This window comes from Pseudopipra pipra, chromosome 1 (assembly GCF_036250125.1).
Source record: "Pseudopipra pipra isolate bDixPip1 chromosome 1, bDixPip1.hap1, whole genome shotgun sequence".
NCBI classification, from domain to species: domain Eukaryota; kingdom Metazoa; phylum Chordata; class Aves; order Passeriformes; family Pipridae; genus Pseudopipra; species Pseudopipra pipra.
This window is the reverse complement of record NC_087549.1, coordinates 101,124,412-101,701,127: the sequence shown is the minus strand read 5'-3', so window position 1 is coordinate 101,701,127 and position 576,716 is coordinate 101,124,412. Positions and strand designations below refer to the sequence as shown.

The 576,716-nt window shown below is 38.3% G+C and overlaps 6 protein-coding genes and 3 long non-coding RNA genes across 33 annotated transcripts; 3 read left to right on the top strand and 6 right to left on the bottom strand.

Moving 5' to 3' along the window:
- Positions 1 to 40,578: 40,578 nt before the first annotated feature.
- Positions 40,579 to 49,106, bottom strand: LOC135420631 (uncharacterized). Of its 2 annotated transcripts, XR_010433634.1 has the most exons (3): positions 43,848 to 49,106; positions 42,491 to 42,849; positions 40,579 to 41,288 (listed from the first exon to the last, which is right to left on the bottom strand). It is a non-coding gene; the product is annotated as an uncharacterized LOC135420631 (long non-coding RNA). The 2 variants fall into 2 exon arrangements; XR_010433633.1 differs by having other exon boundaries at positions 40,579 to 42,849.
- Positions 49,107 to 100,272: 51,166 nt separating this feature from the next.
- Positions 100,273 to 413,671, bottom strand: SUGCT (succinyl-CoA:glutarate-CoA transferase). Of its 3 annotated transcripts, XM_064668271.1 has the most exons (14): positions 413,334 to 413,572; positions 410,768 to 410,819; positions 410,601 to 410,674; positions 408,586 to 408,671; positions 407,727 to 407,777; positions 403,331 to 403,451; positions 375,287 to 375,378; positions 367,943 to 368,086; positions 352,816 to 352,911; positions 297,578 to 297,649; positions 294,048 to 294,145; positions 282,349 to 282,451; positions 154,933 to 154,996; positions 100,273 to 100,610 (listed from the first exon to the last, which is right to left on the bottom strand). In XM_064668271.1, exons 1-14 carry the CDS (start codon positions 413,497 to 413,499, stop codon positions 100,447 to 100,449), a joined length of 1,383 nt encoding a protein of 460 aa, XP_064524341.1. In that variant the 5' UTR covers positions 413,500 to 413,572; the 3' UTR covers positions 100,273 to 100,446. The 3 variants fall into 3 exon arrangements, with proteins under 3 accessions (XP_064524341.1, XP_064524335.1, XP_064524348.1); XM_064668265.1 differs by lacking the exon at positions 410,768 to 410,819 and having other exon boundaries at positions 413,334 to 413,671; XM_064668278.1 differs by lacking the exon at positions 367,943 to 368,086 and having other exon boundaries at positions 413,334 to 413,557.
- A 1,919-nt stretch (positions 413,672 to 415,590) lies between these two features.
- MPLKIP (M-phase specific PLK1 interacting protein) lies at positions 415,591 to 430,088 on the top strand. The gene is made up of 2 exons (XM_064668292.1): positions 415,591 to 416,092; positions 420,845 to 430,088. Exons 1-2 carry the CDS (start codon positions 415,739 to 415,741, stop codon positions 421,046 to 421,048), a joined length of 558 nt encoding a protein of 185 aa, XP_064524362.1. The 5' UTR covers positions 415,591 to 415,738; the 3' UTR covers positions 421,049 to 430,088.
- A 3,277-nt stretch (positions 430,089 to 433,365) lies between these two features.
- CDK13 (cyclin dependent kinase 13) lies at positions 433,366 to 481,085 on the bottom strand. 5 transcript variants are annotated; one of them, XM_064668235.1, is made up of 14 exons: positions 479,336 to 481,085; positions 468,574 to 469,179; positions 464,763 to 464,930; positions 464,358 to 464,497; positions 462,304 to 462,474; positions 453,061 to 453,250; positions 450,532 to 450,588; positions 447,806 to 447,907; positions 447,610 to 447,687; positions 445,472 to 445,588; positions 444,396 to 444,527; positions 441,797 to 442,002; positions 439,592 to 440,152; positions 433,366 to 438,490 (listed from the first exon to the last, which is right to left on the bottom strand). In XM_064668235.1, the coding sequence occupies exons 1-14, from the start codon at positions 480,529 to 480,531 to the stop codon at positions 437,634 to 437,636; spliced, it is 4,581 nt and encodes a 1,526-aa protein (XP_064524305.1). In that variant the 5' UTR covers positions 480,532 to 481,085; the 3' UTR covers positions 433,366 to 437,633. The 5 variants fall into 5 exon arrangements, with proteins under 5 accessions (XP_064524305.1, XP_064524320.1, XP_064524323.1 ...); XM_064668250.1 differs by having other exon boundaries at positions 439,592 to 439,975; XM_064668253.1 differs by having other exon boundaries at positions 439,592 to 439,972.
- A 15,007-nt stretch (positions 481,086 to 496,092) lies between these two features.
- On the bottom strand, positions 496,093 to 527,623 carry RALA (RAS like proto-oncogene A). Of its 5 annotated transcripts, none has more exons than XM_064668175.1 (6): positions 527,496 to 527,608; positions 518,674 to 518,763; positions 507,529 to 507,684; positions 506,696 to 506,904; positions 501,315 to 501,489; positions 496,093 to 498,029 (listed from the first exon to the last, which is right to left on the bottom strand). In XM_064668175.1, the coding sequence occupies exons 3-6, from the start codon at positions 507,640 to 507,642 to the stop codon at positions 497,907 to 497,909; spliced, it is 621 nt and encodes a 206-aa protein (XP_064524245.1). In that variant the 5' UTR covers positions 507,643 to 507,684; positions 518,674 to 518,763; positions 527,496 to 527,608; the 3' UTR covers positions 496,093 to 497,906. The 5 variants fall into 5 exon arrangements, with proteins under 5 accessions (XP_064524245.1, XP_064524255.1, XP_064524263.1 ...); XM_064668185.1 differs by having other exon boundaries at positions 518,677 to 518,763; XM_064668193.1 differs by lacking the exon at positions 518,674 to 518,763 and having other exon boundaries at positions 527,496 to 527,623.
- Positions 508,893 to 516,636, top strand: LOC135420577 (uncharacterized). The gene is made up of 3 exons (XR_010433609.1): positions 508,893 to 509,033; positions 510,029 to 510,154; positions 516,424 to 516,636. It is a non-coding gene; the product is annotated as an uncharacterized LOC135420577 (long non-coding RNA).
- Positions 527,624 to 527,739: 116 nt separating the features above from the next.
- LOC135420491 (mediator of RNA polymerase II transcription subunit 1-like) lies at positions 527,740 to 561,443 on the top strand. 12 transcript variants are annotated; one of them, XM_064668053.1, is made up of 17 exons: positions 527,740 to 528,183; positions 541,297 to 541,400; positions 542,536 to 542,620; positions 542,985 to 543,039; positions 543,493 to 543,625; positions 544,652 to 544,680; positions 546,801 to 546,872; positions 546,967 to 547,041; positions 548,187 to 548,257; positions 549,084 to 549,149; positions 549,611 to 549,719; positions 550,413 to 550,537; positions 550,899 to 551,011; positions 552,890 to 553,085; positions 553,425 to 553,520; positions 553,953 to 554,061; positions 560,455 to 561,443. In XM_064668053.1, the coding sequence occupies exons 1-17, from the start codon at positions 528,117 to 528,119 to the stop codon at positions 560,927 to 560,929; spliced, it is 1,980 nt and encodes a 659-aa protein (XP_064524123.1). In that variant the 5' UTR covers positions 527,740 to 528,116; the 3' UTR covers positions 560,930 to 561,443. The 12 variants fall into 12 exon arrangements, with proteins under 12 accessions (XP_064524123.1, XP_064524191.1, XP_064524200.1 ...); XM_064668121.1 differs by lacking the exon at positions 560,455 to 561,443 and adding an exon at positions 559,087 to 559,743; XM_064668130.1 differs by lacking the exon at positions 560,455 to 561,443 and adding an exon at positions 558,800 to 559,055.
- Positions 530,847 to 533,685, bottom strand: LOC135420574 (uncharacterized). The gene is made up of 2 exons (XR_010433608.1): positions 532,519 to 533,685; positions 530,847 to 532,112 (listed from the first exon to the last, which is right to left on the bottom strand). It is a non-coding gene; the product is annotated as an uncharacterized LOC135420574 (long non-coding RNA).
- YAE1 (YAE1 maturation factor of ABCE1) lies at positions 534,894 to 559,726 on the bottom strand. Of its 3 annotated transcripts, none has more exons than XM_064668152.1 (4): positions 559,603 to 559,726; positions 557,857 to 557,978; positions 557,192 to 557,460; positions 534,894 to 535,051 (listed from the first exon to the last, which is right to left on the bottom strand). In XM_064668152.1, the coding sequence occupies exons 1-4, from the start codon at positions 559,717 to 559,719 to the stop codon at positions 534,894 to 534,896; spliced, it is 666 nt and encodes a 221-aa protein (XP_064524222.1). In that variant the 5' UTR covers positions 559,720 to 559,726. The 3 variants fall into 3 exon arrangements, with proteins under 3 accessions (XP_064524222.1, XP_064524233.1, XP_064524213.1); XM_064668163.1 differs by lacking the exon at positions 534,894 to 535,051 and adding an exon at positions 544,576 to 544,753; XM_064668143.1 differs by lacking the exon at positions 534,894 to 535,051 and having other exon boundaries at positions 556,005 to 557,460.
- Positions 561,444 to 576,716: the final 15,273 nt, after the last annotated feature.

Below are 576,716 nucleotides of genomic sequence, written 5' to 3'. Positions count from 1 at the left end.
TTGAGCTATGTCAATTAGATGTTCCAGCATTACAATAGAGAAAAATGGCACAAAGCCACACAGAACAGAAGTGGTAGAAAAAGGACAAAAAGGGTTTAAGTATAGAAGAGAATTTGACTAAATGGCACCACAGGACTGGGTTTGTTGAAAATAACTTTGCTGGAGAACAGAACAGCAATTGGAGACCTAATGTGACAGAGTATCAGTAGCAGGCTGGGATTTTAGGAAGAGTTACATCAGGAATGAAGGGTGACACACAGTCTGGCTTCCTTCTTATTCCAAGATGATACATTTTCTGGTTGGATACAGCACCTCTAAACTACCACGTTTTTATTATTGTTTGCTAAAACAAGCAGAGTTGTACTTTGCCTTTTGGAGATGTGGGAAGGAAAATGCCTTTTCGGTTTCTGGTGCTTTTGTCCTATTATGTGGGGTGTGAGAAATTCGGTACAATCATGAAGGCCTATACACAGGTAAGTCATCCATGTGAAATGTGTACTACTCCATGTGAAACAGTTGTCTGTTATGATTGGGATAATTTTTCCTATCATTATGACTATTTTTGAGTCATGGTATATATCTGGATAATGCTTCTACTCCTGTCTCCATAGGGTTGATTTGTTGAAGGGAGTAGCAGGAAAACTCTAGTTAGCTAAAAGGATATGTTGAAAATATAGCACTGTCTACAGTCTAACCTGCCTCCACCTGTCCACCCACACAGCTACCTGTATCGGGAAAGAGGTGATTAATATTTGCTCACTTTTGGGAATTTATTTCACATTACCGAATGATTCATAAAAAGAGAGATGAGGAATAATAACAACTTTTAAGGACAAATGCAAAACAAAGACATCCATTCAACAGATACACGTTCTTTGGTTTGGAATATAACTGGGCTGTATGGAATATAACATGGTCTTCTCTCTTCTCGCCTTAAAAGCAATTTTTCACTCCCAGAGTTATTTTTGCAACTAAAGAGATCTGCTTGGTACCTCTGCAGCACCATTTTTAAAAACTGCATCAGGTTAAGAAAAGCATAAAATCTTTTCTCAACAGTAAAACCTTCTCAACAATAAAACCCTGTCACACTGTAATAGTAAATCATGTGCACAATTGGGATAAAGCCATATCAACCCAGAAATCTCTTGGCTTCACCTTTTTCTCCTGAGTGGGGAAAAAGAAAATAGAAATCTTTTATTGATCCTTAAAAATATTTCAATGGAAATATTCAATTTCAAAGAACATCCTTCATGCTCTTCCTGTGGGACAGATTAGGACCACAGGCTGATGACAGTAATATACTCCTAAATGCTACAACAGTCACAAAAGGAAAACTTGATGTTTGATGAGTTATCAAAGCACTAAGATAATTTTAACAAGCAACAAGTGAGCTGGATAACATATATTTGTTTATTTTGTGGAACACTAAACCTAAGGCCCACACCCTTTTGTGGTACCCCTAGTTCCACCTAAGTCCACTTATCACAAAGATTCTGATGTCACACTACTCAAAAACTTAAGCACAATGGATCAGCTTCTTGCATCATGCTGTTCCATGTCAGTAGAAGCAACAGAATACAAAATGGTGATGATTTTTTAAAATCATGTTTTATTTATTTATTTAAGATATTTTTGTAGGCTTGAATTCAGGACAGGATCCCTTCCCTGGAGAGACACTTGTGTTAGTATTTGCCTACAGGTAGGCATGTACTTCAACACTTCCCTGAAATAAAATGAAGTTAAGATTGCGATGCTATTTTGAACACTTTGCTTGCAAGAAGATATTGAACTTGCCAGAACAATCACTGTGCACGTAAATGAAGTTTTTAAAACAGGTCCTACTATTTTGTAGCTCAGTTTTCAAATCTGTCAGACCAAAATCCACTCTGAGGCACTTTAAAAGAGGCCTTGTGTAATGACATGAAAAGAACATACAGACTCCACTAACATCCACGCCCAAGTCTCTAGATGTCTTAGCTTGCCAAAAAAACCCACAAACAAACAAAAACACCAAAACAAACAACCAAACAAAAATCAAAAATCTCAAACCAAAAAGCCCACAACAAACAAACACCAAAACCCAAAACCCATTACCCCTCAAGATCTAAGAACTCTAAACTTAGATTTAGAAGCATAAATTTTGGCATAAATTTGAAGTTTGAAAAGGTGTCTCTCCACTTCCAAAGAACAGAAACCTGACATCATACTCTAAATCATTTCCTCTTAAATAATAACATAAACTAATGCTGACTCTCTGCAGACATTAAATTAGGCGATCAACAGACAGGCTTTTCATCAAGCAGTGCTTTGCACAACTGGAAAATACTACTTTTTTATTAAACGATCTAAAAAATAATCATCCATTTCACTTCTGTTCCTCTCTTTTTCTTTCATAAACATTCAATAACTGAAAAAAAAAGATAATAAAAAGCAATCTACAGAGTTGCTCTTATCTTTTACTGTAAAAATTCTTTCCATGGTTTGTTATACACATGTGCACACAGATGTTTCATCAAATTAGCTTGTGGGTATGCTCAAATGTGTTTAATGTCTGGCAAATTGCAATGTCTGTTTATAACAAACACCAAATAGAGAACACAGCAACTTGTGGAGTCCAGTTCCTTTAGGAATGTAAAACTGTGTATCAGGAAATTGCATTCTTTATCTCTGTCTTCGGAAATACAGAACATCCTCCTGTTTCATTCGACCTCAGAAAGGCCCATGTAGAGATAGTTCATAATTTCTTTTAATTAAACACCATTGTTTGTTCAAACTGGCTTTGGCTCAAGTATCTAGTTGGCTAGAGCACAGTGCTAATAATGCCAAGGTTGTGGGTTTGATCCCCATAGGGCCACTCACTTACGTGTTGAACTTGATGATCTTTGTGGGTCCCTTCCAACTCAGAATATTCTGTGATACTGTGATTCTGTGATTTTGGCTTTAAGAATAATTGTGCTGCTCTTCTCATTTCTTGTGAGGTCTCAAATATAGAATTGAGACAGGTTTTCAGCATCATGCCAGAGGATCAGTCAAGGCAAATTTGTGAGAAAAATGGCTACCATGAGAAAGAGGTAAAGGAACTTTTTAAAGGTAAAGGTCATTTTTACTCTGGAGGAGACAGGGAAGCAAAGACATAATGACAAGAAAGAAGCAGTTATAGAAGTGATAGTGATCAGTGTTTTCCATATGCACTTGGAATAACTTGGGAGAATTGGGCTTAATTTGCAAAAAAGTTTTCCCTAAATATCTATTTATAATGGTTATGAAACACTGGAAAAATTACCTAGAGCATGTAAAATATTCTTTATTGGGAATTTTTATGACCTGATCCATGTTGATTCCAAGCAAGAGAAAGTCTACATTTTTTTTTTAATTTTAGACACATCCTGCTGCAGACCATACTTCATGAGCACTGCAGGGATTACCTCAGGTCTGGTTACTGCATTTCCAATACCAAGGGGAGAAGGGCAAGAACGACTGAAATTTCAAGAAGGAATTCTTTGTTACACAGACCCTACTGCTAAAGCGAGCTTCTTTTTGGAGAGAGAAAAAGCAACCAAAACCAGGCTAGGAAAGGCCTGATCATGCAATCTGCTAGCCAAAGAAAGTAAAAAAAAAGTAAAGGGAGCAGTAGTCAAGGCTACTTTACCAAAAGTAACATCTCCCAAGTTCTTGAGAAGAAAATCACCAGGGCAACAGCAGTTGCATGGAGAGCCCCAAACTCCTAGGATCACAGGCCAATGTGTGGATTATAAGCATTATTTGATCAATCCTGTCTTATGGATTAAAATTACCTGAAGGATTGTAATTCACCCCAAAGGGAAGGAAAGGTTACATATCTCCATCTCTCAGCAGTACCATGCTCAGGCTGCAACCTTGCATTTATATCTAAGGCAATCTTAATTCCACCTACAAGCATCAGTGGTTTAACATTCACAAGCATCACAAGATAATGTAGTCACTCTGGACTTGAAAAACAAAATACAACACTTGTGTAACAAATAATAAGTAGGTACAATTAAATACTCAGGCAGTATTTAGGTGAAGGAACAAGATGGAGTTGTAAGAGATAAGCTGAAGTACCAAAGAACTTCCATGTCCCTGTGAGGTCGGTGCCCTCTCTCAGAAGGTGGCTTGCTTAAGAGAAATGTGCAATTCTCTAGAGGACATAAAACTCCAACAGTATACCAAGTTATGCTGACTTTGCCAGAGAGAGGAAGTTGTTCTTCACTGCAGCTAGTCATCAGCTCATGTACTTGGACATGAAGAGCGATCATACTCTTAATTTTTTTCTCGACAAATTCAGATGTTGTTCTTGTCAGTATTCTATAAATCAAACAGTATGAGTTCCTTTTATGTATTTATCTTAATACTAGCACAACATGGGCTACTTCTTCTCCCATTTACAAGTGCACTTTCCCTTCAGTGACCATTTAATATCTCTGTAGAAAATACCATCATGACCACATATAGAAAGCAGAAGCAACTAGTTTTGTGTTTGTAAAGCTGTCTTTCAAAGAAATTCAAAGAATGGAAATAAGGAAAACAGGGCATGAATAAGGGCATGAACTACTGTTTTTAAGGCTCCATAGACCATCAGACCCCAACAAATCAGGTTTCCCCCTTCTTAAACAAATTTACCATGTAACTTCTGATACAGTGAATAGTATTTATCACCAGAAAAGCCAGTACAAAGTTATTTGGCAAGGAGTCACATGAAATGTGATAAAGTGTGACAGAATTTGGCCCTCAAGTCACTGCCTCACTAATTTGCAGAACTTGCTGCCTAAGCACACTAAATACATGTGCAGTAAATGAAGCATTATTTTTATTTGAATGAGTTCTCCTTGTGACATTATGAGAAGATAAATGAAATATAGGACCACATAGTTATGTTTCCTCTTTATTTGTTATTCTGATGTCAGTTTGTGACTTGGAGAAATAGGCATAAGAACTGAAGTAGATACCACCCACCATTTGATAAAAGTAGATGTTCCAATTCCTGATCACAATTGTAATATGGAAAATAAAAAAAAAAAGCAGAACAGAAATAACTATTACTTTCATAGCACCTTTTTTGAAGCTGTCAAAGCTATTAGCAAGCATTTATTAGTCTTATAACAGCCCTATGAGACACTTCAGATAAAATATTATTTTATGGAAAGAATTTTACACTACCACAACTAGTCCAATATGTGAATTTCCATATAATATATAAAATTATTTTAGTTTTTCCCTCTCCCCACCCTTTTTAGGGTTATTTTTATTTATTTTACATGATCAATTACATGGAGTTTACTTCTGCTCTGACTTCGTACAGCTAATTCCAAACTGAACAAAAGTTTATGAGTATGAATCAAAGAATATGGACTATACTGAAATAAATATAGCATGAAGTAGCAACCCTACTAATCCCAGTGGAATGCAGTAGGTGATAAATGCCACATTCCTGGAGAATTAGAAGCTCTTGCTTCTTTTGTGGGGAAAGGGAGGGGAGAAGAAGGTCATCTGAGGTGACAGGAGAGGAATGCCATCAGAAAGCCCGATGACTGGGGGGGGGGTATAAAGAAAACTTAAGCTGGTCTCAGAAGACCCATCTCATTCGACTCAATCACATCAGTGTAGGCCCTCTCAGAGACAATTAATACCTGCTCTATACAACTAGTTAAAGAATTCCATGTATTCTTAGAATAATCCAAGAAAAAGCATTATCACATATCAGACAAAATTCCTCAATTCCTGACATAAGATGATGTTTAGATGTATACAATTCAACAGCAATGTTAACAGAGGCCAGTTTTACACACTAGATACATTTGTAATGCATCTGGAGACACAAGCATATTAATTGTCAGGAATATAATCACATTTTCCAGCCCAAATAAAAGACACTGAGCTTCTTATTGCAAAAGCAAAGGCTAATAGAGAGCAATATATAATCTTAGGGTTTTCTCTTATTTTTTTCCAATTAATTTTGATGGTATATAAAAATGTTAATTGTTTACACTATGTTTCTTATACTAACATTCAGTAGCACTTTCCCATATGACAGATATCCATTCTACAGATACCATATAGGCAAGCTTTAAGCCACAGCTGATGTGCTGTTCACAACCCCTCAACTACTTAACATGTTGCCAGTTTCTAACTACATCACCTTTATTATGCTGCACTTCTCTGAGAATTCCTATCAGAGATTTAATTTCCAGCCGAAGAACTGGAAGTTATGGACAAGAGGGCAAAAGCATCACCTCCAAGGTTAGGCCAAAGATCAGGTGAGTCCTATCTGACCTCCTGAGGTGTCAGTGTCTGATGATTCCAGAAACACACCACCATTGCTTAGCCACAAGGGTACCATGCTGGATAGAGTCATGTGATTGACTATGGTACCACAAAGTCATCCCTCTTTGTAAATCAGAATTTCTCATGACAACTTTCATGGAATTTACAAGCCTAAAGCCAGCTTTTGTCCTTGGCTTCCCCAGTGAGAGGTCCCACTGGACACTGCAGGGCAGCCACCACCTGCACCAGGCAGAGTTCTATTGTCACTATGGCAGAAAGAACAGAGCATTCCATATCCTCTTATCTCCATTTTAGCTTTCACATTTCCCTCTCACCTCACACATTAGGCAGCAGTCTCAGCTACAGCATTGTCTGTACTTACAGTATTGGGAGCCCTCCATTTCAAATGCTGATTTGGATGGGTGCCACACACCCCCTGGAAGCATCTGCATTTGAATTTAAAGGGGTGGGTGAGTGACAGCAAAGCTAGATTCTTCTTCTGACAAGGCTTTGGCAGATCATTGGTTGTCATCAAACCTATTGCGTTTCTAGTTCACTGCCAAAAATACCACCTACATGCCTGATGGCAATTAGTCCTTTGTAGGTGCTAATGAATAAAAGCAGCAGGCACGCTTTACAGACTTAAAAAGAAGATCCCAATCCATATATTAATTCCATATATAAACTCACATGCACACACAGTCCCCCCCTTCCTCTATCCACATGCCACTGCACCCACACCCAAACTCGTGCTTAGAAAAAAAAGCAAGTAGCAGTAAGATGATCATCCAACTGTGTGGAAGTAGGATTTTTTTCATGAATCATTAGCTATTTTCCCATAAGTCATCTACTGAAAAAAAAGTATTGCTTTATGAATGCAGAAGGCATCCTACATTTGGGATAATGAAGTACATTCATGGCATGCTTGAACCTTTCAAAGGTCTAGACATTTCACACAGTCCCTCTAATTTTTCTGTGGTGTCCAAAATCATCTAGGATATGACAGAATGACATAATCACCCTTCAGGAAAATATACTGACAACTTCCATAGAAGGAAAAATGAATAAAATAGGGGCACTGTGAGGCTTCAGCATTACAGTACTTTCAAATCAACAAACTGAGCATTGCTTTCATGTTTGTGTAATTCTGGTTTCTCTGGTTTATGTCAATTTTAGGAGAGAGGTATCAAAACAGTATGAGGAAATACACTCTATATAAAGCTGGTTAAAGGGTCATTATTAACATTTTCCATCAGCAAAAAATTCATTTTTTTCTCAAAAGCAAACCATTTTACAGAAACTGCATCAATATCAAAACCAAAAATTTAGAGGGAAACATTGCATTTTGACTTACATATTAATGCTACCTACATAGACAGAATTAGTTTTGAGAGTCAAAACAGATTTAATTGAATAGTACAAAAAAAATTTAAAGCATCCTGAAAATGACTGCATACTTTTTTCTCAAATTATTAATTTTGCATGAAGTTTTAGCTCTCAATTGAAGTTTAGAACATTTTTTTAAATAAAGGAATTTCCCAACCACTTTGTAGAGTACTCATGAATTAATCACAAGTAAAATGTTCAGTATCTTACCGTGACATTTCCAGACCAGATTTCACAGCCTTCAAAAGGCTTCAGAAGGTCAGCTTTAAGTCAGCACATCAGTACTTCAGCCACACTAGATTACAGAGGGTTTTACCCTTCTCTGCTGTCTGGAGTACAGGCAGAAGCAGTTGAAGAAGGCAGTCAGCAGCTCAGGAGCTGAAGCAAAGTGGGCAGAAGACAAATGGCACTGCCTGACCTCAGCCATAAAGGGCAGCAGCCATTGCTGCATCGCTTTACCTTCATTTAAATTGTCTTGACCACCAAGTAGTAGGATCTTTCTGCCTAGTAGTCCTTGTGTCATGGGAAGTAGCACTATACTCACACCGGCCACTGATAAGACATCTCGATTGTGGTTTTTTTTCACCTTTTGTGTCAGGTTTATATAGACATAAAAGTCAGGCAAGAAGTCTTAAGTGTTCTCAGAGCACAGTGAGTACAGCATTCACATGCAACTACAAAATAAGAGCAGTCTGTGGTCCTCCCTGCCTCAGGGGCACATGGCCTCTTTTTTCTTGCTGTTGCATCTGAGCAAATCTCTTGCTTTGCAAATGGTTTTCAATGTTGCAGGCCGCAGGAGTGAAGGGAAGGAAGGGACAAATGTCAAAGTATAACCTTGTGAGAGGCCTTAGATGCAGTGTCCTCTTATTTTACTTTCTACATGAGGTCTGAAACTTTTATGCCAAAACAATACTTTCTAGAATTAATCTGAACTGGGCAGGGAGCAATTTTTCCATTTTAATTTCTTTACTTTTAGCCTGTCACTGTCCCAGTCCATTCTGATCTATAGCATATCCACAAGTACAGCTCACACACTCTATTTTTTTTATCCCCTCTTCAAAAATTTCTCCTCCAACTTCCACTTGCAGCTGAGAAACTAAGGTCAGAAAGTCTGGCCATTTCTGTCTCCTGTACCACATCAACATCCATTGTATCAGCAACTTAAGCAAACACAGGTTCCCACACATAACAGCATCAGCATAGCACTGATGCTAAACACCTGTATCCTCTGAAGTACCACTGCACTACCAACTGACATTTCACTGGCAGATAGGATTTTGCTAGCAGGATAGGCAATAGGATAATTTCAGGAGTACACAACTGTAATGGCAAACCCACTCTTCAAAAGCCTATTTTCATCACAGATGTTGAAGTACAGTTTCTTCAAATAAAGTTTCACTAATATCCAATGGGGAAAAGCCCAATTATACAGGAATGGTTGTGCCTCCAGGTGAATCACACCTGTGTGACCTGTATGCTTTTAGGATAGCCCAAGGCTTCAGGTGTTCCTGATGCTGAGGCAGGCTCCTCTGCAGAGCTCTATCAATACCAAAAGCTACAGCATGTTTCTCAGAAGTCCGTGGCCTAGGTGTTGTCTTCTCTCAGCCTAAAAGGGCTAAACCCTCTGACTTTTGTTGCTCCAGACTGCTATGATCCTTGGGCTATACCACTCTGTCCCAGGGAGGACATTTCCCGCACACAAAAGGTGGGGTTTCAGTGTGGGCAAGAAGGCAGGGCTCCACTGGCATCCCATCGTGGTCAGCAGCAGGCAAGACACCAGATCTGTAGCCTGATGGGCAGAACACACCACTGGGAGGAGGAAAACTACTTCTTGAAATTATCCCAGAACAATTTTCTTTTTGCTCAATGACTGTTTAATGTAAAATGCATTAAAAGCTTAGGAGCAAAATGTGAAAACATATGGAGTGAAGATGTTTAGGCAAATTGACAAATACATCCCTACCTCCCTGGAAAGTCTTACAAAAGTCTACAAAACTCCTTGGATTTAAATATCCCTCTGGCTTTCATTGTCCCCTCCTTTGTTCTAGACAGATTTTGGGAATATGACTGCTCAGAATATTCTATTTTATAAAGTTTTGAATATCCCCTGAGTTCCACTTATTTTAAGAATTGTCAAATTATCAAGGTCATAGATACAATCCTAGTGCTTACAGAAAAACTAAACTTTTAACTGGCATGTCTTAACACTCTAAGGGGAGTTTGGTTGCAGCTGATACTTCATCTGTACTCTCCATTCAGAATCCCACAATTACATTACTACATTTGTAATCTCCTGGTCTTTTTGAGTTGTAAAAGTTTGCTATTTTGTCTCTTGCTGAGTAGTTGGTAAAATGGAAAGATAAAAATAAAGCAAAGACATACATTAATATCTCAGGAAGTTGATTTATTTCAAAGTATTTTTAATTTTTACATGATTCAATATAACTTCATGTACAGTAATGTTCAAAACAACTAACTTATCTTGATGTCCACATGCTTTCTTTAAAAACAGAAAACTTCTTTTTAATGTTCAAAACATAAAATTTTGCTGGAACAGATGCCTTATTTGAGCAAAGTGCAACATTTCTGTAATATTTATAACAATGTTGCAGTTTAACTAAGATGCAACTAATAGTCAATGAATAAGAAAAGTTACCATGACCATGTTTTTGTCCAGTACCTGTGATGTGACTGTGAACCATCTTGATAAACACTGCTTGTTAACAACTCATGGCAGCACAGTACCTTTTGTTTTCTTAGTTATTAATTACTAGCTTTGCTCACAGGAGTTGCCAGTACAAAGTAATGAGGAGAGGCTGTATTAATGGGCTAATATTGTCTTTTCAATGATTCACTTGTTCTTCTCTTATTTTTATAACCTTGGCTTTTAAACTTTGTAAAAAAACACCTATTCTAGTAGCTATAAGAATCCAGCCCCCTGTGAAGAACTCAATGCTGTTAAGTCAGTTTTTGCTTTTCTGTTTTTCCAGCAGCAGCACATCTGTCTCTGAAAAGTTTTAAGTATCTTTGTAACTAATATGAGAGGAACCTCAAAAAGATTTATTTGCTTTGGCTCAGTTAATCACTTTGGTTTCTAGTGTTTGTTCAAACCTCCTGGAACTGCAAAAATAGATGGGGAATCTCAGGATGTTTCACTGTGTTTTTGTCACCTCCCTGTAATCCAGTAGGCAATTTCACAAGAGCTTTCTTTATAGTAAACTGACATTTCTGTTAATGGATCTGCATCTTAACTGTAGACTTAGCTGCAGACTTACAGTGGCCAACTTAGCTGTAATCATCACAAGACCTGGAAACGAGATGGAGGCCATAACAAGCCATCCTTATCCCACGTCTGCTCCTTTGTGGGAGAAAATTTGGTTATTGTTTTGAGTCTAATCCAAGCACCCAGGATTTCCACTGTGAAATAGTAACAGTGATTCCCCCCCCCCCAAATATCTTGATTTTTTTATGACCCATGTGGGTGGGAATTGAACCTCTGGTGTTTACTATCCAGATGTTTTCTAGGGATTTAAAAGTACAACTTAGAATATATTTATCTTTTGGTAGCACTTTTCCCCACCCAAATGACAAAATCATCACAGGGAAACAACTCAGGCCCCATGTGCTGGAGAAGACACATGAAGAAGAATCAGCACAATGGTGTCATGAGACTGCATCATGACTCTGTTCATTCAGCTTACAAACAAGGATCATGAACATATGCTGTCTGGTCAGAAGAATGTAATGTTTAAGCATCAAGGCCATCTACATTGATCACAGGCATATCTAGGCATGTAGGGAAGGCATATATATAGCAGGGTCCATAGATTATGAGGATACTAAGCGTTGCTGGTTGGCAATGGTCCATTCCTGTACCCTGGCCTGTGCTGTCTGCTCCCCAGCTGGCTGATGCCAATTTCACAATTGCAGGACTGCCCAGCCTCTGTCACCTCAAAGTCAACAGAAAATTTGTTCACCTTGAAAAGGCATGAAAAATACAGACAGATGTTTAATATCTCAGAGATGAGCACCAAATCCAACAAATCCTTAGTCCAGAACAATGTAACTCTACTAGTCCCTAGGAAATGAAGAAAATAAGAGCTCCTTTTCATGCATCTTCAGTTTCCAAATCCTAATGTCTATGCAAATACTGTCTCTGTAGTTATTTTCTGTACAGTATGTTAAAGGAGTCAATAGGTAGTCAAGAGTATCTAAAGATTTCTAAAGGGGGATAGGCACTGACCAGTGCCAGAGAAACTTGGGCAGCTTTACACCACACAAGGAAGCTGATTTTTTTTTTTCTAAATAATACTCATATTTAGGAGCACTGCACTTACTATGAAAACTCAGAGTTATATTCTCTGGTTTTACCTGTAAAGAAATGTGCTCCCTGAATACCCATATCCAGCAATTGTACTGGCTAGTTTCACACTCAGCTGCCAATGATACATCTCATAGCTGTAATGAGATTGAAGTTACCTGGGAAAAAGAAGGTGACTTAGATCATCTGGATATCTGAGGTGCTATCCTGTGGTGCACATTGGCAAAACAAAATAACAGAAAGTGAAGAAAAAGAAAAGCTCTCACAAGAACACCTACATTTACATTTATTTAAATCTAACAGATTTCACAAGTCCTTCCAGATATCTGGACTGATTTTCACAAGGTCCAAATGCACATGCCTCTACTGTGTCTTCCATCAAACAGAAATGCAAAGTTGTTTTATAATCCCTAATGCCTGTTTTGTCAGAGCTCTAAAATACAGTGCTATTCAGGCTGTGTCTACTCGCATTTACATCAACCTTAGGTATACTGGCATACACACATGCATTAAAACACAAACAAATTGAAACAAATCAGGGATTTGGTCTGTTAGTGACAATATTTCCTGATGATAAGCATTCTCCCTTTACCCATTTCCAAGGTAGATCTTGAATTGGTATGCCAATATGCATCCCCCAGCCTGCTGAGATCTGGAGTTGGATCCAGAACAGAATTCAAATACTTTGGGTCACATCTAGCTCACTGCAAAAAACCTTAACACAAACAAAGGCTACAGGTAAACCGAAATCTTTCAACACAGTGCAAGTACCTCTAATCCTGGAGTATTTTTTCCTAGCACTAAGTAATTGGAGTTCTTAAAAGAGCTTAGCACATAAATCACGTATAGCAAATGAGGTAATCTTCTTAGCAGAGGTTTATTTTTGTCATTAATAGAAATATCAACAGAATGTCTTCTATCACCAGGTGAGTCAGCAGCAAGGAGGTGTGTCATCATAGGAACTTCAGGGTATCTCATTGTTTGGCTGCATTATCTAGTCATTTTTGCTAAGAGGAATTGAAAAAAAAAATCTTCTCAGAGAGCAGGAAAACCCCATAACATCCCAAGATGATGAAGAGAGGAAAGTACGTCTTATGTCATTGAAGCAAGACAGCCAGCAAAGTGTGTACTGTGAAATGACACAGAGGGATTTCTCCATAAGAAAACCCATGCTGCCGGCTACTTACAGTGATTAATTCTGTCTCACACAGGAAGAAAGGATAACACATGTCCTCTTTAAACCAACTTGGTTATTTTAAGTATATCAGATCCTCTTCCTGTTTACCTCCAGGGTAGCAACAGCAGTCTCATAAGACAGTTACAACCCTTATTATGCTGGACTTTTCTCTTCCTCCAAATACTAAGAAACTTTCTGGAATTTACTAAAAGCTTTGTGTTTGTGTTGTGAATGGCAGCTGTCAGTTGATGAAAAGGGAAGTATTTCTCTGGTTACTTTACCATATTTGGACACTCCTTGAAATCTGTGGGGTTTAACTTCTGTTGTGACATTTCAAAAATCTTTTGTCAGGAAGGCTCATATGCCTGCCCTGGCTTCACTGAAGTCAGCATAGCTCATCTGAACATAACTCATTCCAGGACTTAAAAACATAATTCAAGACCTGTGGTTCAATTTCCATTTGGCACTGGCCAAATGTGATGACAAGACTAGTCTATGGTTTCAGATCTTATTTCCTTTGTTGCCCTAAAATCACTCAAAGAAGTGTCTTCACAGTTTACATAAAAGCAGACTTCATTTCAGAAATTTTCAACTCAGGAGAGAGGAGAAGAAGGGAAATAGTATGGTCCAAAAGTTGAAGTTAAACAAATTGGGACTGGAAATATGTACAAACATTTAACGAGAAAAGCTTATCACAACAAATACTTCACCATTTTCTGTGTTTGAATATGGCTTAGATCTCTTTCTAAGAAACATGCAGTCATTCCTGAACTTCCAAACTGTAATACAGATCACACCAGTGTGCAAGCCATGCCAAAGCAAGGAGCTGCCATCACTGACAGTAGTACTCAGTATTTCCATTAGGTATGGGAGGTGTTAAAAGACAAGTGCATGAACACACACATTTAGTCTGCCTTCCCTCTGGAGGCAGTGTTACCCACTGGGCTAAGGTGATTCATGCAGCTCAAAAAGATTTACCAAGTACAGAATCTAAAATGTAAACTCTAAAGCATCTTGGGAAAGTCTGTCAGCAGGATATTCAGTAGGTCTTACTCAGTCACGAGTCAGAAGTAACTCCCATGGAGGGGTATGCTAAATTTGCTCAATACAAATGACTAAGAGAATAAACTCACAGGTCTCTCTTCAGATCCCACTACCATTAAAGGCAAATTACTGCATACCACACAATTAGAATTTATCTTCTTTTTGTGAGTGATGGATGACTCCTGGAGTGGAGGCTTGGACATTAAACCACACTACAGAGACTGGCAATGAGGCATCTGAAATCTATTTACCTATTTGAGCTTTATTTAGATCTTCAAAATTAGACAAGGGATGGGCCATGAGATTCTACCACCAATTCTACTCTATCCAGGTGCCACCAGAAAAAGAAAAAAAATCTCTATTTCTAACTTTTTTTCTTGATTAGAGGCCATAATGACAAGTGGCTTAACATTTCGTTAATCATTCTAACTAAAAAAATACCTGAGCATATATCAAGATCTGGATTTCAATATCAGGCCAAAACCTTTGCTCTAACTGCCATGACCTCAATGCTATCAGGATCAAAAGGATCAACTGTTCTCTCTCAAAACATTCTAAAAGCAGGTAGAATGTCTGTTTCACAAAAGAAAAAAAAAAAGCCCTCAGAATGGAGCTGCTCTTTAAAAAAAAATAACAAAAACTATCTATTTCTCTTTGCTAGCTCTTTAGATATTTAACATAAATACTAACTTGAGGTTACAAGAGTATTCAGAGAAGTCTCTCATATAAGTATTTGCGCAGCATTTAGTTCAGTTTCCTCAGGAGCTGTTACTTTGAAACTGAGAACCCAAAGATAATCCAAAGTTATCATTTCTGTATTTAAGTCCATATATCTATGTGCTGCTTTCTGAAAGTATTAATTAGCATGCTTTTCATATAAGTGTATGTACAAATACATTTTAATACACTTAGTTCTCATAATCTCTTGTATTGTCAATAAAAGAATAAATAAATAAAATTTCCTTATATTTTCCCCAAACAAAAAGGAAAGGAAACTTCGGTCTGCACGAAGCGGAGGAATATTTTGAGCCCCAAAGAATTTATTTTTTTTGTTCAAAGTTCAATGCCTAAAATGAAGTCTTTTAAGGAGACCATTTTGCTTTCACAAGAAAAATATTATAAATTATCCTTCTAAATTATATATTGCTGGAAAAAACATTATACTTCTCTCTCTTACAGGAAGTACTCACTGAAATTCTCCTTTTTTCACCAAAATGCAGTGTATACTTACTTCTTTGACCGTGACATACAAAGTGCTGCACTACTGATCACAGAAGCAGATGAAACATTCCAAATCTCTGAACATGAGGGAAGCAGAGGGGCAGGCACTGATCTCTTCTCACAGGTGACCAGCAATAGCACCCAAGGAAACAGCATGAAGCTGTGTCAGGGGAGATTTAGGTTGAATACTAGGCAAAGGTTCCTCACCCATATCATGCTTGGGCACTGGAACAGACTCCCCAGGGAAGTGGTCTCAGCACCAAGCCTGATGGAGTTCAAGAAGTGGTGTCTTGTACAGGGCCAGGAGCTGGACTTGATGATCCTTATGGGACCCTTCCAAATCAGGATATTATATGATCCTATGACTCTATTAACATGAAGGGATAAATATTGCAATGCTGAAAAGTTTTTGTTCCTTCTTTCATAGTTTTGCTGTTGGAACAAGATTACTGTATATGTGCAGCTTGGCTAGGAAACGGAAGTTGGCTCTTTTCAGATATTAGAAATCCTTTCCATAAAACTTTGGACTAGGCCCCAAAAGAATCCAAAATGGGAATGCTTCCCACTGAGTAAGTACCCCTCATGCATGTCCCAAGTATCAGCACAGGTTGAATGTACAAATAATCTTCACCAACCAAGTACCACTGTCTAACATGGGAGAAGAGCAAATACTCCCATTCAGAGGAATTATACTCCATAAAATATTGGAAAAATGAGATGCCCCAACAAGACAGTATGGTTGTACCAGGGAACTGGGATGTCCTGAGAAACACGTGCAGGTGACAGCATGCAGTCACCACAGGAAGTCATGGCAGCACGAGGAGGACCCATCCTGGAGGATATGCAGAGGCTTCAGCTCTGGCCTTTTGTTGAAGAAACACTCTCACACGTGTTTGAATACTGCATCGTTTCAGCAGAGAGGGAAAGGCTTTCAAGCTGCACAATTATGTTATTGTAATCACATGGTGCAGGCCAAATTAGACAGAGCAGCTCTGTTTTCCTGAATCCAGTTTTATAAGCTACGTTCTACCGGCACTCCATTACGCTGCTATGCAGAAGTGTCTGGCATTGTTTCCATCACAAACAAATCTTTATGTCCTAAATTCACGCTGGACGGAAACTTGGCTTCCAAGGCCTAAACCTAAGAATTACATTTGTTTGTTTAAACAAATTTGAGGGAAAACATACTTGGTCATTTTTGAGTTATATGATGACAAGATGATTTAGATTTCCCATAAAAGATATAACTCTTTTTCCCTCCTCACACCAAACAATGATGCTTTCTTATAGCTGGACAGTTCCTGGCTAGAAGAACAAACCTATTGAGAAAAGCTAACTCTCAGCTGTATTGATTAGGGCAGCAGATGCTGAACACCTCACAGGATGTGGTTCATCCTTTGGAAAAGTGAAGACAAAGGTCTATCTCCTACATTTATAAGACTGCACTTACATTTCTCTGATGCTTCTCTATGTAAAGCTAAATTGGAATTGATGTATTTTCACTGTTGTATTGTGTACTGTTGGAATGATTTTATCTTCCCTAATAGCGCTTATTTACAAACTGCTACTGTAATAAGCCATCCTTGAAAGGAAACATCCTAAGAAAGATAAAATTGAAATATATAAGGAATACAACCAAAACTCAATTTTTCACTTTTTTCTCATCAAATTATTACTTATGCTTACATAAAGAAAGTTATGATGGCATTCCGCACACAACATCAAAAAAATCAGATTTTGTGTTAAGTCCTTGAACTGATACGTACAATATTTTACTTATGTCTTTGTAGAATAAGTGAAAAAAATGCTTTATATGTCACTTAAGTAATCAAATTATCCCTCAGAGCAAACATTGTAGTCTAAATGTATTCATCATTTTCTCTGTATACAGAATTTGTGTCATTTGGGGTTATTTACATGATTTCATACGTTAATTGAATCCCACTAATAAGCGGCAGTGAAGTATCACAGAGGAATAGAGAAGTTTGAGAAAATTATAAACTACTAGTAAAGCCTTCTCTGAAACAAGAGACAAACCCAACCTTAGTAAATGTTTCATTATCATTACAGCTTTGTTACTTATTTTATCTTCAAGCACATTTCATTCAGTTGTGAACTAGATTCCACAAGGCTGTATCAAAGAGGAGAACAAACAAGTCCTTCATAGAATGCACAAATACATATTCTCAGAGAAACACAATGAATGATGCTATGTATAACTGCCTTTGAAGGCATTTTAGACATTCTCCTTTTTAAAGTCTAAATCCCATTGGTATCATTAAAAGCCACTGAGTCAAAAGACAATTGAAGCATATGCAAAAATTTAAAATGTATAAAACATAAAGCTTCACATAAAAAGCTAGAGTTCTTCTGCTTTACTGAAATCAAGTCTGTAGTATACAGGTACAAGCAGGATGGCCATGCAGTTCTTGATATACCTGGACCTTGACTGAGCACCTTCTCGCTTAGGAATGTTCTTACAAACCACTCTATAATTCAGCCAGACCTACCAGCTAATTGCTTTTTCCAAATTATTTCTTAAGATTTAATTTCCAGTACTGAATATTTGTTCTTGGCAGACTCTGAGGAACTCAGAAATACAGATTAAACAAACCATTATATGCATAGTCACCTGCTAAGCTATGGTATACCATTAACAGAGAGTCAAGTCTCAACAAATTATTTTGTTTGCTCATTGTTATGTTTAAGCAAGTGTTTGCCATGTAAAATAAAGCAATTCCAAGCAGTTTCCATTATGGAGCAGTCTGTTCTTAACATCATCACTCACTACAACAGCGGCCAGAAGTGGATTTTCCATCCTGACTAGATTGTAGTTTACTTTGACATAGTAATTATCTATTATTCCCGTGTATACTGTTTGTTTATAGGTTCAGTACCACATGCTTCTTTCTAAGCAGAAGTGGTGGTATTTGCTGAAGACAAACCAAACAATGAGTTAGCATGAACAAATATACTGGTAGTCACCGAAACTCACAGTTTAAAGATCTTCAAGCCAGATATGCAATTGCTTTTGCATAGAGGAGGGAAATTAGGAAGCTGCATGGTGAGCTAAAAAGCTGACACTAGCCAAGAAAGAAAGGACTTTGCAAGATGTTTGCAAAAGTTTACCCAACTTTTCCAAGTCACTAAAGATCCCCCGGACCTCCCACAAGCATCTGTCTAAATTCATTGAGTCCTCCACACTTCTCTGGCTTTGGGATACATACCCACACTCTTCCTTTTAAAAGGGACATGCCTATATATTTCACCAGCTTACCGTGCAAAAGTAACCTATAGTCAACTTGTTCCCAGTGCTACAACTCTTAAAAAGTACCAAGCAGTGTGCTTTACTCATCAGCTCAAAACATTGAGTCTCATTCTTCCTTGGGACTTTTTCATATTCCACTAATTTTTCTGGCTGGCTTCCACTAAGAAATGTCACAGTGCTTCTCTTCAAAAACAGTCGTTAGTTGGTTTCTCTGAACTTCCACCACTAACAACCACCGCTTTCAGAAGCTTTCTTTCTCCCCTAGTCTCCTCTTCCTGTTTGGTTTTTTTTCCCTCAAAAAATTAGACAGGGTAAGTAATTGATTTTTATCTTCTTCGAAAACTTCTCTTATTATCCATTGCAATACCTGACTCATTACTGCATGCACTGCTTGTTGCTTCTTCCTAAAAAGGGAAGCCAAAATTGATACAGCTGACATTCAGCTCTCTCTAAAAAAAAAAAAGCCAATTTCCCTTTGTGGGGTGAAGTAAATATGTACACTAAATCTTTCATCACTAGCTAAAATAATTCATCACAGTTTCCTACTAAAGGGAAATGAGGAAGGTGATCTCTATGTGCAAACATGACAAAGTAACACCTGGAGTTTTGACATGATCAGCCCCTAATATTTGTGAGAAAACAAAGGGCAGAACACAAGGCAGTTTCCAGGCAGATTGAAACTAGCTCAGAGCAGCTCCCATCGATCTCCCCCCATGTTTCTGTTGATGCCACATGTTAAAAAAAGTAGTTCTTAAGCTAAATTTGAAACAGTGAAAGGATATCTTAATAAGAAGCATGTGTGTGCACACTCGCAGACACACATTTTCTTGACACAAACTGGCACCTGGAGATTAGTTTCAATATACAGTATCTCAGTCCTTTGCAAACATTTAGAGGGAAACAGAATGCATGAAGTCCTGGGATTCAGTGAAATCTATAGCAAAACTCCCACTGAACTTCAGCTATTGTCATTCTTCCACTCAACCTCAAGTCAATGTGCCTTTTTGTTTATTTTCTTGTTCCAATACTTTCCTGTAATGATATTAACACAGAAGAAATAACTGCTTGTCAGCAGGGCTCTACAGAAATCGGCTGGTTCTGTTTCAAGGCATTTATGCAAGCTTCTTCTTTAGTTTGATTAGAAGAGATTATCACTTCAGCATTTGGACCCAGATCAAGAAAAAAATTTCAAATTCTGCCCACAGAACGTTCACATACAGCATCTGAATTGGAATGAGGTCATTCCGTCTTCATTTTCGTGCCTTGAGGTTTGTTACTAGTTTTAGAACCAGAAATCTGCAGCAAAACTGAGCTCCTTTCACCTAGCTTCAGGACCAAATTATCTAACATCAGGAACTACTTACAGTGGTGAATACATGCCAACAGCTATCACACAGTGGTATCTGAAATGGAACATTTATTTCCGGTTAAGGAAATATTACGATAACAAAATGTCATCACCCCTGGAAAGCATTGACTTGTACATGACGACCACAGGGTCCATTTTTGAACCAGCTTGTCTGAAATTCATTACACTAACCAAAGATTGGTAGGTTGGGTTTTTTTCTGTTGTGTTCTAAAAAACTGGAGTCATAAAAGCTTCATGCCATGTGAGATTGGACAACAGAAGCTCTGAAAAGCAGCATGCAGCTGTAGCCCAGAATAAGAGTGAGTAGTATTTACAGTAATGTTTATGTGCGGATTTCTGAAAATCAGTGGTCACTTAATTTCCATTACTTTTGTAAAAGAGCCCATGTGTCCTTCTAAAAAACATTTCATGTTAGAACCAGTGAAACTCTGAAGCTCTGAACTCTGTGAGGGCCCAGAACTCAGCTGGCAAGGCCACTTTATCTCTGCTGACTATATATTCTGAAGATGATCCCAGAGATCTCCCAGAAGCACTGAAGTAATCACCAATACAGTTTTTGCTAATTATTTGTTATTCTTATTTCCTTGTCACTCTCAGACTTATTTCTGTCCTCCATGAAGGTGTTTCCCTCTGATCCATCTTCTCCAGCGTTAATCAAATACAGCACTCTTCTCCCAGTGACACGATTTGTCAATTCATGTGCACATGATGTTCAAAGGTTGTTATGTTGCGGCATCATCTTAGACATCTCAAACAAGAGCTCCTGCAGTGTCATCACAGCTAGCAGTTATTCAAAGGTCATCCCCATCCGTTTGAATGGAAAATCCACAGCATTGATACATTTATGCATTCACACATATTTGAAGGGCAGAGAAGTCTGGCAACCTGGAGAAGACTGTTGCTGGCTTGGGCACATGGGATCTAGTTAGTGAGTGTTCCCGTAGACCTGTTACTACACACATAACCCCGTTCTGTTTGACTTTTCCCCCCTTCATTCTATTTTCCAAATCAAATTTTAAAGGGCTGGATCTGACCTTCTCACCCTGAGAAACAGTGAAAGAGCTCAAGCAGGAATATCTGGCCAGTCACACTATTAAAACAAAAACAATTACTGCCTTATTTAACAAAACAAGCCACAATCTCAAAATGGTAGAGGCCGCCTATTTTGTTAAAGTCTTAATAGCATATTTTGTGGTTCCCTGAGGAATAATTCTCCCTATTCAGAGAAACACTTATTAACCTTCATAATTTATTTGTGGCTTCACTAAACACGCACATACTGTACTGCATGGCTATTAATCCTGGGAATGAACTTATTAATGATGGGTTCAATATAGCTTAGATAACCACCCAGATTTCTGGATACCTTTTTGAGTATATATCAACTATTTGAGACTCATTGGTACACTTTTTCCAAAGTCTCTGTTACATGGCACATTGTTTCTAGTCAGCCCCCCCAGAAGGTCTCCAGTTTCCTCCCATCATGTTAGGTGAAGTTGTTACCTCAACCATACCACAACTTGCTTATTTGGTATTCTGGAATAAAACCTCAGCTCTTAGCCAGAAGGTCCTAGAGTAATGCAGCCTGGTGTTGTAGTCCTAGACTTTACCATCAAACACACATGCTGCCTCTTTCCGTAACACTTGTTTCAGTCTTCTTCCTCTGAGTGAGATAAGAATAGTGGAACTACAGAAATTACCATATCTGACTCCTATAAATTTTGCACATAGCTAGTCTATGCTAAAGCTCATATAGCTTTTGTTACTTCTAGTTTGTTTTTTTTTTTTTTTTCCAACAGCCTACTTAACCAATCCTTTTTTGATGTCTTGCGTTTTTATACGGGGTCTTATGTGTGTTTTTCCTGTTCCTATCACAATAGGACTCTGAGCCTGCTTAGGACTCTAAACACAGACATTATTAAAAATGGTGATTTATCCACAAAGTGGTTTTTAGATTTCCCAGAAATATAGTCTTGCTACTAAAGAGAAGCAACATCCAAACACTAGGAAGCCAGTCTCTCTATTAATGCCCACTGTAGTCTGTCTTTCAAATACTTCTTATGTTTTTGACTTCTGCTGCTGCTTTCAGCTAGTTATTACAACTGAATAAGAACTCCTCCTTAACCTATTCCTTCATTTTCAGAAAATGAAGAAACCCAGTACTAGTGATGTTAACACGGAACTTACTAGCACTGGGATATTTCTGTGGTGCCTGCAGAGGGAACAGCCATACCACAGCTATGTGAGCAATTACTGCTTGAACCAGAACTAGCTTTAGAGAAAGCTGTAGCTATTTCTAGCCAAATTGTGACTGCAGTAGCAGAGGCTAAAATAATTGTTCAAGAGGCTATAGACCATGTCCAAGCAGTTCACTCATTAACAGGCATAAACTGGCATAAGTGTGGCAGGCAGAATGGTGGTAAATGGAGCACATTTGATACCTCTAGAAAGCACTATGCCATCTTAACACCCTCTCATACTTCAAAGTCAGGCTTTGATCGTGAATCTCTACTGTGTATTGCCAACTCCACTCTGAAATAAAACCATGGACTGCAGGCAACTCCTGTATCAAATTATGAGTATGATAAGGGTGAGATAAAATATTCACAAACCTGCGTCTACAGTTACCACACTCAGAGACTCTTGAAGACATTAGACATTCAACTTATATTAAAACAAAATCAAAAATTAAGTAAGCTAACAAAAACACACTAAAACACCTAGGCTCCAAGCCTATGCTAATTAAAGAGAAAACTTTGAAAACATGGCCAGCTGTAACCTATGTAACAAGCCCAACTAAATCTGCAGACGGGCTGAAATAGTTGAGCTGAAAGATGTGAACTACCCTGTATATGTCAACAGAGAGTCAACTTGTAGAACAAGAACTTCACAGGACCTCATCAGCACCACTGTAATCTATGTATAAACTACCAGCTTAGCTCTTGGGACGGAATGGGGAAGGAGATAAGGAGGTCTCGCTACTGTCATCTTTGTCTGGTTGGATGTATAAAGGAGAGATGAGCAATAGAAGTTCCTGACTGCCTCTGGGAAGAGAAGAAAGTTGGCTAGTCTGGCCAAATCAGGAGGCTACTTGCTTCTCCTGACAGCTCAAGTACTTGGGCTCGCCTGACTGCATGAGACCAAAGAAACCAATGGGACCAATCAAGAGGGTGCTACTGCTGGAAGTGAAGCATCTGATTTTGTTTAAGGGCCAAAAAAACAGTGAGCTTCTCTGTAGATTGCATCAGCCCATATCAACTCAGTGTGAGTGAGCAAGACAAGATAAACACATGCTGTGTAACATGTTTAAATACATTGCCTAATAATACACACAATTAAATACAAGCCCCGAAGTGAAAACACTTCCATAGCTTATTCATTGGAACTGCCTATCTATGGTGGAGGGCAATACGGTCTTTGCTCACTAACAAATCACCCCAGCTTGCTGAACAGCTCAAAATACATTACTGAGTAGAGGGGGAACATTTGAGGATACCTAATTTGCAGAAAATGCAGTAAGATCCCCTGACATAAGTGTGTTGGGTTATGTCTTCCTGGCAAAGTTGCAAGGGACGCTGCTCTGTGTCCCACTGAACGTCAAAGCCAGGTGCCTTCAACTTGCTCATAAGCTGCTTAGACAGTTGGCTGGAAGAGCAATGGCTCAGAATCAGATTCAAGTCCTAGGAAATCCTATTAACTTGCCAGAGACACGAAAAAGGAGCTGTAACACTGTTGGCCCAATTGTATCCATTGTTTCTGACACGGTGTATTAGGACCTTTTGGAACAGCATCAGAGAGCTTAGACTGTGCTACTGTTTGTAACAGACTAAGCCAGCCAGTGCCTAGAAATAAGCTTGCTTTCTGCCTCACTTCTAAAACCATGCATCTATAAAATACTCCTGTGTTGCCTTAATTTTGCACCTATTTAGAATACAAGCCTTGATAGGTAAAACCTCCAAGAATAAAATAGAGGAGGTGACTAGTTCTTTTTCCTCTATTTTCAGTAGCACAGTCAGTCATAAAAGTGAAAGTAGGAAAATACAAACATTTTCCTAGAAATGTTAACTTTTAACTGCAACTATGTTATTAATTATTTGAAGTTATCTCCAAACATTTTAAAAACTCTTGCCTTTTATGTGCTTAAGATTGGGGGGAGGTGGCATCATTCTCAATAATAGTTATTATTTTCCATTAGAAATGCGGGCAAAATTATTCTGACAAGCTGTACTGAGTAAAAAGTCTGCAAATGATTGTTTATTTATATCATGGTAATCACCACAACATTCCTGGTGCACCTAAATATAAATGGAACCCTATATTATAATTCCACAAGTTCATTTCCTGTTTGTTATTATATATACTAATTGCAATAGTGTTTTCTGACTGAAAAGTCTGTGCAGCACTGTAACGTAAACATTAATTACAATAAAATAGTAACATTGTTTGTCATTTATAGAGATACTCCATAGATTTTTACATATCTGCAAAGAATATGTAACAGGAAAGGGTCAAAGTTTTTTCATGGATTTCCACATAGAGTTGACTGTGACTGTAAGTTTCATTAATAAATATATTAAAATGTAAATCTCATTTAACACAGTTCGCATCCTCTGTCCTCCTACTGGGTGGACAGAAATGGTCTTTCACTGACTTGCCCCTCTGGCTGCTGGTATAACAGGGTCATGAGCAATTCAGTCTAAGTAAATGGGGAAGGCTGAAATTTCTATTTATTTACAAAGGGTATCTTCCTTCCTCTGGTCTGTCTTCCTCCCCTCTTCACCTCCACAGTCTAACCCTGCCCTGTCTGGTACGTGGGTATGGTATTTGTCTTCCAAACATAACAAATAGAAGTTAACATTCACCAACTGTGACTTATCTGACAGCTCAGCACTCTGTTTCAAGTCGTTTGCTGTTGCAACTTGCTTTCCACAAAAGTCTGCGTCATACAGTGGCAGCCTGCCAGGTCATAGGCTGCTCCATGTCTTCAAAATGGAAATTCGTTAAGTTTTCTGAGCTTTTTCCTCTTTTTATTACATTTCATATATTAATGGAAGATAATGTCAAGTGATATTATTATGGGGGAAAATGATTCATGTTCATCAAAACTGTCCCTCCATTTTCAGTGTGAAATTTTACTGCTCTGTTTGGCATTGGAAGTAATTCAGTTCCTCTCCTGTGAAGGTGTTGTTTTCCTAGTATTCTTCTCTGGACTAGAATAAAAATCCTCCTATATGGTTCAGGTGCCAATTACTCCAGTCCAGAGGCAACATCCTCTCCCTCTCTCTAACCAGACTTGTCGCAGACATAGTAGGGCATGGGTCCAGACTCCTGCTATGATCAATTGCTTCCTGACCTCAGCTGCACCACAGGAATTCTTTTTTTATCATTATTTGAAGGGTAAATATGCTTTATAGGATTTTCCTTCCCCCTTTTAGACTTTGCAGTAGATCAAGGACTACTACAGAGTAACAATGTAGCAATCCATAACAACGACAACAACACAAATTAATGAAGAAGCACTTTTATATTCCAATATATGGATTTTCCATTATGGCAAAAGCTGTCTGCAAGTGTTTCTCTAAGACAGCTAGTAACAGTTTATTTTGTCAAATGTCCACTTGTAACTATTTCAGGAAGAATAAAAACTTCTTAATCCCTTGCTATAACAGCTAAATTATCATGAGTTAAAACCCATACTCTGGAGGTCTTTGAGATCTACATGGTGATGGTCAGTTCCTTTCTTTGTTACCTGCTCACACATTCAATCCCTCTACCCAATTACCTCACACCAAAGCAATGCCAGAACCTGCAACTTGAAGGTGCGCCCCCAGACACCTGAACCTGAAAGCAAGAGTACCACATTGAATCCAACTGTGAGACTAGATTACTGGGCTATAGTCTTCTCTTGCTTTTAATGCCTCTGCACCACTTTAGAAATGCAAATCAACCCAAAAAACCTCTTATGTATCCATTTTGCTCCACCACCTGAATGGTTGTGCTATTTCCTATGCTTCAGCTTGCAGCTGGCATATGCAGAGCTAGATCTATACCACATCCCTCTCATAGTTTCCAGAGAATGCAGTGAGTCAGGAGAAGGCACCAATGGATGAACCATCACTAAACCGTTCTCAGGGTCATCTGGTAAAGAACTTCCTGATATCAGTGTTTCTCTTCGGAAATTGAGTCTTAAATGAAGGACTTTCCCATGGATTGTGAGACCACAGAAACCAGAATACAGTCCTAGCTCCCTTGTCTGGTCATTTGCAAATCAAGATAAATAATTTCCTAAGTGTATATATTGCTGTGTTCTGTGTTATTTTCTGTTTATTGTATGGCTATTTTCTGTGATATGGTGCAATATCAATGAAGCCTGGATAGCCTGAATGAGGAGCAGTCCCTATTGGTTACATCTATCTATGTGCCTTACCTAACAGTAGGAAGAGAAGGTTTCCTCTCTTTAAGTAGAATATGTCCCCGAAGCTGCTGCACACACTTCCCACGTGGAGCTATGTCTTACGAGGATGCAGTCACAAAGACTGTCCTCCCTGTGTAACACAAAACCCTTCTTCTGTTGCTGGGGCACCTGTCCTTGATGGCAGAGGCAGAGATAGGAATCTGGTCCTACCTATAATTTTATTTCACCAATACCTTTTTCAAAACACCACCTCCTCTCTAATGGAGTGATCATTCTGTTGTTACTCAGATACATGGAAAAGAGCAAACAGCCCTGACTCTCTTTCTTGCTCCTTGCTTAGATAGAGGAGAACTGAACAAAACCTCAGTAAAGAGCTAAGGATGTAGCCTATGGTGATTAATTCTCTCCCACAAGTACAAGTCACTGAGGGTGGTGCCTCACTGTACTTACCAAACTCTTCAGTCTCTCTCTAAGGCAGGAAATCCTCACCCATCTCCTGAAGAAGAAGGGCACCCCCTGCTGACCCTGCATCTAGGAGACAGATGGCTTTGCACGTCCTCAAACCCAACTGAAAAATATTGAACATATCAATGGACCTCCAATACATAGTCCTTTGTTCTTTTATGGATACATTTATTTTCAATTTTCAAAGAAAGAGATGCTTCTCACAGCGCAAGAGCTTCCTAGAGTAGAAAGAATTAAGACTGCTCTTTTCCATACTCTTGGCCTCTTTGGGGAAATTTTCCAAAGTGACAGTGTTGCAGAAGAGGAAAGTTGGCTTTTATACACTGCTGTTATGCATTTCCACTGCTGTTATAGGCTGAAAAATAGGTTCAGATAAATATCCTTCATAACAATCAGAATAATAATAGTGATTGGTATGAAGACAGAAAAAAAGTATTTATTCCTTCTCTGTAAGGAAGTAATTTAGGACTTTGCTCAACTCAAGGTTCAAAATATGCTTAATTTCTGGACGTCATTATATCATTTGCCCATGTGGAATGCTGTTGGGGCAAAGAATTACTATTGTTCAGGTCTAATCTGGCCATGCCCTCTACTCCAACACTTGCACAGTCTTCTCTCATCAAGTAAAGGAAACTTTGGAAGAAGCATACAGCAAGGCTATAATGCCTTGGTATTTATCCAGGGAACAGGAAAAGAGGAGGGCTTGGTCTCTGTCTTGACCTTGGTATGGAGCAATTTAACTTGAGGACAACCAATGTGCTTCTAAAATCTGAAAGACTTCAGAGATGCCAGATCTCCAATAAACTTTGGAAACCCAGATGTCTATTTTAATATTAACACTTTCAGCTTTCTACCTGATATGCTGGAGATACCAGAAGAATCCTAAATCCTCTCTTCTTGTACTCAGCTTAGTCCAGCTGGCTGAACATGAGCCAGCAGTGTGCCCAGGTGGCCGAGAAGGCCAATGGCATCCTGGCTTGTATCATTAATAGTGTGGTCAGCAGGACTAGGGTAGTGATGGTCTCCTTCTTCTTGGCACTAGTGAGGCCACACCTCAATTATTGTATTCAGTTTTGGGCCCCACACTCCAAGTGTATGAGCAAACCGGGATTGTTTAACCTGGAGAAAAGGTGGCTCAGGGGAGACCTTTTCCCTTTCTACAAATACGTGGAAGGAGATTGTAGCAAGGTGGGGGTCATTCTCTTCTCCCCACTAATAAGTGATAGGACAAGAGGAAAAGGCCTCAAGTTGTGCCAGGGAAAGTTTAGATTCAGCACTGGGAAAAATTTCTTCACTATAAAGGTTATAAAGCACTGGAACAGGTTGTCCAGAGAAGGGGTTGAATCACCACTCTTGGAAGAATTCAAAAGACATGTAGATGTGGTACTTAAGGGCATGGCTTAGTGGTGGACTTGGTATTGTTAGGTTTGCAGTTAGATTCAATAATCTCAGAGGTCTTTTCCAACCTAAATGACTCTATGATTCCATGATTTAGGGGCAGACAATCCCAAGCCTTATGCCTTCTTTTGGTGTATTCAGCACTCCTCACAAAGGTATTTAAAATTGCCATTCTTTTTCACTAGTGATGTTTTCCCCCTTACTACATTGAAAAAATACAAATACACAAAAGTTTTTCTAATATAAAACATGTTTTGATAATTGTTAAGGAATAAAAAGCTGTTTGAACCATGAATACGATAGATGGAAAAAAAGACAGTCTCTTTCCTGAAGATCAGTCAGACTGAGGGTTTGTCTGATCTTCTCTACAAGACAATTCCAGATTCTCCAATTCAGAAAGCCTTGTATTCAGCTCTCACATACTTCTGGGTGATGTGCTCTGCTTCAGTTAGTAGGAGTATTATTCTCAAGGTGGTTCATACATCAAATTTTGGATTTGACTAGCTGGTGTTGATTCACTAACCACTCTCAGTACTGAAAGGGACATTAGAAGCTTACCAAGCATCAGAAGAGGACTTGAATGTCCAGGGTAGCATGCACCAGAGAAAAAGGAAGCAACATCTAAAGACATTTAACATGCCACTAGGTAGTTGCATTAACCTGATCCTCAATGTAAGCACCATTTTTACAGTCAGATAAAACACATCCAGATCAAATGAGTTCCAATAACGCAGAGCTGTGTACTCCTGCTCTTAGGAAGGAAGGAAGGGACATTTCCCAGCTAGCTGTGAAATCTTTAGAAAGCAATGCTACCTGGCCATCGAGGCCAAAGGCAGGACCCAGAGGCTTTCCATAACTTCAATAAATAGAGGCCATATGTCTCCAGTGAATGGAAGGTGGAGACAGTGTCTTGGCTCACTTTTCAATGCATACCTCCTTTCTGACTAGCATTGCTTTGGTCTTGCCTGCATTCAACTTGAGCCAGCTGCTCTTCATCCAGGAGTTTATTTCCTGAAGGCATTCTAAAATCCTAGGGCCAGTGTGAATATTGTTAGATTAGACCATCTAATAGCCCTGTCTGCCCTCAAAACCCTCAGAATTGCTGAAATATTAGCACTTACAAGGTGCAGCTGAGATTAGAGCCCTTTCAGATTACGTACAGGAAGGCAGACCTGGTCTGAAATAGTTTCCAGAGGAAATTAATAAAGTAAAAGCAAAGGCCGTGGGGATATGAGATGGCTACAGGGTTCCCTAGAAACAGAGCAGAAGCATCAGGTGTGGGTCACCTCCCCATTACTCTAGCATTTCTCTGCATTACAAGTTCCCTGGGATTACTCCTCAATGAACTTCGTGACAAGAAGAAAAAAATAGTAACCCGAATTTACAGCTTCTGAATCCTGAAAGTTACTTAGTCATAGCACCCTTTTTGCCCCATAGAAATTCAGGGTTTTCCAAATGAGATCATTTTAATAATTTAAATTATTTGCACCAAGAGTCCACTGACACTCCGTTTTGTGCAAGACCTGCTTTAATGAAAATATTGCAAGTATCTCTAAATATATTCAGCCAGCAATATTCCTTTAATCAGATTATTTTTTTCTTCTTCTCTAGGAAGATACTCATTTGGCCACCTCTTGAAAGTCTGTGGATTTTCAAATCAGAAGCAGACAGTGTGTTCAGACAGTCTGACTTCCTACATAGCAGAACCTAAAACCATCTTCAGAAATTTCTTTGTCAAACCCAATAACCCTCAAGTCAGGGAATTTCTCCCAGATCTTTGGCAAATTGGAAAAGCATTCTCGTGGTCTGTATTAGGTCACTGAATCACTGCAGACAAAAAACCAAACCAACCAAACAAAAAAACCCCCGAAAGTAATAACTAGCTCCAGTATTCTAATTCTCACACACTCATTGTACACAATATCAGACTTTACTTGAATTTTTCACTCTGTAATTTCCTGTCTCATAGAATTAAATGTTAATCAGTCAACTAAAGTTTTAATGAATTTATGTCCACAATGGGCACAGATTAATATTAATAGTTTTCACGTGCAACTCATCGATTTTATGTTATAACTCATCAAAACTGAGAATGAGAGAACTGTTAATGTCAAGCTCATGCATCAAAATCATTAAACATTTCTAATTTATGCGTGCTGCTATTTTATCTTTTTATGGGAAATTCTTACTTTGGCCAGTAGTGATTTTACCTGTGATAGCTGTTATACTCTGGCTAAGAGGAAAAGGTTCTTGACATGAGAAATACAATGGAGAGTGGTAAACAGACACTTTAGGGTCTTCCATGCGTCAAGTCAGGTCCATCCACATTGGCTTCATCTGACTTGATATCTCCCCAGCTAACTTCCAAGTTCATCCTCAAAGCACCACAGATATGTGGACCCTTGCTAGCATCCTTTTCCGTATTTCGAGTGACAGGGGAACATAATGCACATCTATCCCACTGGCTTTAATACTTAACTTGTGGTCTTGGGGAAGGCATACAGACAGCTGAGCTGCAGAAAGCATTGCGCCTCCTCCTGCCATCTCCTTGTTTCAGTCCTGTTTATTAACGCAAGCCTTACAATACAACAGACAAAAAAATCTATTAAAAAAACACTAGACTACTTTAGGATTTTTACTGTCCCTGAAAATAACATGGCTACATGCGTGAAACAGTCAATCTTATAGGACTCTGTACCTGAAAAAAAAACTATCTAATCTCCATCAGTAATTGAGAGTTGACCTTTTTTTTTTTACTATCACAATTTAGCCTTTCAAGCTTTTCTTTCCTTTACAAGTGAGATATTACTCTCTTTTCAGAGGTTTCCTATTATCCCACGAGTCAAAAAATCAGCACTTACAAAATTGGAAGAACTGGAAACCTTGTTGATCAGTCACCAAAATTTTAAGTCAGTCCCACAAAAAACAGAGTAAATGACCATTACACATGTTGATGATTTCTACTAGTATATTTGCCATACTGAGGGAAGTTGGGAGCAGAATCAGTTTACAAATAAACAGCTTTCAACACTTTATAATTAGCCAGTGGACAAGATAACACAGAACTACTGAATACCTTCTATTCCCCTATGTTTGGATTAAAAAAAAATTGGAAATGGCTTTCTAAAGAGATATATATTCCCCATTACCCCAACCAGCTGGAGAGTCATTATGACTTTTGTTATGTCTAGCAATTGCTTTTGGATGGCTTTCTGTCTTTCATTTATTTCCTATATATTTGGCATAGATCATACTCAGTATTTTGAACGAGAAAACAACCGGGAAAGTAATTAACTTTATAGATCAAAATAAATAATCTTATGGTGGTTCAGTGATATTAGCCTTCCCCTAGCTGGCACTGTGCTGAGGTCACTGTTGGGACAATGGATGAGCCTTCTTGACCAAAGCTAAGAACAAGAGAAAAGGATGGAATTCTGCAAAGCAGTAACTGTCATGGCTATAGGATACTGCTCAGGAACTTCATAGGTCTTATTATATAAAAAGAAATTGAGCAATAAACATAATTATTTCAAGAAAGAACACAAATCAGGAACAAGAGCACAATATTGATAAAATCCCTATTATGGCCTTCACACACAATAATAATAATGACCAGGAATAAATATGTTTTTCTTTTTTTTCCTTCTCCTGCTCCATCACTCCCAACCTCTACCAACATTTTATCACATTTTAGGAGAATTCTCAATCCCTTAGGTACATTAAATTCATATTTAGAGAGCAGACTGAATGAAAATCCTACTTCCAAAGCACCTCAAACTTTGCAGGAAATATGCACTTAACTCCTGACTGTCATGGCCCAATCCTAATCTTGTAACATGGAAAAGTTCATAAAGGGACAAAAATGATGTGTTTTGGGTAAAAGAAACATTTGGTTATGAACAGTGAAACGGCAGATGTCTGTTCCAGAAATGCAGTGCAAGACTGGTGTAATCACAGAGACTTCTGTAGGGCCAAACCAAGGCTAGACTGCACAGAAGCAGAGTTTGGAACAGGAGATTGGCAGCATTTACCCACATCTCAACACATTTTTCCACCAGGTTTTTCCCAGCTACAGTTTTACCTGATACTTTTCCCTTGAATAATAAAATTTTCAACATATGATTTTTCAGTTCTCTGTCTCACTCCTTCCCTGCCTCCCCTCAAGTGCTGTGATCACTGGAAATAATATTAAAAGTTCAAGTCCTGAAAACACTTAATGCCATGATTAATTTTAACAGCTTAAGGAAATCCAAGATGACATATAGAAATTTTACTTATTCATGCAAGTGACACTTAGAATTGTTAAGCTGGCACAATATAAAAATAAGAATATTGAGTTCATATTCTCAAGAGCATGGAGCACTTAGGTCCAGTATTTTGCCAAAAGATCAACAGGGACTCTCTGAATCACACTCTGCTTTAATCTATGGTTACCTCTTCTAGGAACATATCAGCATTTTCCTCTTTACTTGCCTATTAATCAACAAATGCAAACCTCTGTCCCGAGTTTCTGATACAAAATATATACTCCCCAACCTAAAGCAACTTAACATCGCCTAAAGAGAAGGACTGCATTCACAGTCAGACCTCCAGTTCACTGGAAAAGACGTTATTCACAGAGATGTAGTTGTGCCAGTTGAAAGCTTTGCAAATACTGTGAAGCAAGTACTCCAAGAAGTTCGGAAGAGTGCAGAAGTAATTCAGCATGCCTGTCTGAAATGCAGGCATAAGCAGGAGGATTTTCAGTTTGAAGGATCAGGTTGCACAGCGTTTGCTCGCGCAGATGGGATGGCACTCACTGGAGCCGCCCCGGTGAATCAATGGAACAACTTTGGTAACTGCTCACTAATGTAAACGAAATGCTTCTCCCTGTGGCTGCACATTTTCAGTTTACTCCTGACCAAAGCTTATTTGGGTAACAACAATTAGCTCCTTTTCTCTCAAATGTCAAACCACACCATTTGGTCTCCTGCTTCTGTTGCCACAAAAAAAAAAAAAAAAAAAAATCCCTCCCAACCATTCAATGTACCTTTAGCAAAATACTTAAGATAAAACAAGATAAGAAAAAGCTTCAAAACCACTGTAAGAGGCAGGAGAATGAACTCAGAGCCCACTTCTGTAAACATACCTACTTTTTACTCACATGGATCACTCCAATAATTTCAACAAGACTATCAGCAGAAACAAGCTGGTTCCCAGGTGCTTAGGAGTCAGCAGGGATGGGCTATTACAAAGCAACTAAAGTTTGTGATTTAAAGCCCTAACAAAAATACCTCATACTTAAAAAAATACTTTCTGCATCCCCCAAGAGCTGTAAGGGCCTCCTCAATACCCGATCCTCTGTGGAGTGTAACTCTTCCACTGCAAAATTCCTGGCAACAGGAGTCTATTCCCTCCTTACTCCTTCTTACCACAAGTATATTTATATTCTAAAAGGGGCTCGTACATGCAGGAGTAAGCACCAGTTTGCAGAGGGAGAGGTAATACTGTCTTCTACTCCCCCTTCCCTAACAGCTAGAGAAAAAGCAGGAACACTGTGGTGCCCTTCAAATTGTAAACCCTGTCCCCTCTCTGTGGTCTGGGGGAAGCAGAAGAAATGTGACTCGGTTTCTGAGTAGGTAAGTCCCATCCTATTTCTCCTCATAGAGAGCTGGGGTGAAAGCAAAGGTTTAGTCCACAAAACATGGACGAATACCTTCTCCAGGCAGCACCTTGGGCATGGTACCCTGTCATCATAACACTGATGCTTACTCCTTATAGAGGACCAAGCAGCAGCCTAGATTATCTTTTGCTGAGGTATACCAAAACAACAGAGTTGAAGGCTGACATACTCTGCTTATAGCTGGTCAGGGAACTCAGAGTATTTGTACCAAGCATTTGCACTTTTTAAAAATTGCACATAACCTCTACCATCATTTGTATATCCACAGGAAAAGTCACACAGGGGTAGTAATTCATCTCCCATTTAGAGATGTTATGTCCAGGCGCTGAACGTGTACAGGTCATTTATGAGCATACAGCTCATTTGCAGACCAGTTATTACACCCATCCATCTCATGGCCTCTCCCTGGCGTTGTCAGTAGACAATAGCTGCTTTTCTAGTTCTACCAAGCTTCTCATTCCCAATGCATTTCAGCATCTCAGTGATATTAATGAACGTATCTTCACAATGTTCCTGTGAGGAGCCTGGATATTATCACCATTTACAGAGGACTTGCCTATGGCTATACAATCTGTGGCAGAACTGGGAAGGAGACCAAGAAATCTGGTGTTTTAGCCCAATGCGTTAACCACAGTGCTCTTCCTCTGTTCCCTTTTATGAGCTGGACACCTGTTTGCTGGTTGAGGACCACCAAACAGCTATCACATGGTAATAAACTTTTACAGTCATGACAGACCTGAGCTGGATTTGAACCAGCATCTTAGAGGTGCAAAAGCTTCATGTACAGCCTGTTACTGGTCCCTTGAGCTAGGTATTTCTCTGGTGAAAGGTTTGTTACCCAACATAAACAAGAGCTTGAGATGCCAGCAGTCTCCAAAAGCAGGTATTATCATGTACTCAGCATTATTTGGGTTAAAGGAAGAATTCATGCGGTAAGGACGTGCATCTGTATGTGTGTGTGCATGTTTTTTTTTTCTTCCCAAGGAAACATTAGAAATCAACCTTAAGGATATGAACTTAGTTTAAATGTCAGCTGAAAAACAGCTGCTGAAAAGAGATATAATCCATGAGCCAAAAAAGCAGGGCTGGGAGGAAGTCAAAATGAGAGATATTTAGTTTGCTAATGCTCCTGTGTGAGGATAAAAGGGTGAGATGTGGGGAATCTTCTCTGGCACTAGGTCCTGCAAAGTGTTCTGGAAGATTCGGGTTAGCAGAATATGATCTCCCCATATGGCAGGTTTGAAAAAGTGGTGAAAAGTCCAAGCATATGCAGCAGTGAGGTAACAGGGCCAGAAGGGTCAGGCACCTGTGACTTTCTAGCCACATTAAGTTCTTCAGAAGCTGCTTTTTGACTTAACAGAGCAGAATTTTCCATCACATGTGTGTAAAACATTTCATCTATTACAGGTTTCTTGGCTCTTCTGGGTTGATTTTGTTCATATGTGGGGAAATTTCAAGGAAACAAAACAACAGCAAAAAAGTGTCTGAAACACATTTCTTCTTCTGTTTCAAAATTTATCACTCATCCCCTTGAAGCGCAAGACTTGTCTTGCATTTGAACGGTCAGTTTTTCAGTGCTGCATTTTGTTATGTGTCTGAATGCTGCTTAGCACAATTAACAACAACCCTCCCAGGGCTGCAGGAGCCTTCACTTATCAGTAGGCATCTTAGGTAGTGCTATAATACAAAGCCACTAATAAATCACTGCCTTCTCTCCACTCTAAAACTTTACAGAGACAACGTGTGAACTCTAGCCACAGGCAAAAAAAACTCAACTGCCTATCCCTCCTCATATAAAAATGACTTAGAGCGGAGTTTTCCCCAGATAGCTATAATCTACAAATAATCCTCACTTGCTACAACAAAAATGACAGAAAAAATATTCACTGTTGCAGTTCAGCTGACTCCTTTATCTTGCACTGTACTTGAGGAGGGAAGAAAGGAGAGGATACAGGGGCTCCAGGCAGCTATGTGAGGCTCAGAGCTCCCCACAGACCTCAAGAGAGAATGGAAATGCAGCCTCTGAAGAGCCCTGGCAGATCTGGGATTACCCTTGTGGCCACCAAAGGATGGTATTGCAGTCTCCAGAGTGGGTTCAAAGCCAGAATTCCTCATCCTCTACAAGCTCAGATCAATGTTCAGGGTGACAAATGGGCAAGCACAAGCAAAAACACTAAAACACCTTAAAAATTAGGATGTCTGACTTTGTAGTGCATATATTACTCCCATGATAGGTGTAGGAAGAGAGGACATGATACCACTGAGCCTGAACCCTAACCTTTTGAAATTCATCCCTGCGTAAAAGTAAAGGTAAAGCTTATCACCATTTTTCTGGTACTAGGGATTAAATTATCTTATTGTGCCTATCCTCTGAGCTTGTACATGATATTCCTGTCATCCAGTATGAGCAAGGATCATCATGGTCTCTTGGCACATCACCACTTGCCCTCACCACAATCACCTCTCCGTATGTAATTAGTCCATTTGCAGCTCCCTTCAAGATAACAAATTTTAAAAATTGAAATAATCAATTAGTTATGCAGCACTTCAGAAAACCAGTTGTGAATCAAGATTTCCATAGCCAAACAGCCAAAGCTATAAGATGAGCCCACACCTAGCCCATCCTAAAGAGCCCCCTCCAGCTAGAAGAGGTGCAGAAAACACAACCCAGACTTTACACATGTTTTTGCCTCACCTTTTGAACTACCCTAAATTCACAAGTCCCTTAGTTTCAGAAACATGTTAGAAAAAAAAGCTGCTAAATGAGGTGAACTCCCCTCTCATCAACTCCTTCCTGCATTTCTAGCTGTATTTTATCCTGAACCATATCACAACATGGGGTGTCTTAACACACCATAACAGATTCTTGAAGCCAGTCTAGGCAATGTCACAGGTATCAGGATGCCTGCATTAATCTACATATTTTCCACTGCCATGACTGTGACGGTGTTGTACCAACACCACCCACAAATCAAGGTCTTGTACAAAATTCTCTCTGATACCAAATCTCATTGCAGTTGATGGAGTTTGGTTTGCTGTCATTGCAGCTTCGAGGGCAATGAACATCAGAGAGGACCTGTGCCACAAACGACCCTTTCCATCAATGGAAGCACCCACTGGACACGCACCAGTGCAGGCTCTCCCCTGCAGCAGATGCAAAGGGAAACCCACAGACTTGTGAGCTGAGATCACCCCCATGCCCAACAGCACCACAGGAGCCACCACACTGCTGAGGGAATGGGGTGAGCCCGCCAATACCCTACCCCACCCAGCATTTAACCTACACAGCCGCCTCAGCCTGGGCAGGTCAGAATTAGGGCTGTTCTCTGGCATTCGCTGTTGTTTGTGACAACACCCGCAAAGCATCACAAGTGGATACTATCAAGGATTACTATTTGTGTATTAGTGAGTCACAATACGCCAGATTCATAAGAGCCAGATGTCACAGCTGACCCAGACAAGGCACTCAGACAGATCCCACGCGTTTCATGTGTCAGCCTTATATCCATTCATAAAACAGTTCCTTCCCAAAATATAAGTCTTGGGAAAATTTAAGATCATTGTGCAATTCTAAGTCAAGTTTCAATCGGTTTCTTGGGTTTATTTTTCCCCTTCTTTTTTTTTTTTTAAACAGTGGTTGAAAGAAAGGAGGGGCAGGAAATGATGTCCATCACAGAGGAGGATATAAAAAATGAAAAATATGGGTAGTCAGGCTTGGAAAAATAACTTTTTTTCCCTGCTTTTCAAACCATTACAGCTATAGAAACAATCTCCTGGACAAAGTCAGACAGATGTTTTTTTCTCCCCCCTTCCCTCCCTTTCTTTGGATGGAGTGACTTTCTCAAGAGCACAGCTGAAAAACCTTTGGAAAAAAAAACACACACACAGTCTCAGGCGTTGGAGGTGTCTGGGGCTGAGGATTACAGAAGTTCAAATTGGCTCCCCTTGTCAAAATTACAGCTGCACAAAAGATGGTACAGCATATCAGCCCAGGGCTCAAAAGGACTTTTTCCGGTTCTCAAGAATGATGCAGGTCTTGAGAAAATGCAGCTGTGCTGCGAACAGCCAGGCTCCACTGGCCCAGCAAGGGCCTGCTCCACCCCCACCCCCTGCCCTCAGACGAATTAATAAGGATGCCAACCTGCTAAAGGACGTGATTAAAGAATATCTCCCTGTGTGCATTTGCCATTTAGGGATGATTTACTGCCAGGGCATACCCTTTGTGACTTCTTATAATATGTTTTCTTACTTTTCTTATTTCCCTCTTAGGACTTGAAATTTAATATCTATTCCAGCAAACACAGTTCTTGCTCCCTTGCCCTCTCTGTCTCACTCTCCCTGTCCTTCCAGTGTATTATCTTTGTCCATTGCCCAGATGAAGTGAGCTGAATAAAATTTATGTGCATTGTCACTGAGGTGCTGTTTTCACTGTACAAACGTGTTACAAGGCTGTTGCACTACTCAAGCCCACACTACCAGGGTGACCCTGCTAATCTCAAACTGCAACCCTTGTCAGGTGATGACTGCTGAGGGATCCCTTTACAAGCTGCACCACACCATGCTTTTGTGGTTATGTGTGTGTGTCTGTTGGTGTAAGGTTCCCCGTGCATTGCACTTGGATGCCTCAGCATCCACCACTCAAATGCAGGTGGAGCAGTTAAGTGGTCTACACACAGCATGGATTTTTTCACTACAATTTGCCAGATATTTTTGCCTATGTGTTTTAAATGCCACATTTCCCCTTCTCTTTTCTTAAAAAACACAGAGGATTGTCTTATTGTGGAGAGCCAGCTACATACCTGTGTTAGCAACTCCTGGACAGATACAGCTGCGTAATATGGTCCAACTGTTGCATATGCTGCTGTCTAATGCACGAGAGCAACACAAATTCCTTCTAGCAAAAGCTCACTACTTCAGCTACAAATCATGCTTAGGTCCTCAGAAACTATTAAGCAAATGTAAGTTATATTCTTCAATAGGAAAGGCAGCTAAACTACTATTTGAAATGACCATTTTCACCTCTGGACAAATGGCAGCAGCCCTGAGAACACAAAGATCCTGCTGATCACTCACTAGCTGCTCAAAACTTTTAGTCTGATTATCTCCTACAACTTCTGGTTTTGTACAGTAAGTTTTAAAGGAAATCTCTGTGATTTACAGATATGAGAGCACCCATAAATTTTGTGTTCTTTCCTTAATGTCTGTTTAGGTCCAAAAAATCTTTCTTCCTCCAAAGATTTTCTTTCCAAACTACTGCCATTCCTTGTATTATATTCTGCCAAGAATCAACTAACTACTATTGCCTTCCTTCCTTCTCTTCAGTAGAACCAATTATGCTGCTAAAAAAAAAAAAAAATCCTTCCCCACTCATCTAATCACATTCTTCTCTTCAAATCCTGCTTTTCTATACTCTGATGAATTTTCTCATCCTTCGTGATAATCTCCACTTCTTCCTGTATCCCTCTTCTCCCTTATTTGTGTTCTCTGCCCACTTGCCTAAAATTGCTCTCCAAGATTCTTCTGATGTCTTTGACACATTGTTCCTACCTTTGAGCTACTCCTGACAACATGGAGCCGTTTCCCATCTAGGCAAGCACCAAATGGTCATCACTTTCTCACTCTTACTTCTTGGAGGTACATCAGTCTAGAAACAGCCTGGGTAAGTCATGCATATCTAGAGAGGTATATTTTATACATAAAATATTAGGCTGCTCTCAGACTAGGTCATCTTCCTGATAACAGGCACATTATCTGAACATCGTTTCTTCCTGAGATTTAATATGCTGGTTTAGATTATTTGTAACTTGTTAAAAATTGGTTATGTACCAAAATTTTTTATTTTGTGGCAGAATACGTCTCATTCCATCCATGGGTAGTAGTAAAGCTTAAACATACCACTAGATACACTGTGCCACCTTTGGCAAGTCACAGAGGGAGTTTGACTCCCTCTGTAAAGCAGATGAGATCATCTTTTCTCCAAGTCAGCACTGATGAGATATCTTATCAATGATCTTTATCAGTTCAGTCCATTTATAAATTCTTTAGACACTTTGTATATCAAAGTAAATTGCCAGGTACAATAAAATCTTAAATCTCAGTCAGTATATCATGGCTAGGCTTCGCGAACGAAGATTTGGGAAGGCTCTATCCACATTTGCTACAGCCACGCTGGTGGCTTATGAGGCCAATACGTGACAGACATATCCGATTGCAAAAGGCACAGCAGAAAGACTCCTTAGATGGTGTATTCTGCAAGACACGGTTCTTTCTGCGTTGCCTTTTTTCCTCGAGGATGATCCTGCGTGTGTTCTCAAAGGAGACAGCTGCGTTATAGATGGTCAGTACTACTGTACCATATCTATAATAATAATGTAATGAAAATTAATTTTTTTTTTTTCAGTGCTCTGAGCATGGAAAACACTGCATTACTGCCAACAAGGTGCTTTGTTTGCTTTTGGTCAGGGCTGCTCTGAAGCAGGAGTAGTAGTAAAATGTGTTGAATAAATCATTCATCAGGAATTGTTTAGTCAGATCTAGTATTATTACTGGAGTCAACTGCATACAATTAAATATATTAAAACATTTACAGTCTTTATTTCAAATTATATATTCTGGATTACTCTCAAAACATTCTCAAATTCATACCATTGTGTTTTACAGTAGATATATTGTGTAAAGCATACATAAATTAGACTTCATAATATAGCAACAGTATTTTCCATCAGTGATACCGAGGACCATATTGCATAAGGCATATATTTTTCTTTTTTTCCCAATAAAGATTATCCTGAATAAAAAACTCTTGGAGACACTTGAAAATGAGGGGGATTTTCTACTGCTGCTAGCTCATTTCAAAATCAGCTTGAAACATAGGCCAACATTCTTCCATACAGTTTTTTCTTGTTTCTTTCTGAGGAGATAGAGGATTAAATCTGATGCTTATTGAATTTATAGATTATTAACACTAGTTATACCCACAGACCATGTTTCCAGATTCCCCTGCTGCTTTTCTTCTAAGCTTTGTGTACAAATTCAGTTCTCGTGAAAGTGGGGAGGAGAAAAATCTGATATCACTGACTCAAGTCAATGTAGTAGAAACAGATGCTGTGCTATCTTCTACTCGAATCTTTGCCAGTACTTCTGATTCAGTTTCTTATATCCTCTCCTGTACCAAGTCTTATCTCTTTCCTGATTACACCAGCAATTGTCTTCCAGTCCAAATTATGTAGGAGAGCTCTGTAGTTTGCCAAATGTCCTTAACTGCCAAACTAAAAGGACCTCTGGAAAAAAAAATAAAATTATGAAGGCCAAACCCTTCACTCTTCTCCAAGACCTGCTAGCAGGGATCTCAAAGCAAAAGCATATCAACAGTGGTATTCTAGAAGGGTTGGTCCCCGTTGTTTTGACCTATGCTGTGTGTATGCATGAAGAAGACCTTTTGTAAGCCTACTGAATGAAGCAGGGCCTAAGGCAGAAGTGCTAGATTTCACATTTATCTCTTACACCAATGCAAACCATGCTACCAGCATGCACTTAGCATATAGAAAAGTGCTACCAGGTCAAAATAATCATATTTTATCTTGCTGTAAAGCTGTAGGTGGGGAGCTGCAGGCTCAGGACCACTCTTTCCTTTATATCCATCACCCACGGTCTCTCTTACATCATAATTGGGAACTTTACACTGGCATTTTACAGGAATATTGAAATATATGCCCTCTTAGCCTTATATGCTGCACACTTCCTTCTATCTTGTTTTCAGTGTCATATAACTTGCCAAGCTGATCACTTGCACTGAACAAGGCAGAGATGTAGGAGGAAACAAGTGGCATGTGATCACACAGTTAGAGCCTATGCTAATGTGTATATTCATGGTGTACATGGGGACAAATGAGGGCAGGAGAGGCTGCTTTAATATTCTACTTTCTTTAGTCACCCAGATCCAAACAGCATCAAGTCTAAGACAGTCATACTAATTCTCAGGATTCATTTAGGGAAAAGACCGTGTAGCATATGCTGACTGTCACATACTAGCACTATACAGGCTTTTGCTAGAATTATCATGATAGAGATTATGGATGCAAAACTAAATTATCCTAAGTCAGCTTCTCTTTAGTAACCACCCCCATGAACACTATCAACACATTATAAATGTATTATAGCTTATTCTTCTTTCACTTAGTAGTAAACACCTCAGCCTTGAATTACATCACCACCATTTACACAAAGGCCCACCATGGATACATGCTAGGCTGTTACTCTGTAGAAGCCTTCTCTGTTTGGAAAAAAAAAACTAACGGATTTTAAATCAGTTCGAGAAAGCAAAAGTTCACCTTTGATTCAAGAAAAAAGAAATTCAATATTAATACTTGTGTGTGCACACTCAGCTAGCCCCTCTTCTTAGCCACTCCACATGGGAGTATTCTCTTCTTGACCCCACTCCAGGTAGGATGAAGAAAACACATTACCTTATTTTATTGGTTACCTGTGACATTTTATGTATGTGGTTTCTTATGTCTTCTTGTAAAGGGCATGGGTCCTGTCAAAGATGACATGGTGCTAATGTGGCTTGATAATGTATAGCAATTACAGTGTTCTGAAAAATGTTAAAATCCAAAAATGGTCAAAGTCACCAAAATACACAGTAATGTTCACAGTAACAGAAGTTTAAATACTCTTTGCCTGTTGGATCTGCACAGAACTGGCAGGTACCATAAGCCTCACCTTAAGCAGAATACCGAACTTACAGCAAAGCTTATTTAAAGACAGATCACAGCAATAAAAGAACCTTTCATGTTGAATGTGTCTCTGCGTTTTATCTTCCAGCACTGCCACAAAGAACCTCTGTTAAAGGATTAAAGATAAGTTGGAAGATAGAATCTTCAGAAATTCACTTATTGGAAGATTTTTAAACAGGAAAGTTTAATTCTCATCAGCTCCTATTCCTGTAGACTGTGCTAATACAGCTCCCACCCTGCTGCTTACCACAGCTAAGACTGCATCAATATGCCTATTATAAATGTCATATTTCCAGTACTTACAGCTCAGCTGTTGGTATTTTCCTTTGGACTAGCCATGGAAATTCAAGCCTATAACCCAAAAGCATGTATAAATGCTCCATTTACTCACAGAAAACCTCTCCTGCCAGCTACCTAAACAGAAAGCTTTAGGAACAACAGCTAAAAATGAGTCCCTACAATATCAGTTTTAACCACCTGTTACTGCAGGCAGTTTCAAAGTATAATCCTGAACATGACAATAGATCAGGCTACAATATAGTCTGATTTGAAGCAATATAATATATTTTTGAACTTTCCAAAATTGCTGTTTAGCAGTAGTGTTTTAAAATACCTACAATCACATCAGCACATGATAGCTCACAACAGTTCCAAAGGAGAGTGGTAGGAAAATAGCCTTTGACTCAAGAGCTTTCAGATTAATTTGTGCTGTGGTCACACATGTAGCCACAGCAAATTCACAGTGGTCACAGTTGCCAGAGTTATAAAACAAGAGAGTTATAAAAAGTGAGCTTTTACACGGTGGTTGCACATAAAGTCCCTGGTGGGCACGTTTGGGAATTGCTGGCTTAACAAATACAACTCCTTAAGAGCCTGGGAGCCTCAGTTCCTCTTTGATTCAAAGACAAATTCACTTGGACAAGTCATCTTTGCTTGCCATACTTGCTTAACTTGCCAGTTCCTCCCTCAACTCAGCACCTCCTCTTGAGCAGTTCTGTGGGGTGAGATTTTTCCATCAGTGACTGGAACTGACGGCAAGCCTAAACACTGCACAAGCACCCGTGAAAAATGAAAAGCGGCCTTTGGAGTTAAATATTTACTTACTCTGTACCAGTTTTTCCCCTCTTCATTTGACTGTTCTTGGCAAAATCAGTGCTTGTATGAAAAGCACAGTTCTTAGTTGAATCCAAAACTGGTTCCACTCAAGAACAGGTAGTACAAGCTTTCTAACAGGACCTCACAGATGTAGTTCAGCACTGACCTTCATACCCCTCCCTACGGATGGGAAAATAAAGAAATAAACCACAGCAGTGTGTCAACCGGTATCATTTTGGCACCCACCTCAAGAACATTGTGAGTCCCAGCACTGATGCCTAAGAGGCTTCTCTAATCCATTAAATGCATGTTCTCAAATGACCTTTCGCTACTAGAGAAAACTCATCAGTTAAAAACAGTGATCCCTGACTACTCAGTCCTGGACCCTGTCACTGTGACTCTCACTGCAATGGCATTTAATGCCATTTAATACCAAATGTTGTGACAGAGTTTATCATTACAGTTGCTTTTCCAGGACTGAGCCATTAATGCATTTCAGCAGTTGCCTTTTCTCATAGAACAAATTATCACCAAAAATGCAAAGTATTTGCCTCTTCCAGTAACAGATGGTCCTGAGACAACAGAGAACTGACTCTTATCAATAACACTTTCAGCTACACAGGAAAAAAAGAAAGCTTCCTGAGCTACATTGTAAAGAACCATTTACTGCCACAAGGGAATGCCTGGTGAGGCCAGAGCCCCTCGAGCATGCTGGCTCAAAATAGGAGATACAAGATCCCGGGGGGCCAATTCATGAAGATTTTTTCCAACCTATGGAATGTTTCCATGGGGAGAGAGGGGGAAAGAAGGAATGTGATTGTGAGTTAAAAAGCATTGTTGTAATCTGAAGGGGAGATATGGTTTTTGGCTGATGGTGGAAAGGTGAAGGACTCGGGTGCCTTGCCCTGGGAGTGGCACGACTGAAGGAGCACTCCTGAGTTGCAGAGAATCCAGCCAGGGTACAGCTTGAGCACATGATAACAGAAAACACTGGAGAAGTAGCAAGGACTCTGATAAATGAAGGAAATGCTTTTCCCAGCTTTCTCCTAATGAAGGTGCTTGCAATAAAAAGGGGGGAAATGGGAAGAAGAGGAGAAGTGGGAGCACTTTCTCATTAAAATCCTTCCTTAGGCTGCCAACTACACACCCACACTCTAACTGCCTATTTATTTGCCGTGGCTGGGTGGTTTAAATACATAGAGAAAAAGAACCAGCACAGGAAACCCAGGGCCTTTACTTGCATGTTGTTTGCATGGACCACCAAAGCTCTAACCCAACACATGCCTGCCTTTGCACTGACCCTTGCCAAGGGTGATAGTCCCAGAGACCACAGTGTAAAAAATATGTGATATTAATGTCAGTACTAAAAATATAGTTATTATTAGTGGGATTTTACCCTCTTTTGTATTTCACACTCCAAAACACTTCCTTTCCCTTTGAAGCAGGAGCAATTCCTCCTATCCTGCTTACACACACGCATCCTTGCTTTAATTCTGTTCACAGAAAAAGGGAAAGAAAAGGCACTGAACACTGTTGAATTAGAAAGAAAATGTGGTTTTTTCTTCTCATGGGAAAGGCCTAGTGTTTTTCAGCTAGCCCAAATATGTTCTATCAAATATCCTATTTATAGTCAAACTTTTTAGAAGAACCTAAAAGTTTTTCTTCCAAAGAGTTATTCTAAATTGAATCTGCTCTCTTTCAAAATCAGATACACAAGTGCTATCAGAATTAAGTTATACTTTTCAATATCCCCACACTTGAGAGAAATCTGAAGTTCTTCTTAGTCTCCTCTCTCCTACCACCCTTAAATTTCTTTTTCTCTGACAGTCAGAAAATCAGCTTAGTAAAAGATCTGCAACTTTTCTTACATTTTGATATTTATATTTCTTTTATGTAACATGGTTTTAAAGCACAGCCATTTCTAGTAACTTTCTCCAGTAAAAATAATGCCTGTGTCTAAGCTGAATTTAAAAGAGAGGGCAGATCATCTGTGGAAAATCTCCTCTCTTAGTTCTATAAAATAACTTTAAAAAGTAATGTTCTGGGTCTGCTGTAGGTCAGTCTGCTAGTTCTAAATGAACATCCCTGGGCTGAGCATGGCTGCAGCTTATTTTTAGGTACCTGACCCTCCTAATCCAAATACCAGCTCTCAGTTAGTTGCCTGAACTTCCTATTTTATGGATGGAGAGACTTGTGTCGTGGTGGAATTCACCATAACCCCCACAATAAGAATAAAAGCTACCAAAATTAGCTGTGACAGCTACTTGTTACATATGCCTTTATAAAGGGCAGTGTAAAGACCTCCTGAACAGCTACTGAGCCTGCAAGCTACTGAGCCTTCTAGCAAGCCAGAAGGCCTCAAATTACATGGGAGTTTTCAGGATGGAATAGATAGGCAGGGATCAAGGTGTGAAGCAGTACCTTCTCGTGACCAGCTAACATTTGCTGCTACTAGGAAAATCACCATGTTGGCTAAAAACAGCATTGTTCATAGAAGAGGTGCATAAACCTTTAAAAAATTCTATTCTGTCTGATATCACTACTTTAAGCTCTTTCTAATTAAAAAAACCCCGACTTTTATTTTAATCAAATTTGGTTTTGATTTTTTGGTTTTGGTTTGTTGGGTTTTTTTAAATGTAATAGTCCTTTGTTCACTTGGGAAGCTCACTGTTGGGAAGTGGTCTAACTGTGGCCAGCAAAAGCAACCAGCATACTAATCAATGGGAAATGCTAAAGATTAGGAACAGTTGCTTAATTTATTCGATTTCACATGATGTAGGTTCTTGGCTCAGAAGCCTGACTCCTGCCTTAGACTATTCCCTTATTTCTTAAAATACTCTTTCTACTAATACTGTCTTCTGCACCTGAAACTAATAAGAAACTAACTAGCATAGGGAAGACGCAAGTTAATTCACTTTTCACCTTGATAAAGGAATGAAGGCTCCATCTGTTCATAAAAGGCTGTATTCTGATCTTTGCCAGTATCCAACACCAAAACATCTTCAGATGTCTTCGAAACCAAAGGGAAGGAGGTACTTTGTTACAGACCAGAATTAAAGCCCCTAAGGCTGAAGAGGGAAACATTCATGTTATCCCCAGTCAGTTAGCTTGCAGCTGCACTTGTGTCAGAGACTGGATTCGTATCTCACTGGATTATTTGACTGATGGGTCAAATAAACCACGTTGTCTGTTTGTGTGGTGGGGGAAGAAGGGCAGTGGTTAGGCCTAGGCCTGGAGCCAACACAGCTGTGCCCATGAAGAGCACATGGCAGGGAAAGCCATGTGGCTGGGCTGTCAATCAATAAGGCCACCTGGTGCCCTGCCCACACCATACCCCTTTGAGCCTCTAAGTGGCTGTGGCACCCCTCACTTTGGCTGGGGGGACAGTGAGTGGCAGTGAACTAAAGGTCCCGCCTAGGGGCAGTGTCCAGAGTCTATAAACAGACATGCATGGGTCTCCATCTACCCTTGGCCTCTGCTCTCCTGACGTGTCAACATGTGACCTCTAGCGTGGTAAATATGTCTCTCTCCTCTCTATCTCACTTTATTCTTTCTTCTCTTAATCTCTCTTCCTTTACTTCTGTGGGCAACTTGTCTGTATTTCACTTAAGTTTGTGGGTATTTCACTTTTGTGTTTGCTGGGTGTAAAAAAGGTTCCTTTACTATAGCAATGCTTGCTAGTTTCAGTCATCTGTTGTAATGCTATTGTGAAGTTGCTTGTTGTTTCTGTTAAACCCTTATTGACTAAATTCCTATTTTCTCACCAAATTAAAAGAAATCTTTTAAAGAAAAATGTGTAGTTTTTCTCCAGATGTGAACTCCAAGGTATCAAAGAATCAAAGACTTTGCAAGGGTTGGTGTGGACTTTAAGTCTAAAATTAACATGTACACCCGGTAAGAGCTTGAAGCTCCTAAACTGGGTTGTAACTACTTGTACCTAGTAATAAGTACGCACCGAGTTTACCAACTCCCCTCATTCAGAGAGTATTCGCTCACTTCCAGTCACAAAATACATAAATTTGTTCCCTTTGTATTTACTGCTATACCACTGAAGATGGTTGTTCTGAATCCCATTTTGAAGCATCGTTCCCACTAACAGCACATACAGCCTTGACTCCTAACTCCAGGTTGAGTCAGCAGTACCAAGATGCCTAAAAATTAGAGGTCACTTGATGGCTTTAGCTCATGGCACTCAGAAGTACAGTTAAAACCATGGCAGCTATGAGGATTTTGGCATCCCTGATGATAAACAGTGAAAAGGGGTTTATAAAAATTTCTTAGCGATTGTTGAGATAAATTTGTTATTGTCTGGAAGGTGCTCAGATAGCCTGGAAGAGAAGCAGGATAAATTTACATATTAAACACATTATCTTTTGTAAAACTAAGCAATAAATCTCTCTAGATCTGAAAATAAGTAGCTTGGCTCAAATGTGGGATGTTGGAGATGCTTAAACTATATAGATCAGTTTCTTCTTCTATATATTTTTTCTATATATTTAATCTAACTAGTTTTTCTGTTATTTTGCTCAGGTTACACTTGGTAATGTACATAGTAATTGAACTCATCAGTAGCATATACTGTGTATAGAACTTTTCTTTTCTATCTGTCATATACCAGCAGTAGACACATTTATCTTAGATCTTAATCCAGTCAGAAAGGCAAGGCAATCTGTAAATACAGGTTTTAATGTCCACAATCCTGTTAGCATTGATACCAATATATAAACTTGTGTCGTTGTACCTCCTTCCAAAAAAACAGCTAGAGCTGATGCAATAAAAGCAATTAAAAAAAAACACATTTTCAGCCACTAAATATTTTCAGCACAATAATGAAAATACTTAAAACAACTTTAGTAGTTCTTCAGTATTTGATGGACTTATCTATCCTTAACTTAAGGATATGGCATCATATTTGCTTTGGAACAATCCTTTTCAGGTTCATGCCCTTGGTGAATGACAGAGAGAGTGCTAAACTGGATTCTGCTGCTGTACACAACCACCTGAAAACAAACAAACAAAAAAGATGATTTAATTGTAATCCTGTGTAGCTACTGTTGTCAGGCTGTCTCCCATACAATACAAAGTACATAGCTTGCTTTGGTCAACCCACTGAAGGTGGTTGCCCTAGTTTCTCTAACTGTGTTGAAGGTCTTGTTTATTTACCTTCACAGAATCATAACAGGTCTCTGCCCTGTACCATAACAGGTCTCCTAAGTCACTGAATATATGAGTTATCAGAAGAACAGTGAGAGGGAGGAGTATGTGTGTAGGAAGATTATATTAAGGCACATGAAAAGAAGTTGCTAAAATTCAGGAGGGGGAAAAAAGGACAGATGGATTTTTTAGCAAATACTGTTGCTTCACATCTTCTTGGCTCCATAAGGGAAAACATTTTCTACTAAAAATAGTAGCTGGACTGAAAAGGTACCATTCTATCTGAGGGTATAAAATGAGGTGTGAATTATTGAAAAAGGCAACTCAAACTGTTTGCCAGAGAAAAGCCATCATATCATACTTAGAAGGCTGGGGGTTAATCTGGTGATAAATACAAGGTACATGCCTTGGGAAAAAGATTTGAACAGCAGAATACCTAAATGATGAAGTGAAAATCTGGTAGCTGCACCTCCAACAACCTACTGAGCACAAAAATATTGGTATAGTATTTCCATTTACAGCTTAGAGCTCTTCTTGGGGTTTTTTTGTAAATGACCTTCTTAAACCCTTCTACTCTCTTTCTGTTCCCAGGCTAGAAAGAGAGTATAAGCATCATCTTCTGGCCATCGGATTTCTGCCTTAAGAGGAACTAAACAGCTACGTATACAAATAAGCAAGCACACACACTAGGTAGATATTGCATCTATATGCACCATGGAACTATGCATTTGTGCATATGTCCTTGTGACAGCTTTGGTGTCTACCTTTTATGCATTAATCTATCTCCTGTGACACTGGGACTGAGTTAAGCATGACTTCCTCTTGATGAGGTGATTCTAACTTTCAATGAACAGTGCTTCAGGCCCAGAGATGAGCCATACAGATATTTTTAAGTATGCTGTGTAGACACAAATGCTTAAGGGTAGGAACATATCTAAATACATCATTTTAATAGGATATGTGGACAGAGAGCATTACTAATTAGGGTGTTCTATTTTTTATATCATATGTGGAAATGCAAGGAGTTACTCTCAGGAATCAGGAGCACCCAGGGTTTTGACTGGGTGGAAAACAGTTTCTTTCAGGTCAAAATTTAGACAATGAAATTAATACACTTCCTTGGAAAGCCAAAACCTCTTCTAGCATCTGTACAGAGAGAACCACACAGTTGCCCCAGAGCTAGCAGTAGCTGCAATGGATAGGCATACAGGGAACTGGCAAGTGAATGTTATACATACTGCTGCCTGTGGTTGTGAGAGAATTAAAAGCATTTGCTGTGATGACATTTTCATTAACAAGTTTCCACTTTGTTCACAAGGGAATATAAACCAGTTGTCTTCACTGGAAGAATCACATCGTGCAATCAGGAAAACATTGGAAAGGAATAGACATAACATGGATGAATTTAATTTTAGAAGAGTTACATAAAGACTGTGGGATATTAATGGGAGAGGCTATTCAGATTCTTTCCTCTTCTTGAAAGGAAAGGTCTCCCTATGATGTAGGTTTAAGGCTCCAGAGTGGACACACATTTATTCCCAATGCCATTGATATAACAGAGTCAGAGAGGGAGGACTGTAATGGGAGACAGGGAGTGGTGGTGTCTCCGAGACAACTGAGGGAGAATGCAGCAACAACCTGGTGACAAATCCATTAGGGCCTGGTTGCACCATAGAGAGAGGCAAGCGGGGCACCAGCTGTCGCAAAGCCAAGAACAGAGCAAGGGAAGGGTGACCTGCAGCAAAAGCTTGTCTGTGTATTGGGAGGAAAGAGGTCAAGAGTTTGATGAGCTACATGGCTTGAAGTGAAGGCATGTTAATGTTATTGAAATAGTTGCTTTAGAAGAACGTTTTCAATGGCAAAAAGAAACAACCAGTTGTTAATCACACTAATTTTCATCTGCCTTCTCTAAGAACATTTTGTAAACAAAAGAAATTTATTTCTAATTCCATAGCAAAAGAATTCAGTTATGCTCATTTTCATTGTCTAGAAGCTGACACTGCAAATAGACACTTTAACCCTCCCCACTTGCTCCAAGGCTAAAGAGAACAGGGAACATGACATAATTTATTAGAGAATTCTGACTAGTGCAAAGCTGCAAGGTGCGTTCATGAAATCTGCTTACTCTGGAGGCTGCATTAGAAGAAAAAGAAAAAAAAAGAAAAGATGAGAAATCTGGGGGAGAGTTTTTCCCTTGGGGGTGGTCTGACTAAGAAATGAGTAAGAGCTCTAAAGGAGAAATTATAGTAAGCAAAAGACCATCCTAGGGTTTCTGCAAGCAACTGGCGTAACTGTAACGTTTAGTTGGGCAGATGACTAACATGCACATCACTAAGCACTTTGGATGGCATGGCTTTTCAGGTCAACTCGTGGTGTGTAGGCTCACACTCTGGAAATCTCCATGAAAACTACAAAGTTAATGAAGGATGTGCAGGCGGAGGAAGCAATAAATGTTCAGGAGTAGAATGATAGGGAGTGATGGTGATATAAATCTAATTGGGTTGTATGATACATTGCTGTCCTAGTGAGGCAAGAAGTTCACATACTCTGAAAAATAGCAAACTTCAATAAAATTCAGAACTCTCACAAGATATGGCAGATCAGGGGGAGATAATACACAGTATGCTCATGTTTCAGGCTGTTATGTGTGATTTATGAATCTGAAGGGATGGCTTGCACTAAGAAAGTTGTCCTCACGGTTTATATGAATTCAGTACCATACTATATATGCTTTTAGTTGTGGATTTTCCATAGCATTTCGTCATTCATGTCACCCAAACTGATAGGATGTATGATACACATGGTTTCTTGTTTATGGTGTCTTTAAACCTAATATAATAGTGAAATGAAAAATATAATTTCAGTTGCTTATAACCAAGATTGACTGTGAAACAAGAAAACATACCCCCAGCTTTTTCTCCTGGCATACTTTTGTGCGGGAAGATGAATTAGAAAGGAGACATCACTTTCCCGACACCTCCATCATTACTGGAACTCTATTTCATGCACCCATCTCTTTTGAAAGGACCGTGCCTAGGTTTTACACAACAGTGCAAAACATTGCCTGAACCTGAGCTTGTAATCCAAATGACATAGCACTTCCAATAGCACCTTAAGAACTCCACTGGCTAATTGAATGAGGAGAGTATGTACTCCCTGCTTCTTGTAGAGATAGCAAAGGTACCACTTGAGACATGAGACTGGGGAGTCCCAAAAAAATCCAGGCTGAACAAAGCGGGTTCCCTCCTGCAACTTATTCCTTATCTACCATATCTCATTACTGTCCCTGTGCAATTATTAGTACACGAATTCATCATCTGTGCCAAGCATAAAATTGGCACAACTGAGTACGATGTCTCACATTTGCATTTCTCCTTCATCTTTAAGCCCACTTAAAGTGTTCCTTTTATTGAGGGATGGAAGTAATGAGTATGTTTTGAAGGATAGCCTCAACTAACCCCTTAAGTAATGAGCATGTTTTGAAGGATAGCCTCAACTAACCCCTGTAGAACAGCAGGAGTCAGGACTGAGAATCTGGTAAACGATGTCCATTGCCACGTTTAAGTGAGAAAAGAAAATTTCATCAGCTAGGCTGAGGCTTCTGTGGTCTAAAACAGCACAGCTCAGGACTCAGGATTAGGAGATGTAACATGTGGAACTATAATTCATGTTTTGACCATGCAGTTGAACAAGGGAGCAGTAGCTGAGGACTCTCAGGGTCACATCATTAGGTAAAAAAACCAGCAGAAAAATGAACCCCCTTCCCTGGACAGAATAAATATTGTTTTCTCATTTATTGATGCAAAAGGTTGGATGTTTTTTGTAAGTATTATTCTGGTTCCAGTGGAACAACTTCTTTAAGTAGTAAAGTGCTGAAGTGCTTCATCCCTACAGTAAAAATTAGCTTTTCACCTGGGATGATAATCCTTCCATAGAATTATAGAATGAATCAGGTTGGAAAAGACCTCTGAGATCATCAAGTCCAACTCTTGATCCAACACTGCTGTGGTTACTAGACCATGGCACTCAGTGCCACATCCAGTCTCATCCTAAAAACCTCCAGGGATGGTGAATCCACCACTTCCCTGGGCAGCCCATTCCAATGTCTGATTACTCTCTCTGTAAAAAATTTCTTCCTAATATCCAACCTAAACCTTCCCTGGTGGAGCTTAAGACCATTCACCCCCCCATTGCCTCTTGTCCATTTATGTTATAAACTTCTAAAGAACAGAGACTACTCCTTTCCCCATATGTATGCAACATCCTTCATACTGTGTCTCCCATTTCAAATGGCACCTCCAATTCTAAATACAACCAAACAACAGGAAATTTAAGAACTGCTCTGCAGATGCGAATGATTACTTAGGCCAGTCAGGGACAGAATGAGAAACAGAAATCAGGATTTTCCACTCTCATTTAATTCATAAATCCATACAATTTTCAAGGAAAGAAGCAAGATCTCTTTTGGCAGTATGGGTTTGAGCATATTCTTTTATCTCCAAATAAATTAAAAAAAAGCATTTTGCCAAGTTCAACCAAGAAAATAAAAACAAAACCTATAAAGCTGTCTCAACTTTGTGGATACTGTGAGCCTACTTAATGGCCGTTGAAATGACTGTAAGACTCTCCACTGACTTCTGTGAACCCTCAGCAAGAGCCTTTATGCACTCAAAGCCAGAGAGAGACCTGGAGGTTGGGGGGAATCTTTTTGGTACACGTATCTCCCTCTGCCCTGAATTCAGTTTCTGCACACAGACAAAAGAGGATTCAAGATAAAATAGAAGGGGAGCTCCTTCCCATCACTTTATTTTAACAGTCAGAGGAATCTGAGAAACATTCTTGTATGAAATAAATCCTATCCTCACTTACACCCATGCAAATGAAAGCAGCACTTGGCTGCAAGACAAGTGTATTTCTTAACTATTTTGAGTGCCATATGCTATATGAGTGCCATATGTTAGCATTTCTTAACTATATATAGCCTTTTCAAATGGTATGCCGAGTTAAAGGAGAGAGCACTGCCCTGATCTCCCCTTCACCTCTCCTCAGATCTCTCCTCTCTCCCTTCCTTTCCTTTTCTACTCCTTCTGCACTCCTCTCTACCTACACTCAGCTTCCCTCATCACACTTCCTACTATTTTTTATTAAAAAAAAAATCAAAAAAACAAACAGTATTTTGTATTTCTAACAAACCTCCTCCTCCCCTCCTCCCATCTGACATCTGGTTCTATTCTCCCCCCTCCATTCCTCCACAAGGCTTACAACGTGGTTCCCATTTTTGGCAATGCCAGGGTGATGCACCACACCTGTGGTTAAGGGCAGGAGCTATGCAGAAGTCAGTGATCCCAAAACCCTCCACCCCATCATCTCAACCTCCACTCTCCTCTTGCTCCCTCCTCCCTATCACTCTCCATCTCTTCAGGACCTCTAGATTTTTTGAGCAGTTGGCTGAAAGCACCTGCTTCCCATCAAGGCTGGTTCAGCAGGTATTTTCCTCCAGGCTACCATATTATAATTTATTTTAAACCTCTTTTATTTCTTTTCCTTTCTTGGGTGGCACCAGGAGCTAGCTTTTCCCTTTCAAAATGCAATGAGTCAGACAGCCTGACTCTGGCATAAAAACACTCTAGGTTTGAAGCCTACATGCTGCAGGTTAAACAGCTTCCACAACACACACCAGCTTGTTTTCTTATGTTTTAAGCACATAGTCTGATGACTGTGGCCTGGTACTCCTCAAAAGAAGAGAGAAACCACCTTTAAGGGTATCTGCCTGGCCCACAGACTGTATGCACCCTTCTGCATAGTCTGGCAATCATAAAACTAGCAGAGAGGCATTTCCTCTGCCAGAAAAGCACGTGGTGTAAAGTAGAAGAGAATGGGCAGTGTCCAAAGACTGACACAACATACCATGTAGAAACATGCATGAGCTTTGCAGGAGGAACCCACTTTTGAGAAGGACCTGGAAAAAAAAAAAAACCCATAACATCTGCCTGACTGCAAAAAAATTGGAGCTTTTTCACAAGTTTGGGATTTAACATGAGTTCACCTATTTTTGCTGTTGCTTTTTTTTTGATTCGGTTGTGGTCATTAATAATGGGAATTATTTTGATTGTTGCAGTGGAACAAACACTTGAAAATGTTTGTTCCTTGTTATTCACGACTCAACAAATCTATCCTTGGGAGCAGTGTGGTGAAAAAGGAAATAAATATTTACAACACAGGGGAAAAGCCATGTCTGCCATGTTACATATGTCCCTTCACAGCCCACACCAAGGAAAGCAGAGAACAACAAGTATCCCAAGGGAGGAATATTAAGGCAGGGTAAAATTCAACTCTGTGCACACAATCAGCACGGAACTATATAAAAATTTATGCTTTTCTTAGCATAGGTCAAGATGAGCGTGATTCAGTGTGTGCATAGGCCTTTGCACTGTATGGGAATAGGTGCCCCTGTTTTTACATGAAATATTTGCAGGCTGCTGGTGTCCTCAGGACCTCTCAACTTCTGACAGCAAATGCGAGTCCACCTAAAGAGGCTGAAGCAGTAGCTCTGCTCCAGTATCCTAACCCAGCTCCATGCTGCCACCAGAGCCCTTCTTCCCTCTCAGGAGCTGGAGCCCTTGATGAAAAAAATGTCCTTTATAAGCAGGAGCTCTGGGAAGAGGGAAACATCCCAAAATTTTGGACCCAAATTGGGTCTCTTTTCAGCTAACCCCAACTGTTGGTATAATATACTACAGAGCAAGAAAACTCATCTGAATATCACATTCTATTGGGGTTTAACTTCAATTCATAGCTTTTGAGAAATCTATAATATAGCTTATGTATTTTTCTAAAAATATTGTAATTTATGATTTGCATGTTTTATTGCCTTATAATTATAATCCAACAGTGCCATCCACTGCTTCTGCAAATAAACTTTGCTTACAGTTTCCTGTTGAAGTTGTCTTTCTTAAGTCATGTCACTATATCTGAACAGTTTGACTGTGTATACACATACAGTATATATGAATGTGTGGTCAGATGTGGGTATAAAAAATTTAAAGATAAAAATCAAAATTGTGATCTGGTGATGTTCTTAAGGGATTGCCAGAACTGTCAAACAAAACCTTTCTGGGTTGTAGGTAACATCACATTTCATAGTCAGAAAAACCACACTCCAAAGTCATACAGAGAAAGCTGTGTGTGTAATTCTATAATACTTCTTGAAGTCAATCCAATAAAATAATGCCTTTCAACTCAAACTTTCCCCAGATATAATCACTGAAGCCTAAGGGAACAGAACACCCCATGCTTTGAAATACCAAGAAATTCTTGCTGACTCTTTGGGATTACTGCTTTGGATGACAACAGCCAGCACCCCAAAAAACTATAATCTCAAAACTGCAATTTTCTGATGTGTCCTGTGACTGTTGGACCTCCAGATCTACTGAATCATGTAATGCTTGATAAAGATCCATTGAAGAAAGTAGCAAGCATGTTCCCAGGCCACCACAAATAGTATTGCCTTCCCAGCAGGAAACTATAAAAACATAGCATGAATTCAATCAAAGCATTGTTATTTTCTCATATATATAAAGCATTGCAATATTCTCAAGTTTTCATGGTATGAAATAAAAGAAGGTACATGTCAAGTACCCACCATGTGTCAGAAAATCCAGCAAGTGACCCACAAGATCATTCTCAGCTACAAAAGGCATGATTATCTTTCATTTTATGTTCAAGTTGGATCTGAATTTGGGGGCCACTAACAAAAGCTGCATTAAACAGTAATCCTGTCCCTGCCATGAAGATGTGATGCTATAGTAACAATGTAGTTAAGCGCAACTGAAAGAAGGAAGTTTTCAAATCAGTGAGCAAATAGACTGAAAACAAACAAACAAAAATATTAAAATTAAGGGGTATGTATTGTACTGCGTAAAATCTCCCAGGCAGAAAACTGCATCTGGAAATGAATCAGCAGCCTTAGTGTCAATAACAGATAGCTATTACATATGGGTTTATCAACTTTGCAAGGGTGCACATGACCTATTGACAAGTGGCCTATTGACCACCTTAACATATGAAACCAAAGCAAACATCCTTGAAATATGTCTCCATTACACTCCTTGACACTGAGAAGCAGGATGCAAATGTAGTGTGTTTAACTTGGTTGCTAAGCCATTTCCTAACGGAATACAACAGATTTATCTACATTTTAAATTATCCTCTGAAAGCAACTTATGACCAGAAGGGACTTACCAAACCTCGTCCTAGGGAATGAGAAAGAACTTCTGGGTGTACAGCTGGGAGCAAAGTGATTTAGTGGTAGTTTTTATTTTATAACTAAAAGGATCGTGTTTATACCAGTATTACTTCTGCCAATACCTCCCATTACAGTAAATTTATCTAACCCTTGAATCATCAATAGCATGTGAAAAAACTACAAACATCTAGCTGGACAATACTGAGCCAAAACGCAAGCATATGGACTATTGTATATTCTGTCATTGGGAGTAAAGTATTGCAATACATTCCTTCTATAGTTCAAAGAAATTAAGAAGAAAATTACGAAACCTTTAGTGTCAGCAAAGGGAGCTACAAAAGCTGCCTGGGCTTACACTGCTCATGACCACAACTTCACCATATGCAGTTAAAAAATAGTAACTCTGATTGACAATATTTATCAGTTTTGTTTATGTGAAACTAAAAGGAAGACTTGTAATAGACTGTAGAATGTCTAATCTGACACTGTATTGTATACTTGGAGGGAAAACTGCAACAAAATGTGGGCAAGTTCAGTAGCTAAATGCATGGTTTACGACTGAGAAAACTCTTTCAGAACAAAAGCTCTTTTTTCCTATCATGTACCAGGGCCATGCTTTTAAAAGATGAAACCCAGTGTGTTTATGAGACTGTAAAATTTTTGAAAATTATTCCTCAAATATACAGACATACATATACACATCTAATAACTAGTGAAAAGCCTTTTCAATCCCAAAGGCCATGCAGAAAGAAGAAACAGCCTTCCCTTCCTGCCTCTTTTAATTTTGCCCGTCAGACGGACTCTTTACACAACTATTTTCAGTGAAGAGAGTAGCAAAATGCTAGCAGAGCCATGGCAGAAAGGACACTAATGCAGACAGGAATCCAAAGGTCACATCCTTAGATGGCCTCAGCCAGAGCAGCTCTGCTGATCTGAATAACAAGAAACTGAAAAATAAGCCCAACAGTTTTCCACAGACCTTCAAAGTTTCATGGAAAACATGGCTGGCAGGGATCTGAAGACATTATTCAGCACATATTACTGACCAAAGGGAGGATCAGATTTCTTTAACCAAAAGTCATTAGCTATTAAACACAATGGTTCGGGAACATTCTTCAGCTCATTCCTAAAATTTGCCAGAAGCAAGAGGGATGTAAGGAAACACTGAATTTCACTTCTCTCCAAAATACTCTCTGCTCACTGTCACCAGACTCCAGGACAGAAGAGGCTCTGGTTCACCTGTTCTTCTGGTCCTCTCTCCTGAAAGACTTTGAAATAACCTCTTACCATACTTTGTCCCTCCCCCTCGCTCTGGAGTTTGTAACTTCTAATGCAAATCTTTCTCTCATCAACAGAGTGTGCAATAAAATCTCAAAGGCCACGAACATAACAAGCTGACAGCAAAGCCAGACTGGTAAAATGATTAATTTATGTACAGAGAGATTACAATCTACCCATAATGAGGCATTCAGTGTGTGCCCACAATCAGATGCAGCAAACAGATGTTGGGTGTAAAGGCATATGAGAAACTAAAGTTCAGAGGAAAAGATAGAAGTGATGTCAAGGAAACAAGTTTTTTTCATTTTCTTAAATATTCAGGGGAATAAAAATTATCCTTTGTATATCTGGGAGAGTACAGGGCAAAAAGCTACAAATAAGTGGGAGAGCTATTCCTGTCATTTGACCTTTATCTTGCACTGGTTCCCCTTCCCCTGCAGTGGGAGAGAGCAGTCTAGTTTGCACTGGGGGCCCAGATTCTAAGGAGGTGGGACTGCTTTGTCAGCAAAGTTGGCACACAGAATACCAAAATCTGGTCTCAGATACACCTACACCAGTCACTCTGCTAAAAATTACACAGTAATGTGACTTAATCTTCCCTAGCACCAAAAATACTGCCTCCTCCATGTGAGGCAGAGGAAGACAACTCACAAAACAATCAAACAGCTGCTTTTAGCTGTGGAAATAACCCCCATGTATAGCCCAAGCAGGGAAGGACTCCATGGCAGCATGAATGTCAGCAACAGTGATCTGACCTTGTAACCTATTATCCAGCCCAAGATTTTTATGAAGGTCTTAGCTTGGCGAAGAAACAGTCACAAGAGAATCTCTGCACCACACTGATACTCAGTTTGCCCAGCTGTGCTTTGGACACATTGCAGCTCAAGACAAATTAAAGACTGGAAGCTTACAGTCTGCCCTAGTGCATGGGAATACAAATTTTCAGGAGTCATCTGTGCTCTCCAGGTTGCACTGAATGTCTGAATGGTAACATCCCCTTAAGTCACAAGGGTGTGCTTTATGTGGGATTTGCACAGGGTTTTTACCACTATCCAGCCCATCTTTGACAAAGCTTCACTCCTTTTGTGACCTAGATTTGCATTTTTTCCACAAAGGCCATATAGTATCTATCACCAACCAATTCCAGGTTAGCACTCATTTCTGACAGCGCCTCATGTGACATCACCATGAACCAAACAGCTTATCTTCAAGGTTAACCTTTTAGTTCAAAATATGTATTTCCTCCTTGCTGCTGCTGTGGGGAGATTTCTTTTTTTCCATTGCTATATCTCCAATATTTGTGTGGATTTACATTCTGCCCCAAAATATTTTTCAGCCTTATAGCTGTCAATGAGGATCAACTTTAATCTTTATAACAAGCTACTGTACATGTGCCTGGAAACTACAGGCAACATGTGCTGAAGTCCACACCTGTGAAATAAAGTGACTCCAAATGTGTTTTCTTTTCCTCGTCACTTTTTGAGTACTGTAGACACTGGTTTGGTAGACACTGCAACTTTTTATTGCTATGGAAGGGAACTGGGTTTTTTATTATGCTATAAATGCTCAGCTATCAGGAGTTTGAGTAGTGGAAAAGGAAGGGCTGCTCCTCTTTGCTATCTCAGGAACTACAGAATCCCAGTATCATGCCAAATGTTATCATTTTGCAGAGTGATGCTATAAACTTCTGACTTCCAGCCATCTTATAAATCAGCATTTGTATGGAGAATGGAAAATTAATAATAAGCTCTCCCTCAGCTCATAAAAGGTTTTACACCTGTCTTTGGTTTTGACAAATTTCATTTTTATAAAAACTTCTACAATAGGAGAATATGATTAATTTGTAAATGAAATATTATGAGCTAAACATCATAGCTAGAAGGAAATTTCTGGAGAAGAACTTAGACTTTTTGGTTAGAGTAATAAAGCGTAAAATAATAGCTTCTAACACCAAATACCAAAGGTGGTTTTAGTTACATGGAGAAAAGTATGGTTGTACTAAATTGAAAAATTTATACATTTTAGGATATTTCTGATGGAGGCTGGGAGTAAATCAATTGTTAAAATGAGATTTCATGTGAAGAGGACTAGTTTCACATCTGTCAGTTAGTGAGAAGAATAAATGGCTTGATATCGTGACCTTTCACTTCTGGTGTTCTACAGATCCTGCATTAGATGTATAATCAGCTTCACTTATGTGTGCAATTCCAGCAAGTTCAGTGGAAATGTAAACAATGTTTGATTACTGTAGGGGAAGGACTCTTGTCACTCCTTTGAATCTGACTAAAAGTTTACATTTACTGAAAGCTAATACCATCCTAGATGGTTTGGCTTATTATATGAATATATTATCATTACCTGTCACAAAAATTAACCAGTGGTATTTTCCAAATCTCAGAGCCATTTTAGAAGCTCAAATTTCATTTATCTGAATCAGATTTATGAGAAGCCATGCACTCCCAAGGCCTTCAGGAGGTTTTCAAAAGTGTAAACAGACTAGTTCCTTCCAGCTCTTAAATAAGTGCATTTTCACTGGCAGAAATGGCATTAAATAATTGATAAGTTTGCCTTTTTCTGTATTTCCTTCTTAAAGTGAAAAAAAATGAGTTAATGAACCTTTCATCAATATTTTTCTATAAAGGATTATTTTCTGAAAAATGTATATTATATAAATGCACATACAATCAGAAATGGGCAGAAAACTTTCGGGTGCAGCATACTGAAAATCTATTGATCTGACCTCTCCTTTCTCCAATAACACTTGAAAAAAATGTGATGACATTAAAAAAATTATGACATTTAAAGAAAAAATTATTTTCTCATTATATGTCACTGTAAGTTCCACCAAAGTTGTGAGAACTTGCTCTTTTTTATCAAAATAATGTCACTGACATCATCAAAGAGGGATGGCAGCTGCTCCAAATTTAAAATTGTAACAGTCCCCACCAGAATCTCAGTCTAGACCCCTCAAAAACATTCCACTAAAAAGGGGATTTCCCTTGCACAACCACAAGAGGAATGGCAGAAGAAGGAAGATTTTGTACAATCAGGACCTACCATCATGTTTCCTGTTTGGGTTACAAAATTTTGGCTTCCTTTTTCCCTGCAAAAAGTTATCAACTTCTGCTTCCACATTCAAATCCTATCTGCATTTTGAAGCAGGGAAAGAAAAAGAAACGAATCCATGGCACACAAAGCAAGTTTAGATGTTCTGGTGCCCTTTCTAGCAGGCTTCTACTGCAAAAATCAATTCCAGGTGGTTTGCAGTTCCCCAGACTTACCCTGGTCAGACAAGTTCCCTTGGTAATAAGGATTTGAGATACCACATTGTCAACCAGTCATTTTATCATATTGGTTTCCTCCCCATAATTTTAAAATTCCTTGTTCATTTTCAGCCAGGTCTGACAGAATGGTAGGTGCGGGGTGAGTGAAAACTGGCACATGGAGCCCATGGGGGAAAGGTTGCAGCACATACCTTTACCACACATTAGAGGATACAAACAGTATACTGACTCATGAAAACAAGCAAGAGGAGAAGTCCTATAAAGAAAAGTCTGTGGGAAACAAGACTCTCTGGGTTGTGCTATTCATGAACTATCAGTTTTATGAAACATGGGATTTGACCTGGGCCTTGTCTCCATATAAGCAATGCACATCATCCTCCCTGTTCCTTAGTGCTAGGCATCAGTGCTTTGTCTTTTCTTTAATTAACTCAATATTTCACATGCTCTTTAAGGCGAGTCTCAAGTGACAATGTGGTGGGCTTACTTATGCTTAACTAGGAATTTGCTTGGAATCAATTCTTCTTCAAATACTCCTTCTCAAGGGCTTGTAACAAATGGTTAACAGCCTTTTCAAACCAAGAAACTGTGCCACCCTAACACTGGGAGCAAACAATACTAATCAGCACAAAAGTTTTATAAGAGAAGCTAAAACTAAAGATAAAATAAAAGAATCCACAGTCGTCTTTAGGTGAAAACCAAGGAGAGCAGGGTTAGGCAGACTCTGCTTCCTCACATCCTCAAAGCCCAGCCCCATCATCACTGTGTGAACCAGTCCCAGCTCTCTCCTTTCTTGCTCCACAGAATGGTTTAAAAAAATATATTTAGTGTCCTTTTGATCTTTTGGCTTTTTGCCTTGGCATGTCTTATGACTTCAGCCGGAACCTGGAAGAAGCATCTTTCTAATTAATAGCCCAGGAATTATTTCAGACTGCCACCCACCAGGACTGTTTAGCTGGATGGACTGTGTGACCTTTCAGCTGCTTTTCTCCAGCCTCTTCCCAGGGTACTGCAAGTGACCAGTTTCTGGCTGTGTCCACAGGAATCCTGCCTACCTCAGGCAACCCCTCTTCTATAGTGACCCTAATAAAGGCCTACTAGGTCTATACCACTCAGCTCTTCCGATGCTTCAGACATCAGTAGTGCCATAGAGCAATGCTGCAATGCCCTATTCCCTCTTAAAATACTTTGTGTGTGGTGAGTAAACAGCTCTGCATTCAGGACCTAACAGATGAGCTCTTCCTAGGTCTCCTTTCCCAACCTTTCAGACCATTACAACTCTGTCTGCTTCTAGTAAAGGGCTTCCACATACAACATAACTTACAAAACATACTGTTAACATTTATTTGTAAAGTCTGTGTACAAACATATGAAGAGAGTTCACAGACAGATACAAACCAGAAAACAATGCCCCCTTGCATAATTTTAGCACTAACACTTTCAGATGAAAGTTGATTTTGATAATCTCTGGGTTTTCTTGTTGTCCACTATGAATCATCTGTAAGGACCCTCAGTTTTCAGATTATGGGAACCTGTATGCTAGAGCACAAGCCCTTTTAAGGTATTTTTAAAGGATCATCTGAAGAATAAGATATCCAAAACAGTTATTCACTCTCAAAAAATGTTGGCCATTTATGTAACCTTATTTTTCTAGCTGTAAATAATTGTCCAAGCTTGTGAACCCACACACTCAAATTTATGGTATTTCTTTGTAGGTTTGTCTGTCTGTCACACAACAGCTTGGGAATGCTGCATTTGCTCAATTAAAAATGTTAGAGACTATTCCAGATGCTCCCAGCCAAGGAAATCCAGCACAACAGTAATAGGGAGAACAAAGAGCCTTCGTCATCTGCTTTGTGCTTCCACCACTCCCTCTTAGGTCAAAGGTTAGGCTGACAACATTCATTAATGCTTTCTGAAATAACAGTATCACTCCCTCATCTCTTTCCGTCCCATCTTCCCAATAAAGCTTATAATACAGTGCCCCAACAAATGCCTTACTTTCCCAAATAATGGGAGGAAGGATGTGGAAGGTAAAGGGGCACAAATGTAGACCTTCACAGGAAGAGGCTGTGGAACAGGAGTGGCAGAATAAGCACCACAGTATGTAACTCTCTATGGAAGCATGATTAGTGATTATGGTGCAATGGAGATGGAACAGGCTGGAGAAGGGAAGTGTGAAGGAGGACTAGGAGAGAAGAGTGAGTCTGTGATGAAAGCCTCCAGATGTAGAAGAGATAATACAAATACATAGTTCCAAAAGTTTCCTTCATATGTCAGGTCAAAACTGACAGCTTAGGGGACTTGATACTCAAATGCTGGAAGCAAGGGCCAATATTAATAGTTTTGGGACATAATTATACATCCATGTTCTTTAGGAAAAGAATCAAACACTTAAGTATCATATAAAGGCCTACCTATTGCTTAAGTTCATTGCCTTTTCTTCTCAGTATCACTCCAGCTAAACCACACTTAGCCTTGGGTCCTGATCCAAAGAGTTTTTGTAAAGTTCTTTCAACAATGGGTTAAACTTCTTCTCAGTCATAAGGTTACCACCTTCAGCAAAGACCAACCACAGATATTTGTGGCCAATACTGTTTTACTTCCTAGCAGGAGATAACATTCAGCTTGTCATTACACATTTAGACTCGGATAGCAAATCAGCCCAGTGTAGAAAACACAGGCACAAACTTGACTTTTAGATGTTTAACAGATGCACTGAAGAAAACTTACCTAAGGTCTACTCTACCCAGAAACCTACAGAAGACAAAACAACCTGATGGAGCTGATGACTATGTGCTTCCGCTGATTATGTTTTCAAACCCTAGAACAGTGTGTACATGTGAAAAGCTGGCGGACATTCTTGACATTTTGATATGGCAAAGGAGAAAACATACAGATGAACTTTCCATAAATACTGTACAAGTCTCTGTTTTGTCCACACAAATCTGATAAGTGTGTGCACAATGAAGAAATTGTATGTGCAAGCTGAATCATGCCATCAGAGTTTCACAAGCGGATGGTTTTACCAACATACTTGGAAGATGAATCGGAGACATGGGCTTTAAACTTTTGTCTCTCTGGGCTAATCCCAAGATGCTTTGTGGTTGTACAGGTAAGCATAATTGTTAGCTTTATAGTATATATATATATTTATATATTTGTGTCCTGTTGCAGTATCCTGAAGAAATGTAAGCTCTGCCTCTTTAGCTTTCCTGGTATTGAAAAGGATATTATTAAACTTACCTGAATAAACAGCAATAATGTCAGGAGCTCAGAAATCTTGATTTCTACCTTCTAACAGATTACTAACTTTTTAAACAAAGTCATCATTTAATAAACCATTATCCTCTTCTAAGATATTATAAACACAAAGATCTCCTTTCTTGAAATGAGTATTCTAAACTGAGCAGGGGATTGACCAGTGACAGGACCTGAGGGAATGGACCTGAAGTTGTTTCAGGGGAGGTTTAGGTTGGACATTAGAAAAGGGTTCTTCACCTAGAGGGTGGCTGGGCACTGGAAATGGTGGTTAGGCTCCCCAGGGAAGTAGTCACAGCACCAAGCCTGACAGAGTTCAAGAAGTGTTTGGATGATACTCTCAGGCACATAGGGTGACTTGGGGATAGTCCTGTGAAGGACCAAAGGTTGGACTTGATGACCTTTTTTGGTCCCTTCCAACTCAGCATATTCTGTGATCTTGTGATTACACTTACCAAGCACAGTCTTGAATTCAGCTCTCTGGAGCCTACACTGTCTCCACGGCACAAACTGATCACTCTAACTGTGCAAGTGCCTTGCAAGGAGGTACATGTCAACCTGGGTAAGCTCTCAATACACCTGCCACAACAGATGTACAACATGGAGAAAGTCTGATGTCTCCTCAGAACTCCTATTTCAGGTTGGCTAGCAGCCCAGAGGAGCCCTAAAATTCACAGAATAGCAAAAGATGGGCTAGAAGAACACTTTCAATATGTTTAGTCTAATACTAGATCCTCCTGCCATGCCTCAGTCCCTCTTGGAATAGGAGGGTTTTCTTGGGAATGGTAGGTGTATCTATCAGAGTGCAAGTGTACACTAAAGCAGCAGGCTGCTTTAACTTACACCCTCCTCATTGTCACTTTTCTTCAGGACTAACACTTCTGCTGAACTGTCTTTGTCAGATTATCCTCCTGACATACTCCTGGCAGTTCTTTTATGATGGGCTTCACCAACCCTCCTCTGCAGACCATCCCACTCTCCATCTCTTTTTTATAAACTCTAAATACATTCAGCTGCTTTCCTGCAGTCAGATTACTTTTTGAGCACTTCAGCCTGTATATTTCACCTTCCATAATTTAAACGAGGATCTCACCAGTAATGAATAGATGCCTCAGATATTATCTGCTGCTTTTAAACTGGGCATTGTACTACTAACACAGATTATTAATGGAGACTCTGATTTTTAAAGACAGTAACTACTGGTACCTGTGTTTGGAGCTCTGTGGTCTTAGTGCTCTTGGAAGCAAGGTCCATCATGTCCCAGGTGAAAAAACCATAAAACTAATGTTTAGAATTCAAAAAGCAGGCTTGAGTCCTCTTCATACACAGACCAGTCATCTCAGCTTTGAAGGAAGGAACCATCAGTCTCATGGGCAGCTGAAAGCATCGACCCTCATTTCTGATGGATTGGAGGCTTGCATGGGGCCAACTTTGGATTCTAGGAAAGGACAGTTCAGATGGCAACATCTTGTATGCTGCCAGCCTCTACATTAATAATGGAGGTAATGCATCTCTCTTCCCTTTTCCATTAACTGACCACCAATTTGCATGTAACTTATGGCACCATGAACAACTTAGAGACTTTCAGCCCTCTTGGTTATATTTGGTTTCTTCCCCAGTGGTCAAAGGGCTCAAAAATCACAGGGAAGATAGACAGACGACGCATCTTGAGGCTAAAAGACCTCAGTTAAAGCTCCAGGCTGGGATTTTGACAGGATATTATTTTTGAATCGCATTGAAATGGGAACAGAGTACCTGACTCTCCTAAAGAACACAACCCTCTTTTTCAAAAGACAATTAAATCAAAGTAGATAATAGTTTTTATAAGTCTAATTTCTTTCCAAAACAGTGTGAGCAATGATACCATGATGTTGACATGGCTGAAGATTCAAGAAAATCAGTGTTAACTTCAGACTGCCATTGTTGTGTCTCCAAGCCCTTAATTTTTCCAGTGACACTGGTTTGACACCTTGGGAAGAGTTGTTCCACTGACAAAGTCACTGCCGACATTTAAGTGGCTGATAATACTTTTGCTGTTATAATAATAGCGATAATACTTTAGCTTCTGAGAGGCTGAGAGAGCTGGGGTTACTGGGGAGAATAGAAGGCTCTGGGGAGACCTTACAGCAGCCTCCCAGTACCCAAAGGAGGCCTACAAGAAGGCTGGACAGGGGCTTTTTCTACAAGGGCATGTAGTGATAGGAAGAGGGTAATGGCTTCAAGATGAAGGAGGAAAAATTTAGATTAGATATTAGGAAGGTATTCTTTATTGTGGGGCACTGGAACAGGTTGCCCAGAAAAGTTGTGGATGCCTCATTTCTGGAAGCATCTCAGGCCAGGTTGGATGGGGTTTTGAGCAACCTGGTCTATTGGGTGGTGTCCCTGCTCATGGTAGGGAGATTGAAACTAGATGGTCTTTAAGGCCACTTCCAATCCAAACCATTCTTTGATTCTCTGATCATCATTGATGCTTTTATCCTACTCCTTTCAGGCTAAGGAGCAGTATAAAGACTACAAATTTTTTAGTGTTAAACCTGGCGAAGGAACCCTTCCACCTTTTGCCCACAGTTGTGTTTGTCTACATGCAAACTTTGCAATTTCCTTTCTGTATCCTTACAATTTCTTCCATCCAACACTTACTCAATCCATCCAACTGGTGAAGGTGAAAACATAGTGCTTGCTTAGCTGAGCCCAACACATAACCTACAATTTCAGATTCAAGCAATAGAAGTAAACAGCCATTGTGGACAGGAATGATTATATAACAGAGCAAATGAGTTCTGAATCAGGAAAGAGTAACTTTCCTTCATAATGGAAAATAAACTCAGAATAGGTGGAAATTTTACAAGGAGACATGAAAATGTGAAATGAATATCCTTTGGTTCTCTGCCTCAGAACTCATTCTCCCCAGGTTTTGTTCTGCAGATAGGAAGTAGGAAACAAAAATGAAAATATTTCTGGCATGAACAGAGAGCTAAGAGAAAAAAGGCGGGGGGGAGTGGGGCAGAATGACTGCTAAAATTCCATATTGCCACATCTGCTTTCAATTATACTTATGTCAAGTCATTTTATTATTTGATGAAACCAATCCAAGGAATTAGGCTTTTGTCGGATGCCTTGAAATGTCATTAAATGCTCATACATAAACACACACACACACAAATAAAGTCACGTTTTCCATCCAACATAAACATGATTACTAGCCTAAAGGGTGACAGGAGGAGCGAGATGTTACCAACTTGCAAACCATCACTTCTACCTCTCCTGCCATCTGTGCCCTCTCACATAAGGCCAAAGCCAGGGTGAGGTCTCCCTTTCTCCAGTGTAACCCAGGGTGCACGAGCTGGGACCAGCAGGAGGAGGAAATGGGGGAGCGAGCACTGCCCAGATTAGACTGGGAAGGAGAAGGGGGAAAGTGTCTGTTTACAAGTTATAATTTTGTCAACAATCCAGATCTGGTTTTAAATTAAATATTAGCAATAAACTCAGAGAGAAAAGATTTCCAAAATGCATGACAAAGGAAGTGCTAGGAGCATATGTCTTTTCAACAACTCAACAGATGTCTCTCTTTCCCTCCCAGTTATCCCAGCCCATCCATTTAAGATTCTATATACTTCTAAAAGCTGGAGCCCTCAGACTGCTGTTTGTATATTAGCTTCAGAGGAAATCCCTATAGGCCTTCTGTTCCTTTTACACAACCCAAGTATGGCTTTGGTGGAAGGAATGGAAGTGTTCAACACATTCTGAAAAAAAAAATCAGACCCAGTGAATGTGCATCTCTCTAGAAACCCCAAAAGGGGGGTTTGACACCAAGGGTCAACTAGTCACTTTAAAAAAATGGAGAAAGAAAAAAACCAGAGAAAAATCTTGCCTCTGATCACTTAATTTGCAGCTCATTTTAGAAAGCAGCACTGCTTTACTGCTCAACAGGACTGTGATCTCATGATAACAGCTGAGGAAATAAAATCTCTGTTTCTTTTGGCACTTTCTCCTTTCAGGATCTGCAGGCTTGGTGATGTTTTTCACTCATCATGCTGATACTACTGAAGAAAATGCTCTGACTTTTCAGTATCTTATCAAAGGGGTAGCCTGGTGAATGCATCACTGACACCTATTTGGGCCATAAAGCATAATCCTGGTCCTGAAGATTTTCCTTCCTCTGCTTTACAGACTCTCTTGTGCAAAGTTCTGCTTCAAGAATTTTTTGACAGAATAAGGTCATAAGCAGTTCTTCCTTGAATGACAGTCAGTGGTTTGCAAAATGAGACTTCTCAACAGTCAAACAGCTTTCTTTTATACATTTGTATTTAATCTATTTTGTTCTCCTTGTAAGTATAGCTGAAAGTTTTCTTATACCTCTAATATAACCCCAGGTCCTACAGTCCAGTCTTTGTTCCCTCCATTCCACATGCCATCTCCAGATATCATGGTGCTCATGCTTTCATTTTTCCTGTCTCTCCATAGTGACCCCTGACCATTTCAGATATTCCAAGCAACACACATGAAGTCCAAACTTTGACACACACATTGTCTATGATAGCAAGATTGACGACTTGACTGCACTGCACATGGAGCAATGGGGTTAATCACAAGCAGCAATGTACAGAGCTCAGCACATGATCCTGAAGCACGCCATAGTGATATTGCCATCACATCTGTGGTGCAAAGCATCAGGATTTGTTTAAAACCAATTCAAATTTTAGCAAAAGAGAAGCCCTAGCAATCCAGTCACCTGAGTGAGTAAACAAACAAATCTCCAATAAACCATCTTATGTTGGAAATCTAAAAAGTCTATCCTTATTAGTTTTCTTGGAGGTCTTTTCTAGACTAAAGTGAGGGGGAAAAGGGCAAATTCAGGGGATATGATGAAAAATGAGAAGGACATTGTGTTAATATACACATAATTTCATTAAGAATAAGAGCATTCAAATCTAGGATTTAAAAAATTAATAGAAGGAGTAGTTGCTTCTGGTTTGGTTGGTTTTTTTAAATTCTAAAGAGAGAGGCGAGACGACCTATCCCAAAATATATGCTTAAATAACATGTTTATCTCAAATTCCAAGTGTCTCAGATTCAGGACCAAAACAAGGATTTTTTTTTTTATATACCTGGGAATTCTTGTAAAACCTGGCTCTGGACCTTAGCCTGTAAAGTGAGCTGACCATCCAGAGATGTTCTGAGGTCTCCCAGACAGACTGGAAACATTCATCCAACATTTTTAAAAAGTCACTCCAATGGCATGATTCATACTTTCTCAATAAAGTTCCAAATGGAAGGAGAGCTTCCCTTCGGAAGATTTTTACTAGTCAGGAGACGCTGAACATCAGAAACCTGTTGCAGTGCAGCAACCCACTCAATTTTGCTGATTGAAAACATATAGAACAAAGACATTTATTTCCCCTTTGGAACTTTTCATATAATCCATCCCTAATTTCATCATGTGGTCTTGAATATTTAAAGCGGCTGCAAAGTTGTCAGGATAGAAAAAATATCTGCAGTTTGCTATAGACTTTTCACACAAAATATCCAGACACTAATAGAATAGGAATAAACGACTGTTTTAATAAAAATTGCAAAAGATATCAGAAGTGGAGGACCAGGAATTACTTAGACACATGGAACAATTGAAAGTCATTTACCATACTTGAGACGCTTGTGTGTTGCATAAGGCTTTCTCTGATTACAAATACTGTTTTTGACTGGAAGAAGAGATGAGAAGGTCGTAGTTTCTAGTGTAGTCTCTCTGATAGTGCTTACACCATTTGTCTCTTTTGACTACTGCAGAAACAATGGCTGAAAACAAAAACACAGATCAGGGGTAGTTTTGAGGCACTTCAATTCCAAGGTGCCTCTGCATGCTTGGGCCACAAGCACCGGAGCAGAGAAAAATACTCAGAGAAGATACTTGTACACACAAGAAGGGAAGATGAATCAAGAGGGAGAAGAAAAAAAAAACAACACCCAAACAAAAGAGCCCATCAGGCACAGAGTTCATCAACAGAAGCCCTAGGTGGAAACATGGTCTGTAATTGTCTGTTGGGCAATATGGCACCAAGGCTTTCTTTGGAATCAAACGAACTGAAGCTGGGGGCGTAAGGGGGACAGAGGGGGAAATCTGTTTGTGGGTTGGATTCCTGCAATAATAAAGTCATGACTCATTGAATGACTGACAAAATTATAAATTAGATGGTGATACAGTGAGTTATCTCACACCTACCTTGGAATGCAGTCAGGAGGAAGAATGTTTTTAAAGGGATGAAAAAATAGTCATTGCATGACTAGAACTAATGGGGAATTAAGTCACAGTAAACATTCATGGTGTAATTCTGAGTTCTAGTATGATCTCATATACGATGTCACATTCACTCAGGAGTATGTGCAGGGTAGGACAGTTCCAAAGTTCCTCTTATCACAGCAAGGATTAGTGTTTTAACTTTACAAAGTGAAATTCATTCAGCAAGGCTAAACCCGGTTAAATTCAAGGACTTGCATGAATTCTGCTGTGTTGGAGAGGACTCAATCTTCAACTGAAATTAAGTGCTCCTACTCCACTAGTTACTGACACAAATGCAGCACCAATACCCTATTCCAAGTCAGAATGTGGCCTATTCCACTGTTGGGTCACACCAGGGTAGCCTGGTGATGAATCCTCTGCAGGAACTCAGGCATGGCAGATGAGCAGCAATGGGGCAAACACAACATAGGTGGATGTAACCTGTGGAGGAGCAGGAATCAGAATGGGAACGGTTCCAGGCACGGAAAAAGATATACAGCAATTGAAAGGACTTTATGATACGGACTTTACAGTTATTGTGTGGTTTTAAATATGCACATTGTATGATTCCCCTACAACTGTAATACCTGGGCTTCCCCAGGCATGCCTCGAGGTGCCTGTTCCCTGCTTCCCTGCTTCTCCCTCTGACTGAATGAAGAAGCTGCAGTGTGGAGAGAGCTACCATTGGACCTTTCCGCTCCCGGTTCCTCCCTCTTCCCCCGAGTCCCTACTCCCATTTGTTCCTTGGTTGTCTGTCTCATGCTCCACCCCATTTTCTGGTGCATTCCACACCAGAGCTTATAAAACCTAGCACACCCTCACTACAGGAGCCATTGCACCTCAAACCTCGCTTGAACTCCTTTGTGCAGTGCTGCAGCCCTACACCCCTCCCCCACGGACCATGGCAGTAACCCTTTTGTTTTCTTTTAAATTCTGGCTCTTGGAGCCAAAATTAAAAGGTGGTGATAATCCAGGAAGAAAGATAAAATTACAGAGAGCACATTTGGAGGGGCCGTCAGAGAACAAATGTTCGCACAGGACAGAGTTGATATTTTAGAGGTGGCTCAACCCAGCCAGACTGCTATGAGACAGGAAAATTTCAAGGATCCTGACCTTTTAGAGCTACTTGTCAACATCTTAAATATGGATGACTTGGTATAGTGAATTCTCTAGCTCCTAGCCCTGTTAACTAAACAGTGATGTGAAAATGGGTCAGGAAGAGGGATTCTGAAGAACTGTGAAGAAAGTTTGAGGGCAAGATGCAAAATAAAATGAAAACTTAAATTTCAGACAGCATCTTATTTTTAGAAAATGAGCATGCTCCCTTGTGCCTGTAACACACAGAGACATCAAATAACACTTGGTAACAATTTTGCAGCCATGACTATTTACATACAAGTGAATTGGCAGAAGTCACTTTCCATGTTGATCTCTTTAAGCCACTCAGTCCCATAGGGATGAATGAGATTTTTTTTCTCAAAGAGAGCAAGTTATTTGACAAGAGGGGCAGCAGAAGCTACCAGTCTATAATAACACCTGAAGCAACCCATCTTATTCATAATGACAACTGCATGCACTGGCAGTCTGCCTGTCATGACTCCAGCCTTAACAGGCGCCATACAGAGAGACACTCCTCTTCTGCATGTTCTTGGTCTTGTTCTCTTTGCTCAGGACAGACCCTGTCTCCAGGGTCATATTCACATGCATTTTTCAACCTGTAGTGCTCCAGCTTATCTGCAATACATATGTGGCTTCACTCACAGGCCTAACACCCCAGATGCATTTGTGTTTCATGCTTTTAACCATATTTCGCAGCAAGGCAGTTGGAGAAATCCAAAGACCATTGTGCAGGGAGTTGGATGGACATCTGGAAGCTGAGCTTCTGTCACCCCTGCCCAAGGTAGGCACCCTGATACTGAACCATCCTTCATTCTCCTCAGGTTCACTGAAACTCAAGCATTTACCTCAGAAGGCAGTCCTGCTAGATTTGCTTACTAGCTCAAAAAGAATCTTTGGGAGTGGAGCTTTATTCTGAGTGCAAAAAGCACTCTGGTATTCAACACATACATTCCTGATTGCATATACAGTCCTGTGATCTGTCTTGTGAGTCAGGGTGGTTGGAGGTTTTGATCCAACCCTAAAAGGCAGAATAAGTTTAGATAAGGTGAGGTAGATATTATTCCTGCTTATCCATTTATTAAATTCACCTGTCTTACAGAGTCCTGTAAGGCTGTCTGCAGTTTTTACCGAAGAGAAATATGCTTTAAATTTTCTGCACTAAAAGAGTAGGCACACAAATGACAATCAAGGATTAACCAGTGTGCTATAGACACTAACTCACCAAACAGCAACCTATGGACATGCTTATCTCCTTGAAGAACTAATTTTCTATGCTCCTAGTTAGAATTTTGTGTCTAAATTCCAGTTGTTTTTTCCTTACAGTGCTCTTTTTCCTTTATTGCATCTTAAAAGAAGTCAGGATAGGCAGATGAAAGCTTCAGTTAGCCACTCTACCAACTGAATAACGAGGCTGGCACCAATGAATGGAGTTATTCTGGAGCTCTATAAGGAGAACTGAAACCAGAATCCAATTCATAATTTTGTTTGCTGCATCCTAAGCTGTTGCTATGGAAATGAAGGTGAAATTCTGTAATTATCATAAAATCAAAGAATCATAGAATGGTTTGGGTTGAAAGGAACTTTAAAGATCATCTGGGTTGCTCTGTGCCTCATCCATCCTGACTTGAACATTTCTGGGGATGGGGCATCCACAGCATCTCTGGGCTGTCTGTTCCAGTGCCTCACCACCCTCACAGTAAAGTATTTTTTCCTAACGTCTCATTTAAATCTCTCATCTTTTAGTTAAAAACCCTTCCCCCTTGTCCTATCAGTATCTGTCTGTCTAATTATAAATTGCGTGATGTCAGCATAGTGTCTACTTTTCACTTGCACATACATTTATTATTAAAATTAGAGGCAGGCAAGCCGAAAGCTGAAAAATCATCCAGTGTATATGCTATAGGTGGTTACAGACTTCAACATTCCCTTTCTGGTTCAGGTCAACTATGTGCCAGAATAAGGATTCACACTCTTCCAGTGCTTAGATCCAGATTTAAAATTATGCGTACTTAGAACCTGAAGCCAACTTCATTTCGATGCCAAACCAGGAAACCTCACACTCAGAGCAAGACCTGATCTGGAAAGGCCGTGCTGGAGGCTTTCACCCTGCCCATTAGGAGCAGAAGAGGACAGGCAGCTCAAGGAGCTGCTTGGTACCCAACAGTTAAGAGTATTGCAGGGAAGAGATCATAGGGAGGGGGATACTGCAGGGTGGCCAGCACCAAGTAATACGCCCCATTGCCCAATGCCAACTCACCTGCTGCCTGTGCTAGGTTATTATGTTTTCACACAGTGCTCTCTCCTTCTCTCGGTCTTGCACTCCAGCATGCAAATTCTGTTAAGCACACACATTACCATGCTCCAGCCTGACTTGGATGCAAACATTTCCAGGTGACTGCATACAAGACAAGCAGTCCCAGTGCTAACAGCAAGCCATTGCTCCTCTAACCCAAAAACCTGCTGTGTGCCAAATCAAACAAAACCACTGGATATCCATCAGGCAAAGTGGGGGAAAGAGACATTAACTGTCATTCCTTCTCTCTCACCTGTACTGCTATTAAACACATACAAAGTAGTTAATGTTCTGGGTCTGTTGAGATATAAGAGGCACCTCCAATTCTAAAAGCTGCTAATGACCAAGTGCACCACTCAGCTGGAAAACTGTTAAATGCAGTTTCAGATACAGATTACCATACTAGCATAAAGATTACACTCTGTAGGTGTTTGTTTAATGTTCTTTTACCTTACCTTCTATTTTGCATAACACAGCAGCTTCCTCTCAGTCCATCCAATTTTGTGACCCCTGAGAGTTAAAATTCCCTTTTTTTTTTTTAACCAGCTTGTCATCCAAAGGAACAGAATATCATGAACACATAGGCAGTCCCATTGTGAGGGCCACTAGGAAAAAAATATACCTAAGAAACTTTTAAATGTTTCTCCTAAAAGAAACATGAACCTGAAGGATCAAGTTTTCTGTAACTACTTTTTATTAAGACACTTGTCAAAAATCTGAGGAAACATTAGAGCTAATTGGGAGAATTTGGATAGAACAGGTTTTCAATAAACTGTACTGATTTGCTGACTCAGCAAGAACACATGGACAAGCTTTGGACTAAGCAGAAATCTTCCTGGTTTTGACCAGAAGCTAACATTACACACTCCCCAAACAGCCCCTCATGACGACACCAGGGACCTGGCCTAAGCCGTGTTTGCCTCCTTCAGGCCTGAGATGCACTGACAGACTTCATATGCCAGACACATATTCTCTCACTCAGGTGAGACCCTCCAGGTTACTCCTGTGGGAACTTTGCTGCTTTGCTAATCAAAAACTCGCTGGGTCTCCTACATCCCAGGTGAATGCCTCTCATCTTTGGTACATCTATAGCAGGAGACTACTGTCTTTCAAAATAAATTAAAATAAAGGTTGTGTTGCTCTCTGAGAAAAAAACCCAAAGGCCTTGGGTTCACTCTAGTGAAAAGAACATATCTATTTAATAAATCACAAAAAATAAAATAAAAACTCTGAACATTTAATTAGAATGGAAAACTGATATCTCTTGTATTGTTCTGCCTGGGCCAGCACTTGGGATAAACGTAGATATCCCAGAGTATGATTTTTACAAACAGCATTCACAAATCCAGAACAGATGAAGACAATGGCAGCATATTCTATTGGGTTCTGTGGTGAAATTAGTATACAATACTATGAAATATACTTGCATGTAACATGTCCTTCCAATGATAGAAAGTGTATGTACTATTTTGTTTGTTTTCAGGGAATGGTGCAAAAGAGAGGGAACAAATTATATTTTTGCTCTAAAGGAAGACACTGTTTATAATAATGTACTTAGCAACACGTGTTGCTATGAACACATTGGACCATCACTATCCTCTGTAGGCTGCCTCTTTGCTGAGGCAGCATCCAGCTTGGTGCCTGCACAGCAGACTCTCACCATCCTGACAGGGCTCTCAGCATCTCACTTGCGATGTGGTCTCTCTGTCCAGGACATTCACTCCCCTGCACTAACAAAACCACTGGCCAGGAAAGGGGGCTTGTAAATCTGAGCAGTAGGATTTCCTCCAGAGCTGGATTCAGATCCCCCTCTGCTCCCACAAAACCTCCCAGAGCAGCCACAGACCTCACCAGCATCAGAGTTGAAGGCAAAACTCATTTCTTCCTTTCCCTTCTTCACATTGGTATACGTGAACATATTCTCAGTCAAATGAAAGTGCCATGGTAATTTCAGCACAAGGAAAGACAGAAGATGTTTTTTTTTTAAAAAAACCCCAAACATATATTCCTAAAAACATGTGCGTACATGCCTGTGCATAAATAAATACATTAGCAGCATGCAGGTATTTCAGCAGTACAGACCACATAATTACCTCTAAGTGTAAATAGGCCACAACCCTGCTCTAAGTGATGAAATTTAAAATCTGCCATTACAGAACAGTGGCCTGAAACATTATATAAGTGACGTGAGTTAAGGATGGAGTAACAGCCTTTACACTCAATTTCCTGGCTTTCCTTGGTTTGCGTCACACCCTTAATGTTATTTCAACATTGCATTTTGTCCTCTAAATTAAATGTACAGTAGGTGTTTTGTATTTAATTTCCTTACTGTTTTTTTCCCCTCCTAACGGAAAAAGAATGGAAGAGATTCATGAAAGGTTATAAAACACACATTGTGTACTGGAGAGGCTGGAGTAGCTCTTTTGGAGCCTTTTCATTCTCCTGGGAAAATATGTAATTAGGTAGTTTTTTAACATGTGTATTATATACTGAATTACATGTATTTATATATTTCTCAAAGGAGTATTGCTTACACAATAGCCTGGAGCAACTCTTTTGGAGCCATTTGGGTCTATCATGTAATTATGTACTTAAGACCCATTTATAGTAAATTTTGTTGTGCCTACATAGTAGCTTTTTATTTTTGTTTAAGATGAATTTTAAGGCTTGTGAGGGGTGCTACATTGACAGCCATAGAGACTGTAAGCTTCTGTCTATTTACAGAAGGGAAAACCATGGGTGACAAAGATATGGACATCCCCAGACTACTCCTCCAAAATTTATCTTATCTCTGACTTTGGGAACAACTCCCCAGAGTAGGTGGTAAATGATTCAGTATTCGGCTTTTTTAGCAATTTGTTAAGGCAGGTTTGGAGATGAGGATATCCATCCGCCTGGAACTGGACTAATACCAAAAAAAATTATTTCGCATAGGCTGCTAAGTATTTGCCATCTGCAATTTATCTCATTTCATTTTTTTTCTTATATAGGAAAAAAAACACTTGGAAGCAGATTACTGTAAGAATTTAGGTGTTAAGAATCAGACATAGGCCCTATGGAAAGTGGTACTAAATATGTTTATACTCTCCCAAGATACATCTTCCTGATTCTTTAAACATTAGAAAGAATTTAAAGGTTCTGTGGCCCTTTTTTTTTTTCCCGGAGAGAAAGAATGTATAAGCCAAAATACTTTTCTCCTGAAATCATAAACAAACAAACTCCCTTTCCCCCTCCAAATATGCTAAATTGCAGTGTGATGCTGACAAGAAAGCACGGCAACAGCTGTAATGTAAAGGCGCAGATATATGTAATTTTACATCACTTAAAGTCCCAAGAAAGAAAACGGCTTGCTCTGAACGATAGAAGCTGAATCACCAAGCAGTAGTGCTGAAAAAATTAGACTTTCTTCACTAATTAAAAAAAAGTTGATACAAACTCTCAAACTAGTTTGATACCTCTCCTCCCAAATGTAATTCCATTTTACTTGAATTTATTTTTCTTTTTAAAGTATTTTAGTTATTTAAGATGTGTCTGTCAGAGTTTTGTTTGTTCTTTCTTTTTTAACAGTCTTGTCTTAAAGTATAAGAAAATATTTTTCAAAAATGTTGAAGGAATTCTGCATTTCCAAAGTAAAACTTTTCATTTAAAACACATTGAAAGAGACTTACTCAATTCTCTTCCTTTAATTAAAACATAAGTGGCATTGAGCCCAATATGTGAAGTCTTGAAACGTTCCAAAACTAATTTTTGGGAAAACCTTATATACCTAGAAAAGCCTTCATTCCAGACTCCTAAGGAGCAGTCAAAAGCACAATATTTGGCTCCAGCTTCCCCTTTTCTTAACAGCATGCTGTGGGGGGGAAGGCCTAAAAAGTGAGGTTAATGATAGAGGTCAGTACCAGAAGTGTTTTTTTTACTCTGTCAGGGCAGTGTTCTCCAGAAATTTCGTACATGCTACCTTTTCCATACTGAGGTCTATTAATGGCACAAAACAGTAGCACACCACGGACAACGTGAAGGTAAGACATTCCCTATCCTACATGGAAGGAATACATGATGTGCAAGGAAAAGCAATCAAAACCCAGGGAAAATTACTGTAATTGACACACCACTGAGTACCACTGCAATCTTTTTAAAGGTTGTCTTTAGCTATACATTTTACCAGATTAACTCTCAGTACAGAAAGTACCTTTGTGCACAGAGTACAAGTTTCAGCAAGTTACATCTGACTCAGAGCAAAGCTACTGAAGTACTACATGTCAGTCTGCTTCCCAGGAGGCTATTTCTGTGCCTGCTTCAGCTTTTTCTCCTCAGCTCTTTATGCAATAGAGAAGTCCACCACCAGGTTTGCAGGCATTTACTTTTTAAGTTTTAGGGAAGAGAGGAGTGCCTAAAATATCACTGAAAAATAAAGGAGCAAGCTTGGAAAATTTCAGCTCAAAAGCCAAAGATTTAGAATTATATCAGTGACAGAAAATAGCAGGTGAAAGCAGAAAGACAGTTAAGTTTCATGGGTGCTGCCATTCAAGAGGATGTGTGGTGCAATAGGCAGATCCTGCAACTGCAAACCAGAAGCCTGGCATCTTGACATCATTGTGCCAACCTCCAAATCCCCAAATCCTCTGTGCTCTGGTTTCTTTACCTGTTAAGTGTGTACCATAGTGCTAGTCTAACTGCAGCATAGCAGATTAAACATAAATGTTTACTCATGACCATCAGATTTAATGGTCATATGATTTTTTAACAGCAATGAAAAAAAATCATTTAAGTTCTGAAAGAAACCCCTTCTTCTCTGTACTGTCATTTTTGAGATACTTCTGCCATTTCCAATCACCAAACCTACTTTTTCTCCTTGGGGTTGCAGGATTAAAAGCCTAATACTGCATCCCTTCCTTACCAGAGGAATCTTACTGATATGAAAGCCCCTGAGATATTGGTAGGCATTTTGGCATCAACAGAGTTACATGCGCAAGTGCAAGAGGTGCAGGAAACTTCCCCAGACCATTAAAGGACACTACTTATACAGCTATAATTTAACACCAGTGCTTCATTTTCAGCAGGAGAAGGTTCTTAATGTCAGGGGATCACCGCCAGTGGCAAGACATGTTTGTCACTGCTGTAGAAATGCAAGTGTTTAGGAACACAGAACCAGAATGAAAAAACTGTGCAGCCATGAAGTTTGAGTCTCTCTCATCATCTACAAAAAGTACTGTGTGCCCCGCTTGCTCCTACTGGGAGGCAGTTTCAGGACCTCATGACACTGAGGGGTAAAAAATCATCTGATTTCCAGTTTAATCCTATTCAGGCCAAGTTTATGCCCACTTGTTCTTATGCAAATATTGCTCTTGGGTTTAAATAGCTTTTTCCCCTCTCTGGCATTTAGCCCTGGATGTATTTATAGAGTGCTGTCAAATGCTCTCTCAACTCTAGTTTGCTAAACTAAACAAGCCAATCTCTTCTAGTTCCTTCCCATAAGATAGAGTTTTCAATCTTTTAATATCCCCACTAGACATTCCATATGTTCCAGTTTTAATTCAACTTTAACACAGTTATTTTAAAATAAGTATGTAATATTCTAAATTAAGTTTTCTAACGTCTTGTACAATGGTATCACTGCCTTGCCTGATATATTTGACTTCTCTGCAGTTTCACCTTCACATCAGCATCATGTGACTACTTAGAATAGGATCGATAGAGTAACCATGAAGTTTTAGTCCAAAACTCAGCCACACATAGTAGTAGCACAGTTAGTTAAGCATTAAGTTAAGGGGGGCTTTCCAATCCTCAGCACTGCAATTTCCTAATAAAACAGAGAGGGAATTTTCACTTGCATGTGTGCAATATCTCACTTTTAAGATGAATGCTGACTACAAAGAAACAAGAGAGATACACCACCAAGGCGATAGTTTCTCCCACTCAGCCTCCCCCAGCCCTAACTGGAAGAGGCTCTGCATCCAGGCATCTACTTTTGTTTTGAAACCAGAGAAATGTGAAGTTGCCTCCAGATATTAGTTCTGATGCATCCACCCACACCCACAGATTTAGACCAGACTAGTTCAGCTCACTGTCCCCTCCTACCATTGCTGCCCATGCATAGGAGAGCACCACTAATGTGCTGTAGGCCAGTGAACCCTTTGTTGTTGTACTGACATTTCAAAAGCTGCTCTAGCAATGCGCAGCCTTCCGGCATGTTTCCCTTCAAACTGTAGTTGAGCTACAAGCACTCTCTTCTACTCTCAGCTGCTCTGTGCCAGAATAAAAATCAGTCAAACAAAATAGAAATCACACAGTGGTGGTAGGCAGCATGCTGTTTGTGTCACTCTAACAAGCTTTGACAGCCATGCAATAGGAGCAGAGCAGCAGGTGACATGTACACATACGTGGCAGTACTTTGGCAGCAGGATAAACTAGAGTGTTATTGATGTGTGCATCTTTCTCTCCTCTCTGCAACCTGTTGCACCTGGTGCATTTTGTCTTGCTCTTAATTTTATCTTTCCCCTCCCCAGAAGTAGTCCTGAAGCCAGTGCCCAAACAGGCAATCTCTTGGTGACAAAGTAAGTGTAGCTGCCCAAACGCTATAGCTCGTAAGCATCTGAGGAGCATTTAGCCTGAATAAATATTTCTTCAAGAACTCTCAGCCACTAACCTTTAATAAACACGTGTTAAGAATACAACCGTATTAATAGCATCCTCAAGATGTTTCTTTTAACTGTTGTTTCCCCTGTGGTGGTGACTGAGGAAGCTTTTAAGGGGCTCACCATGGTATACATTAGATAACAAGATGACATCAGCCTATGGCACTAAGAGAATAGATGAGATAAACAGCTAACAGTCGATGGGATAACATAACAACAAGCAGTAGTGAGGCATTGTAAGTTAACAGTTATCAGCATTACTTGATGTGATCTACCTACTCTGTGATGCACTTTTTCTTTTCTCCATTTCAACTCACATACATTGCCTTGGCACCTATCTTGGGAACAGTTTCAGCTTCTGCTACATATGTGCTCTGAGTTTTCCATAGATGTACAGAGACAAGCACAGCCCAGCCATAATCATCTTTGCCTTTCACTAGGCACAGATTTAAGAGAAGGAGTCTTCCTTTCCATTTCATGAAGACTATCATGAAATCATCACATTATCCTAAAAAAGTGATACCATTACCACCAGCTGGAGTTGGACTAGGCTTATAAGTTAAAAATCCTTCCTTGTCTTCCCACTGAATTTTCTATACAAGCATACCAGCATCCTCACTCACATGTATAGGTCACTTCCTCAAAGTATAACATATCTTTTTGTCCTTAATATTTAGAAAGCATTGTTACATTTTAATAACTTAAAACCAGAGATTCCCACTCACTTGTTCACAGTCCCAAATCTGCAATACCAGAACAGTCAGTGGCCTGCAGAACAGATACCCACAAATTTGGATGCTCAGTTTCTTTGTAAAGAACCTTTGAATAAATACCCATAAAAATTGGGAAACTCAAGCATTTCAACATGAGGCATTTCCATAAAATCCTGACAAAAGATTAAATTTGTGAGATACAAGATTTCAAAATTTATTCAGTGGAATCTTTTTCTTCATTCATCCTTCTTTAACACATAAATAAACTCTGAGAATTTCTCACAGAGTCTTTATTTCTGAAATCAAAACCTTATGAAAAAGAAACTTGCAACATGCCTACCCTTATGGCTTAAAGTCTGAATTTTCATCTGGGAGAAATAGTTATTTGCTTATTTATCTCCTTAGGGTCAATAAAATAAATGATCAGCCATCAATTTTAGGGTCTTTTATTGTCAAGTGTCTGAGAATACATGCCTTGTCCTCCTTGATTAGACTGCGAAAGTAAAAGGCCTCCATGAGATTTACAGCATTCTTCAACTCTTATCTCTCATCTTGGGGGACATCATTCGCCCCTCAAAAACAAACAAACAAACCATAAAAAAAAAAATCTAACCAAAAAAAGCACACAAAAAGAACTCCAACAAAAAGCCAACAAGCCCTGATCCTAAATCAGTCTAAGCAGTTGCTACTGATAGTCAGCCAAGTTTTATAAAATTTTTGTTAAGAGAGAAAAAGGCTACTGAAGAATTTTAATGTGCTTGCTGAAGAAGGTTCAGATTCTGAGCTAATCTGATCTCTGGAACTTGTTCGACTGTATCTTGTTGTGAGTCACCAAACAGCTTTCCAGACTTCTTCCTTCTCTTCCAAAGCACGATCGCAACTCAAAAAGATAGCCATGGGACAGATTGCTTTGTAGGTTTTGAAGCATCTAGTTTATAATTGGTTAAGCAGCATCAACAAGAGCCAAACTTCCCAGAAGGTTAGACATGCTTTCAGCTGCATCATCTAGCACTCAGCTTACAGGCATCTCCATTGAGATGAGCAGAATTTGAATCCAGGACCTAGGTATTATACATTATATTATGGTAACTTTTCATTATGGGCACCTGTTGGGTAAAACTTCTCCTTTGAAATGATGACGCAAAGCTGAATGGTGCAATTGGGGCATGAAATATCAGTAGGACGAGGGACAATGGTTTTAGACTAAACTAGGGTAGATTCCGACTAGACATACTGAAGACATTTTTTATAAAGAGGGTGATGAAACACTGGCACAGGTTGCCCAGAGAGGTGGTAGATACTGCATCCCTGGAAACGTCAAAGGGCAGGTTGGACAGGGCTTTGAGCAACCTCATCAAGTTAAGAATGTCCCTGCTCATTGCAAGAGGGTTGGACTAGATGACCTTTAAAGGTCACTTCCAGTGCAAACCATTCTATGATTCTATAATCAGTTTTTGTATAGAAAGCCTCTAAGTTTTGTTTTGTTATGAGGACATTTTTTGTTTTAAAAGGCATTATGATAAAGAACGTAAATGTGATTAGATGATAAATACTGGCTCAGTAAAAATTGACCATGCCTTTAAAGTAAGTGTACATGTCTGATAACAGTTCATAAAACAACATTTGTGTTCCTTTTCTCAATAGAACAAGCCAAAAGCAGGAAGGGAAGGGAGGTGCCAGGGATTCTTTGGATGTCCAAGTTCCTGTAAGAGGGCTCAATTTCCCAGTGTTCTTTGTCTTGCTAGGGGCAAGAAGGCTGAATAGACTGTCAGCAGGCATGGCTGCTGGTTTAAAAGAGCACTGTAAGGCTTGAACAATATTCTGAATAACCCTTTACTTTTATGTTTTTCCACACTGATAAAAGACTGTGCTTGTGCAGCAGTAGTGACAGATAGTTGCCACACCAATAGTTATCATACCAAATCCAATCTGTTTATCTTCATTTAAACAAGTTAGATTTCTAAAGGTTTTGTTATCCCTTCAGCTGGAAGAAGAACTTCTCTTATTTATATTAGTTGCTTAAAACTCCTCTGTGTTATGTGCTGCACAGTGGTATAGTGAGAGTGTTCCATCCCGAATCACTCACCATATAAACATAAGAGATACAGTAGATATTTTTCTTGCTTCTACTAATACAGACCCAAATCAGGGAATGACTTAAGCTTGCTCAAGGTCACATAGGATACCTGTAGTACAGCTGTAGTATTTTATTTTTTTTTTAGCTCAGACCTGTCAAATCCTGCTGTAGCTGTCTACCAACAGAACTGGTGTCATCCCTTAAGAGAGACTGAAGCTATCACTGCAGGTTCACTGATGCAATGTTCCTTGCATTTGTCTGTCAGCTCTATCCACATGCAGCCCCAGGCTTATTCCAAAGCATTAGGTCCCAGTGAAGCTGGCTCACACTTGTATGCTAGAAGCATTTGTAATGCTTCAAATGATAGCTCCTCCATAGCAATCTCTCACCACAAAACCCAGGGTGCCGGTTTTCCAATGCAATATGGATATTCCTTTAACAGTGAACCCAGCGTAATTTTACAAATAAATTAAAATTTAACACAGTTAAATTCCCAGCACAGACTAGTTACTGCATACAGGAGAAAGGAAAACTGTCCACCAAGGCAACTAAGATAGCTGCAGTGAAATTAAAAAACCCAGTGCTACTGAATCTCAGTAGTGCTCTGTAGGTTTGGAGAATATCACAAACACCACATGGACATTAATTAAGCACAAGGTACAGCTGTAAACATTTTAACAGTAATCATGGCACTCTGGGAGGCCTGATTACCCATTGTGGATATGTGGTCTCACCTGGCAGCTTCGTCAGGACCTTCCTTCCATCACACCCCTGATTGTAGGCCACTACCACTGGCATTTGCAGAATAGGGACATGTCTTGACACTGTATTTCAGGGGGCACTCAGCAACATGCCTGCCACTTCCACGTGCCATTAATTCTTGGACAAAGTCACTGAGTCCAAGTTCTAGTATTTCAGTGCTCTAACAAGTACTCAAGAGCCATTTGGTGAAAGGGAGCACCTGCCCAGCTGCTTAGCAGAATCAGGACCTTCACCATAGACACAGGCAATATCACAGCCATTAAAGTTAGGCATAAAAGTCTATTGCAACAGAATTTGCTTGATAGAAAGTAAACATTGACTGCATATTCTATTACAGCACATAAACAGCAAGGTATTTTTTAAGTCTGTACAGCTATTACATATGTACCTTAAAAAAAAAAGCGTGAGCTAGCAAAATTCACTTTAAAATGTATTAAAGGATCATTACCACACTCAGAGTAAGAGCAGAACTGACATAAGTGCTAGCACAAACCATCAACAAAGCAGAGCATAAATCTTTTGAGCCCGGAAAGACTCTTTTCACAGGTTATTTTTCCTTCTGCAGAGCAACAATGTAATCATCAAGCAAACAGAGCAAATGAAGGAATGATTGACTGACGGCCAGGCTTGTTTTTCACCAACATAAAAGCATTCATGGCCTGGAAGAAACAGCAAGTTATTCCTTTCCATAGTTATCCTGTTATTTTAGCTTCTAGAAAGAGTATCTGTTTGAAAAGATGGTATCTTTGTACGCATACATACATTTTTTATATATACATATGTAGTCATATTCACATATATGCATGTCCATTGGGGGTAGGGGTATTTAGACATATGACCCCAACATCCAACCTCTTCTGTGAACCACAGTGATGCACACGAAGTTTATTGCTTCTTTTTTAAGTATGTAGTTACTGTCTTTAAATAATGATGTTAAGCTGTTCTCTGGGACAGCTTGAGAAATGAGGGACAGATCCAAAAAAGTTTGGAGAACTCTGATAGACTTTACACTGGCAAAAACCACTCCAGTAACATGAAGGTCATTATCAGCATGTACTTGTTTACTGAGGCATGGATTGCTGTTTTAACCAGTCTTTAAATTCCCACTGAGCTGCAGTCTTCAAACCTCCAACACAAGGACTTCTCCTAGTAAGGACCTGGGCAGCTTCCCTCCAACTAGGGGAAAGCGTGAAGCATGGGAAATTTCAAAGCAGCAGACAGAAAAGGCTTTGCAGGGAAAAGGAGACAGCTCTTTATATAGGACCAGAGCAAGCCAGGTATGTAAACATTTGCACAGCTATAAGCTGGAGGAGCACTCCGGTTGTAATCAACAAGATCTCTTAAACATGCTTAACGTGAGGCTTATGCTTACATACCTGGCATAAATGGAGACAGAACAAGCAACTGTGGGGCCTGCTTACAGGGCGGGAGAGTGGCGGTTCCAGTGCACACAGACAGGGAGCAATGGGACCATAAACCCAGCTCTATGTTTTCTTAAAAGCAACTGATAATTCTGGATAGACAGTAAGGGTAAAGCTGATATTTACAGATACTGAAATAAATATCTAAGATCATATATATATATAAATAAAAAGTATATATTTTATATGTGTGGACATCTACATTTTTATATATCTTCTTATTTAAAGATATATATAGAAATCAGGCCATAAGCTACTCATACTTCTGAGATTCCCAAACCTAACAGCAGACACTGCTACAAACTGGAACCTAAATGTCAAGGTCCCAGCCAATGACGCTTAAGTGCTACTTAATTAAATTACCAGAGAAATAGCATTCATGTATTAATTCAGTCATTCATAAGGATTTTATACACTCACAGCAACAATCCAACTTACCCTTTAAGCACTCCAGTCACTTAAGGCACTCCAAGTTTTCACCTAATAGCTTTTTATTGGTAAAAATTGCAGGCACGCAAAAAAGCTATCTTGATTTATCTAGCCTTGTTAGGTCAGGTACCTACTATCTGGGTACATTCCATACCTTCCTCTTATATTTGTAGCCCAGAGCATCACAGTGCATAGGTCACTTGCTCCACAAAAGTGACTTTTTGGTCTCAACAATATCTCACCAAGGACACTACTGGCAGAAGAAGACAGCACAAATTGAGAAGATACTCTGAATGCTTCAGTGAAACAAAGACACATTAATTAAATACAGATTAGCATAAAATATATTCAAGTCCCAAGCAGAATTGTGAGGCCCAGTTATGTGTGAAACATCAGCAAAACTTTGACCAGTGTTTTTTACTGATGGAAATACTAAAGCCTATACTACATGAAAGGAATACCTGCTGTATCATATACCATGAAAAAGAATGAGTTAAAATTAACAGACATGTGGAATCCACATGTATAAGTAAAAATTGAGGGTTAATTATTCATATAGTATTATACAATCAATGAAGAGAGCTTAAATGTCAACTTGTGCTCCAGAATCTTTCAAGTCAGTAAGAATCCATTATTCATCTTGAAGAACTCGATTAATTATATGCACCAAGATGTTTTAATAACATTATACGACAAGAAAAAAAAAAAAGAAAAAGTGCATCAAGTCATATAATCCAAATCTATATCCAATTTCTAAAGAAAAACAAGAGGAAGAAGAAAAATATGTTTAGAAATTAATTTAAAAGATAACTCTCATTTTTTCCACAAGAAATGAAGTTTAGGGATTTCTTTAAGTCACCAGAATCCACAAATACAGATTTAGTTTCTTCAAGCATTAGTTGATTTTCTTAAAAAAATATATTTTTAAAGGGAACTACACCACATGCAATAAGTAGTATTTAAAAATAAACCAACTAACAACAAAAAAATTAAAACCAAAAAACAAATAAAACACCTCAAACCAAAACACCCAACTCTTTCTTCTCCTTTTTACAAAGAAAGGTCAGGAAACACCAATCCCCTCTTTTAGCATGCAGATTTTTTTTTCTGCCTCTGTAATTCTTGCCAAAATCCATTCTTTATCTGAGGCAGATAAAGAATGTGTTTAATGTAGAGCACCTTACTCTTCTAAACACTCACGTAGCTTTCTGAAGGTTAACAGATGTATGAGAGAGTGTAACAAAAAACTGAACTGAATCAGAAAGGTTTTCAAGGTTTGACCACTTTGTTATCTTGCTGTTAGCTGCCATGCAACCAAACAAAACCAGTGCCCCTTTTGAGACAAAACTTCTGACATCTACATCAAACTCAGAAGAGTGGAGTGTCATGATTTAAGTCCACTACATGTTACAGCTTCATCTCTCTAGATATCTTCCAGGGATCTGGTTTCAAAGCAGAAATGTATGTTCTTTAATAAGAGAAATAGGACAACTTCACTGTTACACCAGCCATGGCCTGCTGACAAGGATGGACACTTGTCAAACAGTGACAGGAGAGTGAAAAAAACCTGTGATAGAGACCACGCCCCACTGCATTTGGGACTGTGTGCTCTTAAACAACATGGCTCTGGCTATTGTTCACTGGGAGGTTAAGTTTACATCCTACAACACCTAAGAAGCTGTATTGAAAGATGGAACATTACTGTCTCGTGGTCAGTGCTGCTATGACAGGTACTGAAGTATTAGCTATAGCCCTCTAGTCAACATTTGTCTACATGGTAGTGCCCTGCTGCACACTCCCATCAGTACTGTGTATGGACCCTCTGATGGCCTGGTTCCTCCCACACAGTGCAAGTGCCAATTGAGCATGATCTCTGCAGTTTCGAGTGGAGGAAGTAGAAAGCAGATGTCCAGCTATTGGAGTGATCAGTTTGAAGAACTAGACTTATTTAAGTTCCCCATCATCTCTGCTCTGATTTGGCAAGAGTTAAAGAAGTTAGAGAATTAGACAAAACAAATGTCTTGTTATTTTAGAAAAGTTAATTCCTGGGATGATTTCTGCCAGGGGGCCACAGCAACAGAGCAAACAAAAAGGGAGAGATTCAGGGCAATTCTCTCCTATCAAGTTGGCATACACCCCAGAGATTGTTCAGCAATTCTCTGGGATCAGTGAGAAAAAGTTAGCTGTGGGAAACTAGCCTTGCCTTTGCAAGCATCAGCAACCTTGTAAACACTAAGTGTGAGGGCTCTGAAGTGAGCAGAAACATGAAACCAGGCTGGGTTCCCAACTGGTGTGTACTGGTGTCATTCCACCCACAGAAAGCCAAGTTGCATGGTTTCAGCTCTACTCTTGAGACTGTGCTCCCAGGTACCACCAGCCCTTCCAGGCTGCCATTCAGTGCTAAGCAGGCTTTGCAACACAACTGTGTGCAGAGGCTCTGCAGGAATCTTCCTCTTGTAGGCACTTGTTCCCCAACTGCAGCAGCTGGAGGACACACAATTCTGTGTTGCTATTTTAGACCGTATTAGAGATGAGGAGCTAGACTTAGAGAGGGCACCCTCAGACAGTGATAGGAGCACAGTGCCACCACACTCAAAGCACTGAAAGGGGTATACTTGATCCTTTTCAACAATAAAAAGGTGGCAAAGGAAGATCAGTTTTAAGTTAACGACATAGGACTCCCTCAGGGACCATTAGGCAGAGCTAAAGGACAGAAACTGAACAGTTAAGCTGCATTTCTCTCAGAGTACCCATTAAAAGAAAAGCCCTTGTCTTTAGCCAACTTCAAATCCACTATTCTGCAAAAGTGAATTAAAGTGGCTGGAACAGAGCTTTTCTAAAAGCAGTTTACATTGGACAGATCACAAGAACAATAATCACAAAACATGCTTTCTGTGAACCTTCCAAATTATCGCATTTCTTCTTTTGACAACAACTATAAACTTTCAGAGGGTGGGGGGAAGTCTGAAATCTAAGGGATAAGTGTAAGGCAGTTTTGAGAGTAAAGGATCTGAAATAGGGACAAAAGCAAAAAAAAAAGAAAAAAAGAAAGAGTAAGGCCTTTTGAGTGTAGCCCAAACCCATAGTAATAGAAGAAATCAGATATTTTCTTGGTGACAAATTCCAAAAGCACAAGAAAGACAGCCACTTTTCTCAAAATTTATAGCTATGAACAAAACACTAGTTATTCATATCACTGTCATGTCCAAGCAAAATCAGTACCTCATTATTCTGGTCAAACACACAGCAACAGTTGTTAAAGGCAAAGCAACTGGATAAACCAGAGAGCAGGAAGGAGAAGTACAAAAAAGAGAAATCCTGGATGAAGCAGGTCAGCAGAAAGCTTGGGAGATGTCCTTTTATGTCCTCACAGATCGCCATAAATTTGTGAGCATTACTGTCAGGTAAGATGCATCATTTCATCTTGGTCTTTTTATAGACCTGCATCATGGTTAACGCTCTGGCATTTTTGCTGGCTTTCTTTCCCAAAGGCAGGCACTCACAGGTTTGGCATGACAGTGACCCAAATCATGTGGCTAACAGCCAGCAGGAGCTACCCTGCTCCACAGCCTACAAGCCTTCCCTCTATAGCTTTACAAGGCATCTTGGCTGTATTGGAGACCTCTCCTTTCCAAGAGACAAAAATAAAGACAAAAACAAATTTCAGTTTCCAAATACACTACAAGGCCTCCCTCCATCGGGTCCTCCAAATTGTTGTCCCTTGACCCCTCATCCACATTGAATCTTCCCTGCAGACCTACTTCTTACCACCAGGTGTAAGCTCTGTGAGCTCAGCTGGCTCCTAGCACACCCTGCTGAGGGGCACAGGTGTTCCTCCCCCCTGCAATGCCCACCACCGCCTTCCTTGCAGGAGAGGAGAGGGGAGGACACCACGGATAGGCATCACCTCTATCTTAATGCCTTGTTTTAGGATTGCTCTTAAAGGAGCCAGGCTCTACTTCCATTGCTGGTGCACCCACAGCCAACTGCTCTTGTGGAGCAAATCTTCTTTCCATTGGCAGCATAGTCTGGAGATGTAAAAGCAAAGACATTTTTCGGACTGTGATGTCTAAAATAAGTATCTTTTGAGCCCAAATACATTATCACATACTTTCAGTTTCTTCAGGACTTCAAATGGGAAAAATTAAGATTTCGGCATAGCAGGCTTAAAGATGACATTAACGACATTAAAATTTTGAACAGCCTGAGCTCTTGATTTTTCTTCCTTTGAAAGCTGTTGCATTTCCAACCTGACTTGCATGGAAACTGAACATTTAAACTGTGTGGTTTGACATGACTGTGTAGGTCATTTAATTGCTCTTCATTTTTCACTTTGAGAGCAGACTGAAAAACTGGATATTCGCTGAAATTGTTTGGGTTTTTTTTGTTCTGGGTGGCTGATTTCAGTAACTAATCAGCAAGGCTAAAATGACAGGCTAATAAGTCTTGGGCAGTTTTAAATTTCTTCTGCCATTTGAATGTGCAAGATTTCAATCCACGTTTCTTTGCTATCTGTTCTTCTTGAGTTCAAATATTTCAGTATTTCCTGGAATGCATATAAGCATTATAAATATAATCAGATTGCAACTCACTTTCAAAATGTTTTGGCATTATTGAGATCTACATTTAAGTAGGCCAGATTTAATGTTCATTTGTGTCCAGGAAGTTCAGAGGGCTCCACATGCACACCTTGAAAGCAGAAACAAACCATCCGAAATTAATGAGGTAAGTGTGGGTCCCATCTTTCTATCTGGGAAAGGTGGAGTGAAAAGTTCAAAACCAAAAACTTTATAAAATCAAGACTATTAATTAAATGCTGAGCCAGAATGTATCAAAGGCAAAGGAAGTAATTCCATGTGCTCACTTGGCATGGGATCAGGCCCTTCGTTTGAAATTGTGCAGCGTGAGGAATATGGAAAAGAACACAGTGTTACCTTCTGCCTTTTAAAAGGCAAAGTCGCTTGTCCACCCTTCTAGGCAAATGTTCTAACCAAGAAAATGATCAGCACATATCTTCGGATCAGGCAACTGGTCTGGAATGATTGCCTATGTAATTTGTGTACATTTTCCAAGATTTGGAGAGCTTCGTTCACAGTTTAGTTCTCCCTGGGTTCCTCCCTGCCCTGGTGGTAGAGGTAGCTCTGCCTGATGCTCTGTCCATGTGTCTATTCTCCCGTGTATTTTCACCCTTCTGCTCGATAACCACCAGACACACATCAAGGACTAAACTATGCAGTGCCGAAGGCCTCCCTGCAAGCCTACTAAAATTTCCCCACCAGGCTAGCCCAGCTCACTGCTTAGTCCTCTTTGCCTTTTCATGGCTGTGATCATTCACCACACCTTTAAAGCTACGTATCACTAGCAGATCTACCACAAATGTCAACTGCAGCAACATGTATAGAAAAATTTTTTTCTCAGTATACTAAGGCCCTGCCCTTTCCTCCCCTTCCCACTTTTATTTCCTCTTTTGTAATTTTCCTTCTTTTATGTTTTATTGTCTTTTTTCTCTTTTCCCTTTCCTGTCTCTTCTCTTTTCTCTTTTCCTTATTGTCTTGTTTCTTCTCTTCCTTTCCTTTAATTTTTTCTTTTATTTTTGCTTCCCCCCCCGCTCTTTATTTTCTTTTTCTTTTTGCCTTGTCTTTTTGCTATTTTTTTTCCACTATAAATATAAACCCATCTTTTTTTTCAGCTGCTTCTAATATTGTTAGTAGTTCTTCCTGGGAATATACATTGCTAATCTCCCTAACCTTAAACTCACTATCCCAGTCAGAAAATGAGATTAACTTCCTAAACTTTTTGCAGTTGCTGCCAGAAAGGCCAAATTCTAATAGTTTGTGATCTCATTTTTATACGTAAGCAACCACTAGGTACAAAGATACTATCTGTTTATACCCAAATGATCTGTGGAGGTCTTTCACAAGCCCTTTGGGGAGGCTTCTCTCTGTTTCAGTAATGGGAGATTGGGAAACTGCGGTTGTTCATATTGGTTTTACGGGAAAAATAGAATGTCCTCACTTTGCAAAAGAATTTAACTTCTCTGCTATGCTGCAACACATGCATTTTTAAATCAACACAATGGCTCTGCAAGACAGACAATGGATTCCATCTGTCTAAACAGAGATGGCCTCTGCTATCAGGTCAGCTTACAATCTCTACTTTGTCCTTCTGAGTGGAAAGTACCAAACAGATAGCTTAAACGAAGGGAATGGGACTTGCCCAGCATCAAACAGGAAATCTGGGACATGCAGATTTACTGATAGCCCTCGCTTTGACCACCAACCACTTGACCAGTCTTCTTCACATGAGGATAAATTCTTAAAAGCTATGACAGCCAATGACATGAGCTATTATAAATTCAAGAATTTCAAGAAGTGCTCCTATATCTGCTGCTATCAATCTTCATCCCATCTTAAGAGTCCTGTTTCTCTGCTTTTTCTTTGAAGAATTTGAAGAACTACCTTTGATTTTAATTGTAAAAAGAGGTGGGGAATGCACTTGACCAGTTCAATTGAAAATGCTTTCAGTCAGAGAATGCTTATTTTCATAACACTGCAACTGTTCATATCCATAACCTATTCAAATACATGCTGCATGACATGAAAGAGCACCTACTTCAATTTAGCAAGTAACATGAGCTTGATCCTAGCATTCAGCTGCTGATTGAATGCCTAGGTACTATCAACAACTAGATATTTCAAAATCATCATTAGAATTCAATTCCAATGATTTCCTAAAAATACTTCTAAAAATATCAGCTCCCTGAAGCCAAAAGAACGAAGCTAGACAAGTTCCAGGCCTGCAAGGAAGCCAGAAATTACCTGCATTTTATTCTATGAACAAATATGTACAATAGATGTTGTTCTGATAAATAAAATCAGAAATCTTGCTATAGCTTATTTTCAAATCTCATCTAGATATGTTGTCCTATAATAATATTTTTGAATTCACTTCTGAATTTTTAAACTGCTCTTGATTGTTTTAGGGTCTGATTATGGGGGTTTTGAGTATTTAAGGTTGGCAATAGTCACCATTTCTCACAAAAAGCTACCCAGAAAAGTTTAACATTTCTCTCTTCTTCAAACACAGTTCAGTAAATGAGTACTCTACTGATGTCAGCTACTGACATTGCTAATAGCACAGTCATTAATGCAAGTACAAATAACACACAAAGCCTTGTGGGGCATTTGATTTAAGAAACACCTGAATTTTATATCATAATTTAGAGTGAAAGTGCAATGACCCTGCCAAAGAAATAAAATCCCTAATGATTTAATGTTTCTGGATGAGACCATAGAAAAAGCTGAGAGTTTTTCCATAGGAAGTTAAAGCAATGAGGTTTTGTGTACCTGGAATGCAAAAAGTCATGGTACTGACTGAGGTTCAGACTCCAAGTCCACTGAAATCAATGTGAATTGCCTTTCACTGCCTTCAAAGGCCAGTGGATTAGGTTTTCAGTTGTTCAATGCTTATGGCACAAAATAGTTTTGTAATGTATTCTAATAGTTTTCATGCTTTAGGAGAATCAATTGCATGGTCAGAGGTACAATGCTTTGATAATGTGCTCTAAAACTCCAGAAATGCAGTTATAAATGCAAAGGAGAAAGCACAACCAGGGCATTAGGAGGCAATTTGAAGAAAGCGAGTTCATAAAAACATACAAAATGAGTAGCAAGCAGGACAGAACCTTCAAAACTATTAAAAAATGCAAATTTGTTAAAAAATTAACATTTCTTGACAATTTAACATCATTGACTAAGAGTAACAGGTCCTCACAACTTACCAGGTCTTCGTATGAGCTTCAGGTAGTTCATACTGTTTTGCAAACAGAATCTGCTGCCATTCTGTTTGGTCACATAAGCTTTTGTCAGATCTGCTGCTGCTACAGCCAGAACTTTTCTACAGAGGTACAGGGAGACTTGGGCTGCACACAAGGGCTGCAGATAATGCATCAGCCTTACTTACCATACCACAGAATCTGGAGTTTTCTGTCAATACAGATGTAACTAAGTCTCAAGCAGTGTTTTCTCTCTTTGATCCCAGTTATTCTTAAGGTCCTTTCACTATCTCAAGCTGTTCCTCATCAAACATGCACAAAGGATTTAGTAGAGCTGATATGTTACATCGAGTGGGCAGAACTACCTCAGAGTATACAGGCAGTTGGACAATGGGTTTTGCTCCTGAAGACTTGAATTCAGAGAAATGGTACCCCGGTGACTTCTGTAGAGGTCTGTAGAGTGACTGCTTCATGATCCCATTTTCCTCTGGCTAAATTGTATTTTCCATTTAAGCAGCAGAGTGTACTCTCAGGATAAATGCAAGTCATATATCACTGGTGTCGCATGGCCACTTGGCTTGCAGATGAAAGGAGCATGAGATACTTGAACTGTGACTTGCAAGAAACTCTGCAGTGGCTTTCCTGAACTGGTACTTCCACCTTTCAGCTAAAATTCCTCACCGCTGGCTTTGGGAGAGAGAAAAAGTTTTGAAAAAAATTTATGAGAGAACTGTAATTTTTTTCATGTTTGCTTTAGTCAGAGCCTCAATCCACCAGAAGAAAGTGTCAGTGGGAAATGTACACACTACTCTGCATTTTTATACACAACTTTTTAATGTAAAACTTTACCTTCTCCTAATATGGATCTGCAAAGATGAAAGCTACATATGCATTCCTTTACCAGGTTACACATCTTCAAATTTATTTTTGTACTTTAAAGCGCTTTTGGCTAATTTGGGATAGTTATTAGACAAATATTGAAATAGGTGAAGCAAAGAAGCAATGGCATTGAAGTAAACTCCTTCAGCTTGCTTTCCTGAGTACCTTATAAATAAGCAGTGTGATACTGCTTACTGTAAATTAGACCATGATGAAGGCCTTTTAAGGCAGGCAGTTTAGCATACTCTTCACCCTATGTTTTTTAAGAATTTCTTGTTAACTAAGGGCTAAATGGTACTTATTAATTCACTTTTATCTGTAGCTCTAGGGAATAGGAAAAACTCTGAAAATTAACAACTTGTCCCCCCCACCTTAACCCTCACTTGGTCCCCCTTCAGTGTTTGACACAGCCAATGCCAAAAAAAGAGATCTTGTTGCATAAGTTTCATGGGTCCTTGGCATATGTGATCCCAGGCCTTTTTCTCACAAGTCTGTTTCAAATTCCACTCACAACAGAAACACAGCAATTGAACTGATGGGTTGCCAGCTTTAAAAAAGTGACTATATGACTTTTTATCAGGGTATTTTTATCACACTGGCCAGTGTCATGGAGCCCTCTCTGTAGGGAGGTTACTTGATCCTGCAGGAACTGCTCTAAGGTTGGTTGGGGTTTTTTTTTCAGCTAATAGCATTTAGCATTTCACCAGGCCACATTAAACTCAATGTACAAGCAGTTAAGAAAAGTACTGTATCTGGCACTGTTTAATGTCACTGACATGAAATGTGAGCAGCTGTGCCAGCATTCCTGAACTCTGAAAGTACTTTACCTTTCCTCTGTCTTTTGGAAATTAAATACATTTTAGTACATTTTGGGGAAATAAATACATTTTAATACAGTGCTATAATGTTAGGAAGGTCAAAGGATTAACTATGTCTGGTCATCTAGATACTAAAAGAAATCAAGACCATTTTAATCATAGAGATGGTTAGCTGCCCTTTATCTCCAGGTTCACCAGGGCTGAGTGCTCTTTGAGTGGCAGAGCTGTATGGCAATTTAACGAAAATGCTGTCCCCAGTTTCTGACTATGCATGCACACTCCCTGGAAGAACTATTTCGGACTGCTATTTTAGCCTTAGCACATTGTCATTAGACATCTTTGGACAAGCTTTAATCTCTGAAGAACCAAGACCAAAATTCTGATTAATATCATTAGGTATCAAAAACCTCTATTTCAATTAGCTTAAAAAAGAGGACCTTTATATTTTGTATTTAAGTCAAGAATGGGGATATTTTCCCTTTCACTGCTTTTTTATATAAAAAGAAATAAAAATGACAAAATATCTTTTTCCTATTAATTTTATAGACCTGAGAAGAAAAAGAGCTTTTGCCTTCCAGCACAATTAAGTGTTCTCCTTCAACAGATCATTCGTCACATGATTATGGCTTCACTGGCCTTTGCACATCAGCTGGATCACTGCCGAGGCTGGTGGACTTCTGAGAGTTAGTAACTTGTTCCACCCGGCCACTAACCAAAAAAACCCTACTTTTGAATGTCAGTTCTAGGGTACCCATTGCAGCCAACCATTCTGGCACTTTCTGGGAAGACTCTGGGGAAGTGTTACCAGGAAGGAGATCTGTGCAGGAGCAAGAAAACTCCATTACTGTCCATTTGACTATTGTTTGATTGGAATTTTCTTTTGAGGCATTAAAATATCCCTCAGCGAGATCCTCAGGCTATGCAAAACCCACCTGACTCTCCACTAATTTAGCAGTTTTCTGAGTGATTTATACCTGATGTAGAGCTTTACTAGCTTGCATGGAAAAAAAAGGAAGATAGTTATATGAGGAAGGCTGATGAAACATTTTTAATGGTCAAGATAATGCAAGAACAATGGGATCCCCCAACGCAAAGAATGGAGCCAAAGGGGCCATGGACCATGGAGTCAGAACAGATGTCAAAATGGAAATCTCCTTTTTCAATGGTAGTTATAGCTTCCTGGCGAACAGCTATAGATGAGTTCAGTTTTGAACTAGACAAACAGGTGTGTCCTGTATCCCTCTTTTGTGTTGTTATTTGTTTGGTTTGGTTTGTAGTGTTTTGTTTTTTTAATACAGTGATGTGTAAATCAAGTCAAATTAAAGTCAATACCACACACACACTCACATCATGGCAGCACCAGCGGATTCCTTTCCATTTTAAGCAGTGAAAAACAAATATTCATTGCCAGAGGCAGCTGTGTGTAGTCATCCCAAGCTACATCCCTTCCTTGAAAGTGGAGGGATCTCAGTTTATGAGCTCCAGAATCCCGTGTGATGGTTGATTTCCAGTTTTGCAGTACAAGAGAAAACCATATGAAATTACAAGACTGTCAAAATGCATTTGAGCTCTAGAGACACGTATTTGTGAAGAATCTTAGGAAGAGTGCAGTTAAGCTTTCTAAATATTCTTTTTCTGCATTTATTTGTTCACTTTTAAAGGGAAAAGGATACTATAACAGCTTAAATATTTTCATAACAATTATTTAACTGTCTTCCAAATCATCAAAAATCAAAGGACCAAACCTTGTGAAAGGGTAAAACTTCATGATCAGACCTTGGAAGCTAAAGGACTTTTTAGGCTCCTAGACTCCCAGCTGTTTAAAGGCTTCCACTTATTTCTGACTTAAAGAGTAAGCATCAGTCTGTGTGTGTATGACTAAAACACTGAGAAATGATATCTGGATTTCTCCTGTTGCAATAGGTACTGGAGGTGAGACAAAATAATGTCTCTGATTATCCCTTTAGACATTTAACTGTCAACACAGCAAAGAGGAAAACACTAATAAAAAAAGAAAGAAGAAGAAAGGGAAACACTGTTTGCATGTGAGCCCTGCACAAAACACTTTTTGGAGTTAAAAGCCCAATATTCAGCTTATTTAAACCAGCACTGTTATGTTAAAGTCAAAGCAGCTCTGCCAATTTACTGTAGCTAAGATTAGCTATTTCCATTGCTTGGAAAAACACAGGAAAAATACTGATTTTTTTAGAAATCATTGAACAAAACTTAGCAATATTTTACTATATCTTATGTATGTGATTCTTAGAAATGTGAAGAAAAGAACCCTTAACAACCCAGCAAATTTATTTCTACTGTTATCTGACAGCGTTTTTCATTAATAAACAAAGTTTAGTTCAATATCAGCTTATCCATTTTATGTGAAGCTGAATTCAAATTGCTGTTTTTCTCATCAGAAAAAGGGATGTTCCCCTTAGATTAAAAGGAAGGTGGACTGTATCAAAACTTCTTCCAATCCAGTTTCAATTCTTCCCTTATGGTGTCCCAATTCTCAATTCAGACTTATTTCCATATTTATTTTAGAAGTCACTCTTCCAGGATCTCATGATGTCTTTAGCACATGGACAGAGTATAGTGTTTGGTGCCAGGAATGCAGTGCAAGAGAAAAAAAAAAAAAAACCAGGAGAAGATCTGAGGGAAAAAAAAGGAAGGAACACAAACCCAGAGAAAACAAGCAAACAAATGAACCAAAACACACTGGGCTTCAAAAATGAGCAGCCACAGTGGGGTTCCACTGCAATTTGATTATGTAATAACCTCTTTTTCTTCCCCCAGAAGGTAATGCAGAGTTGTGAAGTTCAAATGTAATACAGAGGATGTTGTTTGTTAGAGTGAAAACAAAGTGACAAGCTAGTTACAATGCCAGGCCTGTTTCCGATACTTTGAGAGAAACATGGACATTATGTGTTGAGTGTCAATTTGAGTTAGTTTTATTTCATTCTAGGAATAGAAAGGCTTTGCCTTGTTCCTAGGGTGCACACAACAAAGATTATACCCTTTCCATACTCTGAGTTTACTTTATCTGTAAATTAGATACTGTAATAGAGGAGAATGGGGTGTCTTCTGTGAGTGAAGAACTGCCAGATTGGTTTGTAGAGAAGAAATGGCTCTTTAATCTTTTCCTTAATATGTTTAATGGATCAAATTCTTCCAGCTTCTTCCACTGCATAGTGCCTTACTCTCAAGAGCAACCTTACTGAAGGATATGATATTACTAACTTTGAGGAAGGTCTGTCAACTCTCACCATGTTTTAATCATGAAGGTGGGACTGAGTCAAAAGTTTTGCATAGATTTCAACCTGTGTTTTCTCCGTAATGAAGGTGCTTTGGAAGGCAACTGGAGTCAGAGATAGGAATCAGTACCTACAGTACCCACAGAACCAGACTGAGATGTCTGGCAAGTTCTGGTATTTGACATTCAGCATGTGGTTTTCTGTGGATCAATATTTAATTAAGAGTACCCTGGGCCTTGCTAAATAAAATTACAAAAGGCTATTCAACCACAGTTTGTCTCTCAACTGGTCTTGGAATAGGCTTGTTTCATAACTGAAGAACTGTGCCAGTTTCAGCTTCTTTCTGCTAACATATTAGGATTGTCATGACTATGCGATGTAATATAAAGACATACTAGTAATTTGGAATACCAGGAAATAAAAGTGAATTTTGCAATGGTTACTCTACCCTTGATTTAAAATAGAAATGAACAAAGAGTTCATGACTGATAATTCTGTTCAAAATCAATGAGACCAATTTGTAAATAGAAGATTCTCTACTAAAATAATTGTATAAGGCAGCCTTCTGCGAGTGCAGAGTCTAGTATACAGATTTTAAAGGTTCTGCTTCTTTTCACTAACATCATGTCTTTCTCAGGACAAATGTTTAGGCAATTACAGTAAGTATGATAAGAACTCCATTTTCCATATGAAGTACAGAAAATGAGTAGTCACACAGGACTGTATAATTACATTTACCCCCAACCCCCCACAAGAAAATCTTTCACTCAGACAGCATGAGATTGTTTATTTGATACATCAGTGTTAAAATCATACAAAAACACGTGGAAGAAAATTAGGAATTAAATTATGTCTTCTCTTCGAGTCCCATTAGGGAAACTGAAGGGAGCAAAGAGAGGACAAAGTAATGTGAACTCAGTGTGAAGGAATGTAGCTAATGTTCCTTATCTGACCTCATGCTGAGCCACAGCACCAGTGCAGAGCAGTTCTTCTATGGCATCATCCTCATACCCCAGCATGCTCTTCAGTATCTCCACTGTATGCTGTCCAACAAGTGGAGGTGGTTTCGGATGTGACACATCAAATTCACTGTATCGGACACCTGGTCCTGTAAAAAAAAGCAAATTATTTTCCAGAGTTACTACCCATATTTATGTTGAAATGTCTATGTTAGTTTAAAGGAAAGTATCTCATTTTTGCATCAGTCTAATCGCAGTCCTTATCACAGAAATGTTATATTCTAGAATTACTAAAAAATTCCAGTTCTTAAGAATGTACCAATAAACCAGCTTTAAATAGTTCACTCAAATGCCGAGCTGATGGATATTCACCCAATGTTAAGAAAATCTTCTCATTTTTCCCAGTGACATGTATATCAGAGTGCTCTGAGTCATATTATGTCACAGGTCTGCCACTCTCTGCTACCTGAACGACAAAGACAATGCCCAGCCCACTCAACAGGATGCGGTACAGAAATCCCCAGACTGTCTTCAACAGGAGGCAGGACAGGCATAAAGACACAATGAAATGTGATGTTAACACACTGTCACTGATGTCAGAGCAGTGCATGGACAATGGAAAGCGCCATCTCCAGTTGGCAACAGCTTAAGCACCTCTGCAGTGCTCCATTATCCTGCAGTGACATAGAACTGACAGCACATAGAGCAATGGTATTACTCAGCTTGGTTTACATTTTCTATCAAAAATACAGGTAGAAGCAGCTGTAAGAAAATCAACAATGGTTTATCTAGTCTGGCAAGAAGAATTTCAAAGGTGGAAATCTGAAAGCTGGCAATGATATGAAGACTTCTATGTCTTCAATTGCAGGTAGTCAGATCTCACTTTTTAGTGACACTGTAGTGAACTGAACAGATTTCAGTGTAGTTCCCTGAGGACAAGTAACTACAGCACTACCACCAAACTCAGAGGAGAGAATGAGCTACAAATTTACTCTGTGATCAAAAGTGAGGTATCAACTCAGCATATGCTGATTTGGTACGTTTCTGGAGTATGCTCCTCAAAGAGGTAATGGTTGGACTCAATGATCTTAAAAGTCTTTTCCAACCCAGAGGATTCTCTGACATGGTTTCTGTGTTTAAAAAGGAAAGGAGGTAGAATTGGGGAATGCAGACCAAATCATTTAACTTCCATTCAATGCTGAAACAAACAATCACAATGAAAATACTCAGGAGATGAGTAACAGCCAGAATGTACCTATTAAGAACAAATAGTGTATGCAATCTCTTGTCTTTCCACCAGGAGAAGGGCTGGAGGTGAGATATATCCCATATAACTTTAGATGCCAATAACCTAGATACAGAAGTTTAGTTCCTTAGACTCTCTTTGGAGACACTGAAGATGAAAGGACACACTTAGAGTGTAGTTCTTCTAAGACACTGGTAAGTGACTAAACCTGGTCAGATGAATTGTGATCACTCATGTTTCTCCACAAAGGAAAGGGTAGACAAGTAACTTACATGCAGAGCTTTAACACCCAGACATCAAGTCAGCTTAGGTGACCCTCTGTCATGGTTTAACTCCAGCCAGAAACTGAGGACCACACAGCTGCTTGCTCACTCCCCCACCAACAGGATTGGAGGGAGAATTAGAAAGGATAAAAACCAGAAAAGTCACGGGTTGAGGTAAAGACAATTTAATAGGGAAAGCAAAGGCCTCGCACACGAATAGAATAAAGCAAAATGAGGAATTAATTCACTGCTTCCCATGGGCAGGCAGGTGTTCAGCCATCTCCAGGAGAGCAGGGCCCCATCATGCATTATGGTTACTTGGGAAGACACATGCCATCACTTCAAATGTCCCCCCCCTTTCCTCGTTCTTTCCCCCACTTTATATACTGAGCATAATGTCATATGGTACGGGTCAGTTGGGGTCACCTGTCCTGGTTGTATCTCCTCCCAAATTCCCATGCACCCCCAGCCTCCTTGCCAGCATGGTAATACAAGAAGCAGAGAAAGCCTTGTGTAAAGCAGCGCTATGTAAGCACTCCTTAGGAATAACAAAAGCATCTCTAAATTATCATCACTGTATTCAGCACAAATCCAAAACATAGCCCCATACTAACCACTGTGAAAAAAATTAACTCTACCCCAGATAAAACCAGCACACAGAATCACAGAATATGATTCAATGCTGTGGTGGGTTGACCTTGGCTGCATGCCAGGTGCCCACCCAGCTGCTCTATCACTCCCCTTCCCAGCCAGACAGGGGAGAGAGTAAGGTCAAAAAACAATTTGTGGGTTGGGATAAGGCAGTTTATTTAAAGTGAAAGCAAAGTGGAAGCTTGTACGCGCAAAAGCAAAGCAAAGCAAAAGATAGCAGGGTTTATTCTCTACTTCCCATGAGCAGCAGTGGTTGGCCGCTCCTGAGAAGCAGGGCTTCAGCACGTGTTAACAGTTCCTCAGCAGGCAGCCACTGGAGACAATGAATGCCTGCCTTCCTGTTCCTTGCCTTAGCTTTTATATCTGAGCTGACATCACATGGTATGGAATATCCCTTTGGACAGTTTGGGTCAGCTGGCCTGCTTGTGTCCCCTCCCAGGATCTTGCCCTCAGTTGAGGAAGGAATGTTACAGTGCTGATGCTGTGCTCAGCAGTAGCCAAAACACTGGTGTGTTATCAACACCCTTCTAGCTACCAATGCAAAGCTCAGCACTGTGAGGAATACTATGGGGAAATGAACTCCAGCTCAGGCAGACCCAATTCAAATGCTGAGTTGCAAGGGACTCATAAGGATCATCGAGTCCAAGTCCTGGCCGTGCACAGGACCACCCCCAAGAGTCACACCATGTGCTGGAGAGTATCATTCAAACACTTCTTGAACTCTGTCAGGCTTGATGCTGTGACCACTGCCCCGGGGAGCCTGTTCCAGTGCCCAACCACCCTCTGGGTGAAGAGCCTTTTTCTAATATCCAACCTAAACCTCCCCGGACACAACTTCAGGCCATTCCCTAGGGTTCCTGTCACAGGTCACCACAGAGAAGAGATCAGTGCTTGCCTTCCTCCCCTCACGAGGAAGTTGTAGACTGCAATGAGGTCTTCCCTCAGTTTCCTCTTCTCCAAGTGAAGAGACCAAGTGACCTCAGCCACTCCTCATACAGCTTCCCCTCAAGGCCCTTCACCATCTTTGTTGCCCTCCTTTGGACCCTCTCTAGTAGCTTAATGTCTTTCTTATATTGTGGCACCCAAAACTGCACACAATATTCAGGGTGAGGTCGCCCCAGCTCAGAGCAGAATGGGACACCAGCCTCCCTTGACTGGCTGGTGATGCTTTGCCTGATGCCCCCCAGGACACAGTTGTCCCTCCTGGCTGCCAGGGCACTGTTGACTCATATTCAACTTGCATTGACCAAGACCACCAGGTCCCTTTCTGCAGAGCTACTTTCCAGCATCTCATTCTGTCTGTCTGTACCAGGGTTGCCCCAACCCAGGTGCAGAATCCAACACTTCCCCTTGTTGAACTTCATATGGTTGGTGATTGCCCAGTCCTCTCATTTGTCGAGGTCTCTCTGCAAGGCCTCCCTGCTTTTGAGGGAGTCAACAGCTGCTATCAGTTTTGTGTCATCTGCAAACTTGCTTAGTGTCCCTTCTAGTCCTGCGTCCAATTCCTTTATGAAGATGTGGAAGAGCACAGGGCCTAAGATGGAGCCCTGTGGAACCCCACTAGGGACAGGTCACCAGCCTGATGTCACCCCATTCCCTATCACCCTCTGTGCTCCACCTGTGAGCCAATTGCTCACCCATCACATGGTGTGTTTATCCAGCTGCGGGCTGGACATTTTGTCCAGAAGGATACTGTGAGAGACAGTATCGAAAGTTTTACTGAAATCCAAAAAGATGACATCAACTGGCTTCCCTTGATCAACTAGGTGGGTTACCTTTTCATAAAAGGTAAGCAGGACTTTCCTCTCATGAAGCCATGCTGGCTGTAACCAATGTCTGCATTGCCTTTCAGGTGTTTTTCAATACCACCGAGAATAATCTTCTCCATAACTTTACCAGGCACTGAAGTGAGACTGACAGGCCTGTAGTTTTCAGGGTCCTCCTTCTTGAAAATCGGGACAACATTCACCAGCTTCCAGTCAGCTGGGACCTCTCTGGATTCCCGAGACCACTCAAAAATCATTGAGAGAGTTTTTGCCATGACATGTATTTTAAGTGGGGTGGCTGATAGAATTCAGGTCTTACCTGCTCAGCTTTCTGAGGACTTCAAGCTAAAATTGGCTGTGAAACAGACTTCACAATGACCTGGCTACACTGGAGAAATGTTCTGATAAAACAGGGTGAAATTCAATAATTTTAAGGGGAAGGAACTACATTTAATTTTACAAATACAGGGCAGGGGACACACAGCAAAGTAGGAATAGCTAGAGGTTATTCTAGATCAGGAAGTGAAGATGAGTCAACAACATCAGGCTGTTGTAAAAAAGGCAAGAATCATCCAGGGATGTACAAACAAGAGAGATGAAATAATCTTTTTGCTCTAGTTAGAGCTGGCAGATCACAGCTGGAGCAGTGTCTGGTATGGGGCCCCCACTGCACAGCCATCTGGAACACCTGAGAGCTTCTACAGGACAGCAAGTGAAATTATCACAGGAAACAAGACAGACTGAAAAATGTGGGATCATGGACCTAAAGAGAAAGGCCAGAGAAAAACATCTTCAAACGTTTTCAGAAAGTGTAAAAAATAACCACCACCCCTGACCAAAAAAAAAACCAAAACAAACAAACAAACAAACAAACAAAAAAAAAAACCACCAAACCAAACCAACCAACAAACAAAAACCCAACAAAACAAACAAACAAAAACAAAACAAAAAACCCAAAACAAAAACAAAAACCAAAACCAACCAACCAACCAAAAACCCAAAACCAACAAACAAACAAACAAAAAAAAACCAAAACCCAAAACACCCCCCAATATCCATGAGAGCTTTCTGGAAGGAGGAAATAAATCCTTTTTCATGTCCATGATGAATGAGAAATAATTGATTAAATTGCAACAAACGAAACTCTAGGAAATGAAAATACACCTCTATGATGGTAGGGGTAGCAAAATGATGAAACAAGACATGTGAGGAGGTTGTGGAGTTTTTATCAATCAGGTCTTTAGGAACAAGATTTATTCAAGCATAGCTGATTCTGGGGGCTTGCTGATGGATTAGATCTCACAATCTCTTCAACCCAATAATATATGTCCCCTTCACCCACTATAATATGAAAGCTAAGAAACAGCTCACATCAGGGATAACTTTTTTATTTCTCTGATTCTACCCACTTTGAACACATTGAGTTTGATTTTCAGAGGAAACCTCATGTGAGAAATCAGTACATTTTAAAGGGAAAGGTGACATCACTAGGCAATATTTGTATTAATTCCACTTCTTAGGAGTGACTGAGGGATGAACTGGCATTAGTGCAAGCCACAGGAATGATCTCTATGCCAACTGAAATGCTTGTGAAGATAATTTCAGAGCAAAAACTCCCTTTAGAAATTTATTAGTCCAAAAATTCAACATAGCCACAAAACTATTATGCAATGTCTATTTAAAAAAATAATGAATATAAAGCAATCTTATTTTAGGTGTGGATCTCAAAACCTGGGAGTTTTTGCAGTGATATCAAAAGACGTTGAATAAAATCTCTAAAAGAGAAAACCAAAATTGACATTAGGTGCACAACAGGCATAGAATGCTTCATGCTTCCCAAAGAAAATTAATCTTACAAACTAGAGCATGCTAGAAAATTGCATGGCAATTATAAAACCAGTGTCTTCCTTGAGCTTTTATTGTTTGATGCATAATTCATCACGCTACTTTTCACTTTAATAGAGTTATAAAGTTATCTACATTCATTCAAAGGAGGTACTTGCTAATGATCCATCATTAACGATTCTCTGTTCTTTCCTTGTGTAACTTCTACTTGGCTTCTGTGTCAATTAGGAGGGTGCAAAGCTTGCCAGTCAGGCTTCAGCAATCCCACGCTCCTACTGAACAACGCTCCAGGAAAGCAACCAGCAGAATGCTATGCAAATGTTAATTAAACACAACTGCCTTATGAGGAAACCATCCCTAGAGGCAGAGAGAGGTGAACTGCTTTAATTAAGGTCAAAAGCATTTGCATGTGGGTGAGTTACAGGGAGCCTTCCAGAGGAAAACAGGCCTTTGCTAGGGTAGAAGCAGGGTGACTGATGGGAGGAGTTAAGGCAGCAGTCACCTGTGCATCCTGGCTGTCAGCAGGACACTATACTCAATTCAGGCATGAAATTAAAGGGACACATATGGTCACCTGAAAAAATGAAAGAATGAGGTGTAGCTGTGATTTACCTTTGTCCTGTTAAATTAAAAGGAGCCTGTTTCTCTTTTTGCTATGATTACTGCCAGTAAAACAAAGAGCTCTTTCACCGCCTTTAAATTCTAGGCTAATCTTTTATTATTATTATTATCATAATAATCATCATCATTTTGACTTTGATACATTGCTAAAATACATGCTGTGCACACCACATAACCTACAGGAGTTAATAGTGCAACAATAAATCAAAATTTGTATCAGTTGCAACCACAATGAAAATTGTACCAAGATATCTTGAATACTTGAACTAAAGGTCTTCTTAATAAATTCTGTTTCTTTGGGGCCTATCTACTGTGGTACTGCTAGGCATCAAACCGAGGTATTAGTTTAAAACATACTGAAGTCATCAAAGCAAAAGACAAAAATGAGATAAAACTACTGAAACAGGTCCAGAGGAAGTGTCCTGCAAGAAATGCCTTCAAACACTCACTCTAAACAGGTGAAACATGTGGCAGTCTTTGGAATGTGTCTCTGGGCATTGCTGAGATTTGGGGCTGCAGAAGCAAAGTCAGTTTGACTCTACAAGTAGCAGAAATTAAAGTTGAATTCGAATCATATTAAAGGTGTAAAGCACAGTATATAAAAGTGGATAAAGGTAATATTCATTGCTTTGTCCTGACAAATAGCAGTCCTGCAGCATTGTGCAGGACTCACTGGATAACACTTTTTCTGCAGCACAGGTTAGAGCATATTGAAGCAACCCAGCTCTCAAACTATGTAGATGGAATCAAGCCTGGAGACAGCCAAGCTCGGGGGAAAAGTCATGATTATTTCTTATTGTTCAAGTGGGACAAGGAAAAGAAAGGGAAAATTTGAGCTAATGGATGTGTACACATTCTGCTTGAAATGTATCACCTACATTCGCAAAAAAAGAGCAATGAAAACCCCAACACCACTTGTTAGTTAGTTCTACCTCAGCTTACAGTGTATTTTATATAGATGTAGGAATCACATGAAAACAAACTATATTGCAACTGCATTGCAAGATTTTGGTAGCAGGGACGCTACAGGGGCAGCTTCTGCAAGAAGCTGCCAGAAACTTTCCCTATGTTTGATGAAACCAATGCCAGCTGGCTCCAAGATGGACCTGCTGCTGAACAAGGCTGAGCCAATCAGGGACAGTGGTAGTGCCTCCGGGATAACATATTTAAGAAGGGGAAAAAAACCTCTGCAGAACATCAGCCAGAAGATAGAAGTGATAATATGTGAGAGAATCAGCTCTGCAGATGCCACAGTCAGTGGCATCCAGTGTTCCAGTTGTCAGAGCAGAGATTCCCCTGATGAAGACCATGGTGAGACAGGCTGTGCCCCTGCAGCCCATTGAGGTCCATGGTGGAATTAATATCTACCTGCAGCTTCTAGAGGACCCCATGCCTGCGCAGGTGGACGGATGCCTAAAGGAGGCTGTGACTCCATTGGAAACCCACGCCGGAGCAGACTCCTAGCAGGACTTGTGGACCCATGAAGGGAGGAGCTCACACTGGAGCAGGTTTGCTGGCAGGACCTGTGACTCTGTGGGGGTCCACGCTATAATAGCCTGTTCGAAGACTGCAAACAGTGAAAGGGCCCCACACTGGAGCAGTTCATGAAAGATTGAAGTCCATGAGAAAGACTTAGATTGGAGAAGTTTGTGGAGGACTGTATCCTGTGGGAGGAACCCCATGTTGGAACAAGGAAGAGTGTGAAGAATCCTCCCCCTAAGGAGGAATAAGCAGCAGAAATTTGTGCTGAACTGTCCACAAATCCCATTCTCCATTCCCCAGTGCCACCATGGGGAAAAAGGTAGAGAATTAGGAGTAAAGTTAAGGCTGGGAAGAAGGGAGGAGTTGGGGAGAAGGTATTTTTAAGATGTAGTTTTATTTCTCATTATCCTACTCTGACTTGATTGGTCATAAATTAGATTAAATATTTCCCAAGCTGAGTTTGTTTTGCCCATGACAGTGATTTTTCCTTGTCCTCATCTCAACCCCTTCCCCTGACCAGCTGAGGAAGTGAGTGCTAGGAGTAGCTTTGGTGGGCACCTGGCATCCAGCCAGGGTCAACCTACCACACAAACCAAACACGTGTGCCTCTTCCAATAACATGGTGTTGCTACATAACGGTTTTGCAATTCCAATGAAATATCATTAACAGCTAACAGCAGTGGCCCAAAGCCAATACATTTGCACACAGATCTCATATACACTACAGGTCAAGTGTTTGGAGCATGCAGTCAGCTGGTTACGAAACTGGACTAAAGGAGGATCAGCAGGAAAGAAGCAGTGACTTTTAAGGCAATGAAAAGGAAAATGATACAAATAAATCAATGAAAGGGGCTTCATGGCTGCTATGAAGGATATTTGTGTGTTGGAACTGATGTGTGCAGGGATATGTTACCAGGACTAGACCAGGGAAACTTCATTTTGAGTGTATGGTTTCTTTCCATTGGTCCCAGCCATGATGTCTGTCAATCTGTTATTCACAGCTGAGAAGATGGTGTGCTCAAGCACATAGTACAGCCCAGCCTGGCCACAGTGCCTTTACACCAGGATTCTTCCCCTTGATGAAACACAAAGTACAAAAGTACGCACAGACAAAAAAGCTCATTACAAAGCCCTGCTAGTATAAGTAGTACACAAAGGCTTCAGGGTAATCCTCAGAATTAATGATCCACTCCATCTTAACTGGAAAATTCCCACATTTTTCTATTTCTTACCATAGATCTGAAAGTTTAAGAGCTTGGGGGACTTTTCAGGAATCTATTTAATTGCTATGAAAAATACTTTCTTTTTGCATTACATTAGAGCTGGTGATTTACCTTTTAAGAACAACTCATAATAGATTGGGAAAAAACAATTAAGAAGATAATATTTGAAGTCTTGTTCCTCCTTCCCTCACTGCTGCTTCCATTTCCTCCCCCACTTAGAGCATAGCCATACAAAGTGTTCACTTGGCATCCAGCACAGCTGAGAGGGTGAAAAACTTTGGCAGGATTACTAGGAATCAGTAACTGAGAGTGGAGAGGATTGACAAACTTCTCAAATGGCAATAAAAAAGTAAACTTTGTTCTAGGTGCCATACAAACACAGATATAAATGAACGGTAAACAGCAAACAGTAAAATCAGTAGGGCAGTAAATAGTATCAACATTAAAAATATCTACACACCATCTGATACCTTTTCTCATTTGGACAATACTGACTTCCATGGGAGAGGTATGAGGACCATCCAACTTTAAAAAAGTCAAGAATGTAAAAACTGAGGCATTGTGAGAAGAATGAATTGACAGGCAGAGCATAAACATAGATTATTTGTGATACCTATAGATTGGTGTTTAAAAATTAGGCCACTTTTAAACCAACACCGAGGCATTCAAAGCATCCACTATATAATTCTGAAAAAATTTATCAAAGTACTTTCTTACCTGAAGCTGCATATAAAGAAGCGCATAGTAACACCATACTAACTGTATCTAATTAATATTGCATGACTGCTGGAGTAAAGGAAATAATTTCAGTCACTCTGGTTGCATATTTTTGAGTAATCCCACATAATTGCAGTATTCAAGTAACACAATTTTGTGAGGGGACTCTTGGCACCAAAAAGCTTTAAAAAAGTTGCAGTATGGTGGTGTCTACAGCTTCCCACATGTATTGCCTCACAATGTTGAAAATTTGGCCTAACTTTTTGTACAGTCTCTCATGGTCCCACTCCTAACCGAAACGCCCATAGACCTGAAGAGAAGATTCAAAGAAATACAGGAAGATGACTAGTAAGACTACCCAGAGGTATCAATTTTAAAGAACTGTGAATTCTCTAGGTAATTATCTATAGCTCCATTTCCTAAGGAAACAAGTTTATGTGTCTGTGCTATCTTTCTTTCACCTGTTTGTCTGCCTTGTCCCTGCCATACACAGTAACTTCTGAACCTGTCAATCTTGACAAAAGTGTAGAAATCCCAAGGAAAATTAAGTTCTTACCAGTGCTGTGAAAAATGGCAACCGGTGAAGGACAGCTGGCCAAATTCCTGCCCAGATGAGATTAAAAAAAATCAAACACAAAGAATGCAGCTGCTATATATTCTGTTTGGCTGCAAATGGCTTACCAGTAAGTACAGACACAGTTCTGTAAGATGTATCTAGCACATATTGTACTCCACTGGGGAGACAAGGCATAAAGGACATGAGGATAGTTCGGGTCATCATACGGATTACATATAGAGCTTATCAAGGATGTAAGTCTGAAGGAAAACAATATTTAGTTCCAGTGTTCATGGAACAACTTCTTCTACACATCTTTTCTACAATACTGTGGAACGTATTCAGGCTGTGCAAGCCCAAGACAAGGAAATTAAAGACTTCTAATTTAACATAAATTGCTCTTGCAGGAAGGAGCTGAAGAACTACATGGCAAAAAAGAGTAACTGAGAGAATACCTGCAAAAATTCAAAAGGGAAATCCTGCAGAAGCAAGTCTAAACTACTGAAAATACAAGCTAAAAACATACTTGTCTAAAGTCATACTGGAATCAATACAAAACTCAATACATAATCGCACCACAGGCTGCGGGTTAACCACAGGTTGTGTACCTAATGCAGAAATTATAGAGTGAGGTTGAAAGGCCTGTGCTACGCAGGAGGTAACACTATACCGGTTATTTCTGAGCATAAAATATATGAATTTCTGAAACGCCCATAAGCAGAACTGTTTCCACACAAGAGGGCTGGGGTTAAGATGGCCTACCTAAACCTCCTCTGATACTTAAAAGGACAAGCCATGTATTGTTTCATGTAGACATCTTTACTGTAAACCCAAAGGCCTTAACTCTTGTACCTCATGGAGAGTAATTAGTGATAAGTGTGCTCCTATTTCCTTCCTTGTAACAGGAAAATTAAAATACTATCTGAAACAAGCCTCTTGTAGGGACAGAGAATTGCCTAGTTGCAACATACTCACATGATCCTGGAAGGTGAATCATGCCCCTAGCTGAACAGGAAGAGAAGCGGCTCCTCGGGGCCCTCCTACCAAGCCTGGTGAAAACTATTTCCAAGTCCCATGCCTTGTGGTTAGTTTGAGCCTGCATGTTGGAATAAGACATGCCAGCCAACCCAGAAAGTGTCTGTATCTCCTCAGTACACCAATTTGTCCTTTCCTGTGTCCTAACTCCAGCTATAAGTTAGATTTTTTGGATCTTCAGAGACCCAAAAACTAAAGCTCTTGGTCAGCTCTGCATCATAAGAGTGGGAGCAGATGAGCTCTTCCTTGCAGATGAGCTCTTCCTTACTCTTTAGGCAACCAGCTGAAGCCCAGATACATGAAACTGATAATTCAGGGATGCAAGCCAATGCACACTGAAGAACATGCACAGCCTGACCCTGAGGCTGGGTATAATTTTCCTTGATTGCTCAAGTAGCACTTTTTCAAGGTAGCAGGCTTTAAGCTTTTTCCAAACAACTGATGAAAATAACTAAAAATTAAAAACATTTGGGCCTTCCATTAACACAAATTTGAAATAACATTCAAAAAGTTCTCCTATGCAACCTTTGAAAATGTGTTTATTGCTTCCCAACATTCTGATAAGGTTCACAAGCCTGATGTTCCAGCTCCTAGAGAATATTTTTTTGTGGCCTGACCTTGAAGCCTTTGTCTAGTTATTTCTATACCCTTTTGTAAGCCTGGACATCAGAACACAGCACAGATTATTAAGCAGAAGATAAAGCATTTTTCTATGTCCCCTGTTTATACCTCCGAAGAACAGACCAAGTTCTTTACAGTACACCTTATAGTGGGAATTTATGTTAAGATGATTATTTGTGATAATCATGCTTCTCTAAGTCTCTTCAAAACCAGAGGTGATCGCTCATCAGGTCTACTTGGTATTCCTGTCTGAAGGTACTAGAACCCACTAAAACCCACCATAACATCTCCTTTGGCAGCAATAGTTAATGGACAGAACAGCAGGTGAACTCAATGGCAAATGGTTTGTGACGGAAGCAGTCTACCAAATTGCTTTGCTTAAGTTCCTTAACCTCACCAGAACCCGTCTGTATCTTAGTACAGATTATTTATTCATTAATATAGGATAAGTAATGTCCTATGACATCTATCTTAGCCTGTTAAGAGAAAGAAACAGAAATGAAGCTGTCTTCAGTCCACCTGTAGCAGAACTACTTTAAATCACTTCTTAAGACTTTTACATTGATTAATTTTTCCTCAGCGATCCCTTGTTTTAGCCAAAGGATTAAGTCTCAGAAGGGGTATATTATTATAAAAAGGCCAGGCATTTAGTTAGACATCAAATCATTTGTCTGTCATGTGCTGTATGGCTATTGCCATGCACATTTTCTATACATCTTCAGACTGTTCCTCTGTGGCCACAATACACAGGCATATAAACCTTCCCATTTGGAAAATTCAACAGTCGGTCGATACTTTCTTGCCTGGTTGGTGACCCACACTGAGTAAATATCTGCAGACTGAGTATTAAAATAATGGAAAAAGCCATCAGCTACAAGCACAGCCAAGTCAATTCTGTTGAATTTCTTCAGCACAGCCAACAGCCAGGTAACTCTATGTTTGAGCACCATGGAGATATTAGAACTCGATTTTCAAGCAAGGCATCTGTGATTAAGTAGGGCTGAGCACTATGCACAGCATCATCATTCTTCCAAAATCTCTCCCGCTCTGCCCTCCATTTACTTCTGCTGCCCCCTGGGCAGCAGAATGAGGCCAGTTTCAGTGTGCAGGGACCTTCCCTGGCAAAGGAAGATGGGAAGGGATTTGATACTTCGTTTTGGATTACTTCAAGAACTGTAAATTACATTTTTAGCTCTTTTTGGGTAAGGTGCCCAGACTTCTTGAGGCATAGGCTACTAAAATGCTGGCTGAGTTTCAAAAAGCAGTTTGCAATCTGGGATGACTCTAAGCGTCATACTCAAGACATCTTTAAAGGGGCCCAGTTTCCAGTAAAAGTTGAGGACATCTGAAAATCTTTCTCTTTCAGGATGCCTCAATTTGACTGGGCAGAGACATTTGGTATTCAAAGTAGACAACAGGAGAGAGTATTCCTTCACTGAGCAAGGGAAAGTAAAATTCTAGACATATAACCACTTTTTAGCCACTTCTTTTTTTTCCTATTTCCTATTTAAAAGAAATCATCAGATTAATCTTAAACTCTTCAAAGGGAAACAGTGTGCTTAAATTGGAGAGTAGAAGTGGGACTGGAGAGAAGGAACACTGCAGGTTAGGCTGGTTTTTTTCCATTGATTTGTAAGTGACAACTTGATCAATTCCGTCTCAGTGGGGAGGACTGGGAGTAGCTTTTTTGTTTTCCATTGTCTGCAGCCAATCCCTGTCATGTGATATTCAACTCATCCTCTTGTAAATATCAAAGCATTATGGGGCAGGAGAAACAGCCATGTCAAAGCAAGCAGAATTCAGTATGGCTTTTGGTTCTGCAGGCATGCCAATGCGGGAGTGTGCATGTCAGTTAAATACAGAATGGTTCTCTATCAAAGTTCTTGTGGTTTCTAACATTTGCCAGCCTTTACTCCATCTGAAGGATTTCAGTTTTGCATTCTACCCTACAATGGGCAAAAGAATCAAGAAGTCATCTCTCCTTCCCCCAAAGACTAGAGTAGGATTAACAACCAGAAATTTAAGTCAGACACACCCATGAAGAGGAATGAGGCACAAGGTTAGGAAGCCATCCAAAGAATGGTTGCCTATTCCCTTACTAAACTAAAGTCTCTTTTTTTTCAAGAAGACAACTGAAAAGCTGGGGAACAAAAATTGAAACCATATTGAAACCAGCCATGCCTAAGCAATACTCCACCTTAAGTGTGCATAGATCAGTTTCATTAAAATATTTCCCCATTCTCTCTTTTTCCACCTCCTAATCCTTTGGCTGTTTCCTTTAGTTGCCCTTTAAACTGCAAAGCAAAATGCTTTTCTGACACAGTCTGCAATTTCGAAGCCCGAATCTTAAGCAGCAGGTGCTTAGTTTTAATGGAATTTTTTCACCCCTGAATGTCTGGGAGAATCAGTAGCACCTCCCTCCTACACAGCCCCTCACCTTTGATCCTTTGCCATTTGTATTTGTGGATTTTCATTTAACATATTTCTTCTGCTTCCCGCAATCTGCTTTTTCACTGCAAACCCTTTGACCGCTCCTTTCCTTTCTTTTACCTCACACGATTGGCAAGTGCTGTCTCCTAAAAATCCTTATAAAATATGAAAGGACTTGCTGCCTCTTGTCTTGCTACCACTGGCCTCATTTTCATCAGCACTGTGTCTACTTCACACTGAACTGGCAATTTAAAAGGACCTTAGACTGGTTGTTAATATTTGCACCACAAGAAGAATTACATTTGAATTGCCAGAGGTCCTAAGGCTTCTCAGCATACACACACACACACACAAAAATGGAACCAAAATAACAGTTGGGTTTAGTTCATACAATTAGTTATTTTGGAGCATGTCTGTGTGTGGGCACTTCTGTTCCATACTAACAGGTTTTGTTTCCATTTAATTTTAGCTTTTTGTTTGGTCTGATTTTAGTCAATTTTCTCTTATAATCTCCTTTTTTGAATCAGATGGTAAGATTGATGGGAAGATAGACAACAGATTAGCAAAGGCATATAGTGCTCTTGGAAAACTCCATAAAAGAGTATGGCATAACAAACACTTGAAGAAAAGCACCAAGATCAGTGTTTACAAAGCCATAGTGTTGTCTACTCTCTTATATAGTTCCAAATCATGGGTCATTTACCGCCACCACCTGCGTCTCCTAGAACGCTTCCATCAACGCTGCCTCCGTACAATCCTAAACATCCACTGGTCAGATTATGTGACCAACACATCTGTTCTAGAACAAGCAGCAGTCACTAGCATTGAGGCCATGTTGCTGAGAATTCAGCTGCGCTGGGCAGGACACGTCTCCAGGATGAAGGACCACCGCCTCCCAAAGATCTTGCTTTATGGTGAACTTGCCTCTGGCTGCCGCAAGAGAGGAGCCCCGAAGAAAAGATATAAGGACTCCCTGAAACAACATCTCAACCTCAGCCACATTGATCTTCATAACTGGTCTACTCTGGCCGCAAACAGGGAGGCCTGGAGACACACCATCTATAACGCTGCCGTTTCCTTTGAGAATGCACGCAGGATCACTCTTGAGGAGAAAAGACAATGCAGAAAGAATCATATCCTGCTGAATACACCATCTAAGGAGTCTTTCTGCTGTGCCTTTTGCAATCGGATATGTCTATCTCATATTGGCCTCATAAGTCACCAACGTGCCTGTAACAAACGTGGATAGTGGCTTCCTAAATCTTCGTTCGCAAAGCCTAGCCATGATGAGTTATTTTGGAGCATGTCTGTGTGTGGGCACTTCTGTTCCATACTAACAGGTTTTGTTTCCATTTAATTTTAGCTTTTTGTTTGGTCTGATTTTAGTCAATTTTCTCTTATAATCTCCTTTTTTGAATTAATGTAAATTATTTTGTACAGGGCTAATTTCAAGCAAAATCCAAGGGAAAAGCATCCACACTCAGATTGTAAGGGCATTTGTAAAGGTGAGGATTAAAAATAGCTGCATCAACTGCTTGTGAAAAACATGGAATTCACATAATAACGTTAGAATTAGAGATGCTGCACTAAGTGAATGCCTGCTCTGCCTTGATGCTAGTAGATTGCTCCTGGACATGGTACAATTTGACAAAGTCTAATCATCAGATTACAGTTATATAGGAATTTATTCCTTATATCCAGGAATGCCTCTCCAAAGTTTGTGCTTTAGTTAGTCTTCCAAGTGTATTTGTATTTGACTATTTAAGAGCAGTTTCTTTTTTTCATTTGCCTTTCTATTGCTTATCAGATACAAAGGCATAGCAGTGTATATGCTGATACTCAAAACAGCTCTTGCTCAAAAAGCAATGGCATGCTGCAGAAATTACCATAGCCTTATTTGCTAATAACCTGACATGAATTTGACTGAAAACATATTTTAAAATATGCACTTGCATTATTCAGCAGTAAATCACAAGGGTTCACACAGCTGTCTCAGAACTAAATTTTAACTGAGCCTTCCATTCTTAAAAAGGTAACCCACTCCAGAAAGCCATATCTGCCACTTCCTTAATCCACCAAGCTCAGAGGCTATGTTCTGCACTGACAGCACGCAAAAATCTTTAATGCTAACACAAATACCTTTCATAGATTTTTTGATTTTCTGGTTGATTTGTAAGCCAGCTGTTTTCTGACTGATTCAATGTGCAGATTTCATTTTAAAACAACAGTATATTCCCTGGTCACCTGCCATATAACTAGATCTTACAGGTGTAGGGCATGTTTGTAATGCTTGTTCATACACTTGCAGGGAAAAAAAATCATAAAATAAAATAATTTGTGTGCCTTTCTTGGATTCTAATGTTTTCTCCCCAAATTTCAGATACAATATCAACAAAAGAATGCCAGGAATTACTTCATGCTTTATATATGTACCTGTTACAGATTATATTCGTTAATTTCAAAGCCAGGTGCTACTTTTGTTTAAAGTAATCCTTGATGGTACCACTTTTTAAATATATATATATGTATGTATTTCATTCCAGTAAGAAGAACTGCTAGGTATTACATACAAACATTTAACTCTACCTTGATTATAGATCTATTACTGCTTCATTCTTTTTCACATAAGAACAAAGCTTGGTTTCTGTCTGCAAACATCATGGCCCTGATCTTGACTGGAATATTTAGGTACTCTACTGAACTATGTCTGTGCAGTATAATGCCATTAAAATTAAATAATAACTAGCTATCAAAAAGTAATAATTATTGAGATTTTAGTGGCTCTAGTACTGCTTAGTCTGGTTTAGTTCCTCTTTGAAGGCAGAGACAATTGTGCTGAATGTAATGAATTCTGCACTTCCTTCAAATAAGTAGCAGACAGACTTAAAGCCGAAAAATTGATTATTAATTTTGCTAAGCTTCTTAGGATCATTTTAACTTTACAAAGACACAAAGATTTGAAACTCTTTAAATCTTAAGTATATCTTTGTATATAATATTTTGCTGTAATATCTCTCATTTCCGTGGATGTACACAAATTATATATTATTCACAAAGGTGAATGACTGACACTGCTGCTATGATACAGACCAGAGTGGCAAGGTGGTAGAAACAGCTAGTCCCCAACATCTTTTCTTCCCATGGGTACATAGAGTGGGCAGATACCACATTGCCAGACACAAATCTGGAGGAAATAGTTCAGAAATTATTCTTCTTACGTCTCATCTTTTTAGAGCTCTCTAGTCCAAAGCCTTCTTGCTAACAAAATACTAAACTTCCCATATTATTAAAATGTACTGAAGAGGCTGGAGGCAACCACATTTTTCAAGAAAAGCTAGATTGTTTGATAAAGCTACTTGTTGTTTGAATCTAATTTTTATGATTGTTGTTGCAGTGCCAACACAAGCAGTACCACCCAATCAGGAGTTCTCCATTGTATTTTGCAATATTGAAGCAAATCCCCATGCCAGAAAGCATTAGTAAACTTAAGAGCAAAGTTAGTTGGGTGAAGGGGGTGAATGGAATAGGATGACCTATGCAGTGGGTTGCAGCAAGAGATGTTTTTTTTTATATGCTCAGGAGTTCACAAGAACAGATTTGAGTTTGGGAAAACACAATTCTTCTAGAGAGTAGGATTAAGGATTCTAGAGCTCCCATCCTTAGCTTTTGCTCCCAGGATCTTCTAACTCCTCATCCTAAAGTGGCCTAACCAGTTGCCTGTTACCACAGAGAGATCTGCCTTTCCAGCTAAGCTATTTCCATACTTCTCTGCTTGGCATTACTCTTTTGCCTCATGTGCCAGCTAACCACATGTGGGCAAACCTTCACCCTTTCACAGAGCCTATAAAAGCTAACATAAAAGCAGAAAAAACACCCATAGTGACTCAGTACACTAGACCACTCTGACAATGGTGAAAAGTACATGCTCTTGAAGGAGTATAAGAATACAGCAGGAACATGCAATATTTCCCCATGATACTTTCTCAACCTCAAACAATTCACCATCTAGCTCCAGTATCCCACCCTCCTCTTATGCATATTCCCCTGTTCTTCCCAAATCCCTCTCCCTAGTCTCCTATTAACCAACGCCTACTCTAACATCCTGAGGGTAATCAACACAAGGAACTTAATAGAACTTAATGAGCTAATCCATCCCATGTAGCTCAATTACTCATCAACTTTCAATGCTCTTTCTTGTTCCCAAAGCCCACAACTCCCCATGGCATTTTACACTGAACCTTATTCTCACTCTCTCCTTCTCCCACTCCTTCTCCAAAACCTTCTACTGACCTTAAATATTGAATACTCTGAATGTTTGATATTCTTCACTATCTAGATTTTTCCAGTTCTTTAATTAAACAGTGTATTCCCCCACCTACTTCTTCCATAAAGCTGACCAGTTGCACATTGTACAGTGAAAGCAATGCTTGAGACAGAAAGATTAGCAAGTGTGTGGTGGTTTGAAAAACCTTTTCTCTGAGGTAGTAATGGTTTGCCCCACTGATAATACTGGACCAATCAATAGTCCATGTGTGCCCTACGGAAATTACATACCCACAGAACAGAAGAGAAGGTGGTGAAGATAGTGTAGAAGGTAGGTAGCCATGATCTGAGCCAGGAGGAAGCAGGGGGCCAGTGAGCCCCTCTGGGGGCCAAGGGCCCCCAGCCCCCAGCTGAGGCTACGGGAGACCCGGTATAGTGTCAAAGCTGGACTGGGTCTCGTAATCAAGAGCTGGAAGAGTTTCCTTACTGTCAGCAGCAGCAGAAGACATTGAAAGTGGCAGTGGAGCAGTCCCGAACAGAGACAACGGTGGCTAAAAGCCAAAAAGATAACCAGTAGCAGCGAGATAATGTGAAGCCGGCTGAAAGACACAGAGATGTTCCTGCAGGAGGGAGACCTGGCAACAAAACAGAGGAAAACTCAACAGGGCTGTTTTGGGGTAAGACTGTATCACTTTCCCAAAACCCAGAGACTTCCTGAAGAGGAGGGGTGGACTTCCAAACCCTTAGGGAGTCCCAAAATGCAGCAGAAGCTAGAGAGAGAGAGAAAGGAGCTGAAAAAACCCGGAGTCGTTCAGAGAGCTGAGCCAGGATGGAATGCGGAGGAGGTGGCTGTGCCCTCTGCTGCTGCTGCTGCTTCTATCATGCTACTGAGCTGAGACAGAGCAAAAGAGCTTTGGTAAGACTGAACTGAAAGCTGCCTTCAATGTCCTAACCCAAGAGGAGTGAAGATCTACAAGGAAATCCACCGAAGGCTCAGGCTCGGAGTTGGAATTTCCACAAAGAACAAAATCCTGACTGCCATACTTAAATCTGCTGCCTCAGGAAAATGAAGGTCACTAACCAGTGCCACAAAAAACTGAAATGAAGGAATTGTGGCCTGAGGAGTGACAGAAAGACTTTCTCTTTTCCTCTTAGACTTTTATTGAAGGAAAAGAGGAATTTAATTCAATGTAAATATATATGTGTGTGTGTAAATAAACCTTTGTAAATATTTTCCCCTTCCCCCAATAACGAATGGTTGTGTTTTGTCTGAAAACTCTCCACATGAGGTGAAAAAGATATCGAGTCCATATCATCACTAAACCCTCTCACAGGGGCAAACTGTGGGAGGGGGGCTTGAACTTAGAAATTAGATTCTTGGGAGTTTTCAAACCACCACACAAGTGCTTCTGACTAAATTAAAAAAATTGTTTTATTCTTCCTCTGGATATGTTAGATCTTTGCAGCTGGGATTTATCCTTCACGATAAGCCAAGTAACCTCACTTTGCAGTATGCACTGCAACCAACATATTTTAAGCAGGTGTGGGAAAATTCAGCAAAGCACTAATGACTCCTAAAAGTGCTAACAGAACCCAAATTCATGCTGAAAGATGTAATGCCAATTTAATACATAGTGAGAATTTTTGTCATTTCTGTCTGGGTCACCCAGTCTTCTTCAGAGGCTGACCACAACCAAAACTAAAACAGAAGTAGATAAAGAAATCAAATAGGGTAGACTTATTTAATTTTACATTATTTAGAACTTTCAGAGGAACTATGTAATTTATGTACATGCAACAACAATCTTAGGGTAGCACAGACTTTTTGTCAGAGAAATCCAAATGCTATTTTCTTGAGTGACTCAAAGGAAAGACACAGCCATGACATCTTTATTCATTCTCCTAGGTCAATTAACAGGAGTGGACTCTTTTATGTAAAAAGTTTAGATACCCAGCCTCATGACCATGGCACTGTAACAGGCTAATCCAGTGAGCAAATGATTCCCTTCCATCTCTATTCCCAACCAGCTTTGACTCATAACATAAAGAGAGAGAAACAAGGCCACAGTTTTCCCGAACAACTGAGTAGGAGTTCAGGATGCTTTTACTTTTAGATCTGAGCTACTTGTGGTAGTCCTAATTGAAAAAAAAAGTGCACTCTCTGAAGCTCAGTCCTTAATGCATTTTCAGCTGGGTAACCAAAATTAAAACCCAAATCATTTATCAACTTTGAAAAATTCATCTTAATTAGTATTTTTGTGCAGTAGCTGTCCTCTTTTGCAAAGTCTTATGAATCCTGTCGAAAATGTTATACAATGTCAGTCCAAATTCTATTAAAATAATTACATTCTTCTTGGTTTATAGACACAGACATGTATGTTCTACATACATGGAAAACACACATCTGCTTTATATGGAACAATTTCCATGACATGTGGAAACTGCTGTTGAAATCTATGGCAAACGACAGCACGCAAATAATCCTTACATCTGTATGCAAGTAAACCCACAAGTTTCCCAGAAGCTGCTCACATTAGATGTTTTTAGATTAAGAAAGACAGAAAGGGAAATATTGCTATTTTTCATTGGTTTTAATTAAAGCAGTGGATGATTTCCTTAATCCCATTCATACTAAGCTATATTTTACAACTTGAACCGTTTTAATGGGATTCAGATCTGACTTTTTAAATTAAGGCTTAACTCTATCTACCACATTTAAAGACTATAAATAATGCTGCTTTCAAATAAAAGATTTAGAACCAGATTCAAGAAATACTTAGTTCTTTAAACACAGTGTAAAATCAATGTAAAGGATTGTCAAAAAGGACTTAGGAATCAACATATTTTGGTGAATCTGAACTATCTTTCAGATTTTCTGACCACTTCAGAAATATGGTTCCTCTCTGAGATGTCACAAACTGAAAACATTGGGAAAGTAAATCACTGATGTCTTAAAATTCTTTATTTTGTTATTTCTGAATAAAAATAATAATGAACACACACAAACAATGTGCTATTTTCATTACAAACTAGTACTGAGTTACAAATAACCTTTCAGGGAGAAACTACAGTTAAAGGAAAATTCTTAAAAACAGGAAGGAAAAAGAAGGGGGAAAAGAGAAAGCAACTGTGAATGTGGGAAAATAATGGAAGAAAATGCTATTATGGTTTTAGGATAACTGCTTATGTTCATCCACATCTGAATCCTGATCCAGATATGTCAAAATCAATAGTAATAATAATACTGTGACCATGTGGAAAAATGCTTTGACTGCCCTATAGCACTATGGCATAGTAATGGGAATACATTGAAATCAGCCTCTTTCCAAGACTCAGAAATTTTAAATTAAGTGATAGAAACAGTGGAGGTCTGAGGTTTATTAGAAGACTGATATACAAGGTGTGGTGTTTCCCTTAAGTGCAAATCAAATACTGGTTGTGACACAGGAACAAGCTCTTCAGAACTGTTAAAAAAAAAAGGGGAAAAAAGGGAAGAAAAACCCTACAGAATTGTAACACATTCTGCATAAGTACTTGTAAAAATGTTTCTGATGTGATAAATTCAATAGCAGTTCTTACTCTTACACTCCAGTATAACTGTGAGTGTAACTTACATTCATTAGTGGTATAAACTCAAGAGTTTGGAGAAAAAAGAAATTCATATCAAAACATCTAGATTTCCATTTCAACTGGTTACATGCAGATAAGCATCCTATTTATACATACAGATACTATATAGATGCATGCACACTTGCATTCATACAACAAGATATACATAGATATCGACAGATATAGATGACATATATATACTTACACAGCACACAAAAAGTCACTTTATGTGTGCTGAGACACTGAGATCCTCAGGTGCTTACTGTCCACATGAAAGATATTTTTAACAACAGGTTAAAACAACAGGTTGCTTCCTTCTCAAAAAAGTCTGATCCTTACAAAGTGACATCTTTGACATTCCCATTACAAAATGAGGAGTACTCATTGGATACAGAGACATAAAATTTTAGCACTTTCAGTTACTTGCTATACAGCTTTACATAAAGTAGTTACTTGGTGTGTTGTGATCCAGCAAAACACTTCAGCATGTGCTTAAATGACCCAGCCTCCTCAGCTGCAATATAGTGATGCTACTATTTGCTGACTTAACTCTTAGATTATTGTGAAAATGTCGGTAACGCTTGCATGGAGAAAAGAAGCTGTAGAGCAGCTACAGTGTTATAACCACTGTGATCTTTAAACTTTCCTTAGAACAAGGATAAACATCTTTTCTATGATCCATGCCAATCTGCCTGGATGCAACAGAGTTGAGAACTTTAGACTTAGTGAGCACCTTCCCTTCATGGTGTGTGTCTCACTCAGTTCTAATCTCCTTACTGTCCACAGTCTGGCTAGGCATGGCATTGTGTCATTCCCATTGATACATCCTCTTTTCTTTCCAAAAGAAACTAGGGCAGGGGAGAGCAAGGGACAATGAGAGTGCAGATCACAGAGAGTGGGGATGTTTAGCCAGCTGGATCTGTGCGAGCTGTGAGGGTCCCTGGGTTGCAAAGGAGATCAGACACAAAGAGGAGGGGAAGAGGCCGTGATAGACCAGAGCCTGGAACATGTCATTCCTCCTCTGCAATGAGGAAGGGATGGTTTGTTGATGTGTAGGTACTCAAAGACTGCAGCACAAGAAACTCATTTATTGTGACCTTACGGAAATTGTTCTTTGTCCCTGTGAAACGAGGATAACAATTCTTAAGTGGTTCCCAAGATGTTAAGGTTTATGATTTTATTCATTGTTTTGATGCAATGGGAATAGACTCATTTAAGTATCTTAGGCAAAAAGGACCTGTATTTTCCAATTAAATTTATGCAAAAAAAGTTAACATCAGTACAAATGAAAAGCCAAACTTATTTTTAAATTTTGTATCAGTTAAAGTAATTACTACTTGCAATAAAAATGAAAGACTGCTATAATTACTAAGGGTCTACTGCAGTACCAGGATGGACACTTAACTTCCTTCCTTATTTCAAACCTTCTCTTGTGGTGAACCAGTTCTAAGACAAAACAGGATTTTATTAGCCATATCCACTGAAAGTACCAAATTATTTACAGACAAGTGAAATTGCTACCTCTGTGATACAAGTACCTAGTCAGGAACCTGCCTACTACCTACCTACTAGATCAGAACAGAGTCCTTGAAGCGATTTTATGCAAGTAGTGTACAATTGCTTTCAGATGGATATGACTTAAGCACTTTGAGAAAAGGCTTTTACATGAAAGTGGTCTAATCATCATGTTTCAATTAATACCTCTTATAGCACAACTTACTGTCCTTGTTTCCCCTCAACATACAGATGGCAGATTCTGAAAAGGATCAAATATTATAAAGTCTTTGAAAGGACACCTTGTACAAAGATGCTGAAAGTAAAGAAAATGAACATTCATTTTAGCAGTGTGCCTTTAAGGCACTAATAACAAATACTGAAATACCAACAGGAAACTTTTCCAAAGTGGTTATGATTAGCTGTTTAATTCTATATACTGCCCCGAGGAATTTGAACACCCATTGAAACCAAGGATCTTCCTTTACGCAAGGAGATATAAAACATAATCCCATTGACTTTAAGGCAAGTGACTTCCAAGGGATTTGATACAGCGATTTATTTGCAACAGGTTTGCTGCAATAATAACTTTTCACTACAAGTACACAATGTTTGTCTTTCGCAAAATAGTTCCACTTGATTTTCTATCAGAGGGCCACCAATCTTTCGTGCCAGGATTTCATAAAATTAATAAATATACTTCCATAATCCTTGCTGCTTTTACTGACAAATGTAATAAACTACAGGATTCAAAACTCTGGAAGCCTACTGGGATTTATTTGCTTTTTTTTTCCTTGACAAGCTTTACAGAGTAGCACTTCTGAGACATGCTCATGTGCTGTAAACCTAATCCTTAGTAATTTCCTCTTTTCTCAAATAACCCAAATATGTTATGAATAGTGAAGGATTTCCTTTATCAGACAACACTTGGGGTTTCCCCCTCCCCCCCATCTGAGTTGTTCTCAAGGAAATACACTTTGAAACAATTGCAGGTTCTCAGGTAGACATTCACAAGATACACTTCTAAAGAAACGTCTTTTTGACTAAGAAGAAGGTGTCCTGCAATTTAAGGGCAGCATAACTGGTGAGAGAACTGAGGCCAAACCTGATGGGACCTGCAATTAGAGGAATCTTGTTTTTTCTAACCCGAACGCATCAGGCATTTCAGTGCTACTTTTATGTCCACCTCTGTAAAAGATTTGCTTTTCTTCTGCAGCAAATCACTCATGGATTGATTTTCCAGAGTTGATGAGCCAGTGAGGTCACATAGGCTCCTAATATTTTCTGTTCTTCATCCTCTTCCCCCCAAAAAGTGGGTGATGCCCACAATTCCTGCAACAGAAGGTGTCTGTCTTCTGCAGCTAGGCCTGCATCTCTGCGTTTCTTCCCTAAATTGATCCCATCCTTTGGCTTCTGTAATTTTAGTTGACAAGTGTGTTAGTGCACACACACGCATCCCTACAGTGATTTCAAATACTCTTGTGGAAACAATGCCAACTCAGTGGAAATCTATGCAAAGTGTACTATAGCACTGATCCATCTGCTGAAAATTTTTGATTTTTGCTGCAGAAAGAACAGTCTGAAATACAGCTCTTAAGGAAAAAGCCTGCACACTGGTTCGTATCACCTTCCTGCTACCCTATACAATGGCTGTAGTCACAATTCTACTTTATCCTTCTGCTGCTGAGACACCCTTGATTTACCTGGGAAGTGGGGAGTAGGGCAATGTAAGTGCAACTACTCCATTATTTCTTGTTTATTCGTAAAGGACCAATAAGGGGATAAAAACAAATCTTGGCTGGAATAACTGCGAAAAAAAATGGTTGAGAATTTTTTTGACAGTTGGTTACCTCCAGGAAGTCTTAAGATAGCTTAAAACTCCCTCTTTGGCAAGAAGAAAAACTGCTCAAAATTTCCTTAAACTGACAAGCAACATTTAAGAAATTAATCAAATTGAAACAATTTTCATTTTTCTACATGTACAGCTCCAAATCAAATATTACAGGAGCACTGAAAATCTGAAGAAAATGCACCATGAGGCATGGAAAACAATTAGTGGCCAAAAAAAAGGAGAAGTATTCAGTGCACCCCTCACCCTAGAAGTCCAAGCCAATTACAGTAGAAATAGTCAGTGATTCAGCACAAAGGCTCCTTGGCAGACTAGTGAGGAAAAGGCACAATTCCAGCTGGGTCACTCAGAGAAAAAAAATGCAATAGTGCATCATGAGGGCAGGATTTGAGTCTTCAGCCCTTAAAAAGGGGGACATTTAATTCAGTTCATGTCATTCCTAAAAGGACCTATTTCATTTATATTTGCTTTCAAAACACAAACTTAAAAGTGGTTCATTATCACAAGGTCAAAAAATTCTTCAACCATCAAGGGTCTTTCCAATAGCTCAACTCAGGGAATAATGCATTTCTGGAGAAGTGGACTCTGATACTTCTGGAAAGAACAGAGCACAACCCAAAATTTCACCATCAGGGATTCTGTCATGATTTTTCCTAAAAGAAAGAGTGGGGTTAAAAATCACAGAATATTACGGAATATGTCGAATTGGAAGGGACCCACAACAATCACTGAGTCCAACTCCTGGCCCTGGAAAGGTCCATCGCCAAGAGTCACACCATGTGCCCAAAAAGAGGAGCTTCAGGTAATTGCTTTGGTAACATGTTAAAGGAGTCTTGAACTTAACTGATGGAAGAAATAATCAAAAAAGGAAGCTCGGGGTTTGTTTGGTTGGTTTTTTTCTTTTTTTTTTTTTTTTTTTTTTTTTTCCTGACAGAGGAGCCAAAATTTTGGTCATTGTCAGAGATAAGACAGGATGAGACACCTTCCTTCTATTTGCCCCAGACTGAGCACTCCAGATCTTGAGTATGAATAAACCATTCATAAAATTAATCTCAGAAGAGCTATAGATTAGAAAAAAAGACAATGGGGAAGATAGAATAGAGGAAGGAGTCACAAAAAGTGGAGAAAATATGGAGTTATGAAAAAAAAAAAAGGAGTTGAATGGTTAGGGAAGAAAATAATAGAGCCAGAGAAGGAGAGGAGAGTTTGATGTTATTAAAAGTGATGAAAAGGTAACTTAGATGCTTATCATTGAGATTCAGAAGAAATGCTACTGGAGCAAGAAGTAGCACATATGAAGCAGAGTCATTACTTGCAGTTGAGGAAGTTCTTATGATCACAAGAATTTTTCATAATGTGCTCAACCAACTCTGGTTGACTTGGAAAATAATGAAGTCAGAAACAGGGGTGAAATAACCGAGCTAAGGGACAGCATGGTAGGAGTCAACAGCTGATTTGACAAAAGACAGAAAAAAGATGAAAGCTAATTTGAATGGATTGTTTTTGAAAAAAATCAACTGCATGGGCTTGAGCTTCATCCATGGACAGCATGATGAAATAAAAGGAAATCAATTTCAAAATACATTTTCAATTTCTACAATCAAATGGTCTTGTCCAAGAAGAAGTGCTTTTAGCAAAGAACTTATCTTAAAGATAAAGCTGCAGACAGTAAAAAATATACCCTTTAGGAATATTTTAAAAACATGTATATATAACCTTATCTGCATAAAAATAAAAATATGAAGTTAAAATCAAAGCTTTTGCTGTTTTAAAAAAAAACAAACCAAACTCCAGGACTTCTTACCATTTTCTTAATAATAAAACCACAACATACCACAATACAAATACTGTTCTTTCAAAACTATTGTCCTTGCAGTGATACCAATGATGCCAGAAGTGTCAGGTTCATAAATTTTACTGTCCAGCTGGAAGTGTATGTGCATGTGTTACTGTTCTACAGCACTCACATAAAACATTTAGAATATAATCATTTAGAATATAATCATTTTAAGGTGATACTGTCAATATTTAAAAAATGCTAGATCTCTTTTTTTTTTTTCCAATACTCTTGTTTTGGATAACACCTGGCAATTCTATAATTAAAAGAGAACAATGGATTTATTTCCTACTGCTCCAATATGGACTGCCTGCAGAAAGCAAGGCTTTCAGATGAGGCTGTGGAATCTCCAGTCTTGGAGGTTTTCAATACTTGACCAGATAAAGCCCCAAGCAACCTGGTCTGAATGCAGCACTGAGCCTGTGCTGGCCAGCAAGATTCTGGGATGCAAAACATCCAGTATAAACAATTTCAGTACTTATCTCCTGGCAGTCAAACTTGGTAATAGACCCCTAGTAAAGTAGTGTGTTCATGACTCACTTAAGAAAATAAGATTATAGAACACGCATAGGTAAACCCAGTATTTGAACAATTTCATTTGATAAGGGAATGAGAGTGGGAAATTCAGTATCTGATGCAGGGAAATGGGGTAAAAACTGACCAAAAAATAGCAGGAGGGATCACAAGTAGACTCCATCAGTGCTGTCTTCTGTATTGCTCAGTATCGCACTTGTCCCTCACAATAAAGATTTTAAACATGGTGCTACGTAACTTTTAATAAGATCCAGTTCTACCTGCATCCTGGTTCTGGCCAGGACAGGGTTAATTTTTTGCAATAGCTGGGAGGGAGCATGACTAGGACTTGGAGGTTATTCTATTTCACCTCTGTCATTGCTGGGGGTGGGGGAAGGGACACTCTTCTGGGGAGAAGAGGTTCCTTGCAGTTGAGAAAATGTGGTAGAGGGAGCCATAGGTATTGTCTATTATCAGGGGTTTTTTCTGTGTGAATAATTTCTTTTCTTATACCCTCCCTCTCTCATTATTATTGTTGCTGTTGCTGTTAATTTTCTTATCTCATTGATGCTTCCAGTAAATTGTTCTTATCTCAACCCCTGCTCTTTGCCTTTTGTACATCCAGTTAGAGGGAGGAGGGGTAGTGGTGCATGGTTTTAGCGGGAATACTAAATTGGAGAACACCATTCCTAAACCACAAGAACTTGCAATGTGTGATTAACTGACTAGGCTTCAAACTGACTTTTTCAATCAAATCCCTCATATGACTCCCCCTGCTTTCACTAGGGGAAAATGTGAAACACAGCTTAAAGTTTTCCAAGGTGGCATGCAAAGATATTAGCCTGACTCTTAAAAGACTTATGACCTGCTATCCTCTCCCATTTGCATGGGGGAAACCACAGTGAAGCATCCTGTTAACAGTAAACTGTGATTCTAGAGACCTCCTGGATGTCCCTGTCTCATCCTCCATTGTGTAGTTTAGGTCTGTTCCAACAGACTTGGTTTAAATCAGGCCATAAGCAGTGTCTAAATCAATACACATTTCAGAAGCACTTCAAACATGGCATGCTGTAGCGGTTTGGTTTTTTAGGCCTTATTGGTAACCAGGTCGGAACTAGGAAGTGGCCATGTTCCCAGTATTCCCTACAATTTTTTTACATAAGCCAGAGTATAAATAAGATGGGAGAGAAGCCTCTTTCTCTCTTCTCTTCTGGCAAGGTTTGGAGACAGCAGATTCCTGCGGCTGGTCTCACTCCTGTAGGGGAGCTGAGGCCTGGCCGGGCCTACAGGGCCTCTTGTTTCTGTCAATCTGTAGTCCAGTAGCATGGCGGTGGCGTTGAGCATGATTGTGCTATCTCAAGGAAAGTATTAAGGTTTTCTTTGGCTAGTTCTTTATTGAGTGGGTATACCTATTTTGGGGGTTTTTTTTGTTTTGTCCCTTTTTCCTTTCCCTTTTCTGTTTTTGGGTGTTGGGTTTTTTCTCCTTTGTGTATATAGCTGTCTACTCTTTTATATGGGTCCGAATCATGGGTCATTTACCACCACCACCTGCGTCTCCTAGAACGCTTCCATCAACACTGTCTCCGTAGAATCCTAAACATCCACTGGTCAGATTATGTGACCAATACATCTGTTCTAGAACAAGCAGCAGTCACTAGCATTGAGGCCATGTTGCTGAGAACACAGCTGCGTTGGGCAGGGCACGTCTCAAGGATGAAGGACCAACCACCCCCTCCCTAAGATCCTGCTTTACGGTGAACTTGCCACCGGCTGCCGCAAGAGAGGAGCCCCAAAGAGAAGATACAAGGACTCCCTGAAACAACATCTCTGCCTTGGCCATAGTGATCAACATAACTGGTCTACTCTGGCCTCCAATCGGGAGGCCTGGAGACACACCATCTATAATGCTGCTGCTTCTTTTGAGAAAGCATGCAGGATCACTCTAGAGGAGAAAAGACAATGCAGAAAGAATCGTGTCTTGCCGATACTATCCAAGGAGTCTTTTGCAACCGGACTTGTCTATCTTGCATTGGCCTCTTTAGCCACCAGCGTACTTGTAGCAAATGTGGGTAGAGTCCTTCTCAAATCTTCATTCGCAAAGCCTAGCCATGATGGTATATAGTTTTTGCAATTGTATATAAATGTAATATAAACATAAATATATTTATATATATAGGTCTCTCTTATTTTGGTTCTCTTGATTTTTTTTTTCTTTTCCCTTGGTCTGGGGGGGAGCTTTCGCGGTGGTGTTGGAGACTTGGCAGGGAGCCAGCTCCAAACCACCACACATGCAAAAACCATTTCTGAAAAATTCACATTTTAAATATACTAAATACTTGCAAACCTGAGAAAACAGAGACATGTAACCCTTAAAAAATTTTAATTTTTCAGATTTTCAATCTGCTTATGGATACACACTGCCCCTGCAATATGTCACAAACATTAAACTTTCAACTGGAAGAAAATGAGAACAATTCTCGGCCACCTTTTTCATAAAAACCCTTCAATCATTTGTAATGTTTTTTGACCAGTAAATAACAGAGCTGCTTCACAGAGCTATTTAGTTGTATTATTTACAGCTGGAAAAAAATGAGGAACAGTCATTTTCTAGGAAGGCCAAAAAATACATTCATGCAAACTAAATTAGATTAGGATTTTTTTGCCATTGGATTGAGAAGATAAAGGATAACCGTTTCAACTTTTACTTTGCCTAGCATTGCATTTATATACTCACATGAAAGATTTCAAACATGGAACTTACGAGTGTTAATAGGTTTCAGTGCTATTGCTGATGTGCTGAGACTAAATACAGATGGAACTACTGAAATATTGCTGTAGTTGGAATGTCCATGCAGAGTCTTTTAAAACAGTGTTCAGTGGCACTTAATTTTTTTTTAATCATGTGGTGTCAAATTATACACCACTGTGCAAAGACTTGTTAAACAGACTCTTGAGAAAGCATCTTCGCAGTTTTGGGGTGGGGGTTGTTTTGTTTTGCTGGTTGTTTCTTTTTTAACAGGGGTTAGTGGGTAGAAGGTAAATCTGCAACTCTTGTCATTTTCCTCTACAGTCTCACTGCTGTGAGACCAAATACCTCCTGTGTGCACCAAACACCTCCGCAGCTTCAGGGGCTGCAGTACTGACAGTACACAGATGTGGAGAGGAGCTGGGAGCTAGGACTAGGCAAAAGTCCATTCCTCATGTCAGAGAGATCTAGGCAGAGAGATATTTCAGCTACCTGCTTGTACAACAATAATTGTTTTTCAAATCCTGCATTTTGACCTGACACATACTGGATGAAATTTGGTCACTGCCCAGCACGTCTAAGTGCAGTTTCCCCACAGGCAATGGAGCCCTGCTAACGAACAAACAGGGCTAGTATCCAGTAATGGTCAATTCCCATGCTGCAATACTTGAAGAATCACCACCAAGGGGTTCGGGAAGAAGAAAAGTTAAATAAGGGAAGCGTAGCAGATCCATTGTATTCTGAACCTCCTGCCATTTTCCATCACTTTCTCATTAAAAAAATGGAACATTTGAAGGCATCTTCAGAGTACATATTTATTTTGAGTTATTGCTATTGTTTTAAACTAGACAGAGGCTCAGCTGAACCAAGAACTGCACAGACAATTGGAAGAAAATGACCCTTAATACAAAGAGTTTACAGACTGAACTTCTACTATTGAACTGCACAGCAGTAGTCCCAAAAATATGGCAAAATATATCAAAATACATGTATTAAAATGAAAAATTGAATAAATAGATGGAAGATGCTCAATTTTGCAGCATAATTCAAGGTCTATGTTAAACTCCTAGCAGACAGAACCTGCTGGTTGCACCTCACACTGTTCCTTAAGAGATAGCTTTATGGGAGAGACTTACAGAATATACTGTCAATACATAAAATATATACCTGTGAGATAACAGAGAGACATCATGTCTTTCTCTCTTGTACCTTTTATATTCACTATCAGAAGCAACTCATGAGTTTCTCAGAAACCTAATCTTCAATGAGTAACACGAATATTCATAATATTCATAACAGCAACTACCTTAGAAACTCATAGCAAATTAAAAGTATAAATTCATTAAACATCTCTATGTTGGAGGACATTAAAGAAGTAATGTTTGCCCCATTATACCTTAAGCTAAAAATGAAGGTATTTTCCCAAAAGCAGGAGAAGCCAAAAGTACCAATTATGGTCCTCTCATTTAAACGAAAGACCATCTTTCTCTGATCAGACAACCCAAATGTATGCAAGAAACTACTCTGTAACATTTACAACAAGCATCAGTAATTGCGATTTCAGTGTATGAAAAATGGATGTAACTTAGTTAACAATGCATACTGCATATGCAACCTCAATTAATTGTTTGCCTAGTAACATTTTGGAATATCAGGAAAAATAATATTTCTCAGTTGTGCTGCTGGCTGGTTTTAGTTTGTTTTGCTTTTCCATTAGGAATCTGGTATTTGTGGTTGACAATTTTATTGCATTAATGGCAGGAAACAACATGAAAAGAATGCAGACAGAAGTGGAAAGGATTAACACAAACATTTAGACCCATTGCAGGGACATTCTAATTATGATGGTGAGTAAAGACATGTAGTGGAAAAGGCCAGCTTCAATAACTGTTCATTGAATGAGCTTCACACTTTAAATTTGAGTTTCAAGTCTAAAAAGCTGAAGACTTGCAAAATGTTAGTGAATCTTTGTTCTTTGTAGCATTGTACTAGATATGGGCCCCTTCAGTTCTGCAAACTAAAAAGTACAACGGCATAAGACGACAAAAAAATTAAAGCTGTAATTTAAGTTGAATCATCATGCAGCTTCACTGAAAAGTCTGGTTATTAAAAACACCTAGGGCTCAATCTTCAATTTAAGGTGCTTTGGCTGTTTTAAGTTGTTTGTCTTTGCAAACACAGCTTGAGTTTTTGGCATTTGCAGTTAAAGGCTGAGGCATGATGAAAATTTGGGTCAATGTGTCATGCTTAATTTGTTGTTATAAGAAGCACAGTATATTCTGTACTAATTGCATTTACTCATTGCCATATTTACCTTCATTAAAAAGCAAGAACAAAAAGAACATTACTGTTTAGTTTTATTTGAAGATGCAATAGAATTTGCCATTTCCCTGGGAAACAGAAAACGTTTAAAACCCCTTATCACATAATTTATGTAGAATTGCAGATGCATCTAGCTTTGTCTTATTAAATGAGGAGCAGATCTAACCACCAATGAAGTTAACAGAAGACTTCCCCTTACACTTCAGCAGGCATTGGATTAAAGCATTGTTTTTGGTGAGTCACAATTTGCTACAGCTGTCATTTTATCAATTTTGTGAGTTTCAATGCATGTTTCTTTTTATTTAGAGCTTTGGAATTTTTCTTGTGGGCTAGGAAGGATGGCTTTTTCAGGAACTGATGTATTTATATTTTGAAGACAACTAAATGTGAAATGTATTGATCAAAATATAACGACTTCCACAGTTCAGCTGCAAAGGATAGCAGCTAAACTCTGTACAGTGACTGCACTTGGGTTCTACAAACATTTGTACAAGTGAGTAACTGTACCTATTAACTGGTCCCATAGGTTCAATGGGACTACTCACTTCATTAGTTTCTGATGTGCACGGCTGTTTGCAGCATCAAAACCCCACTGTGAAGCAGAAAGAAAACATCTCCTTGGAGGGAGCGAGCTACCAAACAGAAAATACATGAGGGGTAAGGAACAAAGAGATATTTCAAGATGAGGTACTGCACTGAGAATAGATGAGTCATGGAAAAGATGCTAAGTGATTCATTACTAACAGAAGCTTGGCCAATAAAGAATGTACAAGTATGAAACTAATGACTGTACTTTTACAATACTATCAAACTATTTGCTTTTATAAACTTAACATAGGAATAATTTTCTCCCATTGTGAAAATTTATTATGCAATTAGTTGTCACTTTAATAAACTATATGCATGGCCATGATAATGGTTGCTCAAAATACCGAGGACTTTACAGTTTTTGTTTTAAAAAAGAAAAACACTAGGAACTTCAAGTCCTGCCAATTTTTTCTCCCTGCCAAGTCCTATTAGCATAAATGAACGGTTTATTTTAAGAAATGCCTGATAAATTACTCTACACAATCGGTAATGAGGGTACTGTCAGCAAAGGAGAATCATTTCCAAAATTTACTTGGCACAAATGAGTGGTTGACTAGCTCACAATCATGTTACGTGGCCTGAGGCCCTGTTTTATTCCATAAATCTGCCTGACCTCTTCAGGGTGAAAATTAGTGATTCCATAGAAAAGGTAGCTGGGCAAACTTGTTCTGTTGGTGCATTTTCTCCTTTTTAAGAAAAAGTAACACATTCAAACTGTTTGTAGGACTATTTCTATAGCTTCCTGGGTTTTGGCATACTGAAGCTGCAGCTTAAAATTATTGTCAAAGGTTGTATATTAAAATCACACATTTTTTATCACAAATTACAAGAAACAAAAACATAAAGACAAGAATTATACAGTTTCTTAGAAAAAAATGAGAGGCACGAGTCTCCATCATTCTTCAGTTAATCTCAACATCAGTGTGTCACCTAAAAAATCAATTCTCTTTCCTTTTCAGAATATAGTTTCAAAACTAAAGAGGAATCCCTTGGCAGATATTATTGTGTCAATTAGCAACTAAAGCCAATAATCATTCATCATCTCTTCTAAAGAATCCCTGGTAAAAGTCCCTAATACTTAATCATCATTGCTATGGAATTTATTACATCAAAGCAAGGAAAAAACCTTTCAAAGAAATAATTTAAGATAACAAGGTCTTTAAAAAAGGCCTAAGAAGTCATGTATGCTCCACTCTCCCATCACTGCAAATTACTTCCAATTGTTATTCCTTCTTTTAAAAATTCTATTGTTAATGTTTTGTCCAGCCAAGTCCCAAATAATAGTTTTCTCACACTCCCTCAAAGACCACTTGACTAGTTAAAAGGTTCTTTTGTTCCAATTTTCAGAATATTTCAAATATAATTTAATCTGCACAAATCTTGTGCATCATCTGCCGAGCTCGTCATGTCTAACAATACGTTAAATATATGGTCAAACATTCATATCCAAATACAATGTCTAACACAATACAGTGCTAGACATTGTACACAGGCAGTTTGTATAAAGTACAGATGAAGATAAAAGGTCCCGTAAGTCTTGTGAAGTTTCATAGGAAAATAATACACAACAACCGCCTCCCAAAAGGTCTGTTGTGAACCCCAATGCTTGTCAATGCACAGCTGTGGTACTGTTAGTGAGATGCTGCACTACCTGCCTTTTGACAATGGAATGAAGGGTCTGGAGAGCTGAGAAGTTCACCCCGAGCACAGGAGAGTGCTGTGCAGACTGACTTCTGGAGCTGAATCAACACACTGACAGACAGATCCAGAGCACATGTTCGCCACGACACATCCAAAGGTATCCATAACTATTATGAAATCCAGAGTTGACTAACAGTCATGGTACTTCAAGGTTTTTGTTCAATAAAGAGACTTGATCCTGAGATGACTACGAGTGACAAAACCACCCTCTAGCAAGGTTTGCAAGGATGATTTCTCTTCTCTGGGAGAAGGATTTTAGTCATGGTAAAGTTCTCATACCAAGAAATATATGTGAGTTAAAATGCAGCCTGATATTTCAGAAAAGCTTATCTCTGCGTAAGTGTAACTGTGTGAAACAGCAAGAAATTACATATTCAGAGACTCTAAAATCTCTCAAGCTTTTCCATATTAAGTTGATTCCAGGCAGCTGCCTAATGAAATGCTTCTTTTTCCAGAGTGGGGTTCTGAACACAAAACTTTACTTAACCTGTATGAAGCACATACCACACATTTTCTCAGAGCACTGAGGACCAACAAAGCAAACCTGCCAGGTCAAACACCTTCCTGGAAGAAGGCTGCGTCTCCTCTCTCAAACCTAGGATTTGACATCAGAAGGGAGAAACATTTTTCCCTTTCCTGGGTTTATTCTGATGTTTCAAAGGGTATAGGGGATAAGCAGAAACAAATTTGAAGATTTTAAGGGATAAATTTTTTTTCTTATTTTTATGAAAGACTCTATTATAAACAGCTTACAGGTACACTGTACAGGAATGGGGGTATAATCTACAGCACACCAGTGCTGCATTCTCCTGCAGCTACAGCTGTATGGTCACCAGTTCTAACCACAGAACACCTTCAGAACAGCCTGCAGAACAGTTCTGCTGAAACCAAATGAATCAAGCGTGTCAGTTAATATCGCCATTGCCATGGCCATATGTATTTTTATTTTACTTTTCCTTCAAGCAAGCTATGACAACTTTTGAAAGAAATGAGACTTTGAGCTTCTGTTGGCATCAAGATTACACTAACTTATTTTTTATTATTTTCCTTTATATTGCTCATTTACTTTGATTTTGATTTGGTGTGGGTACTATCTTCAGATTTCCCTCTGCTACTAACTTCAGCCTTTAGTTTCTGTTATTGCTGCAAGTGGATTTTTGATGGTTGAGGAAGAGCTGTTCATCTATACAATGGTATCAAATCATTGATTTTCACTAATTCATTGCACTGTCTATTGTTTCTCTTCGGCACTGTAGACTTAGTTTAGCTTTGTCAAGGTAAAAAATTATAAAGGGAGACAATAGAGGGAAGGGGAAGAGATGCTGTAATGTGAAAGTTGAAAAATGCAAAGTGAGGACTACTCACCAGTACTGTTCTTATTAACAAGCTCTTCATTGCTAAATTAACTCTCCTGTTGCTCTTTGAGCATCTAGGCTAATGTGACCTATTCTGTGCTAAGTTTTTAGAAATCTGTTCCCAGGCACCCTTAGCTTTCAGACAGTCTGGTTCTCCAGACCTTGCAAAATATGCTTTCAGATATGCCCTAGCTCCTGTTACAGTCTTTGTTCACATGTCTTCCAACAAGCCTTATAACATCTGCAGCACAAAGGTTGTCTAACCATTAGAAAAGGTTGAGTCTTTTTTTGGGGGGGGGGATGTTTGTTTGTTTTGTTTTGTCTTTTCTTGTTTGGATTTCTACCAGGGCTGATATTTCATGAAGCTGTACAGCCTCCTGTGATCAGTCACAAGTCTGAGCACCTCAGATTGCTATTTCTTTGTTCCCACTTGGGCACTGATGCTTGTTTGACAAACTGCTTGTCTCATTTCATGAAGACCTGTGTCAGTAGGTCTGATCTATAGTATATTTCAGGCACACTGTAGCACCCTCTAAGCCTTCTAGGATTGCTGTTAGGTCTCCTTCAAAAAAAAATTATTTCGTATGTACAGTTCATAGGGGTAACTTCCTGTGATAACTGTTCCTTCAGATTGCCATGGTTGGTAAAAAAGCTGATTTACCGTCTGCTCTTCAGGGGACTGCAGGAAGCCTACCATTGGAGATGCAGTTTTTGTTCCATAAAATCATGTCTATTGTATTCTGGAAGACATGTCCTGTTGAGTGCATCTACCATAGGCAGTGATTTTATTGGGAAGTGCCTTATTTTAATATCATACTGCCAAAGTTTTATGAAGAAACAAACCTGAGTACAAACCTAGAGTTTTGCCAGGTACTTTCTAGTGGATTTTGGACTAGTGCTGAAAGGTGAATTGAAAGAATTGCATTTCAGAAAGCATGGCTCAGTGTTTCCTATTTATTTCCTGCTTTTAAGTAAACGTTCTGTTCTGGGCTGTTTGGTGTGCATTAGCACTACTCCTAACCTACTTCAAACCAAGTAATTTTGCTTTAGCCACCCTACAGAGTCTTAGGAGCAGTATCTGCCCTCTGATTTTCCTCACTGTTTTAAAGATCTCTGATAATTCCAGAAAAAGAATCGCTATGGCTAATAACAATTGGACTGCTTTCATTTTGAGTGTTTTCCTAATTGCGCTGACTTTTCCAGGGTCTTGCTGACATCTCCCCAGATGACAACTAACAGAGATAACACAGTTTTTCTCAAGTTCTACATGTCTATATTCAACTTCATGTTTTGTTTATTACATAGTGACATTGACTGTCTCTTTTGTCAGATCATTAATTTTTAATAGCTCTGTCATCAGCTTCAAGCCACATGTCTGGGAATCCTTCCCAGCTTCAATTTACATTGCAACACCTAAGATGTTGGGTGCAGGTCAAAAGCATTTAAAACAGGCAATTATCTTCCAAAAGGTGTAGTCAGTGCTGTCACATGGCTCTTGTCACAACGTGGTAAGACTCAGTCAGCCTCGCAAACAGTGATGTTAAACAGATGATGGATTATACAGTCTATTGTCTATCAGTGCTGATATACATACATACGATGACACACTTAGAGGTTTTGCTAAATGAAGATCCTCAGTTTACTCCAAATTTTCCTCAGCATTAATTAGGCATCTGAGTCACTCTCTCAAATTCAGTTTCAATAGATATAATAATGTTATTTCTTGTAGCGTTATCAACTTTTTGTTATTACTCTGCCATTATGAATTTTAGTCATCTCACTCTATTTGGGCTTATTTCTGACTTCCACTTGATTTTTGTGTGTCTGGTTCTTTGAAATATGATCTTATATTTTCTGAAAAGGAGAAAGCACATAGAGAACACTCTCTCTCCTCTGTCATGCTCAGGAAATTAATGCCTTGCATATGTAACACCTCTTGATTTTCCGGTTTCTTGTCCACAGGCTGCATTTGCTCTTTGACTTCAGATATCTGCATTGTGGATACCTGATTCTAATTCTCCGGATTAAAGTTGCTCCCAATCAGATTGGTAGGATTAGTCTGCTGATGGCTTTATCATCCAGCTGGAGTCAACTGACAGAACAGTTCTGAAAATGAACTGAATAGCCAGCACCCTTCTTCTGCATCCTTCCATGCAATTAATTTATCTGGCCCTATGCAAGACAGCTGGAAGACATTTTTTTGAACTGTAATCTCTATGTCCTCTATTACCACTTTCTATATTTTCTGAGCTGCAACATACTAGGCAGAAAGTCATGCTATGCTCTCGGCTTTTTACATATTTTTGCTGGGAACAAGACAGTTTTTTTACTGTCTGCTGTATTGTTTCACTCAGTATATACCCTGCAACACGATGCTTGCATTCCTGGCCAGTCTGTCTCTGTCCTGCTTCCCAATTTCCTTTAGTTTGACCCTGTGAACTTGTTCTGCACTAGTAAGACTGTTTTGATCTTTTTGCTAGACAGTTCAGCTGCCCTTGCCATTTGAAGAAATTTCTGTTTTTTCCACAGCATCTCCTGTATGCTGGAATCATTTGTCACATATATGTTTCTGTGTCTCATTAAGTAATCTTTTATATCTCTAAAAGTACATGTGGATGCCAGAGTATGTGACTGTGAAGGAGGCATATATTTCCCCTTCTGTTTCTTGGGTTCAGATAAAAACACAGTCACATGCCTTCTAGGCTCACGGTATATCAAATACTTTTATCAGCTGCTACAATGTTTTAGGTATTATTAGTACCAACACTGTCTTTATCAATTCTCTTTTTCACCAGAAGTGACAGTAGAAATGTTTTATTATACTCTTCTCATCTTTACACTCCCCAGTCAATGCTTTATTCACTATATATTAGTTCTGTTATGCTTGAGTAAGGATTTTGTGTATGGGAATTCAGCTTGTTTAGTGAAGTTATCTCGTAGATGTTCGTTGCCTCATGGCTGCTTCTTTTTTCTGTTTAAAGCTCTTGCTTTGCCTTTCAGTAAAGCTTTATTCTTGCTGTCAGTCTCGCCCAACTGACTGCTGTATCACACTGTTCTTTACTGCATAAGGGGTAATAAAACAAGAGGGCCACACATTTTTAAAGTCCAGTGGTACTTTATTGAGAGAATTACCTGCAGAGATCTTTCAATTGTCATTAGCATCCCAGCCACAAGCACACAACCAGCTCTTTGGTGACTTCTCCAAATCTCTTTTTCATCTTAAGATCAATGTTTCTCTCTCCCAGCTCCACATCTTGCTCAATAAGGATAAACTCGAGGCGTCCAGGATGTAAAAATCTAATGAGGTTCTCTATACTGGTAAAGTAACAGATGACTGCACTACACCACATGCTGCCTCACAACAACTGCTATCTTTATTCCATGGTAGCTGCCCATTCTCTCTTAAGTATACAAGTATTCCAACAACTTATTTTAAACTAGTTGCTGGCTGAGGAAAATATTTTAATATTTATGCAAAGAACTGAAAGCTGTCATAAGACAAACTGCAGAAGAATATCGCCCCTGAAACAATAAGACACAGATTGTGGCATTCAGGACCTTGAACGCTGTGGCCAGAAACAAGGGGTGAAGCCAATGCACAATGTCACTGACTGATGACAGCCCCTAGGACAAGCAGAATAAAAGGGTTGGGGGGGAATCCCCAAAAGATCGCTTTCTTTTTCAGCTATTTATGCATGAGCTATTCTGCCTGCCCTCTAATTTCTATGACTTCTAAGCCTCCCCAGGATTATGAATACCTATTGTTGACTTAATTGGCAGAATAACGAGAAACATCTGCCAAACAAACCCAGTTTCTTAACCTCTGATGATCTTGGACACATTATGACTGTAAGGGAAAGAATAATCCATTTTGTCTCTATGCACAACCCTGGACTAATGCTTTCATAGCTCAGGGAGACATTTCCAGTGTACATCAGAGAGCCAATATACAACAGAAACTTCACAAAGGCCGTCTTGTTGTCAGATGCCCATCTAATATGGCCCATGGAATATATCCATAATACTAATGCTAGACTGGAAGGGCAGAATTAAATTGATGAAATAAAAAGGTCTTTCCTGCTAGTAAGTAAGTTTGGAGGGAGCTGGGTTGACAGACAGGTGGACAGAAGATAAAATGAAGACGTAAATTAAGATGTTTTAAAAATAGAATAGAATAGAATAGAATAGAATAGAATAGAATAGAATAGAATAGAATAGAATAGAATAGAATAGAATAGAATAGAATAGAATAGAATAGAATAGAATAGAATAGAATAGAATAGAATAGAATAGAATAGAATAGAATGAGAATAGTTGAGTTGGAAGAGATCTGTAGAGGTCATCTAGTCCAATTGCCTCACCACTTCAGCTGGCTAGTGGAGGGCTGGATCTGGTGGTTGTGACTGTGTGGAGCTGGACTCCAGAAGACTACTGATGGGTGGAAGCCTCATTAACACATCTCTCAAGTTCCATCCTTCATGCTTTGTTGTCATCAAATGTAGGAAACAGGGAAGTTCATGGCCATATCTTCTGAATTTAGATTGCAGAAAAACATCAAGAAATGTAGGTTTCCCTGTCCACATCATATTCTGGATTTCATGGCACCCATGAGGCAGAAGTTCTATTCATGGTATAGTTCTACAGCCTCCATCTTCGCCACCACCTGAGGCTCTGACATAAGAGACATTCCCGACATCAACTCTGTGAAGAACTGCAGGATAGAAATAAGTACCACAATGTCAGGTGGAATGCCATGAGTTTCTGCTCCAGTTTGGAACCATCAGAGTAGGAAAATATTCCAGGAAGCACAAATAGATCACAGGATGCCTATAAGCCATAAATGTAATACAGGCAAATGCATTCTTGTGTGTCAGGCAAGATATTTCCATAGGAAAGGTAAGAATTGTGCAAAATCCTGGTAAGAGCTCACCTGTACAACTGTGTACATTTCTCACTTTTCAGGTTCAAAGACAAATTCCATCTGGAACGAATGCAGCAAAAGACTAAGCAGCTGATTTATGGGCACGGACAGCCTACAGAAGAAAATGGTGACAGGAAGGAGGAAAAGTGCAAGGAAAAATATGGTAAAGAACACTAAACCATTTGGGACTTCTTTCCCAGAAAACAATCTCACCATAAACAGTGTAGTAGCAAATGGCCCTTTGTGAATTGGTGAGGAAATCATGCATGCTCTTTATATCTCTGCAGAGTTCATGCTCAGGGAACCAAAGCCCCGTCTTTCATTTCTGGCATCATCACAACCAAATGAATGTATATGGTATAAATGCCCCTATTTACATGGTCTGAAGTTACATACTAATTTTGGCACCAAGGTACAAAAGAATAGTACCTCCTCAGTCTTTCAGCACTTCAAGTCTTAAATGCTAAAGGCAAAGAAGATTTGACAGGGTTTTAGCTAAGATGTGAACATCTTCCCACAAATCAAGGTAGGCAAAAAACTCTTAGAAAGGTTAAAGGGACAAATTAACTCTGAAAGTTTTACTCTGTGGCTGAGGGGTGTTGTGTATCACGTATAAGCACAGCCAGTGGTTGTATTTAACAGAGGAGCTGTGCAGCTTAGTTTCAGTAGGATAAGGTGATTATGACAGCAATAGCAAGTTTGAGAGTCATTTTCATCAGAGAGCAAGCACCTCAGGAGATAAGATGATCCACCAGCTCTTGGAGGGGCCTGAGGCTGTCGGGCTTTTTCAGCCGGATAGCAGTGACAAGACCAAGGGAACACCTTCTTGAGGAACACTGCGTGGAGTTTGCCATCCTCATCCCCTGTGGAGCCTGAGTCAGCAGCTGTATGAAATGCGATGCAGAGATATTGTCAGGGGCCCCAGCGGTTTGTAGCACCCACTGGTGCTCTGTCAGGCACAGGAAGTATTTTTGCCCCCAACATAGATCACACTGGGGGCATTTGACCACTCTCAAAAGCCCCTGAGATGACTCCAGGAAGAATAAGGCTTAGACATCTCCTGGAAGGTGTGACCAGCCTGGTGGGATGAGGAAGGGGCAGGTCTTGCTCACATGCTCAAGGAATAGCCAATGACCAGCACAGGGGTCAGGAAGGAACCTGTTCCTGAGGCAGATTGGCACTGATCCTGAGGGCTTTTTTGCCTTCCTCTGCAGGCATTGAGGATGACCTCAAGTCCCTTTGGGCTGGGCTGCTGCCTGCTGTGCATGCACCACGAAGATGGCCTCTTGCACCCTGCAGTTGAGGGGAGGAAGGCTTTTTTTATCCCTTGTGGTGGACCAGCAAGTGTCCCCAGGGATTTTTTGCTTTCCTCTGCAACACTGAACATGGCCCCTCACCAGGACTACTTTGTGCTATTTTGGCCAGGTACCGCTGCTCAGGCACCACAAAGGTGACCCCTGTGCCCCTCATCCCGGGAAAGGAAGTTTTCTAGACTCCCAGGGCAGGCCTCAAGCAGGGCTCCCAGGGGTTTGCAACCACTCAGTTGAGGAGCATATCCTGCTTCGGGAAGAAGAGAATGGAATGGAACGGAATAGAATTGAATATAGTTCAGCTGGAAGGGATCTACAGTGATCATTTAGTCCCACTGCCTGACTGCTTCAGAGCTGATAAAAGTTAAAGCATGGCTTTAAGGGCATTATCCAAACATCTCTTAAACAATGACAGACACGGGGCATCAACCACCTCTCCAGGAGATCTGTTCCACTGTTTGACTACCTTTCGGGTAAAGAAAAGTTTCCTCATGTCAAGTCTGAACTTCCCCTGACAGAGGTAGATTTCAGCCATTCCCACACATTCTGGCACTGAGTACCAGAGGGAAGAGCTCAGCACCTCCCTCTCCACTTCCCCTCCTCAGGAAGCTGTAGAGACGAGTGAGCAGGAGCAGCTTCCTCCTCTCCAAACCAGACAAACTCTGTGTCCTCAGCCTCTCCTCGTAGTCCATTTCTTCCAGCCCTTCCCCAGCTCTGGTGCCCTTCTCGGGACACGTTCAAGTACCTTCACACCCTTTTTAAATGATGGGGCCCAGAACTACTCAAGGTGAGACTGCACCAGCACTAAGTACAGGGGGACAACCACCTCTCTTGGTTGGCTGGTGATGCTGTGTTTGATGCACCCCAGGATGTGGTTTGTCCCCTTGGCTGTCAGGGCACACACTGCTGACTCCTGCTGAGCCTCCTGCCAACCAGCACTCCCAGGGACTCCTCTGCAGGGCTGCTCTCCTGCCACTCCTCTCCCAGTTTAGACTCGTGTCTGAAATTACTCCATCCCAGGTGCATAATTTGGCATTTGGTTGGTCTTATTCAGTTTCATGTCACTGCTGATTGCCCAATGCAATAATCAATCCAGATCCCTCTGCACAGCTAGGCCTCCTGTCCCATGGGAGAGTCAGTAGCACCTCCCAGTTTAGTATAATCAGCAAACTTACTAACCATGCATCCAACTGCATCCTCCAGATCACTGATAGAAAGATTGAACAGAACTGCCTCTAGAATTGAGCCCTCCACTGGTAACTGGTCACCTGACAGATACTGCCCTGTTCACTGCAACCCTTTGAGCCCTGCCCTTCAGCCAGTTTTTCACCCCGTGCCCATGTTAGTCTACATAACAGAGGAAGCAACTCTCAAGGGATAATGCACTTTCATGTTAAATTACTTAATTCCTCCTAATCCAAATGGACAATGTAAATGGCATAGCATATGCTGTTGTGCAGGACCTCCTTTAGTATATATATAGTAATATATATATATATTACTATATATATATAGTAATATATATAACATAGTAATATATATAACATAGTAGAGAGTACACTGTATATTTATATAGAGTGTATGTGCCCACATTATAAATGTCTGGGTCAAATTAAATTACTGAAAAAAAATATGCCAAAGAAACTTTGGGTCAAGATGGGGGAAATAGATCGATCTAACACACAAGATTAGAAAAGAAAATATTTAAAAAGTACATAAATTTAAACTTACCTACTTTTTCACACAGACAAAATAAATTTCATCATCATATAGATAACATAACCACAATACACAACATATATGGCTTAAATTCATCATTCTAGCCTATGAAATCAAAGTATAAAGGAAAGAAAAACTAATTGGATATATTTTCTCATTTTTTTGCCAATAGATGCAATAGCATTAAAAAACATAATTTATGTCATATCCTGTATGGTGATTGGTCACATGAGAGTGTTAGGTACTCTGGCGCATGTCTTAGTAATTTGCCTTTTTTCCTATTATATAGCTCTCTTACAGCTACATAGATGTCAATCCATTCAATCAGCTTGGGTTTTATTGTAGGTTACCAGTGGGAGAAGACCACTTGTCAATGAACTTTATATTCATTATATCTTAAAGTTCAGGACAAAGTTGTTTTCTCTACCAGCATGTCTCAGTCTTTCTACTTCGCAGTTGCAGTATTTAGGAAAGACTAGACATAGAAATATGAGACCTGTGGAAGAAGTCAATGTATAATCAAAAGCTGCAAGTCTTTCAAAGGCTGTGTGAGTTGTACACCAATTACATCTGCATGCAGAAAAAACCTCTGAATTAAATATAATCACATTCCTGCCTGGATCAGTGTCTTTGGGCCATAGGTATTGCTAGTTAAGTAGCTAAAAGCAGCGAGGAAGTTGAAATCAGCTACTATCCCAGTATGATGAACAAACCAATACACAGTCCTTCCTTCCCAAAGTGGTGATTCAAATGCCCTGGTCACCAGGAGTGGGATTTCTTTCATTTTACAAGATACAGGGTTGGTAATGGTTACACTACTCAAATATAAAACTAAATTTTGAGCTACTAATTACTCTTCTGGTAAAGACATTAAACAGTAAAAGACAGAAATTTCCTAAATTATGATTGAGCTTTCAGTCTTACCTCTTGTCTTTTTAAAGAGCCTCTACAAATGGATCCTCTTAATATCTCTGTGTAATTATCATTCAATACATTACAAAGTGTACCAAGAATTGGAATGCTTAAATTTTGTCTTGCACATATGAGGTTTGATATTTTACAGTACATTTAAGTTAACAGAAAAGAAAACAACAAACATTTTAAGAAAAAGTAAAACATAAATGCAAATTCATGGAAATGGTAAGAAATTGCCACGCAGACGTTGTTGGTAGATGATGCTGCTTTGAGTGGTGAACCATCCAGCAGTGAGAATCTAATAGTCATATTAAAGTAGTAAACATGATATTGCTTGCTTTCTGAAGGTCAACTGGAAGGAAGATTCCAAGGTATTGCCACACTAGATAACATTTTGAAAGGCTTAAAATAGGTCAGAATAATAACTCTTACAAGGTGAATGGTATCACAGGAAGACACTAAGGGTTTTCTTTTAAATTCTGAGCTAATCCTCCAATTTCTCTCATTTTCCCCCAGTAGTTTTCTCTACAGTGTCAGTACTACAGAAGCACTTGAAGGATAGGTTAAAGTGGTATCTTCCGATCTAACATTGCCATGCATCTATGTCAAAGTTACACTTTACCCATGTATTCTCACAACACTTTTAGAGACAATGAAAGCTAGAGCATGGTACCTAAACCTACAAGAAGCAAAAGGACACATCAGCATTTTCCGATATTTTTTCCTCAGGAAATCCAAGCAAATACAAGGAGTACAAAAGTAAGCTATTAAACTGTGCATTCAGTTCTGAGATAAAACAACTACTAAATCATACAGTGGGGACATTGATTTGTGAGTAGTCAGGAAGTCAGGAAGTAAAAATTCCCTTTCAGGAATTACAATGCAAGTCCTTATTCTAGCCTTTTAGGAAGGTACCAAAGGTAAATAATACCAACACAAAGATCTATGCCTCTTCTTTATCTTCTCTATACCCCTATGTATGAACAAATGTGAAAACTAGAATGTTTCAAATTACAGGACAGTTTTTATCATAGATTTACTCATGTAGGATTCTAAATCTCACAGTCAAAGCAATGCAGCTTAATTCTTTAGCACAAGAATCTTGTGATTTCTTTAGAACACTATCAAATTGCTATGAATTTATATGAGCTTGTATAAGTATGTCTGTGTTCCTGGGCTCGAATATAGTAGAGGTGTGCATGCAGTTGTGCTTTCAGTATGTGCAAATTGGACAACTGGAATTGGGTATTTGTGCATCATCAGCTTTAAAATTTTTTTTGCCCCACATGTTTATAAATTGTACTTCCTCTCTTCACAAATGGGCCTGATTTTCTGTTCCTTGTGATGTACCTTAAAACAGCTTGCAAAGAATATTAAAAAGCTTGTTCTAATCTGCAAGCTTCTGCCTCACTTCATCTCTGCATCCCATTCAAAATCCATGAGGAACACTCCACTTACACATAAATCAAAATAAATTGTCTATTGTCCTGACACAGGCATAATCTCTAAACAACTTTAATTTAAAGCAATGAACTCACATCAAATTTTGAAATTCATTAAGTGATCAATTCCCTTTAACAGAACAATTATCTGGTTTTTATATTGGTGAACTGCTTCTACTTTCTGTTATGTTCAGTTTAGTATAAGACGGCCAAAGAAACAGGGATTTTATGTCTTCTTAGTGAACTCTCTTCTGTATGTTAACAGACTCTGTGTCAGGAAGATTTTTGTAATCAGGTTTTGACCTAATGCCTACTGTTTCCACAGACCTTGGATTACACTTGTTTACATCTGTTCTGTCGTAATTTAAACCTTCTGCATACAGTGTTAGGATGGACAAGCTAGTTTTATTTGATGAAATTGTATGGTCAATGCCATGAAAAGGCAGACCACATCATCTAATGGCCACTGCTGACCACAAAATTGTTCAGTCTAGGTTCAGAGAAAACAGGTTAAGTTCAATCATTCTTTCCATTCATGGGAAGGCAGGGCTTGGGCCAAGACGATATGGCGGAAACACAAATGAGGATTAGTCTACTCAGTATCCTAGGGATTAAGTAAAATTGTCTAAATGTTTAAAACATATTTTTACATTTAATGAAAACAAACTCTTTTTAGCTGACAGTAGATTCCTTTTCTTATCCAATAATTATTAAAGATCATAAAGATACATGAACAATTTATGGGTGTTGAAGTAATTTGGCTGTTTTACAACACACCCGAGGCATGCAGACATATCTTTACAATCACACACCCTGAACTATGTGAGCACCTGGCTGTGCTTGTTACGGAGTGAGAGTTAAGAAACTACTTTCTAAGTTATTGTTACTTACAAAGAAAGAAGTGGCAAATACATTCAAAAAAGAAAAAAACATTGTTTTTTAGCTGAATTCTTGGACTGTCACTCTTGGTGGGAAACTAATTAGTTTATTTGGCTATTCAGTTAATACTTCAGCTTTTATTTCACCCTCCCCTATGTAACAGCAAGGTGATACTGTTAAGTTTCCATAAGAATTATGTCTAGTTTAAAGAAAATCTAAATATAGCTTAGGACACATGGAAGAAAATATAAAGAAAATATTCTCCAGTAAGCAGAAGTATAATTACTGATCAACATTCAGCAATACTTCAACCAGCATTTTACTTATTATGTACAGAGCAGGAAAATGTCCCCACTTGTCCCCTGAAAAATTTTTATCTCTTCTCCTGATATGGCAGTGTCAGGTCCTGGAGAGAAAAACAACTTTGACTGCCATAGCTTAAAGACAGACAGAGAAACCTAGGGTCTGACAAGAGAAGAGTCCAGCACAGAGGCCCTGAACACCAGTCCCAGAGAGCCATTGCCTGAGTGACACACAACACTGTGGGTCCCTGTCAGTACTGCTACTCAGTCACTGTGAGACTGATGGAAAAGACTTCTGCTATTCTTAATTCCTCCAACAACTGAAGTCCTAGATCTAGGTAAGAGACAGCTGGCTTTTCTTCCTAAAAATATTAACTTTAAAAGTATCAACTGTGGCATTAAGACCATTTCAGGAGATACAGCAAGTTCTAAAATATAAAGAAATACTTTGGAAACATATGACAGAGGAGCAAAAATATTAAAAGGTTTGTTGTTTATGTTTTATTTTAAAACAAATCTTAAGAAATTCCAAATTAAAATATTATTCATTAAAAAGATATACTAGCCTTTTCTACATAATCCTGAAGCTTATAACATATTGTCTGCCATTCCCACCATCTCTTTTCTGCTTTTGCAATCAGTAGGAATATACTGTTTATATATTTATTACGGGTTTTTTTAAGTGTTTTGAGGACAGCTAGGTGAGCTGTCATACATCATTTCTGGTGAGTTCCTGTAATGGTCCTGAATTCCTCAAAATTGAAATCAGCTCTGTGAATGTAAAAGACATAAATAGTCAGCCCTGATGACTAAAAAAGGTGAATGAGGTAACAGTAATGCCGGTGAAGCTGTTTGTCTCCAATGTACCATAAATAGTGAAGTGAAATTAAAATTTTTCAGTCAACATCAGTTAAGCACATGCATGCACACAGGCGAGCACACACGCATATGAGAAAAACGCCTGATGAGAAGCAGACAGGATCAGAAGTTCAAGCAGAGGTTCTGCAAAAAAGTTGGGATTTTTTATGTTGTTTCTATATTGTAGGATCTCCTAGCTGCAGGAAACAATGGATTGGAGTGCAGACTTCCTTAATTTCCTGCAAACCTCCCCCATGCAGAAGTCACTCTTCTCTGCCATACATCTAGTCCTACTGAAGCTGCCCCCACTACGCTTACATTAAATGGTCAAAAAAAGATAGCATGTGTCACTAACAGCCATATCTGCTCCCTGTATTGAAATGTACTGATCAAACACATAGATATCCCAGTGTTATTTCTATAACTGATCTTTCTCATATATGAAGAAAGTACAAATGCATACATAATAAATAGAAATACATATTTAAAATAACACATGGAGTTTTCCCAGCAAATTCCTTCCCTTAGCAATCAAAGTATTTTTCAACTACAAACCCAGATCTGAAAAACTGCAAACAATTAGTAAGGTGAGACACAGAGAGTGATTTGTCTGAGGTTAAGGAAGAAATCTGTGGCACAGTAAGGAAGTCCTATTAGATTACTTGCCTCTTCATCTTATTTCTTAAAACCATTCTTATAAGAGATTGATGAAAATTAATCTCCATGGATCCACGACACCATTTAATGAATCATACAACAGGAAAAGCCTACCTCTGGAAAAAAATGTCTTTCCTGTTTCAGTAGTATATTTGTAATGCACAGTGACAGGAGAAGACTGGAAAAAGGGACATTTCTCCTGAGTAGGTTGATTAATTAATATAAGTTACCTGAATTCAGTCCAAGAAATCTGTCAAGTAGGAATCCTGTACTGCTTTTCTTAACTGAGCTTGGAGCAGTCCCCCAAACACGTTATCTCAAGAACACAGAAGGAAATCATAAGCCAGGTAAGAAATTGGCCTTTCTGAGCAATAAAGTCATCCTTGATGCAGATCATGGGCCAAAGGACAGACATAGATGGTGTTTATCAACTCAGGAAATGGGGATGAGGAGAACATACAATATAAACATTATCACAACTAAGAATAGTTGTTTTGTCTGGAAGAGGTGTTTCACACTATTTCTACAGTTATATTGTTTCCTGTTTGATCAGAGATGATTCCGAAGTGTAGGCTTATATCCAAATCCCCAGTTCTCTATGGCTTAGAAGGGGTCAGAAATGAGGTCTAGTTCACAGAGGTTCCTGCTAGTTAATAAATTCTACAAAGGTTAGTTTGTTAGGGACAGCTGAAATCATTGTGTTTTTTTCATTTAAAAAAAATCATATTGCAAACTGTTTTGGCTTTAAACAAAAATTGGCAGCCTTTAAAAGCCAGCATTAGAGACTAGATAATGCAGAAGTTGGGAATATTATTATCTGAGTTTCCTAAACCATATAAATAGATGGTAAATGAAAAGGTTTGGAAAAGACTGCATTGTATCCATTAGTTTTTTTCTACATAATCAGTATGGGTTGGTACCCATCATGCTCCATATTGCCACTCAGAATATTCAGTGGCTTCCAGAAATTCACATGCTACCACACTTTGTAAAAGTCCATTACTCTTTGACAAAGTAGTTCCAGACTAACCCAGATGCTAAACCTTCTTGAAATGTTGTCCCTTCAGTTAACTGTGCTGTCTCTGTGCCATCCAGCATCATCTGCAATCTGGCACTGCATAAAACATCTTTCCCCTATAATTTTTTTACCCTCAAAAGTACTTTCTGTGCTCTACATTCCCCATTTGACTAAACTATATAATTTTTCCTTCAGACCTCTATGAAAAGGGCTAAGCACAAGAGAGCTGAGGAAGACATACTACATTTAATAAGAACATAATCCAAATTGGAAAGGACTTGGGGAGGTCTCCAGTCCAAGCTCTTGCTTGGGTCAGGTCAGAGTCATGTCTGAGGTCAGAGAGGTTGTCCCTGGCTTTATATAGCAGGAGCTTAGAAATGTCTAAGAACAGAGCATGCACAATCTCTTCAGGCAACCTCCTCCACTGCCTGGCTGTTGTCATGATGAAAAAGATTTTCCTGATATACAGGCTGAATCTCTCATCTCTCATCTGCCCACCACACACTGCTGTGAAGAAGTTATTGTGTTGATAACCTTCCTGTAGGTACTGGAGGGCTGCTGAGGCTGCCTTTACCACAGTCTGTACCAGCTCCTGACCCTCCACCAGCCTTTTCAGCTGAGGTGCTCCAGCTCTTGATCATATTTGGCAGATGATTAAGCTGACTTCAGATATAGAGACAGAGGAGATTCATTAGTTCAGCCCTGCAATCAGATGAACCAGTCCTGGGAAGAATGACTCAAGCAAGGCCCTCTCACAGTGTTGCACATTCCATATGATATGTCAAGTATATGTATATAAGTCAGTTCTAGAATAACTTCATGGAATGAATATACTGAATTATATATGTGAAACATTATCCTAATCACTGAACTGCAACAGAACTACATTTTTCTTCAAACTGTTCTCACAATCTTTTATACAGTCACTCTTAGTCAGATACAATGAACTTCCTTTTTCACATCCATTCTTGAATCTAAGATATCTTGATACTAGTAGCAGCAGTGTATACGTGCATAGACATTTTTCATGAATACTTGAAACAAGAGATATCAAAATGCAAGGTCTCTTTCTCTCCTACCATAAATATACATTTTGAAAAGAAAAATTAGTAGAAATATGGTTTTTGTAATTTAACTTCTCCCACTCCTGTTTCACCACTATCTGATGATGCACTTATCAGCACACAGTATAACCCCAGGCTGGGAATCTTAAAAACTGCAAGGGGGAAAACATACACTAGGTGAGGAAAGAACCAAATTCAATAACCATATCAAAAGATATTTAAGCAAAGGAGAAGTATGAATTACCAAGTCCAACCTTAAAAATGTAGCCTACATTAAAGTTAATGGCAAAATCCCTCATAATTTCAAGCTGCAAGATCTACAATGGAGAATTCACACACAGATTTGAATGAACTCTTCAACTGGAGCCATGCCTGGAGAAGGACTACTGCAAATCAACATGCTAGATGCATGCTAGAGCTGAAACCTGCCAGCATGCTATCACTTAATAAGTGCATGTCACTGCACTCAAAACTTTACTTGGCAGCACAAGTCTGACCTCTGTTAAGAGCCTCAAGTGTGATGTTCAATTCAATTACTAAAAGACACATTAAAATCTGACTTATATGGTTAAGAAATAACAGTAACCTATTTTTATTTTGGGATCAGTCTCCCCAGTCTCTTTAAGGACAGACATTTTTAGCCTATTCAGTTTCAACATTCAAATTAATATATTAATTTTCCTTAATAAGCAAACCTGAGGCAGAAACTGAGAGCTTAGTAAAGCTGTTCTCTACCAATTACAAGATATTAAAATATAATCACATTGTAAAAAACCACTATTTTAAATAGTCATTGAGAAGAAGCTTATCTACTGGAGGCCGCCTCTGCACACTCTTCCCTGTGCTGTTCAGGTACATCATTGAGCAGAATAAATCCAGGATACTTCCATTACCTACCATCAACAGCAGCCAAACCCACCTATGCACTTTAATTCTGGGACAGAGCAATGCACTGTCTTTCCAGTGATATCAATAGGTCCATTCTACTCACACAGAGTGTTCTTCACCCTTCCTTCCCCTGTCTCTCCCCTCCTTATCCTCCCATGCTAGGAAGGAAAGGAATTTTACTCTTCCTGCTCAAATATCCAATAATCATTTCAGCCATCTGCTTCAATACAAGAAACTCTTCATAGAAGTCCATCTAAATGGCAAACCATTAGAGATTAAGATGATTTATTTTAGTTTAGTGCAGTGTCACTAGTTTAATAAAAGAAAAAATAACTAAGGATTTGGGAAGTACTATGGCTTACCTATGTAAAAACTCACTTTCTTGCCAATACTTTCTATCGCTGCTGACAGACATTAGAACATTCCTTTCATCTCTTTCCTCTTCTTGCAGTTTAACCTATCCCCTTAAGGAGTATTTGCTTTCTCTAAGATAGATTATACACTGTATGCAACATGAAAACCTTACACACTTCCTCCACCATCTGCAAGGCTTTTCTGTCTATTTCTTTAAAAATAATTAAATCAAAATCTCTTATTTGTCTTTTAATTTTGGATAAATAAACCAGGATTGCCTTTCTGTAAGAAAATTAAAAAAGGGATTACTATTTCCAGATATGTGCATCTAAATTAGAAGAATTTTTAATACAATCAACCGAACATCCAAGTCTAGTGAGACTTGGAATGTAGAATGCAAACTGTGTTAAAGAGCAAATATGGAGCATACACATAGATGCAGAAAAACACCCCCTCTATTCATGCAGAAAACATGATCTAATATGGGATTGGTTTCTTTCAAATCATTCTTTCTGCATCTCAGTGTGATTCCAGGATGTGCAAATTAAGATAAATTTTATGAGTCAAATTCTGCATAACACTACATGTGCTCAAGTCAACTGAAATTGATGACAACTGGATGCTGTGTCAGAGGGTAGAATTGGAACAGAAAATCAAAATGTAAGTTCTTATAAAAACAGACATGACATGGTGCTTTGAACGAACAGAGAAACAATTCTCAGTGTGGCCTGGGAGAGAGAAAAGCATAGAGCAGCAGGAAGAGTTGACCCAGTAGCTAACAGATTATCAGATAAGGATCAATAGTCAAAACAGAGCCAACTGCAAGGATCATAATGGCTCTGGATGAATCTAACATCATTCCATAACTAACTCTAATGGAAGGAAAGCTACACCAGCTCCTGATCCATTTAGAGCTTAAAAAAAGAGGGACTAATTTATTACTTTTGTATTCTTTGGAAATACAAAATAGCTATTTAAGACTTCATCTTGATCTTCATTAAGTCTTCAGTATAAATTTCCTTCCTCTTTTGTCTTCTTTTTTTTTCTACAACAGAAATCTCCCTAAAAGAAGCTTGTATAAACTTCAAAATATACCTAAATCAAAAAGAAATTCACATATTCATGTAAATGACTTAGCAGTAATATTTCTAGCAGTGGGATTTTGCAAATACTATCAAATCTATGTTCATGTTTTATGACAACTGACCGATGGAAACCAGAAGCTATTCTAACACACATTTTAACCCATTTTTCTGCTACCGGAATGACTATGAGCACAAATGTCAGCCTGGATAAACTTTTGTCCATTTGACTGAAATGTGAAGATGCATCATGTCCTCAACTGAGTTCCAGAAACACTCAGGATGTCATGTAGCATTTAATTTAGAAAAAAAAGGATTAAACATCTAACCTGGAACAGCGATCCTCCCAGCTGTTGGATGATTCATTTCCATCACAAGTCCATTGTGCAGTACCTAGGAAAACAAAACAAAACAAAACATGTATGTAATAAAAAATATAACCAGTTCCTAAACTCAAGAGGAAAAAAAGAGAAAAACATCATCATGTTCTTTCATAGACTAACTGAAAATACAGGGAGCTACAACTCAAGTAGTTTGCTTAATTTGTAAAATGAAAGCCCCGATGTTTGACACTACTTTTTATTTATGCATCTAAATAAATGCTTCAGTAAGACTGTACATCTCTAACATATCTTTAAGTTCTTATACCCAATATCAAACATAAGAAACTGATCTGCAAGCATGTTACACTTTCAACCACCAACAGGCAACTGGTACCAACACAGATTGAGTATTAAAACCTTCACACAATTTCATTTCAATCTATAATATGTAATAAAGGCCTACACATAACCTATATTCTCTAGTTTATTTTTTCACTGTTACTCAGTTGCTTTTGAGCTCGTGATGGATCATACTGTGAAATGTAATAGCTTTTACAAGGATTTAGAAAAGATAAAATAATGTTGATGGTTCTTCTGTTCTTTTGAGTGGGTGTGCCATGCTTCAGCCCTGTGTATATCTGTATGGGATGATCATTCATTGCAATTTTCAGCTCCTTGTTATTAACATCAACCAAAAAATAATATGTGATACTCAAGTAACAGGGAAAAAGAAATGCATACTAGCAAACTCACTGCTCTTGTTAAGAGACTTCTGCATCCAAAGCCAATAATCAAGCTGTATAATTTCCTTATCTATTATTCTGCTATCCTTGTAATGGTGTTACATATCATTACACATAATCAGAATTCTTAAAAAATATATATTTATTTCATTATTGAAGTATCTTCTACAAATAGAAAGCCTCAGAATATGCAATTATTTTTATATCCAATATAACAAATCTAGATTGTCTTGCCAAATGCATCAGCTGCAGCAAGTGAAAGATGGGCAAAGACTATTAAGAGATCATGTAATACATCTACCTATTCACCTTGCACCATGAATAACACTATCAATCTTACCTATTAATGACAAATGTTGGTCTAATTATTCTTGAAAATTTCCAGTTAATGAGATGAGCATTTTCTTATGTAGTGTGCATCACATTCTCTATTTTTATTATTAGAATTTTTTCTCCTAATACATAATCTAAATACCTTTGCATGAGACATCTTTATTCTTGTTTTTTCCCCAAGTGGACACAGAAAGCCAATCACTAGCATCTTTATAACATTCTTTTATGTACTGAAAGATTGTAATCACATCCTCCCTCGGTCTGCTCTTTTCTAGACTAAACAAAACTAATTCCCTTAACCATTCTTTCCAGGTCAAATTTTGTGAACCTTTTATCTGTGTAGAATAGCCTGCTTAAGAAATTCCCATTCCTGAACAGGTGGTGTCAAAAGGTCAGGTCAGCTTTCTCTTTGCTTGTGAGGTAAGCCTATTTAGCTGACATTTAGAAATCCAGATATTTCCGATAATAGATGCTGGTGGAACAATGTCTGTTCAGTGGTCTAATTGTTTGGCGGTATCCCAAATCATTAGTTCTATTTCTCTTTCAGAAGGTTAACGGCAATTTTGGTAGACATTCAAGTGAGACATTCAGAATTTTTTCCCAAATGACAGCTTTAGGAAATATAATTGCTTGTTTTAACTCATATTTAGAATCTTTCCAGTTATGACCTTGATCAACAGTATTGAAAGTTTGGCCTCCTTTCTCTGTAACTTGCTTACATGGGCTTTCTTTATGCATTTAATTGATTATTTAGGACTTGAATGCAAGAGAACACACTTATTTGAACTTGAAATCCACTGCACGCTCAGGTGCACAAGCAGTTCTTTAGATGGCAAATTAAAGGATGTACCTAAAAGTGGCTCCATTTGGTTAAAGAAACACATACAAATTCTCTAGCAGGTACTCAGGGCTCCAAAAAACTCATGTTTTTCTCTGGTTTGGGTCTCTAAATTTTTATTCTCATAAAGCAGACTTAAAATACATTTAAAAGACATTTTTTTAAAAAATCTTTTATTGTTAGGCTCAAGTTCCATGTCCCTTTTCTTTACAGAATGAACTACAAAACCCCTGAAGTATCTTTGATGATCACCAGTCTAACTTCTACTCCTTTCAAAAGAGTTGTTTAAGATGCAGTCAAGCTTCCTTTCTATTTTCATGATAAGTACGGTGTTGATTTTCCCTGTCAGATAAATTCTTTACTCAAAAACACTTGCTATTACATTTATTTTCTACAGTTACTAAGCCTATATTGGTATACTTAGTTCCAACTTTTCTTTTGAAGAAAATGGTCCCCAAGCAATGACTCTGGTCAAAAACTGTGTTTTTTTTCCAACATCAGCAACACTGTTTAAAAGAACTGTGTAATTTCCCATTCCATGAATTCCACTATTAGGATTCCCAAAAAGAAATTGAAAGAAAAAAACAACTGCATCAACTCTTCCTATGAAGGAAATATATAAGATTACTGCATCCTAGCCTTTGGGAGAATGCAGTGTTCACATCCTTTATCAGCAAAGACAAAGAAGGTCTGAGGAAAAAGTAAGATACATAACTCAAAGGCTTTTTCCTCCTTTGTCTTGTACCTTTCAGATGGTCATGATCTGTCTGATTGGTAGAGTCTTCTACTGTGTTTGTATTCACCTAGCTCAGCATAAGGAACTGACAAACCAAGACGATCATGTAAAAGATGACAGCAATTAGTAGATGAAAATTTTAATTTTTTTCCATATGGCTTATTTTCCAGGCTAGAAATACTATACGATCTGTTAGTCTTCAAGATTTTCCGAATCAAATAACCTTGGGTGGCATTTTACATTGAGAACACTCTAAGGGAATCAGAAGCACAGTCCTCAGTCTTTCAGTAATAACTGTTTAATATGGATCAGGAATAGTGTGGCCAGCAGGACCAGGGAAGAGATTCTCCCCCTGTACTCAGCACTGGTGAGGCCACACCTTGAGTACTGTGTCCAGTAGTTAGAATTTTTATAACAAGGAGAATTAAAATCCCTTATCCACCTGCTTTCACGAGGAGGATCAAATATTAACTCCAGTTATTCCTTGTATTGTCACCTTGTTCAAAAAAATTATCCATCTGACACTACTTTTCTGTGTCAATTTATATATTACCAGTGGGTATGTTCAGTTCAATATTATCAATACTATTCTTTGAGACCTAGGTATGAATATCTGTTTATGTATCTAAAAAACAGGAAAACTACATGCAGGATATGGCTTTGGAAAGTTTTTTTATCTTGGACACTTCACAACTTGTAAGAATATCTGATGCTTGATGATGGGTCGTTCCCTTGATAAATATGATAACAATACATATAAAAAAGGGCTCTTTTGATAAAAAGATTATAAGTAACAAAAGTTGTGAAACAAAATTCATCATGAATATTATTACCAAAAAGATTAATCTTCCTTTTATCCCTCAAAATGAATGGCCTTCTTATACGTTATGAAAAATAATTGACTGTATTATTGATGCAACAGCACAAATGGCAGGTAGGAGAATCAGAAACATGGTGTCTGTTCTTTTTCATGCGGATGTTAGAGTTGTTGGCCACATAATAAACATCTGGCAAATTCTGGGATCATCATAAAGTACATTTCATATCACATTAGTTCACTTCAACTGTGATGTAACTGATGATGCTTGTAACTAACCACCAGTAACAACACGGTTTCTCCTAGAACTGCCAGCAAGGTTTCAAATCTGTTCTACCTAAGATAGAATCAGTTTACAAATCCAAATCAAAGGAGATGCTGGAATCAGAAACATATCAAACCTTGTCAGCCCCCACCTACATCCTTCCCTGATCCAAACGTTACAAGTTCTATTTAATGTAGAGCCATACATTAAAAATATGCATTTCTACAGGTTTCACAGTTTCATCTAGAGTTTAGTGAAAAGGATTTTCAGGGTCACAAAGGAAATGATGTAACCATTTTCTCCATATTTTTGTAGCCACAAGATAGCTGGCTGTTGGTAAATGTAATTACTCTTTGTGCCTCCAAACCACAAAAAAATAATAATAGTTTTCCCTGTACGTGCTGAACATAGAGCTATGGCCATAATCATCCCCTGAAGAAGTAATAGCACGTGTTGTGAACACAAAGCCATATTGGAATTGCATTCCACATCCTAAAAGTACCTCTTTCCAAATAAAAATATGTTAACTCATTTGAAATTTGAAAAGGATATTAAACATATCCCCATCTGATGCCTGGTTCTAGTTGGTCTTTTATTTCTAGAATGCTGTTACACAGCAGAATGGTTTGCATATTACCATGTTTCCCCTTCCCCTTTTTTCTATGCAACAATCCCAAGTATTTTCAAGTTCTGTTGTCAAAGAGTTCTTTTATCACTAATAACTTTATTGTTCTTCTTTCCAAACACAGATTCTAGCACAGAGAGCTCATCTGGAGAAGGTAATATGATCTCTCTACCGTATCTAAGTATTGTATTGATGAATCACATATATCTCCACTTTACCTGCATCTACCTCTCATATTTGAAATTTATCACCATTTCATGTTGCAACAGGACACAATAACAACTAGCTGTTGGCTCTTCAGTATTGAATTGAATTGTACAGTAGCCATGATTTTAACCAAAGAAGGTTTGTTATGATACAGGAGTTAAGAGTTTCTTACCTGCATTCCTCTATGTTGCTTAAGAATTTCCATGTCCATATTTTTGAACTAAATGTTTCAGAAAGGCAATCACTCAGAGTGATGAGAGACTGCTTCCCTTATGCTCTGTCCCAGTGTGACATTTGATCAGCTGAAGGTAGTTGAATTCACCCATTATTACTACCTCATTAGGCTTACATGATTCTTTGATCTCCTTCAACGTTTTGGACTCAATATCCGTTTCCTGATCAGAAAGTTCAACAGTATAGCCCTAATACAGCTCCCCCAGCTCTATGACCTAATCTGTCCTTCCTGTTCAGTTTATAGCAAGGTATTACACTCTCCTCTTGATTTTTGTCATGCCAACATTCTTCTGTAATGGCTACTATGTCAAGATTCTCCTTCTTTGCCAAGAATTTCAAGTTACTTTTTTTTAATCTTACATATCTCATGTTGGTGTAGAGTGTGTTGTATGCATTTGGGGAAGCAGAGAGTTGGCCACTTCATTTTTTATTTAACTTTCAAGTTTGACATTGTATTACCTTTCCAGCATTTCTCTTCTTTCAGCTCTCTTGCACATTTGATTCTTGTCCCCTACACCTTTTTGTATGACTAACATCACTAGCAGATGTCTTAAAGTGGTGTGAGCCCTCATTTGTCAGCTTTTCCTCAACTTCTGTATGAACAGCCACCCTCATTAATTTCCTGCACCAGCAGTCTATTCTTACTACGGTTCGAGACAAGACCTTCCACAGAGATTCTTCATTCTCAAAGCTCTATGTAAGTATCCCAATGGAAATCCTACTTCTTGTCATCCATTAACTGAAACACCAAAAATCTGAAATTATGCAACCTGCACATTAGACTAAAATTAGACTTCTGTTCAGAAAGGAGCGTAAAGATGGTGAAACTTTACCACCTTTCCTGGATAAGTTTCCAGGATTCTTTTATAGGTTCGTAATACTGGCACAGAATACATCCACCACAGTGAGCTCTTCCTAGGCACCCTATAAAAATCTGTTCTTCACAGACTCACCTTCTCCCTCCCTGAGAATCTACTCAGCAAACTGTTTCTGTGGCCAATATGAACAAGGCAATTAATATTTTTAGTAACTCAATTTCCTAAATCATCTTTCAAATTCAATAATCAAAGTAAGACATGACCCTGATGCTCAGATTAGTTCTCATAACAATGTTTTACTTCCCTTAGCACCTTCTGCTACAAAATAAAAATTAAAAAGTCCATAGTGCTAAATTAGCCACAGTACAATGCAGAGACATTAACCAATCAAAAAATATTAAACAATGAAATCCATTTGTGACAGAGCAGAAACACCTTTGCTACTGCCTAATCATCAAACACATACTTATTCTTGAGAAAAAATACTAAATTCAATTTATACCTCACTGTCTAAGTAAATATGAGACAGCTGCTAAATAAGTCTATATAAATCTCATATGTTTTCATCAGATATATTGAAAAGTAATGAGAGTAAAAGAATGTACTTTTTTTTTTTTCTAATAGTATACCGTATTCCAGTAAAGAATCTGTTTTTTAACTCTTGTGGAGAAGCAAGTATTTCAGAGGGGTTTATTAGCATATGGTATATTCAATATTTGTAACTAATAGCAAGGAGATTAAGAGAATAAAGATTTATAACTCAGCACAAAATATACAAAAATGCATGAATACAAGTCTGTCATTAACTCTGATTTTCAAGGTTGCGGATCTGACCCTGACTTTAAGGGGCTTTCTGTGTGCTCCAAAATCAGGCCCCTTCCTCAGATGTCCAAGTATAGCTCCCTGACAACTTCTTGCACCATCAGTCTGGAAACGTGGCAGAGGAAAGAATCTGTGTTTATTGGTAAAAAATACATATACTCTTCAGATGTGTTTCTTCCCTGAGAATTGATCTGATTGTAAACCCATATTTTTGGTGGGTTTGAATGTGTAAATCCTAAATTCACAGAAATATTTTAGCAAAGATGGTTGGCTGTGCTGCTATTTGGATGTGAGACCTGGCTCATGCTGGTAGCAAGATGAGGTGTGGCTGTATTCAAAGCACTGGCTCTGAGTTCAAAGAGTCTATCTCCAGCTGCAGCATAGCTTTCCTGTCTAACACTGATAATTCCACACTGATCACCTGGTGCTACAGAAACAGATTGATTTTATTATTGCAACAGTCCGAAATACTGACTGGTTTTACTTCTTTCAGTCAGAATTGCCAGTAATTTGCTGCTAGCAATGGTGTTACAAATCACTGGGTTTTGATAATATTTTTTCTACTTTGGATTATTACAGATACTACATTCAGCATTTAAATATTATGTTAGCAGTTTCTCTGAACAAAAAGCATGGAAAAACCTAATTACAAGTAATTTTTAGAAATGCAAGTGAACATAAAAATTAAGAAGAGTATTCTGGGCTGAATATGGGCTATATTATTTTGGCGACATCCAGAATGCCAAGTGAAAGGCTTTATAATTCTATTTTATTTCATTGGCATTTATCTCTTATATTAAACAACAACAAAATAAGTTTACAGATGTTTTCCTCTGTGGAAACTGACTTGTTAATGAAAGGTAAACATATTTTCTAGATTATACTAATAATAAGGTAGGACTGCCACACCTTTAAGCGCTGTGTGCCATAAGTGCCCCGGTGGGGTAAAAATACCAGGAACTTTTCCACTCCCATTGTTTTAATAACAACTCTGTAGATGTTTAATTTGTTCATCAGGCATCATATCCAGACCTGCCTATGAAGCTGGAGATGATGAAGAGAAAATTCTGATGAGGCTTTGTACAACTAAGTTTTTTCAGAAATAACTTTTTGCCATGTAATATTGGAGTAAGTCATATGCAGATGCAAGTCTGGATTGAAAAATGACTGAGGTGTTTTTCCACCATGTAGGGGTACTGTGTTTTCAAAATGTGCCATCTTCAACAAAACTGAACATTTCTAAGAGTTGTTACAGAAATCCTTTGTTTTCTCAGATAGGTATGCATGTTATGGCAAGAATATATTTATAGGTGGAAAAGAAATATCAACAGTCAGAAAGCCTCAAATATTCACAAACTTATTACTGGGCACAGGAACCATTAAATAACAGCATTGTTCCACTATGCTAATATATCACTTGATTTCTGATAGTCCTTGGGAACCTCACTTCTTTCACCCAACACGAAGTACATAATCAGTATAGGTTTTCTAATCTTGCACACCGCATTGAGTTCCCAAGAGCCTTCTTTTAAGTGCTCCATCCATCTTTCACCTGCCATGTAAGTGTTACGCTTTATTTATACATCATTCACTGTTTCATTAGAGCTAGTATTCCCAGGACTGCAAAACTTGTGCATCCACAGAGGAATGCCACTTAATACTGGCATCTGCTTAGTATTGTAAAGTACACTCAGATGAGAGCATATCTCTACAGACCCTCAGTTTGCTTCAGGCAGAGATTCACTACACCTCTTATAAGTGGTTTATTCCTGCATACTCTTGCACTGACCTTTGTAGCACTTTAGAAAATGAACTGTGACTGTGGTTTGAAGCACAGAACTTTGAATAAAGTCAAAGGAGTGCTGTGTAGAAACACGTGCGAATTACCCTAGTAAACTGCATAGATGCTGTTGAGTGTTGCTAGATGATCTGTCCAAAGAAATTTTCACCAACAGAAACTCTGGCACATGGAGATTTTTCCTGATTTATACTCTGCTCCATTAACATTAGCCTTTGTAACAAAAGCATTTAAGATAGAGAACTCCTAACCATGCCCACGCCAAGGAATTGGGATTCAAGAGTGCTAGTTGCAAGACGTGTATGGAGAAGGTGAAAAATAAGTTCCCACTTCATATTAGTATCTTCAACTCCTTTACAGCAGTTCAGTACTTAGCTACTGTTATCCACTTTTCCATCATTAGCATTTAGTTATGAATTTTATTACCCAACCATAAAATTTCTCTACAAGCTGCAGTAAAGCAAAAAGAAACTAAAGCCAGGAAGGTATTTCACAGCTACGAGTGTGCACACAAAAGAGGTGGTTTCTTTCAGAAACTATCCTCTTAAAAAAACAACTAAAACACACTTTTGAAAATACTATATTTCACAGTTACTTAGTCATCAATGTGCATTAGATGCTCCGTAAGAATTTAATGTAAAAAGCAATTGGTATTGGTATTTAATATGTAACTGTAAGCAAAAATGCAATACTGTTTTTTAGATATAATGCATCCACTGAACTTTGCAATGCTTCCAGACTTCTCTTGCTTTTGAAGTTAACGATCCTATGCCATTAACCTTAGCAATAAAAATACAGGACCTAAATTAATAAAACACAACAGAAATATAGCAGTCCTCATGTACAGACTTACCAATTGCCTGCAGTAATGTCACCAACTAGTACACTAGACATTTTATTGATGCTCCCATAACAAAATTTCATTCATCTGGAAAATATACATCAACCACAAATGAAAATAAATTTAAGAAAGCACTGTTCATTTCCTTAAGCCACAAAAATGTTAGAAAGCTAGAAAGTTCTTGATATACTCCTAAAAACACAGAGAACCTGATAAAGCATTACATTTGTATTTCTGTACTGATCTTCCACATTATCTTCCCATCTGTGGTCAGACCTGGCATAGAAGGAGCCTGAACTTTGTTTTGCCCTGTCAGTTTCCCAGCAAGGACACCTCAAAAAGCAGGTACCAGGGCTAAGCCTCAACAAATGGAAGGATCGGTCATTCCATGTGGAATTACCATGAAAAATATACCTGAAAACTTATATTCAGGCAACTATATGCTGAATATAAGCCCTATCAGTCCTTTATCTGATGCTTACTCCGTCTCTGTTTCCACCACAATTGTTACCAGAAATCTGGAGAGTTCACAGTATCTATATATAGAGACAGAAATTCTCACATGCTGTCCAGATAAACAGCTTCATACCTTTTACAGATCAGTTGATTAGAGCATATAGTTGCTGAAACAAGTTGCTAAAGAAGCTGTGAGGGACCAAGGAGGGAAAGAGAAAAAGGAAAACACCAAGAACTGCTTTTTCCACTTAAAATCTTACATAGTTTTGCATGAACAAAGGCACTAAATAGTTCATCTGGGTAAATTCATATCTTCAAACATTCTAATGTATTTTAGAAGTTATATTCAACTTTGTTATATTCAACTTCCTCAGCTTTGTCTTGAGGTTTCTTCTGCTTCAGCAGTGACACCTATTACATAAGGCAGTACTAGGATATGACAGCGCTAAAAGCACCAGTGACACTGATTTCTCAGGACCAAAGAGTATTTTTTCCAAACATGCAAATCTAAGCAGATATGCAATGTAATTGGAAAAGCATTTTTTACATGTCTACATTCTGAACCATGTCAGGGACTTCATAATACAATAATTTGCAACAGTTCACTGTATCTGAGTTAAGTTGGAGCAAGTTGCACAGCAGTTAATATTTGACAGAAGAACTGTCTTGCATCAAGCCATAAGCACTACTCTGACAATTCGTTTTGTGTAAGACCTTATATTCTAACTGATGCTATTCAAGCAGATAATTAGAATGAAGGGCAATCAAACAACACAAATGTACAGAGGTGACACTTAATAAAATGAAATAAAAATATGCTAATAAAAGGAATTATCTTAGGCTTGCAGCTGTTTTGTGAGACTAGATCCAACCTGAGTTTAATCTAAGTGCAACACAAATGCATCAAAGTTTCATGTTTTGAGTCTTCTGGTTAAAATACTACTAGCTTATTATACACTATGTATTTCCTACAAGCAGCAAACCTATCTAATAAACTCCAGCCTGCAAAAGACTCTTCTTCCAGAACTACCTTTGGACACTAGACCTCTTCAACTCCTTACTATTCCATGCAGGTCTCAAGAAGTTTGTGTACGTCATCCTAATTGAGGATCAGAGTAAGTATCTTCTATACTATCTAGATAAAAAAGTTCATTAAATAATTCTGTTGCAATAAAATTGAATACAATTTTGCTGGTGAATGAAACCAATCCATTACTATAATTGTGTTACAATATTCTGAGTTATTGTAATTTTTCCAGTTGATCACCTGCTGTTTAAGAAAGCAGTTGGGAGAGATTAACATTAACAACATTAAAAAATGGTTGGTGTTTCAGACCAAAGTGGCAAGTACTGTAATGTTGGATATATTAAGCTATTTCGAAAACAGTATTGTACGACAATACAAGTGGCACATAAGCCTAAGTCATATTTTAAGTGCACATCACAGGATACTTTTAAAAAAGAAAGCATTATTTCTTTGTATCTCATTGATACGTATCTAAATGTTACATACAGTGGAGTGCATAAAACTAGAGTTTCTTTTTGTTGTAATTAATTACTCCAAACACCTGTTTGTTCAGGTTTTTAATTAGTCTGAACTTTTTGCCCCACTAGTCTGCTTATCTGAAGTCAACTAAATCCAGAGCTTGAAAGAGATATTCAAAACACAAGTGGCAAGAATCCTTTTATTCCTTAAAAGAGGCACATGAATGTTGAGAAAAAAATACTAACTGATGTAGGCTGTAAGTCCCAAGTCTAGAAGAGTCTAAGTAACTGTTAGAAGTGTTTCTTTATTATTGCGACCTCCAATTTTGCACTATTTGGGTTTTGTCCCAAACAGAAAACAAAGTCGCAAACAAAGAATATGAATCAGAAGTCACAAAAAATTACTTACAATAATGGGAAGATGAAAAGAGGTGACTACTTTTACCTATGTTAACTAAGAGCCATACAACTGAATAAAGACAGAATACAACAGTATAGTTCATTTGGAAGGGAACTAAAACAACCACCTAGACCCACTGCCTGACCACTTCAGGGCTGCCCAAAAGTTAAAGCATGGCTTTAAGGGTACTGTCCAAATGCCTCTTCAGCACTGACAGGCACAGGGCGGGAGTGGGGTATTGACTACCTCTCTAGGAAGTCTGTTCCAGGGTTTCACCACCTTCTGGGTAAAGAAAGTTTTCCTAACGTCAAGTCCAAACCTCCCTGACAGATGCAGCTTTGAACCACTCCCATGTGTCCTGGCACTGTGTAACAGGGAGAAGAGCTCAGCACCTCCCTCTCCACTCCCCCTCCTCAGGAAGCTGTTGAGAGCAATGAGGTTGCCCCTCAGCCTCCTCCTCTCCAAATCAGATAAATCCAGTGTCCTCAGTCCCTCCTCAGAGGACATGCCCGCCAGCCCCTTCCCCAGCTTTGGTGTTCTTTTCTGGATGTATTCGAGTTACGGAAGAAATTACCATCTAAAATATTTAAACAGCAGTATCAGTAATCGAGACAAGGAACAAGTGAGGAAGATGCACTGGTATGTAAAAACATGAAAATTAAATAGGAAAAACATTAACTTAGCACCATTTTAATTTTCTGCTGCTAGGATCTACCTATGCTTTTGGATGGACAGAAATTTTAAGACTAAAATTAAGTAAAAACATTAGAAAACACACTGCAGAGAACAACCCTGGCTTTTCATAATACAGAAGGATTTTTCAGTGATGTGATCCACCTCCAGTATCTAGAGTCTGTGTTTATGTAAAAGCCCAATATCATAGTATTTCCCTTGAGGATCCAGTCATGTCAGAGAACTATTAGAAATCCATTCCCATAAAACTTCTCGCCTAATTTCTTCATAAATATATATATAAAATGGCTTCACTTAGACAGACTTTTCTTCAGAACTGAACCTGTATACTTGCAAACATTTTCTCACTCATCCAATACCACCATTTAGTTAAGATAAATAGAATAAAATTATTTCAACATTTCCATATCCTTTACTTCAATCTTATATCTGAAGAAATATTCTTCTGGAAGAGCTAAAAGTTCTGGGTTTGTCTTCATGTATTGTTAGTCTACTGAATACAGCTGTTGGTATTCAACTGAAAGCTGGTTTTTGAAAGATGACTACTGTTGACTGGACTCAGTCCATCCTCCAATCACAGAAAACTAGAAATGATCAAAACACAGTTGCCACATAAAATTAATTGACAATTACTACTGATATGGACTGCAAATAGAATGTGTGACCTGGAAAATTACCAAAAACAGTCAAAGAAAGGATTTCTCATTAAAAAATGAATTCACATTATGGGATTTCTTCTCTGCCATGCATGTATAGGGTGATTTTGGAAATTAATGATATGATCCATATTCACCTCACCTACCATCAGACATTTGACTGAGGATTGCAAGATGGTAACCAAATTTCTCTCATATAAGCACATAGACAACAGAGAAAGACACATCCAGAGCATGAATATGACTTTGATACTTGACTACAACTATCATTACTATGGTTATTATATTACTCCATTATGATGGAGTGATCTTACAATAAGAATGTAACTACCTCTCAAATCTAACTCAAATGCTTAGTTTTAACTGAGTTGTATTCAGGAGTGTGTTTATCAGTTCCTCATCTGTAAAATGTGGGAAGCAGTATTTCCACAATTTTTCAGAAGAATAAAAGGCACATGGATACTTAAAGACACAGAAAGGACGTGGTATTCAGCTAGTTTCAGATCAGTGGACTTAAGCCATCTGCCTTCTGATTTACAGCAGCAGAGGTAAGACAGGCTGCCAAAATTAATTTGCACTATATAATAAAATCCTCAGTATTGCTGAAATTCACTGTCACTGATACCATGTATCCATTGACACAGATGTTCCTTATCAATTCTTTCCTTTTTATGTATAACAGAATATTCACAGGTTTAGAGTCAATACTCTGTGGGTTGAAGGAAAAAGCAGTAATGCACTCAGAAAATGTGACCTGAATTAGTGGTGAGTGTCTAAGGTGTTAAAGGACAGCTCAGATGTGTGTACAATCCAGTTTTCCCTTTCAGCACTGACAAATGCTCCATCTTCAGTCAAGCTTCTGCTTACAGGCAGTTGACAGGGCCTGCCTGAATTCTTCCTTAATCCATCAACATACACTTGAAGAGAAAAGAGATACTCCATCTCTAGAACAAATCTGGAGTTTTTTCAAGTAAGGCTCATGGGCATAGCTTACTTATTTGTCTTGCATAAATGTATCACTCAAGAAGACATCAAAGAAAGTAGAGCTGTCATAAATCTGATGCTTGCTTTTTTGTTATTATTGCTCAGCTATTCAAGGCAATGAAATCTTGGCTGAACCTCGTGAAGGTAAACTATGCTAAGTTGGGACCATTTTGGAATTTAAGGAACACAGTACCACCCAAAAATTATTTTTAAAAGTTCCATATATGCAAGTGACACTCAAATGTAGCTACAAGATATTTAGCTTATATTTACCTTGTGTTTGATTACTAAATTGTAGGTGTCTAATTTTGATTGCAGTCCATCAAGGGAAAAAAAGCAAATGAGCTAGGAATCCAACCTTCTGTCTCTGAGGTAGCTTCATGATGTAAACCAAAGCATGGTAAATGGATATTTGCTTTTAAAGCCCTAAAATGTTAAGGTAAATGTACTCACAGTCACTTAAAGGTTCACTATAATTAAGTAGGAATAATTTTACAAGGAGAAGTATGTAACTGGTGATCTGGACTAGGAGCTGTGTAATGTTACCTGGGGTTGTACTTGATTAGCTACTAAGAAAACAGATTCTGCTTCTCCTGAACCAAACAGGAGTCAGAGGAAACCCCAAAACATGCTGCAATACTGCTATTCAGTCAGGTTTTGCATTTTAGCCTGTTAATGATGAGGCCCAGATGGACATTCATAGTTGTCTCTTGGAAAACTGAAAAATTTTGTTCATTATCATTCATCTAGTTAGGTGTAAGTTTTAAGTGACAAGCTAAAGACATCCTTCTGGCATGCAGAATGTTTTCTTTGTACTGTTATGCTAGCGATATTTAACTAAGGTGATTTTGCCATTGAAGCTAGCTGCCTGAATCTTTCTCCTGAAGTATTAATACTTTCCTGCAAAAGCTGTCAAGAGTTTGAAACTGGTATTAAGTTCAGAAACAACTGATATCTCAAATCTGAATCAAATCAATATGCTTGAAAACATCTAGTGCTTTAAAACCATCTATTTTATCTTAGAACATATGTGTAACCGCAGAATCATTTGAGACTGCAAAGAGAACACAGGAACCCCTCAAGAACCTCACCATAGTCCAGTTCTTGTTCTCATAGTAAATTTCTAAGAGGAACCTATCTAATGGCAAAAAACCTCTTCATACCAGTAGAAATGCTACAGCTTTATTTTTCAGATTTACAAAACAATATTTTTTTTGATGGATTATGGACCAAAAAAATTTTATTACTATATTTTTAAATTGGATGTTTATACAGTAAAACACACAACACACAACAGGTCATCAGTCTCATGCTACTGTGCAGTACTGAGATGTCTTTAGAAGTGTATTTTCATTCTTTTGCTAATTAATGCCAAGATTTGAAAATGAATTTGAGAACATGAAAAACATATGTTAAAATTCGATGGTTGTGATCAAATGACAATGGAGATCTGTTAGTTCTCTCTTTAACTTTGTAATATGTGTTAAAAATGCTTCCTAAAATCATCACAAGGATTAACAAAAGTTGCTATCACATGCAAAGACAGAAGTCTACAGATTAAAATTAAAATCAGCAATTAAAATTACTATCAATAGTGTTGTCACGTAAGAAAAATAATACAAAAAAAGGACTTAAGCTTCAACTAAAAAATGCAACAGCAAAATTCACACCTATAAATTAAGAAAATTAATTACAATCAAAAAATTATCCCCATTAGTTTTAATTTCCCTTTAATGTGACATTGAATGCAAGCTTCAGAATATGATCTATTTTTAACATTTTTCTTGATCTTTGAATATCACTAGAGAAATCCTAAACAATTCACAATCCTATATTCTGTTTCTTTGCACTGATATCTCAAAGTAAGAATTCTTTTTAGTTTTACTTGATGATGATGGACAAATCTTCCTACAGTCCCTAGACATCTGACAGCAGACACAGCATTAGGCGTATGGTTCTCACAGCATGAAGTGCTTTTTGGTGGAGCCACAGTCTTGTTTTAAACTCTGGTCATAATGAAAGACAAACATGAATGTTTTTCTCTCATCAAGATATGTTGGCAATCTGAGCAGAAGAGTTCAACTCCATCATGTTTAAATATATTGGCTGATTAATAGGTTCTAGCAGTCATAAAATTGCTTCTGGAACACTTAAAAATTTCTTAGTCTTTTTCTCTTATAGACTTGAGACTTTTATATACAGTTAATTGTTTTTAATTATATTCAGAGTTTCAGATATGTAGTTTTATGCACAATGTACTTTAAAGTTGCATTTCAGCCTTGGAAAAGGATTCATTCTTGGAAAAATAATAGTTGTTCCCTCAGCAATCTGAGGAGTCAATAAAAGATCTGTGTTGTTATGCAGCACTGAAATGATGAGGTTGACTGACAGTGGTCAGCCATGTCATGCAGGGAGTGAGCAACTGGCTCACGTCTCAGACTCAAAGGGTAATAGTGAATGGAGTAAAATCAGGCTTGTGACTGGTCACTAGTAGGGTTCCACATGACTCCATCTTAGACTTCAACATCTTCATAACTGACTTGGATGTAGGACTTGAAGGTACACTAATAAGTTTGACAATGATAGTAAGTTGGGAGGAGCTGTCAACTCCCTTGAAGGCAGGGAGGCCCTTCAGAGAGAGCTCAACAAATTAGAGGGCGAGGCAATCAGCAACTGTACGAATGAAGACAAGTGCTGGATTCTGTACCTGGGATGAGGCAACCCTGGATATATGGACAGACTGGGGAATGAGATGCTGGTGAGCAGCTCTGTGGAAATATACCTGGGGGTCCTGGTCGACGGCAAGTTGAGTATGAGTCAGCAGTGCCCTGGCAGCCAGGAGGGCCAACCATGTCCTGGGGGGCATCAGGCAACGCATCACCAGTCAGTTCAGGGAGGGGATTGTCCCTCTCTGCTCTGCACTGGTGCAGCCTCACCTTGAATATTGTGTGCAGTTTTGAGCCCCAAAATACAAGAATGATATAAAGCTATTAGAGTGTCCAAATGAGGGCCACAAAAATGGGGAAGGGTCTAGAGGGAAAACCATACAAGGAGCCACTGAAGTAACTTGTATTGTTCAACCTGAAGAAAAGGAGACTGAAGGGAGACCTCATTGCAGTCTACAACTTCCTCACGAGGGAAAGCAGAGGGGCTGGCACTGGTCTCGTTTCTGTGGTTACCAGTGACAGGATCTGAGAGAATGTCATGAAGCTGTGTCAGGGAAGGTTTAGATTAGATATTAGGAAAAGGTTCTTCACCCAGAGGGTGGTTGGGCACTGGAACAGGCTTCCCAGAGAACTAGTCACAGCACCAAGCCTGAAGGAGTTCAAGAACCATCTGGACAACACTCACAGGCACAGGGTGTGAGTCTTGGAGATGGTCCTGCGCAGGGCCAGGAGTTGGAGTTCAATAATCCTTGAGGGTCCCTTCCAACTCAAGATATTCTGTGATTTTATGATTCTAATGTGGCACTCTCTGAGGGATAGAATGAGAATCTAGAAGAAGAGCAGACAATCCATGTGACTCCCAATTGCTAATGCCTCCTGGTAGCTCGTTTTATGTGCTAACATGATAAGTTAATAAAGAAAGTCTATGGTTATTCAGAAAATGTTTTCCTCTTAGAGAAGAAATCTCAAATGACATAAATCAGGGGGAGAAAAATCTGAAATTACTTGGCTAATATGCAATGAATACATTATTTCTAAAAGTTTTGACATTCAAGTATTTTATAAGAAAAAGCCCAAAATCAAGACTTCTTTTCTTGCCCTATATCAATTTAACTAAAGTAAGTATATATCAAATTACAGTGCTTTGCCTATTTGTCTCACTACTTAAATTAATTTCACCATGGAGAATGAAAATCCTAATTCTAGAAGCTCCCTGAATAGAGAATGTACATACATGCTTTTTAACACTTCATTACCATACACCCATGACAATTTGACTGTAATCAGCTTCTTTGGGATGGACAATACTTGTGGCCTAATTAATAACAGAAAGAGTTAACTCTGCTATTTTAATTGTATCAGTACTTGCAAGGTTCTTTAAAGCACTGAGGAGAGGTTTGAATTGGGGGACTAGGAAAGGAGTGAAAAATGAAGCAAGCACATGGTTTTCATTTGGGGGGAAGGGAGACAGTTATGAAATTTACTTGACTGCTGCAGGCAATACTGGAGGATTAAATGGAAACTGGCTGAACCTTAGCTTCCAGTTTATAAAGAGCATTCACTCTATAAAGTTTCCTTATAGCACCTTTTTACATAATGAGCTTTAACTAAATTCTGTCAGCACGGAAAGTGGCTCATATGGTTTAAGATGTGTCTTACTTCAGGAATTCAGAAGATTTTCCTTTCAAAGGCAGAGAAGAGCTTTAAAGGATGGCTTGAGTCTTGAAGCAGTGGAACATGTTGTACCTTTCCCATGTCTCATGCTTTCAGCTACAGACTTGAACAAATCTATGGCAGGATGTTGATTTTGTCAGCTTCAATTACCTTTTACCTGATTATTCATATGCTATTGTACATAACTATCAGCCCCTTCAGAAAGTGTGAATTTTCCCAATAGTTCTATAATTGCTAAGAAAAACAGGAAGGACAAATATATAAATTAATGTAATTAATATCTAATCTTCCTAGTTTTCAAGTTCCCTTTATTTCTGTTCTGGGCTCAGGATAATTTTATCAATATTGGTCCTATCTGAAATCTACTTGACTCATCAAGGTGGCTGCCTCTCCTTTTTTTTCTGCTTTTTTGACTTTCAAGAATATCCAGCAGCCTTGATCCAGCAAAAGTACTAGTTATGAGGAAAAGGACACAACATCCAGCATCAAGATTTATCTGCCCATTTTACTTGTCCATGTTGTTTTGACCTAATTCAGCTCCCAATCATTTTAAATAATAATGCTAAAAGATATTTTGTACAGTTGTGCTTAGAGAAATACTGGAGTATGTTGCTTCAGGCATCATGCAGCTACAAAATCTCTGTTGCCATTCTTACTAGACACAACAGCTTAAGAGACTTAACCATTCATACACTTCTAAAAATGTAGTAGCTTTATCCATGCAAATGTTCCTGCAAAATCAAAGCAGTTATGCTAATCACATGTGTAATTGCAACTGAGTTTGTATTTTCATAACATAAATTTTAAAATCAATAGAGTTAAATTCTGTTTTTTCCAGTGAGGTATTGAGATGTTGAAGTCTTCTAGAAGTAAAGAAGTATTTTTAACAACATTATCCTTCTGCAAATAGTTCCTTTTTCAAAGACCATAGTTCAAGTCAAAAGGATAAAAGGAAGGAATTCTGGGGTCAAATGAAGTATTTGTTTCAATTGAAAACTGTACTGATATTCATGTTCTGATAAAGTATGTCAGAACATAACTTGGTCTCAAAACATTACTTTGAGATGAAAGACCAAAAAAGTTTTAAACTGTCCCATTCTAAATGTCTGCAAAGAAATACCGTGCTTAATTCTTCTTTTTCAGATTAATGTATTTCAAGATTTGCCAAACAGGTCAGGTTGAAAAATACATCCAGCAAAACAACTATTCATTTGAACTTTTCAAAGAACTTTCCTTGTAAGCACTATTCAAATGAAATACTTTATAAAGATTAGGGACTCTATGTCATTTGATTAAGAAATCTATGAATGTCTTTACAAAAGCAGGGAAAGGCTATTAAAACGTTAAATACATACACAAAGGTATAATGCTAAATTTGAATCATATTTAATCGATAAATAAGCCAAAATGAAGCAGAAATTGAAACTCTATTTGGTCAAAGGAGTTGCACAATGCAAACAGGTGATAAGTGAAAATGGCATCAGCCAAAGAACATTATAATGACACATGTATTAATTTGTTTATCTGTAATTTTGCAGCCAGATTTATCTCCTTGAACTCCATACACAATTAACAAATTTTCTGGCATACTAAGTCAAAGGGGAAAAGAATCAATTTTTACAAGTGTAATATAAAATGTGATATTTATACTATTTTCCGGTAGTAATCAGCACTGTCTGATGTGCAAGTAATTTGTTGAATGCCAAAGACATTCATGTCTGGCTAACAGTTGTTGGATGATTTTGCTGAAAGTTGTGTGTCAGAACAGGAATCTGTTTGTGGTAAAATGGTTCGTGCAGGAAGGTCGGCAGCCTGCTTCCACATACTGCGCTAATGATGCCTCTTCACAGCAACCACATTTTCCATTTTGGAGCCTTCCTCTAAGTCATCTTGAAGTCTCCACTGAGGGAACAGAGGGAAGAGGGTATATCCTCTCCTCAAAGTCTCAGTTCTCAAATTTATTAATTTACCAAAATGAAAACAAGATGAAAATCACTCTCTCAGCTAAATTAGTAATTGTTTATTTTAAGCAAACTAATAACTGTTCTTCATGTTTCTTTTGCATAGGTCTCAATATTCTTTGCATTAGATAAACAAGCCTCAGATGATGTTAAGTATTACCTTTTCCAAATATTCTATTGTTATAAAGAGACATTGAAAGGAAGAGATATAAAACAGAATAATGAGCTGCCATGTGTGCTGCTTTACAGAAACCCTGGAAAAGAGCTATGGCACCAGCTGAATCACAGCTGCCTCGTGGCAGTCCTTTACCTGGCGTGGTGTGTCAGCATGGAGGATGGAAAAACTTAGCGAAGATGTGCCTGTCCGCTTCCCAGCTCAACTCCACCTACTGAAACTGAAAGAGAAGTACCAATCACAAACCCACTAATCCTCTTCTCTTCCCCTTTCCCGTGATGCTCAACCTGGAACAGCGATGAAGGGAACACTAATATAATCATCCTAGTAGGGGAGCTGCTTTGTACCCTGTGAGAACACCCCTGGAGTATAGTGTAACCCAGCCCTCAAGTCCATGAAAGACGCCACAGAGGAACTGTATGGCACAAGTGAGGAACAATCCCAGGTTTTCTGGTAGAGAGACCTAACTCTTGATCATAAGACTATACTTTCTTCCTCCTTAATCCTTTATTTTATTTTCAGTGCTGTGATAGATTCTAATCTACCTCATAACCCCATTAAAGCACTGCATGCCAGTCTCTTGCCCATCATCACCAGACCGCCCTGCAGGCCTGCAACCACTTCAGATGGCAATTTTTCAAGCCACTCTAATCAAAATTAAATATCTCTCAATTAATTATCCCTCTACAACCTGCATTCCAATCTCACTCCATAATTGACAATTACTTGCTCATTCTTCCTCACAAAGCCTGGAGTAAATTGGATAATTTTAGCATTTGTTTTATTTTGACTGTTCCTAAATTTAACGTGGGAAACTCTTTGCACCCACTCCCCCTTCCTGTTTTGGTAAAACAAGTGAGTTAGAACCGATGTCTTCACAATTAAATTTTCAACAACACATTAGGAACGGCATTGCCTCAGCTCTTTATTGATCTCATTATTACAAAAAGCATGTGGTCATAGCCATGTCTGGCCCTTCATGCTTTTTCTCATGACTTTAAAAGGTACTAAACAACATATTCAAAATATCATATTTAATATGAAAAGTACATATTAAGGCTTCTGCTCCAATTTCTTCCAGACCAACATGTTGCAAAGTATTTCCCGGTTCATATTAAACACACATGAGAACATTTGCACTTATGGTTAGGAATCAGTTCTTGACCTTCTAAACTTGTATTGTTCCCTGATGAACACTCTGGTTCTAATTCTCCAAAAGGCCATGACCTGTATCCAGTGTCAATTAAAATGAAGTCTTTAAAGCTTTTTCATATGAATTCTAACACAGTTTCTGAGAATTATAGTCTCAGATTTAACCCTCTCTGTATAAGATTTTTCCACTATGAATTTCTGATTACTTTGAACAGCTGAGTGTGCTGCATTTTCCATCATTCATTCCCTGCACAAAACAGCCCTTCTGGCTTATCACCATCACTCTCTCTTGCAATCAGAAGAATGAGAAGCATTAAAACTCTGGTCAGCCATAAGGCCATTCACTTACTTAGGCCTGCCTATTTCTTACAGAGATGTTCATGCTGAAGTTTTCAGCTCAATCTCCTATGGTTTCATTCACAGGGTAATAAGTAATATTCAACATCTCTTCTCTTACTGTTCAATCTACATTTTCCCTTTAAAAACCTACTGTTGTCACCCATTCACACAACCCAAGATGACAAATAACGCAGGAGAAAGTAAGACAAAAAAAACCATGAAAGGCAAGGTATGAAAAAGAAAAGACAAATAAGGCACTAGAGAGTCTCTAGCTCAGGACTTCAGATGATATCAAAGGAGGGGAAAAAACCACTCCACAATCAGAATTCAGATTTTAGACCAGAATTAGAAAACACAGACCAGAGAGGACTGCCAGAACTGACATAAATGACTCAGCTGGCAAATTCACAGGTGATTAGAAAGGAAAATAGTCAGAGGACTGTGGGAATGGGTCTTAAAGAAAGGCAGCTGGAGTCAAGAGTTGCAGAAAGAGGGTATGTAAGGTAGAGATAGCAGAGAGAACTGAAGAGGCAATAGCTTGGATGATCCTTATAAAATACCATGACTGTGGCATGACAGAAAATTTTCACTGAGCACACACGTGAAACAGTCAGCCAGGTGAAGCTCAATTGGAAATACTATCAACCCCATTTGACAAACTATAGGACTGGAACAAAAGAAATTTCTGTTATCATAGTGAGATTCAAAGGCAGAAACACTGCCTTAGATTATAACATGCTCTTAGAATAACAGTGCAGAACATGGAATGGTAATTATTACATACAGAAGGATTTGGAAAGAGAGGCAATATCTTTTATTAGCTCAACTGATATAGCTAGAAAAAAAAACTAGAAAAGCTTGCAAGCACACAAGGCCTTTTTTAGTTTTTTTTTTTAATTACTAGCTCTTTTTTAATTGGTTGATGAGCATTTTTGTGCAACGTTCTATCTAGTGTTCCAGCTATTATTTTAAAAACCTGATAAAAGCGTTATTTGAGTTGTCCTCTTTGTAGATTTTAGTTCGCATCACAAAAGCTGACCAGATAGTGCCAAAGATTTCAATGAGATTAAATCTTAGTTTTTAAACTAAGTTTTCTATTTGTATATGGATTTTTCAGCTCACTTAAGATTTTCAAAAAACAGCTCCCGAGTTAAGATTATCCTGGGCTAACTAATCATCCAGAAAAGCAGCCAGAATAGCTTTTCGCAAAGTGAAATTAAGATAATAAAGAAGATAAGCAGCAACATGCTATATTTATCAGTTTATTCAATACTGTATTTTGCCTGCAGTGCACTTAAGTATCAGGGATTTAATAAACTAGGGATTTAATAAGCTAGTACCTTAAGTACTAGGATTTATGAGATTTTCTTTTAATCTGTAAATTAATAGCATGGGAGCAAGGATAATCTTACTATGCTATCACACTGCAAGTTTGTTACAAGTCAGACGGGCAGTAACACTCTTGATATTCAGGAATGTCTGTACATACTCAACTGGCATGCAGGTGTTCAGCTAATAAAACAGAAATAGAAATTTGACAGTTAGGCAGAAAGTTACCAGATGTTTCTAAGAAATAATTAGGAGAAGAAAGGAGAGAGATGCATCGATACAGGTAAAAAGAAACACCTATCATCTTTGCTTGCCTGGTATTATGAAAGTTTACATGGTAAGAAGAATTCCTCTTTACATTTAAAAAACTAGAAAGACAATGCATTTGCAGCATATTGTATAAAATTTTAGGGAAAAGAACACAGGAGACCTACATAAAACATATAAAAGTAACCGTAGAAGTGCAGCACTATAAGGCAAGTAATTTTACAAATGGGCAATTAAGATGGAGGAAAGTTAATGGCTTGTTTTGAAATGTGCTGAGTAATGAAGACCAGTTGCTTTAAATATTCAGCCATGGTAACCATAAGAACAGTAGTGATTAATGCAAGTTTTCTAGGTAAATTGGAAATAAAAACATAATAAAACCCAGGGTTGAAATCTGATCTCATTTCTACTCATGCAGCACTAGAATAACTCATTTGACATCTCTGAACTTAGCCTAGACTAGCAAATACGTACAGCTCCAGGTTCCTAAGTGCCAAAATTCTGCTCCAAGTACAATTTGCAAGAGCATAAACTTTTTATGAAGTAGGCTTTAGCAAGAAGCTCTTTATAGTTTATAACTGTGGTCCCCCAAGCACGTCTGTTGTTTCAATAACCCTGCCTTTATCAGTCCCATCAAAGCTGCTGTCCAGCATGAGGTTGCTAGCAACTATAATGAAGTGATGCTGCTGTAGATTTCCTTATAGCTAAAGATTTTCCACTACTAGGCAGGTGACTGCAATTTCCATCACATCAAGGACAATTACCTTTAGGAACGGAAGGAACCTTCGCCCTCCCTCCTTTTCCTCTACCACTCCCAGTTTAGATTGCATATCACAATCCACAAACTTTCAGAGAATGCTTCACTTGTGATTCTCAACATAACCAGTACTACAGGAAATTGAACTGCAAGACAGAAAAGTATTTTTTAACGGAAATTCTCTTTGTAAACCTAAGGCTGGGAAACAGATCATGGAAAATACTGGGAATAAGCTTTTTGATTTTATCTTTTGAACAAGCAGATGATACTATGGGTCCTTGTAAAACAGGTTTTCAGAAACAATCCTTAAAGCATGTAAAACAATTATGGCTTTATTTAGTACAAGAAAAAGTTGAGAAATGGATTTTAATTTGTGCCCAACTGTGAATCTCCAGAATGTCACAAAGTTTTCATTTTTATGGCAAACCTTAAACATTCAGAAGGATTCTCTTTTATATTGTGAACTCCCTGAGTAAGAAGTTGAAAGAGCAAATCCATAACCGAAATAATTTCCCTCCTGAAACAGAAAATGAAGTCAAACTTCGAAGGCATAGGAATTCAAACTTGTGCCAGGCACAAAAGTGCTCAGCCTATCAGCTGTAATTATTGTCGTAATTCCACCCTTTTTAGTTGACTTTTCGAACCACATCAAGACTTCAAGAATTATAGTGTGGGCTATCCAACAATGACAAGAACAAATATGGCGTGTCATTCATCTGCTCTGTTTTCATATCCTGTTCCAAAGAAAAGGAATTACAACAGTTTACATTATTGCAAGTGATATGCAAACAGCAATGCAGCATTGCAAAATATAAACATTACTGCACTGTAATATTGCAAAAGAATTTACAGCCTCAATGAACTGTTGTCATTACCTGACTCTACATCACTTATTTAAATTACATTTTCTTTATAGGCTAAATAGCCTAAATTGCAGAGCACAGTAAGCTGGCAAAAGAATGTAATAATATCTTCAGAATCTGTCTACACCAATGATTTTTTTCAGGAATTCAAGCTACAGCACAGTTATCTGACATTAGGTTATCACTGAAGCAGTGATTGAATCACTACCTCAGCTGATGAGAGCACATATCACCACATATCCTGTTGACTTACTGCAGAATAATTTACCCTTACATTGTGAACTTACACAGAATAATAAGAGGAGTTCTTCCACTTAATTGAACAGCAAATAGGAACTGCTAATTTAAAACTGAAATGTAGTTGTAATGCAAGGTTGAAGTGAATGAGCAGAAAGTGTCTACCCCATATCTGGCAAAAGCAGTGGTCTCCAATTAATTACCAATGGATGTCAATGAACTTCAGGAAAACAGGCCATACTAAGAAACTGATACAGTAAACAGAGATGTTAGGTTCCTGAGAAGAACGCTGTCCTTGAGATAGACTTCATTCCTACTGGAGGCAACTGGAAAGGTTTGTCTCGTTTATTTGGCTGCTACATCATGTTGTATGTAAACAGGGCTCTTTTACCAAGCACTGTATCTTAGACTCTAAATTATTTACTTTTAAGAATGGTTAAATACATGGGGCTTAGAAGAAACTATTAACTCTCTTGCCCTTTAATGTACAATGGGAATAATGCTAGACATTAGCAGAAAATATTATTTTCTGTAAGTTAACTGCAATGTTTGAGTGATTGTTTGCAAACTGATTTGGTTCAATTTTTTTACTAAAAGTAATTGGAGAACATTTTCAAAACTGACTTACAGAGCTTAGCTATCCAAAATAGGGTGCCATAAAAGGGATTAATTTCCAGAAGCAGTTCCTTAGCATTTCCTTGGTCCTTTTAATTAGGATAGCCTACCTTATCACACTTTCACTTCTTTCTTTTTTTTAAAACATTCTTTTTTGTTTATTGAGAGTGTTAATTCCTTTACATTTGTGTCACAACTTAGCAGGATGAAATTATAGAGAAAAACATATACATACATGTGAAACACAGCATATGGTTCTGAAGTAACCAAGTTCAGCCATTTTAGAAGGGGAAAACTTTAAAAATATACCAAGATCATCTAAAATTAAAATCTCTAACACTATTATTAGAACAGACAAGATTTTTTTCAAGATATTATTCCAAAATCCTCAACAGAAACTCATTGCATCTTCCTCCCAACTACTGAGTCAATCCTGCCTCAGTTTAAAAGTATAACTTCATAAAATTACACTTCTAAAACTGTCCAAAATTCTGGATCCTGAAAATCAACAGCAAAATCTCCACTGACTTAGTGAAGTCAGGTTTTCACCTTCATGTTTACTTAATAGTATTACGCTCTGTGTTTCCAGAGGGTTGTACTTCTGAGACATCTACTGAGACCTAGTTTTTGAACATATTTTGCTCGTATTAATCCGGCAATTTTAGGAACAAAATATTACTACATCCTGGACTGAAATTCTTCTTTGTGTTTAACATCTACTATTTGTGACTGTGTAGTCAGGGAATGCTTGAGGTATTTAGGAGGTTTTGCTGCTAAACAGAGCGTATCAGCTCCTCTGACATTAGAAAGGAATAAAACATTTCTTCTTTATGTGGCAACTCTGGTTAATCCATTATGAACCTACTTTAAAAATTACTTGAATCCTGTTTTCCTGGAAAGTGATCAATCAGACTATGACAGATTTTAAAGTCGGCATTTGCCTACAGGCTGAAATAAAAGTAAAAGGCAGAACAGCTGTGTTTGCACCAAAAGAACATTTAAAGGTTGTCTTGTTTTGTTTTTCATTATGGTGGTAATGTTTGAAAAACGTTTGGGGATAATTAATAGAGTCTTTTTTACAATGAAACTACCACAACTGTGAAGATTAAAATAATGCAAATTGTGTCAAACAGGGACTGATAAAATAACGAACATTAAATTTGGAGGAAATAAAAATATAAATCCTCAAAACTAGGATACTTTTTGAAGGATAGAGGATATATGAAGCGCTATTTTGGTAAATCAGAAATTTACACTCCAACAGTAAATCACTTCTTAAAGCATGGGTGTGAGAAAGCAAACCAGAAAGACACTACCAGCATGTGCTAGAAGAAACATTTTAGAAGATTCAACCTCAGAAAGCCATGTGAAATTTTCTATTGTGTTGTGGTGGAAAATGTTTACTAAGGTCTGTTTCCAGCTTTTATTTCTTGGTCAAGCAAACGTCCACTGAAAGCAATTAGAAAGCACATGTGGGAACATAACTCAGGTACTGACCTCAGACCTAACCTTTTGGAAAAATGATTCAGGATCCCAGACTCAGTGTAATGACAAAACATTACTTGAATGGAATCCCAGCTTATTCTTTCTCCTTGGACCTTTCTTGGTCCTTTTTCAAATAAATAAATAAATAAATAAATAAATAAATATTATAATAATAATGCGTTATAATTTATTATTATTAATAGTAAAACTTTAATATGTTATGAATTTTTTAGAGTGATATGATAATCTTTTATAATGATGAGAAAAATTCATATGGCTTTTATATTTGTCCTTAAGTGGGTTATTCAATAGCACAATAAGAGTAGCACATAAATATCATAATTTTGTCATCATGACTAATGGTGCTATCAATTAAAACAACTGTGGCCAAAAAAACACAGATAATGCTAGATGTAAATTCTCCACCTTGAGTTGTCAACTCTTCACCTTGCCAATTCTCTTCTCCCTTATACAGGATTGGTATAGCACAGTAGCACTAGTGAAGTGATAACTTCATACTAGACAAACATCAGCTGTCATGATGGGGATTACCAGATGTAAAGCACCACTAGTACAAGAAGCTATAAGAAACCAACTTTTATCAGATCAATTTGCTTTGATATATATAAGATGTGAGAGCAAGGTTACTATACCAGTACAGTGGCCCCTTCAGTACAGCTTTCTGTGATTACAACAAAAATCTCAGTTGTCAACTGTTCCATTGATAAGAAAAAGCTACTACTAAAAACTTAGATTAAGTTAAAGACTCACTGTTCATCACAGTTAAGTGAAACTCATTTTTAGACCCAAAATTCCATAATTCTTGGTATTAGTATGTATATGAATCGAACATTAAACTAAACAGCATCCTAAACACTAAGGTAAATTTGCAAGTACGGTTGTCAGGAACACAGGCTGAAGAAGAGATCAGGCGTTCTCATCCCTAACAGTTATAAAAACCAATCAGAACCTGCATTTCAGATACAAATACTATCAAATGTACTTGTTAAACAAGATAAAAGATTCTGCCTGATGAAGAGAATGAGTGAAGTCAAAAAAGATTTCACTGACACTGGAAGAGGTTAAACTGCAGTAGAAGTACCAGCATTCATGAACTTAATTCATCATACACAGATATTGCAGGACCAAAGCAGGGTGCAGAAAAAGGTTGCATAGTACTTTAGCCCATGTTTCCTGACACTAAAGGGAACAGTACAAACTCATATAGTCAACTAGATAAGTTAGCTGAAATGCTGCAGCTGAAGACGTGCATTAGTCACTGATAGACTGTAAAATACAAAAATATTGCTTGTGTAGAGTACTGGACCTCTGTAATGAAAAGAATCACCTTTGATCATCACAAGCTAATGAAGTGCTGGAAGATGCCAAACTCCTATTCCTGGAGATACATATGCTCTGTTTATCCACAGAAAGGAAACCCACCCTGGATAAATTGATTCTAGCCAACTACCGCCCAGTGTCAAATTTCCCATGAGCAAGTCCACAGAAAAGCTAGTCAAAGGCCAAGGACATTCTCATCTGGTAGAAATTAACCTTTTAGACACAGCAGAGTCTGGAGTCAAGCCAGGACACACAACTGACACCACTTAGTAGACTGATGAATATTCTCCACCTATCACTGGGCAAAGGAGTGATATCCGTTCCCATCATCTTGGACCTCTGCAGTGAGAGTAGAGCTCTAAAATTATATAAGTCCTTCCTGGAGAGGTACGCCCAGTAAGTAGGGACAGGATACTGTACCTCAACTAATGGACTCCTCAAACTGTGTGGGCAGTCACAGAAGCCAAGAACTGTGGAAATGACATCCCAAATATCACAATGTTCACACAGCTTTTGTCTCATACCGTTACCCCACCCTAACCCTGCTTTATTTGGACTGTGAGCTCCTTGGCTACTGATGATCGACACCTCTTTGTTTATCCAGCATCTAGCACAATCAAGAACTTTGTCTGCAGTCCTTTGCATAAACCTAACAAATATTCTTAATAGCAATGGTATTTGTGGGGTTTCAAAACTATTAATTTCCCCTCAGTTTATTTTCAGTATCTACATAGAACAACAAGTTGAAAAAGTACTAAATCAAGTCCACCAATGTGTAGAGAGTACAGAACTTTATCAGTAACCAACTCCCCACATCAGTCATACAACCAGTGCCATAACAGATCAGCATGAGCAACAGCCAACCACACTGGAAGAAAGAGAGAGAAAAAACATTCAGGAGCTTGTCATTTCTATGCATGTCAATGGTTAGTCAGTGAGTACTGGAACAGTACACATTGTTAAGCTGATCTTTGTTTCAACCAGAATCACCACAAACCTTCTGTCAGTCTGGACAAGGTAGAAGACTTCTCCATAATAACTAACAATGTCAAGGCCCTTTGACTCCAGCTCAACCAGCAGCAAGACAGTCTATTTGGACATGGATATTTCAGAGACTCAGAAATCCTGACTGATGTAGAACATAGTGTATCTCCTTAGAATCTCAGATGTTCCACTAGATTCCTACCATGTTCAGATCTCATTGTTTTTATTCAAGGTATGTCATGGCTTGGGTCGTTTCAGCACTTTCTTTACAAGAATGTACGTCTATTATATATATATGTGTGTAGATATGTATAAAAACACAGTTATACATATTTTGTTCTGAATAGGTATCACTATATTATTCTTTTTAAATACCATGGGTACTAATCTGTTGGTGCAAGCAGTCCATGAAAGGGAAGAAAAAAAGCACAAAAAGAGAACACAGGCAGTGGCACCGTATCCATCAGTGTCTACGCCTAACTTCTGTCTTAGGCTCCATACAGCTTGTAAGCAGCAGAGTAGTAAGTGGAAAAAAGTAATATTTTCTTTATTCGGGTGCTGTGTAGTGACAGAGAAGAAGAAAAAAAAGAAGAGGAGCTTTTGATGTGACTATGACTAGAAGGAGAAACAGAAACAGAAGCCAAAGAAAAAAACATGACAGAGAACTAACGTGTCCACTTCTCAAATATAGAAGAAATGAAGATTTAAGTGATTCCAGCTCAGTGAGGGCACAGTCCTGTTCCTGTGCCAAACACAAAAAGCCAGCAAACACTTGTGCCCATGGAACAAATGTGATGACAGTTAAAACTGTACTGCATTCCTCCCACAGGGATACCCTATCATGACCACTTCTAAAAGTGTACCTGAATGTATTCTGTGCAGATGTGAACGTAAGTGAATGTAAATCTAATAGGAAAATACTGACAAGCATGAATAATGACTGGTCATCACAGCAGATTCCATAAACAGTTTTGGTCAATAAAGTTAAGGCTCACGTGAAATGCAAGAGCAAACACCTAACCAATCTGTCTAGACAGGTAAGACCAAAAAAGCTTAGTAATGGGAAAGAATACATGTACCAAAAAGCAATAGGGAAATGTGGTTGAGTTACCTGTCCAAAATTTGGAATTATCTTGGGAACTTGATCCCAATACAAGGAACCCAAAAGGCCTAGTGAATGACTGTCCCTTGAGAACTCTTCCCCAGGTAGACATTCTCAGGATGAAACACATTTGTTTATTTTGTTTCTTGGTAAGAGAAAATTCAATCCATCATTGGCCTCTGACTATCCATTCTGTTTCCAGTCCTCACAGTATTTAGTAAGCTACCAGGAGACTTTTTTTTCCTCTGCTCAAGAAAATCATCCTTTAAAATGTCAGAGTGATTAATAAGAGATTAATGGACTTAGCTCAGCACCTTGTCTGTTTGAATGTCACCTTTTGTGGTGTTTGATGGTTCTCTTTTCCTGAAGGACACAGAAGGCGACAGTCTTGATCAGACAAGAGGCTCCCAAATGCACTTGTTGGCATATAAACACAGACATTAACAATTTTCAGTTGTACAAGTTAGCAAAAAAAAAAATGGTTTCACCCTTTCCAAAAGAATGTGTGTAACTCAAGCCTTTCAGTGTTTGTGATGTTACATTTGGCTGAACACCATTAATTTGAATGATTATACTTGTTGTGTGTTGGGTGATTAAACACATTTGTGTCAAAAGAAAATCTTGTTAGTGTTATATGGAAAGGCTTTCTTCTTCCTGCTGAAACCTGATCTTCATTAACCCTTCATATAAGTAAGGATTTTATATATGAATGTCTGGGCAAAGTGAAAATATCTTATTTCTTACAACTTGAATAGATTAAGCCATCAGTCTGCCTAGGCCTCAGCTCTGACTTCATATCTGTAATTAGGAAAAAGCAGACAGCTACCAGCTTTTCTTAGATCATAACTGTCTTGCAAGACATGCCTCAATAAATAACATGGCTGAGCTTACCTAAAAATGGAAGGTTTCCATTCAAAATTCAGGTTATTTATACTGCATACAATCAAAGTTTGCACGATTTAAAGGCATCATTATTTTAATACACATATTTTTGAAGGCAGAGCAAGTGTACCACCACCAATGATAAAGGTCAAGAATAGTCAAAATATTGTTCATACTGTAATATGGTATGTAAGTCAAGAGGATGACATCAAACTATTGATCTTCAAGCTTTACCATATTATTCTGAAGTCAGTGGGAAAAACAGATTAGAAGGATAAGAAGTAACAACAGTGAAGATGACAACTCCATTTCATGGCAAATTTTGAGGTTTCATTAAATTCTTTTATTCTGTACTAGAATGAATGCAAAATCTTTTGTATATTTTTGTCAAAACTATATTGTGTTCCTAGTCTGACTGAAACTTGAGCTTTATTATGAAAAAAAGAAAACATGCTTCTCTCCATGTCGCCTCAGAGAGGGGGCTTTTCGAAAGCATATTTTTTCACATAGATAATGAACTTTTAATGCCAAAAGCTCTATATTCAAACTCCCCTTCTGCCTTATTTAAAACAAAATTTTTAATCTCCAAACATTAATTAAGGTAAAATAGTTTGATTGACTGACAAAACTGAGAATTAAAGGGCCCAGCTTTAGTGTTCCAATTAAAATGGGACCTATAATAGACAGACATAAAAGATTGTGTCTGTTTATGGCTGGAACATTTCTAAAAGATTTTAAATTATTATTCTGAAAATAATTTACATTTACATAATTTACATGTTTATTTACATCTATAATGGCGTTACTGGGGAAACTGTAATAAGAAAAAAACCATCATGATAGCTAGCTTGAGATTCACAAAGTTGTCTAGTTTATAACTTCACCTGGTTGGATCTATGTCTTCTGCTAAGGATGGCTTTTAGAACACAATTCTGACATGGTAATTATCAACTCCTGAATAAATGAAAAGAAAAATAAAGCTTAAATTTGGACATAAAATCCTATATGCAAGAGACATTTTTGGCAAAGCAATGGGGGTCTCCTCCCAACAACAAGGGCAGATGCTCCATCAAAATTATCTATAATACATATAAAAAGTGTGCTGCATTAATAAAAATAGTTTGGTTACATAAGGGAAAGACTAATGAAAAATGTGATCAAGGAAGATAGACAATGAAGAATAAGGGGAGACACATTATCAAGTAAACTTTTATATATCTGTTTGAAAAATCCATATTAAACTGTAGGACTAAAGCTACTGCTAGAAATAGGTCAAGTTCTTCCTAAGTGGAATCTTTCAATTTCTCAATTGCATCTTTGTGCATGTGCAAGAGGTCAGACTGGAAAAAGAAACAGAATATCTTTTACTACAATAATCAGAATGATGGCCAAAAGGGAGTTATTTCATGGAATTAACCAGATGAGTTTCCATGCCAAGCTATAGTGCTTTTGCCTTTCCATTCCTCAACACAAAGGGATCCAATATAATGTTTCTTTTTTTTCCCCACAGCTATCCCAAATGAGAAGAAGTAACAAGTTATTCATGAAACAATTTAAACAAAAAATTAAACACTGGAACTGCTATTTAGTATGGTGACCACATACATGTATTCTTGAAAACACAAAGCAAAATATTAATTTCCTTCTCTTTTTGGAAAAATTTTGATTGCCGACACAAGCAACTATTACTGTGAAGTGCTAAATTATAGTGACAATTTTTTTAAATATGGAAAACTATGGCTGAAATAAATGACAGTTGGAAGAAAACTGACAGAATCTTCAGATTGTAAAGGCTTGTTTCTTTGGGGAAGGGCTAGATTTGGTTTTTTCTCCCATTTCCACAGGCATGCCATGTGAGATTTTAGTGAAGGAGACTAAATCCTTGTCACAGAATTTACAGAAGAGAAAGAAACAATTTCTTGTCTCATTCCAGAGTGCTGGTAATTACTGCTTTCGGCAACTGAAAGTCTTTGCTAGACAGTGTCCTTTTTCTGACACGAGGGAATGGAGTGTTCTGTCATGTGAGGATTTAATCTTTATTATAGGCCAAGAGGCTGTGCCAGTAAGAATGCTATTTTTTAAAACCAGTTTTTCTGCTGAGATTTCTATACAATATCCTTTTTCTTATTTCCTACTTTTCCTTCATTGCCGACACTTTTCGGAGAAGTCAATCTTTTCTTTTGCAAGAGAGTAGAGTTCTTGGAAAGACTATATAACTCTTTCACTAGGAAATTTGTGTTTCCAGGCTGACTAGAGACATAAAACAGATATAAGGAATTAAGTATTCATCCAACTACCCTGGCCCTTCTCTTCCTTTAGACAGCATTAAGTTTTTTGGGTTCACCACTTGCCATTCAGTGCACATCTAAGGTTTCAGTTCCAACAATGAAGCCTATGCTAGCTGTAGCTGGATTTTCAATCATTCAGCATGCTAAAGTGAATAAAAACAAGAAAAAATATAGCACAGAATGATGGAATATGGACTAAAATAGTCCATGGCCTCCACCAAATACCCCCTTTACAATGAGTTTTAAAAAAAAATTGAATTTTGGTCTCAGCACCATGGAATAAAAATAGCTTATTTTTTTCCCCTTTTGGTTGCCAAATGTGAATAAAACAAATCCTATACAAAAATCACATTTCAACATTACTGTGGTTTATGTGGTTCTTTCATGGAAGCTTTTTTCAAAGAATTTTTGTCACATTTATCATGTCAGAAATAGACTGACTGTTCAAGAACATTGCTCTAAAATTTTGACCTTGGGATTTGAGGATCTTTTCCTTGTTTATCCATGCTAAATATCTTTTAGATATCTGTTCCTACCCAAATCTCATAAATTTAGGGTTTAATTCAGTTAAAGAAGTCAATACTTCTATCATATGAAAAACATACATACACTCATTTGGTGAAATGAGCAACTCACAAAGCTAAAAAATTCCACTGGAGGACTGGATGCACCTATTTTAAAGAGCCCATGTGCTTCAATATTAAAAATCATCTTTGTATTGCCAAGCAAAGACGGAAAATATTCTGTTTACATGACAATCTTGAAATGAGCACTTTTTTCATAATAAAGTGAAAATTTAAGAATCATAGCGAGCAAAGGAAGATTCTTAATTATTTTGATAAATTCTACACCAAGACAATAAACATTATTTACTTGATTTATCTGTCAAGAGGAGAAAGGAGAAAGCTGATGTCAAAAATCCAAAGCCTGCCCATATGTGTATTGGGCTACTTTAAGGACAGGCTATCTTTCTAAGGGCTTTTCCTTTTTATTTCTGAGTAAATGAAAAGAGTTTTCCACTGGGTGGGGAAGTAAACAGACCTGTCACATAGTTGTCTGAAAAAAATAGATTAAAAAAATCTTCAGATTCAGAGAAAACTTTTGGTTTTCCTGCTAGGCTAAACCCTTATGCTCTGTTCTATTGTTGCATAGCACTGGCAAGTATTTTGTGTTCTGATGCAACAGTCTAATTCAGATGTAGACTCTTTTCTCTCTCATATTTATATACATATATACAGATACATACATATGCACAGACACAAACATGTATAAGATGCTCAGAATATTTGGCCTCTTACCAAAACCCTTCTCTCTAGAATTGCTATGGTTTTATAACTCTGACATTCTAGGAAGTACTTGCTAATGTAATGACTTAAAAAATTAGATTTGTGTAAGTTAATTATAGGAAAAGGGGTGGGGTCTTTTTGAGGTAATGTATGATTTACAATCCACATATTACTTCAAGTAGAATAGGCTGTTCCCTGATGTGTTGACAAGATTGCTTAGAATGAGATACCATCTGACACTGTAAATCTGCATTTTAAATACAAATTCGTTTGTGCACGCTAGCCATTTTTCTAACTACTGAAAAAATGCCAACAGCCCCTTGAAGGCAAGAACTACATTTCTGGTTTTTTCCATTTTATTGGAATTGAAAGATAGATATTGTTATGTGGGGGGTTTTTTTGTTTAATACACAGAAGACTTGAAATTATTGGTACTGTGAGACCTTTAACTATAAAAAAACCATTGGAATGTGATCAAAATCTTTGCTAGCAGTCAGGAATAGCCAATGGCATGGAAAACTAGTGTTCTCAATATAGCTTATGACAAACTATGTCAATGCCAATGCTGTTCATTGTGCCCACTTCCATCCATAAAAACTTCCTATGGTGATCTGTCATTACTCTGCCTGCTAGTTATAATCTTTTAGCGATCCAAGATCTTCTTTTCCTAAACATCTTGGTTTATGTATTTTATAAAAGATCATCATGACATAACTCCTGATATTAATGAATATCCCATGAACATCCACCAACGTTGCCTCTCTCCACTGAAAAAATATATGAAATGAGTTTAAAATATAACTTCTTTGTGCCATCTGCAGATGTAAGTAATAAATCACTGAGTATATAACACCTCACTTTCCCTTGAGTGTGAAGATGGTGCTGATAAATCTTCCCTTTTCAAGTCTCTTCCCAAAATAGGTCAGTTTGCCCCCAGTTATCCCTTAGCACTTACTACAATCTATACCAAGGCCATGCATTCATTCTGTGTACATAGAGAGCCCTGACCATTTAAGAGCTATAATAAAATCATAAGAGGGTTGTAAGAGATAGCTGCTTTGCCACAGCTTTCCAACAAAACTAAAACTTTGTCTTGAAATACATTTCTCTTCCTTTTCCCTACCACATTTAATGCTGCTGATGACCAGAGAAGTCTTGGGTCATGGTCACTATAGCATACTGTGACAAGAACCAAACCCATTCTTTATACACAGATGAGAACCAATAAAAGTTAAAAGGCAAAAGTCATCTTGCTCAAATTTAAGAAGCCATTAGAAATTTTATAGTATATAATTTTATAATGGCTGTGTTCATTTCAGCAACAGTGGACTTCTTTCCTTCATTATGAGTATATACACTAACCCCCCCTCTAAATTCAGATCTATTTCTGATTAATAATTTTTAAAAAAACAAACCCAAACCTGGATGACTAACAGGTGGTTTAAATCTTTAGGTCAGTCATAACAAAGTATTATTCCCCACTATCTGCACATTGAATGAGTGTTACAGAGGCAACATAAGAGCAAGATGTACCAAAGAGCTGAACAACTATCACAGAAACTGACAAAAGTATTCTTTTTTATTTCAGTTGGTGGAAAATCTACTGTAAATATAGTGAGGATTTTATTTTTCCTCACGTGAGTAGTGCTGGACAACAAAATTGCAAAATATTAACACAGCCCTTCTTCACAGTCAGGTTTTCTAGACAGAAATTGTTTGAAGTCAAAGATAAGATTAAGTTTAGGAGAAACTTATCCATAACACAGTTCTTGTCCTAATCATTGAAGACATGTTTGTTTACATACTTGAGGTAAATTCAATTTAATTTTTTTCTGCTGCTAACTAATGAAGGAGTGAGTGTGTGAACCAAAGTTTATTATTGTCTACAAGAACTTGTTATTTTTACCTGAGGGCTGTTTCAGAAGAAATACAAAGTTTATGTTCAGGTAAAGGCCTATATTTTTAATAAATTATTTCACCAGCACAGAAGAGGCAGAACAGGTTCTATAATATTCATCCTCAAATTTGAACTGGAAGCAAAGCTTTAAATGTGGTAAAAGTGTATACATGAGTATGCATGTGAGTACACTGTGTATATGTGTACATCAATGACACAACTGCCACCCAATTTTACTCTGTTTTATAACATGGTAATCCACAGGAGTGAAGTGGAACAGCAAAGGTGTTCAGTGGGGAACCCAGGAAATACAAGAACTAGATGTGTTCAGTAGCACTGACAGATATTCACTCATACAATATTCTTCTTTCTCAGATTACAAGAATTAGGTCCAAGGTAACCATAAAATTTCAGTGCAAGTACAATGCTATGTCACCAACAACTCCTCCTATTTCAACACCTATCATAAATATTCTCCCATACTTGCTACAGGAAGATGGTCTTAGCGACAAACACCATTTTCCGGTTGGCTCCATTTTGCCTGTGAGTGCACATGGTCTTGGTGCAGAAACATAGCATAGAGAAATCAGAATTCTCTGCTAACTTTGTACAATCTTTCCATGACCACGCCAAAGCCCCTCTAGCCAATTCATGCTTCAGCTTCTTGAAAAGAAATTGTCTTTCTTTCATTTATGAGATCTCAAATGTACACTAAGGGGAGTAAGCGAAGCAAAAAGATGATATTATATTAGAAAGTACTACTGCAGCATAAAACACTAAAAGCCCAAAATAGCATCCTGTAACTAGGAAGGGCATTCAAGTAAGAACCAAAATGTCCCACAATATTGCAATCATTATTAGATTAAGACACGCAACTTGAGCCAAACTCTCTAGTTTCTGAGTATGTGAAACCAGCACATAGATCAAAATTTTGCACTCTTAAAAGCATTTTATGAATATCTGACAACTTGGTTTTGCTCTGAAACTCCTTCCTGCACCACAACCTATTAACTTTTTCTCTTGGCGTCTGCCCTTTAAAGATACCTGTGGATGTTTTAAAGCCTCTGAGAGTGTGTGTGCGCACACATGAACTTTCAGTATCTTCTGTAACATGTGGCCTGCATATGGAGAAATCTGTGATTGAAAACTAGCTAAAGATTACCAGACAGGCCTCTAAGCAACACACAGTGATGAATGTGCCAAGGGACAATTATTTGAAAAGAGAAGGATGCTACTGGCACTCAGTAAGCAGCATGCAGTTTATCCCTAAAATAATATATACTTTTTGTTTAAAAGACTCATTTTCTTCTGTGATTTTAAGACCCCTCAAAAAAGTTTATTTCTATTTTCTCACTGTGATCAAGGCAAATAAACTAAGACAACATTTTTCATAAATAACCAGATACTTTGAATGCTTCCATTTTAAAGAGCCGCATTTTACAAAGGATATATGACCAGCACCTACAATAAATAAAATTAATGGAAGAAGGAAACAGTAAAAAATTTTCACTTGACACAGCGTGAGCTGGCATTCCTTTCTTGAATATGAACAAACAATCGGAACTCTGGAATTGCACAGGTATTTGGCATGCAACCTATGGGATTTGAAAACAATTATGCATTGCACACACTTTCTTCTGAAAAAGACCCCAAGACATTTTGTGATTTTTACAGCTGGGTAGTGCTTTCAGTGAATAATGTACTAGTTTTCAGCCCACCTGAAAATGATTTCAGGTTGAAATCAGCAATATTCAGCTGAAACAATCCTCCAAAACCTAAGACACATTACTTAGACAAATTCCAGAGTGATTACTTCCAAATTATGTTTCCATTTTGAAATTTACCTCTAAAGAGAAAGAAGGAAAAAACAATGTATTTGAAAACTCAACAAAATATTTTGATTTGGGGTGACAGTATTAAACATATCTGACTGCAGAAAACCATTTCATATCACCAGGAAAGGATTCTGCTTTCACTGAAAAAAAAAAAAAAAATCAGGCCCAGAAATCAGTCCTCCCACTCTGGGAAGCAATCCTCATTCACCTTCAATAGGATCTTGTTCATCCCAAATCCAACTGCTTCTCTCCTTTTTCAAATGCATAAAGAACCAAGTCTGCCCTACACTTCTTACCACGTTTATTCCTCTGTTCACACTTTTCCTTCATCATAGGTCTCTTCTCCATCTGTCTGCTTGCAGCAGCTGGATGACATTCTCTTTCTGGGGCTGCTCTATCGATCTGGTAGGATCCTGAATCCTTGAGTCACATCCTCTCCCTAAATCTTCCCTTCCTTTTTTCCTTTATCTGTTTCATGACTCTTTTGTGCAATGAGGATGGAACATGAAAATCACATTGTTTTGTAATTGCACATTTTGAGATAAAGCATTATATTCAAACTCAGGAATGAATTCACAAAACATCATTTACAATCCTGTTGGGTTTTTTTTAAAGCAATGTTCTAAGAGGGTGGTAATAGCTTTCCAGTTAAAACCAGGAACTGCAGTTGGCAAAAAAAAGCATGCATTTCAAAAAGTCTTTAGCTTATATAGACAAACTCACTGCTAGCATTGTTTTTTCTCATAGTACTAGAGCTGCAAAAAGTTTAAGAGAAATAAATACAGAAGGGTGCTTCAAATTTGAAAAATGAGCTCTCAAAACACACATGAATTCACATAAACAAAGATTAAATCAGATTAAGCAGGACCTATAGTTAAAAGCTTTCCTGTAGGTGTATGCCTTTCTTTTTTCTTTTCTTACTTTCCTTTTTTTTTCCCCTTCTGAGGAGCAAGTTTGTAATTACATGACAAAGAACAAAATAGCAACACTGTCTGAAAAGAATGCATTATTTAGAGAGAGTGACTACTTAAGAAAGAAGCTTTCATCACAGGATATATTCCATGGAAACACATAGTTTACCTTGTACCATAAGCTATTTTACTGCAACTTGACTCCAGTCTTGACACTCAGTTTTCAACAAAAACAGACCATGACTACCTGCCAAACAAGTCTCCCCCAAAAGACAGCCTCCTTCCCTTCCCCAAAAAATCCAGAATCTCTAAACAAAATGGTAAAACTACTAAAAAGAAATATTGAAAGTACTTTTTAAATTTTCCTTGAATTAAACTATAAAGCAAAGCTTATAACTGATCATTTTCCAGTCTGGGACCCTTTACTCCCAGACATCATGATAAAAAAGCACTTAATAAGTTATAATCACTATGGTATGAAAGTGTGAAATATCAGTTTCCAATAAAAGCTCCTTGAATGCAGAAGATCAATTAGAGAAAATTCCCGTCAGCATAAATATTAACATTTTCCATTACAGAGGCATTGTTAGCATAACTCAAACTGTTTGTCTTTCCACTTAACATGGATACATGAGACTGAACTCCTAATTTCAGTGCAGTTGCTGAAGTATTAGCTCATTCTCATTCTAAAGCCATTTGAGTTCCTGCAATGAGCAGCAAGTGTTTCAAGGCCAAACCTGTTGTTTTTGTGAGTGCTATCAGACCAGACACTCTCCTGTGCAGAGATTTACTCAGAGAAGGCAAGCTGAGGAATGCTATCAGGAAGCCATTTATAGCTCCCTAATTCTGTGAGCACCTGGTTGAGACCCAGCAGAGCACAGCTGCAGCACACCCTGACATGCTCCCCTTCCTTGCCTCCAGTATGTGATAGAGGGGGGATGAGACAACTGGGCATAGTGGTAAACAGCTTCATGCACCAGAGGCATTCTGTGGTGGTCAAGTACAAGCAGATTACAGGTCCTTTCATGTGCATGTGCACAGCAAGGGTGGATGGGGTGGTCTTAATGAACTCAGTGTATCTGAATAGGTGCATCTGAGGAAAGAGGATCCAAAGTAATAAGAATATAAAGCAACTTTAGAACAGGTTTTTTTTGATGTTGCTGTTACAAATAGTACACAGGAAGTGATTAATACTTGCACATTGCCATGGTACTACTACAAACATGAAGCTTCCAGCCTGAGGGCTATATACAGAACACCTTTTTCCTCTTCCAATTAAAAATAGGGTATTTAGACCATGTTGATAGCCATCTGCCTTACAGATTTTCCTTTATTCTCTGCTCATAGCATTGTAACCCACAATGTACCTTTTCCCTAACGCCTTCAGATTGTTTTTGGGAAAAAAAAAACAAGGAAAAAACCCAACAAACCACACCTCAATGCCCTTCCTCCAAAAATACATCAGTTCCATAGCAGGTGGAGCCAAAAAATCACTAAATTATTACAGGTTTTTTATTCACTCTCCAATATTCCCCAAACACAAACGCCAAATTGCAGGTGCATACAAAATACTTCTGTTATGACAAGAGCTGCGTATCTTCATAACCAGTGCTTCTCATAATGATGTGTGAAATAAATGCTAACTGAAATAAAATGGACGAAAGCCAAAAAAGTCCCAAGTGGCAGTCACGTACAGAAGAGGGACTAAACCATGTGAGAAACAAAAGGTCATGTGGCTAATGGTCCAAAGGGAAACACCATTTCCCTTTATTTCTTAAATTTCTAGGGCTACAGGAATAGTGTTCGTATAGTAACAGGATTTGAGTTCACAATGTTGAAGTTATACTGCTGGTATCGCAATCATCCTAGTGACTCATCACAGTAAAGAAGGGGACGCAAAAGACAGGAACAAAGGTTAAAGAGTAGAAATTGACACACTCTTAAAGACTGTAGCTAGCAAAGTTTATCTCCACAAACTATCAGAAAAGCATGATTTGACCAAGACTTCTCAGAACAAACACTCACTGTGTTCACTTCTACCCCAGTGTCTATATCCAGGCCTTTGTATTTCAGTACCATAACCTTCCCCATAAACCCATTCTTAAAGCTATCCAGCTAGAATGCTTGTGTCCACTACCTCTATGGAAATGTTCTAAGCTACTTTAACTCTCAGCCTAAATATACTCATGAACATTTTTACTATGCCTTTACTTGCAGCATCTTCCACTCTGAAACTTACCTCTTTCATTTATTTACAGGGAGTAAAAATAATCCCTATAACTTCTGTTTTGTTAATTTAAACAAGACACGTTCTTTATAAAGTATATCTTGCTAAGAAAACGAAAGTCTGAATGCAGCACAAACTGGAAAATCTTAAGGAAATAACTATAACAGAGAGGAGAACAGATGACAGCACATAGGTACAAGCTTATTTGTGAGCTTAAAACAGATGCTCTGGTTTCTAATCCATGCTGAAAACAGTGCTACTGTACTTTCATTGCCTGTTACTTGCTTTAGTGAGAGTAAAGTAGGTAAGGCTTGGATACTAACAGTGTTCTAGCTAAGGCAATACAGAACTTGGAATAAGATTTCTTAACCACTGCACTTTTATTCAGCCTCTAAGAAATTTTTGTCTAGGGCACTAGTAGTACTTGGTAACCTTAAGTCTACAGTAGCCCATGGAGAAGTGCTGTGCCAGTGCAACCATGAGGACAAGAACACCGAATATCCTAATCACCAAGCCCATGATCAGAAATCACCAGTATGTGTGGTAGTCTCCTTTTAAAAATATACTTTAACATGACATTTTGTCATGATCAATAAAATTTTGCTAGTTTTCACCAGTTTTGTAAAAAGAAACTATACAAATCATTTAACATAGCTTTCTGACTGTAACTAGATGGTTTTTATTTTAGGATTTGACACAAATTTACAGTGCACTTATGAAAATGACAACTTTACTGAGTAAACATTTTACTGTACTTTCTTCAATCCTCATGATTTATACACAGAAGAAATCTTCTACTCCATGGACTTCAAGAGCTAAGGAAATCAGTCTTACTTTAAATTCATGGGACTGTGATGGATCTTCCTCTGTGCTGAGTAATACTGGTGAGATCCATCCCATCTAAATTTAGTCAGATGAAAAGTGAGTACCTAATCTCATCCAGACAGGTGGGATGAACTGCCATCTTGAGGTGTCCCAGCTCTGTTTCTCTTCACTGAAAATGGGGGTTAGTACAACCTGCTGAGACCACATGCCTAACTGATGACTAAAATTAGGGAAGATGACCTCCCACAACTCATGACACTTAAAGAAATGCCTTGTGTTGGGATTTTTCTGCAGTTACTTCTATATTACTAGTTTTGTATCTTTACCCATTTCAATATTATTAAATTTGTACCTTTACTCACCTCCTACTTCCCAATGTGCCCTATTCACTGTATGCTGCAATGGACTGACAAGAACTGTCTATGAAAAATGTTGAAACACCCTGATTATGGAAAAATGTTACCCAGTAATGGCCTTATCATTCATCCACTTTGAATCTGTAACCTGTAAGCTCATCCTCAGGCACGAACTACAAAGTTCACTCATTTACTAACTGTGAAGCAACTACACTCAATTTACAATTCAAACGTTGGACACATACCAGGACTTCTGAGGGAGGTTACAGTCTTTCATTCTTAAGAAATTGCCTTTTGATCTTTTTAAGAAAACTTAATGCCAAGACTATCAAGTTAACACTAGCAAGCAAAACATTCTAAGTAATTTTTTCTGCAAGAGTAATTTAATAACACCTTTCCACTGAATCAGCCCAGAATCCTGTTCCTCTTCCTCATGGAAATCCTTCCATACAGTAATATTGCTGACTCGGCCTTCTCATTAATTTAAGGAATAGCTCAAATCTATAAAGACACTACTCCTTAACTCTGTTTTGAACAATTTTCCACAGATTTCCTTAGAAATTAAAGTTTCTTGTTATGCTGGGGTTAAGGTGCAGTGGGAAGGGTGTGGGCAAATGGGGAAGGGAGATGACATTTTAAAATGCTTTATAAAATACCAGATGTTGCAGAACCAACAGAGTGGAACAATGTATTTGCAATTATCAAAAGAAGAGAGTTGTTTGTCTGCATTTTTAAAAACTCATGGGATACTTTTAAGTCACTTAGTTGTGGTCTTTCTGTGTGTGAAGAACATAGCAAACGCCCTTATAGATTTGATAGTTAAATGACATGCACGACAAGGGAACAGCTTGATGTGGTTCAGCATTTACTCTTGTTACACTCCGTACTGTGCTGTAAATATTCCAGTTGTGTGGATAATATAAAAACTATGCAAAAAGCATTTTGCCCTTCTTCACGTATCTTTCTCATGCATACAACAAAATTGTCACGAGCATATTGAAAGGCAATGCTGGAAATGTACTAGTGTATAGTTCCAATAACAGATGCGGGAAGCTGACAAGAATGTCCTACTTCCTAACTTACACTTACAGCTTCAGCTGGAAGCCCAAGAACCATGCAGATTTTCTATTCCACAGCTAAGAGCAAGACAACTTCTACAACTTTTTTATCAATGGGAGATGTAAATATTTTAAGACTTAAGCATCCTTTCCTTCTCATCACTAAAGAAAAGACCACATTCATTTAAAATCAATCTGTTCCTGCATGTTTAAAGAGCTGTTGCAAATATCTTATGCAACCTGACAGATATTTTTGTTTGGAAACAATTCTGTTTACACATTACATCACTTCAATATTGCTCTAGAAATGTTCTGTGGAGGCTAGGAGACAGTCAGAAATCCTGAGCTCTGTGTTCACTCTGCCATTAACCAACTGTGCTCCTTTAGACAAGTCTTATAATTTCTCTATGCCTTGCTTTTCCCATCCGTAAAAGGCACCAGTTATAAATACTCAGATGACAGAGGTGTTGTGAATGCCAAAAATACAATACAACTCTGAGAAGTGACTATGCAAAAAGGCATCTTCTGATTCAATGAGCCTCTCCCTTGTTGAAATTCACTCATGAATTCACGTGGCCTATATGCCACGCAAGCCCCATTTTGAGCACTTAATGGGAACATCGCTATACAGTGGGCTTGTGTAGAGTGAAGGATTTCATTCCTCAGAGGATACTTAGCCACATGTGCTGACTTCAGTGGCAAAAAAATATATTTTTATTTATTTTTCTCCCGATAGTCATGCAAAACACAGCTGAGACTGATACGGATGCAGATTCCATTCCACCCTGTACTCCTTCAATACAATTATTTACTTTTCTTTCACACAGTGCAGCATCAGTGAGGCAGGCAATGCTATTGAAAGTGTTGGAACTGCCTAGAAAGGGAAAGAATCTGAAGGCAGAGGGATAAAATGAGCCTTGAAACAAATTGGACTGCACAGGTGTAAATAACTTTGTCAACAGAATCTCTATAACTAGTGATGATGTGTACATAGGGAAGAACTCGGTCAGCTCTCAGAGAGAAGGCTCAGTTTGCAAGGAAAAGCTTATTTTCAGTTGCAAGCAACAATTATTTGATCATGAGTTACCGAGGACAACTAATACGGAAGGTTTCAACACCATTTCTGCAGCAGCTTTTCAAAAATCTTTAATACTTGAGAAGTACTATAAAATCCTGAGACGAAAGACAATGTAGAAAATATTATAATGCCTCTCCTTTGGGTTTTTTGTCATTTACAGGAAAACAAATCTTTGCTTCTTAAGAATTCATCTGCTCCTTATATTCCCATTGTTTGTGTTTATGACATAATCATTTCCACAGCAACTAATTAGGAGAAATCAAGAATTATGGCCTGAGAGGAGGCCTGTAAGGAGCAAATGAAATCATACATGCGTTACATAGAAGATTCCACTAAAAAAAATCTCCTATCTAGCTAAAAAAGTGAAATGAGGAAGCCACAATATACTATGCAAGCTAATATGTTTAAACTGAGGAGCAAATTTTCACCTAAGACACGACTGTGTCTTTTATTCTCTGGTCCATTTTCATGTAGTGCATGTTTAAGAACCAGGAATGGCTGGACCAAGTCAAATCAAAACTCCAGGCAGTTCAGTGGCCAACAGAAGAATGTCTGATTTTACAGAGGAGAAATATGTGGAGATACTTTTGCAGCATACTCTCATGGCAATTTTCAGCCTGGGACTTCCATCTGGAGCTTCTTCAGTGCAAGCAAATCAATCCTACTTCACGTAACATCCCCATACAAAAGCATGCAAGAGTCCTTTGCTGCCTCTCCTGATGGCTTGAGATAAAGTGAGAGGAAGAAGTCCATTAATGTCCCCTATTAGAGAATATTACGGACCTCTTTCAAGGTCTTATAATGTTCTTTGGCATGCTTTGTTAATCTTTACCTACTATTATAGAAAAAATTTATTATAGAAAAAATGTATACAAAAATTTGATGCTAAACATCAGAATTATGAGTGTCTGAGTACTATTTAAATTAAAGCTATTGTTCCTGCTGCGGGGATGCAGGCTGAAAGGAGCACTTAGGCAACTACCATCAGTATCAGTTCGGCTGCATCTAAGGATGTTTGCTATGGCAATTTTGGCCATCCAGTGACCCATCTACCCTTCCAGCAAAAGCTCAGGGAGGGATAATGACATACATCAGTAAAGTGAAATTAGGAGTAAGAAAATTCTGCTTTGCCACATTCTCTTAAATCCATTTTGGCTTCCCTCATAACAAATCAGTAGTTTCCTCCAGAGCTGCTAAGCAGCTCTTCTCACAGTCTCCAAATCACAAAGACATCACATCATGTTGTCTCCTATACTGCTTTGTGTCTTAAACAAGCTTCAAGATGCTCACAGATATGAAGATTGTTAAGATCTATCAAATAAGAATTCTTTCTCAAAGAGACAAATTGAATAGCTAGAGAGGAGGGAAATTAAGCAGGCAATAAACCACCTTCTAAGGATAATCAGTTTATAACACATTATACCTTCTTCTCCCTGTCACCAGTACTCTCCTTTGAGACAAGGGCCATGGTGAGTGAAACAAAGAGGGCAGGAATGGCAACTGGCCTCCATGTTATGGGAATTCAATGAAAGGACATAATAAAATGGAGAGAGGCTCCTTGCCTACATTTATTATGTAATGTTTGGCCCTTCAAATGAGAAGGGTGAACATCACTGAGAGAGATAAAACTTTTTTGTACAGGCTCCATTTCTGAGGTTAAAGGGAGGTTTTACTAAAGTTTTGCTTACTCACTATAAACATTTCAAGGATACACTGTGTCAAACAGCTCCTTATATTAAATACAATATATGACACTGATGTTTTCCATAGTTTATCATTGATAGAACTGAAAGTGTAATAGCAGCAAGTTTTAACTTTCTAGGCAGACAAAGTCATTTTGATAATGGTGGCCACCAGAGACAGGAAGAAGTCTAAACATTCTTGATCTCTGGGGTTAGTGGGAATTCAGATGAATGTGAAGGGACCACACATGTTCTCTTGGGAGAAGGGTGCTGGCAGCCTTGCGTAAAACACAGTCCTTTTTTGTCTCATGCGAAAAAGGACAGGAGAATCATCTCTAAGAAAGTTACACTTCTGGGCAGACGCAAGTCATCGCAACTGTGCATACCATATGCAGGGATTGGTAAGGACTGAATACCAAAAGCAAAAGAAGGAAAGTGACAGAGCCCTATAAAGTGGATTTCTCCTGAAGCAGCAACGGCCTCTAAAAACCACTTACCAGGCCAAGTCAGCTCAGGAAACTTTCCCTGCTGCCAGCTGAACTCTCTGGCAGATGAAACAAAGAAACAAAAATTAACAAAAGGACACTAACAATAAAAAGACAGGATTCAGCATAGAATCAAGCAAAATTCAGCCTTTTCTATGTCAGCCTGCTCTTGTTAACCTAACTTGAACTTCCCACATGACTACTTGGTCAGGAAACAGAGAGATTACAAGCAAAGCACCACTGCTGCACACTAGGTAAGCACTTTTCCACTCTGCAGTAATGCTTCACAGGGTTGGAAAAGGGAACTCAGTTTTGAAAAGTGCACCAAAGTGTTTAACATTCATATGCAGCTCTAGTGCACTGAAAATTGTGTGCTGAACAATTTACAGGTGGAGTGCTTTATTCTGATACCAAAACAGACAGGGTTATAGATAAGAAATTCCTGCTATAATGTGCCAGATCCTCAGGTACACCCAAAAGGCTCAGGTTCACCCCTCTGGGCTTCAGCAAGTCTTTAACAACGTGTATCTATTGATATCAGTCAGGATCACAGAGAAAAAAGGCCCATCTCTAACTGACAGCCTTCCTACAAAAAGTAGGTGAAGTTAATCTATAAAATAAAATTATGCCTTTTTAGTGGGAAAAATAATATGACCTATACATACCAATAGTATATTTAAAGAAATCAAAAAAAGATCCTGAATGTGAGTTTCACAACTGCTTAAGTACTACATTATGAACTAAGGTTTCCATTTCATCCCCCTGTGATATACTGGCAGGATATAATCCTTCTCATTGTGAAATCAATACTATCTTTGTCACTAATTGCCAAAGGAAGATACACTTGGTTTAGTGTACTTTCATCTAGGAGCTAATCACTGCATCTTACATAACAGATTACCTCAAAGTTATCAGTTCTTGCAAAAAAACCCCAACTTGAAACATATTTAAATAATGAAAATATCTGTTTGGAAAGGATTGTTAATGACCAAATTAAATGCTAACAATGGTTTAAAAACAGATGAAATCTTTAAAATTTTCAAGACAGTATCCTAGCAAAACAAATTATCATTAAGCATGCCTTAAAAAAACCCACAAAAAACCACAAAAAAGAAACCTCTAACATCAAACAGTACTAGGCATTTATCTTCAGAGCAGTGCATTACAGGTGACCTCTATAGATTGAAAATAGGATTACATCAACAAATCTTTCACTTTAAAGTGGTGAATGGTGTGAGATGAAAGGGTGCTCTTCCTAACATTTTGCAGGGCTACTGGTTCAAGTTTAAAGGAAGTACACAACCAGGTATTCCCTGTTGCATTCTAATCTTCAATACTGACATGGATATGAAAATCAAAAGCCTTTGAAAATGATACTTTCATAAGATGAAAATACCTAGAGAACTGTGAGCAAATGGGTGTGAGCAATGTGTGGGAGAATACAGGCAAAGAGATAAAGAGGAACCCTTACAATAAACATGGCCATGTACTTATGCCATCATCAATAACTCATGTCCATGGCAGTGTGGATTAGCATCAGATAAAATGATATTAGAGTTTGAGGTTTATGCTTAATACCAGCACTGGATGTCTCTTTGTTTCTGTAAAGTTTTCAAACATATAGCAGACAAAGCATACAGTTACTTTCCTGGACTGTATTTGACAAACAAAATAGCTATGTATTAAAATATTGAGCAAATCAATAATAATAAAAATTTAAAAGCACCTTCAGTCCTGGTATTCCCTTCCAGAACTTGGATGGTTTCCTGGGCATGCAGAGTTGGCTTGCACAGCTCCTGTTTATTAAAGTCAGAAACTCCCATTTACTTTCTATTCAGTACTTTTGTTCCACCACAAAAAATATAGGAACTGCTGCCCGACTGTTGTATACTTTCAGAACTGTATTATAATAATTCACATGACATCCAAAGTCCTTCATACACATACTGACAGTGATGGTTAGGGTCCTCTAAACCCTTGAGAGGACTCTATCAATTTCCCAGCACCGCTCTTTAAGGTATGGATGCTTTCTCTGAGGAAACATTTTGATTTGATAGACCTGAAACATGTCTAGGGAGTCTAGCAGAGACTCAGTCATGTCCTGTGTCATAGTACACTTAAAATACTCAAATAATCCTACTTCAACAAGGTATTATTTTGGAAATAAATAGAAATTATGAGAGGAGAATCTTGAGCCACCAGGCTTCAGGTACTAAATCAAGTACTGTAAAGGTCAAGTGAGCTTATTAAAGAAAACCTGAGCACCAGGTTATCCAGTCAAGCATTTGGATAATTAAATACGATCCAAATACAATTCTAATAGTTGTTTAACTCTTTGCAATTAAACTACAGTTCCCTAGGAGTGATGCACCACACGCCATAAATCTCGTTGTCCAGAGAAAGTGATTGTAACAAAATGATCCACCATTTTCTTCCAGCACTGTCTAACTGTGGTACAGTATGGGTTAAACATATATTCATAAAATCACTGTATGTGCCTTACTCAAAAAAAGAAAAAAAGTTCTAAAATTATTCTATTATAATGTTCAAATATTTTTAAAAGCTTTACAACGCCCCCTTACCTCCGAGTTTGGTGGTACACTGACTGCAAGCCAGTTGCTAGTTCTGTATAAAGGATAAACCCTCTGCTGCCAGATATTTCCCTAATTTCTCATAATTTGAGTTTTGCTGGAAGAGATTTCAAATCTGACCACAGCAGTTAAGGAAAAAACTTGCACTCCAGTATAAAATATACAAATCAGAAAATATATACAACTAACAAAAAACAGTCTTGGTACTACTCGATGAGAGGTATTTGTTTTCCCCTCCAACATTCCAGTAATGTAAAACCAGTGTGTAAGGTAGAAAATAATTTTTCAATTTCAGGAAACATCATTACTAGCTGCCAAAAGTCTATCCATATAATAAGAACTATTTGCTAAAGCCGAACACCTGCAGTTTTATAGAAGGCCTCTGAGGACAGCTGTAAATATTCCAGTCTACTGATACAGCAGCCAATCAAAACCTGAAGGTTTTGTCCCAGAAAACAACACATTTTGCTAACTAGGACTACATGTATGTGTACATATACTGACATTTGATTTAGACAGATAAACAGACAGACAGACAGATTGATACAGCATGATATACTGCCCTATATGCAAAAGACAAGGCTAGCTAAGGATATCTTAATCTAGTCCTTAAAGTACAGTTTCCTCCTCCCAAAATGCTCTTTGAAGAAGTCCAGACTGCTGGAAATTTGCATTGTAGCAAACTGTCACACAAATATGTACGCCTTAGTTGCCTTCCCAAATATAAGGCAGTTGATTGAATAAATAAAGATTGATCTCATAAAAAAAGATCAATACAAAGGAAAAATCTTCCTCATAACATACATAATCAATATGTCCAGCCCACTATCTCTTCTGGCTTCCACAGTTGAAAGTGTGACGATCATTTCAGTTATGAAAAAGATATTATTTTTCTTATTTGGTATGCAAATTCATTAGCACAGTTTTACTCTGCTCTTACTGATATTACATGAATGAGATGACTATGACAGAGCATAACCAGAGTTTAAATATGGAGAAGTAGCAAGAAGTAGGAATCTCTTCTCACTGCAAGAGTGAAAAAATATTTTCCACTACTCTGCTGCCATCCTCTTCAGCTGGTTCAGGTTCTGCCTTAGATGTCGGGCTGTTTTAAACATTGCATGACAAGTGTTCTGTACATAACATGGTACATTCATCTTGAGTAACCAACTTGCAAGTGACCAATACTTTCAAAATGTTACAATAAAGAGACATTCAGATAAAGAAAACACTTCCCTGAAATTTTGTCTTGCTGTTTGGAGATGAGCTGAAATAACACATGCTGCTTAACCTGGGGCTCTGCTTCTCAGCTCCTCCACAGGCAGAGGCCATAAGCACAGATATGTGCAATGCAGAACTTTTTTATGCCCTTTTCACCAAGCGAAGAAGGCAAATTATCTTTGAAAACATGTTTCTGAGCACACACAGTTTTGCCAGCTGCCAACACGGCTCCATGTCACACAAAATGCATGCAGCACAAATTTCAGAGAAATTGACGTTTGGCCTCTAGTAATCCACCAAGTAGAAACTTCTGCAAAGGGAAAGGTCTGGAATGCATATATGTGCACACAAGAAAGAGTTTGAGATGGAAATAGATAGATAGATAGATAGATAGATAGATAGATAGATAGATAGATAGATAGATAGATAGATAGATAGACAGAAAGAAAAAAGCCAAACTGTGAAACACTCAATGATTTCAATAGGTGTTTACATAGCCAGAGTTAGCATCCATTCCTGATTTAAACCCCAGAATTCCTTCCAACATACATCTATGTAAACAAGACCAGCTCAGTTCTTATCTCAAGAAGAATGCACCATCTCCCAAACTGAAAGGCTAAAATGAATGCTGTTAACTGCCCTGAGAAAAACTAGAATGTGTTCTCTTGTTGACTGGGAAGTTAAAAATTCAGCTATTATGTGATCTCAAGTGACTCTCCGTGGGATCGCTCTGCATTTTGAAGCTAAGGGAAAGATGCAAATGTAGAAACAGTTTCAAGGAAAGTTTCAGTAACTGCATACTCAACAGAACTTGAATCTATGCTGGGACTTGTCTCCCTCTCAGCCATAACTACAACCAAGTTAGAGCAGATCGATCGCTCTCCAGAAGAGTCACTGTAAAACTGATTTGAAACACAAGCTTATCTTCATATCAGAAAGACTAGCTACCCTTTTACACAAAAAGGGGGTATGCCAGATAAGCCAAGCTGCATCCTCAAGTCAGGTTCGACCTATATGGGAAAGTTTAAAAGTAATTGAGAACTTGAAAAAATACCCACTCATACCTATTATTATTTCATTCATTGTGGGCCAAATCCTGCATACTCATCTACAATATTAACTGATATAAAATCACACAACGTCAATTTCAGAATAACTGTATTGGGTGAAACCCTTAGTCCTACCAAAGTCAGTCACTACTGACTAGTTTCCTGAGGCTAGATCTCATCCTTGGTATTTGGAGAAGTCCAAATTGCCCAAATTCTACACTGAATATCTGGAGAAATAAGCACAAGCAGAATGCAGGACCAGTAATGCAGTCTGCATTAAATAAACATACTACCATTTGCTTTGGAGTGGTTTTGTCTTTGTCTTTTTTAACTGTTTCCAGTGAGGTCTATTTACTACATAAAAACTGTTGCACCCTCTTCATTCTGATGGAATGTGATGTACATCTCTTGTCTTAAACTCCATCAGTATACACATTTCATTAGGACTAAGGAAGATCCACAGAACTTAACAGAAACTATGTCAGTAATAAAGAGGAATGCTTTTTGTGGTGCCAATAAATATTACCTATTTTATCAGTCACATCAGAATCCCGCTGAGCATTATAGAAACAGAAAAATTACAACACCCAAAGAAATTAATATATGGTCCTTGGTGGACATTTTTTCCACTTCTTTATTTCAGGCAAGGAAATCTCTACTACTACCATACAGGGGGGGAAAAAATAAAAAAGAACCCCCCACATCCCCACAAAACCAAAACCACAACAGTTTCCCACAACAGCTCATAACCCTTTTTACTCCATTATTTTCAATTGTAAATAATTATAGTTCATAAGCCTTCATAAATTCTATTCTGGCTGACCATTTTTCTTCTTTAAAAGCAACAACCTATTCCTCTGGTCCAGATTCAGTAAAAGCTCAGTATGATGTTATTACAAACAGAGTTAGGAAGAAAACCCCTTAGACTGTGCCCATCCAAAAGTTGATTCTAACAGAGGCACCTGTGTTTTAAGGGTTAAATTTAACAAATTATTTTTAATTATATTAAAGAATTTTTAAAACCTAACATTAATGAAAGAACTCATTCTATAGTTTGATTACAACAAAAGCAGGAAATTCAGAGTTGACATTCCCACAGCAACCTTAACTCTATCCCATTGTGTATATTCATTTCAACTGAGTCTTTCTTTCTATGACCTCATAACATATGTGAAATGAAGGAAGGTGCTAGGAAAAAATCCTAAAATTCATATAAATCAGTAGGATGTTGTTAAATTCCGTTATTGTAGCAGTAGCAGTTGAGTGGAGATAGCATTCTGAATAAAAAAAAAACAACATGTTGACTAGTCCATGCATTTATTGGATGTTATTGCCTGTAAATGCACATGTTCTACCAACATTTCTGTTTGCTCGCCTTTCACATTAGGATAGGTATTTTACCCAAGCCTGGATGCCAGAAACCTAGAATTGAAATGGTCTGTTTGATACGGGGCTCCAGACAAATCTTACTTCATCCAAAGTTGGCTAATAGAGGAGTGCAATCCTCAAAAATCCTCCAGCTCAAAAACTTATAACCTGCCAACCCCAATCACCTCCAGGCATACATAGTCCACATGTTTCTGCAGCATTTCCCCAGAACCAGAGCACAAGGAAATTCAGTACAACTACTCTTCTGTGCTTCTACACTGCAACAGGCCAGGTTCACCTCAGCCTATGAGCTCTAGCTCTTCTGCATATTGACCTGCCCTGGACTCATTTCCCCTTGCTCTGCATTTCCTATTAGACTGGATGCAGAGTCCAGATATGACTATTACAGACCTGATATGTACATCCTAATAAGACTATTTTCTGTATTGAAGGTAAATGTGCTGCAGAGCCGCCCTTGGGAATTTTTTCAGGAATTGGCCCAAGCCCAACAAATCCAGTGCTGTGCTGCACCACATAAGTCATCATTTTGCATTAACCATCAGACCTTAACGGGTTTTGTGTATTTGTTGCCCAAATGGCTTGTGCTGGGAGACGCTGCAAGGTCTCCACATTGTACTTCTCATGCTACATGACAACAATTGGTACTTTCTGAAATTTGAGTGCAGGTACTTCTACGCCTGTATTTAGGCAAACATTTTCATATGGTGCTGAAGGAAGGCCTAAGTATTAAGAGTTCTACTTTAAAAACACAGTAATCAAAAACAGTGAAAAGCATATATAAGGGAAATACTTTTAGCTACAGAATACAGGTATTTCACAACTTAAAACTCAAAATGGTATCTCACAGCACCTTATGTGGTAAATCAGGCGCAGGTCGCACGTATGCAGAAATAAAATGCAGCAAACCTAACCACCAAGGAGGGAAGGCAATAGACATGACTGCATTTCTCTATGCTAGCAATGGCTGGAAGTGATTTGGGGTCTAAGGGTAACTAAGAGGAATCTCAAGGCTCTCACGTCATTGAGGACTGCTACTCTTCAGAGTGGAAAAGTTTGATAAATTAATGAATACCAGCACGGCTCTGCCCATAAGGCAGGAGATGTATATGTCCAAGGTATGCTCTGGCTATTATTAAGAAAGAAGATATAAATCAACTTAAGATTTGGAGATTTTTTTACCGTAATGGTGTATCAAAAGCCTCTACACATGCCTACAACCTGAATGTTGTTTCTTGGGAGAAAGTCAAATTGTCAGCCAAACCAAATCTTTTCAACTGGAAAATGGGATCTAAACTAATAACATACCTTCTATCTATGCAAACCTAAAGAGTGAAAATTACGATGCCACTCTGCGCAGTGCTCTCTAGAGTCTTCAGTACTGAGTCCATGCTTTGCAGATTGAAGGAATAATTAATTTATTACTGGACAGAACTACAAGTAAGAACCTCCAGTTTGTTGTAAGTTAACTTAATTGTTTGTCTTAAGACAAATAGATTTTAAAACCAAGATATGCAGATGGTGTACCATGAAACAAATCACACAATAAGATGCACACAAAAAAGATGGTAACTGCAATTCTGGTCACCAGGAACTAGATACCACATTTTTCTTGAACTAAATACAGATCTCCCCTCAGCAATGGTGGAAGTTCATTGAACACATGAAAACTGTACATAGTCCAAAATCATTGCGGTGTTGCCATTTCCATTCTGTTTCAAAACATAATACAGTTTACACAGAACATAGAGGCCACATATAAATGTTTTCATTCACCTCTGCAGTTCAACATTGCTTATTGCCTTGCTCAGCCACAAAAATGCTTGTTATTTCTGAGTGCTGTTAAATGGATTGGTTATCATCAGTACTAGAGAGAGATAATAATCTATTGCCACAGGGTGCTTGCAATGGGCAACTACACAGTGGTTTAGATAGCCATTGTTATTTTGTTTGTAAAAATTTTGTTTCAGTTGCTATGCTGCTCTGCTTCTGCAACAATCTGAAGATTACAGAAAAAACATGGTTTGGGAAAGGGTTAGGATTAGAGTAAACAGAGAATAGGATCTGATTTAAGACTACTGAAAGCAGGTGAAAGATTCCCTCCAACTCTAATGACCTTAGCAATGTGCTGACGTACAATATAGAAACTGGCTATACTGGTTAGCACGTTATTGAAGACATGCTACTCTTTTTTCTGATATCTAAGAAAATTTAGCTATCTCTGCATTGCATGACAGCAGCAGCGTAGATAATAATTGGGTAAGGCTATTGCTCTTCAAGAAGGCAAGTCTAGATGTGGAAGATGATATGAGAAATTGAAGAAATGGAAGGGAAAATCTGAATAAAAAGCACTAAATGTCCATGTAATTAAAAGATAAATATGTCTCATATAAAATATCTATTTATTACCTACTTTCCAATTCTTTCAGAATTTTACTGAAACCCAAAGAGAGGTGTTTCCTGAAAGTATTACAGGAATTGTAAGAAAAAAGTGCGAATCAAAAAATGTGACTAATTTCTCTATCTATTCCAGTCACCAACAGGTTCTGGACTTTTTAAAATTATCAAATGCTCTACTGATATCCTTAATACACTGGAAACAAGAATTACAGGTGAAGCATCCAGCACGTAGAATTGGTCCTCCCAATGATTCCAGATAACCATAACATTTATCAATACAGAGAACTATTTCAAGCTGAAGGGAAAAGGATTCTATTTGTTCTGTTTCTTTCAGTGGCCAAAAAAAATACAATTTTAAAATGGTTTGTTTCCTCTTTCATATTATAGGAAGTTTACACAGACTACATGGGCACTGGCTATGTAAATACAAATAATTTTTAAGCTGTGTAAATACATCGGCACAGAAATTATGCCATGTTTTTCTGTTTGGAAAGGCAGCCAGCACAATATAAGCCTCACCAGAATCTAACTGCTAACAATTATATATAAAAGGATGTTTTACATTTGTCATAAAACCAAGTATAATAAAAAGATGGTAATAATCTTCCATGGTTACATATAATTTATTTTTTTTTTGTAAAATCAGAAAGTTAGTGAGGCACCTACTGTACCTATAGCCTTTATTCAGTACTTTTTTACAGAATTGGTACAACTGAATGATGGCCTCAGGCTGGCTCAAGGAAACAAATGAAAAACAGTTAAATTAGATTCTTTGAATTCTGTAAAAAAAACCAAAACGGGATATGAAAAGGTTCTGGAAGTTTAGGAAAATTATGGACTTTTTGGATGTCTGCAGGATAAGAAACAGTCAGATTAGAATTATTGAAACCCATGTCAATGGAACTAACACTAAGCAATAAAGACTTTAGTTTTATCTTTCCATTCCAATAAAAATGTTTGCAATTGGTCTCCAAAATGCTAAATAACACCCAGCAGAACACTAGGAGTTCATATAAGAGCATTTTTATCTGGCATTTTTGGGCACGTTCATTCCCTCTTCCTATATGTTACTGTCCAGTAAAAACTAGTGCAACATACATTAAAATAACATCTTTTAACAGAGCTCCTAATTTAAAAAGCTAGTGAAGCCAGCTAGAAAACTCCTCCTAGAAAACAGTATGTACAAAAGCAGTACCAATTGAATGAAATGTGTAAATAAATTAGAGTTTGAAAACTAACTCAAAAATGCAGCAGATCATAAGACTACAGTGAGTTTTTGCTAAAAGCGTAATGGTTTTGGCATACCGTGTTCTCTACTAAAATGGCCATTCTTCAATGATTTATTTGCACTTCTTTTTTTTTCATAATATTCCAATTAAGAGGCATAATAATACACTTAAATCCGTTGCTTGTCCTTCCTTTGGACTGCTATGGTTAACTCGGAACTTGGACTACTAAGTGATAACCATGTTACTCCCGATCAACAGTCATAGCAGTCATTGGAATGGGTCCCAATGTTGCAGAAAATTCAGGCAAGAACATACAAAGTTCTAGCAGCTAGAAGATGGTATGTGGTGTGAAGAGTAGACTGGTTGAAGCCTGAAAGCTGAAAGATGTGAATGTATAGCTGTGATCTGTCACTGGCTGCTCTGGACAGGTCACTTCCACCTGAACTTACTAACTCTCCAGGAAACCAGTTTCTGTTTTCTTCAAAGACAGACAGGAGGAGCTTGAAGCTTTGGCCCAGTCCCAGAGATTTTACATCATTGGCATAAGTGAAACCTTGTGGGATGCGTCCTGTGACTGGAGTGCCCTGTTGGATGGTTACAGGAAGGATAGGCAGTGCAGAAGAGGCAGAGGGGTGGCACTGTATGTAATAGAAGGGGTAGAATGTATGGAGCTCACCGTTGGCAATGGCACTTGCCCTTGTCCTTATGGGGAACTTAAACTCGTCAGAAATTGACTGGGAGCATCACACAGCTGGTTTCATCAGTGCCAGTCACTTTTTAAACATCACCTCCTAAAGGGCAAAGGAGCAGGCAATTCCCAAATGTTAGAAGTATGCAGGTAAGGCAGAAGGCTGGTTTGGCTCAGCAGAGATCTTCTCTTGGAAATAAGGCAAAAAAGGAAGCTGTGTGCCCAGTGGAAGCAAGGTCAAATGACATGGGAAGAATTCAGGGATGCTTTTTGCCACTGCAGAGAAAAAAGCTCAAGTGGAGTTGAAGCTGGCCAGAAATGTGGGGGACAACAAAAGCAGTTTTTTCAAATATATTTAATGGCAATAGACAGTATAGAAATATTATTGACCTGTTACAGGATGAGCATGGTCACCTCACAAACAGGGACAAACAGAGGTGTTTAATGCTTTCTTTGCCTTTGCCTTCAACACAGATGACAGACCAAGGGGGTCTCAGTGTCCTGTGAGAAAGGGGGTCTCAGTTGTGAGAATGATCAACTCACACTCAACCCTGAAACTGAGTGAGATCTGCTGCTCCAGCTGGATCCCTACAAATCTATGGGGCCTGATGGGATTCATCCAAGAATTCTCAAAGAGCTGGCTGATGTCATCACAAAACCTCTCTCGATTTTTGAGTGGTCTTGGGAATCTAGAGAGGTCCCAGCTGACCCAATTTTCAAGAAGGGCAAGAAGGAGGACCCCGGAAAGTACAGACCTGTCATTCCCACTTCAGTGTCTGGTAAAGTTATGGAGAAGATTATTCTACTAAAAAACACCTGAAAGACAACACAGTCATTTATCAGAGCCAGCATGGCTTCATGAGAGGAAAGTCCTGCTTACCAAACCTGATTTCCATTTATGACAAGGTAACCCACCTAGTTGATCAAGGGAAGCCAGTTGATATCATCTTTTTGGATTTCAGTAAAGCTTTCGTGATGTCATCTTTTTGAATTCCAGTAAAGCTTTCGATACTGTCTCTCACAGTATCCTTCTGAAAAAAATGTCCAGCCCGCAGCTGGATAAACACATCATGTGGTGGGTGAGCAATTGGCTCATGGTGCAAACATGGAGGGTGATGGTGAATGGGGTAACATCAGACTGGTGACCTGTCACTACTGGGGTTCCACAGGGCTCCATCTTAGGCCCTGTGCTCTTCCACACCTTCATAAATGACTTGGATGCAGAACTGGAAGGGGTACTGAGCAAGTTTGCAGATGACACAAAACTGGAAGGAACTGTTTACTCCCTCAAAGGCAGGGAGGCCCTGCAGAGAGACCTCAACAAATGAAAAGACTGGGCAATCACCAACCATATGAAGTTCAAAAAAGACAAGTGCCTGATCCTGCACCCGGGATGGGGCAACCCTAGATGCGCATACAGACTAGGGAATGAGATGCTGGAAAGCAGTGCCACAGAAAGGGACCTGGTGATCCTGGTCGATGGCAAGTTGAATATGAGTCAGCAGTGCCCTGGCAGCCAGGAGGGACAACTGTGTCTGGGGGGGCATCAGGCAAAGCATCACCAGCTGGTCAAGGGAGGGGACTGTCCTGCTCTGCTCTGCACTGGGGCGGCCTCACCTTGAATATTGTGTGCAGTTTTGGGTGCCACAATATAAGAAAGATATTAAGCTATTGGAGAGTGTCCAAAGGAGGGCAAGGAATGGCGAAGGGCCTTGAGAGGAAGCCGTATGAGAAGCGGCTGAGGTCACTTGGTCTGTTCAGCCTGGAGAAAAGGAGACTGAGGAGAAACCTCATCGCAGCCTACAACTTTCTCATGAGGGGAAATGGAGGGGCAGACACTGATCTCTTCTCTCTGGTGACCAGTGACAGGACCTGAGAGAATGGCCTGAAGTTGTTTCAGGGGAGGTTAAGGTTGGATATTAGAAAAGGGCTCTTCACCCAGAGGGTAGTTGGGCACTGGAACAGGCTTCCCAGGGCAGTGGTCACAGCACCAAGCCTGAAGGAGTTCAAGAAGCACTCTCAGGCACAGGGTGTGACTCTTGGGGATGGTCCTGTGCAGGGCTGTGAGTTGGACTCAATGATTCTCGTGGGTTCCCTTCCAACTCAGCATGTTCTGTGATTCTGTGAAATGTGCCCAACCAACATATGGATCTAGACTGAAGTTCCTCTATGATTTCACCCTAAAAGAAGCAACACAGCTTTTTATCAAATTTTAGGAGGCTGAGTAGACTAAGGGCTTAGAGACTTGCAAAAGATAGAACAAAGGGAGATAAAGAACTTTTGATTTCCAATTCCTGTATCAAAATCCACTTAATAGTCTGCTAAAAGAGAATTAGGTTATTCTAAATATTTTGTAAAGGAGAATTTAGTACTGATAACTTTCTTTTCTTGGGTAATTTTCCAAAGTAAAAAATGAGTCAATGTGGAATTTTAATTAATTTGAATACTTCTATAAAAGAGAGCTACATGTATGATTATATATATTTATATATTATTATAGATGTATCACTTTTTCTTCAAGTGGAACAGTAAAATAACCAAGATTGTAATTCAATATCAGATGTATTTGTGCAACACTCCAATGTCCATATCGCACCTACAGTATCATTATACCTGGCTATGCACTAGTCAAAAAAGAATATAACCCCTGTCAAAGCCTAAAAGCAGACAAAAGGGAATACTGTGCACAACTTCACTGACCTTTCTACTGGGGAGCCCATATCCTACAAATACCTAATTACAGTGGCAAAGAAAAGTTAGAATCTATCACTGGGTTTTTATGAAAAGCATTAGAAACTCCTTAATAACAAATGTTCGGAAATATTCAGTGCTTTCTATCTTAAAAAAAAAAAAAGGCTTTTTCAATTCACTAATGACAGTGTATACAGAAGCATTAATACAAATCTGAGACAAAATAAACTTCTTAATAGTTTTATTTTTAGTTTCTAGTGGTATTTTAGTATATCATATATCTGAGCCTTGACCCAAATCAGACTTACTTGTGCAGGAATATAAAGGAATAACATGAAGTGTGTCAAGAATGGAGAACTCTTACTATCCGTGCTCTGGCATTCAGTGTTCTTAGCAGGAAAAAGAAATAACTTCTTTTCCTGTCACTGGTGAACTCTGCTGCAGAAGCGCACAACCATTTTCTTAGGCTGTGCATCCTACCTTTCTAGAATTTATTAGGTTCCTGTGTTACAAACTGGTGATCACAGGTCTATCTTACCCTCAAAATATATCATTTTTAGTAGTTATTTAAACACTGTGGTAAGTCAAAATACATGTGTAGTCCAGAGATGCGAATTAAAAGCAAAAATTCACTCTAGTTCTTTCTTTACAAGACAGTCAATAAGAATGCTAGTGTTGCACCATCAAATGAATTGTGAGGACATAGATTTTAAAATAAAATAAACAAAAAGGCCCTACATAGATGTAGGAATGGAATGCAGACTGTTAGCAGAAGGGGGAAAATACAGTAAAAATAGCAACTGTATTCAGCAAATGAGGATTGTGGAAGAAAAAGAGGCTAACCACAATAGCAAGTTATGTTTGTATACATATTAAAAATTCTAAGTGATTAGTTAGAGCTCAATATGTATTAGGCTTGGCAAATGTACAAGCAAAAGAAAGTAGGACTACATATAAATGTATACATGTTATCCATATATGCTCCTCAGACAGTACAATTTACCATGTGAAGTTTCTTAATATTATTACTTTATTATGAAAATGGAATATATGTTTCAACTCCTTTATGTAGTTCATTTTCTAAAAGTTCCATTTTTACTGACAATATTTCAGTCAGATATGGTTAGAATGAAAATGAGGCCAAATAGGTTCTAGTATACACTCTCAAAATATAGTTTAATAACTAGAAGCAAGGAGAAAAGGAGTGTATTACAAGCTTTTACATATACTTTTCTAAGCCTTTTCTGGAATGGTACTCCTCTATGGTTGGTATCCATCTATACCAACTTAGAATGTGGTCTGTTGTATCTACTGCTTTTCAAATATTCATAGGGAAGGGGCTTTGAACTATCTGAAGTATAATAGGAAGAGAAGAACAGGAATGGGGAAAATAGGAAGTAGTACCTTGACAAAAGATTCTGCCAATGGCTTCACTAGTAGTACATCACATTCAGATATGCTAATGGGCATATGTTATTAAGGATCCCATTTACAGCTGCATAGTGGGACCAGAAGGCAACACCCTAGAAATCAAAGGAGGAGAAAAACAGAAATGCAAGAAAAATCATGAAAACAGTGGAATGGAACTGCATGAGGACTTCCACAATAGCCATATGTAGATAGCCTGTCAGGAGCAAGAAGAGAAGCTACAGCTGGGGAGGATTTTAAGAAAAACAGTAAGATCCATATTTGGAAAGAACATCAAAATCTACAATAAGAATTTACTAGAAAGTACATGTGAAATGTAGCAGATCCTACTAGGAAAGTACACAAGATAAATGAGTCTACATGTACTCACAGAGGAGAAAAAAGGAAAGAAAAACAATGGCCACATGCACGTGATCTGAATGTGGAAGGTGACTATTTCAACTCCTTCCTATACCTGCCCAAATGGGAATTTGGCCAGATTCTGACCTTTGCCAGCAACAGGACAAGGATGATAAGGGGTGAATTCATTGCACTCCTATTAGGGATCATCAGTATTTGTTCTTCAGAAATGAAATAAAATAAAGCAAAATTTTCAATTGAGGGAATTGACACATGGAAACCAAAAGTAAATAACAAGGACATATCTCAAGGTAACACAGTGGCAATCTTATTCAAAATTCCTTAAAAGACTGATAAGGTAAAAGGAAATAAGCCATCTGGGACAGGTTGGAATGCAAATAAATAAGTAAAGCACTATGGGAATAAAAAGGGAATTTAGTTAGAACTCCAATACAATATATCACTCAAAGAGTACTGAGCACATAGAGAGAGCTGACAAGTTAAATCATCAAAGTAAACAATATAGATGAACTTAAAAATACTTGGACATTTTTATGGTGAGAAAAAGAAAAGGGTAGTGAAGGATACAGTAGATATAAACCAGGCAGGATGGGATATAATAAATGTAAAGAAGAACCTTCTTGGTTCAGATGTACTTTTCCAGCTCAGAAACTCCTGTTTTACCATACTGGTGATTAAATGAAACCAACTTCTTACATGTTAAGTATCTCCTAAGTACCATAATCATTGCTCTAGAAGTTATTACACATGGTTGCGTGCAGAAACCCCCAACAATTTCCCTTTCCTTCTGGCCACAAAACACTCCTATGTTTATTGATCAACAACATAACATGTAGCACTGAGATCAGAATTCATAAAACTCATACCCAAAAGCAACAGTTTCCTCTCATCTGACTTGCAAATAAACAGCCAAGCAAGCTGGATATATTTTTCAGTATTGACAGAACTAGTCACACAGTAATATGATAGAACAGCCCAGATACATACCAGCAAATATATCATAGCAAAAACCTTGAGTTAGTTCTTACTTGTATCTGTTTTAACTAAGTAAAAGGACAGAATGGATACAAAATTGGGGAAAAAAAAGAAAAAAGTCAGAATTATATGCTTTAAGCAGAAAAAGTCAACATTTTATCTTGCAGAAGCCCTGTAATCGTGATCACTTAGAAAACAATAGAAGCTGGTAAGAGGCTTATTACATGGTTATTCCAGATAATAGCTGTTCTGTTGTTTACTTGTTTAAAGGACAGGTATAGACTACAAAATTTGACATGCCTTTGATTTTTACACCCCCTGCACTTCACTCTTTTGCTCCATCTTTCCTAAATAACTCTGCAGAACTCAGAGTATTTCTAACCACACCATCTAAAGGATCAACAGTGTTGCATGCACTCTAACAGCTACCCTGACATATGCATGTAGAATTCTCCAATGTCTCTAAGTAGTTTGAAACTAAAAGCAAAGTAAGTCCTCGCTGCTCTAGTGTGGCACTTTAGAAGAAACATAGGCAAGATATAACACCAACATTTGCATCTCTTCTACCTTCAAAGTACGAACTGTACAGATGTTACCACAATACATTAGACTTCTTTCATATCTGCTGTGCAAATTTTAGCAATGGTTGACAGCTTGTCAACCAAAGGAAGGTGAAGAATAAAGGCTCCCCTATTTTCTGATCCCATCTGACATGAGTCATTTTTTGTCTGTACACAAACTATAAATTTCCTTCTTCTTTCACTTGGAAATATATTAAGGAGAACAAAAGAATAAGCTCAACAGCTGGAACAATCTGTCGTTGCCTCACATGTCCAAAGGAATTAAGTTGTAAATACAGAAAATAAAAGTAAAAAAATACAAACCCCAAATATTGTTAGGCTGGCAAAATGAAACATATGATTTTATACACAAACCTCTTTGTTTCAAGCTGGTTCTCAATACAGTATTAGTCTGACAGTCCTAAAATCTGAAAACTTCTGTTCATCCCAGAATATCAGCAATGAGAGCTCAACTTACTACTTTCTCTCGCCCATAAGCTTCAGATATGATACAGAGGAATTGCTGTCAGTCAAAGGCAGAGTATTTAGCCTTTAAAACTATCCAAATACCCATCTCTCATCCTTTAAACCACAAAAAAGAAGTGTCTATTATGCAGATGGCTAATGGGAGATTACCATCAATGGTCATCAGGTCAATACTTCCAAATTTATGTGGTTTTCATAAAATGGCCTGATTTCCCAAACCTAGAACCAAGCAAGCCTTGCCCAGGGGTCCTGGACTCTGTCACTACTTCTGTGGTGACAATCACCAGTAAAAGATCTTATTGTAAGCCTACAGGGAACACATTTTAACTTGTACTGTTGCCCTCCCAAATTCTCCACATAAAAAGTCTCAAAGCATAACCATGCCTCCAAGAGGTTTTATTACCAGGAGATGCTGTGATGTAACAGGGGAAGGATTGTTCTCTATTGCCACTTTTCCTTCCTGACTAAACAATCTCCCTCTGATCATTCATGAAAATAGAATATTAGCTTAAATGAGCCTTTAGTTTTACCTTGGTTTGCCTGTTCAGTGCCTGGTAACAACATCCAGGTTGTTTGGAGTTCTTCAGTCACTTATTGAATAATTTCTGTAAGCATTCCAGCAATTATAGAATCGTCTATAGAATCGTGAATTGAAGGACAAACAGCAAACATAGTACTGACATTTGAGACGGACTAATGACTTTATACCACATACAAATATTTCATGATATGTCAGTTCCCTCATTTGAAGGGCATAATTCTCACTGCCTCACACACAAAAAGACATTTACTTCTCCAGGCTTCATTATCCAGAGACACTCCCTTACAGCCACGCTTCTAAACTGTCACTACATAATTGCTGGAAGGTGAGCAAAAGGCTTCCCCATTTCCACAGAGCGTGCAAATGCTGCTCACAATAATTTGTTCCCAGAAATGTAAGGCCTACTTATTCCTTCCCAACCCTAGAAATCAGAACACAAAAGTAGGCCCAGATCCTATCTACCCCACATAGATGGGGTAGATAGATGCATTAGCACATAGATGCATTAGCACATAGATGCATTAGCACATAGATGCATTAGCACCAGGGAAATTAATTTGGAAGTATATGTACTGCACTCCTCCACTTGTACCCATTGTGGCACTAACATCTTGATTTGGTTTTACAAGTTTATTCTCTTTAGTTTGTTCACTATTAATATAAAAATTCACTCAAGTCATTTTGTAGAGTTGTCCATGAACACAAGCATTGCAAGGCCAAATGAAACCAATGTTTTTCATTCAAGAGATTTTTTTCCTTCTAGCTTCACCTGAGAGACAGTAACAACAAACCTCAAGTTAGCTGAGGTATTTCACTGTCAGTGGTAGAAGTGGATGCCAAAAAAAGGGGAAAGGAAGAGAGCATGGAGAATAGACAGAAGAATGCAAAAATATCTATTCTAAATCCTGTTCCAGATCATGTAAAGCTGGCAATGCATTTGGTTAATCCTTCTAGTGCTTCAGTGGAAAAATCACAGCAGGCAGCTAGATACAACATCCAAGGCTGCCCTTTCTTGTGTTTTTTTTCCATTTTTGGCAGCATATTGTCATACATGCAGCATCTGTCCATTCCCACAGACTGTGGCTGTACATTCAGTTGAACTAAAACAGTTAAAGGAAAAAATGAAAGGTAAGGTTCAAAGGGCACTGAATAGCCAGAGCTCTTAGAATTCTGCAGGTGTGGGATTCCTGATCCTGGCTAGCTAAGCCTGCTGCAGAAATCACTCCAATTGTTTGCAGAGCTTTCATATCTGCCTACTTCCACCCAACCAGAATCCAAATTTCAAAAGCTTAATAATACTGCTATCAAAGATTTTTTAAAAAGTGATTTGTGCAACCTGGTTCCTGACCTTGCACAATAAATGTGTCAGGGGAAAAGAGGGGCAATCATCATTCAAGAAAAAAACATTATTATTAACACAGCAGTGTAAGCCAGTGAAGTCAACTCACAATGCAGTCTTCAGGATGTATTTGTATGGATAAAGCACAATTTCCTTTTTCTATGAATGCCATGTTTTTTCTCCAAGAAACATCTAAACATTTCTCCAAGAAACAACTAAACAAGTGTCAGCTCAGGCAGAAACCTCTTCCTCATGTAATGGAGTTCTTGAGGCACCATACAGATGTAACTCAGTATCTTTTAAGGAAACCATATGAGGGTAAGCATTACAAATCTGGTCCACTGCCATGTAGACTCTATATTGCTGCTTGTTTTTTAAATAATTTTTGCTGTATCTGGTGGTTTCTACCAAAGCACTGGACCAAATACTCTCTACAAAGAGTATATTTGAGATTGGTACAGTTAAAATACTTAAAAATATTTTTAAAATACCTGCTCCAAAGAGCTCTCAATCTCATCAGAAAAAAAGGACAAATAGTGAAAAAGGAAGTAAGATCATCCATTCCATTTTACACAGAGAGAATGAAAGTCATAGCTCTATGTTCATTAGTACTAGATTATCAAAAGAACCCCAAAACCACCAGAAACAAGATCAGGTCTAGGCACAAGCATTTTTTTTTCAAACTAGCCCCCTGTTGTAACACTGAAGTTATGCTGGCTGTGGAAGGACGGGTACAGTTTCGCCTGAACACCACTTAAGAAGGCTGAGTGTGTTCCTTGTGCTATTTAAGATGCTTTGCCACATATTTCATATTTCTTAGAGTCACTGGACATAAAAGTATTTTCATGATTCTGAAGTAACAGTTTATTCTATATTAAGAAAAACAAAAGCAATTTTTTTTTGGTGCTACAGTAGTAAAACCAGGAAATCACGTGAACATGGATAGCATAAAGATTTGTGCTGGTTTTGAGTTCCTACAATAAAGAAGCCCCAGGATGTCTTTTATACTGTAAAACACCTCTTTGGAGTTAATCGCTCTGACTAATATATAAATATATTTGACAGGAAAAAAAAATTTAAAAAAACATACTTCGAGTTTTGAAGTACTTGTTATAAATATTAACCAGGTTGATCAAGTGTTTGCATTAGTGATGAATTCAGGTTAAAAGAAAAGTGTTTTAACAGCCTTTGGTGAGACGCAATACTTGCCACCAACCAAGGCATAAGTCAAACAGGCTCAGCAAAGAAAATGTGTTTTGCTCTTTCTGTCCTAAGCTGTTAGTTGAACATGTTTCTACACATTTAAAACCCTAATCATTATCATAAGTTAGAAGAAAAACAAATAATACTTTTATTCACAGAAAGTTTATCTGTCAAAGGCATTTTAGGAGTTTCCTACAAAATTATACACAGATTAAAGAGGAAAAAAAAAACAGAGAAAAAAGTACTAGATTGAAAACAGAAAACACCTTAAAAACAGTCAATCACTACACAATGTTGAAGGAATCAAAAAAGTTTCAAAATCTCTTATATTTTATGATGGTTCTTAGATAAAAAAACAGGACTTCAAAACCTAAGATGCAACTGTGTTGCCAATTATGCTTCTAAACTGACTTAACACTAATACACCTTTTCAGCCTGCTGGCAGTAAGACTTCCTCATTCACTTGAAAATGAAAAAGAAATAACTAGAAATTGCCACACACTGCAAGGTGAGAAATGTGGCTCTTAATTAGTCAAAGAGCTGACAATTCCAATTCAAAAGACCTACTTTCTTGGTTCAGGCTGATCATACCGTATAACTGACACTGAATCAATTCGGAAAAAAAGAGAGCTTTTACCATATTTCACTGTTAGTCCCTCACAGATTTGTCATAGGCTCCATCAAGGACATTGATACCTAGGCTTAACTACTTCACTCTACCCCCGCAATCTACAATACTACACAGAGTGCAAATTAATCTGAAAGGTTCTGTCACACTGAATTATGAGACTCCATCAGAACATGATACCCAATAAGACAGATGATTGGTGTGATAAGAAATTATGGATATTGCAGTGTAACTTGCTCTCTGTTTTCCTTGGTGCTGGCATACACGAATCTACACCAGCATAAAAACTATTGCGAAACATACGTCAGGACTTTTCTTCGTAAGCAAGAGAAAATAGTTCATCCATTCACTAGAAAAGGAGGAAATACTATAAGCCAAAGAGAGGACAGAAATCAGGATGCCCCAAAGCCTTCCTGGAGTCCTACCAAAGAAACTTCGGTGTAGGGAAATTGGCTTTCCACAGCCAACCTTTTCCAGTCCCTCTGGATTTGAGTGAGCAACCTTAAACAAAACCTTAAAGTACTTAGCTTTTTAAAAGAGAGTGTTGGACTGAAATGATTAACCATAAAGACCAGCTCGTCTTTCTTTTAAATCAACAGTTGTGTCCACTTAAAAGGCACCAAAAGGGCACTGTGGTTTTCTTTTTAAGATTTAAAAAGAGAAGTGGCAAAAGAAATATAGCCTCGTATTTCCTTAAAATTGCTAGTACTTCAGGAGCTTCTGAAGCACTGGACTGTTTCATTAAAATTGCCTCTTGGTAGCATTATAGTGTTGCCAAAAACTACTGCTCACTGCAGTGATTAAAAAGTGACTCTTTTTCTTAGGAAAGTTTTGAATTGTTTAGTCTGTACCCCCAACAGTAGCAAGTGAGCAAAGGGCATGTTTTTAAAAAATAAATTAAGACAAATAAAAAGCTTAGCACAATGGAATTGGACCCCTGTCTTTCCCCAGTAAATATATCTAATATCACATGCCTATTCAGAGTGGGAAGCAGGGATTTCCCCTCAGTAAGCTCTCAGAGAGGGGGAGAGAGAGAGAATGTAATTGTTCCTCATCTCATTGTATGTGTTATTAAGCCGTGATGCCAGCCACATGCTGATTATCTCTCGTGTTACATAAAGTGCTCTCCTGTGGTGCCAATTGCCTGCCATGTGGTCTGTATCCTGTTACATAAAGTGTTGTCCTGTACCACCATGTGCTGTGCCAAAGTGCTATTCTTTGCTACCATGCTCCCTGTCTTCAGAGATCAGACGCCCTTTGTTTTCATGCCTGCTTCTGCCCACATCTTAAAAGCCACCTAATGATTAAAACAAAACAAGAATACTTCTCACTAAACAGTGATTTTGTAGTTATACTGTAAAACGAGAAAGAACACAAATTACTGTTGCTCCAGGATCTTGGAGGATATGAGAGTGCTGCACGAAAAAATCCCATAAAAGACAGAGTTGCTGCACTATCCTCTGAGACTCAGACATTGCAACTTCACACTTCTGTCATTTATGGGTCATTCTGAAGATAGCATTTTATTTGTCTCAATATTTTTCTTAGGCAGTCCTGAGATCAGCTCTACTGCTTAAGACAAAAGCACCCTTGGAAGTAAAACACAATAAGAATAGCTGTCTCTCATGATGTATTGCAATAACATATTGTCAAAGGGTGCTGCTGCTCCATCAATCTGTAAACATGCTATATCATCAAAACAGCGCAGGAGAGATGATGTGTTACTGGAAAGATGGCAGCAGTATAGCAGGAGAACATCTACAAGTGAAGCACACCTGATTGTAGGCTGATAGCCAACTCATTGTTCTTTTGGGTGGCCTAGCAGGAATGACACTGCTACATCAGCTGCATCGGCACTACTGTTTCTGGCAACTGAAAACAGCAAGTCTTACATGCACAAAGATAAAGGTTAGGCAAAGGGTTTCCCAGTGGAAGAGAGACAAAAGGGAAATTGAATAATCAAATTTTTGTGATGCCACAGAAAGAATCTTATCTCCCAGGGCTTGTGGCCTTTTCTACAACTGTCCTTTGTGGAGAGGGACTAACAGCCAGCAACACTATATATTTTCCCTTGAATCATTGTGTGAGGCTAAGGGACATTTTAGTATAAATCTTACAATTTGTTACTTTCAGTATTTTTAAAATATTTCTCAGATCTCAAATAACTCTTTTGTGTTTGGTAACATGTTCATCAAATATCAGTTCAATCTATCTTCAGGAGCAAAGAAATACCCCAAACAAGAGCAAAAATAGCTCTATCTGGTTGGTCTCACTTATATAAGGACCAAGATTAGCTTGAGGGGTGAAATTTCAACTTTGTAGACTTGAATAGTCTCAATCCCAGTCACATGATGAAGGCTGGGGAAGGAAGAGGCATTACTTCTTCATTCAAATCCGTGTCTCTTGAGACTTTACAACAAAGACAATGGGCTAAGTCCTAATGCCAGACATAAAACGTGCAAATAGGTTTGTAAGTATCAGTTTCCCTGCTGTTCTACATCAGACCTCCTACTACAAGGGCAAATAGCAAAAAAAAATACAGCCCAATACAACATTTTCACACGATTAGTCTCAGAAATCGCTACTGGTGAATTCTGTTTCTGTGAAAACATGAACAGCATCTTGCAATATTTGACTTACACAGAAAGTTTGTGAGAAACTAATGGCAAGGCTCTGCTTGAAAAGATTCAAAAAACATGAAAAAAATCCCAAATCCTGTCACAGAACCTTTATCTTATACAGAAGAACTAGCAGAAAAACAATATTATTGCCTTCATCCAAAGCCCACAGGAGACCCTGTGCTACAATGACTCTCTCGTAGAATCATCCAAGAAAATACACTGGCTGTTAAGACAATTTAATAGGAAAAAAAAGGAAAAAAATCAGTAATAGGTAGTATCCTCATGGTGTATAAACACTACGGAAGTGTGTTTGTTTGTTTGTTTGTTTGTTTTAACTAAATGCAATCAGCGTGTCTTGTCTAAATAAGCTTTCTGCTGTAACACTCTTTTTCCTGCACTATATATTGGGTCATACTACACCATACATTCTTTATACCCCTCTATCACATCCCTAGGGTCAAAGGCAGAAGATAGAAAAATTCCTGGAATAATATCCCCAATAAATTACTACTAACTATTATAATTCAACATGGGCATATAAACGGCACTTTAAAGAAAATTGAATTTGTTGAAAATTAAAGCAAACCTGGTGTTACTTTGAACAAGAGGCTCACTGATTGTTTTCAGATTTCCATAATAAAATAGGCTTTTTTGTTTTATGTGTTATATACCCTCTGAGGAAAGGAAATGTACCTCAAAACATATGGGTGTTCAGAATCTTTATTTTTAAATACAATCCTCCATGCTCATAAAACTCTGATTGGAAGCCAAGGAATTTATAACAAGGTGCATAACAGCAAACCTGAAGGAAGGCTGAAGATGAAGAAAAACAGAGCTTGCACTCATTAAGTAAAATAAATAAGAAGAGAGCACAGAAGCGAAAGTGACCTTAATTTGGGGACAAATATCTGTGCTTTAATTTAGTGACATCTTCTCACTATATGTGGGTGTACAGGCACTGAAACATGCAAGAAGACAGACTTATAAACAGACATTTATTTTGTGGAGCAGGCATATTGTTTTCAGTCTAAGTATGGTGCTTTCATTTTATTGCTGTAATACACTGAGAGCATGAAGAAAGGACTGTGCTATCTGAATTTTAGGGAATTTTCTCACACACAGCTTTTCTTTCAAAACACATGTTCTGTTAGAACAACAAGCTCACAGGTCTTATTTTACACTAAGTGCTATATAACCTGGAATGCTGTTAAATATGCTCTTACAGTATAAGCCATGATTGAGTGTGCCTCACTAGGATTCAGCGTATGCCTTGAGTGTGTTTCAGACCTACATATTACACCACCTGTGAAGTGTGCTTCTAATCCACTAATGCACACATGGATAAGCTTTTTACTACTAGGGGAATGGTTATTATTTTACATTACAAAAAAATGTAAACACTCATTTTTGATAGAGTTTATGCAGCTTATCTTTTTATTACAGAGAGTCAGTTCCAGTGAGGGGTAAGAGCATGGAAACGTGAAGATTATAACTGAGTTTTATCTAGGTTGTCCAAACCCTTGTTTTTTCTATTAGCTAATGGAGTTATTTTCCCTCTCTCTGCCCTTAACTGAGGAAGCTTTACTATTTCTCTATGACTGTGTTCTGCATTCATCCTCTTATTAAACGCTGAGAGCAGTATGGCAGAGGGGCCACAGAGTTGCAATTTGAAAGAAAAGTTTGACAATACAAGAAGAAGCAATTTAAAATACTGTCCCTGACAAAGGACATGACCTGCCTCCACTCCTTGCTCTACTATCTATCACATTCTCATACATTAATACCTTATGTCAACTCATCAGGATTCCTCCCACACACATAAGCTTAGTCTGATGGACTCTGCTTGTATGACTAAGGTAAGCACTGATGTGATTTTTATAAAGACTCATCCAACCAGTCAGAATGCAGAATCGAACAGTGAAAATCCAAACTCAGAATCTGATCTCTTCCATTTGCAGATGTTTGCTGATAGATCTGTCTGTCCCCTCATCATGATCCCTATGGGCCTGGCAACCACTAGCTTTGTTGCAGGCCTAGGAGCAGGTGAAGAGGAGGAACTGGAAAACACTCCAAGGATATTCATATTACCCAAAGGGACCAGCAGTGATCAGCAGCCTGCCTGCATGCACAAACAGCCAGTTTGTCCATGCAATCAAAGTTGCACAGTTAAACTGCACACACAACAGTTTTACGAACAATCCTAGACTTCACAAGTTTTGGAAGCTGGGCTCTGCAACTATAAAATTATACACTTGATATATATTAGTAAGTACAGTAAATAGAGTATAATTAGAACAGAATACAATGTACTATTTTTCACTGCTTTTAATTCTTACTTCCCTAGAGCTACAAAATGAGTTTCTAATGAGCTTTGGGTACTCACATAAATAGAAAACCTAACGTTGTAATGGTTGATAGTGATCTAAACTGCTTAGATATGTTTTGTGTTACACCACAAAACAGTGGTTTGTTCACAGAATGGAACAAAAATTTCATGTTACTCATACTTTGGCCCTAGGCATGCATGTGTTGAAACCATAATCCCCAATGTATTTCAGAATATGTTTGGACAACCTAAGTTGCTCTGTGAAAATGACCCAAAAGGAAAAACCCCTATCCATTAAAAACATAAATTACTGAGACCTCGATGTTTAAGTGTAGCCTACAGCACATAAAGAAAAATTTCCAATACATTGCTTATTTTCCCAGTTAAAAAAGGAAAGGAAAGACGATGAGAAGGATGCATCCAGGAACCATACAGGAAAGCTGCAAACTAGTTGTGTATGGGTAAACATCATGCCATTCTGCACAGCAGAAACAAAATATTTTATGCCAAGACAAAATTCTCCCTTATAAAATGTCTTCAAACATGGTTATACAGATAAACACTGGTTTTGTATACAGGGATTCTCCCCCAAGATTTGCAACAGCCATTTCCCTTTTCTCTGGTGGGTAGAATAACATGAAAAGTCAGGGAAGACTACAGACAATAGCAGAAGGTATTTTTTCCCACTCTAGCAGCTCCCTGCAGATAGGCAGAACCTTTTAAGTGAAGTGGCATTATGCTCACAACACTCAGCAAGGCATAGGAATAAACAGACAAGTAGACAGGCAGACTGACAGACCAATGGAGTGGTGAACAGAAACTAAATTACCAAGAATCAAACAAGGAATGTGCTCCAGTTAAGAAATGGATCCAGATCCCACAAGTTCTTGTCTAGTGTTTCAAATACAACGTCATCTTCAAAAGGCAATACTTCTGTATCAGGTAACAATAAATACACTACTTCTAGCTGTTTATTATTTTTTATGAAGGTGAATCACAGAATCATTAAGGTTGGGAAAGACCTCTTAGATCATGGAGTCCAATCATGAACCCAGCATCATTGTGTTCACCACTAAACCATGTCCCTAAGTGCCACCTCCACATGTTTTTTGAACACTTCCAAATGTTTCCACCACTTGCCTGAGGAGTCCATTCCAATGCCTGACCACCCCTTCAGTGAATAAATTGTTCCTAATATTCAATCTAAACCTTCCCTCGTTCAGTTTAAGGCCATTTCCTCTCACCTGTCACTTCCTCTCGCTTCCTGTCACTTGTTACCTGGGAGAAGAGGCTGAGCTCCACCTAGCTCCACCTGGCTACAGCCTCCTTTCAGGTAGTTGTGGATAGTGATAAGGTCCCCCCTCAGTCTCCTTTTCTTCAAACTAAACAACTCCAGCTCCCTCAGCTGCTCCTTATAAGACTTGTGCTCCAGCTCTTTCACCAGCTTCCATTGCCAACTCACTCCACCACTTCAACATCTTTATTGCAGTGAGGGGCCCAAAACTGAACACAGGATTTGAGGTGCAGCCTCACCAGTGCTGAACACAGGGGGGTGATCCCTGCCTAGTCCTGCTGTTCACATGAATTCTGATACAGACCAGGATGCTGTTGGCTGCCTTGGCCACCTGGGCACACTGCTGGCTCATGTTCAGCCAGCTGTCAAAGAGCACCTCCAGGTCCTTTTCTGCCAGGCACTTTCTAGACACTCTTTGCCAAGCCTGTAGCATTGCATAGTGTTGCATAGAGTTGTTGTGACTCAAGTGCAGGAGTCAGTGCCCTTGTTGAGCCTTGGCCCATGGGCCCAGATTGTCTAGATTCCTGAAACTTCAGTAGATTATTTTTGTAGCCACTTAAATGCTTATTTTATGCAGATTGACCAGAACTGGAGCTTAAAAACAAAGAATTAATATAGTTGACAAGGTGTAAACATAAAAGTCCAAAAATATGTTTTTATGCATTTCCTTCCTTCTCCAAGATGGGAAGCAAAAAAAAAAACCCAAAAACCAAAAAAGCCCTCCGCTCAATGAAACAAAACAAAACAACCAATTCCAACTGACATCATGTTCTTGGATTGATCCTTTCTGCTTTTGCTTCTTCTTCAGAGTAATTCCAGAAATAAGCAGCCTTTTTACTGTTTATATGAACATTGCTATACAGGTGACTAGAAAAAGTGTTAATATTTCATATGAAACTCACAGGGATAAGAAAGGTCAACTGCTCATCGTAGAAGATTCACTGCAAGATGGTACATTAAAAAAAAAGCAGAAAAAAGTTACAGTGATTACTTCTATTGTATTTTTACTACAGGAAAATAGAAAAAAAAAGTGAAAATATTCCCTTGAAACTAAAAAATCCCTTTTGGGAAGGGCTCCATTTTGGTTTACATGCAGCCCCATTTAAACAGCATTGGCTATGAAAAGGGATTTTTCAACTGGTCTTTAATGGAATTTATGCTAGTTTTAGCATAGCCAAAGGAGCACAAGGAGTCTTGATGCAAATGAAAATCTGTTCTTTAATGTGCACACTACTCAAAGTAATAAAAATTTTATTATTTTTTAAGTTATGTACACCCACTGTGCAATATCAAATACGCATGTTGTAAACACAGTGGACCAAGTTCAGACATGATGTAAGCATGTGTAACTCAACTGACTTCAAAGGGACCACTTGTGAAACAGAACACTACTTAGCACGGCTACAAGTTGCAGGATCCATGCTAAATTCCTAGATCATGTTATTTTAAATAGAATTTTTTTTAAGCAGTATAGTGTTACACAGCACCAAAAAGTAAAGTAGAACTGGACTGTCAGTAATCTGTGGGGTCAAGTATCAAAAGAAATGTTTCTGACTTCATGCAAGACACACAAAACATTTCAAGCAGCCTGAAAAGAGGAGAGAAGAAGAGTGCTGAGATGTCATTTCAGAGCAAGAATGGCCACCAATTGCCTTAAACAAGAAAAAGATGTATATAAGAAAAGCGATCATTGTTTAGGCAGTGTATGGAGAAGAGAGAGGAGAAGGAGCAGGACCCACAGTCTTGGGAGATGGGACCACAATCAGGAAAATGTCATAGAATCAGACCAGCCAGAACACTGGCACGTGCACTAATACACAGAGAGCAGCAGACCAGGTAATAGGTGGCGTTGGTCTTGTGCATTATTTTGCAGAACTCAACTCACTTTTAAACTTTTTCAACGTGCATCTATTGCACTGCTTGGCTGTATTGTTTTGGAAAATATATAACGAAGTTGTAGCTTGTAATATTACTTTCTCTTTCTCCCTTTTTTTCTTTTTTTAATGAAAGAAATGCTAGGGCATTAGATGATTCACAACCACAGAGACATTTCATCATGGATCATCAGTCTGCAGACTAGGAGCTTGAAATCAAGTGGAAAAGAAACTCAGCAGAGAAACCACAGGCAAGTAATGCTGCTAAAAAGAAAGACATTCAAGAATGGAACCAAAAGAGATGGTCAAAGAGAAAAGGCCCTTCTGAAATAAATAAATGGAACAGAGCTTCTGACTTTTTATGCAGATGATTCTCATTCCCAAGTGTTGCCTTTTTAGCAGTGTTGGTCAATGAAGATTTCATCTGGCAAAGCTATTGCAGTGAGAAGTTTTTCTGACTTACAGGACAAATGCACATGAACTTTTTCTTGTGAAAGTCGAACAAATTACTGCATCCTTTCAAAATCCCACCAAAATCACTGTTTTGCTCAGAAAAACTCCAAGGCATTTTATTTTGTAAATTTTAAAGTTGCAAAAGCAGTCAAATTTAATGAAACAAGACAGGATTTATTTCCTTCAGAACAAGGAAAATGCCACAAGTGTTATTTTCTCTCAACATGAGCAAGTAGATGACTTACTATTCCTTTTCTGTCAAAAAATATGGTGACAGGAATAATCTGTGCCCTGGGCAAAAAATGTAAAAAAGCAACACATGCAGACACTTTGCAACTCAGTTTGAAAAAATCACCTAAGATGGCTTCCCAATTTAAGATCAGATATGAATCTCAAAGTATTGTGAAAAAAGAACATATAGTAAATAATCATACAAATATAAAAGCTATTTTTTTCAAGTGCCAAGTATTAATACATGAGAACAGCCCTAAATGGTCACACTGCACTGGAACATACTGAGAGACAGGACAACTCTCAAAAGTCTCAAATATTACCAATTCATTTTTAAATTACATTTATTGGCCTCAAGAGGGTTACAGCAATGTAGCTTTTGATTTTTGCCCATACTACAACTCTTCTTGTTTGAACGCTTGTTTGGTTATCCCTGTGCTTTGATGATATCCTGAAGTTTGTACATCTTGCTACTTAACTGATACTTTTACCCAGTCAACGACTGCAACAGCATACAGTATACAAGGGAGTAACAAAACCACGCTTCTAAACACTGATTCGGGGGACTCAGTAAACAATTGAAGTTAGTTTTAACATGTTTCGTGCTTTAGAAGTGTGCCTGAGAGCACTCTACATTCAAAATTAATACATGGAGTATCCATAAAAACTTGACCCTGATCAAATAACCCTGTATGCACAGTTCCCCAAAGAATAATGTAGTGGTGAGTGCATTAACAAGACTTTCATAGCAGTAAGTACTGATAGTAAAACCTACCTTAAAAAACATCAGCCATTTCTTGGAGTCACTAAAGACTGTCCAATAACTGACCCCCATAAAAAGGGCTGTAGCTACATGTATATACTTGGCCCCTAAAAAACCAGCCAGGAAATAAAATTTTGATGCTTTTTATATTATCATACTTGTACAACAGTGGGTTTTCAGTGTTTGGTCTATTACATACAATATAAAGGGCCAAACCTCAAGCTGCCATAGTTCTACGATTCCAGACACTTCCAGTATCACAGAATATTATTCAATAAATAAAATACATATAAATCTTGAAAGAGGAGCACACAGAATTCTAAAACTATTCTCTATATACAACTTTGGGATGACCACACAGAAAAAAAAGTATGTGATCAAAAATAAGTTGATAATTAGGAGGCTGAAGGAGACCAAATTTTATTTTGATGTCTGTATAATTTTCAGTTCAGATCTACATAACAACATGAAGAAATAGACTGCTGTAGTTTGAATCCTCAGTAGTAGAACACCTACTGGTAAACTGCCTTCTCCGTCTGAAATACAACAAAAGTAAGCGTAGGGTCCTGCACATGGGGAATAATAACCCCATGCACCAGTACAGGCTGAGGGCTGACCTCCTGGAAAGCAGCTCTGCTTAGAAGGACCTGGGGGTCCTGGTACACAACAAGCTGTCCATGAGCCAGAAGTGGCCAAAAAGGCCAAGGGTATCCTGGGGTGCATTAGAAAGAGCATTGCCAGAAGGCTGTGGGAGGTGATCCTGCCCCTCTACTCTGCTCTGGGGAGGCTACAACTGCAGTGCTGTTTCCACTTCCGCGCTCCTCAGCACAAGAGAGACATGGAGCTCCTGGAGAGGGTCCACTGGAGGACAAAAAAGATGATTAAGGGGTTGGAGCATCTCTCTTACAAGGGAAGGCTGAGGGAGCTGGGCTTGTTCAGCCTCAAGAAGAGACAACTGAGAGGTGACCTCATCAATGTCTGTAAGTATCTGAAAAGAGAATGTTAAGAGGTTGGAACCAGGCTCTTCTCGGTGGAGCCAAGCAATAGGACAGGAAGAAGAAACTGATGCACAGGGAATTCTACCCGAACATGAGGAAGAACTTGTTTACTGTGCAGATAATCACACACTGAAACAGACTGCCCAGAGAGGTTGAGGAGTCTCCCTCACTGGAGATATTCAAGAACTTTCTGGATGCAATCCTATGCAATGTGCTCTAGGGTGACCCTGCTCGAGCAGGGTGTTTTGAACCAGATAACCCACTGAAGTTCCTTCCATCCTTACCCACTCTGTGATTCTCTAATTAATATTAAAAATTCTGAATGCCTTTGAATGACAAATTTTTGCCTCTAGGTAATCTAATATTCACCTATTTGCCGATGTATTACCATTTTCATTGTACTCTCATGCCAAAACAAATGCTTGCCTGTGTATTTAAATGTCTTTTAAATATCACAATACTGAATCCTAAAAAAGCTATAAAAAGGAAGCCTGTAAAGAGTAAGATGTCATTCTGAATTTTGTCACAAATTCAGTGTTGAATGATTTGCATGATACTTTATTTTTCTACAGTCTTGTTTGAAATAAAGGTGTCAAAAGTGTTTCTAGCTATTGAACAGAACATCACTGTTTGTGCTTTCACTTCTAAGTAGCAAGGAATGAAAGAAAGCCTAACTTTCCTCTATTAGGTATAATTCCCTATGCTCTCTTTTTTTAAGAAACATATCAGGGTGGTGTGAGAAATGTGATTTTAAAGATTGACTCTAAGAAGAATTTAAATTATCTATTGGTTTTAGCTTGATGATCATGTTACAAAGGGAAAGCTAGGGGTAGAATTTAATTCACATTACTCAACTATCCAGAGCAGGCTTCAAAATCATGGCCCTGAAGCCAGAGCAGCTCCAAATGGAGCAGGCAGGTACTGGGGGCAGTGCAGGAGGGCCTATGGAGATCTAGTCTTGCCCCTCTCCTCCACCACTGCCCCTCAGAAGGGGAAGATTCAGTTTGTTTCCAGGTATCAGCCAGACGGGATGGGCAAAGCAAGGAGTGGGTAGGAGAAGGGACAGGGAGGTCACTTAGGCAGCTGGGTGTGAGGTGCCACTCATGAGAGATGCACTTCAACTGCTTCCTTGCAACAGGAATTTTGTAGCCTTGCAATGTGGTACTGCATACATCCACAAACGACAAGCAAGCATATTTTGTCAGAGTAATTCTGAAGTCAACAGAGTGCACAGCTAAAACTCTGAAACTTCTTGGTACAAAAATAATTCTTAATGAGATGTAACAATCAGGAGGACAAAGTAAAAAAGGAATGGTGTGTCCTACCAGGTTCCTGACCTGCCTGCTTTGTTCTTGTCAGTTTTTGAAAACTGTCAGTTTCTTGAAGAGATCAAGTTATCAGGTTGTTCTAATAATGATATCTAAATAGATTTGTTTACTTTCCCAAATGTTCTGAAGTATACTTTACAATACTCTTTCAGGAGACTTGCTGAACATTGATCTTTAAATGTATCATAAATAAAATCCTAAACACTCCCGTGATTCAAAAGAAAGAGGGTGGAAGGGAGAAGTGTGGATCATATTAACTTAATTCAGAGAAACGATGTAAAAGCTCCAGGGATTAAACAGACACATGCAGGTTCTCTCATACAGCCCCAAAACAGATTTGTGCTAACAAGACTGAATTTCATACCTTGGGATGTTTGAGAATTTGTTTTTCATGCCTCTATTCATATAAATGGTCTTCTTGACTTCAGTGGGTCTAACAGCATGAGCAACAATGGCTTATGAGCTTGCATAAGTAACAGTGCCTCTTTAAGACATAATAAAATATGCTCAAATGTAATATATATTTAACAAAAGCTCTTGATGAAATTAAGATCAAAAAGACTAGTACAGAAATTTAACAGCAATAAAGTGAAGTAGAAGAATTTGTAAGTAGGAATGTTGAAGACAATCGATTACTCATGCTTGAAAAACGCCACATCAATCTGAAGATCATGACTTATGCAAAATGAGGGCTAGCTGCTATTTGATAAGACTAAATTATTTCCATTCTCCATGCAGGAAACTTTGTAAATAAACATATGTCTATCAAAGAATTCTAATCCTGCAGCATGAATGCTGACCACGTTATGCCTTGAGAAGTGCTTAAAAATTGTTTAAACAGTGATTTTGTTTGAACAAACAACAATCTCTTTTACTAAAGTCTTTCACAGCAACTTTCTTCCTTTTTCCTTAAAATGTGTTTTGTTCTGCTGTGACAGAAAAACAAAGCCTCTTCCAGTTTTTGGCGAGCAAAATAAAAACTGTTGGAAAAAAACCCAAATATACATATATGTATCAGGAAGCAGATTTGCCTCAGCAGCTAGTAGTATTTGCAGACTGGCTTCTGACTGAAGAATTCCAAAGTATTTCTACCCATCTCAGTGGAGTTAGACTAGATATGCACCATTACAACAAATGGAATAATCTAGCCTGGAATTACTAACATATCTTCAAATCATTAAAATCCAAACATATTAGCACTAATAAATAATATTTTAAGGAAAATACACTGTAACTAAGTCCCACTGCAAGCATTAATTGTACAGTATCATTTCTGTGGGGTTCAGTTGTTCTGCAAAGTCCCGGATGACAAAGAGGAAAAAAAGATATCCATGTGAGCTTAAGGGTGTAGCCTTTGAAATGCTATATGTTCTAGAAGAGTGAGTTTACATTGTATTTATACCTTGCATAGGCTGTACATGCACTGTGCATTTAAATCTGTCAAAGGCTGAAGTGAAATTAGCAACAAGAACTTGAACGTTTGTTATTTCCTCTGGAGCTTACATTATTTCTTTCATCTCATGGTAAACACATTCTAAGAGAATCAAGGTACTATAGAGAATGAGTTGCTGTCAACTAGTCTTCAGCCTTGCTAAAACAAAGAGATAGAACATGAGATGAGATAGGAAGAAGCATAGGTACAATTTATGAAGGCACTGGCATGAAACGTACATTTCTCCAAAATAAGAAATGATGGAATGATATCTTCTCTGAAGCTGGCATAGATGATTTCAGTTATTATGAAGGCCAGATGGTCTCATTACTTTGCATCAGCTATGTGGTAAGCCAGAATTTCCTCAAGGCTTCAAATACTTTCTCTGTGACTGGCCCAAACTACGTCAACAAGATCATGGGATACTTGTTTTCAGGTTTTAGTTCTTGCTTCCTTGGTCACAGCAAGATACTCATGGATTCTGCTGATCTGATCAGAAATTCCAATTTTTAAGGCAGCTGGAGGTATTCAAAGGAAGTTTTCTTTTTGTAAGGAACACTTTCAGATATTGTGATCTACCAGCCATAATTATGACTAGAAATGTCAGGTTCAGTGCAAGTTTCCAAGTAAAGTGTTCACAGTTATTTCAGGACTGGCTACATGCAGGTTCACCAGTCAAAGGAACAAACATACTCACTGAAATTCAGCCTGTAAACACAATGTCAAGGTCTTCAGGTAAAGGCTGCCTACATCGTTGACATCCATGCAATGGTACCCCAGGTGCTAGCTTCAGAACATAAGTCCAAGTACTCTCCTTTCTTCCTCTTTGTAGAAAAAGGTGAAAAGAGAGGTAATTTCACTGTATTTTTTTTTCAACTTTCTGTTGGATGAGGTCTGTAGCTTATTTCAAGATGAAGAACAGAGAAAATTAGTTGTATTTAAAGTGATCCAAGTATATTTTCATTTTCTCCTAAATACCATGACCATTGCTTAATAGATGATCAGTCATGTCTGCTACGGATCACTTGTTTCCTATCCACTCCTGAAAACTCTTTCAGCTATAGCAGACTTTATAAGATGATCCTTTTTAGCATATTTCCATACAGAACAGCATATTCATTTGTTTGTATTATTACAGACATACTTTCAAGCCAGAAACAGTTTTACTTTCTTATGCCCTTATAGAAGTGTAGTCAGTTGGTAGGAAGAAATAAAACTGTGATAGAGTATTCCAATTGGATCATTTTCATATGAAACAGGAAGGCCTATAGAAAAGTATGTACTAAAATAACGAGTGTATAAATTAATGGTGATTGCTACACGTCCCTTGATAGCATCTAAATCAATTGAAGCTGTTATAGAAAAAAACCAGCAACTTTCACATAGAGCAGTAAAAGTACTGCTAGTTACTTCCAAAAGTCCTGCCTAGCCACTCTGAATTGAATTTGTTTATACTTAAAGGACTCTGCCAGAGTGAAGACTTAAGTCAATGTGAGATTTTCATAGTTACCAAAGAAAATTATTCACTACATTCATTTTATGGATTTCTTTGCTGTCCCAGAGGCATATGCCTAATTCAGGCTGTGAAGGATGGGAGACTTTCTCAAATTAAAACATCAGAGTTTAGATGTTTCAGCTTATTTTCTCAAGCCCAAAGGACTGACTGCCCTTCATAGATGGAGTTCTTTATGTTATTAGCTAAGCTTCAATCATGCCTAAACTTTGGAACTGAACTTTCATATCCTCTTTGGTTTTGTGTTGGATTTTTTGATGGGTTTTTATTGTTGTTTACTTTTTCTTTTTTTAAAGTACTACAAGATGTTTGCAGGAAGGACACTCAGTAAATGGGAATGTCTTGAGAGGATATACTTGCAGAGACTTGCTACATGCACACACTCTCTGTAAAAGGTACTCCAAATGCTAATTTGTATCCACATACTCACCTACACATATATTGGCAACATTAATGCAGACAAACATTACTGCTAGGAAAAATTACCCATTATACTTTAAACAGCTATACCAATGCCTACCTCTTTCTCAACTGTAAAATCCTTAATCCGCTCGGATGGATTACAGAGGAGGGAGTAGGAACAGTAAAAGGGGAAGGGGAAGAGGAAATGATGGGGAAATGAAGTCCTTCTAAAGAAACCAGCTCCACAAAGTCATAAACAGAGATGATAAAAAGTGTTTGATTCAACACAGAATCAACTTTTTCAATTTGGAAAAAAAAAAAAAATCACAAACTTGGCAAGAAATAAGTCCCTAGTGCTTCAAATTCTCCCCAGATAATAACCATAAGATCCTGAGCTACTTCTTATGAGCACAATTTCCTCATTGTTAGCAGCTGTTCACTGGTTAGCATTGCACAACTGGCCAGGTGCATTATGAAGGGAATAAAGGAGGAGAGGGGGTTGTCTTCCTCCAAACCATCAGATGGACTAATAGTATTCTTCAATACAGCAGTAACTGGCCAACTTCCTAGGTTACATCTGAGTTTTAATGAATATAAATAAATAGTGGAAGGAAAAGGACACCCACAATCCTGGACAAAGTCAGAAATCTTCAGGTATTTTTTGGGTTATTTTTCTGCAAGATGATGTGTTTTTTTCTTTTCCTCCTAGCCTCCTGAGGATTCCCAGTAAAGTCTTGGAGAACAGGATCAGTCCTTCACCAGTTGTTTGGGGGCAGGCAACAGGCTGGCTCACATTCAGCCCTGTCAAGTTTACAATATATACTGTGGCTGCTGATATTAAAATGGGCAAATAGAAGTTATTCTGAAAGCTCTCTGAATTGACTTCTGTCAATTTGTATTTTCAACTTTTCTGTGCACTACTTAAAAGAATTCTTGATGTGACAACTATTTATTTTCAGCAGTTTTTCTATATCAGTTCAAAAGCTACAACTATTTTTGCACTGCTCTCATTGCATACTATTAAGTGGATGATTCCACCATGACTTTGCACAGGAATAATTCATGGATGTAAGTTCAGAAATGTCTACAGTAATGAGAACTACTGAACTAATTCAACTTAAAAACCATTTATCAACAGCATCTTGTTCTTGATATCCTGTGCAAAAAGTATAAGGCAAACAGATGACTAGCACCCAAGAAAAGAATAATAACAAGGATCAAGACACTAGTGGTGTGCGAAAACATGAACATACCTTAAGTCTAAAGGCTTCTCTGTAATGACTGAAATTCTAAAAAAGGAATAATTTTTTTCTTAATTTGAGACTAGCTGATTTTTAACATTATAAATCCATTAAAACAGGAAAGATATAAAAAAATCAGACAGAAACACAGAACACTTTCAAGGAAGAGTCCCTAAAACAAATTATATTTCCAAAGGTCTAGGATCTAACATATAAACCTTAAAACTGATAAAGTCAGAGCAGCAGAAACTTATTTAAACCCTACTTTGACAGAGGATAATGTATCCTGCAGGATCATTTGTGCAAGTAGTAATACAAATGTATATCAAAACTCAGTGAATTGGTTTCTGAATGGTACACTATCTGCACAGACACGCTTTCATATCTAGACACCAAGAGAATGAAATACATAAAGTGTCACTTGCTATACATGCTGTCCCATGCATGTCTTGCTGATCTCTAACTACATGGATTCAGATTATAAATTCATAATATGTTGAGATTGCACACACACAGGTTTAGATTGGCTTTATTGCTTTGATCACTGCAGAAAATAGAGAAGAACAAATAAAGATAACTACAGACCATCACATAGTAATGGAAAATACAAGCTGGAAATCAAATCTGTCCTTACCACCAAAAAAAGTTACTGTATTTTTCTATTTCATCTGCCAAATCAAGGGGGAAATTTTATCTAAATAATATCTAAACAAACTTCCATCAAAAAAAAGGAAAGTTTGAAAGGATGATTTTTTTTAACTGATATTTTGACTTCAGATTATTTTTGACTTCAAACAATTTTCTACTGCTGAATTTTTATCACTTTTATTTTTAATTGTTTTCCTATATTCTTGCATGCATATTTAAACTATACTTTTCCACTGCTTGAATTGAATATTTCAGGTTGCTCCCCTTTTCAGAAATCCCAAATAATGTTGCACTTGTGATGGGAACCAATAATCAGCTGTTAACAACAAGAAGTTTTTACTTTTAAGAAGCAGCTAAATACCTGACAGCTATTCCACTAAGAAGTACTAAAAACGACTAGCTCCCTATTGTACTACTTGACTCAAATGCAGTCAGATTTGTCACAAAGTACAAGAGAATCACAAGAAATAGTTTGACTCATTGCCTTTAATAACAATTAAATGTTTGATGGAGGTTTTCTTATTTGAATATCTAAATGAACACTCTAATGAAATATCTCAATTTGTGTTTTTATTGCCTAATTGGCTCCTCTGGATAAAGCAGACAAGTCACAACACCTATGTTAGTGGGTGCTAACAACCATAAATTTACAATTTCTGAAGTCCAATGATAAAGATTATTCAACCTAATGTTAGGTCTTTGGCTCTAAAAATCTTGTACCTCAAGGCATAAAGAACCTGATTTTCACTTTACATTACCTTTACTATGCAAGCCTTAACGTAGTTGATTTCACCTAGCTGCAATTTAAATTAGGTCCATCAAGTCTTTTTTCCTTTTAGATCATGAAATGAGTAGAAAGATTTATCTCAGCCTAACCTATTTCTCACAATGGCCAAGGTGACTATATCCATCTTTCTGGGACTGGATGGTAACTAAACACTACCCTTAAGCTCTAGATTTCACTAGAGATCATACTGTTGGCACCTTTTCAGCAGGATGCTGTCACCCCCCTGCTCTGGATCTTAATATTAGTGTCTCATTTTTCTGACTTATTTAAAGTTCCACTCACTCTGGGCTCTCAGATGGCTATCAGAAAACACAGCAAGCAAGCAAAGACTACCAGCAAAGAAATGTGCATTAACCATTCACAAGTTGCTTATTTGAAACAGTCACATCCAGAGTGTAGTGGTCAACGGCTCAGAGTTCCAATGCACATCAGTGCCAAGCAGCGTCCCTCAGGGGTCCATACTGGGACCAGTGTTATTTAATATCTTCATTAATGACACAGACAAAGGAATCAAGGACACCCTCATCAAATTTGCAGATGACACCAAGCTGAGAGGTGTAGTTGCCACACCTGAAGGACAGGATGCCATCCAAAGGGACCCAGTGGTCAAGTTCAAGAAGTAGGCCCATGGGAATCTCAGGAGGTTTCACAATGCTAATTGCAAGGTGCTGGACCTGGGTTAGGGCAATCCCTGGTATCAGTACAGGCTGAGAGATGAACAGATTGAGAGCAACCCTGTCAAGAAAGACTTGAGAGTGCTGGTGGATAAGAGGCTGGACATGAGCCAGCAATGTGTGATTGCAGCCCAGAAAGCCAAATGTGTCCTGGGCTACATCAAAATCAGGGTGGCCAGCAGATCAAGGGAGGTGATTCTGCCCCTCTACTCCACTCTGGTGAGGCCCAACCTGGAGTGTTGTCTCCAGCTCTGGGGTCCCAAGCACAGGAAGGACATTGACCTGTTGGAGAAAGTCCAGAGGAGGGCCAACAAGATGATTAGAGGGATGGAGCACCTTTCCTATGAGGAAAGGCTGACAGAATTGTATTTGTTCAGACTGGAAAAGAGAAGGCTTCTGGGTAACCTAATTGCAGCCTGCCAGTACCTGAAGGGAGCCTACAAGGAACACAGAGAGAGACTTTCTAAACAGCATGTAGTGACAGAATAAGGGGGAATAGATTCAATCTGTGAAGATAATAGGTTTAGATGAGATATTAGGAAAAAATTCTTCACTGTGAGGGTGGTGAAGCACTGGAACAGGTTGTCCAGAGAAGCTGTGGATGGTCCACCCCTGGAGGTGTTCAAGGTCAGGTTGGATGGAGCTCTGAGCAATCTGGTCTAGTGAAAGGTGTCCCTGCCCATGGCAGAGGCATTGGAACTAGATGATCTTTAAGGTCCCTTCCAACCCAAACCATTCTATGATACGATGCTATGATATGAAAAGAAAGAAACAATCTTGCCTCTACCCCTGTTCCCATTCAAGAATCTATGGTTTCTCTAGGTAGGCTCATCAGAGAAACCATTAAAGGAATGTTTGCTAGACTGTGCTGATTTTTCATAAAAGGCATCATTCCAGAACATCCCAGGCCGAGAGTGCTGCAACTGTTTAGTCTGGAGAGAAGTCCTCCTCAGGGGGAATTTTATCAATCTACATAAATACCTGAAGGGAAAGTGTAAAGAGGAAGACAGGCTCTTCAGTGGTGCTCAGTGACAGGAAAAGAGGCAACAGGTACAAATAGTAGGTGCTGTCTGACCATCGGGAAACACTGTTTTACTGTGGCAGTGCCTGATTGGAATAGGCTGTGGAATCTTCTGCCTTGTATGGAGATATTCAAATCCAAATAGACACTATGCTGGGAAACTGGCTCCAGATGACCCTCCTTGAGCATGGGGATTCGACCAGAGGACCTCAAAAGGTCCCTTCTAACCTCAACCCTTCTGTGATTCTGCAAAGAAATTCAAGATAACGCTCTCGGATGGAAGTTACAGCACAAAGTGAAATAAAACACAATTCAAAAAACCAAATTAAGTTCTTACTTCTGATATGGATACAACCTTTACCGAAGCACATGTACTCCAGATTTCTTGCTCCTAGTGTCATACAGAGTCTCCTTTTCATGCTTCCTTGGGAAAGGAAGCCTAATTGCATAAGAAAAGGAGAGGATGAATTAGAGATTTGACTATCATTATTGCCCTCTTAGAGGAAATCAGCTAAAATCTTGCTTATATCCAAAATATTTTAAAATCACTCTTAGTGGCTGTTCCGTTATCTGCACTGAGTATGGCTTTAATAATAATACATTCTTGCATGTTCCATCCTGCATAGAAACCAGTTACGTAACTTTATTAAAAAGTTCTCATTTTTCCCACAATTTAAATAAAAAGCAATCTCCATCCTGTACTATCTACGATGTTTCCAATGAAAGCAAGTTGTGACATCACAATATTACACTACTCTCTATCTAAGAGGGATACAAATGCAAGCACGGCCAAAGCTGTGTACGAGAAAGAAAATACTGGCCAGTTATTGCCTTTGTCATAAATATATGCAAGGAGTAATAATAAATGGAGGATCCATCCTTTTAAAGTCTGAACAGAATCAAAAACATTTAAACTGCACTAGTGCAATCTTTAAAACAGGATGCTATACTTAAGGTATAATGTAATGTGTTTGTCTTCCATGGAGCAATTAATCACTGGATGGAGGAGTCAAGACCCAATCAAAACGGGAAGGTGTTTATTGCTGCAGCTGGTCATTAAATTATTTCTATAAAGCTTAAACACTGGATTTTGTTTTTATTACAGATCCACTTGTATAAAAAATACATTTAAACTTCCTTTTTTAGATTTTGTGGTTTAGTTTCTTGTGCTTCTGTTAACCAAATGAAACCAAAACCAAAGGAAGGGTATGCTATTCTGTTATCAGTGGAATTATCACTGATAATAGGAACTAGAATGATAGAAAAGCATCTCACTTTGCATTCAAATACATGAACCTTTTATCTACAGAAAAAAAATATAAATGATTGCACTAACACAAAATAATCATCATGTGAGGTTATTTTTCCTCGGGTGGGAATTCCTTTCATTCAAGACAGGTAGTTAATTAAAAAAAAATACTATTTCTTGATATATTTAAGATTTATACTTCAGAAGATTCTCAAGTACCTTCTCAAGTACCCATAAGATACCCGTACATACGATCTTGATTGTTTCAGTGGGGTACTTTTAGCAGATGCAGGTGCTTTGTGGAATTATCTGTTTATACCAAGAGGACAAGTGGAGGTCCATAACTTTGATCTGAAGCAAAACCTATGGACTTCCCCAAGGGAAAAATTGAATCTCAAATTTCATCACCCTTGGAGTGATTAGCATGATGAATGCCACATGGGAAATAAAGCCAAAGAATGAGTTTGGACGACATCTTAGAGTAGCCAACCTGTAACTAGAATGTTTTCTAAAGAAGATGAATGGGCTACAAAGGGCATACTGACTATATAAAAATTTTGAAAAAACTTACTAACTGCTTTAAATAGCAGAGCCAACACTTTCTGGCAATTGGGCACTGACAACAAAATCTTTCGTGGAACAAGTCAAAAATATTGAGGCAACAGCTGGCACCCTTTCTCCTAGTCCTGGGGCAAAGAACAGAACTCCTAAGATATATGAACAGAGATGTTAGTAGACAGAAATTTTATAGTTTGAAAATGTCTGGCTGCAAACAAATCAATAGCAGAACATACACGCATTCTCTGAGAAGCAGCAGCAAATACTATCAAGATTTATACAAGACCCTTTTAGTGTCCTACATGCTTCCACTTTGCACATCAATCAAGAGGAATTCCTGATAAATTCATTTGCAATTACTTCAATGCTTTCCCTACAGCACTAAATACTTAATTTCTTTCCTTGGAATCTGAATGTAATTTATTCACAGCTGCAGCTAGAATGTAGAAAAATTATCCTTGAGTATTAACCCTGTAGAAACAGTTTTTTACTTTGATTCATAAACAGTTTTTAAAAGTAGGAAACACATACATAAATCAGAATTACATACTGTAGTTCATGATTTCAGATTTTGAGGAAAAAGCATTTTAGGCCATCAGATTTCAGGGTGGAAATAGATAGTAATCTAACATTAGGAAAAGAGAAGTTGCAAAAAACATAACTTTAACCTTTTGGAAACATTCTTTGGAGTATGAGGAGAAAGTTGTATATTGGACATCCTATTGCTTATGGGAAAATAGAGTGGATTAAGCCACACCTGGATGAAGATGGAAAAATTGTATTTGAAATGTCTGCAGAGCTCATTAGTACCTTGATACCAAATGATTCAAAGCTGTCTTTGGCTTTAACTCAAGCTGCTGTCCTAAGCATGATGACACAATAACAATTCAAAAAGCTTCACAGATGTATACTAAAAAATGATAGTCCTTCATTAATTACCAAAGTAAAAACTTGCTAAATAGAAGCCCATTTTAGAAAATAAAAAAGAAACAGACTGTTAAAACCAGATGGGAAATAGACTATAGCAGCCATTCATTACTTTTACATTTGCAACCAAGAGTGAGTATTGCCAGAACAGTTTGTTCATTTGTATAAGGAATTCTACGCTTAAATCATTGCATTCAGTTCTATTGAAAGTTCTAATCTCAAGCATTATGTTAATTTTTAAAAAAAACAGAGTCAATCAAGGATAACCAAGGCAAAGACTTTGGTCAGCTTTATACCAAGACAGCAGTGGATTGCTAATTGTCGTCTATGTACCTACAAATCTACACAGCTATTTGACTCACTGTTAAAGTTAATGCTAAAAGCTTTACAACACTGCACAGTAGCACTGCTTTCTTCCTCATCTTCTGCTTGTAAGAATCATACTCGAAGTTTAAACCTTTTTAGCCCATAGTGCAACTCTGAGCAAGGGGTAGTGGGTCTGAGGGGGCGAGGGGTGAGTGGGGCACAGGAGTGCTCGTAGTCCATTAGAAAAAAACCTGAAAACACTTGACTGCTACAGCACTGGAAATTGAAAAATTTACCACCTAAGACTTTCCTTTATACCACAAAAATCCATGACATAAAGGACAGCTCCTTGGCCTCTTGACATAGCTTTGGTAACAAGACAAGCCAGAGGAATTATGTCCTAATTATGTGTTTTAAATTGAATTACTATTGAATTACTTTCTGATAATCTCTTAACTACATTCTCTACCTCAAAAACCCCATAAACTACTTTAAAACCAGTTTTTCTAATTTGTTTACTCACACTGTGTCCCTAACAGACATCATTAAAAATGAACTTAGAGTTGACTAAATAATTTTCGTAAATTACCTCTAGAACTGTATGTTGAGAAAGAGAATTGTGTTAAGTTCCTGTTGTACCATTAACTTCCTTTAAATGTAAATTATTCCTATGTTTTCATTGATTTATTCCATATTTGGGAAGAAGAATAGACCTTGAGTTTACTGAAGTCTACTGTGTGTCAAAAGCAAGCTACGCAATATACTGATGAGAAGAAAATTAACAAGTCTCTAACCCTATAATCTGCTATATCCCCAAGGTCTTCCATATACAGTTTTAGCCCATTTGGCTGGCCAGAATCATATTTTTCCTCCATGAAAGATTTTTTTTACGTTCAGAAAATACTGCAATGAACCTCGATATGTTTATTTCAACCACATGATTCATACCCAAAGAGATATCAGCTAATATAAGTCTAGCAACAGCTATTAAATCTGGAAGAACATGTGGGCCATTGTCCCAAGTAAGTGTCTCCGTTTGAGACACTGAGAGGGTCTTGATTTGTTGTTCTTGATCTATCAACGTTCTTAAAACGTTATCATTAATATCTCTCTCTTGGCTTTTGCTGTTTGAATCTGTGTTCAGATTCAGGAGGTGACAGGGCCTAACAAAAAAAATACTTCCATTTCCCTCAATATAGGACATAAACCCCATAACTCTACCTATAGATTTTCTTTTTTTTTCAAAAAGAGAGTTTCATGGGGAAATGCAAACTTATATATTTCTTCAGTCCAAAACATGCAATTGCATAATTTTTATGTTTTCCCTATGAAAAAAGTACTTAAACATTTCATCCTGATTTACACTTGGGGAACCACATATTTAACAAAGATAGCAAGATGGCCAAGCTAAGGTCTTGCGTAATGCTAAGCATACTTAATTAACCAATTTCTGCCAAAACAAATTTTGAATGCTTTTTCTCCACCTCATTGTGGTGTATCCTTGTAGACACTGTCTGTTCTCATGGATTTAGCCAGAACTACCATATCAGCCCAAATATAGGGTGACTTCAAATATCAGACCACCCTCATTTTTTAAAGGCTACATAGAAAAATCAGTAAAATTTACTATTAATTAGAAAAAAAATATCCCTTCTGGCACTTCTTAGACCCTCTTCTTCATCTTCAGCCTCCAAAGTCCTTCCTCCTCACAGTCAGCTTACCAGGCATGCTGCTGGATGTCTCCATAGCTGTTAATTCAGTGGCTCTTTAAGTGCAGGGCCCGGACCAACCACACCAGTTGTGCACGTCCACAGCTGGATCTGGACTTTGGCAGAGCAAACAGGTGAGGAAGGAGGACAGATGGTCCAAGCAACATGGTAGACTACCAACCTTCCTTCAAAACCCTGAACTTATTGGGCCTGGGCTGCTGCCTGCACCACCCCTGCACCTGCGGCAATCTGGGAGATTCAGAAGGCTCATCACTCAAGTGGAGATTTAAAGGAGGCCAGACAGTAAACTCATGCCTTATCATTACAGGAGTAAGTTGCTGTGGGGCTTTTAGCCCTTAGTTTTGCCTTTCAAGCAAGCTTCATAGAAATGTAATACAGTAGCACTAAAAGTAGTATTTCTACATTTTGCAAAGCTCAGGGGAAAGTCTTCCTTCTTTTACTCCCACCCCCCAAGAAATAATATATCTAAACAAGCATGGCTTTATATCACTCCACGAATCTGTCCCTTACAGATTTAAATTTTTAATCTTTTAGTTAAGTCTATGATAATTCTTTCATCAGTTATTGATTTGTTGTTTCCTTCATTTCCCTGCAGAGGTATGACTGTTGCTTAAATTTTCATAAATGCCATGGTTATATCCTAGCTAAGGGAATACGGAAACAATTGTGCACTTACTGCCAAATGTAATAACTACCAAGATGAACAAACCCACAAAGAATAAGCAGCTTGCAAAATTAAATCCTCCAACTCTGGAAATAACAGAAAGTCAGTTTGTGGACTGCAATATATTTACTTGAACATATAGAAACCTCATTGTACAGAAATATTTACCTCCTTATTACAGGTGCCAACCAAACCTTGAAGATAAAAACAAGAGATTGGATATGATCCTCCCCATTCTCAGGATTCCCTGACTGTCTGTCAGGTATTCTGGTTATTATGCCCTGCTTCTTTAGGATAACTGGCAGAAAATTGTAAAGTAGACACTAATTATTTTCCTAAGTAAACTGAATATCAGTTCTTGTGGCCAGAATTTGCTGGGAAATACACAATCAGAAGTGAGATAACTTCACCTATGGAATATAAAAATCAGCTGATTTCTGAGTGATATCTGTGATTCATAGAAAGCAATTCATTTTTTAGATAATGCTATTTGCATACAAAGGGGAAACTGCTTTTCACCAAAAAAAGGACAAAGACTTCTTATTCATGACCTCCCATAAAGATTCTGATCATGCCAAAGCCATTTCCCTTTGCACACAGGTGGGCTGATGCCTAACAAACAGGGGGCGGGGGGGGCGGCGGCAGGGGACATTTTAATCATGGTGTATGAACAATGTCAATGATTTCTCTGATAGTATCTCAGAAATTTAATGACTACAGTGTGGGCCGGAAATGAGCCATAATGAACAGCACTGAATCATTTCATCTTTAAATGTAGCAAGAACAAAGACTAATAATTATCCACAGCAGCTTAAATTGAGAAAACCACAAATGGATTTGCCATTTGAAAGTCAGGGAAAAGGCTAAGAGAAGTTGCAGCCAAAGGCTGAAAGAGTTAATTTAGGTTTCCAAATGTCAGATTCCTGCTTTCTAAGCACTGGCTCTGAGGTTTCTGATTCAAGTAGATGGCAGAAAAGCCAGCATGTTTCTATCAGACATTAGTGTTTATAGAAGCAATACAAAACAGGATTTTCTTAAATGTATATATTATGCCAGATCAAACTATAAATTGAAACATCTGTGTCCAAGTTAATCTCAGATACAGCAAGGAGATTATTTGAATTGTGTGTTTCCTTTTGTGACCTTTTTAGATGTGGCTTTGTTTGAAAGGGGGAAGGGATAATTTTCTTAAGTTTTTATTCCTAAGCAACAATGCCAATAATCCAGTATAACAGCAATATCTTTTAAAATCACCCAGCTGAATAGCAAAAATCCTTTAGTAATTTCCCAGTATTGTTATACAGGGAGCTCTAAAAAATAAACTATAGTCATATAAATAGAGGCATGCAGTTTGAAGCATGCTACAAGCCATTCATGACATAAGTATTCAATTAAAACTACTTTTATGAGCAATAATCACATTCTGAAAAAGCAAACATGGACAGTTTGCCAACATAGCCATGATGCCTGCAAAATTAACTTAAAAAAAAACAGGTAAACAAAGTTCAGTCTCTATGCTACTTAAGTCAAAGGTTTTAAAACTCTTTTGCTTCTGCTTCCAGGACACATGGGACAGGAAGAAGAATTAAGGATTATTTTTTTATTATTTAAAAAATATGGCAATTATTTGCCTTTATGCATTCATATTATCATAAAACAATCTTAGCTTAACTGAAACTATGATTACAATAAACAAATTTCAGTTTGGGAAGTAATAGAACAGAACAGCTGTAGTTTCCAACAGTATAAATCTGTCTAACTGGCAACAGTATATCAGGTCAAAGAAGTAAGACAGAAACTTTTAGCTTTATAGGTCACTCCATATTTACTCATGAGCTGCAAGTAACTTAGGATAAAATTTTATAGTACCTACCTCTCTTCTAGAAGTATATAGAAGCCACTTTTTTTACACTGACAAAATATTTACAAAACAGCCAACAATACCTCTTCCCCCATTCTCCTGACTCTCCCCTTTAATCTCTTTGTTTTGAATGCTATTTCATTCTCCACTCTTAACCCACTGCCTATTATGCAAATGCTGATTGGTTATCCTAATTTGTCATAAATAGAACAAAGTCAGGGCTGAAAAAGGTTTACGTAAAATGGAGAGGATGATCAATATTTTACGAGATGAATTGGGAGGGGTGATATTTGGAATTTCAAAAAATAATTTTCTGGATCACAGTATGAACGTATTTTATAATATCTACAATATATGTACAATATAAACCAGAATTAAGTCCTCTGAAATGTGGCTGTTTAAGAAGACCATGAAGGGCCATCTCCTCACCTGTTAAAAGGCATTTTCTAGTTTTTAACATCATACACTGTATGAGTTGTGGTATCACACCTGCCAGCAAAGCTACACTTGGCCTTACTGTGCCATTAAATAAAGTTTTTTGAGGCCATTGACTGTTAGCACTGCATACTTTAGTGCATAGTGTTGAATAAAATGTTGACTAGATTTTATTTTATCCCTAAATTTATTTCATAAATTCTTCACTGTTCAGAGGGCAACACATATGGAAACATAGTTTAAGGCACAAAAAAGCATACTAGATCAACTGGATCTTTAATGCTGACTTGAACAAAGTAGGACATAATAATATCCCACTACCTTTCACTGTTCTGCTGTTGATTTGCATAGGAGGGTGATATACAGACTATCAGGATTATTTGAAGGAATGCTTTGCTTCTCACACCAGAAGGAATGAAGCATTAGAATCTATAATCTCTGTTAGAAGACTTTTTAGATTGTCAGATTTTGGGGGGGGACATTTTTTAATTTCCAAGTGCTTGGAAAATTTTCTTGGAAAGAGTGCAGGGGAGTTTACATACTTCTGGCTGAAGTTTCTCATATTGATTATGTTTTTCATTAGAAAAATAAAAAGTTCATCAAATATATAGTTTTCACTGACAAAAATGGTTTATTCCAAACTCAAAAGCATCTAATCTGAATTAGATCTAGCTGAATTAGATCAAACTTTATCCTTTCAAAATGACAACCTGAAATCTATTGTTTTCAATTCCTGTACCTTGCAGACAGTTACAAAGTCAGTGATTGCCTTGGCATTATTTATATCAAATGAAGCTCCATATTCTCAAATATTTGGAAAATATTACATGTTTTAGGAAAAGATCTACTATTACTTAGCTTCACCCTCCCATTTTGTGTTGAAGAAAGCATTACCTTCGGATCATAGGAACATGGAGGAAGAGGAAAAACTGCGATCATCCACATTTTCTGTACCAACCTACCACTGAAAATGATCCATTCAGAATCCTATACAAGCACTGAACTAAAAAAATTCTGGCAATAGCTGAAAGACCACTAGGGCAATGAAAATTCAGGAAAACAAATAGCTCCATGATTCACTCCCTACTTGCAAAGAGACCTCTTATACAGTAGTTAACTCTTGTGTAGTCTAACATATCTATGGGGTATCCTCTTGCACCTCTCCTGGGAAATGAACATGCTTGAATACCTCTCAGAAGTGCCTGTACATCAATGCACATAGTATGGGAAACAAACAGGAAGACTGAGACATCTGTGTGTAGTCACGGAGCTTTGATCTCATTGTGATTACGGAGACATGGTGGGACAGCTCATATGATTGTAATGATTGGCTACATGCTTTTAGGAAAGACAGGACAGAACGATGTGGTGGTGGAGCTGTCCTTTATGTAAGAAAATACCTGGAATGCATGGAGCTCCACCTTGGGGAGGATGATGAGCAAGTCAAAAGTTTATGAATTAGGATAAAAGCACAGACCAGCGAGGGTGACACTGTGTGGGTGTTTGCTACAGGCCACCTGATCAGATGGGAGCGGATGAGGCCTTTTACAGACAACTGGAAGCACCCTCGCAGCCTCAGGCCCTGGTTCTTATGGGGAACTTCAACCACTCTGACATCTGCAGGAGAAGCAACACAGCAAAGCACAAACAATCCAGGAGGTTCCTGGGAAGCACTGACGGTAACTTTCTGATGCAGGTGGTGGAGGAACCAACAAGGAGTGATGTGCTGCTCTGCTCAACCTTATACTAACAAATAAGGAAAGCCTGGTTGGAGCTGTGATGGGTGCAGGGAGCCTTGGCTGCAGTGACCTCAGGGTTACGAAATTCAGCATCCTGCGAGGAAGAAAGCAGGGTAATGAGTACCATCACAACCCCAGACTTCAGGAGAACTAACTTTGGCTTCTTTGGGGACGTTCTTGGAAGAATCCCACTGTAATGTGCCCTAGAGGGGTCCAAGAGAACTAGTTAATATTCACAGATCACTTCCTCCAGGCTCAAGAATGGTGCATCCACATGTGCAAGAAACTGAGCAAAAGGAGCAGCAGACCTGCATGGATCATGGAATATGCTGAGTTGAAAGGGACCCACCAAGATTGTCAAGTCCAGCTCCTGGCTCTGTACAGGACAGCCCCAAGAATCATACCATGTGCCTGAGAGTATCATCCAAACACTTCTTGAACTCTGTCAGGCTTGGTGCTGTGACCAGTTCTCTGGGGAGCTTGTTCCAGTGCCCAACCACTCTCTGGCTGAAAAACATTTTCCTAATATCCAGACTAAAGCTCCCCCAACACACTTAATGCCATTCCCTCATGCTCTATATCTGGTCACCAGAGAGAAGAGATCAGTGCTGGCCCCTCTGCTTCCCCTTGTGAGGAAGCTGTAGACCATGATGAGGCCTCCCTTGGTCTCCTCTTTTCTAGACTAAACAAACCAAATTATGATGATCAAGGAACTCCTGTCAAATCTCAAACATGAGCAGGAGATATTCATGAGGTGTAAGCAGTGATAGTCTGCCTGGGATGAACATAGGGATGTTGTCAGAGTATGCAGAAATGCAATGAGGAGGGCCAAGGCCTATTTGGAATTAAATCTGGCTAAGTATGTCAATAACAAGAAGGGCTGCTTTAAATACATCACTAACAAAAGGAATACTAGGGGAAACGTGGGTCCACTGCTGAGTGGAACATGGACCCTTGCAACAGAGGTTGCAGAGAAGACAGAGTTACTGACTACCACACTTGCTTCAGTCTTCACTGCCAATGCCAGCCCTCGGGAATCTCTGACCCAGGGGACAAGGAAGAAGGTTTGGAGGAAGTAAGACTTCCTTGGGAGAGAAGGACTGGGTTACAGATCACCTAGGCAAACCTGACATCTCTAAGTCTATGGGCCCTGATGGGATGCACCCATGAGTGCTGAGGAAACTGGTGGACATCATTGCTAGGCCACTCCTAATCATCTTTGAAAGGTCATGGCAGTCAGGAGAGGTGCTTCAGGACTGGAAGAAAGCCAAGGTCACCCCCAGTCTTCAAAAAGGGCAAGAAGAAGGACCAAGGGAACAACTGGCCAGTCAGTCTCACCTCAGTCCCTGGAAAGGTGATGGAATGGCTCATTCTAGAGGCCATTTCTAAGCACACAGAAGACAAGAAGGTGATCTGGAGTAGTCAGCATGGATTCACCAAAGGGAAAATTTACTTGACCAACCTGATTGCCTTCAACAATGGGACAACTGGCTGGATAGATGAGTGGATATCGTCTACCTGAAGTTCAGCAAGGCTTTTGACACTGCCATGATATCCTCATGCTCTAGAAGAACACAGCCAGCATAGGCAATGCTGGCTGAAGAAGAAACATAGCAAAGCATCAAAAACACACTACTCTCAACTCTCTCCATTGAGAGATAGACAGGGTGGGAAGTATGAAGGTCGTATTTGCCTGCACGAGGCATGGGGGAATGCAATAGCACATGTAGGACCTATCCTCCCTCAACTGTAGGACAGCTTGTATTCCCCTGCTGCCATAATTTGCTTCAACTCCAAGCTGCATTTCAAATGAACTAGACTCCTGATAGGAACTAAAAAAAGAAAGAAAAATTCTCAGTCAAACTTTAATTTGAACTGTTTCTGGAATTTAAAAAAATGTAATCATTCCCCCTCCTCTTCAAAATTAACATGTATTTCCTGCTTCTAAATAAAACAAGAAAGACAATTCCAAGAATACCAAAAGCACAGTTTTACAGTGTGATCAGAAGAAGAAAAGGTCAGAAACTTTAAAAGAAAGCATATTATGAAATTTCCAGTATGACTTTGCAAACTTTGCAGAATCCAAACATTTTGGAAAATTATCCAAACTTTTAATAATAATAATAAAGCAACAGTACTTAACCCTGTTTTGGGGGTTGAATAAGTACACTAGAGTATTCTAGAGAATATTAAGGAAGACAGAATCTGAGTATTCCCAGTTTTGATCTTGAGTATGAATCAGATATGATGACTTTTTTACCTTTTTATTATGGGTATTTCTGGGTTTCTTCAGGTGAATCTATAGACAAACAGTTTAGAGATTACTTGGTAGAGTATGAATTATTTTGCACATGCCCAGTTTTGTGACCTTACTTCAGCTGAACACTGTATTGTGTGTATTGCTTTGCAGACAATGTCATTTCAGCATTTTTCAGCTTTTGGATATCAGAAAATCTACACTGCACAAAAGAGTTGAAGAAACAAGCAGAAAACCTCCAGTTTTTCATGTACACATTCAAAGTCCACATCCTATACAGTGACCGATGTGCAATCTCTCAGCTCTGGCTCTGTATTCTGCAAACAACTCCCATGATTGTTGCAATCTCAGTATCAGGACTGGGATATTGCAAGTGACTCTGTGCCCCAACCATCTTCACTCCATACAGCTAAAAGAAACCCCACATGCCCTCCTTTGCTGCCTTCTAAACACTGTAGGAGGGTGGAGAGCACATTGCCACCTTAGAGATACCCCGTGTTTTCGACAATATAGTGGGGTTTTGTCTTGCTAGATTGGTTTGATAAAAATGCACAAATCACTGAAGCTTACTGGGGTTGCACAGTTTGAAAGAGCCATATGACATGTACATCAAACACTGAGCAGGCAGAGGCACAACAACAGGTTACCACGGTGCAAGAAGAGAGGGGAATTACATGGTATTCATATGGAGGAGGGAATGGGGTGAGGAAATCATGTTTCATTACAAGTATGTTGTTCAGATTAGCCAAACTCTATGTCGTTCATTCAACTAATTACTTGTTGAACATTGTCTCATAAAATAAAGCACTCCTGCTTTATGTTTTTCTATTTATGATACAAATGAGGATAGCTGGAACTTTGGAGGGGGAAAAAAAAAGGAAAGGAAAGAGATCTTAACCAAAATGTGACCTTAGCAGATGCAATCCAATCTGATTTCCACTACATTAGCCTACGGATGCTTATGCAACTGCATAGCACAGCAACTGAAAGACAAAACAATGGAAATTTTAAAGCTTTATTTATTGCTCGTTCTCAAAACATTCAATCGCCATCATGCTTCAACTGCCAAATCTAAATTAGAGAGTTAAAGAAAAAGAAAGTATTCTTCAGGGGAACATTAGAGCTCTATAGAGAGGTGTGAGCTCAAGGAGATGGAGCATCTGGCTAGAGACCAACTCGCCTATAAGTCCAGACCAAGTGGACCCATATGGATAGCTTTTAGAAAACCGTAAGTGGTAACAAGTAGAAAAGTTTCATCCCTTCCATGTTCAGCCTCCTTTTTTAGCATAAGTAATTAAACTGTACTTACTGCCATTAGCAAATTACAGAAACTTCCATCAGAATCTAAACAATTTTCATATAATCTAATCACTTTCTTATTTATTCATGTTTATTCACAATTTCCCTCCTCTTTCAGTTGGATTGCTATGTAATATTGCAAAGCATAACAAAAGTTGATTTGCTACTAAGTGCACCAGAGCTGTATATTAAGCTCTTCTTCCAAAAACACAAGGAAAATCCATCAGATCTCAGCCTAAAGGTTTAATGCAATTAGTAAAGTAAAAGGTCAAAAAGATTACTACTTAAGTTTTTTTATGTCCTACATCTACAGATTGCTAGAAATTTACACTTTTGCTAACATATTAATTCTATACAATGTTAAGCTACTAAGTTCTAAATCTATGCTAGCGATCAATAATACATTTAAACTCTCTCACAAAAAAATTGGCACAAGCTTTGTTTTATGTCTATTTTCTTAGTACGGAACTCTGCACTGCTTCCTTTCTTTGCTGTTACCCAACTGGTGAACACAGGACATTGTTCAAGCTGTTAATATCAAAATCTCACTGAGCACCTTTTGGAAGCCAAGATTTATCATATATATATCCATTGTAGAGGAAATTGCTCATTTACTTTGGTTGTAAATTTTCTTTTTTCTCATCAAAACTTTGCAGAGGAAATAAATTTGGGAATCAAATTATGCAAGACCATTACCTGCTCTCTGATCTATCCTGCCTTCACATAAAATGAGAAGCAATCATGTTCATACTTCTTAAAAAAGTGTTTACTTCATTTAAAGGAAAAAAATATAAAGAGAATGAGATACAGATAGCTACCCCCCAAAAAAAAATCCACCAACTAATCCCCTCTCCAGTGAATGTAAGAGGGCTTCACATCAAGAAATTCACATCTTTTTTCTTCTCTGCCACAAATTTTATATAATATTATAGTATTAGTTACACATATGAATAAATATGTAAGTATAAATTCTAAAAACATAACTGTACCTATTGTCTAAAGAGAAAACTGTGTTTCACAGAAGTTGTTGCATTTCAATTTTTCATGAATGTTAGTTAACTCATGGAAAAAATACAGTAAAGACTAAGAATCTTTTACCAGTGGTACCATATTACTGATACAATCTCACCCTAGAATCATGCTTAGCTTTTATCTTACATTTCCTCCCATCACAAGACACAAAAATCTCTAAACCGCCACATCGTCAACTAGTGTATCACCATAAATTAACTTCAATATGTTCTTTCTTATGTTAACTAAAATACCTTTTTACCTTTTGGGATGCACTAGTAAGGGAATTTCCTAATACCAAACAGTACATCACCCTCAGAACCCAATTGGAACCCATAATATTCCCTGGCAGATTAATGTTTAATCCATCAGATACCACAGTCGCCTAAACAGCATGCAGTAAAGATCTGTCTGTATGGTTAAGCTGGAAATAAACCCCTCAAGAAAGGAAAAAAATGAGATAGCCAGGAGAAGAAAAGGGAGCAGGATGCAAACCCAGTGGAAGTTGGACTGTGGTTCAGAATGAGGTACATTTTCCTCTCCTCCCCATAAAAGAGTGTTACTGATAAAAACATTGCACAGACATATGTAGTAGGATGAAGTACCAGTTATCGTTTATGCATTTAAAATTATTAAACCATTCAGGCAAAAGGAAAGAAACAAAAATAGAACAAACAGGGCAACCCCCATGACACATCCTAACCACGATGGATGAACAATGAACTGAATACTTCCAGCTGGACAGGAACGTCATCTCCGCACTAGGTGATGTATTAGCGAAAAGCCAAGCATAGGTTTCTTGTTTCAGTCCAGAGTTAGACAGTCAACTCAACTCTTTGAGAAAGTGGTTTTCATAGGAAAGCAGATTTGAAAGTCTCAATTCAAATACAGTAAAATCATAAAACAAAATGTAGAAAAACAGTTCAAAATCAATCACCACTTGACAGAGTTGTCATAACACACTCTCTCTCTTCATTTCCTTCATGACATGAACTGAGACACAGTTCTCTGCTGAATAGTTTTAATTCACTTGCATACTGCTTGAATTTTCTTTATCCAACAGAAAGGTATACCATAAAGTTGAGTGAGGTTTGGGTATTTTTATTCCCCAGCTGCTCTTTCTGCCAGTATTTTCATACTCCTTGTTTTACTTCAAGCTTCAGATGCAAGAAAACTTGAAAATATATGGTAAACCCCATGTTTTACTACATGAACAATCAAAATCAGTGATACTTGGCACAATTTTACCTCACAGAAGTTGAGCTGCTGGTTTAAATACTGACCAGATTGCAGACAAAAAAATCCTCACCATAAACCACAATCAAACAAAAACAGAAAACCCACACCAACATATAAAAAGTGCTAAGGAATGGTTAAATTATAGATTTGATTATTTCATTTTAAACTATATACTTATATCAAACATACGTGTCAAAACAGTCAAGTGGGAAACTGTAAACAAACACCTAATCACTGAGAAAAAAGTAGCATGTCACATACTTTGTCTTTGAAATTTTCTACACTAACTGACTATAGTTTTTGGTTACTTAGCAATATGACCTCCCTTTGGAAGCTTTAAAAATTTGGTTTTTGAGTTCACAACCATGACCAAGGAAAAGGTGTTGTTAAATTTAAGAGTTATATAACTGCAGTCCAAAGTAATTTTTTTACCTTTTTTTTTTTTTACTTTTGTGTATACCATTCTAGTTACCAAGTCACAGAGAGATCTTGTGACTGCTCTTTGAAAAACGATGGCTTTCCTAAATTCTCTGTATTGGGAAGTTATACAAATTGCATAGCCAGTATTTGGGGAAGAAAAAATATGACTGCACACTGACATCAGCTTTTCAACTGATGATGAGTTACTGCACATCAGATGCTCCTCAACTAACCTTCTTACATGCTCTTGGCTACAATTAATGTGATGCAAACAACTTTTGTGTCAATGAGTAAGGCGTATTATCTCACGTTTTCCACGCACTCAAAAAAAAAGCCCCTCAAAAAACCCTGGGCACACAGACTCGGGGTAGAACAGAAAACAATCTGTGTCAAACTCCTCAGAAGGGAAAGTGAAGCGCTGAGTACAACCACCAGTTCTCCTCTCACCACGAGCTGGGACAGCCACACTTCCCATATGGTAAGTGTTATACAATGGCATGATCAATATCAGAAATTCCCTCATATTTTGATGCTCTTCAATAACTGTCATCTGAATATCAACTAGGCAAAGTAAATTGGAATATTGGTTGCTGTCTGCATGTCAAAAGCAGAGAATTGGTGGAGGGAACTGCATCTTTTTGAACTGTGGACAAAAAGTGTCCATTACAAGAGTAATATACTTTACTACAACCATTTCCCTCTTTTTAAATTTTTTCTTACCAATAGGGGTAACATGTTGCTCACAGGTCTTACAGTGGGAAGCATTTGCCCCAAAGCATCTTTTCTCTGAGTGTATCAGCAACAGTATGGTCTAATTTTCAGAAACAGAACATTGTCAGCTTCTGCTGATTTCAGCAGGGACTGAGGATGCATTTTCCTCAAACTAGCTGTATTAGTCCACCTAACAAAACCATTGCCTTTCCCTATAGAGTTCATCTCTGAAAGTGAAGTGCTCAGCCTCTTTTGGATGCCTTTGAACTACCTTAACTCACTGGATACTTAGATGAAGTCTGCATAATTTTTTGCTCTTCCACAGACTACTTACCACCTGAATCTTCTAAATTTCAGGGACAAATCTATATGAAGAGGTATTTCTACCAAGCATCTAAGACTGATAACAGTTCACATTTTCTCCTGTATGCCTTAACTTCTTGTTGATCCTTTTCTCCAGTTTGCCTAGAGACAGATAGTGTAACCTAGGACAGATACTCTCAAATGAGACACTAGCAGCAATGTGCAGCCACATAGGAGAACCTGTATGGCTTCCACATCAAGCCTTATTCTTTCTAGAAAGATGAGGCTATAGTAATTTGTCTTAAAAAAAAAAATTATTCCGGGTTGATTAGCATATTGTACATTCTCATATTAAACAGTAAAGGGAAAAAAAAATTATGCTACAGCACTAATATCAAAAGGTAAATAGATTAATCTACTTTTATTTATATAGATATGTATAGACATATATATACAAACTTTATATATATGCACACAAATATAGATATATATATATATGTGTATGTGTGTGTGTGTAAGTATAATATATAAAAAAGTAAGCAGTGGCAATTGCTATTCCAGGATGAACATAGTAAAAAAATGAAATAACAACTTCCAAACAAAGATGCCTTTCTGTGGTTTTCATATTACCTAGATCCATCTGTCAAAGCATATTCTGCAATAGGTTGTGTAGCTGACACATCTGAAATTATGGCTCTGATTCAGGAAAGACTTAGTCCATCCCTGTGCAGTTAAACATTTAAGTATTTTAAGTACATGCTGAAAGTTCTGTTGAAGTTATGGACTTCCCCACTTTTCTTGAACAGAAAATGTTGACTTGAGTGAAGCCTATATGAACATATTTATTTTTGTGAATTAATGTCCTCCCTCATTTGAAAACAAGACCATGAATAACACACAAGACTGGGGCTCAGTGACGACAATACAGCAAATGTCAGAGGAAAAGGGAGAGATTTATCTTGATAATCTCCAGGAAAACCTGCATAACACTAACCAGTGCCAAAAGCGACAGATGCAGGACTTAAAGTGACATAAATGCAATAGAAATTAGAGAATGTTAAGGTACCAATGACTTCAGCCTCCAAAATGTGACCCATCAAAAGCATGTTCACAGTGAAACCTGCAGTGCAGCTAAACAGATCTTATCTTTAAACTAGGTCAGGCAATAGTACCTGACCATGATGTATGGTGGTTCTATAATTTGTCTGATTAAAGATAGGAACTGATGTACACTAAACTTGCTTCCTCAAGTTGAAACACAAATAGTAAGGAGCGGGTAAACATTGAGTCTCCAGCTGTGGGATTGTATTATATACACCACCTATGTAAGGATCTGTCATCAGAGCAACACCTTTCATATCTAAATTACACTGCTGCAGTAATGAAGATTCACAAGTAACAAGTTCGACTTGAAAAAATATCTGAGTTACCCTTCAGGAGAAATATAGTACTTGTGAGGGAAAGGAAAAGGCCACAACAAAATAAGGTACATTACATGACATGGAATCCGTGCCACAAAACTCTATCTGATGGGGAGTCACAACATAAGCAGTGGACCCTAAATTTTTTTTAGATTGCAGCCTTGGACCTGCCAATTCCAAAGATGCCAGATTCAACATGACATTACATCTCCAGTAGAAATCTCACAAGAAAGGAGAAGATGACAAAAATTCACACTGGCACCTGAAAAACTGACCTCTTCCTGAAAACCATAATTTAATTTAACATACATTTCACAAGAAAAAAAAATTGAAAAGCACAGGTCTGTTTCCTGTCTCTTTATTTCCAACTACAGAAAAAAAAGCAAACCCAAACAAAACAAATTATGAGAATGATAAATTAAACTATAAGTAAACCCTGCTCATAAATTTACTTTTAGTCAAATATGAAGCAGCTTCAGCGTTTGTGAAAGAAAGGAAACTTCCTTTATTCAACAACTTCCAAAATTCTGCTAATGAAATTTTAGCATTCATCAGTGTGAATTCTTATCTTGCAAATATACTAGTAAGACAGTTCCTGGTTAGCAATTAGTGAGATCATATGTAGGGGTCTATACAGATTAAAAAAAAAAAGAAATGTCCAAGAGTGATGCAACAACACAGATAATACAAAGTCTAGAAGACAATGATGGAGCCCTGTGTCCTTTCATAGACATTTTGTCATCCCAATATATATACCCATCTGTAGGTTAGATTCTGCTCACGGCAGCATCAGAAGAGCAGGAACATTTTCAAATAGTCTGCTTTGAACAGGCTGCTTCAGAAGCAAATTCAGGGGAAGAAGTTGAGGAAGATGCTTCACTAGAGAGTCTGTAGTTTACATTTTGCTTCACACCTAGCCTACTCAAGATATGCTAAAGCCAGAACCAAGCACTGTTTTCTCCCTTTGTTTTTATCTCATGCATGATAGACCATCAAGTCTGACAAAGTTAGCTAAAACCAGAGAAAGTGGCAATAATACCCAGGCCCCAGCTCCAATGTCCAACGGGAACCTAACAATGAGAAATGCAAAATAGGGCTCTGCTTTGCTGCTCTGTCATGGGAAGGCTACAGGCACATGAGCAGAAAGGTTGCCAGAAGGAAATGGAGAAACTGGACTGAATTTCTGCCAGCCAACATACCCTCTTATGGCAATTATTCTGAAAGGCAAGAGGGTAAAAAATCAACAGAAAGCCTCTTGGTGCCCTCATGATTCAGTGGGATTAAACAGCTCCTACAATGTGTGGCAGTTCTTTCTACTTCCACTTGCCAAAGCCATGCTCTATATGACCAGTGCAGCTAAGGGTAGTCTCTCATTCTGTATACTGGTACAGAATGTTGCAAGGGGTGGAGGCTGCAATTCTGCCATTGTGAACTCTGAGTAAAGGCTACATTAAAATACTAACACCTCTACTAGAAATTTTACTGTAGCTCCTCCATGCCAATTACATAATGCAAACGTATGTTTTGAACTTTGCTGCCTGGGGAAGGAGGGGAAAAAAATTAATTTGTAAATAGTTGTCTTTTCCAATTCTTCTACCAACCAACTTGTTCTCCAAGCCTGGCTCTATTACAGCAGTCATCATGTTACAGTCACTGGGAGTATGCCTAAGTATACATATGTACACCTAAGCATACACATATACATACATGTTTGAATGCATACACACACACTAAAGTTATAATACATGTGTAAATTTCATTCTATATTTACTCATTTGCTGTAAGCACCATTGCTAATGGAAAATAGACCATGTCTCCTTTTTAAGGGAATGATTAGGACCATATGTTTCACTAACTCTTATGTTGAAGTCCTTGCTGATACTTTCGAAACCAAATTACTAACAGCATAAAAAACTTATTTCCCTAGTGAAAACCACTGGCTACTAACTTAGTGAATACGAATACATTTGTCCCTAAACATGCAAGTAATCATCATATAAAGCTAGAGGCCTAAATAAATAGGTATGGGGCAGATGAGAGTAAGGTTCATATGCAATACTTACATATTCTATAACTGAATGACTTTGTTTATCTGAGAAATTCAGTATTACATCACTTTTCCTAAAGAGAATATAAACAGCACATTTCTGAAGAAACAGTTACTTAATGTGCAACTTGTCACCACTATCAGCTTTAACATAATAAAATACATGTGGAAAATCCCTTGAAGCAAACCTTCTGCAAAGCAGATTCTTCCCTAGTCTGGGTCAGAGGGTGTGTATGTCTATGAAGGAAATGCTATCTCTCTCTCTTTCACACACCCACTCACTGTAGGTCAAACAGCAGAACTCACTGTTGTGATGTATCTGCTGTATGCATGGCATCAGCTCCTTGAGGTAAAGAAATTACCATTGTTTCTTGGGGAGCATCTGTGCCTTGTAAAGAAAACCAACAAATCGCACTTCAACATATTAAATAGCAGCACTCATTGAGATTTCAACCAAAGATCCCTAAAGTGCTTTGCAGACAATGAATAAAGCATGTTTCAGCAAGATAAATATTACTCTCCATATTTTGTAAACATGGAAAACACAGCACTATCTAGTCAAATAACTTAACCAAGGTTACTCTGAAAAAACCACGGAAGTGACAAGTATTATGACTAAGCTCCAGACTCTACTTTGGGAACCACCAGACTTCAATCTTTATGTTTGGATAGAAGTTTGTATAACCTGATCTGCCAAGGAATAAAACATCTCTGGGTGATAAAGCCCCTCATTTCTCTTTGACTCAATGTGCAATATTGGTACTAATATGTCAGGGTAGGCCAACCAGAGAAATTTGCTCCAGATGCCATATTATTATTTTCCAGTAAATGTAGGAGCTTAGGCACCTAGGTAATTGTTGTGTAGAACACTGCAGAACCCCTCTTGTGCTAATGACATTTTCTATAGCTAAGCGAATGTCAGCCTAGCCTGATAAATATCTTCTAGCATAGCATTGTAAAGAAGATTTTGACAACACAGCTTTTACGCAATAGCTTTGTCCTGTGAGCAAAGGTTGATAATTTTTTCAAAATCTGAGACGCAGAAGTAGCAAAAATTAATGAGAAGGCAACCACGATATCCTTATTTCTTTTAACTTCATAGCCCTGAAATCAGATCTCTGAATAAAGAACACTATCTTTAAGCCATTCTAGTATTTCATTCTTTATGGTATCACAAATTTTGAAACTGTTCAGATTATTCCAGGCCACTCTAATTGTTCTCAAAGGTTATGACAGAAATACAATAATCTGTTCCATTTCTTTAATCAAAAAAATTATATAGCTGAATATTAAAAGCAATAGAGAAAACAGATGAGGAGGTATACAGATATGTAAATTTCCCATTTCTATATGGCAAATAAGTAATTTAATGCCATTGCAGAATTATTGCTGCATTCTGAGTTGACATTTATTATACAGTAGAATCTCTCACAAAATCACTGGAAAAAGAGAATTATAGGTGAGCAGCAGCAATGGGTTAATAAAACATGGTACGCTATTAGATAAAGCTTTTACAGGTTTGCATCTGAAAGTCATAACATAACCTTTTATTTCATGTGTCACTGTGACAAGGCACAGTTCTTGAAACTGCAAGATGTTAAACAGATGTACTGTACAGCCTTCCAGATTTAAATCATGAGAACTGCATTTGCAGCCTGTGTGTTGTATCCCCATTTTTTTCCCCTTATCAGCTCTGGATGCCTTAAATAAAACCGTCTGTTTCATGCACCTTTTTTTTTCTTTAACTTTTTTTTTCTAACACAGTGGACCCTAAAAATCACTTCCTCCCTCCTTTCTTTTCTATTTTTTTTTGTTCAGACTAAAAAAAGTTACTTAGAAATATATCTCTTGGGCAGGGAAATCTCTCTTTCTCCTTATTCTGCAGGTGCTGGCAAACCGATCCAACTTCTTACTGTAAAAAAGCCATCCACTACAGAAACAGGCAGGAGTGATACCAGTAAAAAAGAAAAAATAAAAACAGACCTGCTGAAATTTCAGCTTGAACATGCTTCTAAACTACTGAAATATTGATAGTCCTCTACCTTCTCTGTTTCAACTGTTGTTTGCACTCTGATCAATCTCTACTAAGAAATGTTTGCATAGTCGTACAACTTAATTTTCATGCCTACTCAGATGCCATCACTTCTGTCTTTGAAACAATGAATGCATTCATACTTTAAGTACTTCATTAGAGTAATTTAGACCATCAGGGACCTCTGGCAGTCTTCTGGTCCAAATTCCTTGTCAAGCAGAGGCTGATCAGGGTCTTGTTTAGTCACTTATTGACTGTCTCTAAGGATGAGGGTTTCACAGCATCTCTGACCTAAAGCCTAAGTTACACCACCACTGCGGAATTTTTCTGCCTTACATTCAGTCAGAATTTTCTTTGCTGAAACTTGTGTCCATTGCCTGTTATTATGTCAATCTGCACTTCCGGTGCATGCATTAGTATTTCTCACAAGGGCACACTGTTGAATCTTGTTCAACTTACTGTCCATGAAGATCTTTGGGTCTTTATCAGTATGCATATGTATATGCAGTACCAGTAAAGCTGCATACTATCCAATCAATCCATAAGCTGTAGTGCTGCTTTTGGGCTATTCTGTCTCAGGTGCAGGATCCCATATTTGCTTTTCTTGTACTTCAGGAGGTTCCTGCTAGCCCAACCTCTGAATGGCAGTTCTACACTCCAGCATACCAACTACTCTCCCTGGTTTGGTGTCACTTGCTAACTCATCAAGGTTCACTCAACCCCCCTCTCCAAGTCATTAATGAGAAGTTTAAACAGTATTGGCCCCGGTATGTACCCCATGGAAACAGATGGTATTTTATGTACCATTGGGTATACAAGGGCTGAACTCACAAACTGTATTGTATGTTCCATGCAACACTGCATGAAATAAATGAAGTTTCCAATTAATAAATATATGTAAATTCACTAAATTGGACAAATAATTTTGTGGTGACTAGAATTTTCACTATATCATAATGGCATTTATGCATTTTTTGCATTGATGTGTATCCTTTAATTAACATTGCTGGTATTGTTCCTAGGTATTCAGCACTACAGAGAAGTGCGGCATGTAAATGAATAGGGGAAGCACACTCCTTGATCCAAAGAATTCTTTACATTCTCAATAAAATACACTAGACAACAAGACAGTGTATCAGCCATCACATCAGAGAATTGAATGAACGCATCTAGATATTAAAATTGCAATTTTTTGTGAAAAATATGTATATATATATGTATATATATAAAAGAAAAGGGTCCAAAGAATTTGCATTGCAAATAGCAGTAACAGAAACAGACAGTATTTCCAGCAGAGGGAAAGAAAGACTAGGTGTATATGGATGAACAACATAGCAAACAATTCCGAAAAAAAAGCAAACCAGCAACACCACCTAGTTTTTCATCCATGCAGAATGCAGACAAACCATTTGAGGCAGGCACAACAGAAACAAAAATATCAAAAGAAAACCGTTTACGCCAGAAGAATGTATGAAATTCAATAAAGAAACAGAAACTATTAAACATTGTAAAGTGTACACTTTGTACAAGGTAAGAAAAGCATGACTAATCATGCTGCTGTGAATGCAACATCGCTTGAGAAGCATGCTGGTTGATTAATTGGGGTCAGAAATGCTCAGCACTTTTCAGTTTCAACTTCCTGGAGCCATTTAAGTGTAGGAAAAGTCCAAAGTAAGTGCAAGCAGGTGAAGATTTCACCTTGTTTTGAAAAAAAGCATATATAAATTGTTTTTATTGCAGCTATCTCTGTCTTGTTATTTATCTATTTAGTAACAAGAAAATATATTCCAAAGCCCTGCCATGCTAAACTGCTCATAAAACACTCCTTGCAGAAATATTTGATTCTCAGGTGTTTGGAAGCATAAAATGCACAAATCAACAGACAACTCTTGTCCCTGTGTGCAAAGCCGTGAAGTTCACCACACTGCTGAAGCTCTAAATCATCAACTTACTTGAGACAAACAACTTCAACCTATCTATGAAGAACTTTCTGCCTCAAAAAGAATATAAATTAAATAATAATTTTCCTATTCTGCCTTCTGCTGTTACTCATCACTAGGCTTACCTGGATTTATGACAATATAAAACAGCATCAATTTAAAAAAAAAATAGAGAAGCGTTTTCAAATGTGTAACATTTAACTGAGTTTAAGTCAGCTGTAAAAAAAAAAATATTTCAACTGTTTCAAAAGTACATATTACTTCCACAATACAAAAAGGGGGATTATGAAGTCAGGTTTTCCAATTGAAAGTCAAGTTTTCATTTAAAATTTGTGTTTTAAAAGTAGATTTTATTAAAAAAAATCAAGAATTTGGCACAAATACTCCAAAGAGTATGGAAAGTCAGAACAGTTCTGAATAAGTATGGGGCAATAAGTAAGCAATATTTTATTAAAAAGATGAACTTCACATTTGGCATGAAGTTACTTCTAAAGTTTCTAAACACCAAAGCTGGATGAATAATTACTAGCCAGTCTCAGATCTCCTCAGTGTGGAGAAGAAAAGATCTCTGTTTGGACTGCTTGAGATGTTCTAACTGAACCAAAGACAATTATGTATGTATCTGTATCACAAACCACTTCCAGACTCCTTTGATAGACTTTCTTCCAGCTACACTTTTCCAAAGTAGCTGGTGGGGATCTTGCAGTTTTCAGCTCATTGGATCAGAAAAATCAATGAGTTGGATTAATTTAACCTCAGTGCTGACATCATTCTCTTTATGGGGAAAAAAAATCCCAACTTAACAGTATCACAATCATAATAGAGTATCATAACATATTCCAGTGATAATCCTTCTGAGTGAAGGGAAGCATTTATTCAGCTCTCACTTCTGATCCAGCATACAGTATATTAAAAATAAATAAATAAATAAACAAAATAAAAGCTTCATCACCTCTTTACTCTGTTCACATTTAAACTTTTGACAATATTTAAAATTAGTCAGTGAATTTGATACAAATTACAAATAATTTTATCTGTTGCAGAACCACATTTCTAGTGAATGATTCACAAAAAAAGTCTTAGCCCCATTCTTTGTAGCATAATTGTTGTATGAAAAAGCAAAAGCTAAAGACCGAATTAAAAAAAAAAAAAAACCAAACCAAAAACAAAATGGCTTTTAAGCTGTGTTTCCTTAACAGGAGCAAGAGTCAGGCCCATACATCAGTTTTTCAAGAAAGCAGTGAAGAAGTGTTTATCTGTCAAATACTTCTCTGCTAGGAAAAGTACATATCAGGACGAGGCTACACACATTAGGCAAAAATCTTTGCTTTGGTAACAGAAAACATTATTAGGCCAGCAAACATACTTAGCATTTTACTTTCCTGAGAACAGCTGCAATGACTCCAATACAGGGGAGTGAAAAGGGAGGCCTTCACCATTTAACTGAACCAACTAAAACATGCAGCCACTAAACAGAGAAAACATGATGTCTATTATCAGCTACAGCAATCTCCCTATGCATACTTTTTTTACCTTCTGAAACCTCTTTGGAGACTTTGAGCAAATGCTAAAATTAAACATGAAACAGGATTTTGGGACATCATATCTTTGAGGAGATTATAACTTACTTCGCAAGCATAGATAAAAAAATTGAGGTTTTCTAGGCAAGAACAAATGTCACATTTTCTTTATTCTCTTTCATCATTCCTAATCCATTTAAATCAAGCTGTAATGTACTTTACATGCAATTTTTGACTCAGAACTTCAGGCAAATGTGATGTTTTACTAAGTAACCACACAGAGCAGCAGGAAAGACTCCTCTGCAACAAGACTATGTTCTCTTATTCTATAATTCGTGAAATAATTCCTAATTACATTCTCTCTATATATAAATTTCAAGCCTTTAATTGCTATGTATAGATTGTGTACTTTGGTATAACATCCATTTCTTCCCATTTAATTGGATAATGTGTACAAAATGCAGTAAAAAACATTTCTGACACAAATCTAGGAAAAATACTTCATTTTAAAAACCTAAAATCTATTTAAGACTTCTTAGTTGCTTCTGCAGTCACCTGCTGAGAAGTCAAGACGGAGTAATTAGCACTAAAGTCTCCACATCCCCTCCAATAAAACAGTAGCCTCTACAAATGAATTTGTGATCTAATGTTAAATACTCACATTGAAGTTTACTTCTACTCACCGAAAGGCTGACCTACCCACGGCAATTTCATCCGAAAAAAAAAAAGCAGCAGTGAATTAACAAACCAAACCCCTCGCTATCTAATGTACTTTGTTGTCTTTTTAACATCCACACGGTTTGGATAGTGATATTTTATATTAATTTTTAATTCAGGACATAGCCAAATACAAACCATATTCATACCTAAATTTATATCACTTCAGTTTCACCCATCACACTACTGACTTCTGAGATTATTTAGATGGACAGTTAGACAGCTACACCATTTAAGACCACAGCGCTGGTTTTTGCTCCTTTGATTTGACACAGGTCAAACTGATGCAAAGACAATAATCTCAAGGAGATTACAACTACAATGTAATGAGTGCTTTTGTCTTTCCTTTTGAGGCAGCTGAAGGTTTGTAACCACAGAATTTGGTATGTTCAAAACAAAAATTCACTTTAAAAAGCCAAGAAATTTAAAAAAGTGCTTTGTAATGTGAAATGACAGTAACACTTCTTTCTACATCCTCTCCTAGATGACTTGTAAATATATAAACTATCTCCACATGCTTTTATTTCATGTTTATTTTTCCATCACTCATCTAAAAAATGGAGTAAAATATACACAGTGAGAGTGTGTATTTTCCTCCAAAATAAGAAAAATACATGGATTGAAAAGTCTTGTACAATAGCAAACATGTCAAAAGAACCCATAATTTGCTTTTATTTCTAAAACCTGCTTCTAATAAAGGATAGAGTTAAATACCTACTTGATTAGCAATTGTCCTGGTCTTGCTGTGCCTTTAATTTCAATTAAAATAGCTGTTTGGCTGAGAATAATTGTCATTTTTTTAGGTTCTGAAAGGATAGATTCAGAGGATAAAGACATGAAAGCATGTTACTGAAATTTCCAAATATTTTGAAATTTCACTGTGGAGACACTGAATGTCACCTTCCTTTAATAACTCACATTTATAACTGACACTAGCTTTAGCAGCGTATTTACTGATGTTAGGGCTTAAGACAGAGAAAAAAGACAATTAAAGAACAATCAGTCTGTATGAAGGACATATATTCTGTGTTTCAAAATACATGACTTACAAAATCCTCAAGTATACATTCCTATTAAATGCATATTCTTACACCCTAAGAATAAGAAGTAACACAGAAAAACCCGAAAGTTCTTACAATCAAGAGGGCTCACTATGCAAAGTATCAATCTTTTAAGATATATAATTTTAGGGCAGAGAGGAAGCCATATCAGAATATTGCATCTTAATTTTCCACTAGTATATTCAATGCAAAAGGATAAGTTGGGTATAAATACAACATCCAGAAAATACACATTGTACAAACACGGATTCCAGATTTAATATTAGATTCACAAGGGAAATGTCAAAAACAAAGAGTCAACAGAAAAATACATAAAGATAAAAAGCCATGCCATGAAAGTAGTAGGAATACAGCATCTGTACACTGTCAACACTTCTCAGTATCAAGGTACATAGAAGAAAAAATGGACAGTGCAATTTGCTATTGCAGTTCTCAACATGAGCAAATCACATATCCCAAACCAGCTCAGTAAAGTCATAGAAAGATGGCTGATACCTAAGCCCTTTAAATCCAAGGGATCACCACAACATAAGAATTGGGGGGGGGGGGGGGGGGGGAAAGAGGGAGGTGACATTTGCACACTCAAGTTGTTAGTAAATATTCTTCTCTTCTGACTTCACAATTTTTCACAGGTATTGGGAAGAAAAGGGAGATTTTTACAAAATCTGTTATTACATAATTGATTTAAAGAGTTTCTCTAAATCTTAAAGCTTGTATCTTGATGATTGGCACAGAGACCAACTGTTTTAGAGAAATGAGTAGTCTTGAGGACTTCTACAGGAAGTAGAGAAATCCTAACTTCCCTCTTTCTCATTTGTGAACCTGTGCAAATACAGTATCTGAAAGAACAAGATATGCAGATACAAAATGGTGTTTCTGCTCATGTCTACTTTGGGTGTGACCCGAGGACTGCAGGAAGATGCATTTCAGTTGCCTGCTCCGTGTCAAGGAAGCAGACTACATTTAGCAGAAGCTTCTCTCCAAAACCCAGCTCATGGAAATGGCAACCCACCAAACTGGCCCTTACAGGTTTTTAGCCTGACTCCTAAGACTCCCAAGACTCCCAGAATCCATACAGTTCATCACAGATGATGAGTATAATGTTTGCAACATTGGTAGCAAAACAACAGGGAGGAACTGTTAGAAGTTTTTGTTTTTAAAGGGGATTTTTTTTAACTTCTTGGTTTTTTCTCAGAAATTAAACTGGTATCCATGGTGTAAATACCATCTCCTTGGTATCTCAATTTATCCTTTTGTCTTTCTCATGCCATTTGTAAACTTGGCTCAAAACTCCTGAATTCTCCTTGTCTTCTTTTGCATGTGAGTCAGGATCTCCATATTTAATGCTACCATTAATCACCTTTGACACAGTACCTTCACATTGAAGTGAATCTTTCATTTATTTTAATAGGCCATTACAGGCATACATAAAAATATAAATAAATTTTCTTCTTCTGTGAGTTCAGAGGTGTTTCTGGTGTAATTCTAAACAATTAAAATCTGGTTGTGTCGTCCCAAAGTTCTGCCTGTAAATCTGATCAAAATCTGGCTTTTTGTTGTTTGGTTTTTTTTAATGAACAATAAGCCTAGATTGCTTTTCAGGACTTCAAAGAAGCTTTGAAAAACATCCCAGATCAAGAACAACATTAATCAAGATTTATATGTAATTCAATAGAAGCTTTAACCTTAAAACATATACTACAAAATTACACATTTTTTGATTTAAATTGTTATAATTAAATGGTATGGCTGCTAAGTAGCCAACTGAAATTGTGTGAGAAAAATCTCAACATGTGGTTGGCTGCTCAAAGTGTTGACATCCAAATGCTATAGGCAGTTGTAAACTTAGGATGAGTTCTTTAAAACAATGCTTATGTTCTTGGCCTTACTGGCAATGCACAGTGAGGAAATATTTCCTGCTTCTTCACAAACTGTCTACTTGAATCATACTATAAACCTACATGAAACCAGTCAGCAATGAGAAAGAAAATGGCAATGACAGAGAAAGCTTGCCTGACTAATTAATGCCTTTTTGTGGTGGTTGAAAATGTAGATCTTCAAATACCCACTCCTACTCAGCCTACATACTTGCCTTTTCATGGCTCAAATATTCTTCCTTGTTAGTAAGAGTCATAAAACTAAAACAGTATATTTTTTTAAATGTTATTGCATAACTAGAATGTAAAATGAACATGTCAGCATCTCATGAAAATATCACCTTTTTTATCAGCAGTGAGTGGGACTCCAACATGAACTTAAGCTGAAGACTGCAGGAAATCTTGTAATTTCAGGATGAGAGGCCAGAGTCATGACTTGAGCTAAGGTTTTGAAATGAAATTGAACACTCAGGTAAAGCATCTGAATACCAAATGATAACTTAAGCCTGATTTGCAGTTTCTGTTTTGTTGTTGGATTTTCCATTTTATTTTCTCCCTTGCTGGAATATGTGTATCATCATCTGCAGCTACTATCATTTGAGAAATTCAAAAGCGTAAGATACGTATTCTCCAGAAGATCATTAGTATTTTCACGCCTACAATACTTAACTCACACAACAAAGCTTCACCACACTACTTATAAATAGATTTGTTTGTAATCAATATAAGTGATAAAGACCAATGATAAAATCTAGTCCTTATGGTCTGTGAGAAAGAAAAAAAATATCCAGACTATATTCATATGAACTCCAAGAAAACTAGGTGGCAATTAATTTTGAAAACATAAAAATATACTAAGAAACTTTAAAAGCAACCCTTTGTTCAAGGAAGTTATATACTGAAGCATGTCTAAAATTTAGTCTGAAATCCTAGTATTTATTAGTGATTCTACTACAAATTTGCTTAGTAAATGAAGCCGCAACTACTTAAGAAAAATATTTTAAAACAATGGTGTTTTCTTACTGATTTGATACACTTGAGCTGGGCAACCAGCAAGCATAGATAGTCTCACAATTTACATACTATGGGGAAAGCAAAGAACACCTATTTAAATTCACCATTATTTTGTGATGATGATTCAGTGAATGCTCAGATTAAAAAAAAAAATAAAACCAACTTCTAAAGAATCAATTACTTTAGCATATAAACTCTCTTCATGCTGAGAGAGACATATTGACGAGAGAGACATATTTTCCTCTTTCCCATAAATGTAACAGACTTAACACTCCTCAAACTTTAGATAAATGAAACAAACGGGTTAATTAAAAACTCTCTTCTGACCCCACAGTTACACAGTTTATACAAACAGAAGATCTGGTCTCACGCTCTGTGAGGGATTTCTCAGAACTTACACATCATCCAGCTCAGTACATCTTAAAGTATATGGCCTTATCCTGAGTATACTCTGGTAAAGTGAGACACCAAATATAAATCCTTTGAAACCAACTGATGCCACTTTGATGAGCTGCAAGGTTAGAGAACCAGTGTGCATCTCCTGCAAGTACAGAAACTAATCCAAGAGTTTGAGGCACAAGGGATGTGCATCATAGACTCCTAACACTGAGGCCTAACAAAGACTGTGAAGTTTCAAAAACAGCTCATTGCTTCATATTTGAGTATGGCTTTTTGATACGTCTCTTTTAGAAGGAAATGCCTAAAAAGGCTAGGTGACTCTTCATGCCTTTGAACAGCCATGACTGTAATGTAATTTTTAAACACAGTTTAGTACTTTGCTAGGTCCCTTTTTTGAGAACTTAATGTTCTTCATAACCAACAAATACTTAGATCCCTCTTTTCTCCGTGCAAATAGTATTACCCAAAGACATCATATCATGGCTAGGCTTCGCGAACGAAGATTTAGGAAGGCTCTATCCACATTTTCTACAGGCACGCTGGTGGCTTATGAGGCCAATACGAGATAGACATATCCGATTGCAAAAGGCACAGCAGAAAGACTCCTTAGGTGGTATATTACCATTTATATATCTACACACTTAAAAGAAAAGAGAACAGTAAAAATGCTGCTACCAAGCATCATTTTCTTGCTTGCACAAAAGAAACACAGTGCAATCTTAGTGCATGGTTGAGTTATTTCCTGTCAGGCTCCTTCCTCATTCAGTAAAAATATTCAAAAGTGGTTTTATTTCTCATAAGGTGTTGCTCCAGGTCTTATTTTAATACACATCACTCAAATCACATGATAAAAAAAAGTTAATTTCCCAAATTCTCTGGTGCTCTCACATTAGAAGTTATACTTTCCAGAAGCATAAGTACTATGTCTTTACAACACTGCTTATCGGAGTCACAATTTCATGGCTAAGAAACCAAAATATAGAGAAAACTAAGGATAAAACCACTATGTTAAGGCTTTTCAGCTATTTTAACAATATTACATTTTTAAGTGCTCAAGCAATACTTTAAACAGTTTCATTAACATCCATGAGAACTCAGCACTGCTGCGTATTTTGCATATGGTATCATTAGGCAGACACTCAAAACATGAGGCGTACAAATGTAATGAACACCTTTTAATATTCTGATTGAAGTGACTTATCCAAAACCATGGGTGAACTGTGTGGCAGATGCAGGAAGAGATTCCTGTCTGGCATTCAACTTCTATAAAAATGAAGCCATATTTCTGAAACTTCTTAACTCTTTCACTACTTTTCCTACTTGGAATCAAATGAATTAAGAACTTGACAGACAATAACTTGGTTAAAAAAACAAACTAAACACCCTCCTACTGATCAGTCAAGTCTATCCTGCATGCTTCAGGAAGAGAGTACAGCAGAAAGACATTACCTGATTTAAAAATATCATAATGTATACGAATTAGAGGTTCTCCTACAGTAAAGAAAGTTGGTGGTGAGTTCTCATGTCGGTGTTGTTCTTATTTATTGTGGCATTTTTTAGAAATCAAAATTCAGGCATTGGAAAAACCTAACCAATTCTAGCTAGTATAGTTAGACAATTTGTAATCTAGGTCTCAAGCAAAGCTGACACCTTTGGGCTCACAAAACACATAAAAAGGACTAGAAATGTGGCAGCAGGTGAAAGCATATCTTTTGCATGCACCATGTGGGGTTCCAGTATTTTACTCATAGCCAGCTTCTTTCTACTACCCTTAAAAATATGGGGCAGAAAAGAGCACATCTAAGACACTGTCATCAACTTTCTACTCAAGTCTCTAAAACAGAGCAGTAGAGCTCCCAGAGAAAAACTAGTTGTAAGAATATGTTGATAAGGTAAAAAATACATTTCTCGAAACTTGTTCTCCCCATGAGTCAGTCATTTTACCAGAAGTGTTTCCCATGTACTTGAGACTTAAGCAGACAATCAGCACTGGAAATTTTAGATCAAACTCTGTAAAGTTAAAGGCAAGTGAAAACAAAACCTCATAATAGAAATTGTTAAGCTACCGCCTCAATCATTATTTTTCTTGCCATGTCAATAGTTTTATAGTAAATGTGTGTACAAACAAAATCCTGTCATTAATATAAATATACATTTTTATTTAGAACTCCATCATATTTCAAGACTATTTGACTATAAGCTCTCTACTAGTCATTATGAGAGAGGCAGGCCACACAAAAACATAGCACAGTAATGGACCAGACCTCACTGCAGCCAAAATTTAAAACAAGCCTCCTGTTACAATATTCCTCATACTAAAATACAAGTGATGTCTCATTTTGAACCATTCTTATGACATCTGGATATAGAACTGCCTCATAATACATATAGAGCCTGCATAATTTTGTATATGTGAGAATCGCATACTACAGTCTTGGAACTGGATTTTCCATTTCACTTCTTCAAACTTTGTTCCATTTCTTAATCCTTTCTGCTTTAGAACAGAATCTACTTTTATAAATTTCCCACAGACCAAAAGCTCAAAAACATTTGTAATTTAGTACAAAAGAGCTACTCCTGACAAAATTAAAGGGTTGGGTATGGCTGGTGGTGTGGAGTTTTTTCATTGCACAGATTTTAAAAATTGAAGTATAAAGTTGGCTTGAAACACCAAATCAAAGCTAGGCAGCACACATTTTCAACTCAGCAAGACAGGCAGGAATAGAGCTGAATTTCTGATTCAAAATACAATTTAATTTTAACCACATTCATCCGGATGTTTCCTTTCAATGAATTGGCATTTTTAAATGTAAAAACATTCCATCATAAGATTTCCAACCAGTTTTAGTACTTCTTTAATAGACACATGCAAAATTTAATTCCTCTCTCTTGTCTGTTAGGAATTACTTCCAGACACATCGTATCACCTCAGGCCTTCAATCAGCTGCTTTTCAGTTGCAGAAACCTCTATATGTAAAAAAGCTCCCTGCAGTATTATGGGCATGAATATAATTTCATTCGTCTTGGGACAGCCCTTAGTAGGCCACAAAAGTCTATTTCAACAAACAATTAAAATACAGTCATATAAGAAAAAAAAAACAACAAAACAAAATAAAAAGCCCAAACCAGCAATAAAAACACATAACACGATTTAAAAAGAAAAAAAACCACCACAATACAAAACCACCCAACATATTTTATAATTTTTGCTGTTCTATGTGTTCACAATACTGAACGTAGAAGCTTTTACCAGATGCTAGGAAATTTTTGCCAGGATGCATTCAAATGAAATTACTTCCAAAATAAGAGCCAGTCTGGAGGTTAATAAGAAAAACCTACCACCTTCATAAGTTTCCACAAATAATAAACTTAAAACATCAAATAATTTCCAGCTATCAGATATTTCAATACTCAATTTACTATGACTTTTTTTTTTCTGAGGCAGACTCAGAGAAATGCTAAAGGAACTGTAATGGCCTTCTGGGACAGGAAGACTAAGGTTTCTGTAAAAAATGTTAAATTAATTTTTATAGTGATGCAAAGTCAGGGAAGGGTTGTTAAGGGATGGCCTCCTGCCACAGGGTGGAGTTTTGTTATGGTATCCTTTTAGAGTCTGCAGGTGTTTGGCAGGAGCTGAAATCAGGGTCAGCTGTGATATTTCAGCTCCGATATTTCCCTCCCCATGTTTCTCAGAAGTGATGCATCAGGGTGATGTCTTACACCTGATGTACTCAACTTGTGTGGTATGACTGCAACTGCTGGGGCGGCATGGGGAAAGTACCACTGCATGGTTTTCATTTTATTTTCAGCTGGCAACATTCATACAGTAAAATTCATCAATATGAATGGATTTAATCTGGTAAAACATCACATAACAGTTTATTAAACTGCCTGTATTTCTGGGTTGTTTTGTTGCTTCTTATATATGCTAGCTATTTAATTAAAGAGCACTGTATAAGAATCTTGAAAGAAATTACATTGTGAAAATGGGAGGGCAACATTCTAAAGAAAAAAAAAGCCAACCTTGGGTCTCCTCACTTAATCAGCAAAGATCATTGCTCTTGCATACTTAGCTGTAGTACAGTGCGTACCTCTTTTTGTTTTCTTTTATCTTTTGGGAGAATTTGAATAGTTTCTATTAAAAATGGTATTCTCTTTTAAGTTTGTTTTGTTTGGAAAGCCTAAAACCACATTGTATTTCACACACGTATTCCCCAAGGTATGCTAAATGGGACCATACTGAGGTCATTCACAAGTTTTTTAAATGGTTTAAGAATTCTTTTAATGTTTGTACTATCTTGGCATGATTAAAAGAGCACATTTTTAAAAAATAGTTTAAAAAAGCTTAACTATATAAATTTTCATTTAAATAGTGTATACTCTACTATTTTGTAAGAACTTTTACAAATATTCCTTTCTCCCCCACGTTTTTAAGAAAATTGTTCCCTTAAATAGTGAATCTTCTCTTTTTCTCAGCCTTTTTATCCACATATGCACAAGCATACACATACGTCTATCCACAGACTGATTGACTTAGCAGTACAAATGCCTGTAGTATTCATTTTAACTTCACAAATGAATAAAAGATTATAATCAGTGGGAAAAGTGGATGTTTCGCTCCATTCATGGAAAAAACAGTATCACCTGGCACTCCAACTTAGTAAAAAACTTCCTGTTTTTTGGCAGCTCACTTGGAGTATGATTGAAGCTGTTAACGATATTAACAAAATGTCCTGGGATCAAAAAATATGTTGTTTTATCTCAGTTTATAGAAAAAGTTATATAAACCACTCTGAGCCTTCAGAGCTCTGAGGTCCTTTTAGTTAAAATAAAATTTGAAAACACAACTCACCTGTAAGCCAATTGAGTTCCATCAGACCATTTCAGTCATCTCCTTTAATTGTCTTTCCCCCTATTTCCTTACACTTTCTTCTAGCCATCCCTTGCATTATTCCAGCCTCCTCCCAGGATTTCTGTCTTTTTCTGGTACCAGCCTAGCACACACTTTACTGACAGCTGAGCACACAATTGTTGACATCCATGCAGTGCATCTTAGTGCGCTAACGGTGCAAGACTGCACTTAAAATTAAGTGTTTGCATTACGGATATCAAAATTCAAAGATCAAAGAGGAAGATGGTGTCAATTAAATGAAAGTAAATTAAATCCAAACCTTCTGGTAATGCCCAAAATGGCAGAAGTTAGCAAAACCTATAACATTATCTATTAGAGGTAGAGGACAGTTTGACTATACTGAAGAATCACTGGGTTTCATGTTTTTCTAAAGTCTTCGCTATTGTTAAAAGCAAATGGCAACAAAAAGCAGATTACTGTGTTATGATAAACTCCTTAATTTTAAATCATGCTGTTTGTACATGTTGTTATGCAGTATTACTATCCGTGGTTATTAAATGCAAGCTGAGTGACATCTGTCTTAGAAATGCATTTTCTGATCTAAATTGAGAGTAAAAAACCATCATATTATAATGGGAGCACTGTTATAACAAAGTTATACTTGATGACTGGGTTCAGATTTACATATAAAAAATGTGTGCTGTTTGGTGGATGAAGAATTGGCTGGACAGTCACATCCAGAGGGTGATCAATGGCTCAGTGAGACATACCACTGGTGACAAATAGTGTCTCTTAGGGGTCCATACTGGGACCAGTGCTATATAATATCTGCAGACGACACCAAACTGAATTGTGTGGTTGACAGGCCTGAAGGATGGGATGCCATATAGAGGGACCTGGACAAGCTCAAGATTCAACAAAGTCCTACACCTAGGTCAAGGCAACCCTCAGTATCGATATGGGCTGGAGGATGAATGTATCAAGAGCATCCCTGCAGAGAAGGACTTGGGGCTGCTGGAGGGTGAGAGGCTGCACATGACCTGGCAATGCATGCTCATAGACCAGAAGGCCAACCGTATCCTGGAATGCATCAAAGGAAGTGTAACCAGCAGGTCAAGAGAGGTGATTCTCCCCCTCTGCTCTGCTCTCATGACCTCCCACCTGAAGTATTATGTCCAGCTCCAGGGTCCTCAGTATAGGAAGGACATTAACCTGTTGGAGCAAGTCCCGAGGAGGGCCATGAAGATGATGGCTGGATGGAGCACCTCTCCTATGAGGAAAGGCTGAGAGAACTAGGACTGTTCAGCCTGGAGAAGAGAAGACTCCAGGGAGTCCCTATTGTGGTCTTTCAGTACTTGAAAGAGGACTGTAAGACTTTTTAGCAGGGCTTGTTGTGAGTGGACAATGAGTAATTATTTTAAACTGAAGAAGGATCAATTTAGATTAGATATAGAAAAGCATTTTACAATGAGGATGGAAAAACACTAGAACACATTGCTCAGAGAAGTGGTAGATACTCCATCCGTGAAAATATTCAAGATCGGGCTGGATGGGACTCTGAGCAACCTGATCTAGTTGAAGATATCTCTGCTCAATGCAAGGTGATTGGAGTAGATGACCTTTAAAAGGTCCTTGACAACTAAAAATATTCTATGATAAATCTTGCTGTGATTACACTATGTTCTTGTTGGTGGGTGCTGGTTTTTCCCTATTACAATTGGGATTTCACAGTGCAGAGGATACCTAGATTACAGACTCTCAGGTGTTGTTAAACTTCTTCCCCAATCTTAGACAGTCTCAGGGCACTGTCACGTTTTTCAAGGTTTCAGAAACTAAAATTGCAGACTAGCTTATGAAAGAGCAAAGCTATATACAAACATGTGTTTTTATCCTGGATTCATGCTGCCTATACAGCAACAGAAAAATGAACAAGTGGAGGGAGACTGGGCAAGGTACAACAGCAAAACCAGAAGAAATGTGAAGGTGAAAAACTGCTTGAACTGTCCCTAAACCTCTAAATGCAAGATATGGATAAGTGACTTAGAGCAATGAAGCCAACTCTGAAGGTCTGAAGTCTTCACCGTCAAAATAAAAATTTGGGTAGAAATTAGAAAAATATACTTAATAGGCTAAATATACAACTCTCCAAATTGCTGTCTGCTGGATAGTCTCACAGGTACATAATGGTGGAGTGGGAGGCTTAATTTTATATAAGTGATGTAAAGTAGACATCCTGACACAAGGCCAATACCTCAAACATCAACAGTTTTCCATATTTAAAGGAAGAAGAGGAAAGAACTGCAGTCTTTTTTTTCCCCTGCTTCCTTTGAACTGAAAATACCTGTGAGAAAACGCTTCAGGATGTAAGCAGCACCAGAAATGAAACAAATGTATAACATGAAGCATTCCACAAATACTGATATTCAGTTTCCAATAGTAATAAGAACACAATGTCTGAGTGCCATGTATATCAGAGAAGAGTATAGAAAAGACAAAGCTTTTCAGCAGTTTTGTGAGGAAGAGAAGAGAGATGAGCATGCCCCTTTACAGAAAAATATTTTGAAAAACATGCCATATGGTGATGTCTAACTGCAAAGCACTGTGATACCTTTTATGGATGGGCTAACTATATCAAGTAATAACCTGACAGGTATATATAAATAACATATATATAATTATAATAATATATGTGTAAAAATAATATTTAGGTGAATTGTAACAAGAGCAAGGCAACCAAGTTAACATCTTTTCAGTTTGGGAGGTAATAGCCATGCCACGACATATAGTGTTTTAAAAAGCAGTCTCTTTCAGAGTGGACTCAACTTGTTTAAATTCACAGCATCAAAAAAAAGCAAAGACTATTTTTCCAATGTTGTCCCAAGTACAGCCAAGTCTGAGTAAAATAGTCTTGCTGTATGTTCTTCAAAGCCCAACCTTAATGCCTGTGAAAGTTATGAAGTGAAAAATTTGGCCCATGCATACTTTACAGCATGATACTACATCATTTTAAGGAGAAAGAGTGTATTTATTTAAGAAAAACAAACTTCTTTCCCTGCAGCAGCCTAACAAATACTGTTTTATGCCTCTAAGAGTATGATAATATTTATAGCAAACATATTTATTATAAACATAAGCAGACAATGATCGATCATTTCTCTTGCTAGTCTCATTAGTAAAATTCAACTTAGAGGAGACAGAACACCATAGAATAGCCATAAAATACTCTCTTACAGTGTTCAAGAAAGTATAATTTGTCTTGGGCTCTTTAACCTATCCAGAGGGGTGAGAAGAAGGGGAGGGATGAGAGAATATGGAGATAATGCAACTCTACAGATACTCAAAAGTGAAAATACTGTATATAACTAAGTATAGATATAATTCAGTGAAAGATTTAAAATTTAAAAGAGACGCACAGATGAAGTGTTTTCAGCTACTGAAACTGCCAGGCCAAGAAAAAGTTAAGATCTTTCTTCATATGACTTTTGTGCTTCATTTTTCTGTTTACAGTCAAAAAGTTGCCCGTTTTATTTCAAAGAGTATTGATTCCAGTTATCCATACTCCATACAGAAAATTAGTTACTTGTGGGCAGCAACAAAGGTACTTTTCTGCATATTTATCTGATAAAATGCAATTACATACTATATTACCATTTCTTTCCTTGTTTTACCAGCCAGTTTTGAAAGACAGACTCTATATGAGACATGGAATATCTATGGTTTAATTCATTATGAAAAAATCTGTGTTCCTAAGCATAGAATTCATTTAAGGATCTGTATTTATTTCTTATTATGACATATTATTGGCTTAAACTCAATCTACCATACAACTCAAATCCCATTTTAAAGTAGCCAAAATCAGATTTGAGTGGCAGAAAAGGCGATCATCACTCAGCACTTGTAAAACACATGTAATAATGTATAGAAAAGACTTGATGAGGACCAACCTGAGGATCGGAAAATACTTGCTGCATATTGTTGATCGGGCCATATGGAACCCCACTACCTTCAAAGAGCTGCAACCATTCGATTGTTGTTTTTTCTGAAAACCTAAGAGCAAATAAGAAGCATGTGGTTTCAGCACTGTGGTTTCAGATGCTAAAAAATATATAGCATGTCTCCTCCCTCTCTCACTTATTCCATACTCTTCTCCATTGATTTCTTCCCAGTCAGTGAATAACATAACAAAAATGTACTACATATGTTCTTAAGAAATGCAAAAGCCAAAGACATAGGGGAAAGAACATTGCTGAGCTGACTTCTATTTCTATGAACTGACTTCAATTTCTATCTAATCATCTGAAGCAATCCAGGAATGATGTAAAGTTAAATTTATCAGCAGTTTCAAATAAGGATCAATGGGTTTACTCCAGTCCTTAATTACAGTAATGTGCTTCACATTTGTTTTCTGTATGAACATATTTAACAACAAAACGATATAGTGCGAGTCTAACATACAATACTGCTCATTAAAAGCTTATGTAAAGCACCATCAAAAACATATGTCAGGTTTAACAACCACATTTTTTGGTCAGATAACAACACTGATTACATACTTATTTGTTGTATCATTGTATTACCTATCCTAAGGACATCCAATTCAGCATATATACACTTTGACTATGCTGGTGAACAGCGTACTTCTTTCTAAGCATTCAGTTCCATAACTGGTAGCACTACTCTATTTCCCCTGTTTTGCTAGATACTTTTTCTTTCCTTATCTGCCTAGTGTAGTTACATACATGAAGAAAAGACACTCTTGAAGCAATAAAAATTATTGAGAGAAGTATTTTCTGCAGTCATCTAGGATCCTGAATCAAAGGTGAACTTACTTGGAGATGGTATCTTACATTCCTTGAAGGTAAGTAACACAGAAGTCTACCAGTTTATTAGCAATCAAAGATCTACTTCATGATACACCCAACACCGAAAAGAAATTAGGTGTAATTGAAAGACCTGATGGTGATGGATGAAATTAACAGAAACCTTTATAAGGGATACTCAATTACTGGCATTCTGTAGCTCACCAGTTTGGAGTTCCCTAAGAGTAATTTGGAATAATGCCAGTAACATTCAGCTTTTCTTCTAGCATGTTATTATTACAAAAAACAAACAAACAATCAAAACAAAAAACCAAAAACAAAACCCCAAAAACAAAACAAAAATAAATAAATAAACAAAAAAACCCAAACCAAAACCAAAAACAATTGATCTCTTCCAAGTTTCTGGCAGGAAGTTAATAGAGACAAAGCTCAAAAGCACAAGAAACCTGAATCAGTACAAAGTCAAACTTCATAAACTTCTATTTTAGACTAAATAAAAAAACCCATAGTGATGGTGGCAAATTATAAGTATATTAAGTATTAGGTATAGGTGTGGATCCAAGCTTTACTGTTAATGTCTTTCTGTGCAGGAATGACTTCTCCAAACTTTGAAGGAATAAATCCTGATACCCAATGCATTCTGTAAGCTGAATGAATAGCAAAATGCACAAGTCTTGCATGGCTTTTCCTCAGAATTAGAAGCTTTACTCCTGAAGTTAACAAATAATACAAATAACAAATGGAAGGAGCAATAAAATATATTTCAATCAAAAGACTTTAAAAGTACAAAATGTATTATAAGATGAAGCATCACTTTTGAAGAAACAAAGCATCATTTCTAAAAAAAACATACAAGATTACTCCACAGTCCATTTATATGTAATGTATTTCATTGAATATTAAACTGCTTTCATGGCAAATATGTAGTCAGGCATAAAGATAGTGCCACTGTTGGATACATCTAGGGTCCATTTAATTTAGTACTCTATTGTATTTCCCTACAGTACTCTCTGTTTGGCAACAATTCTCATAATCCATGTATTCTTGTTATTATTATATTATATTATATTATATTATATTATATTATTATATTATATTATATTATATTATATTATATTATATTATATTATATTATATTATATTATATTATATTATATTATATTATATTATATTATATTATATTATATTATTATATTATTATATATTATTATATAATCCATGTATTCTTGTTATTAACCTTCTATTATTAAGGTTTGGGGCTCAAACTACTGCATAATGTAAATATGATTCATATGAAAAACAGTTTCCCATCAGTTACTGATGCTGTTTATACAGAACTATGCTGTTTCCTGCTAGCAACTGAGATGCTTTGTAATTCATGGCCCACTAACTCCCTTGTTATAAACTGAAAGCTTTGGTCAGCTACTACTTTTTCTGACACCACAAATTAGATTATCTCATTTTTAACAAAAGACAGGACAGCTACAAGAGGAATCTTGGACTTTATGGTGGCAAAGACCATCACTAAGAAATTATCGTAGTTCTTAATAAATGTATCAGCATTCCCTTGATCTGTTAGTAATGAATATGTCCTGCTATGTTATGTCCTTGTACTTCTTTTTAAGAAAGAGTTTATAAATATCCTCCTAAGTTTAAAGAAGAAAACAACTTTTGCATTTAAAGGTTACCCTGAAAATGAAGTCTTTTCAGTGGGAGCATCTATAATTTACATCTGCATAATCAGTGCTTCCTGATGTCATGGTAAATCTGAATAATTTTCAAGACATACATTCTTCAGTAACATCATTATGAGTGACTCGATATACAGTGGAGTTGTATATGTATGCTGCACAATGCACATACATATTGAGTAAAATTTCTATTATTCTATATGAACTTCTGCAACATTGGCTTGTGCTTAGATTTTTCCTTCCTATGTAATAGGAATTACCACAATTTCGTAGAAAAAAAGAAATTGTCTCGTTTTAGAATGGAACTAACATTTGTCTTAGTCTTACTCATTAATTTATTTATTGATGGCTGGAGGTAATTCCTAAAAGCTTTCAACTCAATCAAAGAGGTAAAATCCCACATTCTATCATCCTCAACAGATGCACGCAGCATTTGCTCTTGAAATTGAAACTCTTGATCTAACTCTGATGTAGAATAGCTTCCTTTATTTGTGTTAAAAGGACTGTTGAGAGCATATTGTTAAGCAAACTGTTTAAAACCAAACAGAATATCACTACTGCCAATAAAAGTCTAGGATTCAGATTTTGAAAGCAACAGCATGCAGCTATTTTGTTCATTCAACTGTGTTTTATATATTGAATCATCTGTTGTACATCATTAAGGGAGAAATACTTTTTCAAAATCTGATAAAAGATAAGGCATGGATAAAAAAACATCAATTTTTACCTCTTTGGTGTCAGCTGTAGAAGCCGCACAAACTTTGATTTTTTTTTTTTTTGGCTAACCTATATGTATCATTCCCCCAACTAAATACAATTTTCGATAGTACTTACATAAATACATACCATAAACTTTGACAGTGTAGGGCTAATGTTTAGGTTGCTAGGTATCCATTAATAACATGCTCTGCACTCCAAAATATCAAGAGAAGACCTTCAACAAAAAATTCCAAAAGCAGTAAAAGACTGACATTCTCTGAAAATGAAAGCTTTCTGAGCAGGCGTTTAGGTCTGACCAATCCTTTTCCTATTAATACTTATTTTAAAATGCATTCCTATGCTTTGGCATTGCAAATTTTTCATTTAAGAAAAAAGAAATTATCCACTAAGTAGGATATTCATAAAAACAATCTCATCTGCTGTCTTGCAGTCTTTCTTTAATTCTACATATATAAATAAAATCACAGATGGAAACACATATAAGGCTAAACACTGGTACATATTCCAAATCTGAGTTAGTAAAAAAAAAAAAATCCAAGACTGTACATCATATGAACCCTGGAGCATGACACTTGCAAAAGAATTTTACCTAATAATACTCAGTGACTGCAGGAGAGCTCAACCCTGTGATTCACACTACAGTGTCATATATTTTCAGATGAGTCCCTTTTTCCTATAAAATGTTCCATCTGCTATGGAGATAATCATATAAACACCTAAATTACCTATGATTTATTTGTGGAAACCTTGAACATTTTAAACCTGTAGCTTAGCTTTCTGCACTTATTACCAGTATTTTAGAAGTTCAAAAGGATTGACTTTATTAGTTTGTGGTACGAAGCTTGAATGCAGGCTCTTTCTGAAAAAAGGATATGTACCCCAATGGAGAACAAACCCTTTGCTAGGACATTTACTGCAAAGCCTGAACCAAGGCTTACTTCATTAAGACACAAGAGCCTCTGTGATGTCTTATTTGCATTTTATGCAGTACTCCAGGCCTCCTCTGCACTGAATTACACAGCACTAATGAAGATATTGAAGTTGCAGTATTGAAATCAGACATCAGATTCTGCAACATTTAACATTAAATACATTTCATGCTCATAAGATTAGAAGACGTAGCATGAGCTGAACTAACTTAAATGTTATTTCATTGGAGGAAATCCAACTAAATATATTTTTCTTCAATTAATAAATCTAGCAGTCATCATTAAACGAAAATATCTAAATTTAAACTATACACTCAGCAAATTCATTAAGAAACATTACAGTAGAACATAAAAAAAATCCTCCAAAAAGCAAAAAATTAAATATAAAAGAAAAACAGTTTACACCTTGTCTTCTTATACAAACCACAAGTGTGGTTTTGCTTCTTAAAAAGCAAGATCTACATCCCCTACTGCTTTCTAACAAACTCTAATTAGAAAAAAAAAGGATCATTAAGTGCAAAATAGAAAAAGAATGTCTGCTTGACTTGCATAAATTGGATGAAATGGCTTTAATGAGTTAGAAACACAACCGAGTGCTATTAAAAAGCACTAAGTTTCTCATCTTGATAATTATTAATGTAAAATTTGTTTCTTTTTAGCAATATTCTGTCTTTCAGTGAAAGAAAGACTTCCAAAGATTGAACGAATCTACTTTGTCTAATTTCCTTGCCTATTTTCCATGTTTCCTAGGAAACCTTCAATCCTTGCTACCTTGTATGTGGAAGGGCAACCACATTTCTCTAACAGATAAAACCATCCAATTTCACACAAAGTAAGTTTAGAAGAACTACTGAAGCAAAATATTGCTCTTTTCTATAGGAAACTTATGGCAATTAATTTAGAGAAGTAATTTGGACAGCTACCAAATACAGATGGAACAGCAACATCTAGGATTAGTAATAGCTTTTTACATGCAGTCAATCACAAAAAGCTTCTCTGTTCTTGCTCAAGTCCACAATAGCATTCCTGTGTTTTCTAGCACAACCCAAGTTTCCATTATGGTTTTTGCTTCAGTTTATTCTATCAACAGTCTCTTTACCTTCAAATATCTACAATATTTTCTCACTTCACTACTAAACATCACTTTAAGGGTAGTTAAACGAGTAAGAGAGTTTGTACAGTTTCTTACAGTAATATCTATGGAAGATATTATACAAAATAAAAGTCATAGAAAATAATTATTTGTAAAATTCAAAGAATGGATCACTATCCCTTAGTGTACAGTGAATATAGAATTAGAGTCTTCAAAATGAATACTACAGTATTTACTCAATAGCCTTTAAGTATATTTGTCAGCGTCTAATCTCCTCTTGGTTACTGATGAAACACTTGGCAAAGTACAACAGAAAAAAATATTAAAATATTTGGAATCAGCATGATTGTACTGACGTATTTTGCTGTCACATATAGTAGATTATAAGTGGCAGCCACATATAATACTGTTGAGATATTTTAGGTACCACAAATCCACCATGAAACTTCTTTTATATTTCTGCATATTATAAATATTCTTACCACTTTAATAAAACTATAAATAAATCTTCACCTTTATGTAAAAAATTTGTGCTAGAGATGAATGGATATTCATGTTCTTTTATCGAGTTTTGCATGCTATTTTAAAACCATATATGATGTTTAAGGAATAGCATATGAGAGAGAGGAAAACACATTCATCTTGTAAAACATCTTTCTTATGGCAACTGAGTAGTTAATCCAGCATGTTCCAGAACTATTTCTTTTTGTATTCAGGTAATGTTAAACTATGCACCTTAGAAACACACTACTTTTCCCAAGCCTTCATCCATTTTACTCAAGTACGCAAAAGGACTGTAATTTCTATAGTTACTATAAAAGAAGCGCAAATTAACCGAAAATCAGCAGGTAAACACACATCAGTAAAAGCATATTGAGAATAATGGAAAGCTGCATTGATTTTGTTGCTGTTCTTCTTTGAACTCCTCTATGGGATAAAGAACTAACAAGGGTCAGGTCAAAAAGTTCATTTAAAATCAATTAAAAGACCTCCCTTGATTTCAGCAGCCTCATAGCTAGTAATGTATGTCATCCGAAAAAAAGATAGCAATTTCCTTTTCAGGAAGGATCTCGAACTTCACCCATGTATGAAAATGCTTAGAGGTTTACGAAATGGTGATAAAAAAACACAGAAAATACATGTTAGTTTGCCCAGCGCAAAAATCAGATGCTTGAGACGTTCTGGATCTCTCAGTTCTATACATAGAAGTCAACATAAAGCCAATAACTATTTACAACAAAGCATTTTAAAGCAAAATGTGGTAGTTTGGTAGCTGATGCCCACACAGCAGCTCAACCATCTCTGTACTGATGGTGAGGTAGATGACTGGGGAAAGTAAACCTTACCAGCTGTGCCCCACTGAAGTCAATTATCTTTCAAGCTTCAGATACCTGTCTTGCTGAAGCTGTAAACAACCAGATGTTCATTCCTGTAATGTTATCAACAGTGACTTCAGGCTGCAAGGCTCTTAGTTTAGAAAAGGAAATGGTGGGGGGATAGGGAAGGAGATTTACAGAGACTGGGTGTGTCTCAACAAGTGTGAATTTAACAATGCTTCTCATCAGGCAAATTAAACATTTTACCATACACTTTCCCCCTTAGGTGCCCTTCTCTTCTGTTACTGGTGAAAACAATTCAGCAACAAGCTCATTAACTGAGGATCAGGTTCCTCTGTGCTTCCTTCCTGATCATTCCTTTTCCCCTCACACTTATATATGCAACATGCAGCTGAGGTACACAGTCAAGAATAAGGGCTTTAAAATGTAAGTGCTAGGAATAGAAGTTCCAGTCTGAATCGCTTCCAGCCCTAACACTTCTAAGTCTACAATAATTTAGCTAGAGCTGCAGGAGCACTAATCATGCTGAATTTATGTGTTCTTCTTTATGTGAATTGCTTCACTTTAAAAGCTGAGGGCATGTCTGCTATTCCCCTTCCCCCCCACACACACAACCCCGCACACTCTGTTCCAATTACAGGTTAATTTCCCAAAGTACCTTAGAGTACACATTTAGCTGCCCTGTCTTAAAATGTGTCTACATTACTGAGGTGCAGGGTAGGATTAATGCTCAAATTCTGAAGTAATTTGAAGAAGGTCAACAGATTAAGCCCCCTTTCTCAAAGCAGCTTCTCTTAAAACTGGCATTATGCTAGTTTTTTGCACAGATGCATCTCAAATTTTATGTGTACATTACATATGTATGTCTTGATATATGTATGTATATATACACACATAAAAAATAATCTGCATTGTGCCTGGTACTATTCTGTTCTAGTGGAAGTGAGGTAGAGGGGGAACAGAGCAACAATTAAAACTTGGTTCTCTTGGACAGATGTACATCTAACTCACAAACCGGAGGTTTCCACTGGAAACATAAAAAACAGAGTGCTCTGTATTCTGTCAGTTCTCACATGAGCTGTGAGTCTCAGGGGTCTCTGTGGTAGCCATTGAACCTGACCTCCACCCAGGTAGGGTCATTTTAAATTGACTCTTGGCACATACACAAGAAGGGAAGGCAGAGGTAATTTGCTTTTGTCAGAGTTCTGCTTTGTTGTCATTTGGGGAAAATGTAACTTAAATAAAGAGGAAGATAGAGAAGGCACTAAAACTTCCTTTTTTTTTTTGTTTTAAGCAAACAGTAGGTGTGCAAATGTCAGCAGCAGGAGGAGAAAGGGCAAACAAGACATTGGATTGGGGAGGGGGGCCTGTAGGAAGTGGAGGAAGATGATGGGAACAGGAAAAAAACCAGCATAGCAGGAAGAAGACCAGAGATGGGAAAGGGTCAACACCACCAGTGGCAAAACAAGTACAAAATACTACATATGTCTATTTCTTCTTTCCTGTGAATATTCTACAAACCAGTGGTCCTTGCAGCATTCTACTCATTTTCCTATATAATATGGGAAACATCTCAACACCTGAACAGAAAAACACTCCACCTCTCAAGATGTCTGTGACTGCTTTCTGTAATTCCTTCCTCTTGCTCCAATGTGACAGCTGGCTCTCTTAGAAGCAGCATACCACTGCACAGTGGTTTACCTTACACTTATATTGAAATCTGACAATCTCTGCAGATATGTGAATTTATCCTCCCCTACCTGCTCCCTTACTCTCTCTTTCATGTGTACCCTACAAAGGGAGTTGAGATGGAAGAGGTACGGACAAGTGTGCTTCACTCTTCATTCTGTCAGGAAGAGAGAGGATGAGAAAATTCTTCCTGAAATGAATGGAGCAATTCACACCTCTCAGAGCTGTTGTTTTAAGGTACATATATGTGTCAAGCCATATTCATCTCCACCTTGTATTCTCACTCAGTTCAGGACATCTGACTGTGATGAAGAGGTCATCCCACACCTTTCTGAAAAGCCTTCTGTTTAAAGGTGAATTTCTTCTAAGTGCTGTATAATCCCCATGGTTATCTAACTGCCTTGAAATCTGGCATGGTCACCAAGGTGGTGAGTAGAATTATTGTCCTAAATCGGGGGTCACTTGAGTCAAGAATTCCCAAAATACAGCCTTTTTTAAAAAAAAAAAAAAACAAAACAGCATTCCTTAACATTGACCAATTGTACCAATGTTTCCTTTGTGCACACATCTAGACTAAAACTGTGACCAAAAAGCCTCAGTTGCTCAATATTTACCCTAGCAAATGAAAGCCATCAACTATTCCCTTGGTATTCAGAGTTTAGATGCTCTCAAAAATTTCAATTTCACACATGCAGAGAATTAAATGCTCGAGACTTAGGAGGGTTACTGACCCTTTGAGTAGGTCTGAACATCTCCTTCCATTCCTATATAAAGCCTGGGAAATCCTTTTTCTTCAGAATCCTTCTTTCTGCCCTTACTAAGTGTTCAGAAGTTAGAAATTAATTGCAGGTAGTTCATTTTGAAAAATAGGAAAAGACAGAAAAGAAAAGGTAAGTCATAACTCTGGAAATAGTTCAAAAGGGATAAGAGGAAGGGGACAGGCTAGATAGGTGAATCGAAACCTTCTCTAGGCTCTGGTGGCAAGATTACCACAGCACCAATAGCTTGGGAAAAAAGTATGCATATATCTACTGAGCAACAGCAGTGCTATATGTGAGCAACTGTGGAGTACCAAGTATCTGCCATACAAATGGTGCCTCAAATACCAATGACTTGGTGGAACAGGAAGAATGTATAAACTGAAAATGGCAGCAGAAGAATCTAGGGACAAAAGTGAGTGAATGGGAGGGTCTGCAGATGTTTCTTTCCAAGTAATGCACCTTAGGTTTGTATTTTCCATGTGCTGGAAGCTGTAATACTATCAAGCAACCAGTAATTAAACTAATTTTCAGTGAAATTCTGTCATTACTATTTTGTCATTTCCCTTCATTTCTCAGGGGCTGACATTTTTCAGCACTGAGAAACTATTCATTGAATTCTCTAAGTAACTTCAAAAACAAACCATATATAATTTTACAAAAAACTGTGCATTAGTGAATAAAAGCAAAGTTACTGTGGAATGTGTATGGAAACATATTCAACTTCCATTAGAATGCCAAAGGTGTTTGTTATAGCTGGTGTTTTAAAACTGAATGCCAAATGAATTCATAACAATATGACATAACAGAACAGTTTGGAAATGTCTACTCCAAAAGTGTGTATACATTCACACACTTGCACACAATATGCAGAAAGTCAGCCTAAGTGATACTAATAAAACAGAACACAAATTCTGACAAGAAAACAAACAAACAAAAACACAAAAACAAAACCACACAAAAACCAAACCGACCAAACAAAAACAAAGAAAAGGAAAAAACAAAAACCCCAAACAAACAAATAAAAAAACCAGTGACTGAAAGAGGTAATCTAACTAATAGCTACAAATATAAAACCAAAATGGAATTCTGGCAATTCATTCAAAGAACAGCTGTTCCTTGAACTTTATCTTCTTACTCAGATATTGCCCATAGGAAAAAAACAACCCTACATTCAAAGTTAACCAGAAGCAACAAGCTATTAAGTAACTGATGTACAGATGGCAAAACAGCACACTCACAAGGTACCAGAGTACATCAGACAAATGCTCATACTAAATGAACTCCAACCAGTAAGTCAACATGAACCAACTTCAAAACTAAGATTATGTGTCAAGAATGTAAGAGCTCAAATGTAGGTCAAACAATTAATTATGGCCTTTTAGGGGGCTCAAAACTTCTAGCAAGAGAGGATTCTTCTGTGCTATTACAATCCATTTCTTATAGCAATAGAAGTAAAAGAAGAGGTCCAAAAGTTAATCAAGAACAGTTGTACCACAATTACTTGAAAATCCAAAGTCACCCGGTACTTCAGTTTTTCATCAGGGGAGGATATCTGAAAATGGACAGGTAAGACGGAGGCAAAAGTACAAGTGCAACACTCTTTAATGAAAGATGATTCTGGCTCTCAATATTGGAAAAATGTGTGGGGTTTAGGGGGGAGGTGTGGATGTGCTATTGAAACTCTTTTTCTTGGATGGAATTAAAAGGGAAGACTTCTGATTTAATGTTCTGAACCCCTCCCCTTCTCCTCCCTTAAAAAAATTGCATGAATGATAAGTGTTATGCATTTCTTGACAAGGACTCATACAGGCCAAGTGTCAAAATGATAGTGTGACAGTACATATGTTGCCTCTTCTGCTCATCCCCCAAAGTACAAAATACTTCTGAGGGCTTCCTTGGGAAGGTTTATACAGATTAGTTTTTTCTTCTGTTACTTAAATTTATCATCCTCTCCATTAAACAGAAGAGCATCCCACAGAAATAAGGGCTTCTCAAGCAAAATGAGGAAGAAAACTAAGCTATTTTAATCTCTCAAATAAAGGGTTTTTAAGATTCCTCCTATATAAAATTTAATTTAAGTATTTAATAGGTTGATTCCCAAATAGAAAACTAAACACATATCCTTTTGATTTCAAAAGGATTGACCCAGGGAGAATCTGGGGCACAGAGTACCACAATACAGAACCAGCAGTAAGGGAGCAGCAGCAAGTGGAACTCCCTTGCATACGGAAACATTCAGTGAAAACTTTAAAACCCCAGTCACAGCAAAAGCAAATGGAGCTTCAGCATTTTTTTTCCAAGAGCTACATTCATCCAGGAAGCAGAAAGCACTAGTTGTTTCATTAAAATTCAATTTAATGTTAAAAAGAAGTTAAAATGGTTTCTGAAAACTTAAATCCATGATCTGGCTTCTTGTTAGTCCACACTATAGTCTGTGAGCAAAAGGCAGTATACTGAACATCACTAAGCTCTCTCAATATTTATTTTAAAAACTAGAGTATCTCAGATGAGTAAAATAGAATTTTCACATGATGAGAACTTGTTATACATGACTATTTCCATTAATAGATTAAATGTATTTTCTTCTCTTTTAATTAACTTACCGGGTTGATAATACGTCAATAAGTTCTCTTCTGTTCCGGACTCTGAGTGCATTAGTTTGGTATCTAGAATCTTTACTAACTTCAGGCAAATTCAAGACCTAAGTAAAAATAAGTAAAAAATGTGCTTGGTAGGAGATATTTACATAGCTAACAAAATAAACTACTGATTTTAAAAAATACACCCATTTACAATAACCGCTACTTCTCATTAATCTTTTAATACAGATAAAGAAATTAAAAATTACATCAATTTTTAATGCCTCCTGGTTAACATTACATAAGAAGTAAAGAAAAAGACAGAAATTAAACTGAAGATCCAAACCTTAGCTGATAGCTTTCATGATTAGCTAGGAAAAATTCTTATTGTAGAACACTAAAAAATTGGTAATCTGTGGGATTATCCTTCACTAATTTATATGTCACAGAATAAGATGTCTGTACTTCATACACTACTAAGAAAAGCTGTGTCTAAGAATATTTCTTTTCACTTCAGTAATCTTCATCAAAAAGAAAAGTCTTTTTCTATGGAAACATCTTTTTTATTATTATTAGTTTTTCCAAAAGAATTAATAAAGAAAAGTAGTGGTATAACCTCTAAGAAAGGAGAAATATATCTTCTATATTTAACTGCCACCTGCCACATTAGAAATTTAAACAACATGCAAAGATAATGTGAATTATTCTATAAAGGGAATTAAATATGCAGAATGAGTCTTAGAATTTTGTAGACAAAGTAGCTGTGCGGACAATCAACAAAATTTATCTATTTTTGCCACAATGTCTTTCTATAGAACATAAATAAACATAACTAATTGTGCTTTCTAAATTTAATAAAAAATATCTCAATAACACCAGCTACAGAGAAAGGCAGCATAGAATCTTATAAAGGAAGAGATTTTTACATTTTCTTCATGTATTTTACTCACTAGCACACGCTCCAGATCAGTTTTTCTTATGATGATTCTTATAATCATTCTAAACTTACTACATTTTTTTACAGAGCCGCATCTAAGATGGCTTAAAAAAAATATAGTGGCTCAAACTGGAAGTCCCTGTAGCCCATCGTCCTACCTCTGCCTGTGTCTGAGTGAGGATGCTTAGGAAGGGCTTAAGAACAGGGCCAGTACATACAACACTTCCTTAATCTTCATCCAAACTCCAGGCCCCTTTAGATTAGTTGCAACTGTTTTCTATATATTTAGTAATTATCAATGGATTTCAGTTTTATTAACATGTTCAGTCACTCCTTGAATCCATATGCCTACATACTACCACAGAAGTATACATAAATTGGTGTCAATCTCTCTAGTATTTGCCTCAAACATAACATTCTATTAATTCCTCTGACACTGGTTTAGACCAAGGCTACTATTATTTAATGATGCCTAACTTTGCTGGAGTGAACAAGCACATGGCTTCCCTTACAAGTGAGTAGCTGCTGATGACATAAAACCATCAGCAAAACAGATATGCTTTCAACGGATATTTAGAGATATTCAAAACAGATAGTCACCTTTGACATAGTTGTCATGTAGAGTGACAAAACTAAGCATGGAAACCAAGGTATCCATAAGTTATGCTATAACGATGATGTTACATAACTTCACTGCAAATTTTTATCTGCAATGTAACATAAAACATCAATCTAGCATCTTCCATCAATACTTAATTCACAGCATATTTTCTTTTTCTTCTGTGTTTATACAATCTAGTTTATGAAAATCATAACATATCATAATTTAGCTTCAGAAAATAGGTAAATTTTCCTATCTGGAATTTTATCAATAATATTGTATCCCTTAAAATTATCTCCTTTTCTTAATACTGCTATTTTGGAGTTACGAATCACTGCTTTAGAAAAAAAAGTCATGCAAGGTTGTTCAAAGTAAATTATAGTGAATACTTATTTATGAGAGCTTAAAAAAAACTAGCAATTAATCAGAAAACTATGGTTCCATTTGATGAGTTATATGAAAAAATGATCATATGGAGTTGCTCACTCTGCTGTTTTAATTAATGTTACCGACCAGTTTTAACTTAATGTCCATCTGTTGTAAAGCTGCATGTCTATATATGTTCTCAATTTCTGGTGACTAACAAATGTACACTTGAGAAGTTATTCATTAATGTACCATTCATCTTTCTGCATCATGTTTCCAATGTTATTTCTTTATTTCACTGTGACCATTTGGAAGGAAGCTGGTGTTCTCTATTTGAGGATTTGTTCAAGCTCTAAGATGCACACTCAGAGCTTATGTTCTCTGTGTTTTGCCCCATTAGCAAACCTGTTTGTACACTCCTTTGCTGTACACAAAACCTCAGTCTTCTGAAGACTTGCTCAGTATTGGCTATTTAGACTGAAGCAGCCAGAGGTCAGGATGTGCTATTGTAACACTTGACCACAATGAAATGCACTCCAGCCAGAAGGGTTACAAAGTTTTTCTGCAACTATACAAGTCCTCAAAAAAGCTACAGTTAGTTGTCATTGATTTTGAATATATCACAGTGAATTATTCCAGACTTTTCTTTCTGCTTGCCTGAAAAGATACAGTTGAAGCAGAATGTTTGCAATTGTTTACAGCTTGAGCCAGCTGTTACATCTCTAGAGTATGTGTCTTCAGGGCAACAGCTTCCATACAGCCTGTATTTTTAGCATCAACTAACCTCAGAGAGATTCTCTAATAGCAATTCCAATGTTTGAATTAATGGTCTCTGTATGCACTAAAGTTCATTAGGGTGTGGAGGGCCTTCCCATGATAAAGTTCTTTTCCTTTATTGGCTCTCCATCTTCAAAGTGTTTTAAGTTACAAATCAGCTTTGATTTAGCACAGAGCATACCTCTAATGGGTATGCTGTAATTTTTAAATGCTGTCTAATGCTACATTCAAAAATTCTCCTGTCCTAGCTTACTGGGGACTTTTATTTGGAATGTTGATACATTCTATTTAGAACATTTTTTTTTATTTGAAGATTTGTTCTTCAACATCATATCTCTGCACCACTCCAGTCAGTCCACACTCCTGTAACATTTCTTTTCTAAGAATTTCACAAGTTTCTCTGCAAGGACAGACCAGCACATACTAGTGTTCGAAAGGACCGCACACTTGTTTACTGACAAAAGTCACACAAGAACAATCCATCCCCTAGCTTTGCTTTGTTAATACCTGTGCCTACCATGTATTTTATGGAGAAACAGTACCACATTTCTTCCTGAAAAAGGCACTAGTGTGAATCATGACAAACTGGAAGGTTGTTAGGTCATTCATTTTTTTAGCTAGTTAGATGTGTGCAGACTCCAAAAGGGGCACAGTACCCACAAGTTTGGGAACTGGAGTGTTCTGAATTCGGAGGCAAAACACAGAACCCATAACAGACCCCTAAATGATCAGAACTGCAGGGTTAGAATTTATACTCACCACTTTCATTCCAAAAACAAAAGAGAAAAAAGCCCCAGGAGAATAAAGAAGCAATCAGCATCTTCATTTTCCTAGTCAGAATGGAAACTATTGCACATTCTTTGCCTAACACACCTTGCACACAGTGACAAACTGACGATCATTTCCAGCTCCCACCACTATGTAGCCATCCTTGGTCTTAAAAGCCTGGAAGAACAAAGACAGGTGATAAGCTGTAACTAAACAATAAAATATTAGCACATGTTTGAAGTGAAACTTTGTAAGTAATGTTCAAATTACTTTCCTAAACATTTCCATTCAGATCCACTCTCTAGTTCTATAAAAGTGGTTCAAAGGCATCCACAAAGACGGATGCAGCCCTTTTGATTTTTTTTCCTAGAGTTAGGAAGTTATCTTGATTAACAGTTTATTTGCTGAAAATGTGCCATGAGGCACCCTGAAACTTTGCAAATATGACTCACACTCAGAGGGACTGAGGATTACCATGATAATGCTTCATTCAAGGAGGTACTTATTCAGCTTCATTCTTAGCCTGACACAGAGCAGAGAGATGCAAGAAAGTGTCACAGACCCTGACCAAATGTGGCAAAAAATAATTGCCAGATAGCAACTACAAATTAGAGCTCCCATGAGAACGAAAAGGATAGACTGCATTTTTCCAGCTCTTTGGCTGGAGAATAAGCTATCTCCTTGGTCAGTGGTATCAAGATTGAGTTCCTGGAGGAAATGGGACTTCTTTTCCAGCTTTGAGGATTTATTTTTACTTTTGACTTCATTACAACAGCCTTACTGGCACATTTCATGGTGAACAGAACATTTAATTGGGTAGGACATAACAGCTTTTATTTCAGTCTAAACATCTTAACTTAGATTTTCACTGGAAAAAAATAAAATCAGTAATTGGCAACATCCTCAATTTTTACAATTGTGTCAGGTCCTCTTCTAACAACAGATTTCTCTTTTCTCCATAGCTCTCCCTTATACAATGGTGTATAACTGCAGTTTCAGTCATACATGTTACTATCACAATTTTTGCAAACAACTGGGAAAATTCTTTCACTATTAATTTGACTTCAGTGTAAGAGGCCAGCATAGGCTGGTGCACTAATGGTGATGAGGCATTGCGACACTTTCTTGAAGAGTGCAAAACTCAGCTTCTATTCCTAGAAATCTTTTTTTTTTTTTTTTAATGAGCTATCACATCCTGATTTAAAGGTATGAATTCTTACAATAAATTTTGGTAAAATAACACACAAATATAAGTCCTGGTGTGGGAACACTTAAATAATTAAAAGTCTTCTCATGCCACAGTGGTTTATTCTTCTTCAAAGAGAGAATATGCCATTTCAGCTTGCAATCCTTCATACAGATACAAATACTTTCACTAAGACTCTTACCATCTGGTATAGTCAAAGTTTTAAAATTGTACATGGACAATTATGCCCACTGAAGTGCAAGTAACTGTTCATCATAGTTAGAATATCACTTGCTTGCTCTTGCTATGTTTCATTTCATGGTAAATAGTATTGGTCAGTGATGAAGCTTAGCAATTTATTTTTCACACATTTAATTAAGTACTTCAGTCTAAGATTCTTAGCAAGTAAAGATGAAATTCGACAAACATTTAGTTCCAAGCATGCAAAAAAGTACCACAGATTTAGCTCAAATATAGTAAAAGTTTAGAAACATGCACAATATAAAGGTACTGAATACTCACGCTGAGGAAAGCAGTGAGCACAGAAAAAAATTGGGGAAAAGAATACAAAAAATAAAGTTATATGTGAATACATAAACATATCTTAGATAAATCTGTTATCTGATAAAGACTTCTTTCTAAAACAATCATGACAGAATCTGGTCCAAGAATATGTAAGACACTCTCCCCTAATAAATGGCTTTTGGTAGGAATAGTTATGAATTGAAAGTGTCAGTACAAACTTACTACCTTTAGTTATAGGCAATATGTTTTCTGAACACCCTGCCCACATTCTGACCTGTCTTTGCTGATGCTCTGAATTCTAAAATCAGCCACATGAACATCACACAAATTATGGGTTCAATACTATATATATCAGTGTGTATATGTAACACAATATATTGTGTTACAAATTATTGGTGTGATCACCTACTACTTCCAGTAAACATAAATTAGAATTCTTTTGTACATTCTTTTAAACTTCTAGTCTGGATGCCTGTTACAGATTGCAAAGTCTACAATGTATGTCATATGTACAGACCTCCTTCCTCGCCATCCAAAATATATTTAGATTGCTCATATGGGCAAATCTTACAGAGTTTATTATTTATCAGCAACTTCTTTTGAGACTCACATCTCTGTAAGAATGCTGCATACCACTCTGAAACATGCATCTGTACCCACCGGCTACCCATGCAGCAGCGGAAGCACTCTAAATTTAAGGGCCTGGTTATTAGCATGTGTGCTTCAGTTGCTTTGTGGAATGTGTGGGAAAACTGATTATTCTTAATTGCACTGTATGTCTAAAAAGCTAAAACAACAATCATGTTATCCTTACACAACAAAAATGGTATCATAATAAATGCAGCAGTGTCTTTTTCCATGAAGCTTAACTCAAATATCTTCAGCTGCTATTTTAAGCTTCCCATTACAAAACAGCTGATTATTTGCCAGTCATTGCTGCTGATAAAGCAGAAACTTCCAAATGTTGCTAGCACAATACTGATGCCAACATTTAAGTGTGACAATGGTTTTATTCATTACTCATAATTGTACGCACATTACAGGTTACCACAGGTTACTGTCTGGTCACAGGAAGCTTCACAATCTTATTGTACAACGGAGAGTTAAGGGCAAAGTGCAGACAGATTTTAATGAGATTTTGTTTTGATAAACTGCTGTCCATCACATCGAATCATTTCACATGAGTGCAACAAAAAGGCACTACACACACAAGGCAAAAGTCTTTTTTCCCTTCCTTTTTTTCTGAGAGAATGAGGCCTTCCAATAAAATTCTTGAAAGCACAAGCATGAGTTAACCTGCTCCTCCCATGTGGTATCCTGAGCAATAGCATATCATTCAGTGAAAACAAGAAACAAATACCAAGCAAAAAATTATTCCACATCTTATTCGTGGAAGAGGCAGATTGTGAGCATCCATAGATGTAGCTTTTCAGTATGATGCAAAAAACTTGAGCATTTCTAAGATGATATGTAAATTCACAGTGAAAAATATTTAGTATATGACATCAACACATGCATGTTCAAAGACAGATCTCAAGGTCCAGTGGGCATGCCTCAACAGCTCACACTGTCTAATGGATGTTACAGGACCTCATTAAGACCTAGCACTTTTCCAGATTTGATCCCAGAACACTGTGTATACCTGAGATATTTTGTGTACTGAAATATTTTCATGTACCTAAACACATGGCACGTAAACTCTATCTACTTTCAGAAATATTCGAAGTTGTTTACGAGTATTCACCAAATATGCTATATAGATTACACATCATCATATATGTTTCAGTTTGAATGTTGATTTCACTAACAAAATTTTAAAATGTAAGGGACCAGTCAAAAGATATGGCAACTCCAATAAAATGATCAGAAGTCCAGGTCAGTTATCAGTATTTGAATCCAAACCACAGAAATCAAAACAACCAGAACATCTGCAGCTATGTATGGTAATGCTTTACTCCCCTCTAGGTTAAACAATCCCAGTTCTCTCAGTCTCTCCATATATGAGAGATGCTCCAAGTCCTCAATTATTTTTTGGCCCTTCACTGGACCCACAGGTATGAGCATGCAGGTATGAGCATATCCTTGTCCTACAAATACCAAAAGTAGACACAGTTGTGGACCCATAACTGGATCCAGCAGTTATTCATCCTCAGTGGTGCTGAGAAGAGGGGAAGGATCACCTCTCTCAACCTGCGGGCAATCTCCCCTCCAATACAGACCAGAACCATTTCTTTGTCACAGGGACACATTGCTGGCTCATGTTCCATTTTGCGTTCACCAGGACCTCCAGGTCCTTTTCTGCAAAGCTGCTTTCCAGCAGGTCAGCCCCAGCCTGTACTGATCCTACCACGTGCAGGACTTTGTATTTCCCTTTGTTGAATTTCATTAGGTTCTTCATAGGCCAACTCTCCAGCCTGTCAGCCCCTTGAATGGCAGCACAACCACCTGGTGTATCAACCACTCTTCTCAATTTTGTACTTTCCACAACTTGCTGAGGGTACACTCTGTCTACCACTCAGATCACTAATGACCTTGTTAAACAGTATTGGCCCACTGTACTACCTGGGAATGCCACTAATGATTCACCTCCAGCTGGACTTCATGTCACTGATCGCAATCCTTTGAACACGACAGGTCAGCCAGTTTTTATTGCACCTCAATAATCTAAATCAGCACTGTTGAGGGAAGGCACTTTGTAATCTATTCTCAAAAGCTATTGACAAATCACATCCAGCACACAATGAAATATAGCCTCTAGCCACCACCATTACTAGGCAGCTTCCCAGTGCCACCAGGATTATCAAGGTTAAATACAAAGGATACAAGTGCCACACAGGTAGAAACTAGATGTCACTTTTTCAGAGACTTCATAGGGAGATGATTTTGGAAGCCAAACAATACTTGGAGAGACCAATAGCATGGGGCTTTTGAAATTGGAGGACTATTCCATATTTAGGAGACATTAACAGCTTTAATTATTTGAACAAACTACTGATTATTTTCATTACCAGTTACCATATTGGCCTGTTTACTGATAATGGCAGTGAATGGTTGAAATATTTGAAAGCTTACAGGCCTCCTCTTGGAGAAGGATTTGTACTACATCAGATATGGTAAAAGGGATACACTACTCATCTTTATGAGTTTTCTTATCTCATGTTCCTTTGTGAGTATCAGTTAGGATCTGTAGAGATGTTTGCAATCCCTTTTCATTTTGAACAGCTGATGTTAGGTACCCTCAGATTTGAAGTATCTTGCAAGACAGCACTGCCTTTTGATTCACAAAGTTGAAAAGCAGCATCCCTAAAAGCATCCAATAATGGCTCATGAGGGGAACAGCTGAAGGTTTTCAGATAGTCACTATGTATTGGTGAGTTCTGGAGCAGGACTTACCAGGTAGCAACTTCTGCATGTCTTCTGATTGCTGTTGGTTTTACAGAGCAACGGGCTGATTGCTTCAACTGGCATCGTGAAGCAGCTTGCTTAAGATTTTTGAAAGATGCTATCCTTTTATAAAGGCTAAATACAGTATTTCTGTAAACTGTGTGTTTGTCAGCACAACAGAGAGCTCTCTCAGATGGATTAAGGGAGAACACTCCTCTGAACTTCATCCCAAGGCTGGCTTAGGAGCAAGCAGCTTCATGTGAAAATTGAATGAAATCTTGGGACCAGCTGGGGACAGTTCAGAACAAAGACACCTTCTTGAGAAGTCTGTAAACATCAGAAAAAGCCAAACCAGCATTTTCAAACAAAGCTTTGAAATGTATCACCAACATTTCTTTAAAAGAGATTATTTTTCATGTGTCACTCCTTCTTCTCCCCTCCATCTTCTCATTTTCAGAATTAGTGAAACACTATGTGACCATACATAGGTCTTTGTTTATGAGCTTGAAGTACTTCCCTGGTATTAATGGGTGTGATCAAAGAGAAGAGCTGGTCTCTTGCAGGCTTGGAACCACAGAATTTTATTGCATAATTCGTCTTCAATTAGACTTTGAAGTTTCCAGTGCAAGATTCAATTCAATGCAAAGGTCATTTAAGGACAAGCATTATCTAGTCTTAATGTAGATTAAAGGCTACAATAAAAAAGGTATTCAGGATTTGACTGTTCTGTACAGGCTCTCTTCTCCTGTAAAACAAATGTATCAGCATATGTTGATTTTCTTTCTCCAACCAAATCAAACTCTGGTTCCCTAATGAACTAAAGTATAGAAGATCCTTAGTTTTGCTTCAGACCCAGAATCGTTACATTCCTTCCAGATGGGATAAACTTGGCACATATTTTCTCTACCCTTACACATTGGTTTGAATAAAACATCAGCTGTGCCACAGAATCATGGAATAGTCACGTTCTTCTTTCTTTCAAGGGATGGTACAATCCTTTCATAACAACTTAATATTTAATTACTGTAAAAAATGGGAACAAGACCAAGAAGTTTGGTCAGTGGTAGTTCTGAGCAATACATATAAATCATAAAGACCACACACTTTGAAACTATTTGCCTACTTTGCACTCTCTTCCAGTGAAAGCAAACAGTAAAAATAAAAAAAGTTACATTTCACGGACTGGATTAATGTATGCTGGATGTTCTCACCAAGCAAATTGAAGAAGGGCATTCCACAAGAAGATTTTACTTTTCTTCTCTGATCTTTTCAACCTACCCTACTTGTCTCTCTCTTCCCTGTCATGCTGCAGGACATACTGTCCTGCAACTTCATAGCTATCAGAGTCTACCAGACAGATTAGCATTAAGAATATCTGCAATAATTATCTTGCAAAAAAAAAGAGAATTTTGACTGGATGCCATAAGCTTCTAGGAAAGGTGTTTATGGTAAGAATGGGAATAATTACTTTGGTCTCTGAGATGAGGAAGAACACCAGCACTGCCAAGGGAAGCACACAGACTGCCAATCGGGGACAATTCACTTCTACAGAACGTACAACCCAATTAGATAATTTTTCTGATCAGCCTTCAAGTTCCATATATGTGTGCATCCAGAAGAAAATTTCATTACCTAACTGATCCAGGAGCAAAGCTGATGAACCATTAAAAGTGCTCTGAATGCACCTTCCTCAAAGGGACAGCAAAGTTAACACAAAATTACAGCATCAAACAGGGTTATCTACATTTGGAATTATAGTGTATTACTCCCAACATTCCTTCAGGAAACAGAACAGCCTAGATCTGCTCTCCAGATCATGTCATGTTTTTATGCAGTTGTTGCCTAATGTGAGAATTATAAACCGCTGGGAACAGATTGCATCCAAGGCCTCTCCAATTCCAGCTCACTGTCCTAAGAAACAGGTTGGAGACAGGGTCTCTCTTTTCATCTGGTCATATAATATTTGCACTGCTCACATCCCAGTTGACTAGACGCCACACACAGATCTGTAATCTCAAATTATGAGTTGGGCAAACTATTTATCAAAAGACTTTTATAGTTGTTATGTCATATTCACTAGTGCTATGAATGTTAACTTTGGATTGCACACTCTTATACTTAAAGATGAGACTTTTCTCCAGACTATCTCAACATACTTATGCTATGAGAAAATGAAACTATTTTCTTCATTTTCTAATGTGATGTGATATACATTTAGCCTCCCTGCCCAAAAAGCCATTTAAAAACTCCTGGAAGAACAGTGAAGAGCTTTAAAGTGGGAAACTTGTCACTTTCCCAAATTTCTAAAATTCTAAATATCTAAACTACACCTCAATTAAAAATAAATTATCTGGTATTGTAAACTGGCATTTAAACCATTTCTTGATGTTGAAAAATATCAGGCACAGGATCACATTCTCCATTGCCACATTAGTTTTCCATTAGTTTTTCAACAATGAAATTACACACACACAGACACACACACACAAAATAAATAAACTTTAATCATGGTATCACACTGGAGCCAGTGTAATTAATGTTGTGTCAGCATTTCCATTTAAGCCACTATTTTCGAGAGGTTTATAGCACAGCCATAAAAATTGAGTTAGGTTGAAATTGAGCAAACAAGGTCCTATACAGCAAGCAACATTTAAGTATATATACAGACAGCAGCCAGTTACTACTTATATGGGAATTAAAATAGACACTTACTGATTTTAAAGGGCACTACAGAGCCATTTTTTTAAACAATATTTTTCTCAACATTTACAATAATCTCTCAAAAGCCTGAATACAAGCTATGTTTCCTTATCTTTTTTCCTTCTCACACAATAGTTCCCACAATTTCTTCCAATTTTGGGATTGTAAGCATTGTTTTTTTGTTTCACTTTTAAAGTAAAAGAATGCAATTAAAATATTTCTTTTGAAAAACAACACACATGACCACAGTTCGATCCTGATACAAGCCTCCAGGCTTTACTGATGCAGAAATGACAAGTATTTCTTACACCTTCCAAAAATCATAAGATGTAGCTGTCTGGAAAATTTGAGTACTCAAATATGAGGTTTTAAGACTGCCATTTAAAATTTAATTCTAAATGAGGTCCTATTTCTGTTTTTAGTAGAAATCATCAGAGCAGGATTTGTGTCATTATTTCTGTCCCTTCTCCCTCTCTACTCTTTGACATTAAGTGATGTAGTGGTACAATTTCCAAAGCTGAGCTTTGTAATACTGACTGCGTTTTTTGTAACTCATACTGAGCCAATCAGTCTGGGATTTCAAGCTGCAGAGAGAGGACCCAGCACAAGTAAACTGGAACTCCGACTGGGCAGGCAGTGCTATGAACTTCAAGGTCCTAATAATTTAGTGTCCTGCTAAAAGAAAGGCTCTTCAAAAAACTGAGTGGAATAATTTGTGAGTTTCTTGACAACCAGTCAACAGAGAAGAACAGGGAATCAAATTAGCAGTGATGCTGACGAAAATCAGCAAAAACACCAAAGAGGACATAACAATTACAGGGGTGCAAAATTGGCTGTGTTTCACAATTTGGCACTTTCATAACTTAAAATAAACAGCATTCATGTTTGAAACTGCCATTTAGCTGCAGATCACAATGGATAAAGGCAAGAAAGAGAAAGTCCACTCCATTCTGCTAATGTGCTTTTGCTCTATTTTAGACTTTTTTTTCAATTAATATATCTCTTAAACAGTATGTGATCCTACATACTACTCAGTAAACACAGGAGAGTGAACTGCATTTCAAATACTTCAACCTTGACTCCAGTATCCTTGATTTGTGGTTTTGAGTCAGACTCATTAAGGTTTATTGCATGTAGTCTGTTTTAGTTTAAAACACTAATTTATCTCTAATCAAGGATTTAAAAATTGAACTGGTCAGACATCTAGGATGTGCATTATTTAAAGTCCTGAATGTATGCCAAAAATTCATTGCCAGGCCGTAAGACTCATGCTGGCGAGATCTATTTAAAAAAAATTAAAATAATGTTTGATGAGTGGAACATTTAAATATGACTAAAAAAGGCTAGAACTCCCTTTCCCCTTAATTTTTTGTAAAGTTCTTTAGGTTTCCTTAAAACTATAAAATTCAGACTTCTGTTTTTCTCTAATATTCTGTTCTTTATCATTCCCATTTAGTCTGAGAAATATTGAAATTTAATATCACATTACTGTAATTACAATTGTATCTACCTCAAATTTGGCATTATACCAATTGTTACAGTTTGAAAATCACTACAATTAGAAATTAAAATATTTTGCCTTTTGTCAATTTAATATCTTGCTGGCCAATATTTAACCAATTTTTCATTCTATCATCTAATCTGTCAAATTATCTGCTGAGGAAGAGCTGAGGAAATCTGCATGCTTGTAGCTACTATTTTGGTTTTTATAAAAGATCTTCATGTCTATGCTTTGTAGAGGACTTTTGCATACCAAACATAACAATCCCTTACAAAAGAGCATGTTCTGGAGAATCAACACAGCATAAGTGTGCTTCTATTATCACAGCCTAAAATCTACATCAGATTTTATCCACATTTGTACAAAATCGGCTCCTTGAATCCCTTGATGGCCCAAAAGTCTGATGGATATAGGTATGCCAGTAAAATTGTGGAAAAAGGCAATAGGAGGAGACAAAACGAGGAGAAATAGAAAATTCCAGCTTTCAAAAATGATCCCAGATTTTTCCCCTTCAGATTTGAAAGAAAAAAACCCTGAAGTTTCCACTCACAGGCGCATGATGCTGTTCTTTAACAAACGATTGATTCTTATTAATTGTTAGGTTTATTTCAAGGTTCCATCCTGCCTTATGCTGCCATAATGTTGTTTTGTTTGTTGGTTTTTTTTTGCTCTGGATGGCCAAGGGGCAGCTTCTTTCTCATACAAGACAGTATGAACACCTAAACAACAATTCTGGTTTAATCATGGGAGAATCATAGGAGCCTGGGTCTATTTAGGGCAGGATTCTGACTCTGAAGACCACCCAGTACCATGGAGTCTTAATTTCTTGGCAAATTTACTTTCACTGTCAATCTAAACCTTTACTTTTCACTGTCTTAAAGAAAAGCTCAATTGTAAATCAAAGTGGCAAATTAAAAGGTTAAGAATTGTGACTATATGTACCTCTGCCAAACACTGCGACATCAGGAAAAATGCAAAATTACTGTATTTTTTGCCACAGATAATTGCCATAAGCTGTTTAAGTTATGAAAGTGCCAAATTATGAAACACAGCCAATTTTGCATCTCTGTAATTGTTATGTCCTCATTGGTGTTTCTGCTGATTTTCGTCAGCATCACTGCTAATTTGATTCCTTGCTCTTCTCTGTTGACTGGTTGTCAAGAAACTCACAAATTATTCCACTCGGTTTTTTGAAGAGTCTTCTTTACAGCAGGACAGAACACTACAACAGCATCATTGCACCTCAATCAACTCCAAGCGAGCATGAACATATGCTGCTCCTGCTAGAGTCTTTAGCAAGAACCACATTTGTTTTACATATTTTCATAATAAATAATTTACAGAAAGCAAACCAAAGCAAATAGACATAGCAACGTGTTATATCAGTTTAATTAGTCACATGTAGTTAAATAAGTGTAATGCTATCCAGCTACTGCTTTCTGTATACCCTAGCAAAGCCATGTTACAGTCTACATGGTCTCCAGTAAGTGAACATGTCATAGAGAGCAAGTGAGGCTTTTTACACAAATGATCCCAGCTATGGAGGAGCCCAGTCCAGCTACGGCTAAGGGATGGTGCCAGCAAGTCTGGAGGAGCAGCCTGGCACCTGACCTTCATCACCCTCCTGACTCCCTCTTTGTTAAGCCGGCAAAGTCAAAAGGCTGGTCTCCTAATGATCCAGATGGCCTTCTGGTGACACTGGGGTTGGCATCAAATGGGCAGCAGCAAGGCCAGCACACAGACCTGCCATTGTGCTGGGAAGGACTAAAATGGACTGCTGGCAGCAACGTGGCCTGTTCTTGCACTCCTGATAACAGACTGAAGCGCTGCCTGCCCACTATTCCCTAGAGTTGGCTAAGAAATGACCTGTCACAGAAAAAAGGATCTTGTCCTCTATTATATGAAGCTGATATCTGATTCCCTCCCTTTGGGAGGGGGAAGAAGGAGCAAATAGTGAGAAGAGGTGCATGGATTTATAAGGGTACTCTTCCTCCCCTCAGGGTGGTGATGAAAGCATTAGGATGTTTTACAGCTTCCTTTACAACAGTACCAAAAAATAATACAGAGAGAAGAGTAACAAAATGCATTTAAATGGTTAAATTAATGAATAAGAACAGAGACAGCTTTCAGTAACAGTGGGACACAATTAATTTCCTTCCAATATACATTTCCTTTCACAGTTACAAAGCTTGGGCATTTTATTAGACATTGATAAAGCTGTACTTATAAGTGGGAAAGATCGCTGTTAGAGAAAATCATGCAGGAAGGCATACCAATTTTCACATCGAGTTACGTACTGAGGCATAAGACTTTGTAGACAAATAATGTACTTCTCCAGCTACTTGATCTGTCTTTTTATTTTCAAAATCTGCACAAGTTAAAACAAAATACACCAAGTAAGCAAAGAAAGAAACCTTGAGCTGCCATAAAGAATGCAAAATCAACTGAAATAAATTGGACTACTGTGGACTACAGCTTCCAGATGAAAATGAGGATCATATAGGATAAGATTTATACTCTTTTCACACAGAAAGAAAACCTTTATTTTCAAATGTATAAAACAGGAGGACAGCCTTCCCCCACAGAATTTTAGAGCCCACTCAAAATCCTCTTGGTCTTAAAACCTGATGAAACAGACAAAACAACAGGAAGTTTGTAGCTGGATATGATTGCCTACCCTGAGTGTTTTGGCATTCCTAGGTTTAGACTAGCCAATATAAGAGACTCTGCAGAAGTACCAAGGCCAACTCAGGGTAAGGATAACTTCCACTTCTAGTGGAAGGTGTCCCTGCCCATGGCAGGGGGGTTGGAACTTAAAGATCCTTAAGGTCCCTTCCAATCAAAGCCACTCTACAATTCTATGATAGCTGACTTCACATTTGTCCTGGTTTTCACCAGATTGCAGAATGTGAACTGAGCCCCATCTTCCTGATGTGCTACACGTACTTTTAAAATGCAGCACAGAACGAACATTCTGCTAATAGCACCCAGGCTGGGACCTAAGGGTATTTCAATAATACCCATTTGAACAGGAGCGTACATCCCTTTGAACAGCAGTGCTCATCTCCTACTTAGATGTTTCTGAAAACCCTCTGCTGCTAGTCTGCTGTTGACATCAAGAATCATGAAATTAGACAGCAATGAGAAGGGAATCAAGATTTCCACTGATCCTTATTAGATTTACACTGTTAAAATGTCACCTACAAAAAAACAGACTGCAGGAAAACAGACACCTTTAGGAAGCACAGTTAGGTTTTCCTTTCCTCTTCTTAAATCGATTAGCAGAATGTAAACTTAGAGATCAGAAAGCAGCTATGTCACAAATGTGTGGTAAAACAAGGGTCACATATGGCATGGTAAAAGGCACAGGCATGCCAGGAGAAAGGAAAGAAAAAGCATTATTATCATGTACTTGGGATCATCTTTGCTCCCATCCAGACAAAAACAGAAGTAACAGACAGTAAAAGTGAGAGGACTTAAATATTTTTTCTGGACAACTTTTCTACCCAAAACACCTCTTCACATAAGAAAGGGAAGGAAGGACATGATGGGAATTCTGCAAACCCCAACAGCTGCAGCTGTCAGTCATTCTGCTAACTGCTCCACAGACTGCACTTTCCACGCAAGTGTCCACAGCCAGATGTCCAAGATGAAGGTTTGGCAGCGAAGTATTTTGTGGATATAGACCAGCATCAACTTGAATAATGACAGACACAGAAGTTCCTAAACTTTGTTAGATACACAGAATTGAGCAAACACCTGATTCAAAAATGGCATACTTATTCTAGAACTAACAGCTACTTTCAGAGTTAGATCTGGATATTTTGGAAGAAAAAGTAAAGAGTTTAGATGGTGAAAAAAGAACTTTTATGATAATGCCAATTAAACTCTGAAACAAGAACAACCTAATCTGATGAACTGTTGTTTTACATTCTGAGGAACATTGTCTGAAAATTACTGGTTTGTTTTAAAGTATTCAAGTTTTCCTTCTGTTAGAACCAATAGCAATAGCTGTAGAATTAGGAGCAGCAATGACTTGAGGGGTCATTATTTTAGCTGTTAACATTTAGAGAACATGTTAATACAAGGAATGCTAATGGACTTAGCTTAAGGGAAAATTAGATAGTCACTTCATAGAGCACATCAGTAGTCTGAAAACCATCCACAGTTAGATAATCACCATCATTCCATATTAAGTCATCAAAACAAAAACATCTAACTAATTCTGACTGGTATCTCCATCCTACACTGCACTTCTTTAATCTTCTCAAACAAAAACACAGTGCCTGACTCTCCATTGAGAAATTATCTCTACATGCTTTTCAAGCTGTTTCGTACCCTGCTGACTAAAGCAGATGAATATAGAATCTACGAAAAAGACCTAAGGAACCAAAGCTTTTAAAATGCAATATAAGGTGTGAATCAAGGAGCAGATGAATAACAGAGATTGACCTTTTGGGGGAGAATTTGAATGTAAGTGCCTTTATTGTCTAAAGTAGCACAGAGGTGGCAAGTAACAAACAGGAGCACAGGAAAAAATATATCATCATTTCAGAGCTAAATGTGGCTCTAATCACAAAGTTGGATAAAAAGTTATGGTAAGTGTTCAGGAGATCAGTTTGTTTTCTTGTCCCAGATGGTATTTAGATTGTAGTAAAATGCAAGCTCTAACACTGCTTATTTTTTAGTATAGACATAGTCATGCCATAGCCAGATTATAAGCACCAATCCTGCCTGTAATGAAATCCATCCCTGCTTGCTCTCTGACATGTCACAAACTTGGCATGTTTCTAGAGTGAGCAGACACATAGGGACTTTATTGTTGGCCAAATCATACCAACAGCATGTATTTATACACAGCTAAGAACACAAAGAAGTTTTCTGCTGCCAGGTGTTCTCACATTTTGCTTCTTTGTGAGGCAGGGTGCCTGAGAATTGCTGGTCCATTAAACAACTATGGACCTAGTGACTCCACACATGAGGCAGAAATAAAGTAAACTGCTGGTAAGTTTAAAAATAGATGGGATCTCTAGATTATGTCACACATTCTTCTCTCATAACCCCATTCAGAGACCTTTTATCTGGATGACCTCAACTTGCCTAACAGGCAAATATCATCCTTTCTGGATGAAGGTTGGGCAAAATTGTGGCTTCAATAGAACTCTCACACTTTCTCTTCAAAAATCAGATGTTATTTCAGAGAAATCAATGTTTCTCTGCCCTCTGGCTTTGAAGAAGTCACTGAAATACATAATTACACACTGTGGGCATCAGCACAGGACTGGCCAAAAAACAAATCACAGTAAAGCAGCAAGCTTAGGTAAAGGATCATGGCAAGCTTAGGTATTGGTAAATAGCCCCTTCATCTATACATCATAGTTATGCACATGCACAGCAAACTCTTTACGAAGGTCTAAGAGGGTGTACTCCATGCTGGAGAAGAAGCCATGCCAGATCTGCAAGAAGATGCATGAGGATTCTGCAGCTACTCAACCTTCATCAACTGTCTCCATATCTACATATCTACACAAGAGAACTGGCAAAACGTATTGCTGACTTTTAAGGGCAATGAGCTACTCTTGAAATCCTTTTTGCGCTGTATTTCATGCCCAGAATTTTCTGCTTTTCCCAAAATGAGAGTTGCATTCATGCTAACAGATGGAAAACATCATCATCTAGAGTTGGATCCATGCCTTGCTACTGGGTTTTACAAAATCCATGGAAGTGCATTAATTAGTTGAGTTAAAAATATTTTTGTATAGTGGCCTGTAGATTAAAAGTTTTCCCACATTACACTGCATAAAAATTCATACAGTGATGTGTCTTACTGAAGTTCTTGTAGAGCTTTATGTGCTTAACTCAATGGCAGCGTAAACACAGGGCTCTGGTCTAACATGCAAATTCATTTACAAGTAGGTGCTCCATGGTAAAACCAGTTTACAGTAACTATGCAAAAAAATACAAAACCAAACCAACTCCCCCAAAAAAACCAACACAGAGAAGCCGAAAAAGAGAAACCATCAAAAGCAGGTCTGTCACAACAACAGAAATATGAATGAAAGAGATTGCATCAGAAAATCAGAGGGAAATCTCCAGTCCTGGAGCTTGCAGTCTCAAAGACAGAGCAGCAAATCAAAAGATCACATATGTATGTCGGGGAATACTTGAAGAATCCAGGATGGGCACTGAGAGGAAAAAGGGGGCTGTTTCCCTTCTCTAAGAGACAAACCAATGCTTCACTAAAGAGACTACAGAACTAGAAGAGAGAAGGAACTTCAAATCCCAGACATGGAAGTCCAACATTCAGCAATTCTCTGAGGCAACATTTTGATGGTTGAACTGTTCTGTAGTTCTACCATGGTACTGTCATTCTACACAGCTATTATCCATGCTGTTCACTGTAGCACTATCATTCATATTCATAAAGCAGTCTTCTTTCTCCCTCTTTCTCCATACTTTTCTTTTTCATGTGTAAATCTTTTTCAGCAATATACTCAGTTATACTGATGAGCAAAAGATTTATCATGGAACACTTCACCTTTCTTGTCTCATGGGCTTTAATTTTTCAGACTGTGGGTCAGGACCCTTTCCATTTCACTGCAGCACCCAAGGGACTAGTTTATCTGCAATGTGAAATTCCCATACCTTTAGTAATTTCTACTCAAGAGAAAATGCAAACTACCACTCAAAATTGACTAGAGCTCCATCTGTTGTGAGAAAGCTATAGTATGTTAGGCTTTTGCCTATCCAACTCTCAGCTCTTGCCTGCTGAATCCCTCCAAATCTCAAACAAAGTCAGAAAGGGTGCAAGTGACAAACGCTGTTGAGGTTTCTTCCTACAGTGAAAGAATTAAAATGACACTGAGAAAACCACAGCCATTCTACTCTCAAGTCAGCCTCACCTTGTCAGATACTAGCTTTTACTCTTTGACTGTTTGGCAGGTCACTTCTGGCTTTTAAAGTGCTTAAGGTCTTTCCCTGACTTGACTGGAGATTGCTTAAGAATTGCTGATCCTCCCCTTTGGAATCCTTGAAGCAATGTCCTTTTGGCTAAAATGTCAAGATAAGATTTTATGTTATTGCCTCTTCTCCCCTGCATTTTGTATTCACAGTCTGACATCCTCTAAAGCAGTTTCTGCTACCCTCAGTGCAATTTCCAAGAACCCAGAGGGGAAGCAGAAGTTTTTAAGACAAGTAGGACAGAAATACAATTAACTGCAGATACTTCAAAAACTCTGTAATACTTTCATTATTCTGTGTTAATAGTACTATTAACTACTTCCTTCATCAGTTAAATGTTTGGGGTTTGGGGTTTGGTTTTCTTTTTTTTTTTCAATTGAGCTTCTGCAGAATTATAGCCACGATAACTTACCACAATTTTTTTGACATTCCTGAAATCCAAGTGTGACACCGGCTTTTCTTCACCATTTCCCATTTCCATTTTAACAGAATGTTATGCAGCAGAGTTTTAAGGATAACTTTTGGAAAAAAGAAAAATCCTATTTATTAGGATTGGTTTTATTTCAATTGGCAAGAAAACAAAACAATTACAACTGCTTCAAAAAGTCTATTCACAAAAAAAAAAAGTCAAGCATTAAAATAAAATTATTGTTCTGGTTTCAGCTGCTAAGAGCAATATAACTCATCATTCAGGATCAAACCACTAATGTCTACTCATAACAGGGTACGGTTATGTAAAATTAAGGCTGGCACTGCATTGTGCCCAGATACTTGAGGTTTGGATCCTTAACTATGAATTTCCTTCCTTTTATGATCTTAAGCCAGAGAACAATAGCTGTGTTTTAATCTTGCCTTTTGTAATTTTCTTGGTCTTTTCTTTCAAGTGTTTACATACAATGATACAGCCTTGAGTGATGCCACAAAGTAACACATCATCCAAATCTAGCTGTTTACCCCAGATGCTATGATATCATTCAAGGTTGAACAAATCACTTTTTTCCCCCATGGAATGATTATGGATTCATAACAAAGAAGTGGATTTTTTTATTGTCATTCACCCATGTCTGCATCAGATGACATGCTTATGATTAAAGGCTGTAATATTATGATTTGCCAAACTTATTCTAAATTATTTTCAAATGGAAAAAGATATCTGGAAAGAACCTTCAGCAGCATTACCAAGTCCCTTTGTTCATCTCATATTATAAAGACTACATTACAGGACTTCTGCACCAGATTCTCTTCAGTCATTGCAAACTGGTTTCACTTCACTACAAACTTTACAACAAACAATAACTAGATACCATTTCATGAAATAAAACCAATTTACACAAGCTAATCATCTCCTTAATCTAATATTTTCTTTTTTATTACAATACTGGCCATGCAAAATATAGATGCATGAAAAAGAAAATTATGAAGATGATGAAGAAAGATAAACTCAGCAGTTATTAGTGAGAAACTCTATAATATAGAAGATTTTAAAACTTTACATATTCCAGAGGAATTTGAAGAAAACTGTTAGCTTCTATTAAGCGACACAGAACAGGGACTTCTTTTACTAGTTGGGCAGGAAGACCAACACAACCCCTTCTTCAGGCATACCTCCTTTCATCTCAGAAAGACAAAGAAATAGGTTCCTAAAAACAGAACTTTACACTCCAAATGTTAACATATTATTCAAAATTATACATATCTATCTGATATTTCACCTTTGTATTAAACATATTGGATCTGATCCTCATTCTACATTAAATATAAGCACATTACAAAGGGATTCAAGTTTCCTCAATTTTGTCAGTGTCACGCCATCTTACGGATTCAAAGCATGCTCTCTCCCTACTTTATTTTGCAGCTAAAACTTCACTAACAGCTAAAACAGCACCCACTGCAGAAATCCTGGTTGAAATAGCTTTCAATAATAACTAAGAATAGCACAATCAGACTCTACTTAGACTGTCATTCTTTTGTTTGCAGCCAGGTAAATTCCTGGGCACGTTGTTTCCGCTCCTACATTTTTAAACAAAAGACAGAGGTGCGCATTTCTTAAACCCATTTTTGTGGCATGCACAGGGAAATACAACAGTATCATTACCCAAGGAATACAAAGTTTGTCATACGTTAGAGGTACCCATAGTGTACTATTTCCAAAAAGGAGGTAAGTTGCAATGTATGTTTTCTGTTCTCCCCTTTTGGGAGGAGAAGGCTCCACTGATGTGTGCATACTTTAGAGTAACTTTAGAGGATTGGTATTCAGATCAGACACAATCAATAAATCAACATTGCATTTTCAGTGCTGCTCTCAAAATTAAATTCACTGACACTGCAGAGGACTATCTTCTCTCTTGTTTTTACCATGCTTGGTTTTTGTTGATTCTATTAATATTGTCTGACCATCTGCAGGGTCCACATAGATGCCATAGTCTTATATATTCCTACTATTGGAACGATCAGACATAAAGTTTTTAAAACCATTAAAAAACAGCAAAAGGAGATGTCTAATCTTTAAATAGATAAAAGAACACTAAGACTTTGAAGATTTTGTGCTTTTTAGATTTTTTCCACCTTCCACTAATTTTTATTTATTGTTGTCAATACATTACCTTCAATCACAAATGTTTAAAATAAAAGGCTAAACTTTCAATAGAGGAAATAGTTAAGAAAGAATAGATCATTGCTGCACAGTTCATATATATTGTCTTTAAATATCTAAGTCCCATAAATTAATAATGCTGGAGGAATAGGCTAAGGTAAAAATTAATCTACATAAGCAAGTTCTACTGTATTTGCATTCTTCATGGAAAAATAAACTGATGAATTTGACCCTTGCTTTTCAATACACAAAAGAACACAATGATACAGATTTGCTTTTCTTAATGCATAATATTATGTGAAACACAATGTGCAATGTGAAACACAATCTTTCTATTTTTTTAAGTAACTATTTGTGAAGGAAGCTAAATCCAGCATTAAAATTAAAGTGTGTTTTCAGTCTACAGAAGTGTAAGGTAAGGCTTTCCCACACAGACTTGGTAGAGTCAACCCAGCTCTGGAAATACTATATTTCCAGGATGGAGGATATCACTAGTCAGAGAGATTCATGTAATCTCACTACTTAGAAACCTTGCTGGGGAAAAAAAACCCAAACAAACAAAACCTCAAACTTTTTTACCACCCTTTCAAGCTATGCTAAACAAAAGACCAACAATGATCAACAGCTAACCAAAAGAATTCTAATCTAACCCAGTTTCTTTCATCTACTTCAGGATAAACTTTGTACAGTTTTTTTCTTTTTTTAACAAGGACAACCAACAGTTTATGTGGCAATCCAAATTGGCAGGAAAATCTAGAATTATTTCTTTTTATTAAAATAAATGAAGCTACAATCATTCAGTGGTCGAGATGACAAGAAAAATCTAGAGGAAAGCTCACTTCAAATTTCTTTTAAAATATGTTTTCGCTAATACTTTCAGATTTTGTAAAAGAATATGCATCTCAGTTAAAAGGAGGCTTCCATAATTAGTTAAAGAAATTAGCCATATCCTAGACTGACTAAAGGTCTCATTAAACTTAAGGTTTCTTTTTTGAAAAGAATATCTTGTTCTTGTTTTGACCGTGAATCTCTGTTCCTTTGGGATAGGTACTGCTAGGAGGAGGAGCCTCTGGCACTGCCACACTAAACCAACAATACTACTGAAAGCACACCTGATCATGCTCTTGATTTGTTTTAGTTTTCCCTGTTTTGTTTTTCCTCAGAAGCCAAACAAGCTATGTAAATTCTGACAGTTCAGTTATAACAGCTTAAGAAACAAATCCAAGACATTCTAGGCAGCGGGAGCTATTGTAGACCTATGAAGGCAATTTTCCTGGTGGAGGAAGAGTCTACACTGTCAGAAAAGTTTATCTGAGTTCCTGAGATAGTGATACGCCAGGAAGGTAACTCCACTTTCAGTACAACTGTCTACAGTACAGCTTCTGGCAATATGTTTAAGTCAGCCGAACTGTGATTTTTCCCAGACATCTAACCAATATAACTACGTCAACAACACTAAAGTATAGCCAACACTAAAGTATAGCCAATGTGAAGCATGTGAAGCAATTGCAAAGATCATCTTTTTCCATGTCTCCATGTGATACGAGTTTTGTGTGAGATGGAAAGGTTATTAAAAATCTCTCAACCCAAATGCCTTGTTTGTCAACTGGAAGAAAACACCACAAAAGATACACAGAACAATAGTCAAAGGAAAATGTTGCTGTATTTTCATCATATGAAGGAGGATTAGGGGGTGGGCAGCATTTTTTTTTTTTTAAATTACCAGTGTCTTGCTTGCATTAATTACAAGAAACATTTGAGTCAACTGTTCCTGGCTTGGAATAATTTCATGATTCAAATTATCCTGAATTTGCAACACATCTGGGTTTGTGTGTGTTTCATATTGGGATAGTTTTAATCTTAGTAAATTAAGATCTTTATGTGTTACATTTGATTGTATTCCGTTACACTTTGTTCTCATATAATAACTACCTTTCAGAATTCAAAAGGTTTATCATTTTGATGTACAGTCAAAAATAAAAAAGACTGACTTCAGTAGGGGATGAGACTCAGAGCTGGATTTTATGATCCTCTTTATTCATGAAGGAAATACCAGCTAGCTTTGAGGCTGCTAAGATTTACATGTGCGCCAACCTTGATGGGAAAATATTCTTAATGTTTTTTTCTCCTAGGATATATGTCAGATATGGAAGATATAGAAGAAGTGTCAGTTGCTTGACACAAAATAAAACAGTTCTATGCAGCTGTAGTATGCAATAAACAGGACAAGAGGACATAGTCTCAAGCTGCTCCAGGGGAGGTTTAGGTTGGACATTAGGAGGAATTTCTTCACAGAAAGGGTGATTAGACATTGGAATGCGCTGACCAGGGAGGTGGTGGAGTCCCCACCCCTGGAGGTGATTTAAGGAAGGACTAGATGTGTCACTTAGTGCCACGGTCTAGTTGATGAGGTAGTGTTTGGTCATAGGTTGGACTCGAACTCAGAGGTCTTTTCAAACATAACTGATTCTGTGAGTCTGAATATAGAAAAGTCACAGACTAGCAAAATTTACTAGCAAAATTTTTCTATGTGCATGGGTCTTTCCTGTGTATAATTCCATTGGCTTCACACACATACTGCTTGCATGGTTCCCAGTAACATGATGGTTACAAAATAGACTCATGACTGTGTTTCAAGAGAAAGGCAGGCCTTCTTTTAGGCTACTAACTTGTATCACTGGAGAAAATCCAGTAGTAAATTGAATCAAATGAAACCTGACAAACTAAAATATTACAGTTCTTAAATAAACAAAAGCCTAGACATACAAATTTGAGTTTGAAACACCCATTACACATTCTTTTCTCATTATTTGTTCTGAAAAACAAGTGAGTTCATTCACTATGGGTCAGATGCCCAGTAACTCACACAATCACAACATAATACAACTCATAAGCAAGACCCAGAACTGCCACAGAACCCAAGACATTTCAGGTCCTGAGTTATCTTTAGATTTGTAGAGTATAATCAAATCTTGATCATAAATACTTCCATGACAGCGATTTTTGTACCACAGTATACATTTTTATGAAGACTTAAATGCTTTTTGAAATATAATTAGGCCACTGGATCAAATTATAACATATATACTCACCAGCTTAATAAAAGTTTACCTGTCACATTTAATAATGAAACAGCTTTGATACACACATTTCATCAATCACAAAAATATCTACCTCATTTTATGAATTCCTTCCTGTATGATGAAACAATATTTATGACTGTAAGTTCAGCATGGACTGGAAACCTATAAGCATACTCTTCCCATGAGGTTGAAAAGAGTTATCATGAATGATTTCACCACTGTATACTTCTCTCCTGGTAGAGCATAAAACTGGCTCTGAGATTAACAAGTCAGAATTGACTGCCTGACTAAATCAATCAGCACTGTGACAATGACATTTCTACTTCAGATGAAATAATTTGTATATGAGTTGTATTTAGAGGTCTACCTGTATATTGAGAATACAAAAATGCAATGAGATGTATTTTAAGAAAAGCATACTCCCTCATAAAAGCAAACAAAAAACCAGTGCAGTAGTCACTCCTATGCACTACCAAAACTATAAGCTACAGTGTTTTCTATTATAAATTTAGAGAAAGGACTTAGAAGCATTTTCAGTGTACAGAATTATGCTATATTATGTAGCATATTACATGGAAGCAGTTCCAAGGACCTGGACAACCCCTCTGCAGTCCTTTGGATTTAACAGTACAGTGATATAATGTACTCCAGAAAAATATTACTCTCTGAAGAGCCTGATAAATGTTTATCTTGGGCTCTTTTCCCTTCCTGTTTAAACAGTATAGTTTCTATACTCTTCAAGAAATATTCTGGTTTAAATTTAACATTTTCATACCCAAGCTTCTAACATTCCTATGCTTCCAAAATTCATTCTGTTGTCTCTGTAACTACATAGATGTCACCAGACGTCACTGCTGGCTTGACTGATCACAAATTTAGCTGTTCCTAAAACATCTGGATCATACAACTCTATCAGATTAATTCAAAGTTCATGTTCACATTTTATTTCATCTTGCAATACAGTATCTTTAATAAATTGCACCAGGCTGCACAGTCTGGATGAAGCCTACCTGCAATTTTTTTCAGACTGACAAGTCTTATTTTATTTATGAGAGTACAAAACTTGCTTGGGACTCTTTAATTCAAGACAGAAGGACTTCAATGATATTTGGGTCTTCCACATCTTTGTATTTTCCATAAGGTCAGCAGCTGAAGGCATTGCACTTTTGCACAAAATCTAATAAAATTATGGAAAATGACAGTAAAGAGAAAATTAATCTTAAATGTATTTTAAAACATGATAGAGTCCAAACGGGAAAAAAGAAAACAGAAAAATGCATGTAAGAAACAAGACAGGCTACAAGGACAGAATGTCTACTGGAAATAATAAAGTATATTGGAAAAAAAATCAAGCAAGCTACACAGAGGGAAAAGATACCTGCTTTCAGGACAATAATTGCTTAGGTTGCAGCTTGATACAGTCACCCCCAACTGATTGAAAAGTTGATGTCCAACCTGATGTCTACAGCTGAGAGCATGTGGTGCTCTCACCTCAGTCCCTAGAATATTAATATTAATATTAATATCAATATTAAAAGCACACATAGTTCAGAAAATTGACCATTACTGTTCAGGGAAGTCTAGGACTTTGGTTGTTTGGGAACTGAACTTTCTCTCGCCCCACGTGGGTGTGGATGTTGAGCCCTGGTGACTCAACAATTTCTAGACAACTTCTAGAGGCTGTCAGTTTTTTCAAAAAACGGACTTATGCTTTCAAACTCTACCTTCTTTCTTTTTCACAAATGTTTCTATTCACAGACTGGTTCTGTACTAGTAAAGTTCTGTACTTATTCTGTTTGAAATACAGTAAGCTACACTAGATAAACCAGTTACACTCGTAAAATAGTACTTAAACTGAAAAGAAAAACAAAATACATTTGAACATATGAGATATCAAGCTGAGAGAAAAATGCTGCAAAGCAGGTGACCTGTGCTTTTTTTTTTTTTTAAACATCATTATCAGGAGCTACGTTGATCCAGTTGGGTAGGTATTTTTTCTGCTAACCCTAGTTTATTCCCTATTTCTACACATACGCTTAGGGGTACAGAAGTTGTCATCTGATACATACATTCAAAAGCAGATCCATCAGGAACTTCTAGGACTGAATCTTTTTTCATACAGAAAGTGTTTATTCATCAACAGCAAAACTCACTATAACATAATGTCAAAGAATGAGAAACATTTTAGACAAAAACTGAAATCAAAAGTTGTAGCAATTTAAAAACATTTGTGATTTTACTTTTTCAGAGTTAAGTGTTTTCAGTTTAAAACAAATTTTCATTTTAATTTTCTTTATATGGCAAATTATGCTATGCAATGGAAAAAGTTCAATCAAATGAAACATTATTTCAGTAGTTTTAGCTTGTGGAAAATAGTTTTTTTGGGGGGCAGGGGCATGGACTTAGGAGAGGAGATGGGTCTTTGCTGTGCTTAGACAAAAGAAATTCTGAAATTGCAAGAATCTCACCACATAAAAGGATTCAGTTTCAGTACAACTGCACACATTAAGTGATAAATTGGTACAGGTAAAGCACTGGAATGATCAACCCTGGTACAAAACCAGCATGACTGTAGCAAAGCATGTTGGAGAGCCTGAGGGAATACCACCTTCCAATAGGCTGAGTGGTGGGCAAGCATGGACTGTCCAAACAACCAGCTTGTTATAGTGAAAGCATTGTTTGTAATTCTCTTCTCTGTTCTCCACCATGCTTCCCTACCTGCAGTTTAAAGCTATCAACCTACACAGCTCTGTCCCATACAAACTGCAGCATTACATCGTACAGCCTCTTCTCACTGCAGAGGTGAAGCACAGCAGGCCTGCAGCATTCACCTCTGCCTCACTAATGGCTTTCACACCATTGTACACTGAGCCAAGATGCACAACTAAATCACAGCTATGCTGGTGCAGGGGTCTGGCTCACACCTCAAGTAACTCCTGATCTTTATTATACTTTTTTTTCAAAAGGGCTGGAGTCACATTCTTATTTCCCATTTGTTCCCTATAAATTCTCTGTTCAAAAATGTATTACTAAAGCATTGTCATGGAAACAGTAAAGGCTAAAACTTTACTTTAAAAACAATCTTGAAGAGTTTTAAGCAGTTTTTCTCAGACCACAGCTGCTATATGTTTTCAGGCAGAGCCATAGCAGACGTCACTGCTTCAAGAGAGTAACGAGAACAGTGACCCTCTTATATTACAGAAGGATGGGGAGACTGTGGTCTTCCTGCTTCCTTTCCCCATTTGTCCAGTATTCCTGCCTGCTCTTCCCTCCTAAAAACACTTTTGATGGTGCAAATAATTTTGCTGCTTTTGCCACTCAGCATCAACTTGTAAAATATTACTATTAGCCACTGCTGCTGGCATTGCCTTCTCCATGAAATGGTACGACCAGAATAATGACAGGGATGCTCTGCAGTGATTTTCCCTTCTGCTGTTCGACCCAAAAACAGAACTGAGGAGAGGGGGATGTTTTATTTAACTGAACTTCTGACCATAGGATCATTGGAAAAGTCAGGTTAGAAAGAACTTCAGGAAGTCTCCACACCATCCTCCTGCAGGGACATCAGAACAAGTTACTTGGGGTTTTATTGAATCAGTTTTTGAAGACTCCAAGGACAGAGGCTGCACAACCTCCCCAGGCAACTTGTTTCACTGACTGTCCTCATGGTGAAAATATAATTGCATTTTAATATCCTCTTACTGAAACCCTTAGGCTGAGCAATCCCCATAATAAATCATAAGGAACACAAACTTATTCTTTAAATATCATGCAGTTGACCTTACCAAATGAGATGCAATGCTGCCTAAAGGAGAAAAACACAAAATAGACTGGTGACTTTTTGGGTACTTCTAATAGGACTTTTGCTACCTGGTGACTGACTTTGGACAACTTCATTTCTGTCTCAGCTTCCTCATTTACATAGTAAGTAAAAAGAGATTTACTTACTCTGTAGAATCATTTGATGTATATTAAAAAAAGTGAAAATAAAAGGTAACTTTGATAATGCTGGTGATAATAGCAATATAAGTAATTATTATTCTCAAAGCAAAATACCAACATATATATGTATTTGTTTGTGGTTTTTTATATATGCATATATACATGTAGCTCCTAGCATAGCTATAACTACCCCTATCAGTAGCTGCCTCTGAATTAACCTCATCGAGATAGGTGGTATCTAAATCCTACAAATGTACAAGGTATGTATACATGTGTGAATACATATGCATATAGATAAAAACTACATTAAAATTTATACTACTTTGTGTGTGCATATGCATCTCCTCACTTAATTTTAATCTTAACCTCTAAACTGTGATTGTCCTAGGAACAAAGTTGCCCTTCCATAAGACAAATCAAATGTCTTTATATTCTACACTCCCAGGAAAAAAAAAAATTCTACCATTACTGTTATTATTTCGTTTCCAAGGCCACTGAAAATACAGAAACTGAGTAGTTTGATCAGAATTCCCCAGCACCACTCCGCCCTTATAAAGGTGTATCTTGAATAATCTTTTACCCTCACTGCATGGAAGGCCTTCTTAGACAGCTATTGTAAAATATCAGGCAAACTAAACCTTCAGAGGGATGAACATATAAAGCTCATGGGATGTTTTTATTCTATAAGGGGCTAAACAGAGGATGATCTGAAGAAACCATTAGTTCCTTTGCAACTTGTACAGAAAACACTTGCTTCCCTAAAACAAGGTTGCAGTAGGAAGCCAAGTGAAGGAGCCAGATTAGAACAGAGCTGATGAAACCCTAATTCAACAAGCAGTTCAGAATCATAGTACAAGATGTTAATAGAAGCCATGTTAAGTACTGCTCTTCATTTAAAAGCATTGCTTTATAAGGTTACCACTGAAAGTGCACTTGTACATTCTGGCTCCAAGATCTAGTCAAGTACATGGCATAGATTTCTTGCCAACTTTGCTACACAGACCTTATTATAGAACAAAAATATCCCACCCATAATCAATAAATACTAGACATGCTGTACCATACGAATGATGTTCATACTGAATTTTCCTTAGAGGAGTACACATTGCTTTCAAGTACACATATTGGTATAAAGCTTATAGAGTGATCACTCTTCTAACATTAATTTATACATTAAATTGGATGCTTAAATTGATACCTTTTATCAACCTTTTCCCCAAGAGAGACAAGGAGCATTTTCTGGTGTCCAATTGGAATGACAGGGAAAATTTAGTAAGTACAGGTAATTTATCTATTAGTGTAGCCTTAAAATTATGCATGTGTATATATATATATATACACATGTGCGTTTGTAAGAATGTGCTTATTGACCAAAATTCCATTTTTTTTCCTAAAGGTTACTGCTTCATTGCTACAGAAATAAAAATATCCCCACCGTCCATGCCACCTTTCCTCGGTACTGAAGGAAAACAAAAAGACACCATGCACTGAATTTCTCTTCCACTCCTCCAAAACTGTATGCTTCCCATCAGATGGATTCACAGAAAAAGAGAAGTGGTCACAGGAGGAAGGACTGCTGTCAGCTAAGAGAAAAGATATTGCAGCCCAATTCCACATCTTTTTCCAACATTGCTCAAGCAGAGAGGGTCTGTGGATAGCACTGACTCACTTCAGAGAAGGCATGGGAGAAAAGCATTTCTGATCTGAAAGCACAGAGTACAGCAGGAGTACAGGACGTGGAGAAGGGACCAAAACTAGTGCCATAGGTTTCATAGTAGCAGGATGAGTGACAAGACCTAAAAAGTTTGTTATTTGTTTCTAAGTGTTCATAACCTGGTGCTATCAGTCAGACATCAAAGAACACAAAACTAATGTAAATAGGATGAGATACCTGGATTAAGCCAGTAGAATAACTAAAATGTCAGACAGAAACTCTCATCATGGGAATATGTTCACAAGACAAATAACAAATGGAACCTGACATTTCCAAAGCGAAGGTGGACACCTAATTAAAATATTTTCATTGCAGTGACCTCTTCACACCCACTGTTCCCAATGACAGTGGGAGCAGCTGGTATCGAGAGCCTGGGAAATTTAAGCCATTTTTATTGAGGAGTTTAAATGTGGCACTCCTATTTGAAAAGGCTGACACTGACTTTCATAGGAATTGATCAGTTTTATTAAGTATAACAGATTTTGGACAGGTGAAAACATTTTGATGAATGCTTCCCAAAAGGAACATGAGGACAAAGAGGGAGTTTAAGGGAAGCTATGAGAGAAACTCAGACTGAAAGGGAAGGGGAAAGGAAGGACACCGGGCCTGAGCCAAGCCCTAGTTACTGCTTTTAACATGTGCCTGGAAATGTATATATGTGAGTATAAGAGGGAAATGAGCCAGAACAAATAAAATTGCAAAGTAAATGCTAAGCATGTTTTTCTTCCCCACCTCATGGGAGAATAAATATTTTATCCTGCTACAGTTCTATTATTTATCTTCTTCATACCACATCCAATTGGGAAGCGAAACTGTTAAGACTTAAAGTCAAGGTTTAAGAGAACTGTTTCTTTTTGAGTTCAAATGCTACAGTTTGGCAGTAGAACATCTGCTTCAAATGTTTCAAAGGCTCTTGACATTTACTACAGTATGCCCCCAAAAAAATCCAGCAACTGAGAGCATCACTGTGTATATCATAAAACTGAACATTCTTTGCAGTGTATCCCCTGCACACTCTATGGCATCTCAGTGAAGAAAATAATGTACCATTCTGCACTAAGAATTCTATTTCAACAATGTAGTAATAACACACTTTTTATTAGGGAGATAAAAATATCCCTCATTTCTGAGTATAAATAAAGATGACAAGTTATAAAAAAGCAAGAAAGCAAATAGAGGGGGAAAGAATGAAAAAAGAAGTTTACAAGAACCACAATCTGCTTTTAGTGTCACCCTACAGCACTTTCTTTGTGTGGAGTTCACAGTTGTAATTTTTCTGCAGTGAACATCAGTTTTAAAAGGATTAAAAATCATGTCTTTTCTTACATCTTATAGGTGTTTCTGAGATTACAAAACAAATAAGAATGCAATTTTCTCACTGCAATAATTTTCTTATTTGCATGCAAGTGACCTTAGAACTCATCAATTTAAAAACTATAGAAATACACTTTAATTGAATCTTTGATATAGTAAAGGCAGCCAAAGACTCTTAGCATCAAAAGAATGCAATAACTACTTCAAGGCCAAATTTACAGTATTTGCTTGCTCTAAATAATAAAAACCATCATGTGAAAGTTCTTTGTCTTTAAAGGATAACAAACACAAATCACATGTCAAAATGATAACTAAAAAAAAATTCCTTCCTTAACATGACAAAATAAGTAAAAGAACCAAGTCCTACTCATATTTACATGTCCCATATAGACTGGGTGGGTCAATACCAGGTATATAACTTATTTCATGAGAGTAAGGTTGAACAGCACCTGTGGGCTGCTCAGTGGTCCCAATAAATATCTCATTTACATTCAACAGGGGCTATAAAAATAGCAAAATTGTGAGGCCCTGTTAATTTCTACTTATCCATCAAATCCCTATGAAAGTCCTCAATCCAAACTGACACTCCATGCCAAAAAAATAATGTAAAATGTTTTCTGGGCTACTCATCATTTGTATACAGATATTCCTTAAAATCACATCAAGAAGAAAAATATACATATATGAATATGGTCTTTGGGCTTAACTCACTTCATTGTGTCCTTTGTGGATCATGAGACCATTCAATGGAAAACACAAAGTGCTTGAAAGATACTAAAAGCAGGCAGCTTCTCCCTGACAGGATGGCAGCAGGTCATTTTTAAGGGTACAGAGTGAGGAAGATGCACAGCTGTCAAAGGAAGGTGTTTCCATTGTCCAGAGAACAGTGGTCCACACTTACTTACACTGGCATTGACATATTATCACTAGAGTAAAAGTTGCCACAAAAGACTGTAAAACTGGTATACCTGGCACAGGCTTTAGCTTTCCAGGAAGAAAAATGAGCCCAAAGGGTCTATGCGTAGAAAGTTCAAGTCAGTACTAAATTTGGACTCATGTTATGCAACCAAATAAAATGGGATGTTTTTCACACACTCAGGGAAATGTCATAGCAGGGAAAAAGATGCTGACCAGGATGTGAATGATGCCAAGTCACTCTTCCAGAGAACTCTCCAAAAACAACTTCACAAGAAGGATTCCAGTTTTCAAACACAGATGTTACCAAAAGAGGCTAAAAAATGAGTTAAAGCTGTTGATTTAAAGGAAGTTCTGTAGACTGAAGTATCCTGCCAGTGTACTCAATGTATTACAGTATTGAAAAATACACCTTTGCTTCTATGGGGTTCAAATGCACTGGTAATTCAGATTCTGCTGCCTATGTACCACTTTTGTAAGATCCAGACAGGATACTTGAGGTGTGACAGGGTTGCGGACACTGGACAGAATGTGTGCTACACAGGCTACATGTACAGTGCAGCTCCTGTTTGCCATAATCCCACCAAGCCTCTGAAAAGCAACATCCTACCTTCCCCATTTTTATACATCAAAGATATTTTTCACCCCAGTCCATAAAAAAATTGAGCATGAGATGAACAACAGCAGATTCCAATCACGTATGAAGTAATAAAGATAAATACAGGGTACTAATGACCATTTATGTCTCTACAGAACAGAATAAACTACAGAGATGCATTTGCTTTCAACTTGAGACATTCTGCAGCTATTAATTCCACCTGCATAAAAAACTGAAAGTATAATCTAAAATAACCTTATTTGACCTAATATATATTTTTTTAGGTTTGGAAATGCCTAATTTAAACAAAATTCACAATAACTTTTATCACTCATTACTCAGGTTGCCATTTTGGGTCTATGCCAAACTATTAAAATACAGATACCACATCTAACTAAGATGGGACATTTTTCATACACTTAAGCAAATGACACAATGAAAGAAAGAGATGGTGACCAGGTTGTGAATGAAGCTGAATCATGCTTCCAGAGAACTCTCCAAACACTACTCTGTAATTGTAATTACTTCAACAACTCTAACATAAACTCTGTTCTATTTGAATAAGAATCTCAATGATGTATCACAAAATCTGATCAGCTTTATACAAGAGATGCATATAAAACAACTAAGAGGAAAGATACAGAAGTAAAATGAGAACAGCTTGTGATACATACTTCTTGGGAGCTAGCAGGTATATTATAGTTACCACAGCAAAATGTGAATCTCCACTCACTTAGGTCTAAATTTATTTTGTCCTATTTCTTGTAACTGAAGAACTATAACCAGGAGAAAAGAAAGATGTTGCAGTTACAGAACAAACTGGAGATTAAATACAAAGACCTCAGGCTGGCTTTCAGCACAAGTACTGACTGTCATCTAGCTGCCACTACATAAACATTCCCTAGTGCTACAGTGATACCAAAAATTAGAGTAACTTGTCTTAAAATCTGAAAATCATGAGTATCATGACCCTATAGGCTGAAAGCAAAATCTTTTTGGGCTTAGAAAAAGGGTTTATTTCTTTGTTGCTAAGTATCATTTAATTTCACAAAGATATTTCTTTCATATGCCCATTTATTATCTTGGAATATTTTCAGGTGAATCCATGTGAACAGTTTCTAGAGTTTTGCAAGTTTGTGATTAATTCAGTTGGACACTGTGGAACTGGCTTATATTTTGAGTACTCACATTGTGTTTGGAACAAACTGTGACTGCTTTGCTTTTAAGAATCTCTTCAAAAATACTTTTTTAGGTCTTTATTGAATTTTATCTTTCTTAACAAGATAATGAGTGTGAATCTCACCTTAGAGGGGTAAAAATCTAGAGGTAAAAAAGCAGTTAAATACATTCATAGCTCTATTTCTGTTCTGTGCAATACATAAAGCAAAGTAGGTCCCTTCCAATTGAAAATACTCTGTCTCATTGTCTTCATGTGAATCAAATCAAGCATGTCCATAAGTTTAGAAGCATAAGGATGCTTTTTTAAAATCAGTGTTTAAATGCTGCCTCTTTTGACCACTGATTGAAAGAACATCTTCCTTTATATCTTTACACCATTAGGTTTTGTAATGTCTCTATGCACTGAGCGCAGGGAATACACACGTAGTCCTTATGTCCTTAAAATGTTGAGCGACTTAGGAAAAGAGGTCAGAAGTCATTCCTTTCTGTCTGTAAACTTTAATAAACTAAATCATTTTTTCCACTTATTTATTTTCAGGATCACAGTGGCCAAAATTTGTAGTTCTTGAGAACATACTCTCACTAGGAGTAGGACTCCTAGAAGTGCTCATATAAGTGGACAAATTAATTCCAGTAGAAGAAAAAGCACATCTCTGTCAGTGTTACACTCTAAGTATACAAACACATGGATGATCTTATCCACATGTAATCCACATTTTAAATTTAAAAATTATATAAATCATTAATCAAAAAATTAGGAATTTTATGTTTTTCAATTAACTTTTGGTATATATCAGTGCCATTCAATACTCATTTTTTTATTAGCCATACAAACAGATACCATGCCTTATAAAAAAACCTGTACTATCACTGCCTTGAAGGACTTCAATAACATTACTTCAGAACTAATTTTTCTGAAGTCTGTAATTCAGCCATGAAAAAAATACACTCCAGGCTGAAACCTCACATTCAGAAGTTTTAGTCTACAAGGCTTCTTTCAGTTTAATTTGGTTTAAATTAGTCTTTTCAACTTGAAAAATTGTCAAACAAAAGCTCCGTGGCTTTACTTTTTAGAAAAAATGTTTTTGTTACTCAAAAATAGCTTTGAATTTCCCTATTCTATTTGATTTGTAAGTGAATGAATACAACTAAATTTAACGTGATGTTTTAGGTTAATTTACCCCTCAGGCTCTCTCAGTGAAATGAAGCCAGGCTATAGAAGTCAAGGACAAATTCAGTCTGTGCATATTTGTCGATTAAGAACCTAATACTGTTGAACATACATAATATCTAATTGTTACTCTTCTATAAAGATGGCCAGCATTGTTCAGTGTGTATAGATACATTATTCCAACAACATTCCTTTTTTTCTCCAGCTATGTACTTTTCATTTCTTCACCTCAGCAGCCTCCTCCATTTTTTGCTCCAATTTGAGTGGACAGTAGTTGTTTCTGCCCTAACATCACTTCCACATACCCCTCTGCTATACTGTATGTGGTCAACCAACTAGTCCACCATAGAAATTTATAGTGCCTGAAACAATCATGTTACCCTGAAATACAGTGAAAAAGGATTTTTGAAGCCTTAATAAAAAAATTAAAGCCACATAAGACTTGTTTTTTATTATGGGATCAAATTAAGTCTTTACGACTTCCAGCCCCACTCCACCTAGACAGAGAATTTTCTTATGACTCATATATAACATGTAATACAAGAATCATATATCTGAAGTCAGAAAAGTCATTATTCTGTACTTGACACACAGTTCTGACCAAGCACCCCAAGTTTAGTGCATGGAATGCTCCAGCTGGCACATGCTATAATGCTTTTAAAAATTAGCCAGTGAGTACCCTCCTTTTGCCAGTTAAAAAAATTAGTATGTACTGTACATCACACAGAAACAATCTTTTCCTTCAGAAATCTTGCATGGTTGGGAATCTCTCAATCCTGCTTAACTTCAACTGTTCTTTTTACTTTTATATATACAGTTCATAAAACTTAAGGAAGCACCTGTTTCCAATGGGATCTATCAAATATAATAGTTTTGGATTCCTGGCATTAAAACAAAAGCTTGAGTATTTGTGGCACTTTCACAGTCCCAGAAGAATTTCAGCTTTCTTCCCACTGAGATACACATTACAATTCAGAATCATTTAAATTACTACTTGCAAGAACAATTTAAAGTTAAATAATAAAAGACATATAGCAAAACCGTAAATGATTCAAGACACCCTTCATGTGTTGAAGGTATTCTTATTCTGTGTACTGAGGGTGTGCTCTTCTGATTATACTATTAAAAGTGGTACTCTTGTAATTCAGATTTGCCTGTTCTTTCTTTCCTTTTGTCTGTTTTTTTTCCTTCACTCTCTGTATATCCAAAAAATGTGTGTTACAAAACACTCAAAATCAGAGAAAGTGATTTATTTGCTTATCAGAGCAGAAGAGCCTTTAAGTCCTCCTCCAGTAAGTAAGAACTGTTTATCACTTACACTTTCTATGTTTTTCATTTCTACTAGTATTTCATTCCAACCAGGTTTGCCCCTGTTCAGGTCTAGATTTATGAATATGAGGAAGAAATCCATTTCCATCAACTTGACTACTTGACGAGAATGAGCCTGACTTAGCATTGCTCCTCGAGGAGCCTACAAAGCCAGGGAACTTTCCAGCAAAATTTTCTCTTCACGGAATTCTGGTTTATACGTCACTATAAATAGTCAACGATATGGTTTTACAAGTATCCTTCAAAGGGCCTCATTTCCCAATTCTTTCTTTTAACAAGGCAGTGTTGGTCTTGCAGCGTATCCCTCAATATCTTCAATCAGTGGTGTAATGGTATGTAAAACATAACTATCACTCTACTAAATTTATCTTGAAAGAATTTCGAAAGCAGAGAGATAGCAACACCTCCTCTGAAACGGAACATGATATTGGATAAGGTAGGGCAAGGGAAAAAGAAATTTTCCTGGTTTTATAAGTCTCATCCATAAATGCAAGCAGCAGCTTTAAGTGTATTTTATAACCACAAACCTGCTTCGAGATTTCAACAGGCTACATATAAAAATCTCATTAACCACTTCTTAATCATGTGCTGGTACGTCAGTGGGATAAGAACATAATTTCCAATCAACAAATTACTTCAATTTGTCCTAATTATGCAAAGGCTTTGGAAAAAACATTTTGGCAAAACCTAAAAGAGTATAAATATTTAAATCTGTTCTAATCAATAAAATTATGGTTTTTGTTTTCTTTTATTTCTCACACAGAAAGTCAGCTGCTTATTTTTATGTCCATTATGCACCTCCATAGCATTCTGTCCAGTTATTTTTTTGGCAATGACAGCAAGACATCATACATGAAAAGACCAGTGCAATAAGAGGTATCATATATACTTTATCTACATCAGATAGGTAAATCTCACCCCTTTTCTATTCATTTGCTCCTTCCTGTACACCTGGATCATGTTACCTTCACTAACCTAGTTATATGTTCCCATTATCCAATAAACAGAAATGAAAGCGCCAAATTCTTCAGTTTGATGAGCTCATCAAAGGTCACCTGACAAACTGGATATACTTACTTCCACTGAGAGATGTTTCTTGCTTTCTACTTGTGTTTTTTACAATAACAAGAAATCCGTTTCAAATAGCCAGTCTTCTTTGTTTCATAAGCCTATGTAGCTTTAATTGATGCCACTACAAGTTCTCAAAAGCATTAATCATAATTTCTCTGTTTTCCTGGGTTTTATAAATACCCAGGTTTTTGCAGGATGCCATAGAAACCTGGCAAATCACAGCAATACAATTTCCTGCTTTTAAACTTAGCCATAACGATAAAAGAAATCATACATTTAGTCTGAGAAGGTATTTTAATCTGAAGAGAGGAGGAAAAGGAACTGACTTGTAAATCCAGGCACTAGAATCCCATAACAAAATATAAGTTTCTTAGCACTAGCCTGCAACTCAGTTCTTTAGGTAACAAAATAAATATAAGTTAAAGTATTACTTCTCATATACTCCAGTAATACCAGATATTTGATCGCAATTTTATTGAGGAGAAATTAAGACTGTACTGAACAAAGAAACAGAAGAACGAAAAAAGGGCTAATTTGATCAAAGCTAAGAAAACACCTCTATTTTGACTAGACAGAGGAGCACATAGTTCTCTTTGTAGGACAAAAGGTGCTTCTGCTTAGACAGTGCAGCATTAAAGATTGGGTCTGCAGTTAAATTTAATTTTTTCTTTTATTTTTAGTTCTTTTACTCTGATATCAACTAAGTTGACTGAGCAAAATTACATCCTTCTCACACATCAAGATGAAAGCCCAGTTTTCAAGCTACCTAAATGTCCCTATGGCAAACCCTTGTTTAAGATGATGTTCCACTTTTAAACAAGTAACCCAAGCTAGCAATTCTTAGCTGCCCTCCACTGCATGTTCTTGTGTTTCCTTCTGGTCAACACTTACTCTTCAGAATATCATCACATTGCACCTCCAAAATAAATCTGTAAAGCCTTCTCATAGAATGCTTGAAAGAGAGTCTGAGGCAGAATTATCTAATGCAATTCATTCTTAAAACACAAAATCACAAGTATACATAGCTAAGGGAACTCTCCTAATGAAACATCTGTATATCTCTTGATGCAAACGGGTCATGGAATATACCATGCCTGTAAATCAAATTAACAAATTTAACAAACAGCAGTTGGCAGGAAATGCACAGTACTCCTGCCCCTAGGCTGCTATCCTGTAAAATAACACAGTGATTTATTAAATACATTTTAACCTACATGAGAGCAGTCATAACAGCCCTCCACAGGTTCAATTCACTTTTTTTTTAAGAGATTGTTTGCTCTTTGGGTATAGAGTAAGTACTATCCACTGAAGATGAATACAAAACTACGCAGTTACTAAGCTGGATACTTTATTAAGGAACAGAAAATAAGAACTAAGAACTATTATTGAACAACGAGAGCAATCAGAGAACATCTACAGTGCAGGTTACAGTTACTTGTTCTGTCTTCAGCATTCTATTAAGTCACTACTGCCTTGATTCACCAAGTTACTTAAGCATATGTCTAATTTTACGAACATGAATAATCCCCTGAAGTCAAATGACTATTCACTCAATTAAAGTTAGACATATGCTTAGGTACCTTGAAGAATTGAAGCCCATAATTGCCTGTAGTTGTTCTCCCAATTTTTCTGCAAATAAAAAACCAGTTTTTACCAATGAAAATGTGACACTATAATGCTTTTATCACTGTAGAAATTATTTTTATTTAACATTCTTTTCTTTCAAGTCTCTTTTTCCACCCATAGTTCTAGGTAAAGAGTTCATCTAAGTGGATACAATAAAGAAAATTTTGTTTTAAATGTAAAATAAATTTGAAGGTTTAGCTCCTATTAATTTATAGAAAAAATCTGCTGAGGTATGAAGTAAAAATCTTTGAAAAGACATAGGAGACTTGCTATTGCAAGTAGTTGATACTGAATTTATTGAGCAGACTCATAAACTGAAAGAGCACAATGATGAATGGAATGAATACAAAGAGAAGTTTCACCTCAGAAGAGTTTTCCAAGATAGGAAGCTCTGCAGTTCTTGCAAGAATTAGGGTACTGGTCTTACTGCAGCACCCTGGGAAAACTAATGGAAGATTTACAACAAATTTTGAGAGGTGGGTGGAACTGTTACTTCTCACAAACTATCATCATCCCCTTGTTTGGAAAAAAACACATACTTGGCAATATCTGCTAAAAGTTGTTATTTTTTGATGGTTCCTAAAAAGTAGGATTAGAAATAAAAGGGAAGGGGAAGGAATATATAAAAAAAAGAAATATCTCTATTTATAAACAGAATTAAACCCTTGTAAAGTATGTTCTTTAGATCTATTAAGACCTGTATAAACATACTATTAAAAACACAGTAACTCTAAGCAATTTATAGCACCACAGTTCACAGCCTTCCTGCCTGAGCTAAGGCTAAGTCAGAAAATGGCTGCTGTTCTATGGCTATGGCTTAAATAATTTGCACGAGAAAGATATACTTATCAGTGGCCAAAAGGTGAGAAGAAACCATGATTTGTTATCCCATATAAAAAGTCAGCATTCAAGAATTTGCCAACAACAGATTTTGTTGGTAGAGTCATACCGCTGGTGATAAAGAACTGCACAGATAAGTTTTTAAAAATGCCCACAAATAATAAATAAAAAAGGTTAAACTGAGGAGAGCTTGAGGGATTCTAAATTTTTCTGGAAAACGTCCTTAAATAACACCTATGCTAGACTCACACCTGTAAACTACAAACACATATGGCAATGCTAACCTACAGATTTCTTCCCTCATCTGATATTTTTGATTAAAAGAATTGTAAAGACTTTTCAACTCTTCATAATAAATTATTTGGACATATACTTTTTGCTTTTCTGCCTGCAAGTCCTAATATTTCCTTATATAAAGACAACATGGGCATAGCCCAAATTTTCTTACAAGGCTTAAAAACATGTAAAATATACCCAGAAGGTAACTAGTTCTACTTCTGGAATTATATCCAACGGTTCGGAATAAAATTCATGTTTGTATATAAACCATGCATCCTGCTTCCACCACGATTATCCACCAAAATAAGTATCAACTTTAAAAATAAGAGCTACAAAAATCACATAATGGAGCATTTCAAACTGGAAAGAGAAAAAAAAAGGTTAACCTGCCCATTTGTATGAAAATGCTTCCTTCAAATTGGTGCCTCGAGAATTCACAGTCAGAAATTCAAGTCCCACTTCTGGATCACACAGGAGAAATGGGAACATGCAATAAAAGTTTTCAGGCATATGTACTTATAAAATAAATACAACAGGAGAAAAAAAAGGTGTGGCGGAGAACTATTTTGTAGTAGCTTAACCTGCTTACTGCTTTAAGATTACCTAGCAGAGGTAAATATGTTTGTTATTAATGTAACACAAGTATGACTTCACCAAGTGGACATTTCAAACTGTATTCAATGCTCCTGAGAATACCCTTCCACTGCAAGTCCTGATATGTGTAGCTACGTAACACACAAAGTATTTCTCACTGCAACATACAGTCACTTAATAATTACCATTTTGGGTTAACATTCTTAAAATACCTTTTAGAATGATTACTGAATAAATCTGTTTGTTCCACTGGATGAAAAAACCTATAAAGAAATACCTATCATTTTATTGTTACTACATTAACTCACAGTTTACCCTTGAGAACACAAAAAAGGAAACTAACCTAATTTTCCACTTTAAACTGTGTTCTCTGAGCAACTTTAGTGTTACAATTTCTGCTAAGACTATCATTGCTTCCAATTCTCCCCTGAAGCTATGAATGTTCATGACCACAGTTTGTTGGAGTGATATACTGAACTTTAAACTTTTAAGAAAATGCCACAAACAAATCCAAGTGAAGTAAGCATGCACCTGCTCCCAGACTAAATTTTTCTCTGCTTTTGGTGAGGTTGTCGAGTCCTCTTGTTAAATAATAGTTTGAATCACATCCTGGTTTAAAAAGAAATCCACAAATAGTTCCTTAAAAATCTCTGGCTTTTTATTTCAAAAGTTTTATAACTAAACAGGGTTCAACTCCCGCAATAACTCTACAGATTGTTTCCACCCACACAAAAAAACCCAGCCTACTTACTTCACAATTTATACTCAAAATGTGTAACACTGTTTTCCAACTGAAACAAAATCAATTGTGTGAAGTGTAGAGTTCATACTAACTCTAGAGAAAACAAAGTCCAATATATCTTGTTCAAATGGTAAGTGAAATCAGAAAAGCTCAAAAGAAGCATGAGAGGAAGTTCAACCCTCAACTGAACTGTTATAAATGGCAAAAGTAAATTTAGGGCCTTGAGGGGGTGAGAGCAGAGAAGGATATGAGGGTTGAAACCCTTCAGCATTTATAAAATAGCTTTTTAGAATTCATTAATTTCCAGATGACAAAAGGCAGGTTTGCAGACAAGGCAAGAACACCTGAAGAAGAATAAAATGATGCCCCCACTAAAAGTTTGTCATCTTTTAATTTTTAATTGTCCTCATTACTGAATTCAGAGAAACAGTAAGAACCCATAAAGGAAAAAATAAAACAATTTAAACCTCCTCCTAATTAGATCATCTATGACCAGACAGAAAATCACCTTATTTGGAACACATTTTTCTTTATTCTGAAATATTTTCATTAACACGTGAGTTCCAGAATCTACACCACTTTTGCTTACCCCCATGTCCACACAAACAGAGCCCCAAGGAAATAACTACTTTTCCTGTTTACGTAAAATAATTATGCAGGATTTCCTGAGAACATGATTTTCAAATTATGGACAAACCAAAACTGAAGAGTCTCTGTTTCCTTTACCACAGGAAACGTAGTGGATTTGGTTTTAAACTCAATTTATATATCAATTAAAAAGCTGGAAGTTCTTATCTGTGACTGAGTTGTGGCAACTTTTGGAAGTTGGGGAAAACAATGCTCTAACAAGTATCTAGCTGTTGAAAATATCTTTTAGAAATGTTAAATTTAATAGCTCTCTAGTGCATGTCTGGGATTTCTTTGTAATCTTCTTGAGCAATGTGTAATATTTTGGCAAAATCCCAAACTCTCTCAGTTAGTAGTAGTGGAGAAAAGGAAAGCCTATAAAGTGAATTTGTTGTCTCTCTTTTTCATTAGTTTTAAAAACTTTAAACATAAAAGAAATCTTGTTTTACATTAACTTTGTCCTGTTGCTGCATTCCAAAAATTTATTGCAGATTTGCATGTCCATATGTATCTTTCCATATCTGTCCTACCTGGCCTAAGCAATTACTGTGCATGTGCTGACCAGCTGTGAAGAAAGAGGGAGGGGGAAGGGGAATGGGGAAACAACTGAGCTGTGGACTTGGAAAGCCAAGAGCTGAATTTCCTGGCTTACCCTGTGGCCCACTTAATGTCTTCAGTCAGGTGACCAAAACAGGCAAGTAAATTACACAGGAGCAGGCACGGGATGTCAAACAATAGATTATAGCCACACAATATTCCAATTTCCTTTTCCAATCACTGTAGCCTCAATGTGCTTGAGCTACATCCTAGCTTGGCAAATTTTTATGGTTGCTTCACACACCTAATTTCCAAGAGAATTGAGTAGGATGCTGCAGTCCTTATACTCCTTCCTTGTTTTAGGAACTTGGTATTCCTAATTTCATTGACAGATACGCATATTAGGAAAAAAAATCAAGATAACTAGAATGATGAAAAATATATTCTTAACTTCTAGAACTCAAATTATCATTTCCAGCATCCCTTGTTCTTTAATATATTTTCCTGATTTTATTTTCTGTTGCTGGCTGATTTTCATAAAGTATGCACACAGAATTATATTGAAAATAATTGTTAGAGTACAAATTGCTGTTGAGCAGTAAAGCCTAGTCCAAATGGCACACAGATATTCTTGCCTCTTATCCTTTTTCTGGCTACTTGTTTGAAGGGCATATCACTTACTTGGTATTTTTAAAGCCCTATCATATGCACTGGCAGTGTTTTAATTTCTGATTTGTTGTTTCCCAGCTATAGCAAATACTTAGCTCATCAGCTCAAAAAAGCAGCTGTCTGCAATATGGGTTCATCTATTCTCCTAGTCTTTTATACTTCAAATATTCTTAAAAAAAATATTGTGCTAATCCCTCAACAGTAAAAAGCAGCACTATATTAATTTGCATGTGGCAAACACAGCATCTTCCCTGCCTGAGCTGAAACTGCCATCATACCATTACTCAATCACCAACTGTTGCCAGTTCCACTGCAGCCACTTTCATAACGGCTCTGGAGACATTCAGTCTGCGGTATTTCTAATTCTCATTACAGCTCTTTTACATATATGTTTTAAGACATTCTTGGAGTGCGACATCAGAACAACTACAATGGATTTGAATAGCATTTTAAATATAGTGGATATTTGTCTCTTAATGGCCTTTCAGGCATGTCAAAAGTCTGCTTATTCTCTAGAAGACAAGGGTGCAGAGCTTGGAAGCAACGTTATCAGAAAAGGTTTTGAGGTAGGGATGGCAAAGGGAGCATCTCTTACTGGAAGTACAGCAGATGGTACAGTGAATGATTACATTATGCCAAGCCACATACTCAAAATCACTCAGATCTCCAAAAAATCATAAGGCTGTCTTAAAAGCCATGAGATGCTCTAAAACAAAAACTATCAGCATTCTCTTTCAATATTTTTGGAGCTTCAGGGAGAAGCCGCCTTCCCTTCCAAGTCCTGATGAGTTGATACATTACTGATGAGTCTGGTGAGTCTGACATACATTACCAAAAAAATACCATTTACATCCAGACAGTAAAGTCTTGCTAAATCAAGAACAGGGTCTTGATTCCCTCAAGGAACTGAAATCAAAGATGCAAAAACCAAATAACTAAATTTTTATTAAAATGGAGGGCAGACAAAGTCTAGCATGCTGCCAAGTCAACTTGGGTAATTATGTGAAGAAGTCAGCTGTCTCCCGCCATTTTCCACATAAGCAATTTTTGGAACTCATAATATGGGGGGGAAGGGGAGGGGTGTAATCAGAAAATTGGTATATGAGCACAGAAGACATAGTTTCTTTATGAATGTCATTATTATTATTATTATGTCACTCATAATTCTCAGGACCTGGTACACTAATTTAATGTTAGACAAGGACATAATCGGTATGTCTGTCAATATTTAAATATTGGAACCTCATTTACATAAAGTTTTATTTCATAGTAAACTTGCTGTCTATCCACCATTTCCTTGTGTAAATTCATCACATTATGGATTAGTATTTTACATAAAACCTGGAACTGGCACATTACTCAAGAGAGTATTCTTTTAACTTCTGTTTGCAGGTGAAATTCATAAACCCTAACACAGAATTTAATCAAAAGGTCTTACATGTCATTGAAGTCATATTTAACTTCCACTTTTAAAGGATTAAATTGGATTTGGATGATTAAGTCTTCTGAAGATGCCCAACACAGTAATCAATACCATCTGAAACTAACTCATGACTCTCTTGATTCCTATGAATATTCACAATCTCCAACAGCAGCCCATCTGCCTACTGTCTACAGATGCACTGTGTTACTATTTTAGATGCTTGCTATTTGCATTAAAAATATACCTACTGACTATTATGCATTACACAAACACATACTCAGTGAATCAATTAGCAAAGGTACAGTAGCACACCAACATGGCAATATTCAATGAAACTTGGGCTAGATTATGAAAATGCTGTGTTGAGAGCATGCATCTGAAAAAAGCGTTTTCAAGTGTGATGATATGCTAACATTTCTTCTAGAACTCTTGCAGAGTCTAAGGAAGCCACACACTAGCAGCTTGGGGACAGAAGTGAGATCTTAGAGATCAGAAATGTGCAAACACAGTGACTCGATTAAAAAAAAATAATAAAATCAAGCAAATTATATGTCAGCACTTACCTCCCAGAAGGATACACATCCCCCACCAAACAACCAGAGAAAGGTTAGCAGCCAATATTGGCTTGCAAAGAACATTTACTTAGGTGTCTGTCACTGCACACCAGACTACAAGGCAGGGTAGTACAATTTCAGTAAGGCCACGTGAGAAAATAGATTACCAGTGGGTTGGATATCACTCAAAGGGGTTATGAACTATGTAAAAAAATACTATCAACTGTTCAAGGATCATTTCAATATTCTCATTAGAAACCCAGACACTGAGAGAGTAAAGGATGTACATCAAAGATGCCACAAAACTAGAAGGAACTGCAAGTATTAGACAGAACTGAAAATCCTGAAAAGTTTGCAATTAACAGAAATGATATCTGAAAGCAAGAGGGTAAAATTCAACAAGGAAAATCAACTGGGATGTTCTACAATTACGGAAGAGTAATTCACTGACATGAATAACTCACATGCAAGAGAAAAGGATTCAGAATTTACACGTTTCACAAACTGAACATGAATTAAAGGCTCCTTTGCAGCAGTAAGGTAATATTAAAGTGGCATTTTAGATCATCAGTAGAACCCACAAGATTCACAAAATACTCTTTCTGTTGTAATTCAAGATGATAAAACTGGAGCTGGAGTAATGTACAACATTTGTTTCTGGATGCCACGAAAACGACGTGTTCCAAAAAGAAAGTACAGAGAATAGCAGTAAGTTCTAGCAAGTGTGATCTCAAGGAAAGACTATGCAAACTGGGAATGTTTAGCCTAGAGAAGTCTGAGACATACCAGTCCGTAGTGTCATAAAAGACTACTGAAAAGAGGAAGAAACCTGGCTTCTCTAATAGTAAGCTTTTTTTAATGTCTGATCTGACTTTTGCTAGCTTATTGCCTTGTGTGCCATGGAAATAATGAATAGTGAAGCACTGAAACGAACTGATGGGGGGTTGTGGAGTCCCAGAACAAGTCAGGCAAATATCTGCATAGAGCAATATTGTTAAAGATGATCTTACATGGAAAAGGGACAGCCTCATCCAAGACCGTTTATCTATGATTGTTCCCTGCTTGCAACATTGAAACTAGCTCACATACACTTCAATGTTACACTGTTCAATGACTTGCAGTCACACAGTGCAAGACAGAAATAATGTCTTTTGAACAGCTTACAAACAGCTTACTATTTAAATAGAGACCACAAAGGAGAAAAATAGAAGGAACAGGTCAGTCAGCTCTTTTACAGATGAAGGAGGGGCACACAAAAGTGGCCTACTCAAATCACAACAGCAGGAGTCAAATCTCAGAACTTAGAAATGTGACAGAAAACACAGCAGTAGAAATTCCAGAAGTAACTACTACTGTTATCTTCTGCAGTCTGTAACTGGTGATTTCAAGAAACTGCTCTGCCTGGTATTAAAAATGGATTGGGAGAACTCAGCCAAAAAGCAGCATCACATTAAATGAGGTTTCAACAGGCACCCAAATCAGAAATAACACAGCTATTTTGGAATCAAATGTAGAACTACATTTCTGAGTTTCAGTCCAATCTCTTGGCTACAAATAATTTATATTATCTTTTTTAATCTGACAAAGGCTTATATGATGCATGTTTGAAAAAGCTTGCACAAGATGCACAGGATATCACTACAAAAACCATGGGCATTCTGTTACTTTCAGCATCTGGTACTTGAGAAAAGAAACTATTTAACTGTTTTCTCATCATCATTATTATGCAAAACTGTTAAATGGCAGGAAATACGTTACTTAAGAATCTCTGAGCAGTTTGAAAATGTAACAGTGAAAAGATAGCATAATTAAGCATGAGTGCTAAGAGGTATCACTATTAACATTCTATTAAACAGCCTACCTGATCAGACTTTTAATACATACACAAACATACTATTCCTGCCCAAGACCTTCCACCTCACTCACAGATTAAATGCATCAGTAAACACTGTAGGTATTAAACAAACCTCAGATTATTTCATGATTCTGACAGTCATGTGATGGTCATTTTTACTTCTTACTTATCCTCCAACTTTGACAAAGTGGTGAATGTAAATTGGGTATGTAATTAGAAGAGACATTATCATAAAGACTAACATTGGTATTCATGATATTTTATATTCCTTGTCTTCATATTAGGATTTAACCATTACATAGATTCAGCTAATGCTTCTCTACTTGAAGTCACATCAACTTCCTATTTGTTTATTATTATGGCCATTCCACATGAAGCACAACTAGTATTAACTGATTGCATTTAAACTGGACAGCAAATTAAAGGATAACCTTATGTCTGCTTTTTATTTTTATCTAGCAAAGAGTAGTCTTTTCACTAAGATAATTTAACTTCTACTCTTTACCCTAGTAGCTTTCTAAAACATGAAATATAGAAAATATAAAATACAAAATATGAAATACAAGTTGGGTCTTCCATACCCTTACAAGACTACTTTTTGTAATCTCAAGCTTCATCTACCTAGAAACACCCAGGAAGAGACAGATGACTAATGATTTAAAACTCAAGTGCCAAAGTTTGAAAAGTTCATCAAACTCACACATGGACATCCTCATTCAAAATCTGAGTACCTTAAACTTGCTGCAGCTGAGATAAACCAAGTCAGGAATTACCAGTCAAGTAATTGCTTTGGCCACTTCCACCTCAGATTCAGAAGTCACTCCAGCAGAGCGACCTCACCTCTGCAGGATTCACTGGATTCAGAGTCATCAGAGTAACTGATGACAAAGAACTATTGTGTAAAATGATCCACGGTGAAACAAAACAAAAGTCATGGAACACAGACAAAGGAAGCCCAAGAACCTTTTGATAGTAAATCAAACTGAAGCTGCAGCTGGTAAGTAATCAGCTTTAGTTTAGGCATAGACCTATATGCTGTTCTCCTACTCTAGCAATTGTACATCTGAGAAGAAGGAGATACAGCAGCGTGATACTATTAAAAAACTAAAGCAAGCTATACTCAGGTGCCTTAAAAGCTTGTGTAAGCTCTTCATATTACTCAGGAACATGAAGAACTCACCTAAGACACTTGCCAGATCTGGACACAACACGGCAAAAGGTAGGCAACGTAGAAATACGTCAGAGATAAAAATGAAAAAATACAAGAGGTTTAAAAAATATAACATTGGTGGATACATGAATGAACTGACTTCACACAGTCCAGGAATGAGAACACTGTAGATGAGCTATACATATGTTTTATATATGTAAAAACTTGGTAGACACAATACAGCAATCAACTGCCATAAGACATCACTAACTATATAGACAAAACCTTTCCCTAAATCCAGGTTCTAACATTGCAAACGGAATTACTTCTTTTACTTCTCTCAGTGGGCATGGAAAACTACCTAAACAAGACTGTAGCAAGTATTGCAAAACTTCGGTGAAAAGAAATCGGAAAAACCATCTGTCAAAACTATCCCAGATATATGTGAACAAAGGTGAGGGTGTAGACTGGATAAAACTGGTTGAGATTCCCTTGGGGATACAGATGTAAGATCAATTTTTCTAGCTTAATTTGTATTAGAAGAGTAAAATCCAGCAGGTACTGTGTGGTTTAGGTGATGGTCAGGAAGTATGGTTTTGTCAAAACAGAGAACTATTTTTAAAAAATTTATCTCTCACCTTCATCCTTATCCTTCTCAATACAACTGAATTCAAGCCTCGTAGTAAAATTCCTACTTATTAAAAACTATGGAAATCAAAACAATTTTCTTAATAATAGGGGTTTGATAATATACAAAGCCTTAGAATACAATTTTTAGTCTTTTTACCATCAAATTTTATAGTTGGAGTATTTATAAAAATACCTGCTTTAGCATCATGTAACATGTAGCAAAGAGCATGAGAAACACCATTAAAAAGCACTGCATATTTAAAGCTTATTTTCATTAGTAGATTTAGCATTTAAAACTACAGTATTTTAGGAAGACAACAGGACTGAGACTTCTTAAGTGCATAAATCACTTCTGAAAATAGAACAGAAGCTCTCTCACTACCCTTCCCAATAAATTCCGAGGAGCAGTGGTGTACTAGAGTACCACAGTCATGATTCCAGTGGAGCTAACCTCACTGTAGCAGTAGTGCAATATTTTTAAAGTAAACAATATAGCCCATGACAAATTTATTAGCATACATTAGTGCTTGGAAATCAAAATAATGATCAAATTTTCATGACATATCAGCTCACTGTGAAAAGAAGGGGTCATCCTGCAAAGTAGCAATCCAGTTCTACTCTAAATCTTTATGATGTAGTGCTTAATACCAAATATATCTAGAGATACCAAACAAGCTTCAAAAACTTCACTCACAGATTGACCTGCTCTGTGAACATCCTCACTCTCCCACCAAAGAAATGAGAATAGATGTGATTTATACAGCAACTCCATTCATTAAACTAGCTCTGGACAGTTCTGCCTCAGAGTTTCATGGAGATAAAACAGAGACTTCAAATAGATGTGAACAGAAATGCAATTCTCATGATGCAAGAAGGAAGAATGTTGTGATGAGATGTGGGGAAAAAGCATTTAGGGAAGTAAATGCTACGTGAAAGTAAGTAGTTTACATTCTTAAGGGCAATATGCAAAACAGTGAAACAGCTTTGAACAGCCTTATGTTTCTGGTGGCAGATGGTTCCCTTTTGGCTGAACAGTGGTAAAGGTTCTTAATCAGGTCTACAAGTACAGCGAACCTTCACACTGCTGAAAGAGAAGCATCACTCCATTAAAACCAAGTTCATAAGCAAGTGTTAATCCCCACGCAATGTAGCATTTATCATTTTTCATGCAAGTGCTCATTCCAAGAGGATTATCACTTCCCCATCCTGCCCTCTGGCTGACTACACAGGGCAGAGAAATTCTTTATTCCATATGGAGGTTGGAGGAAGCTGTGATCTCCAGCTTCCAGTTTCACTATAGCTGCTCCAAGTTGAAAGTGGGAAAGAGCACAAGCCAACGTTGCAGTAGTTGTTCTTCAATGAGAGTATGGATATGGCTTCCCAGAAGCTGTCTAGCAGTAGCTAACATATGTCATACTACAAAGATGGTTGGAGAGAGGCAGGGGGTGAAAGAACTCTTTGCTAATACCCATCAGTACAGATCAGGTACAGATACCAGCACATTCAACTGAATGCTCAGATGCACTTTTGACTTATCTGCATACATGGTATTTTATTAAGCTAGATTCAAGTGATACTATTTGAAACGCCTCAGATATTAATAAAGTTCTGTAAGCACAGTTTTATAGCTAAGATATAAGTATACAGATCCACTTGTGTGAATTTATGAAATTAGATATGCACTTTTTTAAAGAATTGCCCTTTGAGGCATAAAGATCTTAGAAAAGAACATATCTTATGTAGAATTATATTAACTACGTGGTATTTTTGTTTTCCTTTGGGGCATAATAGACTTACCTCTATACTCACATCTCTCCTTGTAGAACAGTTACAGACTACGTACAGCTTACCTGGGTGCTCTCATATAACACATCTATTCATGCAACAATGAATGTAATTGAAGGCAAAACCAGGTAAAGACAGGAGTTCTAGACTAAGTGGGGCGTCAAACCCATCACAGAGACAATCGTAATATTATTTTGTAACATGCCATACATACCTAACGTCAAAAGCACGGCATAATACAAAAGCAGCTAATAATGCTGATAATTTGTATCCACCATCCTACATAGCTCCTCAGAAATAAATGCTGCAACAAAAACTAGATTACATGAATGACATCTAGTGGACACACACTCCCATAACAATTGACTTTTTCCAAACAAAACTGTCACAAGCTTCACACAGTAAAAGCAAGCACCTATTCAGGATGATTATATCAGGAGTCATTGAGTGATACTGCTGCAAACAGACTTCTGAATTCTTTCAGATTGTTTAAATACGTTTCAGTTTAAGAGTGGCTGCACTGTATAGTAATACAATGACTATGAAATATATGTCCAAAAAAGGAAAAGCAAAATTTATTCTTCTGCCTTGGATCTATTAAGAAGATTAGAAAGAAGCAGTGATATTGTTGCAGACAATATCTTCTCTACAATCCCAGGTCCTACTTTCATCACTTTCCAAGCAGCTACAATTTGAAGAGCACCGTATTGATCAGGGCTCTGTTACACTGCTCTTCCTAAGAATTAAAGAATTAAAAAACATCTTGTAGGCACTGCTCAAAATAAAAAGATGCAGAAGGATTTCCTTCAGAAAAAAAACATTATCAGGTTTTCAATTAAAAACGCATTTCAGTTCCATCTGAAAAGTTTCAGTGTACAGGTAAAAGCTGTCTATTCTATCTGCATGCAAGGTCAGCTTCTTTAAAGTGCAGTCTCTGTGAGAATTTATATTTATATGAATGAATTTATAAGTACATCTCACATCATACACTAAGCCCATATCTAAAACTGCCCAAGGCAAACCTACTGAATTCCAGACCTACTGAATTCCAAACCTACTGTTTCCAGACAGTCCAGGAGAGTCTTGACAATTCACTGAAGCATGATCACCACAAAATTATCAACATAATGTTGTCAGGTTTGAATAACTAGAATTAATTACTCATAAATAGGCAGCTTTCTACACAGATTGCCACAGATTATCATTATACTCCTCCATTACTAAAATGGCAAGGAAACAGAATCCATACTCCAGCACTTCTTACCAAGCAGAGTACTGACTGTACTAATCACAATAAGACCAAAACTTTTGTGCAGTCATAACTAATCTAGTCATACCACAGTAGGACACTTCTAAAAAAATTTAGTAAGGAAATCCACAAAGAAAAACTTGTCCAAAAGAAAGAAAGAAAGAAAGTCCTGCATATGATATTGTTTTCTTATTTTATAGAATCCAGGATAACATACGCTTTTCTGGCTTCACTCTTTCTTGTGCCTTGTAAAATAAAGATATGAAGGAAGCAGCTAGTTAAAAAAACAACCTGTAGGTAAGTAGTTCAAGGCCACTAAAGTATTAGGTATTCATCATATGAGTAAAGACATTTATCTTGAGGATGGCCAAACTGTTCTTTGGAAACTGAATCCATGCAGCATTAGAGAGCACACTTTGTCAATTGAGAACACAAAGTTGCTATTCAGCTGATCTGTGAATACATTTAATTTTCACGTCAAGTGGGATATACCACTGATGTTGCTCAGAAGAAAAGTATAGGACAATGGGCCCCCGAGGCAGTCTTAATAGTCCAGGTGAGTACCATGTAGATAATATTTACAGAGTAAGAAGGGTCATCTTGTATTGCCTTAATTTAAAACTTGCCCCCCCCCCCCAAAAAAAAGCTGTATTTTATTTCTTTCCTGCGCATAGGTTCCATCTTCTCCTACACTGGGCTAGTACAGAGCAGAAAGATTTTCTTCTATTTTGGATTTATTTAAGGAGAGTTTCATCCACAAAATAAAACTTTGCAAATAATCCAAATTCTATTCTTTGTTGGTTTTGATTCCAAGACTCATTAACTGCTGAAGTGTCCAATAAAATCACAGAAGGACAGACAAGAAAATGACTACACATCACCCTTCTTGCATGGAATAAGCAGTTTGAAATTTCTAAATGACTGACATTATTCTGCTGTCCTCTCCACTGGAAGAGAAAAAAAAAAAGGAGATTAAAAGTTCTGAGAGATTCTCCAGAGCTGAGTTAAAAACTTGGTGCACACTATGCCTTTGTGTGAAAAGAATCTCTGCCAGATGAATCAGGTAACTGATAACTTATTGCATTTCTCTGTTCCTGTGATGAGGCACAAGTGACACAAGTGGGATTTTCTTTGTAAGACTCCTGGACAGTATAAAATTCCATGACCAAAAAGTATGAGATGCACATGATAAAAATAATGCAGAGATATTTGTATCTTTGACTATCTTAATCTTCCTAATACCTCATACCTTTCACTTCCTTGTGAGCTTATGCTTCGGTTTTCATAACACATTTCAATGCCTTTGAAACCAAGACAGTTTCCTCATATGAAGGAAATTTTATGCCTAGCACAAAAGAAAGTTGATGCTTAAAGAATATAAGTGATGCTTTAATACAAAAAACATTAGTGTTGGGTCTGATGAATTATGACTGCGTAGGTCAGTCAACAGAAAAGGTAAGTGGTTAAAATAATAGTTTCTTTAATGTCTCATGTTTTCAACTTCCATTCAGAGTCGTTGTGCTCTTTGTACATTATGAAAATATACTAAAGTATACTTGAGAAAACCTTGTGAGTCTTAGGACCAAATCTGGAACACAAATAATATCATTTTCATTAGATATCTGTATGAGCTTGGTTTCTCAGCTTTTAAATAGACTTCCATCATTATGGCCCAAGAGAAAACAGCCCTATACCTTTCTCTGAAAGTTTGCCTCTGAAAGTGCTGCCCAGTTGCTCAGGGTGTCTGATGGCAGGGTGATAAGCTGCCACTGGAAACATCCTGTAAACATTCAAGTTAGACACACTTTCTCGGGAGAATGAATATCCATTCCAAGTTAGCCAATTGAAAGCAGAAAATGGGATTGTCTAGATCTGATGCTTGGTACAGACAAGAAAGCTACATTGCTGAAACCACTAGAATGAGGGAAGACTTTATCACCCCAAATGAAAGACAGTAAGACAATTTTACTTTTCAGCACAATTACATAAACCGGATGTTTTTTTAACTCTAGATAATCATGGAGCAGCTGTTGCTAAACAAGGTGTCTCACTGCAGAAACTGGTTTTGAAAAATTTTACTAATTACATCTAAGATACACCCCAGAACTCAAGGTTTGTGTTTAAACACTTGAAACCAAGCAAACTGGGATCTGATCACACGCAGTATCATAAGAGTGACCTATTCAAACTACATTGCTCTGATTAAACAGCAGATAATCTCCAAGTAGATAACTTCTCATGAAGGTTTCAGGACTCAATAAACTGTTTCTGATTTTGATTGATAAGAATCTAGAGTACTTCATCTTTGTGGCACATTGCAAAGTTCACCTCCATGGAAAATCTACGGCAAACTTTTGCAGACAGCTTTACTGGAACCCTGGAAGACATTGTACACCCCAAAGCAGTTCAAATCCTTTCCTTTGGGTTCTGGTGATGAACACGCAAAACTGAAAACTCAGACATTTCAGCTGATCGTGCTACAAAGACAGCACATTATCAGCAAATGAGAAAAAACTTAAAAGAGTATGAAAGTCCTAGCACACCAAACTTAGATCAGAGCAGAAATAGATTTTGTTATGCATCTTATTAGTTACAGGAAGAAGAAAACGCATCTGCCCATTAATGCTCAATTTTTATGTTTTTAAATACAAGGAAAAGTACTAAAAGTCAATCTAGAGAACACATTCAGGAACAAATTATGCTGCTAGTTTTTCAGTCAAGAAGCAATAGGTAAATCCAGTGAAATAAAAGAGATACAGTCAAAGGTAAATTTGACCTTGTAAGCAGAAAAAAAAATAGAGACATTTGCAAAGATATTTGGAACAAAATTTTTTAAGTTAAGCTTAATGAAATAAAAGCTACATTCAATATACACTACTAAATGTGTTCGGTAGAGCACTAGAACAATTACTGTAACAATTGTAAAAAAAAAAGTACTATTTATGTACATATTTAGGGTGCTTTTAATATTTTTTTATTATTTTGGTCAGAACTCTAGTGTGACTGATAAGACATCTGTCACACTGAAAGATGATGTTCAGTTATTTTGATTTTTCCTTTTTAATATCTATAAGAGGACCTCATGTTTACCTGATATGTCATGATTTAACAAAATTGGACACTTTTTAGAAGGATTGCAGGCTCTGTATCACTTCATAATTTATTACTTGTGTAAAAACTCAAAATACAGTAAAGGAAAACAAAATAAAGTTAAGGACATTAGGGAAAAAAAAAAAAACAAAAAAAAAACAAAAAAATCTCCGTAGCAGTTTGCTACAACCTACTTGTTCTGAAATATATAGAAATATACAAAAAATTTTCTAAAATGTTTTTTATTATTTGAATAAATTGTAATTCACTTGCATAAAATATCCTGAAACAAAAAAATTGTAAAAATTAGCATTGTGATAGTCACAGTGTTTAGTAAACAAAAGACTATATTCGATAACTAGGATGAGGAATGAAAGTCAGGTTTCAGAGTTTTGTTCTAAACTTTATTACAAATGTGCTACAGCAGAAACTATAAAAGTAGTACAATAGCAACAGTGAGGATTAACTCAAGTTTATGAAGAGCTTTGGAATCTAAGTATATCTTATGTTAGTAAATGGAAAAAAACACCACTAGAAACCGTAATATTCTTATGGTTACAGTCAGAATTACAACCATGCTAGCTGATGGAATGTTAACAGACAAGCCATAAACACACACACACAGAGCTCCACCCATAGTAAATCCACCCTAATTACTGGTTTATGAACAAAAAAATTCAGATTAAAATGGTTTATAATATTGAGGTAATATTTCTATTACCTACTACAGAAACAGCATACAGAAAAACAGGAACCATAGTTTAGACAGGGTATTTTTTTAAAAAAAATAGTTATTTACATAATGACTAATCTAGATTAAATCAGAAGACATCTAAATCAGTCTCCTCAAATTTTTTATACCTCGAGAACTTTCTATGAAAAAAAGAAAGGATACGCAATGAATGTAATAATGACTGTGGAAAAACAAAGGCCAAAAGGACATAAAAGAATGCAAGTTTCAGTTATTCAGCCAAATGCAGTATGGTGAAGCAAAATGTTTTGTTTAGTCAGGTTTTTGGGTTTGCTTATGCAAACTTTGGACACTTCAGATCTGTTTTATACTTTCAACATACCAAAGTTCAAAAAGGTTTGCACCAAAAGGTCGCATCACAGAAACATAGCAGAATGCAACTTCTTGTTTCTTGGTTACATTAGGTCATGCAGAGCTGGCTCTAGAAAACACAGCCATGCTGCCACACCATAACACCCAGAGGGGAGCACAGTAACTTCTGTGCTCCACTACACTTGAGACAAGAATACTGCAGGACCAAACTCATTCTTTCAGGAAGAGCCACACCATCTCCCCATTGCTCTGAGAACATTTGCAATCTGTTGCAGATAATTCTTAACAAGACAGTTGATTATGCAGTGGTAAGCACTAGAAACAGTCTCCTAGATCAAGTAGTTCTTACAAAAACAACTCATTTTGGTGTTAAACCTGAGGAGGGCTGGCTGTGACAGTAACTAGTGATAGTGTTCTGCGCAATGACAGAAAATTTTTGCTTCAGAGTATATATGGCCACAAGCAGGAAATATTTCAGTTATGATCACCACCACCTTCACCACTGGGAGGACAATACACTGAATTTCCCTCACTTTCTCTAAAAAGAAAGGAGATGGTAAAGAAACTCAGCAGTGCAGTTCTCCCAGACAAATGCTGGAAACTTCCCCTCTGGGGACTTAAAGGTCTCTGGCCAGAAATTGAGAAATACAGGCTCTGCCTACCTAGTTGCAAACATGACAAAAAAAAATATTAAATAAAAAGTAGATTTTTCAAAATTAAATATATGCCCAAGTCTCCATAAGTTAGCATGATCTCCATCATGAACACAAAACGAACAGCTAGAAAAGAACAAAGTTTTTGTTTATTGGAAGAGTTTCCTGTACTGCCCAAAAGTAGCATAAAATTTGAAGTTAGTTTTTTTTTTTTCCCTGTGCTTGTTTATATGATAAAGGTCATGTTATTTTAAGGAATTTCAACCCTTCATTAGATGTAGCAGAGTATGAACTCTGCTGAGGAGATCTGAGGTCTGGTTAATTCCTTTTGTCAACCTGTTGTCTCACTGAGGCAGTGATTTGTAGCCAAATCAATAGAAAATGACAAATATGTAGAAGTGACAGATTATCTTCGTCATTCAGACTGCTCTTTAAGACTCGCAAGATAAAACCTTGTAGTCTCACAAAATTCAGAGGGAAAAGATTTCAGTTTATAACTGGTATGGGAGTCAGGCAGACCTTAAAAAAAAGGTTTCTGTGTCAGGTGAAAACCAATCAAGCCATCACGCTAGCTTTAAAGTCATCCAGTTTCAGCAAACACCTTTGATCTATTTCAGTGTTCTGTTACTAATCTACTGCAGATGAAGAAACATAGAAAATGCAGAAATGACAATGAACAACAGAACCTTGTCGTACCTAGACACAGATACATTACAGACTACAGCAAGTTATGGGAAAAGTCAATTCCTAATCTCATAATACACAAAATAATGAATTCCAAGAGAAAAAAAAACCTAATGCTTTCTGCTTACCTGATATGGAACAATACTCCCATGAGCAGTACCCCAGCGTTTTGGTTCAATTTTGCAATTAAGGTAATTAGCTGCTACATGAGTGAGACATGCAACCTGGAAATGGAGAAAAAGTATAGTATTCAGGAAAGCTGAAACTTCATTGAAAACTTCTCTGAGATTACTGTCTACTTCTATGTGCTTTAGATACATAAGTTAAAATATTTATGTCACAAAAGTATCCTTTAAATATTATATATTATGTACACTTTTTAATATTGAAAAATTCAGGCTACGACTATATCATGGAAGTGCTTGTTTCAGTACAACTCAATAAACTCAAAAATTAGTACATTCCCTGTAACACTAGTAATGCTAGACACATATAGTATTAAACTACCCTATGAGATAAGACAGTATCACCCTAAATATTTGGCAGAATGGTCAACTGCAGCAAAATAAAAATCAGTGTCTTGTCCATAGTCTAGTGCAAAGCACGATGGATTTGTGGGACAGAACTCACCATTTCCTGAACCTCAATCTCATGCTTAAATCACAAAGGCTTTTTCTCAGTTACAAGATTATCTTTTTGGTTTCTCCTATGCTTCTCATTTTACATGTCCAAGCTATGGAAAATACTTCTGAATTCTTCAGCTCCCCACATGTTCTGCAATATAATTAAGTGGTAGCCCTTAATAAGTCATCTGTCATTAGAAGATAAGGAGAGGTTTATCAAGTTATTAGTCAGACAGCAAAACTAGAAAAATATTAACTTTAGGGAAAATATGGCATGCTAATTTAGTAACCAGAATTTGAGGGGTTTAATATATATCTTGTAAGCGTGATTATATTTTAGGAAAAAAAAGTGAACATTTATGTAATGCAGTAATGCATGAAAATCAGTGGTTCTGTTATAATCAATGCCAGATTCTTTATTCTTAATTCTTTGAGAGAATACAGTGCACAACTATATCTGAAGCCAAGTAACACAATAAAGCATTAGTTACCATGCATCATTATCACTAATTCACCAGACACAATATACTTATTTTATTCTGTTAACTAGTAGCTTTATACTGTTAACCAGTAAATGCAAGTGCTTGTCTAAACAGTAGGCCATGTGACCATTTTTTTCCAAAAATATTATTTTCTCCATATTTTTCCTCTAGATGGAAGAAATTTGCTATGATGATCAAAGTATTTACACTATTTTGTGCCTACTAGTCAGTCTAATCTAAAACAAATTATGTAGTAATTAATTCAGAGTCCACTATTCATATTCCAATAAGTGAATTATATCAGAATTTCTAGAAAAAAAGAATGCCATTTCATTTTCTTCTTCTTTCTTCATATATTCTAACAAGGCAATTTGAATGTGTCACTCTCACATTTAAAGCAAACATTTAACTGTAAATCATAGATGCAGTGATTCTGTACATCAGAAAACCTAGGAATATATAGAGCAAAAAAGAGCTTCACCGCTGACAAAAGTTATATATATATATAGACATACTAACTACAAATAAAATTCCTTATTACTGAGTAGTGTTGAAAAACACTTTGTAGCTGAATTTCACTGCAGCTTGTTATAGCCCATTGTCACTTTATTCAGCTAAAATGTTGAACAATATCTAGTCTCTCCTTTGGTCCCCAAGAAAATCTCTGCAGTTAAGGAAATGGATCTGGGCGTATATAGAAAGAACTTCTTCCTCTGGTTTGCAATACAGATTTCCTCAGCAATATAGAATGAAACACACTGTGATTATGAAGACAGCAATTTTGGGACTAACAGTTGCTTAGACTATATCAAGGTCTCAGTTCAACTTGCTACTTAGTATGAAGAATAATTCCATTGCAGTCAATGTACTGATCACTTGCTTGAATGCATATGCCTATGTAGCGTATGACACGGGTTTACTTATTATTGTTTTTTCAATAAATCATTAAGTCTTTTGACTCCCTTTGACTTCCTTCTCTGAGTTGGGTATCTTGTTCATAGTCAAATTAGCCAGCCAAAAATAATTATTAGTAGTAGTCACAGTATTATCACCAAACAAATAAATTTATGTAGACCACATCAAAGTAAACATTTCAGTGTTTTGTGTTTCACGTAGGAATACACTTAGTTGAGTGAACTCTAAGGCTTTTTGGCCCATTTATAATAACTTTCTGACAAGTTCAGCAAACTTAAAACACGATTCTGTTTCTAGTGTCCCATTAAACTGTTACAGACATCCCTAGAACTACCATGCTTTTTCCTTCTCTCTCTTTCTGGCTCACTTCACTGTCTTTGGTCTCTCCGAAGATATAGTCCCACTAAAAAGGCACCATCCAGAAAAACCTTTCAGCATAAACAATTTATGTCCTTTATAAAGAACACAAAGAATTTATCTACCTATACCTTCCAGTTGTTAAGCAAACTGCTGACCTATAAGTACAAAAAAGACATCCCAACCAAACATTTCTACTGACATAATATCCTTAGAAAAAAAAAAGGTTTTCAACAATGTAAGTCTACTTCTTCAAATTCCCCTGTAATTCAAGACTCAGGACCTCACTGCTACAGACAGTTCTTGCAGCAGAACTATCTATAAAACAATCAATCTCTCAAATTGCAGTTTAGGTACATCTGTATGACATATTCAGCTAAGTATTTTTAAATCTACATTTAAAATTGCTTTCCTGAAACTCTATAGACCCATTTCTTTTCTCCTTTAATTAAGAATTAATCCTTAAAAGTAACCTTTGAACTTGTAACATTAAAGCAGATGTAATACAACGATACAGACATCTCTGTATTCATTTGCTTGCAGGGACAGATCTATGCACTGTAAATATGTATTATCAAATATCTACAGATAAGTGTTTCTTTATTTCACATCAATAAAGGGAACACATATTTCAACATTCCTTTCTAATATTACTGTTGATGGCCAAATCACATATTTGTGTTACAGACTTACTTAAACCAGAACAAAAAGAGAGCTGCATTAAGGTCTGAAAAGTTATGCTCAGCTTATGATGGAATCAGACAGATGGGAAACAAGATATTAAAAGCCACAAGGTCAGTAGACAAAGAAAAGAGACAGAATTTCAAAAGATTTTTTTCAAGATAGCACATCAAACATAATTTATTACAATGAGTTTGCTGAGTCAATCAATCATTTGCATGCAATTTCAACAAGTGTATATGAATAACAAAAGAAGGCAGGTAACTGGAAAGAAGAGAAAATAACTTTTTAATTATATTCTTTACTTTCTTCTCCCTCCAATTTTTTGTCTCCATCCTGCCACTTATCTTAACAAGGCTTTGACTCTAAGCCAAGTTAATTCACTTTTTTCTCATTCTTGTTTATTTTTTCTTAAAGTAAGCATGTAGACTGACTCTTAGGAACTTTGAGACAGGCATTTTACAACCAAAATAAGATAACTTATTTTATGCTATTCTACAGAATAGTAACACAAATATTAATTTGTAACTTCGTAGAAAAAAATCATTCTAGAAAATTCCATTGCCTTCTGTTGTGCAAAGGCCAATAATCTTCCATTTACACTTTTTCCATACTTCTAGTGACATGGAAAAAAAATCTTTACATGAGAAAAATGTGAACACAAGACCACAATTCACATCTGGTACACACTAAAAAGGTCTCTTAAAATCACTGATCCCATACTAGTATTTACCTAATGACTGATTTTAAATATTTTCCCCTTTCCATGTTGCAATAAATAGTTTGACACTAATAAATCAAAATTCAAGTTTCATTAATTTTTCTTTTGCAGTTATCCCTGGTTGCCCTTATTGAAGCTACCTCCATGGATACATGCACAGGATGATTCCCAGCTCTTGCTTCTTGAGTCATTTTTTCATTAAAAAAAACCCAAAAAACAAAAAACCCAAACAAACAAAACCCAAACCAAACAAAAAAAAAAAAAAAAAAAACCACAACCAAAAAACCCACAAACATTAAAACCTAAAACCTCTATCTCTACCAAGAAAACCTCACTCCATTTAGAAGAAACATCCACTCTTCCAGTTAATTGTGCGATTTCTAAGCATTTGACCCATCAGTTTCAGGATGTGGCACTGCACCACAATGAATGGTGCTGTTCTACCAGTTTTTAGGCAGGGAATTGTGTTTCAAACCCCTGCAAGAATGAACTGGGTAGCAGGAACCACAGTCTTGTGCAGAGGCAAGACAGCTGCGACAATTCAAGGCAGCCCATCACAGAGGGGTCCAGCAGGAAACCACAGCATTCTCAAGAGCTGTCAACACATACCACCCTATGTTTGGGCACGTAAGGGCCTCCCATCTAGCCTGGAGCTGAGAGATCTACAGAATCTAAAAGTCAGTTCAAGAGTGACATAAACCAATAGGCAAAGCATACATTCCCACCTGCAAATGTACAGCAAAGCCACTGCCCACCATCAAGCAAGATTTTACTGCCTCATCAGTGGTGTCCTTATATCTGGGCAAGGCAGTAGGTCTGGACTTTCGAATTCACAACTGTTGTCCCATAATTCCACAATGCCTCTCCACACAGGTTTTTTTCTCCCCTTTAAGAGCCAGTAGTACCATAGCTGCTTTCAACCAGTGATTTGTAATTTCCATGAATGACTGCAAAAGGTAACTAAAAAATGCAAAACTACTATCAAGTAGGTCAAGGCTTACTATTAAAGAGTCTTTTAGAAAATGTCTGTGGTCACGTTATGAACAGTGTGCTCTGTTTTCTTCCCAGTGATGCTGATTTCTTTTAATGCAAACCTCCAGGAAATTTTTATGAATTCACCCTTCACAAAAGAAAACTCCTGGTACTGAAGCATTAGTAAATGGCATAATCCCAGTCACAAGTACAATCTTGTAAAGATAAAATCAAATCTTTAATGACAAATATCTACAATTTTAAAACAGGTCTCATATTGTGTCCTGTTTCGGTGCCTTCCAACCAGACACTTAGGCAGGTATCCAACTCTGTCAGTAATCACATGCAGCATGTGGGACTGGATGATTCAAGTTAGCCACCTGACCAAACAATACACAGCGAATCACACAGTCACACAAATAATGTGCTAGGCAGTGCTTAATGAACCAAAACCAATAAAATAGAAAAAAAAAATCAATGAGAAAAACAAAGGTAATGCATTTGAAAACCCTATATCGAACATGGATTATCAGAGGGAAAGATAGATAAAAAGAGCAAAACAGACTTTAAATTACATAGTTACGTAGATACTTTTTTAGCGTGAAAATGATGGTTGATAACACCTTTTGCTTTCTAAAAAAACCAGTTTAGACTACATAAACATAGAAACCGAGGCATCTTCAAAAACACAATGCATTTGTATCACAGAGAACTGCTATGTTCAGTGAAATGCAACAACAAAAAAGAACTGATCTACAAATTATTTTTTAATGAGCTATTTAGAGTTTATAAAAGACCAGAGTGAATGCTTCTGTGCTTCCCACAGCATGGAGATCATCTCCTGATTAAGATTCAATTAGTATTAACAATAGCAAAGATTGATGCAACCAACAGATCTAGGACTTGAAATTTCAAAAATATATACAATTCAGCACAGAGTTTCAAGAGAAAGTAAGTGTTAAGTGTTAAATCTATCCTAGCTCTCCTCAGTCTCCAATTAAAACAAACAAAGAAAGAAACAAAACCAATAAACTTACACACATTCAGATGAATCTTAGGTGAAGGATAAGAAACAAAATCCTGACCATAGAATCTACTAGACAGCACTGGCATTAAAGAGAAAAAGGAAACAAAAAACCATTTCTTTTAAATTAACTCCAGTTGAAGAAAAACATTTTAAAAGGAAGAATAAATTTCATTTTCTTGATTAAAATAAAATACTAATCAGTTTTTTTCTGAAAGTGTAAAGAAAGATAATACTTTAATCACTAAAAAAATCCTATGTCAGCTTCATAATAAAACAGGAACATCTCTAAGGAATTCATCACTTAAAAAAAAAATCTATTAAAGATAATCTTCAGGTTAAAAATACCAAGAACTCCAAAGTTAGTGCAAAATCCAAAAATTAAGGCACTGAGTTTCTCAGGAGGAGGAAAAAAAAAAAAAAAGAAAAAAGCCTATCAATGTATTTTCCCATAACATGATCCTGGAAACAGATGAATCATCTTAAAAGTAACTTTGAAAACAAATCCCTTTCTGGCAATTCTATGACATGAACAATTCAGCCAAAACAGTTAAAACTTTGGCAGAGTTCTAATAACTGAAATCAGATGCCGGTAATAGACATATCAGACAACCTTGACCATAAACTTCTACAGTTATTTCCTTAAGTTTTTAAGTCTCTGAAAAAAGAATATACATCCACTGAAATATTATGCTCAGCTTTACAAAGTCTACGCAAAATGCAACTTACAAAAAGTTTATTCTGCTACATTTTATACAGTTTTTTAAAACCATAACACATTTTCTTATATTATTTCTTAATTATAACCTTTACCAATGAGAACCTATGCATATAATACATATTACAACTTAACAGGGTTTTAATTCTATGCAATGATATCTGGCTGTATTTCATTGACTGTTTAGAAAATAGCACAGATCAAGTTCTCAGAGTGGCTTCTATTCATGCAAAGAACTGCAAGCAGACTTACAAAGCATAGACCAACTTGAGTTGTGGGAGGTGCACCCAGGTAGAGAAACTTCTTCGCTTAGTAACAGAGCTCCAAGAGGAGGTGAGTAAATTGAGGAGTATGAGGAACTGAGAGAGAGAGAGAGAGAGAGAGAGAGAGAGAGAGAAACAGGCCTCACAGCAGACAGGACTTATGACACAGAGATTTCCCTGTCCTCTCTCCATATCACTGAAGCATGTCCAGATAAGAGCAATGGAGCTGATGAAGGGTCTTATAAGCTTATGAAGTCTTATAAGGAGTAACCAAGGGAGCTGGTTGGTTTTTTTTCAGCCAGGAGAAAAGCAGGCTTGGAGGGGACCTTATCACTCTCTACAATTACCTGAGAAGAGGCTATAACCATGTGGGGGTCAGTCTCTTCTCCCAGGCAACAAGTGATAGCACAAGAGGAAATGGTCTCTAAACCAAGGAGGTTTAGATTAGATAACATGAAAAATTTCTTCACTGAAAGGGCTCTTGGACATTTAAATAGGCTGCCCAGGGAAGTCACCATATCTGGAAGTATTTAAAAGATGTGGCACTTAAGGGCATGGTTTAGCAGTGGACTTGGCAGTGCTGGGTTAACAACTGGACTTGATGATCTTAAATCTCTTTTCCAACCTAAATGATTCTTTTCTATTCTAAAAAATGTAGCCATATTTGACAGCTGAGAATGGAAACAGGAAAGCATAAAAATGCAATGCAGACAGATTTTGCCCACATAAAGCTTAATTACCTGTGAAGACAAGCATCAGAATAAATATAGCAATTTTTCTTCTTGTTTGCAAAAGGTAGTATCCAGAGGCTCCAAATTGGATGCTACATACATTTTGTGAAGGATTATTTTCTTTAATCAGAAGTGGAAAGCTGTCAACCTCCAAAAGAAGTTGTATTGAGATACTTTTCACTTTTGATCTTATCATTAGGAACAGAGCCATTTACAATGAAAATATGCATACACCTAACTATTTACAACACTTCTTTTTTGTCTCCACATTTATCAGCGTGAACACTTTCACAGAAAAAAGAATCTTAAGTAGTTTATCTACTCCTGACAATGTAATTTTGATCTTAGAACAGATATAAACATAAAATATAATAGTAATTTCAACAGCTTGTGCTGCAGCAGTATAAAGAGGTAGATTGCTAGATTTTTAATTTGATACATAAGGAGGCACATACAGAAACAAGCTATGTCTATTTGGTTGTGTGAGAAATGTGTGAGAAATATTCCACCCTTATTATCACAGCCAAATCTCCCGTTCATTACAGTAATTTTCTCAGCAGAATAATGGCATTATTTCTAACACTGAAGGATCTCCGGTCACTGCCCATTAAATACTTTGGTGCTAATGCACTACAGGGATGACGGAAGAAACAAATCCATGCAATGGAACAAAATGTTTTAAATAGTATGCTTTGCAATGTGCAAGAATGTATTTCTGTGCCTCTGCAGCGTTAATGAATGCCCATAATGACTTTTTGAGCATTTTAATGCTGTTTGCAATGCAGATGTGGTTCATCTACTGAGCTGTTAAACAGAATGCAAGTCAGAGAAATGTGGTCCAAAGTTCTATTTGACTTGAGTATTACCAATGAGTTTGGAGTGGAAGACATGGCACTTCTGCATGATAATGCTTTTTGAACAGTGGCAACAAATTTGTAAGTGATACCCTGAAGAAGGAAGTTACTCTTTAATTAATCAAAAAAAAATATTGTAGTACCACAAAAAACCAAAATGTTTTATTACAGAGTAAGCTTGAATGAAAATAACTTCACATATGTTTATCAGAGAAATATAATACTACAAATATTCATTCCAAGCAAGGCAAAGCATTTTTACAAATAACTGAACTTTGACTAGACACGCACAAGTCTATAGGCCCTGATGGGATCCATCCCAGAGAAATGAGGGAACTGGTGAAAGAACTTGCCAAACCACTTTCAATCATGTACCAGCAGTCCTGGTTAACTGGAGAAGTTCCAGCTGACTGGAAATTAGTAAATGTAACATCCATCTACAAGAAGGGTCAGAAGGGTGATCTGGGGAACTACAGGTCTGTCAGCCTAACCTTGGTTCCGGGCAAGGTCATGGAAGAGCTCATCCTAAGAGCCGATACACAGCACATGCAGGACAACCAGGCGATCAAGCCCAGCCAACGTGGATTTACAAAAGGCAAGTCCCATTTGACCAACCTGATCTCCTTCTACGACAAAGTGACCAGCTTAGTAGATGAGGGAAAGGCTGTGGATGTAGTCTTTCTAAATTTTACTACAGCATTTGACGCTGTCTCCCACAGCATCTTCCTAGCAAAACTGGGTGCTCGCGGCTTGGATGGGTGGACTCTTCATAGGGTAAAAAACTGGCTGGATTGGCTGGGCCTGGAAAGTGGTGGTGAATGGAGCTAAATACAGTTGGTGGCCGGTTATTAGCGGTCTTCCCCAGGGCTCAGTACTGGGGCCAATCTTATTTAATATCTTTATTGATGATCTGGACATGGGAGTTGAGTGCAATCTCAGTAAATTTGCAGACAAAACTAAGTTGGATGGGAGTGTTGATCTGTTCGGGTGTAAGAAAGTTCTACAGAGAGACCTGGACAGACTCAACAGTGGGCTAAGGACTGAGGTTCAATAAGGCAAAGTGTTGGGTCCTGCACTTGGGTTGCAGCAATCCCATGCAATGATACAGGCTTGGGGAAGAGTGGCTTGAGAGCTGCTCATCAGAAAGGGACTTGAGGGTAGTTAACAGCCAGCTCAATGTGAACTAGTAGTGTGACCAGGTATTCCAATGGCATCCCAGCCTGTATGAAGATAGCGTAGCCAGCAGGACTAGGGAAGTTATCATCCCCCTGTACTTGGCACTGGTGAGGCCGCAGATCGAGTACTGAGTTCAGTTCTGGGCCCCTCACTCTAAAAAGGACATTGAGGTGCTGGAGCATGTCCAGCGAAGGGCAACAAGGCTCATGAAAGGACTAGAGAACAAAGTTTCTGAAGTAATCAAACCAAGCAGTATTAAACCTTAGCTAGCATTCCATTAGCATAACCCAAAATGCCATACTTGTTAAGGTTTACTAGATTTCCAGAGGTTCAACAGCACATAACAACCAGTTATCTTCCTAACTTAAAATTTTCCATTACGTAAAATTGAAATCTCTTCCATCAAGGTAAAACGTTTTACTTGCTATTTAGCTTAACAAATAACACATAATGTGTTAAAAGCTTCTATCCAAATTTGACCAACTTAATAGAATGACTTCTAAAAAGTTCTATGAGTTTAGAGGGATAGGTGAGCTCTTGGGGTACACTTGCTTAAATCATTCCCCTTTCTTTTCAACTACCCAGGTTATCCTCCTCCTAATACTCAGAACAATTCCTGATCTGCTGGTAATAAACATCTTGATTCCATTTCCAAGACTACACCCTTATTTAAAGGTCATCTAAATAATAAACTCATTAAAAGAAATGTCCTTCTTTGTCTTCAAACTCTCTCCCCTATCCACTCCAGACAGCCACTTTTATTTTCTTTTAGTAATAAAGGGGCGTATTTTTTCCGTCTCCTTCCTAGTCCTTCTCTAATTGATGACAGAGGCAGATCAACATAGAAGATGAAGCTGCAACTCATTCAATCTCATACCAGAACAATGGTAGTGAACACAAAAAGACAGAGAATTTACTGTCAGGTAGCAGCTAAAGAAGAAATACCCTTGCACTTTGAATATGTACTCTGTTTACAGAGTAAAGAAAGCAACTAAATAAAGCCAAGATCAAGCTGGAGTATATTTTACCAATGACTGTGTAACTAATCATTAGAAATCGTAACACACATACCACAGAGGCCAATATTAAATTGAGTTACTGCCATGTTAGTATGGTCTTCTGGTCTATTCAATCAAATACTGGCTGTTTAAAACCCAGAGGGATAAGTTCTGTTCTTAGTTACACTGATGTCCTCAGTGGAAATTGTTAAGAATTGTGGCCAAGAAAAGAGTTTACAGCACAGTAGATGTTTAAAGAAATGTTCGTATTAATTCAGATTTTATTCCAGTACCGGAGCTATACAGTGAAAAAGATGACATCTCCATATAGCACATACTCAATTTTTTATTATGATGGAGATTAAGAATACAATGTTTTGCAAAGATGACATTTTATAACCTTGTAAAAACCCACTTACTCAAACCATACCCAAAACAAGACAACTCTGTTACAGTCCTCCTAGTTGGCCTCCAAAGTCACCAGAAGCAATGACCTCTTAAAAAGATTTTCTTTCTGTATTCAGTCAACTCACGACTGTCAGCAAGCAGAGAACAAGATACAGTCAAGAACCTGAGCAGTATTTAAGTTCCAAGATTGATATTCGTCATACAACTTACTGCTCAGGGATTCTGTGATGCCATACATGTCCTACAGGAAGTATGTAATTGTTCCCAGTTTCACCCATACCCAATAATTTGTAAAAGACATGCCTTGAAAGCCCTGAATAGACAGCATTAAAAGCACCTTAAATAGATAAGCCTTAAACACAGTGATCTCAAGAAAATGTGATGCAGAAACAAAAACTAATAGCTTTTAAACCTCATCATTACCTGAGTAAACTCGCTGTCAAATTAAGCACAGAGATGGAATATAGAAAATAATTTATACCAATTTTCTAGGTTTTCTTAGGGTCACTTCGAAATTTTAAGAAGATTAAGAGTTTACTATGGCAAATACAAACCAAAACATAGTAATTAGAAGCAGAGAAGTGCCTGATGAACAATCATATAATACAAAGAATATTAACGACATTATCCTGTCTGTGGAATCTGGGAAAAAATACACTTCAAAATTGCAGAAATGTTAAATGTAAAATACTTCTTGCAGATTTTCAATCCAAAAGAAACCCACTTATTACAGTATTTGTTGAAGCCTGGTTGTAATTAAATAAGGAAGGATATTAAAACTTCCAAGAGATTTTTTTAAGCCACAACAGAAGAAAAGGCACAATTGCATAATTGGAACCAAATCCAAAACCCACTTCCTTCTTATGTACTAGTATCATCTAAAGGACACTATTTAAATGCTGAAAGGTCAGGAGCTGACAACTATGAATCATCTAAAAGTCAAAAATTTCAAAGGAATTGTACAACATGGGTTAAAAGTTTATAGATGAGTGATATAGAAAGTTAGTGCTCACTGCAAAACCACATCCTAGGAGTCACTGTATCTCTTGTCAACAAAATCATAGAATCCTATTTTGTTATGGGAAAAGAAATCCTCTTGGGTAGCAATAAGTGTTTGCTACACAGAATTTGAAAGAAAGACGTCTTTTTTAAGATATTAAAAATAATATCACTTCAGAGAACAGGATTTCACTTGATAATTTGGTGCTGCACAGACCAGTTAAATACAAAACTAACTTGCCAGTCAGTGGGATATTTCTTTAAAAAGCTTCAGATCACTTTCATTGGCAGTTGAATTCAGCTCAATGCTCTTTGTCATTTGCATATCTGTGCAGGAAATTAGTATCAAAAGCATTTTACAGCCCTACCCTCTGGGAAAAAAAAAAAAATCCTCTTGCAATCCTATAAGGCATGCAGAAAAGTGATAGCGCAGATATAGATGGGCATGTACATGCTAGGTTTTTTTGCTATAAAATAAACCATGCAGTTTTCACGATTTTCTAATTATTTGAGTGCCTTAATTCCTGGGGTTTTTTTTCCTTTCTGACATAATCAAAGATATCAACACTGACCAATGAAGACATATGTATTGGCCAGCTTCACGATTCTCAGTTCAAAACAAAGGGTTGGACAAAAGATGCAAGTACACTCCTAGGTTAGCTCAGTGCATGAAATGCTGGCAAAACCAAAAAGTTTCATACAAGTCCCTGCTTTTGCAACACTATTAATAGGAGGATGGTTCAGTAACGCTTTTGTTTTACACACAGAAAATTCCTTTTTTCTCATTAAAAAATATTACACTTCAATGAAACTCATTCTGAAGGAAAAGTTATCATGATGCATCTGTTTGACCTCTAGATCCCATCATTAATCAATGACAACAAGAATCTAACAAACCAAAAGTCTACAACTTTAGGTTCCTTATAGTTTTGGCAGCATCCATGAGAAACTTCTAAAGGTCATTCTTTTTAAACATTCATCACATGAGGAGGAGCTAGTTTTAGGTATCTTCGCTTGGATGTAAAACCCTAATCCCTGTCAAAGCATGGATCTTATCACAGTAATTGTCTAACTTTCCTTTAAAAAACCCATTACCACCAGAAGTCCTGTAAGAGCAATTTTATTATTTACTTATTTAATTTTCAGATTTGTGCTACTGTTATTAAACTCACCCTTAAATACTTACAAATAACCACCAGTGTTGCAAAAAGAAAGAAAATTAACCAGAAAAACTAGATGTTCTCTCTGAGGGAGGCTCAGCAGTCAGCTACATTTTACTTCATTCATTTTAACACATTTTTTTAATAGAATTGATCACATGGGTTTATTTTTGGTACTCTAGCACCTCATCTACAAACATTTCTTCCAACTGAATATATGTTCTCATTGCAGTCTTGGGCCAACACCCTAAAATTAATTTGGACTGAAGTAACAGGATTATCTAAAAAAAAAGCACCATTTTCTGAATAACATTTTATACCCATACACTATTCCAAAATACCAACTTATTTGAGTTTAATTTATCCAACACTGAAGTAAATAAAACCACCTATTTTTCAATGAGAATGTGCATGTATGGAATTACCTGTTAATAACTTTTAGACAACTATAATTTGGTAACAAGCATGGAACAATTTTGTTTGAAAATCTCAAAAAACTACTAAACCTTCCCTTCACCACTTAGTACTTTTTCAGCTAAGCTAAGCATATAGAAGACAAACACCACCTCCCATGCTTTGTTCACTAATATTTATCCGGGTCTTCAATCCCTTTCCTATGTATCCCAGTGAGTGGCCTAAAGGACAATGTGTAGAAGTTCAGACAGAAATTCTGCAATATAAGAACACTTTTTTGCAGAGCTAAATCTATCCTAACCAAGAAAAAAGATTCTAAAGACAAATGAGGTACCAAGCTGAAATACAAGAGCTACAGCAAAACCTAACTTCAACTCTTTTTACTTTCAGCATTTGATAAAATATCTAATAAAAATCAAGAAAGTTTCATTTTAAAAAAAAAGCCAAAAACGGTGGAATAAGGAATTAAAAAAACAAACAAACAAAACACAAACAAACAAAACCAAAATACATTAATAAAAAATAACAGAAATCCTTTTAATAAAATTAGAAATGAAAAAGATCAAGGACAAGCTGCCATAATATGGAACACTACAATATCTTAAAAATAAAATCCCCTAACTATTAAAAGGTATTTAACATACATTTAAAATATTTTTCTAAACTGCTTATTACACTTCTCAAATGCAGACACACTATTTACAAATATATTTACGTATAATTAAATTCAGTCCTTACAAACATTTGTTCTGAAACAAATGAAAATTTCTTTGTTGATTTAAGCAAGGGCTTCCCCTCCTTTCCAGATCTGATTTTGGAAGGTATTTAGACAATGATATAGGTGGGAAAGAACATTTGGAGATCATTTTGTCCAACCTCCTGCTCACACCTGGCCCACCTGCACAATGGGCACTGTCATCTCTCAACTGTACTGACAGATACAATGTGAAGACAAATACAACTGAATAAAGATGAAAAAAATGGAGCACTGTAGTAGCTTTGATTAGAACTTCATATAATTTTGATGCACATTTTAAAACATAAACAAAAATTCCTCTGCAAAAAATACCCGTTTGGTACCAGCAAGTACCTACATCAGCAAGACATCATCCAATAACACGCAGCTCATACCAACATCACTTTCTTTTTACAAATTATAAATCATTGCACCATTGGTGCTTAAGTGTTCAAAGAAAATTTAAAGTTCTCATTATTTGTAGTATATGGTATATCTTTCATGATCAAAACAATTTTGTCTTCAATACGTCTAGAAAAAATGCTGCATCTTCAAGTTTACTTTATTCTTTAATTCCCGGAGCCAAAAGGCAGACTTCCTGGACTACATTACTTTGAAACTTAGGTGATACTTGATTACTCTGGGTGATTTTGCTCAAGTTATTCAGCCACACTGATACTAACACTGCCCAGTGCCAAGGCCCCAAACCAGTTTCACCACTTATACTTGTCTTATCTCAAATCACCTACTACAACTGTTAAAATCTCAGAGATATTATAAACCTTGATTAACCCGTGTTTTCCAAGAACATGTAAAAAGTGAAAGCCAAACTTAATGCAACAGTAACTATAACCATGTCATATAAAATGGTCACTACCAGAGTGGCAGAATAAGGAATGCCATTAGTGTCATTATTATTTGTCATCATTAGCTGTAGTAACTAATGCATATTAATTTGTGTCCAAATGGTAGGTTTAGGTTCAAACATAAGGAAACAAAAGGAAATTTTTTTAAAACTCCTACCTGAGTTGACAAGAGATTGCAGTCAATGTGCAGCCCTTTTCCTGTCTTATACCTCTGAAGTAAACCAGCCATAATTGCTCCATATGTATACAGCCCAGTAGCAAGATCTGTCATTGCTACTCCCATTTTAACTGGCTCCCCATCCTAAAGAAAAAAACACCCCAAAACAAAATGAGATAAACAAAACAATAGACAAAACAAAACAAACCAAAAAAAGGGAAGAAAACAAGCAGAAACAATACAACTGTGCAGGGCTATGATCTTATTGGCATCACAGAGACATGGTGGGATGACTCCTATGACTGGAGCGTTGGAATGGAAGGATATCAGCTTGTTAGGAAGGACAGGCAGAGGAGACAAGGACACGGTGTTGCCCTCTATATAAATGACCAGTTGGAGTGCATGGAGTTCCACCTGGGGATGGATCAAAAGCTGATGGAGAGCACAGGGAGGGCAGTTACAGGTGACATTACAATGCTGCTACAGGTTGCTCATCCAAGAGGACAGTGTGGATGAGGCCCTCTACAGAAAGACAACAGTGGCCTCACATTCACAAGCTCTGGTCCTCATAGGAGATTTCAACCATCCTAATACTTGTTGGAAAGACAACACTGTAGACCCAGACACTGTAGGAAAAGAGCAGGTTCAAGACAACCTAAGGAACCTGAACATGGACAAGTCTATTGGACCTTATGACATACATCAGATGTAGGTCCTGAGGGAGCTGGCAGTGGAAGTGGCTAAGCCACTCATGGTAGCCCAGTGAAGTTCCCACTAACTGGAAAAGGGGAAGCATAACGCCCATTTCTAACAAGAGAAAGAAGACAACCCAGGGAATTACAGGCCCGTCAGTCTCATCTTCATATCCAGCAGGATTATGGAGCAGATCCTCCTGAAAGCTATGTTAAAGCACATGGAAAATATGCAGGTGATTTGTGACAGGCAATATGGCTTCACTAAGGGCAAACTGTGCCTGACAAATTTAGTGGCCTTCTATGATGGGGTTACAGCAGCTGTAGATATGGGAAGACTGACGTATGTCTGTTGCGGGTCCGAAGGGAAGAGGGGACAGGACACGAGGAAGGGTGCAAGCAGACTTGTTTATTCAGGCGTGCGCCTGATTCTTAACCGTCCCGCCAGGGGAAGGGGGTAGAACATCGGGTGGGCTATCAGACAGATAAATGGGGGAGCAAATCAGAACAGCGCACAGGCAAAAGGGGGAGGAGGAAGCCTGGGCATGTGCAGTTGTGCACTGTGTAGCATGAATACAGTGAAACTACATAATAACAGTAAAGTCCATATGAAAGTCCTGCCAATTGCTGTATGCTTTTCTCCATGCCTGGAACTGTTCCCATCCTGAATCTTGCTTCTCTACAGATGTCATCTTCCTGGACTTGTGCAGGTAACTAACCCACATGACATCCTGGTCGCTTAAACTAGAGAGACATGACCTTGATGGATGGACCACTTGGCGGATAAGAAATTGGCTGGATGGTTGCACTCAAAGAGTTGCAGTCAATGCCAGAAATCAGTATCTTTGAGTGAACTGAAGTATAAGAACCACCACTGAAAACCAGATATTCTTACAGCAGGTAAACAGAACTGTCACTTTATGATGCTGCATACCGCAAATTGTGAATGATTTGTTATGTAACTTTTTGTCCCTAATAACATAATGCTTCAACTTACCAGTGCAAAAAGAAAAGAGATAATGTTAGACACAAGAGAAGCCAGTGAAGACCAAATTTTGCCATGCCCAGAAGCCAAAGGTCTAAACAGTTTCCAGGGTGTGCTGACACAGGTGCCTGTCTGTTTGAAAGGCAGAACTATATTGCTTCATTGTTCTCACTCCCTTTTTCTCCCTTCTCTTCTGTCCCTCCCCCAGTCAAAGGTCAGTGTTGTATTTTCCAGTATACACACTTCAGGCTTCTACTAAGAAAAAAAGAACAACTTTTTGTTTAGACATGTAAACATTACACATGTAAAGACAGGCAAATTCCTGACCTTCTGACTGAAATCACTGAAAAGTTGTTGGTTCAAATATCCTTTTTCAGTATGTCGTCCCTTTTCTGGCATCAAGGGAAGAATCTTCATTTTACTCATGTGTTTCAGAACTTCTGCAATCATTGGCATGAAATACAACCCCTCTGCAATCAATGGCAAAATGAACTTCTAATTTCAGTCCAGCTAGGCTTTTATCAAAAGATCTTAAAAGTGCTTCTTCTGAGACATTCCCCCATTTCCTATTCTGAAAAGTTTGAGGTCAGGTGATCAGGTTCTGACAGCAGTTCCTTGTTTTGAAGTATTTTTTTTTAATTTTCAAGTTTTGAAGAAAAATAGAAGTGCAAAGCTAATGGGACTGTTCCAGACTTTTAGCTCCCCCATAAACCCATCATAAGACAACTCAAAATCAGTATAATTGATAAATAATAACTGCTTGTGAAGTACCCATAAATGTATTTAAACTAATGTAGCATAAGTTCAATAAAATTTAATTTACAGAATTATTTTAATTAGCCATATCTAAACTTCTAAGTGTAATTATTGTAATAGTAATCTTGTAATCAAGATTGCAAGAGTAACTGATAATTATTAACATTACTTTTAAAAGAGTGTCTTGACTTCATGTAAGAAAATTAATCTTCACCATCTTTTTTCTTTTGCACTCCAACAGGATTTACATAAATCTGGTGTCAAGTCATATATAAGTTACAATATTTTTCTTAAAATAATTTTATTGTATTATTAATTGCATTAATAGAGCAATTTTGAAATGAAAGGCAGTAGGACAATATTTCCTATGTAAGGTGGGAAAGGCTGCTATTTTATTCATATCATGGAAGTGACTAAAAATTATAAAATCTGTATCAAATATGGCAAAGTTAAAAAAAAAATCTGAATTACTCTCATTCAAACTGCAGTAAGGATTAGTCTGTGGCTATCTATAGCCTAGATATCTATAGATTTATATGTAAACCACACAACATTAAGGTGAACACTGCTTTAGGAAGTACTACTTTTTTGAAGAACCTCTTATTTCTTCCTTCTCCACACTCTACACCAAGCCACTTCACCTTCCCAGTAGAAAAAACAACTCAAAGGTTCCAGCCATTTACTACTCTCATTGTACCCAGCTCTGGGGAAAAACAGGCAAGAAAGTTGTTCTGTTTTATATGTGTGCAAAGACCTACTGGAAAAACTAATTAGCACTGGAATGTTTTTGATCTGCAGAGCTATCACTAAGAAATAAAATGCAAAAAAGAAAACAAACCTAAAAATGTTTCCCCTCTATTATCTGCTGCAAGATCTCAGTTTGTTAAATTGTTCTTTCTTCATTACAGTAATTTCGTTACATTCACTGAGTTGAGAAAAAAATCAAAAATACTTTAGATTTTGCAAACACATGTGCACCAACATTCTTACTTTGAAAACACTTTTCAACATTTTCAAAGTGTTATTAATTTCACCCTTGAATGAGAAAACTACACTTTGAAGATTCAGAAATCAGGACTATTCCAATAGGTTATTACATATCAATTTGCTTGATTCCCACACCTTCCTCATCAAGTACTAAACTACCTACTGTTTAAAAGCAAACACTTTATTTGCCTCAGTAAAAAGTTCACTTTTATTTCTAAAATACTTTCATGATTTCCCTTTACAGAACACTCCTACAAATTACTAGCACTATACTGTTATTGTTATTTTTAACATGTTAGCTTTACTTTACCCTAACACTTCACAACTATAATTTTGAACAAGTCCACACAATTTCTAGCCTTCTTTGGTCTTTCCTACCAAGGTTCATGACTAGCTGCCATTTTTCACCGCTTAATCAGCTTTAATCAGCTCCTGTACCATAAAACAGCCTTTCGGTGGTAGGATGCTTAGCTGTAAGTACTGTGAAACAGATTCATTCAGGCTTTCATCTCTGTCCTGCAGAAGAAGGGAAATGAAGCTGCTTTACATGAAGAATAAAGCTCCACACACACAGAAATACTTTCCTTTAGGCAGAGCTTCTGACAGCACAGCAGTACTTTTATGTAGCTAACTTCACTTCAGTTACATGAACAAAGTAAGGACCTATACAGTATCTTTGATTCAAGGAAATTACTCAAAAGTAACAAACACCGCCACCTCTCTCAGCCAAAAGTGTTATTACTGTTCTGGTAGAAAGATGAAATATAGCCCTAGTCAGGGAGAAGTGCCTTAAGCAAACAAAGCTGCATCAAGGCTCAAAGACTGGGTTGAACCTTAATTACGTGCAGCACCAGGACATGCCCTTTTCTCATTTGAAAAGAAAAAGATTCACACCAGTAGAGTGGACCTTTTCTTACATCACTGTGCTTTACTTATCACTGTGCTCAATCTTATGACCAGTTTACACTTTTATGCCTAATTTTTGCTGCTTGCTAAATTCCTTACAATTTGTCAGCATATTCTGGCCCAGAGATAGCCACAACATGTTTTGGAAGCTTCTTTTCCTGAATCTTTTTTTTTGCTCTTTGACATATTTTCTATTCCCAAACTTACAACAATAATATAAAAATCATCCATTAAAAATGAAAATTGTTTTGAAATGACCTGCTTAATAAAAGCAGTAGTCTTTACAGATGTGAAAGAGTTGCTGGAGCTAATATGAACCAGCAATGGTTGTATTTTTCAACAGCTCTGAGCTATATACCAGGTATACTCCTTTGTTATAGTTTGTTAGAATTTAAGCTGAAAAATGGTCTCTCTGGATTGTAGATCCCAATCATGTCTTGCTGTCTGATATTCAGTAAAACAAAAATATTTCTTCAGCAGGAAAGAATGCACCACCATAAAGATACTTTGAATATTGAAAACTCCATGTAATAATTAACTTGGAGATGCAAGGGGATTTGTATTCAAATTGGGCTTTATTTAATTAATTTCAAGTTATTGCCTTAATGAGTCATAGAAACGTTCATCAAAAGGATATTCATCTGGCACTGATATATCTGAATATATTAAGTAAAAAGTTTCTGTTCATCAAATATGAAACTTGAATGTGGTGTTTAACTAGGATATATCTATAAATTTTTTTATCCAGGACAGTTTATAAGAATGGCCTTTTCTATTTTATTTAAGAAAAAAAATCGTTTACTAGGGTATGCTTCAAACGAACATATTACCTTTAGTATATAAAAATTCCATGTTATCTGGTCAACAAATAATTTAAGCTTTATTTTAAAAAGCGCCATACAAGAATGAGAAAGATTCTTTTTTCTTCTTTATTTTGGCCACTTTTCTACATGCTGACTGAAACAAGGTTTTCTGCTTTTGTTCAGAGTTAGTTTTGTGGAATTTTAAACATAACTCAGTCACATGAATATAAATGTAAGAAAAACATGGAAGATTTTACTTTTCTCTTTCAAAGTAACTTTCAAAGAAGTATACAATATGATTTTAAAGCCACTTGAGTAAATTGTCACAACATCAACAAAAGCCACATTTGCTTCTTTGGAGTCATTGACTACTTGAGTCTTTGAAAGAAAACTGTCCCTCTATACATCAAAAAATGGTTTTAGAAACTGAGGAAATACTGTATGAACAACTTCAAATAAAGAAAAATAAGAAGCAAGTTTTAGCATGTTTATTTTAATCATGCAAAAGAGTGACTAAGTTTGAATGAATTACTAAAAGGCCCCAGTGAACAGACAAAGCTGTTACTGACAATGATTAAATAATTCCTATGACTACATTGCCTCAAGTCTTGGTGAGGTGATGTGAACATCTGGTTTTCCAGTGTAGATCTTAATACAATCTTTTAATAAAATCCATCATCTTCATAATGGCCACCAAGGACTATTACTCTCATAATAGAACTTATATGCAATTATTCAGTATAACAGTTGTATTTTCTGTCATTCCCATATCATTGAAAAGCTTTACAAGAATCCTACGTTTTTCAATTTTTCAACATCCTTTCCTTTATTTGTGTTGCACTAACAGCATTTGCTCATTCTATCAGCTTATACTCCCTTTTAATTTTGTTTGGTATATTTTGAAATGTGCATGAAGTTTCTGGCATTGTACTGGAAGTATTAATCTCCACCCTGCAAACAATGGTCCAGATGTAAAATTTACTTACACTACAGTTACTGTGATCAGTCTTTGCTTAGTGTATACGTGCCTTACACATTTGAAGGGAAGTAAGAGCCATAAGGACTGCACTCATGTGCACTCATGTGCACTCTTCTCGTGTTCTGAGATGGGGCATCCTATAAGTATGTACCAATAACATGGCAGAAATGGAAAAACAGTTTCAGGACACTAGGCACAAGATGTTTCAGCTCATTCAGTCAAACAATGCTTGATTTTTATTCTTTTTTTCCTAATAGAAAGGACAACTCTGGTAACAATAATTGCCACAAGCACAGAGTTCTGATGTTTGCCATTATTCTCAGCAGAAAACAAGTCTATTTGGCAGACTATCAACCCTGCAGTAGAGCTGAGTCCAAATCATGTGTGGTTAGCTTTGAACAACCTACTCAAACATGAGTATTTGACACTAAGTAGAGAAACTTTATGCACTCCTTGTTTATCTAGGGCATGCAAGTTCATAGAGATCTGCCCTACTGCTTCCAGAGTATCAGGAGCACCACCACAGAACACTTTGTAGCATTTACAATGCACAGAACAGACTTGTAACACCACCTTGAGAAGTGACATTTGGAGGCCACATTCCTTGCATCTGTAGGTGATTCAAGACAGCATAAGAAAATGCTTATTTGGCCACCATTTCTCTGAGGTGAAGACACACATTTTATGTATCCCTAGAATCCAGATACTAAACTACCTCTGTCACGCTTCCTGCACTACTTCAGCTACCAAGGATCAGTGGGATTAGCAGCACATAAAGCTTTCCAGAACCACTAATGGCATCTCTCTGCTTATTTCCAGGCAGAATGATTGAAAAAACTTTTTGTCAGAGTTATCTACATAGCTTCACAGTTCCCTCTTTTAAAGAGGGAATATCAATATTCAAGCATCAGTGAGATTTCACATATGGTTCCATCATCCAGGCATCAACATGTCTATTACAGCTCTTGAAGTGACAACAAGTGGGCACTAACAGGTTAGCATACATCGTCAATTTATTCCCTGGAGATCTAGGGTTTTTCTTTTTTTCTTTCATTTTCTGTTTCTGGGACATTGGCTTTGGAAGCCTGGAGTGAGATATCTTAGATTCCCAGAGGTGAGACCTCTTGGAGGGCTTGCATAACAGATGTGTTAGCATAGGCTAACTTGTTCCATGCAGCAAACAGTTTTGGTATGTGGTACAAAGATTGTATTAAATTTGTAGGTTAAGCATCATACCTCATGCCCTGTGATATGCATGAGACCAGAAACAGCAGCGGCAATGGAGTCATATCCACCTCTCTGAACCACTGGACCAGTCTGACCATAACCTAAAATAGAAACAGAACAATTGGTAATTCAATCAAGGACAAGTACAACATAAACTAGTATTTCTTCTCAGCTTTTGTTCGCAAGTTGTCCAGATTGTACAACCAGTGAATGCTATTGTATTCTATTTATTCCTGCATATTTTTAAGAGTAAGCAGTTGGATTTATCCTCTGTGGGTTGATGACATGTTTGATCTTAATTCTAGACAGACTCCTGTCTCTGCTATGTTTCATTCACTTTGGATAGAATTACTCTTTTAATTTGCTGGGTCAGCTGAGGTCGAACTCAGATGTCATTTTAGAGGCTCTATGGTATCTCTACAGGCCTCCAATTGGTGTCCAACAGAGCCCATGTTGCCTGTGTTTTATCTCCACTCTAACATAAGGATACCTTGAATACCACAAATGATACTGAAATCATGACATTATGGTGTGGAACACACGAATTGTTCCCCCCTTATTTCTGTTACTTTATTCCACATCTACACAGAGCTACCTTCAAAACAGAACACTGTTTACAAGAGATGGCAAGGCTGGCCCTTTAGCAAGTACACACAATCTGTTTGCCAGGAGTTAGCAACAATGAAATGCAAAATACCAAAAATTTTTACAGAACTACATAAATACAGTTTTGTTCACCTGTAGAATTAACTTAAAACTAACAGCTGTAGCCAGAAGGATGCTCTCTTGCTTTTCTCTGCTATACTCACCATGTTCTTCTAACAACAATCACAAAATCTTCCAGTTGAGGAAGTCTTGTACAAGCAACTGAGGAGGTCACTCGAACCAGTGACCACCACCACACAGGGTAAAGTCAACAGAGAAAGAGCAACATTTGATTGATGGTTTCCATTAGCTCTAATAATGGCAGAGCCCTCAACAATCAGATTTAAGCATCTGTCCTCCTCAAAGAGGTAGCAAATTCAAACGCTATTCTCATGCTTTCATTTCCCTTTTCAGATATTTCCAGGAGAAATCCCTTGGCCACAGGAGTAGTTAAGAGGTATTTGTCACAGACAAGATTCCTAGTTTGGCTGATAGTTTTAAGGCAACATTTCTGTATTATTCTTAGCTGTGAGGACAGTATTAATACTACATTATATCAACATATACTGCAAGACAAAAATTTCTGAGTCTTCTAGATTCCTTTTCATTATTCTCCTGGAATCTTCTCAATACACAGGCAGTCTGTTCAGTAGACATGACTGTCCAAAGATCGGCTTTGTTGACTACAGCAGACAGTTAAAAACCATTTTTCATTGGGATAATCTTCTTCAGTTCATCCACTTGGGCAAATGCTGTTATGTACAAAATTCATATATGGCTTCTAATGTACAGTGCAAGGGAATTATGATCACTTTAAACTGGAGTTAAAGCACTTTGTTACTTCAATTTACATATCATACCAATCAAAACAATATCCACTAACCATACGGATTTCCCTATTACACCACAAACTATCTCAATTACTTGATATTTTTCCGGGGACATGAGATCCACATTGCGCAAAGCTGTGGAGGAACTCAACTTCTACACTCAGTGTCACCAGGAGTATCAGAATATTACAGCCAACCCACTGACTTTGTCAATGTAGCCTCAAAACAAACATTTTGGAAGAAAGAATTCAACACTTTCCTTATGATCAAATCTGATTCTTATTGACGTCCTTACTCATAAGACAGACAAGAAAAAACCGACCAGTTTACCCAGTTTTATTCAAAATCATGTCTCTGACAACAGCTGACTCCAAGACCCCAAAGAGAACTTGAAACATTTCCTTTCATATTTACACCCATAAGTTTACAGCAAAGAACGGTGTATTCATTTTCAAACATAAGAGGACTAGCAAATAAAATACAGTGGATCCACCCAAAAATGCTCTGAAGGGCTCTAACTAGGCATATACCATTATCTCACTGGAATGTACTGTAGAATTAAAACCAGTTAAGTGTGTGGGGCCACTTCAAAAACAAAATCTTGCTCAATAAAAATTACTCAAAACAATTTTAATTGAATAGTGAAAAGCATATTGAAGCAAGTGAGAAATTACGTACTGGCCTCAATTATTAGCAAAGAAAAGACATCTCAACACATCTGCTCACACAAATGTTTTCATAAACAGAAAACAACTGAAAATGAAACGTAGTATGTAGACAGAACAACTATACAATTCTTTGCAAAGCTCTTCTGGAAAGGACAAACATCCATCCCTCAAACACTGAATTCAGGAAAGGTAACAGGCAATAAGTTAGGCATTTTTCTAGGGGGGTTTTCCAATTTTTTTAAGTCCTTTCCACTACAACACCCTGGTTTCAAAATGAAAGGTATTATTTAATGGCTTTCTGGTTAAAATTAGAGGTTCTAAGGAGTGTTTAATTAGTTTTCACAGGTCACAATAGATTAAAAAGAAAAAAAGGCATAATTCTGATTCGATCTAAATTCTGAATGGACAAAGTTAGTGTGGGGACAAAATCTGTTTTCATTGGAAATAGTTTACCCTAGGAACTATGGACATACAAATGCAGATGGGAAAAGGCAGCCATTTACTTGTAGGAGTTAAGTGAAAAATGGCTATTGCCCAAAATGAAAGATCTCATTATCCAGACAAAAATCAAAGGCTGAACATTATTATTCTGGTAAACTACACAGGTCAATGGAGCAAGACAGTGCAGAAGCTTCAGAAATAACTATGAACACAAATACAAAAAGCTTGAAGGAGAGCCCAAAATTACATTCAGAAAAATTTCAGCCTGGTACACAGATTTTACCATAACTGTAATGTATACACATACGTGTGCATATATATGTGTACATATACATAAATATATAAAATAACTTCTTAAAGATATAAAAATACCACCTGAAGTTTATGCTTGTCCAAATACCCTATGTTCTCTCATACTTGAATTCAGCATGAAAAGAATAGATTTGCAATTCCACCCTTAACCCTAAATAGAGGTTCCTCTTTAGTAAAACACAGTTAGTGGCTTAGAGTTTAGATAAAATGAAAAATACTTTAGGCTAAAAAGATAATCCCAGTTGGATATAGAGAGAATGGATTTAACAGTAATGGTCTCAGAAGGCAAGACAAAGGAAATGATTACACTCCCCTCTAGTGAAGCTTAACACCTTAGGCTACAGTCAATATTTAAATAGTCTTTAACAGTAGAGAATTTATTTTAGTTCCTTAAGTGCAGTGAATATATTTTTATTTTAGGGAATATATTTCAGAGGAGAGACAAAAGAATTTGAAATTAAATTTAATAAAACTGAGTGTTTTCTAAATCATTTCAGCTGCTTAGGTAGCTGTCTAGATGCTGAATCTCATATAAAGTTTAGATTTGTATAAAACAGAATCTGCAAGGAGCAAGAGAAAGTTGCACCATGCTAAATCCCTATTCAACTCCCAGAATCCCTATTCTACACCTTGCACTAGGAAGGCACGATTTATTCTGATAACTGCCACATCTTCATGTGCCTGGATCTCAAAATTGTTGCAGTATGAGCTGGTTTTCTCTACTGCAAAATGTAGATCAGCTTCACAATCAAACTGGGTACAAGACAACAATCGCCAGTGAGATCTCCAAGTGCTTCCTAAAAATTGTCATTGTTAAAGCACTATTCAATCTGTATAGCAAGCTCTTGAAACTACCATAAACATAGACGTTCACAGACTCACTGAATGGGGAAGGTTGGAAGGGACCACAGAGGGTCATCAGGTTCAACCTCCCTGCTCCAGCAGGGCCGTCCTAGAGCACATTGAACAAGATTGAATTCTGGTCAGTTCTCCGGTATCTCAAGTGAGGGAGACTCGAGTGAGGGAGACTGCACAACCCCACTGGCTAATCTGTTCCACTGTGCTGTCACCCACAGAGTAAAGCAGTTCTTCCTCATGTTCAGGTGGAATTTCCTGTGCATCAGTTTCTGCCTCTTTTCCTATTGCTTGGCACCACTGAGCAGAGCCTGGCTCCATCCTCTGACACCTCCCTTCAGATACTTACAGACATTGATAAGAGTCCCCTCCCAGTTGTCTCTTCAAGGCTGAACAGGTCCAGTTCCATCAGTCTCTCCTCATAAGAGAGATGCTCCAGTCCCCTAAAGATTTTTGTCACCCTCCACTGGACTTGCTCCAGGAGCTCCATGTCTCGTACTGAGGAGCCCAGACTGGACACAGCACTCCAGGTGAAGCCTCACCAGGACGGAGCAGAGGGGCAGGATCACCTCCCTCAATGTGCTGGCAATGCTCCTCCTAATGCACCCCAGGATACCACTGGCTTTCTTGGCCACAAAGGCACATTGTAGGCTCACGGACAGCTTGTTGTCCACCAGGACTCCCAGGCCCTTCTCTGCAGAGCTGCTTTCCAGCAGGTCAGCCCCCAGCCTGTACTTTGTATTTGCCTTTGTTGAATTTCAGACAATTCTTTGCCTGTCTCTCCAACCTTACAAGGTCCTTCTGAAGAGCTGCACAGCGTTCAGCCACTCTTCCCAGCTTTGTGTCATCAGTGAACTTGCTGAGGCATCTGTCCCTTCATCCAAGTCATTGATAAGTAAGTTAAGCAATACTGGGCTCAGTACTGAACCCTGCGGTACACCACCAAGGTTACAGATCTCCAATTAGACCCTGTGCCACTGATTATGACTACTAAAGGGTTATTTGCTTATTCAGCATAGTGACTTACACCTAAATCTTTCTCTCCCTGTCCTGACCCTCCAGCCAAGTCTATCTTCTACGTAAGAAAGTATACCTTTACTGTTTGAAGCTTTTTGTGAGCAAGCAAAATTAGCTGGGTATGAGACAAATATGAAAGAACTGGCATTGTCTACTTTGTATCAGCTTAAAGGGAAACACGGGCCTTTATGGGAGACATTTACAAAGCAAATGACATAGCCTTCCACCAGCAATCCTGTATTCCTCACAATTTCCACCAGCAATCTTGTACCCTTAGCTCAGACAAGAATGGAGAAAGGGACTTTACTGGCTCTATTTAGCATCCTCTGTTTTTCAGGACTTTCCACATAGTTAAAGACAAATTTGCCACTGAAAATTTTGAAAGAATTTTCTTAAACCACCATCTCTCTTAGTTAGACTGCAGCGTAACATACAGTGTAAGAATATTCAAAACGGGGCATCCTTAACTGAACATAAAAACATGATATCTCTCTGGTCCTGTATTTATTTGTTCAATATTTGAATAAATATGACAATTAATGTTTTATAAAATAAGATGGTTAATATGGAATAATGAAGCTCACAGCTGTTCTAAAAAGCCTCCAGGTTTTTGATGGCCAAATCTTTGGTATAGAGCAACAAGAGAAGACTTAAGGTGTCTAAAAATATTTATCTAGCAAAACTGAAAGATAATAATGTCAAGATAAACAGGAAATTATAATAGTACTAAGATCCTCATCACTAGCTGGGCATCATTACAGAAGTAACTTTATGCAAGACACTAATTGCAGCTGATTGAAAATTCATTTGGTAAAACGAATTGAAGCATATAGATTTCCTGTAAATATTGGCAATATATCCACATTCCAATTAAATCTAAGAGTCTGACTGTTACTATTATCCAACTAAATTACACTGGTATTCATACATCACAAGTCCCGACAAAGGGAAGGACTGAAAGTATTTCTTTCCCCCAGATTTCTGAGAGACATATATTTAAAAAAAAAAAAAAAAAGAGATTCTTCAACAGGAAATAAATCTTAGCTACTTCTCTAGGGTTGGTGTGACATTCCTGCCTGATGAAAGGGGGCCAATTAGTCTGAAATACAGAAGTCACCTCTGACACAACAAAGTTTATAGTTCTGTGCTTAGTGTGCAGGTGTCATGTGATGGCACTCAAGGTTTGGAACATAGCACAGGAGAAATAATATTTGCAGGTATCATATGGGACAAAAGTTTGGAGGAAAAATAATATGTCCTAACAATCTCCTGCTAGTTAAAATGGTCAATATATTTATCACATGAGAGACATACTTTGCTTTGGAATCCACCCTAAGAGAGACAAAAATAAATACTACGAAGTAAGAAAGGTCAGGCTGAAGATTAGGAAAAATGTAATAACAGGAAAAGCTGTTAGACTGCACAAAAGCGTTATTAGTCAAGCTGCCAAATGCCACATGCTCAAAAATGTCACACTAAATTTAAAAATGCTAGGAGGAAAAAAAAAAAAAAAAAAACAAACCAAAAAAACCCACCAAAAAACTCTGCTAGAAAAACAGACTAGCGTGTCTTTCCAGGTTTAGCTTTGTAGTACCATACGAGCTTTCTAGAACAAGCAGCAGTCACAAGTATTGAGGCCACGTTACTGAGAACACAGCTGCGTTGGGCAGGACACGTCTCAAGGATGAAGGACCACCGCCTCCCTAAGATCATGTTTTATGGTGAACTTGCCACTGGCTGCCGCAAGAAAGGAGCCTCAATGAGAAGATACAAGGACTCCCTGAAACAACATCTCAGCCTTGGCCATATTGATCAACATAACTGGTCTACTCTGGCCTCCAATCGGGAGGTCTGGAGACACACCATCTATAACGCTGCTGATGCTTTTGAGAAAGCACGCAGGATCACCCTTGAGGAGAAAAGACAATGCAGAAAGAACTGTGTCTTGCAGAATATACCACCTAAGGAGTCTTTCTGCTGTGCCTTTTGCAACCGGATATGTCTACCTCGTATTGGCCTTTTTAGCCACCAGCGCACCTGTAACAAACGTGGGTAGAGCCCTTTCCAAATCTTCATTCACGAAGCCTAGCCGTGAATGACCATACGAGCTACAATATAGCTTTATTTCATTTTTTGCCAGATGACAGTGGGATTTTTTGATACATTTATAGTAGACATTCAACATAAATTTTAAGAAAGGAGACAAACCAAATAAAGAAATTTGTCCCAGACAAAGTTTCATGTGTCTGTAGATCCTATGCTATTCCAAGATGTGCACAGAACACACATTTGGACACCCCAATTCCTTGCTTAGGAGTTACTGATCATATGATGACAGAATTCCTAGTGTGTATAAAAACAATTTATTTCAGCTAGGAATGGCCTGAAAGTATCTGGGATAAACAGGCAGTAATGTGTTGCAATATCATCACTTTATGGACAATCACCCTAAAACCATATTTTTATGTAGGTTAGTTTAGATTCATTTGGGATATTTAAAAAGGTTAATGAAAATGCTTCTACATTTCTCAGGTTGTTGTGCATTTGATTTGTATTTCATGAAATTTTGCACTTAACCCGGGGCAGTGGGTCACAAACAGTTTGCACCTTTCACAAAACAACTCAGAAAGAAGTAAATCTCTCAAAATTACTAAAAGCACATAAACTGGAAAGGGGACAAAAACCTATTCAATACCTGAAATTACTACTCTCACTTTAATAAAGTATGCTTACAAGCTAATGATGGCCCTGTAATTAAATGCTACAGGACAGTCTGATTATGATTTTCTGTGTCATAAAAAGAAAGGTCAGCATTTCTCATTATGACCTGTGTCCAAAATATTTGTATCACATGCTAGAGAAAACCAAAAGCCATAATTTCTGTCCTTCTTCTTGATTTGATAGCATGATAAAATTTTATAAGACCAAATATAAAACACATTGTACTAAAAGGAGAGGAAAAACCAAGACAGAGACATGCTGTCAACACAGACCAGTTCCCTGTAGCTCAAGTCCCACATGACAAATGACATTACAAAGTCAAGCTGTATAGGATATTCTGAGCAAAACATAGAAAAATATGTTCAACATAGGCATTTCTACAAATAGGGACTAAACATTGTCACAAATTCAATCCAGATAGATGGCTATCCCTGCTGAATAACAAATTAATGAGAAACACCTTTTGGCTTGTTCTATTGCCAAAGGAAAGTATTCAATTAAAGAGAGCTTACATCTTTACTTCATAAAGATTAATGAAACAAGCAGAAGAACATAAGCAATTCTCTGTGATGACAAAAGCCAAAATCTAACAGATGCATTATATGAAACTTTGCAATGCCAGGGCTGCCAAGTGCATTAGCAAAACTTTTGGAAAATGCTTGCCATGTGTTGTTCAGAAAGAAAGGAAGTACAACTTCCTGGGTAGGCAGGCTTAGAGGAGATGAGAACAGATAGGAGAAAGGTGAAGTCAGAACAAACTGCCAAGAGAGATGAAAGGATGCTAAAAAAAAAGTAAGTCTTAAGTCAGCAAGCATAAAATCTGATGAATCTGATAAAAGCATTTCATTTCCTAATTGATGATTGCAAATGTGTACAATATTTATTGCTTTTACACATGTTGATTTAGACATTCTAACCCCATATTTCAAACAAAATCAGGTGTTACATGTTGGAAGGCAAAGATAAAATAAAATTGTTAAATCAAATGCAAAGCTTTCTGCTAATATCTAGCTACTGAAAGACTAGAAGGGGACAAACAACAGCCTCTCCAGTTGTCCAACTCTGTCCCATTTTCATGCAATTTTGGGTACCCAGCCTCACACAATTCCTCTAAGGGCACCAACCAAACTTCTGGGACGCAGCCGCAAACCATTTCAAACAACGCAAGCCTGGTTTTCAACAGGCTTTTAATCAGGCCTGCAAACTTCTGGGCCATATTTTCTAGCTTTTCAACATGCCACATATAAGTTACAAGAAGTTCCCTCCATCACCTAAACTGTAATTACCCATGCTGCTATGACTCTCTTTGCTAAGTCAGCTACAGTTTAACTTGTCACTGTCTGAATTTCAAGGCAGAAGCAGCTTCCCAATCTAAGTGGGGTCAGTCTTCTACATTATCTCAGAAACCAAATGCATCACAGTGACCGTTTTCTGAAAACATAATTTCAATTAAAAGCTTTTAGATAACACTCAGGTTAGGTATTCAAAGTTCATTCCCCGCCTTAAAGGAGGCTGATAGACACCCAAATTCCCCATCATTGTTTTGGGCTTGCACAACATTCCTAGCTGCACACTCTTAACGGTAACAAATCACTCCTTGTACCCTGCTTGGTACAGATAAAGCTGATCTTATGACTCCAAATACTTACATTGTAAATGCTAATTTTAAAATAATGAAGTCAATTACTCCCAGCAGTGTAGCAATGGCATACCCCCAGAACATCCAGGTTGCAAAACTTGCACAGAAACTCTAAATACTGAGACAAATTGTCTGTACTAACCTCACCTACTTTGCTAGGACTGCTCTACCCACCCACCTCCACCCTGCCATTACTACTAAGGTAAGGGAGCAAATATTTTTGAGAAACACCTGGCTAACTCTGGAAACCAGTCAGGAGTCAACAGAAAGACAACAGACTTCTCAACAAATACTAATAATCTTGCTACTTCTTGTAGTGAAAAAAATGTTTTAAAACTAAGGAGTACCTGTAAGGTGTATATTCTATGAATATTTATAATGCTATGGCCAGGCAGTATAATGTCAGGATAGCCTCAGAGAAGTCTAAACTCTGAGGCCACAGATACACCATAGCTTCTGATAAGGACATGATTATCTATGACCCCATGACAGAAATGTAAAGTAACGACTTAATTACATAATTATTTCTCATCTGAAATGATGTTCATTCTAAAGTGGATATTACCTGAAGAAATATTCATTTGTTGTGACTATACATAGTTATGCTGACAGACAAATCTGTGCAGCAGTGTCCAGTGAAGAAGTTGACCTTGACTAAGCACTCCACCTGGGGGTTGCATGTGCACAGGCAAGCACAGTGTGAGAATGTGTACTGTGATGCTGAATTCTCCCTCTAAGACTGAATACATAGTCCCTCAGGGGGCAGAAGCTGGAAAAGTGTGTCAAACGAACTCAAAATCAGTAAAGAAATTTTTTTTAGCTTTCCAAACATTTCCTCAAAAATTTTCAAAAAAAAAAAAACTCTGTACAGTTTCATTCCCAAGAGGATTAAGTTACATGGAATGCAACACGTTCTTAAAAATCCAAGCTGTCCTTTCAAGCCAATAGTTCTCTTTAGTCTATAGACACAAAATATGTAAACAACTCAACACTTACTCTCTTCAAAGAATGACCTACCTCCTATTTCTGAAATCATTAACTATAATACGGATTTCATTTGCAGGCCTGATATAACAATTTTCTATGCAACCTAACGAAGAGGCAAATCCCATCTTGAAGTTTAAATGAACTGTTCTTGCAGATCAAATAGAAGTAGAAAGCTTCATTAACTTACCAATACTTTAGAGACTAAATGAACATTAACAAAAAGTGAATGAACCTTTTCTTGGAAATACACCTAAAAGTGATCTTGAATTTTCTTAACATTAACAGATTCCCTGATTACACAATGCATAGTTAACTATAATAGTGGCTGATCATTTACAGGAATTTAATATGCAGAGTGGTAAAAAGTAAATGCATCTGGTTACCTGAAACAGATAAATCTAATAACTGATTAATTCAATATATTGCCTAACTTAAGTATTTTTCTACCAACGGATTTTGCCAACTAGCTCTTTAGGAATGGTCATGTGTGAAAAGAATCTTTTCCTTCAGAAAAAAAAAAACAAAAACACCTGTAATGGACGATAGCTATTTTGCATACTTGGGTTTTTACCCTTTATAAATATTTTCCTAACACAATACCTCTAATCAAATTCTCTGACTTGCATCTCATTGATGAGAAACACCTTCTAAATAAATAAAATACAAAACACCACAAAACAAGATACCAGTCTGAAAAACTGAACAAACTTTTGACTGGACATTGGTACTCAAACATCTTGGGACATCACTTTGTGAAGGTTTTCAGAACTGCAATAAGTTAATAGAATTAGAAAAATTATAGCAGAGGAGATGATATCTTTACTTCCAGACCATGTATTATACCATATTCAGGCTTTTCAGTTTTAATCTTAAAAGAAGTTCGATTCATTAATAAATTCATTCCCACATCTCTTAAGATCATGACTTTAACTTGACAGAAATAAAAGAAACTGACAAACAATCATATATTATATGTCTGAGCAGGTACATGATATATAGTGTCCCTTTTTATTGTACAAAGACTATAGTTTTATATGAGTAAGCACCTTGTAGTTGCAGTTCCATAAAATTATTTTGAAAGATGTAGTCTCTTAAAAGAGGTTACAAAATTCTGGCCTCAAATTTTCCTCTTGAAATGGTGGTCAGGGTTCACTGTAAGACATGATCATAATGGCACTAGGTAACCCTGTCCTCGCTTTGCAATACCCCGGGACAAAAAGTCATCTCGTCTATTAGAAAGCTTTTCTGAACGTTAAATTGGAATATTTTTTTGCTCAAATTTTAACAGTTAATTCTTGTCCCTTGTATAACATATTACTATCTTCTCAAGAGTTTACACTTATGAAAAGGCTGTTATCCACAAAACTGTTCTCTTTACACCCTTCTTTCGCAGTAACATCCACAACTTCCTATGTCGAAGTTTTCTCTACAAGACAACTTGCAGATCAGTGGGTTTCAGCTGTTGGCACAAACACTGGGATACAAAACACTTTTAATGATCAAGTACATGGAAAAGTGCCAGATATTGCCACCATTTTGGTCTCTAAAAATGACAAAAATAAGACTATTTTTCAATAGTTTCCGTCTTCTACACCCAAAACTGTTTTCTTTTTGTTTGTTAGCTACTGACTGTTTTATTTTATAACATTTTAAAAACATAAGTAATGAAAACCATATGCTTACTAAGAAACATTTTCAGGTCAACACCAGCTACTTACAGTCTCCCTACAAATCTAGCAACACCCACAGACAATACCGTGAAAGGGCACAACAAAGACACTGGATCTTTGCACCATTTTAATTAGTTATACTTGCTTCTTTGGTGAAATCTCAAAAACTCACCATTTGAAACAGTAAAACAAACAAACAAACAAAAAACAAAACAAAACAAAAAAAATCCTGCAATCATCATGAAGTTTAATAAGTACATCAGACAAGGAAAAAAGTTTAATAAAACAAGATAAAGCAGATAAGAATGCTACTTGACAGGAGATTCCCTAAAAAACATAATTCATTTGGGAACCAGGAGAGAAATCTTTAGTGATAACAAACAAAATGTTTCATGATCTTTTCTTGTGTCTTACTCAAACACAATAAATACAACAAAAGCCTACTCATGGCTTCTGAAGATGCTTAAAATCTTCCAGATTTATTCCTGTTAACTTAACTAGGCATCAGTCCAAGCATAATAGCTTTTGAAAAATAAACATTAAACCATCAGTAAGTATCTCCACAGTCATACTGTGTTGTCTTGCTGTTCATATCCAGGATTTTCAGTGCTTAATCTGGTTTCGTTCCCTGTAAACTAACTCAGTGTCAAATCTTATGATTCACAGGCTCTCTGTCTGATATGGTATTCTTCATTAGGCTAGAGTCCAAAATTCTGAAGTTTCAGATTTTATACAAAATACTGCTATGTAGATGAAAGAACAAGCAATTGAGTGAGAAGGCATAAGAAAAATATTACCTTCAGGCACAGCTGAAAGTCAATACTTAATTTTAAAGCAAGAAAGAATTATGACTTGTTCATTAAACTTTGTATATGCTTCATACTGAACAAAGAATAGGAACACAGTGTTTCAGAACAGCACTCATTTTCAACTGTTTCTTATTCCTAAACTCACAGTATTTTGGATATTCAAGCTATGCGTGACTGAAAAAACAATAGTGGAAAAAAACCAGCTCAGCCCTCCTGCTAGGATGCTTAATGGCAGTGCAAAAGGATAGCTCAATAATTTACAGGACAAAAAAAAATTAATGCACTCTAGCTGCTGGTGGTGTGCTGATGACAGAAGCAGCACAAAGTCAAAGATTTAGTGTCAGTCAGCTAAAAAGCCCACCTTCCTGGAGGTGCACAGCAGATCTGAATCACGCAAGGATATCAATCCTACCAACAGAGAAGGGATTCTGTCAGCTCCCATCTGTTTCTCAGCAACCCTTTTTACAACATGCCACCTTTCAGCTTCCACTCTTTTCATACTTATTTGTGTAACTGATATACTTTGGAAGTTTGATCTGTGTCATTGCCAGAGCCCTTTAGTACTCTGGAAGTACTGGCAAAACCCTGTAAATACAGGGAAAATACAGCTTTCTGGACCAAATCGCACTTCATACTAGAATGTAAAACCGTTTACAGAGAAACACCTCCAAGCAGACGAATTTTACCAGCAAAAGTTTTGTTAATATAATAACGTTTGCTAATGGCTTCTGCCAAAAAAAAGTAGACCAGCCGGCATTCACACCTCTTCTCATTCCTGACCAGCACAGCTATGCTGATAAAAGCCTGTTGTACAGAAAACAATGCTCCAAAAAGTTTGTCAATCAGCTGAATTTTAAAGAAGCCTCCTCTTTTGAGTAGGCTTGTTTGGGCTCATGCTAATTTTACAAGCTGTAGAGAAAAACATATAAACCCACCAGCAGCAAGAATTTGTTTTAAGCAGGAAAGTTATCCTTTGATATATTTGACATAGCATAATTATATTAGTCCTGTACAAGGAGATATCTTTGGTTGTATTGTAACACACCCCAAAAGTGGGCGTTGCTTCACACTGTGTAATACTTATATATTTCAGTCACTCCAGAATTGAATACACACTTTTTGTGTATAATATTGGTTAAAAAGCATTGTTGCCATCATCACAAGAAAAACATTAAGACTCCAAAATAAAGTGCATTTTGCTTCTGTTCCAGTTAAGAGCCATAAAGAAAGCTTAATTGCTCTGCAACACACCTCAGTCAAACCTTGCTGTTCACATTTTGCTCTGCAACCTGCTGGCAACTCATGTTCAGCAAAGGGGTTGTAAAGCTGTATTTAGAGGTATTTAAGCATAGAGCAGCATAAGAATAGGAAAAAAAATGCACTAGATTAGATTCAAGGCCCAGCTAGCTACATATCCAGTCTCCAAAAATGGAGAAAGACAGATGCCAAGATGAACAGGATAAGCCTATCTAATACTATTCTTGAGTACTCTCCCAGCTTCCAACAGTTTGCAGCTGACAGCCTTCCGAATAAGACAAAGTTATACAAAACCTTCCCAAATCAACTGTTTAGGGGTAAGACATATAGAAAACCTTTGCAAGTCTCAGGGGCTTAGGGAGAGCAGACACTTTGGACCTACTTAATCACAACATAAGCAAGAAAAACAAAAAGAAAACTGAAGATTTTGAACAACATTACAATACTTTTAACACACAACCCCAAAAATCCAAATCATATAAATCAGGCTTTTTAAACAGATAATGCTTAAAAAGAAATATGAAAAAGATGTGGACAATAAAAGTATAAGTAATTCAAAGTAATCTCATTATTTGTCATCTGTTTGCAAGTCTGATTAACAGTGGAGTCAATATTTCCCAATCTTGGTCATTAGGATTTTTTTTTTCAGTAAAAGTAAATTTATTATGCAATAATCTAACTTTTTATTAAGAAAAAACACCAAATATATTACTAAACCCAGTACAGAAAAAAAAAAATAACCCTGGGTCTAACACACCCACATAAAGCTTTACATTTGTGTCCAGAAAATCAGGAGGTGAACACCTGCTTGCAGATGGATCACTTATGATACAAAACAGACAGCTGGAAAGATTTAGGAGATCTTCATAAGCAGTAAAAATTAAGTTCTTTATACATCTTCAGAAGGTACACCCTGCTAGTGAAGTTGTGTTTAAATAGGATTGTAATTGGCACCATGGGCTGAGAAAAGAAATTAAAAGCTCCCATTGGTCCTCATCATTAAGTTCTGAATAAAGCAGTCAACTTCTGGAAGGCTATAACAATATTTGCTTTATTTTATATATAAATAACATTTACAAAAATTAAATTTCATGTGTTTAGGATTGCAGTTTATATTCCATATACTAAGTTCTTTCCTCCAGGAAGAAATACTGGCCACCAAGTACCAATCCTAATGTAGCACACACTGTTCTGAAATGGGTCTCATGCAAAGCACAAGGAGGTTTGGGATTTTACAGGTTACTTTCAACAAGATAGAGTGAAGGAGAGGTACAATACTACCTAAACATTCACTGCCAAAACAAAGCAAGTTCTTAAAAACTTTGTACTTAAGGGAATTAATGTGAAATACTTAAGGGCAATTTTCAGAAACATCAGCTAAAGTACCACCTCACTTTAAATCAATGGATTTCTATTTTCATAATCTCCTTTATGAAGTTTTGCATTTACACAAATCATCTTTTGATCCAAAAAAAGTTCTGAGACTACCTATACAGCACATACTGCTACACTGATAAATGACAACCAGTTAGGCCACAACAGCAATGCAGTGATAATACTTGAGGTCCTACTTACCATGCCGATTTACAGATAGCTCCTTTTTTTTTTTCCTACACAACACTATCTAGTGATGTAAATGTATTCTGACTGGCCTCAAAAGTTCCCTTTTGTAAAGGAAAGAAGCTACTTAAACAGATCAAAGTAGTTCCCTCAGGGAATTTACCAGCAGAACTACTTAACACCTAAGACCGCCACTGACACACCAATGCACCCCTGCAGTGATTGATTGCTTTCTTAGAAACAAGAATTGTTTCTTCATTCACGAGAACAAGTGATTTCTTTTTCTAAGTTATAATGAAAAAGTTCTTTTTTGACATCACTGATGTGGTATTTGGACATCTGCATTTCTGCCAATTACTTTCCGCACATAAGTGACTACTTTGCCTTTTAAAATTAAAGTTTTCAGGTACGATGGCTCAACCCAAAGGAAAAAGTGACACAACTTAGATACTCAAATACATATGACTAGAAGTTTTTTAGGCAAGGTACAAATCTGCTTAGATATCTACAAAGAAATCAGGCATGGTCGACTCACAAGATAATGCAAAACTCTACCTCTTCCACATTGAATTTTTTCTAAATATTAAATTTAGAAATTCTACTCACAAACACTGTTTAATACAAATAGAGATTAGAATGGTCTCATCAGATTCTTTAGTTGCTTTATTCATATGGTGAATGCAGGAAGTAAGTAACAATAGTTTGACAAACTGTCCTACTCCCTGGAAGCAGAGAGATAGCCAGCTCCTTGGCTTTGATTTATATCAAGCAAACTTCCAATCATAATTTTATTTAACTTCTTTATGAGACTATTGCTCTACAATATTTAATACTTGTGCTATGTAAATTAAAACTGTGCCCAATTCTTGCATAAATTCATATTTAGAATTAATATAGTCTTAAAAGCCTCAGTTCATTTCATCATATATTGATGGCCACCTCAGGTATCTGAATTATTACACATGAGAAGTATAATAAACTCTTAGAGCTCCTGCTGCATGCCATAAAGCTCGTTCTTACTGCAAAAGAAACAAGCCACCAATCTGTGCAAACATGCAGTTCACACTGGGAATTACAAAGCAGCACATTAGTGCAGGTCAGAAAAGCACTGAAGTATTCAATATCTGTATAATTTTTTATGTTGTATGCTGTTCTCGTAGTCCCAATTACTTAACTTTCTGAAAACAGAGACAATCCACTTCTCCAACTGTCATGTCTGAACTCTTATTTTAATTACTAGCTCACAAAATTTTTCTTTGGATCTTTTTTTCTTAACACATTCATTCTTTGAATTCCAAGTAGCATTTCGGCTACTTCTACACATTAAGCAGAGATATTATTTTTTATGTTTTCACAAACTGTCAGGATCTTTATTTAAGAGCTACTGTGTGGGAATGTATAGAATGCTTTAGGAAGAGATGGTTAGATGGCCAACCACAGTACTTCCTCCTCATCACAGCAGCATTTTTTTAAGGAAAAAACTGAGGTTCCAAGCTACCTTTCATATGCAGTGTTTTTCATCTATAGATTGTTCTCTCAACTTTCTTCAGTTTTCCACAGAGTTTTTGAAACATGGTACCTAGAAGTAGACTTCGCCTTCCAATCTTACCATGCAGAACAGGGCAGAGAAACACTAATTCAAGGCCATGTTCATCTTTACATAATCCAGTATGATACTAGCCTTTCATCTAACTATATCATCACTGACTCATGTTCAACTTTGAGCATTCCCCATCATTACAACCAAGTCTTCCGAGAACACTAACTCAGTGTGTTCCCATCCCATATTAAAATTACCTGATTATTTCTGATTAAGCACAGTACATTGTACTTGTTCCAACCTTTAATTCTGTCCTTTTTCTTCTATTTATGTAAGCAATTTGATCACGGTATTTTTTAATTGTAATCCTGCTGTAAAAATTGGCTCCCTTACAGCTTTGTGGGCCTTCAGAGCTGCATAGAGCTCTCAAGCCACTAAAGTGCACCTTTTACACCACAACTTCATCACACGATTGTCCATGGGGCTGTGCTGACACAGGGACTGTTGAGAAGGGTTTCAATCCCAGGCTTTAGGAAGAAAAACTGAGCAGAGTTCCTGATGCCAGCCCTTCATGACTCTTCACACCCCCAGATAATATTCTAAAGGACAGTGTACAGATGCAAGGAAAGTGATGTCTTCTACTTGTAAATCAGCTCCAGGATCTTCTTGTCCCTCAAATCTAAACCCCATAACAAACACCCAGTAGCACATCATCACACGAGAATTTTGGGTTCATCCCAAAATTCCTATTGCATTCCTTTACTTATTTTAAACAAACAAAAAAAAAGAAATAAAATCAAGAAATGTCAGGTTTGAGGCATTTTCTTCCACGTCAATCACGAAGCATCTGTAGTTATTATATAACAAAAAAGCTAAAATATCAGGGAGTTTCTGATCACTCTTGAAGCAATTTTTTTAATTATTTCTTGTACATCACGCTTTCCTAGCTTGTCCATGAAAGCATTACTCAAAAGCATCAAAAAATTTACTACAGTCAAAATATATAGCACAAGTTTTATTATTCTGCTATAGATAAGTAATTACATTGTCCCAAAAATAATTTGTATATCCACAAATCCAGTCTGCTAATCAAGTCCTCAAAAACTGGTCTCAGACTATTTTATCCCTAGACCTTGGTTAATAACTTCTCCTAACTGGCCACTCAGACAACTTCAACCTATCAAAAAAATGACACATTGTCTTTGATCTGTCCATCTTCCAACTCCATAATGCAAAAAACAACAGATTAGAGAAACTTGATTTTTGTTTGCCAGTGCTGAAAAGCTCTATTTTTATCAAATCAAACTCAGGTAGAAGCTTCACATTTTTCTCCTCCAAATGCTTTATTCAGTCACTGTCAGCACTTAAGTTTATAACTCAAGGCTTGCAAACCTGTGATTTTTGTGTTTAAGAGCCGTATAATGTTCAGAGTTTTCCAGACTTCCCTCCTTGTTCTTAAACCACATGAAGAACTACTGACTACTGGAAGCACAACACCCAGGTTGTTCTGACAATGCCTCTTTCCACGTATCAGACAGTGCATTATTTTCTATTATTAGAAAACAATATATCAGTTGAAAAACTCTCTATGAACATCTTTTATTGAAGACTGGTACCAAGACATCAATCGTCTTTTTTGCAGCTTCCAGATTTTTTAATTAACTCATTCTCAAAATTTTTGCTTCTTTTAATATATTTAAAAGACACTGTTTAAATCCTCAGTTAAGTCTTTTAATTTCCATTTCGCTCTGCACATAATCCTGCTTGAACTGGCTACTTGGCTCAACCAGCCTACACATGTTGCAATGCAGGTGTTATTTTTAACCTTCTTTTTTTTTTGTCTTTTTTCTTTTTTTTGCCCTTCGAATTTGTTGTGCCTAGTTTTATGGTCATTTTGCCTTTGTGCAATAACAAAAAAAATGTCCTCTTGTTAGAAATTTTGAGTCACAAATTTTAATAACTTTTGAATAGATAAATGATCAAGATCATTCCTATAGCTGCTATTATTTAGTTACAACTGCAACTGAGTCAGCTTCTCAATACAACTTGGTTTCTTACTTGTATGCTATCAATAAATAATTTACATCATCAATAAATTATTTTGTCCAGTGATTTTTTTAAACTTGAGCAACCATTTTTGGCAGTTAATCTATCAGTTTGTACCAGTTAATTATATACAGACTAGAACCATATAGAAACCACAAAAATACCAATTGTCAGAGGAATGAGTAGGTGTGAAGACACAGACACTCAAAGTTATCTATAATTTTAGAGGCCAGAAACACTTAGTAAGAGGGAGTCTACAAACTGCATCCAAACCAAGGCAATTCCACATCTTACCACAGTTAGTTCACAAATTAGAGGATCTGAAGAACACTTTGGCTAGCCTTTGCCCAACAAAACACACTGCAGATGGCTTTTCTTTCTTAAGAAAATACTGGAGACAAAGTAGTATATGCATCAAAACTATAACATTACATCTTCTCATTCTACAAATTCTACAAATTATCAGGACAAAACAATGTACTGGGAAGTGCCAAATGTTGGGGTTTTTTAAGTTATTATTAACCTTTATGTAAATGGGTAAAGAACTATTTTCCTTTTCATAGATTCAGCAGAATCACTCAAGAGACACAGAGGATTTACTTACTGTTTTGAAATGTGTTCATTTATGGATATTTAGGACTTTATATAAATTAAATAAAAGCTATATATACAACAATTCCAGATTCAGACCCATAGGAAACTCAGGTGACACATAACACCTCTATAAAACTTTTGCTTCTCTATCCACCTAATTTTTTCCCTTTTACCATAACACAGTTTGCCAACAAACAGTTTAGTACAGTCAAAATATTTGTACCTTCAGAATTAAGACTAAGTACTTTGGGATAGAGACTACAAATCCCCAAGAAATGTAATCTGCTACAGTTAACACAAAGTTAATAAAAATACCAATCTCAAAAATTTATCTTCATAGTTACTTTTCGTTTAACTAAGAATATTTCTAAGATTTTCTACAACTATTGCTATGTACAGTGGCAGATCCCAGAGGGTCATGATCAGGGGCACAAATCTGGTTGAAGGCCTGTCACTGGAACAGATTGCTGAGAGGGGTTGTGGAGGTTCCCTCACTGGAGATACTCAAAAACTCAAAAACTGCAATCCTGTGCAATGTGCTCTGCGATGATCCTGCTTGAGCAGGAAGGTTGGACCAGAAAACTCACTGTGGTCCCTTCCAACCTTACCCATTCTGTGATTCTAAATTCAATTTCTTTAAAGCATAAAGACACCAAAAAGTCTTTACGGGAGTAGAACTTCCTTAAAAGAAAACTTAATCATCACATCTATATTCTAAGAAATTAAATGATGTAAAACACTGAAACAAGATTTCATAATACCATGAGCAACATAAAAAGCAGCATGAATATGATACAAAGTATTACTGCCTAGAAAAGGAGGAGAGAAAAGAAAAAAAAAAGAAAAAAAAACCAAAAAAACCCAAAACACTATCTTTGGAAAAACCTGTACACAAGAGAAGAGTAATCACAATTCATTCAGATTAGCAGAGCAAAGGGGTAGGGTAGAGAACCTGAGAGGAGTAGCTTTCATCATCTAAAAGCAAACCATAAAATTCTTTGAGAACATAATACTTTCAGAGACTTTAAAGAAAAAAAAAAGTGCTTTGATTTGAAAACCATGTTGTCCTTTTAAACAGTGCCCCCTCCTGTTCAGGAATAAACTGTGACTTGCTCAGTGAGAGCATTACACAGACCATACAGATACGGTCACTCCCTTGTGATCTGTACATTATTTAATTTAACCATCCAATTTTCCAGACCTTAAACTAATCTCAACCACAGAACTGTCAAAATACATTATATTTAAACTAGTTCTAAGATTATTCTCATCAGCAAGCCAACTTGTGAGTGAGAACAGGCAATTTGGAGCTCAAGTGCACTCAAAGGAACAGGAACATTGGGAAATATCCCGGAAATCCTCAAAACCCTGCAGCAGTCACTGCAGAGCTGAATACACTCAATCAGAGCTGTTTGGATAAGAAACTCAGTTTGCTAATCATGACTTCCAAAATACCATAAAAGAGAAAACATCTGGCATACCAATGCCTAAACTCTTCACCTACATATGATCTTGGGCTTTCAGAAAAAACTGTACTGTATTTCATTTTACTATCACAAAAAATTTGCAATAGTCCAAAATTTAGAGAGGCAACTCTGCCCAAACATTATTCCTGTATTTAAGAAAAATGGTTCAATTCTATTTAAGTTATAAAGTAATATCTCTTCTAAGGAGCATGATATACTTTATATTCTGATAGATTTATATTCTGATATTATAGATTTTATATTCTGCTACAATATGTCCCTATGCAGCTGAACCAGTCACCTCCATACATGTTTCACTCTCCAAAGAAATATTTGTTAGTACTACAAGGCTAAAATCTCTAACAATACAGTTCAAGAAGAGCATGTTTCCATCATACCACACAAACTAGCAGTCTGTCCTGAAAAATGTGCATATGCTTTCACCACAGACCAGCAGAGCATGCTCTAGCCCAGTTTTCCTTTCTACTTACTGCTCACACCTATTGTGCATGATGATAGCACTCAAGAAGAAGCACAGAGAGTATTCCCCCCTACTCCATTGCTATTAGAACTGCTATACAGAAAAGGAGAAACAGAAAAAAAAGGTTAGAATGAAGTTCCTGAGGGACTGGAGAACATGATTAGCTGTAACAGGAAGTTGGTAGGAAAATATGAAGTCAAAGGAGGTAAGGGAAATGGATCTTTGATGAGGAACTGAACTAGTGAAGGGAGGAGTATGAACTGGCCAAGTTGGGCAACCATGGCTAGCAAAAGGCAGGTATAGACCAAGAAGAGGGCACAGAGAGGTCATGTAGGTAGGAGGCTGAAAAGAATAGAAATACCAGTTTGTAGGCCATCAGAATTGAAGAGAAAGGGAGAATAGAAGGAACCATACAGTATTAGAATTGGGACTGATTAGACTACATTTCACGGCGATACCGTAAATTAAACCAAGAAGTACAAAGGACATAGTAAATGAAAAGTAAGCTGATGACATCTCTATGATATTTTACCTACCATCCAGAAGGGAGGTATGGAGTATGTATGAAATACATACAAGTGTTGTTCTATTACAGATGGCACGTATGAACCACTCATGACTCCATGACCAAGGTGATTTACTACGAACAGCCCTGCCCAGTCTGGCTCACATCAAGCAGCACAAAACAGAAATTCCTATATAACAGAACACACAAGAACAGTATCACTAGTAGTGCACTCATTCAGCATCTGAACCACCTCAAGGATCTGGCAAAAAACCTAACCTGTAACAGGGTAATGGCTACTATCATTGTAACAACAAACACAAAATGCAGCCAGCAGGTGCTGAACCAGTCAGTGCCAACTATATAGGGACAATAACTATTTTTGATACAAGCCAAGATGCCACGGGCCTTCTTGGCTATCTGGGCACACTGTTGGCTCATGGTCAGACAGCTGTCGAACAGCATCCCAGGCCCTTTTCCACTGGGCCACTTTCCAGCCACTCTGCCTCCAGTTTGTAGCACTGCATGTGGTTGTTGTGACCTAAGTACAGAACCCAGCACTTGGCCTTATTGAACCTCATATACTTGGCCTCGGCCCATCAATCCAGCCAGACCAGAACCCTCTCCAGACCCTCCAGCAAATCAACACCCCTGCCCAACTTAGTGAGGGTGCCCTCAATCCCCTTGTCCAAATTATCAGTAAAGATATTAAACAGGACTGGCGCAATACTGATCCCCAGGGGACACCACTAGTTGCCACACACCAACTGGATTTAGCACCATTCACCACCACTCTCAAGGCCTGGCCATTCAGCCAGTTTTTAACCCAGTAAAGAATGCACCCGTCCAAGCCACAGGCTGCCAGCTTCTCCATGAGAATGCCACAGGAGACAGTATCAAAGGCTTTACTGAAGTCCAGGTCCATCCACTGCCTTTCTCTCATCCACTAGGTGGGTCACCTGATCATAAATGGAGATCAGGTTGGTCAAGCAGGACCTGCTGTTCCTAAACCCAGGGTAACTAGGCCTGTTTCCTGTTTGTCTTGTACATGCAGTGCAATCACACTCAAGATAATCTGTTCCATAACTTTCCTGGGCACCGAGGTCAGTTCCCTAGATCCTCCTTCTGGACTTTCTTGTGGATGGGCGTCACACTGGCCAACCTTCAGCCATCTGGAACCTCCCCAGTTTGCCAGGACTGGTGACAAATGATGGAGAATGTCTTGCTGAGCTATTCTGCCAGCTCCCTCAATATCCTAGGGCGAGTCCCATCCAGACGCATGGACTAGGAGTGTCTAAGTGGCACAGTAGGTCACTTAACTAATTTCTGCTGGATTGCAGGGGATAGATTCTGCTCCCTGTCCCTGTCTACCAGCTCAGGTAGATAACTGGTCTTTCTGTTAAGGACTGAGGCAAAGAAGGCGTTAAATACCAGAGCCTTTTCCTCAGCCTTGGTTACAAGGTTCCCCTTCACATCCAGTAAAAGTTGGAGATTTTCCTCCTTTTGTTGTTAATGTACTTATAAAAACATTTTTTATTATCTTTCACAGCAGTGGCCAGATTAAATTCTAGCTGAGCTTTCACCTTTCTAATTTTCTTTCTACATGACCTAACAACTCGTGTTCTTCCTGATTTCCCTGCCTCTTCTTGCAAAGATGATAAACTCTCTTTTTTTCCCTGAGTTCCAGTGAAAGCTCCCTGTTCAACCAGGCCAGTCTTCTTTCCCAACAGCTTAAAGACATGGGGACTGCCTGCTCCCACGTCTTTATGATTTCCTTCTTAAAGTATGTCCAGCCTTCCTGGGCCCCTTTGTTACTAAGGGCTGTTTCCCAAAGGACTCTCCAAACCAGTCCTTTTGTCCTGGACAGGATAAAATGTCTTCTGGAAGTCCAAGACAGAGTTTTTGCTGGCCCCCTTCCTTATTTCACTAAGAATTGAAAACTGTCATTTCATGGTTGCTGTGCCCAAGACAGCCTCCAACCACCACAGCTCCCACCTGCCCTTCTCTGTTTGTGAACAGCAGGCCCAGTGGGGCACCACCGCTGCTAAGCTCACTTACCAGCTGCATCAGGAATTTATCTTCCACACACTCCAGGAACCTCCTAGACTGCCTCCCCTCTGCTGTGCTGAGTTTCCAAGAGACATCCAGCAAGTTAGTCTCCCATAAGAACAAGGCTAGTGATTGTGAAACATCAGCCAGCCACTTACAGAATAGTTCGTCTGCCTCTTCATCCTGGTTGGGTGGTCTATAACAGACTCTCACCACGATGTTTGTCTTGCTAGCCATCCCTGATTGTTACCCATAGACACTCAACCTTATCACCACTATCCTTAAGCTCTAAACAGTTGAAACACTCCCTAATATATATACAAAACCACCCCACTGCCTCTTCCTCCTCACTTGACCCTTCTGAAGTGCTTGTAGCCACCTATTGTAGCACTCCAGTCTTGTGAGTCATCCCACTGCGTTTCCATGAAGGCAACTGCGTCATAGCCTTCCTGCTGCAGAATGACCTCCAGCTTCTCCTGTTTGTCACCCACACTGTGTGCATTGGTGTAGATTCACTTCAGTTGGGCTATTGATTTCATCCCCAACTCTGGCATGCCTCCTCTAGGCTAATTTCTACTGACCCTGGTCTAATCACCTTTCCCCTTCAAACCTAGTTTAAAGCCCTCTCAATCATCCTTGTCAACTGATGGGCTAAAATACTTTTCACCCTCTTACAGAGGCAAGTCTCATTGGTCTCCATCAGGCCTGGTGCTGTATAAACTGTTCCATGTTTGAAAAAACCAAAACTGCACCAATGGCACCAGTCTTTAAGCCATGTGTTGATCAGGTTGGTTCTCCTGTTTCTTTCAGCACTCTTCCCTGCTACTGAAAGGATTGAAAAAAACACCACCTGTGCTCTTATCCCTTCAACCAGTCATCCCAGTTCCCTGAAGGCCTTTTTCACTGTCCTAGGATTTTCTCCTCAACCTCATCACTGCAAACCTGGACACCCAGAAGTAGGGTGGGTCGAATCAGTCCAGGGAATCTTCTAGTAATATCCCTTACCCAGGCCCCAGGGAGGCTGCCGATGTCCCTGTGGGATAGGTCTGGTCAGCATACGGGGTATTCAGTTTCCCTCAGAAGGAAGGGACCTACAATAATTATCCTTCTTTATTTCTTAACAGCCATAGTTGTAATGTGTCTGGTTGATTGACTTGCTCCAGATAGATCTTCACCTTCACTATTTGCCTGACCCTCAAGTTCCAGAGCCTAGTACCTATTCCCGTCTTCCTATCTCCCTTGAAAAAAAAAAAAAAAGGCACGAAAAAGTTATTAATTGAATTGTAATATCTAGAATTAGGTCACGGAGCTTTTAAAAATCAATCAGGAATTCTTTCTTCCTAGATAGGTTTTCCACCTGACTGTCCCAAGAAAAACCATCATGCCCTCTCTGTCACAGACATACATCTGGTCCTAGTCTGGTCGCGTCTTTTAATATGCTTAGATTGAAGTTTTGTCAGCTCCTGCCTTGACTTAAAAAAAAAAAAAGTCAGATCAGAAATCCATTAAGGGCATTAGACTTTGTGCCTTTATTCCCAAAAGATGAATTATCCTAAAATAGGTGTGCCTTGTCACCTATTGGGTGTCCAAGATTTAAGCAACCATAATTTAAGATCCAAGTTGCTTTACAGATCCCTGACAAACGTCACTTAGCTGTTACTTCCCAAACACCTTCAACCTCAAGTTATCACAGTCCATGAATAAATAAAAAATAATCTTTATTGATGTATTTTTCAATCTTTATGTGTTTTCCATTATGTATAACATAACTGAAAGTTATGCATTACACAAAGCTCTAAACAGCAAGATTACATGATCTTTGTTCAATTTGTTTTGCAAGAGGTGGAAACAGGGGCAAGTGACTTAGAAGTATAGAGGTGCTGTGTGGTCATAAAAGTATATGGTTAGAAAAGCCCAGGCTGACCTGGAGTTGAATTTGGCAGAAGACATAAGAAGCAACAAGAAAGGATTCTGCAAGCAAATCAGCAGCAGAAAGGAGACTAGGGAAGACATGGACCTACTACAGAACAGACAAAGGACTTGAAGAAGGCAGATGTATTTAATGCTTTTTTTGCCTCAGGATTTACCAAAAAAGATGGCTCTCAAGTGTCCTAGATCCCTGAGACTAGAGGGAAATTCTGCATCAAGGAAGACTTACCCTCAGTTGAGAAAGTTAGGGAGCACTTAAATGGAGCATCTGAAAGTATGCATCCTTTCATCAGAGGAGAACAACAGTATTTTGTGATGCATTAAGAAGAATATCATGAGCAGATCAAGGGAGGACATCCTTCCCCTCTTCTCAGTGCTGGTGAGGCCACATCTGTAGTACTGTGCATGGCTCTGGGCTCCCCAGTACAAGGCAGATGTGGACTTACTGAGGCAAGTTTAGCAGAGAGTCACAAAAGTGATTAAGAGATTGGAGCATCTAACATATGATGAGAGGGTTTTGTGGTTTAGGAACAGTATTCCCCAGTTTAGGGTTCCCACCGAAACACTCCAAACCACACGCTGCTCACTCACTCCCATCCTCCCTCCCTCTCCCCTGCAACGGGATGGAGAAGAGAACTGAAGGCACAAAATGTACAGACTGGGGGCTGAGATAAGAACAATTTACTGGAAACAGCAATGAGAGAAGAAAACAGTAACAGCTACAATATCGATAACAGAGGGAACCAGCACTACCTGACCCCTCCCCTCCACCACACTTACTCGACCAGAAGGGACCCCTTCCCCCATCCCCTGCATATAACCTGAGGCGGTATAGAATAGTCATAGTCATGCCTCCTCCTGCAAAATTTAACCCTGTCCTGGCCAGAATCAAAGGCCAAGCTACCTCATATAGACTGGCGCTTGGATGTAATTTTTATCATTTTTCATCATTATGGGTACAACAACTAAAAAAAACCAACCAACCAAACAACAACAAAAAAAAAACTTAAAAAAAATTCCAGTTGTGTGATTATATGCACAAACAAATGTGAAAGATATTGTGGCAACTAGCCACTGACCAACGTAAACATGTATTCAAAGATTCTCAGCAAGCCCTGCATATAACTGCTTGTCATCTTCAGACATTTGCCACACAAACATGATAAATACATCGCAAGAGACTAAAAAGTTATTTGAATTTTGATTAAATTACATCCATATCCAGTAACTAAAAAGCCAAAGCCATTTATTCTTCAGAAATTCAGAGGCATAACAGGTTCATAACTAAGATTTTAAATCCATCTAAAAAACCATCTAAATATATCTGTAACTTGTTTTACATTAATTTCATTGTAATATTAGAATTTTAATTCTAGTACTTAATCAAGATTTTTTTAAGTTGATTTTTGCTGAAGTTTTTAAGTGTTTTTACAGACTTAAAATTATTTTTAGATGTATGCAGTTCCTGATATTCATATGTCTGTTTTCTTTTCATTCTTCCCAGCTTTTTAAAGTACCTACAACTCTTCTACCATTTCAGTTACCAGGCAGTAGATTGTAGCAAAGTCACATAAGGCTACCATGAACATGTAACTGCACAATTCTGAAGAGAGAGATACTTCAGAGCAGTAAAGAACATTGAGATTACCAGATTTAAAACCTGCAATATGTAAACAGATTCAGCAGAACTTCTGAGAGGGGAAAAAAAAAAAGAAATCTGAGTTTTCAACCAGTTCAAAGCAAAATCCACAGAGGCCAGTCAATCCCAGCTCCTTCAAAATCAGTAGGAATACGTAAGGGTGGCATGGTAACATCACTGAACAACTTGTAAGCTGTTGACATGGTTGCTGCCTCCCAGTTTTTCTACACCTGCTTTTGAATTGAACAAACTCACTATCTTTCAATTTATCTTAACTGACATCAAAGTAACATAATTCTAAGTAACCACATGACTTTTTTAACACTTTGACTGGAATAAAGGAAATAATGAACACAATTGAAAATAATTGAACATAATTGAAAAAAAAAATACCTGTTATTGAACAGTACACTATGTGAGGAGCAACATTTTTAATGTCTTCATAACCTAAACCCATTTCAGCCAGTTTCCCAGGGATGTAGTTTTCCACAAAAACATCAGATGCTGCTGCAAGCTTTAGAAAAGAAATGGATGAGTAAGATTTGTTAATTAGCTTCCAAAAGTTCAATACATTCCTATGTATTATGTAATTTAATTTTAAAAACTCAATAATCAAAATGGCTCTAGTCTTTCTAATAAGAGAAAACTTACAAGCCTAGAGATATTTTTTTGCCTGTTAGACTGTGCATTTCTGCGAACTACATATTAGAGACATCGCATATCTAGAAAGAAGACTGTCAAAATCCTAAAGTGATTAGACAAAACTGTGATATTACACATTGATGTGATATTATCACATCAATTTCCTATGGCTTGACAACAGTTTACAGAACAATCTTCACCTATATACTTGCACTTACCTTGAGAAAAAGTAGGTAGAATGTATCTTCATCCTTCATTTCTTTTCTACCTTAGAAATAATTTTAATTGGTTTTCATTTTCAAATCATTGATTACAATTAGACCAGCTTCTATAAACTAGTGTCATCATAACAACAATCACATGCACTTTTGTTTTAGCATGTCAGCTGTTCAACCAAATTTAAGGCCAAAGAAGCGGCCAAGTCTTCTTCTGAAGAAACTGATTCTTATTTAGACAAGGCAGCACTCAACTTATAAATGGTTTAATTTGATGCACAGAAAAGACATTAATAACATTTATAGTAACTACATGTGGCATATGGCAAAGGTGCATTTTAAAATATGTTATTAAGTATTTTTAAAGTGGCTATGTCAAGGACCTGTAGGACTATAATGAAATAAGAAACAGATCCTTAATTAGGCAAATACAACTGGGACAAGCTGCTAGGTTTTAATTGTATGCCTTTATGAAAAATAAAGGAGGTTTTACTTTCTATTTAAATTCATCACAGTTCACACGTAAATACTTTTTAAACTGGTAATGCTACAGCCTTAGCCTAATTCAGTCGAGAGAGAAAACTGGTTAAAAACTATATTGCTTTCGGCAGGATTTTATGATGTCTGCAAATTATAGTGATTGTAAGGGCTAAGAGGGTTTGAAAGTTGTTGTCCATCTCATATTGAAGAACTATCATCTCCTACAAGCCACTGAGGAAGAAAGCCTGACACACGGTACTGTAACATGATGAGTAACTCTGGACTTGGTAACATACATGGGATGACAATGATGAGGATACAATGACTTGGGCCCAGTTTAGCAGGGTATATACTCTCAGAGAAATGAATTTTCAAGACATCCTACAAGTGCTGCATCAGCTCTACAGCTAAAGTTTTCATGGCACTTGGAAACAGACTTTAATGCATAAAGGCAGCATTCTATGTATGGTACTTCTTTTGATGCTCACTGAACCCACAATTCTGCCATTGTGGAAAATGGATTCAGACTCTGATCCAAACAAACCGTGTGTTCTTAAAACAAAGGAATTTTCAGTCTTAATAGAGTTTTAAGTCCATTGTCAACTGAAATGTCACACTTTATGCCCTACAAATCCTCTAAATATATCACCTGTATTTTAACATCATTTAACATAGCGCTACAACACAGACCTGAGTATCTATTCCAGATAGGAACTGATATGCTCAACATCTATGTCTCAGGAAATAAAAACTGGCATCACTCATGCCAAAGTATATTGAATAACAAGTAACAATGCTACTAACTTGTTTAAGTAAACTATACATACCTTTGGGAAGTTTTCTTTGGGTTTTTGTTGGGGTTTTTTTGGTTCATTGTTTGGACATGTTTTTGGTGGGGGGGGCGATTTGGTTTTCACAAGAACTCCACAGAGGAGAATGTGCATACGCACACATATAAACATATATATATACACACATATGTTTTGTGTGTGTACATATATACGTGTATTTGCATTAATAGTTTGCTTTATCAAGTAAGAGAGCATGCATGAGATGCATTGACTCATCAGCTAAAAGTAGTGGAAGAGAAGAAGTGCCATCAGCTCCCAGCCAATTAAATTCCCCCAAGTCCTTCATGAATAGATAAGTTAATTAGTTAAGGTTAAATACACAGGAGAAAAGTATCCTCAAGGTTCTTAAAATGAGCTTCTGACAATAACTCTTGAATAACGTTCTAAAGAGATACTGAGCCATATTACTACAAAAGGATGCCAAAGTATGAGGCTGGTGCACATACCACCACTGAAGAGAAAAAAAAAATATATTCATTCAGGAAGACATAGAAATATTTGGAAGGCAGTTAACAGTGAGCCAAAACACATTAGAAAGAAAAACAGGGCTACAAGTGACACAGAATAAAGAAACAGAAAAGAAGATCCAAGAATAATTTTGTGGAAATCACCTAATCACATATGAAACAACAGACCCTTGCAAAAATCTTTTGTAGTGCTGTGCCAAAGGATGAAAGGCAGCAAGAACTCCTGATTAACAGATTTCTTCAGCTCGCTTGATATTACTGACTGAATTATCAAGTCTGTGCTGTGTCATACAGCTGAAGACTCACCAGTCCTGTTTTTAACACGATTCCAGATTGAGATTTGCCTTCATCTACCTATGTAAAATTTCTGAGAGAGGGAAATACAATCTATTCTAACCATGCTATCTTTCTTAATAAAAAAAAAAATTATAACGTTGTTACATTTCTTTGTAGTGTTTAGGCTTGGACAAAATTCATATTTATGGATGAGGAACCAGTGTCACAAACTTGAATTTCTGCTTGTCATCAGTTACTTTACAGACATGAACACTACTTTTTGTAGTAACAAATATAATACTGAACAATTTCAATTCTATACACATCTGTCCTGATATAGCAGGAGGCAACAGGAAACAAAAGCCTGATAGCCAACTTTCCCTTTACACATACTTTTTGACAGAACTCCAAACAGAAGTTCCATTTGAGATGCATAATAGAATGTTAAGGCCTCTGCACCAAGTGCTTTCAAAATATATCACTCTAAATCAAGCAGAATGATGGACAACTCCACAAGTAGAGTGACAAATAATGCCTAACCAGTTCACGATGTTGCTATATCACATAGGGATGCCATTGATTTAAGGAACAGAAATCTATAGTGATGATTAAAGCAACTTTATTAAAGGATACAAACTGGTTTTATCTCCAGGTCATCCTAACTCATAGGCCCAGCTGCCTTTAACTCTTTGAACACCTCCAGCCCACACATGTGTAATCAGTGGACACTGCATAGAGTAGTTTTTCTTTCACCATTTGTAAAGGTCAAGCAACTAATTAGTCTTCTTATGCCCGAGGAACAATTTTTATAGCCCTTACTTAGAATATGACTACTTCAAATAGACGTCTGTGTTATACCATGAAAAATTATACCTAATGACAGTTTCTGTTTCCAAATTTTTTAGAAGATAAACATACAACTTTTTAAGAAATCAACAATAAATGGTTCTGTTCTGCAAAAAGAAAAGGCATTCCGGAATCCTTGACTTATAAATTCCAAAGATTTCCATATGAAGTACCTTTTACATAGCTAAAAAGTCACAAGTATCAGAAAACTATCTATTTCCATTTCATGCAATATTCCCAAGAGAAAATACTACCAGACAAATTCCACTTATTGCATGACACATACAGTCTCACTGTGAAAAAGTGATTGGAACTGACACTGAAACAAACAGTAACAGAAGCCAGCTGTTAGTACTGCAGGGCTTAAAACCCAGCACTAGCAAGTAGCAGATCTTATATTTCTCAACAAATAATAAAGGGATGACAAAGCACAACTATCACAGAATGGGAAATAGGATGCTTTTATTAATTTTTAAATAGAAAAAAATGGATCACCTTTAAAAGACTCTAAAGTCAAACACTGAAAAAGAAACAAATACTAAGTTTGACCTACAGGACAATATTTCTCAGAAAGAGATAGAGCTACTGAAGTCATGAATACACTGTAACATTCAAAAAACTTCAAATACAGTATCTCCTCTTTCTCAACTGCTCGCTGACATCATAAGATCAGTCCATCTTTAATTCTTCTAATGAAGTACTACAGCAAGATCAAATACAGCAGCAGTAAGAGGAAAGCAATAGGCTATTAGACCATTTCCTGACAATATTTCATTTGATGACTTTGATGACATTTTTGTGCAAATTTTATATCTAAAATCATTAGAAGTTACACTGAACATTGAGTCCAAAAGCACAGAGGCTATATACTGCAATTTACCAAATCAACTGTGTACATACATTTTTTAATTATCAGACTTCAAATTAATACTTGAAATGCAGAGTTTAATCTTTATTACTCAGGATAACAACAATACAAAATAGGCACACTTCGCACGCTATCAAAACCTACCTCTCTGATTAGCTTTGCTCCTTTTGAATCCTTCATGTTGATAGCTATACTCTGGGGATTAAAAAAAATACAATAGTAATTTATGTGAAAACCCTTCTGGTGACCATAAGCCTCTTCTACACATAACCAACAGTCAAATTCACACTGCAGTTAATTTGGATAAGTAAATTATAACATATACCCCCCACTTCCTTCTGAAAAAAAAAAAACTCTCTCAGTAGAGCAAGCTGAACTGTCTCACCAATGGATCAGACAAGGTCTGAAACAAGTCTGACAGATGTGCAGCTGGGAGCTGCACCATATGCAGTCTCTTCACCGTATATCTGCACAAGACTTACTACTGCAAATACACATGGGGACACCAGAAACATTTGTTTCAATGGCAACAAGCCATTAACCAATTCAGGTATATCATGAAACTTCATTTTAATTCCGAAGTTTCACAAGCTAACTTTAGCCAACCTCACTGTGGTATAATGCCAGCACTCCTTCAGCTCCAGGTGCCAGCTGATGCATGTCAGCTGACCTGATGCACCTGAAAAAAAGGATTGTTTAATTAAAATAACCTTTATTGTCAGCAGGTTTCATTTTCAGTCAAGTTGCACCAGCAACTGAAGACTGGAAGGAGTACTTTTGCTTTTTGAATTTGCCTCAGCTGTCCACAGCACCATACCAGAGATTTGCAGGCTCTTTTGTTCAAAAGCACTCTCGGTTATTCTCAAATTTATTCATCATAACGGAAGGCCAATGTAACTATTGCTCCATTATATATACATTGAGAATCCAACTAAGAAGTTTTATATATTCAGTTGTAGTCACAGAAAACTTAGGCTAATGTTCAATTCCACCCTCCATTTACCTTTTTATTTCTATTGACACTGAGAAAGTAAACACTTTCTGTCCCAGCAAAAGGTGGGCCCCAGGCTCTTGTATCATCGCCAGCTCCTGAAAGAAATACCATCACAGGTTTATAATTTTCCAATATCACATTGCCAACAAATAAAAAGAATAAAAAGCTTTCCTCCAACATCCCATCGAAATCATCTAAGCTTCATCTAGCAGGCAGGACAAATATTAGTTTAAAATATATATTTTCACTGATTTATATCAAAAACCACCTAAAACAGATGTAACTAAGCAAAGCGAACAAAGTGTTTGCTAGTGCTGGGATTACATTTAGTCTTTAAAATACTAATACAGCCACACAGCACCAGTGTATTTGCAGGTTTTTTGGTTGCTTTCTTATTTGCGGGTTGATATTTTGGTTGTTTGGGGTTTTTTGGGGGGGTTCTTTGGGGGATGGGGGGTGGCAGGGAAAGAGGAGTTGGGTTTCTTTTGGTGGTTTGTTTGTTTTAACTTAAGTAGAGTTCCAATGCCATTCTTTTAGGCAATGTGGAAGAATTTAGTAGAAGCTCTTGCTGGACCAATTCACAGTGCACGTGGTCAATAAGCTATTCCTGAAACACTCCAGACGCAACTTCAAGATACCACTGACAGACAACTGATTAAGCTTCATGCTGCAGAAACAAAAAGAAGCACTTCCTATAGCTAGTGCAATGACCCATCTCCAGCTCTTCCAGAAATCCTGCCTTACAGAATAGAAACAAATTACCCAGAGTCCAATCAGAAAGAGCTACAGAAGTTTCTGCATCTGAAAACACAAACTCAAAGGTTGTTAATCTGAGCTTTCAGCACCAGCATCTTCATTCAAATTCAGAATTTTCCCTTTTCAGGGAACTTTCATCTCTATGCAGAAATACCAGATCCCGGACTTTAAAGATACAACTACCTCACGCTGAAAATAACTGTTGTTTACTTTGCAAGATTATGAAGAAAAATTTCTCCAACAAGGTAATGTTTAATTAACAACCTGAAACTGTAGTAGAATATTAAATTTTTTCTCAGGAGACAGTTGATATAGCATGCCAGGTCACCTTGTATTCTACCAGCCAAAATTCTTGCCAAGCCCACTAAGTCTGTATATTATTACAGAAAAGCAGTGCCAAGAAACAACATATCTATTTTAAATGCTCCTATTACCTTTCTTCCTTTAACACTAAAATGAAAATTAAAGTGCCTGTCATTTTATCAGTAATCTAATGCTGAGTAGTCAGATGTATTCCTATTTTTAATTATCTACCACACTTTTGCTCAGAGGGAATTGAGATGAAGATTCTGAATTCTCAAATAGGCAAACCACCTTTTCCATAACTATTACGTAACTAATTGCTGGAAGGATTTGTGTGCCCTCAAATTTTGCATGCTAAACTCTACACTTAAAACCCTGTTTTAACCTTCTTATCATGTTACATAAAGCACCCCATTATACACATAAGCATTCACAAGCCCAATTTAAAATTGAAGTAAAGTCCAAACAATTCAAACAAAATCAATTCAGCTTTGAGCAAGGCAATAAGGCACTTAGTAAGTGATGACTCTACCATTTTGAATATTAACATCTAAAAAAAGTCACCTGACCTTACAACTTCAACCTTCTCATCTCATTTCTAAATATAGACATAGACTATTTCTGACCAAAACACACCTACTGGAGCACAATGTTAAGCTTAAAGCAAATAGATCATACTTGTATAAGCAAAACAAACATACTAATAACCAGTTCTTTAACATGACAGAAAGAGTACCACGATAAAAAAACATTCCTCAAACTTGAAAACAGCTATTACTTAGCACAATATCATTCACAAACTGTCACAAAAAGCACACCATCAAGAAATAAACATAGTATTGAAAACTTTTGTAAATATTTATATAGACAACGTTGCATTGTCATTCATATATTACTTAAAACACATAAACTAGTATTTGTTAAGCTAGCTCACATTCTTATTACATCTAAAATAGAAATCTTACCCGGTCTTTCCACTTTGATAACTTCAGCCCCTAGATCTCCCAAATTCATTGTGGCAAAAGGTCCTGCAAGCACCCTGTAATATTAAAGAAATATTGTTTTCTTAGTTTTTCCAAAAAGAATATTTGCATCTAGACACACTGTTCCAAATTACAGACAAAACACAAACCTTGTTAAATCAAGAATTTTCACACCATCCAATGGCTTTACATTACTAGCATCTGTCAAGAAACAGAAAACAGTGACTTTCATCTTAAAAAAAAATAAAATAAAATTCAGGAGTGTTTCTCATCAGTTGTCTGAAACACTGTTTTTATGCCTCTGTCCCCTCATCTCCCTCCCCAAATACAGGATAATAATCTCCAGGGAGATTCCTGTTAAACAAGTTAATAAGTTTTGGATTTTAAGATAATATGCAGACTAAGGAGTATTGTGAAAACATGCCTATCTAGGAATGGCCATGTGTTTTGCACTTTCCGAGCCTTTAGGACGGGAAGGCTCAGGCTGCCACCTCAGTGAGTTGCAGGTGTTGAAAAACAGTTGTGCCAGGTAAACACCACTAGCCCTCCAGTAGAACCTCAGTCTTATCAAGCCAGGTGTACCATTTGTTTCACAGTGACACTACTCTGTTTACCAAAAATACGTAAACAGCTTTACTGAAGAACACAGCTCCCAAAAGTAAAAATATACACAATTTCAATTTAAAAAAAAAAAAAAGGTCCACCTTCTCTATTTTTTCCAAGCCTTTTAGAGTTGCACCTTATTATTTAATGGCTCATCCATTCTCATTCTGAGCTGAGTTGCAGGAATCCATAAAGATATTTCTCAAAGAAGCCTATAAAACATCAAGATTAGCCTGTAATTATGTATTTATGCATAACTAAAACTAATTATCATATCACTCATATTATGGCATCATCAGGGATGATGCCTCTTCATTCAGGGATTAGGCCTCTTCCATAGTTGGAACAGAATAGGAGAGCACAACCGTTGCCTTGGAGACAAACAGACCATTGTGAACTTTTTTTAATGCCGATAAATAACAGATGTCCACAATAATGAAGAAATGCAAGAAAGAGGAGAGATAAAAAGTTTCCTTTGGAAAATCTGAGGAAAATAATAGACCTGTTAGTTTCTTCAGACTAGAAGATCACAAATGCTCACAAAGAAAATATACAGGACCTAGAGCTGCATTTCAGCAAGTCAATAATTTGCTGAAACAATTAAAACAGAAAGTGTTTTGACTATCAGAGAAGCAGCAGTTCCAGTACACTAATCCTGAGTACAGGAATGCTATCTATTGCAGGAACATAAAGAAATAAAACCATATCACAAACAGACACAAGAGATCAGAATTGATCAGTATTACCTAGAAACATCTCCTGGGCTTTTTTTTGGTTAATTTTTGGTGGGTTTTTTCCTTTCCTCGCTAGCTTCCAAAGTGGGTGTGTACCTCCCCAAGTTTTTTGTTGGAATTCTGGTTCAATAGGCTAAATTTTCTGAAAATGTGAACTCACATTTTCTCTTGTATTTTTGCTTTTAATTATTCCAGTAACTTGATGACTGAAAGAAAAATCCACTCTCCCTGCTAGAACTATATCCTATATGTAAACTCTCAATTTCCATGATGCTTGAATTTACTGTGAATTGGACTATCATATGTATCTTTTATAAATAACTTCGATTAAGAATAAATCGACCCAGTTACTCTCGATATGATTTACATTCTTTAGTTAAGCTCAGTAAGCTATCCCAAAGTTAGCCTAACCTAACAGTATGAGTAAGGAACAAACAAAGAAGAGAAACTAATTTTTATAGCATATTCCCAAATGATTTCCTTTATACTTTTAAGTGACAGAAAAGGGCACCAACAAGAGAGCCAATTAACGCATTTTTGCATCAATGCAAATTAACAGTCCTCATTCCAATTACATTCAATTCCAGAGGACATAGCTCCTCAAGTCTATTGTCTCTACTTTGACTGCACAATCAATATTTTTTACTTTATCCATGCAGCAAGTTATAATCAAGTCCATCACTACTGTGGATTAATTCATGATCAATGGGTACATTCCACCGTACACACCTGGTACTTTCATCGTGGGAGAGAGACAGAAATGCAAACTTCCTTCAATTCTACTGCCACCAACGCTATTGTTAACTATTTTTCTATGTCACTAAATAGAGAGAAACGTGAAGCTAGAGAAGAATTACTTTGTTGCAGCTTGGATTTATTTTCCTTCATTTAAAAAGAGAAAAAAAGGCACAACTGTACGAAGTTTGACTTTTGTAACCTTTGGGAAAAAAACAGGCCTGAAACTGGGCATCTGGCACTTCCCCCGCCTCCACCAGCCGAGGCTGCCCCGAGAGAGCCGACACGCTCCGTGCCACAAAAGCTCCGGAGCCTCCGGCAGCGCGCACGGCCGCGGGCAAAGTCCGGCCGTGGGCAAAGTCTGGCCGCGGTGATCCCACTGGGAGCCCCCCGAGGCTGCAGGGGCTCGCCCCCAGCGCGGTGGCTAAGTGCCCCCGTCCGCCGCTCGCCCCCGCAGGAGTCCCGCGTCCGTCCCGCCTGCCCCCGCCACAAAGGGAAGCAGCTCCGACCCCCGCCCCAGCCGCACGTCCCAGGGCCACGGGCAGATTACACGGGCAGGGGGGCTCAACGCGGCGAGAGACGGGGGGCTGAGGAGGAGCAGGAGGAGGGCGCGGCGCGGCACGGAACAGCACGGCACGGGTACCTGCCGGGGAAGCGCCTCCGCTCCGAGCCCCGCCGCCGCTGCCGTTGCCAGAGGAGGCGGAGGCGGCGCTCGGGCCTCTGGCGCTGCCGCCGGCAGCTGCGGAGCACGGGTTCCTCCAGAGCCCGCCGCAACGCCCGCTCCCTCTTCCCAGCGCGGCGCGCAGCATCTCCGCCACGGCAGCCACCACTGGAGCCACCACTGGAGCCACCACTGACCGCCTCGGCGCAGGCGCCGCTGCCACCGCCCCCTTCCCTTCCCCTCCCGCACCCGGGCAGCCTTACAGTGTCCCGCCCACTGCATCGGCGGGACAGCTCCGCTCCCATCTCCTCTACTGTAAAGCACTCCCGGCTGGACTTTACAAAGCAGGAAAGCGCCTTGCAGATGTTTGCAGCAGGAATCCTGCTGTTCTGGAAGCTTGTACTTGCAGTTCGGCGTACAGACTGTGACATGCGACATTGCCAAGAAGGAATAAAAAGTAAAATGCCTGCTCCCCCCCCGCCATCCCCGAAAGGTTTTCGGCACTTACTAAGGTAGGCAGCTACACTGGATGCCATTATATCTGCTCACTGGCACCAGGTGGATCCTTCACAATTCTTCACTGAAGGTGCAGTATTACTTACACTGTAAGGTGTATCTTCAGCTGGCTGTGGAAGGGTTAGCTTGAATTGACGTTAAAGCAATTCGTCCCTGAGCGAAGTACAGTCTGACTCTTTTTAGTCCTATTTTAGGACAGAGTAGAAGACTTGTTATAGGAACATCGTAGTGTCTTCTTGCTCTGTAACAGGGTAAAAAAAGCCTGCACGCAGTTTTAGCATTTATTTATGAGAAATATGATGTGACGATAAGACAACAGTTGCATCTCAAGAGTAGCTGAAACTTTTGACAGCTTGAACATGAGCATTATGAATAGCACAGGCTTAAGAAATGTTGCATGTCAGAATTCTGAGGAAAAACACAGAAAATCTTCTACATTACAGGTTTGTTGACTGGACATGCTATGCATAATGCAAAGTATGACATAGATGCTTAAAATCCTAGAAGTAATTTGGATTTGTCAACAAGAGGAAATTAGTCAGTTGAATTATCCCAGTATAACTCAAAATGTACATAACACTATGTATTTCTAAATTTCTTTGGTGTGGAAAGGGTTTAAATTAAATGAAGCTGTCCTTTTTTGGAATGAGACCGATCAGACAAATTTGTAACTTACGTTGATAAACTGTATTGTGTAAACATGCACAATAGTAGATAGAAAATTAGTCTTCTAGACTAAAGGATTAGCAAAAAATTTAAGTGAGCAGGTTTAGCCTCTTTCCCTTTTAGAATTAAAAGGATATTGTCTCATTTTGCACAGGAAAATTTTATAATGTAGTGGAGAGCTGAGTTCACTGAGCATATAGTTAGTTCTTGCCATTGAAAAAAAAAAGTCAACCCAAAGCAAACCCCAAACCCCAAACAACTATTTAAAGCCAAACAAAAGCAAAACTGGTATATAAAGCATAGAAACATTCTGCTTATTTTAATGGTTAATCTGTGTTCTGTGCTGTTCTGAAAGCCCCCTTTAATTTTCATATGTGACAATATCCTAAAACCAAGTAGTGTTGATACAAATAAAAAAAAAAGTCTTTATTATTTTTTTGTACGGAGTTCTTGAGGATTTGCATTAGTATACCTGAGAACAGAGCAGGAATGGTAATAACACTGTTTAATTGCTGCTAAATATGAGGTTCTCCTCAAAGAGCACCGTTTGCCACGAGTTTGTATGAGTGAGTCGTTGCCTGAGCTACTACTCCACTGAATTGCTGGCAGTTCGAACTGACTGTAAAGCAAACCCTTTCCATTAAAGTGCTCTTTAAATACGTCACTATATGTATTGTCAATTGGGACTGCCCTAGCGCGCGTAGTTATTTGCAGGCTCAGATGTTATAAGACAGCAGAACAAAGGCGCACAAATAAGCATATCTGAAGTGCCATGAAGTGTGAGGTAAATACTCCCTTTGCTGTACAACAGATCATTTCGTTGTTGTTCACTGTAGCTGTGGAACCGCGGGTGTTCCCTCACAGCACCCAGGGCTTTCACCCTGAGTTACCAGGCGCGGCTTATGCGCGTCTCCTGAGACTCTCTTACTCCAGATTATTCCTCTTGATCTGGAAAACGCGCAGAATTACTCAGGGTCGGCGTGAGAGATCGCTATGCGAGGCTGAACGAGCCGAACTCCCACTCTCCCACTTCCAGGTGGGATGAACGACGCCTCGCCTTCCCCGGCCCGGAACGTTTGGAGACCGGAACCTTCGGGCCGCCTGGCGGGGAAAAGGCGTGGGGAAGGAAAAGGAGTACGCGCGGCGCTGCCATTGCGCAGGTTCCATTCCCGGCGCTGCCATTCCCGGCCTGTCTCTTCCTGGCCATGTACCGGCCAGGGTTCCGCGCGCCCACACCTCCCTACGCGGGCGGTGGCTTCCGGAGCCCCCCCTCCGGTGGAGGGCCCCTGCCGCCCTCCCCGCGGGGCTACGGGAGCCCCCACCACACGCCGCCCTACGGGCCCCGGCCTGGCCCGTACGGCGGCGGCCTCTCGCCCCGCGGGCCCGGGTTCCAGGGGCGCTTCGGGAGCCCCTCGCCGGGGGCGCAGACACCGCGCAGGCCGCAGAGCGTCAGCCCCCGGTACCCGGCTCCCTACGGCGGCGCGGCCGCGGCCGGGGCGCCCCTGCACCTGCCGTCGCAGCACAAGCGCTCGCCCGGGGGCTTCCAGAGGCACTTCCAGGTATGGGGCAGGGCGGAGAGGGACACGGGGAGGGAGGGAGGGAGGGAGCTGCTGCCGCTTCAAAGCCCGCTAGGGAGAGCACGCTGAGCGCAGCATCCACCCGCTCCAGCACGATTTTCAGCTTGCACCGCACTGGGCAACATCAGTGTTCCCTCCCCCCCGCAGCAGAGAGGACGGAGAGAGCACAGCTCAGGCAGCTGTAAGATGAGGAAAGGGAAGAGGCCCCGGGCCTGGCCTGTTGTGAAGACACAAGGGCTGATGAAAGTGCAACTTTTCTTTTTCATATTGTGGAACGTGAAGGTACAGAGAGAATTAACCACCGCCCAAAACTGCAGCAAACGCCTCTTTTTCCTGTACATGCCTCCCTTTGAGGAGTTTTCTTCGATGCAATGGTAAAGCACTATGTGCTTTTAGTTTGCCTGTATTGTTACATCATGGGAGCTTCTTTATCCACACCCTGTCCACACCCAGAGCTTTCTGGGACACGGCTAGAGAACAGGAGTGCTTATTAAAGAGAATTAAGCTGAGGCTCCTTTAAGCAGAAATTAGAACACCTGTTGGGATAATAGACTATCATTTTGAAGTCTTTGCATTGGACACTGAAAGCTTCTGTTTGTATAAAGTAGTTTTCCTGACAGTCATTCCCAACGGGTTCTGCAGGTTTTGCTTTTTTTCCAGGTGGGTTAGTTGTGGCATGTGACTGGCAATGCACATAGGGGTGATACCAACTTTATGTACATAACTGGCTTTATGCATTATTAGAGAAGCTTTAAAAGTCCAACAAATGGCACGTGCAGTACAAGCAATGATAAATTTTGTAGGTGCTCTTGCTGACACTTCAGAGATTAGAGTGTGATAATGAAGTCAAATCTTAACAGAGATTAACATGCCTGCACTGCATTGTCATATTTCCATTCAGAAATAGTACTTTGTTACTTTTTTGTGATGCAGTTAGCTATCTTACAGGAATCTCATAGTTGGTGGAAGGGGATCATTCTGAGCTTTGTACATATTCTTCAACACAACAGCAAAGACTCTCCTGGTGTGAAAGCCAATACATGGCTTAACCTCTGTACCTGTGGAAAAGGCCAAGGATGTGGCATTTCTGCTGCAGATTCTGGAGGGACAGTTTATGTCATCGACGTCTAATTTCCCTTCAAAAGATCACTCTTTGGCTGTTCAATTAAGTGGCTTTTTCAAAGCCTACCTTAAAGTAATTGAGCAGAAGAATATGCAGGAATCCTTTTGTCCCTAGTTTTAGTCAGAACTGTTTCTTGTCAGGACCCGTGGACAGGAACTGTCCCATAGGGTCATTCGTGATGTAAGAAACCCAATATAAAGAAGGTAGAAGTCTGAATCCAGTCTCAGCTTGTCACAGCATTTTCCCTTCTCCCCTTTCCTTCTGTAGACTTTGTGAGTAGTTTAGGAGCATTGGCCTGATGGTGATGCTTTGAAAGACTCAAAGGATATTGTATGTCTGTAACTCTGCTTAGGGCTGAAGTAATGTCTGTCTGCTTTTATGAGAATCCACAAGGGCTGTTTTTCCGGGGGGGGGAGGGGGGGCGGGCACTGGAGGCAATCACAGAGGGAGGAAGTCTCATAAACCCCAAGTCCCCATTTTCTTTGGTGTGGACAAGAATCTCTCCATGAGGCCGTGAATAGATTCAGGTAGAAGGCCTTTTTGCATTTTCGAAGCATCAGATTTCTTTGTGAGCCATGTGTATTGTCCCCCTCTCTTCTGTAGGTGCTGATGTTAAGAGAACTACAGTGCTTTTGAAATCTGTGATGCTGTGGTCACTTTTGAGAAGGAAGTCTCAAGTGGTCCTTTAAAATCTTGTTAGAAAATCCAAAAGACAGTTTATGTTTACTTCAGTGTTCCATTAATGTCATATCATTGGCATTCTGTGCTCATTTTCTGCTTGCAGACATTCATTTTTTTAAATGAGCAGAAAACACAAAGAAAAACATAGAGAGCTTGTTTTTTCTGAAATGGGTGACAACCTTTATGTGGCCAATAGTTTACAACACTTTCTGGTCTTTCCACAGACATGCATCTGCTTTATCTGTTACGAAAACACGGTCATGAAAACAAGGGCCTGTAGTGACAGGACAAGGAGGAATGGCTTTAAACTGAAAGAGAATGGATTTACATTGGATATTAGGAAGAAGTTCTTTACTGTGAGGGTGACGAGACACTGGAACAGGTTGCCCAGAGAAGTTGTGGATGCCCCATCCCTGGAAGTGTTCAAGGCCAGGCTGGATGGGGCTTTGAGCAACCTAGACTAGTGGAAGGTGTACCTGCCCTCTGAGGGAGGGTTGGAACTAGATGATCTTTAAGGTCCCTTCCAACCCAAACCATTCTGTGATTCTGTGTTTGTTGTAATTCTTGAGTATCTACTCTTAGAATTCACTTAGTGGTAATGTTTCCTTTTCTACACTCAGCAGGAACTAGTGAACTAGCTGGTAGCAGTAGCTTGTTAGGGGTGTGGATCAAAGATTACAGAAAGTGAAAAAAAAAACAAACCCCAACCTTTTGAAATGGTACAGTTGTGATTTTCATGTTTTCTGTGTATGCCAGCAGCTGTAATGACATTAAATAAAGAAAACTGATAAAGGGAGTAACTGTCCCCATTTTCAAGGCAGTGTTACTCAGCTCAGTAAGGTGTTAGTGAGTAGCACTAAAAGATGTTGTTTTCTACTCTAGAGAGAGACTTTATATCTGGAGAAAAAGTATTGAGAACAAATTGACTGTTTCTTTAAGGAAAGTTAAGTGAGAAAAGGCTGTTGGCATCAGTGACAGCAAAATAGAAAGTTTTTTTAAGGTATCTTTGGCGTCAAACAGTGTCTCTTGCACAGAATGGTTTAATTTCTACAGGTAGGGCAATTTCCCTTTTCCACAGGCCTAAAAAAATACAGAGGGGAAAAAAGCATATGTTGACTAGCATTCTAGACTTAAATAACCTACATGCTTAAAGTTAACACTTAACTAAAGTCTGTCAATCTTGTATTATATAATAATACATTTCCTAGATTTCAAACATGCTAAAAATATCAGTGTTACTGATGGCCTGCATATATTGTAGTGAAATTTAATATTATTAAATAAACCCATACAAATGAGCCTTACCATTGGATTATTTTGTTCCTTCACTGAATACTGCAGATCATTATGTCAGGTGAGCTTTGTGTTCTGCAGATCAGATATAGCATTAAATAAGCTCCACACTCAAACTGTTTGACAATGTCATAGTTACTAGGTCTTCCTTAAATATGCTGTTTTAGAGATGGTAAAGTTTCGTGGTTTTTTTCAGACAGAATGCCCTGTGTACTACTGCTTTACTACTAAATGGGAGGGCTTAACGTAAATGTCACTTTTGCTAGTGCATATCAACTTTAGAAAATTCCATGTCCCTTAGAAAGTTTTTTAGATGTAGTCTGAGGTGATTCTCTCTGATCCTTGTAGGGTTTGATGCAAAAAAGTAATTCTTCTTGCCTTGTAAATAAGACATGGGTGTTCCCACATTTGGTCATGTATGCATTGTCATCAAGCTTTAGGAGTTCTAGAAGAGTTTTTGCTGGAACCAAATTAACATGTTCCTGCCACAGCACATGAGCAGAAATAGGTTCAAGCTGTTTGAGGGGAATCTATTCTTCTGGCTAAACACCGGGGGCTTCACTGTACAGCACCATTTCTCAGTTTTACCCAAAAATTGTTTCATGTGATCTATTTATGTAGATTCTGTAAGGGCTTATTAGTCAAATTCAAATACCATCACTGCTGGTCCAAAAAGTCAGGGGTTGGAAGGGGTAGGAGGGGGAAGCAGCCCATAATCATGGGTTTTTACTGTGCTTCACAAAGTTTGATACAGCCTCGAGGAGTCCTGTTGTTCTAATCATACAGAATGCAATGGGCATGTTTGGAGACTATTGTGTACCTGTAATATGCGTTGTTTAACTTTGGTAAAAACAAAATTAATTTAATTAATACAGCTTTAAACAAAACCTCACTTTTTAGGGAAGTGAATCTGAAGAGAAGAACAATGGATGATGCTAACAGGAGAAAATGGTTATAGGCATTCCTTTATGTCATAGCTCTCTTTAAGTTGCAGACTTGTAGCAGCTTTACACAAGCAACTGTAGTGATCCTTGATCTTAAAAAAAAAAAATCAAAAGTTCCATGCGAAAGTCAGTATCTGCTTAATCACTGATTACCATTCAGATTGTACATAAAATAAAACCATCTGTTCTCAAATTTCACAGAATACTGGTTTGAATGAAATATGTTTTTTTCTCAATGAGTTCTTTGGGTCATTTGTAGCTATTTGCGTTAAACAACACTGTGTTCAATCAGTAAGTACTTAATATATGACTTCTGCTCTTGTTAATATTGTCAGCTCTTCCTCAGCCTGTAACTCCCTGTTTTGTTATTCAGCTTTTGTTAGACATATCGTTGACTTAGGCAGCTTATGAAGAACAGCATGAGGAGCTTTTCTGTAGCTGTGTGCCAGAGTGATGTAAACAAGTATTTCGGAGAAGTCTGTTGTGGGGCTTTTTTCTTATTTTGGTAAATCATCAGCTGTCATTAAAAGAATAATAAAGTTAATATTTTCTGAGAAAGATGCAAGTGAGGCATAGTAATGATCATTAATAATCAGCTTCAAAGCTCTCCTGTGGTAGAAAGAAACTTTTTTTTTTTTTTAAGTTTGAATTAGTCTATTGAATGTTTCTTTACCTGATGGTTTTCTTCCAAAGGGATCACCCAGGACATCTACTCCATTTGGTACAGCGCATGGCAGAGAGAAAAGAGTGTCTAATGATGTGGAAAACTATTACAGACCTTCAATGCTTGAGGACCCATGGGCTGGCCTAGAGCCAGTTTCTGTTACAGACATAAACCAGCAATACAGCAGTGAGCAAACAACATGTACTGGTAAAAAAGGGAGGTATTTCAGCTAACACTTTTAAAGGCCAAATAACTCCATCTTGTCAGGAAAACTTTGGGACAAAATCTTAACACTTACACAAGATGAACAATAATCAAGACCTTAGATAATGTTTTTATTTGAACATATGTCCACCCTTTTATCCTACTTTTTTTTTATTGCATTGGATATTTTTATGTATGGGACAGAAAAGGAGTGGTAGGAAACCTTACATTTCTGGCTATGTGGAAGTGCCTACCAGCTTTGAAGAACAAAGTGTTCTTTAATCACCAGCGACTGATATGTGACTGTTAAAACAGGTTTCCATATACTTACCTCTTCCATGCCAGATTGTTAGCCTTTTACTGTAAAGTACTTTAGGAAGTGGTATTTTTTTATGTTTCAACATTTTTAGAATGAAGTAACTTGGAAATAAAATAAAGTTTTGTAAATTCTTGTTTTGTAATGTATAAAGAATATTTTAGGACTCTTGTTAAGGTGTACACATTAACACAAATAGTACTATTGAAATTAGGTGACTTCTGTAAATGTGCTTGTATGCTGTAGTTAACCTGTGGTTTTGTGCATAGTGATTTTTGTTAATTGCAGTGTAACGCGAAGTTGAAACGTGACTTTTAGCCATCTCAGGAAACAAATGTATTGCTTTTGGAAAGTTTAATTTGTTGAACCAACTCTTGAGTCACAAACTTAATTCTGTAATCATTTGCTTTTGTGTTTAAAAAAATATAGTTGAATCAATATTAGACATTTTTGGATTATAGTAACAAGTCTGTGCAGTGGCAGTTTAAGTCTAAGGAGTACATAAAACACAAGATAAAATAACTGGAAATGTTCTCTGTGGGTCCACCTGTTAGAGGTTTTGTTAGACTGTTGACATTAGTACATGCATAGCTTTTTTTTTTTTTAATCTGTACAATATTTTCCAATTATTTTTTATTTTTACTTATGGCAGGAATCATTGCCAGGAGAACTGTTTTGTGTGTGTGCATGCTATATTTTTATACTGAAGTGGAAAACAAGGAGTTGGTTTTTTAGACCTTGTCTTTACATGGAAGATCCATGCATCTAAAGTACATCACCTCTGTTTTCCCCCAGCTGACCCTGTTTTGTTTTAGTATTATATCCAAAAAGGCTGCTCAGAGAACTGAGAATGTAATGCCTTCTGGATATCAAGGATGGTTAAATCTTCATCCCAGAATCAAAAGAACTGTGCCTTAAATGGCAGCTGTCAGTATCATTACCTGTAATAGGTACCAGCAAAACTGAGATGACAAGTTGCAGATAGTCTTTAGAATTTATACATCAGTTAATTGATGTCAATTGTGAAAAGTGAAGTATAAAGTTTTCTTTCTTTTTTTTTTTTTTTAAACCTTGTCAGGTGCTGTAAAGCTCACAAAAAAAAAAGTTGTAGTCCGCTTAACCAAGTCACCTTTTTTTTATTGCTATTTCCCATGTGATTGAATGCAATTTATTTTTTGCAATGTTTGGTGATCTTGGAGAAACAAATATGATTTTATTCAAGACACTAAGGCTCTGATGTGTTCACAGTTAGATATGAGAAAAGTCTGGGTTTGGAAAGGAGAAAGGAAAGGTAAAGGATTCCTGACAGAAGGGAGTCTGTTAAGAGGTGGGACTGCTTACACAGTAGGCAGCATCAGCTGCCTTTGCACATTGCAAAGGTACATTTTGCCACTTTGGCTTTGCAGTTGGCCCAGGGATCAAAGCCAGCCTCCTCTGGTAATAATTCTTAACTCCTGGAACCAGGTGTCAGACATCAGTGAAGATAAATGTTCCAGAAAGACTTGAGGAAATATTCTTGAAGCACTGTTTAATCAATGCAGACCTTCTACAATGGCATCTGTTAAGCTGCTGCTCCAGTATACTTCAGGATATGATCCAACAATTATATCACACTGCTAAAGACTCCAATCACTTGGTCAAGAATTCACACCAAAAACTTAAAAATTATTCACCTTTCTGGCTTCTAGGAGAAATTCTGCAATTACAGTAAAATTTTTAAATGTCATTGTTGAATAGCTGTAAAATGCATGAACACATGTTCAGAACTATAAATATAATGTACTTAAAGCCAATTTAAGCTTTGCCTTTTGTACTGCGATACCCAAGAAGCTTAAGCACTTACTTCCTCACCAGGTTTTTTTCCTTTTTACCATATGGCAAACATTCTTTTTCCCCACATGTTTCTAACAGAGAGAAAATATATCACTTCCTCATTTATTAATGAAGCTACTTCATAGTAACAGTATGACTCTGGAAATAGCATTTGATGATAAAAAGTAAAGAACAAATGCATCCTTTCTTCATGAGCCCATGAAACAAAATAGTGCCTATGTCTTGTTAATGAAAGGATTCTTCTGTAATGAACTAATGTACTAAGAATATGGGCATTGCTCTTTCTTCAACAGACTTCTTAGATTTTAAGGTAAGTAATTTAGCTCCTTTTTCAGAAGTTTGGATGGGTATACTTTTCCATTCTGTTCCGCTTGCATTGTGTTTCTCCATCAAGTCCGTTTGACTTTCTATTCAGTTGTTGTAAAGGAGTTGTATAACTCTTGACTAATTCTTCCAGCAAAAATTAATACAGCTCCTGTATTTAACATTGAACTGCATCGCTACTACACTGTGCTGATATCACAGTAACATAAATCAGATGAATACATGTGTAATGCAGCAACACACTGGGTGGGTAGTTACCCCAAGTTGTACTAGAATAGTTCTAAGTTCAGGTTTGAGGTTCCATTGCAGCTTTATAATATGGAATATTCATTCTTCTCTGGCACTTAATACACACTATTTTATATTGAAACTGTTAAATAATTTAGAATATTGAAATTACAATTAAAATGGGATTTTAAAAGTTCATATCAAGCTCCTCTTTAGAATTAGCAATAATGCATTGAGATGTAGCATTTTCCTAATATCAGAGCTGGGAACACTTGCCAGGGAAAATGCTTCTGGGGAGCAGAATGGATAACTACTTTTGTAGTCAGGTTGTTTTTCTTTTCCTGTTAAGGGTATCTTTATGTGCTCTTCAGTTTATATAAATTGTGTAATTAGACATCTGAGGGGGAGCATTTGAAACATGCATTAATTATATCGAAATTCTACAAGCAGCTGTTGAGCTTCCTTCTAAAGAAAATTTTTTCATAGTCAGTTTGGGCTTCAAGTTGTGTTTCTGAGTAATCTCACTGAAGTTAGAGGATTCACTCATGCAACTGAGATGTGTAAGTATCTAATGTTACAGCTTGAAAATTGTATCATCCCTTAGTCTGTCAGTGCTTTTTTCCAACACTGCAGTTAACTGCTCTGCCTAGCTATTGCTCTGAATTCAAGTTCACGTATGAGCCAAGACTGTCTTGCAAAATAATTAAACTTGTTCTTACAACATTTTCCAAAACTCTCAAGAGTAAAGACTGTTCTCCTTTCCCCAAATCTTGGTGCTTGCCTTCCTCCTAGCTCCTTGGAACTGGGGAAAAAAGGGAAGACTGCCTACACTGATTGGTGAAGAATCATATAATGATTTTCATGTCTCAGGCTTTCAGAAACTTGTGTACCAATTGATATAGGTAACTAGATAAAATTTTTTATGATTTGAGATGTCTCAAACAACTTTTTATAGCAGAAGAAATGAAAGAAATCACTGTTATGCCCAGCAGTAGTACAGTTCCAGCACTCAGTCATTAATTCAGAATCCAATTTTTTTGCCTAAAGTAACTTTTCATCTGTATATAACTAGGCACAAAGTGAGTCATTTTCATTTTCTGCCATTTTCACTGAAATATGTGCTTTGCTGACTTGGAATTTAAGAACACTCTCAACCTCAGCTTCTGAATTTACTTTTACAAAATTACTAGCTCTGGAGCGTTAGACCTCACACCTAGGCCTTCCCTTTAAGGCATTTTAGATATGGCAAAAAGAGCTTTGTCTCATCCCCATTGCTTCCTTGATGACACTAGGAAACCTTTGACTAGGGCTAGAGACAGTTGTGCAGATGCTTGATGTGAGACCAGGCCATCAAGGTACCCTTCCTCTCCTAGAGGTTACCTCTACCCTTGCCATTCCAGAGCAGTGGGGCCCAGGAGGTGTGTTGAGCCAAATAGTAATCCTTCATTTTGCTTCACCAGCTGTGTGTGGGTTTCAAACCGTAACCATATTGGGGGTTTGCTTAGTGCATGTCCTGAATTTTAAATTTCATCAGTGTCTTCTGCAGTAAAATCACAGGTGAATTCCACTGGCCTTTGTTCATTGATCTGTGGCTGTTGCACGTTGCTGTTCTGAACTATTAATGTAAACATTTGTACTCAAGAACATAACTTTGTGGCTAAAAGGGGTCATACCAGTACAGTTCCAGAGTAAAATTTTTAGTACTGCTGATACCACTGCTATTAAAATAAGAGCTTCTCTGTCCCCCTTTAACAGGATAAAAATTAAGCAGTTGAGATGCTGAGCTACAAACTGTGGTCTGTATAGGGCCAGATGGACATACCTCTATTGGCTGATTTCTGGATTGGAGATAGAATGGGGTTTTAACAAAGAGCTGAAAAAAAATACCATCCCGCTCCCTAAAAAGACAGAAAAAGGTATTTCTCAGAAGTAACCTTACACATGAAACAGGAATTCTTACACAGCCTCAAATTTTTCCACAGTCTCGCAAAATGTGAGTTCTGTCTTACTCTTTTCTTCTGGAGAAGCACTGGCTTGTTACCATAACTTCAAGGCTTTCCATGACATGAACTTCAGTTAAAACCATCAGCTCACCATTTGACCTGCTCTCTGACAAAGAAATCTCTAGGCTATACTGTTCATTGGATGTCAGTATTAGTTTTTTGACAGTGAAAAAGTTACATCTTCAAATTCTACCAGGGACCTAATTTTCACATATTGAAATTAATTCTTCAAATTGCTTAATTCGGAGTATTCATTTTTTCCAGGTAACCGTGACAGGATTGTGGAGAATGTATTAAAGTTATGCCTTTTTTCCCTATAAAAGATAGATAATAAGTTGCATTAATTTCATTAATGTATCAGTTGTGGTTCAAGTAGTGATGGCAGTTTGCAAATTCAACAGAATCTGGGACTCCCTCCTTTCTTTCTTGAAAGGGCTTACACTTTCCAGAACTGGCCAACACAGTTCACCCACAGGCATGCCGGGTCAGAGCTTTTGCAGGTGAGATACTGGGATGGCAATAATGGTCTCCACGGTGCCAGATGGACATGTGAATAGGGACATTATTGCAATTCAGTGTGACCTGTATTAGCCCATTTCTACATTGCAGCTACAATAGGATTTTAACAAGGACAAAACAAGTAAGTCCCCTTCCCTCCCACACACACAGAGACACACTTCAAGGGACTTTTAATTTTCCAAGTCTGTGGTAAGCCACTATGTTACTGAGGTAAAGAATAATAGAATTTAAATTGTTTTTTCATTTATTCACTAGTGACAGCATCTTAGGAGGCAAAGAATTTGACATCACATCAAGCTGAAATTTTTAACACAATTACTTTAAAAAATGGGCTGCACTTGAAAATCCGCATGTACTACCCTGCTTCTGTGGGCAGCAGTAACCATGCTGCTTGATGCTGTATTAAACTACACTTAAAGCTTCTGGTATCCCTATGTATTTAGCCACAGTCTAATTGCTGTGTAGCCAAGATAGTTAAAAGCTGTTACTGTAGAGCCAGTAGGTTTAAATCTTTGTTGTATGCATGAGGAAATTCCTAAGAGTTCAAACTGCTGAACGTGATGTTGATGCAACTGTTAGTATAAAGACCAGTAAATAGAAGAACAAAACGTCTTTGATGCAGATTATTACCTTTTCAAGCATCACACAAGCTAATGCTAAAACAAGGGAAGAGGACTCAAGCTAATTGACAACTTCCTGTGGATGACTACACAGCATAAACCACAAATAAGGGGTGCCATTGCACTTTCCTAAAGCTTTCTCTTGTCTGCCTCCTGGTTCCTATGGCAATAAAATTACACTAAGGAAAATTACATGGTTGTTCATTTTCAGATGTTAGCTGTATGTGCACTATGGGCAACAGGTTGAGAAACTGCGATAACTGCTTTCAAATGAATGAACTGACAAATTGTGTCCCTCTTGGAACTGAAGACAGCTTACACTACCAGCAGTGTTCCTGTACTTTAAATAGCTTCTAAAATAAAATTCCAAGTATGTAGAAAGCTTGTGCAAAGAACCTTTAAATCCCTGTTATCAAGGTATCTGCTGCATCTGGTTGCATTTTTCTGACACTGTTTAATTTCCTCTCAGAATAATTGCTGCATATTTTATACATAAACTCTCCTGTAGGCCCATCATCCTCACTGCTGTGAGTGAGGTGAGGAAGAAATAGCTAGTGTCTGCACTTTGTGGCAGAAGAGAACCCAGTGTTTCCTGTTCTCCCTATGTCATTCCCTAAAGCTAATAAAATATTCAGAGCAAGTTTCAAATGTGTTGCCTTCCTGACAGGAGGGATGCCAGCAGAAAGGCAGCCATGCTTTCCAACACATGCTAATTATAAGTGGTAGCTGTTTAATTCAGTGAGCATCTGAAAAAAAAAAAAACATTTCCCCAAGCACCTTTCAATTCTGCTGTAGAGAATACAAATAGAAACATTTACTCTTAACAAAAGAAATCCACTTCTTACAGCATAAGCGTTCATGAACTTCAGATAAATGAGAATTTCCGTGATTTCTTTGATAATCCACATGTTTGTCCCTCATGGCTCTCCAGGAGAGCTGCATTTCAAGTCTTCTGTGGTTAAAATAAGTATGCCAAATTATATATAATTTTTTAAATGGAAGGTAGTTTTATTTTTAAAAAAAGTGAAAATTGTGTTCAAAAAGGAAATTCTGACACAGGAGAATTAAAGGGAAATCCCTGCTGCATTTAACAGGGGTTTTGGTTTTCATCCTTTGTCTGACCTAAAACCTGCAATGACAGCAGGAACAATTTCAACCCAAGATAAAAGTTTTAAGTTTTTGTTCACAACACCGTAGCAATGGAGTTCACAGTCTCCGTTCTCCATCCAGAGAGGGATACCTACACTACTGAATTTCACTGCATATGGAAATGATCTGTGCTGTAATCCCTTTCACTGGAAGATTCTTAAACAATTATCATGGAGTAAAGTGGTGTGTTTAGCTCTACTAGCCATTACTTTAACAAGACTTCTTTTTAATGACCAGGATCTTCATAACTGATTTGATGCCTAATCTGGTGCAGCACCTGCTCTCTCATTTTCTGGACGCAAATGTGGTTCAGCTTTTCAAATTAATGAATCAGAAAGCCAGTTGTGACAGTGTTGTAAAATTATTATTTTATTAAACTTTAGAAACTGAAAAATAAGCCACAAATTCACTTCCAGAGTTAAGGTTTCAGGTCCTGAAGGGTTTTTTTGGTTGGGGACTTTTTCCAGACAGGAGCTTTAAGTGGCATAATCTCTTTCTAAAGCATAGGACTGTCACCATAATAATTATAAGTCTTTTCATGCATCTTATTTTTTTAAAGCTACAGAAAATTGAGCCTAAAAATGTTAATAATCACCAGTAGTGGTCAAGCTCTGGAAATGCTGAACCTATTATGCAACAACATGTCGTATATCACATGATGCAGATGAGGCTTCGCAAAACACAGAATGTGTAATACAAGTGTTACAAACCTGATTTCTTGCTTTTTCTGAGTGGCTACAGAGCATTTAGCGACAATTTGAGTGGCTTTTGCCTTCCCACTTAAGAACAGTTCTAGAACTACTCTGAAGAACAGTAGGGGCTGCCAGCTTCCCCAGTACACTTTGGGGCACCTGCTTTACAAGTATTCTACCAATAAGAAATCTAATTCCCATTTGTTGGGTCTATGTGCTTATGAATTTAATAATGCTGCTGTTGATGTGTTCTCTCTCCTGTCCCATGAAATCCTCCAACAGTTACATGACTTGTGAAAGCATTACACAACCAAATAGTGTCCAGTTGGAAGGGGTCAAGCCAGTGTCCTATTGAAGTCTTTGCACAGCAAAGTATGTGCTTGTATGTTTTTAATGTTGATTTAGTCTTGTCAAATTGTTGTCTCCGCATTGTGTAGAAACTTGGTCAGTTACCACCATTTCTTACAGCAGAACCTGTTTTAAATACTGATCACACTTAAAACACAACTAGAAATAGATTCCCAGAAATTGTCAGTGAAGCACCTGCATTTGATATTCTTTCTATTCTGCAAATGAAATCCTGACCTTTTACTGTTAACTGCAGTGTCTTTTGTTGTCAGAAAAAGGTTTCAGACATTTTAATTTTTAATTAGTCAATAAAACTGATCCCTCTCATTCTCATTGCATTTATCTTCCCAATTCTGTAGAGGCAATTGATGATCTCACCTAAATTTAAACTACCAGCTTCCACATGTTGTTATGGACCACAGTGACCATATTTAGTTCTGCTAGATGCTGTTTACTCCTCTTATGCTCTTGCCACCACAAACATGTCATACTGATGAAATATTTAGACAGAAGTATATTTTAACCAAGACAGGAGGATACTGGGACTGTATCTCAAACAATTAGATACATTTAGAACTTAATGCAAATACCTATTCAATGCTTTGATATACTGCTTCCCATAATGAAGGCCATCCTGTAATAGTTTATACAATACAAAAGCTTTGTAATGCTGAAACCTTAATACAGGACTTGAGGAATGAAAAAGAAGAGTGGAAGAGGCTGCAAGGTAGCAACAAATGATGGGTGCTTAAATAAAGCATGCAGAATATTTCCCTGGATGTCAGGAAGCAATTTGCATTCTAACAGTTGAGACTAACAACAAATACCCAAACCAAACTGGAGCTTCCCAGGAGATCAGTTGAAAGAGAAGGCCATGTACAATTTACCTGATGCTAGAAGCTGAAATAGAGTTGAATTTCTGATAGAAAAGGTCTGTGAAATTCTGTGGAATTTGTTGGGTGTTTTGTCATTTTTCCCAGAAGGCACCATTGTAATTGCAAGTACAGTTTGCAAATAAAAATTACTACTACTACTACATGCATGTCTTCTTTCACTGTTTTGTGTAACTGTATGTGCTTGCTTGGATGTCTCAGAACAGGATCTGCAATCCATAACAAGAAGCAATCTGCGGAGAAAAATGTACATAGCTTCTAAAGTCTGCCAGGTTCAGAGCAATACTTTCCCAATGTGAAATTGCCAGACCATCTGCAGAAAATTGTTTTTACTATTATTTACTACTCCTCATATACAGAAATTAATAGATTTCTGTTCATTTCCCATGTCGTCTGTAGTTCTTAGTCCACTGCCCAACCCCTCCCCCCCATGAACAATTTTCATGAAAACAGAGATTTTAAAAAATGGTTCCAATTGATCTTTGTTCTGCAAAAAAGCAGGAAGGTACCTGTGCTGCCGCTGCCAGAGGGTCCACTGCCTTCCTTGTCTTGAGGGCAAGGATTCCAGCCTGGGGATCACATGACTTTTCAAGAGTATTTGTGGGGCAGGGAAGGTTACAGGATCTCACATGGATAACTTTGGCTGGTTTTGTCCACTGGGCACAGCATTGTTTGTTTTCCAGTATGGGGATGTGTTTTTGTTTTAACTAGCACAGAAAGGCAGGGGATGCTCCTCTTCTGTAACTTCATGTATGTTTTGCCAGTGGAGCAGCTGCAAAGCAGAAGTCCCGATCTCTCAACCCTACATTGATTTGCAGGTGGTTTCTAACATCCAAAAGCTCTCTGAAGGATAATGGCAGTAAAAAAAAGCAGAGGAAAAAAAAATAAAAACCACTGCCAGACCAGGTTCTGCTTTGAAACCACTCCCATAAATCCTTTTTGCAATCGGTCAGGATGAAGAAGGAAAGTAGAAATACCTTTGCTGGACACCTAAGTAATGATCTCTTCCTTGCTCGGGGAAAATCACCTCCTGAAGTCAGGCTTCTGTCCAGTTCTCTGTACAGTTCCTTGCTCAGGGTGACCTAGAGACAGAGCTATGAGAGAAACCAGCATTGGCAGCTCTTGGTGCTTCCAGCAGCAAGGCATCAGTACTTCCCTACCACTGCCACTTGGGCAAAACTAAGATCCTCAGAAGACATTTGAAGGGCAGGAGAAAGTGTACTTTTCCCCCATGACAGTACCTGCTGACATGCTGTGTGCATTTGTAAAACAGGTCTGAAAAGAACTTGCATGAAAGAAAAAAGGCACCTGTATTAGACACATTAAACACTTGCTTATAACTATGTCCTATAGCAGCTAACACAGTACCCTAGCACATAGGAGGTAGTACAGCACAGACACACATCTGCACAAGCCAAATACTAACTACAGAAACCAATTAATCACCCCAAGTTACCTTAAGGGCAGCACACAGCTGTCAGATCTGCTTGCACGTACCAGGAGCTCCCAGTCTGGTTTCTGTAACGCTTACCCTCAAGTATTCCCTTTTCTAACTAGCTATATCTCTTCTACCCTGTATTTTCTAATATTGAAAAAAATCCTCACAAAGCCTCTTTGCAAGAAGTCCCATTAAAGATATATTCACCATATTATGAGAATTAGCCATAGTACATCCAAAGTGCCCACAGAGGAACTGCTGTAGCAGAATTGAAGCCATGCTGCGTAGAAGGATCTGAGCATTGCCTATTAGCAAGGGCTGCTATACATGAAGAAAAAGAAAACACTACCATAGGCTCAGACTCAAGGTTCCTCTGACTGTGAGTTCTCTCCGGGGGCGATAAAAAAAACCCACCAAAATAAGCAGCCATAATGAGCACACAATTCTAAAAGCAAAACCCTCAAGCTCCATCAGACCGAGTAGTTGACTGGGGAAAGAAACAGTTCCCCTTATTTGTCAAGTAAGTTCTCTCTCCCCTTCTTTCTGTCACTGTAAAGTGTTCTGACTCATTTTCTCCCACACTGGGGAGTTTGGTAGCTGCAATCCCATTCATCCAGATGGCCTGTCAGGGTTTATAGGCATTCCTTAAAAATAGAAGCAACCTAATCCTGGTTCTGGTAATTTAAAAGAAATTTTTGCAAACCTGCATTGTACTTTCAGAGCTAACAGGCAATAATTCATGGCTGTGATATGAGATGGTTGGTTTCCTCTCTTGCCACCAATTTCACAGACACATTCCTTGCTCTGTGTTGATACAGGCTGTTGTTCTGCAGTTATTTGCAATCTCTCATCTTTCACTTGATGCTGAGTTTTTGCAGCTGAAGATACTGATTCTCATGCAGATCCCACTGGAATTATTACTGGTACCTTATTACACACCCATGTGGCAGTAACAGCTGAATGAATGGGATGGCGCACCATTTTCAAACCGTTACAGTTTCATACTCCAACACAAACCAGAGCCAACTTTGTTACATTACTGGTCGCAATAGCAGCTTACATGAGAAAAACTGAGCAGACAACTGCAATTGGTTACACACAACTGCCAGATCTGCTGTGTGCAAGTCAACACGCTATGTAAATACAGCCTGACCTTGTCATCAGAATTGAAGTCCAGGCTTTAACTGTAGCTGTCATCAAAGTATTGTCTCCAAAGTGAGATGTTTTGGGCTACAGCTACACATCCTGGCAGCCTAATGTCAAACGGCACCTATGTAACTGCTGCTGGTCCCTGCAACTTCCAACTGCACTCTCACTGCCCATGTTCTGACTTTTATCAATGACAAGAGATGAAGCAGCAGTCTATCCAACCTGGAGAACTGAAGATAGCAGCAAGTGCCATGTTTTTCTATGGAACTTTATTGAAAGATGCAAACAGTTTCATTAGATTAGGTGGTACAGTAGGAAGAAGCAAAAGAAGCCTCAGGCATTCAAAGCACAGTTGCTTAAGCCAGGCTCAATTTACAGTGTCTAACCAGCGACTGAAAATACCTGGCTCTTTGGGATTGATTTCCTGTTACTTCTAACACACACACACACACCCCCACACACCCCATCCTCTTTAAATAGACTGTGGTGGGGAATATTTATTGCACCTCTGCTTGGACACTGCCAAGAAAACATGTAAAGTTATACATAGCCCACCATTCTGAGAAGCTCCCAGGTGCTGGAACTGGCTTCTCACTGCTGGAGAAGGCCACGTCCCACACCCGTGTCCCAGCACACTGCCAGCTTTTGCTGCATGACCAGTGCTGGGTGGGATGCTCCGCTGCACCTTGGAAACAGTACTGGAGCAGCAAAGATTTTTTCTTAACTTAAAGAATTTCAACACACTGAAAATTATTTTCATCTGGGTACTAAAAAAAAACTTTCTCCATGTTCTTTTGAAATGCTTTTTGACAACTAGAGAGGGAAAACAAAGACTTCAAGTTTTTGTGTATTTTATTTACAGGCCACACAATACATTTTATATACAAATGGCTTAAAATAACAAAGAGTAAGCAAGCTGAAGCATAACAATTTGTTTTAAATTAGGTTGTCTTGAAATAACTCCTGCAATAAAGTATTCTTCACCCTGATAAGCACGTTAATTCAATTTTAAGTCAACCCAAGGTCATTCCATTTTTAAATACAAATTCAAAACAATTTTCTGGCAATTCCTTAATTTCATGACACACTTCTGCAAATGTAGAACATCCCAAAACTATCAAGAAATAGCTAAAATTTTCTCATGTAAAATACACAGTAACAGAATAGACTGGGGAGAAATGTTGTATGTAAAACACTTGCGTGTTTTATTAATGAAAAGAAGAAATCAGGAAGTACATGTGAGATTTTCCTCTCTTGGAAACATGGTCCAAGATCTAATCTGCCTGCAGACAAGAGGTATCCTATGTTACTTCAGTACTTTAGTTTTTACCACACAATTATCTATTAAACTCTTCCAACTGTAAACTTAACCAAAACTGAAACTGCCTCCTGCAACAAGCAAAAGGAGAAGAGCACTCAGAACTGTAAGAACTTACAACACAGCACTTATTGCCTTTGCTTCTAGAAAGCACCTTACAGTACTGTGGGATGGAGAAAATTTAACATATACCACATCTTATGGAAACATAAGAAAATATAAAGGTTTGCCATTTAAAAATTATTTTCCCAAGAAATTATATTAAAGGATACATGTATTTTTACACCTTTTCCCTAACACTGCTTTCTGTTCAGCATAACAACTAGCAATCCATAAAAGCTGTTTCCTTTTCCTTTGGCTGAGTTTAAGAATTATAATAGTCTAAGTGTTTTAAGTCATGGTCATAGCAGTCCAGTTGTGCTCGCTTTCTTCCTCTTGGTATGGCTGAAGACCACTTAATATAAATAATGAAGTACTTCCTACTTGATAGTCCATTATTACAGTATTTCACTATGTTTATTTAGAAATACAAACACACAACACTTACTTTTTGATGTAGTGTCCAGGTCTCTGTAGCACAGAATTGCAGCACAGAAAATATAACCCCAAAGGAATGGGGAGGGACGTAAAAAAAGCCACAGCTCCACAGAAAAATAACGCAGTTTTCAGAATGTCTACTATTGCATCAAAAATGCCAGGGCCACATGACGTAAATTGCCAAACTAGCACAGACTCTCTCTGCTGAGTGGAGTTTGCTAAAAAGGTAAAATTCTGTCAAAAGCTCCTCATCATGTGTTTTAATTCAAAAGAAACGTTGACAGGTAATACACAGGTCGGGTGCAAATGATTGTGGACCTGCAGTCATTAAATCCCGCCAGTTCACTGGCTGCTAACCTGCCTAGACAACTCCGGGGCCAGGGGAGCACAGCTGCAGGAACAATCCTCCCACCACGCCTCCTGAAGGCTGCCCTGGAGAAGCAGGGCAGAGCTCCTCACCCACGTGCAGCCCAAGCATAGCCTCCACTGGCCCAGGAGGAAAGGCTGCCAGTAAAAGAGCCAGGAAGATCCCCTGGGTCGCAGAGACTGTAATCTCTTCAGAATTATCACATGTGGAAATACATTAACTTTCCCTCCAAATTATCCCAACACTGTTGTCCCAGGCAAATGCAGTGTTCAAAAGTCACAAGCTAATCATCATTAAACTGGGGAAAAGTCATTGTACAGTACCCATCTGCCACAGCGTGCCAGAGTTCTGTTTCTGATTCATCTGGCAGTCAAGTGTCTATTGCATCATCTTCTCTCTCCTCATAGTCAGGATTGCTTGTGCTCAGGCCATGTTTCTCATGGCCAAAGACTGAAATCCATTTTGGTGGAACAATGTATCAGAGTACTGCCAGCCCATTAGGAAACTGCACTGTCATTTTACACGGGCAGAGGGGACTCACTTCTCTGTACTAAATGAGGTGAACTAAACGAGTTAAAAATTTACCTCCAAAAGGGAAGTAGTAGGAAACATCTTCCTTGCATTTTTTTATTGGAAGGCAATTCATTTAGTCTTCTGAGATCTGTTTTCCATTTGAACTTACCCGCACTTTAGGCCAACTATCACCCGCAGTCACACTGCAGGTGAGTAACCCCAGAGTGCACACTTTCAGTGTAAGTAACTGCCTAAAAGCTTTGAAAGGCCTTTGCTTGATTCTGAAAAAAAAAAAAAAAAGGCAGCAATCTGTGTATCTCTGTGGGACTGGGTTTTTTAAAGATTAGTAAACAAAGAGCCTTAGCTGACACTGTCCATATCTAAACAACACTAATGATTTTTGTCTTTATAATTTTACTAGCAGAAAAATGCTATGAGAGTGTCCTTACTCAAGGAAAACTATCCAATGCACTGTCATTCACGTGAAACTTTTGCTTTTCTTAAGAACAGGCTATTCAGGTCATAAGTATTTGTTTCTGACCTGGCCACTTATATTTTCAGATCCCAGGATTTTTTTTTACTGTGTCTAGTGAAGGCAACTGCCAGACTTGTAGGGACACCGTAGGTAGCAGGACGCTCTCTCTGCTCCCCATTTGCCAGATCCTCAAAACACTACGTAGTTAGTGGAGTTTCTCCACGCTCCACAGGGTGGGATTTAGCCATATAGGAACCAGGATTTTCAATCAAGACAAAACACCAACAGCTTTGGCTTCTACTCTGAAAATCCAAAAAGTCACTGACAAGACTACGTTTGTAATAGTGTAAGTAGAAATTTTACTTTTTTTTAAAAAGTAATATTTAAACACTCAGTTACATAAGGTACCGATTTGTCAACTGGATAATCAGTTGGAAAATTGTTTCCAATATGGGCTTCAAAACATTCTTTTACGTACAGGCAAAATATAACCATACCTCCTCTCTGCAGGAGAGAGACCACTTGTCAAAGGAAGGAAAAAAACATGCTGGAAGCTGTAATTAGTATGAGGAGTGGCTCTTGATAAGAGTTTTAACTATAATAATTTTATCAGTTGTTCAGAGAGACTCAATTCCAATATTAAAATGTTCCGTGGAATAGCAGATATAAAAATCAATTAATTGGCACAATTACAAGTTTACAGAGAATTAGAACTAATGTCAAACGTTTTGCTGTTGCTTTAAATACTGGTCATTTTTCCTTTGGTTACTTTCTACAATGAAGTACTTGTCCAAAGACAAGAATGTCAGCTTTTCACACAAAGTAAAGTAATTACTGCTATTGACATTTAAGAGAAAAAACTATTTTATCACTTGGTAAGGACATATGAAGTATAGTTTATTTGGCAGAGGAACTAAAACACTTACAACAACTCCAAGAGGGAGCTGAGGAAAAACTACACTCTTCATTCTTCTCCTCACTTTTTATGTTTCTCATGAAGTTCAATTTGGAAATTACGATTTCACCAAGGTAAGATCAGGTCTCTAAGTAACTGGCCCATGTAAAGTAAACAGCACAAGGTTATGACCTATTTGAGTTTCTTATTATTATCTGAATTCTCTTGTTAACTACCTAGGTTTAGGCATTATGTTCATACTGATCTATAAAGTACTTCCAAATTTTTGCAGACCTTAAGCTTACATGTTAAGGCACTTACCATTCAAGTAAAACAGTTTTTATATAAACAAGCCTGGGAGATGGACATTTTACCAGAACATCCATTCTTTTTTTTTCTTGAAAGAAAAAAAAAAAAAACATTGACCAAATATTTATAAAATTTTGCATCGAGAGAAAGGTTGTGTTTTATTATCTGAAATGAGCACAAAGTACACCTTCCACAATAACACTGAAAGCAGTGCAAAGACTGACAGTGACCTTTGACTAAAGGTAGTTCTGTAAAAAGAAAAATACCAAATAAATCAGTGCCCTGCTTCGATTGTTGTAAAATTTCCTTTTTTTTTTTTACATAAAAGTTGGTCCAAACTTACAAAAAAAGCACAAATGTGCATAGTTCAGAAGATCTGAAAGAGTGCCATAAAAAGCTGATGTCCCTAAATTTAGCATCCACTTAAAACTGCCAAAATACAAAATAAAATTCAGAACTAGAGTTTGTGAACATGTACAATCATTTTTTTCTATTTTTCAGACAGCATGAGTTGTAAGCATTTTTTAATTTTTCCTACTGTATGCAAGACCCTTTTCCACATAAAAATAAAGCTGTTGAATTAACATTATTCAAGTCTGTTGAATTGCTGCTTTAAACTGCAGCTAAAGGGGGGGAAAAAAAAAAGTTTTTCCAGATAAAAATGGTGTGCCTGAGGAAAAACAGATACTCAATATGGTAATCCTCTGCCTCGCCCTCTCACTGCAGATGTGCTAATGTGTCCCCTGTATCCTTGAGAATAGCCGGGTCCTTGGGCAGGAGAAGTCCAAGTCTGTCCATGCATGTGGCTGATGCCACTGGGGTTTTCCTGCAAATTACTTCCATAGCTATAGTTGTGCATCTTTGAGGGCAAAGAGTGCGTACTCTCTGGCCCTGTGGAGGCATCACTGCTGCTCCCCAAAACCGGGATTGGACCGTGGCTGTATTCAAACCTATGGTCTTTATCTCCACTAAATAGCATGGGGCCAGTGTTGAGGTAAATGTCTCCATAACCAGTTACTGAGCTGGGAAAGGATTCTGAAAAGGCTGATGGAGGAGGGGCAGCACCAGAGTGAGATGAAGCAGTACTGTAGTTATCCAAAGACTGAATATCTGAGTTTCCAAGGAAACTCCTCCTTTCTAATACTCCTGATGATCCACTTCCTATTCCATCGCTACTGCTGTAACAGGCAGATGAAAAAGACGATGATCCAAAGTTATCCTTGTAGTCTGGGCCTGTAACATAGGAGTCTCTAGCCTGATAATCCACACTCGTTTGTACTGCCTCCTCTGTTGTCGCCTGAGCTTGATGCTGAGCAAGCAGCTGCAGAAGAGCTGCTTTCACTCCTGCATGAGGATCTGTTCCTGAAGAGTTAGTTATAGGCAAATGCTGATTCTCTGTCCGATAATCAAGGTCTTCATCAGTGAGAGGCGGAGGCTCTGGTGGCTCGGGGGGACGCTGATCTGGAGGCAGGATCCGAGGGCGCTCCTGTTCGGGTGTTCGGTTTAGAAGCCTCATCTCAGACTGCCTAACCAAATCCTCTTGACCTAAGAAGATGAAAAAGAAAAGCTTTGGAATAAAAACACACAGTAACAGTACCGGAAAGGAAGGGACTTTCCTGGGAAAACAGAGGTTTGTTACTTCAATTCCCATTAACTTATTAGTTAAATTTATCAGTAGTTATACAAATTATTTTGAAGAACAAAATTTGGCAACAGCTCATTTGCCTCAGGAGCATGATGCAGATTTCTCCTTCAAGTAAGATTACCAGCAAGCAGTTAAAGAAAAATAGTAAGAGTTCCCTAAAAACACCCCACCAAAACCAAATAACCGAAACAAAACTCAAGCAACATGTAAACACTAGAAAATTCAAAGAGGGATCAGGAAAGATTCACAAATAGGATAAAAGTCTCAAGGGACAAAAGGCCACCCTATCAAGGAACAGCAAAGCTCTAGGTTTAAAAAAAATAGTGAACAAAAAAGCATACCACTCAAAAAAAACCCCAAAACCAAAACCCCTCAGAAAACAGCCCCAAAGCACTTCAGAATATTTCTTTCAACAGCTGCAAACCACAAAGCAATACATACACCACCATATAACAGAAACTGAAATAGCAATCCAAAAAGATGAACAGAGCTCTAAACAGTGAGAAGAGTATGGAAGCCTCGACTGTACTCCAATGGAAACCTTTAGCCATGTGTGCAACAGTTACAAATAGCCACTTATAGAATTTGACACTAAGCAATTGCTCTAGTCAGCATTGAAACCCCCAAATAAAATATCCTCTCATCAAAATATGCTTTACATAGTCAAAACTGGCAAATTCCATTCATGCATCTGCTAGAGAAGACTGTCTTCTCCACCACACACACCACTAAGAAAACCCCAGCCCCCCAGAATAATGATCAGTGTTTCATCACTAATACTTGTGTACCTCTTAGCGTGGGGAACATTGTTTGCTCTGTCTGCATGGCACCTGTTACACTAAGACACAAATTCTATGATCCAGACATAAAACGTGACAAAATCAATTTAATCTCCAATACTCACACAGATTCATATGGCAAACGTGTTAATTCTCTACCCCAAACTATTACACCTCCAGTGCTTAAAGTATTTGCTGGTTAGCAATAAAGGCCTTCAGTACCTGCAGACATATATAATGACTTGATCAGATGTGGGTAGCCAGGTGCTGGAGATTCCACATCGTCCCGGCTGACAGATGCAGGAGTGGAGGGCTCTGGAGGCTGCCTGAGTTGTAATGACACTTCATTTCCTGATCCGTTTTCCTTCTCCTCCAACACAAAATCTTTTTGTTTTGTTTGCTGAGCCTTTATTAACTGAGACAACAGAACAGCAAATGCACTCTGCACAGCTGCCTGGGCAGCATCAGTCTCAACTTTAGGCTGGCCCAGCTGCGCAGGTGGCACAGGAGGCTGTGTGACGATCTGCTGTTTTAGAGGCTCCTGCTCTGGCGGGGGTGGTGGAGGCGGCGGCGGCTGCTGCTGCTGTTCTGACTGTTTTTCACCTGCTGACAAAATTCCAGCAGGAAGATTTATTTTATTTAGTTGCTGCTGAGTCTCTGGGTTTACCTTAATATTCAATACTTGGGCAAACTGTGCCAAACTAACACTTGTTTTAGACTGTAGCAGGTTTAGCAGGATTGCCACTTCATTCTGGTTTAACTGCTGTCCAGTGCTTGTTTTCGCTAAAGACAAAAAAGGTGTTTTTAAGTATTATTTAGAACTTGCATAATTCAGAAACTCAAAAGAACACTAATCTAGCATAGCTGACACAACAGGCAAAGCATGGGTTTCGACAACATAGAAATGGAATGCTTTTACATATTAACTGCCTTTGGGGGAGTATCTAGAGGAAATGGAATAGTAAGATCCAATATAAAGAAACTGACTTCCATGAGGTGCACACACGCACTTGGACAGATGGAAAAACATCAAGCTGGAGCTCAATTTTCTACAATACAACTAAGCTGGGGCTTAAGGCCACTTGCTTCAGGCAGCTGTAAGATATCCAATCCCTGTAAAATGTCCTATCTTTGACATATCACATCCCTTTAAAAAGTAGCCACCTGCAAAATGCATTTCCAGTCATATTCTGGCCCATTCTAATTCAGCATCTGGGTTCTAAGACCTGCACAAGCGACCAGGATCTAGATGGCCCAGGAGCTCAGGGTATAAATGCAAAAGCAAGTGCTGAGCTTGAAGGATGAGAAGTCCATCACTTAGTACCAAGAAATACGTAATGAATACAGTTTCTTCATTTAAATGGAGTTTGACACAAATAAGAGGAGATTATGATGATGCGGGGGAACATGAATAAGGAGGTTGGGATATCAAAGCAGTTTCTTAGCTTCAAACACCTGTTGTGGTGGTTTATTTTGAAAGAAGTGAAGCAGCATGGATTTAAACAATAAAGTATTATCGAAATGACCATTTTCTATGTATCTTGGCACAGATTATTTGGACCTCTGCTCTACCATTAAATTAAGAGTTGATTCAAGATGGTTAGTATTAAAGAATTTTCAGGTACTATGAATGCATTAACTGCTTGTTTTTCAGCTGAACTCCTGTATCAATGCCATAGGATTTACGGTCACTTTGCACAGTCAAAAATGGTCTAAATTAATCTTGTCAGGTATCCATTTGGTGTTGTTACTCTGTGTATTTCTACATAGCATAAGAGAACTATCACTAAACTGCTGACTACCTCAAATGGAGTCCATATAGTCCATTACTTTTCTCTCCTTATTATATTCATAAAACTGGTCTCAAGCAAGATACTCTGGTTAAGTTTCGGAATTAATGGCTGTGCAATCTACAGAGGTAGATACTTCATGGCATATGAGGTTCTGGGGGTGGTTTTTGGTGTTTATTTTTTTTTACAACTTGGTTCAGCCCCAACAACCTGGAAAGCTGAAGACTATCATAACATGCAGATGGATTCTGTTCCATTTGAAATGATGACTGTTCTAAACTCTGCCTTCTGATCCATTTATCAATACCAATAACACTTCTCCAATCGATGGAGATTGTGAGGAACTTTGAACAGCTACTGGCTTGTGGAATCACAAAAGAATTACAGATGAGCAAGAGCTAAAATTCTCTCAAAATACAGAGCAAGCAAGGTAGTTGCTCTGACCAGACTGAAAAATTAGGTAAAACTGAAAAGTTTCCAAAAGCAAAGGTAAATCTTTTGTAACAAAGATTTAACTTACAATACTGTTACTCCCTCAAGAATCCTGGAGACGTCAATACTCTGCAAATAACATCTAAAATTTTTAGAGGTGCAATCCAAGTAGAAGGTAATTATAAGAACTGAAAATATTACTGACCAAGTGCTACACTAGAGTTGCCCTGAGTTTTGAGTTGGGAAGAAGTTTGCATGCCTTGTGGGGTGTTGGTTCTGCTCTCATCCATGCCTAGGGATAGATCCTTCCTAGGGACTTTAGCTGCTGTTGAGTCATCAGTCATGCCCATCTGCTTCTGTCTTCTGCGTTTCTTACTCCACAGCTCATGGCAATCTTGCCACAAAGGAAGGCTGCAAAAAATGATTAGAGATAATCAGTTTTATCCCAGAACTATTTTTATTTTTTTTAACCATACTGGTAAAATAAATATTTGAGTTATATATAATGTAACTTCTGAAAGATGAACATACTAGAACTCAGATATACATCAGAAAACACTCAAAAGCCAGCAAAATCTCAGACCTGCTTTTTCTGGCTGAAATCTCTTCATTGATTGCCTATTTCGGAAGCACAAGTCCTTCTAGCAGAAAGGGGGAACATGTATCTTACAATGAGAATGTTATTTTCTTGAACTAATACTTAAGAAAAGCCTAATTATTTGTGTAATTCAAGACTTCAAAATCGATGCTGCACACTTGATATGAAATACAATTCACATAGTAACAGATGACAAAGTTATCAATATGCAAGTGGTTTTTTCAAGGTCCTTCTGTCCACTGGTAAAAGTACTGCTGTCTCATTAGGTCAAATATTTGTCCACAATAACAGACATGGCAATGTAGTATTTATAGTGTGCAGCACAGCCGGCCAAAAAACATAGGGGGGAAAAAAGAAAAACGTTGCAGAAATAAGTTGCATGAATAACTAGCACTTAACACTAGCAAAACTGAGATACTAGGAAGAACAAGGGATGTCTCGATCCTTTAAGACAGACAGATGCAGAGACAAAAGTCTCCTAAGGAACTCATCGGCCACTAATTCTGTCCTTCCATTACAGTTTCCTGCAGGCAGCTCAATTTTGATTTCCTATGGAACACGAAGACCCATCCATAAATAACAGACATACTGAGACAGGCAGTAAAAACAGTGTTTTATGTTTTCCTATTACATATTAGTAACTGTCTTAGCTGTTCTGTCACCCAGGAACATAGAAAAATTAGGTGACAGATGACAAGAGACACTGGAAAGGCAATTATGACAACTGCTTTACTCTCTTTCTCCACACAGCAGGTCAAAGACCTGCCAAGTATTTTCTGAAAAACAAATGGAAGCAAGCAAGAACTCACTGCGAGAAGTATCCTACCATCCCTGCAATCACCACTGTCACTTTCTTTGAATGAACAGCTGCTTCTTCCCAAAAGAGAACTTCAGTCTTTCAAGAGAACAGTCAACACTTTCCTGTGCACGCTGTCAGAAGTGACTGTAGTTCTCCTTAATTTTTAAAAGGACACCAATGACTAGTTTGTTTTGAATTACCATATATCAGCTTCTAGAATGGATGCATTACCACATCCCTGAAGAAAAAAAATTCTTCCCATTCACTTACTTTAAAATGCACATAAAGCAACATTCTGTACAAGTGGTTCTGAGACTCAGCAAACAGCCTAAGATTGCTAATTTCTGATTTTCACACAGTGATATAGTCATATTCAGGCAATGAAACCTCTTAGCATCATGTTTCAGGAGCATTAGTAGCATTTGCCCAGAGAGGCTGTGAAGTCTCACTGGAGATATTCAAGAACCACCTGGACATAATTCTGTGTTCTAGGATGACTCTGCTTGAGCAGGGAGGTTGGACCAGATGACCCACTATGATCCCTTCCAACCTTATCCATTCTGTGATTCTGTGTAACAACCATGTATATGTAACAGGTAAGTCTTGAAAGAGTTTTAATAAAATCCTTAGATAAAATGCAAACATTTTTTCCAGTTGGTAACTAATTAAAAAGAAATCAGTACAGGCTGCCTTGAAGTTGAAGGTTCAATTTACTCCAACAATATTGAACGTTCTATGTTCTGACAGCTATCTTGAGGAAAGAATTGAGACCTGCAGATTTTGTAATACCTTCTCATTGTTTTCCTCAGGGCCTGTTTCAATAAGATTTGTACTGATTAAAATGATGATCAGGTCACTGCCAAAATCCTACTGGACACTGCAGTACATTGCCCTCAGAGAAACTGACAGGAAAAATCCTGCACAAAGTATTTCATTTTTCCTGCCTGTAAAACCAAGAATCTGGCTCAGGAAACAATTTATGGTATTTCACTTTAACTCTCAGGTACCTTTGCAGAATTCTATACCCAGTGTCATTCTACCATCAAAGAAGGCAATTCAGATTCATGGAGGACTTCAAAACCCTTGCAAAAAGTAGACACCGATAAACAGAGATAAAAGGGGAATGATGTTTTCTAAACATTAGAAACATTCGCAGAAGAGTATTTTCTTTAAAGGAAGTAACTCAGGAACTAGTTCTAGGAATGACAAATGAAACTTCTCAGATGCTCACAAGCACAGCTATCACAGTCTAAGAGTCACTCAGCAGCACAACCATTCTACTGCAGAATCACCATTCGACAACTGTATATACCAATGTTTTTGTACTGTAACATAATAAGCTTAATGAAATCAGTGCACATTCCCATTCCATAGAGGTAAGGACCATTACCAGTGCAAATGACTTACTCTGGAGGAGGCATCTTAGATGGTTCCACATCTCGCAGAAATTCACACTGAAGAGCCTGTTCAGCTGTGCAGCGTTTGCTGGGATCCAGAGCAAGCATATAATCGAATAAATCTAATGCAGCTGGTGGGATGCTACAAAAGTGCAAAATGGAGAAAAACATTGTATTTTTACTTTGTATCATACACTTCCGCACAAAATTTTAAGAAACACATCCCTTCCAAGATAACTGATCATTAACTCCTCAAATAACTTACATATTAACAAAATCTACTCACAACCTGAGCATGGTAGCAAGAAGCAGAAATAAACTTCACCTTTTACTACCTGTGCAACCATATAACCATATAACATAAGCTTTCTTTGCTTTGTGTTGTTTAATTGTTTAAACGTTGTCCTTACATAAAAACACCCCAAAGTTTTTAAGCCAAGACTGTGTTACTGTCCACTTTGGAATTTAGCACCCAGGGAGTTGCACTTCTGATTGGTCCACGGATAATAATTTTATTGCTTTAAAGATATTAGTTTCATTAGTATGAACAGATGATGCATTTCTCCAGAAACCCACAGTACCTGAAGGAGGGGAACAAACCCTTTAAAACAAGCTTACAGCTGTTTTCCATAACTTTCACTTGTGATATTTGCACAAAACTAGTCCAGTGGTAGTACTTTAGAACATATAGTTCAAATAACTCCTCTGTGTTGAATGATTTATGACCCAAAAGACTGTAATGTTAACCAGATCGCATATTCAGCTGTAGCCAGTTATACTAATAAATAACAATCAAGTTTTTTGGGCAGGGCAACAAGCAGGTGTACCAATCATGGAAAACAAATGTTTCCTTAGGTGAAAGCTGACAGGTGGCTGAAATTTTAGGGCCTTCTTTTCTCTTCTTCGAGTTCCTATTAAATAAGGGTTAATACAAGCTCTGTGGGTATCATGGGAAGGACAAGAACCTAAAGCCATTTTTGCTTTACACTTGATCTATGCTCATTCTCTGGAAAATACTGAAGTTCACAAAGTCTCCAGGAAAACTTAATGCTATTACAGTTGACTAAATTAATTCTTCATCCTTACAAAGCAAACTCTTCTCTCAGTTTTCGACGATACTGCTTCTTTGGTTTCATTGTGTTGAAATAAGCTAATTTTATAACATCAGGCCACACTGCTGGACAAGGACTCCCGCAAATTCGGCTGTACCAAAAAGAAGGGAAAAAAGGATATGAGATCCAAACCCACAAATGAGCACAGCTGTCATTTTATTCTTGCATGTACAGTGAAAACCAAAATAATTTCCGATTTTAATGCTCAGGTTATTTTTAGCTAAAATGTCTCTACTGTCAAATGCTCAACACATTAAATAATGGAGAATTGTCTACAAAGGGTAATCACCCCACCCAAACTAAACTTACTGTTTCTGCCTCAGCCCAGCCCACACATCCTTCACTATGTCTGAACAGGACTCTGGGTATTTGACTTGAACTGGATAACCCATGGTTCGAATAACTTTTATGTCTTTAGCTCCCAATGCCACTGATGATATACCAAATGGCTGAAAACTCACTTTTCACTGAGAATTTATTTAACACTGAACACATAAAGGGAAAAAAAAATCTCAATAAGGCCTCAAGGCAGAAGCAAGATTTGACCACTAGAAAACATCTGTATTTTTTACTTCAGTTACGAGTTTTATGTGTCAGGCCTCATTTATCTCCACAAACAGAGTTGCCCACAGTCTTACTCTTACCGCTCCATCCCCACCCATTTTATCCAACAAAGGATGGCTAAGCACAGACTGATCAACATCACACTTCTGAGCAGAAGAACTAAGGCGGCATTTTGATACACTCAAGGCTTTAAACTCTGATGCAGGCAATCGTAAAAGGACATTTTGCAAATACATTTCCCTAGTTCAGCCCTCCTTTTTACCAGATTTAAACCATTAGTGTAAGAGAACTGATGATCTATTAGTCACGCCTCAAATGCTATGCAAACCAATCTGACTTTACACTGTTTGGGGTATGTAATTTTCAGGAGGGAAAAGAAAAATAACACATCTATCTCTTCCTATGAGATTTTACTTCAGCTCTACCTTTGAACATTAAAGTAAATGCATAGCAGCAATAAAGAGGAAAAATGCAGATGCTTCCAGCAGAAGGGAACCACAAAGTTTTAGTTTTCTGTACCAGAGGTACAACACAAAGAAAAAAAACCCTCAAATGACTCATTGTAATACTCTTCAATGCCATCTAGTGCTCAAAAGCAAAATTTCCCCAAGTTAGGAGTTTAACTCTCCTTACACCGAAAATGACCACTGATATGCTCTGCACCTCCTAAAAAACTTAATTTGTCCAGGCTGGCTAATAACACTTTACACAGAAACATGCTACTGTTCAATCTGTTTTGAAAAACATTTCAATATATAACTTTGTAATATTTTTTATTAAGTTAATTTTTAAAATAATGTGGAACATTTACTGTTCAGGTTCTGTAAGTTCCGTAGAACTTTTCCCCTTGTTTCTAGGAAAAAGACCTCTCCCTGTTTATAAGATCAATTATGATATCAGAATCGAGCAATTTTTACTTGCTGAAAGAAGGGAAAGAAAAAAGATGCTCTGGTTCCACTGAGTTAAATACCTATCATTCTGTGATTTATTGAGAACAAGGAAAGGAACAAAATTTTTACCTCCATCAAGTGTTTAGTGGTTTGTAAGGGAACAGAAATATTTCCACAAAAATAATAAAGCCCAGGTGCGTATATGGTAGGCTTGAAACAAGAACTCAAGGCCAGCAGCATGCCAAGTACCTACTCCTCTCAAATACCACTTGTCCTTATTATTGTCCATGTTCTTATTTGATTTGCTGCAAGGAAGTTGCAACATCATCTTAAAAAATAATGGGCATTTTGATTACTCTCTCTTTACAACTTCAGTAACAGGCAATTCCAGCCGTTCTACAAAAAACCCTCTTACTAATCAACTGTACATTGCTAGGAGCACAGAATGCTCACAAAAAGACTCACAAAAAGACCCTTTCTCCACATCTGTGCAAAAGCCATTTGCTTTACACACCCTTCAGAACCTCTAACATCTCACTCAGGGCAATAACTTGAGTACTAGAGAACATTCACAGTGCGTTATCTCCGATTTTAACACTAACAAAAGAAACCTGTCAGTTTATGAGGCACCTACTATGGGTCAGTGCTTGCAAGTTACCTTATGAGTTCCAGCTGTGCAAGTTCTTGATTTGCTTGAAATATTGGCTTTTTTGTAAAAAGTTCACCCAGGATGCAGCTGTAAAACAGTTTTGCATAATTCCATCATTATGGCTTTTAATATAGATTGATAGAAACATTTAAGATTTACTTTTGGCTTGTTTTTGTCCTTGCTACACTTCTGTCCAAACTCTTACCCACAGCTCCAAACATCGATAGCTGGTGTGTATCTTTCTTCTCCGAGCAGAAGTTCAGGGGGTCGATACCATAACGTAATAACTTTGTTGGTATATGGTCGGCTGTTGGGGGGAGGAAAAAGAGAGAACTATCATTTTACTACCATCTCACCTCTGAAAAAGTGATACCTTAAGGACTCTGTGATGCTGTACAATCTTCCACTCTTAATTTTAGTCCTGCAAAGCAGCAACTGCACAAAGGCAAATGCAACTGTTTGACCAAGGCTATCAAAGGCCAGATTGAAAATATAAATAATAATCACACAGCCATCTCGATGCTATGTGAATCCTGTATCTCAATTACTATTCAGAAAGCAACACTGTTTATTTACACTGCTAGTCATTTCAGGACCAGGACTACCTGCTTGGATAAAACCAATAATTTCCAGGCAAATATTGATTATTAGCATACTGAATATAAGACCTCTACAAACATTTTAAAAAGAAGAAAAAAAGTCACTTTTCCCTCTTTAAGTAAAAGCAAAAGAGATACAAAGCCTTTTTCTGGAACTACATCCTTCAACAATTTTGATTCCAAAGCCTGGAATGCTTCCAATATCTTCCTACATTTCACAACATCTTTAATTCTCTACAGCTCTAACCAGAAGTTCCGGTCACTGGGAATAATCCTTTCTACCCTCCCACTAAAGGAAGGATTTCCACTATCTTAGACACACATTTTTTATGTGCACAGGCTGAGATATAGTATCAACAGTCCAGAATGGAAAGCAGAAAACAGATGTTCAATTTTAGGTTTTGTTTCAGCAAGGGTGTTTTAAAAGTGAACCCAGAATTCTTTCAGTTTTAATAATTCACTCTTACTAACATCAAGTAACTCCAAACAGAAAGCACAGTAATATTAATTGTGGAGTATGAACGACCACAGAAGAAACAAGCTCTTACAACATACTCAGTCATACAGGTATCATTTCTCCAAAATCATCTGAGTATTTTTTTCATTAACAAACTCCACAATTCATTTTTAAAATGTAGCATGTTTTTGGAAACAATCCCATCATTTATCATATTTATCTCTGAAGCAAGCATTCCTCTATGAAATGTTTACATGGTATGGACTTTCTCTACAGATACACTGCTCATATATATTAGTATATGGTGCTCTTTATTTGAACAGATGTCTTCTCATGCAATCTGTCGTATCTCCTACTCCAAACATGTTTAATCCACCAGAACAACACTTAAAGGAGCACAACTACAACAACCAATGGGAATTTATTTAAATTTCTATTTCCTCCCCGTTATGCTCCTACTAAATTCTGTACCCTTTTAAACAGCATTAAATTCCAAACAATAGGAAACCAAATGCAAAATACATGAATTTAAAGTAGCAGCTATTATACACTTGTTGGCAGGTCAGAAACTACTTAGGAGGGAAATGAATGACAAAAGAATTGTCAAAAATCTACTAATGAGATTCTAGTTATCCTCCCAAGTTCAACTGGCAATTCTATTAGCTAGCTTAATTACATTTTAATCTTGGTTTCATTTATGCATAATGTATAATACTGTTGTTTGATGCACAGTAAAACCTGTTATTTGCACTATAAAGATGCTGAATTTTCAAATCTTAATTATCAGCGAGTTTTACAAGCAAAATGTAAATCCATTTAAAAACAGACATTAAAGAAAACAAAACATGGTAAACCAGAGGAAAAAAACAAACCATTAGGTAAATTTGGTGCATGTTAAAACAAGAAGATAGGATAACATCAAACCTTTTATTATAAGTACATCCAAACACAAAAAATAATTAGGCAGCAGCTGTTTAAGATGATCGTACCCTGCTACTATACTGAACAGCTTTCATAACTGTACTTAAGCATATTTTCCTGAAATGACAGCTCAGAATACAGTGAAACTAAGGCTATCAGGTTCATCAACAAGCCAAGAGCTCTGTGAGAAAACAATAAACCCATAAAGCTAACATTATTGATATTATTTCCCAAATTAGCATGCAGAAATCAAAGCAAGCTGAGGTATCCAACCACCTCATGTACATACTAGTGTAGTGAACATTCAGCTTGAATTTCGGAAACTCAGTTCCACATGAGAAATACATTACAAAGTAAATACAGAAGTTCTTAATCAAGAAACTGTGCACCTGTTTCCTGGAGTATGAGTATAATGAAGCCAAGCACAACAGAACCACAAGTCACAGGAAGTTTCAGGATAACTTTTATTTAAACTTGTATCTCTGTTTCCAACAGATTCAACATCACTGACTGCCTAAGGAGTACAATGAACCTCTTCAAATGTAAGGTTACATCTCACACAAAAGTAATGCTCATTGAATAGGAAAAAGTATTACTAACTTTGTGCCAGCAAAAAAAAAAAATTGCTTTCCCTAAATAAAGTCTTCAGTATATCAACAGAAAAAATATACTTTAGGTTTACAGGACCAGAAACCTAGGACTGTAACACTTAATTTCCAATCAATATATGGCCGCTACAGTTATTTATCCAGAACACCTGGAAAAGCAATACACTTGCACAAAGACTTTTGTGGTTTTATGCAGTGCAAGACAATGTGCACTTCTTTAAATTTCCTAAGCTATTACAGTACAATAAGATTTCCTCTAAACAAAACAGTCTTCTGGCGCCCATAGTAGAGTTATGCAGAAAGATTAAACTTCTGAATTCTTTTTCACAGTATAATTGTATCTTACCTTTCTTCAGAGTTGTACAACCGAGCAAGCCCAAAATCCGCAAGCTTTATCTGCCCTCTGGTGGAAAAAGCGAAGAATTATTTAGTGGTTAATCCTGTTGAGATTTCCTCCCCCAAATCAGGTAAAGTTTAAGACTGCAAGTGATCTTCACCAAACCACATTAACAAAGAGGCAATGCCTTGCAATCTGTGCATTTCTTCAGTAAACAAATACACTAACATACTGAATAGCAAAGACAAGTAAGCAAAATTAGGTATGCTCATCAAATGGCATTTACATCACTGAATGTTAGTAAAAATTTAGGTGTATTCCAGTCAGTAAATCTGCAGAAAAAAAACAGAGGGAGGAAACTGCTATTTTCTCATGGCTTACTGCTATGCTAGCATGAGCATTTGTACAACATGAGCATTTGTACGTCCTTCTAGGAAGCCATAAAGTCCTGTTCTGCTCTTGTACAGTTTAAATACAGCCTTAAAATCAGGGTGACTGACAAGATAAGGGCTTCTATTTTTGCCAACAGCCAACCTGCTGAATGACACAACCCCTAACCCATTCCTGAGTTTTCCCATATACGAGGGGAAGAGCAGAAGATACAGAGCTCTTGCCTGGCAGTTCCCACAGCTAAAAGGCACTGCTCAATGACCAGAAACCCCCCTGTAAAGTCTGGATGATTTAAACAGAAAGCTATCTGCGAGCTTCTCTAATACATTCTAAGTGAATTTTGGACTGTTATACGTGAGTTTGCTTTTCAGTACTGATGAGCTTTTATAATTCCCATTACTTCCAAATACATATTATTTTATCAAATTAGGGCAAGACTTGCTGACGTGCATAAGAATGACAATTTTGTGATAATAAAATATACATTACAGTTTCCATCCACTTTTTTCCTCAGATTTATACTCAGATTTGCTGAAACACTTGAAGAACCCCCATAAACAAAGAAATGTTCCCCTCAAATATATATGCTTATTCCTCAGAGAGGCTATTTGTGGAAGATGAATGTCTTTGCTCAAAAATTTGTTGAAGTTGCATATCTAAAAAATACATAATCCATGTGTTTGGCTTCAGGCTGTAACTAGTAATGCAATTTTAGAAACACTGGTTTAAAATTATTCAGATCAACTATTGCATTTTGTTTCTACCAGTGGAAAAATCTAAAGGTGCTCAGAAAATATCCTCAGGGGAAAAAAACCCAAAACTCTGTATCCTGGACTGGAGGGAGCACAGTACAATACCAAGCTCCTCCTCTACCATAATTCACTCTTCTCCACTGTCAGGTTACACCTCAGCTTCTGTGTTCCCAAAGGTGCACAAACCCTGGAGATTAGCAGGCAATAAGATTAGGTGTACGGGCACAATGGGTGTACGGGCACAATGAGTGATGGGGAGGAACATGTACATCTGTTCAAAAGTCTGTATCATAATCTGGCAAGACTGTGCTAAAATCCAGAGTTGAAAATAATCTAATGTTAGTTTGCTCTATGGGAAAAAGGAGGGGAAAATGGAAAATTTAATTTGGAGAAAGCTGGGGAAAAACTAGGGTCCTACCAAAAGAGATCCATTTTGCCCAGTATTTCATCTCCAACAGCAGCAGTATATTTTTAGGGAGGACACATGAACCCACTCCCTTTAGGGCTCATCTTCTTTTTACTTAACCACCACCCACAATCATTGTGGTAAGGATTGTAAAACAGATCCCTGTCCATTCTTATTACCAGGTCCTAATGATCCTATCCCTTGAATGTGTCTCATCTTTTTGAAACTCCTGACACTACCCAGAAAACCTCCTGCTACAACAAATCCCAGAAGCTGACTGACTACCTGCTCTGTAACTACACTCTTTTTTTGCTGTTATAAACCTTGGTCTTATAGTTGCTTCCTGGATTTAGTACTGCAGGGTTTGATGTACAACAGTTTGTAAAAAAGTTGTCCAGTACCTTCACACCGGCCTTTTATTTGCTGCTGCTGCACACCAAAAGCAGCAAGGTTAGTAATAAGATTTGTAATTACAAGGTGTTAAAGTAGTAAGAAACAAATCCTTGTCCCCATTTGATTGTAGTTACAACTGCAAACCCAAGGTACATTTGAACACGCCTAATTGAATAGTTTTTAAAGCATTATCCTGACTGATGAAGATGAGGACCTCAGAATTATGTCACAAAGAACCAGCCACATTTCCATCTTGAAACGAGATGGCAAAAAGAATACATATCAAATGCTTCTGTCTTACAATTCTGTTTTAATATATTTGAACTCAGATAATTTTCCCCCAATACTCTGATTTAAAAGACTCGAGTTTCAATCCTGCTGTTTTAACACATATAAATTTAACACATAGTTGCAGGACCCAGTGTTAAGCAGGAACATTACCGTATTAGTATTTTGCAATTGATTTGGAAGAAACTAGGAAATCTAAAAAATAAGTTTTGCTAATGACTCAAAGCAGGTGAACTCTGAAGATTAAAAGAAGGACTTGAAGATGTTAACAGACAATTTTTGTTACAGACTTTTAAGTAATATCCATACCTATTATTTAGAAGAATATTTGAACATTTGATATCTCTGTGCAAAAAGTTCTTCTTGTGGCAGTACGCCAAGCCCTCCATCAGCTGTCTCATAAAAGATTTAATATGATTTTCATTAAAATGAACCAAACCAGATTCTAGCAGTCCCATCAAGTCATGGTCCATATATTCAAATACCAGGTAAAATGCACCTAGAAAAAGAAAGGGAAAGGGTACGAGAAACAGAGATAAAAACTGATTTAACACCAGTCCAAAGCATTGTTGTTGCCTACTTTTTAAAATCAGAAGTATTTTTCATGCAACTGCTCACATTTTCTTCAGTATTTATAGCTGTACCTCATGCCCAATAACAGCAGTTAAATATAGTGCAGTAAAATGTTTTCATAAAACTGCTTTTCTATGTAAACAATTGTACTAGTCAAATGTTTGTGAAAACAAATATAATATTACCATACGGTGCTTTAATCTAGATAGACACGTACTCTCCCTATAGCTCTCAACCTCCATACATTTTATTGGAAGAAAACTGTGTTAATATTCCCTATATAAAGTTTGGGGAGAAATACAGAAACAAAATATGTACAGGTATTATTAGTTCATCTGTCATGATTCAGTGACTGATTTTTTAAAAAGATTTCTGTGTAATTGGGTCAGAAATAAGTCTGCTTTTCTCAGACTAAAAATACCTATAAGACAGGACAAAATGAGAAAGCAGAACTAAGCTATTAGTAACAACAGCTCTGCAAAGATGGAGTTCATATTTCAAGTCGCCACATACATACATTAAGCACAAGAGAATCTGGTCTTATCTCACATCAGCATATGTAATTCCACAAATAAAGCTATTAAAGCCAAGGCTCTTTGATACATATAAGTACTCTTAAAGAGGAAAAGTAATGACTGCTTCAGAAGCAGCAACAACCAATCTCCAGCACAACCACTCCCAGTACAATCTACATTTTAGTACTTCGTTCTTTCCCTTCTGAACTCTGGGACAGACAGGACAGTGAAGCTGCTGCAGAGCACTGGTGGCAGTGGAGAAACCACATTCAAGAGGGTCCGTCTATCTTGCATTTTGAAAAACCTCCTCTCAAAGCCACTACTTCAAATACCTTCTGCCCAACAAGTACTCATTACAGGTTCCCGCACCTAAATAAGAAGTTTCAACTCAGAAACTGGTGAAAGTCTTGGAGCAATAACAAGAAGTCAGCTTGACAGAACACATGGCCTCATTCTAATGAACTGACTTGTTTTCTTGTATAGTAGCTGAAAAAGGAAGAAAGAATGCTAAGTCCATCTGCTATTTAACAAGCAGGAAAAAGATTACTCATGCAGTAAGTGTTAAACTTGTAAGAAAGATCAGCAAAGATCAGCTAAACCACAGGATACTGCGTAAGACACTCAAGAGTTCATTGTTTTTAATTTAGGTACTTTTGTCCTGCTGTATGTGATACAGAGGAAGTAAAATACTCATCATAAAATACAATAAAATACCCCTGTACAGAGGAGGTGAATCAAGCAGGTACAACAAAACCCCATCACTTCAAAAGGAGAGAAGGAAGTACTAAGAGCCATGAATAACCAAAAGTCTGCTGTGTTACTAACTGCATAACTGAGTTCACCAATGCAGTTCACCAGTTCAGCATGGAAAAGCACAGAGGCCCCTAATCTTGGTCTTTTCAAACAAGATAGCAATCTGCTGTTAGCTCTACTTCACTGACAGCTGCTGAAGTATGAACCATGACATATTTTAAAATGCTTTGAAATAAACACCTGATATTAATGCTGCAGCATCACAATAACCCTTCAGAGGATATCACCTCAAAAAAACTGAATACCAGTGAATCTTGGTATCTTCTTGCTCTGGAATACAAGGGAAAGTTAATTCTGTCATGGCAGCTGGCTGCATGTGTGTACATGACAAGGAGAAAGACTGACTGCAGACCTGTTTAGTGAGAACAGCTGAACAGAGTCCTCTTGTTTATATGCAAAGTAGGCTCCATGCCTTGAGCAATTTCCTGCTCTGTCACTAGCTTCCAGGATTTTTTCACTGCTATTTATAACCAGCAATCACAACTGGTACCCTCATGCAAGAAGGAAAGCTGACAACAATGGAGACAATTCATAAATAAAGCAGAGTAGTACCTGGGAGACGACATACAATTATTTATATTCTCTGCAACTCTCATTAAGAAACATACACTAGAACAGTAAAAATGCTAAATGTTCTTTCCATATAAGATCAAGAGGAAATTCACAGATCCATTACACTTGTGCATTACTACCTATTTCCTACCCACATGCTAGACAATGTTAGGATTTGATTTAAAAAGAAAAACTTAAAGCTGAATCTTCTATATTCACTCTGAGAAACTATTAAAATTAGTCTACCTTTTGCAATCTAACCATTAAAACCTGATTACTGGTATTACTCAAGCTATATTTGGAAGTGACGGTAGCCGCAAAAAAGTTATCAAGCAAACTGAAATGAAACTCCTGTTAATTCATTCCTAGACAAATACAGTCCCCTTTTCTGACAGAGATCTACAGTTTCTGTCAATAAAATAGTTAAGTTATTCCATCTGATAATTTCAAATCTCCATTGCTTTTCATCAGATTGGGAGATCTGATCCTTTTTAATACGAAAAGAAGCTATAGTTAGTTATTCAGGAAGAAGAAACAGTCCTTGAAGACTTCACAAGTGAATTGTGCACAGGCAGAAGCACACTTACTACAACTTAGTCGGAGTTCAAGTTTACAGCATACTTTAGTTCTATCAAAACAAATGCCACGTAAATATCCATTTCTCAAAAAAGGGAAACATAACAGAAAAAAACAATAGTTCGCTCCTTTATTAAGGCAAGACATTTGATAACTTGGAAGTTTCACTTTAAAATGACCTTTTCTTTCACACTAGCTTTGCCCAGTATCCCCATTTCTGAAAGCAGTGTCATAAAAACCTGAAGCTCTCTTAACAGTAAGGCGCACGCAATTCAAAAAAACCAAGCATTATTTATTTGACTTTAAAGTTCCTCATCTTACTGTTGTCATGTTAAAGGCCTGCACTTCCCAATAAGTAAGTACCTATGGGGTGGGAGGACGCCTAGAGTCCATTTCCATACACAAGTGCTAACACAGGAAGTATTAACAGGGGAGTGTGTCTTGGGTGCCCCATTTCCTTTGCTAATACCATGCAGCTCATCTTCTTTCCTTCATCAACTGAGATAATAAGAAACCTTAATGTCACTACATGTTGATGGAGCAGCTGAACAGGAGCAATACTGCCTACTTCTGAATATGGGATAAGAGAGAGCAGCTGAATCTCTTAGGGAGGTACACAATAAATAAAGGAGACTCACATGGATGGAAATAATCTTCACCTTACTCCTTTTGTTTGCACTTAGAAAAATTCATCTTTCTGACCATTTTGTCAGTTAAGACTGATAGGGTTCATCAAGTGAGATACCAATTCAGAATGATTAAAGGATTAACACATTGCCTCCTCTTGGTCATATATTTCAAGTCATGGAGCTCCAAGAGTAGCAATTTCTTAACACAAAATGAGTGGGGTAAAGTGGTGTAAAGCTATGCATACAAAATAGGTAAAGCAATAAAATGTGGCACTAATGATCTGTAATTCTTTCCTGAGAGGCCCAAAAAACCTAACAAAACATACTTTGCATTTTTGTGACACAGACAGGCTCTGGATTTTTTTTGGATTGTCATCAAATCACACAGATCCAACAAAACAGGACATTAAGTTATGCACTTGCTCCCAAAGACACAAATGCTTCAGACGGGGGGGAGCAGGGAGGGTGCAGCAGGGGAAAATGATCCAAAAGCCTCTGTCGATGACAGCTTTTAAGCAAATGTTTTCCAAATGTAATTCATAGGGAAGGCGTTTGGTATTTCTCAAAATATCTGATTAGATACACATCAGAGGAACCGGGAGACCAGAAGTGCCTTATTACATGCAAATTTTAATTTAATTCTAGTATAAATGCTTACAATTGTATCTTGAAGTGCAGAAATGCTTTAAAACAAACTCAGAATCCCTGCTTTATTCAGTGCATGGTATGTACAATGCTGAGTTGTTGCACAGGTTTTCAACATTTGTTATGTACTCACTATTCAGAATGGGGCTTTATCAGATTTTCATTTTGCTAATAAAGCCTCGTCAGCTTCTTCTACACAACACAATTTTCCCCCTTGATTGATTAAATACAATTGGATTATAGTTATTCTTCTATTCCCTTAACATTTCTCTTTCAGTACTCATGATACACTATATTGTAAGAGTTTTAAACAGGATTTTATCAAACAGAGCTTGAAAACCAAAGAAGAAACTGTCCATTAATTCTTTGGAGTTCCTTACATTTGAATTCTTTAAAGTCCCTTAAATAGACATTTATCTTGTCTTTCTACTCATGTTTTATTAATCTCTTTTATGATTTGCAAAACACCAAATATAGGCATAGCCACTGAATTATTCACCTGAAGACTAAAGAAACCACTGATGCTATACTATTTTTTTCTTTCTTTATATTTTCATCCAATATTGTTTCTATTTAATTATAATGTTATTCTTGTTATTCTCCCATTGGAAAGTTTAATTGCATTCTCCTCTTGAAGCAAATCCAACCCAAGTTCCATATATGTCCTGATATAGGCATACAGGCCAAGGGCATACAGAAGCACTGGTATTAAATACTGTCCTTGTTTCATCATATACAACACAGAAATAAGAAACCAAACAAAAAAAAAGAACAGAAATCTTTGATTAATCATCAGGGATTTTTCTCATTTTGCCATAGATCAAGTTGAAAAGCCATACAATCAGGTCTGCACTCATTCCAGACCAGAATCCAGTACAGCACACACAAATGGGAAGCACCACTCAAGCAATCACACTATTCCTGATAACTTAGCCCGCAGCATGAAAACTATTTGGGTAAGACATTTCTATCAGCTATTTCAGGAGCAACAAGGCAAGCTGTAGATCATTAAAGGTTTCTGAAATTCTGCTCAGATTGGTTTTACCCAGCTTCCTAGGAAACCTTGACAAAGCTAGCTAAGTAGAGAAGAAGTTCTACAGAGAAGCACTCTCTGATGACTACAGGATTGCTGTCACAGACTCCTTCCAAACCATAAGCTTTCAGACTGAGCACTCCTTGACAGCTCTGGGAAAGCAACTTGCTAGTCATATGACAATGTACTACAGAGTTTGTGTCCTCATGTACTACAGTACTATCAAGATAAATATCAACTTCATGCCTAAAAAGTTTGCTAATTTGTATTGCAAATCAATTCAAAATTTAATCTACAGAAACACACACAAAATCTAAACAGATGATTTACACTTACACATACAAAAAAACAAACCCAAAAAAATCCAAAACAACAACAAAGAAACAAGCCGCAGTGTTAACCAGATCTGTTATTACTGGTCTCCATGCAAAGTTTTATATCCTTCCTCAGGTTAGCAAAAATGCCTATTCCAGTCAGAAGGATGAACACTGATGATGTCAGTCAGCACACCTACTGTGTTTACATTCACAGCAAGAAAAGCTAAGTCAGGCACTTTCCGTTTGTTTAGTAAAAAGAGATCATGGCAATCCCATAGCTAGACTGTTGAGTACTTGCAAACAGCTTCCAGTTGACAAAGAGGCAACTCGGAACTGAAGGACCATCTCAGGTGCCCAAAATAAAAAAAAAGACATCAAAGTCAGATAAATGACAGACTCATTGAGGAAACAAATCAGAGCTGACAAAAGCCCAGAATAAGAAGGGCGTTTTTTCCAATGATTCACTTTATATGAAATAAAGTGACTCAAGTAACTTAAATCATGAGGTGTATAGATTTGAATACATCCAGGAAATACACTTAGATTTTTGTTTTCAGCTTCTGTTTTCTTCAATTACTGTTGCAAGGGAATGTCATACAGACTTGATCAGACAAAATAAAGAAAACCACTGAGACAAGATGAAGAGCTTCTGCAAAGTACAATCCTCCTGCTCCAAACTCTGCTCCAAAAGGATGTGAACTGAAGTTCATAAATTTGAAATTCAAATAATTTGGACTATCATGAAGCAAACAAAAAGGAAAAGTGAAGCAAAGTTTAGGTGCCAGCAGACTTGGCTCTAAGTTCCAACAATGTCAGACTGCTTCTGCTATTGTTGAAGACACCCACAATCGCTCCAGTACTAGCTCAGTGGAAGCAAATTAAACAAAAATAACCAGTTCTGAAATTTAGGAAAATACTGAATGCAAACTACAGTTCATCAATGCTATCACTCTGAGTAAAGCAAAAAAAAAACATCTGTGGAACATACTGTTAGGTCAGCTGTACACACAAGACTGAATACAAACTATGAGTCGTGTTCCCATCCCTAAGCTTGTGTGCTCACCTATCTCCTTCTGAATGACAGGAATGGGAGAAAAGCCTACACAAGAAATACATAAAATGGATACTCCTTGTCACCACATCCAACACACACATTTTATTTGTCAGGATTGTGCCTCAGGATCAAGACGTTATATTACCAATCAATAACTGGTAATGCTGTGCTCCAGCTTTATCATCAAGCCTATCTCATGCATGTTGAAGACTGCAAAGTCAAAAACTACTGATCTGCAGTATACAGACCCATGTACTATCCACTCAGCTGTGGATGTGCCCAACCTAGATAAACAACTGTGCTGCCTGAGGTGCTCTATTTCCAGTGATGGAAATACACTTAGAACATTTGTAACATGCTGCTCCAGTATGCTACACTTCCTTTTCTAATAGTTGGTCTAGAAAGAATAAAACCAATACTATCTATCAAAGCCGTTCTTGTCTTTAAATTTATACCCGACCTGGCTAGGACAAAAGAGATATACTTTCCTCCATTTTCTCTGAAAGTAAAATGCTGTTGAAAATAATGAGACAGAGACAGATATTCACTTTTACATGGGAGACAGGTAATCCTCTCTCTTCCATACTTTTGAGTATGTCACTGAAAAACACGTAACACAGCTCAAAGTATCAAGACAAAGCCATGGCTTGCAGTCCAATGTTACTATCTGAAAAACCATCCTTAAATCAAGTACCGTACAAGTGGGCCCAACACTTACATTACTGTCTGAAAACTAAATTTGCTGCATTTTAAACTACAGAGATCCAAACAAAAAACCCCACACTGCCTGAAGTGAATAAGCAGATGAGTAATATGTCAGTGTATGACAGACAGCCTTAGACACAATATTAACTTTACTCATACTAACTAGAGAAACGTGTTAGCAAACATGTTCTTCTCATTGCCTACTCTCACAAACGGGATATCAGCAGCGTTTTCCAGCTTATATTTCAAAACTAAGGTAAACGTATAACAGATGTTAAGCACAAGCATATTCATCAGATGGGCAAAACACTTCGCTTCTACTGTAAGCTCTGCCTGTGTAAAATATCACTGCCACTTTTCTAATGGTTCCTTGCTGAGTAGCCTGCTTTTACATTTGCAACACTTTACTGTGAAAATGACCAAACTTCCTCCCACTTGCATGGGTTCCCTGCACAGACTACAATTTGGCCACAACTCAGCTATAGATCCCCATCTCACAATGAACTACTCATTAGAGAAATACAGAACACAGTGCCTGAAAAAAACCCACAACTTCCATCTTTTCACAGACAAGTTGAAACAGCAGTCTCATTATCCTGCTAATGCTTTCAAGAAACTATCAGGACTTAATCAACCCTCAGAAATAAATTCTATTCTAGCATCTCTAGAGAAGCCCCTGCCCTTGCAAATTTTCAGAAAACGTAATTGTTTTAATAGGCTGTTAAATAAGAATGAGAAATTAAATTGAAATTAATATCAAAAATAAAGACTTGGACGAAAAACTCCAAATTTGAAATTAATGAGACACACAGTTTGAAGTACAGCAAAAAAATTTACAATTCAATTCTAAACATGGCACCAAACAGAAAGGGAGAAAATTAATTAATGAGTCATTAAGTATTAAGTCAAGGCTCAGTGTGGTCTCATTAGCCAAGTAGGTTAGACCTAATTAAAACTTAGTACAAGATTCACATACGAAGCCTAAACTGGCTGTTGCACACTGTCAGTATTTAGTGTGAGTGCTGACCACTGAACCCACACAATTCTAGAAAAATTCTTGTGATAGATGCTTACTACTTTTAAACACAACAAAAAAAGCACGTCAGTGCTGTATACCCTTCAGGGTATTATATTCTGTAAAGACACTAGGAAAAAAATCCAAACTAATTCCTGCTTAATTTTGACATCCACCTTGTTACTCATCACAACATCACTGGTGTTTCTGCTGGCTATGCAGCATATACAGAATCTTCTACCTGCACTGGTGATGGGCTTGATGTGTAGAAACTCAGGGAGAGAGAGAAGGGAAGAAAGCACAGGTACCACATTACAAACACCCTCCTCAGCCAAACTAGGTAACAAATTGCCCTCAGGACACTAAAATACCCCGGAAATGTTTATAACACTTGGACTGGAGAGGCAACAGCCTCCAGTGGCAAAATGACCAAGTGAAAAAAAAAAGTACCAAGCAACAACACTGCATGATTTTAATTGTTTGCTTGATTCTCTAAGTTAAGGAGGTTGCAGCAACAAGACAGACTTAAAACTGAAGGAACCAAAAGAGTAGAAGTCTGCATGCCTTCTATTTGGGGAAAAACACTACCACTACTATAGAAGGCTCGCATTTCATTGTTTCAATTTATTCTTCTTCTAACTCTCAAGACACATGCCCAAACATGAAAAAAAGTAATTGAAGCACAATTCAAACAAAAACAAGGCCTAGAACAAAAAACATCTCTTCAGCATTGAGCATTCATATCTAAATAATATGAAAAAATACTACAAAAAATTAAAAGGCCAAAAAACCTCACAATTAAGAGCTTCCTATTATTGCTGGCCTCCCTAATCCATGGGTGTCAAGGAGACAAACATCTATCTGTTCCTCTCCAGCAAAACCGGAATCATGTAATACATTTTTTATACCACAAAATATTTGCAGAAAATGTTTCTATGAGCGAAAGGCATAGGTGAGTTAAATAAACGACTTCTATCTGTATTTAAATCAAAATTAAAATCCCTTGTCAAGCATCACAATTTGGAAACATACCTTTTTAGTGAAGTTGAACTTCAAATCCAGCATAGCAGACTATAATACTAAGAACAGGACCAGAAAGAGCTAGCCCTGTGCTAGTTTACATACCTTTGTCCTTCTTGAAGTCCAAAGCATCTTCCTTATCTGTCACTATTTCCTTCATATTGATAATGCTTTGGTGATTAAGCTGTCGAAGAATCTTAATCTCTCGAATAGCTGTAATTGGAAATCCTTCCTTTTCATTATCCAGACGTACTTTCTTTAGTGCCACCATTTCCCCTACAAGAAAATTTAAATAAAAAACATTAAGATCAGCGATCAAACTACAAGATTTTAGTATTGGGTTTGTTGGTTTGTTTGTAAAATCCTTCCCATTCATTACTATTTTTGAATGGACCTCATAGTCAACATTCTGATGCTTGCACCAAACATTATGCTGAACAGAAATCAGCATCACACGGTGAAGCAAAACTACCAATGACTGTTTTCAGGTATCCACTGTAAGGCCTATCTTCTTCCTCCTGCATACCTCACTCGCCTGTCCCAATATTCCACACCATACCTACCAATAAAGAAAGAGTGATTATCAGCAGCAGCTTCAGAGACAAGAGAGCTGTGACTGCTCTGGGTATCTTAATACTACATCTCCACAGGTCAGAATGCATGTATCTAGCCAGAAATACTACATAGTTCAAGATATGAGGCAGATGAATAAATTCATCAGTATACTTTCTACAAGCAGAAGTGTCACTGCCACATTTACAGTGAGGAAAAATTTCCCTTACTATTTTGCTGCAAGGCGGGCTGGATGAAACTATATTCTGCAAATGGCAGGAGCATGATCTACTCATGATGGGGGATATCTAAAGACTACATGCTAGCTCAATAATTTTGTTCTTGGAATTTTATTGACAGCACAGGTATCTTTGTTAGCTCCAACAAGTACTTATCCTACAGCAATTTATATGATACATTCAGAATAGATCACATTCCAGCATGACACAACATCTACTTGCCTTAATGCCACTCTTCACACAAAGCTAATGGAAAGTTTGCTGTATCTGCATGGACCCATTAAATGCAGAGAGCAACAACTTCTACTGGAAGTTAAGAAAGGACTGCCACACACAAATAACCTGAAGTTTGCCCAAGAGGCAATATGGTTATGGCAGGATTAAAAAGTTAAATGTCCAAATAGAATCTCAGGAGAGCAGGAAGAAGATCCTAACAATGATTTGCAATGGTTCTCAAGGTAAAAATCTGTGACAGTTCAACTTCAGTTCTTAAATTTGCAAACTGAGACAAGCATAGGTGAAGAATGAAGAAGGAATTATAATTACACTGCTTATTCTTCGGGAGAAGGAACTGAGGCTGGTGTGTGGCCCTATGTGATTCAGCTACTGCTGAAGTAGAAAATAATCCAGCATTCAAAGCATGTGCAAATAAGCCAGAAGGGCAAGCAGCAACAGAAAGAAATACTAATTGAACAAAAAATGATCCAGCAACATACAGCATATATGAAGAATTTGGATGCAATATCTATTTAGAAGTAGTGACAATATTCTTGTGGATCATACTGGTGACTGATTGCTCATTTCAGCAAGAGTTTAACAAGAAATTTAAAAATAATGACACTGTTGTGAAGTCAGTTATACTGCAAGAGAAACACTCTTCAGGGCTGTGTTGCACAGAAGCAGATTCTCTTCCTACTGTCAGCTAGTGACTACCTGGAGTACAAAGGACAACAATGACCAAATCTCCTGCATGGCTTCTTCCACTCTCACATCCCTTTACAAATTTGATTACTGTTTGCCAACCCGTCTAGGGCGCCATTTAGTTTCCTCAGAATATTTAATCTCTCTTCTCCACTAGTTCAATTCTGTACAGAGCATCGAAACTCAAGAAATAAGAATTAGAATTTAAGACTACTCAGTTTGCCTTCAGCCACAGCTTTACAAATAAATGATTTTCCAATGCAGCAAATGATTTCTTATTTAGACAAATGCTAGATTTAAAACTGAACAAACACATCAACAACTAAAAACTTTCCAAACATTAGAGGGCAGAATATCACAAATTTTACTCAATATAAAATGAAAACTAAAACAAAACCATCCCATTCACTTAAAATTACAGGATTACATTTACTTTTTTGAACTTACCTGTATCTTTATCCCTGGCTTTGTAAACTTGGCCATAAGTGCCTTCACCAATAATACCAATGATATCAAATTTATCCACACAGCGCTTTCCCCAGTCTATTTCTTTTTCTTTCGTTTCACCATGTCGTGGTCCACATATTCTAGAAAGCAACAAATATTTCTAAGAAAGACAATATATCTAAAGGTTGTCTTAACTTTGAAGAATCCTCAATGCTAACTATTTGAAGCGCTACTAGTTAACTGTCTTACTACCATTAAGTGACAATAACCATGCAGTTTGAGTCAAGCCTCTCTAATATTAAAACAGGTCATTAAAAAGCAGAATTCTACTGACAGGAATATATTTTAAAGAAACTATTATCATTTCTACTTGCTTGATAGGTTTAAAAAGTCTAATAAACATACTTTGGTCTTCTCTTGCTGTGTAACTGAACTGTTGGTTTCTTTTCTTCAGGACTTTTGGGTACCTCAGCTCCTCCAGGCAACTCAGGTGGAAGCGGCAAGTCTGCGAGCAGATGGCGAAGTTTCTTCTCTGTTTCTTTAACTGACTTCACTGAAATATTCTCTCGCAAACTATTAAAAAAAACCCACAATTTTGCTAGTAAGTTGACAACAGCAGAATATTAACATACATAAAGGAAAACATATTAGAATAATTCTTTTAAAAAATACATTCCAGACTATGAATGCACCAACATTTGAAATCTCCGCTCTCAGAATTTGCAGGACTTGGATAATAGGCTCACAAATAGCTCTCTGGAAGATGCATAGGTAACTACCACAGTTCTACAGAAGTGTAAAATCAGATCTTTCTGGTGAAAGCTGAGGTCAGATGACACAGGAAGCCCTACTAGGCCAGACTTCTGCCACACAAGCTTCTTTCCAAGCTTATGGCTTAGACTATTAAGAATATTTAGAGCCCAGGTGCTGCCAGACATCAAGTGTAGTGGTAAAATCTGTACTCTGACTGACTTATATAAAAGAGAAGACCATCCTAATCCAGTTCTCTACAAAGTTGGTCTTCACAGATAATGAGCTTTGAGGTTAGAATAACACTGCAGAGCATTACCAGGCTGTTCGCACCACCTCATTTAGAGATTCTAACCTCATACATCTGCTGAAACACTCCATATTTAACATGTTTGTAGTGATGAGCATGCAAATCAAGTGGAAAAAAAAAATCAGATGAAAAAAATTACTAGATGTTTTTATGCCATTACTGATATTTGACCAATTTTTAATCAACCGTAATTAGACAGCAGATATTGTCAATCTCTGTCTTGAGAAAAATCCCCAAACACATATACAGCAATGTATTCCTTCAGGAATTACTAAACACAATGATCTTAGAGAGATGCTCTTCCCATTCTAATGGAGAAAGTCTGAAAACATCATACTTGCTGTAGGATTTTTTTTAAGCATGTGGTTCCATTTTACCAGAACTTCCTTTAGCTAGATTTGCGCAACTACTGCATATCCAGCAATTTTAAAGCCAGGATCACCTCTAAACTTCATATAATTACATAATTGTTCCTCCCCAGAGGACTCTCTCATAGTATTCACTCTTTAAATTTCAAACTCTGTCGCCATATCAAGAAAACTGAGTCATGCTTTGAGGGGACATTTCCCAATACAGCTGCGTTTGCCAAATCACACTATTCTAATGTCAGCATCCTCCTCTGCAAAGGTTTATTTGCAACTTCCTACCTGCTTAGTTTCATAGATAAAGCAGAAATTCTGTAAATGGAAGGATATTGCCAACTCCCATCATGGAGAATGTATATATTTTTCTTAATTAAATTGCAATTAGCAATTTTTATATAGTCAAATAAAGCATTCACTGTTTTGCATGTGTCTGTGCTTCCCCATGAAAACAGAACACTTTAATGTCTTTTGTCACTTCTCAAGTTGTCATTACCCAATTTTAAAGAAGCATCAGAAGGAAGCCTATATTGCCTTTACCACAAATGGTTAACATACTATAAAGAATAAACCATGTTAGCACAGTGCATGCAGTTATCCCGGTAATGAAAACCTCTTATTTTTGAAGTTCATATATTTGTATTTCTCTCACAATTTTGCCCCCAAATTTTCAATATGAGTGAAATTACAACATATGAAAGGTTCTGAAGCAGATTTTTAAAGTGGCACATGAAAACAGAGGCAGCCAAGAGCAGTCTTTTTTTTCAGGTCTGTTAAATCACACATCATTGACAACCAGGGCAATTTTCCCTTTCAGCTAACTTACACAGTGCAACAGCATCAAGCTTTCTTTGTTGGCACAATCTCCCCACAGTAACTATGAGCCCAAGGTAAATACCTTTGTCCTCCTCCACCTTTAAAAAAATTGATCTTTTTCCTTTGATGGCTTCAGCTTTATCATGACTTATAATCACAACTATTCTGATCTGAAGTTTATAACATCCTATAGGCAAAACTAAGCAAAGCATAAAAGATATTTTATTACTTGTCATTAATCTTTTTAATACAGCTGTTTGCAAGTATTAGGGTTTCTTTTTTGAAAGAATGAGCCCAGTGCTGAAAGAACCACAACTTAATTGTAGCTTAACTCCTCTGTACAGTTTAGCTAAACTTAAACAGGCATTACATTAAAAAATAATAATCAGAAACAATTAGCCGGTTTCAATATGAAATCTCATTTCATATTATTGCAATTAATACTGCAATGCCTGTTATATTTAGCTAAACTAGTTAGCCTCGGTTTTAGTTAAAGCAGTGAATCTTGCTCGCAGCGTCAGGAATCTCATTTACCTAGGCAGGATGGCTTTGACACACATTTAAATGCAATCGTACATTTGCCACACAGGTATTCAATTTGCTACAGTGCTGAAGGGCAAGAAACAAGATTGGTTTTAGTAGTAAAAGAGGAATGTATCTATCTAATACTGTTAGGTTGCATTTATTTCCCAAGGTCTCCTATGCACCTTAATGTGTAATACAGCATTAAATTACTAGCAAACACAAGAGAAACATTTAGAGCTCTAGCTAAAAATGTTTGGTTTACTTGTGAGAAAGTGATTTCTTGCAAACATGTGAGAGGCATGTAACACCATGAGTAAAACCAAAAGCAACTTTTCTCATCACCAAACCGAAAGAAAAATAGTAACTTACAGCCTAACAGCATAATTTTCCAATACAAATCACGGCACATATTCTTTGGACTAGGAACAGACTTAACACAGTCAAAACTCAGATGACACTTGGAAGACAGAAATTAATTTCTTCACTACAGACCATTTTCTACACTTCAAAAGTTAACAAAAATGATAAGCCACGAACCTCACTTCCATTATACATACTCTATTGTAATACTACTGAACTTTGAGATAAATTACACTAAAATAATGCACAACTATAAAACAACTGCCTTTCAAAGGAAAAAGAAATGTTTACCTCAAACTCCAGCTAAATAAAGAATTTTCACATATTGCTGCTGAATTCAACTTTTCCCCAGAAGTTTATGTTCACACAAAACTTGAAATCTTGAATCCTTGAATGCATCCTTACATTAGTCCCAAAGCTATTATGTACCAGTAATTTTAAGTCACCTCTTCAGTACACTTTTTATTGAAAGATTCCTCCAACACAAAATCCTTCTCTTTTCAAGAACCAGTTCATTGCAGTCTACAACTTCCTTGTGAGGGGAAGAGAAGGGGCAGGCACTGATCTCTTCTCTGTGGTCACCAGTGACAGGACCAAAGGGAATGGCCTGAAGTTGTGTCAGGAGAGGTTTAGGTTGGATATTAGAAAGAGGTTCTTCACCCAGAGAGTGACTGGGTACTGTAACAGGCTCCCCAGAGAACTGGTCACAGCATCAAGCCTGACAGAGTTTAAGAAGTGTTTGGATGATACTCTAAGGCACATGGTGTGACTCTTGGAGATGGTCCTGTGCAGGGCCAGGAGATGGACTCGACAATCCTTGTGGGTCCCTTTACTTAGCCTATTCTGTGACTCTGTGATTAAGTTAATTTTAAGATCAAATTCCTAACTAATAACCACACCTTTAAACACAGTTAAACAACTGAAGAGCAGAAACAAAGTACATAATGCGTCAGCCTGATCTAGCAAATAGGTTTGTATTTATTTTGCGAAGGTAATAATAACAATATCACCAACAATAAAAGAACAGATAATAATAACAACAATAATAAAAAGGAACAGATAACCCCAAAAGCAAATCTCTGTCACAACTCACCTATCAGTTTCTTTGTCTTCAGGCAGCGTGGGAGGCAAAGGCAAGGGTGGCAGCGTGGAGGTTGGTAGTGCAACGATTCGATCCTTTTCCTTGGCTACTACACTTGGTGCACTCTGCTTGCTTTTCTCTCTTACAGTGACCAGTGGCTGCTTTACAACAGTTAATTTATTCTCTTTTACTGCTGCAGGCTTCTGTTTAGTAACTTTGTCTGCAATTAAATTATTTTCCCCTTTTGTTTCAGGAAGCGAGACCTTTGCTTTTGCCTTGTCGTTTTTCAGACTCGCGCTGCTGGTAGGAGAAGGCGTATGCTCAGTTTTGATCTTCTTCAGATCCTTTACGTTGTTCACTTGAGGTGCACTTACAGCAGTGTCAGTGCTTCCCTTAGTAGGTGTTGAAGTATTGGAAGCTTTGGCACTGGCTTTGGCTGCCTCAGCAGCTCTTGCTTTTTTGTTTTTGTTCAGCTCAGCAGCCAGGCTACTCTTCAGAGTCAATGTACTAGGAGAAATACTTGAATGACGACTTCTGGATCTGGACAATCTGTGTCTGCTACGAGACCTCGAGTGCCTTGATGAATATGGACTTCTGCTTCGAGATTTTGCTGATCTCCTGTTTCGAAAAAGTAAAAACTTATCAAGTTAAAATTAAGTCTAGCTGCTTTCCCAGCATATCTGCTTTTTTGACAAACTACATTTTTTAAACCAACTTTTATCACCATGCTGTTGAATAAACGGAAGTCTACTAAACAGGAAAGACCATGCATTAAAAAAATAAAAATCTATGGTTAATCAATGAAAATTTTACACCTAAACAGGTTGTTAGAAAATATTACAACTTTCTTAGATGTAGTTTCTCCTGTTACAAAACTGTGAAATACAAGAATACCTATATAAGGAATGTTCTTTTTTCCTCACTACTTAGAGATATTTTTCTCCTTTAAGAAAATCTCATCCTATGCAACTTTTACAAACACCTTTAGTATATGCAGTATTTGAGGAAAATTCAGTTGACTACATAATCAGAGTTCAACCAAATTAAATTAATTTCACAACAGAAAGAGAAATGTAAACACAACACTGAACCAGTAATTGTAGGAACTTCTTAATTTTCACTTTCATAAATGTAATTAAGTCAATTGAAAAAAATTGAATACTAAGGGCTACAATATAACTAACTAAAAGACAGCAATAAATCTTAGCTTTCCTTTTTTGAAATCTAATTGTACACTTTAAAAAAAAAAGCAAACAGAAGCCCCCCAAAAAACCACAAGTACCTAATACTTGTTACACCTACTGATAAGCAAACATAATCCACAAATGAGCCTATGTTAGAACAGCATCTGAATGCAGAAACTAATAGAAAGAAAAAATATTTAAACCATCTACAAAATCATATCAAAAAAACAACCTAGAACAAGGGCAGGTGTGTGGGGGGCAATCTTAACAGTTAGAAAAGTAAACTTTTAATGTCCAAAAATACCATTTAATATGAATGACTTTTTCATTCAAAATATCTTAATTTGCCTAGTAGCAGTTTTGAGTCAGTTCTTCATTTAAATGTAAAGGGAAAAAAATTAATTGAGGTGAAAGGCATGGAACAAGTAAAGTAGCCTAATCCACTGCTACTACACAGAAATATTATGAAATAAATGAAATTAAATGTAGGGGGTTTAATCCATTTTACCATACCAAGGATGGCAAGGATATTAATCAGATTTACAAGTCTTTTCTTGATTAAAGTTTGATGGAGATCTGTTTTGCTAATCGATCGTAGGAAATAAAAAAGTATAATCAGGATTAAAAAAACCAGTATTCATCAGCTGGACAAAGGAAAAAGTATCAAGCAATAGCAAAAATAAGACTTCCTGGAGACAGATAAATTTCAGAGTTCAAAAGATAGCACCACTGTATGGAGGTTGCCAAAACAAAAATAAACCCAGACCAAACAAACAAACAAAGAAACCCCAATAAACAAACAAAGAGGAAGCCAACTACAATCCTTATGATTAGGACTATCCACCCCATATACAATTTAATTTTAGTGACAAATTAATTCAGTTCTAATTATCAAAACACGAAGTTACATCTCAATGCTTCAACTGAACAAATATTTAAGCTAGTGCAATAATAATTCTATTTCGTGTGCAATATTTACTAATTTCCAAACTTACACTCTTTTCTTTTTATAACGCAGGAACTCTTAACAGTCTTCATAAAAAGTCACTGAGATCAATCAAGAAGTGACTGAAAACAATGTGTATGCACTAAGCACAAACTTCAAAATTCTGTAGGTAAAACTGAAATTGATCCAAATTGCTAGAGACTCTTGAAAGGAAAAAAAAAAAAAATCAAATCGCAGATGAAGACAACTCTTGGAAACTAGCACAGTTAATTCTATGCCAGGAAGTAGCTTTTATAGGATTTTCTGGCACAGCAGGGTAACAATGACAGATAGTAATAGTAATAACAAAATAATAATCTTTTCAACAAAAATTTAACGTTTGGTTCACTTCAGTAAAGAAGTATTTATGTCCACATCTAACATACACCGAATAAAATCATAATATTGATCAGAAAAATTCCCTTGAAAACTCCTGCTCCTTTATGAACCATTTTGCCAAAGGTATTTTTTTCATTATTATTTTGAAAATCTAAGTATTAAATACCACAGAAAATTTTCAGAGGCTTGGCCAAAGAGGAGTAAAAGTAAAAAGGTACAAAGTTTCTTTATACAGAGTTAAGATGGGATAGCAGGAAGAAAAAGGGAGGGCTGATACAATGCATAAAATACATGCACTTCAAATGCGTGAGCTCTCTCCTCACACTGTTGTCTGACTTTCAGAGGGGAATTAGTCTCAAGAAGTGTTACAGCTACAGATCTGTACCCGCTGTAGAATCAGTATAATTATATTTTTCCAGCATCAAGCACAAGCTAATAATCCCCTAAACTGACTTCTTATAAATGGTGCATCATTTGCAAGGATGTCACTGACCTGTCTTGGAAAACATTTGCTTGCATATCTTGTTCATAAATCAGCTATTTAAACTGACACTTGTTCCAATTATCAGTGGAACATAACCTCTATCCCAAGGACTGCATTGCAACCTGTACCAAATTTAAAACATGCCCTAAAGGTTTCAAAATCTGTTTCCTTTATAAGTATAATTTTGGGTTTCTTGTTTGTTTTGATCAGTGTCTAATATTAAGAAAGTAATCAATGTAACAAACAGAAACATGGATGTATTTCCACACGCACTTGAAAAGAGATGTAGCAGTTTAAAACAATGCAGTTGGTGAGACACTATGCCTGATTCTAAGACTACTTCTGTTCAACTTTGGTACAAAATAAAACAGGTTCATTTAGTTCATTACTAAGGATAAAATGAAAAAATCTGTTCAAATTAGTGAAAAGTGATTTGATCACCTGATCAGCTACCACAACTTGGTGAGGAAGAGACAGTTTTAGAAAGCTAGGCCAAAAAATAACTTAAAATTTTATACTTTCTTCAAAAACAAACATGTAAGAAAGCCAAGAATTGACAGTGGATTCATGTCTGTATTTTACCAATAGTCAAGAAAGTCTAGGACATGAACGTGGATTTATGCAAGCTCAGAAAAAAACCCCACACATACTAACCATTCTGCATCCTGGGTTTCACACCCCAAATGACAACTGCATACTTTTTCATGTATAGAGACAGCAAATATGGAAGACAGCAAATACACATGCATACAAATATTTAAGTTTCAGTCCCAATAGTTATTACAGCCCTTAACAGCATATCAAAATGATAGCAGCCTAGTTATCAAATATGTTGACTGATTATAATCTCTGCACTGGTTGAATTTTCCCAAAAATTTTTCACTGGTTTCGTCAGGAAAAAATAATTGTTATATTACATAGTTCATGTCTGTGCTAATAATAAACTGAAACTTCCTGTGGCATCCCAAACACCTTAGCAAGACTCTCTTGTTGTACCTAACCCACTGGGCTAAACTCAAGAGAGTTACAGTGAAAACATTAACTAAATAGACAAATGCTGAATCTTAAGTAAAAAGCAGATTTGCCAAAGTGCTAGTTATTCAAGTCACAATGAAAAAATCTGCTGTTTTCAGAAGCCTAATGATCTTTCAAACATTCAACTCTCACTTTCATCTATGCAGTTCAAAAGTCCCAGTAGAACCTCCCAGGCTAGACAACTTATGTACAAGTTTCCATCTATAAAAATGGCATAAATCCAAAAATATGGATATGTTTACATGCTTATACAGCACTTAGAGTGGAGAAATATTGCCTTATACATAATAAAACCAGATAGTTCGCTCTGTTCAGAGCTAAGATTCATGTGACTTAAAAGATGCAGTCTTAACAGCACAGAAATCAGCTCACACAACAGCCAGTGTCTGCCATTTAACAAGACCACTTACTGGGACCCTGAAAAAACACCAGTACAGACATCTGAAATACACAGTCCTCTCTAAATCTTCTAGCAGGTTGCTGTTAAATGTGCGTGTGTGCATACACATACATATAAAATGCATTATCTGACATTCATCACCAACTATTTCATATTTAGTCAGCAGCTTGTTTTTAACACAGTAAAATGGAACAAAAGAACAGTGGCTACAATTGTGCTGCAAACAGCGAATAAATCTAACAATGTAATTGAAACTTCTCTTCCCCGAGTACGGAGAGATCAAGAAGTGCACTAAACCTAAAGGTCACTTCCCACTCTCTTAAACGAAAGCACCAGCATCTGTCAGTAACACACATGGGGACAGACTACTAAGAAGCCACTGTTTCAGGTAAGTTTCCTTCGATGCTTCTCCCTATTTGCACCCAGAAGTTCTGCCTCACTTACTTTTGCCACACAGAGCCATTGCCAGTCTCCTATGAGCATCTTGAATTCATTTCACAAAGGTCTAGATCCCTACAGAGAGAACTGCCAGGCCTCTTGACATTCATAAAACCCCTTCTGAACCATATGCAGATTTCAATATGTTTTTATATATGGAGAGAGAAAAAGAAAAAAAAACAATTTGCCTAGAGACCCTAAGTATCACTAGGACTAATGAAGTTCTAAGGCTGCTTTTTTTTCTTCCCTACAGACAACAGCTAGATCAGCTGCAAAGGGAAATGGAAGAAACTACATAATATTATGTGTAGCTATAAAATGAAAACCGAAAAAAAAGTTTAAGACGTTATCTAGAAAAGACGTATAAGAAGAGGCAGATTTAAAGAAAGTGATAAAGGAAGAAAACACTAGGATGGAAGTTACCCTTAACCCAAAACTCAGCACTGCTTTTCTCCACTTTTCAAACAACAAAAAGAATGACTTTTTTTTTTCTCCCCTCAAAGAAAAAAAAAAAAAAAGATGATTTAGGGATCACAGTTCTTTCTTTTTAATTTTTTTTTTGCCCAGTACCCTAGTTTTCATAAAACAAACAGGTATTTATTTTTTCTCTGCTTAATACAACATACTTAGTCACTATTAAAAAAATTTAAGAGATCAAAGTGCTATTATTATTGTCAAAGTTACGAGATTCAAAACTGTTCCGATGTTCTTCCTTCCTTAAAGGCAACATTCTAGGCTTCACTGGCTCACTAATCAATCACCAAAGAGTCAATGTGTTAATGAATTTAACAAAGAAGAAAGTCTACTGATGTAAAATCACATTCTCAAGTACAGAATGAAAGAATTCAAAATAGCATGTTAGAGTGCCGTATTTTACTATCTTGATATTTGCAAGCACAGAGGAAAGAAAAATAACAGTTACACATGTCAGCTTACTAGGAATAGAGATTTCACTCATCTTACAAGGTGCTTCTTGCCTTGCTGCTTTTTTATGTGCTTCTTTCTGTCCCATTCCAATACTCCTTTGATTTTTATTACCAAAAAAAGTTACATTTTATTTAGAAATCAGAAAGGTCAGGTGTTATCTTCTCATGTTTGTAAATTTGAAAACTTTTTTTCTTCTTAACTGCTTTAAGAGCAAGCTAAATCCAACATGCTGGTAGCCAGCTACACTGGCTGTTACTAAATGCACACAATATTGTACTCAGAATACATTAGGGCCCATGAAGTTGAATAAGGGAAATAACTTTGTCAGTAACCTTTTGACAAGGCATAACACAAAGGGATTAATGAGAATATGAAGGGGAAAACAAGAAACCGAACAGTCTAAAGGAGGTTAAAACAACCACTGCAGCCCAGCTCTTTCATTTACCAGCAGTTAATGCTGGACTACTGACTAAGCACTGCCAACTTCCACTGCATGGCAAGGTCATGCTGTATTTGAAAAGGGAGACCTAAATTAATCAACTGGCTTCACTGCAAATCTTCCAAGACATTTATAATCATTCACTAACATAAACCACCTTGACAAAACATTTTACTCCAGAGTATAGCTTTTCCATGTTGCACTAACTGGCAAACATACAATTCATTTCTTTAAGCCATTACAGTAATAGTACTCCTTCATTTGATACCGTATTAATTAATTTTATTTATTTTCTCTAGCCCCTAGGTCAAGGTTACATTCTAGGCAGCTCTGCAACCAACCACCTAACTCAGCTGCTTTCTACACAAAGACTATATAACTTCCCTTATTGATTCAAACCATAAACCTTTAAAAGGGTCTCCAATACATACAGCAAAGGAATACAAGAAAACTCTGAGCTTGGCTTTTATTTGTTTCTTAAACCTGCTTTAAAACTCTATATTTTCAAATGAGAACTTGGCCTACCAAAAAAAAAAAAAAATATCAACCAGTAAAACGTCAACTCAAAAGCTGTGCTCTAAACACATTTGAAGTTAAATTTGTCAAATGAGGTCCCTTCCCACAATAAGGAAAGAAGTAGCACCAACCAGGAACAGAAAAAACACATCAGTGTGGCTGGGGCAAAAGGCAAAGACCACTGTTAATTAACAAAACAAATATTAATAAATTCACAATAAGAAACAGAGTGGGAGTTTCAATATTCACTGGAAAAATTAGCTACTCCAAACAGTGAAAACATACAGTGTCCCTCCCATTTTAAATTCTGCAAAATACAGTTTTGCTAAACAAAATTAGAGCTTTAAGTAAAAAAAAATCTTATTCCCGTCAGTCAAGGGAGAGAAAAAAAACTGTCTCTTACTCCTTCAAGTTCAAAAGTAGTACAATTACTGGATTCAAAGTTATTTTCATATCAGTGTGTGAAACCATGTCTTCTCCATGCAGTAGGCATTTACTAGCTGAGTATCTATTTTACTGTCTTCCTATGCTTGTTGTGGTTTTGCATATAAATCATCCACATTTTGCAGAGCCTCACTATACAGACTAGCTACCAGGAGAGACTGAGATGGCTCTATAGTACCAAAAAGGAAAGAAATCTATATCTTTCCTATAACAAACATCTATACACATAGTAGTACTATGCTAGTAGTGCCCCACCTACTTATTTTTATCTAAGCAGATGGGTAGGTGTATCCAAATTTGGAAAAATGTGATTATTCATCTGTACTGCTAACTGAATTAAATGTGTGATCACATAACATATGACCTGACTGAAGTTACAAAAAATAGTTCTCTGAAAACTAGTTTAGGATGAAATTGTAGGAAGCGAGAGACTGTGTCTGCTTATTTTGTCAACCATGGGGTTTGGTTGTGAATTTTTTTTTTTTAACCAGCTTATCATTAGAGAAATAAATGCCTCATATTTTTAGAGGAATTTCCATTTTGAAAATATGCATGTGCTGCTTTAGAACATCTGTGTTACTCTATCCACAAGAAAAAACAGTAGTACAAATCCATCAGCAGCAAGTAAAGAAGTTTTGTCAGACAAGTGAAAACAGCTCAAACATTCAGTTTGTCCAAACCACAATTTTTTCCTGCTATTATAATGGAAAAGGCAATTAGTTTGCCATTCAAAAAGAATTCACCAAGTGTGGAACGCACATCCATTGTCTTTGCTTTTCTTCAGAACCCACATCCAGGCAACATCACCTAAAGACAGTAGTCAGAGTTCACTGCTACAATTCAAACCTCAATTCACTCAAGTGCACTGTTGCTGCTGCAAATGAGTAAAGCTGACTTTACTTTTCTCTTCAGCTGTTTACTAGAACTTTCTCCCTAAGCAGCTCAGACATCCAGATGAAAAAACCAGCACTCAAAACACGAGCTTTCCAAGTGTGCTAGAAATACTTCCTTCTTATTTTCTACACCCCAAAATAACTAAATAATTTACATGACATCAGAGAAGACATATATGAGACATAGGATGAAAAGAGCAAAAAGACTTGCAGGCTGGAATACTCGGTCACATACAAAGTTCTTACTGTCCTGACATCATTACAGCTGGATACAAGCCCAGAATTAAGTCTTTAAATCATCCAGATGAAGACGACAGGTGCTGTAAGAAGCTGTTGCCTTCATGAAACTGTAATATTCTATCAGGTCTAAGTTCACTATATCTTAAACAAGACAGCAAAAATGTTCAGCGTTTCGGTTGTAGTATCACAGAGTCCAGCAAAAAGTGATCATGATATAGTTTTCAGTGGTTGAAACAATAGTATAAAAAGCTTCCATCTTTATTTCCCTACTGCCACTGCAGTACACATAACGTGGAATAGCTGTATGGGAGTAAAAAAAAAACCACCCACTAGCTTTGTTTTCTCCACAACTAGTAAACATAATGAACAACTGAGTTAATCTTCACACTTTCGGTTTCTTTTGTTTTCTGTGAAAATTACATTTTTGCAATGAATCCCCCATTGGAACAGACCAACATTTCTTTCTACATATAGCAACCTCTCATTTTCACTCAACCATTCCAATACCTCTCCTGTAAACCTGACAGTCTGCATTTGTCAACAAGTAATTTATCTGTAAGCAGTTAAAAACTGGATGCAAATTACAGTTTAACTGGATGGAGGAAGGAAGGTGGGAAGTCACATAGCTAACTCCCAGGAACAGATCTGCAGCTCAAAGATTTGCTCACCACACAGTCAACAGAAAAATCAGGACATTTAAACTCTCATGCTTCAAAATCACAGGCCCAACAGAAAAAAAAGAAACACAATCCTACAAAACTCTACTACAACCTGATCAGTCTGGGCATAAGACAGAACCCTAGGCTTAACTGGGCTGTCAACGTGATTAATACAGCTATTACCAAAGGCAAACCTCACGTACATAATTTTGCTCATCATTATTAGCTTTCTTATTCCAGGATATAAGAAACTACAAAAAATAATCTGATTCCTTGAGCATTTAAATCAAGCTATACAGATAATATTCCTAATATGCTGTTATTAAAATAATTTTGAAAGTGTATTCTTAACCACTTGTAACAGGCTCTCACAGAACAACACGCTGTTTTTCAGAGCAATTACATTGTTTTCTGTTTCAAACACTTCGTATACAAACCTGTTTCATACAACCACACCTTAAAACAATCACTATTTTTATCCCAAGGCACCTTTGTTCTCCCTCTCTCTGAACAAAGCAGGACACAGCTTTGTTACTTCGCTCTTTAAACAGCACACCCAGGACAGCAGACCCTACCAACAGCCAGTGAAACACAAGAACAGCTTCAGCATGTTCCCTGGATACACTACAGGACACCCCAAATGGAAACCAACACAAAGTACTCATTAGAAACACCAGAGAACAGTTCCCAGACAAGTGTAAATGCCTTGTATGTAAGGTAATGCCTTGTAAACAAAATTTTTGCCAGTAGAACGACAAATTGCCTGATGCATTTAAAATTAAAAGTCCAGACATGAATTTAAGTAAACCTATAAACAATGAGGCAACAGTAGGATTCCAATATAGGAAATAAAAATCTTCAGTTATAAACACATACTGAGCAAGTACTTTAAATTCTCAGTGGACTTTGATGCAGGTTAAAATATTCTGAAGAGCTTTAATTCCACCACACGGTTTGTATCTGATTAGAAACATACAGCTCACATTTCCTCTCCGTATAAAATTCAAAATCATGCAATGCTGACTTTTACACCGTGAGTTCCCACTAACTGAAAAAAAAATTATTTGCAAACACACTCCAATACATTCATGTACACAACCTTACTAGAAAAAGAGCTTACATTTATTTTCATTGGTTGTGTATAGCACAAAAGACAATTTAACACATCTTGACATTGACTCGTTTTCCTAGCAAAACAGAGAGTTTAAGTCTTTCTGTAGACCTCTAAAAAGAACAAGAAACGCTTGTAAACACAAACTACCTGTGAGCTTGTTCTCTCTTTAGATTAGTGGGAATTAAACCAAAACCAAATGTATTTAATATGAATCCTATTTTACGGGGCAATACGATACATAAAAATGTACCAGAGAATGTCTGCACTCTATAAGTAAAGATTTAAAAATCAAAATTGGTCCTTCAGAAAACCTGTCCTCCAAGAAGCATCTTCCTTCAGTCACTCTAATCTGAGAATGTTCTCGTGCCCTTTTTACATTTAAAAGCCTTTTTCCAACTAGGTGGTCTCCCACGGAGAGAAACTAGACGCAGAAGTGTTACAAACACAGGCAACCGCGTCTCCGTTTACCCCCAAGAGACAAGACAGGAAGATCTTTGTACTTGTCCCTTTACCCTTCTCCCCGACCCAGCTTTCTGGCAGCAAGAGGGCAAGACTGTTGCAGAATGCACACCTCTCAGACCTTCCCTGCATCGCAGCCCGAGCCATGACTACCCTCCTCCACACACCGAGCCCCCTTCCCCATTCCTCCTTCCCGCCCCACCCCGGCCCGGACTCACCGGATAACGGGGCTGTAGGGGCTCCGCGACCGGCGCCAGCTGCTGTAGGGGCTGGGTGACACATCCCCGCCGCGCTCGTAGGAGCTGTGCCGGCTGTAGCTGGGGGAGCGGCGGCGGCTGTAGGGGCTGAGCGGTGAGCGGGCGCTCACCGGGCTGAGCGACTTGCGGCCGCGTTGGCTCTGCGAGGAGCGATGCAGCGGGGGGCTGTCATCCCGCCCGGGGCTGGGCGACGAGCGCTGCCGCCGGTACGCCTTGGGCTCAGGCTTGTCGTCCCGGTAAGCCTTCGGCGGGTCCTTGTAAGCCGACGGCGGCTCCTTGGCCGCTTTAGTCCGGCTCCGATGCCCTTTGCTCTCCCGCTCTTTCCTGCCGCTGCTGGGCGAGGCGAGGGAGCCCTTCCTGCGGCTGTCGCTGCCGCCGCCGCTGGTGCTCTTGAGTCCCTCCCGGTCCTGGCTCCCGGTGTGGTTGTGGCGGCTGCGGGACTTGGAGGACGACGAAGAGGGCTCGGGTGCCCCGCGGCCCAGCGCCGCCGCCCCCTCCTGTTGCGCCTTGTCCTCGCCGCGCCGGCGGTGCTCCCGGTGCCGCTCCTTGGAGCGCCCGCTGCTACCGCGGTGCTCCCGACGGGACCGGCCGCTCCGCTCCGCCTCGCTCCGCTGCCGCTGTGTCCCGCCGCCCGACGAGGAGCCCGGGCTGCCCCCACCGCTGCCCCCGCCGGCCGCACCGCCGCCCAGCAGCCCCTCGGACTGGGAGCTCACGTCGTCGTACTCCTCCACCAGCGTGCTCAGCCCGCCGCTACTGCGCCGCTTCTCCGCCTCCTGGGTGCCCGCGCCGCCCCCGCCGCCGCCGCGGCCCCGCCGTCGCTTGTGCCGGGAACCCGAGCGCCGCTTGCCTCGCGGCCGCTTCCGCTCCCCGCCGTCCCCGCAGCAGGAGGAGGCGCCGGTGGCCGCCAGGAAGAGCAGGGACTGCGGCGGCAGCGGTGGCTGCAACAGCGGGGGCTGCAGGAGCGGCGGCTGCAACAGCGGGAACAGCAGCGGGTGCGGGGCCGGCGGCGGCGGCTGCGGCTGGGCCGCGAAGCGCTTCCGCCTCCGGTGGTGCAGCCGCTTCTTGTCGGCCGCCGCCTCCACCGCCGCGCTGCCGCCGCTGCCCCAGCCCCGGCTGCCCCCGCTCCCGCCGGCCGCCGCGTCCGAGGTGCTCGGCATCGAGCTCGCTCACGGCCGAGGGCGCGGCCCAGGAACCCGCCGCCGCCGCGCTCAGGGCGCCATGGGGACCCGCACCGGGACCGACCCCTGCGGCCGCGCCGGGGCCTCGCTCGCTCCCGCACCGCCCGCCCGCCTCACATGGGGCCCCGCCGGTACATACGGAGTCGGGCCGGGGCTGGGGGCGCTGCCCGAGTCGGCAGCGGCGGAGCGGCACCGGGAGCGCCCCGCAGGCCGGCGCGGCCTCTCCCGCAACGCGGAAGTGTCTCCCGGCGGCGGCGGCTCGTCCTTACTCCATCCTGGGCCGCGGCCGGGGACACGGACACCGGGCGCGGGCCGCGGGGCCGCCTCCTCCTCCCTCAGGCGCTCCCCGGCAGGGCAGCGGGGTCAGGCTGGGCCGGGCCGCCTCCGGGCAGGGCGTCCGGGGCGCTGCGCGGCTCCGCTCCCGCGGATCGTGCCCGGCGGGGCCCGCAGGTGGCGGTGGCGGTGCCCGGGGCGCTGACGCGGGTTCGACGGTATCGCGCGGTGACACCCGCACCGGGGAAACACGGACACGGGCCGGCGCCGCGCGGCGCATGCGCGGAGCCGGCGGCGCGCGGGGGAGGGGGAGCGCGGCCCGCCAATCGCGCGCGGCGCCGCCGCCTTCGCCCGCATGCCCGAGAACCGCCCGCTCTCGCGAGATCTCACCTCTCCTCCTCCCCCGTCCGTCCCGTGCGGCTCTCGCGATACCGCGGCTCTCGCGGGAACTGCGCCGCGCCCGCCCCGCGGGCGGCGGGAGGGGGCGAGGATGGCGGCGGACGGGGGGGAGGGCCTTGAACGAAGCGATTGACGGCACTGCGCGTCCTCCGCGGCTCTCCGTGTCTCTGCCATCAGCGCTCTCTAAAGGCAACGCGCAGAAACTGATGCACAGGAGGTTCCACCTGAACACGAGGAAGAACTTTTTTACTGTGCGAGTGACGACGCACTGGAAGAGGTTGCCCAGAGAGGTTGTGGAGTCTCCCTCACTGGATATACTCAAGAACTGTCTGGACACAACTCTGAGCAATGTACTCTAGGATGATCCTGTTTGGACAGGGAGGTTGGACCAGATGACCCGCTGTGTGATCCCTTCCGTCCTGACTCATCCTGTGGGCTGTAGCGGGGGAGGCGCTGCGGGAGGCAGCGTAGGAAATCCCCCGCTTTCCAGGTGGTTTTCCCTGCTTTTATTTTGCGTAGGCCCTGCTTATTGATTTGGGGGGAAGGGAGGAGTGAGAGCTCCTACTGAATTACACCGTTGGAGAAAATCGCTCCAGTTAGAAGGCATGTGTACCTTTTAACAGTGAAGCCACTTCATTGCTTCCTGAAAAGTTTTTTGGTTTTTTTTTTTTGCTGTCTTACAGTACTGAAACAAACTTAGAACATTTTAAGTTTCCTTCCCAACTTCTTGATTTCTGATTTCATACTGTAATGAAGTCTCGAGCTCTTTTTTCCCTTTTTCTGCCCTCTCTATCCTTTTGCTTTTTCATGGTTTTACTGAATTTCCGGACTGGATCTGTGACTCTGCGGCCTGTTCCTCCACTCACCTTCTTGGGCTGACTTTCTTCCATTGGTAGCATCTGCCATACCATCTTAAATGTCGTTGTGAAAGCAGAATCTGTCTTTCCCTAGGGAGTTAAAAGTCTTCCGGCCACCTTGCTATCTAATTGTTTTTAGTTAGCTTACATACATACTTGTTACTTGTCTTTGTAAAACTGTGCAAAAATAAAGAACCAAACCCAAATAAACCCACTTGTTTTTCACTGTTGTATTTCAGCTTCCTGAATCCCTCTAATGTAATGATTTCCTCTCCATTTCTAAACCCAAGCAAAAGCACTCTTCCTATCCAGGTCCTGTGCATCATCTGCTTCCAGCAAACCTCCTTTCACAAGTTTGTTACTTTACTTCACCCATCACCTCTCTGTTCCAATTCACATTTCTTACAAACGTTGCCATCAAAGCATTCATTACGTATTTCTGTAGTTAAGCACACACACACATGCAGTTTCCTTCAGGCTTTCTCTTAAGGCAAGTGTCACGTGCAGAACAGCCACGCCTTTTTTTTCTCCATTCTCTGATAGTGTCCCATTGGATGGTGAAGGAGAGAAGGTCCCTGTCCAAGGAGGATTGCTCAGACCTAGGCAGTGACATGTTTATACTTTGCCAAATCATGTTTCTTTATCAGTATGCTGCGCCTCCTGAGACTACTGCGGGATGTAGGGGTCAGTAGCAACATGCCTCACATCTTCCCAGGAGCTGTGTTATGTGCCATGCCTCCCAGATTCCATCTGTGGCTGCTGTGGAATAGCTTAGCTTTACATGGTGGCCTGGAGGCTGCTCTCAGCTTTGCTGGGGTCCTGTACTGCTCACTGTGTACATGAACGTTCAGCGACTCCTAAGAGGTTCTCCAGGATGTGTGACAACACACTCAGTAAAGCCAGTGCACCATCAAGTTTCTGGCATGTTAAAAAAAAATCCCCAAAACAGAACCCAGAAAGCCAACAACTCTTCACAGAGGCAGCTGGGGAGACTGTGGATAATTATACAGGGCAGATCTGGACAATGCAACACAGGCTGCAATTTCTAATTTACTCCTGAGCATTAGCTGGCACTTCTGGAGCAGGAATATGTTATTTGAAGGACTTGTGTCATTAGCAGTGGACTGATGGTGTTTTCTATGTGGAGCGAGCCCCGTGACTTGTCAGAGAAGCTTAACTAGAAGCTAAGCTCCTAATGACAGGGAGTTTACTCTGCCTGGGAATTAGCTACACCAGGTTGTAGGGGGATTTGCCAACAACAATCATGGCAGTGTTGGCAGCTGTCAGCCAATAGGCGATGGCAGCACAGGATTTTACAGTGGAAACCTATAGAAACCCATAGATTCCTGCCTGACATAACAAAGCAGACCTGAAACAGATCCCTTACAGAGAATGAAATCCTTCAGAAGCATTGAAGTCTTTGATGGCACAGTGCCAATTTTTGGCTTCGCAAAGAGCCAGAAAATTCAAGATGCATTACAACTTGTTTCCACAAGGCTCAGTGGGGAAGAGCAAATGGTAGAGAAAGGAGAGCCAGATCAGACTTTGGCAGTGGCACTTGCAGTGGTGTGAGAACCAGAACTCTGAAGAGATGGTTGTTCCACAACAAGCTGAAACCTTGTGTCATAGCAATATTGGTTGGAGATACCTCATATCTTGCAAGGTATTGTTGTATGGTCAGCACATGGAAACAGTGGTAAACACTAGAGAAAAAAACAGCTGGAAAGTTTTAGCCAAAATACTATCAGCTCCAAAACTATTTGGACGCCAGCTCTAGAAATGGGACCCTTACAAGAGCACTTCCCTAACAGCCATCCTGTTGAGGAAACTTGGGCTAACATTTAGGTAACTTTTTTTTTTTCTTTTAAAGCTCAACTTATATGCTGATTCCTTACTCAAATATTTTTTTGTATCTGGAGAAGCACATTAAGGCTCCCAAGAGTCTATTCTGAGCAACTGTTCACCATCGTTAGTATAATACAGTTGGTACAAATAGATGCTGAGCTGGTCATACACTAAGGAGGAGACTGTTCCTACATGTCATGGGCAATGTTACCACTTCTTTTTCTTGTTAAGGTTTTCGTTGTACTTTCTTCCTTCTGTCTTTTAAAGTTTCTGTGTCCTGCCTTTGCCACCATGTGTAAAAAGTTCTTAGCAACATCCTTCTACTGCAGCATAACTGTCTAGATAAAGCATTAAGATAAAAAAGCTTTAAGATAAAAAGAAATACGAAAAGTTTTCAGTAGTTTAAGGATCTTTATTTTTCAGCAGAATTCCTCAGGGCTTGTTTGTTGACTTGGAAGGTGTTTTTCCTTAAGGATGATTTTTATTTGGTTGGGGGGGTTTTTGGGGGGTGGTGGTGGGAAAAGTTGTCTAGTTTTCGCTTTCTCCTGAGCGGCAACATGTATCTAGAATTCTTTGAATTTTTTTTCCAGTCTTCCAGTATCAACCTGCTTTTTCTCCTACAAGTACAATTTTCCCCAAACACAGAGAGAGTTAGAAATTAAAATTTGTAGCTTGAGGGTTTTTTTGGTTGGTTAAGTTTGGGTTTGGAGGTCTTTTTTTAGATAATTGTGGAAGTCTTAGAAGGCATCTTATTCTTACTCTCTGAAGTACTGTACACTTTCACGTCTTGTAACTATTTTACAAAATATAGTCTGGTGTCTACATATACTGTAATGTTTAGTCCAGGAGTATTTTTTATTACTACTTTTGCTATTTCTTTACTGCAACTGTATTTGCATCTTGCCCTAAGATTGTCTGTTTACTGAAGTGCAATAATTCATGTTTTCCAAGGCCCTGTTGAAAAATTGGCTAGATGAAATATGTCAGTGTTTGTTCTTCCCAACCAGAAGAATGTTGCTATGATCTGGGAACTCAAGTGTTGGAAAAAACAGAGAAGGATAAAGACCTCTGTATTGGTTGATCAGGACACAAGTGGACTTACCAGTGAAATGTCAAATGCAGTGAAATGTCATACACAGAAGGGTTGAGAGATTAATGCTGTCTTTAAGTCACTGTTACATCACTCAGTTTCTGTTCTGGTCATTCTTATTTAGAGAAAGGCAAATTCACAACAAGAGCAGAAAACGCTATGAAGATCATCAGTGAACCAAAATCTTAATTTCAGGGGAGACTGGCAGAGCATGGTTAGTCTAGCATAACAAAGAAGAGGAGGTCACAGTGTTCCATAAATTTAGCTTGAGGGCAGTGAAGATGTCCCTGCCCATGACAGAGGGGTTGGAACTAGATGATCTTTAGGGTCCATTCCAGCCTAAACCATTCTGTGATTCTAGGAAAGAAGATAGAAGAGAGAAGAACTATTTGCACTAAGAGACAGAGTTAGTGCAGTCAGTTATAAACAAAATGTCATGGCTTTAAAGCCCATTCTCTTCTAAAGCAGGCTTATTGCCCACTGCTGGGAGACACTTGCACGGTTGTCACTCACTCTGACTCCTTTGGGAAAGCAAACTATTAATAATTCCCAAAGGCATTAGGCTAGAACTTAAGTGGTTGATACCAGATTCATCCATTGCTGAAGTAGTCTTAGCAATGGATGGAAAAGTATACGCTGCCCTCCACAAACTCAGAGCACAGAGGTCTTTTCAGATTTTTAACTACCAAGTTCACAAATATTCAGAACAATCACCCCATTTTTTAACTTAGGATGCATTTCCTCTGCTGACTGAGCCCTGCTTAAATGTACCAAAACCTTTAGTCACTCAAGCATGCTGCAACCACCTGAGGGAGCAGCAAACAGCTTGCAGCTTCATGTGAGGGCCTACTTTGAATTTGACACCAAAAGCCTGGTCCCTAGAATAAGAAGGTCTGTGACTGGTTTGAAGCCACAATAGCACCCCACACAAATGCTTTGGCAAACCATTTTGTAGAAAAGTTTCCCTAGAGGTCAGCATAGCAAAGAACATGAAACCAGAAACTGAATTCACAGGAGTACTTCTGCTGCAAGAAATCTATCATCCTCCAAGAGCACTCACTTCTGAACTGCTGCTCTTGGAGCAGCTCCTAATTCTGCAAATAAATTAAAACCATTCATGCCATTCACCACTCAAACTGTGGAATGAAAGCTAACATTTTTATTAGCTTGATACTGCCTGGGAAGGTGATATGATAACCCTAGACCTAAAGTAGAGATTTCTGCCTCAGAAATTATGGGGGTTAACTTTTCAGAGGCGCCAACAGGCTGTCTCACTGGTTTATCTCTGTTTTCCAATAATAAATGCAGCATAATTCCCTTCCCTCCCTTCCTCTTCCCTTTTTTGCCAAGGTATCTGTTGCAATATCACTGTATAAGTACATGTTAAACTTAGGGAAGTCTACCCAAGAATACTGCACTACAATACTGACATACACAGACACTCTTTTCTCTCTGTAAGCTCCTAAGTGGTGCCCGAATTAATGGGAAGTTTATATAAACCACATATAAAATTACTTAAATTGTCTAAATTGTCAAGCTTTGTATTTCGAGTAAGAAGCGGGTGGGAGAAACAGAAGTTTTGGCAACAGCAAAATACTTCAAAGAATATTAAGCTGTGAATATTATTTAATTTTACAAAGTCAAAACAATTTTTTTCCATTTGAAATTTTTTTTTGTTTAATAAGATTTGTCTAATAAACAGTGTTGATACCAGGGAAGTACACTCCAGAAATGGCCACACAAACAATTCTACCTCTCTTTCCCACTTCTTGTCTGTCCCTACTGAGATACTTCCTCGACACCTGGCGGTACAGTGTCCTCCAAACACCAGAGCAAAAAGCGGGAAAATATCTACACTGAAATGGCTGACAAGCGCTTGAACAGGCTGCCCAGGGTAGTGGTAGAGTCAGCATCCCTGGAGGTATCTCAGACCTGCAGATGATGCACTTAGGCCCATCCCTTAGAGGTGGCCTTGGCAGTGCTAAGTTTGCATTTGGACTTCATAGCCTTAGAGGTCTTTTCCAATATAATTCTATTCCAGCCTGATTCTGTGATTCAGTGGTTCTAGTCTGTCTACATACTGAGTCTCCAAATTTGTGAAGAATTAGGTAGGAAAGAGAAATGCACAGTTGCAAAGGAGTAGCCTCATCCTACAGAGATTTAAACCTGACAGTGACACATAGTAGAACCAAGGCTTACAGGGCTCTGTAATTAATGGATCCAGTGGAAATACAAATCTTTTTAAAGAAAGGCATCCCATCCTGCTCATTAATAAATAAGAAAAGGCTGGTCAGGAAAACCCAGGGTCAGCCAGGCCAACTCCCAGTGGCATAGGAGATGGCTCTAAGGATGCTCAGGTAAGGCCCTGATCCAAGGAGATAAATGATTGGTTGGTTTTTTAACCTTTTCCTCCTTGCAAGAACTTTGTGCAGAGGCTGGCCTGAAATGTCAGGATGTGTTTGCCTCTCCCAGTGGTGTAGACAAGCAGCATTGTGAATAGAGGTGGTGAGCAGACTGGATCCAAGACAAACAGGAGACGCAGGCAGGTGGGACACGAGCAGGACAGAGCGAGGAGTGGGGCCAGCAGTCAGCACGGGACCCTGGACAACACCGGCTGGCAAAAACAACGCTGGACACTGCCTAAAATACCCCCCCCCCCCGGGTGCTCACTAGCCATCTTGGCTCGGGGCAGAACTTTCCACGATGTCGATTGGTTAAGCTGCTGGTATCTAGGCAGGCTGGCTCTGCCAAGCCAGGAAAACGTAACAACTCTCTGTTGGAGACTTTCCAGGGGTGCCAGCAAGCAGTCGAAAACATCGCTCTAGGTCGATGAAGACACCCCTGCCAAGACCTAAAGTCAGTGTTCGCCAGTTTGTTAAGTCACTGGACTCCGGCGGAGGCTGCTGGTAGCCTCCAAAACTTACACTTGGCACGCACGTACCTCAGCTGATGGAAATAGCTTCCTTAGTGTGAAGTGGTTAGTTGCCCCTTGTGCAATTTTAACAGCTTCAAAGAAGCCTTGCCCCAGGCGCTTAATTGCCCCTTAACACCTATTGTGAATCAGCGGAGGCTAATTACCAGTTGTTTATTGCCCCGGTCAATGTAAAAACAAAGTAGCAAGTCAGAGACGGACCACCCCATTGTGCCCATCACCCCCGACCCAGTAAGGCTGTAGAGAGGAAAAACTCTGACTTTAAAACCAAACTGGCATGAACTTTGTGCAGAGGCCGGCCTGAAATGTCAGGATGTCTTTGCCTCTCCCAGTGGCATAGACAAGCAGCACTGTGAATAGAGAACCTGGGCCGTCATCGCACAAGATTTTAGTGGGCCGACCCACGTGGCCAATTTACAAAGCACCCTTCCCTGTCACACAAACTTAAAAGTAACAAGTACTGCTCTTCTAAAAGAAAAGTGCTTGGACTGCCGACTCCAAATGATTATAAAAGCCAGAGGCACGAAGGAATGATGGGAGAGCAGGGTCCATGAAGTCCATTTCTTTGCCTGATGCCATGTTCTCGAGGCGGTGAAAAGCCTGCTCGGACATCGCCAGGTTCGGGAGGTGTGTTGTCAAGGGCGTTGGCATGGAGCAGTGGGGTGCAACATCAGCGTTCCGTAGATTGTGACCTCTCATCCCTGGCTGCCTGTATCTGGGCACCGGCAGAGCCTGGCTCAGACTCGCTGGCGCCTGGGGTCCTGTCGGGCGTGCCTGGGAGGACCAGAAGGCTGCGAAGTCGTTGGAGGTTGCCATTGGCAGCTTTCAGTGCTCATCTTCGAGCTATTATTGCCCATTTCCCTGACCCTGCGTGGTTCAGGCAGCCGGGTACTGTGAGGAGTGCTTGCAGCAGCACAGGTAGGCTGTGCGGGAAACTTCCGCTGCCTCTCTGGGACAGCAAGTGACCATTTTGCAGTGTGTCACGCCAGCAAGAGGGAACGGCTCCTGCACTCAGCTCTCCCCAGCCTGCTGCAACATGGCCGAGGAGACACCGTGGAACTGCCCCGTCTGCCGCGACGCTGAAGGAGAGGTGGCTTCTGTAATGCCCTGTCTCCACGTGTTCTGCCTGGGCTGCATTGTGCGCTGGGCAAAGAAGACGCCCTCGTGCCCCCTTTGCAGGCAGGGTATCCACGCCATCATCTACTCTGTGCGGTCAGAGGAAGACTTTTTGGAGATATTTCTTGAACCCCCCTCGGACCCAGTGGTTGCTGACCAGGAGGATGAGGAGGCGGATGAGGAGGCGGATGAGGAGCAGGTGCCTACTTACGTAGCTGGCTTCCCTGTGGAGCTCTGGGCAAGGTTTTTCCAGGAGTCCCCAGAAATCCTAGAGCCTGTGCTGCCCTGGCTGAACCAGGAGCTGTCGGTGTTGTTCGGTGCCCAGTGGTGGGAAGAGTCTCTGGCAGAGAGCACCATCTTGGCAAATCTGTGCCGCTCTGGACTGGACCAGGAGGCCTTGATCCGGGAGCTGCAGCCCATCCTGCAAGACCACACCGTGGCTTTTGTGCGCCAGCTCATCAGCGTTGCCGCTGACAGGTGCACTGATGAGATCCGGCGGCAGATGGCCCTCCTGGCCTCCCATACTGATGAGGAGCAGGGCAGCCCCCCAGCCAGGCCTGGACCCTCTGCCTCTCCCGAGAGGACTCCCAGCCCCGGCCTGGCCTTCTCCCGTAGCCCTGCAGTCTCCAGTGCGGAGGAGGACACCAGCACGTTGGAGGTCCCTCTCCATGGAAGTCCTGGACGCTCTCCATCTCCACCTGCCCCTGCAGAGCAGGAGCGGCCCCAGGAAGAGGCAGCAGCAGTAGCAGGTCCCTCTGGCCAGGGCTGCACCCGCAGCACCTCCACTCCTGGCCAAGACAGGGACTGCTTGCCCGGGGGGCCCCGGCGCCCCCAGAAGAGGAGGGCCTCTGGCCCACAGGACCCTCCCCAGCCCTGCAAGAGGCCGTCCCGCCGTCGGCGGAAGCGCCCAACCCTTAGTTCAAGAAAAAAGAAATAAAAATAAAATTTTGTTTTTCTGACTCAGTCTCTGGGTGTTGCTTTCTCTCCCTTCTCATGGTGCCTTCTCCTTTTCCCCTCATGCCCCACCATAGGCGACAATCACCTGCTTTTGGGCATGGCCACGGGTGCCTGGAACCCCAGGGCCACATGCATGGCACCTTCTCTTGCAGGAAATCCCACTGCAGCTGCACACCCACAGTGCAGTAGGTGCTGAGGGCAGAGTGGGCAGGAGGGACAGCTGGTTTACCAGAAGAACAGTGTCCTCAGCTGCACCCAGTTCCTTCTGCTCTGCTCTGGTTTCTCGACATCATCTGGGGCAACCTCACTCGTCGGAAGGCTTTCAAGGATGCACACCAAATGGGCAGGGGCGTCCGAGCCAGAGGCAAGTCTTGGAGTAACAGGATTCAGCAGGTGAGAAGGGAAGAAGATAGAGACTGAATAGGGCTGCTGGATGCAAAGATCCAGAACATCTGGAGCTGCCCAATGCTCTCAACCCTTCTCTGCTGGGTGGCAGTGGCAAGACCAAGAGGATTCCTTTGGGAGGAGCCCTGCAGAGCTTTCTGTTCCCATCCCCTGCAGAGGCAGGGATCAGCAGCTGTAAGAAATGGCATGAAGAGATGTTGCCAGGCTTCCCAGTGCTTTGGAGCACCCACTGGTGTCCTACCAGACACAGGAAGGAATTGTCTTCAAGGTCAATTAGATCGGGGGCATGTGGCCACTCTCGGAAGCCCCTGAGATGGCTCCAGGTTGAGGCAAAGTAGGGCTTGAGCACCTCCTGGGAGTTGAATCTGCCTGTGGGACAAGTAGGCAGCAGGTCTTGCTCACATGCTCAGGGAATAGCTGATCGCAAGCACTGGGGGCAGAAAGGAATTTTTCCCCAGGCAGATTGACACTGGTCCCCAGAGAGTTTTGCCTTCCTCTGCAGCATCAAGCCTTACCACTGGTCTTGGCTTCTTTGGGCTCTTTTGGCTGGGCTGCTGTCTTCTGCTCAGGCCTCATGAAGATGGCCTCTCATGTCCTGCAGCTTGGGAGAGAAAGCCTTTTTTTTTATCCTACGGTGGGCTGCAATTGTCCCCAGGTTTTTTTTTACCTTCCCCTGAAGCACTGAGCCCACCCCTTTGCCAGGACTCCTTTGGGCTGTTTTGGCCAGGTACTGCTGCTCATGCTCCACAAAGGTGGCCCTTGTATGCCACATCCACAGGGAGAAAGCTTGCTAGACTTCCAGGGTGGGCACCACAGGTGGTGGTACCAGGCTCTCCTGTCCATCTTTCCCAGCTCTCAACACTGCTCTAAATCAGTCCAGCTCAATGGCAAGGGATGGTGCTGTGCAGGGTTTAGAAAGAGCTCCATGGCAGCTCCTAATTGTTCCCCCCCCAAGCTCTGCCACATGGCACCAAGGCAGTGCCTGTCTCTGCACATGCATGGGTCTCTAAGGGCATTATTCCCATGGGGATAAGGCACCAGAGCCAGCCCATTGTCAATGCCAGTACGAGCTTGTACTTCTGGGCCATAAATAATTCCTTGTCAACTGTGTTTCCCAGAGAAAGGGGAACCAAGTCATGCTTATTCCTGCCTTCATGCATTTATCATGGGTTTCTGGCTCTATCATTGTAGGTACCTGTAGGTATCATTTCCTGTCCCTGACTGAACTCCTGTGACTTCTTGGGCTCACATGTCTAATGTCTACCAAAATAAAAGGGTCTTTTCTCTCTCCATGCTTTACCTTTTCTCTCTACATTTTAATTTGTACCTATTGTTTGTGGTGCTCCATTGGTCCTCTTTGGGAAACTTTTGGAAGACCTCCATCTCAAGAAACTGGAGACCAGTACATGCTGGGGAAATTTCTCATAACATTTCTTCCCAGCCCTGCACTAGCAGAAGGCAGTGAATGCTCATAACTATCTCCCAGCCTAGGTACTGGCTCTGTCCCCTTATGGGAAGGAGGCATGGACCTTCAGAAAGGGGTGAGAGCTGTGGATCATCTCAAGACAATGGGTCCATCTGCACAGATTTACAAAAAGCAGGTTTTGACAATTTTCTGTGTTTATCCATTTTTCCGAAGGACAACAAAGCCCCACATCTCTGACAGTAGCAAGGTTCAAAGATCAAGCCCTCAGTCTGATGCAGGATATCCTCCTCAGCTACATACTAAAACACACGAGCCTGAGAGCAACAGCACTCCTTCAGAGATAAGGTCCAGTTGGCCCAATAGTCTCCAAAGTGGCCAACCAACAATATCTAAAGGAGAGCACCTGAGCAGTGCAAGTCTGCTTCTGTCAGTGTCCTTGGCAGAAATGGGCACAGTGCTGGAGAGCATGGCTCAGGCAGGGACTGATGGCCCCAGGCTGAGCTGGGACAAGCCCCCTGGGCCCTTAGCAGGAGACGGTGGGGGTAGGGGTCTCAGGGGAGGCTGGTCCCAGACACTGAGGCCTGTGAGCACCCCCAGGACCCCATACTGTAATATCAATTATTTAAATGCTTGTGGTTTTAATCTCCTTTTCCACATGAAAGGTTCAAGGTCTTTACATAAAAACTAAATATAAGCTAAACGAGACACATTCCGACAGTTTCTTCTGTACTGCATAAAGGTAGTCATGTGACTAGAGGATTAAAAATTATAGAAGAAACCTCATAGCAAGGACTATGCTCTAAGCCATGGTTCTTCTGCCTGCTGTTACTTTAAGTAAACAGAAGCATTTAATGGACCAAGTGCATTGTCCCACTCAGACAAGTGTACTGCCCTAGTGACAACCACATTCTTGGAGTAGGATGCAGTATGCCCCTATCTTTTTTCAACAAAAGGAACAAAAGGAACCAGTATCAGAAGAGCAACTCTGCTGTGGTCTCTATCGACTTGCTGTCAGTGTAGGACCATGTGGGCTTGGTCATGAAAACCCACACTCTGGGCACCTTGTCTATGAATCTGAATTTACTAAATTTGTAGGAAGTCAATGAAAGATGTCCATCTTGCATTGCAGATTTAAATAATGCTGCAAAACCAGAAACAGTGGCAATAACTATTATTATCTACTTTGTCTCACAAACAAAAAAAAAATGACTCATCTAACAGCACTGGGGCTACCAAATTCTCCTAGCTTCCTTCATGTTGGATACAGCATAAGTCTGTCAGAAGCAGCTAAGGGCATCTAGCATCTACCTCCTCAAGCCAGTTCTGACACTCACAGGAGTTACAACCACTCACAACAAACTGCTATGCATGGACACAGTACATTATTTTTAACCGCTCCTTTAACACTTCCACAGGCTATTTCAGTAGGTATTTTGGCAGTTATCAGATAAAACAGAAGGATTACTGTTTTAGACTCATTCTTTAGAGATGACTAGTACTTAAACACATTAGTCTGGCAGCTTTTCAGCCAACAGGTCTGATTCGTTGCACTGAAAAAAACCCAACTCTATCTCATAAGTTTTTCTTCACAAAAGAAGCAAAAAGCAAAAATAACTGTAACAGAAGCATACTAAGTGTGCTGAGCTCAGCTGAAAACAAACACCAATTCATTACTTTCAGGACCTCATCCAATGTCTAAAATATAACAAACTGCTGGTTATCATCATGCCTCCACTCTTAGCCAGGACATCCATGGGGCACAAGCTCTGTCATATCAGATCCTCTCCTTTGTGCCTGGGATACTGACAAACAATAAGCTTTCACAGCATTAATCAAGAACAAGAAGGTAGAAAATGGACAACTCTAGCCTTCTCCATCCATAAGAAGCACAGAGAGAAGAATAACTGTGCTACTTCAAAATCCCAGATCCTCCTCCAGAACTTCCATGGAAAGAGTACAAGACTGCTGTCATTGCTGCTGTGGTCTATGGGTGAGGCTTTTTCCAACCTTCCTCCAGCCTCTTCTTACTCTGTGGTCACACAGCACAAGCACAGGAAACAGCATTAACGAGTCTGTAAGCATTTATTGCCTACTCTCTTTCAGAAACGAATGAGCGTGAGCTCTGGGAGGAAGAAGGCAGAGGACTAGAGAAAACATAGGTCCAACACTACTGCAGGTGCTACCTCACCTGTTACTCAGACAATGAGAAAATACCTGAAAATCAGTACTGATGCTGCCAGGAAGAGGAAACAAAGGCATGCATCTGGTTTCCAGTTTGTCCCACCTTGCTTTTGGCAGCAGGAGCATGCCAGTACTTTGTGCCTAACCCTGGTGTGCACAGTTCTGGTTCCCACTTCTCATCTTAGCTCCCAAAGCATTACAAAGACTCCCTGAGCTTTCATCTGGGTTCTGGCCACTTCCTAATCTCTTCCTTTTGGCCATGTGCTTCCACAGCTGCCCGCAGATGATGGCTGCCTGCCATCAGGTGGCGCAGAAATAAGCTTCCCCTCTCCTCGCTTTCCTGACATAAATATGGTCAAATCCAAAAAGAAATGGACAACTAGAAAAAATTTGATTGTTACCAAGCTCATTAAATGAATAGATACGTATTTCTCAACAGTCTGCACATCAGGAAAAGAGGTTTTAGGAACACTGGCACATTTCCTACCATTCAATTTTAGTAACAAGCTGAAGCTGCCACAAAAATATGCAAGATGTTTCTTTGAGTCACCTCTTAAAAACACACCCAGTCATTTAAGTCACAGCCAAAAACTGGCAGGAGTGAATTTGGAAATACACATGATTATGCATCCACATGGCTAGAAGAGCCAACACGTCTGAGCAATGAGAAAGTTTAGAAATTAAGGTGCGCTCTTCAATTCCCAATTGTCACGTGCTCAGTCTTACCTTCTGATCCAGCTCTGGCACAGCTAAATGGATTATATGCTCTCATGTGACACCAGCTGTCACTCTGCTGCTCCACATTTTGCATTGGACTATAATCAAGCAGAGAACACCTACCCCCTGTCTCTGAAACTACAGAGGCACTGTGAAGCTTGGTGTTCCAAAACAGAACCCAAGATTTTCAGCAAGCCCATTATACATATATATAGACAAAGTATTTCGCTCCTACAGATTAATATAGTGAGCATAAGGCTCAGATACGAAGCATATTTTATTGTATTATGATTGCCCCTGGAATTGCCAAAGGGGTCATTCTGCATGCTAATGTGATGTTAACAAGGTCAGTATTAATGGGAAAGTGCCTCCTGCACATTGCAATGCTGCCACAGAACAAAAAAACTGCTGGACACTGCTATTGTTAAGCTACTGTATGCTCATCAGGAGGCTACAGAAAGTACAAAATAGACCACAGATTTCTTAGCCAATATTGTCAAAAGTTAATCAAGTTTTTAAATCTATGAAAAGCTACAGAAAAAAATGGAGTTAGTATAAAAATTCAATGTTAGTTTCATATTCACATGTAACAGAAAACTGAACTTTATAGCTTTGTACAAAGTAAGGCATCTCTCTGGTCCGCAGTTTTACCAAGCCATGCATTTTGCCAGTATTAGGCTAACTTGGAGAGAACTACTGTGGAAGGCTTTGATCCTGCCAGTGATGAAAGTATCTTCAACTTCTTGGAGAAATAGGGGATGAAACATGCCCTCAGGCACAGAAGCACTCTGAGCAGGTAGACCTAGGAGTTTCAGACACAAAAGTAGGCTAAACCAACACTCCTCTATGAAGCAAATATAACACTCAGTTTGGATGACTCTCAACATATACCCAAATCCTATAATTCACAATGCAAGCTATATTCTCTGCAAGTCGAGAAGAACACTTACATTCTCCTTCACTGTGCCAAAAGAAAATGACTTAGAATTCATTTTTATTTTATTAAAACTTATGTAGGTTGTGGGTAGTCTGTTTTTGGTTGGTTGGTTGTTTTTTGTCCACTTGTTTTTTGTTTTTAAATCAAGGCTACCTCAGTTTGTTTGCCTGTTTTCTGATATTGTTTTTTATAACAACTGAGCAAATTAGCTCTGGATAAAAGGTAGCACATACATAGTCTCACTATTATGAACTGGCTTTTTATAATTCTAATGAGATTTAATGTACAATTTTGTTCACGCACACAACCCAGTCTTCTGGAATATTAAGGTTTAACTGCTTGACAACTGGCATCAGCTATAGCAACATTTATGAATAACAGTTATTAATTAACACCGCACAAGTATTTTAGAAAAATGGAAGTTTATTCATCTTTGAATGGCTCAAATAGCAAATAAAAGGACAGGATAAGGCATCAGCCAAGACAGCTTTCATGTGTCCAGTGGCTTCATAACACCTCAGTTCCCAGTATACAGGTTCCAAAGCAAAGTCACAATGTTAGTGGTTAGACTCCCTGGCTAAATAGACCCAAATGAGTACACAGTAAGATGAAGACTGGCTTACTTGCCAGCTACATGAGTAACTTTAATTCTGCACTTGGCAGTCTACTAAATGCACATACAAAATTCCTACTGATAAATATTTAACATGACATATATAACTTCTAAGACTTGAGTCCCTAAAAAGTCTGTTAGCATGAAAGTTAAATATTTGTTACCTAGTTTGCTTGAGCACATTTTAAACTGTCAGTTATAGGCTTACACATGTATAAAAAGTATAACAGTTTGTGGAATTGATCTAGCCTGTCTCACCACAAAGGAGTCCAAAACCCTCAAACATTCTGGTATTTTCTTAGTTAAGATGTAGCATACTAACCGTGTGCTAGTATTCTTGCTGTTTTGAAGCAACTGAGGCAGTATGTTTTGTTTGGGGATTTTGGATGTACATGTTAAATGTTTCTGTATTGCAAAGCATGTTTGATTGTTTGATATCAACGTTAACTAGAAAAAGTAGCTACACTGTTCCCCATTTGAAAATCAACATAGACTAAACGATACAAAACCTGCAAAGAGCTTCAGCATAACACACCATGTTCCCATAGCTGAGTATTAGGAACACAAAAGAAATTAACCAGAATTTGCCAGACAACATCTTAAAACACATTAGCGCTACTAGATTAGCCCCACTCCACCCAATTCCAGGGAGTTAAAACCCAAGGAACATCTAGACAAAAATCTATGTGCAAAAGGGAAGTTTCAAGGTATCAGCACGTTAAATTTTAAACAACCATTCCAGGCTTGGATGTGCCATAGGCTTATGACTTCAGTCTTATATGTATTCTGACCTTTTAGTTAAGATACCATACTGTTACCAAATTATGGATGACAGAATATGCTCTGTATTATTCACAATACCAGAGTATGGCACATATTTAAAGAACAGACACTGCTAGCAGACAGCTAGTTAGCAAAATCATTCATGTAACTGCACTCCTCAGAGAGGGCAGTCTCGCACTGATGTGCAGGGACAGTCTCCATGCAACAAAGTTGAAAATACACTCTTGATTAAGCAACCTGCTATGTTTGGGTTTTAAAATTAAGGCATATTCAAATATTTCAATGTAAAAGTTTATATCACTCTTCTAAATTAATCAGGTAATGCAGAACCACATATAGTTTTCCTCAACATAACTGTTCGCATATACATTATTCTTTTCTAATTTGCATAACTCCATGGCAAAACAGCTGCATGCTGCTTTGTTAGGTATCACGTTCACAATTGCAATTTTCAAGGCAACAAAAGACAAGATGAATTGACAATTACCAGTGATAAAAAAGTATGCTTTATAAGAACCCACAAAGTAATACTTCGCCCCTCTGTTCACTGTTAAAGAAAAGACTGCCTATGAAACACTACATTCAGAAGAAATGTGAGAAGGTAGGCAATTATGAAATGGACTGAACTTTGCTTCTCTTGAAGCCACATAATTTGTTTTCAGTGAATTTGACTTTCAGTGCAGCTCCAATTCATGCTTTTAGTGGTACATTACATTTTCCAACATGTTAGGGTAATTTCAGTCACTTCAGCCTTCAATGGCATGCTTATAAATTATGGTTTTTATTAATATGGTCAGGGTAGGAAAGGAATCCAGGCTTTTGATTATAAAATGCAACATCTTTCTCTGATCCTCTTAGCTAGGCTTTTTCTTTTCTTCTTTCCATTCTTTTCTTTGCTGTCTTCCATTTTTCTGGCTCTAATTTCTCTCATTAAATCAAAAAATACCTAAAAAAGATGCAAGAATATAAATGCAAAAACAGTCACAGACATGAGTTAATTTATCACAACTTCAGTTGTTTAGAGTCAATTACATGCAACCAGTCTGAGCAAACAAATATTAACCCAACAAATCTTTCATTGGTTCAGAAGGCCAAGTTGATATGATGCAGTCCTTCTTTCATGGCACCATAATGTTCCCCTGTCTTCTGACATTTGCTTATTAATCCTGTCAGACAATTTTAAACAAGGATTGAAACAAGGGTCTCATCACCAGCCAAGATTTTCAAATGTTGTATGAATATCCTCCTGAGGAGACTCAAGGAAATCAGTTCATGTTTTGAGTATTTTCAGTGATGAAGTGCAAAGGCTAAAAAAGTGAACACCCAAATCCTAGAAACATACTAATGGAGCAGTGACATACACTGAACATTTCATGCTATGTTCCATGGTGCAAGTCTAAACACAAAGTGACTAAGGAAAAAAAATAGCATTTCCCTTAAAGCAAAGTTACCAATCATAAGACTACATAAACTATTTCTTATGTCAGGTAATCTCAGCTACCATACTACAGACTTAAAGTACACATGAAGTTTGTTTTCCTCAAATGGTTTAGTAGGAAACAAATGCGACAAAGTTGGATACCCCTGACTTATTTAAGAGAGATCCTACTGACAGTTAAGGCTTTATGATTGGACTGCTTAAAACTACTAATTTGAAAAGCAGATTTTTACCTGACTCACAGGAGGCTACAGCAAATAATAATTTCATCTTTATAATTTTATTGTAGGGAATCATCCGAGCAATTCTAAAACTTTTCTTTCTCAGGAGACATTTTCTAGATCTATGTCAAGGGACTTGATTGATTTCTGTGAAACATGGACAGTGCAGGGGCTGAAAAGCTCCTCTACAGAGCTCAGTAGGTTTTTATTTGCAATGACACTAATCTCATATTGACTGCAGCAAGAGCGTCAATCTTCATTACATGGCATCTGAAGAAAATCGATGGAACTAAACATTTCCATCAAGAAATGAGATTGCCTTTAGATTTTCAGATGTGCACTAAGTTACTTGCTTGAAGTTAAATCTGTGCTAATGGTAAGATGCAACTGTCAACTTGCTTAAGCACTGATATCACACTACAATATTTAGCTGTTTGGGACACATAACCTTCTGAGAAAATGCTTATTGGGTCACTTTTGCCAAAGTAAGTGTCAGCTGTCTGTATTTTTCCCAAATGAGCAAACCCACTATTCTGGAATTCAGAGAGGCCAGATTTCTTATAAAAGAGTAACCCAGGTTTGTGTAACAAACCAAAAAACTTCGTATGCTCCAAGTAACTAAGAATACGTGGTATTCACTTGTGCCAACAGAGCCTCATATGGCCTGTCAAATCCTAAATCTGTACGACACATGCTAATCTGGATCCATTATGCCACCAGCTCCTAAAAGAAACCTGGAACTCTGTGGTAGCCTACCCTGTGTGTGCTATTGATTAGAGAGCTATTGAAAAAATATATATACACACACTTTTTTTCCTAGCTACTAAAAGATAGTAAAGTGGATTTGAAGAGCTGGGAATTTCTACAACTGTAATAGATGGCTGTTAACTGCAATTATACATCAAAACTAAAAGATGTATTAGCTTTTATAACAATAAAAAAATCAGAGCTGTATTCATCAATGAAAATGAGTTCTGCTGTGTTTAATTGACTTAATTTACTCTACAGAACAGCACACAGTTCTTAATGTAGTATTGAACAATCAGTTTCTTCAGGAAGATAAACTCAACTGTTTTCTCCTGCCAGTTAAGTTATTGCAAAAGAGAACTTACATTACAGCTCTCATACTCAGTTGACAGCTCATACATAAGGATTCGTGTTAGAAAATTTTTCACCAAGTGTAAGGTCCTGCACCTGGGTCAGGGTAATCCCAGACATGAGTCCAGACTGGCAGAAGAACTCATTGAGAGCAGCCCCGTGGAGAAGGACTTGGGGGTTTTCATGGATGAAAAGCTGGATGTGAGCCAACGGTGTGCTTGCAGCCCAGAAGGCCAATGGTATCCTGGGCTGCATCAAAACAGGACTGGCCAGCAGATCCAGGGAGGTGACTGACCCCCTCTACTCTGCCCTGGTGACGCTCCACCTGTAGTGCTTGGTCCAGCTCTAGGGCCCCCCAGCACAAGAAAGATGCAGACCTGTTGGAGCAAGTCCAGAGGAGGCCACAAAGATGATCTGAGGATTGCAGCACTTCTCCTATGAAGACAAGCTAAGAAAGCTGGGGTTGTTCATCCTGGAGAAGAGAAGGCTCCAGGGAGACCTCATTGCAACCTTTCAGTTCTTAAAGAGGCTTATAAAAAAGAAGGAGAACAACTTTTTACAGTGGTAGCTTGTAATAAGACCCTTAGGGGAACAGTTTTGAACTAAAAGGGGACAGATTTAAATATTAAATTAGGAAATCTCTATTGTGGGAGTGGTGAGGCACTGGAGCAGGCTGCCCAGAGAAGTTGTAGATGCCTCATCCCTGGAAGTGTTCAAGGTCTGGTTGGATGGGGCCCTGAACAACCTGATCTAGTGGGCTGCATCCCTGTCCATGGCAGGGGTGTTGGAACTAGAGATCTTTAAAAGGTCTCTTCCAACCCAAACCATACTGGGATTCAATGTGTGGTCAAATTTGTCAACAGCTCTGAAACGAAAGATTGGCCCATTGCACTAAACTACTTACTTCTTTTGCCACAAATCTGTTACTCTTACATTCTACAGGGCTGTAGAACTCCTGTCTTTTATATAGTGAAATACTTACAACTAATCAATATTTTAGTTTTTTGGAGACAAATATTCTCTCTTATTTCACGACCTTCTGAACCAGGTTTAATCCCTGAAAACTCATGAGGCACTTCTAGGCTTTTCAAAGCTTTTTGGGTTCATCCATTCTTCATCGAAGCAACATACAAATAGGCAGATGGTTAAGTGAGGGTAGAGAGGGCTCAAATCCCTCCCTTAACTGCTTTTACAAGGTGTTTTACTTTGAGGATCAGACAGTACTCCTCACTGTTCAGAAGCAGACTGTCTTCTAGTTACAGAAAACGCAGTAAGAAGTCTAGGCCAACATTTTCACTATTCTACATGAAGTCACCTAGTCATTCACTCCCTGCAAGCTAAGGGAGGAAAGTATTTGAATAAAATTTCACAAAAATAATTGCTAAAATAATGAACATATAGAGAAACCCACGGAAAAGAGGGCTAATGTAAAAACTGATGGACAGATCCTTTGTTTTAAGAGGGCAGTTATTACCTTGTCAACATTAGCTCGTGTTTTTGCAGAAGTTTCCACATAATTAACATTCCACTGATCAGCTCTGTTTTTTGCTTCCTCTACAGAAACTTGCCTTTTATCTTCCAAATCTGATTTATTACCAACTAGCAAAAAAGGAACATTCTCATCTTCTTTTACTCTTAAAATCTGCTCCCTGGAGAAAAAAGGAAAGGAAAAGAAAATTAAGCTTTGCATGGAGTACTATTCTTAGAACACAAAAAGAAGAACTCAGACTAAATACTTTTCCATCTTTACAGTGAAAAGCCACATATTCCTCTTATGAAGCTTATGTAACAGGAAACTCTTAAACCTCATTATGACATTATACAGAATGAAGACAGGGACAGACAACTAGTCCTCCAGGAAGGAAGGAGGTGAGTCAGTAAGAAATGAAAAAAAAATAGAACAGGATTGGTTTAGGTGAGAATTTATATTAATAATTCATTCCCTTTAACAGTGTTGAGAGCATTTTCCATTGTCTTTATATTACTACTTTTGATTGCCATTTTTAAGCTACCCGAGCTTCAGTTTTACTGCTGATTTTTTCCTAACAAAATGCATGTGCCATTTCTAAAGCTGATAAAATGATCTATAGCATATTAAGAGAAAATCTTTTCCTTTCAAGAATCTTTCTCAAGTCAATTATATTCAGTCTCTGCAGAGAACTTCATTCAGTTATAAGCCAATGTAGAGATACAAGTTGTATATGCATCAGATTTTTAAGGACAGACGCTTCTACTGTTTTAACTGCTAGAATGTAAGGTTTAAAGTCATAAATCTCAATACTACAAATCGTTTGGTACATAAGTCTTCAACACTTAAAAAATAATGAAAGTTTTCTTCTACTTGGAAATGCATTAGAAGTATCAGGAAGAACGGTTTTCTCAGAATGATACTCTGTATTTTGTCTAAGAAAAGAGCATAAAGTCAGCAGTGAAATTTAGCCCCTGATCATGGAGCAATTTCTGTAAGATTGACAAAAAGCATGGAGAAAAAAATTCCTTTTGCTGGATCAGGTGAAACAAAATTTAAAGTTGAAGGGAGGGAAGCTGAAGACAATTAAGTAATTGATATTCTAAAGGGCTTTGGTATATGCAAGATTCTCCCACTGTTACAAAAAGCTCTGAATAGCATGTAGTCTTGTGGGGGAAGTCTATTCACAGGTTTGAGAAACTGCAGATAGCCCTTTTTTTTTTTTTTTTTAAATCAACAGCTATGCATTGGAGGCAGCTTGTAACACTACATTTATGTCTGAGGTATAATCAAAAAGCAACATTTCTCCTCTTCCCCACAAATACCAGTGCAAATGTTTTAACAGGTTGTGCAGCTATCCACAAGTAGTTTGAATAGTCAGTGGATTAGGAAGGTGGCCAGAAGAAAACTGCAGTATCTTTGTAAATCAGATTACTGGTAAAAACTAGTAGCTTTCGACACTAATTATCTAGGTGATTCTATATGGAGTTTGAGTGACAAGGTTTTGGTAGCCAGGGGACTACAAGGGTGGCTTCTCTGAGAAGCTGCTGGAAGCTTCCCCGGTGTCCAACAGAGCCAATGCCAGCTGGCTCCAGGACAGGCACACCAATAGACAGGGCTGAGCCAGTAAGCAATGGCAGTAATGACACAGGCATAATGTATTTAAGAAGGGAAAAAAAAAAGTTACTGCACAGAAATAATTGCACTCAGAGAAGAGAGGAGTGCGAATATGTGAGAGGAACAACTATGCAGATACTAAGGTCAGTGAAAAAGGGGGAGAAGGTGCTCCAGACACCAGAGCAGAGATTCCTCTGCAGCCCATGGAGGAGACCCACACTGGAGCAGGCCTGTGCTGGAGCAGGCTCTCCTGGCAGAGACCTGTAAGCCCATGGAGACAGGAGCCCATGCTAGAGCAGGTTTGCTGGCAAGACTTTTGACTCTGTGGGGGACAGAGCTGGAGCAGTCTGTTTGTGAAGGATTACACCCCATGGAAAGGGATCCACACTGGAGCAATTAGTGAACTGCAGCCTGTGGGAAGGGCTCACACTGGAGAAGGTTATGGAGGACTGTCCCGCATAGGAGGGACCCCACACTGGAGCAGGGGAAGGACTCCTCTCCCTGGGGAGGAAGCAGCAGCAGAAACAACATGACCACAACCCCCATTATTCCCTGTCTTCCTGTGCCACTGGGGAGGAGGAGGTAGACCCTGGGAAGGAGGGAGGGATGAAGGGAAGTTATTTTTAAGGCTAGTTTTACTTCTTATTATCCTGTTCTGATTTTGAATGGTAATAAATTCAATTAAGTTCCCCAAGTTGTGTCTGTTTTGTCTGTGACGGTAATTGATGAGTGATCTCTCCCTGTCCTTAACTCAAAAGCCTTTCATTGTATTTTATCTCCCCTGTCCAGCTGAGCAGGGGAGTGATAGAGCATCTTTGGTGGGCACCTAGCATAAATGCCAGGTCAAACCACCACAGATGCCAAACAATTTCATTATGTAAAGAGTTAATCTAACAGCAATCCAGATGACAATATTCTCCTTTGCGACCCCTCCAAAGACTGATATCTCCTGAACAAATGATATGTGCCAGCTTGAAATCTAGAACGTAAAACAAAAAAACCCAAACATAAGAGCCAGACCAATTCTACCCAAAGCAGGGCCAAATTTTATCAAAATGCCTTTCAAATATTTAAAAGTATAGTCATTGCAGGTCTGCGTTCTATTGAAAAAAATGACCTGGAGCATTGGCATTTCAGAGCGTACCAGGAACCCCACTGCAGATATTGAAGCAGTACACAGCTCTTCTGTTGGAGGTCTGCCATTTCAGCAGAACAAAATTCCACTGAAACAAACATCCAAATTTTTCTTGTCACTTTTTTTCATATCTGGCTCTTAAATAGTATGCCCTCAGACTACTCAGCAATGTCAAATGTACTTTAACTGTACACACATCAGAAAATGTAATTTTTCTGAGCTACATTTTAGCATTTAGGCTTCTACAGTTTCAAAGGCAACTTGAAAGGCACTTTCAGATTTGGACAGAAGAGAATTTTAGTATCTTTACTTAAAGGGATTTTTTTTTTGAAGTTGAACTGTGACAGCATCTTTGAGAAGCCTTATTTCAGTGGGATGTAGATAATATCTTTTTATATTTGTTTCCTTATTTTTTGCCTTTCCTATTTCACTACACTTTGAACAGGTAAAACCATTTTCTGATCTCTCTTGTAGTTTTTTTTAAATACATCAATGAGCAATTTAAATATGCTTTCTCTCTCAAACAGCATTGAACATCTGTAATATACTGCCACCTGTATAATATTCTGTTATTATCATAAGAGTTTTAATATGCTGCATGCCTGAAAGCCATCTTAAAAACCCTATCCTATTAAACATTTATTACACCAGAAATACCCAGTTCCAAATTTTGGTTTTATGTTTTCTTACAATTAAATAATATACTGATTTTGATATGAAGGGTGAATGCTATGCAGAACTTTTGTCTTGTAAATTCAAAAAATTACATCCATATCTTTTACAGAGAAAAATTCCAGCCAAGCAAAATTGAAGGGACAGATTTACAGCAATCCTTTACACAAAATGTATATCTACTACTTCAATTGAAAAATACTTCTCATTTGTGTTTGTGGTGTGTTGACACTGTCTGCATACCAGGTACCCACCAAAGTCCTTTATCACCTTCCTTCTCAGCTGGACAGGGGAGAGAAAATACAATAAAATGCTCTTGAGTTGAGATAAGGACAGGAGAGATCACTGATCTATTACTGTCACAGGCAAAACAGACACAACTTGGCTAAGTTAATTGAACTTATTACCAATTAAATCAGTAGGGTAATGAAAAACAAAACCAAATCTTAAAAAACATCTTTCCCTCATCCCTCCCTCCTTCCGAGGCTTAACTTCACTTCCAGTTCTACCTCCTCCTCCCCACCAGCAGCACAGGCAAACAGAGAATGAGGGTTGTAGTCAGTTCATCACATGTTGTTTCTGCTAATGCATCCTCTCCAGGGAGAGGAGTCCTTCCCCTGCTCCAGTGTCGGGTCCTTCCCATGGGAGACAGCCCTCCATGAACTTTTCCAAGGTGAGCCCTTCCTACAGGCTGCAGTTCTTCATGCAGAACTGCTCCAGCGTGGGTCCCACATGGGGTCACAAGTCCCGCCAGCAAACCTGCTCCAGTGTGGGCTCCTCTCTCAACAGGTGCTGCCTCTTCTAGCACGAGCCTCCCACAGGGTCACAGCCTCCTTCAAGCATCCACCTGCTGTGGCTTGGGGTCCTCCAGAGGCTGCAGGTAATATCAGCTCCACCACGGACCTCCATGGGCTGCAGTGGGACAGCCTGTCTCACCACGGTCTTCGTCACAGGCTGCGCTCTGGCGACTGGAGCACCTCCGCCCCCTCCTTCCTCACCGACCTTGGCATCTGCAGAGCTGCTTCTCTCACTTATTCTCACTCCTTTCTTCTCTGGCTGCAATTTGCTTCTGCCTAACAACTTTTTTTCCCTTTCTTAAATACGTTATCCCAGAGGTGCTGCCACTGTTGCTGGTAGGATCAGCCTTCACCAGAGGTAGATGCTTCTTGGAGCTAGCTGGCTTTGGCTCCACTGGATATAGTGAAAGCTCCTAGCAGCTTCTCAGTGAAGCCACCCCTGCTTCCAAAACCTTGTCACCCAAACCCATACTCTGTTGTTCATAAAACCATCTTTAAGAGGTAGAAAGGCTTGTGGTGTTGATACTACACACTGCTCTCCCAGAATACAATGCTCGTGCCTCACATTGCCTAAGACTTTGTAGACAGGCATGACCAGATATGGTTATTCTGTAGAGTTTTCAACTGAAATCTGGTCATGTCATCTTTATAACAAGTATTCTAGTATAAAACAGTTGCACATGCTATAGCTGCTTTTTTGTTCTAAGGTTTTCACAGGTTAAGAGAAACACATCCATAGTCCTCTACATATGGAGCAAGAACTAAAAAAAGACACCTCTGGGGAGTAAACAGTACTGTACATACATTACAGGCAACCATACAAACTCTATGAATTTTTTCTCAGATCCATTACTTTGGATAGCTGTACACCTCCTCAAAAAACACTGCTTCCTAGCACAAGTGCCAAGCAACACCAACTTACAAAGGGCAGAAGTATCTGCTCTGTGGCAACAGCCTTTCTGGTATTCAGAAACACAGCAGCTAAGATATCTGAAGTGGTACAGATAGTGAAGGCATGGCTAGGCATCTGTTCAGAACATTATGTGACAACAGTAAGAGCTGTCATCCAATATGGATTATCAAAAAGATATTACACAACAATTAAAAAAAAATCACTTGCAATCATCACATTGTAATTAGAATAATTATCTTGCCTTGTAACTTACCTGAAGTCTGCAGTTGCTGCAAAGGATTCTAGCTCTGTAATAGAGAAGACGCAAAGAAAGCCTTCTCCACTTCGGAAGTAGTTGTCTCTAATTGCAGCATAGTCCTCCTGCCCTGCTGTGTCCAATATATCAATTTGGACTTCTTCCCCATCCAGAACCACTTTTTTCCTGTAGCTATCTGCTTTGGTGGGCTCATAGTCTTCAACAAACTAGAAAAAAAAAAACCCTTAATGATATAAAATCATGCCTGTACAAGGCAAATGCTTCTGCTTGAACACAAGGATATAGCAAGCATCTAAAATGGGTACAGTAACTAATAACTAAGCATATACATTTAGGCCATGTGAAGTATTCAAACGCCTCAGTTAAAGCAGACTTTTCCTCAGCCCAAACAGTTCTTGCTTTCCTAAGCCACTTTCACTGGGGAAAAAAGGTAAGGAAACAAGAAACTGATTTTAATTACTCTCTTCAGCAGCAGCATAAAAAATATAGAAAAGCTTGGTTGTTTCAGGCATCATGCAACTCACCTAAGTGAAGAAGCTTTCAGCTGTAATAACTAAGTTCTAATAGGTCTAGTGAACAATGTGAAAATATTCCAATAATATGACAGAGCATCTAACTGCTTAGAAGTCTGAAAAAGGTCACATTTTACCTTCACAGGTATCTCTAGAAGGCAAATCACTAATCTCAAAACATGTTTTTGTCCCACTTAATTGATGACTTTCATACCACATCACATATATTTAGACCCTTTCAGAAAAACACTGTACAAATTTAACTTAAACAACACTATGTAGAGCAGGCATCTCCTAATTTCTAGTGCAGATTCTTACCTCATCATACATGAATTGTAGTGTTAAAGCAGATTTTCCTACACCACCACTTCCCACCATGATGACTTTGTGTAAAGCCAAGGAATTTTGTCCTTTAGGTTTATTTGCTGCCATCTTTGGATTGCAGAAAATTCGCAGGTATCAAATGAAAAAAACCTAGAAGAAAAATATTGCTTCATTAGTTTTCTTTTCCTTTTCCCACATGAACGTTTAAAGTGGATTTGTTTCAAATCCCTACATATCTAATGTCTTCAATTCAGTTCTGCTGTCTTCAGTGAAACCTATCTGCTTTTTCACTACAAGTCGTTCCACAAATTATACTGAGCTCATCTATTTTGCTACTTAAGCAAAGAAATCTTTCACCATTTGGAGACAGCACAAGTGGGTCCACACCACCCAAGAGCAATTAAGGGAAAAGATTTACATCTTGGTATGTAGAACATGACATTTTCTTTTAGTGACACAGTATGTGTCAAAAATTCTTGCTAGTTTACTACACAAGAATTGAAAAAGGAAGCCACGGTGAGTCAACACTGTACACCACCATATCACAAACATGGGATATGACAGCTGCAAGGGAAGAAAACAGACTTTTGATGGAATTTCCATCTTAAATAGCAAGCATTAAGACAAAGCAGCAAGGATTAGCTAGTGTACTTTTACAGAGAAAAGCAAGCAAACTTAAAACCTAAAAATACCCAGTTTCAATAAGTCCATCAGAAGCGAAAATAATAATCTAGTTTACATAGAGTAAAAAGATTCAACTTGCCTACAAATATAATTATTCAGTGTATTTGGAATAGTAGTCTCAGTCCCATGATTGTTTGCTTAAATACAAATCTCTGCATGTCACCAGTACCAAGAGGCCCTATGAGTTAACTCACATAGTTAAATGTATGCTTGCAGAAGTACAGAACATAACAATCCCATTAACTTAAAAAAAATAAATCAAGCATGTTATAGTTTTAGCAGATCTCTTCAGCAGATCTTCCCACACCTTTGTTTCATTCCCTACCTATCTCAATAGTAAAGTCTGTGATTGCTTGCACAGTTCTTAAGACATGTGAAAGTCCCTGTACAGTGACAGAATGTACTCTCCTCCAGAGATTTTGGGTCAAAACAAGCTCTGAACTGCAAAAGACACAATGACATCTACATTACATATATAAATGCAATAAACATGTATGGAAGCAATTAAGAACCAAATGTAACTCAGATTTTGTTAATTAGAAAGCTCAAAAAGAGCACATTCGTATGGCAGCACAGCTCAGTTACATAGAGAACTATCAGATAACACAGTGTCATAACAAGGCACTGTTACCTCATTGTCAAATGGTCACAATGGGTAAAGGAAATGTCACACTAAAATTACATCCTCCTGCATAATGAATTACCCTTGTGTGCAGCTTAAACTATGAGAATGCGAAGCATGACAATTTTCTTAAAACTTTTATCAAAATCCCTAGTTGAGTCCATGCACTAAGGTTTTGTTAGCAGTGAGGCAGGTAAGTATAAAAGCATGCTGACTAAAGCTTCAGTAGAGATTCAGCCAATCTTTCCTGGAAGAAAAAATAAATAAATACAGAGCCTTTTCTGTATCTCATGCTGCCATGCCAGCAAGTAGGCTGGGCATGAGCAAGCAGCTAGGAGACACACAGCTGGAACAGCTGACCAAGGGGATATCCCCATGCCACTGCTTAGGAATAAAAGTTGGCAGAGACATTTGAAGTTTGTCGGGACTGCCACTGCTCAGGGACTGGCTGGGCATTGCTTGGCCAGCAGTAAGCAAGTTTTTTTTTTTAATAATTTGTTTTCCTTGGGCTTGTTTCCTTTTTTTTTTTAAAATATATTAACTTATCATTATCTCAACCCACAAGTTTTCTTACTTCCACCCTTCCAATTCTCTCCCCCATACCACCGGTAGAGAGCGGGAGCGAGAAAGCAGCTGTGTGGTACTTAGCTGCCTACCAAGGTTAACCCACAACCCACATGACAAACTCTTCAGATCACATCAGTACCATTCTGCTGTCAAGGAATTCTAAAAATGCAACTGAAAACTAAGTCACTTAAATTGTTTTCCCCAAAAAGATTATCTAAGTGAAGTAAGTATGAGTAAGCTAATGTACTCATTTATAGAGCCATAGCAGAGAAATACAACTAACATTATGTTACAAGTTCTTTTAAAAAGGAGATGGAAGAGAACAAAAACACATTTCCATTTTGGCTTACAAAGAACCATTGCTTCCTTTTTACTCAAGAGGCAGTACAAGAACAGGAAAATAGTTCCAAGCCATGCGCATGTTTTCAAGCTACATTACATCTTGAAATACTCCATTGTTTTGTCTTTCCACTTTTCTCTTAAAAGGAAAAACATACCCTGAAAGTCATGCTTCTTAGTATGTATTTCAGACAAATAATATAAAGAAAATTCATCTGAATTCCATTTACCAACTGACAACAGCTCAGCTTGCGAAGCTTTGATTACAATATATACCCACAGAAGCAGAGAAATTGAAGCACTAGTATACCTGGATAGGGCGTACTCTGAGCAAGAAAACAGACTATTCTTCCATAAGTACTTCAATACTGGAATAAGTCCAAATGAATTCAGCAGGACCTCTGTCAGGTGAGTTTGTGCAAACAATCTGAATTCAAATATACAATGGCAATGTTTCACTGTAATACTTGTAAATTAACCTCTAGTCTTTAAGTGGATTGAGCAGTGTGAAAATTGATATTTTACTTCAAGTTGCAATTCAACAAGTAATGTCCCAGTGTGACAAACAGAAGTTGCTGCTTTTTGTACTCTCTGCAACAGCTGGCACACAAAGAACCCAACACATTTCCACTTCCAGAAAGATTTTATAGCAGCCAATCATTTTCAGAAGTCTTGATAACACCCGTTCAAAGAAGCATAAGAGATTGAGTCAAAAAAACTTGAAATTATAAAAACCTGACCCAACCAGTCAAAGCAGTATTCCAAACCATCAATAACTGTCAGTAAACAACATTCCATTAAAATACTGAAGACAACAAAACTTCACTGGAAGGAGTTGGGACGGGCTGCCCAAAGAAGTGGTGGATTCTCTGTCCCTGGAGGTTTGTAAGATGAGACTGGATGTGGCACTTAGTGCCATGCTCTAGTAACTCTGGTGGTAGTGGATTAAGGGTTGGACTTGATGATCTCAGAGGTCCTTTCCAACCTGGCTTATTCTATAATTCTATGATTTATGCTACCACAGACTTCAAATCCTAAAGATAAGCTTGTCATAAATACTCTGCTACACGTTGTAGTAGGAGGCAGCTCAGGGAGGCCAAGTTCTTCACAATCCAGTAAAGATACAACTCTAGCAAAACTCAGGCCTGCTGATAGTAGACAATGTGGAAAGAGAGAAATAAGTTACAAACAATGCAAGTACAAGGTAATATGATACTGTGCAAACAACACTTAATCCAAAGAGACTGCTTCAGAGCAAGTACTGTGCTAGAGAGGAGAGACAGCTTGAAAGTGGTAAGTTTTAAGCTACTACCACATACCTGTTTCAGTGTGCTTTGAAAAGCAAAGAGGAACCTAGATTCCAATTTTAACAGTAAAGCATCTGATATGAAGTTTCACACAAAAAGTCTTTCCACCCATAATTTATGTAGCCTGGCTTATTTTCATAAGTAGTATTAATGTGGGTTATATCTAGTTTCTGAATTGGCCTACTTTATAATTATGATAAAACTGACAGACTGTGGCAAGAACCTTGTTGTATGAAGCTCAAGAAAGCATCTTATTATGTGTACTGTGATTTTTTTTAAATTATTTTCATCTTCACAATGCAAAATTATTTGGGAGTCAGAAGATAAACACTGGATTATCCTGCAGTCAAATTCTACGTCACCCTACAGCAGAGAGACACACACAGAGTCAAGCAGGGTGTTGTCAATAGCTGTATCATCCATTTCTGCAAGTCAGGTTTTTACCACACCCACTCTAAATCCCATAATACAGCTGATGACATATATTAAAGTTTATTTTTACACAGTTCTTTGTATAGTTCAACAAGTTGAAAGAGAAGCAAAAGCTTAACTGGCTCAACAATGTACTGCAACACCTTCACTGAAAAGGACAAAAGCATTGTCTAACCACCATGCTACAGATCAGTCCTCACCTCCACTTCAGATAAACTCCTAGGAAACTGCCCTTTTCCAACATACTTGTGCAGATAAGGACACAAACAAATGAATCTGACTGCACTGCCGAAGTAAGCAGTTCTCAAAGCTCCTACAGCTGCTTTACTGCCTGCTTGCAGATAACCATCCCCATGATTCTGTGCTCCATTTAATGGCAGGCTTCCAGGTGGGGCTAGGATCATTTTTGTAGAGCCAGTCTAGGGAGAAATTAGATTAACTAAGAACTGCAGAGGTAGGAATTCATGTTAGCATCAGCAATGGCATCTTGTCCAACAGTCTAATAATCTAATCAAAGGAAAGAAGATTAGGTAAATAAATAACTTTTTTTTAAAGTTATTTTTACTTGATTAAGATAATCTAGGAACTTGTAGCTGGAGCTGGAAAGCTGCTGGCTTCTACCTGTAGCAATACCAAGTTCTCCTGAGTTTTATACCTTACATCAAAGCTCCTCTGTGCAAAAAATGTTACCTGTAGTCCCTCACAGATTTAAACCCAACATCCAGCATTCAGCTCCACCCACCCACCAGAGGAGTGAGCTGGACATTGTTTCTGTGACAGGACTTGGACACATAAGCATCATGTTAACTTCCACATAAAGTCTTGGACCACAGAGTGATTATCCAGATTTACAAGAGTAAGATAATCAGGTGCCAAGACAAAAAAAGCTTTTCATCTTCAGGGACAATATTTTCAGGGAAGATATCTTTGCAAATACATGTTAGGGAAGAAGAAAACAAAAAGCAGCAATCCTTGATCTCTCTTTATTAGTCTATATTTTGTCCTCCCATCTACTATTTCAGTCCAATAAACTGAGACGAAAATATGCTTAAGGGTGAAAAAAAATCTAATGGGTTTCAGCTCCTCATTCATCTTGCTTGTCTGATCAAATTCAAGGACTCCTCTTAAGCCGTCCTGTTTCTCAACTGGCTTTTTCTTACAGAGTAACTTGCTCCAAAACAATCAAAGCATGCTTCCTTACATATCCATGCCATTTGTCTTCTACATCCCTCCTCAATGCTATAATCCCAAGGTTCATACAGTTAGAGGGAGCAAAAAAGCGGCCAACAGAGTAGCTGTGTACCATCCAAATAGGGCAACAGACAACACTTTAGATTACTTCCTTTCCTTCACAGGGAGCACTGTGAATCACAGGGTAGACTTCCCCCTCTTTAGCCAGCAGTACATACTAAAGAAATTTACAGAAAATACCTTATGAAAGACACCTGAATCTCTGACAAAACGTACCCAAAACTGGCCTATAGGCTGAAAAATAACAAAGAACAGAGCATATGATCAGCCTCATTTTCTTAGAGAATGAGACCAAAAGAGGTCAAGGAGCTTATTCTGCCTGTTTTGATTCCCTGGAGTCTTGTATATGCAACGTCAACAAGAGCAGACCAGGGAAAGAAAAGCATTACACCGAAGTCACATCATTACAGGCACAAATTCAGCTGGCATCTTCTGCAGTACTATACATAAAGCTGAATGCAGGCTTTGTGAATATGTAGTTGTCCTTAACAGCAGGACTTTGATTTGCTGCAGACATTTGTTTGAAGGGGACTAGTTATACACAGCTTTGTGTTTAATCACAGTTGGTACAGCTAGTATAGTAGGTTCTAGTTAATAAGTAGAGATGGTGGTGCCCTTCAATTACAAAAAACCCAACTTTTTATTGTTAATTTTATAGCCTACATAAAACTAATACATCAAAACTGAATTCCAGTTCGTTTCCTTTCCTTTAAGATTACATAAAAATTTGAGTCTGTCACATTAACCTCATTACCCACTCACTTTTATGATGAGTAAATTTCTTCTCTGAAGACTCCTTTATATAACAAACATCACTTACAGCCACTAGCTGATATGTTACACCACCTATCTTTACTCTGTTTAACAGGGTTAGAACTTGATACATTTGAAGGAATAGGAGTAATTTAATTGAAATATATGAGCCACCTGCACAATATTAAGAACTATAGTTAGTATGCTTTGACCAAAATACTTCCAGAAAGGCAAAATTATCAATTGCTTATTGAACAATTAAAGAAAATTTAGTAATGGAAACTCATGCTGTTCTAATCAAATAACTCATTTTTTTTTCTAATTGAAGAAATTAATACCTGCACTACTCTGTACTTTAAATTTAGTACAATCTATCACTTCCCAAAACATTAGCTACAACTTATCTTATTCTGAAGTGAAAATTTATGGTGATTATTTGACAGTATTTTCTAAGTGAGTTTAAATATTCTCCAAAGTTTCTTAATTCCCCAAATTGATTCAAAGCACCCTTGCCTCACATGACTTAAAAATTACAAGTTCAGCTTTCTGAGAAAAAGCACAGGAACAAGAATTTTGAAAAGTGACAACATATTGATGTCCCCAAGGACCATCAAGCAATATAATCTTATCTGTTATGAAAAGATCACAAATTCAACTAGTTACTTCATTGTTTATTGAGTCTAGTAGTTTCAGTTTGGTTAACAACAGCAAAATTATACTTGAGAATGTATTCTTTGAAAACAGCACTAGCATATACTAGATGCCAAGTATCTGGAAGACACCTCAGGAATGAGTCAGATATTTCTGCAACAAAAGTGTTCCTGGAAAAGGAGGGAGGCAATTCCAGGCAAGCAGAGTCTAACCCTCCCAACAGTTGCTTCCAATTACAATATTGAAACCAGAACAGCAGAAACAGCCCATGACCCAGAAATTGATAGGATACATGAGGACATAAGACAGGATATAAGATACCTACTGTTTTAAGAACTGGAGAGTAAGGAAGTTTTTAAAGTTAGATCAGCATTATTATAATAAGTGTCATTCCATGGCTCAAGTTTGACTGGTGTTTAAACACACATCTGTCAAGCTTTGCATGAAGTAGTATCAGTATTTTATTAAGGCACAACAAGTATTTCAAATGTTAAATAATCACTGTGAATTAAAAGTAGAAGCCTAGAAAAAGATGAGAACTAACACAAATATTCAAACCTATCTTAGAAATGACTAGTCTCATTAGGTAACGGAACAGGCCTCCTAAACCTCAACCTCAGAGCAAGGTAGAAACTTTCACAATAAGTATTTCCCTCTCTCCTGAAAATAATCGTTTGACATAAACATGTTTAACTGGTAATTAGGATTTGTTGCTTCCCATGAGTTTAACAAGCAGTTAAACCATATTCAAGGTTTTGTAAGCCCTTCTTTCCAAAGCTTTCCAGGGCACACCACATAAGGTGTTTGTGTCTCCCACACCTACAAAACAAATTTACTAAGGTGACTGACCACACATATACTAACAAAAGCAAAGGGTAGAAAACTGACTTAAGTTCTATCTCTCAGCAGCAGCAAATCTCAGGCAAAAGATCTACATTTCCCAGCTCCTTGAGACAGGTACTTCAAACTGTAACCATACACAGGCACTTAAACTGGAAAAGTCAACCAGTGAACTCTTCATCAAGTAACCAAGGCCCATTGATCCTGTAAATTACCTCACACTGCTATAAAGAACAGTGGTTCCCACACGCCTGCAGCTTTGTACTTTGAAGACATCATCAGAAGAACAGATTTCTCCAAAAAGAAGTCACAAGAACACTAGCAAAGAAGTTCACAGACTTCCTAAGGCTCCACAGGGCCTTAGTGCCAGCTTCTGGGCATAGCCATGAACTAGGCAACAGCTTCTGAAGTCAGAATATACATGAATTCCATGTTTCAAGTCATCATTTCAGCATTTTGTAACCAAAAAGCTTCTTTGGCATCCTGCAAGATGACTTCCAGGAAGGCATTCCCATCAGGAAATTTCTTGAAACCCACATGTAACAGCACGTGAAAACCCTGACAAACTAAACAACAGAAACTGTCTAGAACAAAATCAAGGTCTTAAGATTTCAAACCTTGTAGTGTGCTGAAAAGAAAATGAAGCAGCTACATCACTGTCCACATAAAACACTGACAAAACACACAACACTTGAACCCAGCTGTGTGTGTCTGCAAGGCTGACATAAACTGAACCTGGCACAGTCTGACTATCTTTCCATAACCCTTCTCCCAATAGCACTAGGTGGCAAAGCACTTAGGAAGTTGCTCTAGACAAAAATTAATCTATACTGTTTTTTGGACAGATCAGCTACCTAAACAAACTTGCTGGCACCGAAGACAGCCCAGAACAGCACATAGCTGACCACAGGGAAAGCAAAACTACAGCACTTCCAGCATATAAGCACTGTGGCAAAACAATGAAAGTGTTCTAAGGTTCCTTAACCATTATCTAGCCCTGTTGAAGATTCCTCACTTTTTGCAAGTTATGTTATGGCTATTACAAAACATTGGGAAGAGTTCTAGATACTTTCATTGGTTTATCTGGACTGCTCCAGAGATCAGTGGGAAGAGTAGCAAACTCAAGCACACCAGCAATAAAATTGCTCTCATAGTTCAACTGACTAAAGTTACACTGTGAAATAATTTTGGTAATATACACATTTATGCAAGAGTCTGGAATACTGTTTCTGCTTTCATGTGAAAGCGTTCATTACATGGCTGGTGCCCTATCTCAGTCTATTCTAATCATTGAGGGAACTTAACTTTCTGAAGCTGATAGTGCTGAAGTGTTTCTTTAACATGAAGTGTAAGAGTCATGTCTTCTCTTAGATTATATTTATAAACATGAAGATCTGTAATCTAGCATATTAACAGAAGGTATTAATTTTGTATTGATTTAAGATTATACACCATGAGGAGAGAATTAACAGTAACAGCCGTCACGATAGAAGAATGAACAATTACATGCCACTAGCCTGTCAAAGCTATCCATAGACTTGCATGGATTTAGAGGGAAGACAGACAAACAGGTACTATGGTACTAACTGCTGGTTTTCCACCACAAGCAAAACTAATGAAAGGCTGAAACAGATGAGGGGGACATCTGTAGAAGAGCCTCCCACATCAGTTACCCATAAATAAGTCTCCTGTCAAAGGTCAAATTACATTCATGGGAGATACTATTGTTCTGCATTTGATATAGAACAAAGACACTTGCCCACCCTCTTCCCCCCCAAAATGTAAGAGTCAATGTATTGCCTCCAAGTATGAATTTTACTAATGCTGAATCAACAGCTCAGGGGTTTCACTAGAGCTATTCAACTAAGAACTCAGGGAAGCACTTCAAGAACACATTTAAGTTAGTGTCACCTAAGACATACTAGCATGGTGCAGCCTCACCTTGAATATTGTGTGCGGTTTTGGGTGCCACAATATAGGAAAGATATTAAGCTGTTAGAGAGGGTCCAAAGGAGGGAAACAAAAATGGTGAAAGGCCTTGAGGGGAAGCTGTATGAGGAGTGGCTGAGGTCACTCGGTCTGTTCAGCCTGAACAGATTCAGGGGAGACCTCATTGCAGTCTACAACTTCCTCGTGAGGGAAGGAAGAGGGACAGGCACTAATCTCTTCTCTGTGGTGACCTGAGGGAATGTCCTGAAGTTGTGTCAGGGAAGGTTTATGTAGGATATTAGAAAAAGGTTCTTCACCCAGAGGGTGGTTGGGCACTGAAACAGGCTCCCCAGGGAAGTGGTCACAGCACCAAGCCTAAGAGAGTTCAAGAGGCATTTGGACAATGCTCTCAAGCACATGGTGTGACTCTTGGGGATGCAGGGCTAAGGGTTGGACTCAAAGATCCTTGTGGGTCCCTTCCAACTCAGCATATTCTGTAATTCTGTGATTTTCATGCTGTGTTTCAAGTACAAGAAAGCATACCTGGAAGCTAACTTTTGACTGGTAAGGCAGGCTTCACTCACATGTGCACAGAGCTGCTGCTTCCAGCTGCTCTGGAAAGCAGTAAGAATGGAGTTCCCTTGGAGGAACTATGCCAGAGCTTGCAGCGTGAGCTTCAGCAGTTCACTCTGAAAAGCAGTTCAAGAGCACTGCATTCAAAAAGTTGTTCAGAGCATATTCAGTATCATAAATTCAGAGGGTTTTTTGTCAATCATACTTCAAAAGGAATCTCAAACATCATCAGTGTGTCCTTTTTGCCCCTGTACACTTACACTTCAGTATGCACTACAGAAATTTAAGGAAGATTGAAATGTAAGCAGCCTATTGTCTTGGCTTCATGAAGTAGATTCTTTGAGAAAGGTCTAAAGGTAGCTTCCAAAAGACATATTTGAAAAAATATAGGTTTTCCTCTAACAAAACTATCTTGTTAATTGTTAAAACCCCTATAATCTTCCTTTAGAATTTCAGAATGCCAGATTTGTGTTTTCTAGAAAAAACAAATATTTGCATGGTCATTTTTACAGCCAGGAAGAATGACTTAAGATTCACACTTGCTAAAACCAGAACTCCACCCAAATAGTTTTACTGCTCAATAGTCAGGAAAGTTAACTTATGATAGAGAAATCTAGAAACAAATGGTATCTGCAAAGCAAAACCAAATCACCAGGCTCATGGCAGGCTGCACCCAACACTCTTATGGAATCTGTATATGTTGCAGGCATCTGTCTTTGCACCAAGACAAGTTCTGATGCTGATAGCTCAGGGAATTAATCCTTCTCATAACAACTTCTTTTGCCCTGTTAGCCAGTCATATAGTACTACAGTGAAAATTCACATGAACACCCTTAAATTCTTTTAAGTATTAGCACAGACAGAATGAACATAGAAGCCTTGTTTGAATAATGCTCCTATGAAATTCTTGACACAGAAAATGTTTAAGCTTTTAAATAAATCATTTGAGGCAAGCACTGCCTTCTTCCGGTTCTCGGTGCCTCGCTGAATGAAGTTTCAACAGAGTAGAAATACTAAAATACACTATCCTTCACATTTTATGCTAATAAAACAGCTTATAACAATGAAGGATGCAGGAAACAAGTGCTCCAGCAAGTGCAAGCACATTTATATCAAAGGCCACAGCACAAATGGCGCAAACACACAGGACCAAATGCAGGGCATTAACAAGAGACATCAAGAAGCAGGTACCACCAAGTTCTCCATCTCCTCTTCACAAATACAGGCAATTGTTCTCTCTCCTCACAGGCAGACTGCATCAATACACCAGCCAAACGGAACCTAATAAAATAGGAGCATGTTGGATTTTGCATTTCAAAAATTTCCTTTTATTCCTCTAAGGAATCATCCAGCTGTTGCAAACTTCTTTAATGAAATCTGACTTGGCAAAGTAAGTTACTTCATTCATTTTATGACTTTGCCATCTGTTTTACCACCCAATTAGAAATGCATAAGTACTTTTTTGTAGTATTATTGTGAGAGCAGTACTTTTATAACCATATTTTGTTCTGGTAACATCTTGTCTTGTTTATATTCTATGCAGAGCAAATTTCTCCTCCTAAAATCATAATTTTTTTTCTGTCTTATTCAGGGAGCAAGGATTTCATATCACGACTCACAAAAATTCATAACTAACCTTTTGAGTAGGTGATTCAAGGACACGAGCGGTTATACACCTGATGTTGCAGAGTAATACAGCATTCACAAAGTTGAAACACCGTTAGTTGATCCCTCCCCATTTTTAGATGCAGTTTATTCTAAAACTATTAGAGCTATGATTTGAAAAATTGATAGTTAATCTAATAGACCTAAAAGACCCAACTGAGCAATTAATTGTCTTTTAGTTCAACATATGCTTGCCACTTGAATGATATATAGTAGACTTTTATGGCTATTTCACACATTATAGGCATAAAACATGCAATGGCTAGAAACAGAGGGCATTCAGTTAATTAACTCAGGATGAAATTATTAATATTCAGGTTGATTTATCAATTTCCACATTAAGTGCCAGAGCAAGGTGGTTTTGATCTTGCCCTGCTTAAAATACCGATTAGACTTTTCTTGCAGTACCACAGAAGATATTTTCAAGTTGAATGTTCTAAATTGTAAAGCAGTAACTTTCAAAAATTGCGTTTTGCTCTTGTTTGAATACTTACAGCTCTTATACTGCATATGGTAATTCAGAACATTGAAGAACATTGTTAAATGACTTACAAGAATGTGTAAAAGTTTCAAATTTTAACAGAACAAGCTATCTAAGAAAAGTTATTTACACATAACTATGTTAAAATCATGGATCAATTTCAGAACACAGAAGCAAGCACAACATTAATTTCAGACTATATGGTAACCGAGTAAAGCAGCTATCAAAAACTTTGGATAAACAACCTAAAAATCAGTTTTGTAATACTACTCCAAAGGGAAAGAGTCTTGGAAAAGGCACCATTAGGGATTGTGTACTATTACACATCACTAGATGGGTCTCTCCAGTGTGTCTCTCTTCCCATATCCTGACAAGCAACATAAAAGCTAAAGGCATTCCAGCAGTGGTCACAGACAAAATCCAGTTTATTTTAAAGGCCAGTCTCCCCAGGGAAGAACTACTCTAGAAGTCTGTCTGTGGTGAAATCCAATATCTTTATCAACATTTAATTGATTTAATTCCACACATGTTGCAATGATAAATGCTACCAAGTGTGAGCTGTACTCCTTTCTGTACACATAACCCTTTAAATTCCAGTGAGAATTATGTGACCTAATACCTTTTCAATGTTGCATGGTATAATATAGGATTTTCTCTGGCCTACAAAACCTTCACTACTGCTGACTTATGAAAACATTTTATTTCCAGCTGGTCACTTGCAAGCTTTCAATTGAGTTGCAGCATCAGTTCACAGGAGTCAGAAGCTAATTTTACAGCTTTTATCCTTGAGGGGTTTATTTCTTTTACCTTAATGCACCGTCAGTCAGAGTCCTGCATAAAGACTGGAGAAGTTAGTGTTGTTAGAGCCATTCCTGTTGGTCACAGATAACAGCATGAATGATCTTAAGTCTGTTGAGAAATGGAAATTATGTTCCTGAAAATATCTCCGTCAAACTATTGACCATCTAACTACATCATTCTGACTGGGTTAGTTATGGCCATTTCAGTATTTTATCATATTGTATTTCACGGTTCATATTTTCTTAAAAGAAATCCTAGAATTTGGCTACAAGATTGTTTCAGTTTCTCCTCACAGAAACATATTTCCCCCCATATTCATAAAAGAAGTCTTATCTCCTAAAACTGTAGTAAAATCTATTAGAAAGATTACAACATAAAATATAAAACTTCACTCCTCAAACAATGAATTGTTTTCTTCAAATTTTCCAAGCCACACTTAAGATCACTAGAATCAATTTGCTTTTGCAATGCTCAATTTCTTTTGCAATGCTCTTCAAAATACTTCAGTCTGAAGAAACTCACTTAAATTCTGCATGTTATAAACATTATCTCATTTCTAACTCATACATCTTGCAGAGAATACTTGCATTAGCTTATTTCATTCCTCTATCTGCTTTGACTTCAAGACAGAAAATACAACAGATATAGCTTAACTTTCATTTAACTTTAAGAGAAATATACTTTTACTAGAAAAATTCAACATGTGCCAAATCAAGTTACTTAAAAAGATCAACTTTCCCAATAAGATCCCATAGAAAACATTAAAGACACAGGGATAGTAAAGAAGTTTCTCAAAAATCAGGACCTTCTAAGGCTTCTAAATTATTCCAAAACCAAACATTTTGTATCTCACTCTGGTTCTTGGGCAAAGAGGAGGTGAGAAATTCTAGCATTTTTGTGAGCAGTTTCACTATAAAACCTTTCTTTTAAGTGTAATTGTAACTGTAAACCCACCAGTAAATTAATAACTACATGCCCAAAATTAATGATTGACAGGGAGACAGCTATATGGGAGTATATATACAGGCTTTCCTAAAATATTTTGTAGATCAGTTACTGGTCTCTTGAACACCACCAATCTAAAAACTATAACCTCCCACACTCTGAACACAGGAAAAACCAGTTGGCAATGCCTGTAATGGGATTTCTTAACAAAGCACAGAGATATTTAAGATATGCAATTTATATTGGTCAAAAGTGAGTATTTTCCCCTCACAGCAGAAGCTGAAATCATGACTTGAAATCCAAGTTATTATCCAAACAAGATGTAAGAAAGAGGACAGAGACATAGCTTGGATTAAGATTTGGAATTTAACTTCTTTAAGTCCAAATGGCAGCAACAGCTCCTGTTTAACTATTGTTACACAATCACGGCTGAGACAAGTTTTTCCCAGAAAAAGTGCTGCACCTGGAAAAAACACTTGGTTAATTCTCTTTAATATTTCTGAAGGAAATACATCTGTATTTCTTCAATTATTTTTCTAAAAGCAGTCCTTTATGTTACACTATACACTAAAACGACTACTGATGCAAACCAAGTTAATAATTCAGATGGGCAGCTTTCTTGTTCTTTATCAGCATCTTAATTTTGCTTTATTATTTATATCATAGTCTTCATTAAACAGGGAAAAACAATCAAGTACTAGAATTTTATGCATTTTAACTTAGTGAGTGTCTTCAGACGGGGTACTCCAAGATGTTGCAGAATACACGGGTGTTACATTATGAAAGTTACATGTAGCTATATTTTCTTCCTTGCAACACTAACCACTTAATAACATTTTAGATGGTGAACTTGCTGAACAGAGAGTAGTTTCTGATACTTAGCTTAATGCATCTGCTCCTTAAATTCTGAATGAGAACCCTGGACTGACTATATAGACGGGAGTCATGAGTGCAAGGTTTTCTTTCTAGGTTAAGTTTTCCTGTTTTATTATACACCTTACGTCCAGTGCATATGAATGAACTGGAATCTCAAATCTATCATGCCTGAATCAGCACAATCTGAAGCAGTGGGGAAAGATGCTTTAACAAATCATACTCACAAAGACCTGTGCTGCATCACTGACTTCACTATGTGAACTATATCAATGAAAAACAAATTTCATACTCATTTTCAAATAAGTGACAACTTCAAAAATGTGAAGTTATAAAAAGTCAGAGAATTCAAGTTGTAATAAGGTGCACCTGAACCAGTAACTGAAGCATTGCAATGAATTCTAAATTTGGATATTAAATACAAATTTTGATCTTGCAGAAACCAGTTAAGAGCGTGCAGTGTTATTTCTTAAAATACAAGTGTTCTGAGGATCGGAACGAAGCTTATTTGCACTTTACTACATAGGTGGAATTAATTTAGGTGTTTAAGTGTGCAAGAACTTTACAATCTAATGGTGTCATCCCAAAATAGCTCTTCCACATAATAACCACTTGAATTCACTAATTTTGCTTACTTTGATCTCTACAGGTAACAGCGAGAGATGGTTAGGGATCAGCTGCTACCAGCTTTGCTTTGAGTAGGACCTTTGGGTCCATCTACTCAAACATCTTTCATGGTGTGACCTCACCCATCAAGACTGGGTTTTGGGACTGACACAGCATGCCTGCAGAAGTTTGTCACATTGCCACTGTTTTCCTGTCTGTATAATTTCTTTTATTTTGAGGTCTGAAACAAATCCCACTGGGGAAAGTGTTGCTGGAATTAACTACTTCCATATTAAAAACCTTTACAGGAGACAGCACAGCTGTGCCAACAGGACTACACTGCTTCAGTCTTGATATGACAGGCTAGCTTTGCTCTGCACTGTCTGAATGGGAGTACTAGCAAAGAGAAGGACTAGAACACACATAGCTACCTTTCTACGTTCTTTACAGAAGTTTCATTTTTGTAAGACTTCCATGTTTACTGCACTCTAATGTTTAGACAGAAACATTTCTGACTGCCTGTATGTGAGTGTTACACATAGAGCATTCTCAGACTCCTGGAGACAAGGATCGGAGTTAAAGATCAAGTTTAACAGTAGCACAGAAGGATATTAGGTTAGCATTTGAGAGAGTAAACTGAAACAGGTAACGAGGCCTGGATGCATGGCTGATCCCTGCTATCTATCTACTAAGCACAAGTGCAAAGCTCCTTCATACATCGCATTTTCCATAATTTGCAGAAATACTTGCTTGGTCATACAGTGTATTTACTGCCAACTTTTAATGAAACCTTGTGGGCCACTGCACCTGACATTCCCACATTCTTGCGTCAAATGATGTAGTAAACTTACTGTTATAGAGAAAAATACAATGCATTAAATGAACTGTATTGGTAGGAATTCAGTGTACATTGTAATTACTTGAACTAAGGAGCCAATATCACAAAATAAGCATCATCAATTTCACTATTATCAATTCCAGTAAGGATTACAGAGTTACTATGCAACCAACTTTACATCTCCTGTTTGTTCTACCTTCTCTGCATTCTTGGCTCCTCTCCATATTAGCATTATAAACTGATTACAGCATAGCTTACTTTGAATTCTCTACAGTAGCTGTCTTTCTCATTACATCTTCTCTCTGTGTTGTCTAACCTCTTTAATGCACTTTTCTTCATTTTTCCCCCATCTATGCACAGCCTGGACACTTCAGTGTTACCAACCTGTTATCCCAAAGGTGATGGGAATTTTGATAGAGACAAACCTAATCCTAAACAAAACAAAGGCAAAGGCAATGAATTTTCTCATCAGGTTATTCTAAGGCAGTGTTACTTAGTCTATAAGACGTTTCTTTACAACTTGTTCCTGCCTCTAAATCCAACACTGTTTTTTCTGTAGGAATTTCAGATTTTTTTTCAGCTCCTAAGAAGAGCTCCTAAGGCTCAAGAGTATAAGCCTAACCTGATGGCTGTGGGATCCACATCTACCAAAGAGATTCAACAAGCAGCTGTAACCACAGATAAGTCCTTTTTAGGTGCTCACTCTGATTCGTAACAGTCAAGAAAGCAGGAGTAGGAGGAAAACAGGATTTAATAACACCCCGTACTGTCTGCAAGGCACATTTATTATAGTTAAAGTGGCTCTAATTTCTTTATATCCACAAGGACTATAAACAATTTCAGATTCTGCAGTCAGTAAGACTTAACAATAACATTCTAGAACCACTCTGAGAGCTGATTTTAAGTACTGTAGTAGACTAACAACATACAATCATTTCTTCCCTACTTAGTAATTCATAAAATTTAAAGCATTTTGCAGAACATTTAGTGGACATACAGTAATACTAACTATTCTATTTGCTTGGTTCCTCACATCAATTCTTCACAAGGTAGAAAGGAGGCTAAAAACACTTGCCCCATAACTGCATGTGTGATGTTGACAGGCTACAATATGTTCACAAGAATGCTGTCACTAGCCTACTGAACTACCTTCTTCACATAAAATACATCTCGATTTAGAAGCAAAGTAATTTCAATAGGTTAGAGCCATTAGAAGTTTACCAGAAGTTGCCTGTAAGCACTCTCAAGGGGGTGGGGAGTTCCCTGTCTAGAACACATGTGATCAGCCACTGATTCCCACTATATCCTACAGCACTTGCTAGGGTGGCAAAGCAAACAAATCCAATCACAAAGTTAAAAGATTTTTCTCATATAATTATTTCTTCTTCAGTTGTAAAACTGCAGCAAAAATCATGATGTTGTCAAATAGCTAAATGCAGTTCCTAAACAACTTTTTACGTAATAATACACTGTACCTACATTATCCTTTGGTATCGGAGACTGCCATACATCAGTTTCTAAGACAGCAACATCCTTTGCCTCAGCAATTATTTTCTTTCAAGTCACATACACTTGAAATTTAACAGGAGTAAAAGCTCATCTGAGACATAACGCCTCTGTTTCATGGTAGACCCTTAGAAAAAGTAAATATGGGTTGTCAGTGCATGACTTAACTGAGGTTAAGAACATTAAGAACACAACTGTTCTTACAGAAGGTGTAAGTCAGTCTGAATACAGAAGACACATGGACCACTGCAAGGTCTCCAACCACACTTATTTAAGAGTCTTGTCTTCCTCCTCCATTGCCTTCACCCAGTACTGCCTTATCCTCACAGCCACACCTCTCCCTGCCCCACTTCTCCACTCCTATCCTTCCTCCCCAGTAGCCTGCTATTTCTATGGATTATTTATCCAAAGAGTACACAGCCACAGGTGACAGAGATTACAACAAATGCACAGCTAGGAGACATTCCAGTTTTCACTTTCATGGCTAAAGATCCTCTCCTTAAGGTCTAAAAAAATAAAGACTATTATTTCAACATGGTCAAAGTACATGCAACTCAAAATACTTCACTTTAAAATGTTTATAATCTTTCCCTTCCTCAAATTCAGAAGAACACTACAAAGTGAAGACTGAGATCAAGGAATTCACAATAGTAAAGGAGTACATTCACTGTTCAGCATCATAGCTTATTTAACCTCACAGACGAGTCCATGCAGTGGACTGAAGGCTTTTTTTGATCTTTTTGTGCAACAGTACACCATATTTTCCTATTTATACAGAAAAGAAAAAACAGTAAACATCACTAGCACTGGCAACTCCTAAAATTTCTACCATTTGGAGGCTTCCACAAAAAATGTTTGACAAGCTGTCTCACAAGCACAGACTGCAGGATATAATCTGCATCAGAGATAATGTATCAAACAGTTGTTCTTCATTCTATTAAGAATATTTGCAATTTCTCAGGATTTAAATATTGAGGTGTAAGCTAAGAAATTAGTGAGTCAGCTGAAAAGAAGATGATTAATTATTAAGAATCCAGTTACAATCACTGCTAATTATCTTGAAAACTAATAGAATACCAGTCTCTTCTCCCAGTCAATGCAGCCCCTCTCCCAGGAGCTCCTCTCTTTTCAATTTAACTTCCAGCGGAAAAGACAAAGAACGACTGATATCTTTATGTGCAGATCTCTCCATAACCTATTGCCAGACACTAAAATGCCAGCAGAGGTATGTATTCTTCCACTCGTGTAAGTGTAATGATTTGCAGAGCAGAATGCAATTCTCTTTCCAATAAGAACCGGAATGCAAGCTTAAAACAAAACATTAGGCGTCAGAAAATAAACATTTCGGCAGTCTTTCTGCTAGAACAGTTCTGTGATGCTACAAAACAAACACACGGATCGTACACAAAAGTTGCTCTCCAGGTTACTCTCGGGATATGTATGGCCCACTTTACAATTTCATTTCAAAGAGTCAATTAAGGCGAAGGAGCTGAAGCTATTAGCTTCTATTTAAAAGAAACCCAAAAGCGAACACCAAATTGCTTACCTAACGAAACAGGTGAGCATCGAAAGGCTCTTTTATTTAGGGAACTAAGTAGTCACACTTTGTACTTCTCCCTTTTGTTGCAGGCAACCACAAGCTATAGTCACCGGTAACTACAGAAAAGCGCAGCACACGAAAGGGAGCAGCAATTACACGTTGCAGAAACCCTGCTCTTACTCACCCTAGCACCGCAGCGCACACACACTCACACACACACACCAGGGTCTGCGGCACCCGGCCAGAGCAGGACCCGTCATCGCTCGGCGTAGCCCGGCCGGGGGATGAACACCGCGGCCCCTTCCCCGCCAGCCTCGGGGCGCGGCCCCTTTGTTCGGGTGCCGGCGCTACCGCGCCCCGCCCTCCACAGGTACGGGCGGCGCCGCCGCAGCCCCGGGACCCGCACCCACCCCGCAACAGGCGGCAGGGCCCCGCTCCCCCCGCGCCCCGGCCGGAGGTCGCCAAGGTCGGCGTCCGTAACCTTCAGGGACGGGCGGCCGGGCCCCCACCCGCCTGTCCCAATGCCCGGGCGGGGCCGGCAGGCGCACACCGCCGGGGACGGGCGGCGGCCGCGCCTCGACACCGACCCTCGGGCGGCGCAGAGCGGCGGGCAAGGAGCCGCCGGAAGCCCCCGCCCGCACGGGAGCTCCCCCTAACCCCCACGGTAGCGCCCCCCGGCGCGGGTTCTGTGCGGGATCCCCGCGCTCCCCCCCCCCGGGCTGGCCCGCGCGCCCCCGGCTCGGCTCGGCCCGGCTCACCTGCGGCGGCGGCGCGCGCACTCCGCTGCCCGCCGGAGGAGCGCGCAGGGAGGGGCAGGGCGCGCGAGGTGAGGCCCTGGCGCCGCCCCCGCGCGCACGGCCGGAGGCGCGCGCGGCCCGGGGCGGAGGGCGGGCCCTGGTGGGGCGGGGCGGAGCCGGGCTGGGGGCGCCGCCGCCGCCGCAGGGGCTGGAGCGTTGTCACCGGGCGTGGCCCCGCCCGCCTCCGCCCCGCGCGGGGAGGGCGGTGTCAGGCGCCGGGGCGCGCAGGCGCAGTGCTGGCGGAGGCTGATGGGGGGGCGGCGGGGCCCAGGGTAGCGGGGCGCGTGCGGGAGGACCCGGTGCCGGTCCCGGAAGGAGGGGGCTGCTTCCGGCCAGGGCGCGCGCCGAGCGCGGCGGGGGCGGTGCCGTTGTGTTGAGGCCGCGGCGGGTGACGGGCGGGGAGGGGCGGGAGGTGCCCCCGCTCTCCGGCGCGCGCCCCGTGCCCGCTCCTGCCCCGGGGGAGTCATCCCGGTGCGGGGTCGTGTCCCACTCGTCCCACAGCACCTGCTTTCTTTCACTGCTTCTCCTCCTTTGTCTCGGCCGAAACCCTGAAGGGAGGCAGTGAGAAAACATCGTAGCCCGATGTCTGTCCCTCCTGCCTGCCAGCTAATCCTCGATCTGGAGAATAGGCGAGGCGTGTCCTGCCGTGGTAAGGAGATAAATTCCTCACATCTGTCGCTAGATTTATAAACAATTATTTTTAGTGGGGCTTTCCTCCAGGGACAAGTATAAGCTGAGAAAACATTAAATAAGCTGAGTTTAAAGATCACTGGCAGAAGGGAACATGAAGCACTGCGACTCTTAGAGGTTTGGGGGTTTTTTGGTTTTGTTTTTTTTTAATAGTCATGGACCACTCAGTGCATGGAGGATTTTATACATGCCAGAACAAGGAGATAATCCATGTTAATTACAATAATTGAAATAATAGCAACGATGCCTTAATAACTGTATCTGTAACTGCTAAATCATGGACATGAATGGGAGCTTTGTGTAAACACATCATGATTTAAACTCATGATGTAAGTGATGTAACGGAACTTAAGCATAATATCGAAATTGGCTGCTCATTTTGAGTCTTTGGTTTTCAGGCTGTAACTGCAATATTCACAGACAATACAAATTATTTTGAAGGCTCCCCTCTTCCACATAATTACTGGACTGAAGGTAGTTTCCAAGTCTGGAAATTCCAGATTTTATCACCTCAGATGGAAAACTTTGGTCTCAGTGTTCACCTCATGCAGCTATTGCACTCTGTTTGCAAAGCAGGTGCACTTTAAAATCTATATTGTTTTTCTCTGTGCTCTGTTTTCTGCAACTTTTGATATCTTGGATATTTAGTCAGTGTTTAGTCAATATCCCTCTAGGATTTAGTTTCATTGGCCTCACATTTCAGTATGAGCTAATTTTTGCAAATTCCAGATGCAAATCATTCTGATAAAAATACCAAATACAATCATTTACTTAAAGAAATGTTGGATTCTGTTAAATGGAGAGAGGAAAAAAAGGACAGAAGGAAAGGAAAGCTGGTAACATTGAGTCAACCAAACAGCCAAAAGAAGACACAAAATGTTTTTGGTATTTTGTGACAGGGAAAAGTTTGCATGCCAGCTATGAATAGACTTTTCATGAGACCATGAAAAGATTGGAAGAGTCTTTGCATGATCCTGTACACACGATGATTCAGGAGTCCTCAAGAAATCCTGGCACAACTTCTGCAGCCCTTTACTGTATTAGTAAATATATACTCTATATACTCTCTATACTGTATTAGTTCTTACTACATATTCCAGAACCCTTCCATTGGAAGAGTGGGTGAGTTATAGTTAAGGTCTCATTAATGCTGATGTGTGCAGCCATTCAGTACTTCCTTGTTCTTTCAATACTAGAGCTAGTCCAAAACAGCCTTCGCCCTGTAAGACACGGTGTGGTTTACCAGGGCATTGCTAGCACCTCTTTCACTCTGGAAATGCCCCTATGCATAGAATAGTTGGAAGGGACCTTAAGGATCATCTAGTTCCAACACCCTTGCCATGGGCAATTACACCACCCATTAGAACATGTTGCTCAGGGCCCCATCCAACCAGGCCTTGGACACCTCCAGGGATGGGGCATCCATGTCATCTCTGAGCCACTTGTTCCTATGCCTCACCACCCTCACAATAAAGAATTTCTTGTAAGAGCTAATCTAAATTTTCTTTCTTAGTTTATAACCATTTCCCCCTTGTCCTATCACTATCTCCCTATGTAAAACATCACTCTCTCTTTTATAAGCCCCCTTAAAGTAGTGGAAGGCTGCAATGAGATCTCCCTAGAGCTTTTGTTTCTCCATACTGAACAACCCCAAATCTCTCAGCCTTTCCTCATAAGAGAAGTGCTTCATCCCTCTAATCATCTTGGTTGCCCTCCTTTGGACTCGTTTCTACAGTCAATGAATGTCCTTCCTGTGCTGAGGAACCTAGACCTGGACGCAGCACTCCAGGTGGGGTGTCACGAGGGAAGAGCAGAGAGCGACAATCACCTCCCTCGACCTGCTGGCCGGTCCTCTTTTGATGCAGCCCCAGATACCACTGGTCTGGGCGAGCACACACTGTTTGCTCATGTCCAGCTTTTCATCCTTGAAAACCCCCAAGTCCTTCTCCACAGGGCTGCTCTCAGTGGATTGTTCTCCCAGTCTGGACTCATGTCTAGGATTGCCCCGGCCCAGGTGCAGCACCTTGCACTTGTACTTTCTGAACTTTATGAGGTTCCTATGGGCCCACTTCTTAAGCTTGTCCCCCTAGATGGCATCTTTCCATCTGTTGTGCCAAATGCACTGCTCAGCTTCATGTCATCTGCAAACTTGCTGAGGGTGCACTTGATCCCACTTCCTGCATCGCTGATAAATTAAAGAGCACCAGTCCCAAGATAGAGCCTTGAGGAACACCACTCTTCACTGGCCTCCACCTGGACACAGAGCCACAATTCTGTGTCTGCATCCATCCAGCCAATTTGTCCACCAAATAGTCCATCAATCAAATCCATGTCTCTCCAATTTGGAGATAATGATGTCATGTGGGACCAGGTCAAAGGCCTTACAGAGGTCTGAATAGATGACAATCTTCCCTTGTCAACTACTGTAGTCACTCTATCATAGAAGGCCACCAGATTGATCAGGAACAATTTGCCCTTAGTGAAGCTGTGCTGGCTGTCTTGGATCAACTCTTTGTCTCATACCTGCTTAACATTGCTTGCATGAGGATCTGCTCCAGTCTTCCCAGCCACAGGGATGAGGGTCTCCGATATGTACCCAGCCTCCTTTCTCCCCTTTTTAAAAATAGGAGCAGTGTTTCCCTCTTTTCAGTCACTGAGGACTTCACCTGACTGCCAGGATTTTTCATATATGGTGGAGAGTGGCTTGGCAACAACATCAGCCACTTCCCTCAGGCCCCTGGGAAGCATCTCATCAGGCCCCATGGACTTGTGGCTATTCAGTTTCATCAAGTGGTCTCAAACCTGCTCTTCACTTACAGTGGGAGGTACTTCACTCCCCATTTTGCACCACACTAGTTGTTAATGGATGTGGCCTTTGTCCTTTTGATCTCCCTGTAGAGCTATCTGAAGACAACAAATGTAATTTTATTTTGAATTTTTATTTTGTGGCCTAAGGTGCGTATGATAATGCAATTAAAACGAGTTTATAGTATACCCTTCATCTTTTGCTTGGAAGCGTCCCCTGGCACCTTGCCTAACCGAAGTGGAAAAAATGAGCTCTTTAACTCTTTAACTAAGAGAAGTATTTCCATGAAAATGCATTACATTAAGAATTCCTATTCAATTGCTAACAAGTCACCACAGTGAGAGCATCTCTGCAGCACCTGTGATGTTTTAGGGTGTGGCTCTGGTTCATCAGTGTGAGAGTACAACCTGTCAGAGGAGAGTAGGTGTAGCTATTTCACTCTTCTGACTGCATAAGAACTTAGGGGTTCACAGCCCAAGGCAGCAACAGGTTTGAATTGCTCCCTGCTCTCTGGTGTTTAAATGCTACCATGGGTACCTAAAACCCTACAGGCAGTACTGTAGACATTTGCAATGTGGCTCTAAGGATGTAGGTAATGGTTGTCTTTTGTTATGTATTAGCATATGTGCCAGTACAGCTCTGCATGTAAAATACTTGCAGGGAAAAATTACAAAGTGTAATTAGGCAGAGATGTAATTAATTGTGTGCTAGTAGTATTTGCATTATGTACTATAATAAAGCTAAGAAATCAACTGATACAAGAATTCCACTTATTTTAAAAAGCTAAAGATACAGTGGATATATCAGACAAAACATGTCCAAATCTTTGGGAAAAACATTGATGTGCAACTTCCGTTCCCACGGAACAAAAAATACCTGTTCCCTTTACTTTAACACACATTTCATAGCACACAATGTATATCTAAAGTATGCATAATTTAATACTGTAATTTTATCTTAGATTTCTGTTGACATGAATGAATGAACCACATTCTTTGGAAAACCACCTTATCATGCATAAATCATCCATTCTTCCTTTAAGAGCTCAATAAATCTTCCAGAGTGGGAGAGACTTCGTTTTTCTAAGGGACAAAAGAGAAAGAGAACAAAGCCATTTACTGGTTTTTGAGGGCACCCTCATATTTGAGCCCAAATCAATTACCCTGGCATGTGCTGAGTCTTGTGGGTGTGTGGGCCTTTGTGTTGTGAAGTATTGCTGAACTGAAATCGATACAGGAAGGTAGGATTTCCTGGTATTATGGTTAACTTCTTCTCTTTGATGCTGGTGGCACAACTGTATCAGAATTTATTAGACAACATTTTACTACCAATACATAAGGATGCATGAAATGTATTTGTGATTTAATGGAGTTTCTAAGTAGCAGGATGGATGAAAAGAAATCACCCAGCCAAAATCCACATATATTCTGAGGAGAAGCACACACACAACACACACACACTCAAAAAGGAAGAGCTAGAAGCTTTTACCTGCCTTCAGTTTGTAGCAGTTGTGAGAAAACATAAGTAACAATGAGTGAAGAATATGTTAAACTATTGCTTGGCTAATTATCAACATACTCATACTTCTCAAGTTTGTAACTGTGTTTTTCTGTGTTTTTGTGTAAGGGCTGGTCAGGTTTTAAGGATATACTAGTCTTGAGGTATGCCCAACTGGTATTCCCAAGGGCAGACTTGGGAGATAGCTCCCACTTTGCACAACAAAGAGTGATGGCTGCCTTGAGAGGGTTGTCACATACTGGAGGCCAAATCTCCCTCTGAGTGTGCCTATTTCGCTCTGAAAATAGCAGGAGAATCTGATGTGACAAAGCTTATTTTGGTGCCTGCTGTTAGGCAGTACAGCTTCAGGTCTTAGGTGACAGACTACTGGACTGGGATTCAAGTAATCTCAGTTTTACTCTGTTCTGGTTTTGTCAGGGGTGGAGTTGATTTTCTTCGGAGTAGCTGGTATGGGGCTATGTTTGCGATTTGTGCTGAAAACAGTGTTGATAACCCACAGGGATGTTTTAGTTGTTGCTGAGCAATGCTTGCCACAGCCTCAAGGTCTTTTCTGCTTCTCATGCTGCCTCAGCAGTGAGGAGACTTGGGGGTGCACAAGAAGCTGGGAGGGGACACAGCCGAGACAGCTGACTCTGACTGATCAAAGGGATATCCCATATGACCCAGACCATCTGGTGTCATGTTCAGCAGTAAAAGGTGGGAGAAGAAGATGGAAGAGTGGGGACTTTTGGAGTGATGGTGTTTCTCTTCCCAAGTAACTGTTACATGTGGTGGAGCTTTGCTGTTCTACAGGTTGCCAAATACCTGCCTGACCATGGAAAGCGGTGAATTAATTCCTCGTTTCTCTTTGCTTGTGTACACGGCTCTTGCTTTCCCCGTTGAACTGTCTTTATCTCAACCCTTGAGCTTTATCACTTTTCCAGTTCTTCCTCCCATCCTGCTGCAGGGGTGCAAGTGAGCAGCTGCAAGGTGCTTAATTGCTGTGTTAAACCACAACATACTCTGACAGTGTCACTAATCTGCTCTGCCAGTTCCTCCATTTCCCATTTCAACTTTCATCTGCCTTTTACATTTAGAGGTTAAGCTCTACAAAGTAGACATAGTCTTTCTTTCTCTATGCTTTTTCAGCACATACAACCCAGGGAATATTTTTGTGATGTTCACAGATAAGTATTCTGAAGGCTACAAATCAACACACAGACAAAGATTGTGTGGGCAGTTGTTCCTGCTACTCTTGCTCAATGCAAGGACATCTTAATGTATCAGCTTCCTAGGAGCTTCACATCATCTGTGACTGCCTGCAAACCTGTCACACGTGTACCTCTACACTTGCAAACAAATGCATACTCCCTAAAAAGTACCCATAGTGGGACAACTGTAATAGGCTGTTGGGTAATAAGATACTTGCATTTCCTTAGCGCTATCAGCTGTCCAAATGACATTCTTAGTATTCCGTCTGAGCTAGTCATGGTGCTTAACTCTTACAGCTTTCTTACCAGTTTGAAAAGGTAACCCACACCAAAGTGCACTGTGCCTATAGAGAAAGTGCACTGAAGTGACTTGAATAACAAGGAATCCAAGAATAATGATGAGTTTGCAGTCATTCATCTGGTCATTCAACAGAACTAGAAGAAATTATATCATTCTAGTAGTAGAATAGGAATCTGGAAATCTGAGAACTGAAGGTTACAGCAGAGTTGGTTCATAAGATATTAAAATAGACAAAAACATTTTAAGAACATGATTAATGAATTACCAAGTGTCTTAAATATAAAAACATTAAAATGTATAATAGAATGTGTATTTACAACAAGTCTTCATAGTTTAATTAGCTTCAATATAGAACAATGTAAAATTACTTCATGTAGAATACCTGTCTACATGGCACTTGTGTAACATCTTTAACTGGCATTTATTGGGATTGAGCTCCTTTGTGGTATTGCCTTTCCTGAAAAATGTGCCCTTCCCACATACTATTTTACTGAAATCAGTATGTGCCACTGAGTGCTGTTTCTTTTTTTAGTCTGCATGTTATATAATCCATATCCTGATATATATTCAGTCAGAATACTTAAGCCTAACAATCACCTCCAAACCAAAATCTTTTTAAAATAGCTCAGAGTAGATCTAAATTCATTTCTCTTTTCTGTTATGAAAATAACAAAAAAAGGTAAAAATATTTTTCTAATCTTAGTGTTGTCTATATAATTATTTAATCTTTTTATGTATTTTCTGCTTTCCGTATCCTTCCTTTCTTATTGCTCCCATTTTTCATACTTTATATCGTTTCGTACTTACTTCATGCTCTTTCCATGTCTTTTTACAGTCTTACCTATTGTGATTTTCTAGTCCCTTTCCCCAACTCTTTCTTTCACTGAAGGTTTCCTTCTTACTTCTGATGGGGATGTGCTAGAGCAAACTCGGGTAAATTGCAGTTTGGTTTCTAGTTCTGTGGCCAGTGCTTCAGGAGTCCATTCCTCTCCCCATTTCTCTGTAGCCCAATCTAGAAAAGCAAGATAATTAAGCTGGCTCCTGTGTGGTTAGTTTTAAGACATACTGTCGGAAAGCTCCTTTAAACACATTATTCTGTTTCTCTATTACACCTCTTCTCTACCTCAGTGACCACCTCAGTACTCATTATTTTCAGCTCCTCAACTAACCTTAAGCTCCCATTCTCCTCCCCTCCTCCTCCACCTCCCGTCTTCTAACAATAACATTTTCGATGTGGATCTTCAACACAGTAGGGGCATTACTAATTCTGCCATTTTGTGCAGATTATGTATCAGCTGCATTCACTTTATCTCTATCTTGAAGGAGAGCTGTTGCAGCCCTTAAGTGATGGGTTCCATTGATTTCAGCTGACTGATGTCAGTAAAGAACATTATGATACTACAACACCTGATTTTAGTTGTAAAAATGAGTCTTAGAAAGATGAGAAATGTTCAGTTATGAATACCAGTTCTGGTGTCCTGTGAAATCTTGTAAATGAAAATGTGTGCTTGTGAAGCCAGCCCTCACATGTTCATTCATGAGGTTATTTAAGTCATGGTTGTGTGGTTCTAGTGCCTTTGGGAAAAGACTTAAACAAGAACAACTTGGAAATTATAATGCTAATGTCAAGCAGAAATCACATGTTAGCCATATCTTGACTCTGTGCTGAGGAAGAGATATGCCCTGTCAGTGTTAATGTGTTTCTGCGTCCATAGTCATTTGCTATGGACCTATTTTTTTTGTTTGTCTAAACAGCTTTTGGCTTTGAAGGATCTTAATCACTTTCAGTGAAGGAGTAGGAAACAGTCAAAGCCTGCCAGTGTTAAGTGCCTCAGACTACAGTGCCAAAGTGCTATTCAGTAAGTCATAAAATAAAATGGTCTCAGTCTATATGGCTGTAGTGAAATAAAATACAGTCACCAACATTCTGATGTTACTCTCAGGAACTAAATATTCACACTTCATAACTGTGGAGATGATGTAGAGAGTGAAGGAAAGATGATGGAACATATTGTAGTATTTATGGGTTGTAAAGTCTTAAACTACAGACCATATCAGACTAGGCTATGGGTCATAAAAGTTAAGCAGCACTGGTTTTATCCTGCCTTAGACAGAAGAGCACCTAGGATAGATAAAGGAATTGTTTGAATGCTCATAATTTTTGGTAAACACTGATTTGTGTTCGTTACATGCCCTGTCACTGCTGATCACTCTAAAATCCCATGACACTTTGTGAAAGAACACAATTTTACCTCTGATCTCATAATCACAGCGACACATCCTGCCGTTCTAACTGGAACCACTGGTTTTCACTGCTCCAGGCCCAAGTTCTGTATTTAGGCTTACTATGGGCTGTTATGTAGCTGCTGTTTTCTCTGGTCAGCAGTTCAGCTGAGGGCTTCTGGAAAGATGCAATTCCAAGAAACCACTGGAAGCAGGCCAGTGAAGATATACTGCTGGTGATTTATTTTGATTTTTATTCTTCAGATGAAAAAAAAAAATCAAGGCTAGATATAAGATTAATAGAAAAAAGCAACTCCCAGACCACCAAAAGAAACCAGAAACAAAAAAATATACCGATGTTGCACTGATTATGGAATACTTGGAGTATTTTCCAAACTGCTATGATTAAGATGTATTAACAGTAAGCAAAGCTTTCTCTTGTTCTGTAATAAATCTAGAGTATCTTCACTGAAACAAATAGTTTACTTGAATTCATGCAAGAATATGAGTGGAAAATATGTTGATTCTTTCTAAGAAAAACAAATTACCATTCTATGAAATGAAAAAAATCATCAGAAATGTTAGAACTATGAAATTACAAAATGCTATTTGTGTATGAATCACAATGTTTGCAGGACATGCACTGTGAAGCATATTCGAGTCAGGAATTTAGCAAGATGCAGAAAACCATGACACATTATGCCAAGTAGTAATAATTAATTTCTCGAAAGGTGCCTGAAGAAGCATACCAGTTTTACCCTTTAAAAGGGGTAAGATAACCAGCAATTATTTGAGAGCAAGAGAAGATTTTCTCTGGGGACAACTTATTTAGTCACTGTGCACATGAAAGATTCTTTCAGGAACAGTTTTTGATGAACAGTCAGAGAGAGAGTAATCTAGAGCAGTGGGCATTCAGGATTCATGTGGTAATTCTGATTATCTTCCATACTGATGATAATGCTTGACCAGTTGCCTTTTTTTTTTTTCCTATAAACTGACCCAGCTAAACATCTGTGTATTTAATATGCCTGAGAAGTTATAATTAGAACATTTTTAATTATTCATCATTCTTCACTCTCCTCTTGAGTAATTTGATATGACGGTTCTGAATACTGGAACAACACCTCATTCCAAGGAACTTTCTGACAATCCTTAAGCTGCTGTTTCTCATGTGCAATTTTAGCCAATGCTACAATTTTATGTAAGTGTGAAGGCTACTATTTGTCTTGGAATATTTGTCTTGTATAAAAATCTGGTACTGTCCCTATCCTGGAAAAATGATGCAAATTTATTTACCTAAATACATACATTTGAGCACAATGGAAAAGGCTTTTTCGTGTTTAAAAATAAAAGTGTATTTTAGGCTTATCAGCCATGCTGGACTGTGACTAATTAAACTTCAAGTTCTCTGTTTATTTGCAGAACAGCTATTATGCAGACAAGGTAAGCAGTGGAATGTTTCCTTCCATTATTTTTGGAGGTGTTCTCTTCAAGAGAGTCAGCAAATAGATTACTTTTCTGCTTGTTCAGGATGTGATCAAACCACTGGAGTCAGTATCAAGATCACAGAGACTCCAAGGAGCTCTGGATCTGGGCAAACATTTATGAAAAATACCACAAAAATATTAAGCACTACCAAGTTGTGGTGTGTCTTATGGGCACATACCCATTCACATGATCTGGACTGAGGTAACCTACTTGTTTTACATGAGGGATAGCACATGTTCTTGCTCAGCAGAAAACATTTCAATACATTGGTCAAGCAAACCTAAGCTAAAATGCCTCCCTAGAAATGCTGAAAACATGTTTTAAAATGCATGCACCAAGTCACAGGTAAAGCTCATGATTATACCTATAGTCACTGCTAATGTCAGGTTTAAAAATAATGAATATTTAATAGTATAAACCAAGCCAATAATTTTAGGGAAGTGTGATCTACCACAAGTGTGGAATTACATCATTAATTTACTTGATCACATTTGTAAAGCTGCAATGCAAACATATTTAACTCTTTCATCTGCACTGACTTTCCCTAAGTAGCGTGCTCGACACTTGTCTGGAGACAAATACCACTTTTTGTCACCTATCTTATACTTCTCCTGGAATTCCTAGGCCCATGGTTATTTTTTTCTGTAATCTTGGTGAGGCTAATGAACTGTTTAGTTTCTACTCAGGTTCCTACATACAAATCCAAAATCACCTCTTTTATGTGATATGAGACTATTTCAGGCAGTGCCACATGACTGGTGACAGCTGATAACAGAAAGTATGCTGAAAGGTATCCTGAAACACTGCCACCCAGGGTTTATGCAGGAGACATGCTCTTCTTGCTGTAGACCTGGCATTCCCCAGTGAACACATTTCAAGCTACTGCCTATACAAAGGTCCAGGATTAAATCTTGAACCTCCCACTGCCATTGTGGACTGATTCCTATGTAGAAGCAGACTAGCAACATGAGGTGGCCACAAAAGGATACACAAATATATATTCAGAGATGTTGCTGCTGTAGGGAGAAGATTCATGCAGCCAAAGCTCAGCTGGAGTTGAAGCTGCCCAGAAATGTGGGAGACAATAAAAATAGTTTTTTCGAGTATATTAAATGGCAATAAGCAGTATAGAAATATCGTTAGAGGGCTGGGCAATCACTAACCGTATGAAGTTAAGCAAGGGAAAGTGCTGGATTCTCCACCTGGGATGGGGCAACCCTGGATGTACAGACAGACTGGGGAAGCAGTGCCACAGAAAGGGACCTGGGGGTCCTGGTTGATGGCAAGTTGAATATGAGTCAGCAGTGCCCTGGCAGCCAGGAGGGCCAACCATGTCCTGGGGGGCATCAGGCAAAGCATCACCAGCCAGGCAAGGGAGGGGATTGTCCTGCTCTACTCTGAGCTGGGGTGGCCTCACCTTGAATATTGTGTGCAGTTTTGGGTGCCACAATATAGGAAAGATATTAAGCTACTAGAGAGGGTCCAAAGGAGGGCAACAAAGATGGTGAAGAGCCTTGAGGGGAAGCTGTATGAGGAGTGGCTGAGGTCACTTGGTCTGTTCAACCTGGAGGAGACTGAGGGGAGACCTCATTGCAGTCTACAACTTCCTCATGAGGGGAAGAGGAGGGGCAGGCACTGATCTCTTCTCTGTGGTGATCAGTAACAAAACATGAGAGAATGGCCCAGACTTGTCTCAGGGGAGGTTTAGGTTGGATAGTAGAAAAAGGTTCTTCACCTAGAAGGTGGTTGGGCACTGGAACAGGCTCCCTAGGGAAGTGGTCACAGCATCAAGCCTGACAGAGTTCAAGAAGTGTTTGCACAATACTCTCCGGCACATGGTGTGACTTTGGAGATGGTCCTGTGCAGGGCTGGGAGTTGGACTCAGTGATCCTTGTGGGACCCTTCCAACTTAGCATATTCTGTGATTCTGTGAAATAGAATAGCTATCTCTATTAGAGATAGCTATATTACGTGTTTTTTTTTTAAACTCCTTCCACCTCTGAGCTAGACTAAAGGCTTCCATGTGGAGTGCTTGCCTATTTTGCTGAGTGACTGTTGCTATTATACCTCCCCCTGCCTTTCTCAGCCAGTTAAACTCTGTCTCTTTCTGAGAATACTACACCTTCTGAAAAGATGGGGACAGACATTATGCCATCTCCTCAGACAGATGTGGAAGAGAATGGCTGACAGGGTATGCCTTCTAAAAAGTAGCAGAGTTGATGTTGCTGTGCTTATCTAGCCTCAGGTTCAAACACTAACACCTGAGGACTATTTTTTTGAGACAGCAAGCCTTCTGCACACCTGGAGTGCTGTAGTGCAGGTGCTACAAGTAGGAGCCTTGATTTCTTAGTGTGAATGGAGATACAGGGTGGGTTGCAGTTTTCCTGTCAGCATGAATGTATGGGTGAGTAGGAACATTAGTGGGGGCATGTTACTAAGTAAAGGTGCTTGCAAGAGTTAGTGGGGGTCTGTTGCTTCCCCTTTCTCCAGCTGGTTGGGGTGGCCTGATCACTATCCCTCCTTCGTGTATGCAAATGGTGTAGACATTCCCCATGCAGTGCTCCAAGGGACAATTCTTTGCAGCTTTTGTGCCTGCTAGGTCAAAGAAGCCCTTTGTAATATTTCTTCTGGTTCTGTGGGGCAGAGCAGAGTGGGTGGCAGGCTGCAGGGACTCAATTTCTTGTTAATAATTTTGGAGTTTTCCTACCTGTCTCAGGTGTATTAGGAAATTCACTCCAGGTTTATTCCTGATGGAATTAATGGTTATGGAAGTACCACATCTCAGCAAAAACTTTCTTTGTACCTCTGGATTCTGTGTAAGGCCAGAAAGAATATTTATAAGGAGACAGGTGATGGACTGAAAACATTCTTTCTCCTGGCCCCATTCTCATTCTGTCCCAATGAAAAAAAAAACACATTGCACCTCTGCATTGAGATTATCCTCTGCAAAATCATGGGGTGGTTTGCGTTTGAAGGGACCTTTAAAGGCCATCTCCTCTAACCTCCCTGCAGTGAGCAAGGACATCTTCAACTACATCAGGTTGTTCAGAGCCCCGTCCAACCTGGCCTTGAATGTTTGCAGAGATGGGGCATCCACTACCTCTCTGGGCAACCTGTTCTAATATCTCAACACCCTCATCATAAAAAAATTATCTCTAATTACAATGAGCTCGAGGTGGGTGTATAAATCTGGATGTCTCAAATCCAAGGCAGGGCCTTGGTATTTATTAAGAATACACATATGAAATTGTGCATAGGTAAAGAAAGTCTAATTGTTTAACAAGCTGAAGATAGGGCTGCATATCTGTATTTAATATTGAGAATACTTGCCCATACAAAATCTCCCCTACCCATTTTCTGTCAAAAGTCTTATATAAATTAGATATTTGTGTGCAGAATTCAACAAAAGATTTTTTTTCTACCTCCTCCTTTGAAGCATAACATCTATGACCTTAGCAAGGTTTTATATTTTTCTTCCTCCTACATTTCTAGATGCCAATATAAATACATGCCATTATATTTAGAGAATTTTGACATGTTTTTCAGGTGTTGTGACAGCTATTTCTACAAATGCTTTAATGGAGCAGTTGTGTTTAAAATACCAACAAAGGCCATGGACTGAAACGCTGAGACTTGTTTATTTTTGCATGGTAAGAATCACAGGTTAGGTGAGAAGGATATGTGGTGTAAGAGCAGGTTGTCAAGGTAGTTAAAAAACTGCTTGACTTTAAAAAAAACCCAAGCAAAGCCAACCAAACAAAAAATTCAACCCAAAAATAAGCGAAAGAAAACCCCATCAAAAACCTGGTGCCTAGTATAGCCTGGCTCCTGATTTTTCTTACAACGATGAATACAAAAATTTTCCTTACTAATTCTAACACTTTAGGGGTTGCTTCTTGCATTATTTTAACTATTCAGGAGTTAGTGCTGATTGTCTAATACTTTAGGTTATTTTCCATTCATTCTCATAACCATATTCATGGTATGTAAAGACAATTTATTGCCCATAGGACTGGGAGAAAATACTGTTTTTTAGGAACTAGTCTGAAACCTGCTATCTAGACTTTCTCCTGTTGTAACGTACCTTAAGTCACTCCAGGTTTCCTGCCCTTCCAGTAGCTAATTAAAGAATCGTATTTGTAAAAAGCAGATTAGCACAACTGCTGTGAGCTTAGTATAAAAAGTCTCATCAGTTTCCATGCTTCTTTTTATTAATGCTTAACTCAAGCCTTGCTCTGAAAACAGTGTCCTGAATTTGAACATAGTGAAAATTCTTCAGCAGTGAATGTTCTCTGTGAATTGAAGTGTGAAGTATGAGAAGTTTTCAGACAAGAGCTTGAAGAGAAGCTGGGAGAGTTTGCTTGCTACTTAAGTGCCTATCTTCAGCTGAAACTTTCACTATACTCTAACCAAGTACACCTGTGGCACTTAATGATCTCTTCTATTCGCTCAGGCATATTCCTTCTAAAATGAAAACACAAACAAGTATTTTCTTAGTTTATCTCTAGCATCACAATGAAATTAGCTAACATGTCTTGTGATCGGCTCAAAAGAAAAGGGAATGGAAGGCTGCTCCCTGCTCCAAAGGCATCTGGTATGTAATTACTACACAATAATGTTTTCACAAATCCATTCAGTGCTGCCTCTTTAGAGATGACTACAATCATAGGTAAACCTCTGTTTGACAAAAACAAATAACCAGTGTTGTGTAGTACTGAGAATCCGTGCTGTGTCTCTTAGCTAGTATTTTAAGGAGTCTGTCTCTTGTTTTCACAAATGTGCTAGGATAACCCACTGCGAAGGCCTGTCAGCCATGCTCCAGACAGTCCATTGCTTTCTTGCATGGAGAAGATAGAGAGGACATTACATGGTAATGAGCTGTTGGATAACTCAAAGTGTATTTTTAGCGTTCTGTGGAATCTCCCCATCCTTTTCTGTTGCTGATATTCTGCACAAAGGGGTCAAATGTACAAACACAGAGGTGGATATGAGACAAGGGACTTGTGACTCATTTTTGGGCTAAACTTTCAGGTGATAGCTGTTCTTAAATACTGAGAATAATCTCTACCCAGCACAGCACTTATTAATCCAAGAGTAATAGTTGTCATTAATAACAAGTCATTCATGCAACGCTATTTTCTCATTACCTAAATCATACCATTTAAAGCAGGATAAAACTGATTCTACTTCTTGCTCACTGCAGTCTGATTAAATTGTATTTCTGGTTTTTGCAGCTAAATCTATGTTTTCTGTGATGAATGCATTGGAATCTTTATCCAGACAAAAAGGGTAAGTTTGTTTATGAATAAATACAAATGAGCAAGCATGGCCTCAAGTCCAGTGAGGAATACCATCTGGATGGCTTGTCAACAATATTATTTTTGAATTGGTGTTCTAATGAAGTGTATTGCTTGGAACTGGCATAACTGCCTATTTTGTTTAGCCCTTTGTGGAGGAGGTTGTTGGGTGAAGAGAGGACAGGAATGCCTAGGTCCCAAAGCTGCAGACTGAGCTTAATAGTTTTCAGCAGATCAACAGGATAATGCAAAGAGCAGAGCACAAATATATTGCCTGGTTGGGTAGTTTTCAGAAACTGAGCTAAGGAAGAGTTATTTTTGAAGCATCCCTGGTGTCTCTTCCCACGATCAAGTGAACTATCCCCATTTCCTTTCTTCATGTGACAGAATTTGTAGATATACAAGCTTTTTTTTCTTTTCCTTTTTCTCTTTTTCCTCTCCTCAGACTTAATGTTCATGTTAGTCCCAGTGGGACTGCCTGCTACATAACATCAATGATGTTTTATTTAGAAGTTCAGCTGGAGAAGGATGGAAATCTGATGGACGTAAAGTTGGCTCACTTTGGAGAAGCTCCTGTGGTAAAATGAATTTTCTGTCTCTCATCTCCTTGTAGTCTCTCACCTAGCCTCCAGCTACCATGTCAGAAAGGCTTTGGCTTCCTTTTGGTCTTGTCACACCTGCAAGCCTGTACATGACACTAAGTACTTCTTTAGGCATCTGAATCTCTCGCCTAGACTTAGAACTCGGTTACAAATACTAAATACTCTAGTGCTAAATATTATGGTTAAAGTCAGCTGATGTGCCCACCTTCCAAAAATTTTGTGGTATCCCACCTAAATATTTGTATTCTCATTCCTCAGTGTTACCAGTGTACAGTAAATAACAGGTGTTTTAAGTATTTTCCTACTAAGGAAATATATAATCTCAGTGGATGTCTTGGAGCTATTCTGGTTTTGCCTTCTTTAAGAGTCTGTGTATTCCTACTATTGGGGACGTTTTTCTTGCAAAATTTCCGTTATTCACAGAATATCACCCTGAAGTTCACATAGCATGTTCCTCAGTTGTTAAGTGTTATAGACAATCCTTCAGATCAAAGATATAACAAGCTGTTGGGGGGCACAGGGATTATAAAGTCTGTTTTTTATCAGTAAATATCCAAATTATTACATTACTTTGAAGTTAACTTTGTCCTTTATTTTTAGTTGCAGTCAGCCCAGGAATTTCAGATTGTTCTGTTTAACCAGCACAGTGCTGGATGGAAATGCATACCCAGAGAATTCTAGCACTGTAACAGCCAATAAAAGAAAAACTGGGCTGGCTAAGATGCATTTGTTTTTTTTTCTTAGAAAGAGATTTACCAACAAACTATTTCTATTAATTTTATCTTCTTTCACAGAGCCTTTGTTCTTCCAATTATTAGAGTAATATTATGTTTTAACTATTGTACTGTTAGTCTGGTTTTTGTGTGTTGGGGTTTTTTTAAGCTAACCATTGAGCTACTTAAAAGTAATGGGGAACAAGTTTATCATTACCAATTAAATGCTTTTAAGAGATGCTTCACAAAGGATGGCAAGAATGATGAAATTCCTCTCTTATTCCTGTAGGTTTGTGATGACTTGGTGCAGCTTCTAAGGTAAACAATCATGTGCAGGATCTCTTTTGAATAGAAAGGAATACCTGAGGCTCGAATGGTTTCACTGTAAAAACTGAAGAGAAAAAATAAAAAGAGAATCAGGAACCAAAAATATGAATCCAGAAAATGACAGAACTGACACCTTTTTGGATTCCATTTAAGTGGGCAGCTGCTTCCAGTGCTCCATATTGGAAGTTGGTGGTCATTGTATCTGTTATTACCTGCTTCCGATTTGTAAATTCAAGGCTAACACTGTAGCAACATTAATTTTGAAAATATACTCCAGGCATTACTTATTTCTCAAGTCACTCCACTGAAAACAGCTAAAATGCATCTGTTTCAATGGAGAAAGGATAAAGAGTACTCCCCAATGCATTGGCTCTAGTTGCCAGTTGAACACAGCCTTTGAATACTGGCATTTGTGTTGATTGCAAGAATTATAGAACTTATAATTGAACCCATAGTTTTGGTAATGGACTGATGATGACAATTCAGAACTGGCAGATTGACAGATCCAAACTAGATATTACTTTTCCCTTTCTCCTTCCATCAAATACTAAATAGTCTTTGTATTGTCCTTATGCAAATGTTTCAAATTACATGTCCATCAGGTTTCTGTCACAGCAATGAAAGCAAGCTGGTATTACATGGCCCGAGTTTGTTTGCGAATGCATAGAAGAACATGTTACTTGAATTTTCTCATGTGGTAGTAGGGCACTATATATACATTCTTTTATCATTATTACCATGTTTTGTTCTGTCTGAATAGTTGCTGTTCCAGGTCAGGCCACCACTTTAAACATCTATTTAGAAATTCTCTAGCCAGTATGATCACGGTTCCAGGTTTTACTAATAATAAGTATATTTAAGAAATTGGATTCTTCTGTAAATACCTTGGCAGAATAGTTGATAAGGAAGGTAGAGAGAGAAAGAATATCATTGACCTTGAGTGTTTCATCTCTCTTCTAAGTGGACCTATTATGCATTATCAGTTTTCCCAGCCTTCTCTTTCCTCAGAAATTAAGTTATATTAGCTTAATGGGTATCAACAGCTATGTCTTAAAGCTTTAACTTACATTTTCCTAGATTTTTGACTTCCAGTGATGTTAACTGCTGGAAGTTTGGCTATGAGCAAATATCATTACCAATGGTACTGTGGGTACTACTTGTCTGCCCTCCTGGTTTTGTTAGGATTTGTCAAAAAGCACAAGTATACCTTCTACACCTTTTGGTGTAGTATTTTATTTGTTTGCAAGGCAGCTTGTTTTATGTGTAATGTTTCCTATGAGTCTCAAAGTAACTATGAAATCATGATGAACCAGCCAGCTAATGCAGAGTCATGCAAGAGCTGAGTGACTTGTTTAGGTTCCTGTTTTGAAAGGATTTGTTCCAATATGAAAGTCCAGGCAGGCTTTTTTTGTCTCTGGTGATCCACGTTGTAGCTACATCTACACAGGTCTTCTTGAGTACAGCTGTTGGCATGACTGCAGCACCAGAGAATCTACTAAGACCTGTAAAACTCAGTAAAATCTACTGAAGCAGGTGAGTTAATACCTGGTGGCTTAGTCTGAGCAGAGCTCCAGACTAGCAGAGCTAGTCTGTGATATCTGTGGGAATTCTGGGTTTTGAGCAGTCTGAACCATTCCTTCATAAACCAAGCCAGTTGTCCCATTCTGTTTTTTGGTATTATTTTTATCAATTATATTGAGGGCATCTCTCACAAGGTTCTGCGAAGTGCAGCATTAATACAATACTTGGTATTTTGATGAATAGAACAATGTATACATGTGGCATTAAGGGAATGACAAGCTTTATTGGAACATCAAGAAAAGTGTTTTGCAACTGATGAGCTGTCAAATTTTGTCTCATGTACGTTTATTGCTTTTAGTAGAGCCTGTTTCAGTGGCAGTTTCAGCTATAATCACAATGCTTCTTGCAACAAAAACAAGGATTCACATTTCCTGGTATTTTCTAAGAAAATTGAAAAGCAGTACTGCTACTTGCCAGATCTGATAAGGAGGAAGCACCTCTGAAATCATGCTTTTTCTAGCAAGTTGCATATAAAAGAGTTATTTTCCATCTCATTTAGTAGTGTAATAGCAATTATTTCTTTTTGTTAGGATGAAGAACTATGATGCCTTTGGAAAGATTTTAGAAGACCTGTCAAATATGTATCAAATTCCAGGAAACAGGTTGCAGCTAGTTTTTACTTGAAAAACTTTTAAAATCAATAGCCTTGCATTTGTTTACTTACAAAAATAATAAATTGTCTTCTCTCTCTCCCAGTGAAATGAAAGCTAAGGGATATCTTGCTTTGCAGGCCCTTGAAAAAGACCTTTACTCAATGTCTCTTCTGGACAGGTAACTTAAAGTCTGTCTTTGTCCCTCCACCTACTAAAGAACTAAAGAACACTAAAGAACAAGTTAACCGATCTAATTATATAGAATGATATGGAATGCTAATGAGTTTTCTCCCACTGGAAAGCTTGAAGCCTTTCTGCAGTTTGTCAACACCAGGCATGCCAAACAAGATCTACTGAACTCCTGTGCTTTATCTAAGACTTTCTGGGAAACTGGTTGGTTGCAGAGCTTGGGTGTGTGTGCATGTGACCACCCACTGGGAGCAAACAGTGAATCTGAAAGTCAGCTGTCATGTTTAGATTGCCCTGTGGCAGAAGTAAAATATACCTTTTGGGGTCCTGCTGTTTAGGTATCTCAATTTGTGCTCAGGTTTTAGATCAGGAGTTGTGGATGCCCTCCTTCCTTTTCTCATTTCTCCTTTTAAAGAATAGGATTACAGTGGATGGGGAACAGATTTTTCTAAAGCCTTGTAATTGTACAAGGTTTTTCATTCTTTTCAGAAAATCAGAATTGAGGGCACTGTTTTCCTTCTGGATTTTTGAAGTATCTTTTCTGATATTTTGCCTATTAAGTACTCTTGGCAGGTATAGCCTTCTTGAAACACACTCTTGGTTTATTTTTGCACAGTGTTCCCTTATGAAGCATAATAACACTGTGAACTAATATACTGTATCCTTGCTGGTCACTGATCTCAGTAAGTATTATTTATGAGTTAAGTAGATTGTTTGTCCCATTTGCAGTGCAGAGCTTTAGTACACAGCTATTTAAATGTGTGGCTGTACGTATTCAGCTATATGAACACGTGAGGTTAGAGACTGGTTCTGTTTTAGTTTATCCAGGTTATCTCCTCATTCTTTGCTTAACCAATTACCGCTAACACTTTTGACCCCCTTCATTTCTGATAAATAGTACATCAAAGTGCAACATGAAACAGCTCAGATACAGGGTTGGAACTGGAAGCCCAAGTCCTAGAAGTAATGTATGATTGGAATGATGGTGTTTGGAAGATGTCATAACAAATGGAGACACAATCCACTTGCAAGAAAGCATCATCTCCCTTTGATTAAGAATACAAATTATGGTTTACGTTAGCCTAGCTAGCTCTGTAACTCAGGAAACACTAATCAAGATGTGTTTTGAACTAGAACACAGGATGTAAACAGAGTTACTGAAATACTTCATGGAAAAGTAGGACACCTGGTGCCAAGAACCGGAGGTGATTTTTTTTCTTTTTCTCCCTCTTTTCCCTTTTCTGAATTCAAAGGATTGTAATTAAAAAACCCTACCAAGTTGATCTTTGTTTTACAGGAAAGATCCACTATTGTAAATAAAACCTGCTGTAGGGACTTATTGTGCCTGTATTCTCAGATAACGTACTGACATACAGAAGGAGAAAATACAAGGAGGCCAGGTGGTTTATCAGCTGCTGCAACATTGACTTTGCAGCAGCCTAAAAGCAAAGCCAGCAATATTCTGAGGTTAGGTGGGAAACCACAGTTTAGAGTAACCATGAGATGACAGCAGCAGTAACTGAGAGAATGCTCTGGTTGCCTAAAAGGCAAATATAGCCAGTTGATAAGTTTTTTGGCTCATCTGCACTGTCAGAAGTGAGCTTTAACCATTAATGTGTTCAGAAAAGTACTTCTAATACATGTTGCCACTATCCTATTGTACAGTTTGTGTCCCTTATGTGAATGTCCCTTATGCAAGTACTGCAACTTTCCCTTTTATTTTGGAGTATTCACTGAAAGCTGGAAGTTCAGCTAATATTTTTAAGGCTGAACAACAGGCTATTGTGCAAGAGAAATTAACTTAATCTGATGATTTCAAAGATATCTGATGATTTATACACAGAAGATTTAGCTCTTATATGCTAAGAAAATCCTGTGATTTGAACATAAATTGTAATTAGAGATGTACTCTTACGAGGAATCCCCTCTGTCCATCTACACTGTTGGTTTTTTTCACCTTTGTTTCAAGGTATTTAACGTATTTCCTCTGACCTTTGTAGTAAACATTATTTTTCTTTTTTTATTCCTCAGGAACTCCTATGAACATTGAATTTTACATTTCTCCCTATCAAATTTTGGAAGCAGAACTAAATCCTGGTAAAGCTAGAAAAGCAGAAATAACTGATAAGTTTTTCAGTGCTACCTGTTTCATTAATGTTAATTAATGAAACTAAGAAATAAAATTCTAATTTAGTAGAACTATTTATGAGATGCATTTTAGCACAATTTTAGTGTCCATCAGGAAACTACTTTCCATTTCTTGGATATTGACTCAAATTTAGTGATATCACACAAAAAACTGCCTAATTCAGCATGAAAAATAACCAGTGATGTTTTTGATCTGTTTCATAGTGTGTCTCAAAAGAAGCTATTGCTGCTGTCATCTTTGGGCAACTCTGGCTTTTTGGGTAGGGTCTGTGCAGACCACAGACTTCTCTCTGCCTGCATCACTGTGGCTGTCAGTTGGACCTGACCTTCAAGGACCTTGCATGTTTTGCTTGCATAGGATTAATCTACACTGAAAAGAGGAAAATAATGCAATTCTCTTTCTCCCTCAGGTTCCCAGGTTTGTGGAACAAAAACAGTTGTAACTATTGAAGGCACTAATATGCTCCACAAACTTCCTCTTTCTCCACTAATTGTAGATCCTCAATCTGGAGAGGACAGGTGAGGCTCTGGACTTTTCTCAGTACAGAAATGGATTTACAAGTCATCGGCGCTAACTTCAGCATAATTTAGATTTAGCCTCTGCTAAAACAGGCAGCTCTGTTTTATTGATTGCATTATGTTCCATAGCTAAACCCTCTATAATCTGTGGTTTCTACAGTTTTCCCAAATGGACTTTAAAGGTATTGTGTTCATATTTAACTGTGTCGGTTGCATTGAACTGTGGATTTTGAAGCCAGAGCAAGCCACTGGAACAATATTACCTAACTTCCTAGTATTCAGCAATCAACTCCTTCATAGTTTCAGAGCAAAGAAAGCATATATTGAAAGATACTATACACCTAAAATATACAAAATAGTTTGTTGTCCCACTGTGGGTATTGATACCTTATTTCTCTCTACCTCAGTGCTGGCTGGCTGGAATGTCTGAAGTAACTTTCCAAAATAAAACACTTTGGAATGATTTATAGCAAACATCACTCAGTTTCAGGTGTCTCATTTTTTCTTTCTGCCAGTTTTCACATTAAGCATGTTTTAATATGTTAAAGTTGCATTTATAAAGCAAAACTTTTCTCAAGTCAGAAGTCTGGAATATAATAAACTGCTAGGGACCCGATAGTGGCCTTGCACTAAGAGTTCTTGGTATGGCAATTTCTGTAGAAAAACTTTCATTATGACAATTTTTTTTCCCAGCAACCCTGCTTTTTTGCAACTGACTGATGAACTCAGCATGGATTTGCCAGCCCTTTTTGTGCTGAAGTTTCATCAGCCTGTTCCTATGTCCTCATCCAGTATTGAAGATATACACAGGCTCACAGGCATGTTATAATTGTTTTTTAAGACTAAGTATTTCTGTGCGTTGCTTATTTGCTTTTTATTTCCCAGTGTTAATGTTGCAAGAGGAAAAAGTTGGTTTTGGGGCAGAACACAGTCTGTCTTATCAGCTGAAGTGTAACATTTTAGCAACCAGTGCAAAGCGCAAAAGTTCTAGGAAAGACATGACAATTACAGACAAAGCTGTTAAAACACTCTACCTCAAATTCCCAATAGCAAAAAAAGGGGAAAAAGAAAAGAGATCAATGGTTTTGTCTTTTCAAAACATTGCTTCTGTTTTTAATATTAGCTTTCATAACCTACAGTCATAACCTAATTGATAATAAAAAAATCACCTGGTTTCAGGAATTCAGATTTCTGGCTTGAAACTAGCTCCGCTGTATGAGCTAATTGTTTGGTCTGCTCTAAAAGACAAATGCAGTGAAGAGGTGTCTACAAATGAATCTTGTTTCTTCGTGGTGAGTATAGTGGGCATTTGACACACACTGTGCTGTTGTGCAAAATATGTATACTGAATTATATTTCCCCATAAACAAGCAATGTAGACTTACCAGCACCCAAGAGTATTTAAGTGCTCTTTAGGAAATAGTTCAAGTAATTATGAAACAATATTAGATCCTTTCAAGTAAGTGAGTTTCTCATCCTTGTTAATGAAACACTGTGTGCTTGGCTCCTGAAGTCACACTGATTTGTGTGTAACCTAAATATTTATTCTTCTAAAAATTGCTCAGAACTTTATCATTAATGCCTTAAAAAGAAAGAAACTTATTGGCTGGTGTGAGAAGCAAGTCCCAAGAAGGTACTTACCTAGATTTTTGAAGGTCTTTATCATGCTGTATGTCACACTGTTTTAACAAATGAGATTTCTTAAATAGATAGCACTGAGAATACTGATTTCTTTTAAAGGGATTGGCAGGAAGAAAACTATAAAGTGTTAAACCAGCGATGTCAATTGCTGTCTAGAGACAAGGTTGTTTAACTGAAGAAGGCTTCCCTTTTAATAACTCCATTATTAAAAATAGTCAATTAGGCTGCATTAAATGTAAAAATTTTAGAATAGAAAATGGTAGCTGAGATGCCTTCTGCCAGACTTACATACAGGGCAACTACAAGACAATCTTCAAAGATGTACTTTTTTGTTTGCTAGGTAACATTAATTTTGCAGATCATGGCAACAAAAGAAGAGGGTACTTTTTTTCTGTTCCCCTAGCAGTGTTAGCAGAGCCCATTACCTACTTAGTTCTTGGACTTTGAGGTGGTAGTACAGAAGGTTGTAGTAAGTTTACACTATGCTAAAGTAATGTTTGGCAAAGCTCTTATCTGTAAAACTGGTAAGATGAAATTAATCTTTCACTTCTATTAGATACACATAAAAGGCCCTTTAACTTTTCAGAAATTCCCTAAAATATTAGTACTTGCTGGGAGATTGTTTTACTTCTGAGTTTAAATATTTTATTTCTAGAATAAATTACAAAATTGCACTCTAACCTTGAAATAAGTGTAGGGGAAATCCTTTTGCTCCACGAACACACAAGGAAAAGCTCTTTTATTCTGCTCTTCAGTTTTTCTTAATGTAGATCCTGCTAATTAACAGCCCTGCCCTGTTCTTAAGGTGATAGGTCTCATTTGGCATCTTGAAGTAGATAACACAATATTGCATTTCTAACTTTGTCACAGAATCACTGTCAATGTGGACAGGTGACAAATTTTTCTTACTATCACTTCCTCCTCTACCAATGAATCATGAGGAGATATTCCAGCAAAACATGCTTCTCCAAAGAAGGTAGTAGTGATGGAGGGAGGAACAACATATAATGTTCGAAAGAGATTTCAGGCAAAACTGCTATCCTTTTTGTGCAACTGTCAAACAGCACTACTATGGTATTATTGTGAGAGTAAATCTTGGTTGATAGAACATATTCTATCACATTTCTGTTTCTATTGTTGTAGAATATAACAGTGTTTATTATTATTATTATTTAGTGTTTATTATTATTGTTATTCCAACTGTTATAGAATATTTTCTATTTTCTCTAACATTTCTACAGCCTACAGGGCTCTTAAAAATAGTTGGAAGGATTGATGGTACTTGAACTCCTGACCACTTGGCTCTAGGTATATTCACCTAATTTGAATGTGTTTGGGAGGGACAGTGGATCTCATTTAGCTGCCTTATCTAAGCATTATATTTCTACTGAAATGCAGAGATATGATGGACATGTAAGAAATGTATATTTCAAAATTATTATTGTTGTCAGATTTTGTAGTTCCCTGTTAACATCAGACTTTACTTTCCTGTTTTCAGTGCTTGAAATATCACCATATTTGTTGCTTAGTCTCTTCCAGATTGCCCAAAGCACTGTTACTTCATAAACAAAGGCTCAGAAAAATCAGATTTAGCAGGAGCCTTGGTCAGTAAAATCCCATTTAGCCATCCAAAGTGTGTGCCTGGTGTAATAGAGATTCTTCGACATCAAGTGGCATATAACACTCTTATTAGCAGCTGTGTCTCTGACAAGCATATAAATGAAGGTAAATTGTGTGGTTGGAAGTGATGGCAGAGTATTAGAGAGAAAGTAGGTTCTAAGCTGGGTGTTAACAGATTTTTCTGCTCCCTTGCCAAAACTGTCATTACTTGTGAAGTATTGTAAATGATAAAAAAATTCTTAACACTGTATTGCATTTTTTCTTTTTTTTTTTTTTTTTACTATCTCCTAGGCCTGACACATCTATAAGCATAAACTAAGCTGTCAAAGTAATGAATAATTAGATTCTACTGCATCAGTATTTTTTAAATTCTGGCATATGTTTCAGCCAAAAAGAGTCCAGATTCAATGGGTGGATATCACTAAACAGTAATTTTATTTCTAGATGATTCAGAACTGCTTTACTTTGAAGTGGTACCACACAGGAACACCAGCTTTTGTGTCTTTTTCCTTCATCCTGTGAAAGAGAATTTAGCCTGTGGTATGTGGAATAATTGATACTGTCCTCTTTACTCAGCTGGCAAGGGACTTGGTTCTATCTAGGCTCTTGCACTATGCTTCTCAGTAACAAGTACATTCTAAGGGCCACTCTCAATGGTGTGCAGGCCATGAAAAACAGAGTTGCACCTGTGTATAAACAGCTTACTAAAAGGTATTCTGAACCCAGAATAAAACAGAAAGCAAATGAAAATATTCAAATCCTGTTTTGTCTTGGCCTGCATTTAATTAATAAATGGTAGCTTCTATTTGTGATTTAAATGTATTAGGAAAAAGCATGTCATGCAACTGTGTTGCTGCAAACCCCTGTCCACTGACTTCAGTCTTACGTCTCTTCAAGCATCAAAATAAAAGGATGGTTTTCAATGTTTGTAATTATTTCAAAACAAGCATTTTTTGTTCTGTTCCTTCTTAGTGATGATTGATGTTATAACCTCCAGAGAAGTCCACTGTCACCTTCAGTTAAATCCTCAAGATCCAGCTCTAAGTTGTAGTGATGATTTCATAGCAAGAGCTGTGAAGAGGTAAGTAGTTTTATTTCATAACAGTTGGAATGAACATCAGGTGTCCATTTAATGGAAATACCATGCGTGTTCATAATGCCATACACTCAGCAACTGGAAAACTTTACTCAAGGAAAAGGTTGTAATACAGTAGTAGGAATAAGTTACTTCAATGTCTTAAGTATCTCTTTCAAAAATATTAAACATTAATAGCAATGAAGTGTTTCTAGTAGAAAGCACATGGGAGCAAGGAAAGACTTTTGAATGAAGAGTTTTATCGTTTATGCTTTTCTCTTTTGTAAATATGCTTTTCTGAAGACAGTAGCTGATGACAGTCTCATGACCAGTATAACTTAGAACAGCATGGAAAGGTCTTTTTACACATCTACCTAATAGCAAACAGTGCTTCTTTTCAGAAAAAAGTGCCATAAGTATGCATACTACTATTATCTGTTTGATAACAACAAGATCAATGTAGGCTGGATTTTGAACCCAACTTTAAACTAGGTAGTATTTAATTGGAATCATGTTAAGAGTGGGGAAAAAACAGTGTTTTAGAAAAGATATGCTTTCTACCTGTCTTATACAAAACATGAAAGTTACAAAACTCAGCAAGAATGAATATATTTCAACATTATTAGTTTAGGTTTTCATCAGAAGCACCCTTATGACTTTTTTTCTGACCAAACCCTCCCACTCTTTCAATTTGCACCACTAAGTTCAAAGATCCAGCACTGTATTTGTTTCTGGGGCAGCACATGTAGTTTATATTGTGGTTACAGTGTAACACCTGGTTTTATGAGGCAAAAAGATGCAAAAAGGTAGAGCTGTTTTTCATTCTGGTGTCAGCCACAGTTTAAAAAACAGAAGTACTTTAAAGAATGGATGCAGTCTGCATTAGTGACTAATGTGTCATTTCCTTCTTCAGCTGCATGTCAGTCCCAGTTGTCATGAGAGCTATTTTCAGGAATGCTGCCAAGGTGAAAGCTGATAGCAAAACACAAGATATGGATGTAGACACAAAACAACCACATGAACCGCCATCTGAGCAAATTACAGATTCTGATAGTCTCAAAGAAAGCCCTTCTGTGGCTGGTCAGCATGATTTGGTAGTGACAAATAAGCCAAGTATTACAGACAGCACAGAAGAAAATCTCTCCACAGCCAAACTGGAAACTGTGGGTGATAACATGGAAAAAAGTAACCTCTCATCGAGAACAGAAACTTTGTGCAGAGTGGAGGAAAATTAATTCCATAGCTAGTGTAGAAGCTGTTATGATAGACAAATAAAATCTATTCTTTGATAAGCAAAAAGAAAGTCTACTTAGTATTTGTGAAAGGTGTTTCCTCTTTGCAAACTACTAAATATGTAGAAGTAATACCCTTTTTAAACATTCAAATTTGGAAAGTCTAACACTACTCTAGTAACCTTTATTCTACCACAATATGGAAGAAATCTCTGTTTAACATACATGATACAGTCTATAACACACACATGCACTTGTAGAAAAGTAATGTTTAGCCACGTCAACATTATGCTAAATAAATGGAGAAAAAGTTACTTGAATAATTTTGTACAGACATAATTAATGCAGACAGCCCTATTTGTCCACTATTTCAGAAACAGGTTCAGTAACACTCTTACCTGCAGTTTTGTTTAACACTAAAGCAGAAGAGGTACTGAATGGCAACCAAACTTATGCTCTACCACCTCTGTGACAGGATAACAGTGTCTTTAGTAAGAAAGCTGTAAACTCAGGTTCTGAAAATCAAGTAATTTTTGCCTTAGTTTTTTTCTGGCCTCAAAGTATGAAAGTGTTTTGTGGGGGTTTTTTGGATTGTTTTTTTTTCTGCAAGTATAGTCAAGTTGACTGTTCAAAATTTTAGTTTGTCTCTGTCTAGACTTGCTTTGTCTCAGATCTGAAGGAGGGTTACAAGCAACTTAAAATAAGCAAACTCTTAACTTACTATAAAACAGTTTAATTAGTGTAAAATAGAGAGAGGCATTCACCAAGAAAAAACTTCCTGAACAGAGCAGTTTACAGCTACAGTTAAGACAAGCAATAAGAAAATGAGTCAAATATAGAATGCTGGCACAGAAATACAAAGTGGTCAGCAATATGCATGTGTTGGCTGATGTGTTTCTAAGAGGTGGTGAATAAGCCTGGCTTTCTTGAAGAGTTTGAGAAAAACATTATGGGAATGTGGGAAAGAGTTCAGGTTTGAGGGACTGGCAAAAGAAATACCAAAATAACACAAGGGTGTTCATTAGACTGGAAGCATGTTTAGTGTGGTCTGACAGGGTAAGAGTCTAAGAGTAAAACGTGGAAGTGTCAGTAATTCTGAATTTGACAAAAATAGTGTATTTTCAGCAAAACAAAATAAATAGAATTGTACAAGGAGGAAAAATAGTTTTGAACTGTGAAAACGCACTGTATAGTGGTTACAAAAGATAAGAGGAAGAATTTGACAAAAGGTGAAAAATTCCTGTATTTTATATAATGACTAGAGAGTCACAGCACTCTAGGAATCAGCAGCAAATCCTGTTCTATTTTGCATATATTTAGCATATCATCAACAGCAGCTTATTCTGCAAGAGTTGCTTGTCCATAGCACTAGGCATTTATTCTTTAGATAGCAGAGGGAACCAATTTAGAAGGGCTATTTAATGGACCCGCTTTATTTCCAAATTCCTGCCAAGAGAAGGCGACGGTGAAATGAGAGCTTCTGATGCAGAACAGAAACATGTTTAGTAACTCTCTGGAGAGCTTTAGGTGTCATTGCCCCTTTCTGTCAATGTTACCTTAAGATTAAAAGTGAGGGGTTTTGCCAGGAGCCAAAAGCATAGTGAAGATTTTCAAAAATTAGTTTTACTGGCAAGTATCAAGATCAGATTTTCCTAAAACAAAGTCATGCATTGCCTGTACATGGTGCACAAAGTGAGAAGCAAAACTAGTTGAGATAATTTTAAGTACCATGAGACAGAAAAACTAATGTTTCAGTTGCTGAACATGATGGAGTATATCCAATGATAAGCCCAGTTGCTCTACCAGCCAAACAGTCTGCTTTTTAACCCAAGCAAGCGTTGACCTTTCAGGATCTGTGCGGAGGTTTGCCTTGCTGCACTCGGACTGCAAGGAACCAGCCTTACCATTATTTCTACAAATGTTTTCACCAGAGCTGCCACCATCCTCTTGTTTTCCATCTTTAACTTCCTTGTGCTCTGTCCCAGCTGAAGCTGTGTGATTAAGGTCCATGTCCTCAACAGAGTCTAAAACATGTCTAAGATGTGGCTGTTCTTCAGTAGAATTCAGATACTTAAGCACATCTTCTTCATGCTTTCCAACCACATCAAGAAGATTATTTATCTTACTTAAAGCAGAATCATGTCCATTAAAACGACACCAGGATAAGAGAGCACTGAAAAGTGAACAAAACCAAAAGTGATTATATGTATCTACACAGACCTCCAATTGGCGAAGGCAGATAACAATGTGCCAAGATATCAATGCTATATAAGTGTACGTGTCATTCACATTTTATGGATAATTCAAGCAGTAGAACTAAGTATTAAGCTTAAAGATGAAGATTCAGTTAATTTTGGAAGAGCAACTGAAGGAGGTTTTTCAAGAATGATTACTCTACAGCCAGGTAGGCAATTCCCTGTATTCAAGACCTGAGAATTCTCAGGTTCCTCACTTTGGGCAGTTTTACAATGCACTTGTTTTTTAAAATTAAAACAAACAAAAAGTTGCATGCATGTTCCTTCATACACACTCTCCACATGCACTTGACCTTAAGGAGTTTGTAACCTACTTCAGGGTTCCTTTGAACTGGCCACATGTAATCATCAGCTCGGCACCGTGTCTGTAACCTTCATTAAAGCCTTTCTGGAGTGCAAGTTCTTTCCCAGCCTCAACTCCATCCCTATAGCCTTCCTATAATAAGAGCAGTGAAACAGGTTGTTCACAAGATGACAAATTGGACCTATGACAAATGCATAACAATAAAAAAAAAGTTTAAACATGTATTCAATCTCTTAAATTACAGCTTCTAGATTTGAACATCCCTCACAGCTACACACCCATTGCCAAACCAAAACATGCTTTTTGCAGTGCATTATGATTTACTGACTGTAAGGTCCAGTTCTTTTTCAAAAGTATCCCCAGAAGATCAAAAAATAGGGAAAGTATTCTTAGAAAGATAAAAAAAATAAGACAAATCTGCAAGAAAGCATGATTGCTTTTATGATGACCAAGTTCTTTACGAAAAATTCATTTAAGAATACCACATCTAGACTTCTTTTTTCTATCTAAAAAATAAACAGGCTGCCAAGTAGTACTTGGCAGAGTACTCTCCTGTCTGTAATCCATCTACCTGTTCTTCCAAAACTAATTGTTGAGCATTGCTCTTTTATTTGCTAGATCTCACTCAATTCAATAGTTATACCAGAAAAAAAGATGGTGATGGACTGAGTCACATATAAGTACACATAACATTGTGACTGCTTTCTGTAAGAAACAGTTAATGATTGTAATGCAAATTAATTTCTTTATATTCTAATCACATTAAGATATAGCACAGAATAATTCTTAATTTTTTCCACACCAAAATTGCAAGTTGTAAGAGTGAAAACTCCCATTTGCTCATGAGAAAACTGGTGGCCTTGCAAGAAAAACAGTCAGGAACACAAATATTTGTGGTTTTTTGGTTTTTGCCCAACATACTCTAACTTCCACAACACTTTATGATTTTGCAGTTTCTACTCACAGACATCAGAGGGATTTGTGTAAGAATACTAAACAGCCCCTTAAGAAAGCCAGTCTTTTCAAGGGACTCATATGCAGGAAACTTCTTTGGACAGTAATACACCAGCTCTGCTGTAATAACCTTCTTCATGAACAGCCTACACAACAGCTTCTTTCCATGTTCTTCAGCCAAATGCTCCTCACTCGTGAGTGAGCAGATGAGCCCTACTGACCCCACTCTGAATCATAATGTATCTGTTGAACTAACCTGTTTATGTACTTATTTTGTTCCCTGTAGAACTTCAGGGAGCAAGGGCTGTGGAAAGCAACTTTCATAAAATACAGTTTTCACTAGAATAAATAAACCAAAGAACTACACAGACCACAATGCCCAATTGTGGTTGCATGTGGAGCCTCACATCTTACAATCTGACTGATGAATAAACTCTACTTAAATGCCCAAGCATCTCATATTTCTTTATTAGCACTGTTCAGCTGTGTTGGCCCTACATTTACTAGGGTATACCTACACATACAAAGCAAATAGCTTGCATCACAATTCAGCACTGCCTTTTACAAATGCATGTGCTCATGCACAGGGATCCAATGTCTTTTGGTAAAACAGTACTTTGCTGTGATGACTACTAAGAAGAGTTTCCCTAAATTCCTGCTACATTTTCCTGATATTTAGAAGAAACTATGCCACAATAACTTTTAAGCAGCCACTCTTACTTTTCCCTTTAAATCATCCAAGGTATGTCTCAGTAAATCTAAAACGGCTAAAAAGACTATTAAATAATTTTTATAGAAATACCTTCAATCTTTTTTTCATGGTGCTGTTCCATTCCTTCTGTAGCAGATACATCTCATCTGCATCTTCATCAAATATATCCTCATTGGATCGGCTGACTGCAGCTTGAACCCAGGACATGACAGCAGTGTCCTATGATCTCTGTTTACGTGGTAAAAAAACCACTGAAAAATTCTCAGAAGTCCCTCTGGTGAAGTGCCAGATTAGAAGTACAGGCAAAAAATGTGAGTTCTGAAGAGAAGCCAGGTATGAAGCTGATTATTCAACCTGTACGTGGAAACTTGGTGCTGTTTGCCACTGGGGTGCATCTGTCAAGACAGATCATCACTGATGAAGCAACTTCTGAGATTTATGAGAGCAATTAAGAGAGTTTATTCCCATCTTATGGAAGTGACACACATATGCACTTATGGCATACATATATGCCAAGTTAACATTCCTAAATACTGCTGGTACACAGACAGCTGGATGCCAACAGCAGCTGATGAACAGCCCCTTCAGTCTCTCTGTGGTGCCCTAAGTTACACACACAGGTATGCACACAGGTTATATGTATATACACATTTCTCTATGTATATTGTACATACACAATTACCTACACAGAGGTAATTACGTACAGAGTCAGTAACTGGAAAGGACTCTAACCTTTGATTTTCAGTTTTCTGGTTATGCCAAATACTTAACAGTCTTATAAATCTTGAACAGTCCTTTATATTTTGAATAAAGAATTAGCAAGTCCTACTGCAGGGGAAAGAAGAAGCTTTCGGATTATTTCGTCTTTTCCAATGAAAAAATCCTCGAGAAGCCTCTCACAACTAATTCATTTATATCGCTGGAAATTTTTATAATCCACAGACGCTGCTCCTTGCGGAGGAGGGAACCGAAGGCCCTGGGACACAACGGGCTGGAGTCCCGCAAGCGCACCCCGCCATCCCCACATCCCGCCCAGACCTCGGCGGAACTCACAGGCCTCGGCCAGGCCCCGCCCCGCCATTTCACGGCCGAGCAGGTGCCCAGCTCCCCAGAAGCGGCCGCGCTGCGACGAGCCTTCCTTCTCCCCCGCCCGGCGGCAGATGTAGCCCTCCCTTCGCCTCGCCTCTCCGCACCGCTCACGCAGGCCCCGCCGGCCGCATGGCCGCTCACCTCAGTCCCTCACCGCGGCCGCCAGGGCACCTCGCCCCGCCGCTGCTCGCGTGCCGCCATCTTTACTGAGGGCCAACGAGCGCCGCTGCCGCCGGAAGCAGTCGGGCAGCGGCAGCCATGTTGGACAGGGGCAAGCCCCGCGGAGCCCGCAGGAGAACAGCCGTCATCTTGGCCAGCAGTGCTCTGACGTCAGAGCCCAAGGAGACCCTAGCGGCGCCATGTTTAGTGAGGGCGCAGCCCCTCCCGGAGGCGGGACAGGGCGGCCCGCTGGGGGCGCCAGGGTTTGGCCGTCGCTGCAGGGTCTGGGTGCCGGAGGGGGAGGAGAGCTTGCCGCTTCCGTGATCTCCCCTCCAGCTCTCAGGAGAGAGCGGAGTGTGGCTGCCCCCGGCGTCCCACAGCGCCGTGAGGTCAGCCCCGGAGGGATCGCGTTCCCCAGGGCACGGAGGTTTCGTCTTCTTCAGTCATAAACGGTGGAATTTTTAAAAAAATCTGCCTTGTTGGCTTCAGAATTCTCAAGGACTTTATGTGAGGCGTGTCCTTCAGCTATTCTCTACAAGATCTAGGTATTACAATGATAAATCTTTTTATTATGAAAGGCGCCAGCACGAGTGAAGTGTTGCATTGTTCACTTGGACTAGAGAAAACAGTGACATCCCGTTAACGTAAATACAATAGAATAAATAAACACAACATAAGCACAACGGTGTTTGTGCATGCTGAACTTGGCTTATGAGCATAAGTTCAAAGTCAGTTAATCTTCATACAATACACAAAACTTGAATTCAAGTTACTTGTTTCTCCAGAGCCTGCTGCGGTAAATGCCCTGTGTGCTGAGAGCTCTGCGGACCCTGAGAGGCAGAACATCAGGGAGGCCGATTCCTCATGGGACCACATTCACCCCACAGCCACTGCCAGGTGTCCCACTGGTGACATTCCTTACAACAGGGCTAGGGACACTGCCATGGACAACCAACTGCAGAGCCTAGCTGCACACTGCAAGTACTGAGAGATGAACAATGGTGATGGTGTGCTGCACTCTCATTTCCCTTCCTGCTGCTTTGCAAAAGGCCTGTCCTCCTGCCTGTGACCCTTCTTGGATGCTCAATGATGGTTTCATGCTCAGGTATGAGTGGCCAAGTAACCCAAATCTGTCCAGAGATGGATATGTCAGGGGACAAAATGACACTGGTGCCTCTGGATAGCCAAAAATGCATATCTGTTTCTGAGCAGTTACTATACATGTCCATGACTACTGATTTCATAGCCCAGTTCTGTCACTTCCACCTCCTGCCTGCCATTTTTTTAAACTGGTAACAATACTGACTATATGCACAATGCATCATGACTGGTCATAATGACACTGCTAAACTTGGGTTAATCCTTTGCTTGTTGTCTTCCACTCTGTCTCCTCAGCCTTTTGCTCTTTTGGAAAACATACAGAGGTCATGGCTCAGGGAAGCTGTAAGTTTCCCAGATTCACACTATCTCAGTTTAAATGTCTTACATTTTAGCAAACTCGATCATTCCAAACAGATGTTCAAGACAAGTCTTTATAATCATGAGAAACAATGAAGAAAGCTTTCTCTTATTAGTTGTGTGTGAATAATTAGGTGAATCATATTGTATACACGGAACAACATTGTTGGGACAGACTTGAAGACAAGTTGATTGTGTGCTGATGGCCTTGACAGGACTATTGACAGGGTTGAGGGTGAGGTGTGGTGCCTCAGAGTGCGGATGTTTTCCACACCTGTGTGTATTATGGTGACACTTTGTAAAGATGCCAAAAGATCAAAACAGGAGAGCAATATTTCACAGGCTAAACCCCAACAGTTTTGCACGATGAAGAAAAGTTACCTGAAATGGTGAAAAACATAGTTGACTTGTGACCTATTGTAAATTTTGTCGCTGGCATATCTAAGATTAAAAACTGTCTAATTTTAGGCTTATGGTACCTATTATACCAAAGGTACTTCTGGGACACAGACATGCCTGGCTCAGCAGTTACTCCCTGCATATCTGATGCTCTGGGAAGAGGTTCCAGAGGGGTCAGTACACAGTCATAGATTAGTCATAGCTTAGATTGCCAGAGATCATTACAAAGGAATTCTGTCAGCTTTCCTGTAGCAGTAAGGTTTGCCATTAAGCAATCACCCACGAGTGATCTCCATAATCGAAATGTGTGAGCATAGGGTCATAGGCTGCTCCTTTACACCTTTTTTACTGCACATAATGGCTCAGATAATGCATTGCTCCCATACAGATCATTATTATACAACCTTGTCTCTCAAACACAAATGGATGGCAGCAGCCAATGGATTTTGTCATAATGCACAAAGGCACTTCAAGATTTCAGGCTTTTTTGAAGGGTAGTTGATTACCATGGTCAGGACTTGCATACAGGCCACTCTGTGGGGTAGGATGCTTTCATTCTCACTAGAGCAATTTCTGTTGCTGTGTGCTGTTGCCTCTGGCAGAGTTGATCTAAGGCTTGTGAAAGGCCTGGAGCACAGGACTATTCACACTGTTCTTGAGTCATGCAAACATTACGGACTGAGAGCTATGTTTCATTGTCTCTAATTTTGGAAGTAATATAATCCTTTTAGAAATCACGGCTCTTAAATGGTATTTGGATAAATTTCAAGAACACTTATATCACTGTTTATTTGTTGTTTTATATAGTAAACAAGATAAAAACATAATGAAAGAGAGTAAGCATTTGAAACGTGAGGAGAATGGAAACCCTCAATATTTAATAAAGATGGCATATGCATTGTCACCAAACATTGCACAGTGTTTCTAAAAAGCCTTAAAAATGCATATTCTACCTATGGTCAGGTCTTCTTCCAGGTATGTGGTTCTACTGCCTTATCAAATTCTAGGCTGTTTTCCTTGAATGTTGTGAATAACAGGTCACTGGTAGGACTGCTTACAACAGCATCAAGAAAGGCATACTCATGCTCACATGTAGTCAATGTCTCTGTCCTGATCTTGGCTCTCTGCATTTTTTCTTCATGCAAGGGATGTTGGGGTTGTGTGCTGCTGGCTGAATATTGCGATAATAATACAGTGACCTCCAGAGTGTAAATCCTTTGCTTCCAGGCCTACCACAGAGAAGGAAACAGTGAGCTAACAGGTTAAGTGAAAGTCATAGGCTTAATGAGGTTTCAAATATTGCAGCTCACGGCACAGGAGACTATAATGACCCTAAATTAAACAAAAGGGTTAAAATAAACTTCTAGGATCAATGATTTTGACCAGGGCATGGTAACAAACATACACTTCTGTGTTTTCCTGTAATATCTCTCATTCAGGATATTAAGACAATTTACTAGTATAACCTTGTCACCCTCTTCTGATGAAGGTAAGTAATACATAAGAATTACTTCCCTGCTTTTGTGAAATCACTTCTCTCCTCTTTAATAACATACAATAATATTACCCAACACTTTGGGTCAAAATGTCTCATTTAATGTGAGAAGAAAATGGAAGAATATGGGAAAGAGCTAGAAATTCGTGAATATAACAAGGGTAAATGCCTAACATTCACTTTAAAGCACCACAGGAATCTTAATAATCCTTTTGCCATTACTTCTTACTCAGGTTTTTTCAAGGGAGATGATAGTTTTTTGCCTCTTCCTTCACCCGTATTACCAGAGCACAGAACTTTGATAATTAAATATTCAAACAGAGCAGTTTTCTTACTTGCATAGACATTACCATTTCACATCCTGGAAAAGAACCTTTCCTGTCTATTGCATGAACTGCCAGCAGTTGGGCTTAAATTGAATTGTAAGTGGAAGTGGTTAAGAAAAGGAATAATTTTTTTCCCCCCTCTGCTTCCTCCAGGCTTTCTTTGAACGTTCTCAGGGTTTGCAGTCTTAAAAACTGTACACTGCACTGTTGCATACTAAACAGACCAACAGGTACAGTTTATTTACACCAAAACAGTTCTCCTCTGTCATTTTCCTTGGTTTGGGTCTCAAATGAGTGAAATTTGTTGTCCCCAGAAGTAATCCACATTTTCATTCTGGAACTTTGATAACAACTCTACCATTGCAGAAAGGAGGGAATGGCTGAGATCAAAATGAGCTATGTGCACATCTCAGCTCAAAATTAATGTCAACAGAACAGAGTGTAGTATGGGACTACACTATTATTTTTATAATAAACAACAGAGAAGCAAGGAAGGAGTATTCCTAATTGTCTTCAATCCGTCGACATTGAGCTTTTCACAGTGTGAAATGCCATGTGAACAGAAAGAGGTTATGTCAGTAATGACAAGCAAATGTAATAAGTTCTACATGTTAGTTGTGTAACTGAATCAGGAGTCTATTGAAATTGTAGTATTAGGGATGAGTCTGACTGGTTTTGTATCATCAATAAATCAGGATCCCATAGCTTTCTGACTCAGATATCCTTAAATAATATTTTTCTATCTTATTGGTTACATTTTATGATACAGAACTGCCTTTTTTGTTTGTATAATAATTGATCATAATGTAGGCAAATATTTACAGTAAATGCAATTGTTCCAAGGAAAATGCTTGCTTACGGATTTCTGCAGTGAATTGCATCTCTATTCAATGTCACGCAGACTTTTTGTCACACTTGTGTTTCTTCAACGGGAGAGAAATGCCAACTTTTTTCTTTTGGCTAAGAGATGAATTGCCCTCTCTGTTTTTTCCCTTGTGTAAACTCAGGCAAATGATGAAAAACTGCAGGAATAGCAGCTGTACAATGCTGATCCAATTGTCTGAAGTGAAATAGAACTGCTAGAAGGCATAAAACTTGTGGAGTGCACTGATTTCCTTGGCACCTGAAACCACGAGAAAACAATTGTTTTGGTGGCAATGCATGGTTTCTGAAAGGCTGAGGTTATGACAAGAGTAGTTAAATGGTGGCTTTGAGTTGCATGTGGATTGTGAACAATTCCAGTACAGCATTGTATGCTGTACCTGCAGTGTATAATTGGTTGTTTGGCTGTGCTAGCACAAAGGTTGCTTGGCAATTCACATTCTCAGCTGAGGAAGAAGGTGAGCTGGCATTGCAGGACTTCTGGGGACCCAGCTATACACTGGGGATATCTCCCTTCTGCAGGGAGCTACAGCCCTCTACACGGACATTGTCACCTGTAAAAGGCTACCTGAGCTGCCTGAGGATGGCCCTGGTAGCTGACAAAAAGCAATTGTCCAGGAAAATGTATTGCTGGACATGGGAAAATGTTCATCATAGAATCATAGAATATCCTGAGTTAGAAGGGACACACAAGGATCATCGAGTCCACCTCCTGGCCCTGCACAGGACAGCCCAACAATCCCACCATGTGCCTGAGCATTGTCCAAACTCTCCTTGAGCTCCATCAGTTCAGAGCAGAATGTGATGTCAGCCAAAGAAAAATAAATGCACTTGGTAGTTGGTGAGATTTCAATAGAAGTTGAAGTATATGCCCCTTTATGCAAATACTTGAAGTATTTGTCCCTTTTTACCTTAAAACTGCTGCTGCAGCCAGGTGGGGTGTTAGACATTACTGCAACCGTCTCTGGTAGGGCAGTTGGGCAGTGACATTCCCTTCTCCTGGCTCCTCAAATGTGGTTTTACCGCTTCCCTGGGTTACTTTCTCAGACCTACAAGTATACAGATATGCTCCTCTTTCACAATTATCATCCCTGTCAGAGGAAGGTGCTGTCTTCAGTAGCAGGTACAGGTGCCATGCAGCTGAACGAACAGGGACTGTGACATTTAAACAAGATGAACCATTGCATGGGCATGTCTTGAACATTACTCACTAGTCTGGAAGAGGCTGAACAAGGCTACTCATAGCTACTCCAAATTTATTTCACAAGCCTTAACTATATACATTTACATGAAGTTACCCGCCTATACTTTGCCATTGTATCTTGCTCAGGAACAAATGCAGTTAATTTGACCCAGCAATCCACCATGTAAAGAAGTAACATTAGGTACTTTTTTCATTGAATTGTTGTGATCAGTATCTGTCACCCTGACCTGGGCTGAGAAGCACATGGCTATTCAGATAGTTACTGATTTCTGTGGGTTTGCACTCAGGATGACACAGTTCTCAGCATGCAGGATCACAGAGAAGGTGAACTTTCTCATCAGATTTTCTGCAGCAGAAGACTTGCTAGGTTTTTAAGAAAACTGAAACATCAGTGGTCATGTTACAAGCTCAGGCCCCAACTTTAGAGTAAAATCATGATACATTTTAGCTCATCCGAAAGCTGCAGTGAATGGTTCTATGAGATACCAGGCAGGCTTGGCTCATATTTTAAATAGCAATATGGAGCTTCGAAGTTCTTCAAAGTATTAGAAAAAAAGGGCTGCAAACTCTACTTCCTTTTTGTGAAATGAGATCACATCTTCTGCAAAACTGTGTGTTGTATTTTACCACTGACTCAATGTATCAACCGACTAATCGTGACTAAACAATTTTACAATTAATGCAACAATTATATAAGCAAAACCAGAATGAATTCAGCACCACCTGAAGGCTGGGAATAAAATTCCAGGTCAACACGACAGGCACTCCAAGTTACAGGAGATGAAATGTAAGGGAAACTGATGTGACGCAATTTGTGCACAGAGATGGCAAAAAGCTCTCTACAGAAATGGGCTACTTCATTTTATTTCTTCCTAAACCTAGATTCCAGTCATTTCTCTTTCTAATTCCCATACAGATATCAATTCCTCTGAGGAACCTATCTCGCTGCAATAGCTTTGTTCCAATAGGTCAACTCGTTTGAAAAATACATCTCAAAACAGTAACTGTGTTATAATTTTAATTATATAGCAATTCCAAACCGATCACATTGTTTATTTCAAGGTTTCAAAGTCTTACCTGTCTGTGGAATATTAATATCAAGGTCCATTCCTGTTATTTATAAACATGGTATAAACTGAAATTCTGTCAGTTCTGTTCCCAGAACTCTATAAAAATTGCACATTTAGAGTACTGTTTGGAATAATGTAACTAATTAAAACTTTTATTTTTGTGAATTATCATATTCCATGTTTGGCAAAATAATTTCCAGTTTATTAAAGAGATTATGATTTAATAATTTGACCAAGGAAAATCTGCAGGTCCTCTGAGAATCATCTTAGCACGTGTGGAATAGTTCCCTTTTTTTTTCTAGCAAGAAAGAGTGTATAGTGCTGAGGGTTACATTTTATCCTCATGCAATATTAGCTTCTGAAGAAAGTTCTCAGAATATATTAAGACATAAGATGTTATAGTCTGTGGTTACTTGAGAACATAAAACCTTGTCTTCTGTCATTCCTATGCCCATATCCCTGTGCAATGCTTACAGCTTCTTTTCAGAAGCTAAAACAACAGAGACAAACCTTGCTTCCTGATTGACTGATGGGGTAATGAAAAGTATTAGTAGTCCTTACAAACACCATTGATTTTTATTTTTTTTTAAATCTCAAATATTGACACCTTATCTTTGTATTTGAAACAAGTGTTTGTCTGTTTGATGTATTAAATGTAGGTAGGCATGTACACTCTGATACCTGTGAGCATTATCTGCAGACTCTGAGGAGCTCACGAGCATATTTCAAATTCATTTCAACAAGGGCACCAGGCAATGTTATAAGGATTTTGTAAAAATCCATCCCTTAGAATCTTGTAAGTAATGTCTTGGATATCCTACAGCCTGGCGTTCATAAAGCTTTCAACACTGGGTTGAGTGGCTGCATGTGTGTGAAGCTGCCAATATTCTCTCTTTCTCTGGGCTCTGGAATTTACTATTGCAATAAAACAGAAGCGTTCCCTTGCATACTAAACTGAAGTGGCTATGAAGAACAACCGTTGAAAGACCTCATTTATTTCATGGTTTCAGTTTAATTGACATCAGCATTCAGTCCTTTCTACTAGCCTATTCATTGTCTCCCTCTCCTGGAGGTTCAGTCTGGATTCAGTGTACAGCAAATTCATTACTGAACTGCAGCACCTTCCCTCTCTGAAAAGACAGGGAAAGAAGAAATCACGCTATAATTAAAAGAAAAGCAACTTTTCTCTTTTAAGTTTTGGGTAGTTCCCATAATACCCACAGCAAGTAACCCATACCACTTCCCACATCTCCCAGTCTAAGACTGTTGAGGGAGAATATGTTAAGAGGATATTTATCTCTCTCTCTGACTCCAAATAACCAGTGCCAGAGGCAGCTTAATACAAATATTTCTGAATAATTCATGAATGATTGATGGGCAAAAAATATTGCAAACAATGTCTTTTGGGCATATTATTTAATCAGCAGCAATAAAACTGTTCTTTTTGTAAAGAACATGAATAATTTATTTTAGTACTAAGGGATGAGAATTCCTGTAATGCTTGACTTTCGAGAATGATCCAACCAGCTCTAATCAGAGACTGGGAAACATGAACATGAGTGGTATGCAGTGTGCAAATATGTAGGCAATGATGAGAGGAAAATTATGAAGGGTCACCATTCCTTCCACAAGAATGGGGACCAAAAAGTGTTTGAAATTAGGATAAAAGAACTGGTGTGCATAAAATAAAGAGAGCAGGAAGGCAGATTTGGCTTGCCTCATTGAGGAAATAAAAGCAAATATTACCTGTAGAGAATGGGAGGGCATAGAACATGAAATGTAGCCTCCAGATAAATGCAATTTTACGGGAAGTGTTGGGGAAAGGATGTAGTAACATTTTTCTGTGGTACAGAAGTTATTTTTTAATACTGAACACACATTGATCCTGATGCTCTTTTTAGCATAGTGCAGACTCTGTGAGAAAATGGTCCTCCAAAACCTGGCATTTGGTATGTCTCTCCTGTTCATGGAACAAATCTTCTGTAGCTATCTCTGACATTTATATGATAGTAGTTGTTACTTGTGGGGATCACGTAGCCTTTCAGCTCAGTTGTGGTAGGGATGGTGTTGTGGAATAAGATGATTATTAACTCTAGGAAAACCACTAAGAAACTATTAATTTATTCTGCACTTACAGCTTACTACATTTCTAAAACATGTCAGAAACATGTTAGGGATTCTGCCACTGGGATTTCACAGCAGATGCCACATTAATGCTACAGATTATACCAGCATGGGGGCTTCTGGTGAGAGCAGAGACATTTGTAAGATGAAGCATGTTCGATATGACTTCTGTAGCTGAGAGCTTAGAAAAGGCCCTAATGCCCCACATTACCACTGGCTAAATGGAAAGACAGTATTGACAACTACTGTGGGCTTGGATTCCACATTGGCATCTGGTTAGGAATCAGTAGATTCAAAGTAGCTGAACCCAGTCAAAAAAGTGAGGTAGACAGTAGGTGTTCTGTTTCTACTCAGTTCAGTGAAAACTCCATAAAAGAGTATGGCGTAATAAACACTTGAAGAAAAGTACAAAGATCAGTGTTTACAGAGCCATGGTGTTGTCTACTCTCTTGTATGGTTCCAAATCATGGGTCATTTACCGCCACCACCTGCGTCTCCTAGAACGGTTCCATCAACGCTGCCTCCATACAATCCTAAACATCCACTGGTCAGATTATGTGACCAATACATCTGTTCTAGAACAAGCAGCAGTCACTAGCATTGAGGCCATGTTACTGAGAACACAGCTGCGTTGGGCAGGACACATCTCCAGGATGAAGGACCACCGCCTCCCTAAGATCCTGCTTTATGGTGAACTTGCCACTGGCTGCCGCATGAGAGGAGCCCCGAAGAAAAGATACAAGGACTCCCTGAAACAACATCTCAGCCTTGGCCATATTGATCACCATAACTGGTCTACTCTGGCCTCCAATCGGGAGGCCTGGAGACACACCATCTATAACGCTGCTGCTTCCTTTGAGAACGCACGCAGGATCACTCTTGAGGAGAAAAGACAACGCAGAAAGAACCATGTCCTGCAGAATACACCATCTACGGAGTCTTTCTGCTGTGCCTTTTGCAATCGGATATGTCTATCTCGTATTGGCCTTATTAGCCACCAGCGCGCTTGTAACAAATGTGGATAGAGCCTTCCTAAATCTTCGTTCGCGAAGCCTAGCCATGATATGATGATATGACTCAGTTCAGTGGACATTTGTTAAGTATTTAGTCCTTAAAATAAAAAAGAAGAAAAGTAGAAGTACTGTGTGAAAATATCTACAGAATCTAAAGTCCTGCAAAAGAACACTCTGCTACTAAATTATGTAAGAGTGTGTATCACTCATTCATTAAATATCAATAAATAATTTAAAAAATTTCTGTAATTTCAAATACTCCTGAAATTATATCCATTCCCCTGGGTTTTGTTGTTACTGGTTTTTTTTTTTTTGGTATATGCTTGTAAGGGGAGTTCTATGGGCTTTCTTCAGTTTAAACTCTTGATTTAAAAGTTTTCCTTTGCATTCATTAGCTTTAATAGAAAATGGAAGAACAGTAGATAGTGAATCATAATTTGACATTATTATCAGGAATGTAAAAAGAAAGATTCTTTAAAGTGAGAATATACCCTTTCTTTGGCAGTTTAGCTACTGGTTTCTGAATCTTCTTCCTGAGAGTACATAAGGTAACAGGATATTATGTCCTTCCCTTCACCTAGCTGTTAGCAGGTTTGCAAAAAGTCCAGGTCATCCCTTCAGTAGCTCTAGTGCCTGCAGGGTGTGGTAGTGAGATGTGAGCCTTGGATACAACTTTGGCTTTGCTGACCTTGGTTGAACAATTAATTGACTCAGTAGGCAGGATTTCAATACGTGCCCCAGCCAAGTGCAGGGCACAGCCTCGCCCTTAATGTACAGGTGTGGGTTGTTCAGTAGCATTTTATATCTGCAACAAAAAGAACCCTCTGTCAGATTTTTGTGAGTAATTGATATGTTACTCATTCTTTGCTGGATCAGAAGTAGTGGCTTGACCTTAAACATGTTTCCTTCCTGCTGTATACATTTTCCCACTGTGTAACTTTACAGATTCTGAAGCTAAAATAATGAGAATTTGTGTATGCATATGAAACACGTTTCCCGTAGGAAAAAATCACAACAAATGTACTTTAGAGTAAATGAATGAATGAAATTTAAGACTGATACTGCAAAATAAATTTGGACTGGCTTTTTTTCTTTTGGTGGGAGAACTCATTAGACTGTGAAAATTAATCACACTGTGCATAGTACCCCACTGGCAAACATTATTCATGGCAAAATAATTCTGTTGTTTTGAAACTTTGCATGTATACGGGATTGATTCAGTGTTTATTGAGATTTTTTGTTTGCATCTCATTTATGTTTATGCCTACCAGATGGTCTTTATTTGTCTTAGTATTTCTTAGGAATTTCTTTTTGTATCTTAGATTTGACTGTCTGCATGATGAAATTGTGAAAGAAGAAATTGAGCAATATTAAACATCACAGAGAAGTGATTGCTAGGCATAAAGAAAGCAAATTATGATTGCAAATAGTAGTGTAAGAGAAAAGCCTGAACTGCTCTGGATTTTGGTTCTAGGGATAAGATCCTTAAGCACAATGTTCCTAGTGTTGAATTTGGGGATTTAAAGTTAGGAAAATACTAAAGTAGATAATTTGCTAAGTTGTTGTTTTTTTTCTTAGTAGCAAGATTTCTTTTCTTAATAAGCCTTTAAAATCTCATTGCCTGTGACATTTACACAGAGAAGCACTGAGTGCCTAACATTGCATTATAAGCGTAACACAGGAGCCTTATAAGAAGCAATATCTTTCAATCTCTTTCAATCTCTTTCAATCTCTCTAACCCTTTCAATCTCTTCTCCTCAGAATAGTAGACTAGTTTGTATTAGATCCACTGAGTCATTGTTCAGTCCTCACTGTTGAGTGTTGCAGTGATCAGTGTTGCAAGTCGGCTTCTTGTATGAGAAGCAAATCTTGCCCCCTCGTTTATAGGAAGGGGCACTGACATCTGTAGTATTGTTTGCTTGGGCAATATTGATCTTGTCACCCCACCCCCTCCCCCTTCCTTTCCCAGTCTCTTCCTGGAATAGGAAAGGTGAACAATTTTGGAATCCATGAGAAATCTTTTATCATTTTACATAATAGAATAGCCTTTTCCAGTCTTTAGTGGCTGAAGCTTATGAACAGGAATTAGGTCATATGTCCTCAAAAAAATTTTACCCCCAGGGGATAGCAGAAAAGGTTTTGACAGATTTTCAGCAAAAGGATATCTTGCTATAAGATACCTTGATAATCATTCCATGTACAGACATAAAAACTGGCATGAAAAGATCCTGGGACTGTTAATCTTGCAAAATTCAGCTAATAATCTGATATACTCTTCATGCAAAGTCAGATGAAAATATAATTAATACAGCTCCATAAATATATATATAGTGAGAATAAAACCAAATAATAACCTTAGATAAACCCAAGAGGCAAAAATACTATCTCCAGAAGTCCTCTGTTTCTGTCTTGAAGCTAACTGAATTATTTTCTTTCAACTGTGAATCCGTAAGTCTCAAGACAGGATGCTGAAGGAAAGCTAAATTAAATTGAGTGTAAGACCATAAACCATTGTCTCAAAAAGACACAACGTGAATAAGAATTAGTTACATCACAACAAGTACATATATATATAACAGTGAATAGGAGGCTGTGGTACCAATTGCTTGGTAGAGACTATAAGAGGAAAATTATTTTCTGGTAAACTGAATTAAATCCAGAGTGACCAGAGAAGATGGTAGATGAAGTTGATGGTGAAAGATATCCAAAACCATCTAAATCTGTCTCCTTAAGTCATTTGGTAATGGCAATATTAACAGCAATCATGATTAGAAGTCTCTCACTAAAATAAATAGAGCTTTGCCTGGAGTCTCCACTTCTTTCACAGGGTTAAAAAAAACTTGCTATTTTCTCACCCAGGATATGGTTCCTCCCACTGGGAAGTTCTAAGGGGTACCTAGGAAGAATCAGAAACTGTCCTATGAAAGGAAGAAGGAGGGGAAAAGCAAAACTTTTTGGAAACCCTGAAAACAGACACCAGATATTTTGCCAGGCACAACAAAAAGAGCAGAAGTGTTGGGCAGCAGCTCTGATGACTGATTAAGGCTGTTGTATGTCTATACTCTACATTATTAAGAGCTGACAACCAGATAGTGATTGGTGTTAATTCAAGTTGATCTTTTCTATTTTAGATTTTACGTGTAATGTATTATCCAGGTTGTTTCCTCCGTAATTTGACACATGCGTAAGGATATCACAAGAAAAAAAAAGACTGATGACATTTCTGAAAAGATATATCTGGCCTTCAGCAGATAAAAATTTTACCATGCCTTTCTATTTCTTGAATCTGTATCAAGGTCTTGCCTCCTTCTCACGTGTTCAAGTTCTCCTGAACAAGTTTTCATTTTGTAGAGTCACTACTGAGACTGTAATTACACCTGGGTTGGGCACCATGCCTCACCAGCCTCAAGGCAACTCAAACCCATTGTTTTTGTGGGACCCAGTGGCAAACATAAATTACAGCATCCCTTGCCCTGCTGCAAACACTCCTTTTTTCCTGACCTCTTTCAATTTGAGGAGTATAACAACTGTCACAATTCTCTTCAGGCAGTACCTTTTCAATAGCCATTGGTGAAAAGCACTATATTTTAAGTTCTGTGCTTTCTTATATGGAATAATGTAGATTTTTCCATAATTACACAATCCTTTTGTAAAGTTCTTTCTCACAAATCTGCAGCTATGCCATTAAAGATATCCTTTAATATCTTTAAAGAGATTTAGGATAGGAGTTGCTTGCTCCACTTTAAATTAAAAGAAATACAGAAAAGAATGTGAATTCAGCACTGTTATTAGCTCAATAACATGAGTGGTATATACTTCATCATAAATATCTTTTCTTGTGTTGGAGTGGGCAACGATTTTTTTTCGTAAAAATAACTTCACTCTTTTGCACAGCTCTGTTCTGGCCTGTAGGTGTCATAGTCAGAATACGGATGAAATAGATAAATATTAGTCTACTTACATGAAATAACTTTATGAAAAAAAACGCTCTTTTTAAGTAACTACTGTCATTTATTGAAGCTTTGAAAGTGGAGAAACTACTCTAGTGTATAGACAAGCATACAATATATTGAATATAATTGCATGTGCTCTACCTCCGAAGATGAAGATTCTCAGGTTTCTCAGGTAAAAACAATTTTTCTCAAAATTCTTAACCTGAGGCCTCCAACTCTGAACTTGCCTGTCTTGATCCTACTCTTCATCCTTTCTTGCTTTCACTCTTGCTTCTTCTTAATATCTAACTCAGATAAGATCCAGAGAAGTGACTGAAAAGATTAAAAGAGCAGCATGTTCCTACACCCTTTGAAGGAGTAGAATGATGGATTGTAGGTGTAATAAGGCCACAGAATGAAGCAGCAGTGAATACTAGGGAAAGCTGCCTGAGCAAAAGGTGGCCTTCTGTGATGGAGTGACAGCAACAGTTGACCAGCAAATGTCATCTACCCAGACTTCTGTAAGACCTTCAACAAGGTCCCACATGACATCATTATCTCCAAATTGGAGAGACATGGATTTGATTGATGGACTGTTTGGTGGATAAGGATGGATGGATGGATGGATGCAACCAGAGAGTTGTGGTCAATGGCTCTATGTCCAGGTGGAGGCTGGTGATGAGTGGTGTCCCTCGGCTCTGTCTTGGGATGGGCACTCTCAATATCTTTATCAATGAAATAGCGGGATCAAGTGCGTCCTCAGCAAGTTTGCAGATGACATGAAGCTGAGCAGTGCATTTGGCACAACAGATGGAAAGATGCCATCTAGGGGGACAAGCTTAAGAAGTGGGCCCATAGGAAACTCATGAAGTTCAAAAAGTACAAGTGCAAGGTGCTGCACCTGGGCTGGGGCAATCCTAGACATGAGTCCAGACTGGGAGAACAATCCACTGAGAGCAGCCCTGTGGAGAAGAACTTGGGGGTTTCTGTGGATGAAAAGCTGGACATGAGCCAACAGTGTGTGCTTGCAGCCCAGAAGACCAATGGTATCTGGGGCTGCATCAAAAGAGGATTGGCCAGCAGGTCAAGGGAAGTGATTGTCACTCTCTACTCTTCCCTCGTGGTACTCCCCCTGTAGTGTTGTGTTCAGTTCTGGGCTCCTCAGCACAAGACATGGACCTGTTAGAGTGTGTGCACAGGAGGCCACAAAGATGATCTGCCAAATGGAGCACCTCTCCTACAAAGACAGGCTGAGAGCATTCGAGTTGTTCATCCTGGAGAGAAGTCTCCCTGGAGACCTTGTTGCAGCCTTCCAGTACCTTAAGGGGTCTTATAAAAAGTAGGAAGAGTGACTTTTTATATGGGCAGATAGTGATAGGACAAAGGGGTTTAGCTCTTTTTTAGGGTTTTAACCTAAAAGAGGACAGCTTTAGATAAGATTTTAGGAAGAAATTCTTTATTGTGAGGATGGGGAGGCACTGGCACAGGCTGCCCAAAGTCTTTGTGGATGTCCCACTCCTGGAAGTGTTCAAGCCCTGGTTGGATGGGGCCCTGGGCAATCTGGTCTAGTGGGTAGTGTCCCTGCCCATTTGTCAGCAGGATGGGAACTAGATGATCTTTAAGGTCCCTTCCAACCCAAACCATTCTATGGTTCTATGAAACACCTAAGGAACCTAGTAGTATCAAAATCTCATAGTAGGACCAATTCTCATACTCTGTTAAGTAGTTAAGGACAGCAAAGCTTAGATTTACCCAGTCTAACTTCAAGCCCTTTACTGGAGACCTCACTTGAAAACCTTCTCACATTGTATAATCGATGCAATGTTCAAGCATCTCCAGGAAAACACTGATCCACCCAAGAAGTCAAGTTCTCTCCAGCTGCAGGGAAAGCTAGTAGTGAACTCCTAACAGGTCACCCAAAGTCACATGAAGTAGCACTAAGCCAGTTTCACATTAAGATATAGTAGGATCTGATAACATATTAAGAGGCTGCTAATGTAAATGTCATTTAATCTACAATTGCTATGCAAACAACTTTGGTAATAGAGTACAA

What these genes read in the sequence shown, in the direction of transcription:
- YAE1 (XM_064668143.1), bottom strand. Translation starts at nt 559,719, where the DNA reads ATGTCCTGGGTTCAAGCTGCAGTCAGCCGATCCAATGAGGATATATTT. An exon ending in CCATGAAAAAAAGATTGAAG is followed by an intron (nt 557,979 to 559,602) that starts GTATTTCTATAA and finishes CTCTTATTATAG; the next exon opens with GAAGGCTATAGGGATGGAGT. An exon ending in CAGTTCAAAGGAACCCTGAA is followed by an intron (nt 557,461 to 557,856) that starts GTAGGTTACAAA and finishes TTCACTTTTCAG; the next exon opens with TGCTCTCTTATCCTGGTGTC.
- LOC135420491 (XM_064668053.1), top strand. Translation starts at nt 528,117, where the DNA reads ATGTCTGTCCCTCCTGCCTGCCAGCTAATCCTCGATCTGGAGAATAGG. An exon ending in GGAAGCAGAACTAAATCCTG is followed by an intron (nt 549,150 to 549,610) that starts GTAAAGCTAGAA and finishes TTTCTCCCTCAG; the next exon opens with GTTCCCAGGTTTGTGGAACA. An exon ending in ATGAATCTTGTTTCTTCGTG is followed by an intron (nt 551,012 to 552,889) that starts GTGAGTATAGTG and finishes TTTGTTGCTTAG; the next exon opens with TCTCTTCCAGATTGCCCAAA.
- SUGCT (XM_064668265.1), bottom strand. Translation starts at nt 413,656, where the DNA reads ATGGGAGCGGAGCTGTCCCGCCGATGCAGTGGGCGGGACACTGTAAGG. An exon ending in AAGTATTTTCCGATCCTCAG is followed by an intron (nt 154,997 to 282,348) that starts GTTGGTCCTCAT and finishes TTGTTTTCCTAG; the next exon opens with GTACTGCACAATGGACTTGT. An exon ending in TGGGAGGATCGCTGTTCCAG is followed by an intron (nt 100,611 to 154,932) that starts GTTAGATGTTTA and finishes TTTTTTTTACAG; the next exon opens with GACCAGGTGTCCGATACAGT.
- CDK13 (XM_064668235.1), bottom strand. Translation starts at nt 480,531, where the DNA reads ATGCCGAGCACCTCGGACGCGGCGGCCGGCGGGAGCGGGGGCAGCCGG. An exon ending in GCACAGCTGGAACTCATAAG is followed by an intron (nt 445,589 to 447,609) that starts GTAACTTGCAAG and finishes TTTTTGGTACAG; the next exon opens with CCGAATTTGCGGGAGTCCTT. An exon ending in GTCATTATATATGTCTGCAG is followed by an intron (nt 438,491 to 439,591) that starts GTACTGAAGGCC and finishes TCATCTTCTTAG; the next exon opens with GTCAAGAGGATTTGGTTAGG.
- MPLKIP (XM_064668292.1), top strand. Translation starts at nt 415,739, where the DNA reads ATGTACCGGCCAGGGTTCCGCGCGCCCACACCTCCCTACGCGGGCGGT. An exon ending in GCTTCCAGAGGCACTTCCAG is followed by an intron (nt 416,093 to 420,844) that starts GTATGGGGCAGG and finishes TTTCTTCCAAAG; the next exon opens with GGATCACCCAGGACATCTAC.
- RALA (XM_064668193.1), bottom strand. Translation starts at nt 507,642, where the DNA reads ATGGCAGCAAATAAACCTAAAGGACAAAATTCCTTGGCTTTACACAAA. An exon ending in GCAGCAACTGCAGACTTCAG is followed by an intron (nt 501,490 to 506,695) that starts GTAAGTTACAAG and finishes TTTTTTCTCCAG; the next exon opens with GGAGCAGATTTTAAGAGTAA. An exon ending in CACGAGCTAATGTTGACAAG is followed by an intron (nt 498,030 to 501,314) that starts GTAATAACTGCC and finishes CATCTTTTTTAG; the next exon opens with GTATTTTTTGATTTAATGAG.